Source organism: Camelus ferus, chromosome 26, assembly GCF_009834535.1.
Source record: "Camelus ferus isolate YT-003-E chromosome 26, BCGSAC_Cfer_1.0, whole genome shotgun sequence".
Taxonomy (NCBI): domain Eukaryota; kingdom Metazoa; phylum Chordata; class Mammalia; order Artiodactyla; family Camelidae; genus Camelus; species Camelus ferus.
Genome location: NC_045721.1, coordinates 2138700 through 2715415, shown reverse-complemented (window position 1 = coordinate 2715415; position 576716 = coordinate 2138700). Strand labels below are relative to the sequence as shown.

General features: G+C 47.0%; 9 protein-coding genes, 6 long non-coding RNA genes and 1 other non-coding gene across 28 annotated transcripts; 8 read left to right on the top strand and 8 right to left on the bottom strand.

The window, feature by feature from the left end:
- Positions 1-46268: 46268 nt before the first annotated feature.
- Positions 46269-46375, top strand: LOC116660114. Its single transcript, XR_004315499.1, has one exon. It is a non-coding gene; the product is annotated as a U6 spliceosomal RNA (small nuclear RNA).
- A 7555-nt stretch (positions 46376-53930) lies between these two features.
- Positions 53931-61721, bottom strand: LOC116659970. Of its 2 annotated transcripts, XR_004315316.1 has the most exons (5): positions 60120-61721; positions 59096-59188; positions 57595-57808; positions 57291-57436; positions 53931-56750 (listed from the first exon to the last, which is right to left on the bottom strand). It is a non-coding gene; the product is annotated as an uncharacterized LOC116659970 (long non-coding RNA). The 2 variants fall into 2 exon arrangements; XR_004315315.1 differs by having other exon boundaries at positions 57595-59188.
- A 159-nt stretch (positions 61722-61880) lies between these two features.
- On the top strand, positions 61881-78072 carry GOLGA7 (golgin A7). Of its 4 annotated transcripts, none has more exons than XM_032468383.1 (6): positions 61881-61995; positions 62210-62342; positions 67168-67320; positions 73117-73218; positions 74248-74315; positions 76692-78072. In XM_032468383.1, the coding sequence occupies exons 2-5, from the start codon at positions 62232-62234 to the stop codon at positions 74284-74286; spliced, it is 405 nt and encodes a 134-aa protein (XP_032324274.1). In that variant the 5' UTR covers positions 61881-61995; positions 62210-62231; the 3' UTR covers positions 74287-74315; positions 76692-78072. The 4 variants fall into 4 exon arrangements, with proteins under 4 accessions (XP_032324274.1, XP_032324272.1, XP_032324273.1 ...); XM_032468381.1 differs by having other exon boundaries at positions 61885-61995; positions 74253-74315; XM_032468382.1 differs by having other exon boundaries at positions 61920-61944; positions 74253-74315.
- Positions 78073-87016: 8944 nt separating this feature from the next.
- Positions 87017-91225, bottom strand: LOC116660029. Its single transcript, XR_004315382.1, has 3 exons — positions 91028-91225; positions 89771-90034; positions 87017-88180 (listed from the first exon to the last, which is right to left on the bottom strand). It is a non-coding gene; the product is annotated as an uncharacterized LOC116660029 (long non-coding RNA).
- Positions 91226-91362: 137 nt separating this feature from the next.
- GINS4 (GINS complex subunit 4) lies at positions 91363-102616 on the top strand. Its single transcript, XM_014562336.2, has 8 exons — positions 91363-91532; positions 92181-92295; positions 95102-95188; positions 96100-96213; positions 98715-98812; positions 98971-99059; positions 101348-101438; positions 101535-102616. The coding sequence occupies exons 2-8, from the start codon at positions 92197-92199 to the stop codon at positions 101629-101631; spliced, it is 675 nt and encodes a 224-aa protein (XP_014417822.1). The 5' UTR covers positions 91363-91532; positions 92181-92196; the 3' UTR covers positions 101632-102616.
- A 14651-nt stretch (positions 102617-117267) lies between these two features.
- GPAT4 (glycerol-3-phosphate acyltransferase 4) lies at positions 117268-145524 on the top strand. The gene is made up of 13 exons (XM_032468805.1): positions 117268-117425; positions 126881-127875; positions 135814-135883; positions 136038-136338; positions 137106-137180; positions 137950-138039; positions 138213-138306; positions 138794-138909; positions 139749-139804; positions 140679-140764; positions 143219-143347; positions 143433-143512; positions 144729-145524. The coding sequence occupies exons 2-13, from the start codon at positions 127711-127713 to the stop codon at positions 144835-144837; spliced, it is 1371 nt and encodes a 456-aa protein (XP_032324696.1). The 5' UTR covers positions 117268-117425; positions 126881-127710; the 3' UTR covers positions 144838-145524.
- A 3616-nt stretch (positions 145525-149140) lies between these two features.
- On the bottom strand, positions 149141-151605 carry LOC116660033. Its single transcript, XR_004315386.1, has 3 exons — positions 151500-151605; positions 150033-150356; positions 149141-149289 (listed from the first exon to the last, which is right to left on the bottom strand). It is a non-coding gene; the product is annotated as an uncharacterized LOC116660033 (long non-coding RNA).
- An 8029-nt stretch (positions 151606-159634) lies between these two features.
- Positions 159635-165037, bottom strand: NKX6-3 (NK6 homeobox 3). 4 transcript variants are annotated; one of them, XM_032468546.1, is made up of 5 exons: positions 164833-165037; positions 164221-164584; positions 162271-162440; positions 161961-162018; positions 159635-160950 (listed from the first exon to the last, which is right to left on the bottom strand). In XM_032468546.1, exons 2-5 carry the CDS (start codon positions 164537-164539, stop codon positions 160523-160525), a joined length of 975 nt encoding a protein of 324 aa, XP_032324437.1. In that variant the 5' UTR covers positions 164540-164584; positions 164833-165037; the 3' UTR covers positions 159635-160522. The 4 variants fall into 4 exon arrangements, with proteins under 4 accessions (XP_032324437.1, XP_032324436.1, XP_032324439.1 ...); XM_032468545.1 differs by having other exon boundaries at positions 164221-165034; XM_032468548.1 differs by lacking the exon at positions 161961-162018 and having other exon boundaries at positions 160617-160938; positions 164221-165027.
- Positions 165038-167131: 2094 nt separating this feature from the next.
- ANK1 (ankyrin 1) lies at positions 167132-360056 on the bottom strand. The gene is given in 45 exon segments (XM_032468775.1): positions 167132-169564; positions 175434-175568; positions 175779-175919; positions 176907-176990; positions 181079-181376; positions 184296-184857; positions 194809-194955; positions 196227-196358; positions 197721-197795; positions 198089-198167; positions 199234-199353; positions 199466-199591; positions 200644-200872; positions 201130-201226; positions 201528-201732; positions 202201-202412; positions 202697-202851; positions 203769-203993; positions 204077-204174; positions 206125-206203; positions 207235-207331; positions 208201-208224; positions 208918-208990; positions 209452-209544; positions 210550-210648; positions 210878-210976; positions 212747-212845; positions 214947-215144; positions 219166-219264; positions 219700-219798; positions 220370-220567; positions 222514-222612; positions 223091-223189; positions 223604-223702; positions 225092-225289; positions 228008-228106; positions 228375-228473; positions 228898-228996; positions 229992-230156; positions 230158-230178; positions 231152-231250; positions 231799-231897; positions 235850-235948; positions 257505-257606; positions 359803-360056. Coding segments are annotated over 44 exon segments (5844 nt in total). The 5' UTR covers positions 359929-360056; the 3' UTR covers positions 167132-169564; positions 175434-175469.
- LOC106730086 lies at positions 285763-300946 on the top strand. The gene is made up of 3 exons (XR_001366520.2): positions 285763-286300; positions 286396-286510; positions 299517-300946. It is a non-coding gene; the product is annotated as an uncharacterized LOC106730086 (long non-coding RNA).
- Positions 360057-361092: 1036 nt separating the features above from the next.
- LOC102513677 (keratin, type I cytoskeletal 18-like) lies at positions 361093-364792 on the bottom strand. Its single transcript, XM_032468390.1, is given in 5 exon segments — positions 361093-361140; positions 362662-362741; positions 362744-362891; positions 362893-363635; positions 364693-364792. Coding segments are annotated over 5 exon segments (1119 nt in total).
- A 10542-nt stretch (positions 364793-375334) lies between these two features.
- Positions 375335-472539, bottom strand: KAT6A (lysine acetyltransferase 6A). The gene is given in 18 exon segments (XM_032468649.1): positions 375335-379063; positions 379065-380749; positions 380889-381201; positions 383880-384497; positions 385680-385887; positions 386511-386742; positions 388629-388722; positions 390068-390229; positions 391739-391880; positions 402696-402811; positions 411976-412094; positions 414400-414716; positions 416032-416167; positions 418419-418500; positions 419066-419181; positions 422982-423090; positions 468957-469874; positions 472395-472539. Coding segments are annotated over 17 exon segments (6042 nt in total). The 5' UTR covers positions 469557-469874; positions 472395-472539; the 3' UTR covers positions 375335-378070.
- Positions 472540-472599: 60 nt separating this feature from the next.
- Positions 472600-500989, top strand: LOC116660056. Its single transcript, XR_004315410.1, has 3 exons — positions 472600-472932; positions 496879-497046; positions 497176-500989. It is a non-coding gene; the product is annotated as an uncharacterized LOC116660056 (long non-coding RNA).
- A 28830-nt stretch (positions 500990-529819) lies between these two features.
- AP3M2 (adaptor related protein complex 3 subunit mu 2) lies at positions 529820-550082 on the top strand. Of its 5 annotated transcripts, XR_004315346.1 has the most exons (10): positions 529820-529913; positions 531408-531752; positions 536235-536406; positions 539608-539745; positions 543529-543614; positions 543846-543979; positions 545436-545643; positions 545869-546013; positions 547281-547829; positions 547966-550082. XR_004315346.1 is itself a non-coding variant. In XM_032468442.1 (9 exons), exons 2-9 carry the CDS (start codon positions 531480-531482, stop codon positions 547379-547381), a joined length of 1257 nt encoding a protein of 418 aa, XP_032324333.1. In that variant the 5' UTR covers positions 529820-529913; positions 531408-531479; the 3' UTR covers positions 547382-550082. The 5 variants fall into 5 exon arrangements, 4 of the variants coding, with proteins under 4 accessions (XP_032324333.1, XP_032324336.1, XP_032324334.1 ...); XM_032468442.1 differs by having other exon boundaries at positions 547281-550082; XM_032468443.1 differs by lacking the exon at positions 529820-529913 and adding an exon at positions 529972-530046 and having other exon boundaries at positions 547281-550082.
- A 1888-nt stretch (positions 550083-551970) lies between these two features.
- PLAT (plasminogen activator, tissue type) lies at positions 551971-576284 on the bottom strand. Its single transcript, XM_006188383.3, has 14 exons — positions 576088-576284; positions 565455-565552; positions 564690-564729; positions 563177-563314; positions 562013-562123; positions 561475-561649; positions 560729-560820; positions 559366-559540; positions 557975-558060; positions 556490-556685; positions 556260-556396; positions 555800-555940; positions 554671-554837; positions 551971-552828 (listed from the first exon to the last, which is right to left on the bottom strand). Exons 2-14 carry the CDS (start codon positions 565527-565529, stop codon positions 552670-552672), a joined length of 1692 nt encoding a protein of 563 aa, XP_006188445.3. The 5' UTR covers positions 565530-565552; positions 576088-576284; the 3' UTR covers positions 551971-552669.
- Positions 568246-573219, top strand: LOC106730087. Of its 2 annotated transcripts, XR_004315310.1 has the most exons (3): positions 568246-568396; positions 568509-569074; positions 569559-573219. It is a non-coding gene; the product is annotated as an uncharacterized LOC106730087 (long non-coding RNA). The 2 variants fall into 2 exon arrangements; XR_004315309.1 differs by having other exon boundaries at positions 568509-573219.
- Positions 576285-576716: the final 432 nt, after the last annotated feature.

The window sequence follows — 576716 nt, the reverse complement described above, 5'->3', positions numbered from 1 at the left end:
GTGGTGAGGATGACTTCCGTCCTGAGCGTTTCATCCAAACAGGAAGTGTATGCTGAATTCAACAGAGTGTCATTAAATAGCTATCAAGGCATAGCCAGAATATACAGAAAGGATCTGTAAAGAATTCAGAGTGGATCTGGGCAGGACATAAATTTATTGGACTTAACCATATTGTGAAACAAACTGGGTGGGAGGCTTCAGACTTCGTATCAGACAGGAGGGTTAAGTAATGGCACATCTTAAACCCAGAAAAGATCAATCCCTTCCAAAGGATGTGGACACAGAGTCCCCATTTTTAAGTGACTATTATAAACAGAGTGAGTGAGTTGCTAAGGGGCTCCAGAATTAGATCTAGTGTCTGGCAAAAAATTTCTGGCCCATCACCAAATTTATTCTGCTGCAATCTCTCTTCCAATCTGATTGGGGTCATAACTCTTATTGGCTTGGGATGGTACAAGTTTTGCATTCATGGATGTCTTTTTAACCCTATGAAGGTTTAGAACCAAGTACAGAGACGAGTAAATAAGTCAAACTGTTACATTAATACTTTTATGTTATACTCAAATGTTTTATGTTACATTCAGAAATAGGCTTTAGTAATCATTGCAGCAATCTGTGTGTGTTTGGTGTTTACAGAGATTACAGGGTTTAAGAGTTCTGGCATAGAGAGAATCTAACAGATCAGAGGAGTTGTGATTCCATTTAACAACATGTGATTGAGTAATTGATTTATAGTTGTAAGTGAAAGGTATAAGAGACTACAACCAAGGTTTTAAATAGCACTGGAATGTTTGTAAAGATTTGATGTATTTATCAGTTTGTTCTATCAGACTTAATCTACTTGTTCAAGTACTTAGGAGGGCAATGCTTGTCAGAGGCATTTAAAGTGTTGAAAAGGAAATCAACCATGTTAAACTTATAAATACAGCTTTAATGATTGAAGGAATTTAATTAACTGAGCTGTAAGTGGGAGCTTTTGTTTGAGGGGATATGTTCAATTCACCTTGCATTAGTGAAACTTTAATCAAAAGAAAATGTTAAATTTTTGTACTTTACTAATTTTATGACTAGAGTAATGTTTGTAACTTGAACTTAGAAGATTAAGGAAAATCTAGGTTTTTAATTTATAATTTTAATAAATCAAATATTAATGTTAACATTCTGCAAATAATCTTTTTTCTATACACAAAAGCTATCCTCAGGAATGTGCAAAAGCTCCACTGATTTCTGCTTCCAGTAATGATGGAGTGGAATACTTGGAAAATCCTTTCCTAGATAATAATAATGAAATGTGGACAAATTATTTTTTTTAATAACCAACAATTTGAAGCAACTGGTATATGCAAGACAGAGAAGAGCTTACTCTTGAAAGACTATAATTGCTCAGCAGGTCAAGTGAAAAAGTTTAGGCAGAGCAGTGGAAATTTAGGGTTAAAATCCTGGGAGCAAGAGAACTTTGCAAAGTGTGAAACCAAAAATCTGTATGCAAATGATGCTGCAACGTACTGGATGACCACAAAATGATACATGTGTGGGGAGGGAGGGCAAGGCATCTTGGGAAAAACCTCCCCCTACCACCCACTCTCCAGGTCTGGATTCAAAAAACCCAGCAACTAGAAACTGGAAGAAATGGGCACGTATATTAGCCACTGCACAGTACAGAGAAAGGAGAGTGTGCAGTTTGAGTCAAGGCAATTAAGTGTCTTCTACAGCAACAAAACTCTCAGAAGAAGAATATAGTAGAATCTAGAATTGCCACATTTTATCGACTCTATTCAGTTTTCAACCAAAATTGCTAGATCTGCTAAAAAAATAGGAAAGTAAAGCAGTCAATAAAAATTGATTATGAGTACAATAACTGAAACAAAAAAATGTACTAGGTAATTTCAACAGTAGAATGAAGATGGAGGAGGAATTAGTGAACTTTCTAGTAAATCAGTAGATATATCCAGTCCAAATAATAGATATAAAATACTAAAGAAAAATATGTGGGAAAATAACAAACAGTCTAACATATGTGCAATTGGAGTCTGAGAAAGAGAGAAACCAAAACTATTTAAAGAAATAGTGGCAGAGTTCTGCAAATTAGGAGAAAATCATTATTATAAATTCAGGAATCTTGACAACCTGAAGCAGGATATGTACAAAGGAAGCCACACCAAGGTACATCACAGTCAAGGGCTGAAAGCCAAAAACAGAGAAATCTTAAAACAGTACAAATACTTCAGAAAATTTTTAGTTTGATATTTTCTTTAAAAGATTAACATACAAGCCTATAGTTACCATGTGATCCAGAATTCTATTCCTAGGTATTTACCCAAGAGAAATAAAGCATATTTCATACACGTATTACATGTGGATGTTTGGGAACAGCAGCCTTGTTCATAATAACTAAACACTGGAAACACAAATGTCCATCAATAGGTGAATTGCAAAACAAAATTCTAGTATATCCATACAATGGAATATTACTCAGCAATAAAAAAGAACCAATACCTATGGTATACAACAAGATGGATGAATCACAAAAAGTACATATCATTTGAAATTCTAGAAAAGGAAGACAAATCTATAATGGCAGAGTAATGAGCTAACCAGTGGAGACTTGAAGTTGGGTTTGGACGAGGTTGACTGCCAAGGGTCAGGAGATATATTGGCTATCTACTGCTTTATAATAAATGTTGGTACTTAACATTCATGATCTCTCAGTTTCCATGGGTCAGAAATCTGGGCATGCCAACAGAATCCTCTGGTTCTGGGTACTTCTGGGGCTGCAGTCATCTGAAGTCTCAACCAGGATTCTCTTGGCAGGATTCAGTTCCTTGCAGGTTATTGGATGAAGGGTCTCAGTTCTTCATAAGCTGTTGGCCAGAGAAGGCCCTCATTCCTTTGCCATGTGGGCCTGTCCACAGGAATGCTTCTGTTACTGAAGTTGGCTTTGTCAGAGAACACAAGCAAGAAGGCAAGAGAGCCAGGAAACCCCAGCAAGATGGAAGTCACAACCTTCCGTAACCTAATCTCAGAGGCAACGTCCCAACCCTTGGGCTTGTCCCATTCATTAGAATCAAGTCACCAGGTGCGGCTCACACTCAAGAGGAAGGGTTTACAGAAGGGAATAAATACGAGGAGATGGGACTCTATAGGCTTTTTCTGTAGCTGCCCAGGTCTGGAAGGAAATGAATGGGTTGATGGACACGTATGTCTTGACTGAAGATCAAATTCATCAGAGAGTATGCTCAGAATGCGTGCATTGACAAGGAGGGTATAGCTCAGTGGTAGATCACATGCTTAGCATGCACAAGGTCCTGGGTTCAATCCCCAGTACCTCCATTAAAATAAATAAATAAACAAATCTAATCCCCTCCCCTGCAAAAAAACAAAAAAAAAAGAGTATTAAAAAAAAAAAAAAGAATGGGTGTATTGTATTATATGCATACAGCTGATTTGTTTAAAGCCAAGTTACTGAAAAAAAACCAAGAATATTAGGAGCATAATCTCAAAAAGTTTCTATTAAACATGGAGACGTTCCCCTTTTCTCCCAACTCAATGAAATAGTCACTAAAGGAATTAAATCTTCGAGGCAAAGAGGACAGACAAAAACAGCGCTTAAGACATTTCAGGAGAAGTTTAGGAAACTGTGTACATACAAAGAAGTGTTGCCTCTCTTAGCGCAGCAAAGAAAGATAAACGCCAGGGAGTGCTGCCTTTGAGAACTAAGCCAGTTTCTCCCACCGTCCCTGGAAGTACCAGTGCCCAGGAGACGTGGGCCTGAAAGTAAGGGGGTCCATAAGTATAGAGAACCACTGGACCCTCAGATCTGTTTCCTTCCCAAACAAGACCCACACGCGTTCCATTCAGGAAACTGGAAGTTTATTCTCAGGAGAGGGTCCAGATGGAGGAAAATGATACCCAAATGGCAGGGACGAGGCATGACGTTAAAACTCACAACACTCCCCTCCGCATCTGCTCCCAGAATACTGGTTGCCAGGCCTATGCCCTCAGACAAGAGACTTGAAATTTTTTCACTGAAAAAACTGAATTATCACACACACACACACACACACACACACACACACACACACAAAAGACTTTTGCTGAGGAGGGTACAGCTCAGTGGCAGAGCATGTGCTTAGCATGCACAAGGTCCTGGGTTCAATCCTCAGTACCTCCATCAAATTTAATTAAACAAATTGTTAAATATTTGAGCGCTACGCTGTGCAACGTGCTGTATCATAGAGATAAAACAATAAAGATGGGGAGGTGATGGAGAGAGAAAACCTTAGTAAACAGTAAAGCCACACACTTAGTTCTGGGGAAGGCCAAGGGGAAACATGTCAGATGGGAAGAAGGTAAGAGGTCAATCATTTCATTTTATCCAATTTACATTTGAGATGCATATCATTTTAACGGAGTAATCATGGAAGGATTGGAATGTAAACCTGCTGCTTCAAAAGCCAGCAGAGACAAAAATTAAAGAGCAGCAAATAGGTCATTGTTAAAGGAGCTGGACAAGATCACACAGGACAGAAATGCAAAGAAGAAAAAGAGCCCTCAACTGGAGTTTCAAAATGCTCGAACTCACAGAAGCATGGAGTAGAATGCTGGTTGCCGGGGGCTGAGAGGTGGGGGAAGCGGGGAGATGTTGGTCAAACAGTACAAAGTTTCAGTTATGCAACATGGATAAATTCTGGAGATCCAACGTACAGCGTGGTGACCACAATCAACAGTACTGTATTGTATCCTTGAACTTGGCTAAGAGGCTAGATCTTAAGAACTCTCCCCACACACACAAAAAGTAATTCTGTGAGGGATGGATATTTCAGCTAGCCTGACTGAGGCGATCACTCACAATATATCCATATATCACAACATTAAGTTGTGATCGTACATACAATTTCTATCTGCCAATGATACCCTACTGAAGCTGAAATAAAGGAAAATTAATTTGTTAAAAAGGAATCTCCAGTGACAGAAAACCAGGAGACGACAACCTCACGAAAGCCAAGAGGAAGGGTAAATCGTGTTGCGTGTGACTTGTCCTGATGGGAGACTTGTCCACGTGTTTGGCTACAGAACGGTGATGGTAACTTTGAGAGCGACAGTTTCAGGGCAGCGGTGAGGTTGGAAACCAAACAGTCTGTGCTCTTTATCTATGCTGAAGCTTTGAAAAATCGCAGGGTCTTTCACAGATGGAAGAGAATTCATGCATCTATTTATTTATTGCCCCATCTTGCCATACATCACAATCAGAGATAGGGATTCATGGGTAAATAGAAGCACTTTCTCTAGGGGCTCCCAGGCTAATCGTGGCCATTGTAGGTTACACCTAATTGCAAGGCCATTGTAGGGTTACACATAATTGCAGCAGAAAGGAGGGATGGATCAGTGTAGCTTGGGGCATCGGGTTGGGTCTGACACTTGCATTTGAGGTACTTTGGAGACCTCTAGAGGAATACCAAGTAGGCATTTGAACTTGTGGGTCTGAAGGTCCAAAGAGAGATCTGGGTTGGGTACACTAATCTGCCTACAGACGGTATCTGTCTGGAGGAAACTGCACAGTGATGCAGTATTTTTTTCTACCTGCTGGATAATTCTCAGCGATATGTAAATATTCTGTAATATCTCTTCATCTTTCAAAATAAATTATTTCTTGACTCCACTTCTCCCCACATCTACACATCCACTTTTCTATTTCCCTTTATGGCAAAAATTCTTCAAAGAGTGGTCTCCATTATTTCCTGAATCCCCTTGAACAGGGCCTTTGCTCCCACTGCTTCACCAAAACTGCTACTGCCAAGGTGTAATGGTGAATTTTATATTCCAGCTTAGTTGGGCCATGGTGTCCAGAGGTTTGATCAAACATTACCCTGGATGTTTCTGTGAGCGTGCTTTTGGATGAAATTCACGTTTCATACTGGACTTTGAATAAAGCAGACTGCCCTCTCTAACATGGGTGGGCCTCATCCAATCAGTTGAAGGCCTGAATAGAACAAAAGACTGACCTCCTCTGAACAAGAAGGAATTCTCCAGCAGACGACCTTCAGACCAGGACCACAGCATCAGCTCTTCCCTGGGTCTCCAGGCCATTGGCCCACCCTGAAGATTTGTACTTGCCAGCTTCCATCATCACAGGAGCCCATTCCTTAAAATAAATCTCCTTGTATGTGTATAGGTCCCTTTCTATTTATATGTCTATTGGTTCTGTCTCCGAAGGGCCCTGACTAATACACAGGGTCACCGGGGACCTTCACCAAATTCAGAGGTCAATTCTCTTACTTCAACTTTCACCAGCATTTGACACAATTAAATCACATCCTCTCTCTTTAAAAATGTCCTGGGCTTCTGCTGTCTGGTATGTTTAAAAGTTGCTAAGAGAGGAGATCCTAAAAGTTCTCATGACAAGAAAAAAACAAACTTGTATTGTTTTTGGTGTCTATATAAGGTGATAGGCATTGATTGATTAAACTTACAGCGGTAATCATTTCTTGGTAAATGCAGGTCAAGTCATTGCACTGTACACCGTAAACTTACACAGTCCTCTGTGTCACATATCTCAATAAAGCTGAGAGAAAAATGATTGTTTCCAGGTATTGGTCTCCCCTGGCTTTCCTCTGTGTCACCAGCCACTCCTAAGTCTCCTTGTGGGGTCTCCTCACCTGCCCCAGAGCTCAGTTCCCAGACTCTTTCCTACTTTATTTACACTTCATTTCCCCTGGTATCACCAGAACCTGAAGCTGGTCCTTCTTTCACCACTGCAATTGGAGAAAAGATCAATCAGGGAAAGAAAACACTAAAATAAGACATTTGCAAGGACAAATGTCAGCCGGTAGCTAGAAACTCAATTCTAAGGGACTTCGAAAGAGCTTGACATAAGATGCCTTCAGGATTCCAAGGTTCTAGCACTGGAACTTCAAGTCCACTATGGTCACCTACTCCAAATCATTTCAATTAATGTTCCATACTGTCCCAGGAAAAGATTTGCTCAGCAGTTGCGACATGGAAACAAATCATGAGTTAATGTCTAAACAGACCAGTTCATTCTCTTTTTTTTTTTTTCCCTCTAAAGTATCATCATTCCTGAGCTTAACATTCATACAATGATGTCCAGAAGTCACCCTAACTAGGCTAGAAAATCCAGTACGTTCCAGGAAGACTCTTTCATGGAGTCTTGAACAGCAAAAAAAGAATTCTGTTTATAAGATTTTTCTAGGGGGCTTGGGAGGCAGGCAGCTGGGATTCCTAGCAGTTTGAGCTTCTAGGATTCGGTCCAGCTGAGAAGAAAGCAGAACGTGAACAGGAACGTCAAGGCTAGACTCATCATCATGAGTGCTATAAAAGGCTTTTCATTAGGTCCAACGTTCACCAAACACCCTGAATAAATCCCTGTCCCATTTTCTATCTGTTTTGTACCTGTGGCCCTCACTGGCTCATGAGTGCCAACCATGAAATACTCAGGGATTTTATGATCTCATTGTTAAGGTCAACTATCATGAAAGATTAAGTTATATGATCGTACAGTGATAGAAATGATATCAAAGCAAAGGTAATAAACTGCTCAAAATCCATCACTTCCTAATTATTTTATTGCATTTCTTTTCCACAGCATGATTTACTTCTATTTGACCTGTATGGCAAAAATGCCGCATTGTGATGTGCCACTACGTAGCTCTTCTGTCTCCTTGATTGGTGACTTGGTGACTTCACATTAGTGCCTTGAAATTGACCATGAAATTAGCCATGGTGGGTGTATGTATACCATGGAAATTGGCCAACAATATAAATTAGATCTTTGATGGGAGTAGGGGAGAACCAGTTGTTGAACTTTTACCAACATACACACACACACACACACTTTTCCCACATCCCTTCATTGTCAACATTGGGCCACTCCTTTGGACCTTAGCTCAAGTCCTGCCTCCTCCAGGAAGCCTTCCCTAATCACACCCAGCCTACTATGACTCCCTGTGCTGAACTCCCATTGCCTTGTCTGCCTGTAAGCTTCAACCAGCCCTTGGCTAATAGTTCAAGGAAATATGACAAATATTGCTTTTCTTTTACCCTTGCCTAAGTAGGTTGTGTACTCTTTGAGGGCAGAAACTGAAGACACGGTAGGTGTTCAATAGATACTTGCTGAATGCAAACGTCCATATGGAACTTCCTAGAAAACAAGACATGGCCCCAGTTCCCAAGAAACCGCCAGCCCCGTGAAGAAAAGATGGATCCTGATCAACTTAAATTTTCTTTTCATATGACAATTTAAATATTACCAGTTTGAAATGCAGCGGTCCCTGAACACTTATAAAGTCACTCTGATGCTGCCTCTGATGAGAATCAATTAGGTCAATTGTTTCTTTTTTTCTTTTCTTTTTTTCCTTCCCAAAGGGATGCTTGGTTCAGAACGTCACAGAGACAGACGTCAAATTGATTTCTAAAAGATGGAAAAGTGGAGGGAAAGGAAGACTCCAGGGAGGGGCCAGTCCAGCCTAGTCACCCACCCCACCCCAGTTAAGCGGCTTCCAGAAGATGCTGGGACCCCGGGGCTGGAGGCTTCTCCCAGGGGCTGGGCTGTGGGGGGTGCGCGGGCTGGCCCAGCCCACTGACCCCTTGCTGGGGAGCAGCTGCTGGAGAGAGAGGCACAGGAGGAAAGCTGGCTGCGTGAAGGGCAAACAGCTCTCTGGGAAGAAAAGTGACTCCGACCACAAGTGACATTTGGCATTTGCAAAGGAAACGGCCATAGACAGGAGATCACAGCTGGTTTGACTTACAAATAACAAACCCAATCCTGTTTCTTGCAGCTTGTCTTCTGTCTGTAAACACAGAAGAAGCTCTCCACAGATGCAGGTTCAAATTACCCTCGTGTTCCGGAGCGCAGCGTGGGGGCCTGGAGGTGGGGGCTGCGGGAGGGTTACTGGATGGTTCTTCTCCGTGAATTTCCCCCCACCAGCCGCGGGGGATGTACTCGGAGAAGGGACACAGCTGTGAAGAAGGGGGAGACCCAGGTGGGGGTGATGGTCGGCTGGATGGGGACCTGAATCTGATCAAGAGAGTAAGAAAGAACATCGGGAGAACATCCCTCCCCCAGGACCTTTTGCGGAAAGGAATTCTGGTGAGTTGCTCTGGCCCCAGCAGCGTCTGCGCGGTTCCAGAAAGATGCTTGCTTTGACAGCTTCTTGAGATCCTGGTTGCTGCCAAACACATCCCATAAATCCACTTACTGCCTTTGTTTGGCTTTTTCCTTTTCTCTGTCTCTCTTTTCTTTCTTTCTTTCTTTCTTTCTTTCTTTCTTTCTTTCTTTCTTTCTTTCTTTCTTTCTTTCTTTCTTTCTTTCTTTCTTTCTTTCTTTCTTTCTTCTTTCTTTTTTCTTTCTTTCTTTTTTTTTTCTTTTTCTTTTTTTTGGATGGGGTGCAAGGAAGGATGGATTGGACTGAGCTTCAGCCAAAAGGACCCATTCTAGGTAGGAGAAATGAATCAGAAGAGAGTGTCACAAGTGACCAGAACTTGTCTCCTACAAATCACTGCGCCAACAAGCCTGGCCTCCCCATTTTTTTGCTTCTAGGGAGCAGAGCCCCGTTTCCACCAAGTTCCGCTCGTAGGACAGCTGACTTGGAGGTTGTACACGTCCGCAGGGAGAGGAACTCTCTTCATTTCCACTCTTCCCACTGGGCCCCCCATTCTCAAGACCACGGACTTTTAGGAAATGGTGTCACTTCGTTGGAAATTCACTCTGGGGACTCCTGGATTCTTGCTGGGGACCCCGGGAATGTTTCAGTCTCCTGAAGGGACTCATCAGAACCCCTGCCCGCGTTCCCCCAGCTGACTCGTGCGCTCCCCGAGGCTGGAAGAGACTTCCTCGTTGCGTGTGTTCCTTTTCAAGTCTCTACAGGTTGCTTTGTCCACGAGCAACCACTCCGGGACCCCAGGGCTGGCCTTGCTAGTGCCCTCCCAGCCCGTGACTCCGGGGGAGGCTGGACTCGAGCCCAGGGGGCCTCCCCTGCCGTCTGCAGCGCCATCTGTTTGGGAGGTCCGCCGCCCACCGTTACCTCTGCGTTTCTCAGTGCAGCTTAAACCTATTAATTCCTTATCTTGTCATCACAGGCTGAATGAAAGCGCCCTCCAGTGAGCTTCCTCCCTTCGGAACAAAACTCTTTTACCTCTCGCTCACCTCCACGTCCTTTTGGCCTCTGCATGTTTTCAAGAACTGCTTTTCTAGCTTCCTGTGAAGGACTTTGGTTCAAAGAGCCCCCCGGGAATCTGCCTCGAGGGGGGAATACCTGGGGAGAATGAAGCTCGAGGGGCTCTCTCCATGTGATGTCCCTGGGGTGGGCGCCTCGCCTAAATGAATCTCCTGAGGCCTCCTGGAGGTCGAAGCATCATCCATTCCAGTCTCAATGCTGTGGCCAGGTAGATTCTTCCAATTCAGGAGCCTCCTTTATAAACTGCAAAATTAGGGACCATAGCCAGAAGAGGGAGGTGATCTAGGACATGAGGGAGTCGGGTGCCTGGAGGGGCAGGAGGACAGAGACCAAGGGGGAGCTGCCGCTGTGCTGGGGTCCCGGGAGGTGATGCCCCCTCAGCTACAGCCCTCATCCACTTCTCTTGCCGCCTTCCTGGAGCAGGCTGGGAGGTGAGAGGAGGCAGAGTGGTCAACCTCCCTGTGCTCACGAGGAACAGGACTCCCTCTGCAGGGCTGCATTCGGCGCCGCCCTGTGTCAAGTCCAGAGACGGAGAGAAAGAAGGGCACCATCTCTTCTAGAAAAGAAACTGGAAGAGTTTTCACATTTTCTCGGAGTCCCCCCAGCCAGCTTCCCCTCGGGTCTCATTGCCCGGCTCACGTGCCCCTGAAGCTGCGCCTGGCAGGTGGAGGGAGACTGCTGACCGATGACACCACCCAGGACCCACCCCTGGAGCGGGAGGGGGTGGATCCCATCCCGGAAGGGCCCATCCAGAGGTCCTCTTCCAGGGCAGTCCTTCAGCCAAGCCTTCTCTCCTCAAGGTCCTCAGGGATGCTCACCGTCCCAAGGCTTCCTCCTTTTTGACCTGTCAGCCAGTCCTGACACAGCTGATCCCTCCCTCCGTTTTGAAACCTCCCTCCCCCATTTCTTTCTCTCTCTCTTCCTCCCTCACCGGCCACTTCATCTTAGTTTTTCTTTGCTGGATCCCACACCTTTCTAGCCCCTAAATGATGTGAGCATCTCAAACTTCAATGGCCAGAACTCCACTCTACCTTCCAGATACGTGCAGAATCTGATCACAGATACGTTTCCACCACTTCCAACTCCATGCATCTTTCCACGAATTGACTACAAGATCCCTCTCTCTCCTTTCACCCCTCCCTCCTGCAGCCAGTTTTCCTACAGCAACCGGAGTGAGTCTGATAAAACAGAAGTCAGATCATATGGCTCTTTTGCTCAAAACCTCCAAGGGCTTCCCAACCCATACAGAATAAAAGCCAATATTGTTACAAATGGCTTCCCAGACCCCACTTCATACAGAAGGCCTGAAGGAAGTGAGGATGGGGGTGAGCTGAAGAAGGATGCCTCATGGACATCTGGGGGAGGGGGGAGGCAGGGGACACCTATCGCAAAAGCTACCAGGAGAGGACGCGCTTGGCAAGTTTCAGGAACAGGACCCTGCTCTTGGCCCCAACTGTCTTTCCTACATCTCACCTGCAGGGGGTTGAAGAGTGTCCCCCCAAATTCACATCGACCCAGGACCTCAGAATGTGCCCTTGCCTGGAAATAGGCAGAGGTAATTAGCTAGGGGTGGACACGGGGTCATACTGGGTGAAGGTGGTCCCTGAAGCCCGTGACTGGTGTCATTCTAGGAGGAGGAGAACCACGTGAGACAGAGAAGGTCAAGGGAAAATGAGGGGGGCCGAGGTTGGGTAATACAGCCACAAGCCAAGGGGTGCCCTGGGCCACGCCTGCTGGAGGAAGGGACGCGGAAGGACCCTTTCCTGGAGCCTCAGAGGGCGCATACCCCTGCTGATGTCTTTTTTGCTTTGTTTTGTTTTATTTATTTATTTTTATTGACATATAGTCGGTTTACAATGTTGTGTTAATTTCTGGTGTACAGCATAGTGATTCTTATACACATACATATTCCTTTTCATATTCTTTTCCATTATAGGCTATTACAAGGTATTGGATATAGTTCTCTGTGCTGGACAGCAGGACCTGGCTGTTTATCTATGTATATAGTAGTTAGTAACTGCAAATCCCAGACTCCCAATTTATCCCTTCCCACTGATAACCACAAGTTTGTTTTCTATATCTGTGAATCTGCTTCTGGTTTATAAACAAGTTCATTGGTCTCATTTTTTTAGATTCCATATATAAGTGATATCATATGGTATTTTTCTTTCTCTGTCTGACCTACTTCACTTAGTATGACAATCTCCAGGTCTATCCATGTTGCTGCAAATGGCATTATTTCATTCTTTTTTATGGCTGAGTAGTATTCCACTGTATATGTATGTATGTGTGTGTCTATATACCACAACTCCTTTATCCAGTCATCTGCCAGTGGACATTTAGGTGGCTCCCATGTCTTGGCTATTGTAAATACTGCTGCTGATACCTTGATTTCAGACTTAGAGCCTTCAGAACTGTTTTAAGAACAATCTCTACTGTTTTAAGCCACCAAGTTTATGGTAATTTGTTGTGGTGGCCCTCAGACCCTCATACGACTCTCCTTCCCTCATTTGGTTCCAGCCACATGAGTTTCCTCCAGCTCTGTACCTGGATACAAGAAGATGCCAGCAAGATTATTTCAAAGTGGTGGGAGTCCCGCCCCAAGACACTGTGACTTTGCCCAAGTCTGTTGACCTCTCCGAGCCTCACACATTTTCCTTGTGTATAAGACAAGACAGCCTCTACGTTTCCTCCAGTTCTGAGAGCTGAGATGTCTCCTGATCCATGGTACAGACTCAAACCCGTGCGCTGAGAGTGAGTCTCCTTAGATAACCTTCGGTTTGCCCGGAGCTAGGGGACCTGCCCCAGATGTGTGCGATGGAAAACTTTCACTCTCATAAGACATCTGAATGTCACAGAGAAACTGCTGGAGCTGGACCAGTCCCTGGAAGGAAATCCGGTCCACATTCGCTTAACAAGACCATTCTTCGCCATCCTGCACACGCTCTCACTCTGGTATCAAGAGCTGCTCCAAGCGGGGAGGGTACAGCTCAAGTGGTAGAGCGCATGCTTAGCGTGCTTGCAGTCCTGGGTTCGATCCCCAGTACCGCCACTGAAAAAATAAATAAGCATGTACAAACCCTAACTACCTCCCCTCTGCAAAGAAAAAAAAGGAGCTATTTTTAATCAACATCTCTGAAGCAAAACAGCTGGTAGAGTTATGAACAATGACACATGGAACCAGAGAGCCGAGCAGCAAGCAAATATCAACTTTATTTTCCAAGAACGAAGCCTTCTGTTGGGGGATCGGTTTTGGACATCCTGTAATTCTATGCACATCTCCTTCAGACATGCTGCTAATGGTTGTCTTGTGTCTTCCAGCAGCTTGTAATTAGCTTGGGGCAGAAGCGAGGAGTAGGTAATCATAGCATGTCAGGGGTAGAAGATGGAGCCTCATATTCACCCCCTTTTTTCCTGAGCAAGATATCAAAGCTCAGACTGCTGAGGTTATTTGCCCAGGGACATGAAGATGAGATGGAAAGAGCTTGTCTCCGTTCCCAGAAGCACCCCCTCACACCCCATCCTCAAGTGTGAGTGTCCCCCATGTCCTGCCCACCTTAGCATTCACGCTGCAAAGGCATCTTCCAATCCGTGCTTTTATTAGCTTTTCACAATGGAGCTGTTTCCTCGGCCCCGCTAATGGGGAATTTGCCTGGTTTTATTTTGCAAAGAGCCACCTTATATCTTTTAAACCACAGAAGTTTGCAAGATTCTTTTCCCTTCTCCTTTTTTTTTTTTTTTTTTTAAACGGCTCTTCAAAGACAGAAAACCACCACCATTTCCAATCTGATCCAAGACCACAGGATTGTTTTTAATTCCATTCATCAGTATCTCATTCACCCCAAGAGACTATGGGATGTTTCCATATTTACATAATGGGCCCATCAGTTTCAGCTCCATAGGGCCCTTTCTGACTTGGTGGCCACTGTTTTCCTGCAAGCTTCCAAGATTACTGTAAAGGCCAAAAGGGTCTCAGACACCCCGAAAACATACTTTTTATGTTTTTATAAACTCTCTTCAATTGCAATTGGATCAAACTCTGCATTCAAAAGCACATTCTTCAGGAATATTTTACATGCACATAAAACATTGAGAAAATGTTAACATTACGATCTTAACTGTCTGCACTTTGGAACCAGCTAAAAGTTAGGAAAATGCAATCCATCTGTTCCTGTCTTTGAAACTTGATTATTCTGTGAGCACAAGAGAGGGCCGGTGACACCGGGGTGGGCGGGGAGGTGGTCCCACTGGGAGCGGCTGCTCTTCTGACCTTCTCGCCTAAATAAGGTCTCGCCAATCCAGGAGCCTTGGCTGCAATCTGAGTCGCCTATCAGCCCAGGCAAGGAAAGGCATCTTCTTGTGGTCCCCACCACCAGACTCTGGCCTTAGGGGCCTGGGGAGCTTCTGAGAGTCATTTCACCTGTCCTGGCTAATTCCCCAAGGACACAGGGCCAGGGAAACCTGGCTCTGCTCTAGTCCTTAAGGCCTATTTGTTCAAGACTCTCCATTAGGTGTTTATTAGCCTTCGTGATGAAGTGTTAGCCGCCTAATTAGTTCAAGCTGAGTGGGGGGCGATGGGGGTGGGGTGGGGTAGGGGGTCGGGGAGCGGCAGTGGGGAGAGGGGTGAGGCGAGGTGGGGAGGTGATGAGGAAGCTCTAGGAGTAACAGTTGACACTTGCTTTCCCGGCAAGCCCTGCCCCTCGGCTCCCCTGTCTTATCTGTTAGCACACTGGACCCCTCATTATCACAAAACGCTCGGCACACACAGGGAGAAATCATCTGGGTGGCGGGCAGGGGGTGGGGAGGCGGTAGTCAATACTGGGAGAGAGGCTGGGTCCCTCCGAAGGAGGTCCTTTCCCCAGAAGAACAAAACCCATCTCTCCATGGTCACACCCACACGTGATGGGAACCATCCCGCCAGGGCAATGCGGGCCAAAGGCAAGAGGATTTCTCTCTGGAGGAAGGGCGTCTCAGTGGGGGAGGATCAGAGAGTGTGCAGAAACTCTTCCGGAAAGGCCAGCAGATCCCGATTGCTCTCAGCTGGAAGGTATGCACCGTCTGAGGGATTACGGGACACACGTCTGGACTGCGTTGGTGGCAGCACAGACCCGGAGAAGATGCTCACATGTTCTCCATCACAGATTAAATGAGAGCAGGAGCTCTCAGTTTTCCAGATGCATAAGAATCACCTAGAAATCTGTTAAAACGCTAGATCCCCAGATACAGCAGTATCTCTGAGTGAGGCCCAGGGAGCTGCATCCTAACACAGTCCACAGGTATTTTGTGAACGACACACTGAGGCTGCTGAGGAATAAAACGTTGCATGAATTTTTCACTCACCAAATTGGTTCCGCTAAACGTAGAAGGCACCAGGCCGGCAGCCAGAGGGGACAGACGGGAGGGAGTGGCGGAAATCCAGGGGAGCGCTGGAGGAGAGGTCAAGGAACGTGAAGGCCAGCGGGTTGGAGGACCACAGAGCTGGTGGTCAGTGACCAGTGTGTGAGGGGGAGAGGCTGGTCAGTGCGGGAAAAACACGATTCCCACACACGCCCAAGCGCCACCCTCCGCGCAAGGCTGGGCGAGTGGGAACACGTGGGGACCGCCCACAAATCCATCCGAGGGGACCGGGAAGGTCTCCCAGGAAATACAGCATCTCAACGGGAGCTGAAGAGAGAAGTCGGCCAAGCAACGGGCGTCCAGGAGAGAGAGACCAGGCAGCCAAGGGGGCTTGGGCGCAGCTCCGGAAGCAGCGACAAGCCAGTGACGTGGATCCTGAAAATGGTTCAAAACTGTTGACCTGTAACGTGAAGATGGGGGTCGGGAGAAGTGGGGCCGGATGCATTTGTGAGCTGCTCCTCTGGCTCCGGTTTTATCTAAGGGGTGGTGGCAAGTTCCTGAAACAGACAAAGATCTTTCCAGCTTTGGTTTGGAGAAAGGGTTTGAGAAGAGCAAGCCTGGGGATGGAGAGCCCCGTGGGGCTGCTGTAGCCACGTGTCTCCCCAAACCCCAGTGAGATCTGCGCCCCGGGCCCTGCCACCTCACTGACCTGCACGACCCGGGGCCGGTGCTCCGAAGGCACCGGGTTCCCAGGTGCGTCTGGCACCCTGGACGGACTGCCGGCCGGCAAGAGCGCCCTCTACTGGTCGGGAGCTTCACACACACTTCCCTGCAGGAGGGGTTCTTGGAGAAGGGTCACCGTAATCCTATTGCGCCGAAGTTGTTTTGTTCAGAATGACAAGTTTGCTCTATCAGTTTCAAAGCTACTCTTGATTCAAAAGTCACCCATTTTAGATCTAGTCCTCTTTCCACTGTTTAACCTTTTTATTTCCAACGGAATGACAGTCTACTGATCTTCACGTGAGCTAGACTTCCTTGTTTCGTTTTTCATCGTTTCAACGATGTAGATAATTTCTCTTTCTCTGGCTTTCAAAAACTTCTTAAAAATGGCAAAAACAGCTGTTAGACTTTGGGAAACAGCATCTCTCACAGTATCAAGTAGACTGATAGCGTTAACGCTTTCAAATTCAGAAAGGGAGTTGGGGGACGAAAGAGATGCTATCTTGGAATGATTCCATCTGTAGCGTTGAGTTCACATTTTGTTGAATAGGTCTCATTTCTCAGGTGTCACTGTCAGCAGTTTCTCTTCCCTGAAGCCTATTTTTTATCCTGTCAATAAGCTTCTGCAAACATTTTTTTAAAATCCTAGGTTATTTTGTCTTTATTTCCAGATTATCTGTGAGTATCACAATGCTTTGGACAATCACGAGGCCGGTGGAAGGAAAATAAGGAGGAAATGAGAGGATGGGACACACAAAAGCCACGAGGCAGAGAGAACCAGCTCATCAGGACCCCGGGCTTCCCCTAACGTCACTCACATGAAAATGTTCTCAATTCAGAAGATGCAGAAATGCCTTCTCCAGTGTTAGATTCTTGATTTCTAGTCTTGTTGATTGCGGCAGTTTTGGTTAACATAAAATGTTTCTTGGACCCAGCAAAATAAATCATCATCAAATAATTTGTCCTCTGTATTAATCCAGTTCTGTGCCTTTTCTTGTGATTCAAGAGTTTGCAGATACTAACTACTATATATAAAATACATAAACAGCAAATTTATACTATAACATGGGGAACTATATTCAATATCTTGGTGTAACTTATGGTGAAAATATGAAAACAAATATATGTATGTTCCTATAAGACTGAAGCATTGTGCTGTACACCGGAAATTGACACAATATTGTAAACTGACTAGACTTCAATTTAAAAAAAAGAAAGAAAGAAATGAGTTAAGGAACGCAGTCTTCTTTATATTCTATCCAAATCAAATCTCAATACAGCTGGACTCATCTTCTAAGGGAAACACTTATCCAAAGCCATGACTTCTTCGCCTTCACTGGTCTTAAGAATGAGTTTTCTGAACGGGTTCTGGAAGACTATGGAATTGGTGCTGTAATCTGATTAGATTTAGAGATGCTAATGGTTCAGTTTCGGGTAATAAAGAGCTCCCCGAGAGTACAAGGCATGACCTGGCAACAGAGACGTGCCAAGTATCTCCATGCAAGGATCTGGGTGACTGCGTATGTGACACCTTCAAACATTTCTGTCAAATTAATGAATATATTGAGGTTGGCTGTTTGCTACTAATGTCACTGGACAAAACAGGGAAAGACAAGGGTTTAATTCTCAGCTCAAGAGCCCAAAAAGATCCAAAAGCTTCTATGAGTGCCCTGAAGGAGATGCTTATCTGCTTATCTGCTGTAGCCCCAGGACTGAGCTCGCTGAAATTCAAACCCGCATCCCATCCTGCGACAGATTTACAATGCAGGTCTTTAGGATTTGGGAGCAAAGCCCAGCCATTCTCTGTGGATAACAACTTCGCTCTTGAGAAAGAGCTCTCGGCCTGCTCCTTGGGCCTTAATGGAGACTTTAACAGTGAGCCACTGAGATACCGTGAGACCTAAGCGGTGTATCATGTGCTGGGTGGCATCGCACGCACCATGCCATAAAAGGGCGCTGCGCAGCAGCATGCCAGCATCCAGTAGAAATGGTCTATTTGTGGCTGGGCCTGAGCAGGCAATGGTTCCATTGACTTGGAGGTGAAGTCTACCGCCCAGCCACTTTGAGCTGCTCATGCTTCTGAGTCAACAGACAAAGGAGGAAGTGGCTGGGGACTGGGGTGACTGATCCTGAACCCCAAGGAGAATTTGGACTGCCACTCCATAGTGGGGATGAGGGAGAGTGTGTCTGGGGTACAGGGGATCCCTGAGGGCATCTCTTAGTCTTACCATTCCCTGAGATTAGGGTCAATGGAAAACTACCACAACCCCATCCAGGCAGGACTACTAATGGCCCAAAGCTTTCCGGAATGAAGGTTTGGATCACCCCACCAGGTGAAGAACCGTGACCACCTGAGATGCTTGCTGAAGGCAAAGGAAACAGAATGGATGGTGAAAGAAGGGTTATAAATACCAGCCATGACCACGTGACCAGTTACGGAAATGAGGACTGTAATTGTCATGAGTATTGCCTCCTTATTTTGTTATGAATATATTTGTGTGTGTGTGTGGAGAAGAGGAAACATGACTCAGGTAAGCACCACTTGCCTCCTCTCTGGGGAAGGGTTAGTATATTTTCAGTTGTACACAAGATAACTGTATCACATGAGACGGCATTGTAACTTTGTTATTGTCTTTATTTGGAGATTAAGCATGGTTGAAGGAGATGCATATTTGGTGCCAAGTTGACAAGGAGTGGACTTGTGATGGTTAATTTTATGTGTCAACCTGACTAGGCCCCAATTTTGTCCAGATATCTGGCCACATATTATTCTGGGTATTTCTGTGAGAGTGTTTTGGGATAAGCTTAGCATTTTTAACAGTTTATTTTTTACTGAAGGGTAGTTCACTTACAATGTTAGTTTCAGGTGTACAGCAAAGGGATTCAGTTATACATATACATACATATATTTTTTCAGATTCTTTTCCATTATATGTTATTATAAGAAATTGAATATAGTTCCCTGTACTATACCACAGGTCCTTGCTGCTTATCAGTTTTATATATAATAGTGTGTATCTGGTAAGATTACCATTTTAGTGCTCACTTTTGGTTTTGTTTTTGTTTTGGGGGGAGGGGGAAGGAGAGGTAATTTGTTGTTTTTTGTTTTAAATTGAGGTACTGGATATTGAACCCAGACCCTCATGCATGCTTAGCATGTGCTCTACCAGTGAGCTATACCCTCCCTGCAAGATTACCATTTGAATTGGTAGACTGAGTAAAACCAGTTGTGATGGCTGATGTGGGTGAGCCTCATCTAATCAGTTGACGGTTTGAATTGAACATAAAGACTGACTGTCTCCTGAGTAAGGGAGAATTTCCACTGCCTCTAAGCTGGGACATTGACTTTTCCCTGCTTTCAGACTGGAGCTACACCATCCGCTGTTCTGGTTCTCAGACCTCTGGGCTCAGACTGAAACTGCACCATCACTCTTCCATCTCCAGCTTGCCGAATCACCCTCCAGATCTTGGGACATGTCAGCCTCCATGACTGTGTGAGCCAGTTAATATATATGTTCATATCGATGTCTGTATCTATATCTCCTATTGGTCTTATTTCTCTGGAAGACCCCACTCTAAATACTCTAGAGAAGAAAGATAAAAAGATGGACTCGTGAAGGAAAAGACAAGAGACGTGATGGATAGAACCAGAAAATCTACTTTTAAAATAGTAAATATTCTAGAAGGAGAAACTGGAACAGAATGAAGGGAGGGCATGACTAGACAATTTCATAGAAGAATATTCCCTGAGCTAAGGAAGGACCTGACTTTGAAGGGTCACCTAGTTCCAGACTGTACGATTGAGAAACGATGTGCTTATGCACATCTTGACACGATTCCTAAATCATTAGAAAAAAAAGAGAGAGTCTTAGGAGTGTTAAAAGCAGAAAGAACAAACTAACTCCAATGGAAAAAATAAGACTAACATCATACTTGCTATATGCAACCCTGGGGGTTAGAAGACACTAGAACAACATCTATAACCACTGAGGAAAAAATAAAAAGACTGCAAAGAAAAAGGTTGCAGGGTATTGGAGAACTCAGTGTATCAGTCATATATCTTATCTGAAGAACACAGAAAATATTTGAGAAAAGACCACTTAGAGGGGAGGGTATAAGGCAAGTGGTAGAGCACAGGCTTAGCAGGCATGAGGTCCTGGGTTCAATCCACCCGCCTCCCTGACCCCATACCTCCATTAAAAAAAAAAAAAAAAAAAAAGACTAATCAAATGTAAATGAATGAGAGCAGAAATTTTAAATACAAGAAGATAAAGAAAACTGGGCAGAGTAGAGAGCAATTGTCCTGGATATACATGTGTTTCCTGGATAAGGATAGCTATTTGGGGGAATATGTATTATGAGAGATAAATGAGGAATTTTGAGACAAAAGAGAAATACTGAAAAAAATTCCAAATGCATTCTAAGTGGTTTCAGCCCAACCCAGAAGCTGAGGGGTGGGTTAGAGTAGGGGGAGGACCAAAAACTCACAGGGAGACAGGAAAAGAATGCAGGGGGCTTGGGGGGGTTCCTGCTCTTCCACGGCACAGGCTGGGGCCAGATACCTGGGGCAGCACAGTCAGCGGGCTCGATGTGCCCCCTCGAGCACTCCAGGAGAGACCAAGCACCGCCTTCACACCACATTCCAAATTGATGGCTTAGCCGAAGACAGGCTAGGAAACCTGGCTTCTCCAAGCAACTAGGACCACATCTAGGGGTCTTCTGGGCCCGAGGTTAGTGCCTGGGGTCTGCGCAGGGAGGGCTCTGGGCACAGCCTCGCACGCCAGGAGCGGTGACAGCCACCTGTCTCCCAGCAGGTTGGCTCAGCCCAGTAGAGGCAGATCTCAAAAGGGGGAAAAAGAAGAAAGTGAGCCTTCAGGGCATCTGTATTTGTCTCTCATTCATTCGCGTCTCAGTAGTAGATTTTAAAAGAAAAAGAAAAACTGAATAATAATATCAATAACCTTGATACAATCAGCACATGACCTTGAGTCTTTTCAATAAAATATGTATTATATACACACACACATATATATATACACATTTATTGAAGTATAGTTAATTACAACGTTGTGTTAGTTTCAGGTGTACAGCAAAGTGATGCAGATGTACCTCTGTCTATCTATATATTCTTTTTCAGATCCTTTTGCATCATAGGTGATTACACAATATTGAATATAGTTCCCTGAGCTAGACAGTAGGTCCTTGTTGTTTATCTAGTTTATATATAGTAGTGTGTACCTGTTAATCCCAAACTCCTACTTTATCGCTCCCCACCCCCTTTCCCCTTTGGTAACCATATTTTGTTCTCTACGTCTGTGAGTCTGTTTCTGTCTTGTAAACAAATTTATTCATATCATTTTTTTTAAGATTCCACATATAAAACAACAAGTTTATATTGTATAGCATAGGAAACTATATTCAATATCTTGTAGTAACTTACAGTGAAAGAATATGAAAACAAATATGTGTATGTTCCTATATGACTGAAGCATTGTGCTACGCACCAAAAATTGACACAACACTGTAAACTGACTATACTTCAATTAAATATATATATATATATAAAAATTCCACTCATAAGTGATATCATATAATATTTGCCTTTCTCTGTCTGACTTACTTCACTCAGTATGATCATCTTTAGGTCCATCCATGTTGCTGCAGTTTTTTTTTTAAAAGGTATAATGGCACAGAACAGTTTCAGGTGTACAATATAATGATTTGATATCTGTATACATTGTGATGTGATTACTGCTGTGAGTCTTGTTAGCATCCATTGAGACACATAGCTATAATTTTTTTCTGTGATGAGAACTTTAAGATTTACTATCTTAGCAATCTTCAAATATACAATAGAGTATTATTACTGTGACCCCCATGTTGTACATTATATCCCCAGGACTTATTTATTTTTATTTTATAACTGGATGTTTGTATCTTTTGACTTTCTTCACCCATTTTGCCCACTTTTCCCCACCCATGTCTGGCAACCACCAGTTTGTTCTTTGTATCTATGAGTTTGGTTTTTTTTTTTCAGATGCCACCTGTAAGTGAGATCACACAGTATTTATCTTTCTCGAGCTGACTCGTTTCACTTAGCATAATGCCCTCAAGGTCCACCCATGTTGTGGCACATGGCAGGATTTCCATTTTTATGGCTGGATTGTGTCCAGTGTGTGTGTGTGTGTGTGTGTGTGTGTATACACACCACATTTTCTATATCCATTCATCTATTGATGGACACAAGTTGTTTCCCATACTTTACTTTTTATATGTGCATAAAAACTTTCATAAAAATTGAGCAAAATAAAAACTTTTTTGGAACTTTTATAGGACATTTTAATTTTCTAGTCATCAGCCAATAAAATTAGAAATAAACAATTTAAAGGGGACTAACAAATGTTAATTACTTGGAAATAAGAAACATAGTCCTAGCTAAGACTAAGATCAAAGAGAAATTTTTAAAGAAATTACTAGCTAGAAACAAAGAAAATGAGAATTACTGAAAGCAGAACAGCAAACAAACTCATCAAATTAAAAGACAAAAACCTTCTGAACACAACAGTGTCAAAAAACACTGGACCAACTGTATCAGTCATTCTCAATATAAACAGGACTAGAAAGAAGAAAACCTTAACTCTTAGGGCTACCAAAATCCAACAGCAATATCATCCTAAAGTAAAGACGCTAAGACAATTTAAATAACAATGAAAACTCTAGACAGAGGAATGCCTACAGTCGCCATTATTATTTCATGTTATTTTGGAGGTTTTAGCAAATGTAATAAGACAAGAGAATTAAATAACAGGGGCAAGTATCGGAAAGAATGGATAAAACCATCTCTTCTTGATCCTAAGAAGACTGTGTGTTATGAAAATCTAAGAATTCTTGGGAAAAAAACCTACTGGATTTAATAAATGAATTTGGATGCAAAATAATTATATAGAAAAATCAAAATCTTTTTATTATCTAACAATAAGCATCTAGTAACAAAAGTGAAGAGATTATATAATTTAAAACAGTGCCAAAATTATTTAACAGTAAAGACCCAGAGTCTATGTAAAAATATCTTACTAAGGGATATTTAGATCCGAACAGGCACATTATGTTCTTGGATGTGAGGCTAATATAATCAAAATGATAATCCTCCCAACTTGATATTGCAATTTTTGCAATTTCTGTTTAAATTTTTTATTGTTTTTTCTTAGAGCGGGGTGAAAAGCTCTTAAATTTCATATGGTAGAGTGTTCAAGAACAAATGAGAAAGGAGAACAAGGAGGGGTGAACTGCCTCACGTGCCACAAACACAAGGAACCTCTGTGATAAAACCAATATGGCGCACTTGGAGGGATGGACAAATGGGCCGTTGAAACAGAATTAACAATCCAGAATTAGATGTCAGAATAAATGACACTTTAACCTAAGACAAGTGTGGTGGTCGTTCGATTCAGAGGGAAAATAATGGGCTCTTTAATAAATGGCCCTGGTATAACTGGATGTCCATTTGGAAGGAAAAAAATGAACCCCATTCTTATATCAAACACAAAAGTAATTCCAGATGGGTTTTAAACAAATGTGAGACAAATGTAAAAGAAATAAAAAACTTAAATTTTACGTTAAAAAAATGTAGATTACAGCAGTTAAGGAGATCCTACCAACCAAGATTGGAAACCCAGAAGTAATCAGAGAAAAGTAAGCCTTACTTGGCTATGTAATTATTTAAAGTTTTTGTACAGAACACATTTCTGTAGGCAAAGTCTATAGATTGATAATCTGGGAAAGTATTTGCAACACAGATGTCAAAGAGATAGTTTCTACAAAACACAAAGAGCTCTAAGAAATTGACGAAAAGCAAACCAAACAGTAGAAAACTAGGCAGTGTGTTTGAATAGACAATTTACAGAACAAATAGTAAAAGACTGTATGGAAGGATGCTCGGGTTCACTCATAATCAGGGAAATGCACAGTGAAGCAACAAAAAAGTTTCAGTTTAGTCCTATGAGACGTGCAAGAGTAAAAAGAACTCAAGCTCTACCTTCAAAAATTGTGAGTCACTCTATTGTACACCTGTAACTTACATAGAATTAGGTATCAACAATACTTCAATAAATTTTTTTTAATTTAAAAAAAGAACTCAATCGAGATTTGCAGATACTGACTGGTATATATAAAATAGATAAATAGGTTTATACTATATAGCACAGGGAAATATATTCAGTATCTTGTAATAGCTTACAGTGAAAGAATATGAAAATTAATATATGTATGTTCATGTATGACTGAAGCATTGTGCTGTGCACCAGAAATTGACACAACATTGTAGACTAACTATAACTCAATATAAATGAATGAATGAATGAATGAATGAATGAATGAATAAAACAAACAAAAAAGAACTTAAGGCCTCTATTATCAGAAGTGTGTATGGAAGACAGCCATACTTATAAAATGTGAAGTGTTACATCCATTTTGGAAAGCAGCTAGGAACGTCTATTAAAATTTTAAGTATCGTATACCCTTTAAGAGCCAGCATTACACTTCCAGGAATTTATTGCATAAAAACAAACGCACACAATTCATGAGGGCATATATGTTTACTGCACCATTCTTGTAGTGGCCAAGAACTGGAAAAAAAGAAAGTGAATTCCTTGTCAATAGGGAAATGGTTGAATAAATAATGATACATCCACACCATGAAATATTGTGCAACCGTTAAAAAAAGAAGAATTAGAGCCATACCAGATGACTCGGAGTGATTTCTCCGAGGAAATTTCTGAGTGAGTAATGTGAGATGGAGAAAAGTGTGTATAAACAAATGGTACCAGATTAAACTTCTGTGTGTACTTATGTTCTTGTGGGCATGCCTGTTGGGGGGGGGGGGTAGGATTATCTGATAATGGAGAAAAATATGGAAGGATACCCATAAGGGTGTTTTTTTTTTCCTCTTTTGATGGAGGTAGCCCGGGGATTGAATCCAGGACCTCGTGCAAGCTAAGCATGTGCTCTACCACTGAGATATACCTTCCCCCTCCCGCTAAGTTTCTAAACTTGGCTTCTCTGGGTCCTGCAGAGAATGGGACGTAAGATGCTGAGAAGGTGGGAGAGGGGGCTGGGAGAGGGGGCTGGGAAAGTTGTCTGGAAAACTGATATGTATATTATGTAAAATTAACTAAGGTTTCACAACAACATTAAAAATGACAGTATTCAGAGCTGGGAGAGCATGGAGAGAGGCTGGTAGACGTGTAAGTCAGTGCAAATTGGTGAATGCTTCTGAAGGGGGAGTTCTTTCAAACTTTCAAGGAACAGAAAATCCCCCTTACGTAGTCCCCAAAGCTCAGAAAATGTATCCACTAACTTGATGAAACGCCGATTTTAGAAGCCTTTCTTTCTTATAAGACCTGTTCCTTTCTTTCCTGGTTTTTATGACACTTTGTAACTTTATTTAAAATGTATATATACATTGTACAGTACACCAGAAATTGACACATTGTGATTGACTGTACTTCAATTAAAAAAAAAGTCTATGTGCCACACTGTACTATTCCGTATTATCTGTGTTCCATGTTGTCTCATTTAGAGATTTGTGATGTGATTATTTGTTTGTGTGCATCTCCTGCACTTAGTATGATGAGGGCTGGGTTTGTCTTTGACTTCCTTCTACAGGTTCTGCTGTCCCATCACCTGGTCCTGACCCATAATATGTACTCAATAAACATTTGTTACATGAACGAATACGACTCCAAATTCTGACATGCAGCTAGGGCAGGGCAACAAATTTAGCTAAAAATCAAGACAGCTTCCGGGTATTTTTCTTCCAGTGGAGGCCTGTAGGATGGAGCAGAAAGGCTCTGTCCTCCCCAATGAACTCATCTACAAAACAGAAACAGACTCACAGGCACAGCCAACAATCATGGTTACCAGGGAAAGGGGGTGAGAAGGGATATACTTGGGAGTTTGAGATTTACAAATGTTAGCTACTATATATAAAAATAGATTTTTTAAAAAGTTTCTTCTGTATAGCAGAGGGAACTATATTCAATATCTTGTAATAACCTTTAATAAAAAAGAATATGAAAATGAATATATGTATATATATGCATGACTGGGACATTGTGTTGTACACCAGAAATTGACACATCGTAACTGAATGTACTTCAATTAAAAAAAAAGAAAGAAAGTCTCTGTCCTCATCACCAGATTGAGATCCCCTGGAGAAGAGGGATCTCGTCTTCATCATCTTCACATCCCTCCCTAGGTGGCATCTTTGTCAGCTGGTAATTGAACACAATATTTGTAGCAGTATTGATGTAAATGCTGTTGGTTGTCAGATTGTCAAGTTGTCAAAGCATGGAAGATGGAGGTGTGGCTGCCAGGCAGACGGGGCAGCCCTCTCTGTCAATTCAAGTGAGAGGTACCTGATCAAAGGTGGAACGTCAGTGAGCCTGGAGAGGGATAGGTGTCCACTCGCTCCCTGCACAAGCATCAAGGCAAGAGATACTGTTGAGGGTGGATGGGACAAGAAGCAGAAGTTTACATTATTCAAAGAGACAAAGGAAACCAATAAAGAATAAAAATCATAGTGTAAATATCCAACATTGGGAGGAGATGACTGGAGACGATGAGGGTACGTGAGTTAAAGCCTCCTGATTCACATGGTTGTAATGGGTCTTCAGTACTTAACAAGTGAAGGAAAGGGTATAGCTCAAGTAGTAGAGCACATGCTTAGCATGCATGAGTTCCTGGGTTCAATCCCTGGTCCTGCCTCTAAAAGTAAATAAATAAACTTAATTGCCCTCCCCCCCAAAATTAAAGAGTACACATAGTTGACCTACTGTATAGCACAAGGGACTATATTCAATTTCCTGTAATGGCATATAATGGAAAAGAATCTGAAAAGAAAAAAGTGTACATGTAAAATAATTTTTTTAAATAAAGGACTAAAAAACATTTTTTTGATAGTTAACAGTTGATATAGTGAGACATCTCATCTTAATGAAGCGTCTTCTTTAGCTTTGTAAGAAGCAAAAAAAAAAAAAAAAACCCAAAAAAACCCCGAAGAAACTAGAAACTTTAAAAGAGATTGTCTCAGGCAGTGGCAGCTTGAGTGATACAGGGTGGAAAGAGATGTGTGACTTCTGGTCCTTTAAGTTCTTTCACGCTGTTTACCGTTACCCACGGGCACGTTTTGATAAGAAGCCCCCACTCTGTTTTGTCACAGGCGGTTCACGGTAAACCCGAGCTTGGCAATCCCCCGTGAAGTAACCGATGCTCTTGGCTGTCCGGTCACTGTCAGCTTCCCTCCCGGGGTCCAAGAGTCACAGCATCTTCTCACAAAGTGACAGCCCCGCTCCCCAACCTTCCCTCAGGGTCTGGGAGGATGCCCTCACCGGGATCAGGTGGGAATACGGGAAGAAAACCTTGACGGAATGTACAGGAAAATTCCTTTAAGATCTAAAAAGGATCTTAGTGTTACTGTTTCAAAGCTCCTTTGTACTCTCAACGCGTTTTATCCTGGATTAAATACTCCTATCATTTAGAGCCTCGCTTTCTTTGTCTTACACAGCATTACGCACAAATAGGAATCTGATTAATAACAATTATATACATACATCCCACACAGTGTGTTTCCACGTGTGTTGCCTATTTGTCCTTCACAAACCAATGAAACAGAATAGATGAATACATTTCTCTGTTTCTTGAATGAGAAAACTGAGGTTTACAAAGAGTTAATGACGTATGGAAATTTCACACTCACTTTTTTTCTCGTAATTTCCTGTCATCTCATTGCTATAACAGGCCAAAGGTGGTTACAGTTTTTATCCTCACGATACCTATGGGGAAACTGAGGCCAGAGAGATGAAGGGCCTTGATGAGATCACAGACTCGCAGGTGGATAGGGGGTTTGGACTCAGGTTTCTCTGACTCCAGAGCCCAATGGCTCCTCCTACACTGTCTGCCTGGTGTTGCTGAAGCCTTGGGCAGTGTGGCTGGAGGAGCCGGAAGAGGTGAGATCTGACTCCCACTCCCCTTGACTCCCAGACAAACCAGAAGATGTGTCTGTGGTGCTGGGGTGGTGGGGAGCCAGGGTGTTGACACTGTAACCAAGCAGGACCATATGGGGCTTCCCGAGACACTCCCCACCCACCCACCACCACTATGTCCTCTGCCTGCCTCTTGTTTGTAGAAAACCTTCAGTCTCCTAGGCCTTCCCCGAGTTCCAAGAATAAATATAATCGGAGAAGTGAGAAAATGCAGAAACAAAGGAAAACAGTCGAGCAAGACAAATTAATCATTGCTTAGCCATTAAACAAAGTCAAGGACCTTTAGTTCCTCCTCAGGGGCTAGAGATAATATTCTGAGCCACATCCTTTGGGGCTGTTTTGCAGGCACTGAAACCCTCACCAGGTGGAAGAAATTAACTGCATGCTGACCACAAGCACGTAGACCCGGGACCTGTTGGAACCAGAATAAGTTTGCAGCCCAGCCAGGAGCTGGCAGGAATGAGGTGGGAGGGTGACCAGGGCCAGCCTCTATCCCCAGAGAAAAATGTTCGGAGCCACACAAAACCAGGCTGCCAGCTTGGCCATGGCCATGGAGTTCACTGGGGTTCCCGGGGTCCCAGGGCCCCCCAAAAACCAGCCGGAGGGCCAGAGCCCACAGTTTCCCTTATACCTGGGGAAGGACTTCAGAATGAACCCCTGAGTGACAACTCTGAACCCGGGTGGAACTGACACCAGGTTATTTGGGAAGACAAGACAATTCAGCATAAGACAGCTGGAGAGCAATCTGAAACAGCAGAATGAAGAGCCAAAACACAGGGCGCAGAGGACTGCTCTCTGCTCCACGGACGGGCAGAGACCAGGAGATGCCGGCTTGACTGAGACGGCTGCAAATCACTCCCTTCATCTCAAAGTTTCTATTTCTTGCTTTAGGGAGGAAACATGATTATGGAATTTCTGGGGTCACTGGTGCGTAACATTCTTGAAACTACACTTCTGGAAGGTTTGTTTTTTTTTTTTTTTCCAGGACCCACATTTCATTGCTGAGCTCTGCCCCCCTGGTCCCTGGTGGCCGGGGCTGGGGCTGGGGCTGGGGCTGGGGCTGGAGGCGTCTTTTGCACAATTTCCAGAGCTTCTTCCCCAGGGAATTCCCTTCTCCCTTTCTTAGAAAGCAGACTTGGTTAGTTCGATGTGTTCACAGTCTGAGGCGGACAACGGGCTCTCCCCTCCGAGGTCCTGTCCCTGACCTGCCCCGAGCAGGCGGGCAGGCACTGAACAAACAAAACATGGGCCACTGACCCAACAGAGACCAGGCTGGCCGTCCCGAGCATCTCCTTCTAACAGCGCAGATTAGAAGCCACATTTCAGCATCAACATCTGGCATTTCCGATGCCCCTGAAATAGGTCCTGGATTGAACCCAGGAACTTCGTTAATAAATAAATAAATATACCTAATTACCGTCCCCCCAGCACCAAAAAAAAAAAAAAAACCCACAAAAACCACTTTGAGAATGGATTGCGTATGCAGTCATCTCTTCTCTCAGGAGGAAGACGTCTGACTGGAGAACGGGGAGCAGAAGTCCAGGACATGCAAAGAGTACTTCCAAAAGTCAAGGGAAAAACTTGAGATTTTTCAGCCAAAGCCTCATCCTTCAGTACCTTCTGGAATGCGATGAAATTATTTCTGAGGATAGATCTGCAAAAAGGCATGACCATTTAAATTATGAATATATTTATTTCATACCTGTAATTAATATTAATACATAAATATATGTATGAGGGTAGAGAGAGGGTCAGAGAGTAATTAACAGACGTGTTTGTTTCCTCCACTCTTAAGAGACCGGAGGCTTTGAGCTCAGCCTCCGGCCAGCGATGACACCCCAGGACCTCCACAGCCAGCTGTCTGGACAATAAGGGCTTTCTGCTCCCGGCGGTGGCCGTCTTCCCCACCCCCTTCTCTGGCTACCAGACTCCGTCCACCGCTCTGAAGCCCCACAGAGACTTTCTGAATGATCACCGTTCTTTTCAGCCCACTAAGACCGCCAGGCTTTTCTTTCTGCTCCTCCATTCCCTTCAGGAACTTCAGAAAAGTCCCCAGGGATTTTTTTCTACTGCCAGCAAGTATTCACACACTGCCTTTCAGCCCTCTCCAAAGTCAGCATCCATCCACGACTTCCCAATTACTTTTTCCTTCCCCTCTTCTTTCTCCCAGTAAAGCTCGGGAAAGCCATAGTTTCTTCGGTTTTTTAAGAAGTTGTTAAGCCCGGGACCCCCAGGCCAGACCGACAGCTCTTGACTGTCTCCCTGGGGTCCTCTGTACCCTCATGAGGGCTGAACTCCTGAGAGGGTGCAGGGATGAATCCCAGATCTCTGAGGAGGGTGGGCAGACCCCCTCTGTGAGCAACCCAGCACACAATTTTGCTTACACACAAATACAGGGCACACGTGTGCATGTTTACTCACTCATTAAAGACTCATCGAGGGCTTATAGTGCCAGCAATACAGACATACAGTGGAAATGCCCAGACCCACATAATAGAAATAAAGAAAGAGAGCGTAACTGTGGCACCAGCAAGGAAACAAAAGTGAACCCTCTCCAGCCACATCACATAGCCAGCTCCCGCGGCTCCGAATCCAGAAAAGCCCATATCAGTGCCCTCCCACCTCCCCTCGCAGCCCGTTCCACCCCCAACACCCGCCCACGAGGCTCACCTCTTTATCCTCTGCCCCGAGCCTTGCCCAGCTAGCTCTTGTCTGTCCCCCGCAACAAGGTACGCTATTCCTTTCTAGGGCAATGCTATTTTCATGAGACTCTGGAGGGATCCAGGAGTCTCTGGCACCAGGGAAACTCCAGGACCTCTCCTCCAGCCGGGCAGGCTCTCTGAGTCCTCTCCTCGGCCACAGGCTCATCCCCGCTTTCTCTCCCCCACCGCCCCTGCCATCCACACCTCCACTTGAATCCCACCTGCTTCGGGCTGGGACGCAATCTCTCCCCTGCTTTGCCATCCCTGAATGTGAACACTTAAGGACCACATGCTAGTCATGGGAAACAGAGACTAGCAAAACAACAGTGGCGGGACAGGGTCCTAAACGTCTAAGAACTGTATGATGTTCTCATGCCTGCATCCTCACTCGTTATCTGTCCATCACAAAGTAAAGACCCACAAGCTGTTCCTGGCCTGAACCTTGGTTTGTTGGTTTCACTCTTCTATGATAATTTTCTTTAAGTAGTTGCCAGGATCAAAAAAGTAAGGGAGTTCACATGTTTAAAAAATCTGAATTTTGAGCTTCTCTTTTGAAAAACTATGAACTCTGGCCACGCTGGACCCACATTTCCATGCTGCAGTGATTGGCAGGGGAGGCGGCTCTGTCCTTTGGGAATGGAAGTGTCACTTCTGTGTCTCATCAGTTCTAGACCGCCCACCCAGATCACCCCACCTGCCGAGGTCCTCTCCCTGCCATTGCGAGCTCACAGCTCCTACCTGGACTCTCAGGCCAGCGGCCCCACCCCTTCTCATGGGAGAGCGACTTAGATTAAACAAGGTTCTCTGCTGTCAGGGCAGAGCCTGGTGCGTGGGGACAGGACAGACCTCAACCCGACCCGAGGAAGACCATCTTAACAATGAGGGAGGCCTGCAGGAAAATGGGTTCTTTTCTTAGTGGAGATTTCCAGGCTCAGACACGATATTAAGTCCCTTCTGATCTTGAAGTCTCCATTGTCATCAGACACCTACTCCAGAAGATGGAGACACCACTGAGGGCCGGAGGAGCAGGGAGAACCCCTTCTGGGGCTACAATAGCAGGTGATAATTTCTACTTGATTGTGGAATTGATTAAGGAAGAGTTTGATTTAACTGAATGTTCGCAGCTAATGTGCTGTGAACTCACTCTCCTGATGCCAAGTCAGGGGTGCCCTGGAGCAGAGGCCCCGCCCACTCAGTGCCCTCCTCCATCCCCCCCACCCTCCATGGGGCAGCAAATATAGACTGAACTTCCTTCCGACTCCCAATGACAACTAGAGAGAGCTGGAGGTGTCCTTTGCAGACAGCAGAATCCAAGTGGGAAAAAATTACAAGGCAACTTTCCTGGTTTCAACTTATCCCCTACAGAAAGGAAATAGATTGTAATATAAGATCTAAGAGGCAACGTGTTTAATAAACTGCAAAAAAAAAAAATGTACTTTTGGCTAGATGCTAGCATGATGAGCTTTGGGATAAAAAGAGAGGGTTTTCTTTCTTCTTAAAAATAAAAAAAGTTAGACATAGGTCCAAAAGGGGACTGGAATTCAACTCCCACCATCCCACCAAAATGCTCTCTCAGCAGTTGGGAGCGGTGACCCCCAATCCCATCACAGATCCCACGTAAAAGGCAAGATTAAAGGCTTTTCCTGCTCCCTCTTCACCCAAATGGAACAGTTTATTGCAAAAACCCCTTTGGGACCATCACGGAGACACTGACGAATCCCATTCCCCACGCTGTGGGGCCTCTAGCTGACTGTGAGGGGGTCGGTCCGGGAGGTCAGACACGGAAATATTTCATCGTGTCCGCCCCCACCCCCACCCCCAAGTGAAGAAATATTTCATTCTCATTGGCCTCAGCCCAGCTGGAACCTAAAGTCTAGACAGTTTTCAGATAACAACCATTAGAGACAGTAAAGGGGGTGCCAGTGATAAGGGCTCTGGGCTCCTCTCGTAAGTTTTCTGGAAAGCTCTCAGAAGGCCCCGCTGACAAGCAAACAAGGGCAGAGAGTTGGTAATAAATGCATCCCCAGATGCTGGGGCGCATTTGACTCATCCCTGGAACCCTCTCTCGGTTCCTAAAGACATGGCAGAAGGAGGTCATCCTCTCCCCAAAACTTACTCAGAAATGACCGCAGGGGACTGTCCACCAGCATCCACCTCAGTGTCTCCCTAACACCTTCACGTAGCAGATATTTATCAAGTGTCTCCCACGCCCCAGGCACTTCCCTGAACACGACAGACATAGCTGTGAATAAGCCCAGTAAAGACCTCGTTCTCCTGAAACTGAAACTCCTGCTAGAAAGTCCGGCAAACCTTCATTCAGAGTTGGGACTATGTGTAGGGTGTACCCACTTAGAATAAAGCTTTGAGGAACGGTAGATCTCACTTTACAGCTTGTATCCTCAAGCCACCAGGTCCCCTACCCTCTTTCCCAAGTCCATTGTGGTCTGGGGGTCACAGTCCCTCAGTGTCTCCCTCCAGACAGCAGCGACATTCCATTCCACTAAACTATGGGTCCTCCAAGGGCAGGGACGACATCCCCCCTCTTTCTCCAGACTTCCTTAGTACCAAGCCTGGTCCCAGGCACCAAACAGGTGCCCAATAACTGCTTGTATATTTATCGCTTAAATAAAGAGACTGACACCCGATGAAAGGGAAGCATGAGCCTGTGAGCTCAGGGCTGTTGTAAATGCAGACCGTATCTCTCTGCCTTGGGGGAGAGGGGCACTCGTGCTGATCTAAATCCATTCCCTTTAAGATGGACCAGTTTCAGTCGAGGTGTAACATCAGTTCCTGGAAAAGCAACAGCAGGGTGACACGGCTGGTCAGATTCCAAGGCAGCTTTTTTTTTTTTTTTAGTTTGTGATTTTTTTTTTAAATTGAAGTAGAGTTGATTTATAATATTGCATTAGTTTCAGGTGTACAGCAAAGTGATTCAGTTGTACATATATGTGTATATATCTCTATTCTTTTTTTTTCAATTCTTTTCCCTTATAGTTTATTACAAGATACTGAATACGGTTCCCTGTGCTCTACAGTAAATCCTTGTAGTTTATCTATTTTATGTATAGTAGAGTGCATCTGTTAATAACATACTCCCAATTTATTCCTCCCCCTCTTCCCCTTTGGTAACCATAAATTATGTCTATGAGTTTGTTTCTGTTTTGCAAATAGATTCATTTGTATCCTATTTTAGATTCCACATGTAAGTGATATCACGTGACATTTGTCTTTCTCTGACTTATTTCACAGACTATGAGCATCTCTAGTTCCTTCCACAAGGAGCTTTTGAGATGATGACATTGTTGCCACTTTTCTCACAGGAGGAGCTGGAGGCTCCACCAAGCCTCTGATCTGATACCAGAGTCTAATTCTAAAGCCTCCCTGGGTCAGCAGCGAGGACACCCATCAGCCCTGGGAAAAGGGAAGAACAGCTTACTGCTGCTGCCTCGAAGCTGGAAAGAATTACGTGCCTCTATTCCAGGGCTTCTGCGCCTCTGATGAAAAGACTCAACCCTGAATTCCAGCGTGATCGCCTGGAGCACAAGTCAGAGTAAGATTTCACCTTTTCTCGTGCTGAGATGCGGTTTCTAGAGCCCGAGCTGCTGAGGAAATGCCAGCGATGTTCCCATGAAGAGGGAGAGTCTCCTTCACCTGCACAGAGCATCAGCATGCTGATATAGAACAATGGTGGTCCCTGGGCAGAGAGAGGGGACATACCTCCCTTCCCCGATCGAGAGGTCCGGTGTGACCACTAAGTGTGTCTGCTCCAGAGGGCTGTGTGGGGAGCAGAAGCAGAGGCAGGTGTGCCCTCCGCCTCCCACAGGGGTCCTTACAGGAGGCAGCTGGTCTCGGTCCCATATGCCGAGTCTCTCCTGCAGCCACGGAATCTTGGGATCCAGGTTTGGAATCTGACCCCTTTCCGAGATTAAAACAGGCATTTGCAAATCAAACTTGTTTCCAAAGGGCAACCAACGGGACTAACCCCGAAACGCCAAAGATCCAAATGATGAGAATTGACTAGAGGGAGGGGCATGTCCCCGTGGGTCTAGCGAACTCTAAGCCCAAGACTCACAAGTTAAAATACAAATGAATGATTTAGAGCCCCAGGACTTGGTTGCCAGATCTTGATTAAGAAAGAGCTCGCGAGACTCGGTTACTGAAGGTGCCAGGGGGGCCGAGGGAGGAGGGAACCGGCTTCGCAGTGACTCCACAGAAGGAGCAGACACCTGTAACAGATGGAGCTGTACTTCCACAGGCTCACAGACTTCTCTCATCGAGTGGTTTCCAAGCCACTGTGAGAACATATTCCCAAGTGTTCTCCGGGGCCACCTCCCAGCCCTGCTTTACTGAAGCAGCTCCACCTGCATCTGGAGAACAAGATTCGGTTCTGAGTAAGATTTTGCTTAAACCAGTGGTTTCCCCACTTGTGTTGGTAGGATTCTCTTTAATTGCAAAAGAGAAAGACACTGATTTACACAAAAATAAATTTCAGCCAGAATAGCGATGCCCATAACTGAAAAGTCAAGGGCTGTGGGCTTCAAGCACAGTGATACACTATGGCCTGACTATGTCAGAGAATGGGAGCATTCTCTGTTTCTCACCCTGCTCCCCTCTGTGTTGGCTTCATTCAGGTAACCCTTCCCACGCAGCAGCAAGGTTCTATCACCTCCCACCTTCAAGTGTGAGTTATAGCTCTGTTGGTTTTGAGTTCAGTGTTAATGAATCTACCATACAGAGTAAGTGAGGTGTCTTTAAACAGAAACACACATAAAAGAAGGTTGTATATTGATTGGTTGATGAAAATGTTGCTACCAGAGGTCGCGAGAACCTCCCCCTTTATTTCTCCACCACCATCCCGTTGACTTCCCCTACCCAGGCAGTGTGGGTCCCACAAACAGACACATTGGGTACCTGCCACCTCTGTGTTCTCAGCTGACAGGGACCCTGGCTTGTCTCCAGATCCCATCCTCATGTCCCTGCACCATAGGACACTGTGGGCATTCTTTCACTGTGCCTCAGAGGGACAGGCAGCAGAGACGAATGCTGCCACCTCAGCCCACCTGGGTCCCCACCACGGCCTCTGCAACTACCTTGCCCACAGGCCCATGTGTGGCCGTGTAGACAAGAGATGCAAACAGAAACTCTGTCTGGGCCGCCTTGCCCGTGGTCATCCCCAGCCATCAGGTGGTACTGAACTGAAGGAGCAGACCGCAGGCATTAAAAAGAGACTTTGCATGATGTCCAGGCTCTTGGTATATCCGACGTCGTGTAATCCCTCCCTGGGGATCACCCCTGCTGTACTGAGCAGGAGATGGAGACAGAGAAGCATTAGTAACTCATCCACGTGGGAGGAAGATTCAAACCCATGTCCACTCTCTACCTGTTCCTGGGCTATTTCCGCCTCATCGTGTTGTCTCTGCTTTGCTCCCACAGAAAAGTCAAGGGATGAGGACTGTGAAAGCGCTCTCTGCATTCAGTTCTGCACAAACAGGAAAGGATATTATTGTGAGAAACTCCCAGGGATGGGACAGTCCACATCTTGTGTGTCCCTGCACCTGGCTGTACCAGATGCAGCTGCCTTCAGGGAGAAGACTGGGCTTGGCCATGCTTTTGGCCAGGGATCCCGGGTGGAACTTCATTTGGAGGCAGGATGTGTAGAAAGCCCTGGAACTCAGCATTTTCCCTTCCCATCCTCGCTTAGCACAGGTTCACAGGACCTGCAAAGTGGAGGCTCAGCCTCGCCCAGGCGTCAACTGCATTCTTTTTTTTTTTTTTTCCCAAATTCAAGTATAGCCAGTTTACAATGTTGCATCAATTTCTGGTGTGCAGCATAACTTGGGATTTAGCCAGGTATACAGAATAGATCGTGGGTCCACAGGTCCCCCGAGAGCCACTTTCCCAAAGATAAATGGAGGAGGTTTGTCTGGAATGAAGAGTAACCATCAGAGTGACCAGTAGGCTGTCTGAAAATCTGGACCGCCACGATCAAGGTTTAGAGTGCAATTGGTCATGTTAAGATTCCAAGCATCGCCATTCAACAGCTGTGTGACCCTGGCGCGCTTTGTCAATTCCTCATTTACATCCTTTATCACATACTGGCTTGTATCTGTGTTATCTACATAATTGCATAATAATGAAGCTATCACTCATTGTACTCCTGTATTATATTACATTACTTCTTATTCGCGTACATTACTTCTTGTTCGTGAATATTTAGTTGAAGACATGGATCAGAAAAGTCAAGGGGTAAGTAATTTGCCCTAAGACATGAAGCTTATAAGTGGTAGAGCTTGGCTGAGGCTCAAGTATTCTGACTCTAAAGCCCGTGGCTTTTCCATTAACTGTGCTGTCATCTTTTTTCTTTCAAGTTTCTTAAGGGCAGGGTGTGTGTCCTTTGTTTTGCTCCACAAAGCAAGTATGAGCTTTAGAAGGAGGAGAGACAGGAGGGATGGGGGACCTTACCTTATCCCTCAAAGCGTGGTATCTCTTGTGTATGTTTAATGAGCTTGATGCAAACTTTGGATGTTTGGAGTTGGGAGGACAGCTCTAGGGCTAAAGCAGGTGTAAGTGTTTTGACTGATTTGTCAGGGTGTCTTAGACAGCGCGTAGTAGATTTCCGTGAATATTAAACCCCTTCACTTGGTCTCCGCTGCTGCCTACCCACCCAGGTCTTTCCTTGGGGACCAGCATCCAGCTGATTCTTACCAGGTGGCACCGTGGAAACAATGCTCCAATTAGGCTAGGTCTTTGGGAGTGAAGTAAGATGAATTTCCTCGTTGAGATGTTTGGGTTAGTAAAAGCATCCCTGAAGGGGATGGGCGGCCCCACCATGGAATCCAGAGGCCTGGATGCGGTCCAGGTGCTTGGGGAGCTAAGCCATTAGTCCCACTGTCTGATTCCTGTCTCTCTGCCTGGCCCCGGTGTCAGGAGAGATTGATGGAGCCCATGCCCTGAGGATGCGGCAGGCGTGGGAGCAGCGAGGGAAGGATGAATCAGACAGATAGGGCGTCTCGGGGTTGGCTGACTTGCCTTCATGGAGAGGGAATTTGGAGGGGAAGGGAGCCCAAGGAGAAGGAAGCCTCTGCTGGGCCGACCCTTCCCACAGCGATCACCAGAGGGGCACAGTCTCTCTGATTCCCATGCAGCTGAACGGATGCGATTGTGGACAGCGTGCTGGACCACCGTCTTCTGCCAGGGGTCTCATGGGCCCTAACTGGATCCCAGCTTCTCAGCTGCCATAGGGAGGCATCTGTCAGCATCTCAGGCTGTCCCAAGACAAAGAGAGGAGAATGACAAATGGGGCTGTTTTGGAGGGAGCTCCACTTTTCTGAAGCAAACTAGAAAGAAAAAGGCAAAGTTCAGAACCAGAAAGTTACCAAAGAAAGTTGTAGAGGCACACACAGTGCAAATGAATATGAGGACCCAGGGTCAACATCCTGGTCGTTAATTAGTCAAAAGCCACCCTCCTGAGTGCTTCTTTTGGGCCCCGAGAAGAGCTAGATTAGTGGTTCTCAGCTGGCAGAGGGATTTTTTTTTTTTTAATTTTGGAAAGTAGGAGGTAGCTTGAAAACAGTCTTCTTCCTCCCGTACTCCACTGCGATAGAAGACTACTATTAGAAAAAAGAAAGAGAGAAAAATAAAATAGAAAGAAAAGAAAACACTTTTTTAAAAAAGGAAGGAAAAAAGACAGAAAACTACTGTTAGATAGAAAAAATAAAGAAAAATAAAACATAAAAAAAGAAAAATCTAAAAAAAAAAAAAAGGAAGAAATCTACTGTTAGATTTTGTGAAAGGGAAAATCCTTGAACAGAATCTGACATCTCTAACCTGGAGGAGCTCACATCCTTAGAGAGACGAGACTTTCTCATCTTAAGTCATGAACACACACGGGTAGAAAAACCTTAAGTCCAGTGAAGGAAAGAGACTTGCTGAAAACCCAAGGTCAGCTTTGCTTATGAGAAAAAAAATAGAGGTTTACTATAAAACAGAAGGGAGCCTAGTCCTAAACTGGTCACCTCTACAGAGTGTGCGTGTGTGTGTGTGTGTGTGTGTGTGTGTGTGTGTGTGTCTGTGTGTCTGTGTGTTTCGTGCAGCAGAACAGTTCCGGGTCAGGGGACTATGACACGGTGGTGCATGGCCAACCTTCAAGCTATTGCAAGCAATTCTGAATCAGCAAGGAAAATGTATTTTTGCAGCAGCAGTCCCTGTTGGATGGGACATGGAGCTGAAAGGGTCATGAAACATGGCTTAGAGCCAAGGACAGTCTTCAGCTGAGTAAGAGTCTGTTTACTGGCCCTTACAAGATCTATTATCTCATGGGTAATTCCAAGGGCACAGTGGATGCAGGAAGCAGTTCTGTTGAAACAGCAACATGGTACCAAAGGATGTCCAAAAGGCCAAGCCATTAAGAGTGAATTTGGAGGGAGGGTATAGCTCAAGTGGCAGAGAGCATGCTTAGCATGCCTTAGGTCCTGGGTTCAATCCCCGGTACCTCATCTAAAAATAAAGAAAGAAATAAACCTAATTACCACCCCCACTAAACACACACACACACACACACACACACACACACACACACAAAAGAGAGTGAGTACAATTTAATCCCTCCAAGAGGACTGCAAAAATTCTAGAATTCACAAGTGAACCAAAGACATGAAAGACTTATTGACAAGGGACACGCAAGACTGAACCACTGGACCTCATCCCAAAGGCCTTGAGACACGGCCAGAGCAGAGACTGAGAATGGAGATTACCCCTAGGACCAAAGGTCCTAAAACTGAGCGGTCTCTCCGGCCCATTTTTTCAGTCACCCTCTCCCCCAGTGCCCTGGTCCACCCCGGCTGTCATCTGTCATAGCTGTCTTTTCCTCCCCCATCCAAACCTGCTCCTCCCAGCTGTCAATCAGGAAGCGTTCACGTACCTTTTTACCCTAAGATGTTTATTGCAGTGCTTACATTTCAAGTTTACAATCTAAAGAAAAAACTTCTCATACTGACATGTAATAATGAAATTTCAGACCTAAGTGCTGAGCCTTCCCAAGCGCCCCTCAAATCCTCACTGAAGAAGTCACTTTCTCGGTCCTGTGTGTGAACACAGACCCCTAGCTCCAGAGCAGTTGTGATGTCGTGTGTTTTTGTAATGACCTCCCCGAGGCCCTATACCATTCACTGAACTTGTGGCCTGAGTTTATGCCTTTAGTGTCTCTCTAAATTGGAACCATATTCCAAGACCTGGTTTCCTTCCTTCTTTTTTTAAAAATAATAGCTTTGGGGAGGTACAAATTAGGAGTATGGGATTAACAGATACAAACTACTATACATAAAAGAGATAAGCAACAAGAATTTACGGTATAACCCAGGGAACAATATTTAATATCTTATAATAACCTACAATGGAAAATAATCTGAACATATATATAAAAACTGAATCACTTTGCTGTACACCTGAAACTGACACAATACTGTAAACCAACTATACCTCAATAAAAATTTATTAAAATAACAGCTTTATTGAGTTATAATTCACATACTATAAAGTTCACTCATCAGAAGTATTCAATGCAATAGATTTGAGTGTATTCACAGAGTTATGCAACCAACACCCACCATGATTGATTTTAGAACATTTTCTTTACCCTAAAAAGAAATCCTTTAACCATTAGCAGACATGGCCCATTTCTCTCCAACCTCCTCAGTCCCAGGCAACCCATAATCTACTTTCTGCCTCCATGAGTTTGCCTATTCTAGACATTTCATATAATGAAATCGTATGATATATGATCCCTTGTGACTGGATTCTTTCACTGAGCATATTTGCAAGGTTCATGCATGTTGCAGCACGTGTCAGTACTTCGTTTCTTGTTGCTGTCCAGTAATGTTTCATTGTAGGGCTAGGACACACTGTATTTGCTCACTCATCAGTTAATAGGCATTTGGATTGTTTCCACTTTTAGGCTATCAGCAATAACGCTGCTAGGAACATTTTTGTACAAGGTTTGGTGTGGACATGTGTCTTCATTTCTCTTGGGTTTATACCTAGGAGTGGAATTGCTGGGTCACATGGTAACCCTATGTTTAATTATTAAAGGAATTGCCAGATTGTCTTCCAAAGTAATGGCACCGTTTTACACTCCTGTCAGCAGTGTATAAGGATTCCAAATTGTCTGCATCCTTTCCAACACTTGTGATGATCTGACTCTTTGACTCCTAACTGTCCTAATGGATGTGAATCGGTACCTCACTGTGGATTTGATGTGAATTTCCCTGATGGTTAATTATGTTGAGCATCTTTTCATGGATTTACTGGCCATCTGTGTATCTCCTTCAGATAAATGTTTTTTCAGATCCCTTGGCTCTGTCTTTCTTTTGAGAAAATATTTAGAATTAGCAGGAAATAGGTCTCTGGCTGGAATACATTTCATATGGCATGAAAATCAAGAAATTCCTCTGGAGATGGATAATAAACTTACTGGCTTATTCAATTCTATTCCAAAAACTCTTCTTGAACTCCCACAATGTATGGTCGTTTAGACCCTGTAGAAACAAAGAAGAAACAGGTCATAGATTCTGCACTGAAGGAACCTAAGCTTTCATGAGAAAAGTACTTGTTATCCTGGTGCGGATTAAAGTTTAACTACTTTCAGTATCTACACATCCGATGAGCTACCTCTGAATTAATGCAGGTAGTGGGGTTTCTTTCTACTGAATATTGTTTTAATTTCTTTGAAGAAATCTTTCCTTCCCCTACACTCAATATTTTCATTTTCTTTCCTAAACTATAATTTAGGTAGCTGACGACTCATGTAAAAATACATGTCTTGTGGACAATTCTTTAACATGATAAAGAATATCCGTATCACGCCTAGATTGATGGCATAACAGAAAAACACATTTAATTGGAATCAAACCCCACCCCCCTTCAGGATGGGCTGGACTTAGTGACTTGCTTCCCAGGAAAAAACTATGAAAGGAGATAAAAGTAATTTACAAGATAGAAATCCAGCCAACACAACCTTGGCCAGGGGGCCATGTTTCTCATTGCCAGTGGTGTCAGGTTGGCAGTGTGGATCCCACCCCTGACATGATGTGATGAGAAAGAAATGCCCTCTCTATAGTCTTCTTCCCCCAAACCCATCATCACAGTCTAATCATGAGAAAGCTTCAGACCAATCCCCATTGAGGAGCATCTGACTCAGCACTTGACTGATACGCCATCAAAAACAAGAGAAGACTAAGAAATTGTCAAGATGGGGTGGAGACTAATGAGACGTGACTACTAAACGCAATGTGCTATCCTGGGCTGGATGCTGAAATAGAAAGGGAATATTGGCGGGAAAAATAGTGAAATTCAAATGAAGTCTAGAATTTACTTAATAGTCATGTACCAATGTGGGTTTCTTGGTTTTGGTGGTTATGAAAGATGTTAACAACAGAGGAAATTGAGTGTGGGGTCTACAGGAACTCTCTGTACATATCTTTCCAGCTTTTTGGTAAATCTAAAGTTATTCCAGACTAAAAACTTTTCTTTTTTTTTCAAGAAAATGCAGCTTTAGGGAACAATTCAATGTCTTTCATGTCCCCAACCGGGGGACAAAAATAAAGTCAAAACAAATATGCCCCTTTAACCACTATTATTTCATATTGTTCTAGAGTTTCAACCTTTGTAATAAGAAAAGGAAAAGAAATAAGTAATAAAATCATTGTCATTTCTGTGTAGATGGTCCATGAGTAGTTGTTATAACTTGTACTTTTCCACATCATAATAAAATCAGAAAAAAGAAAGAATAATTTATATAGACAGTATGATTGTAAACACAAGAGAAATAGTTAAAATTCTCATAATTTCAAATAGAATTGAGTAATGTGGCTAGTCATAAAATAAATATACCAAAATGCAGTGGTTTACTTCTTTGCCAGGCATAGCTGGTTAGAAAATATAACAGGAAGCAATACCATTCTAAAATCTAATAAAAGATAAAATAAAACTCCAAGGAATAAATGTACCAAAATTGTGAAAGCTCTATTTGAAAAGACTTATAAAATTTTACTGAGGAACATAAAAAAATATTCACAAAGAGGGAAGGATGTGGTTTATTCTTGGATGGACAGATTTGAAAATAATACAGATGGTAATCCTTCTATAAATCATTTCATAAATTTAAAGGAGTTCCAATTTTTAAAATAGGGGGAGAAAATGATCCAAAGTTCAGCAGGAAAAAGGTGAACAATTATTTGGGCTAACAAAAAACTGAAAGTAATTTAAGTAGCCGTCAATCAAGGGCTAGCCAAACTAATTATATTATATCTGCTCAATGGATGCTCATAAAGCAGGTAAAATAAGTGATTTAGAACTTTGTGTATGGATACGGATTTCATTTAAAAATACATCTGAGTATTTTTGAAATACTAGTATTTATGAAAAAGCTAATCATAAAGAATTCTGCATAACATGATTCCACTTGTGTATCTATGCATAAACACATGTAATTTTTAATACGTGTTTTCTAAAGACAGAAAAAACTATTGGGGGGAGGGTACAGCTCAGTGGTAGAGCACATGCCTAGCAGGCATGAGGTCCTGGGTTCAATCCCCAGTCCCTCCATCAAAAAAATAAATAAATAAATAAGAAAACCTAACTACCTCCCCCAGGCCAAAAAAAAAATAATAATAATAATCATAAGAAGAAACTATTAATAGTTTTTGCCTGTTGGGAGTAGAAGTGGAAAGCTGAAAAGAGAGAGAAAGTGGGCTTTTACTCTTCTTTTTTTTTTTTTTTTCTGGGTGGGGAGGGAGGTAATTACGTTTATTTATTTCTTTATTTTTGGAGGAGGGACTGGGGATTGAACCCAGGACCTTGTGCATGCTAAGCACGCGCTCTACCACTAAGCTATACCCTTCCTGCTACTTTTCAATTTATATACTTACATATATGAAACTATTGGTCACAAGCATGTATTGCTTTTATTTTTTTATTATGAAATATTTATGTACTGGCTTTCAGAATAAAAACTACCTAAGATACACAATAATAATTATGAAAAATTAAAACCATATTGCCATATCACCAGTTATTAAAATATATAATGAAATTTAATTTGTCAAAAAGTTATAATATTGGCATATGAATGTGATACACTATAAAAGGACAGATCAATGTCATAGACTAGTGAGACCCAAAACAAATCCAAGTACATGTAAGTGTTGATATAAGATACAAGTAGCATCTGAGAAAGTGATGGGTGACCAATAACATCAAGACAGATGAATAAATGATGATAAAACAATAAAGTTAGAACTCTGCCCCATAACTTATCCAAAATTCTAACTATACTAAAAAGTTAAATGTGAAAGTGACTGAAAGAAAATAGATTTATATCATCTATTATAAAATAATGGATTAACCCTATAAAATAGATTTATATGATCTTAAGATAAAGGTAGTTTTTCTAAGCTTAGCACCTAAACAAAAGGCACAAAAAGACCAATAGATTTGACCAAATAAAACGTTTACACTTCTGTTTAAAAAAAGAAAGAAACAAAATTGAAAGGTAAACAAATAAATGCAAATAACAATTTTAACATGTATAACAAGAAAGAGCGATTAGAAGTTGACACCAAAACAGTAACATTCCAACAAGAAATGGAGCAAAGCAGCCAAGCGGTCTGTTCACAAAACACTTTCAAGGGTCCACAGACATACAATTAAATTTTCACATTAGAAAAACTTTATTCTGTAATTTATATGAAAATGAAAGGGCCTAGAATAGTCACGACCATCTTGAAGATAAGCAGTTGGAGTGACTATATTTAGAACTCTCTATTTCTCTTTTTAAAGAAATTTCTAGAACAAATATAACAGAAGACTCACACTGGGTAAATACGCATGGTAGGACAATTAGTGTCACATTATTTTCTGCATTTTTGTATGTTTCAAATATTGCCCAATTTCTTGAAGCCTGAAGGAAAGTAGACTGGTTCTCTGGGTAACCACTTCAAGGACCAAAAATGGTACCAATCACTCATCAGGTAATGGACATCCAGACATTCACCCATCACCAGTTGGTTGCTGCAGATGGAATGAATGGGCCTGACGACCACCAGAGTGGTCCAACATTAAAAATCTTGATTTCAGTGATGATAAAAATGGAATTCTTGAAATTGGAAAATTATTTAAGGTAACAAATCTAATTATTGAGGGACGATGGTAAACCTGTGCTCATGCATCTTACAAATATTTCAAGAGATACCCAAGCTTGATCTAGACGATCAGAAGGATTGTAAGCGGGAAGCAAAAAAGGGGAGAATAGGCCCAGAAAAACATTAGCAAAGCCACCCTGGACCTAAAGGAGCCTCAGCGGATATGGGGAAGAGGTGAGCGTTACCCAAGGGCAAGGGTTGGGTCCAGGCTTTGAAGCGCTCCATCGCCCATCATGAAACAAGATGTTTCATTTACTTTGAGTGAAATAATCTCGGCAATCAAAGTGCTACAGATCAATTGGCCTTGCTTGACTGAAGTGTTTTCCCCAGGCAACCACATACACTGCTGATGAGAAGTTAAATCTGTTCCATCAGTCTGGAAGGCAATTTAGCCATGTGTATAAGAAACTTTAAAATCATACATAGCCTTTGACCCAGTAATTCTGTCTATAAAATTTTTTTCCGTAAGAAATGATCAAAAAATGTCCTCAAAAATTTATACATGCTGTACACCAGAAACTGACAACAACATTGTAAACTGACTGTACTTCCATTTTTGAAAAGGTAAACAGCAAATTAAATAAAAAAGATTTATGTATAAGGATTTTCATTGCTGAGAACAACGATCATTTAGAAAAATCAGAGAAAACAACTAGTAATATAGCATTGCCTGATTGGATTAGGACATAACCAAACAACAGAATACTAAGCAGCCATTTAAAAACAAATCACATTCTTGAAGAATATTTAAGAATGTGGATAATATAATAAGTGATCGTGGCACATGAAAAAGGCAGATTGTGAAATAGTATATATACTCGTATTTCATTTTGTAAAAAAGAAAGAAAAGTAAAAAACAAGAAGAAAAGAAAGTGGAGGAGTCTCCACTCATTCCGTAACCTTGGATGAGTGGCATAACTTCTCTAAATGTAAGCTACCTCTTCTATAAACAATGATTTAATCTTCTGCCTTATAAAAATTAAGTGAAGAAAATGTAGGTGGGGCTCCTTGTAGACTTCAGTGATCGTGTAAAGGGGTGGGAGATGATGAGGAAAGAACAAAAGTTAAAAACAATTAGAGGTGCTCCCTTGGGCAGCATATATACTAAAATTGGATGGATACAGAGAAGATTAACATGGTCCCTGTTTAAGGATGCCATGCACATTCGTGAAGCGTTCCATTAGAAAAAAAGAAAAGAAAAGAAGCAATAAGAAGGCACACGCACTCTGCCTGGAGGACTTTACCTGAGAAAGAGAGAATATAAACAAGTGGAAACATACTGAAGCATTTACAAGCCAGCGGACACCGCATCCCCCAAGAGGCCCCGCCCCTCCTCCCTCTTGGTACCCGACCCGCCTCTTTCTGCTCCTCCAGTCCACAGGCTCCTCCCTTTTCCAGGCTTTGACACAGGCCGTTCCCTCCACCTGGAACATTCTCCCCCAACTTCTTTTCCTAGAAAATCCTGACTTTCAGAACCCTGTTCCAATGTCTCTTCTTCAAGGATGCCCTCTTCAGTCGGGTTGGTCCCCATAATATCGGGTCCCCAAAACTCTTACAGGATCTTGTCCTTCACCTTTATAGCGTGTGATCACCACGGAAATTTATAAATCCACAATGACTTGTTTTCCATCAAGTTCCATGATAACTTGCCCTCCACTTGAATAGAAGCCCTCCTGCTCTCTATCAAATCCCCTGCAATGAACACAGTGCCTCACGCGTGGTCAGGACTATGAACACGGACCCGATATGCCTCCTATAACCGGGGGATCCAGAGAACCTGTGAAGCGTCCCCAGGGCACACTGAAATCATTGGAGCAGAGTTAAAGCAGACCATTGCTCAAGCCTCACCCCAGAAAAACTGTTTTAATGGGCCTTTCCAGGGCCGGGGCGTGGACGTCACTGGACATTCCCAGGTGACCCTAAAACCCTGCCATTGGTGAAAATCACTGCTGAGAATCCAGGACCCGTCCTGGAGACTTTACATCCTGGCCGCTGCTGTTTTGGCATGTTAGTTTGCTGCAAGGGCGCTGTCCATCCAGAGGTCTCCAGGAGGCCGTATGAATGCTTGTTACACTAAGCAGAGGCCTTCCGGGACCCGGGGCAGGACACACAGGGCTGGATGCTCACTTCCGTTTAGATAAACTGTTTCTAAACAGTGTCATTTGAGTCTGAGTCCGTTTATCCATAGCAGACGGATTCACCTCCAAACTGAACCTTCTCGCAGAAAAAGCTATTTCCTGTTACAGATGTTGCTTCTCCCTCACTCCATCACAGACTAGAAACCTTCCACAGCAGGAAAGTGAATCTGATGATGTAAGAGCTTGCAAAGGTGTTGGGAGGTCACGCAGGGTGGCCTGGAAACTCGTTAGAAATGCAGAGTATTAGGCCCATCCCAAGCCTGCTGAATGGAAATCTACATTTTCACAAAATCCTCCCCCCACACCCTGAGATTCCACCCCACCCTCAGCCTGGTGATCCACATGCACATGTAAAGCTGAGAAGCACTAGTCTCCAACTCACTGTGCATTGGAATCCCCTGAAGAGTTTGTTCAGTGAGGTAGAGTTGATTTGCAGTATTGGTTTCAGGTGTACAACGTAGTAACAAAATTTTTATAGGTTATACTGTTTTTAGCTATTATAAAATACTGGCTCTATTCCCTGTACTTTTTTTTTTTTCAATATTAATGACTAAGCCCCACCCCCAAGGGATTCTGGTTTAATTGATACGACATGTGGCCCAGGCAATGAGATTTTTAAATTCTAATGTGAACCAAAATGTGAGAACTAGGCCAATCATCCCTTTTTCTGCTGAAAAAGAGAAACTGAAGCCAGGTGAGTTGAATGACTTGTCTAAGGCTTCATGGTCAAGACTTAGACTGCACATGATCGCAAAAGACCCCAGGTCCACGGTAGAAAGTCAAGCACTGAATTGTACAGTATTATCAGCAGTAATACTTATAGTGGTTAAATAGCATCCGCCCAAAAGATATACCCAAGTCCTTTCTGTTGGTAAGTGGGAATGTGACCTTATTTAGAAATAAGATCTTGCAGATCTTGAAATGAGATCACCCTGGATTTAGAGTGGGTCCTAAATCCAATGATGCATGTCCTTATAATAAGATGAGAAAACAGAGATGTAGACCACCTGGAGATGGTGGCAGAGATCGGATGGAGTAATATGTCTAGGAGCCGAGGACCCCTCGGATTGCCGACACCCACCAGCAGCTCAGACAGAGGGGTGGGTCGGCTTCTCTCTCAGAACTCCAAGCTGGAACCAATCCTGAGACACCTTGATTTCAGAATCCTGGCCCCCTGCACTATGAGAATAAAGTTTTGTCATTTTTAAGCCACTCAGTTTGTGGTGATTTTTTCCGGCAGCCCCCCGTTAAGCTTGCCTGCTCATCTGATGCCAGGCTGGGCACTCCAGAAAATTCTGTCTGCATCCAGCCTCGAACCAAACAGCAGGGCAACCCGGGAAAGGAAAAGTTAGCTCAGAGAGCTTCCCAGAGACATTTGCTTAACTAGTACGTTGGTTCCTGTAGGAGTCTAAGAAGTTCTTCTTGGCCATGTCACTTTATTTGGACAGTAAAGGAAAAGATGGCCCTGGGATGACCCAGGCAAAGGTTCATGTGTGGTTCCCTGTGAGCTATAAAGGCGTGGAAAATCGGGTGGAGAGAGCTGGCTTGTATTTTGTATTTCTTGCTGTTATTTCCTTAATGATTTAGATTGGAATGAATGCCTTCTGTAGCCCATATTTATCAAGATGACAGTTTGCTTTTTCCCCCATGTCAAACTCTTCACAGATCTCCACACTGGAATTCTTGCTAGTCATCCTCTGTTGGAGAGATCTTGAAATGTTATAGTTCTCCTCAGTGATCTGTATGAAGGCCCCCGGAGGAATCAGCGTAAGGGATGATCATCACTCATTTGTGCTCCCAGACTGACAGCAGAAGGATGCAGACTTCACTCTCGAGGTCCCCTTGAAGACCTCACAGTCTGATGGGGAAATCTCACACTGTGTAGCCATCACTTTGCGTCCACACATCTAAAGGCTGTAAAAGACATAGAAATCGTTAAGTACAAAATACTATGGGAATAGACTCACAGACAGAAAATAAACCACAGAGGGAGGGATAAATTGGGAGTTTGGGATTAACAGATACACACTACTATATATAAAAGAGATAAACAACAAGGACCTACTGTGTAGCAGAGGGAACTCTATTTAATATCTTGTAATAATGTGTAATGCAAAAGAATACGAAAAGGAAACTACATATGGATATGTACATGAATATTGGAATCATTGCACTGTGTGCCAGAAATGAACACAACATTGTAAATTAACTATACTTCAGTAAATAAATAAATAATTTAAAAAATAAAAAATAACCCCTGTATGGATGCGCAAAGGAGATAGCAACTCACTTGTTCTCCTTGGATGAATCAATCACATTTTTTTTCCCCTAAAGCAAATATTTGTAGAGGACAGGGAAGTGGCAGATATAGAGGAAGTACACAGTTTAGAGACTGGAGCCGTAAATTTTGAGATTTCAAGATGGGGTAACAGTTTATTTCAGAATGTGAGAGTTGTGTGATAGACTTCAGAGGTCTAACCTTGGTCTCAGGATCATGAATATTCTTGATATACGTGAGTAAAGATTAGACTCTATCAACCCATATCTAAGCAGAGGGATTTTAATTACCCAGAGGTCAGGGAGTTAGCACAGGACGTGATTAAATGCCTGAGCAATGACCCTGGGCAATGAGGGAGTTGCCCAACTCAGTAAAACTTTTTACTCCATTCAGCAGAACTGTGTTTGCATGGAGAATAACCACTATAAGTCAAATTAAAAAAATAAAATAAAATTCAGTGTCTAAGGTGTGGTCAGAATTCAGAAACACAGAACAACAAAGACCCAAGCATTGGGAGAGAACACAGGCCAAAAAAAGAAGATATGAATTGAAACGATGCTGGACTGTAATTCCCATGTGTAGTCCAGCCCTGAAGACAATTTTAATTGTATGTACAAACTACAAGGTCTACAAATGACTGTGCTGGATGGTGTGTTTTTATGCAGAGTTTATTTTAACATTAAAAAATCTTCATTCAGTTATTACGTTCACTGGTAATTATCCAAAACCCTCTTCTTTATAGTCCATATTACATTTTGCTTTAATTTTGACACACAAAGCACTTGAAGGAGAAAACAAACAGATATTATCTAAACTAAAAGACAATCTACTGGCCAGGAGAAAATATTTGCAAACTATGTGACTGACTTAACTTCTAGAATATACAAACAGCTAATACAACTCAACAACAAAAAAATAAACAATCCAATCAAAAAGTGGGCAGAAGACCTAAACAGACATGAAAAGATTCTCAGTATTGCTAATTATCAGTGAGATGCAAATCAAAACTACAGTGAGGTATCACCTCACACCAGCAGTTATTGTTCGTAGACTTTTTAATGATAGCCATTCTAACTGGTGTGATTCCCAGGCCCACCTGCACATCTGCTTATCCCAAATCCCTGACAGTGTTGCACAGGAATCCTTATTTTCAACAAACTTCCCATCAGATTCTGGTGGGAAGTGGAGTTGGGGGCCCAGCTGGTGGGGGGTGCACTGAACAGCCATGTGGAGCCACTGTCAGAGGGTTGAGGGACACCCCCCAGCCCCCCACCTACCCTGGGACAGGAGATTGATGAGCAAAGACGTGCCCAACGTCACACAGCTGGGCAGTGATTCACGGTTTCTAATCAGATTCACGCACATTATCACACTGCAGCCTCCGATCAGCTCTGTAAAGTGAGTGAGGAGCCACCTGTCCTACTCTCCCTGGGAGAGAAAGAAGGGTCTCCCATGTTTTCTAAGCAGCCTCTCCCTGTTCGTGTCCTGGGGCGGCCATAACAAAGTACCACTGACTGGGTGGCTGAGACCAAGAAATGTATTTCCTCACCGTCCTGGGGGCTGGAAGTCTGGGATCACGGTGTTAAATCAAGGCGCAGGCTGATTTCTCCTGAGGCATCTCTTCTTAGCTTATGGATGGCCACCTCCTCCCCGTGTCCTCACACGCTCCTTCTTCTGTCTGTGACTGTCCTGTTCTCTTCTGGTAAGAACCCCAGTCCTATTGGATCACAGCCCACCCATATGACCCATTTTAACTTAATTTCCTTCAAAGACCCTTAAAGCCCCAAAGACTCCAAATAGAGTCTCATCTAAGGTACTGGGGCTTAGGGCTTTAACACATGAACTTGGGATAGGACACAATTCCACCGGTCACACTCTCCCTACTCCGAAGTGCTGCAGTTGCTACTTGATCTAGACTAACATCAAAGTAATTAGGAAAGAAAAACTAAGCCCTCAAGTTTAATACGAATCAAGCACTTTTAATTCGTTTTAAACTCCAAAATATCTTTTGGGTTATTAATGCAGAGACGTTTCTGAGAAATACTATTTTTAAGCCCTTAGGCTAAAAATCTGTGTTCAAATTTATTATCAAAGAAGGCAGCAATTCACAAATAATTAATCTTGCCTCTCAAAAAAAAATCTGATGGCACAGGGAAATATACACAAAATGTTATGATAACTCACAGAGAAAAAAATGTGACAATGAGTGTGTATATGTCCATGAATAACAGAAAAATTGTGCTGAACACTGGAATTTGACACAACATTGTAAAATGATTATAAATCAATAAAAAATGTTAAAAAAAATCTGATGAGTTTTGATTTTAGGAAGGAAAACTCTAAAAATAGATCTAAGTAGGGAAATAAAACATCACATTTTGGAGCAGATGAGTTGGTGGAGTAGCAACCATCCCAGTGTTTCATTGAACAAAATAATCTTTGACCTTGCTTGTGCCTTGTGAAGGCAGGATTCTGGAGGTCAAAGGTTAATTGGTCTGGAAATGATAATATGTTTAGCAGCAAAATAAACTGGGAAATAATATGTGAGTAAAGGCCAATCTGTTCTCACTCTCTCAAATTCCTAGGAAAACACAATGAAATTGACGATCCTTGTGGTTCTTTGCACACACAGAAAGGACATTTTTCCTTTTTTGTGGACTGAAGGAGATTGTGCCAATATAAACTTCTGCTTTTCGTCTTCTGAGCAGTTCAGGGCAACAGTGATATCTCTGACCCAGGGGTATGTCTTTAGAAGCACTGGATCCTCTTCACACAAAATTAATTAATGGTGAATTTTCAGATCTTTCCTAAGCGGCCCACTCGGTGATGGCTCAACCCTACCCCACCCACAGCTTGCTAAATAAAGCAGCTCTGTGAGATCGGGAGTGTGGGGGCCACTCCAGTAGAAGTCTGCAATGTGGACTTCTAACCTCGGATTTACCACTTTCTCTGTGTTAAGTCAACTTAATTCAATTCTCTGGGCCTCGGGATTTCTCATCCCGTAATGACAGGGTGACTGTCATCCGTAATGACTCAGTGACCTCTGAAGTCTTTGCAATGATTATTTTTAATTGAAGTAGAGTTGATTTAAAATGTTTCAGGTGTTCAGCAAAATAATTCAGTTTTTTACATATATATATATATATATATATATATATATATATATATATATATATATATATTCTTTTTCAGATTCTTTTCCATTATAGTCTATTACAAGATATTAAATATAGTTCCCCATGGTAGACAGTAGGTCCTTGTTGTTTATCTCTTTTATGTATAGTAGTGTGTATCTGTTAATCCCAAACTCCTAATTTATCCCTCCCCTCCCTCGTTTCCCCTTTGGTAACCATAAATTTGTTTTCTAGGTCTGTGAGTCTGTTTCTATTGTGCAAATAAGTTCATTTGTCTCATGCTATGATCTTTTTATTCCTTTTTAATTTTTTAAGAAAAAGGTGTGAGATCATGAAAAATATATTTTCATTTTACCTCTCTGACAGAAGATGGAAGAGGTGAAAGAGGAAGGAGAAGGGGGGAAACATTAACAGGAAATGAATGAATTTTCCTCCAGACAGGCACTGCTGCCCCAGCGGTGGCTGGGGCACCCCCAGGAGGGGAGAAGTTCAGAGGGGGTCCCTGCAAACACACGTCACCTGTTGGGAGCAGCCCGAACTGATGGAAACTGGACCGGGACTAGAACTCAGGTCTTCTGACTCAAAGCACAGTGTTGTCACTGTCTAGCTGTGTGACCTTTGGAAAGTCACATAAACATCTCTGGCCCCCAGTTTATTCATCTACAGAAGGAAGGCGTTACATTAGATGGTGTCTCTCTTCTCTGGGATTGCATTAGTGAGACAGCTGGTATTGTTCATTGATAAGGCAGTGGTTCAAAGAAGATCCATCTGTTTTTAATGAAATTCCATTTGAGACACCTTTATAAATGCTCCGGGTCTAGGAGATAACATATTAAGAGATACTGAAAGCATACATATTGAAGCCAGATGGCGATATATAAAGCCCAGACCCAATTAAATAGAATTAAACCAGTGACAGTGAGAACTGGGAAGGCTTTGAGAGATTTGGAGAGGGAGTTAAAGTTTACGGGGCATCAGAAAAGTAAGAGAGTATTTTCCCTGGAAATTGGACGTTAGCAGAAACATCATTCTAGGAAATTGACATTCCTTGGACTCTGACGGAGTGAAAGGAACTAAGGAAAGTAAGGAAACAGGAGCCAGAGGTGAAGCAGAAGAAACGGCTGGGAATGCTATCCATGGGGATGTGCAGCGGGAGAAAGGCACGAAACCTGGAGAGATGACAGTTCCCACACACAACTCAAATTCACCTGTGTGTTTCATTTCGCTGTGTTTTTAAGCCATAAACTTTATTGTTTAGAGCAGTTTTAGGTTCATAGCAAAATTGAGTGGAAAATAGTGAGTTCCCATATGCCCTCTGTCCCCACACAGGTCCAACTTCCTTGCGCCACAGGGGTGCATCTGTTAAAACGGATGGGTCTACGCTGCTACATCACCATGACCCACAGTCCACAGTTTACATTAGGGCTCCCTCTTGGTGTTGCACAACCTATGGGTTTTTGACAAATGTGTAACAACAGAGGTCCACCATTGTAGTATCATACAGAATAGCTTCTCTGCCCTAAAACTCTTCTGTGCTTCGCCTGTCATCCCTCCCTGCCCCCTCACCCCTGGAAATCACAGATCTTTTTATTGTCATCATAATTTTGCCTTTTCATAATGCCATATATTTGGAATCATACAGTACATAGCATTTACAGATTGACTTCTTTCACTGAGTAATATGCATTTAAGGCTCCTCTGTGTCTTTTCATGACTTGATAGCTTATTTCTTTCTAGTGCTAATACTGCATCGTCTGGATGTAGCACAGTTTATTATGCACTCACCTACTGAAGGACATCTTTCGTTGCTTCCAAATTTTGGCATTTCTGAATAAAGCTGCTAGAAATACCCGTAGGCAGGTATAGACATAAGTTCTGAATTCACTTGGGTAAATACCAAGAAGTCTGATTGCTGAATCAGATGGTAAGAGTTGTTTAGTTTTATAAGAAACTGCCAAATTGTCTTCCAAAGTGGCTGTACCGTTTTGCATTCCCGCTGGCAATGAATGAGAGTTCCTGTTGCTCCACATCCTCTTCAGCATTTGGTGTTGTCAGTGTTCTGGATTTTGGCCACTATAATAGGTGTATAGCTCATTGTTGTTTTAATTTGCATGCCCCTGATGATCTGTGATGTGCTTGCTTTTAATATGCTTCCTTGCCATCTGTCTATCTTCTTTGGTGACTATTCAGGTCTTTTGCTCATTTCTAAATCAGGTCGTTCCTTTTCCTATGATTGAGTTTTAAGGGTTCTTAGTATATTTTTGGATAACATTCCTTTATCAGATGTCTTTTGCAAATATTTTCTCCCACTCTGGAGCTTGTCTTCTCATTCTCTTTGCCATGTTATTAAAATAGTTGATATCTGGTTAAAATGAACAAGACCAACTTTGAAGGGGAAAAGAAATGACAAGGCCTGCCTCCAAAGGGAGCATGATGGAAAGCTGGCCGGTAGAGGGAAAGCAGAAGGTAGTACATAACACAGTTCCGTCTTGGTAGGTACGTTCTGGTACCTGTACCCACAGTGTGGACCAAAGTACTAAGAGGGCTTCTTCACACCACATGGGAAAACTCATGCCCAAAAGTATAATCTCAGAGGGCGGCCAGGGTGGTTTGCAGAATTCACCTTAGTTTCTTCTCTTCTTCCCACTTTCTTCATAGTTCATCTAAAACATTTTGTAGGCAAGGGGGGGGGTCCTTATCACAACAAGATTCGATGTCACTTCTTCTGAGAACCTCTCTCTAGCCTTCCAAGTACTGATTTGATTCCTGCTTTTGTGCGCTCAGGACCATATGAATCAGAGACCTCTTACCCCTCATTCCGAGGGCCTGGGCACTTGTTACAGCCCTCACCAGAGCAAAAGTTCCACAAGGCAAGGACCACCTGTCTTATTTCCAGCTCTATCCCAAGAACCAGCACAGTACCTGCATATGATCAGTTCTTGACACATATTTGTGGCAGGAATAAATGAAGTAAAAGCCCTGGAAGATGGGACTCTCATCGTATTAGTTTGCTTGGACTGCCAGTGCAAAGCACCCCAAACTGGGCAGCTCAAACAGCAGAAAATGATTGTTCCCCATTCTGGAAGCTAGAAGCCTGAGATCAAGGTGTCAGTAGGACTGTGCTCCCTCTGAAGATGCTAGGGAAGGATTTTTCCCAGGCCCCTCTCCTAGCTTCACGTGGTTCCTGGGCTCGTGGCATAACTCCAGTCTTCACATGGCATTCGCCCTGAGGATCCGTCTGTCTCTGTATCCAATCTCTCCTCTTATAAGAACACCAGCCATATTGGATCAGGACCCACCGTCATGACTTCATTTTAACTTGATCACCTCTCTGAGAACCTGATCTCCAAGTAATGTCACCTTCTGAGAGACTGGTGGAGGGTAGGAATCCAACATACCTTTTTTGGGGGGAGGCGGTGCAATGCAACCCATAATACTCACCTAGGAACCTTGAAATGTATCATGTAGGCAGATAGGCCATTTAAACAGGAGTAGGGCACAGTTAAATTTTCATTTTGGAGAGATCATTCTGGGTGGGTGGGTACAGTTCAGTGGTACAGCACATGCTTCGCATGCAGGAGGTCCTGGGTTCAATTTCCCCCCACCCCCCAAAAAATAAACGGATAGATCATTCTGGTAGAGGTGTGACGGTTGGAACAGAAGCACGCGAGGCTGAGGAAGGAAGCTGAGGAAGGTCTATAGGTCCAGCTGATTGGGAATAAGTCCCAGAGCAACACAGGAGTCGTGGGAAAAGAGACAGAACAGTTTCAGAGAGATTTTGGAGACAGACAGGCAAAGATGCAATGACTAATTGAAGGTGACTAATTAAAGAGGGGAAACCAGTTTCTCGTTTTGAGAATTCCCGAAGGGGAGCAGGTCAAAGAAGAGGAGAATTAGCTCAAGTTTTGGAATTGCAGAGTTGAGTGCTCTTTGACCACAATGCCTACCTCCCCGAATTTCTCCCGATTCACTGAAATCCAGGATAATTTCCAACACCCTCATCCAGCATCACCTAATGACAAAGAGATAAATGCATATGGATTGCTACTTAACAGAGACACCCAATGTTTCTTGGAATTTTTAAACTATTCATTCTGAAATAATTACATACAAAATTGTGTAAAAAAAAAAAAAAGGTCTTATATATCTTTCAATTAGCGTCCTCAAATTCTACCAACTTACAGAACCATAGCACAATAATTATACTATGAATTGATTGTATTATTATTAATCATACAAATTAATCTGATTAATCATTGTATTATTAGTTGGCTGTATGATTAATTGACACATAACAGGGAACTATATTCAGTACCTTGTACTAGCCTAAAATGAAAAAGAATATGAAAAGGAATATATATATACACATATATGTGTGTATATATTTATATACGTTAACTGAGTCACTATGCTGTATACCAGAAATGAACACATTGTGAATGGACTATACTTCAATTAAAAATAAATAAATACTGACACATAATCTATAAGTGATCTAGTGCTTTAGATTTTTTTCAAGGCAATAATTATTCAAAGAAATTCAGAACAGTACCTGACAGAGTAGACACTGAATAAATATTTATGGATGAATGAATAGATGAATGAATGAAAGATAATGTCAGAAGGGTAAGCGAGCTCACATCCAGAAGCTGAGTTAGGAACACTTTCCGAGTGATCTCATTTCAACTTTATTGCAACCTGTGAGACCAACAATTAATTACGCTGGATTTCATACAAGGAAATTAAAGGTATAGAGGTTTTGCCCATTAAAATAGGCGGGGTGGATTGAAAAATCAAAGAAAGACCAATCTCAAGGAATAGGTAGGGCTTAGAGACAGACCTGGGGGAGGACTCACCTCATCCTCAGAAGCGTGGGATGAAGGGCCTGTTTTCCACAGGGACACACCTCATCTGGCAGGACGTGCGACATACCAGAGAACACCTGGGCTTTAACACCCGCAAACCCAGCCACCTCTCCTCAGCTGCATCCAATCCTGCAGCAGTTGGTTCTGAGGCTTTGCTCATTTCTGAAGGAGCCTTTTTGGTTGTGGCAGAACCATGCCAGTTCAACTGCGGAGTAGGAAAAGTTTATCTTCTCCTGTTCTCCCTTCCCAAGTCCTTCCCCCACCTACCTGTTAGAGAGCATCACACAGAAGCACAGCCTGCTTTAGACTCTCCCTTCTTCCTCTGCCTGGCCCAGGCTCACCTGGCCCTTGTCCTGTTCTCCGCGGTCCTGTCTTGTGACTGACCACTCTGACAGCCACTAAGAGACAGTGGAGAAAGGGAATTTCCCTGCAGATTAGACACAATATAGGGCTGTCTTGTCCTGGACCAGCTCTTAGCAAAACTGTGACTGTCTGATGGCATTCCAGGTAAGCAACCCTACCCTCTAGCTGCACCCTTTCCCAGGCACCTGCAAATCTAAGGAATAGTTTCAATGAGCCCAGACGCTTTCATCTTCCCACACATAGAAAAGCACTAAAATCACTAACTTAAGATGACCAGTTTTTGTGATTAGCAATAATCTTTCGATGTTTGACTACATGGTTTTTTTTTTTTTTAAACAAAAACTCCTATATATCCTGGCTCATCTCTTACCTCTTCAGAACAATTCCTCAGAGCTCGCTGAGAGGCCATCTCCCGGGCTATGGTTCTCAGTAAGTTCCCCGAATAAAACACAACTCAAACCTTGTAGGTTGTGCATTTTTCTTTCGTGGCCACATCTACCCAGGATGGTGATGGTGTGTTCCCACCAGATGCCCTCTTATTCTTCCCAGGCATGGACCCCCAGTGAAGAATTTCAGGATGACAACAGCAGAACATTTAGGCAAGGATGGGGTCTTTGTAAGCACAGAGCCCTGGGCAACCACACAGGCTGCAGCCCCACGAAGACAGCCTCACATCCAGCCTGACGATTCTGCTCTGTGCTGCTGAAGAGAGTCTGAAATCTCCCAGCCTGCCACCACCAGCCAAATTCAGAGATGAGAGGGCTGCATGATTAGCCCAAACTACTGGTTAGCCCAAACTATTGTGTTTATTAACACAAAGGACCCCGTTAATGACATTGTTGGACCCACACTTCTCCGCAATGAATGAAACAAAAGGGCAGGTGAGAACAGTTCTTTCGAGAGGACAGGGTTCAGCGTGACTGGCAGGCATGTGTTTCGCCTGCTCTCTGAAACTGGGGCACATGTTGCTTTGGATGCTGGGACCCAAATGGGAAGGAACAGATGCTGTCAATTCAGGTAGGCTAAAGATGCTATCTCAAAATGCAGTCAAGACACGCACACTTCTGAAACAGAAGCTGATTTGAAATTAGCAACAAATGCACAAACACAAAGAGGCACTGATGCTTACGAGTTCTGTCCATCGTCTGAGCGCACCCTGGAAACCAGCAATGAGAAGTCGGACCATCCAGTTCTGTCACAGTGCTTCAGAAGGAAACAACAACTGTAAAAGCAAAGTTGGATGAAACAAGGGGTCTCGGTTAGCAATGTGAGCAGGGCAAGGGATGCAGTATCACATTTCTTTAGTATAAGGACATCTTTCAATTCGACTCAGAGCTTTATGAAGGACCTTGGGGAAAGCTGTTGGCCACAAAGAGAACAAAGCTCAGGAGGGATGGTAGCTGAAGACAGGAAATACACGGCAGCACAGAAAGCTGTTTGGAAGCAGGGCGGAAAATGATCCCTGGGTCATGAGTCAGTGACACAGAATAAGATCCCATATTGAAAAGCTTGCTTTGTTCTGATCAGAAAAAAAAAATAGAATTTACAACGAAAGGACTAAAGGCTGTTCTCTGATCATCGTCAGCACAGATTAATGCTATTATTGGAGTTCTGTGAGTAGTTCTAGACACCAGAAGGTTCTGAGCGTCATACCAAAAGACTGAAGCTTTGGAAAATAGATCCTACCATACAAGACAGTCTCAATTCTCAATTTGCCAATGCTCTGGAATGCATATTATTATGGGAACTGGTTCATTTACCTTGAAGAAAAGACAATAAAGGGGCATGTTGAAAAGGATGTAAGATTTTTACCACTGCTCTCTTCTCTATTAAAGATCTTTTATCCCTACTCCCATCTTGCCCCTCCCAGGCAGACACCAAACTCTGGTGGCTCCAGGTGTGTTAGTCAGGGCTCTTTAGAGAAACAAAGTATATATATATAGAGAGAGAGAGAGACAGACAGACAGACAGAGAGACAGATACAGAGAGAGAGAAAGAGAGAGACAGACCAAGAGAGACAGACAGAGAGACAGAGGCAGAGACAGAGAGACAGACCAAGAAAGACAGAGACAGAGAGACAGAGAAACACAGAGAGAGACAAAGAGACAGACAGAGAGACAATGAGACAGATTTATATAAAGAGAGACTCATACAATTATGGAGGCTGAGAACTTCCACGATCTGCTCTCTGCAAGCTGGAGACCCAGGAAAGCTGGTGGTATCATTTGAAGGCTGGAGAGCTAGGGAACACATGGTATAGACTCTAGTCTGAGTCTGAAGTCCGGAGAACTAGGAAGGCCAAGATCAGGACAAGTCAGTGTTCCAGCCCCATCAGTCAGGCAGCGAGCAAATTCAACCTTCCTCCACCTTCTTGACCTACTCAGGCCCTCAGTGGATCGCGTGGTGCCAGTCCACACTGAGGAGGGCCATCGACTGTACTCGGTCCACCAACTCAAATCTTTTCTGGAAACACCCTTACAGACAGCTATCTGGGCATCCCTTGGCCCAGTCAAGTTGCCATATAAAATGACTCATCATTCCCTGGACACAGAAGCTGGGCTATCCTGTTACCTCTCCATCTGTTAAAACTCCTCTCCTCCTTCAAGCTTATCTGCCTGCTGTCATCTCCTTCCGCCCACCCTCCTGGCCCCCCAAGAATGTGAGCTTTGGTAGGACTGACTCCCTGCTTTGTTCCCCCTTTCAGCTTCAGCTCTTAAGAGTAAGTGCTCAACCAATATTTATTGAATGAATTCATTGAACAAAGCATCTCTTGAGAATTTATCATGGATAGGATAACAAAATAAATACACTGGGCTCAAAGAAACTACACACAGGCAGTGCACTCAGGTTTCAAAAAGGAGAAAAAAATGAAGTTTCAAGACTATAGACCAGCAGCTTGACTACAGCCTCTGAAAACATGTAAAAGAATAATGATCATGTGGAGCCACGTAGGTTCATGGGTCATAGATTGTGTCTGATTCACATTACAGTCATCCCCTCTTATTTGCTGGGGATACTTTCCAAGACCCCCAGTGGATCCTGAAACCCAAGATAGTACCGAATCCTATATATGCTGTTTTTTCCTATACGTACATACCTATGATAAGGTTTAATTTATAAATTAGGCTCAGCAAGAGACTAAGAACAATAACTAATAATAAAATAGAACAATTACAACAATATAGGGTAATAAAAGTTATGTGAATCTGGTCTCTCTCTCAAAATATCTTATTGTTCTGTATCATCACCCTTCTTGTGATAATGTGAGATGATAAAATGCCTACTCGATGAGATGAAGTAAGGGGGGTGACATCTGCATTGTGACTACAGTTAGGCTTCTGTTGACCTTCTGACAATAGGTCAGAAGGAGGGTCAGCAAGAGATATCATCATGCTGCTCAGAACAGGTGCACAAGTTAAAGCATGAGTTGTTTATTTCTGTAATTGTCCATGTAATATGCCTGACAATGAAGCCCATGCAGGTTGTCCCTCCTCCCCGCCCCACCAGCCTGCTTTCTACTTCTAAATTGGTTTTATACAGTTGCGTGGTGTCCCCCGTGTAAGGTGAGACTTCTAACCAAGAGTGACAATAACCCTTACAATCAGTGATCAGAAACTACGTTACCACGATCAACAAGGGAAGGAAATGACACACCCGGGAAATCCCCACTGGAAACCCCCCCCCCCCTCCTCCCCGCAGCCTCTGGTGGGCTTGGTCTCCGCGATTCTCCCGGCCCGCCTTCCAGCCCCGCCCCGCCAGGCCGTCCCGCAGCCCAGCCCGGCCTTTTCCTTCCGGATGGACTCCTCCGGGCCGGGCGAGGGGGCGGAGTCGCCCCGGGCCCCGCCCACGGCGCGCGCCCTCGGACCGCAGCGCGCAGCCTCGGCAGGGTCGCTTTACGGCCGGAGGAGACGGTGTAGCCTAGACTTGAGGTAGGAAGCCGAGCTGAGGGGCGTGGAAAGAGGCCTTTTGCGGCAGGACGTAAGTGACGGCGTAGGCGGTGCGACAGCAGCTGGAGGGCAGAGGAGGCGGGTTCGTGTTTCCCGGGCCGAACCGGGCTGTGGGGGGTTTGGGGCCTGGGCCGGGGAGGTAGCTGAAGGCCCGCGGTGACAGCATGGGTGAAGGGGAGTGGGGCGGGGAGGCCTTGGGCTGCTTTGGGCGGTGGGTGGGGCTGAGGGGCTGGCGGGCTGGAGTCTTGGGTCCAGGCCGGGGATCTGACCGTGGTTGGTGTCCCCCGAACCCGCAGCGCGGCCCGTCTTGTCCTCGCCATGAGGCCGCAGCAGTCGCCGGTGTCCGGGAAGGTCTTCATTCAGCGAGACTACAGTAGTGGCACGCGCTGCCAGTTCCAGACCAAGTTCCCCGCGGAGCTGGAGAACCGGGTACGCAGCCTGGCTCCCCGCACCTGCCCCTGGGCGAGGGTGGGAGCCTTCCCGGGGCGCCCGGGAGTGCGGGCCAACAGCCGGCCTGCGGAGCCTCTCGCGGCTCTGGGAGGGGCAGGCACGGAAGGGGTCGGGGCCAGGGGGATACGAAGAGGGCCACTAAGCAAGACCTGGTTGGAGGAGGAAGAATAAGGCCAAGCGCCCGGGTCTGCTGCCCTTCTGGAGCTATGGTACCCAGTGCCGGGAATTCGTATGCCGCGGCCTTCCCCGGCCGTCCCCCACCCCACCCCACCCCACCCCACTCCGGCTTGTTGACAGCAGTGATGAGGAACTAATTCCTGATGCTCCGGGCCACCTACCTCAGCGTGTCGCAAGCTTTGTCCTCCAACCTCACGCAAGAGACATCATCACCATTCTCGTGACTGGCGTTTGTGGCCACTGTGCCGGCCGCGCTGCTAGGCAGAAAGGGTTCATTTAAGTGCTGTGCTAGGCAATGCAGAGAGGCCTTCTTGGAACCTGAAAAACGCAGAGTATTAGACGGGCCCGGACAGGAAACTGTCTCAGAACCAGGCCTTAAACTTGTCTCTCAGAGTTACGATCACTGGAAGCCACCTGTGTTGTGTTGGCTTACATATCAGAACTGTCATCAGGATGTGGGTCCTTTGGGCAACCCTGCACACAGAAAGGCGTACTTTAAAGGTGCAGCGAAGCGAGCTTAGGTGAGTGGGCGTGTTTTCGTGGGCCCACATGTGTTCACACACCCAAACAAAGACTGTTTTGGTCTTGATCTATGAAAGGTGAACCTTACTGTGTGTTTCCTGTTCAGAGGATGAGAGCAGGTTTTGTGGCTTTTTCTTCTTAGATAAGGAAGGTGAGAGACTGGGAGGTGATTCGGCATGGGTTGTGGGTCTAAGGCATGCTGGTCGTGGAGTGAGTAGGTGTATTTGGGTCTGCACTGGAGCAGTCGTTTAAGATTAGCTTGTAGGGAGGCAGGTTGTCCTACCTGACCGCCAAGGTTGGAAAATAAACAGTGATCAGTTACAGGGTCCTTCGGCTTGACTTACAACCCTCAGCAGGTTAGTGGCCCAAGTACATCTCTTTAAATGCCAGGTAAAGATCAGGCATGCCTTATAAAGATGGTTTGTAGATTAGCTTGTTTGTGAAATGCCGTAGAAATGCTGCAGTTTGGTGTCACGATGTGAAGAGTTACCTCAGCCTGACACTAGGTGGACGTGTCCACAGTGGTTTGAAGAGAGAGAAATTAAAGTTGCCTGTTGGCTAGAGCTACTCAGTGTTGTTTCTAAAGTAATTTAACATCACAGTTAATATGTTTTACCTGTTAGGCCTTATATGAAATGAATCAAATGTTTTCTTTTTAAACCTCTTAGGGAGACTCTGACTTAACACTGTTTATGTACTTTCAAATCAGAAGGTAAACTGTTCTTTTTCACTGCGCTTATTTGGATGTCGCATGATTCATTTGTTCAAAGGGTTTAAAGTCAAACTTCCAACTTATAATTGAGCCAAATATATGTATGCAGAGTCAGACGCCAATTAGCCTTGCTCTCTGTGTGCAGTGGAATCTTGTAGTTTGTAGTTTGTGTTAGTTTGTGTCACAGAAACACAACATAGTCACAGGACTCCACAGGTTCTTACAGGAAATTGATGTTTCTAAATCCTGGAGTCCTTTTACTTTGACTTCACATCGCCCAGAACTGCCTGTGATTCTTGTACTATATGGAATGTTATTTGGTGCTATTCAATTGTGCCTTTGAATTTTTTTTTTCCTTTGTAAATGTTTGGGTTAAAACACTAGCTTATACTTTAAACTGCTTGGAAAAGCTTTGACTTTTTTTTTTTAATGTGTTGAGATTAAATTTAAATTACAGGTTTAAATTTTCCCTGCTTTGTTTGATGGAAAATTGAAAGGTTTTGTTGCTTCTCTACTACTTACCCTAGAAATTGTACTGATTGCTCTGCCATTCGGGCTGATTTTCCTCTTGTGAGAACATTGCACTTGGCAACTTAATAGAGGAAGAAATAAACATACAAATGTTTGGTATGATTTTAAAACATTAAAGACACACACATTTGTACTCTTTAATTTGGGAGTGAGGACAAGTTCTGTCTGTTAACAAGTTTACTTTCTCCAGTGCCTGTTAGAATGTAACACTTTGATGTTTAAGTGCTTTGTTGCCAGGACAGAAAGCTTTATTCTCACTTTAGCCAAAATACAGACATCTTGGGCACCCTTGGGTTGTGCAAAAGAGAAATGAGTGAGCTATAACTGAGACATTGGTTTCCCCCCATACCTTTAAAAATAACATCTCTGCATCTGGTCAGTAGAGGTAGTTCAACAAGAAACCAAAATTCTGGGAAAATGGGCCTGATCCCTATTTCCATTCTGACTTTCAGTGTTGGCTGGTCCACATTTGTATTTAGCCCCAACATCACGTATCTCCAGGTTTTGGTATAGCTGCTGTATCAGTGTCCAGGTCCCTAGGGCCTAACCGGGACAGCTGTTCCTCATGGCGCCTGAGGGTGTGAGAAAAGTACCCCATGCTGTTGAGGTCTTCGTGTGTCCTTTGTCTTTTCTGCTACCAACATGCCCTTCCCCCCCTTTCTTTAACATTGTAGAGAAACTCTTGACTTTCTTTAAACCTTTTGTTCTTTTTCATTAAACTTTAAAAAAAATTCTTCACCTTAAGTGGGTTTTGGTTGTTTTGTTTTTTTAATGATCTCTGATTTGCCTCCATCCTTTAAAGCCCTGCAGTCTTGAAGTAACTTTCAAGAATTAGTGTTTCTGGTGTGGTCAGTAATTCTTATTGGAAAGAAAGAAAATGTTTCTGGGTTGGATCCCCAAGTTTTGAATCACATTATGTCCAAAGAAACGTACATAATTCAAAGAACTTTCTCGGATCCTAACACTGTAGGTAAATCAAATGGGAATGTTTGAAATTACTTAGACTTTTGTGGATTTCCTGATGGGTAAACTTGAAGACCTTAACTCAGGCATGACTAGGTGGAGATAGCAAGCACATTAATGTTTGTCCACTGAGCTGTTCTCCTGAGTCTGTTTTCTGGGAAGGAGAACTCTGACTCAGGTTGCCCAGGGGACATTCCTTACCCCCACCCCTCCACATCTACGGTGGAGGCTCAATGAGGGGCGCTGGCCTGGTTCTCAGTGCCTCCGTGAGAAACACTCATGTTCTGGGAAACTGAAAGCAGCTCCTTTTAAAACACAGGTCGAGTCACCACAGCTGTAAAGCTTTGGGTGCCTTTGGTTCATTGAGTCCTCGATTTTCCATGTAAAGGACAAAATAACTGCTTCCCACCTAAAGGGTTTTAATACCTTATAAGTGATGCTCTTCAATCATCAGACAGTTCTGTCTGTTAGCAAAAAGCACGTTACGGGGAATAGTTGCCTCAAACCGTAAACTGCGGTTCTTTTGAGTTTTTTCTGTGTCAGTTTCTATATAAAGACTTCATAAAGGAGAATTCATATGTATAGTTACTCATTTTAGGAATGAAGGAGATAGTGTGTGAGAGAAGGCTAGAATGAGGACAGGTGATCTACGCTTTGTTCCCCACCGAGAATGGTAGGCTTGGGCGAAGCAGGCTACTACTGGGCCGTGAGACGCCCAGGGGAGCGCGTTGAGGTTTGAAATCTACAAAGTACTGTTGGAAGGAGGGAGTAAAGTGATATTGGAAGAAGACAGTAAAAGCAGATGGAGTGAAAGGGGGTGACAGTGGCAGCAGTGGTGTGCATGGCAGCCAGTGTGTCACTGAACCGAAGAAGGGAATAGGCTCCCTTGAGGTGAGGAGTTGTGTGGGAGCTTGAGATTTTGTTTTGTTCCATGTGATCGCTTAGTAACTTTCCTTTTCCTTTTTTTTTTTTTTAATGGAGGGACTGGGGACTGAATGCAGGACCTCATGCATGCTGGGCATGCGCTCTACCACTGAGCTGTACCCTCCCCCAGATTTTATTTATTTATTTGCGGGTTGGGTAATTAGGTTTACTTATTTATTTTTTTGATGGAAGTACTGGAGGTTGAACCCAGGACCTCGTGCATGCTAAGCATGTGCTCTACCACTGAGCTGTACCCTCCCCCGCAGCTCTTAGTAACTTTAAAAGAGTTGGGAGATGGGGTTACTTTACTTGAAAAGAGATGGGAGACTGAGGAAACAATACAGAACTTTTACCTTTTGATCTACTTAAAATGTCCTTCCCTTTTTTTGTCTAGTAAATTCCAGTGTTTTGGGGCCTCAATTTAAGATTACCTGCTCGTTCCAGACAAAGGGAACGTACATCTCCTCTTGCGCCCTGGCCATGCCTTATACGTGCCTCTGCTGGAGTGCTCTGTCAGTTTATTGTGTTTCTACGTGCACATGTCTCTTCTGCTCAAGACTGTAAACTCCTTGAGGTCTAGACGGTGTCTTACTCGTCTTTCTCTAAGACCTGTCACGGTATCTGGTGGTAGGTGCTCAGTGAACGTGTCTATTCATAGACTGTGCATATCCAGAGGACGTAAGGATGGAAGGATTGTGTGATTTAATTAAGTTACTTAAAATTCAGTATAGAGAATAAAGACACACCATTTTGAGCCTTGAGGTTACCCAGTGTCCACAAGAAGGCTAAAACTAAACACACACTAACCTGTTTCAGTAACTTAGGTCCAGATTCAATCACTTCAAAGAAAATCGTTTGCTGACTATGACATAGGAATGTTGATAAAACAGCAAAACCTAAATGAGTGATCATAAGCCAGAGTGACTGATCATTTTTTTTCCCCAAACTTATTTTCAAATTCTTTTTGTCATCCAGATTGATAGGCAACAATTTGAAGAAACTGTTCGAACTCTCAACAACCTTTATGCAGAAGCAGAGAAGCTTGGGGGCCAGTCCTACCTGGAAGGCTGTTTGGCTTGCCTCACGGCCTACACCATCTTCCTATGCATGGAAACTCATTACGAGAAGGTACGGCTACCTCTGTTTTCACAGTCTCTTAAAATCGTAAAGAAGGTGAGTTGATTACGTGTTTACATTTATACAGTGACAATTGCCGTAAAATTTAAAGAGGCATTTATTATCACAATAGTAACCCGAGTTGTGTTGCTCCTATGACCAGAGCACACTGAAGGGGTCCGGAGTCTTTCAGAAACAAGTCAGAATTGTCATGTCACCTTGGGAGTTGGCACATCAGCATTCAAGCTGGCTCACACTTAAGGAGAATATAAAAAGTCTGTGTTCTCGTTCCACCCAGCTTTCTGAGAAGCCTTTTACTTTATTTCCCCAAATGTATCTCCTCTGTCTCCTCCTCCCACCTGAGTTCCTGTCTTCTCTTTGAACTGTCTGCTAGACCCCAGAGTTGCTGGCTTCTCAACTTAGACATACAAAAGGCAAACCTCACACCTGCCCATTGTGTTCAGAAGCACTCTTGTCTTTTTCAGGACCATCTTTAGGTAGGGAGTGAGGAAGATGGGGAAAGTGATCAGTTTCAGACTGAAATATTTCGCATTTTCCCATTCATTCAATTTTCGTGATTTCTCCGCCACTCTGCTAATTTGTTCCCTGTTCCCTCTCCCCTAGACTAATGAAGCAGTCTGTGAGTCTCACACCACCCCTTCCTTTCCCTTTCCAGACTGCCGCCGCTTCCCCTCCCACTCCTGCTAGGTCAGAGACCTTCCCTTGTTCCACTTCGGGCCCCTGAGTGAAGTTCAGACCCTTCTCAAGCCCCCCTCCTGCCGGCCTTTCCAGCTCTGTCTCCCGCCCTTCCTTGCTGGTCAGCAGACACACCCTCCGAGGTCCCCTCCCCCCACCACAGTGCCGGTGTTCCCCCTGTCCCGTCTCCCCAGTCCCGTGGTCCCACGTGCAGCCGACTCTTCAGCTGCTCTTCCAATCAGAACTCCTCCTCTCCTGTAAAGCTCACATCACTTGTGTCTGTTTGCTGCCACTTGGCACTCTCCACTTGGGGATGGGACAGTTTGTGCTCTTGTCTTATTTGCCTTTCAAGCCCGTATGTGTTTTTCTCGAGGTTGAGAACGGGGCATCCCTCTTCATCTCCAGCACCGCGCCTTGAGGGTATCGGGCACCCATCGAATGTGTGTTAGGTGAATGAATTTACATTCGTCACAGCAAACCTCTAGTACGTGGTTAACGTCCTGACCATGTTTGGAAAACGAAGGGCTGTAAGGATGTCTTATTTTACCCCTCCCGAGGGAAGTGTCCCTAGGGTTGTCTCGCACTGCATGTGGTGGGGAGCAGACACATTGCAGCTAAAATATTTTGAGCTTCTGGCTGAAAACGCTGCTGTATCCCTCCTTAGCATCCAGTTCCCCTGGTGGTACTGAAAGGGAACGTTTAAGTAACTAAGTTAGGAGTTTTAGTGTCCGTGTCCATGTCATACAGAGAAGCAGCTCACCTTCATTGCTGCTTAACATTCAAAATCAGAAGCTGTAAAGGGTCCGTACCAGTGTTCAGTCTGTTTTGTCATAGTAGCTTCTCTTCTGTAATACACTGGGGGAGTGAAGGGACCGGGGATTCATTCATTGGATAAATATTTATTGAGAGCCTACTGTGTGCTAAGCGATGTGCAGGGGCTATCACTGTAGGGGACAAACGTGGTTGCCGACATTGTGGGGTTTGTAATTCAGTGGTAAAAACTAATAACCAGGAAACAAAACCAACAGAATCGTGAGTTGTGATAAGTGCCTTGAAGAGAACAAACATTGCTATGATAGGAAAGAAGAGAAGAGAACTGATTTGTATGGTGTGGTCAGAAAAGGCCTCTGCGGTGGTACGCCGCCCCGTGAAGGGCGGGAAGCCTGGGGCCCTCTGGATGAGAGATCAGTGAGTGCAGGGGCCCAGAGAGCACCATGAGTCCCGGGTGGAAGGAGGGGCGGGGGTGGGGTCTGGAGAGCTGAGGGGAGCTGCGTCCTGCAGGAGTGTGTGCACCATGGAGACAGGCTTAGATTTTATTCTCAGTGCAGGGAGAAGCCACCTGAAGGTTTCAGCAGGAGAGTGATACGATCAGATTTTCAGTTTAAAGAGATTTCTTGACTCGGTGAAAAAAGGTATAAAAGTGGAAGTAAGATCCTTCATAGACGTCCAGGAGAGAGATGGCGGTAGCTTGGACCAGGAGCGGAGAGGCAGAGGTGGCTGGAGGTGAACCCGTTCAAGGGAAGTGTTGGTGGGAGGCTCCCTGAGGGCAGGGTCAGGCTGCACTCGTGTGGATAAAGACAGTCATCTGGGGGTGGCCATTTAAAGACGTATATAAATTGTCAATTTAAAGTAGAAATACATCCCCTGGAGTATCTTATTCCCAATTAGTGGAGCATTAGATGCTTGAATTGTCATTTCACTATTACAGCTTTTAAATTTGTTAATGAGATTTTAATTAACTTTTATTTATTCATGTACAGTTGCTAAAATAGATACAGATAACCTCCTTCTGACGTCAGCTGTGAAATGAAATTAGTAATTGGGTGCCAGCCAAGTCATTTACTAACTGTGAGATCATGGACAAGTTAATCTCTCCAAGTCTGAGTTCTCTGAGCTATAAAATAGGTCTTAGAATTAATAAATTGCCTCACACATGGTAGATGCTTAATAAAGTGAGTTTTCTTAAGATAGATTTAAAAATTAAGTTAGTGTGTAATATATATATGTATGTTTTAATCAGATATTTGTGAACTCATGTATACAATTTTTAAATTTCAAGTGTATAATCTTTTCTAGCAGCTGCTAGTTTTTTTTAGCTACTCAAACATCTAGCAGCTCTTAAAATCTTTTTGATTATTAATCTTGGAAGGCAGTTCTCAGTATCAGAAATGTAATGGAAATTGATTGGTTCCCAATATATGTTTTGACTCAGGTTCATAGGCAATATATAAAGTACTACTTTATAACTCTAATTAAAATTGCTTTCTTTTTACAGAGTATTAAAAAGCAAGTAAAGACCAGATAATATTAGTTAAGAAACCAGAATTTTAGGCATGGCCACTTTCTATAAATACGTGATTTTATTTTAAGAACTGGACGTGAGTAACTTAGATCATACAAAGTAAATAACTGGCGTGGTCATAATTAAGATCTCATGTACCTGCCCTTTTAAAAGAAAATATTTAAAGTGCGTGTTGATAATCTTGACGAGGTGATACAAGTTTGAGAACAGTCAGCCTCTCCCTCTCTCCAGTTTGTCCCTTAGGAATTTCTGTGCTATGATTTTCTGCTTTATGAGAGGACAGGATTCAGTCATGTGGTCTTCATTGTTTTAAACACTGAAATTTCTGGTCTGCAAGCAGCAAGCCAAATATAATAGCGCTTACACTGTCACGTGGGTTACATTTTTTGAAATTGTAAATAGGCCCTTTAAAGCCCACTAGAACAATCACGCATTTTTTTTCCCTATAATGTCCTATTTATTGATTTAAAACGAAGATAAAGGCTTCAGTGTTACTTCTCTCGGGTTGCTGCCCATTATAATTAGGGAACAAACGGACTCGCAGGGGTTCTCCTCTGGGGAGCTGTCTGCCGTGTTCACCGGCTATGAGACATCTCTCCTGCCCAGGTGCTGGTTATCTGTGAGAAGGAACTTAGATCTTTCTGAAAGTTCTGAGATCCTGGGGTTCTCACGCAGCCTCACTTAGAATATCTTTCCTTGAGGGTCTAGCAGGCTTTCTCCACTTTAGTTTTCTCAGAGAACATAATAGCCTTTCTAAGATTTGAGTATTTGGCTTTGTAAATATTAATACAAATTGAGGTTTTATTGAGGGTTTGATGATAACAGATAATTTCATTCAATATTATATAGTCTGTTTTTACATTGATTTACCAAAAATAATACAGTGTATGAGTAATATCGGTGCTTTGTCCTGTCTGGGACGCAGTATTAGTTTACTCATTAATGCTTTCCTATTGCTAACGAGACTGAGAGTTTAAAGGCATCTTGTTCAGGACAGAGCTGCCTTCACCCAAATACTGTAAGAGGACTTGGAGCTTCTACAGAAAGAAAACTAATTGTTTTTCTTTCTGAACCGATACCAAATGCCCATGAATGTTATTAGAGTTTAAATAAAAAACCCTGCACAACAAAGTTATGCTTGAATCCAATAAAGAACACTCTCTCTTTGCTAGTGACCTGTACCCAAGGAGAGAGCGAGGAAAGCTGTTCTGAATGAATCCTTTCTTTGAAACCAGCCATGCAAGCATTTTTCTGAGTGTCCCCCCTCCCCGCCCCCTGAGTATAAATGGACTTGGGTGAGGGGAGACCGACCCTCCAGTTTCCAGCTCTGGCTGGCGAGCTGAGAAGGAAACGAGAAAAGTCCTGGGTCAGGCACCTTTATAGGCTGCTTCCTTCCCTTTATCAGTTTAGCATGACGGACGAACTCTGATGGAAAGACAGCGCCTAAGTTTGTTGTTTTTTTCCATTAAAACCATGTACCACTCAAATTCTTGAAGAGTTGAAAACAGGAGAATGATATGTATGTATCATTTCAGGTAATTAGGTGAAAAAAATATTGTTTTTAGAAATAGTATTCTTAATTTGCTACATAAAGAACCCTGCAGATTGCTCTTTTAATATCATGATCTTTTTTAAAAAGCAGAAAACATGAGATTGTATTATTCCCCAAAGATGTACTTAAATTATTTTCCTTCAGTGAGAAAATTCATTATACCAACCACATAGAGCTTTAAATTTTAAATCAGTTTCTGCCAAAGCACCTAAATTTTAACAATCCTGATTTGTTAGTTTGGCCTGGTACATTCCAGACCCACACTTAAATCATTTCTTAATTTCCAACTTTATTTCCATACAGTTCTTTCTTCCCTGTATGTTGTGATCACATTTATCTGTGACTTTATCATATTCTCCTAGTGTGAATTTAAGAAAATATATAGTAATTACAGAACTGGATCAAAGCCTCTTTGAACATTCGAGCCAGAAAAGGATTATAATGACTTTGAACCTGAAATAAAACATGTAACTCTTTGATTTCGTATACAGCCATTAAGATTTATTTTCTCCCGGCTTATCTGGCTCAGAATTGCCCTTATTACAGCCGGAGATTTGGCAATTTCCAGAAGTTCCTTTGTATCCTATCTGGTTTTTGTCTGCATTTGCTTTGACTTTTACAACCTTAATACTAAACTTATAAAGGGAGGTTCGCGTCTAGGACACAGGAGTGAACTTGAGTCTTGGAAATGATAAGAGACACTTGTCACCCGGAGCTCCAGGGCACATCCCACTCAACGTGCTTTACAAAGAAAAAGAGCTGCGCGGTTTTAACTCCGTGGCTCCCTTCATTATCAGCTTCCTTTGCATCATGACTTAGAATTGATGAAAATGGGCAAAAGAGAGAAGAAGCAGTTCCTGAGTGTTAGAGGGGAAGGCCAGAAACATCCTTGATGGTAGAAGGTGTCCCTGTGACCACACAACATGAGTAGGGAATGGGGGAGCGTAGCTGGCGTTGTGTACACGATAGCCTCTGTATGTCACCGTCCAGGACCAGGGTGGCTGGGAGGTGGGAGGAGGGGTGGCCCTCAGGCTTCTGTGCGCATCTATGCTTCACAGCCCGCGGGAGAGGCTGGTGACGTGAAAGGTCGGTCACGCCGCGCACTGTGCAGACCAGACAGAGCTGCGTCCCTCCACGGGAACGTCCACGTCCCGCCTTGAAAATGCATTCCCCTGCCTGAGTATTTTGAAATCCGGCCGACACTCAAAAGGGAAATCTGATGACATTTGTAAAAAGCTGTGGTGTTTCTCTTTGTCAGGTTCTGAAGAAAGTCTCCAAATACATTCAAGAGCAGAACGAGAAGATATATGCGCCCCAGGGCCTCCTCCTGACAGATCCCATCGAGAGAGGACTGCGAGTTGTATCTTTTCAGTCTCGATCATAAGGTCTAAATAGCAGTGAAAAGAACATTTTGATGGTACAGTTTGGCACTGGCTGGAGAGAATTTATCTCCCCTCTCTGGCACGTGCCCTCGGACTCTTCTGTGGGAGCTGCATCCCTGCCACGAGCCTCGGAGCTCCAGCAGCTTATCTTAAAGCAGGTCTCCTCCCTTTGCGCCGTGCTGGGCTCTGCGGATTATGTAGTATTCTGGCCGCCTCGTCCTGGTGGTTCTGAGGGCATCTTGTAGTAATAACGGGAGTGGTGTGAGTCATGCATCTCAGCTGCAGGACCGAACCTCCAGCCCCTTTGAAATGCACGAACTGGTAATGTGTGGTGAGACTTGTCGTCCAAATGAATCACAGCTCCGTGGGTTCATCGGACTCACTGAAATCAGTTACAGCTGCCAGATGTATCACTTCATTACCTTTGACATACGGAGCATATTTTTAGAGGCAGTAAGCTTTGAAAATCACTAAGTGAATCCACTAAATAAAATGGCAAAAAAAAAAAAAACTAATTTAGCTTGATAACTGGAGTAAGGGGTAAAATTAATTTTTTTAAAAAAACCTAGGTCAGATGATCCCAGGCCTTCCGGCTGATCATAATTTCGGCAGTTTTATTATGCTCCGCAGCAATGATTCCTAGGCTTTTAGAGGGTCATGAACCCTCTCCTAAGAAAAAGTTTGCATATCATTTCAGGGCATTTTGAACCTCTGAATTCATGACCTCCTTGGATACTCAGTTACGACCACCACCACCACCCCTGAGTTTTATAGTAAAGCATCCTTTTCTAGAATTTGTTTGTTTGTTTGTTTCAAAAAATAATCAATGTTTGGGGAGGAACTGTATGTGGAGTACTACAAGCAGTTACATTTCTCACATTTTCCCGCCAGGTGTAGAAAGCATTGTGTTTTTAAGCAGGAGAAAGAAAGGTCCACACAGGTCACATCCATCATCTGGCCTCTTCGTGTGCTCTGTTCTGTAGTGTGTTTTCTTAACAGCCATGCTGTTTAGATTGAAATTACCATTTATGAAGACAGAGGCATGAGCAGTGGAAGATAAACCACAGGATTAAAGGTAAATATGAAATTATGTCATTTATATGCAGTTTCTGGAATTTTGTAGGATGCATGAACTTTCTTCCCTGTATCATAGATTGTTGAATAGTGACATAGTCTCTGTATTGGCTTAATATTTAAAATGTGCATTTAACCCAAGTTCCATAACCTAAGTGATATAGAATTTAATCCTAATATTTTTCCCCCTGTGTTGTTTTTGGACTGGTTTTGTTGTTTCTTTGGTTTGGGGATTTTGGGGGGTTTTTTGTGGCAGTGGGGGGGGTAGTTAATTTTAATATTTCAAAACTATCCTAGGCATTTTAATAGTTGGATTTTACACTAAGAGTCAGTTCAGAAATACCCCTGCCTAGAAAACAAATGGTTTTAGTAACAAAAGAAACATTTCAGAGTGGAGTAGGGAGATTCTGACTATTTCACATACTTAAATGGCGCATAGCCCTGTAGAAGCCTTACCTCCAGTGGGTAGAACAGGAAATTTAATTCCTTTCAAAATGTTTATATTCTTATATATCCGTGTAATGACCTTGAATAAGTGAGAAACAAATCAGTTAATCCTGGTAGGAACGTAGAGGAGGAATCGTGTGGAAGCCGTGGTGCGGCAGCCTGGCCGGCTGGGTGACACAGAAATCACACTTCCCTGTTTTCTGCCAGTCTCAGTCCTGCCCTCTTCGTCCCAGCAGTGCTCTGCTGTGCTTTCCTGGTGGCCTTCGTCTGGAGGTTCTGTCACTGACTCACCTACCAAAGCAGACTCCTCCCCGGGACACCAGCAGTAATAATCACGGGAGCTGCCTTTGTGAGGGCGCCTGCGGGTGCCGCGTGTTAGACCAGCCATATTTCTGATTCTCAGAAGAACTCTGCAAAGTGTTTCCCCCATCTGGCAGATAAGCAAGCCAGGGTACAAACAGCTAAATGATGCTCTCAGAGACACACAGCTGAGTGCTGGGATACGAGCCCAAGTCTGACCGACCACAGAGACCCATGTTTCACACCGCACTTCCTGGAAGTACTTCTGGCAGCAGAAACGTGGAGACAAAAAGAGTTCCTCCAATTTTTCTAAGTGTTTATCCCCTCCTCTTCTTTTCCAGTACCTTTTAAAAATTAATTTTGTCTGGTCCCGTACCATCTGTCGAATCCTAAAGACCAACCAACCTTCCCAAGCTGCCTCCTTTTAGCGCTAGGGAACGTGTCACTGGAATTCTTGAAAGCCACAGGCCCAGATAATGACATCGTCAGCCATGGGTTTTATTCCTCACAGAGGCTTTGTTTCGGAGCACTCGGTGTTACCGGTCTGCGCACTTTCTCACGTTCAGTTTCCAAACTGACATTTCCCAAACGAGCAACCAGGAACCCTCTGTGCGGTTTTTGTTCTGTGCGGTTGGGGCACATTTGTTTGATGGGTTACAGCTGCGCTGACTTGGCACCACCCCTTTGTCATGACTCATTTTGCAGCTCTTATTGCTAATATAATGCTTTTCTGAGGTGGTGCGGGGTTTTGAGCAATTACACACCAGAGACTAATCTATCAATATTCAACAACGGTGAGATTTTGAAATAAGATTTACGTTAGGAACTTGTGGTAATTTCATGAACGTAAATATTTTTGTTCAGTGCAATTTAGTTTTCAGAGCTATGAGTTCCTCGGGCCCAGGATCCTGTGTGGGCTGAGGTCTTGGACGAGGGGAAAACTCTAAGAATAATTAATTCAATTCTCTAATTTTGCTTAAGTGTCAGCAGGTTGAAGCATTATATGGGATTTAAATTAATTCAACAAAAGAGGACACAAATCATGGAGATGGCCTTTATTTTTAAAAAGAGCTTTAAACAAAATATTTTGCTCCTCTTAAAAAGTTTTCATTTTTTTGGATACCTTTAGTGTTAAATACACTGATGGTGTTTTCTTTCTTTGGATTAAGATTGTCTTCTTAAAAAAATGGAATATATCACTATTCTATCATGATAAATTTGTGATAATAAAAATGACCAACATTCGTCTGCACTGACTATTCTAAATGCTCTTAATGGTCGCAACACCCCTATGAGGTAGATAATATTATCCCTGATTGCAGATGAGGAAACCTAGGTGACTTGTCCGAGGCTGAAACCTGGTAGTTAGTGATGGAGGCAGCCACTTACCCCTGGGGTGTACTAGCTCCCGTGACACGGTGGGTCAGAGGTCTCAGGACGCGGGGCCTGGGTTTCTCGACTGTTGAGTTGTGTGCTCACTCCGGCAAGGGGTGCAGATCCAGGTCTGTTATTAGCTAGAACCTGGGTTAGTAACCTGTACCCCGCATATTAGGAGCTCACATCAGTTGCTGTTTTTGAGGTTAGTCTGGAGTCCCTGTCTAAACCCTCTCCTTCTCCCCTCTAATTACAGATCCCATCTCCAGCTGGGACCCTCATCTCCCCACTGGCCGACCGCAGAGTGTCCCCTACCTCCTCTCCAGAGCATCATTCCTTCGTATCTGCTGCCAGAGCCACGGTGCCATTCACTCCAAGGACTGACTTTCTAAATTCCGCACCTGGAGTGACCTCTAGTCGCTCAGCATCCACTGTGTGTCTCCAAATTGTGTAGGACTCTGTAATCTTCTGATTAGTTCCTGATAAAACACAATGAAGCATTTCACTTTTTCTTTTATTCAAAGCCATTAATAAAATATGCAGTTGGTCAGCCCAACACAGTTTCTTTCTTACCTGCCCCCAGTTCCAGTGGCTCCCGACACTCCCTGGGCCGCTCCGGCAGGTCCCGTCCTCGCCAGGGTCCAGCCTCAGCCCCAAGTTAATGAAACGCTCTTCTCTGGGATTTCGTTGAAGGATGGGCTGTGTCTATGGTTTTGCTAATGCATCTCCCAGATGTCAGAGAACTACCAGTTTTGCCATTTGACTCGAATCCCAAAGCCCTAATTCTGCTGTCCAGTTTCTCAAACTGAAGCTCACTGGGAAAAAAATGTATCATGTGACTGGTTTTATTATAGCAGCTCCTAATTAAAGCAGTATTTAATGCAATTTCCAAGGGTTTTTTTTTTCATTTTGAAAATTTTGTTATTATTGCATTTCCTTGAATGTTGGGAAGATATATGTGTTGCCTGTTCCCTCCAAAACTCAGCAAGCACAATAAAGTGGATGCTAAACCATCAAACACATAAATGTCCCTGCTGTGTCCCTGAATGTGTAATAAGCAAGTGTAATAAATATTTTAATTCTAGTTTTGTTATAAATATAACTTATGAGAAAAAAAATTTGATAGGAATAATACTGTATATTGCTAATTTTTAACTATCCCTTACGATTCATAGATGTTCCTCATATACAGTATTCACTGCATAGAAATCTTATGATTGGTTCAAGTTCAGTAAGTTAAGGGATTTCCAACTAAAACTCTCAAGTCGGAGTCAATATTTCTGGTTCTTTTGGCTGTGCATTCTTAGTGTTGGGGCTTCTCAGGTCCTTCGTTACCTTGGGGCTCGAGAGCACTGTATCTGGAAGAAAGTTAAGAAATACATTAGGAGAGAATGAAACAGTTAACAGTTATACTTTCAGAGAGATTGTAGGTGCTAATACTGGATTTAACCTTTCAGATTTAATTTCTTTTGTGGGTCTGTTAGTTATTTCAACACGTCCCATAGGTCTGTGTAATATTTTAATTGTATAAAAGTTGTTAGTTTATGGCCTATAATAGTGTGTCTGTCTGCCTTTTAAACCCTTTGCAATAACTTTGCTGAAATATTAACACATGAGTAAAACTTTTCTTAAACAAATTGTCTCTGTGTCATATTTGGTGTGATTTGTAGAGCGGTCACTGATGTGGTATTAATTTTGGCAGATAGACAATACCGCCAGAAACACTGGTTCAGTGTAGCTTAGTATTTTTAAGCAAACATCTTACATATATACAGCTTGCCATACTTCTCAGTTTTTTACATGCTTTATCTCTTAAGAGCAGATATGTTAGCCAAATAGGTAAAAACCAAGAAATAGTCCTTAATATTCAAAAACGTATTCAATTAAAGACATAAGAGATTGCAGCGTTTCAGTAGGAAAAAAGTGTCACCGTATTGTCACTGTCTTGGATCGTGTGATGACTTCGTTTCTTGAAAGGCATTTGCAGAGAATAACAGTTTATAAAATAGTCTATATTCTAACTTTAGTTCCTTCCATATTCTACTTGGTCCTGCTCCTAGACGAGTCATCGCTTCTCAAGAGCAGCCTGCTTTGTTCCTTGTTGTGTTTGTTTTAATCTCCTATAAAGGCGGTCAGAATATCCATGCCATGTTTGATTTACACACTTCTCTCGCCTTCCCCACTCAGCCTCTCACATTCCCAGAGAGCAGAGTTTGTCTCTTAACCCTTGGATCTGTCCCTAAGTCCAAGCATTGTACCCAGTGCTGCACAGACTCAGCACTCAGATATCTGCAAAGTGTGTAAGTGAATGAGGTCTAAGTTGACAGGTCATTCATAGAATTAACTTTACTGCGTCTTAATTAGCAAGGTGTTTGACTTGTTAAGATACGGACTTGTCAACCACCCTTAGAAAGTCTTGTTCTAAGACCAGAAGGAGATGGTATCTGTGGCTCAAACTCCACTAGCGTGGACTTTTGCCTGGAGATAACTAGTCAGGATTCCAGCAGCCTTTCTCCTCTAGATCAGGAATTCCCAGGGAAAGGGAAGGAATTGCATTCAAAATGTCTGAAATAGGAATAACGAACAAGCCTCCTACTCGTAATCTGTCCATTTGTTATACTATCTTATCATTGGCAGTGCCAGTATGTTAGGTTAAACCTAGCTATGGTTAAAACGAGAACATTTTAAAGTATTTTTCTCCTTAATTCTTTAAACTTCTTTAATCTTTCAATAAAAGTTCACTTTTAGAAAGTTTCTACTTTTCAAAGTTTTCTAGGACTTCGAAAAGCAGGAATGATACTTTGTTTTCATTTAAGTCCTTACTAACGAGACTTCTCTGTACAGAATTACAAGAAATTATGAAGAATGGGCTTGTCCCTCATTTAGCAGCTAAAATGAATCAAGCAGGCTTGCAATCGAATACCACCAGAGACTCCTCAATGCTCCAGATACTGAGATAGGTCAAGGTGATCTTCATCCTAATTTGTGCTCGGTTGGAGGATAACATCAATAAATATAAATATACACTATACATATTCCTGATCAAAATAAAGGTTACAGCTCTTCTGTATTGTAACCTAAGTTCTTTCCATAAAACTCAAATGGTAGGAAGTTCTGAGAAATTCTGCCTAAAACCAGGAAGCTCTAGAGACACTTTATGCCTACTTTAAAATGTTTTAAGCTTCCATTTTGCAAAAAGAAATAACTTTATAAAGCAGACACGACCAAAGATCTTTGGTTACAGGTCACTGTCAAGTTAAAGCAAATTTATGCAGGCAGAATTTTTAGATTTTTCAAAACTAGTATCTGAGTAATTTAAGTACTGCTGGACCTTGTTAAGAATTTACTTCACTTTGTGTGGTCATTTTTTACCTTGGTAGTGAAGTCTTTAATCTTCAGATTAATAACTCATTTTGTCTTTGAAAAATGTTTTTCTTTTGCTTATAAAGGAATTCTTTTTTCAAAAAGGCAGGTGGGGGCAAGGGAGGTGCCTAAAAGTCACTGGTTGCCATCAGATCTGTTGTTCTTAATGTTACATCTGCTCATGTATATATCTGTTACTTCAGATTTTCACAGTCCAGTTTATTGCCAGGAAATGAACGTCATAATTTGTATTCAAAATATTTTGGCAATTAGTCTTCTGGGAGCAACCAAATGAATGCCAGCGTAACTGGAGAAGCTAGATTCTGTGGTACACAAGGGCTCAAAAACACAGATGTAATGTGACCTTTTCTTTCCAATTAAAGGGCTGATACGCACAGCTTTTGCATATCTTTCTGCATCTCATACTGGGTACAAATGCTTTATTTAGACCAATTCCTAATTTAGTTATTTGATGGATTATGTGCTTGAAAAAGCAACCTTATGATCGGTGCTACTGTCTAATTTTAAAATGAAGAATGCCTCAAGTAAACAATTAGGGAAGGAAAGGCCTTACAGCATGTATAGGGCAGATAAAAATCCTCACTTAATATCTAATGATATGGAGGGACTATTTGAAGATGGGAAAATCATCTCTTAAGGAACCAGAATTCCCAACAGCAATCACACTGACAATAGAAACTTTACCAACGTCTGCCAACAAGAGCAACAAATTAAAAATAATCTGATCCCCAAAAACAAATTTCTTCTGTACAGCACAGGGAACTATATTCAATATCTTGTCATAACCTTTAATGAAAACGAATATATATGTGTATGTGCGTGACTGGGACATTGTGCTGTACACCAGAAATTGACACATTGTAACTGACTATATGTCAATTTAAAAAAAGTTTAATTAAAAAAAAGAAATTAGAACAAAGGCAAAATAAAGATAGGTAAAAGCAATTAAAAATAATAATCAGATCCATGACAGAGACTAAGAAAATTCTGAGGAAAAGAAAAAGTTGGCTTGTTAAAAAAAAAAAAAAAGTTGGCTTATGTATCTTGTCTTCTACTCTCCCAAGTTCTACATAGCTTTGGAAGTGAATCCAATTTCTCTATTTATCAAGGAAATGTGCGGTGTCAGAATAAAATGCAGCTGCCTGTGAACCGCATGGAACAGTTAGAGACAGAAGGGGCTGGAGGAGGCATTAGTCTCCTAGGGTAAAATTTAATCTAGTCAGTTCACTTAACAGACAAGCTTATTAAGAACTTACTGGCCTGACAATCAAGGTCCCAGTAAGGTTTTTTTAGGGAACCTGACATCTGACTCTAGGACGGATGAAGACACACGCCCTGTAACTAACTAGGTTCACTGAGCTGTAGAGATGAGACGCGGCTTTGGAACCAGGACAGGCTCAGCACCCATGGGTCCGAATGGAGAGCTGGCTGCAGACCCACATGTGCGCAGTGGGCCAGACAGTCTCCTTTTGCCCCTCCGATCCTTCCTCCTTCTGTGGTGTCCCCAGTCTCCTTCCAGTGGGAGGGATGAGCAGGACCTGATCTGAGCAGGTGCACTGATTCAGGCCGTGGCTAGTTGGTTGGCCGGCTGCTGGGGGTTGGGGGCGGGGTGGGCCGGAGGCTGGTGAGGAGGGGGAGGGGGAGAGGAACAGGGTGGAAGGACCTCTAGGAGCGGCCAGGAGCGCAAAGAAACTCACAGGCCAAGCTAGCGCCTGTCGGAGAGCATCCCCGCCAACAGGTTCTCACTGCGCCCGTGGAGAGTCCTTTGACGTCTGCCAGCCTCTTCTCAGTTCCCTGGTGCTTGCTCGTTGGGACCCTGTGAAGCGGTCATGGCAGTGAGGGGGTGCCTAGCACGTGGCTCGACATCAAGGACCTCGCCAGAGTCGATCTGGCCACGACCAAGTCAGAGTACCCCGTCGGCCATCAGCCATCGGAGGCCAGTGCCAAGCCCCAGGGTGGCCCATTCTCCAGAGACGGTTTTGATAACAAAACATTTGAATGACTGAATGGGGACTAGGTATTGTGACGTAAAGAGATCGTGGGGCCTTTTTTTTTCCATCCAGAGAGTGACAAGAGCCATCACACACCTTCCTGGGTTTTCATCCAGCTACAGGGAAGAATTATTTGCAACAAATAAATGTAAAGGGACAAAAATAAAGTTGCTTTATGACTACATTCCATGAGTTTTCCCAACTGATCTACATATGCACATATACACACAATTTTTTTGTTATTACCATATTATTATTTTTTCATACACACAATTGTAGTAAAATATGTCAAGATGTCTGGGTACCATAGACGCCAGGTTGCGGTCACCTCTGGGGACGGCGGGAAGTGGGGGAGGAGCACAGGGCCTAAATTGAATTTGCAGTATCAAATGGCTCGTTATTTTCCATATTTTATCAAATGCCTAAAAATTGTTTATTACAAAGATGGCTACATGTATCTGTCCATATAAATGACCATATCCTAAATATTACACACACTAGGTAACATCTCCAGTATCAGGGTGGGCTTTGACAATTTTACACAATACCCCAACCCCGTCCCCCATCCCCCATCCCCCCCCCAAGGGATTTCACTCAGATCTCGATTTGCAATTTCCTTCAAGCCTTCAAGCCTGTTTGTCTTATGGATGGTCAAGAAGCCTCTGAGTTCTGCTAGTTCTAATTATACAAAAAAAAAAAAAAAAAGTGAGACATATGGACCAATGACTCTTTCCTGCTTACAGGTAGGCCTCTAAAAGGAATGAATTAAACTTCCAGCCTAGAAGCAGCCAATAGCCAAGGGTAAAGTTCAGGGCTAAGCTGAACTTTTCTCTTAGAGTAAACATGTCCAAGATGAAACAAAGAGAAGGTGACGGGGAAACACGATCCACTTCCCCACAAACAGGGAAAAGCCCAAAGTAATTTCAGCCTCCACAGACCTCCACGGGTCACATCCAAATCTTATTGATTCTAATGAGTTAGCAACTTACGGGGTGACAGCTGCTCACAGCAAGATCAGCTGGGAGAGACCGAATGACCCAAGGGCTCTGGTTCTTGTTTCCAAAAAAATAACCCACAGTTGATGAAATTTCATGACTACATTTCAGTGTTTTCAGCTGAAAATATTTTTATAACTGACTGAACATATGTTCATAAATTGAAAAAAAAATCTAATTTTTTTAAATCACTTTGGGATACGCTAAAGGTGGAATTATCACAGTCTCTGTTCTAGTTAATTTCGTATGAAATGCCCAGGGACATGGAACATGATTAATTACCCCCATTCTTTAGCTTCCTGATAGAGGGTGAATACTGAACTTAGTTAAAATGTTTAGTTTCACCAGTGAGAAACCTGTAAGAAGTGTTTCAATGAAGAAATGTAGACATACGGCCAGAAGTTTCTAAGATGTCAAACATGTTTAAAGTTCACATTTTTATATTAACCCAGGCCTCTTATTCCTTATTATTTCAAGTACTGATGCCTCAGGAGATTATAATTTATAGACGCTTCATGTAGAAATGGAAACAAAATTGTAACAATTACAATACAATTCCATCTCTGAAACTCTGATCAGAAAGTTTGGAACTTTAGAAAATTTTTTTTAATTTTTTATTAATTTATAATCATTTTACAATGTTGTGTCAAATTCCAGTGCAGAGCACAATTTTTCAGTCATACATGAACATATATATATTTATTGTCACATTCCTCTCTCTGTGAGCTACCATAAGATCTTGTGTATATTTCCCTGTGCAATACAGTATAATCTTGTTTATCTATTCTACAATTTTGAAATCCCAGTCTCTCTCTCTCCACCCTCAGCCCCCTTGGCAACCACAAGCTTGTATTCTATGTCTGTGAGTCTATTTCTGTTTTGTATTTATGCTTTGTTTGTTTGTTTGTTTTAGATTCCACATATGAGCGATCTCATATGGTATTTGTTGTTCTCTTTCTGGCTTACTTCACTTAGAATGACATTCTCCAGGAGCAACCATGTTGCTGCAAATGGCGTTATGTTGTCAGTTTTTATGGCTGAGTAGTATTCCATTGTATAAATAGACCACATCTTCTTTATCCAGTCATCTGTCAATGGACATTTAGGCTGCTTCCATATCTTGGCTAGTGTAAATAGTGCTGCTATGAACATTGGGGTGCAGGTGTCATCCTGAGGAACTTCAGAAAATTTTAAAGTAAATCATACTCTGTATTGTCATCTCAGGGAAACCACTCCCTGTGTACCAATGAAGCTGATGGTTTTTTAAGAGTTGTCCTTAACACAGAAAAATTATTTTAATTAACTTTAGTCCAAAGTGGAATGACTCTTTTCCTATGACTCTGGTCAAAGCTTGTCCTCTGACTACATATTAAAAAAAAAAAAAAAAAAGAGCAGTGTCCTGAGCTGTAAGCATTTAGAAATACTGAGCTTGGCCGGGTTTTCATTTAGACCTAGAGACAATTCCCTAAAGTAAATTACAGGGTCCCCCAATAAACACAAGGACCTGTCCAGCACATAGACATATGAGCTTTTCATCAGAAGTTCTTGACACAAAGCCTTGTGGATTTCTTGATGGAAAGGTCGTATTGCTCCTTACTTGACTCTTACCCAGAAGATCATTAAGAAAACCATTTTTCTTAGACTGATAAATTCTATTTGGCAAATAGTTTTTCAGAAGATACATTTAATTTTTTTTTTTTTTTTACAAAAGGCAAATTCACATCACTGTCTACTCTGCAATGAGCAAATAACTCTGCCGCTTTGTAGCTCCTCTGGGCTGCACACCCACCTCCTTGCAACTGACTCATTCCTCCTGCAAACTGTGCTCACATGTCACCTCCTCAGGGAGTCTGCTGAATATCTGTGGCCCCCCCCAAATTCCCATGTTGAGATCTAACCTCCAAGCACCACAGCTCACAATGGTCACAATGGTATTAGGAGGTCACAATGGTATTAGGAGGTGGGGGCCTTTGGGAGGCAATTCAGTCATGAGGGTGGAGCTCTCCTGAATGGGATTAGTGCCCTTATAAAAGCAGCCCATTTTGCTCCTCTGTCCTGGATAGACAATAGCTTGAAGAGGGCTGACAACATTTTTCCTTTTCTGGATCGCCCCAGGACATTTGACATGTGCTCACTGGAGAGTTCACGCATCCACGTAATGAGAGCTGAAAATGATTCAATTAAAGGTCAGTCTTCACCATTTCCAATGGAAGATGGATTCTTGGATGATGGCCGTGGAGCTGAACCTCTTCATAGTGACCTGGATTCACCTCACTGCTTCACTCACCAGAATGGAGAAAGTGGAACAATATTCTCATAAGGTGTTTGCATGCAGGTTACCTCCTGACATCAATGGAGATGAGATCACAGTAATCTTCATCATTTTGGCCCAACTGGTGGTGGGCAGACTAGCATTTCCTCTCCTAAAGAACAAATTATACATTTTATTTTTTATGTCATATATAAACTCTATATCCTAATTTACTAACACCCATCAGGTTGAGATCCTAAATTCACATGTTGAGAGCTAACCCTCAAGGGGATGGTACTAGGAGGTGGGGGCCTCTGGGAGGTGATTCAGTCTTGTGGGTGGAGCCCTCCTGAATGAGATTACTGCCCTTATAAAAGCAGCCCAGAAAGTGCCCCTGCCCTCCTCCCATAATGCTAGGCTACAGTGAAAAGACAGTCACTGGAGGCGAGCCCTCCCTCACCAGACGCTGACTCTGTCGGCACCATGACCTTGGCCATCCCAGCCTCCAGACTTGTAAGAGAGAAATTCCTGTTCTTTGGAAGAACATAATATAACCTATGGGATTTTGCAACAGCATTCTGATGGGACTAAGATGTCTACCCCAACCCTCTACACCCACCTCACCCTCCAGGGTCTCTCTGTGTCACCCAGCTCTGTTCTCTCACCACCTGACAAACCACTGTTATTATCTCTGTATCTCCCATTTATCTGCTGTATCTCCCATCACCGAGTCTGTGTTTTCTGTTCACTGTTTTACCTGTAACGCCTGCAGAGGGCCTGGAAGTAGACACTCACACATCACTGGATGTTCAGAAATATTTGTGTTTTGTTTTCGGAGGGAGATAATTAGTTTGTTTATTTACTTATTTTCATTTAATATAGGGACTGGAGATTGAACCCAGGACCTTATGCATGCTAAGCATGCGCTCTACCACTGAGCTATACCCTCCCTGCTCAGAAATATTTGTTGAATGAAGAAATGAATGGGTGCAGGGATGATGGGCACCACGCTAGATCTGGGGATACCTTCAGGGAATTCACAGCCTAACAGGAGAAACGGACAGGTGGAAACTGCAATACAGCATTATAAACGCTGCATCAGAATAGCGTTCGGTGTACCAGCGACCAGCATGTTAGGGATGGTTTCACAGAGGAAGAGGTACCTTGGCTGGGTCCTGGAGGATGCAGAGGAGTTCGTGAGGGGCTTAAATGCCAACAGTGAAGCTTAGAGAGAGGGAAGGGCAAGTGCAAAGAAAGGAGACAGAATCCCTAGTGTCCCTGAGCAGTTCAACGTGAATGGAGCAAAGAGGGTGTAAGGGGGAGGCCCCAAACGGCAAGAAAATCAACAGTGCTGCGTTCAGAGAGCAATTAAGATCACTTAGAGAGCCTCCCCACTCCTCTCGAGGGAGTTCCCTCCATCCCCCGCGACAGCCTGCTTCCGTGCAGGGTCTCAGCCTAAGACGATGAGGTGCTAGCCTAGAGGCGTTGTTCACGCCCCTCCAAGGAAAGGTCCAAGAGTGTGAAACAGCGATGCTGGGACGAGAGAACAGCCTCTCACTCTCTGCGCGGGGAGGCAGCAGCCTTGGCTGGTACCTGCTGACAGAGCGGAGGCAAAGGGGCAGGCGGCATCTATAGTTTGCCCAGGGCTGGGAAGCCTTGGTCAGCGCTGACGTCAAAGCCAAATATTTTATTTCCCGGGCTGGCTTTCTCTGCAGGAGATGGGTACCACTCTGTAGCAAACTGGCCCTTTTTTTTTCACTCCTAAGGCTGATTCTGTGCTCAGGAGAGAAAAAAAGCATCCTTCCCTTAAACATGAGAAAGCAAAACACGGAGGTGGAGGACAGGTGTGTGTGTCTATTTCGGAAACTAGGAATACATGAAGACCCAACAAAGGAAGGGAGGGTCACACCACACTCCTACCAGGGAGCGGGTAGGCAAAACAGAGAATAGAGCACTCGGAGTTTGGACACATGCTTTTTTTTTTAAATTGAAGTACAGTCAATTACAGTGTGTTAATTTTTGGTGTACAGCACAACGAACATACTTTTTCCAGTTAAACAACATTACAAAGCCACATAATTCTCAACAGTGTGATCGCAAAATTTAGAAGAGATTTGAGACGTTTATGTCTTTATTGGAAACATATATGGGTCGATTTAATGTTCTTGCAGTCAAGATGGGATTTGAGTAAGGGATGAGGAGCTGAAATCTGGGGGTGGGGGGAGGAATTAGAGATATCAGGCATTGCCCACATGTTACATTTTTCAGAGTCCTGGCTTCCCAAGTTTTCCAGCATCTCAGCCATACAAGTGGACGTGGGGTTTTACCATTGGCCAGAAAAACACTTACAAATTCACCAGCCAACAGCTTTCCTTGTGAGGCTAGAAGGAAATATTCTAAGAGGGCTTTTCTGCTTTCTTTAAAAATGCAAGTTGCTCTCTTACTTTCCTTAGTCCAAATCTTCATTCATTCTGAACAACACAGGGGTTAAACTTCGCTTAACTAATACACTCCGCAAGGCTTAGTGCTTTGCTTCTTAGGGGAGTGAGATCAAGAATGTGATGGACTTCAGAGGAAGGAAACATGGAGAAGCAGCTGTGGACCGAATGCACACGGGCAGTGATGCTAGACGAACAATGACAACGGTACGACCTTGCATTTAGCAAGCATCTTTCTCCAGGCTCACGGTACTGTCAAGACATGTACGCCTTGTCTTCTGTCCTTAGTGATGGAGAAAAATTAGGTCCATTCTTATTAATGCATATTTCTGTAGCTGTCCACAAAGACTTTGGCTGTTTCTCTCTGCTGTGTGTTTAACCGCCATTAATTTCTTTATTGAACAACGCTTGGAAATTGCACTGACTTTCACTTTCTTCAAACGGCATAGGGTCCTGTTTTCTGTGTCCTCTTCACCTCTGGGCAGTGGCTTCCTCCTTCTTTTGCTGTGCTGGTAGCTTCACGTTTTCCTCGTCTGAGTTCACGCGTGTGTGTTCATCTTGCTCTTTTCATCAAACTTCATCCGCCTGCTATGACAACCTATGTAATTCTCTTTTTCACGTGATCATTTTAATCACTGGCTTTCCATTTGCATGGCTCTGTAATTATTTTTTTAAAACTTCTTGACCTAAGTCAAAACAGAGAAAGAGAAATATCAAATATCACTTATATGTGGAACCTAAAAAAAAATTTATACAAATTCTATCTACAAAATAGATTAAAAATTTTCTTCTGTGTAGCACAGGGAATTACAGTCAATATTTTGTAATAATCTTTAATGCAAAAGAATATGAAAATGAATATATGCATGTGTATGTATGACTGGGACATTGTGCTGTATACCAGAAACTGACCCATTGTAACTGACTATACTTCAATTTAAAAAAAAACTCTATTTATAAACCAAAAACAGACTCACTGACATAGAAAACAGACTATAGTTACCCCAGGAGAAAGGGTGGGGAGGGATAAATTAGGGGTTGGGGATTAACAGACACATATTACTCTATATAAAAGAGATAAACAACAAGGACCTACTGTAGAGCACAGGGAACTATACTCAATTTCTTTTAATAACCTATAATGAAAAAGAATCTGAAAAGAAAACATATACATATGTATGCATATGTATAACGGAATCGCTTTGCTGTAAACTGAAACTAACATTGTAAATCAACTACACTTCAAGAAAAAAAAATTTTTTAAAGAAAATATGACTTAAAAAAGAAAATTTCTTGACGGTGGGGACACATCCATCAAGTGTTCCTGATTTTTCTCTTTGTTCTTCATAATGTAACGGAAGACGTCTTCTCTCCCACCTTCCGAAACGTCACGAGGGCCTTAGTTTCCACCCAAAGCTTATGCTACTTCCCCCGGGGCGGGGGCTCTGTGTACTCTCTTTGGATGTCTCCTTCAGTGCCCCTTCTATACATAGTAGAAATCTCTCTACTTGTATTGAGTAAATACGAGTAGAGTAATGAGTAAACCGTTACTCTAAAATGGTTTTGTCTGATGAGTATCAGTTGGAAAAAAAGAACTTAGAAGTGAAAGGGGGCCCTGATTTTTTTTCTTAAATCTATCCCTCTGCCTTCAGGAAGACACCTACTGTTCTCGTTTAACAGGCAGGACAACCAGACCTAGCCCAGAGAAGTGCCCTGTCCCAGGCCACAGCTCTGTGCAGTAAGGACTCAGGAGCTGGGCTCCAGATCCTCAGCTGAGGAGCAGTGGGAGACTTGGAGAGGCAGCTGACACCAGAGAAGGGAAGTCTTTGAGTCAGTAAACTAAGTACTTGGTACTTGTGGGAAGAAGTTATAGGTGTTTGGACTTAAATCTGTAACACTTAAGCAGTATTAATAAAGACTGATGAAAAACTATGCAGTGATGAGAATTATGGAAGAATGGGATTGTGCCTGAAGACGAACCTTCAAGTCATCTAATGCTGATGAACGCACCACCCAAACTGCAGGGGTTTAAAACCCCCATGTTTCGCTCACAGTTCTGCAATCTGGGCAAAGTTCTGCAGGGACGGCTGGTCCCTGCTGCCTCCGAGTCAGCTGGGATGGCTCAAAGTCTGAGCGCTAGAACTGTCTGAAAGCTCATTCAACTCAGACATCTGGAGGGTACAACAGCTGGGGCTCCCTGGACGTGGCTCTCCAACTCTACACGACCTTTCCATTGGGACCTTCCATGGCAGCTGCAGGGTAGCCAGACATCTCACCTGTCTGCTCACGACTCCCAAGGGATACGGCTCGAGAAAGACAGTGGGTGGAGGCTGCACCGTCTGTCCTGACGTGGCTCCGGAAGTCAGGCAGCATCACTTCTGCTGCATTCTCTTGGCCCAGACAGTCACAAAGGGCTTTCTGGATCTAAAAGGCGAGATCATAGACCCCACTTCTGGATGGAGGTGTGTCAGCATCACACTGCTGAAGGAAGAACTCATGATGAGATCAGTATCAAAGCAGCTCTCTCAGGAAAACACGACCTGCCACAACGAAAAACCACTGGATCACCAAACCATTGAAACACAGAGTCAAAACGGACATTTTTTAAGGCCATCCGTCTGTCATTAACAAAACTTGTGCTTCAAGACACAGCTCAAATGTCCCTTCCTTTCGGAATCCCTCTTTGCTGTCCCCCCACCCCTTCCACATTGCTTTGTAAATAAGCCCACTGTCTCACTCGGTGTGGTTATTTTGATAACACGATTGTAATCAGGCAGGGACTATCAACCTGTCAATTAGCCAAATTCTTTTTCCTAATCAATCAACATGGCATAGGAACCATCAGTCTTCAGATTGATAGGGAAGGGGCACTTCTAGGGCAGCCAAAAGTGAGGCTTTGCACAGAAAGCAAAGGAGGGGGAGGGTATAGCTCAAGTGGTAGAGTGCATGCTTAGCATGCACAAGTTCCTGGGTTCAATCGCCAGTCCCTCCTCCAAATATAAATAAAGAAAGAAATCTAACTATCTCCCCCTCATATAAATAAATAAATAAAAAGGAGAGCAGACAGAAAAGGATCAACAATTCAGAGATGAAAAACTAATCACACAAAGAAAAAAATACATATATATATGCTTTTGCCCTCCAGTAAAGGCAGCAGGCATAAACAGTGAAAGTGAAAATAAGCTAGAGCATCAGTCAGCTGGGATGGAAGCTTTGCCGAAAGCAGCGGTTCAGCCTCGCCTGCATCAGGGTCACCCGATGAGCCAGATCTGCTGGACCCCCGACCCCGCATTGTTTCTGATTCTGCAGGTCTGGGTGGGGCCTGAGAACCTGCCTTTCTCCAGGGGCGCAGACGAGCTTGCTGCCGGTGTTCTGGCGCCACGCTTCAAGAACCACTCGCCCGAAGGCTTTCAGAAGCTGGGCTAAGTGGCCGGGGCTGATGTTCAGGCAGAGGGAACCAGAAGGGCCACAAGAGCGCGGGGTGGAGAAGATGATCCAAGAGGTGGAAGCGGCCTGACTTTAACACAGCCTACCTCTCTGCGGACCCAGCTACGGGCCAGCGCACACAGGGCGGTTGTACCCGGGGTGGGGCGGGATGGGGTCGCAGGGAGGCCCGCATCGCTCGGGTCGTCAGCCGCGGTGGCCAGGCGCCCCCTGCCGACCGGCCCTGAGAAGTGTCAGTCGGGACCGCACGCCCGAGCGCGGCCGAGGTGGGCGGGGCTAGCCTGGGCCCGCCTCCCGCTGCCTCCCGCCTCCGGAAGTCGCTGAGAGAGCGAGCCGCGGGGACGTAATCCCTGCCCCCGAAGTGGGCGTGGCCGAGGGCCTTGATTGGTCAGCAGCACCCGTGCGCGGTGACGTTGGACCCGGACCGGAAGTTTCGAGAGGAGCGCGGGAGCTGCAAAGTGAAGGTCGGCTCCGTCCCGGAAAGGCCTTGTGCGGACCGCTCTGCCGCCGGTGGTCTTTGGGCGAACTTCCCGCGAGTGTCCGGGCCTCGCCGCCTGCCAGCCCGGAGTGTCTCGCAGCGTGCCGCCGGCCCAGGTGAGCATCCGGCGTGTGAGTGTGTGCGCAGGCGTTTGGGGAGGCGATGACCCTGTGCTCATGGCCCCGGGAGAGGAAAGGAGCGGGAGGAAGGTGCTCTTGGTGTCCCTGAGACTCCGGGGACACGCCCTCGGCCCCATCACCGCCTTTCCTAAGCACTTCAGGTCACTGACCAGCCTGCTGTTGGTGGGCCGTGTGGCTCCAGGGATCATAGATTGGTTCTCCCAGCAATTTTGAGTGCCTGCTGTGAGTTAGGCCCCGTGCTCAGCGCAGGGGCTGCACAGGTCCTTGTGTCCCCAGAACGTAGAGGTGCCAGGATTCATGTTAGAACTGAACTGAGCGCAGTCCCCGAGGAACGGACTTCTTCCTGGAAGGCGAACAAAGAATTACTGCACGGTGTGATAGATGCTCAATCCAGGGTGTACGTGGAAACGTTTATAACGTTTATAACGTTCCCGCTTTGGGAAACTGATCCCTGACCTAAGATTTTGAAGGAAGAGGCAAGGAATTACAAAACCAAAGTCTGAAGTCTCTAGCCACTGCCAATAAGCCTCATTGTAAACCTGTCCATTTTCCAGATACGTACTTGCCTATTCTTGCATGTAAATGGAAGACACGTTGCAGAGTATGGGTTCTTTTATTTATTAGGTTCCTAGTTTCAGAGATGATGACAGAGGAACTGGATGTCTCGGGACAGGACTCTGACGGGGGCAGTGAGGAGGTGGTCCTGACGCCTGCAGAGCTCATTGACAGGCTGGAGCAGGTGAGCCGCCCAAATAGAATCCCCTTGCTTAGAGCGTAGCCTTTTTATTTGGTTCAGCTGTGCAAATGTTATAATTCAGAAAATGAGGACATGGAATTCAAGGCTTATTTCAGAAGAGGGGTGACATGGAACACACCAGAGGCTCCAAGGATGATGGGGTCTGTCCCCGCAGGCTCTGCTTGGCAGTGAGTGAGCAGGAGTTCTACCTGGGGCCCAGTGCTCTCCTGCAGTGATGCCCTGAGTGCAGCCAACCACCCAGGCAGCTGCTGCAGCTGGACTCAGACTCTTGGGCTGTGTAGCATGGCCTCAGGGTGGCCTAACAGGGTCTTGAAGAGGGCCACTGATGAAACCAGTTCCTGGAGCACATGTAGGGTGCTCTTGAATGCCTGTAAAGACCGTGTTACTATACTACTGACAGTGCAGAGTTTCTCGTTTCAGTGATTATATCAGTTTGCTATGGCTGCATAACAAAGTACCACAGACTGGGTGACTTAACAGAAATTTGTTTTTTCAATTCGGGAGCCTAGCAGTCTGCGATGGGGTCGAGGTGTTGACATGGTTGGTTCCTCCTGAGGCCTCTCTCCTGGGCTTGTTGAGAGCCCTTTTCTGTGTCCTCCCATGGCCTTTCCTCTGTGGGTGTCTGTGTCCTGTTCTCTTACGGGGACACTAGCCAGGTTGGATTAGGGCCGATCCTAATGACTGCATTTTAACCTGCTTACCTCTTTAAAGACTGTGTCTCTGAATACAGTCACATCCTGAGGTGCTAGGAGTTCGCACTTTAACATAAGAATTGGGAGGTGGAGTGGGACACAGTTTCGCCCGCAACAGTGATAAACATTTAAATGTTTGATCAGGAACCAGGTATAGTCATTTCAAGCATAGAACGTGATTATTTAAAAAACAAATCAAAAACTGTGGATTTTAAACACAAGTTTCTCAAAATTTGGAAAAGGTGGCATTTGAACATGTTGTACATTTGCACTTTTCCCCTAATGTAATGTTTTATTACTACGATTTCATAATTTCATAATTTATTGAGTTATAGTCATCTTACAATGTGGTGTCAAATTCCAGTGTAGAGCACAATTTTTCAGTTATACATGAACATACATATACTCATTGTCACATTTTTTTTCACTGTGAGCTACCACAAGATCTTGTATATATTTCCCTGTGCTATACAGTATAATCTTGTTTATCTATTCTACATTTTGAAATCCCAGTCTGTCCCTTCCCACCCCCCACACGATTTCATAATGTAAATGAGAATCCTGCCCCCACTGCATCTCTTCCTTTTTACCCAATATACCTGCCGTACAAATGGAATCATTTTCTTTGAGTGCCCTGTCCTAAGAAGGTCGAGAAGCATCATGCAGAAATACAAATGAATGTAGTGAAACTGAATAGAGTATTAAACACTAAATTCAGGCTGGTGATTACCTCTGAAGAGGGAGGGGTACATGGGGACTTATAAAATCATGAGAATATTCTTTAATGAAGTTATGTGCACCCCAGTGTTTATATCACTGTTCTTCATGTTAATATGTACTTCATAAATTTTTTTACCTATTCAGTATTTTAATATATTTTTAATCTCTAATCTTGAAGCTGTCTACTTTTTTTTTTTTTTTGCAGGAGGGGTAATTAGGTTTATTTATTTATTTAAATAGGGGGACTGGGGATTGAACCCAGGACCTCGTGCATGCTAAGCACGCGCTCTCACCACTGAGCTATACCTCCCCTCCCCCCCTGTTCAGTATTTAATTAAATCAGTTGAAAAGAAAAACTCCTGCTCTATAAATTCTCTGACAGTCTGGTCTTCTCTCATTCATTATGCTACTTGAAAATACAGCTTGTCTTTCTGAGTAATTTTATGTATCTGCAACACTATTCTGGAAGCTCTGGCACCTGAAAAAAAAATTTTTTTTGTGATAGTAGCAACATCCGGTGTTTAATGATGTGTCTGGATGGTGGTGATTGGAGAAGCAGAGACTCAGGGATGTCAGAATGAACAAACTGAGCCTGCTTGGCACGTAATTCTGAGCTGTGCGGAAACTAGGTTTCCTGTAATTGAAGTATAAGTATGGTTTCCCCAGTCACCCGTGGACGTTTCATTTCTCTGCACCTTGGTGACTCCTGAAACGCACCAAGCATCAGCCTGAGTCATCAATTAGGGGTTTAACTTCTTGTTCGAAAACTGTTTAACAGGTGAATCTCCATTTCTTTCATAATCTTTTATGCTGTTAGGCAGTTCGTAAATAACTTATCTGTGTTTTCTCATCAGGATAAGGATAACTATATCCAGTTTTTCTCAGATATTCTAATGATGAATGAAAACATATTGGTTAAGTGTTCTGAGCTCCGGGAAGGAAGGGAGGGGAGATTTGTGCCGGCTCACTTCATCTCAGGCGAGAGGGGCGCTAGTGCCCCCTGGTGGACGGTAGCAGGTGATGGAGTGGAAATGTGTTGCTGCCGCCTGGAGGGAGGTTCTGTGTGGACACCAGGTGGGGTTGCTCTCAGCAGTACTTTGGGGACATTTTTGAAGTGAACGGGGATTTCTTTTTTTTCGTAATGTTGGTTTTCTTGACACGTGTAAGGTTGTGAACACAGCCTTCCCACTAAAAGAAATTAAAAAGCCATCATTAACCATAACTTGTCCTCAGAGCATCTTCCGTATTCCCACCCGATAGGCAGACGGTGTTGTTGGCCTGCAGTAGCTATTGATTTCAGGGCTGTGTCCTGACTCGCAGGGCTGTTTCCTTCTGCGGTAGTGACAGTCTTGTTTTTCTCTTGGCGTCGCTTTTAGGCCTGGATGAATGAAAAGTTTGCCCCTGAGCTGCTGGAAACCAAGTCTGAAATCGTCGAGTGTGTCATAGAACAGCTGGATCACATGGTAAGTGGCGCCTGTCTCCGGGCTCAAAGGGGGGACCCTTCAAGGTGTGTCAGCGTGGTCAGAGGTTGTGGTCTGATAGCAAGTCTGTTGTTGGGCCCAGTCTAGTTTTTGTTTGTTTTTGTTTTTAGTTGAAGTACCATCAGTTACAGTGTGTCAATTTCTGGTATACAGCAGTGTCCCAATCATGCATATACATACATATATTCATTTTCATGTATTTTTTTAATGTTGAATTAGTTATCTACATTTACAAAACATGAGAGCTCCTATGAGTATGTGGATCTCAGCTTCTAAAAACCTGCCCTCCCCTTTCCCACGTTTGTAAGCCACAACAGCTGATCAGAGCAGGGTAGGGGCTTCCTTCAATGTGCTGCCCTGTCCCCCTCCCCTGACGGCCCACCTTTCTCTTATACCTGACTCGCCTGGCCCTGGAGCTTTCAAGTGTGTGGCCCTGCGCTTGGATGCTCTGGGTTTCAGTCTCTTGACAGCCTCAGAATACCTTTAAAACATTGGTATTTTAGTTTCTCAACTCGTGTTTTAACACTGTTTTTACCACCCTCTAGACATTTATTTCTTCTGTCTGCTGTGTTCGCTCCTTTCACAGGTTAAGAGTTCTTCTGGGCCCTTCTGACCGGCCAGATTCAGATTCTATTCAAATGGTCATTTTTGAAAAGGAAAGAAGACTGTTTGAACTTGATGTGATGAGACTGTAGCCGTGTATGATGACTTGTGTAATTAAGTAACTGAAAGAAAATGAGGACTCTTACGTGATGAGTTTCTTTGTCCTCCTTTGACCTAAGTGTAGCTTTGGAGTCCTCGACATTGCCAGTGATGATGGCCACATGCAGGTAGAACAAAAAGATCCTTGGTCTTTGTCCTGTTTTTCAACAAACTTCTTTTTCTGTTGGTAGGAAGAAAATCTCAGGCGAGCCAAGAAAGGGGACCTGAAGGTCAGTATCCATCAGATGGAGATGGAGAGGATCCGCTACGTCCTCAGCAGTTACTTGCGGTGTCGGCTCATGAAGGTTTGACTTGAGGTGGGGGGGGGTCCCACAGTCTGTCCTGCAGACTGAGCATCTTGGGGAGAAGTTGGGGGCAGTCTGGGGCCTGAAGATGCTGCTGAGGCCCCACATCAGGGTAGCCAAGGTGTGAGAGGGCCGGAGATTGTTTTGGAGAAGCATAGATGGCGTGGGTCCACCTCCGGGGACGGTTTTCAGTCTGCTGTGCACAGTGGTGCTTGGGGTAGAGTCATTTGCATTGGTTGAATAGGGAACCTGGTTTTAAAAACTGTTTTGCAGAGTGGAGGGGATAGCTCAGTGGTAGAGCATGTGCTTAGCTTGCATGAGGTCCTGGGTTCAATCCCCAGTACTGCTATTAAAAAAAAAAATGCAATGAAATTAATGACCGCTCACACACACACAAAAAGCCTTAAAAAATTTAAGGTTCAATTTAAAAAACTTGAAAAAAAACTGCTCCGTGTCCATCACACAGTCACTGTTTTCACCCTGGAAAGTTCTTACTTCCCTGACATTTCTTCTCATTTTGTTCCACTTGTCCTCTTAGTTAGCACAGAACAAATACAGTTGATTCTCGAACAGCATGGGTTTGAACCACACGGGTCCACTGACGTGGATTTTTTTTAATAAATATGTGCAACAGTACATCAGGATGCAAGGATGGTTCAATCTGCGGAGATGGAACCTTGGATATGGAGAGCTGGCAGTAAAGTTATCCCTGGAATTTTGACTGTTGGGGGGGTTGGTGTCCCCAGCACTGAATTGTTCAAGGGTCAGCTCTACACTCTTCCCCGTGAGAGCGCTTCAGATACCTGAAGACAGCTCACTGCCACCTGCAGTGGGCCAGGATCTCCTAGTTGTGGTCTGGTCACTCTTGTGAAAATCAGGATGATCACCTCCCTTCTCCTGGATGTTAAACTGACAGTAATGCCACCCAGCATCACAAAGACAGACAGACGTGCACCCAACAGACGCATCACGCCGGGTTTATTCCGCACTCAGCAGGAACTCTAACCCTTCCTGAAGTTTTTAAGTTCATCCTGTCACTATCCTGTATTTGTGTGGGTTGGTTTTTGACCTCTAAGTGTAGGGCCTGAGACATACCCGCTTAGACCTCCTATTAAATTGGGCTGTTTCCCTGGTCTCTGGATCCTGATGTTGTCACCTCATAGGTTAGTTATCTCAGTGGGTTTGGTGGGTGTGTGGTCAGAGGTCTTATCTGGTCTGTTAGTAGGACTGGACCAGCAGCCGATGTCCCCCCTTCCCTGCAGGTCAGCATGTGCCCGGGAACCGGTGTTCTTTGTTCCCTCCTTGATGAGTTTCCCCATCTGTACGGTCACCCAGCCCCCAGGCTGCAGTTTGTCCACAAAGACGTCGTAAAGGTGTTGTCCCTTGTTTTGAAAAAATTGGGTCACCTGGTACGCCTCTCCCCACCCTCAACTACCAGGCCGCTCAGGAGAGTTTTGGTGGTTGGGTAAATCCTCTTCATAGTCACCACTTACTTTCCTTTGAGTTCACAGACGGTCTCTTCCAGTATTTATTCCCATATAATGCCACGTGCAGCGTGGCAGGTACTGATCCAAGTTTGAAGATTCCCCGCCTTCTTTGTAGTTTTGAAAATGAGGAAACGTGCCTACCTCTAACCTTTCACACCTCTCCTAAATTCAGTAACTGGAGATCCTGAGGTTGCATTTGTTTTTAGTACAGACTGATAGAGCAGTGCCATATAGTTAGAGCAGGAGAGAATGCTTCGCCCACTGAAATGCCTCACAGACGGGGATGTAACTTATTCTGGAACTCAAGCCCTTGCTGCCTATCCATGGATGAGGGCTCCTTTACCTTGGCCTCCAGCTGGCTGCTCCCCTCCGTCTTCTCATCCCCGCTGGCAGAGAGCACTTCCCCCATGGAGATGATCCTGACCCACGGACTCCATACAGCAGGCCACCCTTTTGGGTTCCCAACCACACACCTTTTAGCTTATTTGTTGGTGTTTTTTTTTTTTTCTGATCATTCTCAGCATGTTTCCCAAGCCTCCTCACAGGCTCTGTCTTTGCTGGTTATAATCTGGTAACTGAGCATCCCTCTTATATATCCTGTATGTGTCTTTCCAGCCTTGGGTATGTTTCATCTCACAGAAGAGCACCTTGTACAGTTACATAAAAACGTGGAGTGATACCCCGCCTCTTCCCTTAAATACCACTTCCAGTTGTATCTCCAGAGTTTGTTTCGCGGAAGCCTCTCACCCTTTTTAAAACTGCCTTCCTTTTCAGAGCTCTTGTCTTTCCTCCAAATTCTTGGAAACCTGCCTTCTTGAAGTCTAGAGTGTAGGTCTTAGGGTTAGAAAGAGTCTCCACTGCGAAGACTCACCATTTTTAGTCACTTTCTAGATAAACCTCGACCTATGTCAGAAAACCGGCGTGGGTGACGCTTGAATCAGATAAGACCTTTGGTGACACACTCATCAAGTTTGCTGATGGCCTAGAGTTGACCAATGTTTTCTCTCCCCACAGATAGAGAAGTTTTTCCCTCACATCCTTGAGAAAGAGAAGACACGCGGTGAGGGGGAGCCTTCCAGCCTCTCCCCAGAAGAGTTTGCCTTTGCCAAAGAGTAAGTGTAGGACCCGTGTTTATCCCCGGGCTCGTGAGCCTGAGCCTGGTGGGTGCGTCCCTGAGGCCCATCACAGAGCCATGGTCGTCAGTCTGACAGTCCTGCTGGCTCCTTCCAGTTGCGTTGTTGTCTCAGGGGTTTGAATCTGTGTGTTCCAGGTACATGACCAACACAGAGACCTACCTAAAGAACGTTGCCCTAAAGCACATGCCTCCTAATTTGCAGAAGGTGGACCTCTTGAAGGCCGGTAAGCAGGACGTTCTCTTTCCAGACATCCCGAGGGGCCCGGGTCACAGCCCACGTGTCCTCAGGTGCCTGAGAGCAGCGTCCCCATCTCCACTCTTCTCTCTCAAACCTGGGAAGCTAAGTACACAGATAAGCAGAAAAGCAGAAGAGGAAGAGTTCTGGGTTAAAAACAAAAAGTCATTAAAAGCAGGTACAGGGGTCGTTTTGGAGTTCCTTGTTCTTCAAATTGGGGTGACTTCTGGTGGCCGCCCCTGTTAAGCGTCAGCTCGATTGTGTGTTCAGCTGTCCCTGCCGTGCTGGGCTCTTCTGAGCGAGGAAGGGACCGAGGGCTCTGCTCCCCAGGGGCGGGCCATCTCCCCTCACAGATCCAGCCAGGCCAGACCTGTCTGCTCCTTGACGGGAGGCCTGGGGACCCTCAGTGACTCCCCTTACCTCTGGGAAGGGCTCCTGACCTTCGGGTGTGAGCAGTTGTCCGGCTGTGGGACGGGTTGCAGGACTGAGTGTGGGAGGAGGTGGGGAGGGAAGCGCCCCCCACTTCAGTTCCCTCAAAGGTCTGCTGAGCCGAGGGACTGGAATCTGGGCGGTCACGCCAACCTCGCATCAGCCAGCGGGGGCCCCTGGCACGTGGGCTCAAGTCCACCTCAGTCTCTCCCAGCTCGCCATGTCCACGCAGGGCCGAGTCCACTGTGTTCACAAGCTGAGTCCAGGGCAGCTGCGCCCTGGGAGTCCCTCTCCCACCCAGCCTGTGTGGGACTGTGAGCCCTGTGGCGGTTGGAGGGGCTCACAGGACCGGCAGGCCGTGGTTCACCTGATGCCTGGGTCTGTCCAGGCTGCTATGACTAAGTACCACCACCGGGGGCGCTGAAACAGCGGACGCGTCCTCTCACAGAGGGGAGGCTGGAAGTCTGGTCAGGATGCTGACAGGGTCAGTTTCCTCCGAGGCCTCTCCCCTTGGCTGGAGATGGCCGCCCCCCTGGTGTCTTTCCCTCTTCTTACAAGGACACCAGTCAGACTGGATTGAGACCTCACCCTTGCAGCTTCATCTTAACTAAATTGTCTCTTTAGAGGCACCATCTCCAAATTCATCCCCATTCTGAAGTCCTGGGTGGCTAGGGCTTCAGTGTATGAACTTGGGAGGACACAACACCAGGAGCAAGCCAGACCCGTGTGGGACTTGTGGGGCCCTGAACTGGCCGTTTTGGTGAACCTGCCCACGTGCAGTGCAGCCACTTCTGTCTGCACTTAGGAGGAGAGAAGTGGGGCAAGGACCCCGTCCCTAATCACTGCCCCACGCTGTGGATCGTACCCGCTTGATTAAAGCAGCCAAGCACCACTGGTGGGCTTGCATCGGGTCCCTGGGCTGGGTCTGAGCCACTGCCCCAGAGCTGAGCTGGATGCTGGCCGACACCTCCTTATGGTCACGTGCCGCTTGCCCTGGGTCCCCTCCAGGGACTAGACCAGGCTCCTAGGACTGGAGCTGTCAAGGGGAGGGGGTGTGGAGGGGCAGCTTGTCCTCGAGAGATTGGAGCCTTGCTTACTTAGCCTGATGTCCTAGTGCCCCTCAGGCCCCTGGAGCACACAGACCCCGACCACTGGGTGGGGGCGGATGCACTGTAACCTAAGTGGGGCCCGCTGGCCATGGTCAAGTTGGAGGCCCTTCGGCAGGCCCAGATCCCTGGAGCTGCCCGAGAACCCCCCTCAGACTGTCAGAGCTAGTTTATCCCACAGGTGAGGGGACCGAGAGCAGTCCTACACTTGAGCTGGGCTCAGAACTGAGTGGTCCAGGAGGTCCTCTGGCCCCTGCAGGTGATGGGTCCTCCAGGTACAAGTGAATAAAGGGCCGGAGGAGCGATGGTAGCATCTTCACCTGTAATCAACCAGTGAGGGACGCTGACAGCTCAGAGCCTGTATTCTTTAGTCCGACATCAAGACCGTCACCGCCTGACCCAGTCCTCCTAATGTCCTCTCCTCTCAGTCCCCTGTGTAGAAATGCTTCCTCACCGATTTACACGCTGTCCTCCTGAAACTGTGGGGCATATTTCTCCCGTGGCCCGGCTCTTACCTCCCAGGCTCTGTGCGCTTGAAGTCCTCATCACTTGTCGAATGTGTCAAACCGTGGTGGGAAGGACGCTGTTTCCAGAAGGAGCCAGATCTCTCCTCAGACCCCTCCCTGCAAGACACTTTTACATCAGGGGCCCCTCTCTGCTGGAGACAGCTAATCACAGCAGCTTTTCCGTGTGGATCTTGTTAGCTGAGCGCTTTCTGATCGCATTACTGTTTGTCTGGCAGTTCCCAAACCAGATCTGGATTCATACGTGTTTTTGAGAGTGAAAGAGCGACAGGAGAACTTACTGGTGGAACCAGAAACAGACGAGCAGAGGTGAGTGGCTTCCGCATCGTGGACGTGGAGGGTGGGAAATGCCCCTCCTGCAGGGGTGGCGGCCGAGCCCTGCCGGCACCTTGTCCTCTTCTGCAGGGACTACGTGATCGACCTGGAGGAGGGCTCACAGCACCTGATCCGATACAAGACCATCGCACCCCTGGTTGCTTCTGGAGCAGTACAGCTGATTTAAAACCGGAAGCAACTAACCCCCAACCAAGACATGGAACCTCGGAGAACGTATCTGGAAACCCCCACCCCATCACTCTGTGCCCAAGGATGGCCAGACTTTTCTCAGCAGTGCGGTGGGTCACTGGGGCGTCAAGAGGGGCTCAGGGGAGACCCCTCACTTGGCACTGATTCTCTGCCTTTTAGCCAGAATTGGCAGATGGGGCCATCGCTCTGTTGATTCTGCAACGGGGCAAGTACATGGAAATTTCCTGTGTGCGCCGTCTCACTAAAGAGGGAAAGTGAGGCAGAGGTCATTCGTGAAAAGCCATCCCCACCTGTGATCAGGGGCCTGTTCTCGACCTGACCCAGCAGTGGCGGGAGAGTGCACTTAACCTTCCCGGAGAAAGAATGAAATGGATTACAACGTGGTGGCTGTCTTCTGTGATGTCACTCAGTTGTGTCAACTAGCCTTCTGGAACCTCTGCTGTTGGACTTACAGCCAAGGAGCTTAGGTTTCAGGTCCATGGCGGAAGGAGCCTGCAGGAGTTCCCAGCACGCGGTCTAACGCAGCGCGTCCTCCCCGCGGGGAGACCCTGTGGCCTCACTGAGTGCCCCAGTCCGGCAGCCTCCCAGCCAGCCCCGGGCCATAGGCCATCTGCCATCCCCGGCGGGATCCCAGCTCTCCTATACCTTGATCTCAGCGGCAGCTTTTCCTTTGTCGGCTCTCACTTCCTCAAGGAAATGGACGGAATGAATGGAAGTGAGCAGAGAGTGTCGCGGGGACAGCCCGAAGGAGGAGCGTGCGGACAGCATGAACCGTCTTTCCTTTTAAACACGGTGAAGAGCGCCCGCCTTCCCACCCCTCTTGCTCGGTGATGAGGCGGCAGGTCTTCATTCCGTGGTGTGGGCTGTCAGAGGATCAGTGTGATACTGCTGTTGTGTCCAGGAGAAATCACGAAGTGAAGGCAAGGCAGGTTTTATTCATTAATAAAAGCTTTTCTGCTTCACATAGTGCTTGATTTTCTTTTCCAGAGTGTTTTTACCCCCATCAGCCATTCATTAAACAAATGTGTACTGAGCACACTGTGCCCAGCACAGCCCAAGGCCCTGGGGCTCCCACCCAGAAGGAGAGAGTCACTCTGCTCAGATGTGGTAAGTGCCTTGCAGAGAATTAGAACAGGGTGACTCTCCAGAGTGACTAGATGGGTGGGCTGAGAGGGTCTCACTGGTGTCCAGGAATCTCACTGAATTAGGCTGAGAGCTGAATAACAAGAAAGGAGGGGATGCACAGCTCAAAACAAAGGGCTTTCCTGGCAAAAAAAAAAAAAAAACAGCTGGTGCAAAGGCCTCTGGGGCAGAAAACAGTTCTGCCTGCGCTCAGTGTGGCTAGAAGTCAGCAGGCACCATGGAAAACCGTGCAGGGTGAGGTCTGAGATCACCTAACCGCTTTGTCGGCAAGGACCCCACGAGTCCTCGCAGCATCCTGAGAAGCAGGCAGGCTGGGAGTAGGTAACAGGTGGGAAACAGCGGGCGTTTAATGATAAGTCTGAACCCAAGGAGTCCTCTTGGTCACACGTGTGCTCCTCTCTCACCCTTGCCTCCACTGTGGTGCGGAGCAGCCGGGCGAGGGCTGGGCTGTTACTCTAGCATCTAGAACAGTGCTTCCCAAGTCTTAATCTGCACTCCAATTGCCTTGTTAAGATGCAGGCTCCAATTCTGGATATCTGGGGTGGGGCCCAGGATTCTACATTTCTGAGGAACCCCTCTGCCATCTTCCCAGAATCCTCTAGGAATTGATTTTTCAAATGTATCTAATCAAAGAGCTCTGAAAATACTCTCATCTTGTCAAAAAAAAAACCCCACAGTTTTTAAAAAGCAAAATCAATATTCTTTACTTATTTAACAGACTTGATTTCAAGTAACTCAGCCATTTCAGAAAAATTGAATATCCCTTCCATGAACAGAAAAACAACTGAGGGTATGTACTATAGATAATGAAGGCAGTAATTTAAAAAATCTAACGTTTATCATTTATTTACTATGAATCAAACTCTTCTATGCTTTAAACAGATAAACCTGTAATTCTTTACAACAACCCTATGCAAGAAAATACTTCAGATTTTTGGGATGAGCAAAAGAGATGACCGGATATCCTTTCAGTGGGGTCTTTGATCCTTGAGGTGTACGCCCATGTCTTTGAATAGGCTACTTTACAACTCTGTAGAGGTAAAAGCTACTTTACAGAAGACTGAGAATAATGCAAATATTTCCTAACTGTTGCTATGCAGGTGATTTCTATTCATGGAAATGCAAATGAGTTTTGTAGAGAATTAAGCCACATCCTCATCTGAACTGGTTTTTTGGGGTTTTTTTTTTAACATTTTTTATTGATTTATAATCATTTTACAATGTTGTGTCAAATTCCAGTGTTCAGCACAATTTTTCAGTCATTCATGGACATATACACACTCAATGTCACATTTTTTTCTCTGTGAATTATCATAACATTTTGTGTATATTTCCCTGTGCTATACAGTGTAATCTTGTTTATCTATTCTACAATTTTGAAATCCCAGTCTATCCCTTCCCACCCTCCACCCCCCTGGCAACCACAAGTCTGTATTCTCTGTCTGTGAGTCTATTTCTGTCCTGTATTTACGCTTTGTTTTTGTTTGTTTTTGTTTTTGTTTTTTAGAGTCCACATATGAGCGATCTCATATGGTATTTTTCTTTCTCTTTCTGGCTTACTTCACTTAGAATGACATTCTCCAGGAGCATCCATGTTGCTGCAAATGGCATTATGTTGTCGGTTTTTATGGCTGAGTAGTATTCCATTGTATAAATATACCACATCTTCTTTATCCAGTCACCTGTTGATGGACATTTAGGCTGTTTCCATGTTTTGGCTGTTGTAAATAGTGCTGCTATGAACATTGGGGTGCAGGTGTCATCCTGTAGTAGATTTCCTTCTGGATACAAGCCCAGGAGTGGGATTCCTGGGTCATATGGTAAGTCTATTCCTAGTCTTTTGAGGAATCTCCACACTGTTTTCCATAGTGGCTGCACATCTGAACTGGTTTTAACATTTCCCCGGTTACTATTTAATGGGAGCATTAAAGTGTAAGTTAAATAAAATCTTTGGCACATGTTCATTTTGTATCTGTCTGAGAGTCAACACTTCCTACTGCTAAATAATTTTTTTTTAATTTTTGTGTATCTGTAAGGTAGGTAAGGTTGATATCCCCATTTTACAGATGAGAAAACAGATTAATCCACTGAAGGCCACACAGCTACAAGGTTGAGGAGATGGATTCAAACCCCTGTGAGCCCAGAACTGCAATGCCTCTTCCTTACCTTGTACTGTCTCCACAAACGGAAGGAAGGGGGAGGGTAGAGCTCAGTGGTAGTGCGCATGCGTAGCAAGAGCAAGGTCCTGGTTCAATCCCCAGTCCCTCCGTATAAATAAACAAACAAACGTAATTACCTTCCCTCCCCAAGACAAAACAAAAAAGGAAAGACGATCCAAAAACATTCCGAGCAATGATAGCTTCACGGGAGTAAATTCAAGTCTTTGAAAAAGGCTCCTTTTGGGGGAATAACCACCACCATTGAAGTTACTTTAGAGGAGGTGGCATTTTTGTTCACGTGGAAGTATTTTTCCTGCTCTAAGCAGATCAAGTTCTGCATGCCACAGTGCCTACAAATTCTCCCGGCTTGTTAAAACGAGGAAAAGCACTCAATATCAATTCAGCACACAATTACCTTATCTCCACTTCTCTTCCAGTTCTGTTTGGCTCTACTAGAGTAAAGACAAAAGTAAATGACTGCTTCTGCCCCCCGAGGAATTTACAATGAATCCTAAGAAGACTTCCTAAGTAAATCTGAAAACAGGAGATGGTTTGGCTCAGGAAAAAGTGTCTTAAATTCCAGGATTAAAAAGATGGAAAGGAAATGATTTTCTTGGGTTCAGAGCTTTGTATACGAGAGAATGTTTTAAGCCTCTTAAGCGGGTTAGTGCTTGGGACCCAAAGTTGTTCCCAACTCAAACGTAAATTTTTAAAAACTTCTGTTATCTCCAAACCTGCAAGTTTCCTCAATTTTAACCATTTCGTTGCCTCTCTTCAAAAACTTCAATGGTTACTCATTGTCTACAGAAAAGGAAGAGGGTAAAGGAGATTAATACATGGACAGCAGACTAATTTCTCTCCACAAATTACCTTATTTAATCCTCGTAACAACCCTATAAGGTAAGCACCAGTCTCACCACCTTATCCCAGCTTCCTGATTATACTGGCCTTTCATTTTCCCTAAATGGTTTCTAATCTTCTTTTTATACATCGTTTTATTATCGTATCTTTATTAAAATCCCAGCAATATTCTTTGGGAAATTTAAATAAGCTTTAGATAATTTCATGTTAGTAACACTGGTGCCAACAAGATAACTGGGCATGGCTGTAATCTAATTTCCAGAACAGGTCATGAAAAATAACATAGTGAACAATGGCAGGTGCCACCTTTGACTTCATTTGTTAACAAGTGTCCACTTGGCTTCGTTGGCAGGCTGCCCTCAACCTCCAGACAAGTGGGTTGGCCTTCAGTCTGAGTAAGACTGTGGTCCACCTCCTTCATTTTGACAACAGGTCATCAACCTTGCCTTCTCCTGGAATCTAAAGCTTTCTGATCCCCAGTCAACCATCACAGGTCTGCTCTTTAGTGAGCTCAGTCACGAACAGCATGTCAACAGTTTAATAAGCAAAATGAAACAGATGCCAAGGGCAGTATCATCAGTCTGTTCCTCTTAGTTCCCCAAGTTTTATTTCTGTATCAAACTTGATCCCAGAAAGCACCTTCCCTGGGCTAGTGTATGAGTTCCTTGCTTTTAGCAAAGAAACAGCCAAGTAAATAACGTCTTCCTGTCTCCCCAAAATTACAATGGATGACATTACATCGATGACATTTCCTATTTTCTTTTCTGTTTGTTTGTTTTTGCTTTGCTTTGTTTTAAGGGGAGAGGTAATTAGGTTTCTTTATTTATTTTAAGTGGCAGGACTGGGGATTGAGCCCAGGACCTCGTGCATGCTAAGCATGCGCTCTACCACTGAGCTATACCCTCTCCCCTCTCATTATTTCCTTAAAAGGATCCACATGAATAAATTTTTCTCAGAATTTAGTGCAAGTAAAAGTTTGCCTCTTCAAACTTCTATGATACATTTTATCATTTTATGAGTCCTGTCCCTTCTTCCTTCTCAGCCTTCCCACCAGGGGGGCTCAGAGTCAATTACTGTATTCACTGTCTCACCGCAGATTTCACCCCAGCTTCCTGGAACATGGCCCTGGATCTTAAACAGTCTCTGATCTCCTTTTTTATACCTACAATTTTTCTATTTTATTTTGTCTCGATTTTAAAAACTCCCCCAATTTGGGGGAGAATTAAGTAAAGAATAAATAATAGGAGAAACTTGGGCATGTATGAGTCACCTGGAGTTCATGGTTTTTAAGACCCATATGAGGAAGAGCCATTTCACAGAACACAAATTCCTAAGCGAGGCGCAGAAGCAAAAGTGGTAATAAAGCAAGAGCTGCAGTGACCTGTCACTCTAGAACTCTAAAAAGAGGGAATCGGTCAGGTAAATGATGCAGTAAAACCGGTAGCTGTCAAGTGTAACTCCACTTAATTGGTACGTGAACAGAGAGGGTCAGACACTGGCATGTAACCTGCTGGTGACCTGTGGGTTCAGAGGAAGGATGCTCCTGAACTTGAAACAGCATGGAGTCTACTGCGGGAGATCAACCAGAACACAGGTCACAGAATAATGTGCTTTTATAAAAGTAGGAATGAGCACGGAGTGTCATAAAAGAGCCTGGGACGGACTCCAAAGATGAAGAAATCACAACAGCTTCCCAGAAAGGGTGGTGTCTGAGCCAGGACTTGAAACACTAGAGGAGTCAGCCAGGCCAAGGAGGGGAGAGGCGATGGCTATTTTGAGTAGAAATGCCATGTGCAAGGGCACCAGCATCCGGGTACTCCAGGGAGCTGGGCAGAGCAACAGCGTGGGATAAGAGTGGGGGCGGAGCCGGAGAACAGCCCCACATCTCACAGGGTCTCATAGGAGGCTTACAAGACACATATGACGTGTAAGTCTCACTGGAGTCTGACTTCCTGTGCTAAAAATTTGGATTTTGCACTAATATGTTTGGATGCCTCTGAAGGACTTTCAGCTAAGATCTGATATGATCAGATTTACATTTTAGAAATCTGAGTTGAGAGGGGAGGATATAGCTCAGTGGTAGAGTGTGCACTTAGCATGCACAAGGTCCCGAGTTCAATCCCAGGACCTCCATTAAAAATGAATAAACCTAATTACCCACCCGCAAAATAAATTAAAGAAATGAAAAAAAAAATTCTTTAGAAAGAGAGAAATTTGACTTGCATTAGGAAAAATCCCTCTGGTGACTGGGATCAGCTTTCACATTGAAGACAATTTAAATATTGGATAAATGATAAAAAGCATTTTTCTAAAGACATCACATTGTGAATCAGCTAGTGAGGAATTATTGCACAAGATCTAGGAAAAAACAGTAGGACGGGTGAGTCCTTCGTTGCTCTGGCTCAGTGACAGTGATGGAACAGCAGCTCTTCCAACAGCCAAATGCAGGGACCCTGAATCTGGGGTTCATAGACGGGTCAACCCAGGGGTCCGTGAACGTGGTTAAGAAAAAAACAACATCTTTCTTTTTACCCTAGCCACACAGAATTTCTCATATCCCCAAATTACGCAAATAACTTCCTATAATTCTTGTAATTTATAGTTTTAAAAATTAAATTCTTCAGTTATTTTTGGTGTGAGGGAGGGGTCTACCTTTGTCTTCCTCCAGATACATAGCCCTGCTGTGCCAATATCATTTATTAACCTAAGAGCTACGAGTACCTAATTTAAAACTATACAACTGGCTTACTATAAAATTTGGCCAAAGGTTGGAGTATGCATTTCATTGAGGAAAAAAATGGAAATGGCCAGGAAAGATGTGAAAAAAATACAACATACCATTTTTGTTTAAAAATATAACCCAAGCAATCATAAGATACTGTTTTTCACCCACTATATTGGCAAATAGTTAAAGGTTGATCTTTTTTTAGTGATGATGAAGGTATGGAAAAAGGGCAATTCTTAAAGGTTATTGGTGAAATTATAAATTTATACAGCCTTTCTGGAAGCAAGTATAGAATCCGTACTTTCAGAGTTTTAAATGTATACCTTTGAAATAACAGCCCTCATTGTAAATATCGGTCATGGAGAAATTCTCACATGTGTACACGAATGTATGTGTACATGAATGTTGGTTGAACTACTAGCCAAAAAAATTGAGAACCCCTTAAATGTCTGTAGTAGAGTATGGTGAACCCGTGTGATGGAATCCCATGCACCAAGGTGAAAAATGGGCTACAGTATACTAACATGAAAAGATACCCACTACATACTAAGTGGAAACTGCACATTGCCTATGTATATTCTGAGGCCATTTTTATAAGAATAAAATCTCCAAACCATTTTATAATTAATTACCTGCTTGCTGTTTTTTTCCCCAATAAACTTTGATTGAAGTAAAACATACAGACAGAAAATTACACAAGGAACACATCTGAGTTACCACCAGGTCAAGAAATGAATTAGGGGGGAAGGGATAGCTCAGTGGTAGAGTAAATGCATGCCTATCATGCATGAGGTCTTGGGTTCAATCCCCAGTCCCTCTACTAAAATAAATTAAATAAATAAACAAATAAATAAACAAACCTAATTACCTCCCCCACCAAAACAAAACAAACAAAAAAAGAAATTAGAAAAAAAGAAATGAATTATTATTTTGGAGTCCAGAGCACAAGAGAAAGGTCCAGGCTACAGACAGTGACTTGAGAGTTAGCATAGGAAAGTGAGTGAATAATTGTCAAAATTGGGCAAGGACATCCATGGAAAAGGTACCAAGTGAAAAACACGAGGGCTGAGGACTTGAGGTACGTGAAGGTTTAAGGGTTAAAGTGAGTATACTGGGTCTCCAAAGGAGACTGAGAAGGGTGCCCAAGGTGAGAACCTGAGGAAAGCTGTCTGACCCCTGTGACAATCTGATCCTGTCCAGTACAGGCTCAAAGCGCACGAGTGCCATCCAGGTACCCAGGTGGGCTTCCTTATGGATGTACTTTGTATCCTATGATGCTGCGGCTCCAGCCACAACTGACCTGAGCATCGCCCAGGGATCTGTGCCACCTCTCCGCGGGGGTCAAGGAGTCCCACACCCAATGGCCCTCAGAGGTCGGAAGATGGATAGCTTGCAGTAGCATAAAGAAAAGCAGGAAAGCTGACTCCGCCACAGGAGCCGAGGAGCGTGCAGCGGGAACCCTGGGGAAACGTCTCAGTCCTCGAAGACTATTTCACAGCTGAAAGGGGCTCAGGCTCGCTCATCGCCCCTACGGCGGGTCAGGGCAGGGCAGGAGTGCGGCCGCCTGGGGCAGAGTGTCTGAGTCACGCTTCTTGTCGTATTCTTTCCCTTTTCCCAGCCAGGTGTTTGAGACATGAAAGGCCTTTCTGACTGGCTGCCTCCCTCCCGGGGCCAGGGCCTCAGTGCGGCTGGCCCACCCGGGGCATATAACTAGCTCCTGCTGGGGAATCTGGATTCGGATGAGAGGAGCGACATCTCCGCCACCGCTGCTGCCCGCACTCGAGCCGGGTAAGCCTCCTGCCGCCAGGAACTGACGGCTCCCCGACTGCCCACGCTCTGCCTCTTCCTGGCTGGGCGTCTTTGCATCCAGTTTCATCCCACACCTGTGGGCCGGGGGCCCAGGGGGAGAGAGGTGCAGTGATGGAGCGAGGGGAAGGGGGCAGGCGGGCTGCAGTTGAGAATGCCTGGCCCTTCTGCCCTGCCGTCAGAACTCCCTTATCCTTTAGTCAAAGGCCCTGGTGCTGCCAATATCGCCCGCGCGCCGCTCCATGCACCTGAGCCTCAGCCCCAGCGCATCGCAACCCCCGCCCGCCGGCCACGTGGAGCTGCAGCTCCTGCCATCCTTCTGCTCCTGCCTGGCGCCACCTCCCAAGCCCCAGAGACCTAGGAAGCAGGTGGTGTTTGCAGACATGAAGGGGCTGTCGCTGACGTCGGTGCATAGGTTTGAAGATGCTGTGGGCGGAGACCCTGAGCAGGACTCATGCTGTGGGTCCAGCTGCGCCTGCCCTACACCACCCTCGGCTCCAGGCTGCCCGCGCCCCAGGTAGAACTCGGGGGTCCCCGGAGGCGCCTGCAGACCCCGCGTGGGCCCGGAGCAGTAAGCGCGGCCCAGGGCCTCCTGCGAGGGGAGGTGCCGGTGCACGCACTGAGTTTCCAGAAGGCGGTGCAGCTGCACATCCCCCTGGATGCCTGGGGCTCCCTCCTTGAAGCGCCACTTGTCCCACCACGGATACTGGCGAAACCTAGAGCTTCGCCCTCCTCGCGATGTCGTGGCGAGGTCCCCGGGGCCGGCTGGCACCATCCAGTACTGCTTCTCTTAGAGGGTCCTCAGCAGCTTGCCAGGGACAATACTCAAGGGCAAAACTACTGCTTGGCGCCCAGTTTACGGTCCTGCTCATCAGAATGAAACTGAACTTTGCGAGGACCCACAGAAAGGGAGCGCCCTCGGGGGCACTTTTTCTGCACAGACAAACCTGGAATCCTTTGCCCAGGATGTGCGCCTGCCCTCTCCCCACTGGAGCCCATCTCAGAATCTTTCGGCTCCTGCATCGCAGTGGGAAGACTGGATTGATGCAACTCCCAGCTCTTCAGAAAGCCTTGAATGCCTTGCATTCTTATCTCGCAAGGGCAGCTCACTTCCTGACCAAAGGGATGTGGTTTCCTTTAGGAAGATGCTGCCACGGGCGCCAACCACCCTCTACGGGGAAGACTTTGGAGCATGGAAACAGAAGAAAGGAAACAAAGCTTTTATACGTAATTATTTTAAAGACCTGGCTGAGAGTGTCTGTAAGTATGGAGTGGGTGGGTGGGTGGGTGTGACAAGGGTCCTTGATATTGAAGGGAGGAGGGATTCCGAGCAGAAATGGGCTATTTTACTTCCCTCTCCATTTGGAAAGGGCTTGCTTCCTGGTAACTTGGAATCGTCTTGCTGCTTCGACTTTTGCCAAGTGAAATGTTTGTGAAAGCCTTTTCGAGTTGTAAACACTTGACCCTTCCCCTCATCAGCAGTTAAGAGTCTGGGAAAACTTAGTGTACCTTAAAAGAGGTGTACTTAAACAAAAATGAATGGTTGAGTACATTTTTTTTTTTACTGTAATTTTCCAAGACCCAGAAGTCTGACCTTTGCTCCTACGGCCACCCCCACTTTCCCTATTGTATCTATCACCCAGATTGAGCCTGCTTTTTGAACTGTTGCCTCTGTAAAATAAAGAATGCTCCCCACCATCCAGTTCTACAAGAATCAAGTCATTAGCCACTGTTATTCACTGACCTCCAACACACCCTGCAAGGAATTTGTTAGCCAGGAGTGAGACCCTTAAATTAGCCTGCAGGCTAGAAAGAATTCACAGCTGAAGCAGAGGGATAGAGTGAAAACTGCTTTTATTTTTCAAAAGAGGAAAAGGAAGGAAAGTGCTCTATCAGGGAGAAAGAAGGAAAAGTGCTTGAGAGGGGAAAAGATGCTCCAGCCAGGAGCCATCAGCTTAGATGACCAGTAGGGACAGCTCCGGCCCCGGGCTGGGCCACGTGGGCTTTTATGAGAGGCTTCTGCCATCATGTCCTCCTTCCAGGTGCGATGGAGCCAATCAGTCCCTGTTCGAGTTTTGCAGTCCTTGCATGGGCTTTTCTGGTTGTTGTCATGGCAACTGTCAACTGTCATGGCTCTGGTGGGCATGTCACTTAGCATGCTAATACATTACTATAAGCATATAATGAGGCTCAAGATCCACTGGAAGTCAAATTCTCCATCATCTTGGACTCTGTTGGTTCTAACCAGTTCTTATTTCTTCTCTGTAGCTGCCTATTGAGACTTAGATAAGGGTAATTGGTTTCCAGTCGAAGGCGGGGCAGGGGTATGTTCCTGGGGGCAAAAGCCTTGGAAACAAAAAGAAAAGTTGATTTTAATCAGAATGCCTGCAATCTGGTGGACACAGCACTGCCCCTACCCCCAAACCATCTCCAAAGATTCTATTCAGCCATGAACATTTTGAAGAGAAATGAGGGAGTAATCTCAGTTAATCGTTGAGATAGGTGGTCAGAGTCTGCAGTCCCCAGTGCCTGTAGGCTTGTCTTAATTGCTGGAGCCTGCTTTTCTATGACCCAGGGAAGCCTGGGAGATGAGGCAAGGGTCGGGGGTGGGGGCCCAGAGGGTCCTGCTCCCTTTCAAATTCAGGGTGAAGATCAGGATGAGGCACTCTGTGCTCTGGGAAAACAGGCAAAATGAGCCCCTAGATAGTTAGAAATATTTGGGGAGAAATTTTTTATGAACCTGGATTCTTGCATCTTCCCATAGTTAGAAAAACACTAAAATTATTAACTGAGATACCTGTTCCTCATGACTAGCCACATTAAGTACTAGTTCATGATTTTATTGACTATATAAATAATTTGTCCAGTTTCTGGTAGTTACATCATGTAGCTTTTACTTACTCAATGAACGTTGATTGAACAACTGCTGTGTGCCAGACATTGTATTAACTATTAGGGACAGAAAGATGAATTTTCAAAATTCACAGTCCAATCGGGGAAGCCAGACATATAAATAATAAATGAAAAATAAATGTTAGAAGTCCCTGCAGAGTGTTAGGGACACATGGAGAATGAGCCTAGGGAGAAATCAGAGAAGACTTCCTGTTGGAGTTGACCCTTGGTGTGAACCCCTAAAGGATGAGCCAATGATTTCCCAGAAATTGCTCTGTGCTGCACTTAAGTGGCCTTATTTATGCATGTGATTTCCACTAGACTTTTTGAATTATTATTAAATCAATTGACGCTCCCCTCTCTTTCCTTGAGAGTCTCAGGAAGGCAGCTGTTGGTTTAATGGAGGTGCTGATGGCAGGTGGATGTGAATTTTAGAAAATGGAGAGCTGGGGTGAAGCATAGTTTCCCACATTCATCCAAGAGGATGCTCTGCTCAGCCAGTGTTTTTTTCAGCTGCTTGGCAGGTTGAATTCTGTATAAATTGAAGTTGAGGTGTGTCAAATTGCCAGGGCCTTTAGAGCCAAACATTCCCTTTTTTCTTTCTTTCTTTTTTTTTTTTTTTAACTTTCTAGTCAACAAACAACGTATTGATGCTGATTTGGTTTCCCAAGTAGATTTCCTATGGCTATGGGTGAGAATTGACCCATGGATTCTACTACCTCAGTTACATTGTTCTATTATTCCAGTTAATTTGGCATTTTCAATTATCCACCTACATTAATAAATAATCCTTACCTCGTTATCCGTGTCTTCTGTATGTTCAATAATTTCAGATCAGTCCCCAGAACCAGGTCATCCCGCTGTGAACTGGCAAAACTGAGTCTGTGTATTTCCAAACTGAGGACCACGGTGTGGATATAAACTGGAAAACCTGTCTTCATTTTGCTCTTAACTGCTAAGTCTCTACTTAAGTCCCAGTGTTCTTATATTAATCTGACCCAACATGTATATCATCCATATTCTGACGACTTTCAAACTTATATTACTAGCCTGGACCTCTCCTCCTAACTCCAGACCATCAGAGTAGAGCATCTCAAATGGCAGTTCCCCCCCCAAATTAAAAATAGAATTACCACACAAACCAGCAATCCCATTTTGGGGTGTATAATCAAAAGAATTGAAAGCAGGATCTCAGATATTTGTATGTTCACGTCACAGCAGTGTTATTCACAACAGCCGAAAGGTGGAAGCAACTCAAATGTCCATCTTGTGGATGAATGGGGTAAGAAAATGTGGTCTATACAGACCACAGACTATTATTCAGCTCTGAAAAGGAAGGAAATTCTGGATGAAGCTGGAGGACATTATGCTGAATGAAGACATATATAGTATGATTTCACTTGTCTGAGGTATAAGAATGAGGTATTGATACAGGAAAGTGGGGTGCAAGAGGATGGCTGTGCCCCAGGTCTCAGGGCGAATCCCTGGGATGTGTCCCGCCAAGTGAGAGTCCTGGGCTTTGCCCAGGAAAGTAGTCAAGAGTGAGCCATAGTTGAGTAAAAGTAGATTTATTCTGAGAGGTCCATACTCCACACACAGAGTGCTGGCTGACTCAGAAGGCCAGAGAGGCCACAAGGTATGGGGTGGATACACACTCCATAGACAGAGTGCAGGTCACCTCGGAGTGCGCTGTTGCTAGTTTCTATGGGTGGTGACTTCATATGCTGACAAGTGGGAGGATTATTCCAACTGCTTTGGGGAAAGGGCTGGGAGTCCCAGGAACTGGGCCACCATCCACTTTTTGACCTTTTTTGGTCAGCCTTGGAACTGCTGTGGCACCTGTGGGAGTGCCATTTAGCAGCTATTGTATTACAACGAGCACATAAGGAAGCTCAAGGTCTACTGGGAGTCAAATCTCCCGCCCTCTTGGACCTCAAGGTCTACCGGGAATTGAATCTTCCGCCATCTTGGCAGCTGACTGCTGTGTCATTCCTTTAAGGGCTGTGCCCTGCCCCCTTCTCTCCTGTCTCAGTATGAATGGTCAAACTCATAGAAACAGAAAGTGGAATGGTGGTTGCCTGGGGCTGAGGGGAAGGGGAGTTGGGGAGTTTCTGTTCAACAGACACAGAGTTTTCTCTTTTCAAAATGAAAAATTTCTAGAGATGGGCTGGCCAACAATGTGAATATACTTAACATTACTGAACTGTATACTTAGAAGTGGTTAAGCTGGTACATTTTATCAGTATTTTACCACAATTAAGAACGGTTTTAAAAAGAAGACAACTTTTGCTTAATTGGGGTTTTTCTCTTGGGGCTTGGAAATGAGCATCGGTGTTGCTGTTTGTGTAGTAAACAGTTGTGGATTCACCTCTCAATAAATGTCAAAGGCTTTGCCCACATAAAAAGTGACTGGACAGGAGAGCAGTTATACAGCACACTTAGAATATTATACTACTAGGGGAAGGAATCTTTTATCTTTTAAAAGGAGTATCTTCCCGGTTCACAGTACCGTGTGGCACGCGCGCACACACACACACACACACAAACACAGCAAACTTGTTGATCGTACAGGTGTATTTAGGGAAATGAGCTCAGTTAGGATATCATGGGAGGTTACTAAATTTCTCACTGAGGACTATGATCCCTGGCTCTTAATGGACTATCCTTCATCAGGTTTTAAAAATTACTCGTATAGTTTTTGTAGTACAAGAGTACTTTCATTCTGAAATGTGAAAATATCCTTACCCAGAATCTGAAAGTCTAATTCACAAGAGACAAGGAATTTACTGTTTATCTATAGAGAAGGCAACAGACCTTCTTTACAGATAACCCTGCTTTGTGTGGACAAAGAATTTCACCTGCCATATCAGTAAACAAAAGATGTTGCCGCCATCAAAGCATCAGCCACCACAGCAACCCCAGCCACCCCAGTCACCCACTACGGTGCACCCTAAGGGGATTCAGATTGGAGGAAAACAGGATACTGGCCCTGGATAGTTAAGGTGCATATCAAAGGAATAATTTCATTAAGTCCAGACTCTTGCATCTTCCCAAATCTAGAAAAGCTAAATTCATTAACTTGAGATGTCTATTTTGTCTTTAATTAGCACTAGTCTTTTGATGTTCAACTACCTGGTGTTTTGTTTTGTTTGTTTGTTTGTTTGCAAAAATTCCTGCATATTCTGGTTCCTCCCTTACCTCTTCAGAACGGTGCCTCAGAGCTACCTGAGAGTGTAACCTGGGCTTACATCCCAAGTCTGGTGAATAATTCTTAAATTGTAGAATTGTGTCTAACTCCTCAAGCATTACTTGCTCATTTTCTCTCTCCCATTTGTATTCCTCAGAGATGTGCCCAAATCACTGACCTTTGCAAACCAAACTTGGGAGCCTAAGGGAATTATATTAACCCATTTCTTACCGGCTTCCTCTTCATAGGGAAGTCTGATTGCTCATCAGGGCTGATTTCACCCTGTCTGTGTACCCTGAGGGCCCTAGACAGTATTCGGCCCCCGCGCAGCTCAGAGGCCTGGAGACCCCTCTTTAGGAAGTGCTCCCCTTTTCAGAGCAGGAGTCTCAGAGACGCGCCAGGCGAGGAGCAGGAAACCCAGGGCGCACAATACTGGTCTCTGCAGCAGCTGGCCCGGCCGGGGCAGCAGTTCTTGCCCGCCAGGGGGCGGCTCGGCGGGTCCCGAGCGCGCCCACCTGGTGCTAGTGACGCGGCGCCCCGCCCCTTGGCGCCCCGCCTTCCCGGCCCGCCCCACGACGCCCCGCCCCTCGGCGACCCGCCTCCCGGGCCCACCACTTGGGGTCCCGTCTGCCTGTCTCCCAGGAGCCCCGCCTTCCCATAGCCCCGCCCCTTAGTGCCCCGTCTCCCCGCCTACCCGCCTGCTCAGCCCACCGATCGGCGCCCCGTCTGCTCATCTACCCAGGGCCCCGCCCCTGGCCCCTCCCGGCCCCGCCCCCAGGCACCCTCCCGGCCCTGCCCTGCGCGCGCCGGCGCGAGAGTGCGGGGCGTGAGGTTAAACGGCGGGAGGGAGGGGATGGGACGCGAGGGTCACGTCAAAGCGGCGTAGACAAAGGGCGGGCGCGCGCACGTCCCTACGCACGCCTCGGCCGGCAGCGGCGGCGGCGAGGGCGGGAGGAACGGTCCGCGGAGGGATTTGGCGCCTCGGAGCCTCTCGGTCGGTGAGTACGACCCGGCCGGCCCCTGCCTGAAGGTCACTGGCCGTGGGGGAGCCGGGGGCGGAGCTGGGGTTCGGGGCCTCGCGGCCCGCGAGGGCTATGGTCCGGGGACACCCTCCCTGTGTCGCCCGGGCGCCCGGAGGCACCACTGGCGCTGCCTGGGGTTTCCCGGCGCCGGAACGTGCCGCCCCTGCGCGGTGGAGCGGCCCGCGCGCGACCCTGCCGCGCCCTCCGCCCGCGCCCGGAGGCCGTTCCCTCTCCCGTCGGATCCTCCCGAGTCCCGTCCCCGCGGCTCGCCCTCCGAGCGTCGGGGAGCGCAGCCTGTGTCAGAGATCGCTGGCAGGCGCCTTCCCCTGAATTGCTTAGGTTCTCTGGCTTCCCTGGGATGCACGTTTTCCTCTCTCGTTCTCCCAAGGAGCCCCATTTTGCTTTCTTAAGGATGTCTGAAGCCGCGAAATCCCTTGCCTTTCCGTTCTGATTTCATGCCTTGCGAAGCATCCTCCCATCAGGGGGTCTTGTTTATTTCCTCACTTTCGGATTCACATAGGCCTTTAACTTTTGCAGTTGAAAAGTTAGGGAAAATAACTGTATGAAACGTACCCTGTAGCGCTGGAAGCAAGTTCCACGCTGTACTAGATCACAGTGCCTCACTGCTCATGGCCTCTGTGCCGTGTATCTTACCGTTGATAACTTTCTTGAGATCAGTTGAAGAATTTCCTTCCTGGTTCGTTGTCCTTAATTTTGGCCGAACCCTGAGTACCCCTGCTTAGTTTCATGGCTTGTAGATTGTATCTCAACCCAAGAGAAGTGGTGTGAAAAGCAATTATCATTATGCCAGAGACTGTAGAAAAGAGACATGTTTTAATGCCAGTTCGGCATTCCTTTCTCACTTTGACAATGATTTTTTTTTCAGCCTTGTATTATGGAGAATTTCAGACATAGAAAAGTAGATAGAATAGTGAACCAATATGTACCCATTACCTAGCCTCCATAAATAACTAATCTATGGCTCACCGGGTCTCATCCCTTCCCCACCCCCCAATGCCTCTGAGATAAATCTTTGATGTCAAAAGTAGCTTGAGATTCAAAATAAAAATCTTACTATGGAATGAAGTCATAACGTGCTTTATTGGGACATTGTCTACCATTATACGCCCTTCAACTCAGAAACACATAAAAGCGTTGAAGAAGGACCAGAAAAGGATATCACATGATCAGGCTGCTTGGAGGACAGGTTACAACATAAAGTGTGGATGAGAACTTTCAGATCATCTGGTCTAACTTTGTCATTTTTGACACAAGGTCCACAGAGGTTCAGTGACTTGTCCAGATCATCAGGGAATTAGAGGTGGAACCGAGGCTGGAAAGGACATCTCCCAGCTCCGCATCTATTCTTTCTCCTGCACAGTGCAGCTTGCCTGTGGTTCATTTCCTTCGGGAAAGAAATGCTTGGAAGGGCCATGACTGAAAACTCTTGCAGTGAGGGGTCTGGGTGGGTAAATAGGAACCTTTCCACCAAATTCCGAAGGAATAAAACTAGGGGAGAGGCCTTAAATTTTTCTTAAGCTAGATCTGGGACAAACCAAGGCGTTCTCATCAGAGCATTTAGGAAACACAGGAAAATGCCGACCTTAGAAGAGGAATACCAAACTGAGACTAAAGGCAAGCTTTCAAAGATTGAAATACATTCACAGCTGTTTAATAAGGGGTTCCTAAGGGAAACTGGAATGGTTCTTTGGATTGCACCCCTGATGTTTTGGTCTTGGTGGCAGAGAGAACAGTAGCAGCCTCCCATAAAACATCCTTCCTTGCCATGAGAAGTTAAGAATCCTGGACTTTTTTTTTTCTTTTTTTAAAAAAAGCTCATTTTTTTGGGGGGGGGGTAATTAGGTTTATTTGTTTCCTTATTTATTTTAATGGAGGGACTGGGGATTGAACCCAGGACCTTGTGCTTGCTAAGCATGTGCTCTACCATTGAGCTATATATCCTCCCCTCTCCTGGGCTTTTATTTTTTTAGAGAAACCCATGGTCTGCATTTGCTATTATGCTTTCTGCTCTTAAGTTTCCTTATCTCAAGAAAGACAGGTAAATTCTGTACTTGTCCTTGTACCTGTTTTCTTACCCTTAAAATAGGGATAGTCTGCCTCCAGGGGATGCGGTGAGCAAGGGAGCCCTCGCATATAGACTTTGAGTTTGCTAGTAAGTTCAGTGTCTCTGGTACGCATAATTGTTTATAGATTTACTTTCAGGATGGACTTCCCTTTTGTGAGTTTGTGACCTAAATGTGGCAGTTGCCCTCCACATCCAGTGTGGAAATGTGGCTAACATGAGCAGCTTCTGGGTGTCTTGGAAAATCATTACCCCTGAAGACATGCGTGTGGCGGGATTGTGGATTTTGTGTTTGTCATGTCAGAAGGAGTGCTGTGGTTACTTAGTCCGCCAGGATTCTAGCCTGACTTGCTCACTGGTTTCTGCTAAAGAATAAGCCACATCTCTGATTTGTGCGCGCATCATAGGTTACTTTCTATGTTAAAAATCTCTTTTGCGGAAGAATATTTGGTCCTGGTAAAGCTTGAGCTGCGCTGCAGAACTGTTTCTTCAGGTAGACTAGAGGTTCATTACTATGGCATGTCATTTACCCCTTCCTGTGGCATTTCATTCATGGGGAGGACCTGTCCGCATGCTACCAGTTCCCTGCATGGTAACACTTCCAGTCGCATGATGAATGCTTTCTAAGGGCACAGAGTTTTAGGATGAGGAGGAACGTTACAAGCGCTTGGAGTTTTTCCTAACTCCTTTAAGGTACTCTCGCCTTTAAAACACATCCATGGGCAAACAGGCCATCCAGCCACAGAAGCTTGGCTGCTGTCTTTGGATGCTCGTTTTATTTTGTCTTGCAGAATAGTTGTTCGTGTGTTTGGAGTGAGCCTCCTATTAGCTCAGGGGAAGGGGGGTTTAAGTTTAACGCAGTGGCGGAGCGCGTGCTCAACATGCTTGAGGTCCTGGATTCAATCCCCAGTCCCTCCATTTAAAAAAGTAATTAATTAATAGTAAATAAATACATAGATATAATTACCTCCCCACCAAAAAGTTTGTGAAGCGTGCTGTAAATGTATGTAGAAACATAATACCAGCCAATGTAATTTTTAAAATTTTGTAGTAGCCACTTAAAAAAATTAAAAGAAACTGTTGTAAATTTAATAATGTATTTTGCTTAACCCAGATTATCCAGAATAGCACTTCAACTAATGTACACATTATTGAGATCTTTTACATTCTTTTTTTTAATTGAAGTACAGTCGATTTACAATGTTGCATTAATTTCTTTCTGGTGTTAATTTCTGGTTAATTTCATAGTGATTCATTTTTACATATATATTTACATATACATATTTTACATATATATATTCCTTTTCACATTCTTTTTTCATTATTGACCATTATGAAGTATTGAATATAGTTCCCTGTGCTATACAATAGGACCTTGTTTTTTGCATTCATTTTTTTTTCCGCACTGACTCATTGAAATTCCAGTGTCTGTTTTACATTTACAGCACATTTCAGTTTGGACGAGCGGCATTTCAAGTGCTCAAGAGTCACGTGGGCTTAGCGGCTGCCTTGTTGGACAGCACAGAACCACTGGCCTTTGAACATGGGGATGAAGGAACATGTAATGTTCTTGGTGATACTCGGTTCTGAGGTTACAGTGGGGTTTGTGGTTTGGATCATTGGTTTTTTTCTTTCTTGTTTCAGTGATTTTTCTTTGCACAGTTAGGGTTTGTTTCAAGTTTGTGGCAAGCTGAACAAAGAAGTCTGATGTTTCACAAATTTTGTGCCTTTGTGATAAAACACTTTCTCATCTTAAACAAGACTGCTTAGTCATTGGGGGGGGGGAGCTTTTTAAAAATGGCTAGTAACAGAGCTCAAAAATAAAATAATAGAAAACAGGCAAAAGATTTGAGCACTTCACCAGAGGAGATACAGAGATGGCAAATAAGCTCGTGAAAAGAGGCTTAATATCATTGGTTGTGAGGGACAGAGAAGTTAAAATCTTTCAGCCATTAGCACGTCTGAAATTAAAAAGACAGCGTGTCAAGTATTGGTGAGGCTGTAGAGCAAAATGGAACTTCCAGGCACAACTGGGGATCAATGCAAGATGGTACAACCAGTTCAGAAACCCGTTTGGCAGTTTCATAAAGAGTTAAACACACACCTCCCTCATCCCACGCCTAGGTATTTTCCCCAGGAGAAGTGGAAGTGTATGCTGGAACAGGGCTCGGAGATAGCGGCTTTATCTGTAAAAGTCCCAGACTGGACCGACCCCAATGTCATCAGTAGGTGAGTGGCTGGAGAAACTGTGGCAGATTCTACCTCGGGGGTTCAGCTCAGCAGCAGCAGGGATTGTGCAGCGGCATGAACGAATCTTAGAGTAATTATGGCGAGTAAAATAAACCAGATATACGTTTTTGAAAAAGACCAGAAAGTTGCTTCCGGTTGCACACGCAACACTCAAATGTAAAAGCACTGATTTTGAAATTGAGCGCAGAGCAGGGTTCAGGTTGGGTAATGAACCATCCTGGGGCTTACAGCCCCAGCAAATCAAGCTGTCCTTTCTCAGACAGATGGCCCTGGAGCATCAATCCTTTATCTTGGTCCCTTTTTCTTTCTTTTTTTTTTTCTTTTCCAGCTTTGCAAATTATGTTGCTTTAGGTTGAATTTGGTGCTACGTTCCGTATTACCCAAGTCCAACTCACATTAGGCCTTTCTAGGCAAGGAGAAAGGACTTGAGGGCAGAATGACTGTAGTTAAGACCCAGACCCTGAAACTGACCATATTCCTGTCGTCTTAAGAACCTAGTGGGTTGCATTATCCTGTGGCCTGTGGTGGCCTGGCTTTGTCTTGGGCCATTTGTTTTATCCAGGATTGCTGTTAGCTCCAAGTGTGCCCCTGGATTTTCAGCAGTCAGGTTCACTTCCCCAGGCAGCTCTGGGCTGCCACATCTCACTGGAAACATACGCATTCCTCCTAAGCAGTAGTGTCCTTCGCAAGCAGATTTCTTATACTCCTCTGCTCCGTACACTGGACATTAAAGTCACCCCAGTACACACCGCCTTCATGAGGTGTGTTTATTTAGCATCACATCAGAATGGGGGCATTTGAGGGGTCTATGACCTGGCAGAGGAGACTAGGGAAAATGAATGGCTGTCCTCCGAAGGGTAACCCACCCCAGAGCAAATGAGAGGCCAGCCTGGCTTGCAGAACGGCCACTAGACTGCGGATCAGATCTGAGTTCTAGTTCTGCCTCTGTTACTGGCCAATTTGGTGACTTGTCTCAGTCATTTAACTCTTCCAGGGCTCAATAATTTGAGCCATTTAAAGAGCTTGGATTAGAATTCTCAGTGACTGACTGACGAAGTCCAGGTTTGCACCAGCCATCCTGGGTAGGGCTTGTAAACAGCGTGGGGGCAGAAGTGGTGTTGAAAACAGATTTCTTACCAGTGTAGTGTCATAACTTATTGGCAAATGCCTTCAAGTGCCTCTTCTCCTTCACAATAACAGGAACTTAGAATAGTAATAATAATAGTGCACTTTGCACATTAACCTTGTTGTAAGCACTGTGAAAAGTGCCTTACATCGATTATCTCATCATTTAAACAGTCTTTTTAGTATGTGTTTTTGAACAGAAGCTTAAAGAGATTAAGTAATTTACCCAAAGTCACACTCACACTGCTAGTTAAGTGGTAAAGTCAGGATTCAAACCCTGATGTGTTTCTTTTGATTTTTGAATCATGAGACTATTTCCTATTCAGAATGATAAATACAGTTTTAAAAGTACCGAAAAGATAAAGTGACCCCCTCCCTTCTGTTCCTCGAGGCAGCTCCTTGTAGCCAGTCTCCTGTGTACCTTTCCAGAAATAGGGATCAGTCAAAGTACACATAGAAACCGGATATTTGTCCTTTTCCTCCCTCCCTCAGAGCTGATGTTTACTGTGGACACTGTTCTGCATCTGACTGGGAGATTGTTTCTCTCTCTTTTTTTTTTTTTTTAATATATATAATCATCTTTATTATAATTTATGAATACATCAGAAACTGACATGAATCTCTTTAATAAGACATCTAGGTTCTCATAGGCAGCTGCTTTCCATTCATGGTTACAAAATCCAGTTGACTTCAGAATGGTTAAAAAAAAAAGGCCAAGCAATGTGTTAGTGTTACTATGACAAGTTTCCAACTTACAGGAAACCTGGAACAGTCTCAGGGCCTCCCAGGTCAAGAGGCTATGCTGTCTTAACAGACCTGCCCACACTGAAGTGTCTCCTGGACTTTCTTAAAAACTTCAGTGGGCCCCTGGACAACAGAATATTATGTTACTCTGCTGGTTTTTAAGGTACAGTTCCAGGGGTAAACACTGCCCAAGATTTTCAAACTGTCCAAGCTTAGCTTCCAAAAATAGTGTATTATTCACTTTACCAACTCTCCCTGCCAAACAAAGGACCCCAAAGCATTAAGTGTTAACTACAAAGTCAGGTGAGTCTCCTCTTCTCTCCCCGAGTCAAGTTCTTTGGAACCTAAGTGATCGCAGGCACCGCACGCCTAGGGCAGTGGTCTCTCCCGAAAAGTGGGAGATTGTTTCTTGTCAGCAAGTATGTAGATGTGTCAGTGTCTCTTGTTTAATTTTTTTTAACAGATGACTAGTATTCCATTACAGCCTCTGTTAGTGGACTTGGGTGTTTCTTTTGACGTTGCAGACAGTGTTGCAGTCAGTAACCGTGCACAGACATCATTCTGACTGTGCTTCAGCGGGGTGAGGGTTTCTCGACCTCCCGCACTGTTGACATTTGGGGCCAGGTAATTCCCTGTGGGAGGAGGTGGCCTGTGCATCTTAGCAGGTTTAGTGGCCTCCCTGTCCTCCGCGCTGGCTGCCGGGAGCACCCCCACCCCAAGTTTTAACAACCAAAAACATCTGCATGCATTACCCAGTGTTCCCCAAGGAGCTAAAAAACAAAAATCAGCCCTGGTTGAGAACTACTGTTCCAGTTTATCTCTAGGATCAGTTTTTAGAAGTAGGATTTCTGGCCCTGAGGGTGTGTGGATTTACAGCTGAACTGTTCCACAGAGAGGTCGTACCATTGTACATTCCAGCCCGCAGGCTCGGAGGGTATTTTCACCCATAGGGAGGTTTATTAAAAAAAGTGCTTTTTGCCATCTCACTCTAGTTTTAATTCAGATTTCTCCGCTTCACAGCTAACCTTTTACGAAGCACCGAGTGCTTGCTAGGCACCACGTAGTAGCTTTTGATTTGTGGGTTTTGTGACATACTTGAGATGCCTTCCTCTCTGTCTAGGCCTCTTAAAGTTTGGTCCTTAGAACTGAGGACACTGCTCTGGGTTTCTTCTGATCAGAATGAAGTGATAATACGTACCATTTACTGAGATCTGTTATGTGACTGATGGTGCTTAGTGCGCTATAAGAATGTGTTATCGCGGGGAGTCTAAGCCTGGCCTCCGAGGCAATGACGTATCTTCCTTTCCTGGAGTTGGTATGTGGCATCCCTCTGGACATACTCTGGTCGTAGGTATGGTCTCCTGACCTGTAGGCTGTGTCACAGGGTCACAAAGAGCTGCCTGAGCCGAAGCGTTTCATTCTGTAACTGGGCGTCACGAGTCCCTGCTTGGTGATGGGGCCAGAACTGGTGTAGATGGCCCGATTTAAATTTGTCTCTTCCCTCTGCTTTCCCGTCCAGGACTCTCTTGTTGACAGTCATCAAAGTGTGAAATCAGGACTTCGTGTCCGTTTACTTGTTCAGTGCTTGTCTCTGGGCCTGTCTGGTCAGCGCTTGGTGCCTAGTGCCTACCACGGAGCGTGGCACATAGTTTGTGCCCAGTGAATATCCGTTGAATGATCTAGTCACCCCTGGGAACTGGGGAGCCCTGGGAAGTGGGCTGTGGGGGGCCCAGATCTGCCATTCAGTGGGTTGCAAGTTTTGTTAGTTTCAAGGGGGCTGTCACGTTCCTAGGATGAAGCCATCTTCCCTCCTGAAAGGTTCAGAACTAGTTGGTTCTTTCGTTTTTCTCGGGACCATTTGGGCTCTTGGGGGAACTTTGGTCCAAATGACTCTCAGTGAATTTGGCTGAAAGTTGAGGAAATTAGAAGGAGTAACTATTGTCCTGAGCTGTTGGCTTCCCCTGCCTTGTGCTTAAGGAGTCACAGTTAGATTTACTTGAGGCAGAGGGGTGTCCTCCCCTTCCTGAGCATTTATATAGAAATTCTGGTGTGATTGAGTCCTGACGTGAGCGTTTACCCCAAATTTGCAGAGATCAGAGTCTGTTAAGGGGCCTTAAGTCACCAGTCCCTCGAGGCTCCGTGATAACCGCGGTTTGCTGGCTTTTTCTCTACTTCTAAGAATTCACAGGATTGTTTACTGTTGGCCACGTAACTCGTCTGGCTAGTTACTGTTCAGTGTTCTGCAGTCTGGCACTCATTACCAAGAGCGCCAGGGACGCAGGGGTGGAGGACATCGAGGGGACGTTCCCTGCCTCCAAGGGAGGCGGGAGCAGTCGGGTCAGGTTTCAGCAGACTGGCTGTAAAGGGTCAGATAGTAAATAGTGTAGGCTTTGCAAGCCATGGTCTCTGTCATGTGTTATTCTTTTTTTTTCTTTTTCTTTTTTTTGGAACAATTCTTTAAAGATGTAGAAACCATTCCTAGGTCACGAACCTTATAAAAACTGGCCCAGATTTGGCCTGTAGGCCTGGTGTGCCAGCCTCTGAACTAGGTGAAGAAATCACTTTATTGTTAAATGTGTTCTCTCATGTTTTGGGGACATGAACCCAGAGTAACCTTGGGAATTCTCAGCTGATTGTGATCCAAAGAAAGGAGTTGTAAACTCTGGCATGGGAAGTCAGAGTGACCCTCGTGTCGGTCACCTTGGGTCCATGGGACTCAGGGTCACCTTGGCCTGTGTGACAGCAGCTGTCCAGTGGGACAGAGGGGTCTTGCTGCCTCTTTCCCCGACGGGGGCTGGCCAAGGGGAATATGGATGGAAGAGGGGCACAGAGGGGTGGCCCTGAGATTAGGCTGGAGTTGGACAGGTTTAAGGAATACAGTGACCCAGGGAATTGAACTGATTAAGTCTCAGAAATACATCTAATTTCCTGAACCTCTGCTGGGATGGCCTTAGAAATCTGGCAGGTGCTATCAGTTTGGCCAGTCGATAAAAATGATGGAGCACGTCTGTACCTTCGACTCAGAGCACCAAATTCTGACGCGTGAGTCCAGATTTGTCTCTCACAAGTTCTGTAGAGTGGGCCTGGCGTGCAGGAATTTTAATTTATTGTTCAAGGTAGTTTTGAGCTAAGAGGGCAGAGTGACACGTCCCCCGCCCCCGCCCAAACACGGGTGGCCGCCTCTCCTCCGGGTTTGTTTGACTAATGGTGCTTTTGTCTCCACCTCCAGCTTTGGCAGCATGTGAGGAGCCTCTTGCCCAGAGCCCAGGTCACCGCTGAGAAGGGGGCCTGAGGGAGAAGAGGATCCAGAGGAAACCAGTGCCAGAAGTGTCTGGAATTACAGTCACCGCGGGCGGCATGCGACATTTGGGGCCAGCATCCGTGTCCTCCCGGCGGAGACTGTAGCTCCCCCGGGCAGGAGGGTCCTGGAAGCCGCACGTGCCAGGAGCCCCTCTAGAGGAAGGATGGGGCCAGAGGTGAACTCTCCACATTGAACACAGTTTTGAGCTTATGAAGGAGTTTTAAGGAAAACAGTTATTTAATTTCTGCGTATTGACATTGACGAGCCTTCTGTGTGAAGTGCCAGTGGTCACCCCCCTCCACGGGGGTTGCCAGGACTTTTCTGGCACCGAGCTGAACTCTTCTTGGTAGTTCTGGCAATGACGGATCTTCAGGACAGATTTATCTGCTAAATGCTCTGGGGCAGGGAAGAAAGGAAAACTTCTGGGAGCCACGTAGGGTCGCCGAGCAGAGACCGCGCCCTTGCCGCTCACTCGCCCAGACGCCCAGCCCGGACTTGGATGCTGGTGCTGAAGGTTGATCTGCCTTGTCCGCGCACGGCCCCTCTCTACTGGGGCGAGCCAACGGTCTTGGGCCCTTGGTGGCCTCTTTTGCTGTCATTCCACTCCCAAGCTCTCTGCTCCGGGGTCGTGGTTGAGTGATGTGAACTTTGGAATGGAGTTGGCGTCCCTCCCCCAGCTGCCACTGTCCACGAGGACCATCTGAGGCTGGGCTTTGTTCGTGGGGAGGAGGGCGCTGGCCTTGCCTGCATCGTGCACCATGTTCCTGTTGCTGCCTTTTGACAGCCTGATTGTCAACCTCCTGGGCATCTCCCTGACCGTCCTCTTCACCCTCCTCCTCGTCTTTATCATCGTACCCGCCGTCTTTGGAGTCTCCTTTGGTATCCGAAAGCTCTACATGAAAACCCTGTTAAAGATCTTCGCAGTGAGTATGCCGTTTACAAATGGTGGCTTCCCGGAGGAGGGGACAAGTGCAGTCAGCAGCAGGAGTTGTTCTTGTCTGGGTGATTGTCACCTCTCTGTCGGGGGGAGGGGGGAGAAAGGAGATGGGAAGTGGCACTTTGCGTCGAAAGAGTAACTAAACATGTGCTTGTGAGAGCCTTCAGCAGTCTTTTTGAGCCGAAGTATTTGTTCAGTTTGTCTGAGCAAAGGAACCTATTCTGTGACTCCACATCTTGCCTGTTAATTTCAAAGGGGGGGCTTACAATTAAAGAGAAAGTCACTGCCGGACGCCCCCTCTTCTTATGTCAACTCAGAGCTGCTGCGTCACAGAGTCCATCACTGGTCAGTAGGGAGAGTCTTTTCTCTCTATAAGACGTGCTTATCCTAAACAGGTTCTGGCATTGCAGACAGAAAGGATGAACAGAAAAGGGCCTTTGATGAATGGTTTTATTTTCTTAAGGATGGAGGAGAGGAAGAATATATTTCTTAACATATGTCAGAACTTAAGGAAGGAATTAGATTGCTGAGCAGAACTGGTCACAGTGCTAAGGAAATGGGTGAGAAGGGATATTTCCTGGAAGTTGATCTGGGCCACAAGCCTTTAAATATCTGTTTAGAGATTTGGTAATTTATTAGCAATATCTGTTTTCAGTAGTCACCGGATCACTTTCTGGTGATCTGAGCTGAGACCATGTATAATTTGAGAAATGCACTCTTAATAGTAAAAATGATACAGTTTTATTTGTTCCTATAGTGTCTTATGGTTCAGAAAAATTTCATTCATTTGCCATTGGTTCCTGATAGTTCTGCCTTGGACAGAAAGGATATCCATATCTTATCAATGAAGAAATAGTGACTCAGAAACGCGAAGTGAGCTATATGAAGTGCTGCGTTACAGTGGGAAATATTTTTTATGTATATTAATGAGCTTTGAGTTTTGGTGTTTAATATTCATGTAAGAATATGATCTTTTGTATTTAAAAAATCCAGGTGAAATTACATAACATAACATAAAATTAACCATTTTCAAGGGAAGAATTCAGTGGCATTTCCTGTATTCACAGTGTACAACCACCCCTGTCTCTCTGTAGTTCCACAGCACGTTTGGCCCTCTCAAAGGTGACCCCATACTCATTAAGCAGTACCCCTCCTGGCTCCGTTTCCCTCCCTCGCCCCCTGGCAACCACAAGTCTGTGTTCTGTCTCTAGATTTATCTTTTTTGGATATTTCATATTAGTGGAATTATATAAAATGTGCTCATTTGTGACTATCTCCTTCCGTTTAGCCTAACTTGGTCACATGTTTCAGCATTTTGGGGTTGCTTTTTTTTTTGGCTGAATGATATTCCGCTGTGTGTCTTTTCCATCATTTGCTGATCCATCCACCCATCGGTGGACTTGCGTGGGGTGTTTCACCCTCAGGCTGCTGTCCGTGACGCCCCTGTGGTGTCCTTGCACTTGTTGGAGAACCTGTGTTCAGTAACAAGGTTTCTGAGCACGACTTACGGTCTCTGGGATCGTCTTGCTACTCAGTGCTCGGTGACAGTGACACATTCAGTGTGTGTCACCTAAGACTGGTTAGAAGTGGAGGTCTTGGGCCCACTCCAGACTGCTGAATTCGGGTCCGCATGCCAGCAAGATCCAGGAGCACATTCAAGTGTGAGGAGCGGTAGTCCAGTCAGTCTTCGGACTGGCTTCTTCACTAACGCATAGTATTCATTTCAATTAATCAGGAAATGTAATTTCCTGAAATCTCAGTCCAAGAAAATCTTCAGTAGAATCCAGGGTACCTGTGACCATGGAACTACTGTGCCCTTTTGCCACTGGAAAACGTACACCAGTCTAGAGTCCCTGGAAGAGCTGGTAAACTTCCCGGAGGCAACAATGAGTGCTGGCTAGCTGCTGTTCAAGTCTGTAAGCAAGTGACTAATTCGGAGACCTATGGAAAGCCTTGTGTTTATTTATTTATTTATTTATTTATTTATTTACTTATTTATTTATTTATTTAAATGAAGGTACTGGGAATTGAACCTCGGGCCTCATGCCTGCTAAGCACGCACTCTGCCACTTGGCCATATCCTCCCAGAAAGCCTTATTTTAAAAACATATCAGATCAGAGTTCTTCTGTAGTAGCTAAATTTTAAAAATTTGAGTCACTTTGGGTGGAACAGAAGGCTTGGAATCCACGTATATTGCCTACTCCATTTTGAAAATGTCCTCCCAATTAATAGCATGCATAGTCTATTAAATCTTCATGACTGTATTTTCAAATGTACATTCTTGTGACTTTTAATGTAGATTATAGTGATACAGTGGAAAATTCATTGAATGCGTCTTGTTGGGCTAATTCATGGGACAGGTAATCTTGAGCCATCAGATACTCTGCTGACCGTATCTTGAAGATCACTGGTTTGGGGCCCAGTCATTTAGAAGTGGTAATGGAAAGGGTGTGTGTGTGTGTGTGTACCCATTTGTGATCTCAAGGTTTCAAATTTTAAGAACTAGATTTGCACCTTTTGTTTCCTAAAGGTGTGTGTGAGGCACCCAGGGCCCTGGGTGTCCTGTGGCTCCTGTCCTGTGGAGCTTCCTGGATAATTACAACTTGGCTATAAGCTGGGATAAGGAGGTGGGCTGGAGAGCACTGATGTATCCCAGCACAGGGCCCAGGGTGGTTCTGCAGGAGTGTCTGGTCCTTTCTCATCCTCTGGGAAGGGTTTTTGCTCTCAGTTGATCTGGATGGACGTTAAGAACTGAATGCTAGTTTTATTAGCGTAGTATTAGATACAAGTTAGATTTGGTCAAACTGTCTTTTTTTAAAGGAGGATTTGCATTATATTTATTCAGTCATGCAACCAGGCGGCACAGAGTACCTATTTACATAACCATCTCATGCATCAGGACAGGCTTGGGCCAGGCTGGTTTTAGATCTTGCGAAGTTTACATCTGTGTATCCGTGTGTACATCTAAAATACACCTAAACTTGTGGGTTTTTTTTTTAATAAAGAAGAGACTTCTATTTTGCATCTTGATCCTCTTCATCCATTCCTGAATTGGGGTGCTGTATGTAATTTTGCAGTTGGAAGGAAGCTCAGAGATTGTTGGAATTCCCTGGGTCTCCTCCTAACTACATATCTGAATCGTTCTGGGGAGCATTTTAAAAGAACTTACCTGGGAGCACTAGAATCTCCCCACAAATTCTGATTTAAGTGGTTTGGGTGGGCATTTTTAGAAAACTCCCCAAGTGGTTCTAACATCTACCATCAGAAGGTGGAGTCTGATTGACCGTCGCAGGAAAGGGGACCTGCCTTAGTGACTTGTCTCTAACAAACAGGATGTGATGCACATGACGCTGGGTGACATGCGAGGTTAGGTAAAAACGGCAATAAACCTTCTCTCTGACCCTGGATACTTGGTCCTGGAACTGGCCGCCACGTGTCCCAGCTCACGGTCGCAGCGGGCTGTGACAGCTAGCGTCAGCTGCTGCACTTGGAGTGAGCAGGCATTCGGAGGAGTCCAGCCCCTGCCTTTGACCATCCAGCTGATGCCAGACCTCATGCAATCTGCAGATTCATGAGCAAAATAAATGGTAGTGGTATTCTAAGCCGCTGAATTATGGGGTGCTTTGTTACACAGCAATAGATTACTAGACAAATAATATGATGTGAAAGAATTTTAAACATTCATTCATGTCTCACAGCTTACAGCACCTTAAAATTTTTTTGTATGTATTACCTTTCAGACTTGGCATTATGCATTCATATTTTGTAGTTGTGTTGAATAGTACATACATATATATTTTTGTGTGTGTGTCTACATTTCCTTTTGAGGTCTTACCAGCCGTTTTTATATTTTACTAGATAATCTTCATAAAGATGATTAAATCTGTCTGATCGTCCATGCAGTACATAATACTGGTGCTTTTGGATGACTGAGTCCCACGATCAGCTCACCCTTCTGTATAAAGGAACCTTGGTAAACCTGCCAGAGGGGGTAGAGAGTGTGGGTGGGTCATGTCTTCTGGAAGAAACTCAGTGCAGATCCTAGTAATGCTGAATCGCGGCAGAGGGTAGCATGTTATTTCAAGTATTTTAGTGCTTCGGATTTACCCTCAGTACAGTGTTGATGATTATTAAGGTTCTAGAGTTCCTAGAAGTAGACTTTCAACTGAGTTGAGAATGATTTGGAAGAGGAGAGAAGAAAGCCTGGATAAAAAGGAGAAAGATGAAAAAAAAAAAAAACGACCCGAGTTTCCTTGCCTGCTGCGGAAGGGGTTGATCAGGTCCGGTTAGAGAAGACGGGACAGTTGTCACTGACTATGATATTAAATGCCACAGTGGAACTGGCGGGAACCAGCGATGGTGGTGAGCAAGTTGAAGAGACTGGACAGGCAGTGGGATTGTGGTGGGTTAGACCTTTCTTACCACCTCTGAAACTTGACCTAAGTCCTCAGACCCTCCAGTCTGCCTCCCTCTCTAGAGCGTGGGAGTAGCGATGCCTCCTTCACGTGGGTGCGGACAGAGCGGTCACGCTCTCAAGTAGCCCTCCCTCCCCAGCAGGAAGGGTGATTGTCACGTGACCGTGAGGGGCTTAACGCACCAGCTCAAGGAGGTGAGCATGTGGTCGCGGCGGAAGGGGTGCTAGGAGGCAGCTTGAGGTTGTCACTCGAGGCCCATCTTTTCATATGAGACCTTGATGGAGAGAAATATTGGGAGTTGAGTGATTGAATGCAGCCCTTCCCGACTGCCTGTTTGGAGCGGGGCACACTCTCAGATTCTGCTGGAATGTAGGTGCAGTCGGTTCTGGCCCCGGTCCCTCCGGGTAGTTACAGTTTAGAAGGAAAGACAGATATGTGCATAAGTTAACTAATTCAGAACATGATGTCAATTAAGGTACACAGGCAAAGATTATGTGTGACTGCAGGAACTGCGTGGGCAACATTTCACGAAAGATTTGGCATTTGAACTGGATCTTAAAAAAAGAAAAAGCATTCTAGAAGCACAGTGGATAAAGGTGAGAAAGTGCAGTCTTGTTTAGAGACTGTACCTGGTTCCAAGGAGTAAGCCTTTGGGTGCACGGAGGGAATGAGGTAGGTTATAAAACCTGTTGTGTCTTTAGGAATTGAGAAGCCTTTGAGGATTTTTGAACAGGGGAGTGCACGGAGGTCGTGGCTTGGCCCAGAGGCGGCCGTGGCTGTGGCCGGGTGGCTCAAGAGGACTTGGGGGACAGGAAGCTTGAGGGACCAGGGGGCAGCGATCCCAGGACGCAGGAGGAGGGCGGGAGGGAGGGGCGCACGCGGGGCTTGGGGGCGGTGTGTGTTCTCACCGTGGGCGGCAGTGTGTGATTCATTCCTGACCTTCAGGGACAGAAGAATGGATAACCAGCAGGGATGCGCCGTCGCCCCACCCGCACATCTAAGGGCTGGGCCTGCGCCTCCCCTGCCAAGGGCTGTGTCGGGTCTCCTGTTACCCAAGAGTGCAGCATCCTCTGTGCCCCAACAGTCTCTGTGTGGGAGAGTCTCCGTCCCGGAGAATCTGCAAAGGGAATAATTAAGTAACTGATCCTAAGAGCGTGGTAAATGGCATCTCAGATCAAGAGAAGGAGAGGCGGCTTGTGGGGAAATGAGCCCAGAACCTGGGAGTCTCACTTTTCCCCGGGATATCCAAACACGATCATTTTTTTTTCTGTTTTATTAGGTAGAATTGTCACAATTTGAGTGCACATATCCAATATATTATATGTAAATACATATATACAATATACTCACATATTTTTAAAAATTTACATCTATGTACTATTCATTGTTTCTAAGGACGTTTAGAGCTTTAGCTTTTTAAACTTACATAGTTATTGGAATAAAGCCAGCCGCAAAATAAGAGTTAATTCAAAGAGATACATAAACGCCCACTATTAACAGCAACATTATTTATAATTGCCAAGATAATGGAAGCATCCTAAGTGCACATCAGTAGATGAATGGATAAAGAAGATGCAGCGTATATATGTGATGGAATAAAACTCACCCATAAGAAACGAACATGATACTTCTTGAAGCCATTGGTCACCGGGCATCACTAACGCCAGCGCCCCTCCCAGGAGGCCCCGGCTCTGGCAGCCCCTTCCCAGCCCCACCCTCTCCCCTGCTCTGGTGACTTTGGACGGCGTTCCCCTAAACAGACGCATTTTGTGATGTACCTGAAGTGTGACAGAGTCAAGCTGGAAGTACAGAGCAGGCAGGGCAGGCGGATGTATGTGACAGAGCTTTGTCGGAGAGTCCGGGGACTCTCACTGACCAGTACCTTTCCAATTAAAACAGAAAACCACGGCCTTGAATTTTCCATCGTGAGGCAGAATCACAGTCGTAGGTGGCAGGTCGTCCCTGCCCGTCACAGCCCAAGCCTCGTATCAGAACTGCCAGCAGGGAACCCCGCTGTGTTGGTTCTGACCGCGCCTGCAGCACCAATGCAGAGTCTTGGTCGAATAGAAAAACCTCAGTTCCAAGTGAGGGACCTGTGTCCGTGTGCCAGGCACGCCACCCGCTCTCTTGTCCCCTCCTCTTCTCGTCCCAGGGTGCAATTCCCAGATGGAATTCGCCTTCTTCCATTGCCGGAGTTATGCCTACGTTTTCTTCTAGAGAAAACCACCCTCCGTGCCAGAAGACATCAAAGCCTAGACATCTGAAGTGGGTTATGTGCGTTCTCCTGCCTGAGACCTTGCTTTGAGTGGGTGACGCTGTGAGCCATCTGTGTCCCCGAGACAGTGGCCTTTGAAGACATTTCCAGATGAGGTCAGAGCACCGATTAATCTCAGGGGCACCTGGCTGACAGTTCGGGCCCTGCCAGCGGAGCCTCAGCACTTGCCTTGGGCCCTGTAGGTTTCGCTGCGTCCTGGGATGGTAGGCTCTTCTCCACCTTGCGTAACTCGCGGCAGAAGTTTGAAAAGACACCTTTTCAAACATCCATTCTATTTCCTCGACTGCTGTGGTCATAACTTGTGTTCGGGGCCAGGGTGAGCCTGTGTCATCCCCTCCCGTTATTTGGTCCTGGGAGAGACCCAGCCTCTGAGGCTGTTAATACAGTTAAAAGGATGTTAATGAGGGACCAGAGGCTCCGGGAAGAACCCCTCTTCGAGCTCTGTATGATTTCCGTGGTAATGAGGGCAGTTAGGGTGTTTGGAGTCTCCCAAGTGCTATTCCATACGTGGTCTCATTTGATCCCGGTAAGGTAGGAGGCTGAATACCGTCCATCCTATTTTATAGATGGAAACGAGCAACGTTCAGAGTGTTGGAATGAGTTGTTTAAGGGACATAGCTTGTCAGACTTGAGATTTGAACCTACTTTTGTTTTATCTCCAAAACGTTTTTTTAAATGCTTTTTTTTTTTTTTTTTTTTTTTTGACACTGAGCTATTCCCAGGGTTTCTTGTGTCAGGTTGTGGATCTCCTGGTAAAAGGTGACTCAGACGGTGGATGGACAGTCCAGACATGTGTATTATTTAAATCCTTTACTTGAAAACTCAAATCGTTGCTTTCTTGGAATAGTTTGGGAAGTGACGGCATCAGGAGGTAGCTTAAAGGATGCTTGATTTTGCTGTTGGTGACTTAGCTGCTGTTTGGTAGGAAGGCAGGAACGAACGACGTCCCTGGACTGTTCGCTGGTGAGTTCCTTAAGAACCAGGAGACCGAGAGATTTAGGCCATGACACGCTAGGCCCGAGAAATAGCCAAGCTCCTTGGTTGCCAGCTCTTTACCGTAGGTGACTCAGCTTTTGGTCCAAGTTGTCGAGGTCGGGTCTGCTCTAGGGGAAGGGGCTGCTCTCCTGGCTGTTGTCCGATGGCAGGTGCCTGGGCTTGAGGCTGCCCTGGAGTGGATGCGGAGGCGCCCCGGGCCAGTCCGCCCTCACCCTGGTGTGTCGCTCTTCCCCCCAGTGGGCGACCTTGCGGATGGAGAGAGGAGCCAAGGAGAAGAACCACCAGCTTTACAAGCCCTACACCAATGGTAAGGCTGGGCCCCGCCCCTGCCCGCAAACGTCCCTTCGAAATCCATTCCCTCCTGCCTGCTTTTCTTTCCACCCCTGCTAGGCACCGGAGGAAAGGTAGGTCTCTGAGTGTCTGTCACACGCGTGCCGCTCGACGGGGCTGTTCTCTTGCAGGAATCATCGCCAAAGATCCCACTTCCCTCGAAGAAGAGATCAAAGAGATTCGCCGCAGCGGCAGCAGCAAGGCCCTGGACAACACCCCGGACTTCGAGCTCTCCGACATCTTCTACTTCTGCCGCAAAGGGATGGAGACCATCATGGACGACGAGGTGACCAAGAGATTCTCAGCGGAGGAGTTGGAGTCCTGGAACTTGCTGAGCAGAACCAACTACAACTTCCAGTACATCAGCCTTCGGCTCACCGTCCTGTGGGGCTTGGGAGTGCTGATTCGGTACTGCTTCCTCCTGCCGCTCAGGTGAGGGCCGGGCCTGTCGGGGACCGAAGACCGAGCGTCTGCCGCCCAGGCTGATGAATGACACCCCTCCCCCGCCTCTCTGCCCTGTTTTCCTACGCGAGGAAGGAGGAGGGTGCCGCTGTCTCCCTGGCCAGGCGTCTGACCCTGGGAAGGGGACACTGGGGATTGTCCTCCAAAGGCCTTTGGATTCTCTGCGTATCAGACAGAAGTAGTTGGGTTTCTTAAAGGCAGATCGCTTGTCTGGATGGACTAAGCACAGGGACAGGAACACGGTGTCCTTGCTGGCCACCCGTTCCGGGCATGGCTGGCGCTGTCTGCAGCTTCCTCCCCAGCACAGAGGCGCATTGATCTCCCAGCTTTTCTGGGCCCTGTGCTCTTCTGAGTGCGTCTTGCCAGCTGCCGGTACCTCTAGGCTCTGCTTCCTCTTGGTTCCCAGAGCGGCTGGGCCCGGCCAGGCTGTGAAGCCAGGGGGAGGGCGAGAAGGCAGGGCGGCAGGTGCCTGAGGGTAGCGCAGCCAGGGCGAGGACTTTCTGTCATCTGGCTGCCTAGTGCCTGGGGGCAAAGCCGTGGTGTCCTGTCATTTTGGAAGCAGAATGATCCCTGGTTCTGACAGGCCTGCTCCCATTTCTCCACGGAACTCCTGTCTGGGTCCAGGTGGGGCCGCTGGGGCCGGTTTCCGAGATGCCCACCGTCATTTTCACACGGTCAGCTCTGTGCTTGGTGCAGGGATAAGTCTGCTGGGTTCTAACTTTGTCTTCTCATTACAGGATAGCTCTTGCTTTCACGGGGATTAGCCTCCTGGTGGTGGGCACGACCATGGTGGGATACCTGCCCAACGGGAGGTGAGCAGAGTGCGGGGTCCCAGTCGGCGGGGGCGGGGAAGGGTGTTGGCGGGAGGCTCCGATCTTGAAGGCCAGGCCCGTTCTTTGGGCACAGCCCAGACCTGGCATCTCAGATGGAGATAATAACCAGCGATACCAATGCATCAGCATTTAAGCCACATTTATTTTTACCGATCGTGGTCTCTCTGTGTTCTGCGTGCTCTCCAGCCCTCACGCTCTTCCCATTTTAAAGACAAAATGGGGAAACCACAAGACTGCAGCGTCCAGGGCTAGCAGGTTTTCCAGCCCATTGTTTAATTTGAGCATTCTACCCTGTTGAATTGGTGAGAGGAAAAATGTAGGCAGGGCTTTTTTGTTTGTTTGCATTTTTAAGTGAAATTTACTCCTGGGAAGTTCTGGGGCCGGTCGACCTCTCTCCTGGCCGGGCTGGTGGGGAGGTTTGACTTTCTGGCCCTTGTACTGCGTCTTGGTGTCGACAAGTGGGAAGGAAAGGAATCTAAGAGACTTAACCTGTGCTGGAAGTTCTAGGGCTGCGAGTTCTGTCCCCATTACCTTGGGTGCAGTCACACGGTTGTCATCGTTCCTTCCTGTATATAGAGACGTCAAGGTGCCAGTACAGAGTTTGACCACCTACACGATACGTGTGAAAATACCTTGCAGTCATGAAGGGCTGTCGGTGGCGACGGTCAGGTTGTCGGCCTCAGCATGTTTTCCTGTCCTTCTGTGTGCGTGTGAACTGAAACCCGGAATCTTTGTCCCGCTGCCGCAGGCTTAAGGAGTTCCTGAGTAAACACGTTCACTTGATGTGCTACCGGATCTGCGTGCGAGCGCTGACGGCCATCATCACCTACCACGACAGGTGAGGGGCTTGGCCCAGGCCGGCGGGGATGGCGCTGGCAGAACACGGCAGCCGGCCAGCGGGCCCTCGCGGCGGCCATCCCGTGGGAGCTGGGAAGCCGCTGAGCCGGGCGTGGGTTCCTGATGAACCGATTAACACTGATTGTCGTTGCCTCACACGCACTTTTAACGCAGGAAGAACAGGCCCAGAAACGGCGGCATCTGCGTGGCCAATCACACGTCGCCCATCGACGTCATCATTTTGGCCAGTGATGGTTATTACGCCATGGTAAGGCCCCTCTGTCATCTCCGGGTGGGACTTCTTCCTTGAGGCTGGTCAGGGCTGGGAGCTCTTTCTGAGGGTGTAGACAGGTAAGCACAGGCCCCCACCCAGATTGTCGCCTTCGTTTGTTTGGGACAGATATTCTAAGCAGGGTGATGGAATTTGGGGGCGGTCCAGGCGGACGGTGAGGAGGGGTGGAGGTGGGGACTGGGCTCGGGGCCACTGCTGAGTCCCCTGGGGGAGGGCATTCTGACCCAGGTGTACTCTGCTGCAGTGTTCCCTCTTAGAGTTTTCAACTGTGTCTTCAATGCCACATCTCTGGTCTCACTAATTAGGAGAATTTAAATTCAGAGTCTAAGAGTGGTTTCTGAATAGGGAGAAACCTATGGTTGCCAGTAAAATGCTAGGGGCTGAGAGGTGGGTATTTTCTCGTGGGACCGGGGGGCTCTGTGTGAGGATGACATCGCTCCCCTTCCTCCTTTGTCCGGACCAGGTGGGACAGGTGCACGGGGGGCTCATGGGCGTGATTCAGAGAGCCATGGTGAAGGCCTGCCCGCATGTCTGGTTCGAGCGCTCGGAGGTGAAGGATCGCCACCTGGTGGCCAAGAGGTAAACAGCAGGTGCTGCTGCTCTGGGCCGGTTACAGGGTCTGGACCGCTGCGAAGGGGATGCTGTGCCCCCACGTCGTCTCTGCTGAGCCTGCACTGCTTTCGTACTAAGAATTTTTTCCTAAAACACGGAATAGAAACAGTATTGAAACGTAGCGTTATTTACCAAATTAGTAACGTTTTTAATCTTTTTTATTCCTTGTACCCATTGTAATGAACAACATAAGAACTTTTTTCTTGTACATATATATACATATGAACTTCTAGTGCTATTTAAAGTTGCAAAACGAATTCATTATCAAGGCACTTAATAAACTTGAGGCAATAGAAGAAAGTGCTGCTCGGTTTTCAGGCTTGGATTGAAAAAAAGAAGGTAGCCTGGTGCAGGTAATGGCCAGAGCTTTGCCATAAATTGAGAGGAATCCCCAAAGCCTACCTTCTGCCCACCACTGAAGTCCCTTTGCCACGTCCCAGGGGGACTCTGGGGCCTGGCGCACCTGTGGGAGGTCCGTGGCCACCGTCCATCGAGGCTGCTCTCTGCCAGGCCCTGTGGTGGGCACATCCTTTACGTGGTCCCAATTCCAAGCCATGGCCTGTGCACAGACTCTCTGTTCAATGCTTAATTGCTGTTTGAAATAGTCATCTGGGGTTCCCTGTCCTGGTAAGTTCTGTCTTCATGAGATTTAGACTGTGGTTCTATGAAGGACAGGGTCATGTCTGTTAACCTGCTTTTATACAACACGACACCCAGCCTCCCATCTTGATAGGTAACTGTAGATGGATTTTGATGGTGACGGCCGTGAGGCTGTCTGACCCCTCATTCTGTTTTCTCTCCTGAAGGTTGACTGAGCACGTGCAGGATAAAAGCAAGCTGCCCATCCTCATCTTCCCGGAGGGTGAGTTTCTGTGCGGGGGCCGTGCGGGGGGTGGCCCTGGTGTCATGTGGGAACCCAGGCCCTCGCCCTTTGTTGGGGTTTCTGTTTTCACTGAATGTGAGGTCCTTTGGAACTCAAGACTCAGAATTGGAAGCAAGAGTGCTGTAGTGTGACCTTCCCCAGTGCATGAGTCCTCCCTGTAGTATCGCCCACAGGCTCCCTCAGCTCCCTGTGGGTCCTTCCCGTGACCTCCTCTGTCTGCTGTGTGTCTCTGGCCTTTCACTGGGGCTGGTGTGTTACCCAGGGAAAGCGGCCCTGGGGGAAGAGGAGGTGAGGCAGGACTGTAATTTCCTCATCTCTCTCTCTCCTTTTTTGTTTAATTGAAATATAGTCAGTTACAATGTGCCAGTTTCTGGTGTACAGCACAATGTCCCAGTCGTGTATATACTATATACATATATTCATTTTTGTATTTTTTTCCATTAAATGTTATTAAAGATATTGAACATAGTTCCCTGTGCTATATAGAAGAAATTTTTTTTTAAATCTATGTTTGTATATGGTGGCCAACATTTGCAAATCTCAAACTCCCAAATTTATCCCCTCCTATCCCTTTCCCCAGTAACCGTAAGATTGTTTACTATGTCTTCAAGTCTGTTTCTGTTTTGTAGATGAGTTCATAGTGTCCTTTTTTTTTTTAAGATTCCACATATAAGTGATACCATATGGTATTTTTCTTTCTCTTTTAAGTGTTCATTCATGAGCTAGGGAGAGCAGAGATTTCTCTGCTTGGAAGAGCCATTAGAATTTTTATTATTACAGTTAACCCTTAGAGTCCCAATCTCTGGGGTAAAGGACCAAAAGAAGTAGCATTTTACGCTCTCCCGCATTTTAGGAACCTGCATCAATAATACGTCGGTGATGATGTTCAAAAAGGGAAGTTTTGAAATTGGAGCCACGGTTTACCCTGTTGCTATCAAGGTACGAGACGTCTTCGGACGCTGTGGTCGCTGCTGTGGGCTGGACGCCGGGAGCATGGGGGTACGGGGCCAGGGCCACATGTCCGCCTGGGGCCGGGCTGCAGGTGCATCCTGACTGCTGAGAGGAAATCTCGGCTCTAGATAAGAGGGAGTCAATTTGAGTCCGAGTTCTGCTTAGCATTTCGTCTCCAGACTTTGGCAAGTGTCTCTGTCTGCAAAGCCTTCTGCGTTTTCCCCTTGCCGGCGCCGCTGGCGCAGTCGGGGAGGAGGTGGCCTCCTGGTCCAGCAGATGCTCCCAGCCACCCGCTTTTAGCAGGCAGGCAGAGCTCCGGGCAGGGGTGGCGAGTGACTGGCGGCTGCTGGGGGGCTGAGCAGGGACCGGGGCTGCCCAGGTGATGTGTCGGGACCACAGACCCCGTCCTGGTAGCAGTGTCAGCCGCAGGGGTGGGAGTGGGGAGCGGTGTTTGCATCGCACGCCCGCCAGCCCGCATTGTGACGTCCTGGGAGCTGAGTGCTTCACCTGCGTTTTTATCAAAAACCAGCTGCTGCCTGGAAGCCCGTACCACTCACTCCAGAGCGTCGGTTCTCTGTAGCTGCGTCAGCATCCCCGGTGGGATGGTGGAAATGCAAGTGGCTGGGCCCCACACGCAGGGTTTCTGAACTTGCATTTTTGGCCCATCCCTCGGTGCTTGGATGCCCTGGTCGGGGACCACGCTGAGAGCCCTGCTCTCCGCCGGTTCAGAGCACGGGCCCTTGGTGACTCCTCCCACAAAACGGCCTGTGACTCTTACGTGATTTGTCCTGCTCGCAGGTTTGTAAAGCTCACATATGAGGAGAAACTTCTGCTTCTCAGATACTTTTCTAGTTTTTGTGAAGCCTTCGTTGGTACCCAGACTTGGATAACCTTAGCAGTTTTAGAGTTCCTACTACATTTCCACCAAAATTAAGCCGTTCTCTGATTTTGAGGAATTTATCGCTGTTTTGAACTTTTGCCTTGTTTTTCTGTCGATGGTGTCAGCCCAGCAGGGGCGAGAATCAGCCCCAAACAAAGGCCTCTCACACACGAGATCAGAGTTTCCGTCCAGTCCTGCTGTGTAATACAGCCTCACTGTCTTCTCACCACACACGTCAGCTCCTGTTTAAAACTCGTTCTCCTCCCTCATGTCTGCATTTCTGTAATTAAATAAATCTAAATGCCTTCATTTCTGGAGTCAGGTCTACAATTAAGCATGATTGTCTAAATTTTATTCTGAGAATCAGAAAATTTAAGCTTGAAAGGCCTAAACAATACTATTCAAACCCAAGCCGCCGCCCCCCCCCCCCCCCCGAGTACTGGAACCCCTGCTCCAGCATCTTGGTCGCTGTCCCTTCCCAGGGTCCCCAGGGAAAGGGCGCTCTCTACACTGGCAGCAGCTCGGCCCCCGGGGTCAGCTCTGGAAGTTCTGTCTCCTCCTGTTTCCATTCTGGTCCTTGGTCTTTGCTTTGTGGTCACGGTCAGTCTGATGTCTGGGGTGAGAACCCTGCAGCCCCTCAGTAACAGTTCAGCCGTGACCCTTTCCGGGCTCTCGCCTCCTGGACTCTGTTCCCTCTGTCACTTCTTACATAACTTCCTCCAGCACCTCCCCCGCCGGGCTTACCTGCAGTTGCTCTCCTGTTTGGTGAGGATGAGGGTCACAGCTGCGGCCACGTCTCCTACAAAATGCCACTGAAGGACAACCTTCACTCCATTAGCGTCACTGGCGAATGAAAGTGCCTCTTGGCGGGCGGCGCGGCCCCCTCGTGGTGGACGCCTGAGCTGTCGCGGGCGGCCACGCGCTGAGCATGCTGCCCCCTGCATCAGAGCAGACCCTCCTCCTCACTCAGACACTTAGCTTCATTAGAAGTGCCCTTCCAGAAGCAAAGCTTTGTTTTCTCCTTGGTCCTGGCACCAGAAATGATATTAAAAAGTTGGCAGTTAGGTAAGGAAATGTCTCTGTTTGGGGGCGGCACCTGGAGAAGAATTGATGAGTGCTCGCGGGGGATATTGGAGGTGGTTTTTGAGACCCGGGGCTGATGCAGCAGGTGTGGGGGAGTGTTGGTAATTATTGCATCTTGGGGTGGATGTGTGGGGTATGTGATCCTCACCCCTCTGTTCGCAGATGTGCCTGAAAACATAAATGCTAGATTGTAGACACCCCTGAGTGTGTAAGGCGTGACTCATCAGAGACTGGAGGACATTGGGGAAGGCTGTTAGTCCTCCCTAGCGACCTGCAGCAGGACCTTGGTCATTCCGGGATGTTCATGTTACTGGAGCCTCAGAACCGCCCAGGGATGGACAGCGTCCATGTAGGGGTCTGGGCGCAGTGTTCTGGGGCTGATCCCACCCCTGGTGGCACTTTCAGAGATGCTGCCGTTGACCCCCACACGTGGCTAGAACTACTGACTTCTTACCGCCCGGCTTCCCGTTGTCTTGCAGTACGACCCTCAGTTCGGTGATGCCTTCTGGAACAGCAGCAAGTACGGGATGGTGACGTACCTGCTGAGAATGATGACTAGCTGGGCCATCGTCTGCAGCGTGTGGTACCTGCCTCCCATGACCAGAGAGGTCAGTACCCACACCACACGGGGGTCTTCCTTCGCCTCGGAGACCGGGGCCTGGGCTGAGTGCTGTCCTCCGTTCCTTCCTCCAGGCAGAGGAAGATGCCGTCCAGTTTGCAAACAGGGTGAAGTCCGCCATCGCCAGGCAGGGAGGACTCGTGGACCTGCTGTGGTGAGTCAGAGCCGGGTTTGATCCCTGAGTCGAGCAGGATGCGAAGTTCTGAAGCAGGTGCTGAATGGTTGACCCCATTTACGAAGAGTCCTGCTCTCCCTGGTGCAGAGAGCAGAGCTCACCAGCCCCGGAGAGTCAGCAGTGGACTCTCAGGTGCCCGGGATGCTTGGGCGAAGCAGCTGATTCTGTGTCCCTTCCCAGGGACAGCTCACCAGAGCACCCCGACAGCCCTGTCCCTGTCGGCACGGGACCTGGACACCTTGTAGGAGCACTGACTTCTCTGATCTCGGGGCTTGGGCAAAACTGGGCCATCCTTAGAAAGGCCGGTCTCATTTTTTGCATTTAGCTTGTTACCTCCCAGAGCAGGAGTTAGCAAACTTCCTCTGTTGCCATTCAGCTCTGCCGTTGTGGCATGAAAGCACCAGTGACACGCGTGGGCGCGAGCAGGTCTGTGCGCCAGGGAGCCTCCGCTCCCAGAAGCAGGTGTCGGGCGGGTTCGGCTCTGGGCGGGAGTTTGCAGACCTTTCTCCTGGAGTGTGATGTGGGGTAGTTACACTCCAGGTAGCAGGAGGCTGATGGGATGAACACCGCGTCAGGAAACGAATCCACCCTCCCAGGGCCCTCAGGTTTAAGTGCAGGGGTCAGCTCTGCGGGGCGACTGACTGGTCGTTTAAACTGACACTCGAATTCTTCGGGAATACTTTGGCCCTGGATTACCTTTTGAAAAAGGCTCACGTGTACTGGGCACATACTCTGCCAGACACAGTGCTCTGTTGCTCTTGGGATAATCTCATTTCATCCTCAGAGTAACTCCTTGAGTGTGCAGATCGTTACTCCATCCTTTTCAGATGAGACCCCGAGCCTGCAGAGGTTAAGTAACTGTCTTTCATATAAACTCAAGCCAGAGCTAGAACCCAGGTCTCACCGACTTCTAGAGCCTGACTGTTAAATGCTGCCCCATGTTCCCTGTCGGTGAGGCCTAATGAAGACAGAGCGGCTGCCCTCGAAAGGAGGCCTTTGCTGGGGATCTTAAAGGCCGTAGCAGGTGTCCTGGGGACACCTGGTGCAGGGGCTGTCTGGTGGCAGGGGATGTCCAAGCTCACGGGACGGAGGTCCGCTGAGTTAAGTCCTTGTCTCGGGCCGGCTTCTCCTGTGGTGCGGGGCGACGGGAAGGCTTCTCTGCCCTTACGTGAGGCCCCTCTCTTCCTCCCGTCAGGGACGGCGGTCTGAAGCGGGAGAAGGTGAAGGACACGTTCAAGGAGGAGCAGCAGAAGCTGTACAGCAAGATGATCGTCGGGAACCAGGAGGACAGGAGCCGGTCCTGAGCCCGCGCCTCCCCTTCCTGGACCCGGGACTCAACTCCCTCCAAGCGCCCGGGCTCCACCAGCTGCCATCTGAGGGGGACGCTGCTGGTGGCCGCTGCCCAGGACGAGATGCCTTCCTGTTCCTTTTACGCTGTGTCCGTGGGAGGAATGCCATTAAAGTCCCCTCTCCCCTGTGCCCGTGCCGCCTGAGTGCTGGGCAGGTGGCCGTCCCCGCGCCAGGACGGGAGATGCTCGTCTGTGACTGAACCCACGTGCGGGGACCTCTGGGGATGGCGGCCCCGGCCTTGATAAAAAGACAACTGCCGTCTGCCGGAGCTCCAGGCCGGGTGAAGGTCTCCGGTCTGTGCCGCCGCCCCGGCGGGCACCCAGGGCTCGGGCGGGGCGGGGGGCCGCGGTCTGGCGCCGACTCCGGGGCAGCCCTGACCCGGTACCCGGGCGGGAGGGGAGGGGGGACACCTACCTCACAGGGTTGTTGTGGGGCTTCACGTGCTACGCCGTCGAGCTCAGTGTGAACACATGCAGGTCTGAGAGGCGGCGGGACGGGGTCTGAGCTCGGAGCCACTCGCGGGGCTTCGGATTTGTTTTTGTGAGTAAATAAAATTGTCTTCAATGGTGACTGAATCGAGGGGGTTTTCCCTTCGCTCTCTCTGCCCCGGAGGCATTCCGGAGCCACACGTTACGATCAGAGTTAAGGTTCTTTGCTGGCAGGACTGGGAGCCCACTTGGTTTCTGGATCAAGGACCGGTCTTGTTGGGAAGAAAGGACACCGCTCCTGTTGGATGTCTGCATGTCTGGTTGATTTGGGATTTTCAGTAAGGATGAGCTGTGGATTTCGCCACTGATGGGAGCTGCTGGATTGGAGGGGTGTGAGTAAAGGTAGGGGGTGGTCTGGGTGTAAGGATGGGGAGCGAGGAGATAGGGGCAGGGCAGGAGCAGAGGGGTGTGACAGTGGAGGGCTGTGACAGTGGAGGGCTGTGAGGGCGGCGGGCCCGGCAGGTGGGTGTTTGTGCACCCAGGGCTCCACACAGCCAGAGGGGCGCTGCCGGCCGCCTGCGCCTGCCCAGCTCAGGTCCAAAGCCAGGCTCCATCCCTGGTGACTACTTCCAGGCTCTGCCTATTTCAGACCCCTCGGAGAGAGAGCTGCCTCTCCCACAACTTACCTGTCTGTCCATCCCTCCTCGCCCCATTCCTGCTCCCTCTTGGTGGTCACCACAGCTGTCAGGATTTGGACCACCCATGGGAAGTGTCACCTCTCCAAGCCACCCTCTGCGGGGTGATGGAAGTAAACCCCGGCTCCTGAGGCCCCCAAACCAACAGCGTGGTACCTCCCCTGACCTTAGTCGCTCACCCCAACTGCCCGCCTGTTCCCTTACCTCCCTGCACAGCTGCCCACTTCTCCCACCCGCCCCATGCCAACCTGCCGGAGATTCTGTTTCTCTTAAACGAAAACACTATCACGGCGATAAGAACAGCCTCTTGTGAACTGTTTTGCAAAATGCGCAGGAATAAACAGTGATTTTCAGCCTTTTATAGGCAGTGATGTTTACAGTGTTTAAAAGCTATCTGAAATGATCTTTAAAAATTGGTCTTGAAGATCAAGTTCCCTTTTTGAAAGTTCCCTTTTAAAAAATGCTCTGTGCCAGATAGTTTATTTCATGGTTCTCATAGGTCCTTCTAAACGGTTTTTGCTTTCTCGTGCTCGTCAGCAGATCCGTGTTGCTGATGACACAGAATATTGCAAGAACCTGGTTTAGAATCAGTGCTATGTAAAGAAATCCGTGTGGAGACTAAGCAGTGATTATTTTACTCTCACCAACTGAGAAGGAATGTGAATTACACCCGTATAAAAGGAAACCTGTAAAATTTTTATTTAGTGCTTGTTACAAGCACACGGACTCGTCAGACTGCTCCATCCTCTCTAACTACAGGCCCCAAGTTGTTCGTAATCGGTTTGGGATAACTGAGTTGGTCTTGGGTGTTAAAACCTCGCGACTCTTAGGAATAACAACAGAGCAACTTGTAAGGCGGTGCAATGTGCAAAATGCCCCCTTGGGGCCCCAGCAGCAGTGAGGACGGTCCTGGAATAAAACCACGTGGCATTAACTCGTGGGATGCGCACTGGCCAGGGCCTAATCCCACCACCAAACCTGTTTCTCGTTTGCTGTTTCGACTGTATTTCTCTGTGTCTGTTTCCTGATCCTTGACTGAGGACTCGGGCTAGAGGAGCCCTTTCCACGTCTGACTTTCCTGTAATGTTTAAACCCACAGTTTCAAACTTTGGCTTTAAGACCTAGTCATCTTGGGTCCAGAAATAAGTTGGTTTGAATCCATTTGCTCCCTGCAGAGCACTGGGCTGGTAAAACTCGGCTCCTCTGGAGGGCGTCTCACGTGCAAAGGAGAGTCCCCGGGGCTTGAGGTGGTGGAGGGTCTGGGTGCATTTGATTGTGAATCTTGGAAAGATTTCTTCCACTCAAACGTGAGATTTCTTTTTCTACTGAGTTAGTTGGAGAAGGAACTTCTTGAAAAGGCTGTTAAAATCCCCCTGATGCGGGAAGCCCCATAGGACGTGATCTCGGCAGTGCTGAGAGCCCTCGGGGTACCATCCCAGCTCAGCCCTTCCCAGTAGCATCTTACCAACAGCATGCACTAGCCCTGCTGCCCTGCAGACGTCTTCTGGGTCTGTGACCCCTGCTGTCTCCTTCCTGGAATTGACCAAAACCTCAACGGTCTGCGGGAGGGTGCTTCCTCGCGGTCCCTGATGACAAGAGTCCACAGTGTCGCCGGTCCCGTGCACCCTGGGCGTCTGGGCCGCTTGCCTGGGAGGGCGGCTGCACACACAAACACTGACTCTCGGACAGGTGAAGACACGACCATCCAGCCATCCATCTTCCACCGCACCCACACCCCTCTCCCCGCCAGTCAATACATCTCTCTCCGAGGGGAAAGTTAATAAATTTTGCTCTAGATTAAAAGTATTGATCATTTCATTTGTAAACGATAAATAAAAAGGGGGAACTTTTCATCGCACCAGGGGTAGCGTCTGGTGTATTTTGCGGGTGAAATTGCGCTGGCTGTTGGGGGCTGGGCTGCTTATATGCATCCCGGCCGGCCAGCAGCATTGATTTCCTATTAGTCTCTCAGCACCACCCAGTAACACATCATTTCGGTACCTGCTATTAATGGTCTTTTGATAAATAATCACTTGTAAGTCAATAAATTTTTATTAAACAGTGTGGCTCTTTGATTTATTAAAATCCGACCGTGTTTGTCTGGGAGAAAAGGGATGCTGAATTGAAGTGGAGGTTTTCATACATCTTCCTGACGCTGAGCAGTCACCACACACTCCGGAGAAAAACAATTGCATTTTAACAGAAACAAAACAGCCGAGTTTGGAACTTGGGCCCAAGGAAACTTTATCTCCATCAGCCTGAGGCTCACTCTGCAGGGAGCAGCCACGGGTCTGGGGTCGCCCAGTCAAGAACTCCGTGTTTGCTTCCGAGAGTGGTGAGGTGCCGGGCTGGGCCCCCGCGATTGCGTGCCGGGCAGCCCAGACCCCTGAGCTGCACACAGCCCGCCGGCCAGCCCTCCTCGGCTGAGAGGTGCCCCCTGGAGTGGGCAGCCCCAACAAACAGATGTCCGGAATCCTTGAGAAAAATTGGACGGCTGGGACCTCTTAACTTCCTTCCCGGCCAAATCACCACAGTCACATCTGGTGGCAGAAAATGCCAAGAGATGGTTCATATTTTACGTGGAGCTTTAGCTGTATGGATGACTTTAGAAAGTGGGCCAATAGCTGAAGATTGGAATCTTTTCTGTGAGATTGTCATTGGCAGAAAATTTGCTGTAAAGGATCTGATTTGCTGTAAAGGGTTTGACAAGTTTTCCTGGAGACTAACAGGGCCCCAAACCGACTTGTATATAGAGAGACCCAACCACCGAGTACTGAACCAGAATTCCCAGCCTGGAGGGAAGTATAAGAATCAGAAATGATCTCATTAAAACTGGTGGCTGGACTCCGTCTCCCTGACCCCACTGTGGTCCAGGCCACTGCTGGTCCCGTTTTCCAGTCACACCCAGTGTGACAGGTGTTAACAGGATGGGCTTCCGAAGCAGGACTGGCTAGTTCGGCCAGAGCTTTAATGTTTTTACGTGTTATCAAATATTTAAATCGCATTTTTAAAACCTTTTTTTTTTACTGAAGTAGAGTCAGTTTACGATGTTGTGTTAATTTCTAGTGAACAGCACGGTGATTCAGTTACATTTATTCCTTTTCACGTTCTTTTCATTATAGGCTATTACAAGATGTTGAATATAGTTCCCTGTGCTAGACAATGTAAATCACGTTTTTAAATGTTTCTAAAATTTAATGTTTTAAACCTGCTGCAAGTCTTCTCTGTCTTGAGTTCCTCTTCTGTCCTGGTCTTGAGGGTGGCAGCTGGGGCCTCAGGGACCCTGAAGGTAGACGGGAAAAGGGAGCGTACTAAGTACTGAGGACACTGAGTATTAAGGCGGGTCTCCAAGGGCAGGAGGGTGGCCAAGGGGCCCAGCTGCCCTCTAAGGCTTGGCCCCACCCACCCCCAGGGTGGCATGGAGGTGAGCCCCGGCAGGGAAGAGGCAAACAGCTTTCTAGAACATGAGAAACAGTAAGCATACTGTGTACTTTACATGTGCACAGTTCAAGTTCATTTTCAAGGTGAAACGGGAGACATGAGACATGCTTCCCCCTGGGTTCACCTCTAGCCTTTGTTCATTCTCCCGCACATCCCTTCCCCTGTCCTTGTTCGTCCCACTCCGCCCTTAGGACTTTGATAGGGAAACTGGAGAAGACTCAGCCGAGGTTTTCCCACATCCCTTGAATCCACTTCCGGTGACTTGAGTACATGAACTACAGGAGAGGAGTGACTCCTGCTGTGTAGCTTGGTTACAGCTGTTGGGGAAGGAGTTCCGCACAAGGAGTCAGAGGGCATCAGAGGGGCATCTTGGCCAGCCCCCTGCGGGCATCCGTGACACATGGAGATACAGACATGCAGGAGGACTCAGGGGATGGAGGACGCTGGTAGACTGTCTCCCTTGGGAGTGAGGGTGGAGACCCGAAGCCTCCAGATGGGGGACCCGGTGATCCCAGAGAGCTGTGACCCACCCCACCCCCGGGGGGTCCCAAACTGCGCTTTCATTGCACGTGACCCTCTACCTACTGCAGACTCAGCCCGAGAGGTGACTGGTGCCTTCCCATCTGATGCTGCCTTAGGACAATCCGCTCCCTTTTGTCCCCTCTCGCCCTGTTTCGGTGGTCTGGATGGACACTGCTCATCCCTAGCGGAGGAGCGGCTCCGCAGGAGGGCCGGGGCGCCGCGCTCTTGGGGCGCCTGGTTCCGGCGGCGGCGGCGGCCCCGCTCGGGGCTCTGGCCGGGCTGCGAGCGCTCGGATTGATCCACCCGCCGTGATCCGTCATTTCTCTGAGGCAGGCGCTGTTTTCTCTGGCTTCAGGAGCCCCTTCGACACCTGCTTTATTTTTCTTCCTGCGCTGACGTGACGGGAGACAGGTGTTAAACTACTTAATCACTTTAAAATTGTTTTAATTTTCTGTTTTGTATTGATCTCTCCAGCACCAATTAATCAGCTCACTGGACCAGGCAGTTAGTACATTAAAAATTGTCAGGGAGGCCGTGCATCTTGCAAAATGTCTAAAAAATATTCGGCGAGCAAATTTCGTTCTTCTTGGGCGTGCAACAGTCCCGGGCCCAAAGAACTCCCACTAGCAAGGGGCCTCTGCCTCGGGGGCTTGTGTCCAGGAGTATTTGGGGTGCAGGGGGGCTTCCTGTCTAAGAAAAACCGAAGCAGGTGCTCTTATCATCACCAGCTGGCATCTTTCCTTCTACTTTTGTTCTCCGCTTCCCACACCACATCAGGTCTCTTCTCCCCAAGAGCATTGGGAATTTTTGTGGAAGGGGCACTGACTCTGCACAGCCCTCCCGACCCCCCATGGGCAGGACTTCACCATCTGTAACGGACCAGGCATCCAGCCCACAGCCAAACTTCCTTTGCCCAGCATGTCAGCCCTTTTAACTTGTCCTGACTGATGCCAAAGCCACCTCTCTGGGGCAGAGGGGCTGCTAAACTTGGTCAACTCTGTCTGTTGGCAGGTGGCTGCGTGTCACATTGTCCTGTCCCTGGCACCCCCGCGAGGTGCCTGAAGTCCGTCCATGGAATGTTCTGGACAAGCCCCACCCCCACAGTCACCAGGTCCGGTGCGGCAAACTCTTGCCGCTGGACTTTTATCACCTCTCTTGAAAATTATTAACTGCTTGGCTGTACTTTCTGAATTAAATACAGCACAGACAGAATAACCAGGGGCATCAATATCACTTCTTCAGGGTAGAAATTGGTTTTCCGGTATTCCCTTTTTTTTTTTTTTTTTTTTGCCATTTTTTCCGATCACTTTCCAAAAGCAAACCCTTTATTTTTCTGTGGCAAGTTAAGCAAGCAAACCCTTTATTTTTCTGTGGCAAGTTAAGCATCAAGCAGCCCGTCTGCGTGGTCTGACTGGTCAGTTCCCTTCCACTGGGGACCACCCTCTGGAGCATCTCTCGCCCACCCTGCCCTCCTCCCCCTGCTCCCAGCTGATGAGAAGCCCTTTTTATCCCCCTCTCCCTAAGCCTTACCGTTCACATGGGTGCCCCCCGGAGACCTCAGGCACAGCCTTCTAGAACTGGGGCCCGCAGTCCCCACCTGAGAGTGGGGGGCAGGCACGGTCAGCCCCTGCCTGCTGGCCGGTGGACTTACTTCCCCCAGCCTCCAGCCCCACCCGCTCTTATTAATTGGTATATGATTGGACTCGGGCATATAATCTCATATTGATTTTCTCTCTGGACGCCTGAAGCTTTATTTGCTCACATCTGCCTCGTGTTTAATTGGTGCTTTGCTCTGGCAACGAGAGATCTTATCGGCCTGTTTGGTTTCTTTTCCTGGGGCACACAGGTACTCAAGTTAGCGGCCAGCCTGGCCTCTCCCTGACCCTCCCTCGGTCAGGCATTCCTGGGGGGGTAGGGGGGTGGAAAATGGCCCAGAAGGGCCTTCTCAGAGCCTTCCTGTCTTTACACTTGACTTCACGTGCTGTGCTTGATCCTGCCTAATACAAAAGAGTGTGTGTGAGGTTTATGGGGGACAGACTGGCTTTGGAGTCAGACCCGGGTTCAAATCCACCTGCTCCTTGTGTGTGGCCTTGGGGCCAACCTATTGCATTTTTCTGCACTGTAGTGTCTTCTTTAGCTGAGAAAAAGGCAGAATGCCTGCTTTGTGGGATTCTCAGGGAGTATCTGTCCATCACCACACACAGTGGCAAGGCCCACAGTGCCAGGAGCATTCTCTGACCCGAGGCCCTGCTGTCACCACCTGCCTTGTCTGAGGCCAGCACCTGGGCTGCGTGGTTTGGTTTTTCTCTTCTGACCACTGGTCCGCCCTGGGCTTTTTGGAGCAAAGGGAAGATGTCAAGGCCAGAGGTAAACATGAATTTCCTATTGACACAGCATTAATTCTCTTGCTTGGACAGGTGAATGTGCTTTCACTCACTTTACCAAGATTAATGGTGTGTGTTTGCCCCCTAAGAGAGGCCTAATGAGGGGATCTGAATGTGAGCCTTCCGGGTTGGCTGTGGGGCTGCTCTCCATGGTGGGGGGGAATCCAGCCCCCTCACCAGCACTTCCAATGGCCATGCCTTCCTCCTGGAAGAAGCAGGAGGAAAGAATTAGTGGGTAAAGAACGTGCCCTGCCCCAGGGGGTGATGACTGACAAGGAGAGCTTCTCACCAGACCTGCACGCTGGGGTCCGGAGGTCAGCCCGCCCCACCCCCGCCTGTCCCTGGAAGCTCACTTCCCATCTGTGTGAACTGGGTCCTGGCCCCACCCGCACCCAAGGCTGTTGTCCAGGCTGGGGACAGTCTGTGGTTCACTGCTCTGAAGAGTGACAGGCAGTATCGGAGGGGTCAGACAGAGGCTTCTGTGATGGGGCAGCTGGCGGAAAAGCAACAGGATGTCTGAGGATGTCCTGTGGCCTGAGGATAGGAGGCTCCAGGGCCTGTCAGTGACTCTGTAACAAGACTGGGTCCGAGCAGCCAATGTGCTGTGATTTTGCAGGTTAAGTATGGCTTAAACAGGGCAGAAGGAGCTGACTGCTGACTCTTCTCGGCAAAACAGCCCAAGACAGATGTTAGAGAAGGCTGCCCAGGTGGAGTCCGTCCTCCAAGTCCGTGAACTGTCAGGGTACCCTGAGAAGTTCCTCAGTCTTAGGGGTGGGGTGGAGAGACCAAGCCAGCTCTTCTAAGGCTGCCTGAGCTGGCAGACCTCCCCCCCATCCCACTCCCTAGGACCTGAAGTGTTGCTTGTCACGCCCCATGCTCTCATCAGGAATTTGTCAAAGGCTAGGAACTAATAAACGGGGGTGAGGTGGAGGGGAGGTTTAATCCAGTTTAACCCAGCCCCTTGGGGTCACTATTATGGTCCATTAGCACGGGTCCAGAGCCCAGAGAAGAGAGCTGGGGGGAAAACTGTGGGACCAGCTCTCAGAGAAGGGAGGCTGGGACATCCGAACCCAGGGCAGCTCCTCTTCGTCCATCTGTCCCCATGTCCCCATAGTCTCCCTGGCAGGGTCAGCCTGTAAGCAAACAACAGGGTTCAAAGAGAAAAAAAAGTTCTTTCTATTAGTGTTCTTTCAACTATAAATTGCAGAAACCCAACTCAACCAGAGTTCAAGACAAAAGGGTATGTCTTGTCTCCTGAAAAGGCTCAGGGGTGGGGGAAGCAGATGAGGCTTGGCTGAACCAACGTCACCAACTCAATCCCGCTCTCCCCGGCTCTCGGAGCCACCTTCCCCTGGGTTGGCTCCCTTCTGGGGCGGAGGGCCCCGCGCAGCGGCCCCAAGGGGCTGCAGGTAGAGAAGGAAGGGGGGCTCCCCAGAATAACCTGGTCCTTCGCTCATTGGCTGGGAGTGAGCCACCGGTCCATCCCTGAGCCAATCCATCACGTGACCGGGGAGGTGGCATTTGCTGATTGGCTTAGGATGGTGTCACTCATCTGCGCCCGGAAATGGGGGGCGGGGTCAGTCCACCTTGTTATATCAATCAAAACTGGCAGGAGGGTTGTTCCCAGTGGAAAACCAGAGTGGCCTTATCAGAGGCCGCGAGGATCAGCGCCAGGTGAGAACAAACCACAGAAGCGGGCTGCTCCTCTTCACTCCTTGCAGGGAGGAGGCTGCCACTCACTGGGCACTGCGCTGGACTCTACAGTTTCCCCGCAGCTGGGCCACAGAGCCCTCTGCCCTGTTTCCACCGTGGCATGAAGCGGCCCCAGGCAAAGCAGTACTGGACTGCAAACCCAGCGCCTCTGCCTCTTCCGACATTCATTAGAGCAGGATCTCTCCCAAGGGCCCGTGGAGGTTTGAGTGTGTCAGACCTCCCTACAGGTGTCACAGCCACAGGGTTGATGCCAGTGACAGCCGGAAACCCGAAGCGTCCTGCCATTTCTTTCTTTGGAAAGATGATCCAGACCCTTTGCTCCTTTGCTCGCCTCCCTTCTGCCGTCCCTGACTGTGCGAACCTTTGTCACCTGGGCAGGAAGGAGAAGCAGCAGAACACAACGTAGGTCACAGTGGACAACTCCGAAGCGGGCAGGGAGAGCCCACACTTGGGTTTAAATCGAGTTGGGATCCTAAGAGACGATTTGCCAAATCTGCCCTGTCCCAGTGTCCCGGGCCCTTGTTAACCAGGCACATTCGAGGGTCATGCCCACCCCCTGAGTTGGAATATCCTGGAAGGGCCCTGGGGAGGCGAGCTTGGGGAAATCTGCCTAAATGAACATCTTCCTCGGCTATGGAGTATCTGCTCCATCCAGGGACACTGGTCAGTGATGATAAAGCCGCAGAAACCACACCAAGAAAAATGATGTTCGTGCACTGCAACGTACTTGGTGAGGGGACCTCACCCAGGCCTCTCGTGTCCTCTGTCACTCTCAGGTCCTCAACACTGGGAACTGACACAGCTCTGGACTTAGAGTGAGAGGACAAGGAGTTTTGACCTTGGGTAGGTCTTCTCAGCATCCCAAACCTCAGTTTCCCCATATGCAGATCGGGGATAAAACCTGATGGCCAGTCTATCAAATGAAATAATGTACAAGGAAGTGTCTAGAATTCCACCATGAGTACAGTATTATTGTTGAAAATGAGGATTTGGTCACTGCTTTTCATTCAAACTATATAAATCCTGAATTTTAGGTGGGACACACCATGATTCCCGCTGCTGGGAGCTCCCTTTATTCTAGTGTCCTTACATGTTAAAGGATGTGATGCTTTTGATGACACATGTCGTGTGGTTCAATTGTGAATTGCCCCTGTGTTTTTTTTGTACGTTGTCATTAATTAAATTCTCTCTTATTCTTAACCACTGCCTCCCATTGGTCCCTCTGGTCCCTGTGAAAACATTCCTCATAGCACTGAGAGCACGGCCTGCCCTGTTTTTCCTGGAAGCTGGCCTCCATCTTCTAGACTGTGAGCATCAGGAACCTAGAGGGCTTGTCCGTATCCTCAGCAACCAGCACAGCCCAGGCAAAAATCAGACTTCACTTGCTGAGTACATGGATTTTAATTAATAACACATACAATTGTAAGTTCCTCTTTAAATAGTTTGAAGCTCAGACTTAATTCTAAGGGCCTTCTCTCTTTTCCTTTCATGATGGTTAAGAGTGGGAGCTCCAGAGTCAGTCTGTCTGGGTTAAGCTGTGTGACCTAAGGCAAGCTACTTAACTTCTCTGTGCTCCAGTTATAAAATGGGTATAATAGTGCTTCTTTTGTGTGGGTTTGTTGCAAATTAAATGAGATAGACAAAGCCCCTCGAACAGTGCAGGACACTGACTATTTCATAAACATTAGCGGGTAGTTTCAGCAGGAATGGTGGTAGACGTGGTCATTGCAGGAGCAGTGAGAAGACAGAGCACAGACGCTGGAGTTGAACACTGCTCTCCATGGACCTGAGGTACGTTGGTTCATTTGATTGCTTCAACTTCCTCATCTGGGAAATAGGGATGCTACATCTTATATGGCTGTTGGAATACAAATGCGTGAATGCGAGTAATGCATTTAAAGGAGCCCCTTTCTGAGGTGCTGGCATCTTCCCTGCACCCTGGCCTCCTGCATTATAGGGAACAAAAAAACGCCTCTTTGGCATCCTGGCCTGGTGGGCAAGGTCCTGGGGACAAGGTGACCCCAGGGCATCCCTTTGCCTTGTTCCCATGGCTTCTGCCTCCTGGACAGTGCGAATCCTTCCCACCACAGTTACAGGTTCGTATCAGATCCCTCCATAAACTCCCACCCAACCTGAACCGGGTGGCGGTGACCTGACCCAATGATCAGAGCAGCGGGATTTTTATTTGGTACCATTTTGTACGAGCATCATCCAGGAGTGAATTGTTTGAAGCCAAACAGTTCCCAGTGAAAAATCCCTTAGTGATATTCTGCTCTTCTAGCCACTGTCTACAGAAGACACAGGACACAGCGCAGTCTTCTGATGGCTCTGGGACATCATTAGAAGCACAAGCCACAGTGATGACCTCAAAGACCGCTGACTGCGTTTTTCTCTCTCATCACCCAATGCCCACAGAGGGCTGTACTGGTGAAATTCCTCCTTCTCCTTTGCTGGAAGACCCTGCTCTGCGTCTCGGCTCTGGGCCTCTCTGAGTCTAATCTTGCCTCTAAGGTGGCTGTGGCCTTGCCTGGGAGAGCAAGGTGTGCAGCGAGTTTCTGGTCCTCAGAGTGGTCTCTTATTTTGCTCTAGTTGGGTGCTGGCTGTGTTTTACATGATCTCAAATGCTATGAATCCTCCTACACCTCTCTCTAGCCAGCCAACCTCTTTTTTTTTTTTTTTTTTTTGTATTGCGCACCTAATTTGGACCAGGCTCTGTGCTGGGGAACCAGCTGGGGACCTTGTTAAAATCCAGATTCTGATTCGGGAGGGCGGAGCTGGGGCCTGAGAGTCTGCCTTTCTACCAAGTTCCCAGGTGAGGCCACTGCAGCCGGTGCATGGACCATGTCTTAGAGGATCAGGCCTTCAGAGCGGGACATATAGACCCAGATGCCTTCAGGGGCCGCACAGGTGATGGCTGATGTGGGGCTCAGGTATGCAGAAGTTCCAGGAAGTGGTGGGGAGCAGGCTTCCCCCGCCCACGAGTCAGCTGAAGTTTCTATAAAAGCACTGTTCTGCCCCCAAAGAAACACATCTGCTGAATCCAGCCCCCAGTCCCAGAGCCCAGAACCTTAAGCATTTTGCAGGGAAACATATCTGGTCACACACGAGCCCTTCTATAATCTCCTGATGGCCGTTGATCTGCCGGGGCTTGAGTATTTCCAGAAGTGGGTAGCTGTGACTTTGGACGTGTCTGTCCCTGTCCCACTGTGAAGACCTGTTTAGAACTGGCCCTGCCCCTCCTAGCAGCGTGAAAGCGAGGAAGGAAGAGAGAGTGTGAACACACGAGTGTGTAAACGCCCACACCGTTGTACACGACGTACGTGATTTCAGTTCATCTTCTACTGGAACCCTGTCCCCTCTGTCAGGCTGCAGGCAAAGACTCAGGCTGGCTGATTTCTGGACTCAACTCCTAGGGGTGGCTGAGAAGCAGGAGGGGTTGCCAGAAGTGTGATTTCAGGCCCTAATCCCCTCTTTGATTGCTGCCATCAGGAAATGGCCATTCAGAACCTTCACCCCTGCCCAACTCAGGACAGGTCCGTCCAACCCTGGAAGCCACAAGTGGGAGGGCTGTGTCCGCCTGTTGGAGGCTTCTGGGCTGACAGGCAGGACGCCATGGCTCTCGAGAGTCCAGGTCTTAATTTCTTTCTCCTTGCTCATCCCTGGAAAGTTTGTGATTTGGTAGGGGAGGAATTGCAAGTGTCATGAATAGTCCCCCCGCAAAATTATAGTTCTGTTTCTTTGTTTAACTCAGCATATACAAGAAGGCCCTTGCTGACCAGGAATAAAAAGGGGAAGGGAGCGTCTATGGCTTTTGATTTCTTTATGATGGAGGAAGCGAAATAGCCTTGAGATCTCCCCACCTAAACACACACACACACACGCACGCACGCACGCACGCACGCACAACATGCTCGAGCACGCATGCGCATCTGCAGAGGGCAAGACGTAACCCAAATTGCCCTCAGGAATCTGGGCAATTCACCTTCAGCCCTTCTCCTCCTTCAAACTCCAAATCTCATCTTTTGACGAGGCCTGAGCAGGATTTCGGGAGGAGCGGGAGGCAGTGCCTTCTCTCGCTGGGTGCCTGTGCGCAGGCACAGGGGTGAGGCAGGGGAACGGCTGGGAAGGCTGGTGTCCTTGACCCAGAGGTCCCAGAGGCAGGTGTCCCAGAACTTTGAGATTAAAAGGGGTTCTGTTTAGCTCAGCAAATGTTTCCCGGGGGTTGAGGGGGAAACAACTTTCCCCAGGCTTGATTGATTACTGTCTCCAAACAGCATGAATCAGACGTGCAAGCAGTTAGGATTGTAATACGCTTATGAAGAAAGCAAAAGAACGTGGCTTTTCGGTCCCTGGCTTCTTCCTCCAAACCTGCTTTGTGACTTTGCACTTGGATTATGTCGACAGCCTCTGCTGGCTGGCAGGCCCCCAGCTCTCCTCAAAGTGCTCAGGAAGTAAGTCCTGGGCCCCGCCTGGTTCCCGGAGCTCAGAACACCCATGTCAAGCTTGTGGCCAAAGGTCTGCAGAGAAGGTGTTTGTTTATTTCCTTCCCATATTACGTGGAGAGAGACCAAATGTGGTCCTCATCACAGGAGGAGCATCCTTCATCTCGCTGCATCACTCCATCCTCTGGGTCCAGTAGGGTTATGATGAAGGTTGATTGATGCCTCTGTTTCCAAGAGGCTCCAAGCTGGGGTCTCCCTCCCACCCTTGTTCCCACTCCAGGCTGATTCCACAGGCCAGATTCTCTCTCCCTGGGGACCTCAGGGACCAGAGGAGGACTTGCTGGGACAGCAAGGTGGGCAGGCTGCTTATGGCTGGGAGGCCTTGCTGGTATTTGCATAGATGGTTAGGGTTGGAAGGGTCCTGAAAGCACACCTTGTCCCAGCCTCTGGTTTTACAGGAAAGGCTTTGAGGGGCTGCCCCTCGGGATTGACATAAGGGTCTGGGCATCAGCTCAGGTGGCCTCGGCCCACTTCTGGGACTTGGCTTAGGTCCTTTCTGAGCCTCAGTTTTTTCTTCCATGCAAGGAGGGACAATCCCTACCTCCTAGGTTTCCGGCGGGGTTACGTGAGATACTCCGGGTCTTCCATGTGGGATGAGTTGGTAGGTGTTTGGTCAATGTTAGAGCTACTTTCTCTGCCCCAGCATCTTTTCCTTACAGATACCTCCCCCCCACCCCCCCCCCGCTGCCCAGGCTATGAACTCCTGGAAGTCAAGAACCCAGTTAAACTCCTCTTGGGTTTCTCAGCACCTATGACAATGCATGGCGTGTACAAAGAAGACCTCAGATTGATGCCAAGCAGGTTTCTTGACTCCCAGAGCCCTGAACCCTGCTGGCAGCAGAGCCGCTGCCCTCTGGGAAGGCCCCCTGCAGCTGGCATGCTCAGGACCCCAGAGCCAGTTTCACAGAAGCACATAAGACATAGGGAGCTTTCTGGAGCTTTTATGTTTACTTTTTATTTTTTTTAAAAGCCAGTGAAGATGGGTGAAGGCTTGGTCCCCTTTGGACGATGTTCCTCTGTGGTCACCCCCTCCCGCCTCCCCCCAGCCCCATCCCCAGCCCCTCCCACCAGCTGGGCAGCGCCCTCCTTCCGCAGCACCAGCTCCAGGGCCAGGCCATGGGACATCCCAGGAAAGGCAGGGTCATGGGTTCCATGCAAGCCCCTCCCCCAGCCCCTCCCTCAGGGCCTCTCCCCTCCTGCTTGGGTACCCCCATGGGAGGAGCAGGGGGTTCTGAGGTCCCTTCCAGCCCCAGTCAGATGCTCCCTTCTCTCCAGGGGTCCTGTCTTTGCATCAGCACCGAAGGAAGCCCAGGCAGGAGGCTCTGGGGCACAATATGGGGCTAAGAGTCTCTCCTCTTCTCTATGCCTCCAACCTTGCTCTTTCCCATCCAGTGGGGGCTTCTAATCTCTTCCTGTTTTGGGGGAGGGAGGACCCCCTCCAAAGGCAGAGAGGAGAAAGGATCACAGGAGGATAGCTCCCTCCAGGGGCCTGATCCTTAAGCTGGGGTGTCGGGGTGTTTCTTCCTCCCTGGGACCCATTTCCTCTCCCTGGGGTGGGTTTCCTCCAGCCTGGGTTAGGTTTTGGGCTCTGGCCCCTTAAGTGGGATCCTTCCTGGGCCAAGGGCTGAGGGGAATACCTGGACATGCCAGCTCTTCTGCAGTCCGCTGGTAGCTGACCTGGACCCCGTACCCTGGTCTCTGGACTCCTAGAGCAGAAGGAGACCCCTGCCCGAGCCAACAGCCTCTCTGGGGGAAGGCACCCCCTGCAGCTACCATGGTGGCGTGTCTGGGACCCCAACGGCCAGTTTCCTGGTCTGGTCGTTTTTATCTCCCTGTGCACTTCGGAATCTGCAGCGCTGGCAGGGCCAGGCCTGGGACCGCAGAGATGCAAGACGGTGGAGAGAGTGCTTGGTCTCAGGAAAAGTTCAGGTCTCCCTTTTTGCCCCCTCCTCCCCTAGCTAGACCCGGCTCCTCCTCCCCCTCCTCCTCCCTCCATCTCCTCCTCGCCCCCCCCCCGTCCTCCATCCTCCCTCTCCAACCTCCCCCTCCCGCGCCCCTTCCTCCTCCTCCTTCGCAGCCCCCCGTTAGCGCCCTGCGGGGGACCGCGAGGCTGCGGAGGCGGGCGGGCGGGCGGGCGGGCAGCCGGGGTCAGACGCCGTGCGCCCCCAGGCTGAGCACCGAGAAGGCGGCGCGGTGCTTGCGGAGCAGCAGCCGGATCTTCTCGTCGTCCGAGTCGGGATCCAGCGGCTTGTTGTACTCGTCGTCCTCGTTCTCCGAGGCCGTGCGGTCCCCGCCCGCGCCGCCCGGGCCCCGGGGGGTGGAGGACGAGGGCTCCAGGGCGCTCTTCTTCCGCCACTTGGTCCTCCGGTTCTGGAACCACACCTGGGATGAGAAGGGCTCTGAGGACCGCGCGCGCCGCGCACGCAGGGCGCACGCAGGGCCCCCTTGGGGAGGGTGACCCCTCTCGCTGGCGGGTACCCTCCATCCTTGTGTTTACAGTGAAATAAATGGCTCAGCAATGAACTAAACTATCGTAGTCACACCACTTTTTTTTTGAAGGGGGGACAATAAAATAAAAATAAATGTGAGAGCAACAGCCCTTTGGGCTTAGCTGTAACCCTCCCTGCCTGGCATCTTCCTCTCCTTTGCCATCTGGGCACTTGGGTGGAAGAGGCTAAGATGCTTTTACCTTCACAGACCCTCACTGAACTTCAAGAATAATTTCCTCCCTACTATAAAAATAACGTATGCTCATTGCTGGAGGTAGAAGAGTGCAGAAAGTACCCCAAAAATCAGAATAATAGGAAGAGGCTCTTAGACTCCATGCTTCCTCTTCAGCAGAGTTAATATTGCGGGGAGGGGCTGCAGGGGTAGGGGACTGGCTGGGGATGCAGGGCCTTGAGGGAGCCCAGGCTGGGGTCCCAACCTGCCCCTGTATTTCTCTCTCCCCTAAGCCCGTCGTCTTGTCGCAAAGCCAGACAGCTCCATCAAGGCTCAGAGATTTCTTCTTTGATGTCCGCTCGGAACGCCCCTTGGGGCCTCCGAGTTGCCAAAGTGGCCCCCAGGAGCCTGAGGGGGGAGAAGCCGGCTTCCCCACCCAGTTTGGGCCAGAGATGTGCAATTTGAAAGGGGGCGTCCTCCCTAAGCCTTGCCCCGGTCTGGGCAGTGAGGCTCAGACATCACGGGCAGGCGTGGAGGTGAGTTACCTTCCCTTTGAAGTTTGGTGAATCAAGGTCAGCTCGTTTGGCAGGCTGACGGAATAGCCTGAAGCCAGTTCTGATCTGGCCCAGAGGCTGCCATTGGCTCTTGAAATTTCTAGTGACCGTGCAGAGGAGGGGAAGGCGTGAGGCTGGAGCCCTCTAATCCAGATTTGACTCTCAGTGCTCACTTACCAGCCAGTGATCTGGAGCAAGAGGGTTCGGCTGAGTAATGAGACCCACCTCCAGCTTGCTGTGAAGTTTAAACGGGTTGTTACACGTAAGGCTCTCAGAACAGGGCTCAGTAGATGACGGCCATTTTGGGGTTATGGTAATTATGACCATCTCCACGGTTAGGTGGGCAGTTGGTACCCAAACACCAGGATGACCTCCCACTGAGCTGGGAGTGGCCAAGAGAGGGGGCTGCCTCTCTCCCAGGCAGTGGCATCCTGTCCTGGCCTGCTCCTCACTGCAAGGCAGATACTTTCTTCTCCCGCAGACTCACCTTGACCTGCGACTCGGTCATCCCCAGCGAGTATGCCAGTCGTGCCCTCTCAGGGCCAGCCAAGTACTTGGTCTGCTCAAAGGTCTTCTCCAGGGCAAAGATCTGGTGTCCCGTGAAGGTGGGCCGGGTGTGCTTTTTCTTGTGGACGCTGTCGCTCAGGGGGTCTGGGGCTGGCGAAGGAAGTGTGTGGTTAGTGGAATGAATGGGGGCAACAGCCTTGCCCTGCCTCCCCCATAGGATGAACTCCCTACAGAAGAGCCACTGAGGAGGCCAGGGCATCATGGCACCTCTCGCCTGAACCCTGCCATGTCTGGGTGCCCTGGGACCCCAAGAGGGCACTTGCCCCAGGTTTTAGCTTATTAGGAGCAGAGGGTGCTTTGAACCAGGTCTCATGCCTCCCTGTGTAACATACTCAGTACTCAATGATGCTGCCGTCCCCCGAGGGGGCAATGGAGTTTCCTCCAGGACTCAGGGACATCCCTTCAGGTCACCAAGAAATGGATTTGGTACCTGCCACCAACAATCAAGGCCCCAGGGGCATGGGAATTCCTCCCCACTCCAATTCCTGACTCTTGGGAGCCCATTTTCAAGTTTCTGGGAAAACCAGAGCCCTAAGTTCCAAGTTACTGCTCCCCCTTGTCACCAGGCCTGGAAGTCATGTGGCTTCGACAACACTGGAGAGTCAGGACGCGGAGGCTCAAGACCTGACCCGGCCCGGCCGGCCAGGGCAGCCGCTCGGGAGGGTGGGGGGTGGGCGGCTCGGGGGAAGCACAAGGCCCAGGTGCTGGGCCCTGTTCAGTGCAGCCCACGGCCCACGGCCCGTGTCCTCCTGTTACAGGAGGCGCAGAGAGGGGAAGAGACCTCTGGCGAGGCTGTCACCTCCAGTCCCCTCCCCTCGTGTTAATTCAGCCACTGACTCTCTCTGATACTTCCCTGTGTATGTACGTGCATTCGGGGTTGAAGAGCGGGGTGTGGAGAGGGTGTGTGTGTGTTGGGGGTACATGGGGGTGAGAGAGAGAGAGCTTGAGGCCCAAAGCGCCCCCAGAACCAGCTGATACAATAGGTTCCGGAGGATGAGGTCTGGGCCCGCACGGGACTGGCTGTGTTTCAGGTTTACGAAGGGTGCCAGGGCCCGGAGCTGTGTAGCGGACACGAGGCAGGTGTGCTTCAGGATTTCCTCGTTTGGTCCAAGCCCCTGCTGCAGTGGGGGAGCCTGGAGGTCAGACATGCCCTGCTTGATCTGGGCACAGGGATGGCTTCTGCAGCCACTGTCACTCCCTGTGGCTCCCAGGGAAGTCAACGTGCATGTCCTGCCACCTCCTCCAGCCCCTGCCTGGGATCCTGGGGGACCCTGGATCAACTCTCTGAAAACCACACTTCAGGGATGAGTGAGGTGAGGAGCCCCCCCCCCCCAAACAGCTAGGGCCAAATGGGACTTGGCTCAGCGGCTGCCCCTGGAGGCTGGGCGGTGTGACTGCTACTGTTGACATAAACCCCAAGGACGGAAACAGTCCCCCGCAGTGGCAGTGGAACAGCGATGCGGTCAGGGTACATTCTGTGTCCCTGATGTGGCCAGCGCCCAAGGGGGCTTTTTGGGAAGGTGATGCAGTGACCAATTCTTATTGGGGACAGCATTTGTCCCCTCAGATGATGGGGTGACATGGGCTCTGGGGGAGGGGAGAAGTAAGGTGAGTGGGACCCTATAGAGGATGGGGGTGGGCTGTGAGGTCTCCCCAGACTGCAGACCCCATGTTCCCCAGGAGGGCAGCTGGGGAGGGGTGGGACGGGGGTCAAGATGCCCGTCTAAGCACAGCTGGGGTGGGACGGGGAAGGGAGAACCCAGTAGTGCCCCAGGAGGAGGGAAGGACCCAGGGGTCTGCCGTAGGCTGTCTGATGGTGGCTGAGGTCTCCGTGAGTGTCCCCTCCCCTCCGCCGCCTCCCTGTACTCACTGTTGCCGCACTGCCGCCCGCCTCGCCAGTTCTGGCCCGTGTCCGCCCAGCAGTTCCGGGTCCGGGTGGGGTACTCACTCCCCGCCTTGGAGAAATTCCCCACCTGGGGGCCGTAGTAGACCCCCTGGGAGCCGAGTCCACCAAAGCCTGCCACGTGGGGGTAGCCGGAGAGGAGGCTGCTGTTTGGCGTGGCCACGGGCCTGCTGAGGATGTCCGTGATCCCGTGGGGGGTCCCGGCGGGCAGCTGGGGGCCCAGCCCTGGGGGGCTGAGCTTGTAGAAGGAGTTCTGCATGGAGTACTGGCACACAGGGGCCTTCATCTCCGAGAACTGAGCCAGCGGCGCATTGTTGAGCAGGAACGGGCCCTGCAGGTTGGACTCCATGGCACCCCTGATGGGGTGAGGGGAGGCGGGGAGCCCCAATCCAGGATCCTAGAGCCTGAGACCCCAAGCTCCAGCCCAGAATCCCATGGAAGCCTCGGAGGGTCAAAGCGGCCGGAGCTCCAGGCCGTCCTCCCACCCAGGCATCCGGCCCAGCCCTCGCCGGGAGACCAGCACCACGTCAGCCCGGGAAGTCAGGTTCTCCTGGGGCGGTGAGAGCCCTGTGTCCCTACCTGGCCCGGGGGGGTGGGGAGAGGCAGCTCCCCACTCCTCAGCGCAGGCCCCTTCTCTGCTTCGGAGTCTGGGGACCCTCCATGAGAAGTTTTAAGTTCAGAGAAGCAACATTTCCCTGATAAAGATGTGGCCCATTAGAATACAGACCCGAGACTGGCTGAGCCGCCCCGAGCCGCGTCGCCATTGGTGGGAACGCTCACGGGCCTCACATCGGCTTTTCCCAGACAAATTGCACTTTGAAAGATTGACTGTAAAATCAGCCTGTGTGTGTGTGTGAGAGAGAGAGAGAGAGAGAACGCTCTGGAGGCTCTGTTCATTCTCAGGGGGTCCACCTGCTCCTGGTCCCCCAAGTCCAGCATGCAGGAAAAAGAGGGTAACTGGAAGGGCCCTGGGGCAGCTAAAGGGCACAGTTCCTAAAGAGCTGGGCTCAGGGTTGCTGTCTGGAGATGCCCAGATGCCCAAGCCTCTGGGGCAGTGTGCAGTCGGGACACGGATGCTCCCTTGCTGGGACAGGTAAGTGGGGAGGCTGGGCTTTGGGACCTGAGCGTCTGGGAGCAGGGAGCCTGCTGGGCAGATTGGGGCAGCAGATGGCAGTGGGGCATCTCTGGGAGTGCTGGCTGTGAGCGCTTCCTGGTTCTGCCTCTGCCTCCGCCTCCGGGCAGCCTTCCTTGATCCTGTCTGTCCTCCCTTCCTCCTCTTCCGAGGACTCATCTGAACCACGTTCTGCCTGGCTCAGCACCCGGGTTGGAAATATTGGGTGGCTGAGACGGCCGTTGATTTCAGCGGCGGGTGCCTGTGCAGGGCTCTTGGTTGCCCCTCAGTGAATATTTGATGGATGAGACTAGACTGAATGGCAGAGCACCTCCATGTCTTTTTTTTCTTTTCCTAATGAATCGTTACAGCATCCAAGGCTCTCCCGGGGTGGGGGGTGGGGGGGTAGGGCTTGCTCTCATTTTACAAACAAGGAAATTGTGGTAAATAACTTGGGTTATTTCTGCACGGGACAGCATCCTTCCCTGCAGCTTTTTTTTTTTTTTTTTTTTTTTTTTTATGGCAATCAGCATGTCACTGGTCCAGACAGATGGACTGCTGTCCTTCCTCTGCCTACCAGTCCCAAGGCCCTTCCTGACCAGGCCGAAGTCTCCTCGGCAGAGGCTCTCCCGTGGCTGCCGGTGGGAGGCCGAGTGCCCAGGCCACGAGGAGGGGTCCCCTCTTCACAGAGCGTGGCTCCCCCCCCCACCTGCTGTTGCTGTTCAGGGTGGAACTGGACGTGCTCCCTGTCATTCCGATAACGTTGGTTAATGCAAGAAAGACCTCACAAAGGCTTTGGAGATTGTTTTCCTTGAAGTTTAGATTAAGAGCAAGTGAAAAGGTTCTTCTCTGAGTTGGCCGCGCTACCAAGCTGGCAACCTGATTCTGATCCCCAGTATTGCTGCTGGACCCGACTCGGGCAGTTGTGTTTCTGAATCTGTGCTTTTAGAAGTCCTCTGGGCCATGCTTACACAACCACAGTGGGCGCCTAGGCCTGGGTGTCTTTTTCTGCTACTGAGAGAAAGCTTCAGATTCAGATTGAGGGCTGGGATGGCTCCGAGGACCCTGCCACCATAATTTGATCACCTCCCCTGCAGTGATGGGGACTTTGATTTGATTCTTACTTAACTCCAAGCTTGGCCAAAGCATTTGTGCTCAGGAATCCCAGGATGACAAACTGAAGAGACTTTAACAATCATTTAATCCCTTCCCCCATTTAACAGATGTGGAAACTGAGGCCAGTTTGATGACCAGCCTTGCATGAAGGGTTAGGAGCTAGTTGGGAACAGAGTGATTTTCTTGTAAGTTCTTGAACTTTAAATGGTATTTTTAAAACATTTTTTGTTGTTGTTGAGTTATAGTCATTTTACAATGTTGTGAACTTTAAATGGTATTGAGTAGAGGGCCCAGACGCCTTTGGAGGGAGTCCTGGGGGTAGGGGTCCTCCCTTAATGCATGCCCACTTTGGGCTCAGCCATGTACCCTGGTGCTTGTGGTGACCCCTTCCACCCATCTTGGAATTGCCCCCATCTCGTGCTAGTCATTAGGTGGGACAGAAATCTGCTCCAGCATCTGGGGGCAGGGGGACCTCTTGCAAAGTGGGTGGTCCTGATTAAAGGATTGTCCAGGTTCCGAGAACCTGGGCATCTGGCTGGGCCACAGGCTTCCCTGGGGACGGATGCCACCCCCAGCCTCTTCCCGGCCCCTACCTGGGCTTCTTCCCTGCCCCGGCCCTTCAAACCCTCCAGAGACCAGCCAGAAAGGAGATGGAGGCCTGCGCCATGAGTCGATTTCTTTATTAACTTTGACATTTGTTCAGCTGGTGTAGGGAGAATGGTCTATACATCAGAGTGGGGGGTGGGGAGGACTCCCTCCCGAGAACAGAGCAGGTGGGAGAGTCAAGAAAAGAATCATTTTCATAACAATTTAAAAAATCAAGGTAATTCCAAAACTTCTAAAAAGCGTCTAAGGTGCAGACTGCAGCATTCTCTAGGCATCGTGTGGCGACCCCAAACCCCTCCCCTAACAGCTCCTACCAGCAGCGGAACGCAGCGTGCCGCCGAGGGCCTGGGGCCGGCGGGCCAAGCAGCCATGCCAGACAGAGCGAGGAGCCAAAGCGCAGCCGGGGCTGGGGCCGCGGCTCTACAGGGGCTACTGGGTCGGCGGAGGCGGCGGCGGCGGCGCCTGGGAGAGGCGGGGACAGACCGCAGCGGGAGGCGGCCCTGCGCCTGTCTTCCTTGGTCTTCACCAAGTCCGGCCCCGCCGAGGTCCCGGGGCGGGGCGGAGGGACCGGCCGGCGGAGCTGCTGTGCGCCCGGACCCCGCGGGGATGCTGTGCGCCAGGCCCCCCGCGGAGGCGGGGCTGGGGGCCCGCGGACCGATGCGCAAGCTCGGGCTCCCTCTCCCCGCCCGGACCCACCGGAACACGTGGCGGGGGGGCCCCCTGCCGCGCCACCTGTGCGCTGGTGACGCCACGGGGCCTCGGGGGCTCTGACATCGAGGGAGCTTCTGTGCTACTTGGAAGGTTCGGATGTGTTCTGAGGACACCTCGGAAGAGCGGCAGGGAGGCAGGTGACTGGACATCCGCAAACAGTGGCCCTTGGGAGGGCGAGAAGAGCCTGCAGTCTCTCTCCTGGCCTGGAGAGCGCCGCGCGCACGGGGCGGGCACATTGTGCTGATTCGGGCCTCCCTCTGCCGGGGGCTCTGGTGTAACTTTAAGGCTCTTCCCTGATGGCACCAAGGCGAGGAACAGCCAGCCGTCTATCTCCTTCCTGCCCTGGCGGGACCCTGGCCTAGGAGGGTCTCCTTCCTGGTGGGGGGGGCCTCCTGGCGGTCAGCCGTCTCTCCTGCGCTCTCCTCCCCCTGGGCACGTGGTCGGCAGAGGGCCCCTCCGCCGCCTCTCCAGGTGGTGGCAGAGGGGATTGGTCCATCCCGCGGGCTGCCTGGACTGAGAGCACCAAATTCGCTCTGGGAGACCTCGGGGTGGTGGCTGACCTAAGACCTGGCAGGAGCACTCACTAGGCACCAGCTACAGGCTGTAGCTCCTTCTCCCGCAGCCTGGAGAAGTCCTCAGGAGCTGAGCTGTTAAGTGCTTCGTACATACGGCTAAAGTGTTTCTATTGATTTGCATAGTATTTATTGGTTTTCATATACACAAGGCTGATTACTGTACAGTTTACACTTGGAACACAGACTAGGATATAAGTGCTTAAAGATATAGAAAATCTCTTCTCTATTGGACATGCTGGTGCAATCCTGGGACAGCCACCGGCCCTCCCCCAGCTGAGAGAGAAGACCCTTTCAGATGGGGCATTGGCTTCCTCTGAGCCCTACAGCTAAGCGTGGGGGTCCTGGCCTCAGATTCTTAAGTCCCTAACACAAGGAACCCCGACTGTACTCTCAAGGCAATGAGTTTCCATTGGAAGAGGATTAATACTTGAGTTGGCAGAGAGAGAGAGAGAGAGAGAGAGACAACATAAAAGAAATTCCAGTTTATCCACCGGAGATTCTAGACAGCTTCGGACGTCACAGTAAAATCTGTGTGTATACTGAGCACAGAGGAGAGGTGTGTGCACGCGCGTGCATGTGTGTATGTGTCCTGAATGCCGCACAGAATGCTCTGGAAGGTGCAGTCCCCTGGGGAGTGTGGGGTGGGGGGCGGTCACAAATGGAGCATGGAGGTGTGTGGGTGGCGGGGAGGCTGGCTGAGGACAAGGGATTAAGGTGAACTGATTTCACACCTAGTTTTCTTTTTTTTTTCTTCCCTTTCCAGGAAGCCCACATGGATTTCTTATAGATGAGGTTGAAAAAAAAAAAGTACCCTGTAACAAGTCGAAATTGAAATGATTTTTAAAAAATCTCATCCCAGCCACAAAAGAGCCCTTGGTTACTGTTGCATTCACTCTCCTGCGTCTGTTTTATGTCCCTCTCTCTCTCTCCCCCCACCCTCCTCTTGCTGCTTTCCGCCCGATTCCCAATTCCCCACAGATCCACTGTCACCAGAGGCAGGATTGAGGACTGTAGGTCATGCGTCTACAGTCAGCCGTTCATGCGAATAGGTGACTAAAGGAAGTCCCTTACAGAGGTCATGCCGTTAGCCTAGAGGGACGTGTGTGCCGCTTCCGGGGCCTCTGCTCCAGCTCTCCTCTCGTGTGCGTGGCAGAGTGTGTGGAGTTCAAGGGTTAGGTGTCGAGGTATGAGCCTGAGGGACACAGAGAGAGAAGGAGTCACTTAGAATTTCAAGGTGCAACTCCCAGCAAAAGCCCACGATCCTGAGTTTTGTGCTGGCTCCCCCGGGCAGGGTTGAGTCAAGATAAGCAGCCTCCCCAAGCAAGACAGGAGCTGAAAGGCGCTGAGGTCAGGTGCCCCTGACTTCCCTGGAATCCCAGCCCTCCTCCCCGGCTCCCTGACCCAGAGGATGCCACCAGCCCCATGCCCAGTGGAAGAACCTCCCGTGAGGTGCTCCATGCCTGCACAGCGATCTGGGGAGAGGTCCCCGTGAGCACATCCTGGTACCTAGTACCTAGGAGACGGGCCACATGCGCCGGCCAGGGCTTGTGCCAAGAAAGGGGCCAGGCTGGGCAGCGCTGCCCTGGCTTGTTCAGTTCAGTTCAGCCAACATGCACTGATGTCTGCTATGTGCCAGCCTGAGGATCCAGGGATGGAGCAGACATGGCCTTGGGAGCTCATGGCCTCAAGGGACCTCAGTGCCTCTTTGCCCCTGGTCCACAAGCTCTTGCTGTCAGGTGCCTCTGGCTGCACCCCCCCCCCCGCCCCACGGATGGACAACCTCTGTTGGGACAAAGAGATCTTTGAACACCCGATGCCTTCTCCCCGGGATAGTATGTATCTTGGGCTGAAGACAGCAGCTTTGCCTGCAAAGTGAGGTCCAAATTCTGCGCCCTGGGATTCACAGCAGGACAGTGCTCCCGCCACCCCCTGGTGCCTCATCTTCCAACCCGGAGTGGAAGACCTGCCACCCGGGATGCTGTCTGCAGGGACTTAAGCTGACAATCTCCCCGGTGGGGCGGGAAGAAACACAGAAAGGCAGAAACTCATTTGAGGCACAGCTGTCCCCAGACAGGGAGCTGTCCTGGGTCTTGCAGGTGCCAGGGGTGAGGGAGAGGCTGGAGATGGCCAAGGTGAACTCAGCCCTGAGCGGTTCTCCAGGGGTGGAGAGTGGTGCTACGTTCCTCGCCAGAGCCAAAAGCCAGGCCTTCCACTGCTGTGGCTTGAACGAGCCGTCACCCTGGAGGGGACTTTTCCATCACTGCCCATGTTCTTGTCAGCCAAGCCACCTCCTCTGAGTCCTCAAACCCACCTGCCTGCTGATGCCTGCCTTTGTTCTCAGCTCCCCCGTCAAGGACGCCATCCAGTCTTCTCTTCACTGAAGTTCTGCCTACCACCCTCAAGATGCCTCCTCCATGAAGCCTTCCTGAAAACTCCAGCTCCCTCTTATCTCTCCCCTCCAGTCCCTGCCTTGCATTCAGAGCGATCACAGAGTGTAGTTAAGAGCATGAACTCTGAAGCCAAATTGCTTGAGTTCATATCCAGTCTCTGCCGGGTACCTGCTGTGGCCTCAGCTGAGTTACTTACACTCTCTGTGACTCAGTTTCCTCTGCTGTCAAATGAGGGCGGTGGTGGGACGTACCCTGTTAGATCGCTAGACGTGTGAAAGCTAACGATCTATAAGGTGTGCAGGACAGTCAGCAGTACTGGATGCAGCCGGGACTGGGCTCCTGAATGCTCTGGCCTGTCTGTCCTTTCTCTCATCTCCTTATTTCCCCGCTAGAGTAGAAACACTCTGGGGGCGAGAATCGGACCTTATCTTTCCCTGTGGTCCCCACAGTGCCTACCCCAGTGTGAAGCATGCCTTAAATAACAGAACTTATCAAATCTTGAGCCTGGAAAGGACAGGCTACGATCTCCCTCCTCCTTTTCTGCCTGGACACGGAGCAGAGGAGGACATCCAAGGGTTAGAGATTATTCTAGGGTAATGGCTCCTCCTCTCTCTGGGGAAGCAGGGGCTCCTGGAGGAGCAGGGACAGGTCTGGTGGGAGTGGCCGGACAGCAGCAGGGGCCGGAACAGAGTTCGAGTCTCTGGCTGGGTCCAGTCTGCCACCATCCCACCCTCTTTACTGCTTAAAAATAGCCCCCTGGTGTTCCTGGTGGCTGCACTAGTGGGGGGGGGGTTCTTTCCCTCTGCTCATCTCGCTGTGCTCTGCCACCTGTCCCCAGCCCTGCCCAGTGTCTGTGGCTCTCTGACTCTGATACACCTGCAGGGGCTGGGGACTGAGGGCAGACTCTAACTTAAAACAAGACAGCAAAGTTTAACACGCCCCCTGGCCTCCCTGCCCCCTTCCACTGAGATGACAGATTCATTTTCAAACTTACTAAAATATTCTGCTTCGTCAGAGCTAACACAAGTTTTGCAACTGCAGTGTCCGAATGGAAAGTATCTCTTAAAAAAGAAAAAAAAAAAAAAAAAAAAAAAGCAGCTTTCTGAGGCCCAGAAAGCAAAGCTGTCAGGTGCCCGGTGGGTCCTCTCTAACCAGGGGGGCACATGGCCGCCAGCTCCAGCCTGTCTTCTGGTGGCACCGGCCCCCTGATTCTTGACCTCTACACTGGGGCCCAGGGCAGAACCCACCAGCTGCTACTGCCCTTGATCAGGCCCAGCTACACAGCAATTTTCTAGCTTCTTGAATACGACCGGAAAGCACTCCTCCACCCATCATGCCTCATGCAAAATCCTTCCCAAGGTTGGAAGTGACTGTGGGGGCATCAGAACAGGTGACTAGGATTGGGGTGTTCTGTTCTTTGGGGTGCTCCACAGCTTTGGGCAAACTGTAACCATCACTCATCTCAGCTCGCCTTCTTTTAGGGGCAAGTCTACACTCTTGCCACGTCACCTCTGGGAGGTTTGGGAAGGAAAACCAGAACCCACCCTAATAACCCACTCTTGAATATGCATCCAGATCGCTCAAGCTTGACACAGAGTCCTGAGTTCCAGAGTTTTAATTCAGTAGGTCTGGGGCAGGGACCAGGCACCCGCATTTTAACCAGCCTCTCGGATGCCTGGATGACATTTTGAGAATCAGTGGATTAGAACTGGACGATTTAGAAATCCCTTTCACACACATGAACCCATCGGTCACTGTGACCACCCTACAAGGGAAATGCCAGCATTATTGCCACTTCACAGCTAGGACCCCGAGGCTGAAAGAGGTCTAGGGACCCACCCCGGGTGAGACCTGCAGATGGCTGAGCACCAGGAAACACCTGTTCGCCTTACTCTGCACAACCGCTCTCACGGTTACCATGGTTACTTGTAAGCCTTTTGGCAGGAGCGAGACACACATTCAAAGGGACTAGTTCATCCTCCCTCAAGGAGACGGGAGCTCAGGCAGTTAAATGACGTGTAAGGGAACACAACCTGGAAACCGGGGGAGCCAGGCCTCAACCCTGGACCCCAGCCCAGCTTTCACTGTCTCCGAAGCAGAGTCAGTTCTATTGTTCCTGGTAGTCACGTTTGAAGAAGTCACCAGGAACCTTGAATTAGCCAACCCTGGACCATTGCTCCCAAGGGAAGCACCACACTGGGGTCCTGCCAGCCTTTGGTCACGACATTTTTGTCAACCAGCGAAGCCATAACCTTGCGTTACGTGTGTTTCTGTTCAAAGGCAACATATTTAATGTGCAGCTGACCCTTGAACAACGCGGGCTTGAGCTGTGCGGGTCCACTCCCACGGGGGCTTTTTTCAGTACGTATAGTACCCGAATTTTCATTTTACGGGTTTTTAAATTAACTCAGGGTGGGGGAAGGTTTGTGATGGATTAGAGATCAAACATGTAGAATCAAAAGAATTGGAGTTTGAGCCCCAGATTCTGTTCCAACGGTTTCAGCTTCATCAGTTCCTTCATTTCTGAGGCAGAGAGAGCAGTGCTCAGACTTTCAACTGCATCCCAACCCTCTGTTCAAGGGTCAGCTGTCGCTTGTTGCTTTATTAATGCCGAACTCACATCCAGCGGTGCCGTAACGAACCCAGGCCTGAACGAAGCTTTTCTAACACACGCGTTTCCTGCATCCAGCCTGCACGTGAAGCCTCCACGCTCTTAGCAACCCTGGACGGCACTTCAGCACTACGCTCGGGGGCTGCTTCAAACACCAAAATCACCAACGAAACGTGCAAAAATGCACAAAACACGGCACTAAGTAGACTGACAATGATGCTTGTTTAGTGCGGGAGCTGAAATGGGGGACAGAGAGGAGGTCGCCTGGTTTGACCTCAGCCAGGAACAAGCCTGCAGGGCGATTCAACACTGCTCACCCCTGTGCGCATCCGGGAAGCGTGCTGAGTGCTGGTTTGGGGGTTACGATAAATTTCAGCTAGTAGGCGAATTTGCAAGTTTGAAATTATTTGGAATCCATGAACACAGAGAACTGGCCATGCCATGCCTGTGAGTGGCAGGTGGTTAGTATGAACGATCAGTGAACGCTCAGCCCTTTCCCTGGCTTGTCTGGTTTTTGTCTTGCTTGGAGGGTAGAGGATTGCAGGCCAACCCTGGGGCTCTGTGGACCAGGGAGGAGCCTCCTCCCCACTGTCCCCACCGCACACTTCCCTGGCTTCTTCCCTCCCGGCAGAGGCCCTGTGCTACAGCCCGGCCGCTCTGCTCCGTGTTCCTGACACCCACGCTGGGTGGTCTGGACCCACATCCCCTGTTGTGGGGGACAGGGGTCGGGGGTAGGTTCAGCCACACTGCAGATCTATAGAAACAATTTTTTAAAATTCTAGATTCTGTCCTTCCCCTCCACTTGGCTTCTGGGCTGCCAGGAACATCAGCAGAACACAAGCCAAACAACGTGAAGCCTCTGCTGCTGCCCTAAGAAAAATAAGGCCCAAGAGTGTACTTTTCCTTGCCCTCTCTGCTTTTTCAAATTACTTGCACACCTTTGGATTATTCCCAGGGCCGATCACAGCTGATGTCCTGAACCAGCCGCCCAGTGGGCCCCCAGCAGTGCGGGGGTTAAAGCGGTGACCTCCTTAAGCTGCTGAGAAGTCAGGTCTAATTTTATCCTCTAACTGGATCGGCCAGACCTCTTTTTGCCCAAGTGCTGAGGGATGTCGGGAAGCCTGGAGTCAGCACTTCTGGGAGCTTGGGAGGCGGCGGCCCTGATCTTGCCGATCACAGAAAGCGAGCCTGCTGGCCGCCGGGCCCAGAGCCAGGCCCTGGGGGTGTAAACGGCAACAACCCGGTGTGTGCGCCGCGCTGGGGCCACCTGCTTCCTGCTTCCGGCCGACTCCCACCCCGATGCGCCCGGTACTGAGCTGGCCCGAGCTGGGCACAGCAAAGGGCCTCGGGGCAGCTCAGTACAGGACCCCTCAGGGAGGACGGAGGTCCGAGCTGGCCCCGAAGCCCCCAGCACTGCTCAGCCCGCTGGAAAGCCTTCGACGCCGATCATCCCGGACTCCCTCCCTCCCTGCACATCACACCCTGGCCCCTTAGCCGTGCCGCCCCCCAGCCTCCTGTCAACTTTGTCTCTTCCTAGAAAGCAAAGGAGCCACAGGCTTCGAGAAACACCGAGAAGAATGGAAACCTTGGGCTGCCAGGATTCCACAACTTCAAGGCACAGCGGGGCTCTAGGTGTCCCACTGTTGGGCTCTTTCTGGGCTGAAACAGCACAGCCTGGACAGATTCTCCTGCACTGTCCTGGGCCCTGTCCCGCCATCCCCAGACCCCGCTTGCTGGGTTTCCGGCATGATATTACTACTGAGATGTACGAAGTGCTTGTCACTCGTGGAAGCACTTTTTAAAAAATCTGTATTTTGCATCTCCGCGAGGGGCAGGTCAGCTGATACTGGTGACTGTTTTCTTGAGGAGGAGGCGGAGTTCAGAGGCACAGTTAGTAGGCGGGGTCTAGGCTCGGGGACCAGAGCAGTGCCTGTTCCTCTGGCGGCATGCTGGGGGTGGAGGAGAGGCAGGGAGCAGTGCAAGTTGCCGGGAGGGGGCGGAAGTGAGCAGCCACTCGGAGGACCAGGCCATGCGGAAAAGATGGAGAAGGATGGCGTTACCTCCAAAGAGGCCATTCGACAGGGAGGGGCTCGAGATCACTGTTTCCCCCTTTTGAGGCTGGCCCGCTTCACTATCTGAGCCCCCTTCCTGCCCTCTATCAGGTCCGGCTGCAGGCCACTCCCTCTCAGCTCCACCTGGAGACAGCAGGACAGACAGAAGGCGGGACAGATCACACAGAGACGGGAGGAAACAGCAAGAGAATAGAGGGCATCCTATGGAGGCGGCGGGAGCACTGCCACCAGGGGAAGGAGGCTCGAAGGGGAGCCTGGAGAGAGGCGAGCAGGTGCAGAGGACAGCAGAGGTCATGGTGCCGGCCACTCGGAAGAGCGAGGGCCTGAGAGTACCTTGGTGTGCGGCATAAAGAAATCAATATCAGCCTCCATCTCACTAGGGTCCTCCAGGGGCCCCTCAGAAATCACCTCCCCGTGCTCCTGGGTGTCATCGGCTCCAGATGGCTCTATCTGGCGGACCACTTTGCGAATGATCTGGAAAAGAGAGGGAGGGGAGAAGGGGCTGGGAAAGCCAGCAAGACAGAGCTTGAAAAGGGCAGGTCCTGGAATGAGGTTGGGGGAGAGTCAGCCTTTGTGCTCAGGAGCCCTGCCCTGCGTGGCCAAGATCGGAGATGGTCTCTCACCCCATCGCTGGGTGGGGAGTTCATACCTACCGCCTCAGAGGGGCTAGAATTTGCAGGGGGCCTTGGGGGCTCACTGATGATCAGAGTCTGATCCCCACGTGACTTCTCTCTCTAGCCCATAGCGTTCCATCCTGCCTCCTGGCGCGATGGGAGTTTATGCCATCTGTCTTTCCCCTTACGACTGTGAGCTCCTGGTAGGGAGCGCATTTCTGCGATCCACTCATTTCCCTTATTCATGCAACCAGATCTTCCAGGACCATTTGCTCTGCACCAACCAATGAGCGAAGAGCGGGAGGTGAGAGTGTAAAGATGGGGCCCCCGCCCCCACGGAGCTCCGGGTGCAGGAGGAAAGACAGGATGTGCGGGGTCCTGCTCTGACTTAGCCGTGAACAGAGGGGCCGCACAAGGTCATCCCTTCGCCCCTTTTTCTCCCGTCTCCCTTCTGCCCACACCGAGCACGGTGCCCAACGCTTGTCAGGCAGAATCACATCTAACGTAAACCTGCTGCCGACCCCAAGCATTTCCACGTCCTTTTCATCTTAGGAGGCATGCTTATCGGGGGGACTCCTGTACTGCTGTCCTATGGCTGTTTGCAGGGCCAGGCATCACAGGACAAGGCTTGTGCCCGGTCCTTCTGGGACGCAGTAGCAGGAGCTGAATTCAAGCTGAATCAGGCACAGTGGCTGCGAGGAATGGCACATCCAGCCCGCGGAAGGTGCCTGGACCGTCCAGTCCAAGCTGTGTTTGCCCCTCTGTCAGGGCAGCAGCGAGAAGCTGAGTCTGCCAGCCTCTTTCAGCCCACCTGCCCCTGCCCAGCTCAGGGGGTCTCTGCACCCACCTTCTTGGTGACGACGTTGCCCTGCTCATCCGTGAAATGCTCCTCTGTCACCTGCTCTCCTGGAATATTCTGAAGCTCATTCTCCTGGAATTAGAGGAAGGGAGAACACGCAGGATTGGTAAGTGGGAATTAGGGGGAAGGATGGAGGAGGAGGAAATAAAGCAGCAGCAGTGGCTGCCTCAGTCTGACAAACCCCCACCATGGCAGGGAACGCCGACTCAGCAAGTAGCGGCCGCCAAACCAAGGGCTCTGAGAGCCGGAGCACCTGGTGGGGCCGTGCACCTGAGGACAGGACGGAGCCTCGAGTGTGCAAGAAGGTGTGGGCTCGATCCCTGCCTGAGCCCCGGGAGTGGGCAAAGTCGGGGTGATGGTGCAGGTGGTACAAGGAGGTCCTGAGAGGCAGTGAGGCACCTGATTTATAGTCCTACAGCACTTTACAGGGAAGAACACCCGTCTGCAGACACCATTGCCCCGAGGGTGACCTGCCCGCTTCACTGAGCTGGCTGGGGACAGCAGCAGGAGGAGGGCCGGCCTCCTAAGTCCCAAAGGCGAGCTTTCCCTGCCATTGCTTGGGGTGGGGGGTCCGAGTGAGTGCCACACAGCTCTGGCCCCCGGCACCTCCCACCCCCGAGGCCCGCCTGGCCCTCCTCTTCCAGGGGGCGTCCTGACCGCGCATCCATGGCCCCACACACCGGGCACGGCGCACTCGGCCCGGCCCGCCCCCGCCTGGGTTACCTTCAGGAGGACCCGGCGCCGGACCACCCTGGTGGAGAAGGTCTCCTCGTCGTCACTCAGGCCCTCGCTCTCCCCCAGCTCCTTGTCCAGCTCCTGGTGGATGTGCTTCAGCACAAAGCACAGGGAGCCCCGCACGATGTGCATGACGTTCTGACAGCTGACCAGGAAGAAGCCCAGGAGCACCAGGGTGACCAGGAGCTGGGTGACGAACGTCCACATCCTCACCTCCTCACCAGCCCGGCCCTCCGGGGCCAGGGGGGGCGGGGGTCCGGCCTCTCATTCTCCTCTGGGACTCCGGAGGCCCCCCGGGACCCCTTGCATTCTCCCCCCGGGGTGGGCGGCTGCAGGGTCTCCACTGAAACTGCCGCCCGAGTGCCCTCCTGCTCAGAGCCCCGGCTCTGCCCTGGCTGGATGACGTCAGGCTCCAGTAATTTTAGCTCGGAGACCAGCTGCTGGGCTGTCCGACGGCGCCAGAAGGAAGCCGGCAGGTGTGTGTGTCCTGGGCCCCAGAGGCGCGTGTTAAAGTCACTGTGTGACACCCGCCCCCAGGAGCTTGCAGGAGGCCTGCGCGCCCCCGTGCCAACCAGAGGCAGGACAACTGTCTTGCTTAGGACTCAAGGCAATAAGACGTCCGGAGGACATGGCTGCATGTGTGTTCCCTGGGCTGCCACTGCTATGATCAGAATAATGTCACCCGCTCGTGGGGTGGTACCAGCTAACACCCTGGAGGGTTCAGAGTTAGTTTCAAAATAGCCCCGGGTGAGTGATTTGCTTGGGTCCAGCCAAACGAGCTCCATGGCGTCCAGCACAGGTGGTGAGACCCCTGGACGCCCGTGCAATTCCAACAGCCCCCCGGCCCTCGGTCCCCCTCACATGGCACAGCAACCCTGAACGTAACCGCGGCACTGGTGTGTCTATTTAAGGTCTGTCCTTAAAGGCTCTTCTCACGCCCAGCCATCAATCCCCAGGGGCAGGAACCACGGGCATTAAACTCGCCTTTGTAGGCCTGACTCACTAATGCAGCCGCCCCGCTGTGGCTGAAAGGAATTCCTCTTTTGGGATCAGGCTGTTCCTCTCTGGGCTGCCACCCACGTGGCGGAAAGATCGAGGATCTGGACCCGGCACGCCAACCCTGCAGCCTGCTCGCTGTGCCGCTCAGGGAAGTGAGACACCTTCTCTGGGCCTCGGTTTCTCCATTCATCAAATGGGGGTGGGTTCAGGAGCTGTCCTCTGGTTCCCGAGAGGGCTGGGAGGGTCACTGTTATGGTGGTGACAGCCAATTCCTCCCAGGGGAGGCTCTGTGTGTGTTTCACACAGTTACGCCTGCAGCGACCCAGCCATTGGGTCAACTATTTTCCCCTTTCCCACAAAGGAAACAGAAACACAAAGAGGTTGAGACACCTGTCTACGTGAAACAGTAAGGGAGCGAGAGCCACGTTTCCAACTCCGATCACGGCGCAGTTCCACCTCTTCTCAACAAGATAACACAGAAGCCGCTCATGCAAGGGGGCAGGAGAGCATCCCAGCTCAGACACGCCTCACTGGGGTCACAGAGAGGGACTGGCACCTGGCAGGTTCGGGCCTGCCCCCCAGACCTCAGTCACAAGGCACCCGCACTTCTCTCTCTGTGTGGTTTTTGAGACTCACTGGAAACACAGGTGCTTTGCAAACTGTCACCTTAAACAGGCCTCATTATCATCCCCGGGGGGCTGACAGATGGTTAAGAAACGGCTCACCCGCCCTCCCATCCGCTCCTGGACCAGAAGGGTGCGGCGGCCCTGCACACGCACCGGGACTGGGAATCGGAGGTCCTGGACTCCCCCGGCCCCGACGTCGGCCTCCTTGGGCCTCAGTTTCCTCATCTGTAAACAAGGCAGCCGGACCAAACGACCTGGATGGTTTCTCTCAGGATCCCCTGGGGTGATCCTGCGTCCTCTCCCATCCTCCCTGGACCAGAGTCGCCCCCAGAGTCCCTGTCCTTCCCCAGGACTCGGGGCACCGGCCCTGGGGAGGGCATCTGTGTTCTGGGACAAGCGTTGGCTATTGGAATTAGCAGAAGTGGGGGCCACAGAGAAGCCCGCTGGCCAAGAACACATGGGGTGGCCTGGGGTTATAAATGGACGTGGCCGCCTGGCCGCCCGAGGCACATACTTGGCAGGGAACCTTTCTAAATAAAACCCTGTTTAATTCCTGGTGGCTCTTGTCAGCCAGTAGTGCAGGATCAGCCTGGTCCTGGGGTCTCAGAGGTGCCTGGAGTCTCAGGCTCAGATGGGAGCCTGGGAGGAGGAGAAGGCGGTGGCTGAGGATGAGGGGTGGGGGGAATCGGGGGTGACGGAGGAGAAGAAACCAGGGATTCACGGAACACGTCGTTACGTCCACGTTAAACCCACCCGCGCACAGGGCAGCAACTCCAACTTTATAAAAACGCACAAATTAAACAGATGCATTCACAAGATGCCTGGGATTAGCTTCAAGATGATGTGGGGGAGGGTATAGCTCAGTGGTAGAGTGTGTGCTTAGCACGCACGAGGTCCTGGGTTCAATCCCCAGACCCTCCCTTAAAATCAATCAATCAATCAACCTAATTGCCTCCCTCACAAAATTTAAAAAATTTCTTTTAATTCTAAAAGAAAAAAAAGATAATATGGGGAGTAACAGGGGATGGGAGGAGGCAGATGAAACCAGATGGGTGGTGAGTGGGCAGTGGTGGAGGCTGGTCTGTTTTTGTATCTATTTGTAATTTTTCATCATTAAAAAATTTCAAAAAACACATTAAAACGACATCTATGGGAACAGAGAGTGAAGATAAAAGCGAATAAATAAAATCAGTAAAGTAGAGAGAACAGAAGGGTGGGCGGCGCTGGTGCGGGGACGTGCCCTGTATCTCAGCCTGCAGGAAGCCCCCCCACGTGGGCACGGGGTTCCCGAGCGAGCCCTGGCCAGAACCCATTATCTACCTCGTTTACATGAGGAAGCTCAGGGGCCGAGAGGACAGTGGCCCATCCTCGGCCCCACAGACCCAGTGGGACCCGAGTGACCCCAACGCCCAGGTCTGTGGGTTCTAAGACCTTCTTCCTAAAACATGGTGGAGAAACAAACAAACAAAACCATGGCTTTGGAGTCAGCCACGCCTAACGCCAAGCCCACCTCTGACCCTGTGACCTTGGACAAGCTGGAGTAACAGCTGAGGGCCGGTCGTGGGGGTTGGGTCGGGGGTGCAGCCTGGAAGTCTCTGGACTCCATCAGTGGGAGCCCCTCCCTTCCATCCGCGGGCATCAAGGAGGCAGATGAGTGGACAGAGAGAAAGAGAAGCCACGGCCACAGTTTTTAAGGATGGAAAACATGTCCGCTCAGGGCTTGAGTGAGGCAGCGGCTGCCCCGGGCCTGGACCCCGCCGGCTGCAGCCGGCTCAGCGGGGCCTCCCTGCGGCCTCTCACCTGCACCACGTGGGAGAAGGCGCTGTCAGCCTCCTGCAGCCGCTCTCTGGGGCTCTGTCGTCTCTGTTCCCTGCCAGCCCGGGGGCTGTCGGCCTGGGGCTGCTTCACACGCACGTGCTCGGTTGCAGACGCCAGGTCCTCCTCGTCCTCCTGGGACCTGCTGGGCTCCAGGCCTCTGACGGCGCTGACCCTTCTCTGGAATGAGTGTGGGCCTCGTGGGACCTCCTCTGGCCAGGAGCCTTGGGTGGCCTCTTGTAGGTAGGAGACGATGGAGCCTTCGGCATCCCAGTCCTGCAGCCTGGGACCCAGGAGGGGAGAAAGGACACCAGTCACCCCCAGCCTCTGCTCTCAGAGTCCTGGCCCATCCACGATGCGGCCTCTACGGCCCACCAGAGGGACGGGAGACTGAGTGATCACACAGTGATAGCCCTGTCCAGAGAGGCACATGTGGGCCATCCCAGCTGTCCCGGTGAGAGAGCCACGGACACTAGTGTCACTGGTCCCGCCCTTCGAGTGGACAGCTCTGCACTCCGGGCTCCCAACGCACGTGGCTCACACTGATGGTCCAGCCATCCAGGTGCCCACACCATCACCTCACCCACTTTCCTCCATCCCTCCAGGTCATTCCCACCCAGCAGTCTGCATCCCAGGGCTCAGATGGCAAGATGATCACCCTGCACACACCAGGAAGCGGCTCTCCCATGGCCCCAGGGACGCATCTGCCCGCTTCCCCTCCCTCTCTGGCCCCTCCTCCTCAGCGTCCTTTGTGGGCTCCTCCTAATTTCCCTGGCATCTGACACTGGCTCGGTTCTCAGACCTCATCTCTGTCTACACCCACTTCCTACGCGAGCTCATTCAATCCAATCCATGGCTTTAGCCCATCTACGCGCTCCTCACGCCCAGCTGTGGGCTCCAGCATCTCCTCCTTGAACTGTCATGCTCGACCCCAGCTGCCTCCTCGACACCTCTACTTGGGATTTCTGACGGGCATCTCAGAGCCAGCATGGTCAAGCTCACACGCAGGGTCTTCTCACACCTGATCCACCCATCTTCCCGCTGCAGGACACAGCATCCTCGTCAGGTCAAGGGTACCAGGGTCCCCCGGGACTCCCCTCTTTCTCTAACCCTCTACTTCCTATTCGTCAGCAAACCCTTTTGGTTTAACTCTCAAAGATACATCCTGGACAGGAAGGACCACATCTAGCTACCAAACTGCCACCATCTTGGTCCACATTATCATCAAATCCTGCCTCCAGCTCACCTCCCTGCCTCTCCCCCTGGCCAAGCCCGGCAGTGTCCAGATCACCCCGCTCCTCTGCTCAAAACCCTCCAGTGGTCCCTCCACCCAACCCAGGAAATGCCGAAGTCTTCCTGGGACCCACGGCCTGACCTGTCCAGTCCCATCACCTCCCTGACCATGTCTCCCATGATCACTCTGCTCCAGGCACAGAGACCTTCTCGCTGCTCCTCGAATGTGCCCGGCACACTCTGCTTTAAGGCCTTTGCAGTGCAGGGACTCCTGTTGGCATGTCCCCGCAGGTGCTCGCATAGCCCATTGCCTGAATGCCTTTAAATCTTTCCTCCACAGCACTCTGGCAGGTGCCCCTGGCCACCCACCCCCCTATAATTTCAACCACCCCCTTCCCTGTTTTATTTTTCTATTTAGTACTTATTAATTAGCATTTCTCTTTTAGTTACTTTTAATTCCATTGGCTTTATCTGTTTAATGTCAGTTTCCCCACAAGAACATAAACTCATAGTAGAGACCTGTCCATTGTGCTCAAAGCCACATCCCCGGCACCAAGGGACCTTATACAGGGGCCTGGAACACAGCATGTACTCAACATCCACTGCTGAGTGAGTGAATAAAATTCGTCTGTCCCCACTGGAGGGCTGACCCAGGTCCCCGAGCGAGCCTGTATCATCCCCAGGCCCAGCACCCAGGCCTCGGGTACCCGTCTAGTGACCTTGCTGTCCCAGTGGTGCAGTGGCCAGCACGCAGAAGCATCCAACCCGTGCCTGGTGCGTGAACGGCCATCACAGGTGGTTGGAAGACTCTCCCAGGAAGGCCGGCACTTCACTTTGAATCCTCACAGGCTCAGTCTGCCCAGCTTCCCCTGCCCATCAAAGGGACAGGAAAGGGATCCTGGCTGTCTCGTCTCCCAAGCGACTTCCTTCTCCCTCGTGCTATGGGATTCAGGCCACACTGAGCAGAGCCTGGGGTGGGGCCGGTCTGCCCGGGGTTCTGGGAGGAGGACTCGGGTGGGAAGAGGTAATGAGGACAGACTTCCCACAGCCTGGCCAGACCTGAGCTCCACGGGTGGCCACGGCCTTCTGGGAGTATGGAAACTAACCCCTTGCTTTAGGGAACCTGAGGCAGCAAAGTCACACAGAGGAAAGAGTCTGTCATTCACTTCCTGTGCCAGTCCCAGAGGCCAAAGTGATACATGTCACACGTCTGTCTGTCTGTCTGACCCCAAGCCCTCCTTTGCACTCACAGTGACAGGGCATGGCGGGCGTCCACTGCATGGACGTGTGTCGGGCCTGTGGCCTGGGGACTGTGTGTCTACAGAGGGGCATAAGGCTCTTCGGTCTCCCTGCTGCTGGCAGTCCCAGGCCCTCTCGTCCCGGGGAGCATGGGGACAAGCTAGCCGGGGAATAACCACCTTTAACAGCTGAAGCTCTGTGCTGCCCCAGATAAGCCCACCAGCCTCACTCTAGCAAAGACGTACAAGCAGAAAGGACACCCTTATCAGCTCTGTCACACACGGGTCGTGTGACCGCTTGCCTGAGCCCTGGGGCTTCCAGGTTTCCAAATTCAGTCTTCAACACTCAACACACAACAGCCACGAGGCCCAGAGCACCGGGCTCGGGTGCCCTTGAGAGACATGGTTTCCCTTGGCTTTAGAATCTCTCTCCCAAAGATGCTCTCACCTGTCCCACGCCCTCAGCCTCTCTCCTGCTGGTCTCACCCGGGGAGGGGAGTCCAGGGGAGGGACTGGCCTTTGCAGACACAGCTCCACTCTCACAAGACAGAGGCCAGAGTGCCGGCTGGGCGGAACTACTGAATTTATTTGCTCCTAGGCATTTAGAACGCAGAGTGGACGGGGTGGGGGGCAGCAGCTCCCAGGGGGTCCCGCTGCCCTCTCACTGCCAGGCACAGTCTCACCCGGAGGCCCAGGACGCAAGGCCTCCCGCACGGCAGCCCCGCCCTTACCTGTCCTGGCTCGAGTCCGTCACCCGACTCACGGTGGGGGATTCTGGGATGCGGGCTTGTACCCTCTGCTGGCCTGAAACAAGAGACACTTCATTCTCTGAATCCTGCCCTGCACCTGTCGAGTCCTCCTGCCTCTCGTGACTCGGCAGCTTCTCCTCTGACCTCTGACCTTCCTCTTGCTCAAGCAAATCGATAAGGCCATTTGTGGCATCTGAATCCACCGTGTCGTCCTCCACGAGGTCCAGAGAGCCCAGCGCGGGGCCCTGGGGTCCCTCGGAGAGCACCCCCTCCAGCTTCCACTCGTGGCCGGTGGCATCCGAGTCCTCGGCCTTGCTGCACTCCAGAGAGGAGTCCTCAGCAGTGACCAGGGAGGGCGTGAGGCCCGCGGACCACACCTGGATGTCAGACATCTCCAGCATGGCGTCATGCTCCGTGGCCGCCAAGGGGATGGCGTCTATGACGGCGGCCACCTCGCTCCAGTACTGGTCTGCGCGCAGCGGAGAGGGAAGCGCGTAGTGCAGGGAGGCGGGGGACAGCAGCTCGTCCTGCAGCGAGGAGTAACCTGGAGGGGCAGACAGAGGGCGACATGCTCCGGCGGCGAGTTCCATCGCACACACGGGCGTGCAGGGCCCCGCAGGCGCAGCCACGGACAGGCATGCACATTCCGGGCCAGGGGCTCCCCAAGCCTTGTGGCTGCTGCCCAGGCACCTGAGCAAGAGAACAAGGCTCTGGGGGTGGGGTGGGAGGAAGGTGGGGGGCAGCCAGGGATGGGGGCAGGGAGGGGGTGGCTTGGCTGGACGCCAAGAGAAGAGGTTGGAACGCTTTCTCTTCCAGTCCAGAGCACAGATCAAGGAGCCTTGATCCGAGGGCTTGAGCTCCACCCGTCCGCAACCAGGGGAGCGCCCACTGCTGGTGGCCCGGCGGAAGGCAGGCCTGCTCCTTCTTTGTTCCGACACCCCTTGGGCACAGCCCTGGCGGGCTCTGTTAGGGATACACTGCCAAGGAGGGAGCAGCCCCAAAACCGGGGTCGGTGACCAAGCCCTGGGAGGTCTGGTGAGCACATTGCGCATCCGCGGACCTCGGGGCGGCGGTCAAATGGGAAACCCGCTAGGTTTGTGATGAAGTTACTTTTCTGCAGGTGGCGTATGAGTTCCAGGAACTGTATGATCTGAAGTGGCAGGAGGGAGGGCTCTCAGGGCTCCTAACAGGAGGGAGGCCAGGTCAGAGGGCACGCGAGGACCCAGGCACAATTGCTGCTGCCCATAACTCTGCCTGGACCTCCTGACCTGCTGCTCACCCAGCGCCAGGTCAGCCGTGAGGCGGGTGGGGTGGGCTCAGGCCCCTAATGCACAGCCCTGTGGTGGGCACAGCCGGCCCCCACGCCTGTTCCTTGTAGGTGGGCTCGGATGCGAGCCCCTGATGGTTTCCTGGTCGGCTCTGGTGTGCAGACGGGACGAGGGAGCTAAGGGAAGGGCAGGTGTAAGTGTGCGGATCTCTGTGTTACGGGGGGTTCCTCTCCTCCAGAGGCCGGTGGGGGGGAGGTGCCTTGCAACAAGGGAAGAGGGCCTCTGCCTCCCCGTCGGAGCAGGTGCCAATCTGTGGGCAGGGGAAGGCCTAGAAGGTCCTCCACTCAGCCCAGCTGCTCTGGGGATCTGGGGCAGGTGCGTGCCCACAACCTCTGAAGACCCAGCAGAGCCCAAGGGGCCCCGGGCGTGGGCATGGCTGCCCCTGCAGGGTCCTGAGGGACCTTCCTGCTGTCCAGTGAGGCCCCAACCCAGCGTCCAGACTTCACCTCTCTCCCAGCTGGGCCTCCGCTCCTGCCCTCCCACCTCCTCCACCTTTGACAGGACTCAGCTTGCCTCATGCACGCAGTTCTTCAACCACAAAGTATTCACCGAGGCCCGCTTCTGTGCCAGGTACCGTATGTGCTAAAGGGTGGGGATTACAAACACACACAAATACACACAGGCACACAGATATACAAATACACAGACAACAAATACATACAGAGACACACAGACACACAAACACACACACAAACTCACACAAAACACAAACACACAAATATACACAGACACACACAAACACATAAACACACTAATACAGAGACACACAGACACACAAATACACACACACTAATACACAGACACACACAGACATACATACACAGACACAATCATACACAGACACACACAAACTCACACAAACACAGACACTGACACAGACACTCACAGGACAGGTCTCTCTGTCCTTTCACAATGTTTCCCATGACTGCAGCTCGCCTGCACTCCCCCATCTTTGAGCCTGTCCTACACCCTAAACTGGTTCACGTGACTATAAAGTCCTAGGACCAGGGTCACGTCTGCCTTCAGGCGTGCGGGGGACACGGAGCCAGAGCAGATGACTGCCCCTCTGGGTAGTAAGCCCACAGCTGCTAACGATGACCCGCCTTCAGTGCGCCAGGGCACAGCCTGCGTGCTTGACACGCATCCTCCCTCGTAATCTTCCAGGAGACCTGTCCTCCCGGTGGGTCTCTGCAAGTCCCACAATTAGGGAAAGGAGGAAGAGACCATGGACCCCTTCAGCTCTGGCCAAAGGAGGAGGGACAAAGAGGAGGAGGGAGGGTAGGGAATTGGGTGGGTCAGATCTCCGCATGACAGTCACACCAAGTCACTGCGTGTGAAACTGCCCCAACCAGGACCCAGAGCAATGGCTTTCCCACCCTCCACAGCAATCTCTCCAGATACACGTGAGCAGAGCAGTTTAGAGACTCGTAGATCTCCTTCTTTTTGCTATTATTCTTCAAAGCATTGGTCTCCGATTTCCATTACTAACTGAGCTCTCTTTTGTATAAAATTTACCCTGTCTGTTATGTTTAATTGTCACAACGACATTATTCCTACTTCATAGACTAGGAAACGAGAGATTTTGCAGCTCACTCCAGGCACACAGTAAGAGTGGTTCCTTCACTAGATTTTGCCACCAATATCTTTTAAAGGCAGCTTCAGGGAGGTATAGCTGGCGAACAGTAAGTTGCATATATTGAAGGAAGATGATTCGATCAGCTCGGATACAGGTATACACCCATGAAACCATCACCGCCATGAAAAAAAAGGTCTCTCATCATCCCTGAAAGGTTTCATCATGCTGCTTTGTACTCTGTCTGTCTGACATCATTATAACTACTCCTGCTTCCTTCTGACTGGTGTCAGCGTGATGTCTGTGTTTCCCGTCCACTTACTTCTCATCTGTATGTGTCTTCAAGGTTAAAGTGGGTTTCTTGTAGACAACAGATGGTGGGGTTGTGACTTTTCCATCCACTCTGACGCTCTCTCCACTGGTGCCTTTAGACCATTGATAGAGTTGGATTCATGTCTACCATCCTTGTTACTGTTTTATATTCATTGCCCTGATGCTTTTTTCCCCTAAATTCATCTTCCATTCTTTTTCTGCCTTTTGCGGTTTTCACTGACCATTTTATATGACCGGATGTTTTCTTATTTCTAAGCGTATCAGTTTTGCTTCTTCTTTTCCTTTTTTTTAGTGGTTACCCTAGAATTTGCAATGTACCTGTACAACTAACACAATTCCACTTTTAAATGATACGATGCCACTTGGCAGGTAGTATGAGACCTTATAATAACAAAATAGTCTTAATTCTTCCCTCGTGTCCCTTCTATCATTATGGTTTGGGGTAGGGCTTGGCGGTGGCTGATATACCTAAGAATATTTACGCACAGATCCGTAAACATCAGTAACTGAATATATTGTTACTGTTATTCTGGACAAACTCTTATCTGCTGGATCAACTACAGTAAGAAAAATGAAAGTTTTTATTTCACTTAATCCTTCTTTGACACTTCATTTCTTTCTATAGGTTTGAGTCTCTGACCTCCATTATTTTCCCTTCTCTCTAAAGAATTTCTTTCAACACTTCTTGCGAGGTAGGTCTACAAGAAACCGGTGCCCCCAGCTTTTGTTTTTCTAAGAAAGTCTTAATTTCTCCTTCACTTCTGAAGGATAATTTCACAGGGTACAGAATTCTAGGTTGGTGGGGTTTTTTGGTTTCTTTGTTTGGCACTTTACCTCTTTCATTCCATTTTCTTCTTGCTTGCAGGGTTACTGAAGTCAGGCATAATTCTTGTTTTCGTTTTTCTACAGGTGAAAAAGCTTCTGGCATTTTTCAGAATGTTTTTATCTTTGATTTTATGTAATTTGAAAATAATACACATAGGTATAGGTCAGGTGTTTGTTTTTTACAGGTGTTGGGTATGTTCACTATCTTGGTTGTGGTTACGATCTTTCAAAATATATTTTTATTGAAGTATTGTCGGTTTACAATGTTGTGTCAACTTCTGGTGTAGGTTTGTTTTGTTTTGCATTTATTCTATTTATCCTACAAGAGTCCTCTAAGTTTTCTAGATCTACGGTTTGGTGTCTGACATTAATTTGGGAGCGATTCTCAGAAGAAAGTATTTCTTCTGTTCCTGTAGTTCGAGTTTCTTTCCTCAGCCATGTCCAGTCTACTAATGAGTCCATCAAAGGCATTCTTCATTTCTGTCACAGTGTTTCTGATCCCTGGAATCTCTTCCTGGTTCTTAAGGTTTCCATCACTCTGCTTTCTCGCCCATCTATTCTTATATGCTGCCTACTTTATCCATTAGAGACCTCAGCGTATGAAATTGTTTCAAATTCCTGCTCTGGTCATTCCAACATCTCTGCCATGTCTGGTTCTGATGCTTGCTCTGTCTCTTCAAATTGTGTTTTTCACCTTTTGGTGTGCATTGTAATTTTTTCTTGGTACCCAGACACGATGACCTGGGTGAAAAGAACTGCTGTAAACAGGCCTCGACGTGGCGGTGAGGCATGCGGGGAGGGGACGCCTTCTGCAGTCCTTCGATCAGGTCTTGGTCTTTTAGTGAGTCTATGTCTCTGGACTGTGAATTTCACAAGTGTTTTAAATTCCCTCCTCCTCTACCTTAGGTGGGAGAAGACGATTAGACCGGACTGGAGTTCCCTTCCCCAGGTCGACTGGGCTCTGATAAAACCTCCAGCATTAAGCTCTGGTTAACTAGTTTCTCCAGAGAGCAGGCCTTGTTAAGAAGAACAGAGTGTTCCAGCACCTTCGTAAACGGTCCCTTTCCTCCTCCGCCTGCCAGAAGCACAAGGAAGTTTTACGCTGATATTTACTGTGGGAACCAGGCTGAGCTCTTGGAAGTAAATCTCACAAACCTGTGCCCCTCCCCATGACTGGGTCCCCATGGAATCTTTAACTCTCAGATTCGTCCACACTGAGCCTCTAGAAATTTGTCAATTACACTTCTGGCTTTTTTACCCCAGCACTGGTTCCTGATATGGTTTCTACGTGTGGGTCTCTGCTCCGCTAAGTTGTTATTCTCTGTATTTACCTCTCGGACTCTCTAACTTGGGGGACAACAGTTTGCCCTTTGTCCTTATTTCTCTTACAGATCCTAGAAGAGTTGTTGATTTTTCCGTCTGTTTGGCTTTTTACAGCCTGGAGTGGTGACATCCAAGCTCATTTCCTTGCAGAACCAGATGTTGATTTATTTGAGAATATTCAACCATCCTTGCATTCCTTGAACAAACCCTGCTTGATCATGATCCTTTTATACAGTGCTGGATTTGATTTTCTAAAATTTAACTTAGATATTTTTTGGCATAACTTCTCATGAAGGATATGCATCTGTATTTTTCCTGTAATGGCTTTTTTTTTTTTTTTAACCAAAAAGGTAATGCTGGCCTTACAGAATGAATTGGGAAGGATCATGCCTCTAAATGAGTTACTTCTTTCCCCGATGTTCAGTACCATTCACCAGTTAAACCTTTTAGGCTTGGAGTTTTCTTGGTAGGAATGTTTTTAATGATACATTTAATTTCATTAATATATATATAGGTTTATTCAGAGTATCTACTTCTTCCTATGAGGCTGATGGTATTTGTTTTCCAAGGAATTTGTCAATTTCACCTATGCTTTCAAATTTATATGAATAAAAATGTCAGAATGTTCTCTTTAGTGATTCTGTAGATTCTGTGTTCCCTATGCCTTGTCCCTATGAATGATCAGTCTGACTGGTGGGAATAGATGATTAATATTCAACCAAAACTTGTGGGGGACCCTCTGAAGGTCTCTGGAGTCCTCTCTCTGTCCAAATGTCTCTCTAGGGAACTCTGGCTGCCCTGGTCTCCTTGGACTCCCAATGACTTCTTCTTAAACCTGGGAGTCTTCTTGGATTTCTCTTTGTTCTGCCACGACCTAGAAACTCTTTCAAGGCAGTGAGCTAGGCAATTGTGGGGTGCACACTGTTTATTTTCCACGTCTCATAGATCACTGTCCTTTGCTGCCTGATGTCCCATGTCTTGAAAACTGCAGTTTCATATACTTTTGTTCATATTTTGGTTATTTCCAGTAGGAAGGTATATTCAGTCCCTGTTGCCTCATCTTGGCCAGAAGTGAAAGGCATGTTAAACAGCCCCTCAGATATGGCCAGGTGAACAGTCTGTCATTCCTGGAAGTTTCAGTAAGACTTGATAAAGACTGGGACTGGGTACCTCTGCTGGTCACAGAACATCTGAGGCTCATTCTTAGTGACTTTTCCACTTGAAACTCATGGTGTTCATTTTAATGGAATTTCATCCAAATGAAAACGTGTCCACGAAGAGAACCCATGCACACTCTCCCCCAGGACTCCCGTCTTGTGTTTATCCTGGAGCCCCTCTCCTGTCAGAGTGTTTAGGGGCTATACCTCCCTGTTCCCTCTCAGTCTCCAGAACACCCACACCCCTACCAATGTGGATCTGAGGCTGTAGGTGGCCATACTCAGTGGGGTGGGGGTTACTATTTGGGAGGAGGAATGCTCAGCAAGGAATATCTCACAAAGTCTGGGGTGGACCGCTGAGTCTTCTGGGCTGAATTCCAGAAGTGTCTCCCTAGTGGTCTCACGTACCCTGCCATACCTGGGTCACCAGCCCATCCCTTATCTAGAGGTTTCCCCTCTGGGGTTGCATTTTTGGGGAAATCAGGTAAAAGGTAATCAAGCATACAGCCCTGGGGCAGAGCACAGTCCAGCAGTGCCTCCCCAGACCTCCCCTCATCTCGGACTATCGCACTAGTCTCTAACCCAGACACGATGCCGACTCGACTAGTTTAATGTCAGTAGCAAACCAGACAAGGGGTGAACAGACAACCTGACCTCAGATAGGGGCCACACTTCACTGTATTCATTAAGAGTTGATAGAAATGAAATATATTATGTTTCCAAGTAGACCTACTCATTAAACCAAATGGAGCAGACAGAATGGGATGTGAGATCCATTTTCCCCTCTCATATGAGAAATCCACTTCATCTTTAGGAACGTGCTTCATTTTTGTTCTATGACAACTTTTTCCTTCATGTTTATTCCAAGGGCTTGGGGTGGTTCCCTCCTGTGCAGGAGAATCAAACTGGCCTTTTGACTTAAAGCCCCTTCTGCTCTGGCCAGTCCACGTATGCTCAGCAAGAAGAGCCAAGAAGGAAGGAAAAGAGACCTCAGGTTCCTGCCTGAGGTCCTGTCCTGTTCATGGAGCAACCAATCACTGCCCTTCATCCCCACGGCCCCACAGGGAGGCTCACACAGCAGAGAACGAGAGAAAGCACTACGGAAGCGGGTACCACCGGGCCATCAGCGCAGAGGGCTGGGCTGGCCCAGGACAGAAGCCAGAGGAAGCGGAGAAAGGCTGCTCCCCCTACCCACACCCTTCCGCCTCTGACGCCTCCTGCTCCTTCCCTCCAGGCCAGAAGGGCATCCCGGTGTGGGATGGTCTTCCTGGGACAGAGAATAGGGCAGGAAAAATACACAGAAGCCAACTCTGATGCCCAGAATTGGACCAAGCAGGTGTCTGTTTCTGAGCATCTGCTCGGGCCTGGGGGGAGTGTGTACACAGGGCTCACAGCCTGCATCTGCCAGGAGACCTGCTGGAGGAGGGGGTTCAGAAGGGCCAGCAGGCAACAGAGCAGCCAAGAAGCATAGCTGAGTTCAGTGTGTGACCGTCTGCAATCCAAGCAGGGGAGGAATCTCTTGTAAACTTGTTAGATCTCGTTACTCTTTCTGCTGCCAACCCACTGCGGCTCTCCACCTCCCTCCCAGTAAAACCAGCGTCCTTAAGATGGCCTGGAAGGGCTGCCCTCCCCTCCTCCCCTCTGGCCCCTCACTGTTCTGTGGACGCACCCCGCTGGCCTGCTCAGGGTCATTGCCTGGAATGCTTGTCTGGATGCTCCTTCCCCAGTTTACACGCCCACCACACCATCTCCCTCCAGCCTTTGTTCAAATGCCACCCACTCCCAACCCACTATTTAATCCCCAACCCCAGCGCTCTGAGCCCTTTGCTTGAATCTCTTTTTTTTCCCACCACACACCTGCTAGCATCCTATGTAATTCACCGACATCCTCTATTTTTGTTTGACTCTCCAAATAGATGGTACACTCCAGGAAGGAAGAATCTGGGGGCTTTTCTCTTTTTTGTCTGTTTGAGAACTGATTTATCTCCCCTTCCTAGAACAGCCCCCGACATATGGTAGGTGTTTGAAAAACATTTGCCCAGTGAGCTGACCAACTGGACAGTCTTTCCACAGTCACGGAGCACAGAGACCCCGGCCTACAGGGGTGAGAATCCTGCTCAGGCATTAGATTAGAGTCTCTTGGCCCAACTGATCCTGTGGCCAGCGGAGATTTTCACAGATACCTGGGTCCGTAACTGCCTTTTGAAAATTTTTATTTTGATAAGAATTCCTGACATGGGATCTATCTTCTCAACAGGTTTTTAATTGTTGTAAGCCTTGTTAAATTCATGTAATCTACTAGCCTGATGTCCACGGAATTGGGGCATAACCCCCCTCCCAAACTTGCTGATTTGACTTGACCCCAACCAAGTGATCGGTTATCACCTAAAACAGGGAGAAGTGTTTTGTCACGGTATCTCGTGGTTTGCAGCACTCCTCACCTGCCCTCCCTCTGTTCCCGTTAAAGGGAGTCGGTCACTGAGCAGTCCCTGCCTGGTCCAGCCAGCACCACTCCCAGCAGGGGCGGGGAGGGGGCGGGCTGGGAGCTCCCTCTGCTGGGTCTGCGGAGTGAGCCTCGTCCGCGGGGGACAGCCGCGAGCACGCACACACATGCCCCGGCAGGCAGCGCGGACACGCCAGGGGAAGGCCCGGGAGCCCTTGGGGACATGCATCTGCCGGGGCGTACGGGCCCCGAACACCCGGCGGCGCAGGTGAGACAGTGCAGACAGGCGGCGGGAGGCAGTGAGCGGACTAGCGGTCCAGGCGAGGTCAGAGGCAGAAGAGAAAGACCCCAGGACGCGATCAACTGACGAGCCCTGCACCCAGGGGCGCTGGACGGCGTGTTTCAGGAGCCACGGGATGCGGGAGAGAGAACCGGGTGAGGGGCGTGGCATCTGCGGGCTGACCCGGCGGGAGGCCCCGCCCAACCTCCACTTGCCACTCGCTGCACGTGTTCCGGCCACAGGGGCCCGCAGGGCGCGCGGCCAGGACAGCAGGGGAATTGGGAGCCGGGAGAGGACAGCAGGTGATGTAGCCATTGGGGGTGCGGGGGGGGGGTGGTCACATCAGGCACCAGGGATGCCGGTTCACAGAATCAGATTGTTTTTCAGGGTCTGTAAGAAAGCTTAGGTCTCCAATTCAACTTGCTGGGGTTTGTTTGTTTGTTTGTTTGTTTTTTTGGATGGAGGGACTTGAACCCAGGACCTCATGCGTGTTAAGCATGCACTCTACCACCGAGTTATACCCTCCCCACCCCCAACTTGCTGATTTTAAAGAGGTGATGGCTCAGCCTCAGGTGGAGTCAGGAGGAAAGAAGGGTCTAGAACCCTGGCCTCTGCGGGTTTCTGTGCCTCCTGGTTAGAGACAGAGGGAGGGGAAGTGGGGGCCCTGGCCCTGCTGCTCACACAGCTGGCTCTCACCTCTGCAAGGAAAAGTGTCCTCAAAGGCCAAAAAGGGAGGTTTAGGGGCAAAGGTCAGGGCCCCCAAGGGCCTGGTCACACACACTGGGAGCTCTCTGGCCAGGCTGAACCACTTCAAGATAAGTGAGGGGAAGGAGATGGGGTGAGGAGAAAGGGAGAGAGAGGAGAGACCAGCTTGAAGAAAAGAACCCGCTTAGCCTCAGAGAAGGGATGGCGAGGGGACCTTAGGACAAACCTGCTGGTCCACACCAGACCCCGGGCTGGCACCTCTGAGCCCTTGGCTTCTCCCCCACTGACTATTTTACAAATGTCCTGCGCTGGCACAGAGATGGAGGGCGTCTGCCACGCGAGGGGGCAGGGGTCCCCCAGCCCCAGCATCTCCTGTCCCGCATCAGCCCTCTACCCACCAGGCGCCTTTCTGAACAGAGCATCCCCTCCCGCCTGGAGGGAGCTGTCCAGACAGACCTCAGCGCCGCAGGGAGAAGAGGCTCCAGGGAAAGAGGTGGCCAGCTCAGCCCTCCTTCCAGAGACACTCACCATTCATCTGGGAGGGAGAGGATGAGTAGTCCCGCTCCGCGTGCCTCCGCTCTGGTTTCAGGTTGCGGCTCTGTCGGCTCGAATTCTCCAGCATGTTCACGAGCTCACTGCGGTCGATGCTCCGCAGGGCAGCGTACAGGTTCTCCACTGTGGGGAGAAGGAGGGGGGCATGCTTGTGGAGGGGGGACCTTTAACTACTGCGGGGCATGCAGGGCGCTGCCTGGCTCTGAATGGAATGGGGACGATGTATTTCTTCAGCATGTGCTGGCTGGCCCCCTTTTGTCAGAACCAAAACAAACTACCTCTTTGGAGAATACAGGCAGACCTCAGAGGTACTGCGGGTTTGGTTCCAGACCGCACAATAAATATTGCAATAAAGCAAACATCACAATGAAGCAAATCTAGCAATAAAGCAAGGCATATAAAATTCTTTTGGTTTCCTCGTGCATATAGGAGTTACGTCTGTTCAGTGTGCAACAGCATTCTGTCTAGAAAAGCAATGCACATATCTTAATTTTAAGACATTGCTAAAAAATGTTACCATCTGAGCCTTCAGTGAGCCTTAGCAGTAACATAAGGAGAGCTGATCACAGATCACCGTAACAAATACAGTCACAATGAGAAAGTCTGAAATGTTGAAAGAACTACCAAAATGTGACAGACACAAAGTGAGCAGATGTGGTTGGAAATCGGCCTCAATGGACTTGCTCAGTTTGATCTGTAAAAAAATGCAATCTTTGCGAAATGCAATAAAGCCAGATATGTGTATATTTTGTTACCCTTGAAGAGATCTTTTCCAAATCCTGACAGTGGTCAATTGCAAAGCACAGAAAGACTGGTGGGGTTTTTTTTTTTTTTTTTTTTTTGTAAATTAAGAAAAATACTATAAAAAATGACAGTGACAGTGACTGGATTCTGTCCTTTGGAAGTCCTTGGTCCTGGCCGGTTGACTGGAGATGCAAATATAAACCCTCAGTTTTCTGTTAGTGTTTGTGGGGATGGGAACGGGCTGAGAAGGAGCTGAAAGAGAGACAAATCTTCCTTCCAGGCTGGAGAAGATCCTGGAAGAACAAGAACTTTATCAGAGGGGACTCCTCACCAGCTCTGTCCGTGGGGACAGTCCTCATTTGTCTGAGAAATTCAACAGGGAGGCACGCTGTTGAATTCTCACTGTCATCTCATTCTGAGGCTGGGAAGAGATCGCAGCCAAGAATCTCTGACACTCTCTCCTGGAAGGCTTGCCCAGGAGACCCAGGGGCCCTGAGAGGCACGTGTGTGACAGACACAGAGACAGTGCAGGAGAGACTGAGTCCAAAGGCCAAGGCCACACGTGGAATGTGGAGGGGGAACTGGTTGGTGAGAGTAGGTCCTGGCACAGGCTCTGGAAAGAGAAGGTTCCCCAGCTGACGGGTACTGACTCTTTGCGTTCTGGCCTTCACGGACGACCCAGAGGTTCAGCAAGGCTGCGCTCTGCTCCAGCAAGGAGTTGGGGTTCTCCACGCGGATCCTGTTAATGTCTTCCACGCTGAACTGCAGCTCCCGGGCCAACTCTGCACGCAAAGGACCGAGAGCAGGTGTGAGGTGGACCCAAGCCCAGCCCCAGCCCCCGGCTGGTGTGCAGAGCGGGGCGCCCAGCGGGGGGGTCGGAGGTTAAAGAACAGCCTCCCTTTTATTCCTTCTTCCCAAGAAATACCTAGCGAAATGTCTCCCCATAAAATGGGCCGGGAGTACGAGTGCGTACAGAAGGAAACGGGTATTGATGAATGAATGAATGAACGCCCTTCCCTTCTTTCATCACTTCAAACACGAGGTGATGAGAAGGAGCCACTTATCCGAGGTCACAGAACCAGCTGGTGCCACAGCCAGAGAGTGGCCGAGCCAGGACTTCCTTTCCAGCAAGAAGCTGGAAATCTCCATCCTAATGGAAATGTGTCTCTGCATTTATGTTTCTTCAGGGAAAGGCGTTACTCACATTTAAGATGAAAATACAAGTTCCCATCTCAGTGCACGGGAGTAACACAGAATGGCAGCCTTTCCCTCCTGTTATTTTAATCGTTGTTTCTCACAGATCTTTAGACGGGATCGGAGTCTCAACTCAAGGATGAGGAAGCCCAGAGGGGAGAGTGTGGGGGAGAAGCAGACCTTGCGTGCACCACACCCCACGCAGCACACACTCACCATGCACACCTCGCATCACACTCACACACTCCCCCCGTCCCCCCTTCCCGCTCACACACAAGGAGCAACAGCAGACGTGCTTTTCTGGCTTAAAGAATGAAGGGTGTCTGAACTCTGCTGTGAGCCTGTGGCGCTGCCTTTCACAGCTACTGCTGAGGGTCCGGGTGTGTGCACAGCCCCCTCTGCAGGTGCCAGGGTGGGCGCACAGGAAAGGGGGCTCAGCGACGGCTCGACGGGGCTGCGGGGAGGCCTCGGCCACGGCCAGAGACTGGAGAACGAATGCGGGTGAGACGCGTTCTTTGTCCCTGCCTTTCCCTCAACCCAGCGCAGGGGGCCACAGATGGGGCGGGGTGCGCGCTGCCTGTGGCTTTGCTACGGCTTCAGGGCCTTTACTACCTCGCTACATAACTAAACCCATTCTAGGTAGCTGGTCTCAGTTTCCCATCTGTAAAATGGGGTGGACGGGGTCCAGTCTAAGGTCTCTTGTGATGTCAGAAGTTGATTCTTTCCAAGAAGGAAAACCAGCAGAAGTGGAGGAGGGGCAGAGCCCCCCATCGGTGCCCACGGGGGTTGTTGGGGCCACAGCCCTACCCACGACAGTCCCAAATCAGATGCACAGTGGACGGTGGGAAGAGGTTTCGACAGGCTCTCATCAGCCGTTCTTTAGAGGGGAGGCGGTGTCGAAGCAGTTGGAGACAGGAAAGGTGCTTTTCTGCCCCAATTCTGTGACTCACCCGCCCAGCTGAGGCCCAGGTGTTCCGATATGATCGCCATCTTCATGTCTGCTCGGTCCATGCTGCTGAGGACACCTGGGGGAGGCACTGCATGTCACTTCGCCGCCTTGGCGGGACATCTACCCGACCGGCGTGCTTGGGTGACCTCAGAGGGTGTTCAGGTCAGGCTCTGTGTCCCCCCGATCAACCTGAAGCCAGTGAGGGTCTGGGGGGACCCGGGCCGAGGGCTCCACGTGCAGTGTTCATCCCAGACTGAGCGGATCATGTGAATGCGGGGCTCTTGGCGGGGCGAGGGGGCCCCATCTCACTCACCGCCCCCCACCCCTCCAGAAAGGGAGTGAGTGCGTAGCTCACAAAGAGGTTTGTACCCAGTGTGGACTCGCTGAAAATGCTGTACTTCAGGCCCAGCGGCGTCAGGGTCCTCCTCCGCTCGTCAGCTCCGCTCCCCTGCAGCCGGGAGACCAGGAAAGGGGCTGTGGGTGCAGGTCGGGGGACACCTGTCTCGTGGACGGTGAGCACCTCCACTCTCTGGGAGCCTCCACACACAGGGTGGGAGAGTAGGAAGAGGGGGCGTGAGGGTGTTGAGGGGGTTCACGCACTATAATAATAATAAGAACAACAACAACTGATCACCAGCCAGGCCCTGCTTGACGGTCCCAGCATCCCAGGAGGTGGTACTAACATTACTCCCATCTCACGGATGCGGAAACTGAGGCACAGAGGGTGGAATGACCCGCCCAGGTCACCCAGCTTGGAAGTGGTGGAGCTGGGGTTTGAACTGAAAAGAACCAGCTTTTCTTTCTGGATTCCCTTCTGCTCAAAAGACCCGCTTCTGAGGCCCCGGGCTTCACCCGCCGGCCCTGTGACAGAGCGCCCAGGTGCTTGTTCGCTGGAGGCTGTGGACAACGATCCTCTTGTGAAAGAGAAGTCAGTTCTCCCTCGTCCTCGGACAGGAAAGAGAAATCAAGCTTCAAGTGCACGGACGTGACCTTGCTTTTCTCTCTTCTGGTCTGGCGTGAAAGGCTCATGATTAAAACAGGGGAGACGCGATGCCTCCCAGGCCTGGTGCGGCAGAGGCTCCGAGGCTCCCAGGCCCCGGGGAACGGACGTGCGTGCTCACCACGGCTCTGCTGAGCTCAGGGCCCCGGGTGTGTGCAGGGCAGAGACGCCAGGCTTCCCTTCTCTGAGGGTCTGGCCCCCGGGGGAGCCAAGCAAGTACATGCAAGAGGCTCAAAAAAAGCCAGGATGTGGCTGGGACACCTTGAGCCACTGGCCGCCCGGTTCTCACCCTCAGGCCTCAGCGAGGGATGCTGGGTGCCCTCCAGGCTCCTTCCAAGCTCCCGGAAGGACCGTCGTGGGGAGCGCAGGGCCATGGTGTGAACCCTGACGTTGGTTCCTGAGCTTTGCGGGAAGGGCCGAGCCCAGCCCATGTCAGCAGAGAGCGGAGGGCCCTTCTCTGCTCTCCGACAGGAGGGAGCCACGGTTTCGGCCGAGGGTCCCGGCGGGCACTCACCTTGGTGCAGGGTGGCATGGTGATGTTCAGGTGACAGAGGATGTGCTGGGTGTCCTCATATTTCATCGCCTTGCGCAGGAATGACAAGGACCCTCCTGGTTCTCGACTGCTGTCCCTTACCTACACGTGTCACCCGCAAGGAGGAGTCAGGGGCCGCCCCACAGGCCGCCGGCACCTCCTACCTCCCCAGCTTCCAGTTCCCGTGTGGAGGTGGGCCAGGGGAGGCCCGCACCTTGACAGGGATGACCAAACGGTTCTCCCGAAACGACTGGAAGAGGAAGCTCCGCTGTTGGGCGGCTTTTTTGACGGGCACCAGGTTCCCAGACAGCTCAGCAAAGAGGGGCATTCCTTCCAAAACCTGCAGGCAAGGAGCAGCCAAGGCAGCCGGTCAGGATCCGCCTGGCCCACCTCTCAGCTCCGGGCTCTCCCCATTGAGAGCCCTGGGGCTGTGCTCTAAGAAACCCCACTGTGTGCTTTTGAAAGGTTATCAGAATCCTCTAGAACTCCGCTGTGATAGCATCCTGTGGCTTCCAAAAAACAAAACAAAATAAAACAAAACAAGACACCTTGATCCCTTTTAACAGTTGTCCAAAACTGTTTAGTTTATCTGAAGGACCATGTTGTATCTGACTCTCCCTTATAAGACAGTGATTCCTGCTGTGGATGCAATGTTTTCCACTGAGAAGTTATCATGAACCCATTTGACAGATGAGGAAATTGAGGCCCAGAGAGACAAAATGCTTTGCTTAGGGCCCCAAACCGCAGGAGAGGCAGGTCCCAGCCTTGTGCTCCTTCTTCTGGGCCCTCAGCACCTGCCAGAGGCACAGAACAGGCTCTGAGGCCAGGCCTTCGGAAAGGTCTTGGCTCATCACACACCATAACGGGAGTGAGGCCCCTGGGACCAGTAACAGGTTCAAGGCTAATTCCCGTTCTTTACTCTTCCCTGAACCTGTCTGGCCCTCTCCCCTGCGTCCTCATCTGGGCATGGCCAAAACCCTGGTGTAGCAGGTGACAAGATGGACTCCGGGGTCTGACTCCTGGGACAATTGTGTATTTAGTTTTGCGACCCTGGGCAGGTTACCTGACCTCTCCCAGCCTTGCTTTCCTCAAATCTGAGTAAGAAAAGTACACCCGGTTATGAGAATTGGGTGGGACGATGCTGGCCGAGCACTTTTAATAGCCCCTGGTACCTGAGAACTTAAACAAACGCCAGTTCTTAGCACCACAAACCACTCGGCTGACAGCCTGCTGCCTGCCTAGGGGACCCCAGTGGTGTCCCTCAGCTCTGGGGACGCTTCAAAGACGCTTCTCCAGAGGGGAGTCACAGCCACGCAGCCCGGGAGCCCCCCTGCAGAGGCCCCGGGTCCCAGCGCCCGGCCCCATGCTAGGGTGGGGGCTGCGGCCCCGCACCTCGATGTCCCTGCTCCGGGCCACCTCCACGAAGTTCTCGTGCTGCTCCAGCGTCTTGTCCACCTTGTCGTCCGTCATGCAGTAGCAGCGCAGACGCCCCTCCCGGGGGTCGGTCATCTTGGCGAAGATGACAAACCTGGCCGTGTAGGGCACCGCGGTGAGCTCCTTGTACAGGAGGGAGGCGAAGTTCACGGCCTCGGCTGTCCGGGGACAGTCTGACAGCCAGAATCTGGAGAGAGGACAGCTGTGAGCCTGGTCCTGAATGCCCAATGGGCCGCGTCCCCTCCATGCGACAGGACCCCTGGGCGCTGGGCAGTGGCCGCTCTGACACCCCCGGTGGTCGGCTGGGGCTTCCAGGTGGAGAGGAGGACCCTCGGGTGCAAGCCTGGGGCGGGCAGGTGGTAGTGTGGGCGTGGCTGCCTGCGGGGACAGCCCTGCCCCCTCGTGCGGGCCGGGACCGTGGGGCTGGGCTGGGTGGCATCTCACCTGGCAGAGACGTTGGTGGTGAAGGTGGCGCACTCGTTGGCATACACGAGTTTGGTGGTTCCTGTTATGTCTTCCCACTGGGCCTGGTCCGTTCCTCCTGCACCAGGAGCAGAACCGGGCTGGGGGACAGTCGCCGCAAGGTAGACACGGGGCGCAGCAGGATGGTAAGGGCTGCGCGGGCATCCCCAGCTGTGGCCCCAGTGCACCCACTCCCCGTGCCCTCCTCCCGCTCCGGTACCCCCTTCTCTGGGCTCAGAGGGCCCTTCCAGCGACAGGGAGGCTCTGCTCAGAGGCACCACCCCTCATCCCCTGGAAGAGCACATCACTCGCTCACCCCACCTTCTCCCGTCCCCAATGTGTCCACCAGAGGGCAGATCAGGGCGGGGGGCGCCTCTCACCAATGACGCTGCAGAGCAGCCGTAGGCTGGTGGTGTCTCCCTCCCCACTGTCCCTCGGGTTGTCCGTCCAGGAGGGGGGGAGCGGGATCCGAAGCCCTATGGGCCGGTGGAACTTCCGGCGCCGCGGCTCCACGGTGACGATGGGGCTGAACGTGGCCTGGTTGCCCAGGAGTTTGGTGACCAGCTCATCCGGTACAGGCTGGGCCTGCAGGGTGCCAAAGGGGGACCCTCAGCCCCGGAGCAGCAGAGGGGCTCATGGACGGAGGAAGAGAGAGGCTGTCCGTGCAGGTGCAAAGCCTCCCGGGGGCGGGGGTCCCACTACCGTCCTCTCTGAGCCCCGTTTCCCCCAGTTCCCTCTCATTCCCGGGTCCCATGCTCGGCATCAGGTAGCTCTCCAGGAAGCCACGTGACTTCCCCTCACGCTGAGCATAACGGCCTGTAATGGAACACGGTATCCGGGGCTTTCTGCAACTTAACAGAGCATCTGCCTGATCCCACCCACCCAGCTTTCTTCTGAGCTTTAAGGCCAGGGTCCTAACTGGACTTTCCAGGCCCTGGACCAGTGTGTGGGGTGTCCTGGGGAGAAGGGCCGTCTCCCAGGGCCTTCACACCTTCCACCCTTGACCCCGGGCCCGGTGACGGGGCCCTGGCAGGCGAGGAGGGGCTGCGTCACCTGCAGGGCCAGCTTCACCCTCTTGGTGACGGCGTTTTCGGGGAAGGTGGCCTGCACCAGAGGGACCAGCTGGCTCTTCAGGGAGCCCCCCTCGGGGCCGATGGTGTCGTAGTCCTGGCAGAGCCGTGACATGACCACGAAGTACAGGGGGAAGTCGGTGGTGATGATGCGGCAGACCCTCCGCTTCTCCAGCTCCTCCAGACTCTCCAGCTCTGTGACCACACGTGCACGGTGCCGCCGTCAGCACCGCGGAGTCGCAGCCTCTCATCCCCGCTCCCACCGGCCCCCACCTCTCACAGGAGGCTGAGCCACCTGGAGGGAGCAAGGTCCTGGCCCAGAGGGTCCAGCAGATGGAGACCAGGCTGCAGGGGTCTGGGGAGCCAGAGCTGGACCATCTCCAGCCTCTCAGGGCGTCCCATGCTCCAGGAGGCCCCAACGGCCCACCCAGAAATGCACCCTCACCCCCCACCCTCCGGGATCGCAGGGGCTCGGGCACCTTCATCCATCCCATTGAGGAGCTGATCCAGGTAGCTTTCTCCGTAGCGGCTCTTGTGTTCCTTCCAGACGGAGCCGTTTTCACTCCGCAGCACCACGAGCTCACGGTCCCCACGGCCGGGGGAAGCGAAGTGGGGGATCTCCACGATCACAGGGCTGAGGGGACCGAGAGGACAGTGGGGAGGTGCGTGGAGGCAGGTGTGCGAGCCGTGCGGGCGGTGGCCAGGGGCTCCGGAGGGAAGGGCAGGCAGGCAGGGGAGCCAGTTCCCGCCTGGAGGGAGACGGTCCCCACTTGTAGGCTGGTCCTGCCAGCTGAACAGACCTGGCTCAGGCTCCTGAGATGCCCCGAGGCCCGCCTCGCTCTCCCCAACCCCACTTCTCCTCCCACAGCCACGAGGCTGAGACTCAGCAGAAAAACCTGTCCTTGGACCTCATCCCCAGAACCCGCCTGATGTCCTAAGCCAGGGGACCCCTCTGAGCCTCAGCTCCATCCTCTGCCAATCAGCAACAATGACATTTCCTCGGGAGGACGACTTTGAGGACCACATTTAAAGGGGAAACCGGCGTGAAAGCGGTTTGCAGCTACCTTATAATCAGTGGTTGAAAGCTCGGTGGTGGGGGTGGGGGGACGGGCCATGGACAGAGACAGGAGGGCAGGGCCTGTCCCAGCACACAGCCCGAGCTGCCTGAAGGATGCAGAGCTCAAAGGAGAAGCCCAGGCACTGCAGGAAATGTGAGGAGCCGGTCCCTGACCAGCAATCTTGACCTCGGGGGCAGTATTGCAGGGCTATCTGATAAGACTGTTTCAGAGCGTAAATAATTAAACCCTGGGGGCCCCCAAAGTTACTGTCCCCATCTCCCTTCCAGTGTCACACAAGATCTGAGTGTGTTAAGCCCCATCTGAACAATGCACTCCTTCATGTATCTAGAAAAGGTGGTGGAAGGAACACAGAGGACACAGAGAGAGAGGATGGGGGCTCCAGGCTGGCCTCCCGTCTGCCCTGGGCTGGGCAAGGGCTGGGTGGGCACGGTGGGGCAGGGACAGCTCAGGGACACGGGGAGTGGCCTCTCACCTCAAGAACTGGACCCCCGTGGGCCCCAGCGCGATGACCCTGCTGGCCAGGCCCTCCTCCTCGGCCAGCGGGGGCGGCGTGGGCAGCTTCTGAGGCTTCACGAGGCGGCAGGTGATGCGGGTGGGCGCCGCGCACGTCCGCGGCGGGACCACCACCCTCAGGCCGTTGTGCCGGCTGCCCCGCATGGAGCCCCCGCGGGCGTCCACCATGAAGCTCACCAAGAACCTAGGGCACAGCGGGTCTGTGTCGGCATCTCCCGGGCAAGCAGGGCCAGAGCCACCAGCCCGTCCCGGTCCCCGGCCGCTCACCCTGTGTGTACGGGGCTGGCCACCGGGCTGATGTTGTCCGAGGTCTCTGTGGCTGGGCTGCTGGGGATGAGTGAGTCTTCGTCATACTCCTTAGATGCCTGCAGAGGGGAGAAAGGCCGGCTGTCCCACTGTCCCCAGGCCACAGCCGCTGGTCTCAGCCAGCAGACATGGAGCAGGGGAGGGAGGCTGGGAAGCTCAATACCAGAAAGCAACGGCTCAGAGGCGGTACTCCTGCACTCATCACCAGCCCACCAGGCCAAGGCATGCCTGGACCCTAATGGGAGACCTCAGGACAGAGCTTCGGACAATGAAGCAAGTCCTCACTCCTGTCCAGCTTCAGTCTCCTGCATCCCCAGTGCAGCCCCGACAGGCCCACGCACTCCAGCATCCCCTCAACGTGGAACCTGGGCTCCATGCAGCCTGGTTTCACACTAGAGTTGGTGCTGGACCCCCACCCCCTCCCCTACGAGCTGTCTGGCACTGGTCCTGGGGCACCGAGGTGCACAAGAGGAACAGAACTGACTCTCGTCCTGGGGGCTCCCTGTTTCCTCATCTCCAGTGGGACCGACCCCCCACTTGTGATGCTGTAACTTGGGGGTCACGGGGCTGCCTTGCCCCAGGCCTCATCCATCACGAGGACTCACGAAGCCAGCAGTTCTGGATCCGGCCCTGGTCCCCTCCGGGTCAATGCTCAACTCTGCTCTCACCCCTGCTCCCACACCGGTCTAGGCGCCCAGGTCCCTCTCCTTCACCGGCTGACCTGACTTGTATTTCACATCTCACCTCCTCTGTGAACCTTTCCCGTTGACTCTGATCTGGAAGAGCTTCCACCACGAGGCTGAGCCCTTCCAGATTCACCCTCCCTGCACCCTGGGTTAACTGTGTTCACGGGTCCAAGCCCCCTCCCCAGCTGGACCATCTGCTCCCACATTCTCCCACATGAGGCCCCCAGCAGGGTGCACAGCGGGATCCAGGAAACACCTCCTGCCTCAAGGGCGTGACTTAAGCAAAGGGTCAGAGAGCCAGTGGGTCAGGGAGCAGCAGGATCCAGGACGACTCAGTTCATTTCATCACCAGCTCCAGCAGCATCGAGGTGGGGGCATGTGTCACAGCGATCCCAGGGCCATAACTGACCAGATCCCCCAAATGCCGCCCGGGGTGTGACACCTGCATCACACCACTCTGATGTGCCCTGGGGACGGCGTCACAGCCGCCTTCTCCCTGTGCCACCTTTGGGCCCAGGGCTACGGCCGCTGCTTTCAGACAAGCACCCCTTCAGTGGCGAGGAGGAGACCAGCTTCAGCTGGAAAACCGACAAGCCGGGCTCAGTTATCAGGCCCCCGGGCTGTCATCTGCAACCTCCAAACACCGCATGGCTTTCTTTTCTGTCCTACGAAATCCCTTTGCCTGAAGAAAATAAAAGTGCCAAGTGGCATAAAACTAAACCTAGAGAAATTCAGTTGTTTTAAACTATCCTGCCCATGTGGGGGGCAAATTCAGGTGGCACCCAGCGAAGCCACAAAATAGGCCACTATAATGAGTCACAGCCCACGCTGGGAAGAGCTCTCTGACACCCCTGTCTTGTCTGTGTGTGTATTTTAAGCTCCCAGTGATCCCTAGATGAAGGTGAGTCAGAAACTGTCCTCTTTTTGTTGGATGGGAAAGAAAAGGAGTTCAGAGTTCCAGGCTCGCCCTCAGCTCCTTCTCTGGCACCGAGGCCCCCATGGGTGCAGACGGCATGTGGTGGTGACAACGTGGGCTTTGGAGCCAGAATGTCTGGCGTCAGGTCTCAGCCTCAGTCTTGGCTGGACTAGCGTCAGAGCGTTTCCCACGCCCTCTGAGACGCGGACCATTAACAGCTGGAATAATAAGACCGCAAGCAGCGCAGGGGCCACAAAGAACACGTGGAATCCTGCTCCGCAGGGCTTGGTAAATGCTACACGCTTCCATCCGTTAGGTCCTGTCCTACTGCAGGGCATCCCAGAGCATAACGGTCCCCGGGCACCTGCTCACTGCAAAGAGGAAGTCACAGAGAGGACGCTTCCTACCTGCTCTGGCTCCTCGGGTCTGATCACCACCGTCTCGGGTGTGACGCACGGGATCCGCGGGATGGCTGGGGATTCCACCCTGTGCGCCCGGAACATCGGGAAATCAAGGGGATGCGCCTTTGGAGCAGCCCCCCCATCTTCCACGGGAGGTCTAAGCGAAACACTTCTGTACCCCCAGAATCACCTATCCAGTCCGACCCCCTCACCATCGCCGGAAGCCCCGCCGGCAAATGTGGTGCATCTTGGCCTCCACACACTGACCAGCCTCCTCCCTTGGCCTCCACGCCTTTCCCCAGAGCCTGACTGTCCTTCCCAACCTCGCTGAGCAGAAGGACTCGCCTCCTCCAGGAAGTCTTCCCGAACTCACCACCCCAGTTCTGCAGACTTGGACCCCCTTGTTGAGGGAACCCTCGCTCTGGCCGTAACATCTTATCCTCCATCACAACATGACCGCTTTTGGTGTGTGTTTTGATCATACCTAATGGGTGCTTCGTGGTCAGGGTCTGAGTCTCTGATGTTCAGTAAATACTAATTGTAGTTTCACTTGCCCTTGTCCCACTGCCCTGCTTTGGACAAGCCACGGGACCAGGCTGGCACATGTCTGTCTTTTCAGAGACCACCGAGGGCTCAGGGTTTCTACAAAGTTGTTGCTTTTAGATTTATGCACAAAATATCCATGAGTGCCATGGACCCAGGTTCAAAGAGCTCAGAGCATCATAGGGAGGAATGAGAAACATGTTCCGGGCAGACCCAAACCCTTCGTGGGTTTTCCCTAGTGGATCAGCCAGTGGAGGGATGTGGTTGGCATTTGAGCTCAGCCTGGCAACGGTTTCTAGTGGGAACCTCCCTTCATAGATTTTTCTGGTGAGAAGCTGAGAGGGGGAGGGGCGTGGATAGGAGACTGTGAACAAGGAGGGGGAAGAACATGGGAAGCAGGGATGCTGGAGAGGACAGCGCGCCGGAGGGGAGGCCTCTGTCCCCACCTGGCGCTCCGGGTACAGAGCCAGCTTAGGCTAACGTGGCCTTCGTGGGACCTCCCTGGCTCTGGAATCCTTCTGCAGTGAGTCCCAGGGGTGGACCTCGGCCTCCCACACCATAAACGCTTCTTACACTTGGTCCAGCTTCGGCACAAAGTCCAGCAGCTCTTTCTCTTCATCTACATCCCTGGAATCCTGCTTCTCAGCCTTGGAGCTGACAAGTTCTTCCCCTGAAACCACACAAGTTTCCGTAAGTGAGTGGACAGAGATCCCCTCTTTCTTTTTGAAAATGTGCTTTCCCCGCGCCTCCACTCAACGCTCGTCCCTGAGGAGCGGAGGCAGGTCTCTGATGCTCGGAGGTGGACCATGAACAAGGTCTTCCACCAGCCCCGTTCCTCCAGCCCTGGTACCCGGAGCCCCTGACATCTCAGTCTGCACCAGGCTTTGTAGGAGAAAAAAAAGCAACAACAAAAAAACCAACCAGGAAGCACTTTCTTTGCCTGACAAGTTCCACTTCAAAACAGCCCTTGTGGGGTGTGCAGTGACACCAAAGAAAGAGGTGTTTCTGTTCTTGCCCGCACCACACGCTCCAGAAGAAGAAACCACCGTGGAACGGAACCCATCTATTCTGAAAGGCTCTAGGGACTTTTGTCACCACGGTGGCGGGAAACCTCATGATTTCCTAAACCCATCACAAGGAGGCTCAAACTATGTCTGCAGCCCAGACCTCTGCCTCTCCGTTTCTTTCTCCTTTTCTGAACTGGGGTTGGAGCCTTTGACCTTGCAGAGCTGTTTACTGTCACTCGGCAGGGCGTGTCCTGGGGTGTGATCTGGCGCCGACAGGATGGAATCATGACAGCTCATGCAGCTATGGTCACAGACACGGTGGCAGGGGTACAGACATACACATGGACCGGCGGGAGCTGCCCGCCGGGGCATGGATCTTACGGGCGGACATTGCCTGTTTTAGTCAAGCTCCGATTGTTAGCCGTCAGAGCAGGGTGGAAAGCATGGATGGATTAGTGAGAGTCTGGATCGCTCGGGGTGAAATGCACTCATGAGAAAGGAAGGATCACAGAGAACAGAAAGTGTTTCATACCCATTATAGTTATATGAGCGGTTCCTGGAAAGCAAAGAAGAGTCATGTTTAAGGAAGGATAGGATTGAAGTCAGTTCAAGTGAGACATATCTCTAACACAGGAGAGCGCTCACCATCTAGGTGACAAAGCTCTACAGCCACCGAATTACCGGGACGGAAGAGACATAATCCAGTCCAGCCCCCCTTTTATATGATCACGCTTCTCTTCCAAGAGGAGACACGTTCACTTGGGGCAGGAAAAATGCTACAAGGACTCGGCGGCTCATGGATGGAGAAACTAGCAATTTCATAATGGATTCCTCCCCAAACTTACTGACCCGCTAGGTGGTCAGAAAAGCAGCCTATCATTAAAAGATATTCTTAACAGATCTTAAATACAGTAGCACAGGGAGCGCTTCAGGTGGAATTTTATCACAGTTCCTCACGGCTCTGAGAGCTGATCTGAGTAGAACTGCACTCCATATATGATATATGCAGACACACATATCTTTACGAAAATTTGTGGGATTTTATATGTTAACCTCTGAGATGCAGAGTTCCTTCTCCTAAAATTACATTTCAGGAGCATTTCTGATAATGGACCACATCTTTAGAAAGCAGTTCTGTCCGGCTGCACCTCAGATGGCAGGACGTGGGTTACGTGGCAGCGGGGGGAGGTACCCCAGGGTTTTCAGAGCCCTGATTTTACCCCGACATGACGATCATCCCAGACTGTACCTTCATCTTCAGAGACATCCAGGATCTCATCCACCGTCTCAGGGAAGCTCATCCGGTGCTTGTCACTGACGGACTAAAATGAGAAAAAGCAGAGAATTCAGCCCAAACAGAGTAGTGGACCCTTCCATGGAACCAGCACTTAGCTGGTTATGACTATGGAGACAGGAAGGAGATGGGAAAGGAGGTTTGTCCCAAATGAAGAAAATCACAGGGAGGCTGGGGTCCGGAAGGAACCAGAGAGGGACGCTGGAACCGCCAGCCTCCAGTTCCCTGTCCCTGCCCCCAACCCCATCTGCTGCGGCCACAACTCCTCCGGCCACTAGGTGGCAGTACAGCTCTGCCCGAGGGAGGAGGACCACCCCCCACCCCCTTCCCCCCACACCCCCTTCCCCGCCCATCTTTTGGCGACAAGCTCCCTGCAAGAGTCCCAGAACCCCAGAAGGCGCTCGGCTTCCCCGGGTATCTCACGGGGCTCTCTGGCTGTCAGGCTGTGTGTCCCCGATGGGGGGCTGTTCAGGGGAGGAGCGGACGTACCACGACACTGGTTTCATCGGTGACAACCTTGAGCACGTCTGTTACGGAGATGTAGCCCAGGCGCCGGGCTATGGCCAGAGGTGTGGTTCCATTCTGGGGAGAACAGCAGACGGAGGGCGCGATCAGACCCACCCCCCGACACAGGCCAACCTCACACTAATTCCAAAGGGCCTGCGCGCAGCCCAGAGCACGACCCCTGCACACGTGCGTGAGCCCAGACGTGTGGAGCAATGCTGCCCCCAAAGACGGGGTGCGGCAGCGAGGAGGTGGCGGTACTTCCCTCTGCAGCGCTGGGTGCGGGGGGCCTTGACCGAGAGCAGGGGAATCTTCCCACCACAAGCCAAGAGCAGCCGGGGCGGGGGGCAGCGGGAAGGTCGGGGGTCAGGAAGGCACCAGGGGCACTTGTCAGAACAGGAGAGTCCGAGGGAGTACAGCTCACGCCCCCAGTGCCACTTCTCTGGGTGTCAGTTACTGAGTGTTAAAATCCTTAAAATAATCCACACACTTCCGTGAACTCTTTTCAGGCCCATCAGGGATCCCAAATCACCAAAAACAGAGGTGGGGCATGTTTCTACCCTGATTTTAAGAGGAAGCACTAAGTGAAACTAAATTGACGATGAGGCTTTAAGTTCCCCAGATCCAGGATGTGCCCCACGCAGATTCAGCCCCATCCACAGTTTCAGCAACCACACCGACAGTCAAAGGTCCACGCACTTTCCGAGCAGCCATGGAGAGAACTTAGCAAATCTGACATTCACATCGGCAGGTAAGGAAAGTCACACTCAGCATTGATCACCGACCCCGCTGAAGACCCCGAGTTCCACCCAACATCATGAACCCCCACCGAAGACATTTGGTTTTGTTCACTCACACCGTACTGAGAGCAGCTTCACAGATTTTAAAAAGGGTTTCGACAGCTAACTTTCAATCTTCCAGAAAGACAGACTGATCACAGCACCCCACGCCCTGGGGAGCCGGGGGCGGCTGGTGCTGCAGCCCGTCCAGGCCCGAGACCCGCAGTAGGACGGGCGGTGCCGCCGTCGTTCAGGGCTGCCCGTGAGAGCCATTCTCCGAAATCAGGAACAGGCGGGTACTCACCGAGCTGACCTCGTTTGGGGAAGCTCCGTTTCTGAGCAGCAGCGTCACGACGTCTGTATGTCCCTGCTGAGCTGCCTGGTGCAAGGGGCTGTATCCTAGCTGTAAGGCGGGGCGGACGTCGGTCAGCATCAGTGAGCTGGGAGAGAAAACCCTGCCCACCTGCTGCACAGCCTGTCCGTCTTCTCCGTGTAACGTTTAAAAAAAAAAAAAAGGCATTTCCCCATTTCTTCCTCCAGGCTTAAAGTGTGGCCAAGTCCCCAGTGTGCCCAGAGTAACCCCAGCTGACTCCGACTCTGGCCCTCAGGTCAGGTCTCAGGCGTTCCAATACCTTGGTCTTGGCATTGACGTCTGCCTGGTGCTGGAGCAGAAACTTCACCAGCTTGATGTTTCCATAGTGACTGGCCACGTGGAGTGGGGTGTAGCCCATCTGGAAAGTAAGAGATGCCAGTCGGTGACCAGCAGGGCACCCGGTGCGGACACTGGGAGCCACTCTGAGCTGTACGCGAATGAAACCCTCATGATCACGGCGGTCAAAGGGGAGAACGGATGAGGGGGCCCACTGGGAGGTCGGCAGCAGCTGTAAGGATCTGTTACCAGCCAGATCCCCCGGGTGGGGAGGGAACAGAGCCGGTGTCGGACAAGCCAAGTATGAAATGATGTGAGAGTTCCCAGGGGAGAGGTCAAGTGGTTGATTGCAAAACTGATCCTGTGTCCCAGAAGGAGGTCAAAGCGAGGCGGCGCCTGTGGGGAGTTTGAAGTCTTGGGGGTGAGCAAGGTCACTTAGGATAAATGTAGAGAGAAAAAAGTGGGGCCCATGGACTGAGGCAATATTCTGAGGGAGCAGCAGAGAGGTGGGAGGAGAACCAGGAGAGACCCATGTTCCAGAAGCCGAGAGAGGTGATTCCAAGAAGAGAGAGTCCCGGTGCTGGGCAGGGGCTCTGATGAGGACAGACAGTGGCCCGGAGAGCACTGCCGACCAGGACGAGAGCAGACACGCAGACTTATTTCCATGGGAGAGGTGAAATCCTACTGGAAACAGCCCCAAAGGCCCTCTGGGTTACTGAGTTGTAGCCTAGATGGAATTTATAGGAACTGGCCATTGCCTGAAATGAGTGGACTTTGAATATCTGTTCATTTGAGCTCTGGCTGCAAGAGGGTCATTTTCAAGGAAGGGTCATGTTCCGCTGAATATTTTGATGCTCCCTCCAAAGGCCGACAAGCCAAGGCTCTCAGGCTCCTGAGTGTCCCTGGGGAGCTGGCGCCCAATCCCAGACACCGCCTTGACCCCGACCCTGCAGGCTGGACCTGGAGTGATGGGGTAGCTTCGAGACCCCCAAGTTCTAACCCACAGTATAGGATCTCTCAGGGCAGGACCCCAAAAGATGACACCTGGCCCACAAAGAAGCCTCCAAGATCCAGAACATTCTTGGGTTTTAGGCAGATCCCTGTTGAAGCTGCAGGCAGCTGGGGATAAAATACATCTCTAGGTTTTTCTCAGGGAGGCTTTAACTTCACATTGTTGGCCAGTGCTCCTGTGGGACTGTGGAGGCGGCTGGGGCTGGGGCTGGTCACTCTGTCCCTTCTTTTTACCACAGTTGCCTTGCGGTGAAAAGGAACACAATGTCACTTCTTCCAGGAAGCCTCCTCCTTCCAATGGAAACACCCTGTCCTCTCTCTGTGCTCTGCATGGTTCACTAGTGTCTCCCTAACACCGGACATCACACCCACTCTCCCTTCCTGACTCTTACCTCACCTGCAGGTGCCAGTGTGTGCTGTGCACTGGGTTTTCCTCCCCAGAGCTCCCCACACACAGAGGGTGCAAAGACCAGCATTTATTTAGCCAAATGCTGGAATAGAAGCAGCTAACCTTTCGAGAGCATCCAGGGAGGCCTGACACTTTGACACCTTGCTCATGTACAACAGGTCTTGGAATCACAATTAAACACGCCTCTGGGTTTCTCACTACAGAGGCTCACAGGTCTGGCAGTCTTTTCAAACTCCCCACTGGGAAGTGGGACCATTGGATTAGCATCTTCCAATTCCCCTGCCACCCCTAGGAAGTGGCAGACAGGAACATGCCCTGTGTCCCCGCGTCCTGGGGGACGAGTGGGGGCGGCCGGCCCCGGGCAGGACTGTGGGCACAGGGGTGGGGTAGGGGGAAGCCCACAGGGACAGACATGCGGGCTGCCCGCCTTACCCGGGTGGTGGCATCCACCGTGACGCCGTGTTTGATCAGCACGTCTGCCACTGGAACGTGGCCTTCCTGTGCGACCAGATGGAGGGGAGTGAGTCCACTCTGGAAAGGAAAAGAAGTTCATTGATGTGGAGCCAGGAAAGGGTTCCAGGCCACACGGAAAAAGCAAACCAGCCGTGGGACCTTGGGCAAGCTCTTCCAGCTCTGGGCCTCCATCCCTCTCTAGAACAGGTGGCTGTGAGACTGAATCAGAGGTCAGTAATGGTTTCCGGGAAGGCCCAGACTCAATATTTTAGGCATATATCTCTGTTGCAACTACCCAGCTCTGCCGGTTGTAGTGAGAAAGCAGCTCAGCCAATAGGAAAATGAATGGGCATGACTGCGTTCCAATAAAACTTTATTGACACAAACAAGCGGCGGGCCAGATCTGGCCCACAGGCCGTAGCTGGCTGACCTCTGAACCAGCTGGACCTTCTGGTACTTCCCAATGATAGAATTTTCTATTTCCATGATTCGAGGTGAGCTTCCAAGCCGTGGTTTGTTTATCAAGAAAACAGGGACTATCACTGACCTATCTCGAGGGCAAAGTCAGGCTCTCTTGGGAAAACACATTATAAAGCGCGCGATGTCCCATTTAAATGCAGGGTGTGGTTAGCACATCACAGCCAGTGCTGGCCTGTGAAGAGGATGGAGGATTCTGCTGGGACTGAAAACACCATGTTCTTGGAGTTCTCATCACAGCTTTCTCATGAGGGAGGTGGTGCACTGGAGATCGCGTTTGGTACGTGCGCACTCACTCAACAATGCCAGGAGAGTCTGCCTTCCCCTGCTCCCTACTCAAGACAACTTACTAACCGTGGGGGCAAACAGGGCTGAGGTCCTTCTGCAGTTGGAGGCAGTGGGCAGGACCTGTCCCCTCCCCAGACACTCCACTCGCCCTCCTCTGCCTTCTGCACTTGCCCCCAGGGTTAAGGGGAAGCCAGACCCCTTCCCCACTGATGCCTGTGCAGGTGGATGGGCGAGGCTGCCCGTATAAGGACAGGAGGTCCTAGGTCGGTCACAAGCCTCCAGGCACCTGTCTGGGTGGTCTGGTGTGTGGGTCAGTGGGATGTCCCCAGGACAGGGCACCACCGTTCTCGTGGCTCCGTACAGAGCTCACTTGAAATGGTACCAGGAAGGAAGTAAGCATCCCACCCAATACAGAGTAGTTCCCTCCCGGGGCCACCTGTCCCAGCTCGTACCAAAAGAGCCGAGGCATCCACAGGTTTTCAAGCAATCTTCAGTCACCCTTAAAATGCTTGCCTTTCTGAAACGTATTATGTTCACTTATCACCTGGAGAAGTGGTTCCTCCTGTCATATGATTCCATTCATATAAAATGCCCAGAATAGGCAAATCCATGGTGACAGAGTGTGGATTAGTGTTGTCAGGGGCTGGGGGTTTGCGGGAAGCGGGATATGGCAGCTAATGGAGACAAGCTTTCCTTTCTGGGCAGAGGGGACGGAAATGTTCTGAAGTTAGACAGCCATGGTGTTGGTCTGATTCTGCAAATACACCAACACCATTGATGAAGAGCACAGTTCAAGAGGGTGAATGTTATGGGATATGAGTTATATTTCGATAAAACTGTTATTTAACCAAAGAAGTGACTCTTCATCTTGCCTGGGTCAGTCATCCCTTTGGAGAAGCTGATGAAAACCATGAGGTCCTCAGCCGGAAGACCACTCAGGCACCCACCCTCACACGTGCGGTGTGCACCGCGGGAGGTTCCCCCTCACACGCCAACAGTCCCTGGATGGAGAACTCCTGGTTTAGTGGATAGGCCGGCATTTTAAAAAAATACCTTCCCCCCAGAAAAAAAATATTTAGTCCCAACTTACTTAATACATTCTGAATGCAGACCCTGGCTTATGTTTCAGAAAGCATGCTGTGGATTTTAATATTAGTTTTTGCAGACTCTTGAGTCATTCCAGTAGTCATTTTGGTATCAGGTCTGCTTGGGGCCCACGTGATCTTGGAATGACCTTCCTGAACCTGCTTATTCATTTGCAAAACTCAGGTAAAACCTACACTGGGCTGCTGTGAGGCTCACACGCGTGCACACACACACACACACACACACACACGCACACGCATCCCCCAATTCAGAACCCGGGCGCGCAGCAGGACTGAGTCACCAGCACACCTGCAGGCACCAAGTTTACCTTGTTACCCAGGTTCCCGTTGGCCTGTCTGGAGAGCAGCAGGGCCACCATCTCCGCGTGGCCCTCCTGGGCAGCCAGGTGGAGGGGTGTCACGCCCTGCACCGACTCTGCGTTCGCCAAGGCCCCGTACTGCAGCAGGCTGCGGGCCACCTCCATCTGGTTCTGCTTGGCGGCGATGTGCAGAGGGGTGTAGCCGTTCTGAAACAGAAGGAGCCGCCCGGGGCCTGGTCACGGGAGTGCCGAGTTGACAGTCTGGGTGCGCGCCTCACCTTTTAGGTCCTCCTTTGAGGGGAGCGCCAAGCCTGGCTCTTGGGCTGCTGGACACCCACTGAGCAGGGCTGGTGTCACCAGGGATGGCCGCTTAATTAAACCAACCACCCACCGGAGTCCCTCTGCTTTAGAGAGAGCCAGCGAGCGCCCTGTACCCATTCTGTCCACTATGTTCTGTTATCTTGCTCTGCCAACTGCTCTGCCCGAGGTGCTCTGTCCCCAGCAGATGCTAGGATTCAGCGAGGCAGCCGCCGGAACAACCAGCAGGCTGGGTGCGTAAGTCAGGCTAGATTCGTAAGTAAATGAAAGGCTCCCACGTCCTCTTTCCTCCAATAAGAAACAGCACCTCCAGGCAGTTCACAGAGGAAAAGGATCAGAGCCAGACTTCTTTCCCTGTGTGGCTGGGCCAACGGCACCCCCCTCACCCCGGATCTTGCTGGCTTCCAGCAGGTGGTATAAAAGGATGTGGAGTCAGTCTTGGATCCACTTTAACTGGTCGTGTAACTGGGGGCAGGATAGTCAATGACCTCTAGGCTTCCTTTCATATTTTTTTAAGCCATCAGAAGTGGACAGTCACACCTACTTGCTCTTAAACTTGTTGAATGGATCAAACATGATACGACATGTGAAGGTGCTTTCCAGCGTTAAGATATAAAAGCCACAAGCCTGCGTGTGGCTTTGCACTGGTTCACGAGACGGGCTGAGCCCATGGTGAGGTGACGGGGCTCAGTCCCCGGGTGAACCAGCTCTGTCACACGTGCCGTCTGCCCAGCTGGCTTTCCTTTCCCCTTTGTTTCGGTCAGAAGACTTTCTCGACGAAGGAAGCAGGGTCCGCGTTTGCCTTCGGGAGCGAGCCCCGTATCCCACTGCGGGCAGGTGACCGTCTACCTTGGTCATCACTGTTGGAAACCACTTCCAGCTACATTATCCCTCTCAAGTTCCAACACAACCACGTATGCAAGAAAGGCAGGCATCTTTATTACTCCCCCCCAACCTTGGGGGTAAAGAAGCCAATTCTCTGCAAGGCTTACTGTCTTTCCTAATGTCATACAGTAAGTGAAACAGCAGAAAACCCAAGCCTGACCTCGTGCCCCAGATTCCAGGTTCCTTCTGCTGGAGCAGGGCTCCTCGAATTTCAGTGTGCCTAAAACCACTCGGGATCTTGTTAAAACGCAGATTCTGACTCAGGAGGCCCAGGACCCTGCATTTCTAGCAAGTGCCCAGGTAATGTTGATGCTGCCGGCTACCCTTTGGGTAACAAGGCCCCAGAGCATTCAGGGCCAAGGGGGATGCCAGGCCTGAGGACCTCTGGGCGGGACTCAGGACTGTCACTGGCCCACCTGGTCCCAGAGCAGATGGCGTAAGACATATGGTGTCCCCACCTTGGCCAGCATTCTTCTGGCCATCCCAGAGAACCGAATCTCCCCTGCCACCAACTGCCTTCCTGTGGAAACCATTCTGATTCTGCCAGGATCCACCGATCAGGAAAAGGAAACAGAAAAAAGGTGGCCAATCCATGCAGTAAAATCCCAGTTTTATAGTATTTGGGGGGCAGGGTGAGATCCAGCCACAAAGTGGATCTTACAGGGAGGCAAAAAGTTACAATTTACCCAAAGAATTAAACTGAGTAATAAAAATCATTCTCTGAACAATTAGGTTAAGACCATTCATTCCGGTACATCTCCTTTTGAGTTTGCTTTTGTTACGAGAAAACGTTAACCCAACGTGGGTTGTGTTCCCATCACAAGATTGGTATTTCGCTGATTATAAAATTAATTCAACACAATGAGTTTCGTTACTGTATCAAAAGGGAGCAAAGAACAGAGGTGCGGTTCAGTTGATCAAGCCTGAGATCTGGACTCATCTCCAAAGGGAGATGATTTGTGAGTATCAGAGAACCTTCTGACGTCAGAGCCGAGCTTCTTTTTGCCTGAGCAGCACTTCTCAAACTTAAATGTGTGTGAAACCACGTGGGATCTCGTTAAAGTACAAATTCTGACTCGGAAGGTCTAGGGAGGCCCTGGACGCTGCATTTTTTAACAAGCTCCAAGTCAGGATGAAATGGGTGGAAGCAGGTGCCCACCTCAGTGCCCAGTGCCTGGCCACAGCCCGCACCCCACTCCCTGCATGGGAGCGAGGACTGTTAGGACTTCTTTTCCCGCACAAAAGACAGTACCTCGAGCAATCTGAAGCCTACTCATGTCAGTATAATTGGAAGTCCAGGCCACGTGGGCACGTCCGCGCTGGCAAGGACAGCGCCCCGCCTGGGTACCCGGCAAGCTCGCCCTGGAGGTGGCACAGGCTGCCCAGTGAACCCCCAGTTAAAACTTGAGATGCAAGAGCAACCGTCGGTCTCAGAACTGGCGCTGCCCCTCCGAGCGTCCCCGAAACCAGGACTACAGGGAATGAACCACCCTCTGCAGGTGACAAGGGGCAGCTAAGCAGGAGAGTCAGGGAGAGGCTAGGGAGGGACGGAGAGGGACGTGTGCCAGTAAAAGGCTCCTCCTCCCCAAGGAAGTGAGCTCACCCAGAGGAACGTGCCCGCTGGAGAGAGATCTGCCTAAATGTTAAAACAACATTAGCATCAAAATTAGAAAGGGGCGGGTTTGGTTTGGGTGCAGAGAGATTTGCATGTGAAATTCTACAAAATTGCCAGACGACTTCGGAAACTATTTTTTGCCATGGAAACAAAACCCATCTGTACAGGGTTTGTGCTTGGATAAAGCTCTCTTTAAATACCATGCGCCTGGCTCCGGTCTCTTTTATATAAGGAGGGGGGCGAGGAGGAGGGGAGTCCAGCTTTTTATTTTTAGACGCAGGAGTAAGTCACGTCCTTAGCAGGACTACGTGCTGTCTACACAGTGATGTGGGCTCTGGTACAACAGCGCGGGGACCGGAGCCTGGGGAGACAGGGTGTCTGGGAGATGCTGTGTCTGCAGGAAAGTGATGCTGTAAAATTCAGATGAGCATCCATTCTGGGGAGGAAAGGCGAATTGAAGCCGGCACTGACTCTTCCCTGACTCTGCTGCATCCCCACTGAAGTCGGCAGGTGCTGGCTGGAATCACACACGGACCCCCTCCCATTGCATGGCTGAGCAATGGGGTTTGCTCTCCCAGAAACTGGTAAATTAGCCTCTGTTTTTTCTGCATCTTGGCTGATCATCTAAAGGTGAGCTCAGGGACCACGTGTGTCCTTTGCATCTCCCCACCCCTCCTCTGCGCAGCCACCAGCCCCCCATACCCTCCTCCCCTCACAGACCCTGCAGACCCTCTCATCCCACAGGGGGCAGCCTGTCCCCAGAAATGACCCTCACGGCCAGCTTTATCCCCTCCTCCCCCACCCTCCACTCTTACATAAGCCCCATCTGCGGTCTACACCTAGGGTCCCTAGGGGCAATGAGCCCACGGCTCTGAGCACCGCATCCCAGGGGCTGGTGTGAGGCTGGCACTTGGACACACATCACCGTGTAACGAGCGTATGTCAGAAATGTCACCATCCCAGAACCTGAGCTCATGAGAGAAACGGATCTGGGGGGAGATTATTCTTGTTTGAGATAAGTCCCTTGCTTTCAGGTTCTGGCAAGCTGACCCCCAGCCCTGAATGTATGTTCTCAAAGTGTGGCCCCTGTCCCGGGATCCACCAATATGTTGCACGTGACATGCTGACCTTTGACACAGTCTGGGGGACACATTCGTGGTGCGAGACGAGGTCCACCTCCGTGAGGTGACCTGTTCAGAAGAAGCATCCCCCACTTCCCGCCCGACTCCCCCAGGAGAGGCCTGCACACTGCAGGTCGTGTCTGCAGAAGGGAGGTGAGACTGCCAGGGAGGAAGAAAAACGGAACACAAAACCCTTCGACTGCTTCTGAAACAGCCCTCCCTGCGGGGTGGTGGGCGGCCCACTGTCTGGGGGCACAGGGGTCCTGGCGTGGGGACCGGGGAGGCTTACCCAGGCGGGGCTGTGCGGGGAGCCACCCCGGGGCAGCAGCAGCTTAACGATGTCCAGGTGGTTGTGATGCACGGCCACGTGCAGGGGCGTCAGGCCACTCTGCGGGGAAGACGGACAGGAGGCTGGCCATCAATCAGGGGATGTCACCAGACGTCCCCCTGGCTACAGGCAGCACCACTTGGGGACCCGGATCACTCCTTTTACACAACTCAGATCTGGTTAACAGTCATCCCAGGGCCAGCTGTCATCTGAACTCACTAAAGAACACGACAGCCAGACCCGGGGCCACCTCCTCAGTCCGGGGGGCCTGGTGGGGCAGTGTGATCAGTACCCCCATTCAGGGGCCACTGGGTCGTTCTAGAAGGGCGAGCTTTCTGTCGGTAAGATTAGTCTTCCCAAAGGCCATTCTCCCTAGGCGGCCGGCCCCTCAAAAGATGGACAAAGTCAGCTGAGGCAAGAGATGCCACCCACTGGTCTACAGGGGACCTTCTGTCCGCGCCTCCCTTCTGAGCGGGGAGGGACAGTCAAACTCACTTTTCCGGCCGCATTTGGATGTGCGTCGTGCTCCAGGAGCAGCTCAGCCACCCGCACCTTCCCGTACTTTGCCGCCACGTGGAGAGGGGTAAATCCTTTCTGAGGAGAAACACAGGCCGTCAGAACCGTGGGGAGCCCCAGCTGTTCTCCCCCAAGAAAAGGCCATGACACAGGAGGTGTCCCACCTCGTCTGGTGTGGGGACACCGGTGGAACAGAGGGGACGGAACCTCTGATCCCTGCGAGGGGCCCAGACCCTGGGAATCAGCAGGCTTCCTCCACTGCTCGCCCCCCTCCCTCTGGTGATGGAGTTAAAACCATCGTGTGTTGCTTTCTGACTGCCAGCTGGTTGAGGGCAGGGGTTGGGTCGTAATCCTTCTGTATCCCAGAGCCTGTCTGGTCTGTCCAGAGCAGGTACGGAGCAAATGGATGAAGGCTGGGGGGGGGGGGCGGGAGGTGGAGAAGAAATGACAGCCACCACCTTTCTGGGGAAGGCCAGGACACACCAGGCTCACAGACGGTGGCCAGTCCTGTGGGTACATCCCTCCCACCTGCCGGCAGCTCAGTGCAGTCAGGGCAACACAGAGGATCAGGCGGGAGGCCCCTCCCCTGCCCCAGGCCCAGTGGGGACCAGCCCGCTGCTCCGGGAGAACCCGATGAGGAAGGCTGTACCTTGGTCATGCACGCCTGGGACGCATCCTTTTCCAGAAGGGCCAGCGCCGCTTCCACGTGGCCCTCTCGGGCCGCAATGTGCAGAGGGGTGTGCCCGGCCGTGGTGGCCAGGTTGGGGTTGGCATTATTCTCCAGCAGGAGTTTCACCATGTTCGTGTGGCCGATGCGCGCAGCACAGTGGAGCGGGGTCTGGTCGTCCTGGACCCCGTAGCAAAAACAAAGAACCGGGAACACTGAGGTTACCCGACCCCGCTCTTCATTTTACAAAGAAGGCAGGTGAGGCTCAGAGAGGTTAAGTGACTGTCTCAAAGCCACACAGCTAGTAAGAGGAAGAGCTGAGATTCAAAGCAAGTCTCTGAGTTACGGAAACCAACATGTTCTCTCTTATTTAATCCTGTAAGAAACCCTTCAAGTTAGTTGTTATTTCTACTGAATTACCCGAAGGCTCAGGTTTCCCATCTATAAACTGGGAATATGATACTGACTTAACAGGGCTCTCGTTAGGATCAAGCAGATAGCGTAATAAGATGTTTCACATGTGTCTGGCACAAACTACATGTTGTGGTCGCTCTTACAGGCAGACCTCGGAGATACTGAAGGTTCGATTCCAGACAGACCACCGCAATAGAGTGGGTATCGCAATAAAGCGAGTCAAACTTTTTTGTTTCCCGGTTTATATAAATGTTACGATTACACAATATTATACTCTATTACGAGTGCAATCACATTACGTTTAAAACATACATACCTTAATTAAAAAATACTTTATTGCTAGAAAATGCTAACCATCTAATGATGCAGGGTTGCCCCAAACCTTTGAATTGCAAAAAACACACTGCAAAGTGCAATAAAACAGGCAGGCTGGACTGTCTCCCGAGTCCTGCTGGAGCGTCCGCCCGTCTCTCTGTCTGAACACCACTGTGGTTTTCTCTACTCCAGAGGTGGTGGGGAAGTCAGAACTTGGGGAGGGAACTGAGGGACTTTTCACCCCACCCCTGCCCTTTCCAGTTTCTGTTGGAAGCTGGCGGCTCTCAGAGGATGGGGTCTCTGTGTTACCGGGCTCTGCTGGGGCCTCCCTCGTGTGGCCCAAACACAAATCACAGTCCTGACTCTGAATGGCGCTTCTGTCGCTGGCATAGTAGGAAAAAGCCTGATCTTGGCCAAAGCCTCTCAACTGGCAAACTCGGCAGCTATTCTTTTTAAATTTTTAAAAATTAAAGTATATTTGATTTACAATGTTGTGTTAGTTTCTGGTGTCCAGAATAGTGATTCAGTTATACATACACATATATACATATATATTTCTTTTCATATTCTTTTTCATTATAGGTTATTACAGGATATTGAATACAGTTCCCTGTGCTATATGGTAGGACCTTGTTGTTTATTTGTTTTATATATAGCAGTGTGTATCTGCAAATCCCAAACTCCTAATTTTTCCCTCCAACCCCCCTTACCCTACTGGTAACCATAAGTTTGTTTTCTATGTCTGTGAATCTGTTTCTAGTTTGTAAATAAATTCATTTGTGTCATTTTTTTTAGATTCTACATATAAGTGATATCATGATATCTATCCTTCTCTATCTGACATACTTCACTCGGTATGATAATCTGTAGGTCCATCCATGTTGCTGCAAATGACATTATTTTATTCTTTTTCATGACTGAGTAATATTCCATTGTGTATATACACCACAACTTCTTTATTCAATCATCTGTTGACAGGCATTTAGGTTGCTTCCATGTCTGAGCTGTTGTAAACTGTTGCTATTCTTACCCTTTCACTCATCCAGCCCCTCAGAATCACCTTTTACAATGAGGGGGAATCTTCTATTTTTAGAGCAAGTAATTCCTGACTGATTTCACTGGCAACACTTTCTTCAAAGAGTCATTTCTCTTCTTACACTGTGATTGTACCAACAAGCAACCTTTCAGTCCCTAAACACTGCTTCTTGGCCTTTCATTATCCTAAAGACACACAGCTTTAGGATGCAAGTATATCTCTGGCCTCCTCAGAGCCCTGCAAACCAAAAGCTGAGCACTTAGCACAACCACAGGGGGCATTACGAGGAATCTTGGCACCACATGCACTGCAGCCTGGCCTTGGTCGGGATGGATTGCTCCTTCCCGCCTCCGGAACTCACCTTGGCCTTGGCATTGACTTTGGCTTTGTTCTGGAGCAAATATTTGGCCACTTCTGTGTGCCCTGCTCTGGCAGCCATGTGTAGCGGAGTCTCCACTTTCTGTAAAATAACATAATTGGAGAAGGGTTAAGCTACACTAGGTTTCCAAAAGGGCACTCACAGAGCCCCACAGTGCCAGCCTGGAGTCGCTTGGCAGTGTTGGTCCAAATGGGCGGAGTTGCCCCAGCAAGCAGTGACTTCAGCCTTTAGCCTGCTGATACCTCTGTGTGTGTGTGTTAGATACACTTAAAAGTAAACCCCAGAGCTAACGAATGCTTAAAGATGTAAATGTTTTCCCAGAGAATGCTAACAGAAGTTCCCAAATCACTGTCCAAGTTAAAAACCCCAGGACTTTCAGATGTGTGACAAGTTGAACTGTGAAAGCATCAGAATCTACAGACATTCTCCCCAAGTCTGAAGCCTCGGCTAGTCTGAGAATTCTATGTCTCTCCCCAGAAAGGGCAGCTTGGGGTCATGAGCTAAAGCTCACCTCTGAGCTCAGTCCCCGGAGGGTCCTGCTCTACCCCCCGAGGCTTACCACGTTGGAGACATTGGGGGACGCCTCCCGCTGCAGCAAGTTCTTCACGATGGGCAGGTGCCCCATGAAGGAGGCCACGTGGAGCGGCGTCAGGCCGGACTGGAAGAGACCAGAGAGGAGTGAGAGACAGGAGCCTTCCCTGCTCCTCCAAAGACACAGCCAGACGGGTTCCAGGCTTTCCTGCCTCTAGGTGCTCCAGCATGATTTTCCAAGAAAAGGGGACGAAATGAAACGGATTTGCTTCCAAGAGAACGGCAGGAGGGGGAAAAAGAAAACAACCCACTGCAGGGTGGATTCTGGCCACTTTGACAACTCAAAATATTGCACCTGACCTTGGACAGCTCCATGAGACCCGACACCCGCTTCCAGTCTTATTCACCCTGATTTATTCCCTCGAGTGTTCTAGGCTAGTGCGTGCGTGTGCGCGCACACACACACACACACACACACAGCCAGCCACAGAGAACAGCTCTGAAAGTGGCTGAGGGAAGATACCCACGCAGTCCCTCCTACCTCGGTGACGGCGTCAATGGAGGCTCCGGTCTTGAGCAGCAGCTCCATGACTCGGATGTGGTTCTTCTTGCAGGCGATGTGCAAGGGGGTAAAGCCATTCTGCAGCCCCACACAGCGGGAGACAGACAGGCAGGGGCTTACACGCGAGCCCGAGGAACCCCAGACCACCACCCCGCCACTTAAAAAGGCAGCCTCCGCCCCCGCCTATCAGCAGGTCCCACCGGAACTGTCAGTTGCTACAAATCACAGAACAGGCAGGTGGTTCTCACTGGGCACCAGGCACTGTCCCGAGCATGCTGTCTGTAACCACCGCTCCCCCCCTTCTTTTTTAATGTAGTCATATTTTTGGATGCACTGAAGGAGCCTGCTGTTTAAAGATTCCTTAAGGGGAAATTTACAATAAAGAGAACTTCTGTGAAGCAAATTCTGTTCCTGCTTCCCTGAAGCTGCTGATTGTTTTTAGTGAAATGGATTTCTGCACCTCAGCTCTTCTCTGAAGTGACACACCAGAAAGTTAACTCCACGAGGGCAGGGATTTCTGTCCGATTGCTGGGTTTTGTCTACTTGTTTTTTTCAGTGCTTTCGCCCCTTATGGCAGTCGTTCTCAGAGCTGGGGGAGGGGTTTGTCCCACCCCTTCCTCTCCACACCCATCCCTGGGGGGACATGTGGCAACATCTAGAGACATTTTTGATTGTCACAACTAGAGGAGATGTGCTATTAGCAGGTGTAGGCCAGGCACGCTGCTCACTTCCCACAACGCACAGGCCAGCCCCCCACAACCAAGAATACTGGGCCCCAAATGTCAGTGGTGCTAAGGGTGAGGATCCCCGACTCCCCCAGACAGTGCCCAGCATGTGGGGCACGCTCAGCGAAGGCCTTCTGAACGAATGAATGAATGAGCTGCCCTTGCGGCCTTGGAGGCTGTCCTGCCTCCTAAATTCTCCTCCTCTGAGAATGGGCGAGAGGGGGTGGGGTCACGGACTGGCTTCGTACGGCCATACCAGAGCCCCAAAACTTCCCCCTGGGCCCCCGGCTGGGGCAGGGAGAGGAACCACAGTCCCAGGACGGAACTGACTGTGGGCCTGAACTCACCTTTGCTCCAGCCCCATGACCACTGCCAGCCCCTCTGCAGAGGGAGGAGGCTTAGCTGAGCCCATCTCATTTGTCCCCAAAGCACACTGAAAAGCCAGGCACTCTCTAGAAATCATGGTCCCCCAGGGCTGGGCTGGGCTCGGCGTGGCCCCACCAAGGCGTGGACACCCCGGGGCACTGTTTGCAAGTCAGATCTCCTGGGCTCAAACCCACCTGGACCTCAGCCTGTTACCGGGCGCCTGGGCATTAGGTGCTGGGATGCGGTGGGAGAGCGACGTTACGTCTGCCTGTGCTTGGCCACACCCCGTGGACCCCCGCAGTGCCGATGCTCTCCCCGCCCTGAACCGCCACGCAGTGCTGGCCCTTGGCGCCTTCTCCAATGGCCTCCCACTCACCAGGGCTCTGGAGTTGGGTTTGGCCCCTTTATCCAGAAGGACCTTGGCCACCCTGTGGTGGCCGCAGTGGGCTGCCACGTGGAGCGGGGTCAGGTGGTCCAGGGTGATGTCGTCTATCTCTGCATTGTATTGCAGGAGGAGTCGGACACAGTCGAGGTGGTCTCCCTGAGCCGCCATGTGGATTGGGGACAGGCCGTTCTGGTGAGGAGGGGAACACAGCAATGGCAGAGGAGATGAACACGGAAATTCAGGCCAACGATCCGACCTCACGTCCCGCCTCCTCCCTACGCGGGGCTTCCGCGGGAGCTCGGTTCATTCTGGCCCCTGACTGCAAACCTCCTTTCATCTCACCACATCCTGCAGGCCAGCTCCAGCCAGGCCCACCTCTTCCACGAAGCCCTCCCTGGCCACCCTCGACCTCTGGGGCCTCTCTCATCTGTACCACTCCCTCGGACCTCATTCATCTAGTTGCTGAATTGTTTCCACAATTCACTTCTCAGGTGCGCGCCTCTTCTCTCTTCCCTTAGAAGCTTCTTAAGAGCAGCGACAGTGCTTAGTAGCTCTTAACTGCCTCCCAGTGCCCTATGCCTGCGTGTGGCGCACACAGTGGCCCTTCATCCACGTGGTTTTGAATGAATGAGAGACAGTAAAATGGAACTTGGATCTAAATCCCTCTGTTCTTTGCCCCTAATAAGTGCCCATTACTTTAAAAAATTCTGTTAAGGATCCTCACTGTTTCTTAGACAGCAATTTATTTTTTTTTAAATTAAAGACAGAGGAGACTCATGCACTCATTCATTCAGACATTAATTCAGCAAATATTAAGTGATTCAAGTGCATCTGATGTTAGGTTAAGCTCTGGGGAAACAGAGGAACAGACATAATCCCGGGCCAAGAAAGGTACCAGTGGATACAAGACAAAGAAACAGATCTGCTGTTGCCATCCTATGTGGTGACGTCAGGAAGGCATGATACAGCACAGAGGAGCAGGGAGGGTGGAGTCACGATGGGAGGATGTGGGGAGAGAAGGCTTCCCGGGGAGGGGATCCCTGAGCTAGGACCTCACCAGAAAGGTGAAACAGAAGAGGATCCCACAAAGGGAACGGCATGTGCGGTGCCGCAAAGGCAGCCACCCTGGGACCCGGGGAGCTCTGAGCAGGTAAACGTGTGGGAGGAACGGGTGATGGGGCGTGGAGCTGGGCTGGAGGGGCAGGCGGGAGCTGCATGGTGAAATCCATGAGCTAGGAAACTGGGACCTGAGCTTTCAGGAAGTGACCGCTGAAAGGACTGTCACTGAAGGAGAAGCAGAATCAGGCAGCGTGGCAACTACTGTCAGTGCCTGGATTGAACTAGGTCCCCTCAAAATTCACATGGTGAAGTCCTGACGCCTGGGACCTCAGGATGTGAGCATATTTGGAAATAGTATAAGATGAGGTCGTTGATGTGGACCTTAATCCCATACAACTGCTGTCTTTATACAAAGGGGAACTTTGAACACACACAGACACATAGACACACACACAGACACACAGACACAGACACACACACACACGCACACACACGGAGAACGCAGCACCCCCTCACAGATCCAGGAATAGCCAACTCTGCCGACACTGATCCAGGACGTCCAGCCTCCCGAGCGGCTGGACAAGACATTTCTGTTGCCAGAGCTGCCTGGAGTGTGGTACATCATTACAGCTGCCCCAGAACTGACACCGTCACCAATGACTGCGTTTTAGAAAGGTCACACCAGACTCCCCAATTGGAAAAATCATAAAGAATTTTCATAATCATCCTTTTTAGCCTCATTCTAATAATCCGGATAATATAAAGTTCTTAACAAGGACCATTTTTATGTTTAAATATGGAGACTCTGTGGGAAAATGTTGAGAATTTCCTGACCAAACGGTCTAATTGGGAGCAGGATTCTGCCTTCGCTTATCTGAGGATTTTCACTTTTATATGTACTTTCAAAGATATCATCTCCTGTCTCATGATCATCTCAGCCGTGGATGGAGGACTGAATACGTCCATTCGACACACACACACGCAGGGCAGCCTGTGCTGGGAATGTGACACCGATTTCCGAGAGCTCTGTCCGACCTTAACGTGATCATCGGTCAGGGAATAAACAGGCTTTAAGGGTGTGGACTGTGCTGCAATTTTATGACAGGGAAGTGCTCACAGGGAACCCCGGGAGTGGCTGCGAGTGGGTCCGGTTTCTGCCTTGCTTTGTTTGATACACCTGCTAAATTCACCCCAAAGAACGAGGGCCTGGAGGTGGGGTGCAGGCAGCACCAGGCGTTCTGAGCGCTCTAGCCCTGGGAAGACTCAAAACCTCACACCCGATCTGAGGGACGGGCTTTTGCTGCAGCCCCCAAAGGACTTTGAAAAGAACTGTTTCTGTTTTTGTTTTTTTTAACTTCCTCCAGTCCGGCTCGGGGTCTGAAGACTCCCTGAGTGCTTAGTTCCTGTGTTTTCCGGAGCCAGGGGAAAAGAGACATGGCTTGACCTAGCACCGTGTAGACCAATGACAGCCCACGGGCCAAATCTGGCCCGCTGCCTGTGTGTGTCAATGAAGTTTTATTAGAACAGGGCCGACAGTCTGAATATTCTCCACGGCTGCTTTCCCGCTACAGTGGCCAAGTTGAATCGCCGTGACATTGACCACGGCCTGCAAAGCCTAAAAATATTTAATATCTGGTCCTTTAGAGGGAAAGTTTGCTGACCTTGATCTAGATAATAATTAGAGCTGACTGCCTCCCATGGGACAGACACCGGGTCAACGGCACACATGCCGGCTGAGTTAGGACTATTAGCATCTCTGTTTCTCAGAAACAGAATGCGAGCCCGGGTGGCCCTGCCCTGGAGCCCCGGCTGAAAGATGCTCCCAGCGAACAGGAAGCATGAACACACCTTGGTTTTGGCTTGGATGGGCGCCCCGTGGTCCAGCAGAATCTCTGAGATGCGCACGTGCCCATTCCGAGCCGCACAGTGGAGAGGTGTCAATTCATCCTTTAAAAGACAGAGTCAGAAAGAGAAAGCCCCAAAGGGACCCATCAGAGGCTGCTGGAGAGAAGACGGCCCTGCGGCAACGCTCTGGCTGCAGAGGCACGAGCCTTCCTCAAGGACCAGCTCGACACAAGCCCTCTTGTCTCCAGCTGCCCCTGTGGGCTGCTCTGGAGGCAGGACGCTGGTCATAGAGAGCCCCCCACCCCGGTGTGGGGGCCCTGGAAGGTGGCCCTCCCTCCCCTGGCCCTGCTGAGAGCTCGCCAGCACCCACCTTGGTCCTCGTTTCTATCTGGGCTCCGCGGTCCAGCAGGAGCCGCACCATGATCACGTTTCCCCTGCGGGAGGCGATGTGCAGTGGCGTGATGCCGTTCTGGAGGGGAGGAACAGGACCAGTCAGGGCTTGGCAGCCTCCCCTGGGGCTCAGCTGCCCTGCCCCCTGCTCCCCTGTGCCCCAGCCCCAGCCCTGCTCCAGAAGGAGCGTAGGCAGCCACTCTTAGCCCTTCGTTAGGACATTTCTCACCCCAGAGAGACTTCAAAGCCCTAAGGACAGGCCAGCATCGTGGTTCATCACGGCAAGCCAGCCAAGCCCAGGTCTCCCAGAGTCAACGACACAGGCCGGAAGAAAGCCAGTCACCGGCCTTCCGGGCTTCCCACCTCCAGAAACCCACCAGCCGGGAGCCTTCAGGGACACCAGAGCTGTCTGCAGAGAGGACGTGCCACAGAGACGTGGGAGCACCGGGTTCTGGACCCCCCCGCCCCGGCTCGTGTGTGGGGGGCCTGCCAGAGAGCCTCACCTGGGGCGTGAAGTTGACATTGGCCCCCCGGTTGAGGAGGAGCTGGGCCACGTTGAGGTTCTCGTAGTGAGCTGCGATGTGGAGGGGGGTGAATCCCGTCTGGGGCACAACAGAGGGGGACAACATGTCACATGCCATGTACCGTCATTTCTACCTCTGAATCAGCCCGGGGACTCTGAAAAAGCCAGCAGGGCCAGAGGACCCCACACGTAAGGCAGATTTGGACTGAGGGGACACCCCGTGGCAAGTTATACCCAAGCAAGGGGCTAACTCTGGGGGACGCCCAGTCTGTCTGTGGTTCACAAGGACAAACCCTGGACCAGAGTCACCTCAGATGCTGCAGGGAGGGCCCGTTCTTCTGCACGGTTACTTGTGAAGAGATTTTAAGTAAAGAGTGAGTGTTGTTATGGGGTCCATGACCTTAATTCTCGGGACTGTTTCAGTCCCTAAAGGGGTACAATGACTCAGCCTGGTGGCCAAGGCAGCCCTGTGACCCCTCGGAGGGTCCCTTGTCATCACTCTGTTCCTAACCTCCCGCCACACCTAATCCAGTCAGCAGTTTTCCAGACAAAACCCTGTGACCACGGGTTGGGGGACCGTGTGACTGACTCAGTGCAAATCCTCTCCCAGTATAAAAGAGGACATGAATGGTCTAAATTTACAGGTAGTGGACTGGCAGAGTGCTCAGAGGGCCTCATCTACACATGGGGACAGCTCCCTCCCTCCCTCCCTCCCTCCACCAGGGGAGCGGCTGGGGAAAGAGATGGAATGAAATTCTAGAAGACCACCCCGGGGGGATTCCAAATCCCATTCCGGCCAGTGACCTCTCCCACCCTGCCTGGACACCTTTCTGGATGACAGGAGCCAGGGGCACCTTCCTGCTCCACGCCTGTTCACCGGGGACTTAAAGCGGGGCACCCACGGTGGCTCTCACATAGCTGGTGGGGACAGGGGGCCTGGTGGGGCTGGTGCTTGGGGTACACGCAGGGCATCTCTGGTCTAAGCTGGTTCTGGGGAAGTTCTGGGAATCGGTGGAGACCCTGAAGTTCCCGGGCCGGGGCCTCAGGACGCTCCCGGCCCCGCCGCTGCCTCACCTTGGAAAGCACGTCGGGGTTGGGGTCGTTCTGCAGCAGCACTGCGGCCGTCCGCGTGTCGTCGTTGCGGGCTGCGATGTGCAGGGCCGGCAGGCGCACCTTCCCCTTCGTCCCATAGTTGATGAGGTGTGCCACCACGTTCTCGTGGCCCTGCTGCAGAGCCACAGGCCAGAGGGGTGAAGCCGTCCTGGCCAGGGGGAGAGGACAGACCCGTCTGCTCTGACCGGACTGACCGCTCCGGTCCTCAGGGCTCTTGCTTGCGCCGGGCCCTCCGCCCGAAATGACCTCCCTCCGATTCAAGGTCCCCTTCATCCTGCAGGCTCAGCTTAGGTGCCACCTCCTTTCTTGGCATCCTTTCTCTCTCTGCCATCTCACAGAGCTTACAGTAATTTTCTTTCAGTGTTTATTTAACTTTCCTTTATGACTTGCCCCCAGTCTCAGGGCTACGAGAGCTTTTTACTCCCTGTCTCTCTGCCAACCCTCCCCCGCCATCACCTGGTGCCAGGACAGTGCCGTGACCTGACGGCTGACATTCATTCCTTTACTCATTCCACAAATATTACTGAACACCCACCAAATGCTAGCAGCCACGCCAGGCACTGAGGTTTCACTCGTGAGCTACTAAATGTCCTCGGTGCACACTGAGAGGCACAGGACTGTGCACTGGTGAAGCAGACAACAAGAGTCATCTAATCATTGGGTCTTAGGATGTTAAGACTCAGGAGACATCTTGGCTCTGACCAGTCCAGTGTCATCATTTCACCAATGACAAAACTCAGGATCGAGTGACTTGTCCAAGGGTGAACAGGGGTTTGTGGCAAGAGCCTTTCTCATTAAGGTCCAAGGCATCTGTGAGGTCCCCCATACAGATGTGCGCACGCGCGCGCACACACACGCCCCCCACCCCTGCCCGGACTTCAGTGCTGGTCTCAGCAAGGAAGACGTGCTGGCCCCTGCTGGGATTCCTCACGCATGTGTCTAGGGGTCCCTGGGCCACGACCTTGTCTCTTTGCCCCCCACCCCGTGGGGGTCTGACAGTACCCAGGACACGGATCACGACAGAGGATGCATCTCAAGCCGTGTCCCAGGACGCACGCCCCCACGACTGTGTCCTACCCCAGAAGCTTCCAGCCACGGGGCCGTGTTCCCAAGATACTTACTTCCGTGGCTACATTCTGATTTGCTCCATTTTCCAGCAAAAACTTAACCACCTCCAGGTGATTCTCTTGTGCTGCCATGTACAGGGGGGTAAAGCCTTTCTGTAAATCAAGAGAAAAGGCCACTGGAGTTCACGCATGTCAGGGAGAGATGCTAAAACCCGTGCAAAACCCTCTGAACTCGAGAACAGCTCCCCCTTCATCCTGTGTCTACCCTGCCCTCGGGGCCACACCCCCACCTGTATCTTCAGCTGTAAAAACCTACTGACACTTTGCAAGGGCAGCAGGGTTATTGCAAAAGGCCACCAGGTGGGGGCAACGCGACCCTCCATGTTAGTCTGCTCTGCCCCTCCCAGTATGGTCTGCACAGACACACCTTGCACTATTTCCACCCGCTTCATCATCAACCCCCCGCATTCGGCACAGCCCCCCGACACACACAGGAGACACAACCAAACATATTATTTGGCTGGTTTACTAAACACAGAGGGGTCCACGGTGACCAACCCCATCGTGCTTAAGAATGTCACTGGAGCGTGAGGAAGCAGGAACGTGCTGGAGACATTGTTAGCACACCTGGGCTCGGCTGCACCGTGTGTACAGGGGGCAGGGGACAGCAGCCCCCCCCGCCCCCCCCCCCCGAGCATCACCTGTGACTGGGCGTTGACGTTGGCGCCATAGTTGACGAGCTCCCGCACCACCTCGTCCTGACCCGCGAGGGCGGCGATGTGCAGCGCCGTGTTCCCCTTCTGAAAGACAAGGGGAGGGAAGGGAGGAGGTTCCCAGGGGCCGGCGCAAGGGGCGTCACAGGTACGGGGACAGAGGTGCCGGCCCCAGGGGGCAGACCACACGCACGTGTGTACCGGACCCATCACACATCCTGAACAGTGCAGAAAGCCCAGACAGGGAAATCCTTCCTGTTCTCCTGAAATAATAATGCCCCAGAATAAGACGGCCAACAACACTGATCTGTGGCACGCAGGCCATCTTCAGCGGACAGGCAGTCGGTTTTCCTCAGGACATGTGCTGAAGGTCTGCCAGGCAAGCCGGCTTCCTGGATGTCCAGCCTTTAGCTCTGCAGGACAGTGCAGAGCCCCCGGGAGGCCCCAAGCTCCTGGGAAAAGGAGGCACAGCATCCTTGCGCCATTATGGTAACACTCACGGACGAAAGGCTGGACCACAGGGGACAGCGGGGGATGGGGAGGGGCGGTCAAGCATCAGACAGAAGAGGGAGGTAGAAATCGTGCAGGAGCTGGAGTGGGTAATAAAACCAACCATATAATGGATGCCGGGAAGAGAAGAAAAATATGAAGGGGAAGTGGAGGTGGGGGAAGAAACAGAATAACATCTGGCAAGGGAAAAAATACAAAGAAGGAATATTAATAAGTAAAATAGAGTCAGAGTTCACTCATTAAGAGAGGGGAGGAAAGCCAGAGGGAATAAACACGAGAAGAAAATGAGGTTCACAGTGGTTCTGAAGGAAGCTTTTTTAAAGCTGGGAACTGGTAACAGACTGCGAAGCCAGGCAGGCTCTGAGAAGGTGGGGGAAGGTGCAGGGGTCCTGGTCGGGGTCCGTCCTGGTGTTTCACAGCACTCGCCGGACCGGCTCAGCTCCAGCAGGCTCCTTCCTGCCTCCCGGGGGTCCTCCCCCCGCCCACGTGACCCCACGGGCGCCCCTGCTCCGGGAGGGGCAGGCAGGACCGGCCCACTTGACAACGTCGATCAAATAGGAGCCACAGCTGGTCCCGTCTGCTCCTCTGCTCCTTCACAGGCAGGGATTTCAAATCACCTCTTTTTTTTTTTTTTTTTTCTAATTCAGATGGCATAGAGGTTTTAACTAAACTGCATGGACACTTGCTAATTCATCTCAGGACCCTCAAGGCCTGACAAGCAGGGACCTCAAATCCAGTCCATGTGCTGGGATGTCTGTCACCCGGGGCAAAGTGCCTTCCCCGGGGGGTCTGCACATCGCAAGTCTGGGTCCAAGCTCTGGGGCCACCCGGCACCCCGCCCCGCCATCGCTGCCCCAGCGCCCCAGGGCTCAGTCTTTATTAAAGCCTGACCAGATTCAGGCCGGAGTGTCCTCTCGTTGCCTCCTGGACTTGTCTTCCTAACTTTTCCTTAAGTCCCATTTGATAAACAAAAGATTTCTTTCTCAAATTTCATCAAAGAATCAGTACCAGAAACGAGAGTATAGATGTTAATTAATCATTCTTTTTAGAAGACCGAAGAACCTATACTTAGAGGTCTTGGCACCCAGGCCCGACTCACTCGCTGTACCAAAAGGAACAGGGCTGCTGGCACCAGAACCTCCTCTAGGAATCAGGGCCCAGACCTCCCCACCTAGAAGGAGGCGGGCTGGGACCATCCATCCCTTCATCACACGCTGAGCTGAGCGCGTATGTGTCAGGCACTGGGCCAGCTCGAGAGGTGATGTCACATGTTTCCTTCCATGTGCCCCTTCCTGCCTGAAATCCCACTACAGCAGCTCACCCCATAAACCCACGTGGGGGTGGGAAGCTGGCCAGGGAGGGCTGGGAGTCTCGGCCCGTGACGTCCTCGGGATCTGGGCCAAGGGCACCACAGGCGAGGGAAGGTCCCCTGTCCACACACACACACACCTGCTGCAGGGCTCGGGAAGGACACCCCCGGCCTGGGGGCGGGAGTCCCAGGGAGGTGGGCCATGAGCCTCTGTCTTCCCTGCCTCTGTCTCAGCATGAAGGAACATGGCCTCGAAGAAGCAGGAAGAATTACTTAGCTATATTTGGATTCACAAAGACCCAGTTTCTTCATTTCCAGGGAGTCCCAGAGCTCACGGGAGGGAGGGGGCTGCAGTGGGTGCTGAGCCAGAGCTGGGTTGTGGGGGGGATGGGGGAGGGCGGGTACCGCTGCTCTGTTCTCCACTGGCTCGGATGCTGAGCTGGCCTCCGAGTGTGGCGGGGGGGGAGGCTAGAGAGAGAATACATTTGTTTCACGCTTTTCACATTTCTCTGCACAGTTTAGGAATCTATATTGGTTTTGGCTTTTTCTTCTTTTCTTTTTTTAATCTCGCTCCTGCTTGTGGGAGACCCATCACAGCTCCCCAATCTGTTGTGACTCTTGCTTGGCCCACGTTTTCAGTTTCATCCTTTTTTTCCCTCCCTCTGTGCGGCGCTCAGAAACCACGCTGGCTTATAAAATTGTCTGTAAATCACAAAGACACGCCAAGTGTTCACTTGCAAGACAACAATCAAAGGGGGAAATTCAGAGCGAGTAAAAGTGCTGAAGCGTTGTGTTTCTGCAGCTCTTGGGAGGATGCCAGGGGACCGGGGGGGTGGACTGCCGCTCTGGCCCCCACGGCCCGTCAGGTGGCACCATGCCTGTGGCCAGGTAGGCGAGAGCATCGGAAGAGAAATAACCGCATTCTCAGAAGGAGCAGGGTGGAGACAACCGGTATTTGTGGTGGGGTTAGAAAAAAAAAAAAAAACAACAAAAAACGCCCTGCACATGTTCAGAATCTTCTCTAGGAATCTGTCACTTCACCTGTGAGCTCTTCCCCCCTTCGGGAAATGGCATGTAAATTACAGAATATTACCTCCAGAGATGATTCTAACCTCATAATATTTGGGGAGTTCGCTTCACAACCATAAATTACATCTGTTCTCTACACCTTGTTCTTCTGGTTCTCTGCTCGCAAGGCGGCAAAAAAAAAAAAATTTGCTGCGTGGAACTGAGATTGAGGCTGTGCCTGAGACCACGTTGCGTCAACAGTTAAGTGGAAAATAAGAAGCTGGTGTGTGTGTGGGGGGACCAGCCCAGGAAGAAAACCACGGGACATGATAAAGGCAGGGAGGGAAGAGGAAACTGTACTCATAGTAAGCAGAGGTGATTTGGGGCTTCAGTTTGGTTTGTTTTAAATGCAGCTGCATGGTGCTTAATAAGCAAATCAGACGCATAAGAAAGGAAACTGATTTTGCAACATGCAGATGCCATCAGTTTCTCGACTGCAGATTCTGGACTTAAGTCACTGGTGTTTATAATCTATTGCTGTGGGGAGGAAGTCCCGCTGTGAGAGGCGTGCTGTCAGCCTCCACCTGGAGTAGAGAGGACCCTGTGCAAGGGAACCAGGGAGGAGAGGAAAGGGGTTCAGTGCAACCAAGGAAGACCTGCAGGGAAACGATACACAAGAGAGATCTGGACCCTTCCAGAGCCCTTGGTAGGACAAAGTCACCATTATTCATCGATTTCTTCCTTTATAGGCATTTTATATACACATCCACATTTAATTTCCACATGAATCCTGCCACTGACTATTATAATCCCCATTTTGAGGAAGAGTCATCGGAGGCTTCTCCCTGGCTAGAAACCTGCTTAAGGTCCCAGAGCAGGAAGCACCTCCGCTGGGATTTGGACCCAAGGCATGGACCTGCAGTGTGCTTAGGCTGGGAAGGCACGAAGCCACCAGGAAAAGGGTTTTCGTTCCAGATTTACAGTCTAGTGATGAGGATAAAGTAAAGGCCCCCTGAATTCTTGTGGAAATGGGGTCTTGTGTTTTTCAGGTGACCCCAGGCACTCACAGAACTAGGAGGTGACCGGAAGGACCAGAGAAATTCAGAAGCAGGCTTGCGTTTCTGTCGTGAAGGGTCAGTTTCTGTGCCCTTGAGGGTTTGGGACAACACGTGAACTTCTGATGGAAAGCTCCCCGCTCCCAGAGAGACGTACCTTGGTTGTGGTTTCTAGGATGATCTCTTTGTGCAGAAGTTCCACCACCATCTTCACGTGGCCTTCTTTAGAGGCCAGATGCAATCCATTCAACCCATTCTGTGAAGAGCAGAGAGGCAGGGAGAGCGTGGTCAGAGGGGCTGTGTGCTGGGCGGCTGCGGAGACCCAAGGGGGCCCTGTGTGGGGTCTGCGCAGGCGCAGAGCAGAGCCAGCTGGGCTCGGGAGCAGCGTTTGTACAGGGGCGTCAGCGAACAGGAGAGCAGGGAGAGGAGGAGGTGGGTGACAAGACCACCACCCCAGGAAGCTCTCGCAAAAGTAATGGGTGACCTTGACATTCAGATCCCGCCTTCAGCCACCACTTAATTGAAATGGTGTAGCTTCCACCCCCTGGTTAATTTCCACAGCAGTGACTGACAAAAAGCAAATCAGTTCTTAAAATTTTAAAATGCAACTCCAGTGCATCTTAAACATTTGCAGAGAGAGATGTATTTTTAGTAAAATAATACATTTTGAACTAAATACCACCAACTACCCAGCGGTAAGATTTCCTCAACAGAAGAGCCAGTGTTAAAATCACCTCTTGGACCTAGGGCATATCAAATTAAGTAAGTCAGAGAAAAACAAGTATCATATGATATCACTTACATGTGGGGTCTAAAAAAAGTAATACCAATGAATTGATTTACGAAATAGAAACAGACTCACAGACGTAGAAAACAAACTTATGGTTACCAAAGGGGAAGTGGGGTGGGGAGGGATAAATTAGGAGTATGGGATTAACAGACACACACTACTATATACAAGACAGATAAACAACAAGGATTTACTGTGGAGCACAGGGACTGTATTCAATATCTTATAATAACTCATAACGGAAAAGAATCTGAAAAAAATATAAATGTATATTTATCTTTGAATCACTTTGCTGCAAACGTGAAACTAACATAATGTTGTAAATCAACTATACTTCAATGAAATAGAATAAAATACTCCATGACACTTTGGTATTTCAAATGTGACCAAAGCATGTCTAACAGCTAAACTTCAGGAAAAAGAAAACCAAGTGAACATTTCCCACGCCCAGTCATCAGTCCATAAAAGAACTCTCACTAACGGGTTCCCGTTCCAGCCATGCCTGGTGAAGCCCCTACCGAGCTCTGCATAAAGCAGCCAGGGCAAGTCTCACTTGTCCCGCTCATGCTGCCTGGCCCTCTGACCCTTGCACTTAGATGTGTTGGGACTTTATGGCAAAAGGCAACTTTCAAGAGGGCTGCTAACTTTCAGTTCCAACAGACGGAGTGGATCTTGGCTCCACACAAAGGATGATTTTCATCAGTCGGTCATCTCCATCCCCTCCTCCTTCCCTCAAAGCAAGTCTCCCCTCTTCCCCCGCTCCTCCCTCCTGTCGCCTCTGCTGGTCAACTCTGTTCTAGCATATCCCCTTTCAAGGGGTGCCCCAGGGCCACTGCGGGCTTTGGCTGATTAGAAAGACCCTCACCACCAAGATGGAGGATCTTGACCCCTGATGGGGTGAATGGAAGAGTTCCCCGGCTCACCCATCCCCAAATATCTCTGCAGCCCCACCATGGGGTCTTGAAATTCCCCCTCTCCCTCTGTAGCAGGCCATCATTTTCAGGAGATTCCAATTAAAACACAAAGTTTCTACCTGGGAGTGGTAGCGCATTGACCCATTAACGGATTAGTCTTACTGCTTTGCTAAAACCAGCAGAAGAAAGTAAAAAGTAATTACTTGATGAAAGCAACACAGGATGGTGCCTCTTGATGGGAGAATGCGAGGTGTGGGGGCCTTGAAAGGGGCGAATGTGGGTACCAGGCACCTTGGGTATCAGAGAGCAGCCAAGAGTAGGCTTAACGGGATCTTTACTGAATTCTTGTTTAGGTCAGACCCGCCCTGCACTCCAAACACAGAGTGCAATTGGCCACATCTTTGTCCATCAGGACAGCCAGCCTGGCCAGGGTGTGTGTGTGGAGGGGTGGGAGGCAGGTGATGGGAGAGCCTATTGCAACATAACCCTATGCAAATGCATGAAAATCTCCAGTTAGATTTCCTCCTCTTGCAGGTTCTGAACACCATGAAACGCAGGGTCCAAAGCGGTGTGAATTATCCACATCACAGCAGGTTGAGTTTATCAGATAAAGGCTAGGTCTTAGCCAGTTTTGATACCAGAACGGGAGAAAGTGGTTGAAGAAGGCAAGACAGCAGCCTGTTACAGCGGGGATCTGGGGGAGCGGGAAGAGCAGGGGGCTGAAATAAACCAGCTCCCCTCAAATCAAGCTGCAAAACACAAAGTCACAGAAAAGCAATGTCAGGAGAACGGATCCCCAGAGCTTTGTGTCCTAACACCACCCCGGGGGCGGGTCTACACGGGAGCTCCCAGCACTGCGATCTGCAAATTCTCTCCACACCCAGCAGCCAACTTGTCTGGAAGGTTCTGGGCGCTGAGCGCCGGCATCCTGTGACTACAGGGGAATCCGGGGTGGCGCGTGTGGCTGTCTGCTCACCGCAGGGGACTCGGCTGTGGCTGCTGGATTGTGCGTGGTGCTGACTGCTGAGGTCTCGGTGCCTACGTGGGTACCAGTCACACTCCAGGAGCCTTCATGAGTCCTGAATGTCTCAAAGCTGGGGAAGTGGCAAGTCGACTAGCAAAACATCTATTGTTTGCTGCGAATGCCCCAGGGTGGCTGTTCCCGCTCTTTGGAGCCAGAGCCAGGATCTCAGTCCAGAGGGATTCCAGACGCACCATCTGCCCAGAGAATGCTGGAGTCCAGAGGGATATCAGAGAGCCCTGAATGCTGAGGAAACCGAGGCCCAGAGAAGTCGAACGATTTGCTCAAGCCACGCTGCCTTTCTAGGGTACAGCCACATATAGAACCAACCTGGATTTCCCAGGAAGAAAAGGTTTCGGGTTTTTTTAACCTTAGGAACCAGTACGTTTCTTTTTATCAGACGATGAAAGCACAGTTCCCCTTTTTTGATTATCAGGCAGCACAGAGGAAGCCCTCAGTCACAATAAGCACCCACGTGGGTCGGGACCGCTGTAGTTGGTCTCCAGGATTTTACTCACTGCCCTGGTCCCTAGAAAGCCCCTCTTCTCCCGTTTCTGTGTCACATGCTCCTTCCTGGCAGAAGGCGACGCTCTTCGGCATAAAGGGATCCGCTGAATAAATCTGTGTCTCTGACAGTTTTTTTTTAAACTGAAGTACAGTCAATTACAATGTGTCGATTTCTACGTGGGTACCAGTAGAAACTGAATGCACAGCACAATGTCCCATTTTTGCCTGTACATACGTATTTTTTGCCGTTAAAGGTTATTACAGGATATCGAGCATAGTTCCCTGTGCTATACAAAAGAAACTTTTAAAAAATCTATTTTTATGTATAGTGCCTAACATTTGTAAATATCAAACTCTCAAATTTATTCTGCTTTTATCCCAGATCCTAGTTCCGTGAGCTCTTTCTTCTTTACGACTTTTCATTTTTCTCACTTTATTTTTAATTCACTCGTTGCCACCACAGTCACCCTAAGTTACTTCCAAGCCCATTGCTGCGATGCCACAGAAAAAGCCCCACGTGGCACAGCTACGACAGGTGTACGAGAAGAAGCAGGAAATCTGGTGCAGAGCAGAGTGACACAGGGGTGGGGTGATCACAAACTCTCGTTCCAGCCACACCAAGCATGTGCTTAATCTGTTTCAGCAAACATTTATTGAGAACCTATTCTGTGCCAGGCACCATGCTAGGGAGAATAAAACACAAACCTTGACCCTTGAAGAACTCAATTTAGGAGAGAAAATTTGTTTTGCAGAAAAATAAATGCAAAAGCATGTGAAAAATACCTCAAATGGCACATACAGAACTAGAAGCAGCACTGAAGAGAAAGGAGCTGCTTGCTTGGTCCAGGGGGATCAGGAAAGCTTCATGGAGGCCTCTCCCAGGCAGCCCGCACGCAGCTGGGGTGCAAGTCCATGACCAATGGCAACGTGAGTTTAAACATGTCTGAGTTTAAATTCTAAACCCATGAGCTAAAATTTTAGAAATGAGGCTCCCAGCCATTCTCATCAAGTGCACTCTTCTTCCTTCCCTGAAGCATCTGAATTCAAGGAACAAAGATCCAGACCCACTGCAGCAAGTTTTCTCCAGTAACTGGCCGCAGCAGGTGGACGGCTGGTTACCTCCAGCAGCTGAAGTCACCGAACGCCTGAAAACGAGTTTACTGCTCAAGTGCACTACGGGGCTTGGACAACTGCCGCACGAGAAGCAGAACTAGTCTATATAGGAGACCACTTCTGGTATTTCAGAAGTGGTTCATGGATCAATATTGTATTTAATACTTTCTTTTTCTTTAAGCAGATTTGTTATTGTGCAAATCTGAAGCGGGAGGGGTACCGATTCTGTGAGCCACTTGTTCTTAGCTATGTCGATGGCCAGAGGTGAACTGTAATCTATCTCCTCTTTATAACCACGATCCATGTGTTTTATTTGCGTGAGATCAAATTTAAGTTGTTTGCTGAGCGTAAATGGCAGGCTGTTGAATCTCCCTTGCCTCTTTTCGGCCGTCCAGCTAACTTCACAGCCATCCCTCTCCATGCTGAATGGCAGACAGACTGCTGAGGGGCATTATGGGGAGAAATCACAGATTTCTTCCCCCAAAGAACTGGGTGTAGAAGATAAACTAGAAGGACGTGGAGGAATATTAGAGTAAATGTTTCCACTAACTTAAAGCCAGGGAGCAAAAGCAAGAGCTACTTGTGGCCATTTTTAAACCACATGTCTTTCTTAGGAAAACATCAGCTTGCCAGATTCCTCTTCCTTTTGGGGGGTGGGGTGGTAATTAGGTTTATTTATTTAAATGGAGGTACTGGGCCTTGAACCCAGGACCTCGTGCACGCTAAACATGAACTCTACCACTGAGCTATACCCTCCCCCAGATTCTTCCTAAAGATGTCTCCTTCTGGGTCTCCAATTACACGCATGTTAGACTGGCTGATACTGTCCCAGGACTGCTCTGTTCTGGTTTTTTTTTTTTTGTTTGTTTGTTTTTTTGCTACTCTTTTTTCTCTCTCATTTCACTTTTGATCATTTCTATGGACTTATCTTCAAGTTCTTTGATTCTTTCCTCAGCTGTGTCCAGTCTGCTGTTGTCTGTGGAAGAAACTCCTCATCATGAAGAAAGTTTTTTTTTCCCCTAGCATTTCATTGGACTCTTTCTTCCAGTTTCCACCTTTTGGCTGAAATTCCCCATCCACTCAAGAATGTTGTCCATTTTTCCTACTCGATCCCTGAACATATTAATCATAGTTATTTTCAAATCCATCTGATAGTTCTGACATCCAGGTCATCTCTGAGTCTGGTTCTGTTGATTGCTTTGTCTATTGACAATGCTTTGTTTTTTCTTACTTTCATGTGTGTGTATTGTCATTTTTAACTGAATATCAGACATTATCTGTTGAAGAGCAGCAGAGACTGAAGTAAATAGCATTTGTGCCTGGAAATGGATGTGCCTCTTCTTCTATGAAGCTGTTGGCATGAGGATGGGAGAAGCTGAGTCAGTCTGGTCAGAAGGTAACCTGGTCTGGGTTTTGTTGTTACCATCAGTGAACCACGGCCTTCAAATTATTCTAGAGGTACGCTGCTGTCACCTTGAACTCAGAGGAGGAGCTGGGGTGCTGGAGGGTTGTTCTGTGTTCCTGATCTCCCCCTCAGCTTCCAGCCATCCCTGCGTGCCTGTGGCTCGACTGGGGTCTTCCTCCAAGCTCTCACCCCTCTCCCAGCAGTTGTATGCTCTTCCTTGTCACAAGTTAGGAGCACAGAGGTTCTTTCCTGTCCTGGCCCAGCTTCCGTCCTACACAGGCTTTGCTCCTGGACTTAAAGGTGGGAATTTTTCCCCCCAGCATTCCTTTCCCCTCTTCTCTGTAGCAGCAAAGCCTACCTTGTCTCTTTAAGTTGGTCTCAAGCGGGAGTCCCTTGCTCTTCCCTCAGAGGAAGCAGACCTCTGCATTTTATTGATATAAGACAGTTATTGGCCCAAGGCAATTTCCTGCTCACCCCAGGAGTACGGGTGTGGTGCCTCTCCCTCTCCTGCTGGGTCTCTGCCTGTGTCCCGGGCTGGAAGGTTTCCTACTGTCCCCTGGGGGAGAGGCAGATTGTCTCGACCCCTCCCAGGGAGAATGGATTTGGCCTGTGGATTGAAGAAGAGAGGGTCTGTTTTTGCTTCATGGTGAGGGAAGGCTCTGCCTGCCTCCACAGTCATGGGCGCCACCTGCTCTCCTGGGCTGCCCAGGGACACTCTCTAGCCTCCTGATTTACCCTTATATTTCTCATAAGCACCAGGTGGAAGATGTTCCAGACACACTGTAGCCACACCAACCTTCATCTGTTAAGATCTTAGGCCTGGCTGGTGGCTGCTTCTCTCTCCTGAATCTGCCAAAGCTGAAGCGGTGGCCCTTTCCTTGGGGAGCTCGTCCCTTTCTGTTATTCAGTTAACTCCCTCTGATGGGCTCAGGGAAAAACTGTAATTTTGTCGATTATCCAGGCTTTTCCCACTGTTAGGGTGGGAGCAACGTTCTTCGAAGCTTTTCCTACCCTGGATACTCCCCACACAGAGCCTCTGAGGCTGCCTGGCCCCATCTGATCTCACCCCACATGGTATTAACACTGCAGACAAACCAGTTTGGGATCTTTTTGGCAAAAATCTTCATGCCAACCACACACACCAGGAGTTTTTTATCTGCCTTTGCTCTTTTTTTTTTTTCTTCCTCAGGTAAAATGTCAATTTAGAGGAATCTTCTGAAAACAATCTGTCTGCTGAGGAGAGGGAAGTGAGCTCAGCCAGCCTGTGTTCCTTTTAACATTTTTAAGAAGAAGAAGATGAAAAAAAAAAGTCACATTCAGCCTGAATGATTTAATTTGGAGCATTTTCTTGTACAAACTGTGAGAAATTCCACTGGCAAAACAGACAATTCCAGACATTTGTTCTCAGTAAATTATTCCTCTGTTTAGCGTCTCTGATTGCCCCAATTACACTAATTGATTTCTAAATGTACAAATATAGTAGACGTGTCACAGGAGATTTAACTCCTGCCCTGTCCAGAGTAGAGGACAGGTCTCAAACAGAGAGGCCACAGTGTCTGGAGATCCTCTGTCTCTCTGAAAACGCCAAGAACACCTCCAAGGCTGCTGCTGATGTTCCTGTGTGGACACGTGGCATTCCTGTCCTTTTCCCACAGCTGTTTATTTCGCCCACACGCACAGCTGGCCCTGCCCCCACGGAGCGGGCGGCCTCAAGCCGTGTCCCAGGGACCTCATGCCCACCTGCCCCTCCCACCCCACAGCCCCCAACTCTCATGATGTCAGCCCCACCCCCTTTCTCTGAGCTAGGCAGCCAGCAAGCATGGCCCTTTAACTCATAAGCACCTACTATGATGTCATCAGTTCTGCTTATCAGCTTAGTGGGCTGCCCCGTTGCCAGAGGCAACGGAGCCCCAGCCAGGGGGAAAAATGTGATGAAGGAAAGGGGTGGAGTCCTGGGAAGAATAAGCCAAAGCAGTGGCAGAGGAGGCCAAGAAGCCGAGGACCCCAGAGTGAACAAGAAGAGAGGCAGGGGAGAGGCTTCTAGGTAACCTGCCTTCACGCCCCGCCCACCTTACCCAGGTGGGCAGCAAGGAGTGAAGCCCTCGCCCATGAAGGACAAGGATGCACACAAAGGGGATCGCACGCCTAGTTCTTGTATTTATATCCCACATTCCCATTCAGTCCGAGCCTCTATTAGCTTCTTATATCTGCCCAGAGAAGGTAAGTATTAAACACTATGTTACAGAAGCTTAATTTTCCAAATAGCAACCCTCCTGTACATTCGTGACCTTGAGCTTGCTCTATTATTGGTCTCTATATGTGAGGCAAGATCACACTATATATTTGCAGGTCTGTAGCCCCGAAACAGAGTAGGAAATAAGAAATCTAAACAGGGCTATGGAGAGAAAAAAAGGATTGAAATGGTTGCCATCCCTTCTCCGAATCTTGAAATTGATGGGAAAGAGAGAAAGAGGAAGGGGAGAAAGAAAGGCAGAGACCATGGAAACCAGAGGGAAAGGAAAGAGGGACTGGAAAGGAAAAGGAAAGGAAAGAGGGACTGCCCATCGCTATAAGCTCACTAGACAAGGGTGTGAATTAAGCTGCTAGCAAAGAAACTGCTACAATATAAATCTTGAGTCCTCTCCTCAAATTGCCTGTATTAAGTTTTCTGCCCAAACAGAAACAAAATCCAAAGGGACCGGGGTTTTCCCATCATCCCTTCTCTTCCTTTTCCCAGCCCTCACTTCCCAGCTGGAAGAAGTCAGCACCTGAGGAAGCAGGACAGGGAACCAGAGGTGCCCTGCAGGGGCGTCTCAGGAAGTGGAGGGGGCCATGGAGTGCTTGGGATTGTGGTACATCAAGTGAAGAAACAGACACCTCGAGGACGATGCGACTCAGTGTCTCAAGATCTGCGGGAATTTAAAACCTGGAAAGAGGGAAGGCCAGACAGAGCCCTGAGGTGATGAGCCAGGCTTGGGAGTATCTGCATGATCTCACAGATTTTAAAAATACATTACAAAGAGAGACGTAGCAATACTTAAAGACATGTGTATACACACATGACAACCAGTAGCCCTGGGCACATCAAGTGAACAGATTTTGGTGTCTATGTACCACCCTCCCTTAAAAGGAACCAGAGGGTCTTGGAAAAGTGGCCGATCCAGGGCTGGGGCAGGGAAAGTACAAAATGACCCTGGGACAACCTGGGCCGGAAAGTAAGGAAATCAAAGAATCATGCGGACACATCAAAGAACACAGAAGCCAGCTTAGTCAGAGGGCTCCTACTGACCTGGTTTAGATTTTAACATCAAAATAAGCCACGAGAGAATCAGATTACAGTCCATTGAATAAAAGAGGAACCCACGAGTCTGAACACGTATAAATAAACAATGAGAAAACCAAATCAATGAGGGACAAGGAAAAGCTCAGCCTTCAGTGGGACGCCAGCTAATCAATGCAGAGGAAATGATGGAGATGGAGCGCACTCCCTGGTACTGTCACGGTGGTGGCCGATGCAGGCAGAAGTCATCAGTGTATGCGAAGAATGGTGGATGGAAGTTTGAGGAGGAACAGGATGTCGGCATTATATGGGAATAGTCCCCACGCCCCCCAAGAAAATACTGATCAACTACAAAGGGGAAAATCGATGACCGTACAGTAGAAAAACTTGGCAGACACCAACTTCACCAGGTGATCAAGGTTACCATCACCAGGGGCAGGAAGGGAGCACGATTTCAATGGGATCCTGCCAAGGGCACACTGCCTCAGCCCGGTCACAAGCAAACATCAGCAGATGCAGCTGAGGTTCAAACCACAGACTGGAAGACGGTCAAAAAGATGAGAGAAGGGCCAGCGACTGAGAAGCATCCCACACTGAAGGAAGCTGACAAGATAGGAGCAGTCGATGCCAAGTGTGTTCCTGGAGAGACTCTGTGTTACGTGGGAAAGTATCAGACTTCTGGGGGCGGGGGCTCACCGGGACGTTCAGGGGTGATGGGGATGACGTCACCTGCGGTACACATCACAGATCCACAGACAGGGACGGTCACAGAGAGTCAGGGTGAGGAGGCTGCGGGGACTTGGCCACTTTTCTGTTGATTCGAAACTATTTAAAATTTCAAGAAAGACAGTGGGAGGTTGGAAGGAGCGTGGGAGAGTGGAAGAGGCTGGTGGAGAAGCAGAGGGAGAGCTGTGGGCCACTCCGGGCTCTGGCAGTGGTGGGAGAGGAGGGGCAGCCCGTTGGGGTCCCCACACATCTAGGACCAGAGCCAGCATGAGGAGCGGAACACACACATCCCTCCTATTTCTACAGGCCAAGCGAGGTGTGGCCTTTAACCGCTGCTGAGAGATGATTCCAGGCTGGAAATCCCGGAGTGCCATGAAACCACGACAGGCAAGCCGCCCACAGCCCTGTGTGGGAACCAGCGTATGGGACAGCCGGTCTCAGGTTCTGTCCCCAGAGCCACCCACCCGCAGCCTCCTTCTGACCCAGATATCGCATGGCTCCCCAGAGACCGCTTGGTGGGAAAGGTCTGCTAAAAATATATGATCCTGAAATCTAACGCATCGGAAGTCAGAAAGAGCTGAAGCGATTACCGTAACCCTGACAGAAAATCACCCATCATCTCGTGTGCCAACCTGTCTCTGGTCCAGGGTTGGGGAAGGTGAAATCAGTGCAGAAACTGAAAGGAAGGCGCAAACCCCGAGGGAAAGGAACAGGACCGGCTCTGAGCACGTCCCTCCCCTGCTTAAATTGCAATCTAAATTTAGCTTCTTCCCCAGGTAGCTCTGCAGATTCAGAGTTTACCGGATGCTCACGAGGAGGAAAACACTCAAATGCTTTTCATTATCTGAAGGAAAAGAAAACAAGAAAAACCCAGAAACCCACACCTCTTTCGGAGCTCTGGGAGGAGATGAATCCATCCGACCACCTGCCCTTTACTCTTGGACACCCCGGGGCGGCCTCCCGGGGCTCAGCAGCCCAGCAGCCGCAGGGATCGGAGGCCCTTCGGGGGATGGAGGAGGGAGTGTGAGCTCAAGTTAATGAGAGAACAAAGACTCTGAAATTCAGCTCAGCAGCTAAGAATATCTCCTATGGACTAGAAAGAGTGTCCACGTCCAGGATCTCGGCATTCCTTTAAAAAGATAAAAAGAGCCAGCTCTTCAGAAGCAGGGCAGTGGAGTTTAGAGAAAAGAACACTGGATACTGGACCGGGGACTCTAAACTGTCCTCCTGACCTGTCACTTCCCCTGCAGGGCCTCAATCTGTGAAACTTCAAAATGACAAGACGCCTCTGATCTCTCAGCTTCCTCTTCATGCCACAATTCCAGAACCAAGAGCGCTCAGAAAGTAGTTAAAATACGTGTTTTTGCGGGCAGAGATGCAGAAAAAGGTGTGACAAGACTCACGCCAAGCTGTTCACAGTGACTTTGGGGAGTGGGGGCACAGGGGGGACTTACAGATCTTTCATATTTCCATAAAGCGTAATTTTTTCTTTTTGAATATTTATTAACAAAGATAAAACTAAATTTATTTATTTTTAGAGGAGGGACTGGGGATTGAACCCAGGACCTTGCACATGCTTTACCACTGAGCATACTCTCCCCTCTAAAGTGTGAATCTTAAAACAACTACCCTTTATTCACTTTGTTGTTAAATTAAAAATCTCGAAACACTTAAAATCAGGAACATAGTTGTCAGAAGTGACAAAAACCGGTTCTAGCAAAGAATTCAGAAACCATCGAATGTCAATAACCTCAGGCAAATTCACACGCGTTGTCTATTTCCAATCAGAAAGGAAAGGAATCACATGTACGTTTCCTCTCCTAACGAGAGGGGCAGATCTTCCTTCAAGGCCCAAATCAAATGTCATTTTTCTCCATGACTTTCCCTGTCATTCTGTCATCGTCACTCCACACTCTATTTCCAGTCCCCAAAAGTGAACCACTCTCCCAGCCGTGTTCCCATCTCACTCAGTGACTATACTGAGGCCCTTCTCACGTGGAACTGCCTTTATTGGCTCTTGTGACGGTGTCTCTCCAAGTACGACTCTTTTTTTGTTGTTGTTGTTATTAAAGTAGAGTTGATTTACAATGTTATGTTAGTTTCAAGTGTACAGAAAAGTGATTCAATTATACATATATATCCTTTTTCAGATTCTTTTCCATTACAGGCTATTATAAGATACTGAACATAGTTCCCTGCGCTATACAGTAGACCTTGTTTCTCTCTTTCATACATATAGTGCATATAAGTTCATCCTAAACGTTGAAGTAGGACTCTTTGAGGTCCCATGCTTTCCCCTGTGCCTCCAGTCCCAGAATAGGGCCTGGCATTTCGTGTGTTCCCTAAGAGTTGGCAGAACTGAACCCACATTCATGCAACCTGACACATACATAGGGCTATCTTTCTTCTTAGTCTCTTAGGACTGAGAATGTCATGTCTAGTTTTCACACTGTAAATTCACAGCAATCAAGCCTGGCGGAATTTGGAGGGTGCGCTTTCCTTGCAACATGTTCCAGATCGTTCCTGATGATGCCATCACCCTTTCCTAGTCTCTAGGATCCCAGAGATGTCCAGATGTTGCTACAAGTGGACACAATGATGGACCAAAACTCTTCCTTCACTGAGGGAAAAGGGGAAATGATAATGAAACTAGCACAGGGAAGGCTGCCCAGAGGAGGGTTCCCCACCACACAGTCAGCCCGTCTGTGGAGTTTGGTGCACAGACCCGGGCTGGGAGCTGGGAGCCACTGGCTCCAGTTCAGGAAGACTCTGCCTCTTTGCCAGCCTCACTTGTCAAGCACATGGCTCCATCCACCCCACATCTGGGGTGATGTGAACACTCCAAGTGGCGGTGCCTGGAAGGGCTTGGGAAAGCAGGGACACCAGAGAACTGGCATCTGTGATTCTTAAACACCGTGGGTCACTCTGACTCATGACAAGTAATCAACGTCACTTAAAACTAAAAATCAGTCACGTAATTAGCAAGAGGAACATCAAATAGCTCATTTCTGCCACAATGCAGGAGTCATTCATCTATTTAAAAGAATTCAGGGGATGGAGGTTTTCAGGTTCTGTCTTTTTCACTATTACCCTCTCCAGTAGGAACGAGATCTTGCAGAAGAGTCCCTGGTGGCAGCGTAGGGCGTCGAGCGCTCCTCATCACGCAGACCACTCTCCCAGGTGGGGGCTGAGTAACACACTCTTCCCTCTCCCCCATCACTATTCCAGAGCTGCACCAAGGCAGCATGTTTCAAGAAGGCTTAATATGACCATATTGTCATAGAGGGGCTTGCAGTGTGAGTTGGGGGTGCCGGTGGAATTAGGGGACGACATCATTGAACATGACCTCTATGCCCTTCAGTGGTTCGTAAGCAAAAGGTGATGCCAGAAAATGGTAACAGGTAATAGTAATAGTAATGGTAATAGTAACAGCATCCACAGTAATAGTAATAGTAACCGTATCGACACTGATCTAGACGCACCATCCTCAGATCTAGATGGACCCTCCTCACCTGATGGACCACATCCTCCTCTCTCACATCTCATTTGCCCAACCTCACCCATCTCCCCGATGCCTGTGCCTTTTGCCTGCCTCTGCACAGCCTGCTCCTTCTCGCCGCAGTCCCCCGTTCCCAACCCCCTATCTGGCAAACTCCCACTCTTCCTGCAAAAAGCCTCTCTGTGACTCACTGGCATTCCAGCCGCCACCCCCGGACGGAGGAGGAGAGCGACGTGGGAACAGGCACGGGGACTCACTTTGAGTGGCCAACACGTGGCGTCATAGAGCAGCTCCGTAAATATGTGTGGAGTGAATGAGCAAGTGAATGAAAACGGCTGGCACTGGATCCGCAGCCTTCTATTTCCAAGCTGGGCTTCTGCACCGACCTCTGAGTTCTTTGAGAGCAGAGGCTGGAGGAATTTAGCATCTACCACAGTGCCGGGGGGCGTGGCCAGCGCTCCATACATGTTTGTAGAAGAAATGAACAAGCAGAGAAACTGCAAGTGGTCTTTGTAAGCTCATGTCTCCTAATCCAGAGTCATAAAGCTCAGGAGATGCTCAGAAGTCACCTCCAGACCTTAGCTGTCTGAGCCGTACAGAGAGAGGTGAATGCCGCAATGTCCTCTAAAGCTCTAAGACTATAATTTGGAAAGGAAGCAATTATTACGATCACCAGAGCTCAACAAATCCTGAATGGAAGACGTGGCCTTTGGCTGCTATAGAAAAGATTACTCTGTAGCTCTTCCTACAGGTGTGCCTTTAACTTGAAATGCCGAAAACCCTTCACTTTCAATACAAACAAGTACCTAACAGTGGTGGGGTGCAGGTGGACGGCACGTGTGGAAACTTTGAGAACACCACTGGTACTAGTATGGTCTCACAGGCCCTCGTGGGCTCTGCATTAGTGTTGGGAACTGTTAATGTTTTTGTCTCCATTCAGATGGTCGAGCTGCTGGAAACGGCAGCAAATATTGCCATGTATTTGACGAGGGCGACTGGTGCCAGACTCTGAACCATCATCACCACACAGGAGAGACATTATCCCAAGAGCGACTGTTTCGCGATGCTCTTGAAGTGACAGTGCTTAGAATTGGAAGCCCTCCTCGGGTTTAACTGGAACCCACCAGATCCACTGGAACCCAAGGGATGATGATGTTGACCCTTTCTGATGCTTCAATCAACTAAAGCCCGGACTCCGTCGATCACTGCCCTGCCCACGCCCCTCCATGAATATGCATGAAACCTTGGCTTAAAACTTCCCCAGTTTTGCTGTCTGGGGAGACACGGCTTTGGGAAAGGTCCCTGACGTTCTCCTTACTTGCCGCCAGTGATAAATCCTTTCGTCTCCCAGAATAAAAAAAAAAAAAAAAAAATATGACAGTGCTTAGCTGGACATCCTACCTGGGCTAAACATCAAATACGTAAGCTTTAATCATTAGTGGTTACAGACTGAACAGCTACCAACTGAATTTATGAGCACCTACTGTGTGCTGTGCAGAATCCTGACAAGGAGCACTGAATAAAGCAAAGTCCTCTCCCTGTGAGGTGCCTCCATTTTAGCGGAGAAGACAGAGCGTAATGAAGAGACACACGGTGAGTCAGGCAGAAGTAAGTACCATGGAGAAGATCAGACAGACTACGGGGACAGAGGATGCTCTAAGATAGAGGATGCCCCAGGACACCTCCCTTCTAACTCTATGCTTTAAGCCAGTGCTGCTGACCACAAGGCTTCTCTGGTTGGAGTGAAATTTTCTCCGAGGGTCTTAAGTAACTTTATTCCTACCAGGAAGGCCAGTGAGCCTGGGTTTGTCAGCATCACAAGAACAGAACAGAAACCTAAAACAGTGAGGCTTTCCACCCCCCGGACTTAACAGCTGGCACCTCCCAGTGGAGTATCCATGGTGACCCCACAATTCTAGGAATTCAGGAGAACAGAGGTTCTGACTCTCTCTCCTCTTGTTCTCTTTTTATTTGGCTAACTGCTAACTGTGTGAGGTCAATTAGCTCATCCCAGAAAGTACTGTTTTCTTTTTATTGTTATGACCGTCATAATAAAATATCTTGATTTGATACAAGAATCTTGCAATAATTCTGGAAATTGGAGATATGACACTGACATTAATATCTGCTTCATCACGGATACTTTATTCAATCCAGTATTGACCACCGACTCTATGACGCATCGGATGCTGGGTGCTGTGGAGCAGAAGCAGCCATGGACTTCACCCCCAGGTCACTTAGCATCTTATCCATCCTAGGACAGCTAAGGCGTGCTTGACGTCATCACGCTGTATGGTCGGACACGGCTGAGCTGTGAGAGCGTCTGAGTGACTGCAGGGGGATTCCACTTCAGGGTTTGGGGATCACTGTGTCTTCACGATGGCTTTTGATACAACTCAGTAACAAACAACCCAAACAACCCAATCCAAAAATGGGCAGAAGACCTAAACAAACATTTCTCCAATGAAAACATACAAATGGCCAACAGGCACAGGGAAAAATGCTCAATATCGCTAATTGTCAGAGAAATGCAAAGCAAAACTACAATGAGGTATCAGCTCACACCAGTCAGAATGGCCATCATTCAAAAGTCCACAAATGACAAATGCTGGAGAGGCTGTGGAGAAAAGGGAACCCTCCTGCACTGCTGGTGGGAATGCAGTTTGGTGCAGCCATTATGGAAAACGGTATGGAGATTCCACAAAAAACTACAAACAGACTTACCCTATGATCTAGTAATCCCACTCCTGGGCATATATCCAGAAATAGGGAAACTCTAATTCAAAAAGACACATGCCCCCCAATGTTCATAGCAGCACTATTTACCATAGCCAAGACATGGGAGCAACCTAAGTGTCCAACAACAGATGACTGGATAAAGAAGCTGCGGTAAATATACACAATGAAATACTACTCAGCCACACAAAAGAATAAAATAATGTCATTTGCAGCAACATGGATGGAACTGCAGATTGTCATACTAAGTAAGCCAGAAAGAGGAAAAAAAAATACCAAACGACATTACTTACATGCAGAATCTAAAAAAATGACACAAATGAACTTATTTACAAACAGAAACAGACTCACAGACATAGAAAACAAACTTACGGTTACCAGGGGGAAGGTAGGGGTGGAGGGATTAAATTGGGGGTTCCAGGTTTTGCACATACTAATTACTATACATAAAATAGAGAAACCACAAGGCCCTGCTGTACAGCACAGGGAACTATATTCAATACCTTGTAATAGCCTATAATGAAAAAATATGAAAAGGAATATATATATACGTGTAACTGAATCAGTAGGCTGTACACCAGAACTTAACACAGCTCTATAAACCAACTATACTTCAGTTAAAAAAAAAATTTTAAAAAGAATGGCTTTTGAGCCAAGACATGAATCAATCAGCCCACTGTCATGTGGTGGCTGCAGTGACAATAATGGCACGGTCTTGGGCTGAGGGAGGGCCCCTGGCTCCCACGTGCCCTGTGTCATGGGTGCTGAGACCACCACAGCCACGACAACACACTGCAAGCCTGGCTTCACCGCCGCCACTATCTCCCCTTTATTCAGGGCTCCCTCCCAAATCTACCTGGTCCACTGCCTCATCCTCCTCGCCAGTCTCCCTGCTCCTGTCCCTGTGCCCCAAACCAATTCTCCATACAGCAGGCAGAGTGATCACTTAAAAAACTAACTTAGATTGAGTACCTTCCAATGGCTTCCCATCACCCCTGGAGCAAAATCCAGGTCCTTGCCATGGCCTGAAAGCCCACCAAGATTTGGCCCCAGCAATCTCTCCCACCTCCCTGCCTACCACTCCTCTGTTCCATCCTTCCTCTGCAGCCATGCTGTTCCGCTTGTGCTTCCCCAAACAAACCAAGCCCTGTACTGCCCCAGGGCCTTTGCACATCCCACTCCTCCAGGAATGCTCATCTCCAGAAATCACATGTTCTCCCTTACTTCTTTCTAAGTCATCCCCTTAGAGAGGCCTTCCTGAACTACCCTCTAAAACAGGCCCCTTTCCCTCTGTCCTCCATGAGATGTCTCATTAGCTGGCATTATACATTTTCTCATCTTCTTGCTTATTGTCTGTCTTCTTCACCAGCTATCAGTGTCACGAGGGCACAGACTTTGTCTCTTTTGTGTGCCTTGCTCAGCGCCTAGAATAGTACCTGGCACAGGCGAGGTGTTTCATACATACGTGTGGAATGGCCCCCGTGAAGACACCCAGGGATTAGATTCAACGCGCCTCTCGGCCCTGTTCTCATCAGCTAGCATTTGCCTTCCTCGAGTGCTGAATGACTTCCAAATATCTGTCTTTGGGTTGGACCTCTAATCTGAGTTCCAGGCTCAAATATCCGATTGCTTACTATATACCTTCACTGGATTCCTCAGACACACAGCTCTGCTCCGGCCTCCTCACATACTGACCACGCCCCCTCCCAGGTCATGTCCCGGCGACTGGTGCCGCCCTCCACCCCTGCACAAGCCAGGCATCTGAGGGTCCCTCCTGAAGTCTCCTTTCCTGCCGCACCCCCCACCCCCAACCATCTCCACAGCCACGACCTTTATCCAAGAGACCAAGTGTCTCTCCTGGACTATGGCCAGCATCTCATAACCGGCCCTTCCACCTGTCCTGTCCACAGTGGGCAGTGTGACCCTTTAAAGCACACCTGTGGCCACGTCACTCCGGTGCTTATTGCTGTGGTCAGCTCCTCTCGGCTCAGTTTAAAGATCAGAATCCTTAACACGGCCTCTGCAAGCAGGGTGGATGCTCTCCCAGGACGAGCTGATACAGCTGGGCAGGTTGTCAAATGCTGAGATACCTCCGTTCCTCGGGGTCAGTACCCCCAACCCCTGCCGCCCTGGACCCTCCCGCAGACCCTTCTCCCCCACCGGCAACCGCGGGGTTAACGCGTGCGCAGTCGGAATCACACGCGTGCGCACATCGCGCAGCCTTGGGGCGGGATGACCCAGTTGTGACCATCGTCCCTGCCTCTGAGGTCCAGCACAGCCCCAAGGTCACCTCTCTGGCCTCATCTGGTCCCTCTTTCCTCCGCCTGCAGCCACTCTGGCCTCCCCTAAACTCTCAGGGCTTTTCTCTGCCTCGGGGACCTGACACAGGCTGTTCTGTACTTCCAGAATGTTCCCCCCTACCCCAACCTCAACCCCAACCTCAACCTCATTAACCTCAACGCATCCCTTAGCTCAACATCTCTCTCTCTTGGTAGCCGTCTCTCACCTCCAACCCTATGTCAGGTCCCTCTTTTATTTTCTCATAAAACTTTCTGCCGTCTAGTCTGCATGTCTTTGTGTGATTTTTTTTTTTTTTTGGCGGGGGGTGGAGGGCTAAGTAATTAGGTTTATTTATGTATTTTTAGAGGAGGGACTGGGGATTGAACCCAGGACCTCGTGCATGCTGAGCTGTGCGCTACCGCTTGAGCTATACCCTACCCCCACCATTTGTATGATTATTTGACTAATCATTCTCGCAGTCCGTGGACTACAGTTCACAGAGGATGAGGACGACGACTTTATTTTTTAACTATTACATAGCTAAAGCACAGCTCTACGCCTCAAGGAGGTGTACACAAAGACATCAGCTACATGAGCCTGAAGCTTGAAAAATGCTAGCGTAAATTTAAAAAGCGGGCATCCATCTAGAGATACTGGCATTTGCATGTGTCTTTGTGTGTCCTTACGTGTGGATTTGTTCTTAAAGATTCTCTAAATGTAATAATGATGATAGAAATCAGCACACACCATCTATGCAATAAGGAAGCTGCCCTGATTATTCAGATGTCGCTTATATAAGCCTCTTCTCACACCACTTAGAGTAATTACTTCCTATGATGGCAAACGGCTCCAATTCTTGCCACAAAACATACTATCTGAAAGTGTGTTACTTACATAAGGAGCAGCATTTGCTGTTTTACTGCTATCACAGTCCACTGGCTCCAAAGCAAATTCTCAAGCCATGACCCCAGGACAAGAGCCTGTTTTTAGCTTCTTAAAACAATGAGCGCCTGTTTTAAAGAGAAACAGTTCTCATCCGGGAAGGAAGACGGCTGTGCGCATCACAGAGCAAGGGCACCGTCCTGTGGTGCTCGCGTTAACTTAGGGTAAGCTTGCCCGCCCCCTGGCATCCTCCCCCAATACTCTCCACCCAGGGCCAAAGCCGAACCGCCTCACTGCCCCGTAAAACCAGAAGGAGGCTCCCGGTGATGCAGGGAGTCCTGGGGCGGTGTCTGCAGCTCCGGCCCCACAGCAGACACACAGCACAGGATAAGACCCGCGGGGCCCTGATCTGGGGAAGGAGCTGGGGGAGGAGCCTTGGGACCAAACCAGCAGGAGGGGCTTTGCACCGTGAGATCCCTTCCTCTCCTCTTGAAGTTACCTCCTCGCCTGCAGCAGTGAGTGGTTTCCTCTGGCACTAAGCCCATTGGAAACGGTGTCAGTGGAGCGCAAATACCGCCTTGGTGCTTGTGGACCCCAGGATGAACGGAGGCGGTGCCCCGGGAGGGACGGCAGAGGGGCAGGCCGGTCGCACCCAGGGCCTCACCACCAGCAGCCCAATTAGAGCCAGTCCCAGTGTCCTCGGAATCTTTCAGTTTCACTCAGGAGACCAGCTCTGGCTCAGGGCTTAAGTGCAGTAGCCCCCATTTCCGCTAAATGGACTTGAGAGCTGGCGTCTTAACCCTGGGAAGGCCTCGGAGAGGCTTGTTTTTCTCAAGTGGGAGCCGCACAGCAGAGAGATGCTCAGCTGTGCCTCTGATGCCACGGCCTGAACAGAGGAAGCCGGGCTCGCATCCCTCCTGCCCAGGACTGCGTGCCCTTCCGGGGGGCCGGGGACAACAGGACAGCTCACACAGCTGTTCCTAGGCATGTTGTTCACACGGAGCCCCTCTCCCCAGCCCTCTGAACCCTCGCTTGACCCTCAGACTTTGCTCCTACTGTCTCTTCCCAGGAAAGAAGTGGATTCAGAGTCTCAATCTCTCCAAAGGCGACCTCTACCTCTGTGTGTTTCCTTAGCCTCACCGTGAACATCCTTAGGTCTGTGGACGCATGCGCACTGGAATATTGGGGGGGGTGAAAAAAGGGAGGGGGATTGCTCCTCCCCATCTCGTTTGCATCCCCAAGTCCATCCACACGCTTGTCTCCCCACCGAAGTTCACTGCCATGGCGTCTGCGGGTATCACACACCTACTTCTGTTTCCCATCACACACCTCTCTGCTTCATCCTCTCTGATATTTCAGCTGTGGATTTACACAAAAGACCAACTGAATCCAAAAGGGGGTCTTGGCAAGTGATTCTGTGCATCTTAAGCAGAGTGGAGGGGCAGGGAAGAGAGGCTGAGGGGCCAGGGGACACTAAACTGCATTCCAGGTGTTTGCCCTGCTGGCTTGTAAAAGTCTTCCAGTCCAGTGCAACGTGGCTGGATGGTGAGGACGTCGTCCTGCGCAAACTAAGATAAATGCTGTACGAGCCCACTGATTTGAAGTACCTGAAGCTGTCAGATTCCTAGCGACAGAAAGTCGAAGGGTGGTGGCCAGGGGCTGGGGGAGGCAGGAAGAGGGAGTTATGGTTTAATGGGTATAGAGTTTCAGTCCTACAAGATGAAAAGAGTTCCGGGCATGGATGGTACACTGAACTGTACACTTACAAATACTTTAGATGGAGAAATTCACACAAGGTTGTAAATTGACTACACTTCAATACAAATCTATTTCTAAAAATGCTTAAGATGGTTAATTCTATATTATGTGCTTTTCACCCCAATTAAAAACCATTTTTCAAGGGTTAAAATGGTTTTGTCAAAAGGCACAATTGGGGAATGTATTCTAAATTGGAAACGGAATCAGCTGGGTACCTGAACAATTTAACCGACGGGCAGAAACAAACAAAACAAGTCATTCCATCCCAGCCCCAGCCCGACCCCATCCTCTTTCTGGGGAGTGAGTTCCTCCCTATTCAGTCAGCTCCTTGATCCTGGGCCCCGAACCCGACTCTCTGTCCTCCACTCTGTCCTGCACACATTCAGTTTCCTCCCCACCCCCTCCCCAAACTAAGCCCTGTCACTTAGAACCAAAAACATCCAGAGGCCGTTTCGGCTGCGCTGTTCTCAGCCTCCGTCAGCACCCGACAGAGCATCCTCGGCGCTATTTCCTTCTCAGCCCAGCGGCAAACCCACAAAGGCTGCTGGTGGACAAAGGAGATGAATGTCACCGCTGACACAGCCTCCTTTAAAGGCCCTTCCTCCCGCCTACTCTCAAAGGCCACACATTCTGAGACCACAGCAGGGACCAGCTCGACTTCTAAGGGGAGAGGCCGCAGGGGATGGAGCCAGGCGCGGCCCATGCTCCTCAGGCACCGGCCCTTCTCCGTTTGTAGCCCTGGGCTACAAACACTAGGGTCGCGCCCTTAGCAGGTGGAAGCCCTGGGGGATTTTTTGTGGCCACTGGGAAAAGGTTAATAGAGGCAGATGAAAGCTTTCAGAAGTGGCAACAAGCAAGAGCCGCTCTTCAGAGACCGTGTGCCCGTCCGCCTCCCGCTTACCTGGTTACAGGTGTTGATGTCTACCCCATTCCGCAGGTGGTCCAGCGCTTTGTCCAAGTTACCTGATCTCGCTGCTCTCAGAAAGCTGGTAGCAGCATCGGCCTGTGAGAAGGAAGAGCAGCTGTGAGTGTGTCTGTGTGGGCATAATCTCGTGGTCCATTCCAGCCCAGGGCTGCGGGGAAGGGCCAGGGTTGCGGCCACAGCCCTCCCGTTAGGGTGCCCACCATGGGAGCCAGGTGTGTAGGGGCCTGGAGCCCCTGGCAGGATGGCTGTCGGCCCACGTGGAGGGGCTGCCTTCAGATCCCAGCCTCCCTTCCTTTGGGTGTTTTTAATGAGCCAGCGTTCTTGGCTAGGACCCGGGCGGGACCAGCCTTGGAGAGGGATCCTGTTCCACAGTGATGCTCAGCAGGCCTGGCGTCTCTCTGCCTGGATGTTTCCCAGGGCTCTGCCTTCCTGAGGAGCCCAGATCACAGTGCCTGGCCCCACTGAGTCACAGAGGAGGTGCCATGGGAGCCAAACACGTGTTCTTCACTGCTCTTTTGTGGTTTTGTTTTTAAGTAAACAGCACAGAGCACTTACTGAGTGCTGAGAGCCATTATCTCTCTCTCACACACACGCACAGATGCATTTAGTCCCCATTAAAAAAATCCCCAAGAGGCGAGTACAATTGCGGTCCCCATTTTATAGATGTGGGAAGTGAGGCACAGAGAGCCCAAGTGACTTGCGCAGGGTCACACAGCAGGGAAGAGGAACAGCCGGGCTCAAGCACAGGCAGTCTGGCTCTGAAACTGTGAACCTGACCTCCATGCCCTGTTGCTTTACCTGGCCGGTGACCCTCGTCAGCTTTCCTGAATGAGAGTAAAGAACCTGCAGCCGTGGCTCAGACTTACACAGGCACATCCAGACTCCGCCCAGGACACTGGTTTGTGTTAGAGGCAGTGGGAGCTGGGGATGAAACCAGGTCCCCCAGGACAGACCAATGCAGGGGGCTCTGAGCAGCTCCCCTGCATCTGGGGGACCCTTCGGTCCACAGGCACCTTAGCTCCCCCAGATAAGGTGTCCTTATCTGTAAGCCAGGGAGGGCAAGGCCTTTCTCATTCCCTGGCTATGAGGCTGAAGGGAAATATCATATATTGTTGCAATGATCACATCGGCACAAGCGCCGAGAGCAATGCTTGCACGTGGTGTGCACTCAGGGTGAGTTTCACAGGTGACAGTGGTCATGTGACAGGCCACGTGGGAAGCAGGCAGTGCCATTCCTCCAAAGATCCACCTGAGGCACCATCTCCTTCCTTTGTGGTCCCTCCTTGGAGAACACACTGCAGGGTGCTGAATGGTGGTCCCCAAAGACCTGTCTGCATCCTCATTCCTGGTACCTGCGACTGGGACCTTATTTGGAAAGAGTCTTTGCAGTTGTAATTGTGTCATGGGTCTTGAGATGAGATTGTCCTAGATTACCTAGGTTGGCCCTAAATCCAATGACAAGTGTCCTTATGAAAAGCAGAAGAACACACACACACACACACACACACACACACACGCACGAGACAGAGATCAGAGTGATGCAGCCACAAGCCAAGGAAGCCGGCCACCAGCAGAAGCTGGAAAAGGCAAAGAACAGATTCTCCCCCAGGGCCACCCGAGGGAGCCCAGCTCTGCCAACACCTCGACTTCAGACCTCTGGCCTCCAGAAAATGGGAGAAGAAATTTCTCTTATTTTAAGCCACCATATTTGTGGTCATTTGTTACAGCAGCCACAGAGAACTAATACACGTTAAGGACAATTGTTCCTAAACACAGAGGACTCGAAATCTATAGCCAATGATCTCCAACTATGTTCTACAATTAAACCCTGACCTCCTCTCCCCAAAGCGGGGCTGCACGCCCTTGCCAACTGAACAGTTAATCCAGGACAGAAAAGATTCTCCAGCTTCGGAGACCTTCACACCGGAGGGCTGCCCTGGCCCCAGGTCCCCGGCCACCTCAGGCCCCCACCACTGCTCCAGAACGCCCCGCCAACCCCACACCTCGGGGATGTCCCACCCCGACTCCAGGCCCACACGGTCCCTGCTACATCCGCTCAAACCCAAGCTCTGAGTCTCCCAGTTCATGACACCCGTGGATCTCCAGGCTCCCTGCGTGGCAGGAGGGCCCTTTCCTCTTCCCTCCTCCCTCCGGGTCCCCCTAGGCATCCCCATGCTCTATCTCCTCCAGGCCCACACCCTGACTATTCCAGGACCCTGAAGCCCCCTAGTTCATCAAGTCTAATCTCGCCTTGCTTCAATGTCCCCTCAGCTCTTAGCACCTCTATAATGTTGCTCCCGGACACTCATTATTTACCATCTTTAAAACTAGGACCAAGAGGCTGATTTGTCACATGCCTTTTAAATACATCTTTCTCTACTTATTTGATTTTTGCAAGTCTTATCTCCCTGGCCAAATTGTTTTTTTGGGGGGCAGGGAACCACATCTCCTGTCTCTTTTGAATCCTTCAAAGCATGAAGTCTCTGCCAAGCCAAGACCTCTCTTCGCCTAAAACACAGGGCACCGAATGTCCCCAGGCTCCTTGGGGAGGCAGCTGTGGGAGAGGAGATATTTCAGGAATGAGGATCAATCTGTTGGTTCCCTATGAGCTGGGTTCCCAAAGAAATCAGACTCAAAGTTGAGTTCCTCTGAAAATATCTATTTGTGCTTGCTGATTCAGAAAGTCTGTCTGGATTCAGCTGTTGGGAAAAATAGTATATTCTTCCCCAAGAATGATGAGTATGAGAGAAAGAGAGAGACCCATCTCCCATCTATCCAAGCTATCTTCTGCAGCACAGTAATAGGACTGGGGATGAAAACCTAAGAATGGTGGATAAAAATAGATGCCATACCAACTAGTGACACTGTCACTGTTCAAAGCACCGAATCTAGGGAGCAAAGGGGACTATTTACGACAGACAGACAAGCAAATACATAAAGGGCAGGGAAGCCTCATCTTGACGAGGCTAAGGAAGGCTACATAATCTCCGTCGTGTGGATAACAGAATCATGAAATTATAACACTAACATCAATCAATAAGCAAGTGTATCACCAACATTCTATCTTTTAATCCTGATCATGACCCACATGGTTGGTATAATTATTTTCATCCCCATTTTAGGGGTGACAAAAGCAAGGTTTGGAGAGGTTAATAACTTGCCCAAGTTTTGCATTACGTCACACTCTGGGATTCAGCCCAGGACTCCCTGAATCAAGCTGACGCCTTTTTACCGCCCTTGACCCCAAGGTGCGTTCTCAGCAAATTCAAACCTGACAGATGTAGGGCCTGGGAGGGGCCCCATGCCTTTTTCAATGAAACAGTGAATCCACAGCAGAGAAAGGGTCCCTAGACAGGTCCTGGCTTTGACCCTGAGCACTGCATAGAGGCCAAGACAGGAGTCCAGAAAGGAATCATGGAGTCCCCATCCTTCCCTTCCCTGATGAAAAAACTGATAGTAAAAATAAACTTAGAGATGAAGTTCAATTGCTAAGGCCTTGTCATTTTCTTTTGAGTCTTCTCTGGGCATAAAGTAGTCACGATGGAAGCAGGATCCTGGGGGTATCGTATAGGTGGATTGCAGATTATAATGGAGTCACTCCATTCAGTTTAATTCTACAACATATTTCCGAAGGTCCTAGCTCAAGTCCAGGATCCTGCTGGGCAGACAGAATAAAAATTCTGAATATAGGTTTCCTGCCCCCTTATTTGAAAAACAAAGTGACAGAGTTATAATGCACATACCTACTGTCCATTCCACAAGCACACAGTGAGCACCTTCTAGGTGCCGGGGGACACTTAAACTACGGGGCAAATGGCCCTCTTTGGAACATGAGACCCACTCTTGTTCTTCCGAGCCCCAGCTGCTCATCCCTCTAACTCAGTTACCTCCAGCTCAATGACCTGTCCTAGGTACTGCTTCCTGGCATGTCTAGGAACAGTCTGTAACCCAGCAGGGCAGAGAGTCAAAAGAATCCAATATGTTCCAGTAAGAATATTTATCTGAATAAATGCCAATCAGAAAATCAACACTAATGACAAAATACTAAGCAGACTCTTTCTGGGCTCAGATAATTTGGAGCAGAGTCCCTGGCCCTCCCTGAGTGCCCCATCCCTCCCTGAGTGGCACGACCCTGCGGGACAGCCTCAGAGAGGCCTCCCTGTGAGAGGACTGAGGACCAGCTAGAGAAGGCTGCTCACTGTGCTCACAAAGCAGTCCGCAATGGCTCTAAACCCCGTACTGTCACTGAAAGCTGTCACCGCTCTGAGCGCCCCACCAAGCCTGCCCACTTGTGTCTTGGCCCCCGCCTCATCTTGAGCTTCATTTTAATCTAATTTTACCCATGAGAAAATTGTGAATGCCAGCAGTGAGTGGAGGAGGGGTTGCACGCATTTCGCTGGATCCCTGGTCCACATCCCGGCAGGTTAACCCATGCGATGTCCCTGAACTTCCTCTCAGAACAAAATAAGTTACCTTTCAAAAACCCTTCCTATGTTTTAAGCTCTGCGTAAACTAATCCATTGGCTCCTCCCAGTAATCTCCGGAGGCAGGGACTTTTACTGTCTCTTCTGCACAGATGAGGTCGTGAGTCACAGAGAAGTTAAGCATCCTGTCCAGGGTCACACAGCTAATCCTGGTGTGGCCAGGATTTGAATCTAAGTAGCCTGTCTCTGGGGTCTTGCTCTTCACCCCTGAGCTGTGCTGCCCCACCGGTCAAGTTCTAGTGCCCAGAGACTCCTCTCCAGGTCAGCTCTGGCCAGAGAGAGCCTTCTGCCTGTGCTCAGAGGCTGTGCCCGCTACAGCCCTCACCACAGGAGGAAGTAAGTGGAAGGGAATGGAATTCCTCCTGAGACTCAAGTTCTTATCAGGGCTGCTCGTCCGAAAAGGGAGGTGAGTCCTTGGTTACCTGAGACTCCCAGACTATTATTAAACTTGCCATTCCTGAGTGAGGCCATACGGATGTAGAAGTAGACACGCAGCCGAGGGGGCTCCAGTGTCCGGGGAGGGAGAGGCTGGAAGCCTGCTGCTCAGTGTCGGCAGGCCTGCACACAGGAGCAGGGCAAAGTCTGCTTTCAGGCCGGATGGGAGATTCCGGGGCCTCTTCGCACCTCCTCTGGGGCTTGGGATGGCCTGAGTTTTCCCAGGACAAATCGTGGCTGACTTTTTCAAGGTCTTTCAGTGTAAAATTCTCTCATCTAAAAAGATGAATGGAAACTGAGCTATTTTCAATTTCTGTAAAAAGTGTTAAGATAGTATCTCTCTCCCAAAGGGTCTTGTTCGGGCCAAAGGCAGTTTCTTTGACAGAGTCCCTGTCAGAACGCCCAGGGGAGGGTCTAGATCCTTTCCTGAGGGTGGGGCAGCCCATCCAGAAGACCAAGAACAGCAGGCAGCCCTCTGCCTGGACGTTGGGGGGCTGCCCGCCACATCTGAAACTTCCTGTAAACTCAGAGCCTGGCTGTTCCTCGGAGCCCAGGACAGGCCTGGAAAAAAGAACAGGCAGAACCAGCCCGCACACACCTGTGTGGCCCCTGCCTTACCCTCTTGACTACAGAGAAACAGAAGTGAACCCTGAGCCCCACTGTGGGTTTTCAGCGGACTTCTTTCATTTTTCTTTCTGCAAAGTTGTGCTGTTAAGAGTTTCACACACAGTCTCCAGGTGCCCCCATCAGACTCCCACTGGCAGAGATGAAATGAACCAATTAAAGCTGTCACCCAGGAAACAAGATGTGTAAGCCAGAGGCCCGAGTCCTCTTACAACCTCGCTGCGCAGCTGCCAGGCCTCGGGCGTCGAGCGAGGAGGCCGGGCGATGCCGGGCTGTGGGGGAAGCCGGAGCGGACCCTGACGCCGGGAAGCCCTGGCGTGAAGCCCTGCTCTGCCACTTGATGCTCGGTCTAGCACAAGTCCCCAGACCTCAATTTCCCCGTTGCTAAAATGGGGACACTACGCACAGCTCGCTGCGCGGGGACTTCGAGGATGACAAAGGACAGGCAGGGGACCCGGCTCCCTCTCCACCCCATTCATTTCCAGCTGCCTCTGGACCTCTGGGCGCTCGTGTTTCTAAGGTCTAGGGGTCAGGCGTGCAACGGGAGGCCCTTCTCCGGCCAAGGCCAAGGCCGAGGTATCCCTGCGGGTCCCAGTGGGTCCCCGCGAGGGGCGGCGGGGCGCCCCCCATCGCAGAGTCGGCCCGGCGAGACTCTCCTCCGGGGACCTCCGCGCGCCCGCGTTTGCGCCCCGCCCGCCCGGCCGGCCGCCGGGGCCACAGGTCGGGCCGCCTCCCGGCACCGGCCCTTCCGCGGCGGCGGCCTCCAGGCCAGAGGAATTTTCCTCTGGATCCCGCTAGAAGCCTCGGCGCCCGCGGGCGTGAGGCAGCAGAAGGGCGGCCGGCGCGCGTCCCCGCCCCCGCCCGCGCCCGGAAAGTTGGCGCCCGGCGAGCCCGCGGCGAGGGGCGCGGCGGCGGGGACCCCGCGCGGCGCGGGCGGGCCGTGCACTCACCGCGGCGTCTGGACCCGACCTGCCCTGTCGCGCTGCCATCGTCCGGCTCCCGCGCGGAAATCCGAGCCCGCGGCCGGCTCCCCTCCCCCGTTATCTGCTCGGCGGCGCGCGGAGCGCCAGCAAGTTACGCGGCATCGGGCTAAAAATACAGGCGCCCGCCGCTCCTCCGCTCGGCCCGGCTCGGCTCCAGCGCGCGGACCCCGGCTCCCGCCCGCCCGCCCGCCAGCCAGCCGCTAGTGGGGTCTCTTCATTTTCTCCCCATCCTCGTGGCAGATGGGAAAGTTACTGCGCAGCGATCTCCGGAGACGAGGCACCTGCGGCCGAGCCCCGCGGCGCGGGCGCGTGGAGGGTGCGGCGGGGGTGCGGGCCGAGCTGCAGGTGCGGCGGGCCGGCGGAGGGCAGCGTCCTGCCGCTGCAGAGGGGAGGCACACACGTCCAATGGAGGTGAGGAGCTCCAAGCTGCATGGCGCTCCCGCCCTGCCTCCTGCCTCCCCGACTGCCCGGGCGAATGGGCCCCGGCGCCGGCAGAGTCGGCCAGGGTGAGCTCAGCAAAGTCTATTTCTGCCCTACCGCCAATTTGCATGTTTCGAGCTCTTCCATCGTGTCCCGAGATACCAGCTAATCAGCCTGTTTCGGCTCCTGCCTGCCGGAGAGCCGCCTCGCGGAACGAAGCCGAGAGGCAGGACGCAGATCTGTTACTACCGTCTCCCGCATCCCTCCCATCTCACGGTGTTCAGGGCCTGTCACCCAAGGCCGGAGGAGGCTTCCGGATTTCTTCTCCGGGGCCATCCTCACCTTTTCATGAGGTCATTTCGGGGGCCGATGTCAAAAACATGTTGGGGGTTGGGGGTGACACCAGGGAATACTCTGAGAAATGGCCAGATAGGAACTGTCAGGGCTGCTGGCGATGCCGCTTGTTCACATATGGATGTTTGGTACCGTGAGCCCAGCTTCATGCTCTTGTCAAGTAGCAGGCTAGACACACCACCAGATGCCCCTTTCCCACTCCTCCTCCTCCTCCTCCTGCCTGACGCATGGGCACGGGAGGAACTAACGCAGCGAGTACCTATTAGGTGACGGACATACTACGTTACCTCAGTTAACCCTCACAGCTGCCTATTACGGTAGAAGATGCTTTTCTAGTTGTATGGATAGAGGAGCTGAGCCCAGAGAGGTTAAGGTCAGGACTAAGGTTATTACTAGTCAACAGAGGGTCCAGCTGACGTCACCAAAGCCCTTCCATTAGCAGCACTGGCAAGATCCCCAGCCCAAGTGCGCCCAGTGCCAGGAGGGGACAACGCGCAGGATGCTCTGAGGTTAGAAAAAAAACTGAATGTTTTCCAAAGTAAGGTACTCTTGTAAATTGGTGCAACTACTGTGGAAAACAGTATGGAGGTTCCTCAAAGAGCTAAAAATAGAACTACCATATGATCCAGCAATTCCACTCCTGAGTATTTATCCCAAGAAAATGAAAGCACTAATTTGAAAAGATACATCCACCCCAATGTTCACAGCAGAACTATTTACAATAGCTGAGATATGGAAGCAACTTAAGGGTCCATCAACAGATGACTGGATAAAGGAGATGTGGTATAGATATACAATGGAGTATTACTTGGCCATGAAAAGAATGAAATTTTGCCATTTGCAGCAACATGAGTGGAACTGGATGGTATTATGCTTGGTGAAGTTAAGTCAGACAGAGAAAGACAAATAGTATATGTTTTCACTTATACCTGGAATCTAAAAAATAAAACAAATGAATATAACAGAACAGAAACAGATTCACAGATACAGAAATCAAACTAGTGGTTACCAGTGGGGAGAAGGCTGGGGGCAGGGGCAGGGCAGGGGAAGGGAATTAAGAGGTATAAACTACTAGGTATAATATAAATAAAATATAAGGATGTAATGTACAGCACGGGGAACACAGCCAATATTTTATAATAACTATGGATGGAGTATAATGTATAAAAGTATTGAATCCCTATGTTGTACACCTGAAACTAAAAACTAATATAATATTGTAAATCAACAGCAATTAAGAAAAGTAAGAGGCTCTTCAAAGCTATTCAACAATTAGGGAAAGTCCTAAATAAATGGGATAAATAAAGATTAAGAGCGAAGGATAGGAGGTTACCAAAAAAGAGTGATCTGATGTGTGTAATCAACTAACTCCTCCATGTGCGGATGAAAACACTGGTACTTGGAGACACTGGCATCAGGATTGTCCAGACCCAAGACCCTCAGCACCATCAGAGGACAGGTAACCTCTGAAAGGTGGAAAACATCACATCTCTGTACCAAAAGGCAGGTGCCCAGAGTCGGGGGAGTCACCACAGTCCCTTCTCTGTGCACATAAATGCACACATTTTAAAAACACCAGTTACCCTACTGGTCTGTTGCTCTGGGCCTCTTAAAAGTGCCTCTCAGATTTGCTAAAAGCCTCTTACATAGAGAGCTTCAATTAATAAATTATGGTTAATGGAACAGCCCTGATCATAGCCCAGTGGAATATCTCAAAGGATTCTAAAGCACTGTTCCAACATTAATATTTAGAGAGAGAAATGCCCTACTCAAATGGAAGATGAATAATGTGTAATAGTTTCAAAAACACTAATACAATTGACTGGCACAATGAACTGAAAAATAGACTATTTTAACAGCTGTATTGAAGTATAATGGATATACTATAAACCGAAAATTTTAAATGCACAATTTGGCAAGCTTTTACACCTGCATAACCCTAGAAGACCATCACTACCATCAGGACAATGTCTTTCCAAAATCACCTCCAGAAGTTTCCTCCTGCCCTTTGGGTCCACCCTTGCGTTGGTCCATATCCTTGCCAACACTTGGTATGGTCAGTCTTAATTTAGATATTCTAATAGAAGTGTAGTAGAATTTCACCGTGGGTTTGCTATGCATTTCCCTAGTAACCAATGATGCTAAACATCTTTTCAAGGGCTTACTCGCCGTCTACATGTCTTCTCTGGTGATGTATCTGTTCGGTATTTCGCCCAGTTTTCACTTGGATTGTTTTCTTATTCCTGAGTTTTGAGAGTTCTTCATATATCGGGATATATAATTTAAAGGTGAGGTAAAACTGAGATCTTGCAAGGAAAATGAAATGTTCAAAGTTAAATAGCAAAAAATTCCCAATCCAGTTTCAGTACCCAGATGTTATAACTCTTAAGGCCATAAATGTTATGGGTTATAAACTATCACAAAGGAAAAAGATGAGCTAGTCATAGTGGACCACAAGCTGAATACAACCCATGGTACTGTTGAGAGTACGGGAAAGGTGCTGAGGTATTATCAGAGGACTGGAGTCCTCAGGACCGCCAAGAATTCTTGACGTTAGTTGTGACCTCAGTGGGGCTGAGGCTTGGCAACTTAGATGTGCTGAGGAGGAGAAGCGAACAGCTGCAGGCACGTTACTCAGTAAATCTTGAGGTTAAAGGAACTGAGATGATGGACACTAAAAAGAGAAGGCTAAAGAAGAAAGCCCTTAAGATGCAAACTCCTCCTGCACCAGAGCTTGCATCCCCAGCGTGGGACGAATTAGATGGCACCCTTGCCTAGATGCGATAACCTGTTCACCATGATTCAACAAACTGGCTCCTCACAAGCAGAGACGGCTTGGTTTGCACGTCCTGTATTCCCAGTCTCTCTCCCTCGCTTTCCCCACCTGCTTCCCTATGTTTCTAGCACAGAATTGGGCAGCAGTACCGAATAAATGCATGCTGGCTGATGTAAGAAAATGACACATCTGCCGTTTCCAGTGGTCGCGAGGAAACTGTAAGTCACGGGGTTCGATTGATACGGAGGAGCTTTAGATCAGACAGAATTTTTCAGGCTATGAGGGATGTGTCTTAACAGAACTCATTATTCGGAAAGGGCTGAATCTTTGCTGGAGGTCCTTTGGGAGAGCAGAGAAATATAACTCACCATTCGAAATGGCGTCTAGAGGCACAGGACCAACTAAATGACTTGTAAGGGTTTCTTTGGGCTCTAGATATTCAGAAAGATAAGTCGTTAATTTTTTTCCCCATTAATCATCTGGCCCTCTTAACCCTCCATCACTCTCACACCCTCAGACAACACATAATAATTCCACTCCTTGCCTGTTTCCAATTTTTTTCTTCATACCTCAGGGCTGTACTTTCATTGCAGATATTTAGCGTGCCCAGGAGATCTGCCTGTGAGAGTCACAGAAGCCACAGCCAAGGACCAGAAAGGAACTGATGCGCTGAAGAAGAGGCTAGGGTTCTTGGTAAGGATGCAGACCACTTGCTCTATCCTATGGGTTCATGGCGTTTGCAGGATATTTTTTTTTCCAGTTGTGCTAAATATTTTAGCAGCTGTCTCTGCAGTTCCTCGCAGACAAGCAAAATAGAGGCTTCGGCTGTGGAGTTCTGTCCTCCAGGCCACATTCAGCCACGTCAGGAGGAGACGATGCAGGCAGCAGACAGGGATGCAGCACTTAGCACCCTGGGCGGGAGCGGCAGCCTGGAGCAGCCTGTGGACCCCCTGCCATGACACCCCCACCCCCAAGTCTTTATCTCTACCAGAAATTGGGAGAATGCTTCTTTTGGCTCAAAAGCCTGATGCAAAGGATCCCAGGTGCATGGGATTCTCGGATAACTGCCTCCCCGGGACGCTTTGGGAGAAGAGGAACTTAGGGGGTGGTTAGCCTGGACCCAATCTGGCTCCTCTCTAAAGGGATGTCAGAGCTGAGGTTCAGGGCAGACCCAGACTTCCAGACTTCCCTCCCCCTGCCAGTGACTGGAGGATTGAGGGCCCTCCTGGCCATCCCGTTTTCATCTTCCTCTGCAATGAAATCAGACTTGTACTCAATAGCAAAAGCAAATCATTTTGCTTTTCTGGACAGCCTTAAAATACTCGAAGTTAGCTGGCCCGCAACATCCAGAGGCGTAACTTTCGATAAAGGGAAATAAATAACTTTTCTGAGCATTGGTTTCCTCGTCAGTGAAATAAAAACCACCTTCCCCTTGCGTCCCCACCCCACGCCCCCTGGCCACGTATTGTGAGAATCATGTAAAAATGCGTAGCATCACACCAGGCACATAGTAGGACCTCAGTAAATGACAGGGAGGCGCTTTTATCCTCTTTCCCTCCCTTCCTTCGCTAAAGCTTTCGTTAAAGCTTAGCTTGCCCGCTTCCCCTCTGTCCCACCCAGAGGTAGCGGGTGTGACTGATTTTTGCTTCTACACTAGAAAATTCCAGCCCGGTCACTGCTTCTGCAAGGTCACCCGTAGCCGAGAACAGGACCCCAAGCGTCCTCAGCTCACTGTAACAGCTGTAACAACAAGAGCTCTGAGACTTTCACTGCACCATTTTCAATTTCCATTTCTTCTGCAGTGGAGACGATTCTCAGGGTGCGTGTTCAGCTGAAGCCCTGCTCCTGAGCCCAGCCCGGGGCCCCAGCTCCTCCGGCAGCATCCCGGCCCGCCACCATTCTTTTATCTGTGCGCCCAGCACCGACACAGGGAGTTGCCCCGGCCCCGAGAGTCTCTGTGCGAGGCTGATAAGGAGTAGGTACCAGGAGCTCCACCCTTTACTGAGAAAAGCAGGCTGGTTTATCGCCACCCCAGGCCGCCGCCATCAACCACTGGGGAGTCTGTGAACCACAGAGAGCATCGCTGCCCGGGAAATGTTTTTCCTCCTAGACACTATTGCCCTCCTTCTGCCCTAGCCCCCTCCCCAGTTACTTAGGAAGGGACTTCCCAGAATAGACGCTACAGCTGTTGTGTTGAATGGACCGAGAAATCCAGGGTGACTCCTTCAGGCTTCTTGTAGTGAGAGGAGAGACGGAGGCGAGGACAGAGAGCCTGGGACGTTTTGCTCTTTGACTTTGTGTGGTGAGCTCCCGGCAGCCAGTTCAGTGGCCCCGGGCCCCGCCTCACCCGAGCACGCATCCCGTGTGCAGGGGTCTATTTAGGGAGGTGATCAGAGCCGGGTATCAGGTCCCACGGTGCTGGCACTGGTCTCCATCATGTTCTTTTTAAGAGGGTTGGCAGGCCTGGAGTCTATTTTTAAACCTATGAGAAGATGCTGCTGGATTCCAGGGAAGGCCAACGTTAAACCTGAGATCAGGCGGGGGAGGCGGGGAGGACGACGCTGAATCTAGGATTTTCTCTACACATACACACAGGGGTTCCCCTGAGTCCTGGGACCAGGTACAGACTGTCCATCAAAGGGTTCACTTTAGCTGCAGACCTCTCCTTGACATGACCTTGTGGAATGTGACCCCCGTCAGACGGAGCCTGTGAGTTGGAAAAGGGTTTTGCTTGATGGGTCTACGTTTCAGAATTGAGATTTAAAAAGTAGATTCCCCCCTTGTGGTGTGAAAAATCAACTTTTTTATATAGCTGTCAACCTCCTGTCTTCTGGTTTTCAAGTCGAAACTGGAAACCCTAAGCCCCCACTCCCTAGCACTTTGAGTCCATAGCCAAGTTTGCCAGCTAGAAAAAGCATGACCTTGGCAGGGGTCTCTGTGCCCACCGCACCCCAGAAATCCCACCCCTGTGCTGGAGAGAAGGGGCGGGGGTGGGACGAGATTATTTTCCCCACGATGAGAAGCAAACAGACACCAAACGTCACTGTTTCCCCTCAAATAACCAGATGAAGAGAACAGAATGTTTTATGTACAATAACAAATTTCAGCCTCGGTAGCCACCTCTCTTTTTGGATGAAAAATAGATCAGGAATTCCTAAAGAACTAATTGCCTCGAGAACAAGCAAGTACTTCAGCTGAGTGGTTCTGGGACCACCCAGGATCACCTGGCAGGGAGGTAAGGATGCCATGAGGCGTCTTCTGCTCGTTCACCTCGGAATCCTCATGCCCAGCACAAACTGCCCTCAATACGTATCTCCTGACTTGAATAGGAGCCCATTCCCAACTCAACCCAACGGGGGCTCCAGCCAAGCAGGTCAAAACAGGACACGAGTGTCAGCCTGGTCCTGGCCACACACCAGAGGATCGATAAATGTTAGCCAAACTAGAATCTGAACTGATCGATGCAGATTTTAAAATGGATCATATCAGTGAAAAAAAAAATTCAGATGTTCAGGGCTGGTGGACCAAATCATTCATTTCCTCACAAGCCATTATGGTTCCTGTGGAAACAGCTTGAGAATCACTGTCATTTCCTGGGTGGGGAGGTTACAGGTGCTGCCCCTCCCAGAGCCCTGGGTGCTACTGCAGGAAAGGATCTCACACCCCAGTTCCTTTTTTGGGGGGGTGGAGGGGTGGTGATTTGATTGATTGGTTGATTTAATGGAGGGACCAGGGATTGAACCCAGGTCCTCGTGCATGCTAAGCACACGCTCTACCACTGAGCTGTCCCCTCCCTCCTGGGATCTGATGCACCCCCCGCCCCGTCCCAGCCTCCCAGCGCCCACCCATGATCTCCATCAGCACTAAACTGCCTGTGCAGGGTGAACACAGCCCCTCCACCTCACACTCCCAGGGCGATGAGGCAGATAGCTCTGCAGTGGTTCACATCTCTCCACACAATCAAACCCACTTCTCACTTGAACTTGCTAATATGCAAAACCTTTCCATTTTCTTTCAAATAGCCCAGTGGGCTGGCTTGCGTACCAGCAGTGAAACCCATGGTTCCCGAGGTTCTGAAGGATGCTCACAGGTCAGTTCAGACAGCCCTGCCTGGCCGCCCAGGAGAGGCCTTTATTTGAACAGTTCTCCCTGAAGGGACAGAGCCAGGATAGATGGTGGCCCATTGCCAGCCATGTGGAGACCTGTCTAAAGGATTCCAGACGGACCTGTGCCCCGCTAAAGTTTATCCCACCTCTGGAGCAAGGCTTTCCCAGCTTGGGGGAGGCAGCCTTGGGACATCCACTAGGGACTGGGGTCTGGGAAGGTCATGCTGTGTGACCCCTTCCGTGCCCTCTGGCCCATCAGACTTCACTGTAGTGACAATGAGACACAGATGAAACAGGAGGAAGAGTATAGCCCAGGGAACTCTATTCAATACCTTGTAATGGCCTATAATGAAAAAGAAAACGAAAAGGAATATATATATATATAATATATTGAGTTCACGTTGAGTTTTCCAGAATAATAATGGTCACTTCAGTATCACCCCCTTTGGAACAGGGCGAAGGATGGTGAGGTCTGGGAAGCAGGTGCTCAGCCCGGAGGCGGTCAAGCCCTCAGGGACCCCCTGCAGTGGAACCAGCTTCTCCCTCTTCCATTAGGGGCTGGCGACCGCCAGGAGTGGACCCAGCTGGCCAAACGCTCACTGAAGACGTGTCCTCTCTCTTCCGGGAGCCAACATATTTCAAGGCGATTAAACCCAATTAAGCTACCACCCAGCCTACCTACTGGCCCTGAAGTTTGCCAGTTTTCACAATTTGACAGCAGGCAGGCAGGCTCTTTTCTTCAAGATCCTCTTAGGCTCCTTTCAACAGGGCACCGAGCAGCCACCACTGTCTTCTACTTCCCGGTCCTATTTCGTCTTTACTACCAAGGCAACAAGAGCAGGTGCCACGCGTAATATTTCACACGGGGCTCATCGTACTATTCTTAATAATTGAATAGAGACCATTATCCTTCTATTTAATCCTCTAATGAATTCTGGCTGGCTTCCCTTTCGACTATGCTTTCATACAGTATTTATATCACTCCTTTTATAATTATTTAAATAAAAAAGATGAGGAAATAAGCTATCAGCCATCAATTCTAGCTACCTTTCTCTCCGTCCTGCTTTGTCTGCAGAAAACCCCACCTGCAGTGAATCCCAAGGTATATTACTCATTTGGACATTTCTAATCTGGACAATGATGAAGTATGTTTAGATGGTCTCTTTCTGAAACCTTGGCTTCCCAGCTTTTGAAAGAAATAAAATGTTATAGATTTTCATCTCCCAAATGTTATGACTTTATGAAGACTTCATTTCTGCTCTGAAATCACCCTGGATATCCACTCCCATAAGCTACTTTTCCATATGACCTTTCTTAGCACCCCTGACCTTGAATTCCTAAATAAAGGAAGGTTAAGTATTAGAAAAGAAAGCAAGAAATGGGCGGTGAGTCAGTTATCACTAAAACAATCATTGTCATTTCCATGATGACTGAGCCAGTCCTTAGCCTGCAGAGAGAGACATCTCCAGGGATTTCTGAAATGAGATAATAGATGCCAATCAACGTATCCAAAGGAAAATCGTTGTCAATATCTGCATCAACCTTTATTCCCACGAGTGCTTTTAGGATGAGGGTACCAGGGATGAATTATCGATGCAGAAGTGCTGGTACTAATATATTTGCTTCTCCTGATTCACTAACTCTTTCATTCCAAGATAAACTGCTGAGTCTCCCTGTGCCTTTGAGAACCCAACGGCAGACACAACAAGGCACATTCTACAGTTCCTAGCCTTGGGAAGATTGCAGACTAGCAGATGTGAAAGATATAGCAGTATGGAAAACACATAGAACAATAAAGGGTTAGAGATTCAGTAAGACAACAGTTCAAGAGACAGCCTATGAGTGTATGATTAAAAGGAAATGAGAGGTTCCAACAAGCAGTGCCAGGAACTCAAAGGAAAGGTGGAGATCGGAGCGGGATACGGCACTCAGGGGAATCTTTTATCGAGCAATGAGGTTTGAACCAAACCCTAAGGGCTGCCAGTTTTTCAGAAGTCACGAGGATCCATTTCAACACTATCCATGCTTACTTGGAGCCCCTGTGTTCCGGGTGTTTGGTTCTAGAAGATAAACCAAGGGAATACATGCTTCCAACAGAACGTGGAGATCCAGAAACGAACACTCGTAAATTAAAAGTATGTTCATTAGTCAACAAAATAAATATGCCTACTCCAGGGAGTGGTGTGAAAATGACGTAACAGAATAATGTATATTTCACACGAGGACAGCCTTTAAAGCCTTCAGTGTCTCCTGTCATGGGGTTGATGGGAGCTTCCGTCCCTCGGAGAGATGTCACGCAGAGAAGAAAATGAGCTGATGGTCATGAGATTCATTCGTGAGACACTCTAGTGCCCTCCCCCCGCCTCCCATGACCAAGAAACACCTCTTGCTGGGTCTGGGATGTCCTCCTCGACATCCACAGATGCTCTGCATCTTTTGATGCCCCGTGGGGCCAGACGAGGCACTGGTAGAGAAACCAAAAGAAAGGCAAAATCGGTAACATTTGCGGGGTGCTTGCTACGTGCTAGGCACTGTTCTAATCATTTACGAGTATTAATTCATTGAATCCTCACAGCAACGTCGGAAGGTAAATGCACTACTTGTCCTTATTTCATGAGTGGAAAACAGAGGCACAGAGAGGTTAAGAAGCTTGCCCGAGGTCACAGAGCATCTCAGAGGTAGAGTCAGGATTTGAACTCCGAAATCTGGAGCCCAGACTGCTGTTGTAAGCGTTCGGCTCTAGGGGCAATGAGACTAGAAGGATAGAAAGCCCAGGAACTTGGAGGAAGCAATAAATAAAAGAGGCGTCCGGTCTGGCTGGGAAAGAGAAGAGAGAAAACCTGCGAAGGTCCCTGTTCTCTAATGACAGCTTGGTGTGTTTTGCAGCCTCGGCGATTCCAGACACTTACTCTAATTATTATTTGGCATTTGCTAAGTGCCTACCCTGTCCCGGGGCCAATCAGGGAAAGTCACAGATCTTCCTAGGTCCTCCCCGAGGATTTGCCCTGGAACGCAGCCGGCTCATCAGACCAGATCCGAGGCCCAAGTTCACTTCCTCTGCATTTTTAACCAGTATCTTTCCTTCTTTCCTCTTGGACTCTGAATTCATAAATAGCATTAACATTTTTCAAGTGCCTGTAGGAGTTTGTTGAGTTAACCTGAGTGACTCATCATTCTTCTCTCCTCTCCCAGGTGACACATCTTCCTACACCCCAAAATCCGACCCGGGGGCGGGGGAAGGAGCAGACGCCTCTCTTTTACTAGATTCTTCCCCCTCAAGTGGTTGGTGCTTCTTGGATCACAGGGTGATGGTTTTCTTGGAGTCAAGTGTTTGCCATGAAATGTGTGTGTACGTGTGCATGCAGGCACGCATCTCTGTGTGTGTGCATGCCTACATATATGTGCACACACGTGTGTGTGCGTGTGCACATGTGTGGACCGTCACTGTCAGGGCAACCTCAGGCATGGAGACAAACAGTTGGTCAGAGGGCATCAGTCTCCGGGACTGGGGGCAGGGTCGGGGGAGGATGATGAGGAGAGCATGATGGGGAGATGCTGGGGTCACCATCCTGTCATTTCTGGGAGTGAATATATTACAGTCTTACTAGAGAGATTACTTCGAGAGGGTACAGGCAGGTGAGGGTGGGAAAGGTTATATTCCACCTACGTGAAAAAAACCAAGAGTGATTTTTGCCATTAAACTTCTAACCGTGCCTCACTAGGAAGCTGGTGAAGTCCCTAAGCAGAAATGCTAAAAAGACATGCCTCCGCCCTTTGCGCCTGTGTTTTAGGAGATTTCCCTCTCTGGGGAAAAAAATTAACTCATCCTTTTGTGTTTTAATGGGAGACTCCGTTTGGAAGGCTCAGGAGAGAAGAAGAGAACCAGTTGGAGGTTGTGATGGGAAGTGAGATTCATCCTTGGCCTTGCACCTTTTCCCGAGTGTCCTCGGTCACCTCCACCTTCCCCTGCCCTCTGCCCCCCTGCCCTAGACAGTCAGCAAGCTTTGGACCATCCACAAACCCACATCCAGGACCCTCTCCCTAGGGGTCCTTCCCGAATTGTTGTGCAATCCCCCAAACTGTTGTGGGATCCGAGTGACACCTTTCAGGCAGGGTACCACCGGCACCACCAGCTCCTGGCAGGGGGTCACGTGCCTTCTGCTTGGGGACCGCACCCAGGGATCCCGGAGTGGAGGGACCCGGCAGGACCTCCTCTCCGGGCTCCCTGACCCTGGGAGCTCAGGCTCTGCTCTCACCACCTTCCCTCCTTGCCCTCTTTTTGTTTCTGCATCGCTCACTCCATCTCATCTCCTGCAGAGGACTACGCTCACCGTCATTCCTGATACCAAATCAAGTGGAGATCAAAACCCGAACTCAGAGCTGCATGCTCTGGGTCTGGAAAGACACATATTTTGGGATCAATCTCTCATCTCAGGGTCTGAAAAGATGCAGTGCCTGGCTCGAGGTCACAGGTCACGGCAGAAGTAGGACCAGAAACCAAGTCGATCGTCTTCTGGTCCAGCACATCCCATATCCCTGGAGTCAGCTCAGAAGTCGCCTTCCTTGGTGGGGGGTGTGCTCTGGGCACAGAGCTGGAACCCACGGGACAAGGAGAGCGGGGCAGGGGAGGGGAGGCACAAGATCTCCAAGGGTCAGGTTCAGAGGGTCAAGCTCAGGTCTGATCCCTGAATCCAGGGCTCAGGAGCTTAGAACAAGGGTTGGGGGTAAGGAGCAAATTGAGTGGAGGCTGAGGGATGTGCTGAATAAGTCAGCTGGGGCTGGTTATCCGAGGATAACCAAGGATAACCAGCAGTCAAGGATAGAGCAGTCAAAAACAACTCTGGGGAACAGATTTAATTTACTGGGGTTTTCAATGGTGAGGTACAGGGGCTCAATCAGGACTTGCTGAGTCCTTGGTTTAGAGAGAGTGGACTGCTCAGACACTCGATGCTGGCTCTTGGCTACCTGGCACTAGTCTGAGGGCCCCAGGCACCCTTCCGCACAAGGATGTGCCGGTCATGACCTTATCCCAGATAGTAAGATGTCCCCCCACCCGCCCCAGTTCTGGGAAAGTCTACCCCTGCCGTGGGGCTGCCTGATGGAAGAAGGAATATTTCCTGGAGGGCTGTTCAACTAAACATGCACACTCTCAAAGCCAAGATGCAGGGCCAAAAACAAAAACCCAACAACTGTGTTGTAGAAATGGCCATCTGTGTGCATGAGGATGGCTGGCGTTCCCTGGGTGGGTATTTCGAACTGGGAAAGCACAGCTGCCATCCATCAGGCACCCTAATGTCACCCCCATCACGTCTCCCTTTATCCATCTGCCTGCAGACAAGTCACCCAACCACTCCGCTCCTCAGTCTCCACCTCCACAAGATGAGACCCGATCTCCCAGCAGAAGCATCATACTGAGCGAGTCAGTTCTGCATCCTGGTCCTGCAGGCTTGTCCCTAAATATCTACACAGCCCTCCCCTCACCGCCCCCTCTTCACCCCTGTTATTTCCTAACACCCCTGTCGGGAAGATGCGGTGTCTGTTGAAAACCATCTCAGCTGCTCTTGGAACCTTAGTGAATCAAACTGCCAGGATTTTATTTTAATCAAAATGTAGCACATTGCATAATAATTTTTATTTCATCTCACACATTTAGTGGTAGGGCCTCTCTAATCACCTCGGCAAATCTGAGTAAATAAGATGTACGTCTGGATCCCAAACGAGATGAAAGAATTCCATCCTATTCACTTGAAGTTTATAAAATTTCAAGTGTTTCACTGGCTTGATTGTTAGACACCAGCCGACCAGAAAGTCCCAAGATTTCTAACCGCCGTGAGAACTAAACGGGTTAGGCGTTCCTAAAATAGCCACACCGGAAAAAAGCTCCTTTGCTCACCCGAATCCATTTCCCCCAATTGAATTGCTTTCCCATTTCCACAGGGAGCTGTTAAGCCAGCCATGCGAGCTTTCAAGGCCCCACAGACACAGGGGGAGAGAAATTAGATGATATTTAGACAAGTCAGCACTTAGCAAAGTCAGGTGCACTAAGTTACTGCAGCCCGTGGAGGTTTTGTTAACTTGAGGTGGGAAGCCCCATGAAAGGACTGGCAGGACCCCCAGGCAGGGGCCCAGCTTTCCCACCTGCGCCATCCGGTTCCCTGGCTCAGGGGCATTATCTGGCTTTTGTGCTTCTGTAAAATGGCTTGCTTCTAGGAGAAGGAAGCTTATCCCTAAGATTCTATTGGTTCCCAAAGTGCACTCCTGATTGGCCCATTTCTAACACCTTATTTGCATAAAGCTCACTCCTGATTGGTCCATTTCTAACATTTCATTTGCATATGACATTGCAAAGTTGACTAGTAACCTATAAAAGCCTGTGTAAGCCTACAGCTGGGGTCCAGAGCTTGGAGTGTTAACTCCTCTGGGCCCCCCGGTGAAATAAACCTGAGTTCTCCAACTGTCCGAGTGCTGCTTGGTCTCTCGCCAGGATCCAGCTTCCTGTAACACTGAGCTGTAACACACTTTGCTGTAACCAACTGAACCCTGCTTCCCGTCTGAGTTGTGTGTCTTATCATCACGTGGTCCAAGGTGATCATTTCCTCCTGGTCCAGGCAGTGTCTCTTCTGAACAGACCTCCCTCTGATCACACCCTTCCCTCTTCGGAGAATTCTAACTATTGGAAAGTTCTTGCTCATACAAAATCTGCTTTTCTGTGACGTCTCCCCCACCCTTCACCTGGTCTTGACCCTGGACTCTTGCCAGTGGCCACCTAGTGACAACTGGGGACGTTCCTTTAGACTCTTTAAAAGTCTCTTCTTCCCCTTGTTCCTTCAAGATTTCTCCCAGCTACAGTCCCACACACTTTTGTCCTTGGTGATTTCCTGCCTACATCCATGCTCCAATGATCAGGGTCTCTCCTGAAATGAAAATCTGAACACCATCTTCTCCACGCTGATGCTATGTTTCCCAAAGTGTGTTCCCAGGAACACTGGCCCCACACAACGTTACCCATTCCACCCCGACCAGGGTGCACTGGGCAGTAAACATGGAAAAAGCAAACTTTACCTTTAGAAATTCACCAAATAAGGGAGCATGGTGAAGCTCTGAGCAATCTTGGGGGAAACTGAATCAGCGTTGTTTAAGCCATTGTGCCCCAATGGCATTCAACTCTAAAATTTTTCATTTTCCCCACCTCGCACATTTCAGGGAAGGCTGCTCATTTCACTGGGACTGACTAGCTAAGCCTTGCAACACTTCATTTCTCTGTCACCTCAGCCTCCCCACCCCACTAGCCTCCTTGGGACCCAAGAACTAATAACATCAAAACAAGAACTTCAATGCAATAGAGAACTCTACTGAGTGGATTCCTTCCTATATAATTACTCGGTTCCATAATTTTCTTGTCTGGGACATGTGAACTTTTTCACGTCTTCAATAAGACCTGTAAAACAATTCAAAGCTACCATCTACCACACGGATACTTTTTTTTTTTTTAGGTTATTGATGTTTGTCTTTAAATTCACTGACAAATATGAAAGGCGAGGAGAAAATTGGAAACATTTTTAGAGACAGTCAGCATGTCCAGTATATCCGAATCTATTCAGTTAAAGCTTTTTTTTTTTTTTTTGCCTCCCACGAACGTTTTTATATACAGTAATTTTTCGATGCACTTGGGAGCTAGCTACTTAAAGAAACCCCAGGGTGAAGCTTTTGCAAATTAAGTAAACATCCTGCCATTCATCTGTCTGTTCTTTGGATTCGGATGGGTCCACGCTTCCTGACGTGGTTTTGTTGTGGTTTATAGAGCACAGGGGAGATCCCCGGGCCCAGGGGACCCAATGAGGCTCAGCTGAAGGAACGGGCTGGTGGGTGATATGAAGGGGCCAAAAGCCAGGCCTGCAGGATCTGGCCACAGGGCCACATCCTGACATCTGAGGGTCAAGCTTTTGGCCAGTGCGTTCCAGGAGTTCCGCAAGAAATACCATCCCAGGACCTCACCAGCCCGTCTCCCTTCCTGAGCCTCCTGTGTCTCCCACTCCCATGACCAGAAAGTACGGGGTCAGAAGCCAGGCCCTGGGGCCAGCTTTCCTGGCTGCTTATGTATCCTCATTCCACCGCATTCTTGCTATGTAGCCGTGAGCAAGTCAATCTCCCTGCACCTCAGTTTCCTTATCGTAACAGGCAATGACCCCGCAAATCCATGGCCGGGATCCTTTCTGAGAACCAGGCCTGGCAAAGGACTCAGGAGCATCCAGTTTCCAGCTTCCTCATCACACGCACGCAGCCACGTCTTTGTCACTTCTCACCTGGACCACTCGGCGGCCACTCCCACTCTCCTCCACCTCCAGGCTCCCTCCCGTGAAGCTGACGTGCCAGAACCTCACCTCAGCCAGGGTCCTGCTCTTCCCCCGTCCAGAACCCCTCCGCTGCTCCTCACCCTTTGAACGCCCTGGCAGGTCATTCTCAGGCCCGGCCTGGCCCACTTTCCGGCTCAGTCTCCAACCTGACCTCCTATCTCTCTTCTCCTGCCCTGAACTGATATGAAGATGCACTGACCGCTCAGGGCTTTCCTTGCTCTGCTCTCCCTCTCCGTCCAGGACGCCCTTCCGGGCTTCCCCATCCCTCCATCCTCGACTGTCTGCACCAGACCTGTTCCTTACAGCCAACCTGGAGGGACCATCGTCGCTCGATTTCCTCCGCTCACAGTATCCCCTCTCTTGTGAATTTCCAAAGTGCTTTATCCCTTTCGGCAGATCCCTCCCTGCTTTGGGACCTCATGGTTTCGGCACATGCCTCCTCCTGCTTCCAGGCTGCAAATGCTTTGAGCGGCCACTCCAGGCTTCACATCTGCAGCCTCGCAGGACCTTGCCCCTCTCAGGAGCTCAGTAAAGACTCGCCAGCTTGGGAAATTCTCCGGAGCCACGCTCTGAAGGAACGGGAGTGAGGACAGGGCATGCCAGGGATGACACGGGAGCTAGGGAATTTCAGAGGAAGGTCCCCAGGTGTTGACAGCATGATGGAAGGGAGTCTCCAGGCAGCCCTGTAGGTTCTGCCTCAAGAGGGGACCCATCAAATCATGGGGACCCCAGAGACAGACTGCCCAGTTCAGCCATTGGCAATTTCTCTAAGTAGGGCACACCTGCACTGTTACGCAAACAAAATTAGACACAGACAAGTATAGCGAAACCCCTCAGTCAGCAATTTCAGGCAGCCCCATGCACTACCTGCTCCAAATGTATCCCATTTATTCAACGGCTGGAGCCGAAGTTGGTAATGGCCACGTCAGGAGTGAATGGAGTGGAGAGAAAGGGCTCGGGCAGTGACCCCAATCCCAGAGCATCCATGAATGAAAGCATCACCGTGCCTGAGACACGCAGGGCAACCTGCTAACACTAACTCAGCACCTTCGCGGTCAAGGGTGCCAAGTGCTCTTACTTGCATTTTTCAGATGGAGAAGTATGAATATTCAAAATTAAGTGCTTTTCCTCCCCCAAATCCCACAGGAAGACAATGTAGATGGAGACTGCAAATCCAGGCGCCACAATTGTTTATTTAGTGCCACAGCTACCCCAGAGCAGAGATGGACCACCTGCTACACGGGGCCACAGGCTGGAGGGGACAGGAGGGGGGGGTGGGCTGTGGCAGCTGGAGGGGACGGTGGAAACTCCTCCCGCCCAAAGGAGGGTGGCGTTTGGATGGACAGAGAGATGCCTCGCCCAGAAGCCGACAGTCTGGGTTTGATGGTGATGCTATCAAAAGCTTGGTTGGGGAAGCTGGGTCAGAAAGTTCTGTTCTAACAGGTGACACGAGTGGTGACTCATAAATGTGGTGATGAAAAGACCTCCACTGTCATCACTTCCATGCCGGGGAGCAGCTGATTACAGCTCAGTCACAGAAGGAAAAGGAAAACAACAGTGCCCAGAAATGGCTGCTACAACACTCCACTAATCCCCCTGCCCTCCCGCCCCGGCACCCCGGAACAGACTGCCGGTTCATCACACATGCCTTCCCAGGAGCCTAAAAGGGGCTCCAGCATCTTTCTCAGCCCAGCATCCCAGGCAGCTGCTACCAGTCAGATCAGCGCTGACACGGGCAGCGAGCCTCATTTTCTATTCCAGCGTTGTTCAACCAGCAGTTCGTAATGAATGTGGTGCTCTCGGCTGTGGGGCGTGAATGGTTCATCAGGCCTTATCATGGTCTTAATGACATATTCTTCAAGACGATTTGGCGCCCTCCCCACCATTTCTCTGCACGCTCACCAGGCACTGCTGTAACTGGCTTGCCACTAAGATTCTCACCCTTTTTTAAAAATTCTTATTTTCTATTGAAGTGTAGTCGATTTACAATGTTAGTTTCAGGTGTTCAGCAAAGTGATTCAGTTATACATACATACATATATTCATATACATATATTTTCAGATTCTTCTCCGTAATAGCTTATTATAATAACTTGAGTAGAGTGCCCTGTGCTGTGCAGTAGGTCCTTGTCATTTATCTATTTTCTATATAGTAATGTGTATCTGTTAATCTCAAACTTCTAATATATCCCTCCTCCCTCCCCACCCCCATAACCAGTTTGTTTTCTATGTCCCTGAGCCTATTTCTGATTTATAAGTAAAATTTGTATCTTTTCTTTTCTTGATTCCACATATAAGCAACATCATGTGGTATTTGTCTTTCTCTGTCTGACTTACTTCACTTTGTATGATAATCTCTAGGTTCATCCATGTTGCTGCAAATGACATGATTGCATTCTTTTTTATGGCTGAATAGTATTCCATTGTATATAAATGTAAAATCATCTCTTCTTTATCCAGTCATCTGTTGATGGACATTTAGGTTGTTTCCATGTCTTGGTTATTATAAATAGTGCTGCTATGAGCATTGGGGTGCATGTATCTTTTCGAATTAGAGTTTCCTCTAGTTATATGCCCAGGAGTGGGACAGCTAGATCATATAAGTCTATTTTTGGTTCCTTAAGGAACCTCCATACTGTTTTCCATGTCACTTAGATTGTCTTAATGGGATGAATTCACAGAGCAGAGAACACAAATGAATGAGAACACAGATGGACACCAGAAGGCCAGAGAAACCGTACTTCACAGTGAAGTGGGAAGGTGGGTATCAGCCTCGGACTCCTGAGGGTTGGATTAGCATCAAGTCGGTTCCCAAACATGCTATCCTCTGCTTGTGCCTCCAAACCAAGTTGCTGGGACTGCGAGCTGAGGACCAGATCTCAGACCCCAGGGGCACCCACACGCTGCCCCAGACAGCAACCTTACTTTCTTGCCTTCCTGGCCGCGACAGGACTCGGTGTCCCCATTGGGAACACGGGTAGTGATTCCTCGAGGGGCTGCGTGAGCACTGACTGAGCTGGGGTGTGTGAATCACACAGCGTGGTGGCCGGTACACAATAGCAGTTCAACAGTGTCAATTGTCCGCCATCCCCTTAATGAGGACAGCTCAGCCATGCTGACCTGGAGACGGAAACATTTTCCTAACTCTGTGCCATTCCAATGATCCCTCTTCCTCACCCTGCCAGGGCGAATGTTCCCATCGGGATACTTAGTTCCCCAAACACATGGCTGGCTCCCAGCAGCTATAGAAAAAGCCCAAAGGCTGAGGCTGACATTCTGAAACGTCCATGCTCCAGCCCCCGCCACCCTCTCCATCCTCACCTCCCACTGCGGTCCACCCCCCGCCTACACATGACCACCAGGCTCCTGCACCTCTCCAGGCGCACGGCACCCCTCTGCACCCACCGGCCTTACGATTGTGTTCCCTCTGCTGCCCTTGCCTTCCTGCCCAATCTCTGTGAAGTTCTCCTGACTCTTCTAGGCTCATGCAAAGTTCTCTTCCTCTGCAGTGCTTCCCTGGCCAACTCCCTCATTCTCCTGACCAGCAGACTTAATTCTTCCCCAGTCCCGCCTCCCATGATTGGAGCTCCCACCCCTTCACGAGCCTCCTTTATTCTTGCTTCCTACTCAGTAAACTCTGTTGACCTGAACGGAAGGTTGGTTGAAGGTAGACAGATATCCTCTGAATTCCCAAAGTTCTTAGAATGTTGGAAGTTATGGGTCCAGAACACATGATTCAAATATATACATCATAATGGCCAACATTTTCTGATACGCCAGGTTCCAATCATAAGTTCACCTCCAGGACAACCACTATCATCTCCAGTTTACAGATGAGGAAATGGAGGTGTGGAGAGGGTTTATAGCAATTTGGGTATATAAACAATTTGGCTTTTAAATCGTATTGCTGGTTGAACAACACTGGGATAGGAAATGGGGCTCACTGCCCGTGTCTACACCAATCTGACTGGTAGCAGTTTCTTGGGATGCTGGGCTGAGAAAGATGCTAGAGCCCCTTTTAGGCTCCAGGCAGGTGATAAATGAGCAACCTCTTCCAGGACGCCGGGTAGGGGAGGGTGGGGGTGCAAATGTTGTGGTAGCCATTTCTGGGTCATTGTTTTTATTTATCTTTTTTTTGTCTCTTTCTTCTTCGATTGAGCTGTAATCAGATGAGCCGTGTTCTAACTGCTAGTTCTCTGAGAGACATCCAACCTGTCAAGGAGACTTCTGATGCGAACTAGTTCAAGGGCGCCGCCTAGAACTTGGCGGAGGGAGTGATCCCAATGCAGGGAGTCTGACTGCAGAGCCCACGGACGGGATGAATGGGGTCACAACATCGGCCATTAGTGACACTCAGGTGAGACCACCTGCCCTGTACAGCTTGGGCACTGGGGTGCCGACTTGTGGGGAGACAGGCATGTGAAATAATAATTGAACACAACCAGCCCTTGAGATGAGGAAGATTCGCACCTGTGAACATTCGTCCCTAGAGTGTTAGGAGACAGCCCCGAATTGGGAAGCTGGCTGGGAGACTGGGGCCAGTTAGTTAACTGCTCAGCCTCTGTCTCTTCATTTGGAAAGTGAGGACAATAGTACCTGCCTCATTCAGACAGTTTGCCAAGCTAATGCTCCATTATCCCACACAGATGAAGTAATGTGAATCTACATTATTCTGCATAGCATTTGCAAATCTTGTGAAGGAGAAGGGTTAAAAGCCCGGGCACTGGGGCCAAGGAGTCCAGTCAACTCCTGGGCTGACCCCATGGCCACCTGGATGGCATGTGCAAGAGAAAGATATTCAGAATCTGAGTAACTCCATCCCTGGTCCTGATTTCCACTTTTCAGCCCAATATCATTTATCAGATTACACACTGTCACAGGCAGATGGCCTGGAACCCAGCTCTAAGGATACACAAATATCTAGGAAGGAATCTGGGACCCAGGCACTGTCCTACGCAAGGAGTGAATGTTCCCTCCCTGAGCCCCACTGTACCAGCACCTCACCCATCTCTGCCCAGTTCTGTGAACCTGCCCCAAATTCCACTTCTTGCTTGTGCCTAGTCCTCGACTAATCCCACAAGATAAGAATGAGTTCCTTGCAGCAGTACGATTTAAGATCCTATTAGAAAGGCTTAAGTGTGTGCAATTAATAGAAGACTCTCGGAGATCAAAACCCCTTTAAAAACCTCAGGAATACTTTCTAATGGTGGAACTTCAGGCTTCACAGTAGATGGGTGCCTGCAAATTCACAACACCAGACAGAACTGTTAGCCAGCCCTGGGGTGACTTCCAGATGACACACCCCCAGCCAGTCCCTTCCTTTGGAGAAAAAGAAAACCACAGGTACATACTGTGACCCACCCCACTGGGAGGAGAGTTTGTCCTATTAGGGAAAGGGAGTGGAGCCTAGAATGGGTTTTCAGAGTAGCTGGACTCTGTTCGATTGTTTGCAAATCATTATCATCCTTGATCAATGGCTGGACCAAAGCCAGTTCTTTTCAGCTGTTACAGGCACTGGCTTTTCACAGGAAACTGACATCATGTCTTACAAACCACTGGTTCACCATCCACTCCCAGGAAGGGAGAGTAGTCTTCTGACCAATAGGGTTTGGGGGCGGGCAAGGCAGGCTTCCCACTGCTCCCTCCTTCTCCTGCAGCTGTTTGAGGAGGGAACCCGCGTTCCAGCCCCCAGGCAGGAGAGAAAAGCGGGGGGCGGGGCGGGGCGTGGGCTGTTGTTTGCTTGCTTTGTTTTTACTAATCTGTCCCTAAGCGATGCAGCCGCTCACCCTGCCTCCATCGCCGACACCTCCCACTGCAGGCTAATAGATTTCAGCCACCGCTACTCAGGCCCATTAGCGGCGAGACCGCTTCCTCCCTTAACGCGCCTTCCTTCCTGTGCGGAGACAATAAATTCAGGAGATAAATCAGCCTCCACCCCGAGAGCCAGCCGCCGAGGGATGGTGGTGGTCAGGGGTGAGCAGGAGGCAGGGGAGAAAACAGTTCTATTTCTCACTAGATCTCTAATTGGGTGTCACCGCCTGTCGGAAGATGATGATAAACTCTGAGTCGGTCCTGAGCGGACGCACACGGGCCTCCGTCCACACCCGGCGGGTCAGAGAGACCGGGCATCGGGCTGTGACTGACGGCTGGGGCCCGGGGCCCGGGGCCGGAGGCAGATTTATTTTCCAAATAAACGCCCCAACGTATTGCTGACACTCCATCAATGCTCAGTTTGGGTGAGTGAAGGGGAAACGACCTCAGACTCATTCACTGGTTTTAAACGACTTCATTTAACAACAACAACAACAAAACAATTTTTTTTTCTTTTCAGCCCCACGTTCAAGACCGGGGTCGGTGCCGGGGAGAAAAGAGTGAGTCAAAGATGAGTCAGCCAGGCTGTGCCCGCCTCCCGCCGCCCCAGCCCGTGGGAGACGACACGCATGCAAGTAAGTGGAAAGACGAAGGAAATGAGAAGGGCCTCAAGGGAGGTCTCCGTAAGATGCAAGGAGTGTTCAGAGGAGGGAGAAACGATCTTGTGCATTTCCAAAAAAAAAATTCCAAGAGCGGAGTATCTAAAAAGTCATGCACACAAACCATTAGAGCTGTGGTGCCATGTTTGTGACCACACTAGTGAGCAGGAATCAGTCGTGAGGGGCTTTATGCGGGTAACTGGTGGTTCGTTCAAGAATGCGACTGATATTTCACAAGCACCTACTATGCGCCCAGCACTGTGCTGCGTGCTGAGGCTACAACAGGGAAGAAGGCAAGCGCGAGTCCCCACATGCAAAGCTTACAGATGGAGAACAAAAATTTCCGAGCTTGGCCCGTTGAAAGAGCTGGGAGTTTGGCGGGGTGGAGGGCGGTGCGGAGTAGGAAGCCCAGAGGGAAAGACGCGCAGGCAGGGTGGCAGGTGTCCCAGGAAAGAGCATGGACTCCATCCTAAGATGGAGCGAAGCCATTAAAGATTACGTGCTTCCTCCATCACCTCGGTTGTGTGTGTGAAGAACACACAGGGAGAGAGGCCACCTATAGGAGGACCATGACTACTTTTACTATTTTTTAAACATTTGAACAAGCTCCCCCTACCTGCGCCCCGCGGCGCTGCATCCTCGCGCTTACACCGTAAGCTTTGCTGGAGGCAGGGGTTCCAGAAGCTGTGTGCTTCCTCCACAGCGAGGTCCAAAGGAACCAACGAAGGACCAGCTGCAGCTGCGATTGCAAATTGCTGTTTATTGCATTAAGAATTGTGTTTTTAGAGAGGCTTCCGTTTCCTTTTTCATTTCACCCGTGGTAATGCTTTAAATAAAGAGCATCCGTGCCACTATTTGCTCATGAAATTGGAGAGTGTAAGGGAGAGGGGGTTTTCAGTACCCCGGTGTGGCCGTGAAATCTATCATCCGTAGCTATGTCAGCAGCCAGCCCTGCGCATCCCAGAGGAAAAAAAAGGCTGAGACCCTCCGCCCAAGGGAGGGGTCAGTGATAACTCCGTTCCTGGAGTTTGGATTCAAAGGCATTAGGAAGTCACGGGTCTAGGGAGAGGTCAAATCACACCTGGTGTGTCCAATCTCGAGACTGTCTAAAGCTTCTTGTCTCATTCGGGGTTAAAGTAATATCTTTACAGTAGTGAAGAAGGTCCCGCGCGTTCTGCACCCCTGCCCCTCTCCCCCGCCATCACTCTGACTCCGCCCCCTCCTATGCTCCGCCCTCCTCGCTCTGTTCCAGCCACGCCTGCCTCAGGACCTTGGCACCTGCCGTTTCCTCTAGAGCTATGCAGGCTAGCCCTCATCTCCTTCAGGTCTTTACCCAGTGGGTATTTTTTGTTTGTTTGCTTGCTTTTTAGCATATATGAAAAATATTATTCTTTATACTTAAGAATATTCCTACCCAAGATCATCACATTCGTCAGTGCCCATAACACATTTAACTAGCTATCTTACCCAAGTTCCCCCCCAAAATCATGATGGGCAAATACAATCGTCAGCAGTTTGACGTAAGAAATCCTGATAACCCAGAGAGGAGCGACATAAATCATTAATCATCCCGTTGGTCCAGCCAGAAAGACAAACCCAGAACCGTCAGAATCTGACAGGGCTGCACAGGCAAACATCACGAATTCTGCTGGATTCTAAAGGTACCCTGTCTCGAGGGTGATGATGTAACGGAGAAATCTGTAGCTTCTGACAGTCAACAAACTCTCATATTTAAGACTCTGGACATCAAATTGCAATCCTTTCTTAATGGTCCTGAGGACCATTTGAAACACAACAGCCAAAGTAAACCTCCCTGAGGCTTTCTGAGCACCTGTTTAAATTGTAGAAGTTCCCATGCATCTTAACCCCTGCCCGCTATCCGTCTCACAGCACCTGTCATCTTTTAATAAATGAGTACTCATTTATTTTGATTTTAGTCTGTCTCCTTACCCTGCTGGAGCATCAGCTCCACAGGGCAGGGATTTGTGTGTTTTGTTCACGGCCACATCCCCAGTGTCACACCAGGACCTGACAGAGCCGTACAAGAGGAATGCTTGTTAAATGCTGAACAGACTTTGAGGACAAGGAGTTTCAGTTCCTTTGCCTTTGGAAAGCATTCTTTTGCCCTTCTTACTTTCTCTCTTTTATTTTGTAGCAACAGCAGCAGACCCACCTTTCTCAATATGACTCATTTAGCTGAAACTCAGAATAAGTCTGCTGATTTTGCAAAGACACCAGCTAAACCGTTTGGGGGTAAGGAATGACAACCTGGCTTTAAAACCTCATTATAAATGACCCCTGAAGTCAAGAGTCAGCAGAGTTTAGATGACCCTGCTTGTAAAAACAATCGTCAAGGCTTCTTTTCCTTTCCTAAGGTTTTCATAGGCAGCCTCAGAGCAGAGCCAGGTTCCAGAGAGGTAAAGAAATGGACATATGGAAAAAAAAGTGGTTCTCCCAAGGCTCTGTGCTCAGTGAAAGTATGCACGCTAATTTTAAACATTTCATTCATAAGCCATTCTTTAAAAAAAAAAAAAAAGCCTTTTAAAAACTGTTTTTGGGGGGAGGGGGAGGTAATTAGGTTTATTTATTTATTATTTTTTGATGGAGGGCCTGGGGATTGAGCCCAGGACCTCCTGCACGCCGGGCATGTGCTCTACCACTGAGCTACACCCTCCCCACCCCCCATAAGCCATTCTTTATTCCTGCAAAACGCCAGGCTTGTACTTGGGTCTGGAGACAGATCCTGTGTCCCATGGTCACTCACAGCCCCTTCCCCGCATTTTGAGGTCCGTGGTCAGCAGGCCCCCAAGGCACAGTGAAGCTGAGGCCCAGGTGACCCAGGGAAGGGCAAAGACTCAGATGAACTTCACCTGACTCGCGCTGCTCCTGAGACTGCAACAGAATTCCCGCCTTCCTCCCGACCCTCCCCTTCCTGGGGAAAAAATAAAAACCCATCATCGGGAAGGCGACTGTGAAGATACCAAGCCACTGAAAAGAAATCCCCACTTAATATCACTTCTCTGGCTCCCAGAGTCTCTCAGACAAGGGGACGAGCAGAGATCCTGCCTGGAAGCATCACGAGGGTCCCTCTGAGCCTGTGGCCTGGGGCCCAACTCTGGCCTGAAGCCACCACCAAAACCAACAGCCTCCCCTGACACAGGACACCTTAAAAACGGCCGAGCGGGCTGCTGCGCCGCAGCGATATGTCCTATCATTGCGGGGAGTACGGGGGTGTGTGGGGTGACCCTCTGCTCTGCTGCGTGGCCACTTTAAGAACAGCCACAGACACTATCTCCCAGACACACTCCGTGGGGTTGGCCTCCCTCCTGAGACTTTTCTCCCTCCCGTTTGGCAGCAACATGGATCCAAAGTTCAGTATTTCAAGAACGGAGCAGGCGTGACCATGAGATGCCCGGCTTTTGTGGGTCTTTGAGAAAACAAGGAAACAAGCAAATCGCTTCCAGATGGGGGTGACCCCGGCCCCCGGCGGACTGGCCCCCTCACAGGTGCCCTTGTGGTCCTGTGACAACACACCCTGCTCAGTAAAGTCAGAGGAAAGCTTCTAGAATCGCCACAGACAGACCGAAGACAGAGGCTCCCAGGAGTCCTCTTCCCCAACCCCTCATGCAGAGAGAACATAATTCAGAGACCCAGGTGGGTGGAACTAAATTTGACAGCAAATCGCCAGCTGTGAAAAATATGAACTGGATTAATTGAGTCCAGCAGAGGCCACCTGCTACCTTTGGTGCCCAAGAGAATGAGTGTTGATGGGATTACAAAGCCCGGAGCCCAGGCATGCAGGCCCCAGGTGAACACAGAGCTGCGCTCCTCTGCTGATGTGATGATAAAGCCCGAAGCCAAGGGATGTGGGCCCCGGGTACCTGGGACCCTGGAAACACAGCTCCTTCTATCTCGCTCCCACCTGGCTCCGTACCTTTCCCGAGCACCCCCTTCCCCCGGAGCAGATGCTCCAGAACTCACTTTACAGAAGCCCACTGGGCAGGGCATGCCGTCCTTAACCAGGATCCCCGAGGTCAGTCGCCGTTGGCCGTGGGAGCAGCTGGGGATGCCGGAGCCACCGCACCCCTGCTGGGCCTGGGAGGTGGGGCCCTGGGGGCTTTATCAGCAGCAGAGGCGTTACTGGGGCCCAGGAGTGGAGCAGAGGGGAGGTGCCTGCCTGGGGCATGCAGATTGCAGGGCTGCCCTTGCCCACATGCTCAACCTGGGCGGGGAGCCTGGCCTCGCTCCCGGGCCCCAGTCCCTGCCTGGGCAGCCTGTCTGACAGCTGGGAGCGAGCGGAGCACCTGCTCACCTCCTCCTCGGCGGCTGCTGAGTTTGGGTGCAGGAGTCCTACAGAGGTGGGGCTGCCTGGAGGAGGCGCCTGGTGGGGACAACGGCCCTTCCACAAGCAGAAGGCTTTCCGGGAGCCACGGCTTAACCCTGGGGCTGCAGGGACACAGGGTCTGGATTTTCATATGCTTTCACTGGGGGCTCCTGCATTCCTTCACTGCTGATTTGCAGGGAATCTGGGCACCATCTGAATAACATTGGAGCCCCAAATAACCACATTCCTGGGAACCAGAGGTGAGTTGCCACAAACAGTGGCTGGGAGGGAAGGGGGCCAGGAGTCCCCCAGGGGCCCAGCCATGGCCACACTCCCGAGGCCAGCCTTGGAAGTCTTCTTTTATAGCATCTGCCCATCTCACTATGGCATGAGATGGCACCTGCCCAGAGTGGCTTTCTCCAGTGAGAACTCCAGGAATCATGGTCATTGACAGAGGGAGCAAGGTGTCCCAAAGGACTGAAACTTGAGGCCTGCTGGATGGCAGCCCCCCCTGAGCCTGGGGAGGGGGGGGGCTTCCCCTGCACAGGGACTTAGGTGTAACCCATCTGTGTTTTTGTTTCTCCAGGTGTATTGACACAGCTGGGTTCAGTCCTGCCCGAGAAGGGTCTCCCAGTCTCCCTCCTGTGCCCCTCCGCCTCCTGCTGGGCTGAGGCCAGTCCAGGTCCCCCCACAGGCAGCCTTCTGGCCTCAGAGCTTGTCTGCAGACCCAAGTGGTTCTGCTGTGAGGCCACAGCTGCCATGAACAACACCGCCCCGGACCACTCCGCAGAAGCTGGAGGGCCCTCGGTGGAGGCGGGGCCATCCCCCAGCAGACCAGCACATGACATGGTTTAGGGGGACCAAGCAAGTTCTAGGCCACATTAGGACTAAAAGTACCCACCATTGATCGTTGCAGCACACTCGCCCTTAGCACAGAATTCAAAAGAGTGGCTTTTTTTTTCTTTTGAGAGACCAGACAGGTAAAACATGTAAAAGGAGCAGATCGCGTAAGACATGACATGAGACAAATGGTCTAATTTGGCGACAACAGTTGGGCCAGGCTCATTCGCGACGGCAGAGCCCTGCCTGCACCACGAGGCCTGGGAAGGAGTTTGCAATTGTAGGAATCCTGGGGAGCACTACAGAGGAAGTGCCCGGTGGAGGCTTGGAGCCGCCCCGTGGTTGTCAGTGGCAGGGTTGAGACAGGAGGGAAGGGGGCAGGGCACAGCCATTGAAGGAATGATAGCAATTAACACCAAAAGGCGGAAGACTCAACTCCCAGTTGGCCTTGAGGATTAAGATGGCAGGAGATTTTGACTTCTAGTAGATCTTGAGCTTCATTATATGCTCATTGTAACCTATTAGCATGGTAAATAACACGCCCACAGGCGCCATGGCAGTCCCAAGGCTGACCATCGAAGGTCAAAGAGTGGACAGTGGCCAGATTCCTGGGAGTCCCAGCCCCTCCCCCTGGGGTAGCGGGAATAGTCCTCCCATTTGTAGGCATGAAGCTACCGAGCCTGTAAAAACTGGCAACACCACACCTGGTGGCTGCCTCTCTCGCTCCCTCCTCTTTGGAGAGACAGCCCGCACTCTGTCTATGGAATGTGCACCTACTTTTACTTTAACCCGAGCACCCAATTCCCATACCTCGTGGCCTTTCTCTTGCCTTTTGAAACAGCCTACACTTTATGCAGTATGTGTCTCTCTAAATAAATCGACCTTTACTCAACTGGGGCTCGCTCTTGAATTCTTTCCTGCGTGAAGCCAAGGACCCATCCTTGGCGGAGCACGTCCAAGGGACTCAACCGAGATGCCCCACATTCATGTCTCCTGCATCAGGGTGATGAGAGCAAGAAGCTGTTTCACCATTGAAGGAAGAGGAGAAACCGTGTTCCTCTTCAGAGTCCCCAAGCTCAAAGGAGACAATGCCAGGAAGAAAACACAGAGTGCAACAGTGACTTAGAAATGCCTGTAGTAGGACCTGTAGCTTCAGATCTTTGCCAAGGGGACAGTCGGGCAGGCTGGATTCTGCCAGGCCCTTGAGTGGGGCTTCCAGCAAGAAGACAGCCCTTCAGAGGCCCCTAAGCCTTGACGCTCCAGCAGCTATGGGTCTGGGGGAACCAGGGTGCCTTGGAATTTACTGCAGAACCAGCCCTGCAGGCAACACAAGGGTCTTCTCCCATGGATCCATCAAGAGGATGCAAGCAAGGCGGCTCCCGAGAGCTGTCACAAGTTCTCTGCCAGAGGGTACCTTTCTTTTTTCTTAATCTCTGAAAGGGAGCCACAGAAGCTGTCCCAACACATGAAGTGCAAGGCCTGGTTATGTCAGGATTGCCATGATCCCTTCAAAATTTAGCACCGCCCCCTCCCCAAGCCCCTCCTCTCTCTGGTCCATTTACTTATTAATGCCCACCAGGGATTTCTACGTGCCAGGCTGTTCTAAGCACGTAACATTCACTCCTATAATCCTTGTGATTACCTGTGAGGTACTCATAGCATTAGGTCCAGTTGACAGATGAGGACATTGAGGCCCAGCAAGAACAAGCAACGTACTCAAGAAACAGCCAGCGTCCAACCCTGGCAGTTGGCACCGAAGGGCTGGAGGCTGAGGCACCATCTTGCTTTGGGATGAACATGAATTCCGCTCACAGTTGGCCGATTAATCCATTTTCCTTGATAAACGTGGAATTCAGCAACTGTTTGTTGAGTGTTTCAAGCATCCTTGTCTCGGGGTTCCATTTTTAGAAGATGATAAATATGTTGATAAAAGAGGTTTTCAGCAGATTTTTAATTATAAAAATAATAAGATATCCTCATTGAAAAAAACTTTGAAAAATGGAGAGTATTGCCTGCCATCTCAATCCCCCAGTGCAATCATACCCATCATTTTAATGCATTTCTTGCCAGACTCTCTTCCTGTGCCCGTTTTTTCTTTAATATTTTTATTCTGAAATATTTCAAACAAAAAGAAAATGACAGAATATCTATACAAATATTCTGGTACCCTTTCCCCGGTTTCATTAAAATTTCGCCACGTGTCAGATTTTTTAAAGAAATAAAGTATGAGAGATACCATTAAGGGCACCGTGTGATGCACCTAAACCCCACCCCCTTCTAGCCCAGAGGTAGCAGCCAATCAGAATTTGGGGTTTATCCATCCCATGAATTTTCAGTACACAAAAACACCCATATCCATCTGTAAGGCATAAAGAAAGATAACCAAATGAACACCGGGTCCTCGTGACCCAGCTAATGAAGAGAGGGTTGTAAGTGCCCACATCCCCGTCTTCCATCAATTTCTTCCGTCTCATGCTCCCGGCACCCCGCCCCCCACTCCCAGATGTAAACACCCTGAATTTAGTGTTGATCATTCTCTTCCCTCGTCTACAGTTTTACCACCTCTGGATGCACCCCCACACAATATAGTGGTGAGTTTTCCTTGTTTTCTAGCTTTGAATAAGTAGAGTTAACGTTGTGTAGACTCTACAATTTGCCTTTTTTAATGCAACATGACATTGCCGAGATTCAGCGGGAGTTTATCCATTTTCACTGCGGTAAGATGCGCCGCCGTTGGATGTAAATGCCACAAATGATTAATCCGTTTTACAGCTCATGGAAGGTGAGCAGTCTTCCCCTCTTTTGCTATTTAGTGCGGCGAACATTCTTTTAAGCGCTTCCCGCCACTCACGTGCAAAGGTCCGTCCGGGGCGCGCGCTGGCGGGAGCAGCGTCTGGGAATTGCGGTGCCGAGTTTCAAACTCCCGATCGCGGAACATGCGGTTGTTCCCCAGGCTCGACAGCAACCGATACTGTCAGACTTCTCACACTGTTGTCAGACGCGTGGGCGGAATATGGTCCAGCGTTACGATTTTAATTTGCATTTCCCGGATTTCTAAGGAGGCTGGGCATCTTTACATATGTTTCTTGGCCGTCTATTTTTTCATCTCCTGTGAAGTAACTGTGAAATCCTTTGCCCATTTTTCTGTTCTGTTGTCTGTCTTTTTCTTATCAAGGTGCAGGAGTTCTTCCCATAGTCCGGACACTAACCGTGGCTCGGTCCCACGCGTTGCAAACAGCTCCTCCCAGTGTGCGGCTCAGCTTCTCATCTTCTGTAATAGCGCCTTTGGTTGAACAGAAGTTGTCGGTTTTAATGTTGCCCAGTGTATCTATCATTTCCTTTGCGGTTTGTGATTTCTTCTGGCTTGTCTAAGAACTCCGCCCCTCCCCTCAAGCTCGTAAACACATTTTCCTGTATTACAAGGATTTTATAGATTTGATTTTCATATTTAGGTCTTTACGTCCACCTGACTTATTTGGGTAGGAGCTAAGAGTTCTGATTTTTTTTTTTTTTTTCTGTCTAGATCATTAGTAATCCGACACCAGTAGCTGAAGAGCCCACCCCCTCTGCACTGGACTGCAGGGTGTCCTCCAAACACTTGTTAGGGCTTGGGGTACATGGCTCTGTGGGGGTTCCCTCCCATCACCCACTGGCCTGTGCGCCTTTCCCAGTGCCAATACCACACCATCTTTACTGCTATTGCTTTATCGTGAGCTCAGTATTGCTGCGACAGCTTGACGGGAAATGGAGTGTAAGAGATGGCTGTGTACCCCATGGGTCTCATGGCCATGGGGGAGTGGTGGTGATGAGGATGACAGTGATGGGGCAGTGTGGTACCTACAACTTTGATCATCTCCAAGATTTCCTAAGATAACAGTTAGCAATCTAAAGAGATTAACTTCCCCTTTCTTTTTTTTTTAAATTTGAGAGTAAAATACTGGTCTGGTCTTCAAGGGGCCTTGGTTGAAGAATGTCAGATTCACATCACTGAAACTTCCTTCTCTACAAGTGTCCACAAGATGGAGAAGAAAGCGGGGTACTGGTTTTGTCTCTAGGGGTAGGGGTGGAGGAGGAGGAAGAGGAGAAACAGGAGGAGGAGGAGGAAGGGGAGGAGAGGGAGGAGGAGGGAGAGGAGGCCACTTTTTCAGAGAAAGAGCTTGTCTGGCCGGTCTCCAGGTCAGCGGCTCTCTGCTCTGAGCCAGACCCAAAAAGGGTCTCATGAGGATGGGTTCAGTGCGAGAACTTCTCCTTCCTCTGACTTTGCTTCCTGTTGCACCGACTCACACCTCCCTACTGCAGACCCGCCACCCAACTTCAGTCCCTCTCAAAGTCCCATGGGGTCGTTTCAATTCCAGAACAGCTTTTCTTAAAAACCCCTTGTCATGAAGGAAGCACTGGACTAGGAGTCAGTGTCTCAGTTTTAATGGAGCTTTTGTTACTTTGGGTCCTGGAGCCTGGGACAAGCCACTGACCCTTTCTGAGCCTCAGTTCTCCTCATCTATAAAATGGGTATAAATATCTTCTCTGCCTACTTCACGAGGTTGTTATGAGGACAGGAAGTACTTGATCTAAAAGCACTTTATTATTCCCCAAACAATACCATGTTCCAGTAACAGCCTGGGTTACATATTCTGCTGTTCTTACAATTCAGTGAGCTGGGAATTTGGGGCCGTATTCAAGCTGCCCAGTAGCCTCTGTTGCCCACAGATCCTTCGGGCATCCATAGAGTTCCCCGAGTTGACCTCCCCATCCTCTCCAATTGGGAGGAACACACTTATTTCTTTAAATACAGACACAACAAGAATTTACCATCAGATTAAAAAGTTTTTAAAAACCACATAGCTCAGAAAAGTGATAAAATAAGTTATCATCTCAAGGTCCTAATAGAACCACTGCTGCGAGAGGAAGCTTGTATCAAAACAGGTGGTCAACCCAGCTTTGGAGTCAGACAGATCTTAGCAGCCCCATGACCTTGGGCACCTTACTAACTCCACCAGTGCCTAAATTACCTTCCCCGTGAGATAAGAATACAAATACTTGCTTCCAGGGGTTGGTAAGTGGACGAGGTGGGATAACACAGGAATAGAGTCTTCCCCCCCGCCGCCAGTGCTTCAGAAATGTATTTATTCTAATGACTGCAGACTTCTAAAAACCCGCACATAATACACATGAACAAACACGTAGTTCCAAAATAGGATTCATGGTGCTTTATAAGCTGGTTTTCTTAACCACATATTGAAATATTTTGTTTTCAGTAGGAAATCTGATTTCCTATTGAAATACTCAGATGCGAGAAAAATACACACCCACTTCTCTTTCATTGACTGCAGAATAAGTGTTCCTAAGAAGGTCTGTGATTTCATTTACTCCATCCCCTGTTGGTGAGTACCTAGGCTTCTCCTAAAATATTTTCTCAGCTTCAACAGTTACCGTTAAGAGCTTTGTGATCTTGAATGTGATTATTTCCTCAAGAGCTTTCCCAGATATTTTTCTAGGCTGGCTGACATCAAAGGTTATAAACATGGCTGGGGTTCTGATGGGCACCATCGACTTTCCTCTGGAAAATGGGTGTAACTGTCTCCCTGTACCTGGCGGGCAATGGGGATTTGTTATTATTGTATTTTTTAAGTGCTTTGAAAAGTGACGTTATCGTCCCACACCACCCACCCAGCTGCATGCCGGCTGCACGTCGTGGTCCTGCCTGGGGGCTGGATGTGGACGGGAGACCCACTGCACCTGCTCACCCTTGGTGACCGCTTTCCAGAATCATCCTTATCTGGGAAGTAACGCTGAATCCCCACTGTGATCCAATTCCTTACAGCTCTTCTGCATATCTACTGCAAGTTATGGCCACGACCAACTGTTTTGGCAGTTACACGTGCTGGCTTAGCAGAGATTTATTTACCTAATTATCTCAATTCTTTAAGGAGCCATAAAACAAAAACTGCATTTACAGCAAATACGCACCTCCGTAAAAAACTCCAAACCAGTGGGAGGGGTCTGTCTTATAACAGCCATGGTAATAACATGCATTCGTAGAGCACTTGGCAGGTCGCAAAACGTGAGCATACACCATGACGCGTGATGCTCAGAACAATCCTGGAGTTTTGACGAGCCTTAAAAATCATAATGATTATTTCTGCTTTACAAAGTGAGGAATGGAAACACACAAAGTCAAACTGAGTCGCTGGTCCTCCTGCTAATTAGCCATTAAAGCTGGAATCCATTCTTCTGTCTAAAATCCCAGACTCACACACCACGCAGCTTCTCCTACTTTGTGAAGGTAAATCAGTCATGTGGGTGGGGGTTAGTGACTCACAGGTGCTCTCCTGCCATCGTTTACAGTGGATCCTGGGTATCAGATGGGTGGGTGGGTGGGTGGTGTGTTAGGGGTAAGGAGAGGCGGGAAGAGAGATGGGGAGGGAAAGAAAGAAAGAGAGATTCTGCAGTGGCTTCCCCCAAATTCTAGCTTTACCCTTGATCTCATGACAAGAATGTGTAAAGTGTGGAATGTTATGTTTCCAGGTCATTTTCCAGCCCAGGTTATCCGGACTCCTCAATTCTTCATCTTGGGCTGTTGGAGGTGGTACAGTCTGTCTGGTTATTTATAGTCCGGCCTTTCCAAAATCTAGGTGGTGACTGGGGAGGAAATCAGGCACCCTGACAAATGCTGAATGTTCAAAATTCAGCTGAATAATCAGCGAATCTAAAGTTTCACATTAGAAGGGTATAAAGGCTGAAGGCTGATTTTTCATTTCTCCCCCAAAAGGCAAGTTTGCAGTAACAGCAACTCACACTCATCCTTTCCACCCCTCGGGCCATGGACCTGGCCTCTCTGGAAGGAGCCGGGTTTCCACCGTGAAGCCATCTGTGGCTCCTCCACGGAGGCTGCCCCGAGCCAGATCAATGTCTCTTTAAAACAAACAAACAAAATTTACTGACGTATAGTCAGCTCACAATGTGGTGTTAATTTCTGGTGGACAGCAGAGTGATTCAGATATACATATGTATTCCTTTTCGTGTTCTTTTTCATTATAGGCTATGACAAGGTATTGAATATAGTTCCCTGTGCTGTTCAGTGGGACCTTGCTGTTTATCTGTTTTGTATACAGTAGTGTGTGTCTCCCCTCTACTGGGATAGTGGAGGGGTAAACTGGGAGTCCGGGATTTGTAGATACTAATGTCTCTTTAAGGCCGGCTGCCTTTAAGCCCACTGTCTCTGCACGAGCCTTGCAGGGCCATTATTTCACACAGATCATAGAACTCAAAGTAGAAACAGACCTTAAAGGTCATTCAGTGCCTTAATCCCTGTTCCAACAGGGAGCGGAGCCACCTTCCCTTGACCTTCGAGGATGCTGTCCCAGAGATCCCAAAGGTCCTTCCTCACACGCAGGGGCTGCCGCCCTGTACCTCCAGCCCTTTGGCCCCAGTCAGTCCCACATGGGAGCAGCTGTCCCCACCATCCTCAGGCTGTACAAACTAGAAATTGGAAAGATGGTATTTAAAAATAAATACATACATAGAAGTTCTAATGTCCCCCTTCCTCGCTGAATATTATGTTCTCTCTATCAGGAGTCGCTGTGTCCCCGGAGTATTCCCCTTTTGGTAAATCCTGGTCACATCCGTTTATAATTTAACCACATTGTTTGTAATATAACCACTATCTGGCACTTAAGAAATACTCTGTTTTATCATAGATATTTGTACATGTCGGTTTCCTTTGTTAAAAAGAAAGCTCTCTGGGGGCAGATTGCAATAGTATATCATTAGAGTCATAAACCATCTGCTTAATCATCCGTGCTAAATTTTTTTTTCCAGGAATTTGGCTATGTGAAATCTGCTTTCTTGAAAAATGAGACATCTACCTGCCTCCAGTTTTTCTCTCCAATTCTTCAAGATTTCACCAACATTCCCAGAATGTCTCTCTGACCATGTGTCTAATGTACTCAGCGCCGGGAAGACAGGTGTTTGGACTAGAAGATCTGGGCTCAGCCAACCCTCGTGTGCTAACACAGCAGCTGATTGGAAATAAGATGGATCAGTGCAGTTGAGAAGACTTTGCGAAGCTTCCGACCTTTAAAATTGAATGTTTCTGTTCATACAAATATTTCTCAGCCTATACTTTCAATATCTGGCTAATTTTCTGTGTATAATATGCATGTACTACTGTGCCTGTATATGATGTACGTTATAAAACACACGATGAAATAGAAATCTTTAAAGGACAAGTATCTTCTTCCTGTATCTTCCTGCACATGGACCCCAGGCGGGAGACTACAGGACCATCAGGGTGATGAGCCAACCCCCCTGCTGATCAGAGAGGTTCAGTGCTTCCTGGGCCACCTGGCTTGTACCCTTAACCCTCCAGGCATCTCCCAAGCGTGAGCCACTGGTCACAAGGTGGAGAACCCGAAAACGTGGCTGGATCTGCATCCCTTTCTGGGGAGCATGTCTCGAGAACACGGGCAGCACAGGCTGGTTGGGGTGTGAGCCCTGATGTGCCACAGCCTGGGACTGGGAACCCCTCCAGGGGCACCTTGTCCTGGGCAAGTCGTTCAGGACCACCAAGCCCCACTGCTCATCTATAAAAATAGGAAAGCTACACTGACATCTGAGGCTGTTGTGAGGATTTCAATGCGGTAATACACGAAATGTGGGCACAGAACTGGTACCCAGCTAACGTCTGTCCCCTCTCACCAACACCACACGATCTTTTTATTTAGCAGGTGGGGTCTGTAAGAAATGGAGGTGCTCAGATCACATGAACAGCCCCCATACCGATGTATGGAAGGATTTTTCTTCTAGCCGGTGGTTGAAGATATAATTACTTAGTAACACTGCGAGGGACAATCTAGGGAGAGAGAAGTGGTTGGTGCAGATAAGGAAGGGAGTGGGAGTTACTCAGTAACTGGAGGAAAAAAAGGCGCCCAACTTAGGAGAGAAACAGACATATTTATTCAACTTTCCCACCCTCTACTTTTTCTCCAGTGAAGCAATATTTATACTAGAGGTAACTTTTAAATGTAGTTTTATTTATATTTAAAGTGTATCATACAATACTTAAGGCAAACAAAAAAGGATAAAGAAAAATGCAATACATAGCTTATGGGTCCCATGCTCGGCTCAAAAATAAAACATTGAAAACAACAAGGTCCTACTGCAGAACGCAGGGAACTGTATTCAATACCTTGTAATTGCCTATAACGAAAAAGAACATGAAAAGAAATAAATAAATATGTATGAATGAATCACTATGCTGTACACCAGAAATTAACACAACATTGTAAACTAGTTTCAGTTTTTTTTTTTTTAAAGCAAGAAATAAAACACTGGAAACCGTTAAATCCACCTCCTGCAACTTACTCCCAACCTAATCATATTAATTTGGTATTTATCACCCCACACACATCTATACCCCTTTAAAACATACATATGTATCCCTGAACAGTGTATAGTGTCATATGAAGTATTTTTAAACTTAAAAAGTGCCTTATGGTTACAACATTATGATGACTTTGGTTCTTTGACTCATTCCCACAGCAGATATTTACAAAGTGCCTACTATGTTCTTGGCGCCACGATTTCATATTAATATAAAGAGAGATCCCGTCACTTCCCAGTCCTCGAAAGATGGCAGCACAAAGATCATGCAAAATGATTCCTTTGCAAAAGCATTTTCAGACTTGGCAGGTTCTTACGGCTTCCATTTCACTATCTCCAGAGGAAACCCACTGCTCTGTTTTTAGGCAGAGTAATGAGGGGTATGGTGTTTTGAGGAGGAGGTTGTTAAAACATGGCACAGATGTCTGAGTGGGTTCTCTTTGGACACAGCAGAGCATGTATCCAGGAGAGGTAGGAGTTCCACCTATAACCCCCCCCCCCCCCAAGGCTTCTTTTCTAGACAGCAGAGCCCAGAACAGAGTGGGATTCTCCTGAATTCCAACCCAGGGAGTTTAGTGACAGAGGCGTCTGCGCCGGAGTTCCTGCTAAAGTGGGCAGGGTGAGAAAGTGAGGCCAGTCTCACCAGTTACCCCAGCAGAGTAGCCGGTGCGATGCTGCTGCCTTGCTGGTTTTCCGTTCCCTGGCTTCTGGAGTTCATGGCACTCTTGTCCTTTGGATTAGGTAAGTGGAAACACTTCTGTGAATGCAAGTGGTCAATACGCTATTAAGCTTTCATTGCACTTGTCTGTAAGTTGAAAAACCCCTCCAGCTTCTGTCCCTCAAGAGTTGGCGTGAGAGTCACGCTCTTCGGTGACTCACACGCATGCAGAGACCTCAGTGACCGCGCCCCTGCATTCAGGTGGGAGAACCTCCTGCAGCCCCTGCTGGATGGAAGTCAGTGAGGTTTCCCAGGGAAAATCCAGTGTTTCCTGTGTCTAGGGATGGGTGCGTCTCGGAAGAGTGTATGAGTCAAATGAGTCACGGTGTCAGCGCTGATTCTGTCCGAAGGAAAATGCACCCAGGTTGCTCTTCCAGCCCTGGAAACAGACACTCAAGACCCCGGGGCCCTCCTAACACGGCCCCCATGCTCAGGGCCACTTGTTTGGCTGCTGCCTCTGAGAACCTCCCCTGGTGGCGGGGCTGAGGGTCCCAGAGCCCCAAGCAGGCTCTGGGCACCAGGGAGCCACCCTCTTTCTGGATGGGGATTCTGGACAGAGTGGTGGGATCCCACTGCCAGCTCACCCCATCCCACCTGCTAGTGACTGTACACAGGCATCGCCCATCCCTCCTGCCAATCCAGAGGGGCCCGGCAACCTGGGATGGAGGTGTTGGGGCTCAGGGCACACAGCCCCAAAACTGCCTCAATGGCATACCGGTTTCTTTGAATTAAAGTTACTTTAAAAATGACCAATGCAAGAGACACTCTGACCTTGCTTTCTGTCTCCTTGAAAGCAGGAAATAAATCTCCCTGCGTGAAAGATACCCTCCCCGCATCTGGAGGTCGAAGGACCCTCCCCCTGTTGCCAATGACCAGGAATTGTATAAACAAACCTTGTTACTCCTTTAACGCAGAAAAAGAAAGAAAACTACCATATCATATCACTTATATGGAACTCCCCCAAAATGACACAAATGAACTTTTTTATAAAACAGAAACAGACTCACAGACATAGAAAACAAACTTAGGGTTGCCAGGGGCAAGGGGGTGGGAAGGGATAAATTGGGAGTTCAAGATTTGCAGATACTAACTACTATATATAAAATAGATACAAACAAGTTTATACTGTAGAGCACGGGGAACTATATTCAATACCTTAGAGCAACTTGGAATGAAAAGGAATATATATATAGTATGTGTCTGTATGACTGAAACATTATGCTGTACACAAGAAATGGACACATTGTAAACTACCACTGGTTTAATTAGAAAAAATTATATTCTCTCTGTTAAAAGGGGAAAAAAATCAACCTGGTTACTTCTTAATTGACTTCCCCCAAGACCAAACTCTGTTTAGATCCTTCACTAACTGAGCACCCAAAGCCCACATTTCCTTGTCCGATCAATTCCTTACATCCTTTCTTTGTCCAAAAAGTAGGAAAGCTGCCTACTTTGGCCACATCTTCGGTCCCATTTCTATGAGACCTCAGGGTGCAGGAGATTACATGTTTCTTTTTTCTCCTGTCAATCTGTCTTGTGTCAATTTCATTATTCGTACAGCCACAGGAACTCAAGAGGGGTAGGGGGGCATTTCCCCTCCCCAACAGAGGGCATCCAATCCTAGAGGTGCAACAGGTCAGGGCTTTCTCAGTGCCCCCGTAATGCCCACTGTCAGATTCTTTATCCGCCCTTTCTTGCCTGTGCAATTGCCCTATCTTTCTAGAAAAGCTTTCTCCGGCCCACCTGCTTATCTCACTGTCCACGACCCATGGGGGCCAAGGCTCTCCTTCCCTTGGGTCTGAATCATTCCCTGTAAGAGCCTCTGCGCTGGTTCCTTCCTCCCCATTGCAGCCCCCAGGGCCCCGCCCACTGATCCTCGCCTCCCCTCTCCCGGCCAGGCTCTCCAGGCACACCCTCCGCAGGCAGCCAGGTAGTGACATGAACACAGCTCTCTCTTAGTAAGGGACAATGTTTTTGTTTTTTCTAGTGTAAGAATAAATCATTTCATTTCTCTATAAACAAAAATACCAACAAGTAAAAAGAAGAAACAAAAAAATCACCCATCATCCCTCTATCATGTGGCATTGTTTATATTTTGACACATTTGCTTGCAATTTTTTTCTTGCCTATGAATAAAACATTTCTTCAAAATTGAATTTAGACCATGTATGATAGTTTATATTGTGCAGTTTTTTCCCAGCCCCGCACCGACAATAAACACATCACTCTCCTTGCCTCTCTATCTCCGACGCGCTCGCCTCAAACTCCCCTCCCCTCCCCTCCATCCATCTAAGTGTCCCCCTTACCTTTAATTTCGGTCCTGCAAAGCCTGGCCTAGTAATCTCCGCCTGTGCTAATTTTGTTCCTGTCAATATGTTCCGCCTTTGTTATACAGATGGCATAATTCAGTACTTTATCTGTTGTCTAGTCCTTTCTAACCGCATCGGTCTTCTGTTCCTGGAATTAACAAGCCCCTAAAGGCCAGCACATATCTCACGCGTCGTAGGTACTCAGTCAGTACTTCGGGGGCTTCGCATTTTGCAGATTCTGTCCCTCCCCCAGCCCCGACTCCCCGTTGTCTCCATGTGAAAGCGGAAACTCTCAGGTAAAGCCACCAGAAGCCGGGAATAAAAGCCAGCCTCATCGTGATAAATTCGGTCAAGTTAACCCTAGAAAAGTACAGGGCCCACGTTTGTATTTTCATAATTCAGCCCTTCCCTTGGCCGATGGAGGCACAGCGTTGTTCTCTGAAATGAGCTGATCCCCCGGGTCAGAACCATCCTGGACCTTTCTGGGCCAGAGGTTGCCGAGGATGGACAAGCTGGAAGGATTCAAGCATCAAGCAAAGAAATAATGAGATGCAAATTCACCTTCTCATACTCTCTCCACAACTTAAAAATGAATCAAATTTTAAAAATCTTTAAAAGGAAATTTAGGTTAGATAGGATTGCAAGTTAAGAGTTATCTTCTAACATTAAAGTAGCGTTTTTCTGACCTTATTTTGCAAAGGCTATTCCCTTCACTCCCACACACAGATCCACCCCCTTCTCCTCCAGCTGGAAGCCAGAAAGAGCAAATGCCCCACTTTCTCCAACTCACTTATTAGTAATAATGGCCTGAGCTCATTCACAAGTCCCCTGGCCATCCCAGAACCACAGAGACTAACAGGACAGCTATCCCTAACTCCCTGGGAGCGGTGGGGGGGGGGGGGGTGTTAATTCCAGGTCCTCTGTAACCAGTCCTCCACACCGGATGTCCACTGCTCAATTTCCCATTAAAGACTGTGTCCTGTTGGAGAAAGAAACAGGAAATCTGGGTGCAGTCCCCCTCCAGATCCCCCCCATTCCTCTTGGTGCTCCCCACCCCTGACCCTGCGCTTGCTTAGCTGTGTGACTTGGACAAATCACTTTACCTCTCTGAGCAACTTTTCCTTTTTCGCACGCACATGCATCGTGGCCTCCTTCCAGCTCATGGGCCAACATTCTATGAGAAACCATCTCTATGTTGCAAATTTCGAAGTGCCAGTCTGAGGGGCATGATGTGGGGAGAGAGCTGCAGGTTCCATGAGGCCACCAGCCCCTATGTCCTGTGTCCCCTGCCCTGAAACAGTGGCCCAGGCACACCCTAGATGTCACCTCCTCCATGAAGCCTTTCTTGCCTTATTATCATCCACGTCATCCCCACCACCACCACCAGATGGAATGAATCTCCTCCTCTGTATTCCAAGTACGTTTTGTTTGTTCCTCTGCGATGAGTCTTATACCCACGCTCTTTGTCTTAGAAGCAGGGGCACTGAAATGCCCTCGGGCGCAACTGTCAGTTGGATTATTCCTGCTCACACTGCAGTGACAGGGCCGGGGCGAGGGCGCTTGTAACACATGCACGCGTTGCTTCTCATGCACGCTCCGCAGCCCTTGAACGTTTGGTGGGGGGTTACTTTTCATTTCCCTTTAAATATTCCAATGGAAGGTCTGAGATGATCTTGGGGGACAGGCGTTTGGCAAAAGCAGTGGGGAGCGGAGAGGGGCTGACGGGCTGCCCTTCCTGCTGGGAGACCCTGAAAACGGCGGGAGAGGAGCCGATTCCACCGACGCTCCATCACTTGGCCCGCCTTCCCTGCTCCCGCCCGGCGCCCGGCCTCTCCGCAGCGCCCCCTGGCGGCCGCGATCTCAGCTGATGTTTCTAAGCGGGTGCATCACTGAATCCTCAATGCAGCTTTATGAGGTGGGTCCTCACTACCCCCATTTTGCAGATGCAGAAACTGAGGCTCAGAGAGGCTGAGTGCTCTGGGCTATAAAAGCAGTGAAGGGAGCTGGATTTGAACCCAGGCAATACTTCTCCTAGTCCAGCCCACTCTCCACGACCTGGTATATACAGGTCCCCAGAGTAAATCGTCTTCCAAAATTCAGATTCTCTTTTTGATTCTCCGTGGGACATGCACCTCATTGTTTCAAGGACCGCCATCCTTCTAACTGGCCTTTTACAAAGAAACCTGACTTTGTTTTTATAAGTGAGGCCCCCCTCCTTTTTGCCTCCCCAGATAATATAAATGAAAGTACCAAGCATGTTTTGTCTGGCGCACAGCAGGTAGTAAATATTTGTTTGATATAATTTTTTGCAGGCATGACTGCAACTAGAAACAGCTACTCTGTCCTTGCCTGACTTCCCAGCTTGAGGGTCACTGTGGATCCCTGTGCTGAAGGAAGGGTCCTGCTGGGACAGCCAACATATGTCCCCATGCCAGGCTTCCAGGCCCAGTGTCCGGCCAGAGCACTGCTCCTTTTCTTCAAAATACACAAATTTCTACAAAGTACACAGACCACCAAACGAGCAAGCAGTGGCTCTCTGGGGTCATCTATTCCTGATGAGGATTATTAAAATAGGAAATGATCTTTACAGCTAAATCATCAGTCAAAAGCATTGTCATTCTAAGTGAAGTAAGCCAGAAAGGGAAAGAAAAATACCGTATGAAGTCACTCATGTGAATCTAAAAAAAGAAAAAAGACGACACTAATGAACTCATCTACAAAATAGAATCGGACTCACAGACATCATAAACAATCTTATGGTTACTAGGGGGAAAGGGGTGGGAGGGGATAAAGCTGGGAGTTTAAGATTTGCAAATGTTAGCCACTATATATACAAATAGATAAAAAAACAAATTTCCTCTGTATAGCAAAGGGGACTATATTCATATAGGGAAGGGGATGTGAAAAGAAAGACGGTCAGAGATGGGAACGGTCCCTGCTTCTGATAGGTCATCTCCTGTTCCTAGGTTCCCAAAATGTGGGTGAGAGTTTGCCCAGTGGAGGACCAGATGGTGTCTCAATCTCATCTCATGCCATCAGTTCCTCTGGTGACCAGACGTCCACTGGGCACCTCTGTGTCCCTGACCCTGTGTAGGCTGCAGTTACAAAGACATGTCCAAAACTGTGCTAGTGCCCAAGAAGGTCACATTCTGGGGACAACCAGCACACAATGGGCCACGGCGATAACAGAGCTGAGTCCCAGGATGATGGGCGCACAGCGGGGCTGCAGCAGGAGGGTTGGATAGGCTTCCTGATGGCTACATCTGAGCTGAGTCTTAAAAGGACAAGCAGAGGTGAGCTGGGAGGAGGGTGGGTGAGGCCAGAGACCAGAGAAGGACAGTGCTCCAGCCAGAGACCCAGCATGGCCAAAGGCATGGGGACAGGAAAAGCTGACAGTGTGCATGGAACAGCGCCACTGGAGCAGAAATTTGGAGACCCGCAGAAGATAGCAGCGGGGGGCCTGGTGGGGTCTGGCACAAGTGAGGGGGTCTCACTCCATCCTCAGAGCAGGAGGGTTTTAACAGGTCACAAGACCATGTCCAAGTGCATCTCAGGAAGGCACATGGCAGCAGGGGAGCAGGGCTGGTCCAGGGTTGGGGTGCCCCAAGGCAGAGCCACAGATGGGTTTGAAAAGCACACAGGAGACAATAGTGATGTCTCCTGGCGATGACCTGGATGTGGAAGGTGAGGCAGAGGCAGGGCAAGGTAAACTCCAGCTTTCTAGAAACCACCGCCTTTCAGGTTTTGAACACCAGTCACCTAGCTAAGATCATATAAACAAAGTGCCTACGACGTCAGGGGGAAGTACTGTGGTTTCACTCTTGCCACGTCCAGGTTCCACCCAAGCACCTGCCTGACCAATCCAGCTCATCCCCGGCCCGGCAGGGAAGTCTGCTCTGCGCTCTCCAGCCTAGCCCCGCCCCACCTCCACCACTAAGCATAGCTGCATGGGTGCGGCTGCGCGTGGACCTGCAGAGAGGTGTTCAGGGTCCAGGGTGAACCTGAAGCGGTCACCACGGGGATGCACTGAAAGCATCAAAGAGCACACACAAAGTACAAGAGTGCAGCCCAATCTGGGTGGAAGCAAAGTGGTGGATGGAGTCCCAGGTACGGATTTCAGAGCACTTCCCCTAACTCTGGAGCCCGGCATCCCGTCCGCCCAGTGATGAGTACACATAAGCCACCGTCCTTTTGGGTCTAAGGCTCCTGCTGAGCATGAAAATAATTAAATGCAGCTCAGTGCTGCCGCCTACTGCTCGCCTTCTGCCATTGCACACACTCATTGCATCAGGGAACACGCGGTCCCCAGGAGCAGCTCCCAGGGCAGGGCTCTGACAAGGATGGTCACCCAGCCCCAGGACGGGGCTAATTCCCCGCCACGGAATGTCTGAACTAAAGGCAGCAAGAAGATGGTTAGGAATAGGGTGCAGCGGCCACAGAGGGCGTAGCTTGAAGGAGGGAGGGGGGCTGCTACCAGTGAGACTTTTCACATCCATTCGCAAGAGTGATGGATGATACCTGCTGGAAAGACATTCAGGCCAAGGCTGAACAAACACCCCGGTTATGGGGGCATCAGGAGGCTGGCGGAGGAACACGGATTGGATCGGGGTTGGCACCCTGGGGCCCACAGGCCAAATCCAGCTACTGGCTGGTTTTGTACAGCTCACAAGCTAAGAATGGTTTTTACATTTTTAAATGGTTGAAAAAATCAATCAAGAATAACAGTGGGGACAGAAACCCTATGGTCTGCAAAATTTAAGATATTTGCTGTCTGGCCTTTTACAGAAGTTCGCCAACTCCTGGACCAGAGGGCAGCTAAGGTCTCTCCCAGCTGAGGTGCTGCCCAGGGGCCAGGCCACCTTGGAACACTGTCATCCAGAGGTCCTGGCTCCTCCCACTGACAGGGCCCTGCCGTCCCCCGGGACCCTGGCATCCAGCCCGGCCAGTCTCCTGGGACCCCTGGGTAGATGCTGTCTCCTAGGGATGGGCCAAGCGGCTGGGAGCCAAAGGGGGCAGGTGAGCCCACATGCCGCCCCCAGGGCCCTCTGGGCCTGCACCTGAACAGCTGTTCCGATTGAGGGGGGCCGTGGATGCTCCCCCTTGGATTATGTCAGGGATGACACGGCTCTCAGAGGCCTCAGAAAAATATTCAGCACTTCTGGTAGGCCCAGATTTGCCAGACAGTTCCCCTGTGCCCAGCACAACTCACAAGACTTGTCAAAATGACCTCCTTTCATGCTGCAAATCCCTTCTCCGCGAGGAAAACCTGCTGACGGTTCAGTTCCTTTGTTAACAACCCCAATTTTTTTTTAAGAAAGGGAAAAAAAAAAACCCTCAGTTCTTGCTCTTTCGGAAGAGAGAGGGAGTCATTCGTAACATAAATAAATGAGGCAAGGTTTTTACCCTCCAGTAATCTCTTGCTCTGTCTCCCGTCTGCAGCAGCAGGTACCATGTGATCTAAGCACATGGTCCTGGCGCTGGGGGTGCAGTCCACTTGCTGGACGCCCTGGGGACCCTTTACTGAGGATGCTGTCCCAACAGTACCAGCAGGGCTCCTGCCTTCGCCCCCCAAGAAACAGCCTGATGATCCTAAAGCCGGAGAGGCAACCATGCGTTGAGCTGGGTGGACGCTAGAGGGCGCTGTACCCATCACTGGCCAGGCCGCCGGGGAGCCAGAGAAGGACACTGAGGCTGTGCGACAAGGCCGGGGCTTCCGGGACCCCGGGGCAGAAAGAGGGGAAGCAGAGGGGCTCCTGGTGCACAGCACCATGGCTTTTAGGTAAAGGTCTGAAGGAGAGCCTTGGCTTGGCCGTTTCCCAGCTCAGTGACCGCGGGCGCACCGCGTGTCCCCTTTAAGACTCCGTCGCCTCATCTGTAAAATGGAGACAGTAAGAGCAGCTGCCTCGGTGATGGTGATCTGGTGATCTGGTGATCTCGGTGGAGATGAACTGAGAGCACGTGTTAATATTTAGATAAGAGGCAGCCACCCAAAGCCCTAAACGGAAAAGCAGTTAAAGCTGCTCGGTTGGGCACTAGGGCCGGGGTTGCGGGGGATGGCGGAGGGACCATTGCTTTTATGAAACTACGTGCATCTGTGATTTGGATAAATTATTTGGAAAGTGCGTTTACAGCTGGGATCACGCTGGTGGAGCTCAGCCCTGGGTCAGCACGCAGAGCAATGATGCTGACCGTGAGACTGGGGTCACGGGGAGGCGCTCCCTGGGGCTCCTGGGAGGGCCGAAGGGAGGATGGTGATGGGACTCTAGAAAATCTCCAGGAGAGCGAGCTGTGGGTGCTAACTTGTTCACCAAAGCCCAGAACGCACAGCAGGCTGATTTCTGTTGATGTTTGACGGCAGTGATTTGGGAACAAATTGACAGCAGCTTATAGACGTATGGAGCTTGTTAACCTGAGCCACGGTGCAGTCTGGAAATCAGAGAGCGATCGGTCAGGTGGGCTTCCACAAGTCTATGTGAACATATGTCCCGGACGGGAGCCAGCAGGCACGGGGCTGTCCCTGGTCTCCTGAGTTAGGGTCGCAGAAGGCAGCTGTGTCCTGTCCCCGTCCAACGCTCCACCTGTCAGACCCTGGTACCACTCCGGGGGTGTCCATAGGTGAACTGTGGGTGTGACCTGGTATAATAGGGCCGGCCAGACACAGGTGCAACACTGGAGCTGCGGGCAGACAGGCAGACCCAGGACACGAAGGTGGACGGACAGGTCCCCACACCTCTGCACTGGCTGGCCAAGGACAAGCCAGCACAGATGACAGCCTCCCCAACCCCCATCACCACTGCACACCCCCCACCTCACCCCTACACACACAGGCACACACCCCACCCTACCACGCACACACACACACACACACACACACGCATAAGGACCAGCACAGGATAGAGTCGGGCTCTGGGCTCCAGCCTCGACACCCACCACTCCTGACAGTGGGCACATCAGTTAATCTCCCCACAATGGCAGGTACAGACCTTCCTCCAAAAAGAATTGCCAAAAAACAAATAGGAAAAAAAAAAGTCTGTGACAGAGCTGCATAAATTGTCAATCGGTTTGTAAAGGCCAACTGTTGTCATTGTGGTTCAGTGGTCAGATCACATCACCTGTCATTTCTTCACGGGAGGAAGTAAGAGCGAGGGGGCCGGGGGTCGGGGCGGGGGCAGGCCCAGGGCTGGGGAGGGAGGGTCAGAGGCAGAGCCTTGGACCTGCCTGCCCCTCCAGGGGCCAGACTGACTCTGCACCAGCCATCGGATCACAGGGGAGGAACAAGGCGTCCTTACTCAGCTAATCCATCAGTTCATTTTTATTCTGAAAGAGACGCACCATTCCCCTCCTCCATCCCCCCCTCCACTCCCCAGACAGCAGGGCAGCCAATCTCATCACACAAAGATGTGCCTTTCTGAGCCAATGGACTGGCAATTTCTTCACTCAGTTCTTCTCGTCCTGCGGTGTCTCCCTGGCTGAGATGGGCAGCAGGGACCACTCCCTAGAGGACGGGAGGGGCCCCAGATGGGAAGGTGCGGGCCTTGGAGAGAGGGGTTTGAGGCTTGGAGGGAGTGACTGGGAGGCAGTGAGTCACTCCCCTCCTGCTGCAGTTCCCCAGGCTCCTTGCGCGCGGAAAGGATGGATGATTAACTGGGAAATGGGAACGTTCGCAGAGATGGTCATAAACGGTGCCTTCCTACAAAATAATCTGCCCAGAGTAAAGGCACAAGGAAACGAGCCTCTCTGTTCCTCCTTCCCATCTGTTTTCCTTCGTCCCCTCCCACTTCTTTTTTAAACACACCAACACGACTTTCAGCTTCCACATGCAAAAAAGTACGTGTCCCTGCATCTATTATGCAGAGATCCGCAGAATGTTTCTACAGTTTCTTTCTTCCATCCTTTCCCCCACCTCAGCCCCCAGATCATTACCACTCTCTTCTCTGCAAAATGGGAGGCTTCAGATTTTGGTGTTCACTGTCCATGGCTTCTGAGAATTCTTGAGCTACAGGGCACGTGGTGATGAACGTTTCGGGAGGGCCAGGATGCTGTCTGTCGGTACTGTGCTGTCTCCCTGGGTCTACGATTGCACAGACAAGACCCCCTTGACCACGGGAGAGAGGAGACAAGAGGCCAGTGCATGGCGGTGGTGTGGCCGGGTTCACACGACCCGCTACTGACAACCACCAACGCTGAGCTGTTATAGATGCAAACTGGCAGACTGGGCAGACTCACTTTTGTGCCCCGAAAGCCCCTTTCTAGCAGTATTCACCCCCAGAATAGAAGCGCCAGATGAACCAAGCCTGGAGCTAAGACAGAGTTCTGCCAAGGCCCACACGGGCCACAGCACACGCAGGCGCGTGTCACCTGTCCCCCATCTGAGCCGGCTCTCGAAGCCGGCAGCTCCGAAGGCTCGCAGGGGCTGGCATGCATCCCAGGAACGGGGGCCAAGGGAAAATCGCTTCTTGATTACTGCTTACAGTGCAAGTTTTTGCTTTGGGCTGGGCGATGGCCAATCCCCCACAACACTGTGAGGCTCTTATCAGCCTGCAATGAATTGGTTGATCCTTGCCTGATCCATGGATTCTCTTGTAACCAGAGAAGCCACAGCCACCAAGCTCCAGCCACAGGCTCTTCTCTGCAGCTGGAGGAGGCAGAAGACTCTCTTCCCCAGCCCCTCTCCCCTGCCTCACCCTCCCCGGCCTTCACGGCACCTCACCACTCAGCCTGGTCTGTACCCCTCAGCCCCAGGGGCTCTGTTCCTAACGCCCTGCCTCCACCTGCCACAGCCCTTCATGGCCAAAGAGCATCTCTTATTGGGTTTTCACACACAACCCTCCAAGGCAGGCAAAAAAAAAAATGTGATTATTACATTGAGCACTGACAACAGACAACTCCCATATCTCAGCAGTTCGATGCAATACATCCCCTTCTGGCTCATGTCACCGTCTAATATGAGCCAGGTGGCTTTCCAAGTGGCCGTCCTCCGAGGCGCCGCTAGCTCTAATGTCCACCTGCGGAGGTAAATGTGAGCAGGGAGGCACGGGGGGGGGGGGTTGTGGTGAGAACGGGTGCAGGGCACTTCTGCACGCATCTCATTGGCCAGAACTGGTCACATGACTGCCAACCGCAAGGGAGGCTGGGAAACACAGTCCTTCCGTGGGACCAGGATGAGGACGTGGACAGGTGGGCATGCAGTCGCCCCCTGCTGCAGAAGGGACGGTGGCACTGACTTTTCTCGGGGGAGTTCCACGTGCCACACGTTGTGCTTTGGTGACAGAGACATCATCTCAGTCAGTCCCCACGACAGATCAGTGAAGATCACTCATCCTTGTTTATACATGAAGAGACTCAGAATCCGGTGCGCTGACTCCCAGACTCCCTGCTCTGACACATGAATATACTCTCCCTGGACAAAACCGAAATATTGTAGAGAGGACTCGAATCCTTTTTGGCCATCCTGCCTCTGACCCCAGGTCCCTCCCAAATTCACCATTGTTATCAGTCTGATGTGGGTCCTTCTGGATCTTTGGGTACATGCATCTATATGCATGAATGTAACCACAGTGATTAGCCAACTGATTTGTCATTTATCTTTAAAAAACAGAACAGTACTGTATATATTATTCTGCAACAAAATCTAACGCACACCTCCTTATAAATACCCTGTGTTTTATCACCGGATCGCCAACTTCCCAGATCACCACCAGGGAGTAATGGCTTTCAGTATAAGCTAAAGGTTCCATAAGGTCCTGGCTGAAGTGCGACTACCTCACAAGAGAAGTGTGCGGCACGCATCATGAATAGTTACTCACACCTTAGCTCGACATCTTGTGTCTCCATAAAGCCGGACCCAGGAGGGCAGGGCCAACATCTTTCCCTGGGCAGCCAGCCTGTGGTCCATTGCCTGGTTTGGAGACACTCACATCTGTACCTTGAGATCTGTCCTGTGTGGACTACCTCTCATCAAACCACCCAGGATGTTGGGGGCTGGAGGAAAGGGGTCCCTGAAAGTGAAGAATAGACTCACCCCCTTTTGAAAGTGAGATTAGGTGAAACCAACTTGAAAACAGCCCGAGTCTAGAAAGCTGACTCTGCCCTCAGGTTAGCTCCTAATCCTCACAACCCCTGCTTTGCAGAGGGCTTGGTTACCCCTGTTTTACAACTGGAGCCCCCACGTCCAAGCAGGGAGGTGGGCTGCCCAAGGCTGGCTGCAGAGCCATCCCCCCGACCTGCTCGCGACCCTGCCTCCCCCAGCCTGGGGCCAGCAGCCTGAGTGGGGCCTGCCCTGAAGCTTGAATTACTGGGCTGCTTCTCCAGTGCCAGACAAGGCCCCAGGGGTTTGATCCAAATCTAAAAATGATTTTAAAAATCACTAAACTATGTGAACTTTGAACCCAGCTTTGACATTATTCCATCCACCTCTGACCCATATTCAGAAGGACCTACTGCCCATCCTTGAAGACCTATTGGAAACTCCATCTTCTAGGTGAGGCTGCCCTGACATGGCCCCGCCAGCAGGGATCTGTTCTCCTGTGAACTCGGGGCACTTAACGTCAGCATAGTTAATGGGCCAATTCCTCAGCTTCACCTTGTGTCAGCTCTTCTTTGGTGTTGGGCTGCTATTGAAATAATTTGTTGTCATAATTTATCAGGAGCTTCTGTTGTGTCTCCCCAGATAGAGGATCGTCTCCTTGAAGGCAAAGGCAGGCCCCTGACCTTGACCCCCTTGAGCTGTGAACCCCCAGAATGCAGCCCAACGCTTTGAATGTGAAAAGTCCTTACCACACACTAGGGGTTTGACATCATTTCAACATTTTAATACTTCCACATGTAATACTGTATATAATCTTCACCCAGTAAGGATCATGCCTTTTCTAAATGATCTCTTCAGCTCCTTTCATTAGTAGACATCAATCACAATTTTCTCTCTTCTATCGAACTCTTAACTTTTTTACCAGCCACACTGAAACTTGAGAAAAGGTATCTGACCACCACCACTGTCATTATCATCATCACCACCACCACCATCATCACCACCACCACCATCATCACCATCATCACCACCATCACATCACCACCACCACCATCATCACCACCACCACCATCACCACCACTATCATCATCACCATCATCACCACCACCATTATCATCACTATCATCATCATCATCTTCATGCATTGAGAGCCTCTATTCAGGCACTTGCTGTAAGCAGCCAGCATCCCAACAATCTGGATGTTCCCTTGTTCCACTGTTACTGTCCCACCATTATCACCTGGGCCACCGGCTCTCAGATGTCCTGTCACTGAGTCCTCCCAGCAGTCCTATGATTGCCCTCATGTACGAAGGTCTTGCTTTCCTGCAGGCGCTTCCTTAAGCACATGGAACATAGAATTTAATCCCCTGTAATGCACTATAAGGTAAGTGCATTTTCCCCCCATTTTGCATATGAAGAAACTGAGGCTTAAAGAAGTTCAGTAACTCACTTTGGGTCTCACAGCAACTTTATTTTTAATACAGGGAGACTTTGCTGGATCTCTAGGAATCAATAATAGATCAATCATATAAAATAACATGAAGAGGGGAGGGTATAGCTCAGTGGTAGAGTCTGTGCTTAGCGTGCACAAGGTGCTGGGCTCAATCCCCAGTACCTCCTCTAAAAATAATTAAGTAAAATAAATAAGTTACCTCCCCACAACAAAAAAGTGTTAAATAACATAAGAATACAGATGTGATGAATATAACAATGAATTTTAGTGTTGTCCACGGCACGTAATTCACCGTTTTGCAACTATGCGGTGGTATTTTACACAAATTAAACATCTGTGAACCAAAAAGGAAACCTTGCTAAAGCATCTCAGATAAAAATCGTGAGCCGGCCACAATACAATAATAAAAATAGGCATCAGTGGAAAATATTTAAACACAAAAACCCCAAACCTTGTCCTTTATAACGGCTTCTGCAAAACAACGTTGAAATCAAAGAGGAACATTAGAATCCAGTGGTATGCTCTTTGGTTGGTACTATGGAGAATGACACATAGTAATTCTAATGGGGTAACTTTATAAATATAATTACACACTTTTGTCACAGCAACTTCTTTAGTGCTCATGACTGTGCTCTGTAAGGAGGGTTTAGTAAAAATTTTTCTTTTGTGGATATCTGACATTTTTCAGAAGGAAAGTTTAAAATTAAGAGTTAGCTCTCCAAGCAAGAAGAGAAGAGCATTATTAAGACAGGTGTCAGACCTAATGGCTTCACTGGGATACCCCAAGTACCACCCTGTATGCAGTAGGCGCTCAATAGAGTTGTTGAACGGAACACAAATGAAAAACTTGTACAACGTGCTGATAAAGTGAGCGGCTGAGCCGGAGCCCAGCCCCGAAGCCCCCCTGCGCATCCTCGCGTCAGGCGGCCTTCTTCTTCCTTGGGGTGGGCGGGGGAGGTGAATCGCCACCACGAGGAAGTCCTTCAAAGAGATTCCCGGCAATCCCACCTGTGTCCTCTCACTCAGAACGCGCTCCAGCATCGGCGCTGGCCGGCACACCTGTCTCCCGACAGCAAGATGCCTTCCTATTGGATGTTGGTGCTTAGAGATCAGTCTTGGGGCCGCAGAGTTCCCAGGAGGAATTCGATTAAATCTGGATCAATATTTACAGCACGGTCTGGTCATCAGCTTACTCAGCTGCTCCCCCCCTGCATCTCCCTTCCCCTCTCTCCTTCTCCTTCTCTTTCTTTCTCTCTCAAAGGCTTCACCAGGCCCGAGAACATCAGGGAACTTGGGAGCGATGGGGCAACGGCTGATGCAGGGGCAGCTGGAAAGCCAGGGCCCACCGGCCACCAGCAAGACCAGCAATGTCCCAGACCTGGACCCAGGGGCGCTGAAAGGGTTCTCAGGAGACAAAGGGCCTGGCACAGAGGGGCTCTTGGTCACGTTCATCCCCTCTCTCCGTCCTGCCTGTGGCCCTCCTTCCTCCACGCCTCTGCCTCTGGGTACCACCCCTTCGCATCCGAGTATTGAAAGCTTCTGCTAAAGTCCACTGTATTCGCTGGCTTAGCCATTACATCCCCCTCCGCTGGCCCCGAGCCTCAGCTCAAACAGCTTGTAACAATAAAAGACACCTGGACCAGGGGTCTCTCTACATATTAGCCTTCGTCTTCAGGGCCTTATCAGTCAGAGATCATCACCCCCATTCTACAGCTCAGGGAAAGGGGGCTTTGAGGTGAAGGGCAGTGGACCAAGACAGCACAGCCGGCAGGTGGGTGAGCCCCAGCCCCCTACCTGGGAGGGAAAATTCAGGTGGAGGGAAGGAAAGCAAAGTTAGGGGTGCTGAGCCTTGAAGGGGAGGCCCGAGGGCACAAGGATGTGGTGGGAGGGTATCTCAGGTGGGAAGGAGGAGGCAGGAGGACAGAGAGTGGGGGCCGTTCTAAGTCATTCTCCAGGGAACAGATAGTGGGTCAGCAAGAGAGAGGGGCCCACCTGAAGATTCTCCCCTGAGTGCATGGGGCACGGGGAGTGGGGGACAGAGAAAGTGGGGGTGGCAGCTTGTGACATTCTGGTGTCACGGCTGACGCCCCGCGCTTGCAAGAGACTCTGCTGAATGACGGCGACCCTCGCCGCACAGATTACTGGGAGAAAGAGCAGCTTCAGGGGACTGTGAGGACAGACACGGATGGGGGACGTGGGGAAAACACAGGGTGGCCCAGCTCGATCACGGGTTCCCTGGGCCATCACTAAATGTGGGACCACTGATGCGGCATCTGCCGTCTGCCTGGCCCAGTCCTGGCTCATCCTTCAGCGCTTTCCAAGGGAAACAGCCTTGTCTAGAGCTGAAGAGCTGCAGTCTCTGGGGTCGGATGAGTCTTCTAGTTTTCCTGAAGGTCTTCCGTGAAGAAGGCTGCTCGAAAGCATCCCTGCACCTGGCCTGACTCTCCGAAAGGCTCTCCCCCTGCACCCCGCAGCCTGTGATTGGGCCAAATTACCCTTCCCTCCCCTCTCTTTGTCCACAGGTGGTCCCTGCTTTGAGCAGACGAAAAAGACACAAAAATCCAGACTTAGACCAAATTTTTTAATTGTGAAACAAGAGAGGGAAAGCATTCATTGAACCAAAAGTCTTCTTTGTTTTCATGGGATTCCCCTAGCGCATTCAAAAATAAGACTCAATGTACAAAATTCATTTAACACTCAACTTTTCAGGAACACGACTATTGTCAGTTCTTAAGAGAGAGAAACTGTTCTCTTTCCTGGCTTTCCTCCTGATACTGACATGCCAAAGAGAGTCAGGGTTTGCTGAAAAATGAATTACTCCACAAAAACGTTCTGGCAACTGCTTACAACGTCTCTTTAATGCGATGTTCAAATAAACTTCTGGAATTTTTGCATTGTGAAGGCAAAATGGTGAGCAAAACAAAACAAAACAAAACAAAACAAAACAAAACAAAAAACACCCCAGCAAATTTCAAAAGGCTCTGATGAGATCAAGGAAATATATTTTAGATTTTTCCTTCTTCTGGGGTCCGAACACTTAATGTTTTTCTTTCTCTGGGCAATGTTTCAATTTGAAATTTTATTACTGATTTTGTGCCAAGCTATATGGACGTCCTGCTCTTTTTAAAAATCAAATTTATTTTAATCTTTCTGTCTTAAAGATGGTGACAAGAAGAGACTAGAATAAACTGCTTCTTGTTTTCTCTAATCCCCTCACACCCCCATCACCTCGTAACAGACGCTTACAGAGGATGGGTAGGCTAGAAACCCAAGGTCACCTTCCCTGGGTTCAGACTGTGTTGGTTAATAAAGGGGCTCATTTCCCCATAAACGACAGAAATATTTTCTCATTATCAGCCTAACAGAGTATTTATTCACTAATTAATCTTGGATTAAATATTTGGCTATTTATTACGGCTTCCAATCTTGCCAATTAGTTAAAACGGCAAAACCACATCTCCCTGCAGAGGACTGCTGCTCCCCGCCGGGTGGTACCAGGTCCCGAAAGATCTCAAGAGAAACAGAATGTCCTTCGTAGAAAAGCTCACATGAAATGATGGGAGGGAAGCAGGGAGGGGCACTTAGCGTATGTGACTGCCTGATCTAACTTTGAATCGAGATTGAAACTTGAGTCTGCTAGCATCCACGGAGCTCAGCTTGGCCCCCGATCCCACTGAGTCAACCAGGAAGCCAGTAACGCCTCCAACAGAACCATCCACACCACTTAACTGTCTGGAGGCCCAGAAAGGATACTTGCAAGAACAAACATCCTACTTGACAAGTAGGTACCTTCTGCTTTTCAAAAGTACCTTTATATACAGTAACCCACTGGCTCCTCACAAGAATGCGGAGGAGATGGGGGGACATGATAAGGACCTCAGAGCCACTCTGCTCCAACGCCAGTAGCATCAGCACCGCCTGGGAGCGTTTTGAAAACGCAGACTCAGAGGAGGGTGTAGCTCATTGGCACAGTGTGTGCCTAGCATGTACGAGGTCCTGGGTTCAATCCCCAGTACCTCCATAAGAATGAATGAATGAATGAACGAATAAATCTAATTACTCACCCTCACAAAAAAAATGCAGACTCAACAAATGTCTACTGTACAGCACAGGGAACTACACTCAGTATCCTGTAGTAACCTATAATGAAAAAGATCATGAAAATAAATACATATATGTATGACTGAAACATGCCACTGTCCCCTAGAAATTGACACAACATTGTAAACTGCCTGCATTTCAATAAAAAAATTAATGCAATTTTTTGAAAATGCAGGACTCAACAAAAAAGAAAAAAGAAGAGAGAAAAGTAAGAAAGAAAAGAAATGGCAAAGAGAAGACAACTTAAAAAAAAAAAAACCAAAAAAGGAAAACAAAAGAAGCAATAAATAAATACATAATATTTAAAATTCAAACAAAAGAAAAATAAAAATGCAGACCTCTGGGTCTAGATCTACAACTCTGAATCTGTATTTTCATGGGATTCCTAGGTGTTCTTGTGCATATTAACATTGAGAAGAGTTGCTCTAGCTCAGAGACTATGTTTTATTCATTCTGTATTTCCCATTGCAGTGTTAGTTAATAGCTGATACTCAAGAAATGCTAGTTGAACAGATGACAGATAGATAGATAGATAAATAGATAGATAGAGAGGCAGACAGATAGACAGACAGACAGACAGATAGTAGAAAGGCACACACAGACAGGTGCATGGACAATTGTATAAATAAACCAGATACTTTGCGATACGACACAAAAATGCTGAGCGATCAAAGTCACAAAGATGTGGCCCAGCTAGAATCCAGGCCATCTCTAGACTCGCCCTCTTTCCATTTTTTATTTCGAGGTGAAGAAAGTGGACTGCCCTCCCTTTAGAACGTGCGCGAGCGGAGGAGGAAGACAGACGACAAATCCCACTGCACAGGAGCCATCCAGCCTCTCTCCGTCAACATTTCGGATCACTGGGTCATGTGTAGAGAGTATTTTTCACAGTCCAGTTAAATTAAAGAAGCCACTTTATGTACGGAGGCACCAACAGAGTCACGCAATATGGCTGTTTTCCAGCCACATTGGAAATCAAATTATTCTGAGGGAAAGAAGTCAGGAGGAAGGGCTCTGCCTCCCTGAGATAACCGACTCTATTTTTATAAAAGTGAGCACGACAACCCTGGATTATCTGGCTCTGGACTTGGCTCCGAGCGCGCTGTGCAGCTGGACACATCCCTCTCCTCCATTCCCCTGGCATCAGCAAGATCGCCGGAATGCATTAACCGAAGAGGGCAGAGCTTCACCCGGGACCTGCCCTCGCCAAGTGAAAAATCCTACAGCTTCTGGCTCCCTTGCCGGCCACCTTCTGTCACATCCAATTCATCACCTACCACAGCACAGGCCTCGAGGCTGCAGTCTCCACGGCTTTAGAGCCAGGACTTTCTGATTCCTGAGCTTCAAAGGGGTTTTGAGAGATCTTCTGACCCTGACTCCCTCCTGAATGCACGTGAAATTCTGCCAGCGACCCAGGGCATCTCCTCCATCAGACATCCACAGATGAAATATCCTTTGGGAACCTGTTTTCTGTCCCTCTAAATTGGAAGCCCTTAATTTTTTTTGAGTCATGCACACCTGCGAGAAACTGATGAAAGCTATGGCCCCTCCCTCTCCCAGGGAAAATGCACATAAACATACTCTTTGCTTTTCATTTTAAAGGAACGTCTGGAGAGCCATTGGCCGAATCCCTAGCATCCAGAAATTCTAGGTTAACAATCCTTGATAGAAATGCAAGCCTTTAGATAAACAACAAGTTTCTACTGTAGAGCACAGGGAACTAGATTCAATATCTTGTAGTTACTGATAACGAAAAAAAATCTGAAAAGGAATATATATACATATATATATGACTGAAACATGCTGCTGTCCACCAGAAACTGACACAACATTGTAGACTGACTATACTTCAATAAATAATTGAAAAAAAAAAAAAGAAAGAAATGCAAGCTTTAAGCCTTTTGCTTGGATCTTCTAAACGTGACCCGACCTCATCCACTGTTGACACCAAGAGTTGTTTTAAATCTTTGGCCTAAAAGCTGCTTAGAAATGAGAGAGAAGAGGCTTTCTGCAGAGTGGGAACTAGACGAGTTCTGAGCAGGAAAACCTGGGTTTGAGTCCCAATTCTTCATTTATAGCTCTGTGTCCTTGACAAAGCCACTTAATCTGAGTCTCATTTTCTCATCTAAAAAACAGGAAAAATAATAGTACCTCACGGTGGAGGGTAGGGTACAGCTCAGCAGTAGAGCACGTGCTCATGGTCAGCATGCACAAGGTCCTGGGTTCAATCCCTGGCACCTCCATTAAATACATACATACATACATACATAAAATTACACGCCCCCCCCAAAAAAATAAATAAAATTTTAAAAAATAATAATACACAATTTCACAGAGTGTTCAGGTAAGTGACAGCTGCGTACTGAGCCTGGGTGCTTAGCCCATGTTATTTCGAGGCCCTTCCCCCTTTTTTCCCATCCTTTAATGAACTGACAGACTCCCCAAGAAAGCATCTTCCCCTAAAACACCTTGAATCCCCTGTTGGACTCATTCCTTTGTGCTAAGACGTTGATGGGCCCGTTAAAAATCCACCTCGTCCAAGGGGGTGACATCCAAATCATTTGTCAGGAGACACTTGTTTAACCCTTCTTTTCATGTGTGAGTTACCAGGGCAGGTACTGTAGGATGTTCCTCACTGGGTTTTTTTACCCCTAATTTTTGTTTGTTTGCTCTTATTTTTATTTTATTTATAGTTTATTATGTATTCATTTTTTTTTTTATTTAATGGAGGGGCTGAGGATTGAACCCAGGACCTCTCGCATGCTAAGCACGCACTCTACCACTGAGTTATTACCCTCAGGCTGTTGTGAGTCCCTTTGGAGATGTGTGCATAACCCCACATAAACCCACATCACCCCACATAAAGACAACGGGGCACAGATCATGGCTACCCAGTGGCAGGTGGGCCATGCACACCATGAACACAGACACTAGGGCATCTGGGAGCTTCGTGAGCAAGGGCCTGGACTCTGATGTCAGGCAGGTCTCAATTTGAATTCTGGTCCTTCGACTCATCACCTATCAAATGCAGGGCAAGGTCATCTTAGCCTCCTTGTTGGAAAAAACCAACAACAAACCAGCAAACTACTGTATATAAAATAGATAAGCAACAAGGTCCTACTGTAGAGCACAGGGAACTCTGTTCAATGCCTTGTAATAATCTATAATGGAAAAGAATATGGAAACGAATATATATATGTGTAACTGAATCACTACGTTGTACACCAGAAATTAACACAGCATTGTAAACTGACTCTACTTCTTTAGAAAAAAAATAATAAATTTTGAAAAAAGAGCAAACTAACAAAGAACAGCAACAATGAAACCTACTTCACAGGGTTGCTGTGTGGATTAAACGACTGGCTTACAGAAAGGCTGCGCCTGGAAGGCCGGTTAGAGGGCGCTTAATACAAGACGGTTCTCACTTCCGTGTAGGGTGTGGGTGGCGGAGCGGGCTTCGGAGGGGGGCGTGGATAAGGGGCACTGAAGAGTGGAGAGAATTCAGAGCAGGAAGGGAGGTGGGGAGTGAGAACAGAAATAGGGGCGGGGGTCTTCCATGAACCTCACCACCATCATCACGGATGCTGCCGTGTTCAGAGACGGTGCCCCGGGGGAGAAGGGTGCTGACAGGGGACCAGTGCAATCAGACCCTGGGGTTACCCACCCAAAGAGGGCAGGCCTCAAGGGTCCCACGGGGGGCTCTGAGGCCCCAGCTGCTGATTGAGAGCTGAGAGCCAGGGCGCAGGCGTGGGAGACCCCACAGCACCTCCAGGAATGCTCCCCAGGGCTTGGCCCTCTCTGAGTTGCTTAAATCCATATTGCTTTAGTGGCTAGTTTTTCTTTGACAGTTACAGACTATGTGCTCGATAAATACTTACTGATTGATTGATTTCTTCCTTGGCTAACGCTGCCGGGAATGAAACAATTTGTGCCGTGTCTCAGGCACGGGGTTATGAACAGCCGTCTCCCAACCTCTCAGGAACAGGAGCGTTACAAGTCCAAGCAGGGGTTGGAGGGGGCACAGCAGCAAAGGGCAGCTCGACAGGTGAGTCTGGCCCCAATCAACTCACAGAATTGACAGGTCCACAATCCAAAGTCTCTAGAAAATTGCCAAGGCTCTGATTGACCCTCTGCCACCAAGGGCTCCCTCTCAGTAAGGAAGAGAAAGTGAGGAGGTGGACATGGTCAGAGAGAAGGGTCTGGAGCAGGGACAACTCCCTCCTAACACCTAAATCAGCAAGTAAGACAGATACAGATGGAATCTGCTCAAACATTTATGACATGAAACGGGGCGGAGATGAGGGGGCGGGGGCCTAGGTTCTAGATGGATTCTTTAAAATTCTGCTAAGTCTCCAAAGCCTGGAGGAGCCAGATCATTAAAATCTCGTCTCTGCGGGCCAAGAATAGCTCAAGATTTATGCCCCACGTTGGAGAGTTCTGCTCGGCCCGGATGCTGCCTGAGTTAGAGCAGCAGTCTCTGGGTGGCTTCGACCAGCTCCAAGGCTGGGGCTTACAGGCCAGGCGCCTCCATCTCTAAAGGGGCCGGAGCATTCCTGGCCAAGGAAATGGGGCAGTCAACAGTCAAGGCCAAAGCTAACACTGTAAAAATGTGGCCTGGGCAAGACCATGACCCCTGGGCGTGCACTCAGGAGACACCCAGAGTTGTAGTGGAAACGTTAGCTGTGTGACACGAGCAGGTCACTTAACCTCTCTGAACCTCAGATTCCTCATCTGCAAGTTGGGAGTAATCAAAGCCCCCACCCCAGAGGACTGTTGTGAGAATCAACACAGGCAACGCTCACAGGATGGTACCTGGAGCCAAGTAAGCATTCAATGGGAATTGTTTCTTGAACGTAGGTATCGCTCCCAAATTTGGGTTAAATAAGTAAGTGAAGGAGTCTCTGGGGAAATGAGAGCCTTCTTCAGGGGGTGGCCCAATTAGGGTGCTGTGGGGACCAAATGAGAACAGTACGGGCTGAGGCAGGTCCCTGGAGCATCTCTCCTACGTGCCCAGAGCAACATCCAAGGTCGAATAAACAGATTTCCACAACCAGCTGTGGTACCACCAACAAAAACAACGCGGATGGGTCATGCATCGTCAAGCCGTCTGGAGACGGAGCAACTGTTGCTTCCAGAACACCAATCTATCGTTTTAACAGCCTCAGAAATGCGCCATCCTAGAAAACACTGGGATGAGGAGTTGGAATCCTAACAAGGTCGCGGGAGAGCCTACGGAAGCCAAGGTCTTCGAGTGCGGCCCAGAGGGCTGTCCGGGTGATGCGCTCCCGGAGGAGACACTGACAGACACCAGCCTCGGGTGGAAATAACCCCAGCAGCAGAGCGAGCGTGCGCACGGCGGGTCGAGCAGAGCGCTCCTTCCGATGAGGTGGGCAGAGTGGAAACCACGCCACAGCGTGCTCCGTGGTGCAAGGGTCCCGTGGTTGGAGCGTTCGGAAACACTGCGGAACGGAACCCCTTTGCGTATTTGCAATGCAGGGTCAAGGCACCGAAAGGCCCTGGGGATCTTTGGAGCGTGGAGGCGAGTCTGGTTTTGCGGTAGAACCCGCGGAACACACTTGGCAGCGCCCCGGCGGAGCACTGCTATGGAAGCAAAGCCCGGCTGGGGGTCCCCACTCTGCTAAGTCAGTTCCCACTCGGAGCTGTCACTTCCTGCCTCCAAGACACCCCCCCCCCCGCTCATGGTCCACCAGCTCCCCCCAACCCCCCAGCGACAGCCAGCCAGGCCTAATGACACTGTGGTTGAAATGAACATGGGAGGAACCCCAGACCCTCAGGTGGATGGCCGCACAGCACACAGGGGCTGCTCAGAACCGGGGGGCGTCTGGGAGGACCGGAGGGGAGGGAGGTTCCCCGCCGCCCCCCGGTTGACTGCCTTCCTGGCTAAGCCTTAAGAGAGACATATTTTCCTTTTTTCACATGACTTCTTGAAAAAAATCATTACCATCTCACAGGCTAAAGGTAACTTCAAAACTGTGTACAAGTTGGTGACTGTCCTGCAAGGCATTTTGGGTGTGCAAATGTGTATTTTCTGACCAAACTGACATAATGAGATATATACTGGTTGGTGATTTGGTTTTTTTCCCATTAATTCGTATTAATACAAATGATTTATTATGCATATTAATACCCAATGAGCATTAACATTGTCCGCTTTGGATAGTGTACACAGAATCTCAGTGAGGACCCTGGCTGGACTAGTTAAAAAAATCTAACAAACAGAAACAGACCCATAGACATAGAATACAAGCTCGTGGTTGCCAGCAGGGATGGGGGTGGGAAGGGAGAGACTGGGAGTTAGAAATTTGTAGGTACTGACAGGTATATACAGAATAGATAAACAAGATTATACTGTATAGCACAGAGAAATATATTCAAGATCTTGTGGTAGCTCACGGTGAAAAGGAATGTGACAATGAACATATGTATGTTCATGTATAACTGAAAACTTGTGCTCTACACTGGAAACTGACACAACATCGTAAACTGACTGTAACTCAAAAAAAAAATGCCAAAAAAAAAATCTGAAAAGCACCCTTGTCAATGGGGAGATATTAACCCCATTTTGTGGAGGAAGCAACTGAGGCCCAGAACGGTGCCTTCATAGGGTCAGCCAGGTTATAGGAGGTGGACGGGGGCCCAAAGCGGACGCCTCCCTCCTCCTGGAATTGAAAACAGCATCTTTCCTTCAGGCTGTTCCTGAGAGTCTTGGGACTGAAAAAGCGCCGGAGGTCAGTTCATATTTGTTCTTATTACACAACATCAGGTGCAAAGAACAAGTTGGCTTTGTATTAAGTGCATCCTTTCCATGTAAGGCACCATTTCCTCCAAAAGCCAAATGGAAGGTATTTCTCCCCGTTGGATTACACACGAAAAAGCCAACCTGCAGGTGTCCTCAGTTGAACCTCTGGGATAATTGTCAGCAGCCACACGGGGCCGTGGACAACCTCTCCTGCAGAGGCGAGGTGCTGGCGTGTGTGCATGGAGGTTGTGGGGGCCGCTCAGCCGCCAGGGCCCTCCCCACCCGTGGCTCCTCCTTCCCGTGAAACAGCCTTGCATCTGAGAGCAAGATTTCCTGTCTGGTAACCACGCTGGGCTGCGTCGTAAACAATAGCAAACCGCAACCACCAGGGCATCATCCGTAAAGTAAGAGGAAGATTTGAAGGAAAATGAAGCCCTTCGGGGAGATTAGCACGGAGAGGGTGAAACAGAAGGGAAACTGATCACTCAGACTTCCCCGTCACCATCACTACAGTGGGTCCCTGGCCTCGAGGACCGTGAAGTTCACACTCCACAGAGCAGTCCAGGGTCACTGCTGACCTGACCTTCCCTCCCTCCTCTTCCACGTGCCCCTGATCCAACCTGTGCGCAAGCGAAGCTAAACACCTGGGTTTGTGTAGGGTTTCCTACTAAACCTTCGGCAGCCCAAGCACCTCCGCTATCTCCCCCCGGGAAAGTGTGTCTCTGGCTGGAGTGTCAACCTGCTTGATCACAAGATGCAAGAAGGGAAGCCAAGGTCACTTTTCTTCGGGAAGACTTGTGCCCCAGAAACCCAGGACACCGTCCCCAGTCCTGCCACCCAGCTGTGGCTGGGCCGTGAGCTCTGGGCGCATACCGGGCTGCAGACGCGATCTGGCTCTGTTCCTAAGCTCCTTCAGCCTCCAAAGACACCACAAACTTCAGATCGATGGGTGTGCACAGCCTGAGGCAGCCACTTCAGATTTGCGGGCACAGGTGCTTGAATGAGGGGCTGCCATCAGCCGGGGCAAACTTTCTGTTTCAGTCTTGGCAATAAAAAAAAAAAAGAAGGGAAAAACCCCAGAATTCAAGAGGCAGCTGAGTCCTGCACTGGTGAGGGTTAGCAGATATCGCTCCCGTAGACTAAAGCCGTTAAAAACTTGGCCACAAGCCCCATTGAGTTTTGCTCTTTTATGGGAACAATATTGTATGTTATGAAGGAGGCACTCCATGAGTTGCTACGAACCCCACACTTCCAGGGGTTCTGCTAAGTCCATAGATGCTCCCAGGCCTCCAGTCCCAGAGAGTCTGGGGAGGGACTTGAAACAACCATCTAAAGATGCCGGTCTCCCTGGAGCAGCTAGGGCACTGGGCTGAGCGGGGCTTTGCCCCATCTGTATGCCTAGCGAGGGGCCCCGTCCATAAATGACACTCAGCCCACACCACCTGAGCGCGTAACCAAGGGAAGTCGGCACCCCAGCTCTGCCCAGCATGGGGTTTGACTCCGAGCTGGGCTCGATGAGTACGTCTCGGCTGAGAAAGTGAGTGGCTTCCTCACTGACGCAGCTGGACCAGTGCTTCTTGGTCTGCATCTCCCGCCCTGTCCTTCCTCCTCTGTGCCGAACCCACATCTCCCACTGGCTCCTGGAGCAGATGAGCCAGGGGCACCTCAGGCTGGACACGTCATCTCTCTCCCCAACCAACCCGCCTGCCCTTCTCCCCTCCTCCGAAGCATCTCCTCTCCATCCGCCCCCTCAGGCTTTCATCACGCCCCAGCTGGACCATTTTATCACCTCAAATTGCCTACGGGCTCCTCCCCTATCCCTGTCCCATCCTCCAGCGCCATTGTCCACGGTGATCCCAGAAAACTTTCCTAAGATGCCAACATGCCCCAATATCCGTGGCGTATGAGCTGCTCCATGCCACAGGCTGCCACCGGCCTCTCTGCCCTTGGCTCCCCTCCCCTCACAGCGGACACCCTGAAGGGGCAGGGGCCGGCCCTGCTCTCTCTTTTCTTACGTTTCCTTTTCAAAGACGCAGGCCCCACCCAGTGGTACTGTACCTCTTTTGTTCTATGCCTTCACCTTTGCCCCCACCGAACTGTCTTTTCTTTTTTAAAAAATTGTGGTGAAACATACGTAACACAAAATTTACCATTTTTAAGTGTGCGGTTCAGTGGCATGAGGTGCATTCGCCTCCTTGCGCAACCATCACCCCGTCCATCCCCACAACTCATCTCCCTTGCAAAACTGAAACTCTGCCCATTACACCAACTCCCCGCCCCCCTCCCCCGGCCCCTGCAGACCACCATCCTGCTTTCTGTCCCGTGAACTTGACTCCTCTGGGTACCTCGTGAGTAGAATCACACAGTGTTTGTCCTTTTGTGACTGGCTTATTTCACTTAGCATCGTGTCCTCGAGGTTCATCTATCCTGTAGCCTGTGGATCAGAATCTCCTTCCTTTTTAAGGCTAGAAGTAATCTTTCACTGTGTGTATAGACCACATTTTGCTTATTCATTCATCCGTCGATGGACACTTGAGCTCCTTCCACGTTTTGTAGCTGCTGTGAACGTGGGTGGACAGATATCTAGCTGAGTCCCTGCTTTCAGTTCTTTCGGGTCTAAATCTAGATGCGGAATAGCTGGATCATAGGGTAATTCTGTTTAATGTTTGAGGAACCACCGGACAGTTTTCCATCCAAGTCACCAATGGATTCTGAACATGAGGAGGACAGACCCCAACCCCCGGGGAAGCAGCCAAGGTGCAAGTTGCCGCACGTTCCTTAAAACAAGACCTCTCGGGACAGGAGTCTCGGAGGGAAGGGTGAGGGCTGGGCTGTCTCCTCTCTCCCCGTCCTCCGTCTTGCGACGGGCTTGTTCCCGGGTGGAAGGGGGCAGAAGCTGGGCGGTAGCTGTGCGGGACAGCAGAGGGAGGAGATGTCTTCTCAGAAATAAGGTACCTGAGAGCAAGTGGAGATGCTCGTGCCCCGGTTCCCATGGCGCCCAGCTGATACCAAAACAGCAGTAAAAGCCTCTGACCATGCTGTAAGCCAGGCCTAAGGAACAACGCTTCTGAGAAGGAGGATTCTGGACCCGGCTGTCCCCAACCCCAAAGGTGTTCTCCATTCCAGCCACAGCCAAAGGCTGGCAACCCCTGAGAACACCAGGGCCTCCCTCTGGGTCTCTGATGTGCGTTCCCTCCAACCGGAGCAGCCCCTCCCCCCGAAGCCTCCCACCTGCCCACCATGGACGCTCCAGGACCCGATCCGAGCATCACCTGCTCAGGGGAGCCTTCCCGCCCCCAGGCTACTGACACCCTCCTCTGTGGTCCAAGCCACTTGGCATACCTCCATCACTAGGCTATGGTTTTCCTATTCATCACCCCCATGAAACTGTGTTCCTTTGTTGAAATAACGCTTCTGTATCCTCTGAACTTAGCACCGCTGAAACTCCGGGCATATTTTTGGACAGCTGAATGATACTTCTCAAGCAGGTTTTGAGGCCAAAAGCATCCGTACTTGTACTGAGATAAGATCCCTTGACCTCGGCACGACTGACATAGGGCTGGAGAATTCTTTGCCCTGGGGGGCTGTCCTGGGCATTCTGGAATGTTTGGCAGGATTCCCGGCCTCAACCAATCGGATGCCAGGAGCCACCTTCTGCCCACTTGCAAGAACCTAAATGTGTCTAGGTTTTGCCAAATGTCCCCCAGGGATGGGAGGGGGAGTGGGGAGGTGGGTGGCGAAATTGCTCCCAGTTCAGAACCACTGTCCCAAGATCACATACGATTCCGGCAGGGTTCCCTCGGGGCACTTTCTACAGCCTGAATGCAGACTCCAGACAACGTATGAAATCTCCTCAGAAATATGCACCACATTGATTACCATCTCATGAATGATGTATCACTTTATATATCTTGTGAATAATTAAGACATGTGCCTGGGAGCCTCTTCCAACAGATCGTCTGGTAGGAATCAAATCATTTGCCATAAGATATTGACCCTGGTCTGATTCATTATTTACAAAGCTCGCTAAAGTCTGGGGACGAGAAAATGCTGCATCAAAACAGTTTCCTTCCAAATCTTTTTTAAAGAGCGTAGAAAGGTTGCGTCGGGGGGCGGGGAGAAACGTCCCTGGATCAAAGGGTACCAAGGCCCTCTGATGGAAGAGATTTCACCCAAGGCCTATTTAACAGAAGGCAAAGGAATGAGAGGGTGAGGCTTGGGGAGGGAGGAAGAGAAGGCAGGCCCAGGATCGTAGCACCCGGTGAAGTGTGTCCTAATCAGGAAGGGGCGGGGGAATATTTGCTAAAAAAGATTTCATATTCTTCAGAGAAATGAAATGAGGTGACAGGAGCGGAGTACTTGCACAAGGTCCACACACAGGAGAGGTTCTGCATGCACTGATTTCCGTTGTGACCCTTCCTGGGCTGAATGGGGAAAGTCACCGCCCCAGAGCGGGGAGATAGCAGGAGGCGAGTAGCTTCACATCTCAAAGACTGTGTGGCTGGACAGGATTGGTCCCCAGTCCCTTCCATTTCTCAGGACTAGCAGGACCACACCCTGTCCCGTGCCATCTTTAAGGTCTCAGGCAGGGAAGCAAAGGTTATGGTTCTTTTTTTTTTTTTTTAAGAAAGCATAGTCAATTTACAATGTTGTGTTAATTTCAGGCGCACAGCATAGTGATTCCGTTATACATACACAGAATCTTTTTCATTATAGGCTATTACAAGGTATTGAATATACTTCCCTGTGCTCTACAGTAGGACCTTGTTATTTATTTTATATATGGTAGTTTGTATGTGCTCATCCCAAACTCCCAATTTATCCCTCCCCCTCTTTCCTCTTTGGTAACCACGAATTTGTTTTCTATGTCTGTGAGTCTCTTTCTGTTCTGTAAATAAGTTCACTTGTATCATCTTTTTCAGATTCCACATCTAAGTGATAATGTGATATTTGTCTTTCTCTGTCTGACTTACTTCATTTAGTGTGATAATCTCTAGGCCCATCCATGTTGCTGCAAATGGCATTGTTTTATTCTTTTTTATGGCTGAGTAGTATTCCATTGTATATACATATACCACCACATCTTTACCCAGTCATCTGTTGCTGGACATTTAAGGTTGCTTCCACGTCTTGGCTCTTGTGAATGAAGCTGTTAATCCTGAATGTTCCAGAGTAGCAGAATGATCAGAAGTCTTGCTGAAAAGCAGATTTGGGGACTGCATCCCTGCAGATCTTAATTCAGTCATTCTGGGGCAGGACGCAGATACTGCATTTTTTTTTTAAGATAGGCTCTGTGCCCTGACACTGGGGCGACAAGGCCTCCACTGGGCAATGCCACCCTACGTAGGAAAGCAGCCTGAGAAGCTACAGAGGCTGCACCCACGGGGGCCTGGGGACGCTCCCCAACACCAGGACGCTCTCTAGTTACCATCAGCTGACACAAGGTTTCAATTTGAGGACACCGTACGCAGTAAAAGGGAACATTCAGTCAAGTGGTAACTAGGAGGTCCATGTATTTTCAGTATTGTCACAAATCCAAATGTCCCACCATTTAGCAATAACGTTGGTCTTTCAAACTTTACTGTACAGACTTACCTGAGAAAAAAGGATGCAAAATACATCCTTGAGATCTACCCCCGGGAGAATCCAGTTCAAAATACATCCTTGAGATCTACCCCCGGGAGAATCCAGTTCAGTAGAATGAGGAGGTCAAGACTCTGTGACTTTAACAAGTGCTGTGGACAACTGGGATTTAGGTGGCAGCAGGACCACACTGTAAGAAAACCCAAGTACAGCTGCCAGGAGCCTCTCGCTAACCCTTAGCTCCATGGGTCACAGACAGGCAAGGCTGCCAGAGGCCCGATGAACATGCAGCCTGAAGCAAGAGCATCACTAAGAGGCCCAATTCTTGGGATAATGAGCAGACCCAAGTTCTACACAATGTCAATGAAATCAATTCTGGACCACGCAGAGCTGAGCTGGAAGAGGCTGGGGGAAGGGGTGGGTCCAGCACACACACCAGCCACTACTCCCTGGGGCTTCTGCAACAGCAGCCCAAACTCACACCCACAGAGCTTTTGGTCCCATTGGTGACTCTCTGATGGGGACACTGGGTTCTCCATCCCCAGTGGTACACACGGTAAGGGGCACAGCTGGGGGCAGTGGGTCACTGCCTCCACTTGGTAAAAGCTCCATCCAGAATCAAGGACAAGCTGCCCCCTGCCCTCCTGGCTCTACCACAGTCATGTGGCCTGTCTGTCCCTTCCCATCCTTTTCTCTCCTTGTCCTCCAGAAGTGCCCTCCCTACAGCCACCAGGTCCAGGGCAAATCCACCTCTCCCCTCCCAGACCAGACACCTGTCCGGTCCAGCCCATCCCACCAGGAGGGCCCCGGCATCTTCTACTTTTTTTTCAATTGAAGTACAGTCAGTTACACTGTGTCAATTTCTGGTGTACAGCACAATGTCCCAGTCATGCATATATATACATTTATTTGTTTTCATATTCTTTTTCATTAAACGTTATTACAAGATATTGAATACAGTTCCCCCAGCATCTCCATTCAAGACCAGTGTGGACCTTCACAGAGCTCTTGAATTGGTCTCCAATTCATTAATGAATCTGAATCTTCTCTCCCCAACTGGACTGGAAGCCACTAAAAAGATGGGGCTCTGGTTATGTCTTCCTACACTACCCCCAGTTCTACTGTGACCACTGTGGGCGCTTCAACAAATCCTTATTGACTTGACTTGCTCCCCTCCCCTCTTTCCCACCCATCATTAGATACAAGAAGCACACAGTGTCACAAACACGGTAAACAATCTTATGGTTACCAAGGGGGAAAAGGGGTAGGAAGGGATAAATTTGGGAGTTCGAGATTTGCAAATATTAACTACTATATATAAAAAGTGATTTTTAAAAAACCCAATTTTTTCTGTATAGCACAGGGAACTATATTCAATATCTTCTAGTAATCTTTAATAAGAAAGAATATGAAAATGAATCTATGTATGTATATGTATGACTGGGACATGATGCTGTACGCCAGAAATTGATCCATTGTAATTGACTATACTTCAATTAAAAAAATAAAAATAAAAATAAAAGAACCACACAGGGGAAAGTGAAAAGGGGGGAACTTTGCTGAGGACCAGCTAGGGTCCTAATTCCAGCTTTATCACCACCCATGTGATGAAATCTCTGGCCAGTCAACCTAACTTTTCAGAGCCTTGATTTTCTCATCTTTAAAATGGGGGTGGAAACTCAACAACAAAAAAACAAACAACCTGATTCAAAAATGGGCAAAGGACTTGAGTAGAAATGGAGACATTTTGCCAAAGAAGATAGACAAATACACCCAATAGCACATGAAAAGATGCTCATCACTAATCATCAGGGAAATGGGTACCAAAACCACAGTGAGATGCCACCTCATACCCACTGGGATGGCTACTGTCAAAAAAGCAGAAAACAACAAGCGTTGGTGAGGATGTTGAGAAACTGGAACTCTCAAACAGATATTTGTATACCATTCATAGCAGCCTTATTCACAGTAGCCAAAACATGGAAGCAATCCAAATATCCATCAATTGATGAATGGATAAACAAGGTGTGGTCTAGGCATACAATGGAATATTACTCAGCCTTAAATAGGAGGGAAAATCCTGCAATATGTCACAACATGAATTAACCTTGAGGACACGATGCTAAATGAAACAGTTCAGTCACAAAAGACAAACGCTGTATACGTCCACCTATACGAGGTACTCAGAGGGATCAGATTCATGGGGGAGATCATAGAGTGGTGGTTTCCAGGGGCTGGGGGTGGGGAGGGGAGAATGGTGAGTTTTATTTTTAACGGAGACAGTTTCAGTTTTGTCAGATGAAAAGGTCCTGGAGAAGGATGGCAGTGATGGGTGAATGTGAATGTAGTTAATGCTACTGAACGTAAATATGGTTAAGATGGTAAATTTCATGTTATGTGCATTTTACCATAACAAAAGAAAAGAAGAAAGGAGGATGGTCATAGGCGGCATTGATGGTCTCTTAAAAAATTAAATGAGAGGTGAAAGCATTTGGCACACCCTAAATGTTTCCTGCCCCCAAACCCCTTCCTCTGGTCATAGAAATACACGCATTGGACCCAACAGTTTCAGCAGGGGGCGGGGAGGCACGGGGCACAGAATGTGGTGGCAAGACCCTGGGGTCCAGGTGGCCAGTTTCTGCCTCAGGGGGCTCCCCCTTTCAGAGCTTACTTCCTCACTGGTAAATGAGGGGGGCGCCCACCAGCTCCGAGAGCCCAGAGATTCCAGGGCCCAGAGCCCCTCTCTAAGGACCCACGAGGGTTTCTGGGTGAACACTTCCAACAACTTATGACTCCAGGTTGTGACAAGTTCTGCCCAGGGCCACCTATATATTCTGGGTTGAATTATGTCCCCGCCCCCAGTATCTTGAAATGTGACCTTATATGGAAATAGGGTCTTTACGGAGGTAATCAAATTAACCGGAGGTCAATACAACTAGTGTCCTATAAAAGGGGGAAATGCGGACACGGTGGGGGGACACACAGGGAGACCCTCCATGATCGTGAAGAGACTGGGGTGATGCCCCCATAAGTCAAGGGACACTAATGATTTCCAGCAAGCCACCAGCCGCCAGGAGGGAGGCCTGGAACAGATGTCCCGTCACAGCCTCAGAGGGAACCAACCCTGCTGACGCTATGAACTTGGACTTCCAGCCTCCAGACTTGGGAGATGATACATTTCTGTAGTTTAAGCCGCCCGGTTTGTAACCCTTTGTTATGGCCGCTGCCCTGGCAAATGAATACACCGAGCATCAGAGAGCCCACAGAGTGTGTTGGAAGTCCTGAAGTTCCTTGGAGCAGAGGGCAGGGGCCGCGGGTCTCTGCATCTTGGAAAGCCCCTCCCGAGGACCCCGGCTTGGGAGGTGAGCCCTACCCCCGGGGAGAGGCACCCCCACTCCAGAGCACAGGCCCCCGCAGCCCGGATGGTTCATTATTTATAAGCCACCGTCATAGCTTCCCTCTCACTCACTTCAGAGAGTTTTTAATATTTCAGAAACAGATGATCCTCGCACTGGCCAAGCTGATTTGTACTCTTAGTCATCCAAATCACTTCCTCCAAAAGGATGCAGCAAGATGACTTCAACTGAAACATCTCAGAGGTGGTGCAGAGGGAAGGAGCGGACCCCCCTCCACCTCTCCGGAGGCGTCAACGCCCCCCAACAGAGCTGGAACCCAGCCATCAGGGCTGTGAGCCCCGACGGTCCCTCTGTCCGTCCCCCACCGCCCTGCTGGCCCCTGTGCTGTCTCCCTCTGCCACTCTGTGCCACGTGCCAAGCCCTCCATGTGTGAGATCCCACTGACTCCTCCAACGCTGCCATTCCCCCATTTCAGAGAAAAAGGAACTCGGGGCCAAAGAAGCCAGATAACATGCCAGAAGCCCTCCCACCCCTGGTGGTGATGTGAAGCCAGGATTAGCTCATATGCCGAAACCCCCAGCTTCTCCTGCTAACTGAGCCACACTTCTGAAAGGTCCCTCCGGGTGAAGGTGACAGAGAGAGCAAAGATCGAGGGTCAGACCCCGAGGGCTGTGGGGGCACACGTGCTGTGGGTGTCTGATCAGCACTGCTGGGGGTCGCACCAAGCCAGGGAGTGGGGAGGCAATGGCTTCATAATCCTTAACCTGGACTATAAAGGAAATAAAAGGTTTTTTTAAAAGGTGAAACACCTGCAGAAAGACTTCATAAAGCTGCAGAAAGAAGGAGGTCGGCCCAGGACTTTCTTTAGGAGACTCACCGGGGTCCCCTTCTGCACGGCTGCCCATTGCCCTGGCCGGAGAAACACTGGCCCCCACGTGTCAGAGCCCAGCCCCACCCCCACCATCCACCCTGATGACAGGGGAGGCCGAGGGCCCATGTCCCTGGTGACCAAGGGAGAGGTTTTGTGGCAGAACCATCGGAAGCACAGAAAACTCAGTCCTTTTCCACTGAAGACACCTCTCTGGAGCCGGCACCACGGAGGATGGAAGACTGAAGCCACGAATGGGAAAAGGGCTTTTGTTTTCTGAGATTGCTCCATCCACCAAGCCCTCTGCCTCCCCGACAGGTTCATTCTCTTTAGAAAAAAAAAAAAAATCACTATTCTATTTAAAAGATTTGATGGATTTAGTCTGTAAAGAAACAAGTGACTCTCTTCCATCGCCTCAAAGTTTCACATAATATTATCTCTAACCATGTTTCGGGTGCCGCCTCACGAGAATGATTTTTTAGGTCAGATTTGACTCGTCGCATCCTGGCAGGACCAGTCTCTCTGGGATGCCTCCCCTCTCCAGGCCTCCTTCCCTCATTTGTCCGGTGGGGAGGACCAGAGCACCATCCGGGAGCCACACTCGGAGCACTGACCGGGAGCCAGGAGCATCAGTCATGACCTTGAGAGTCCGCACAGTCATCCTACGAGACCAGTATTAGCAAGGAGACTCACCCCCATTTTGCAGATCGGAAATCAAGGCTTGAAGAGGTTAACTAGCTCGTGGTGACAAGTGGTAGAGCCGGGATTTGTATCCAAGCCCTCCCCCAAAACCCTAGCTGGCACACGGTGCCCCGGGAGGGTTGAGTTAGGTAAGAGAGCGCAGACCAGAGCCCTTTGTGAGGGCGTGTCAGCTGGTTCCCTGACGGAGGGGTCCAGGCATGGGGGGCTCCCAGCAGATCGGGCAGCTCTGGAGTGGGGCCCCAGGCCTTGCGTGCTTCAAGCCGGGCAGGCCTGGGTGCTGAGGCCCTGGACACCACCGCCACCCTGGACACCACAGCCACCCCTTCCTTGCATGCCTGACATCTTTCTTAGGGAAAGAGACGGTGGACAGAGCACAGCCTGGGGGCCTGGGCTGGATGAGTTCCTCTAGGAGCCGACAGATCCAAGCTCAAGGCCAACACCCACCCCTACACACACACACACACACACACACCACACACACACACCAAACACATACAGACCACACACACCACACACAACACACACACCACACACAACACACACACACAGACCACACACACACACCACATACCACACCACACACACACACACAGACCACACACACCGCACAGGCTCGTAAGTACTAAGAGACCCTCGGACACACAACAGGGAGGGGTGGGACCCAGATTCTTAGACACCCCGCAGGTAGGGGTGGAGCAGCTGCCCTCGTGGGGACCGGGCAGGGGGCTGGCCCTGGGCCGTGCAGGGCGCCCTCACCGGACTGCAGCTGCCAGGCTGCCTTCAGGGTGAGGCCCATCGCCATCCATCAAGGACCAGCAGAGACATAGAAATCCCTGTTTCCCGTCTTGTTTTTTCTCAGATCCATAGTAATTTGTTTTTACTAAATTAAATTTAATTTGAAAGCTTGCACTGGGCCCAGGGAAAGGACAATGAGTTCGAGGAAGGATTGTTTACAAAGGGACTGTTCCCCGAGGCCGACTCGCCAGACTTCGCGCCCCCCGATCCCGGTCACATGTGCACAGGTCCTCGGGCGGCCGTCGTGGTGCTGGGTGAACGCCCTGCTCCCCAGCGCCCTGGAGGGGACCTGTGGGGTCTCTCGGCCTCTCTGTCTCTGGGCACGGTGAGCTAACAAGGAGGTGACAACAGATGACTTTGTCACCATGACTGCTCTATGACCAAGAAGGTGCTGAGGTGCCCCTGCCTAGCCCCCTCAGCGTCGGAGAAGACAAAACTGACCACAGAGGGCTTTGCTTCCTGGCTCTGGCCTCGTCTCACTCCGCCTTCCCTTCAAGATCTGACTTCCTGCTTTTCCACTTCCTGCTTCTCCGGGATGACAGACCCTCCAGGGGCTACTCCTCCAGGCCCGTGCCGTTTAACCATGGCCGTCCAACCATGAGGACCCTCGGGCCAGGCTGGTGGGAGACCGCAGTGGTCCAGGGAGGAGCATCGTTCACGCCTGAGGTGGACCCTCCGGACTTCAGTCCATTGATGGAGCCTGTGGCAGCGGATGGGAGGGCGTGGAACCAGGCTGGAAGAGATGTGGGGATAACCAGGTCCCCCTCCTCCTGCCCCCCTGTCTCCCCTTTCCTCAGCTCCAGCCCTCCTGTCCTGTTCCTCCAGGCTCTGGGTGCCAGGAGCTGGGTCTCTGAGGCCCCTGGGCACACGGTGTCAGCGGGCCCAGGCTTCCCTCATGCAGAGGCCTCAGCAGTGGGCCAGGCTCACCCATCCGGGGCTGGGAGCGGGGAGGAGATCGATGCTCAGAACAGGTCCGCGTGGAGGAAGGTGGGAACCCTCAGCCCCGGGCATCCAGCAGAAGTCCTTGAGAGTGGACACTGGCCTCTCCACACTGAGCGTTAGACGCACGTCCTACACGCTGACGCTGCACAACTAACGAGGCGGGAGGAGAAAAGCTTACAAGTGCCTGGCCGGGTGGAGCCTAACTTACACCTGGGTCACCCAGCCCTCGAACCCCAGCTCTTTCCGACGGGCCGCCCAGCATCAGGGCCAAGGCTCCACAGTCAGACACACATACACACGGTAGGCGGGCACTTTCAACATCCCGCTCGCTCCGTCTGCTGTGCCTGGATGACCGCCAGTCCGAGGGCCTCTCTTCCTAAGCACCCGGGGAGCGCGGCTACTGTGCTCCATGACTGATTCCCACACATCACCACCAGGTCCCCGCGTGCCCTCCCTCTCAGCCGCCTTTGTTACCAGGTTGCCTCGGAGGCTCCCCTCGGGGCCAGTGTGTGTCCAGTGGGGCCTGGGGTGGCACTTTTCCACTCAGAAGGGAACGCCTTTGCCATTGGCCTCCCCTCGCCTTGCTGCCCAAACACAGAAGCCAGACTCTTTGAGAGACCCACCCCTGCCAGCTGTCCTGTCCTCATACCTGTGCTCCCACTGCCCCTGATCCCCAACCCCACCCACCCGGGAACAGAGCTGACCTTGAACGTGCACCTGAGTAGGGGGAGGGGTGCATTTAACTTTTCCTTTCAATCTCCAAGCCACACAGAGGGGTTGAGGACAGACTGATGACCTATTTTACAGGTAAGAACACTGAGGTTCAGAAAAGCTAAATGTGTATGTGGTGTAGCTCAGACTAAGCAGAACCGGAAGCTGGAGTTTACACCAACCTCTAAAAGGCTTGATTTCCAACCTGAACACTAAGAGTGCCAAAGGAAACCTCCAAGATCCCGTTACCTGATGCTCACTGGATTGACCGATTTTACTAAGAAACCAAGATGGGTTGGGTTGCCCTCCCGTTTCTGCATCCTTTGAAATTCTCCAAGCTTCTCTGAGCAGTTTTGTGAATGTTACATCATGTTTATGGGGCAATCTACTGGTGTTCAGGCAGGTTTCATGGAATTTTTTTCTTTTTGATAAAGGCCACTTGATCAACATAAAACGAATATAAAATGTAAAAATGTGGTGTAGTGGAAAGACTCATATTTGAAAATTTGCAAATCAAAATCATTCCTGTATCCAGTATCTTAGACACACAAAGATATTTTACGGGACCCCCACGCTGTCACAGAAGGACCTCAGGAAAAGAATCACCGGAAAAGTGAGGCCCCCGGAGACAGAAGCACACGCACCCTCCTGACGTGAACTCCAGGCTGGGTTGGGGGCAGTGGAGGGGCAGGAGACCTCGGTCCTGGTGGCACCCTCTGGGCTGCGGAGACAGCGAAAATCCTTCCCTTCTAAGCCATGAGACCTTGGGCATGTTCTGAATTGCTCTGGGGACTCCATCTCCCATTCAATAAATACGTATTAAGCGCCTACTGTGTGGCATCACTCTTCGAGACTCTGGAAATAGAGTAACGAATGAAACAGACAAGGTCCCTGGTCTCCTAGAATTTCTTTTTTAATGTAGCGAGGGGGAGACAGATTAAAAAAAAAAACAGAGATAGGATAATTCCACATAATAAAGAAAATTAAACAGAATGATGCGATGGGTGGATGGGCAGCCAGGTGAGGGGTTGTGTGGGGACTTCAGAGCAGGCTTTTCTGAGGAAGTGACATCCAAGCTGAGACAGACCAAAAGGAGCCAGCAAGCTCCGGAAGGACAGACAATTTCAAGAGCCAGGGCCCTGAGTGGGGCAGGACAGGGCAGGGGGAGTATGCCTGGGGAGGGAACCCAGGCCGGCCGTGTGAGGGAGAGGCTGGGGCTTGGCTGTCACACCTGGCATCCAGCTGGTGGTCAGTGACCTGAGGCTATTGTCACTCCTGGCCGGACAGGACAGAGTCCACTAGGAGCACGTACACTGATGCTCTGGAGGGTGGCCGGTCCAACAGCAGTACCAGACCCCTATGCCCCTCAAGCCATTCTGAAACCTACCAAATTATCCCAAATGCCATCTTCAACAATGACAAAAGCTAACAGAATTGGAGAGCAGTGGTGGCTCTGAATATTCAACCCCACTGGGAAGACAGCACCCAAAGACTGAGCATCCAGGTGGGTACCACAGGCACAGACAGCGGAGGGGATGTCTTTCCATCTTCAGCATCACCTCTGATGGGGAGAATCGTCCCCTGCTCACACCAGGGGCACGCGCCTGCCCTGCGGTCCAGAGGCAAAGTGGGAGGAGCTGGGGGCTCACCTGCCAGCCTTCTTGCAAGAAACCATGCAGGAATCTCACCTTTGGCCAGGTAGAGGGGACTGGTTTATAGAAAGATGCTCCTCTGAATGTACCCACTGCCACAGCCAAGATCATTTCATACCCAAGGTTAACTGGAGAGAGATATACAAGTGCCAGCCCACAAAGACAATCTTATGGCTGGGGCCGGCTGCATACTTTGCATGGCCCAGTGCAAAATGAAAATGCAGCGTTAAAAGGTAATGAATGGGGGGAGGGTATAACTCCGTGGTAGAGTGCATGCTTAGCATGCACAAGGTCCTGGGTTCAATCCCCAGTCCCTCCATTAAAATCAATCAGTCAATCAATTAATTAAATGCTTTAAAAAATGATGAATAATTCAAAATGACCATAGGCAAGCATTAAAGGAAGCACAGGACCTTCCCAAGGGCAGGACCCCGGGCAGCTTCAGGGGTTCCTGGCCTTGCCCACACCTCCAAAAAAAGGCACAAAGTTTTCAAACTCCAGAGTTAGTGACACAAGCTGCTAATGGAACCCGCACCCCCACCCTGGGCTCTCTTGTGCAGATAAGTGGGGCCAGGTCCTCTAGACTGCTGGCCTCCTAAGTCTGTTTTGAGTGATCGGATGAGATAATAAAGGTGGCGAGGCACTGCACAAAAAGAAGGGAGGGCCATTAATCCCCCAGACTGGAGGAGCACTCGGATTTCTGAAGAACATCGACATCCCCCAGCAATTAAGTCAAATTAACATAATTCCAACAAAACATCTAATTTTAGCTATGTGTAACAATTCCCCCTCAACAGAACAGACACTGCTGCCTCTCACTCGAGCGGTACGGTGCCAGAGATGCAGGAAGACGACGAGGCGTTGTGACACAGGCCTTCTCTCCAGGCAGGCACCGGATTGTTTCTATTTCCACAACCGAAAGACGCGCTGCGGGACGTCTGCTCTCATACCTCACCGCCCTGCCATCCTGCTGGCCCGGCTCCTTGGAGCCTCCCCCGCGACTGAGGAGGACTCAGCTCCCAGAGCAGTCGCCCTAGGAAAAAGACAGAGCAACACCCCTGCTGGAGATGAAGCCTTGAGGCTCTTCCATGGACCAATTCTCCAGCCTCAATTTTCCTGTCTGTAAAATAGGAGCAATACTGCTCATCCCACCCCCATCCCTCAAAGGATCCTTTAAGAAGGTAAATGATCCAGCAGTTCCACTCCTGGGCATGTATCCAGAGGAAACGCTAATTCAAAAAGAGACATGCACCCCAATGTTCATAGCAGCACTATTTACAATAGCCAAGACACAGAAACAATCTAAATATCCACTGACAGATGACTGGATAAAGAAGTTGTGGTACATTTATACAATGGAATACTACTCTGGCATAAAAAAGAATAAAATAATGCCGTCTGCAGCAACATGGATCGACCTGGAGATCGTCACACTAAGTAAGCTAGAAAGAAAAAAAAAATACCATATAATATCACTTATGTGGAATCTAAAAAACACGACGCAAATGAACTTATTTACAAAACAGAGGCAGACACAGACATAGAAAACAAACGTATGGTACCACAGAAGAAAGGGAATGGAGAGGGATAATTTGGGAGTTTGGGATTTGCAGATACTAACTACTGTATATAAAACAGATAAACAACAAGGTCTTACTGTACAGCATATGGAACTATATTCAATACCTTGTAATAGCCTATAATTAAAAGGAATATGAAAAGGAAGATGTATATATGTATAAATGAATCCCAGCTGTACATCAGAAATTAACACAACACTGTAAATCAACTATACTTCAATTAAAAAAAAAAGAAGCTAATGATTATTTTTTCCCTGTGCTTGTGTTGAGTGTAAATCACCAGATTCAGTGATTCAACCCACAGGGTCTGGGCACACAGATAACCAAGGCATGTCTCTGGACAAGGTCTAACAAGGCAACAGCATTTAACCCGGGGCTTGGCAAGCTGTACCCGAGGCCTGATCCAGCTTGTTGCCAGTTTCTGTACAGCCCACGAGCTAAGAATGGCTTTCACATTTTCAAACAGTAGGGGAAAAAAAAAAGAACATTTCATAACACGTGAAAATGAACTGAAATCCAAATTTCTGTGTCCATAAATAAAGTTTTCCTGGAACCCAGCCATGCTCATTCACTTGTGTACTGTCTGTGGCTGCTTTGGTGCCAGGATGGCAGAGTTGAATACCTCCAACAGAGACTAAATAAATATTTACTATCTGGCCTTTTGCAGTAAAAGTTTGCCCACCCCCGGTTTAAACAAACAAAACAATGTCTGCTGTGATAGTGAGATTAGCAGTGCAAATAGAACCCAGAAGAGGGGGCAATCAATCCCCTGACTGGTTAATGATTGGTGAATGAAATGATTAATGACCATTAAACATTTCTGCTTAATGGTCAGGGAAGGCTTCCTGGAATAGGTGATCATTTTTCTGGATTTGAAAGAACTGAATAGCCAAGGAGAGGGGAGTTCCAGAGTTTGTTTGCAGCACTGCCAGATGAATCAGACCTTGTGTGTGTGTGTTGGGGTTGTGGGGGGTGGGTGTTACAGCAGCCTGTAGGCAATGACCCCGGACATATTTAGAGATGAAGAAGAAGAAGTAAGGAAAAAGGTAAAGCTGGAAAAGTAGGCTTAGGCGTAGTACGAAGAGCAGTGTACCCGCAAAGGAGATTTTCTTATTCCCTCTTTCCCTTATTCCCTTGGGCAGCACCCCGAGCTGCACGTGGCCCCGAGAGCACTAATTAGGGCAGTGGGACGAGGACCCTTTGGAACAATCTATCCAGGGCACGTTTCCTTCCACCAGGCCTAGAGAGGGCTCAGGCTTCTGCGCCCAAGTCCAGCTTCTTGGGGTGCCTGGCGGGTCCCGTAACTGAGCCTCTCCACCAGCAGAGCAGAGGGAAACATCCCAATTCTGTCTGTCTTCCACTGACTGCCTGTACTTGGCAGGGCCATTTCAACGTAGAACCAAAGAATCAAAGCCCCTCATTCCTTCTCTAAGTTCCTCCTACCATGTTGTGCTCAACAAATCACAGCCTGTAAGGCCGAGGCTATCTCACCAGAACCCACAAGAGCCGAGCCTGGGGACCTGATTCTAGAATTTGCGTGATCGCTAAGTACAGCTGCGTGATCTGGCCCAGTCATTTCCTTTCTCTGCACCACCGTTTCCCCATGAACGGGAGGGGGTGTGAGATCTCCAAGGTCCCTTCCAAGATGCTACGTCAGCTAGCCTACTCCAGCCCCTCCATTCCACAGGTGAGAAAACAGAGGCCCAAGAGGTAGAGTGATGTTCCCAAGGTCACCCAGCCACCTCCTGAGGGGGCGGAGTCAGGACAAGCATCCTTAGTTCCTATTGTCCCCATTGCAAGGCACTGGTCCCACGCTGCCCTGTCTGTCTGTCTGTCTGTCTGTCCCCATCTCCATATGTATGTCTGTCTTGGTGTCAGTCCTTTTGGGGAAGAAGGTACGTCTTCTCTCCAGTTCAGAGGCCGCAACAGGGTGGGATGGAGTTTATCTAGCAGCCAAGGAACTGACCTCTGAAGTTTTCACCAAGCTCCAGGCTCTGTATTATCTGCGTTAAAAATGTTCTCCATTTCGGGCCTCTTGTCTTTCTGCCCTTAGGAATTTATTTGATTTCGTTTAATCTTCATCACAGCCCTAGAGGCAGTAAGGTGAAGGTTTTCACATCAGGCAGCTGGTGCGCGCCCGAGCCCTGGCTCTGACCGCGTGTGTGACCTTGAGCAGCTTACTTAACCTTCCTGAGCCCAGGAAGTCCTCCAAGGTCCTCACCTGTAAAATGAGCCATTAGGCCGGCCCCTTGGGCTGAGGGGGCTCAGGTGAGTCATGTGCCCATCGGGGGGGGGGTCGCCTGCCGTCCCTTCTGTTCTTCAGGGGAGAGAATGTTGGCCACGGATGCCCGGGACTTGCGGTGTTCCTGTGGGTGGCGGGGTAGGCGGCTGACAGATGCGGAAAACAGAAAACAAAAGGGATTTCGATCCACGATGCTCTACATCTGCTACCGCTTGCTTGTCACAAAAAACCAGGACCTCAGAGAGAGACAGTGCAAGCTTTCAACCACAGCATCGGCACTTCCCCGCGGTGTGAACCTCACTGAGTCTTCCCAGCCCCACTGTCCTCCCTCATGAGGGGGACCTGCTACCAGCTTCTCTGCAGGGCCACGCAGAGCACAGAGATGAATGCCCAGGATGCCCTGGGCCGTCCTGTGTCCACTGTCCCTGGGGTTCCGCTGCCCTGCCCCCAGGGCTCCTCGAGACCCCAGCACTCATCTCCCAGGAGATCAACCACTGAAGCAGTTTCTAGATCAATAACAGCCTGGACCTGGCCGTCCCCTCCCTGGGACACCTATCCTTCCTCCCCCAGACCCAGCCGAGCAGTTCCTGGTGAAAATGGGACTGGTTCTCAGCACCTGGGGCACTGCACTCCCAGGAGATGGAAAGTGCCACAGGGGCAGAGACTGACACCGTAAAGAGCTTCTGGTGGAAGCAACCTAAATGTCCATCGACAGATGACTGGATAAAGATGTGATGTGTGTATATATGTACATATATACGTGTGTATACATATACACACACACGTATATATACACAATGGAATACTACTCAGCCATAAAAAGAATAAAATCATGCCATTTGCAACAACATGGATGGACCTGGAGATCATCATTCTCAGTGAAGCCAGACAGAGAAAGACAAATATCATATGATATCACTTGTATGTAGAATCTAAAATATGAGACAAATGAACTTATTTATAAAACAGAAAGAGACAGACATAGAAAACAAACTTATGGTTACTAGAGGGGAAATGAGTGGCGGAGGGGCAGGGATAAATTAGGAGTTTGGGATTTGCAGATACAAACTACTATATATAAAATAGATACACAGCCAAGGTCTACTGTAGAGCACAGGGAACTATATTCAATACCTTGTAATGGAATACTACTCAGCCATAAAAACCGACAATATAACACCATTTGCAGCAACATGGATGTCCCTGGAGAATGTCATTCTAAGTGAAGCAAGCCAGAAAGAGAAAGAAAAATACCATATGAGATCGCTCATATGTGGAATCTTAAAAAAAAAAACATAAATACAAAACAGAAACAGGCTCATAGACATAGAATACAAACTCGTGGTTGCCAAGGGGGTGGAGGGTGGGAAGGGACACTCTGGGATTTCAAAATGTAGAATAGATAAACAAGATTATACTGTATAGCACAGGGAAATATATACAAGTTCTTATGGTAGCGCACAGCAAAAAAAATGTGACAATGAATATATGTACGTTTATGTATAACTGAAAAATTGTGCTCTATACTGGAATTTGACACAACATTGTAAAATGACTATAACTCAATAAAAAAAATAAAATTAAATAAAAATACCTTGTAATGGCCTATAATGAAAAAGAATATGAAAAAGAATATATATATGTATAAATGAATCACTAGCTATACAACAGAAATTAACACAACATTGTAAACCAACTATACTTCAACTTAAAAAACTAAAACTTTTTTTAAAAAAAGAAAAAAAGAAGAGCTCCTGTTGGGCTGAACTGGGGGACTGACCTCCCCTGAAAATACTGGCTCCTTGAAAACTCAGTGAGTGACAAAGCAGGGATTTTCCAAAAATATGCAATTCATCTCTAAAAGCCAAGTCTCTAAAAAGCCAGGTTTGTCTGACAAACCACGTGGTGTGTCCCGCAGCACAACCCCTGTTCTTTGGGCTGTGGGTTTGCTGAGTCTGCTTTTCAGGAAAATACAGGCAGCCAGGGGCCGCCGGAGCCCCCTCCCACCTCGGAGTCAGGGCCTCCTGCGCTCCTCTGAGTTCACGGAGGCTCCCTTTGCCCATGACCTTGAAAGCAACTTGGCAGGGGACAGACCCAGTCGCTGCGCACCAAGAACAGAAGGTGCCTGCCTCTTGCATCTTCTGTTCCCCTGTGCAGGTGCTCTCTGCTCTCCCAGAGGCTGCTCTTTGTGACAAACATAGAAGGAGGCACCTCACTGGCCTCCGCAGGAAGTTGGAAGAGTCTCTGGGCTGCCTGATTACACAGAGTCTCCAAAACCACACACCCAGAGGACCAGAGCTGTTAACCTTGAGCGCGGGGCCCGCCAGCAGCCCGCATGACCCGGGCCCTTATCAACACACCCTCCTCTCAGCCTGCCCACGACAGCACCAGCCTCGTGGAAATGACACGTCGGAGGGGATGAGCGTCAGTGCTGGAACCCCGTGCTGCGTGGCCTTTCACACTTTGGCCAGCATCCCTATGTCCTGGGGTCTGGTTTCCATCAGAGCTGGACCACAACTCAGGACAGGCTCCTCCATCCAGATTTCCCTCCTGGCATACCCCAGGCCGGGGCCAGTGAGCTGGCCCCCGGGAAGAAGAGCTTCTGCCACGGGGCCTTGTAAATTCACATAATCTCGGAAATCTCCAAATTACCGATACTCCCAGGAGAGTCTTAGGAGCCCTCTAAACCAATCTCCTTGTTTTAAGGGCAGAGAAACTGAGGCTCAGAGAAGTGTCCAAAGCCACGCAAGCGAGTGGAAAGAACTGGACGGCACCCCCAGCTCACCTGACCCCACGGACGTTTATTTTCATCCACAATCACATGTAGCTGATGCTCACACCTCTGGGGGCGGCGTGAGAGGAGGGGACGGCCCCACGATCAGATCAGACACTGGCTTCATGAGCTGAGCAATGACTGGTGATGCTGGAGTTTCCTGTCCCAACTGGGGCATAATTGGTTCAAAGTGCCATTAGCTGTAAAAGACCTGAGAAGCTCCTGGGGCCACGGATGGTGGTCAAGCGGGAAAGGGGCCCTGGGCGCCCCCTCACCGACCTCCCTCCAGGGCAGGCACCCCTGACCCAGTCTCGGGAGAGCCTCTTGGAGAAGGTGAAGCCCTTTCACGGAGTTCCAGATAGAGCGAATGGTGCAGGAGGTGCAGAGGCAGGGAGCAGCCGGGGGTGTGGCAGGGGGACGAGGGTAAAACCCCAGGGGTAGGCGGGTCATCAGTGGCCTTGGAAGCCACAGGGAAGAGTCTGACTTCATCCGAAAGGTGATGGGGAGGAACTGGAGGGTCTGATGAAGGGACAAGAGACTATGACGGTTGCTGCAAGATGAAGACTGGATTGGAGGTACGACTGGGGAGGTGATCACGGCAGGACTGTGCTCTGTTAACAGCAGAAGGGCAAGCAGGGCGGAGGAGGCTGCGTTCGTGGGAGACAGCCTTAAACATTCTTCCTGAAGAATCTAACGATGGTATACTGCGTTTACTCTGGTACAGAATCACGAAGGATTTTTTTTTTTTTCCCATCTGCCTCTTTTAAGTCCTGTAGTAGGTGTGTAACAGAAAAAAACAAATCTGATTCTATGTTAGATCTTTTCTTTTAGCTTTGACCACTGTGCTGTTTTCTAGGTTTAGTCTTGCTAGCTCTGCACTCAGGTAAAGACAACAAAGTTGCAGAATAGAGAATAACATTTGTTTTGTTGGAGGTTTTGCAGGAGCACCATGGCGTGGCCCACGTGGACAGCTGCGGGAACAAAGAATTCCCATAACCAAGAAGTTTGCAACAACCAACAACACCCCTTCTCCTGTTTCTTTGTTTTTTTGTTTTGTTTTTTGTATAAAAGGAGCCTGTATTCTGACTGGAGCAGGATGGTTGTCCAAGACCTTAGTCTGCCATCCTCTTGGTCTGCTGGCTTTCCAAATAAAGTCGCTATCCCTTGCTCCAACACCTCGTCTCCCGATTTACTGGCTTGTCGTGCGGCGAGCAGAATGAGTTTGGACTCGGTAACAGGTGTGGCAATTTTGACATGAGGGTTAAAGTGCTAAGATGCCACCATGGCTTGTGGTCCAGATGTCCTTCACATGCAGATCTGTTCGAGCATGAGTTCCGAAGGCTGGCACGTGTGCAACAAGCCAGAAGACAACGTTAAAGGAAAGACTGCCGATTTGGCTGAGGTTTGCTCTACCTAAAGCAGAGAACGAGGCACGTCTGCATCAACATTGCGGCTTCTGGGGCGCTGCTCGACGTCTGCACAGGGACACAGGGTCCCTGGCGGCAGATGCATCATGTAACCCGCCATCAGCACGGCAGCCTTCTCATCGGGTGGCAGAGACCAAAGCAGCTCTTTCAAATGGCATTAAAATAAAGTTACCAAATCTCCACGCGGATGGAGGAGGTAATGTCTCCATGGATTTAATACAACTCTACCGACATTTCAGACTGACATTTTTCGGACTTGGGCTGTTTCCGATTCTTCTAAATTGGCATTTTCCATCAGGCTCCCATTTCTCCACAGTCTTTCCTAATTCGTTTAAGAAGCTGGCAGCGATCTAGACGAGCACCACCCACCTTGGGATGGAAGCCTGATGGCCATTTCTGGAAAGGAACTCCCTAGATGTAAACTGCAGACAAGGTGAGAATCAGGCTAATTGGGTCAGACTTTCTCCTCGGGAGTCTTCAGGGTTAAGAAGGAAAACTCCAGCGGTTGTGTATTTTACAATCTTCATTTATTGATCCATTCATTGTTCTGAATACAGACGTGCGTTCATCTCTGCTACCAATCCCCAGCCCCCGGCCACATCCACAGCCTGGAAACGGTCATGCCTGGGGTTTTGTTGGCTGCTCCTGGGTGGGAGATGGGTGTGAGTGGGCACTGAGGTGTTCACCAGGCATTTATTGAATGCTTACTGTATCCCAGGTGCTTCACACATATCATCTCATTCAATCCTTCCAACGACTCTGCGTGGTTGTCCGGGAGATGCTATTCCCTCCCCTCTAAAATTGGCAAAACTGAGATTCAGACTTGCCCAGAGTCACCCAGTTAATAAACCTCCGAGACACCAGCCCTGGACCACCTGACTCCATCTAAGTCCACAGCGCACACCTCTTCACCTCTGCTTCGACATCACAATCAAAGACACCCTCCCAGCACTCACTGCAGTCCTTCCAGTTTCCTGGTCACCGTACTGGGACAGTCTGGGCAGCATAACCTCATCTAGCACCTGAGAGGCAGTATTTAAACAGAATTCTCACAGAGGATGGCATGAGTGGTTTTTTTTTTTCTTTTTTTAATTTTTTTAAACTTTTTTTTTTATTGAGTTATAGTCAGTTTACATGGCATGAGTGTTTGAGGCCAAAGATTGAGCAGACGGAAGACACACAGGCAGAGGAAGTGCATGTGTCCGAAGTCCTTGAAGGAGGTTGGGAGGACAGCTGAGTGCAGCCTCCAGGGAGGAAAGATAGTCAGGAAAGGCAGCTTCGGGCGAGACTGGGGGCCCCGGAAGCTGGGGGAATGCGCCAGGCCTTTATTCTAAGGGCAATTAGGAAGTCACTGAAGGATTTCAAGGCAGGAGTGTCCAGAGCTGATTTGCATTTTTGGAAGATGGCTCTGGCCACAGAGTGGATTATTAGACCCAACACACACACATTTTCAAGCTGGTTTATTTACGATGGATGGCTGCCCATGCCAAGACCCAGCTGCCCAGGCTCTCGGGACCACAGTCCAGCTCCACTTGGAGCCAGAACATTCTGTCACCTACTGGGCTCTAGTCCACATCACCTCGGAATTCTGGACTGGAGTGTGAGGTCACCCACCTCATCCAGCGGCCGTCTCCAGAGGACACACGGGCAGAGGCCTGGCTACCCGTCTTTGACCAGCAGAGCATTCTCTGTCCTTTCTTTGCTTTTAATTACATTACATTCATTTTTTAATTACATTACATCCGAAGCATATCCCTACCCTTTTTAAAAGTATTTTTAGAAGCATGTTCTTAAAAACATGTTCTTTTAAGCATCATTTATAGTGAACGCATAGCATTTGGGCCGTATTTAAAGCAAACTCTCAGGAGATCTGCACACCAGGGCTTTGCCGGAGAGCTGGGACTTGAACTGATGGCCTTTGCCTTCCACCAAGCCTGACAGCTTCCCTGATACTTCAGGACATCATCTATCCAGTCTCCCTCCATCACTCGAGAGCCCCGAGAAGCCACCTAACAGTTATGTTCTGTAACAAGGACTCAGCATTTTCTCCCGAACCTGTTCCCCCTCCTCATTCCTGGCTCAATAAAAGGCACCAGTGATTGACTACCCCAACACCAGGTCAGATTCGAGAACCCGTAGACAGTCAACATCACACACACACGTGCAGAAAGGTTAGCATCATGGTCAAAAAGAAACCCGGGGCACCGTCCCGGTACTTCACTTCATTGCTCATAAAGACCAGCTCTTCTCCACCACCCAAATGTCTCTGGTCTGTCACATGCCCCCATCCCCACTAGAACCCGCCCCAACCCAGCCCAGCACAAGCCTCTCCATTCTTAGACACCCCGCTTACCAGGAAGCTGCCCCATCCAACCCACTTCTGCATCAAAGGCATGGGAGCCTTTCCGATTCCTGCCTGGAAAGCGTCGGGCTTCCTCTGTCCTTTGGACCTGGCCTGGCTCCATCTCCGCTCTCTCTCCAGGTCTCCCGTGGGCTCCTGCTACTGGGTCCGCATCTCCTGGACCACCTCTTCCTCCAGGCACCACTGGTTCTCCCTCCATGCAGGCTGCCGTCGCAGCTGATGTCCCGTCCCCCTGATCCCTAACGGTCCATTGAAGACCCAGCCTCTCCCCCGGAAGGCTCCCTGCACCCCAGCCGGGGGCCCTGACCGGGGTTGCTCCTCCCACGGGATGGCCACAGCGCTGAAGCCAACTCTTTACTAGCCCGCTTCCTCTGGGGAACGGGATACAGGACAAATAACAAGTTAAAGACAAACCTCTACCTTCTCACCTCTTTCCTTCACCTCCTGGTTCGATTCTCCCTTCATCTTGCCACCGTTCCTCAACTGATTCCTGCCAGTCTGCTAGAACAGAGGTGCCCCGGTTCGCACCATATGATCTCCGCCCGAGGGGACCTTGCCGGACACGCGGGTGCCTGGCCCCACGGCGCCCAGTGTCTGATTCTGCCGGTGGGAGGCGGGGTAACAAGCCCTCTGCCCCAGGTGGTTCTGACACCAGCACAGTTGAGGGTCCACGGGGACCATTCCCCCCCCCCCTTTCTGCGGGACTCGCCTTGAGTGTTTGGGGCTGTCCCTGCATCTCAGAATTGGGTCTGGGAGTCGTGGCTCTGGCCAGTCCTTTCCTCTTCCTGTGATGCTTCCTCTCCCCGCATCCCAGTCTCTCCCAGTCACACTTTAACGCTGTTCTGCGCCGTCTAATCTCCAGTGCCTGCTTTCTCCCCAACGGCCCTCCTCTTTGTGGGTATTACTCAGCCCATGTGACTTCTTTGGGGCAGAAAATGAAACCATAGAAATCCAGGAGGAGGAGGTGAGAGCTCTGGCTGTGAGCTGACTTCTGTTCTGTTCTGTTCCCGCCTGTCCAAGTCAGGCTCCTGGCCAGCGTTTCATGGAAAGGTCCAGGACCTCAGCGGTCCTCTACACATCCACCAACAAAGGCAAAGTCCCAGAGAGAAAGATTAGGTGACAGCGGCAGACATGTGTCCTTCTGCAACTTTGCGTGTAAGCACGTGATTAAGTGATTCTATGGACAAGGCAAAGAAATCTCCAAGACAGAAAGGAAAGAGGAAAAGAACGGTTTTGTGAGGCAGAAGAGACAGAAACTGAGCGGGGAACTCTGAGGAGTCAGTTTTCATCAGTCCTGCCATCTGGCCTCTCGCCTTAACCCAGGGCCTGAATCGGGTCCTCACCAGCATGTGGTCTGCTGCGCGGGCATCCGGAGGCGGCCTTGGACACCGCGTTCCTCCTGGAACCCGCCCGCCAGTGCTTCTGTCCTGAGCCCAGATCACCCGCCTCTGTTCTCTGCCTCGGGTGACCTCCTGCCCTGACAGCTTTCCTGCTAACACGCCCATGCTTCACGTGAAGGCGGGAAGACCACCATCAGTCTGACTCCCCTCCCAGGGCCCACCAGAGCCTGGGACACCCTGAGGATGGACCAAACACTGAAGGAGGCAGCCGAGGGCAGGGGCCTGCGAACAAGCTTTGGAGCCAGGCCCCATCTTGCCTGGAGGACCTGTAGCCTCTCACTAAATACAGGCCCCTCCTTGGAGAAGCAAAGAAGGGTGTTTGGAGATTTCGTGGTTGATGATGTTCTGAAATGGAGAAAAATCTACTCACCAAAACTGAACAAGTTATTGACACCTTAGCAAAAACACAGAAAAAATTTCTTTAAGGGGAAACAACCAGTCACATTGGAAGCAAAGGAGAAAAGAAAGGGTTTTGTTGTTGTTCTTGTTGCTGTTGGGTTTTTGTTTTGTTTTGTTTTGTTTTTTCAAAGTTGGCTGGCCATTCAATCTCTTCGCTTTAGCTCTGAGTGTCCGCGATGCAAGTTTACCTTCCTTGGAGGCTGTGTTAGTGCCTGTTCTCTTCAGATGCCCAGGGTCTCCCTGGAGGAGCCTGGTCTGCCCATAACACCGTCTGCTCCATTATCTGCGACATTCCTCACCTCAGATTTACCAGCCACGGCCCAAATAGGATGGCATTCTCGGAAAATTCGGGAACCATTTTTATGTTTCCTTTTTGATATACAGCTATAATTGCCAGTCAGGACTTTAATAAAGCCCGTCTCCAAGTTGTAGACTGGACCTAGGCAGATAACCAAGTCTGCCATAATAAATCTTGTCAAAAGAGGAAATTCATTTCTCTCCTGAAAATGAGCTGAAGGAAATGATTTAAAGTATCCTTTTCTCATTGACTGGCACTGAAATAATAATGCTCTGGCCTTCCCAAGTGAATGTAAGGATTTCATGCTTACCATGGGAAGGCCAGGCAGGGGCTTCAGCATCGGATTTAATTAGGAAGAATCGTGGAATCAACAGTCATTATGTTATTAACTGTAATCTTTTAAATATACGGGAATTTTCAATTTTACAAAGCACATTTTCCTGTGACTCACCCCCATTTTACAGATGGACAAACTGAGGCTCAGAGCAATTCAGCAACTGATTCACGCCTAGGTAGCTAACAAGTCCAAGAGCTGAAACTTGAATCCAGGTGACTGACTCCCAGCCCAGCCTCCATAAGAGGTAGATGTCTGAGCTGCTTTTCAAGAACCAAAAATGGAGACATGGAGCCAAGCAAAGCCTGTTTGCCTTTTCCAAAAACCAAACACTGATGACAGCAAACTCTGCTTTCATCAGAATAATTTCGGGAAAAAAAGACAGATTCACTTGATTTCACTTCTCTAGGGCCACGTCTTCCAACATCAAATAGACCAAGGGAAAAAAAAAATTAGAACCAGTTCAATGTAGCTTCGGAATTTTTTCAAGCCATAAATATTTACTGAGTGGTTAGCTGCAGACTCGGGCTTTGGCCTCAAGGAGCTTACAATTTGGTAGAAGGGGTAAAACAAGAACGCATGTTTCACACGGACACATGCATACACAGACACACACACACACACACACACACACACACACACACACACACACCCCGAACAAAGACTGGAGCAGCCCAGAGTGCAGGGGGAGAGCGATGTATCCAGGAAAGGCTTCCTGAAGGAGAGCGTGATTGGCTTTGACAGCAAAAGAAGAAGAAGTGGCTGATGGCTCCGCTGATGGGGGCAAAGCCCAGAATGAGCCAACATCCATGAAAATTGCCGGGCACGTGGTACCCACTCACGTAAGCTTGCATGTTCATATTGGAAGAAGGAGGAAGCGGACTTAGACTGAGGTTAAAATTAAAACCCCACACAGGGCTGGACACACCTGAGGGTTAACACCTTCTCTGCCCATGGACCCCACTCTCCTAGTCTGGCGGACGGTTGAAGGGTGACAGTGGCTCCCAGGAAACAGGCCCCACTGTCACTGTCTCAGCGGCAGGGAGGGAAGCGCTGAGGGGAGATGGACAGAGAGCAGCTGGGAACGTTTCCACATCTCCAGCCACTGCCAGCACCTCCCAGCACGCGAGAGGAATGGGGCCACTTCCATTACCTGAGGCTCCCCAGGTACTAAACTAAGAAGAGATGCCAAAGGGGGGTTACCCAAGTTGTGCCAGATTTTAAGGCTCGAAACTACATAAATTAACACGTTTAATAATTAACATGCAATGCGACATCATTATGCTCTTCAAAAGTCAGAGACTTTATATGCAAATATCAATTCATACCGCAACATACACTAGTGATGCTGTTCCCAGCAGGACCCAGGCCTAAAGATGTGTGATGCGGATGAAATTATTTACAAAACAGAAGGAGACTCCCAGACACGGAAAATAAACTTATGATTACCCAAAGGGAAAGAGAGGAGGGAGGGATAAATTCGGAGTTTGGGATAAGCAGGTACAACCTACTATATATAAAATAGAGAAATAAGAAGGTCCTACTGGATAACACAGGGAACTATATTCAATAGCTGGTGAGAACCTATAATGGAAAAGAATCCAAAAAAGATGGGTGATGAACATCATTGTCTTTTGAGCCTGTAAGTTTTCTCTCTCAGAAAATAACAGCGGAAGTTTACATTTGAGGCCCTTTACGGATGGGAGACGTGGACCCACATGACCCTCCTGCCTAACTTCCTGTCCTTCATCACACTTTCCTCCTGGGGAGAAGCCCTGGCCACAGACGTGGCTACTGAAGTCTCCTGCAGGTCCCCCCACATCTCCCCAGTGATTCCAGTCACTGGATCATCCAAAGACACCTCTGCAGTCCAGGAGCAGGGCCCCGTCCGGCTGCTCAGGGAAGGCTGAGGGCTCTCGAGGGATGCTGCAGAGACCGGCAGGGTGGCCGGTGCTACCTGCCCAGCGAAGCGATGACGGCCAATTTCCGCTGCCAGGCTTGCTTCCTTCCCTTCTGCACCCTCCTCTGCTTGGCTCCTTGGGGCCCTGTGCAAACACTGCTGTTCCAAATGGCTAAAACTACTCGTCGTTGAGTGCGGCAGGGACTGCAAGGAACCAACCACACGCTCAGTGGTGGAATTCACTGCACCAAAAAATTAGGTGGTTCCGCTGCCTGCCTGCCATTCCGGGTTGGTTTGCAAATGATTAGAAAAGAAAGAAATGTCGGGCTTTCTTCAGATGCCCCCCCTAAAGACAGTCAGTCAAGGAGGGCTTCACTCCCCTGAACACAAGCCTGTGACCGAGAAACATGGAGACGAGCAGACACAGCTGACCTGGCTCGTGCAAGCACTCATCCCCCGATGATCATCACGCGCCTGCTGTGTGTCAGGGGCTGAGCTGGGTCCTGGGTGGCCAGCTGTGAGCAGGGCCTGACGCCCACCCTTTACCAACGTCAGAGGATGGAGGAGGTGGACAAACAAGGGACCAGGAGAGAGCCCAGTAAACGCTGCCCCGGGGTACCTACTGGTACTGCAGGAACTGAACAGAACCCCTTAAAGTAGAGCTGAGACGCCAGCACTCTTCTCTCCTTATTTACCCCCGTCAGTCCTCCATCTCCTTCTCCTCTTTTCTTTAATTCCATCCCTTTTCCTCCTCATCACTCACTGGCCTCTCTCTCCAACCTCCCCGTCCTCCTCTCCCAACCTCAAGCTCTGAGTAAACATAAAAAGCACACACCTCTTTATGCCCAAGGTTTCCCCAGCCCTGGAAAACCATCGTTCTTAATGCAAATGCCTGCTCTAGACATGCTTTGTAATTTATTTATCTCCATCCCAACCTTCAGAAGCAGGGAACAGATCCGTGAAAGTCAAAAACTCTGGATCTTCTTATTTTATTTAATTTTTTTCAAAATTTGCTGCAGTTCCAACAGCAAGCATCCCATGAGGATGTGGGCTGCACAAACAGAAAACTGAATGAAGCCCAGAAAACAGAATGCAGGCATTTTTAGAGCTCCCGAGTTTGAGCTCAGTTCCCTGTGTCGAGGTGGTTTCTATCTGTGTCAGTCAGTGCGTCACAACATCAGCCTCCCTCCCTGCTGCACAGCACCTCTTAGCAAGCGCCTTCCCACACAGTATCATCAACTGTAAAAGCTGCAACCACCCTTGAAGTTACAACCGCGATTATTTCTACAAACGGGGAGGGACGCGGTTCTGCTCAGTCAGTCCTCTTTAAGTAGGTTACCCAGGGGACAGACACCTTTCCTTTTAGTAAATTCTGAATGCCCTTGCTCAGCCACACATTCACCTGAATCACCAAGTCGCTGGCAGAAAAAAAAAAAATGTTTTTTTTGCACGTGTGAAGTTCTTCCTGCGTGCTGAAATCACAGTGGTTCCACAGCATCCCCAAACCTATGGTGACCGGTGTAGAGACTGCAGCTGCTGGATCTGAATATACTTTGCCTTAAAAAAAATAACTTCATTGGTGAAAAACGGGTCTCTGTTAGACCTCACCTTATATGAACCTTTGGTTTGGCCCCCTGCCCCCACCCCGGCCATCTGCTCTACCGGCTCCTACAAGAGCATCTTCTGCCTTCTCTAAAGATCCTTTCTGCATTGCTCTGCCTTCCTCACCTTTCCCTCGAGGGCCTTCTGCCTCCTTGTGATTTTATGTTTTGCTCTAAAATTTAACCCTACTCTCTGAGGTGGCTCTCGAGACCACGCCAACGGCGACAAGAACTCAAAATCATTATGGAACACGAGCGAAGCACCCCGACGCCTCACCCCATACCAGATCGCCCCTCCCACCCAAAGACTCAGTTTAAGAGTTTCCATGATCGCTATTACTTGGAATTAAGATCTCCTTAATAGTGTCTCAATCAGAGCTCCCAGGGTACGGCATAAAATAATGAAAATCTGTATGGAAGATTTTCAAATGTCTACTGACGCAGTATGCTGTGACCAGCTAGTAAAACAAAATAACACAAGTCACAGGGAGGGGAATATATTATCATCTAGTCACTCAACATGGAGATCAAGTTTACTAAGAATGTAAAGACTAAAACCAAGGGACGAAAAGGATATTGAACTTGCCACTTTCAGGTGTGTGTATTACATACAGTCAGAATTCAGAGTTACGCTGATGGGAGTTACCGAGAATGGAAAGAAATCACAGAGGAGAAGAAAGGGAGAGTTTTATTTTGACTATTGCTCAAAAAATTTTTTTATTTATCATATCAGGAGAGTCAAGGAAGAAGCTGAGGAGCAAGAAGTGAGATAAAAACACTGAGTGAGCAGTTTGAGAGAAGATGGGCTTGGTTCCTAAAGCACCAGGCAGGGATGGAAATAGAGAGAGCGCCTTCCTAGGAAGAAGTTTACATTCATGCCAAGAAAGTGGGTGAGCGCTGTCACATATAACCAGACATCCCCCTGCCTGACTCACAGGACGGGCTCCGGTATTTCAGACCCAGCAGAAGGACCTGATGGGACTCTCCCTCTAAGTGGCACCAACCCAAACTCCAATTCCCCATCGGTTTGGGGACAGCTTCTTTTAGGTCCTGCTAAAGGGGTGGTGCCTTTGCAAAACTACTATTTACACATGAGCCGGCAATCCCTGGAGGGAAGTGGGCTGTCTTTGGAAGGGGTACAGGAAAGCCTAGCGCGCACTGGTCCCTTCGGGTACAATCAGAGAACATCTCTGCCCCTGGGGCTCATCTCTAGGGAAGGGCTGAATGTTGGTCCTGCTGACCAGCTGGCACAAGGAGCATGACCCACAGGCAGCCTGTCCCCTCTCTGCTGTCCACCATAGGCTCCAATTTCTTTCTCAGAGTGAGACAATTTAAAGAAAAAAATGTTTCCTTCTCAACCAAGAATATGCCTCTGTCGTAGGACCCCAAGGGCTTCATTCCCCGGCAGGGGGTGCCGTGCCCCACCTTGACATCTTTGGGTAGAAATGGCTCTCCTGGAGCCCTAGCTCCAAATCAAACAACTGCACCCATGGACTCCCAGGCTCCCCCATGTGGGGGGCTCTAAAACACTGGAACCCTCTCCCGGTTAACTGACCCCCTCCCTTCACAATCAAAGGTGTTTCTTACCAAAGGTATTTCTAAAGGTGCTTTGAGTCAGGGGTGGGAAGGCCTCAGACCAAGAAGGAAAGTGCTAAACACAGCAGCAGTTGCCCTGAGGGGTCTAGGTCTTTGTGGGGGATGTCTTGTCCCTCCCTACCCCCAGTCTCTGCAAAGAGGAGACCTTTTCTCTGACCAGGCCCTTGGGCCAGGCTGGAAAGCACCCGTGCCTGGCTTCCAAAGGAACTTCCCCCTCCTGGCCATCGGCCGCTCATCTTGAGTGACTCCAACAGAAGACGTTGCCAAAATGCCCCTGGGGCCCCCGGGGTTAAGAAAGGGGCTTCCTGGGCTCCAGGAGGGTAGGGGAAGGGCAGGAGCCCCACTCCTTCAGAGACCCTGTAACGAGGCTCTCCGCGACCCCGAGAGTGGGTCACCGGGGATGCGCCGGGCAGAGCAACCTCGGGAGCCCGGAGCGGCGTTCACCCAAACTGGCTTCCTTGGAAAGCCCGGAGCGGAGCAGCCCACTATCCTGCCGGCAACCGGGAGGCCGGAAAAGTTCCTCCCGGCGCGGCGCGGGCCCTCCGGCTTCTGTCCAAGGTGCTGAAAGGTCTCCGCGGACGGCGGGCGGGCGGGCTTCCGCGCGCTCTCAGCCTCCTGGCCGCCCGCTCTGCCCTTCCAGCCTCCTGCCCTGTCCTCCCGCCGCACGGAAGCCTCTTCCCTCTCTCCTGCCTGGCGCCCTCCACTCGGCTGTACCAACTCGGCGGGCCCCGGGGCCCCGCGACCCCACCTCGTTCCCGGGTCTGCTGAGCCCCTTCCCCCGGCAGTCACCTCCAGGCGCCTCTGCCGCTGGGCTGTTGCCGCCGCCCCCCTTACCTTCTTCTTTCGGTCACGGGAGCGGTTCCTCCGCTTCCTGTTGGATTCCTCCTTCTCCTTCTGCTCCTGGAGGGCCTGCGCCTCGATGTCTTTGATTTTCTTCAGCTGTTTGGCCGCTTGAGCCATGGCCGGTCACCGTGCTCCGGTCCCCGCCTCCCGGACCCCTCACACTTGGCGATCCCGGTGGCGACACCCTCCAGAGGAGGAAAAAAGGAGTCTGCGCTCCGCGGAGTGGGTAGCTGCTTTCCCCGCCGCGGGAAGACTGCGGCCGGGTTGGCAGGGGACGAGGCCGCGAGACGCGCGGAGGGCGAGGCGCGCCGAGGCTGCCCGGCGGCCCCCGGATGGCGCCTCCCGCCGCGGCCGGAGCTCCTCGCCGGCGCCCGGGACGGGCTCTGGGCTCGGCCCCGCCACCTCCCTCCCTCCGTCCCCCTCCCTCTCCTGCGGAGGCGGCGGCGGCGGCGCGGGGGGCGGGGGCGGGGAGGTGGCTCGTACTGCGGCGAGCGGCGAGCGGCGGGGAGGAGGCGGACTCCAGCAGTTAACGCAGGAGGGCGCGGGGGCAGCTGGTGGCCGGGGGGCCCGGCCGGCCCGACGAGGCTCGTCGCGCTCGGCGCCCGCGCTGGCGCATTGCAAGCGCCCGGCTGCAGGCTCGCGGGCCGGCCGGGCTCCGCCACTGCAGTGCCGCCGCCGCCGCCGCCAAACGCGGGGGCCCCCGCGCCGTCGGGTCGCGGGAACAAAGCCGCCGCGCTACCCGGAGCTGCCGGGGCGCCGCGGAGGGCCCTGCTGCGGGCGGCCGCGCCGCTCTCCAGGGGCCGGGGGAGGGGAGGCTGCGGCGGGCAGCGGGTCCCGCGCCGAGGCCACCCGGCGCACCAATGCGCCTGAAGGCGGCGGCAGAAGCGACCGCATCGCGGGGCTCCCAGTCCAGGCCCGCGGGGCCGGGGCGGGGGCGGAGAGCACCGGGGCCCGGACTGGGGCGCCCCCGGGCGGTGGCCGCGGGGTCAGGGATGCGCCGCCCCCAAGCCCGCCCTGCCCTCGCCCGGGGCACCCGCCGAGGGGCGCGGTGCCCAGGCTCCCCGGGAAGCGCCTGGCGCTTGATTTGCCCGGGCAGACCATGTGGGCCTTTCATTTGCATATTTGCCAATTACAGCTAGAAAACGTGTCCGAGACGAAGAGTTTTCGGCCAGTTGTCTTTTGATGGGAGTAGAACTAGGTCTCTGCACCGGGGACCGCCCACCCCCCATTCTCGACACACACCCCGCGCTCGGCGACTCCACCCGCACAGGCGTACAGCCGTTAAGACCCACACACCTGGCCGCTGGGGTCACCAGCCACAAACCTTAGCTGCGGGAGGGGGAAAAGGGCCTTACGCTCATTTACCCACCCCCTCGCGTGACCCGCTGGAAAACTGAGGCCCAGGCTTGGGAACCAATGCCCCTCAGTCTGTTGCCGCTCCCAGCCCCCTCCTTGCCCATCTGGTGGCACCCAGCTCTTGGTCCACGTTGACGCAGAGGCGGATTTGTGGAAGACCATATTTAAACACGGGTTTAAAATTCTTATGAAATAGTCTGCTTCTTCCGACCCTCTTAGGCTGAGGGCTTGATGCAGACTAACCAGCCAGACTGGAGCCTGGAAAGCAGGCTCTCTGCGATACTGTGGGGGAAATGACTCTCAGAGGCCTCAGGGCTGGACACCCCCCTCCCCACCGCGGTGCACACTTGGGGAGTGGTTGAATAGCTTACCTCCTCTCCAGCCTCCATGATTTCCCTTACCGGAACCTTTCCTTCCATCCCTCCCCAGTCTCCTTCCACTTCCCTATCCCGCGCCAGCCTCCCCAGGGCTGGGTCCTGGACTCTCTCCTCTGCTCATTCCAGATCGGAGTGATCCAACCAAAACGTAACAAGGGCCACAAATCCCAATCCCATATGTAATTAAAATTTTCAAGTAGCCACGTTTGTTAAAAGTTCACAGAAATTGGTAAAATTAATTTTAATAACTTTTTTTCTAGTCAGTGTATCCACAATATTATCATATCAACATGCAACCAAGATGAATGTATCAGTGGGACAGTTCACATTCTGTTACACTAAGGCTTCGAAAGTCAGTGTGCATTTTACACTGAGAGCACATCTGGATTCAGAGGAGACACATTTTAGACACGAAAGAGCCACATGTGACTCGTGGTTTCTGTACTAGACAATGCACGGTCCTGGACTCTCGCGCAGGCCAGCCCACCCGAGCTCCCGGCTGTAATCAGACTGCCAACACGGCACGGATTTTACCTCTGGCGCAGACCTCTCCTCTGTGCCCCTCGGCCTGCCTCCTACAATCCATCCCCCGCCCTGCAGTCACACCACTCTTCTCAAAACACAGATCTGATTCTTGTCTCTTCTCAGCTCACCATCTTTCTTTCTGGCTCCTAGGATGAAGCTGAGACCCTTCCATACGGCCCGCAAGGCCCTGAATGACCCGGCTCTTCCTCCTACCCGCTGCTCTTAAGGTCCGCCCTGGTACCAGTGCTCCAGCCTCAGTGGCCTTTGAACGGATCAGTGCTGTCCCGTCACAGGGCTTTTGTCCTTGCTGGCCTCTGCTCAGACTGCTCTGTCCCCGTTCCCACCACCCTGCCTCCACTGCCACCATCCCCAGGCTGGCTAATTCCAACTCACTCATCAGACAGCAAAGTGGTCTTCACTTCCTTCTGGAGTCCCAGACCAACCCTACCTTCCCATCTGAACGCCACTGTGCCCCCTTCATAGCACTCCCTGGAGTACAGTTGTACTTTAGTCTGACTGTTTTGTGTGTGTGGTTTTTTGGTTTTTTTGCTTTTTAGTATTTTTTTTGCAATAACATCTGAACTTCTTTGACCTCCCGCTCCCCAAAGAGCACCATCTCCCTCAGCCTGTTCTCCAAGCTGGCTTTCAGATTTCTCGTGGAGTCCAGGTTGGTATGGTCCATCTCAGCTCCGTGAGGGTCATCTGGGCAGCTCCTATGTCAGCAGTCTTCGAGGTGACCACTGTGGAGCTGTCCTCCGTCTGCTGGGACCAGCACTTGCCCAGCTCCTCTCGGTTTTTCTGAGCTATCTCATCATACTGGACCCAGAATGTCTGCCATGATCTTGCTGAGGTCCTGAGACTTGGGGACAGCCAACTCCACGATCAAGCCAGAGTTGGCAGTCTGGTTTGGTAGCCCCGTTACTTCCTCCTCAGGGTTCTTCTTTGTGAAGAGCAGCTCCTCTTTGAAAGCCTCCATCTCTGTCTCCAGCTGCAGGTGAGTGACACTGGTGTCATCGATGACCTTGTGGGGCCTGTGGATGTCACTCTCCACAGACTGGCACGTGGCCAGCTCTGTCTCACACTTGACTGTGAAGTCAGCAGCAGCGAGACAGGCGTCAATCTGCAGAACAATGCGGGCATTGTCCACAGAATTTGCAAAGATCTGAGCCCACAGGTCCTTGATGGTCTTCAAGGAATGCCCCCAGTCTCGGACCTGGGGTCCCTTCTTCTCCAGGTGTTCATGGATTTTGCTCTCCAGTTTCTGATTATTGGTCTCCAGGCTCCTCCCCATCTCCAGGTAGGAGGCCAGGCAGTCATTCAGGTCTTGCATGGTCTCCTTCTCATCCTGAATGCTCCCTACTCCCACCAGAGCCCTGGCCATCCCCGAACCCATGTTCCCAGACCCCCAGCCACGCCAGATGTTGGTGGAGCCAAACACAGAGATCAGAGAGTCTGAGACCCCGGCACCTGCATAGACACTGGCCACACTGCTGACCAGTCGAATTTGGTGGCCCGGCGACTGCACGGAGCCCAGGGACCAGTAGTTGGAGAAGGTGGACTTGCATTCTGAAGCTCATGCTGTTTGTCCTGCGAGGAAGGAGCATGGCCATGACTCAGGTGCTGGGCAGTAGTCTGACTGTTTTGACGGTTATCTGTCTTCCCTACTGGATGTGAAGCTCCGTGAGGAAAGGAACAGTGTCTGGTTTTGCTGACTCCTGTATCGTCAGTACCATGCACAGCACCCGGCACGTAGCAGGGGCTCCATAAATGTGTGTTGAAGAAACCAACAAGGCTACTGTGCACTCAAGGAAACCAGGCCACCTCGTTTTATTGCATTCCACTTGATTGCACTTCCCAGATTCTACATTTTTCCCGAATTGAAGGTTTGTGACAACCCTGCATTGTCAGGTGATGGTTAGCCTTTTTTATCAATAAAGTATTTTTTAATTAAGGTATGTCCATTTCAAAAGACATAAGGCTATCTCACCCTTAATAGAATACAGTATAGTGTACACATATCTTTTGTTTGCACCGGGAAACCCCCCAAATTCACTTTATTGAGATAACCGCTCTACTGCAGTGGTCTGGAATTAAACTTGCAAAATCTCCGAGATCTGCCTGCCACCATAAAACTAGCTGACACTTGCTCGGCCCTTCCAGTGCACCAGGGGCTACTGTCATTTCACAGATGGGGGAAAGGGACACAAGGAGGGTAAGTAACTCGCTCAAGGTCACGCAGCTAGTCAACAGTGGAAACAGAACTTGAACCCTAGACGTCTGGCTCCAGAGTGCATACTCTTAACCATCACGCTGCACTGAATTACTCAGTGTGCCTGTCTATAAACAAAGACACTGATGACACCTCCCTTAATAAAGGATTGTCAGGAGGAGCAGGGGACACTGTGCCTATGAAGTGATTCAGTGAAACAGAAAAGGCTGCTCCGAGCTTCTGTTTCTTAAGGCAACCAGTTGGGCAAGTTGGTGTCCAAAAGCACTTGCAGCTCCAGAACCCAGACTTCTCATGTATCTAAATCCTTACGGGAGCCTTTTGAAGATTAAAAAAAAAAATCCCTGAGCTGGAAAGAGGAAACATTGTCATTAATCAACAGTGGGCGGTGGGTACCAAGGTCCTGCCTTGGTTCCCCTAAATCATCACTAATGATGGCAGCTCTGGCCTTGGAGTTCCAAAAACCCCGTGGGGGCAAGGTGAAGGTCTGGTCCATGTCCAGGGGTCGCTTGTAAGGGAGTTCCCTTGGATCTTATTATATATTGAGAAGACTGCAAACTGAGGAGAACATAGGATTGCGCTGTCTGAAGGCAATTCCTCCAACAGGCTGATCAGGAATCAGCCATGTCGGCCGCTGGAAGGGCTTCCTCCCTCCTGGTCAGAGGTTGGACAACGTTGGGCGCCTGTGGGGTTCAGAAAATAACTCTTCCAGACGCTCCCCATGTCAACAGACAACCATAATAATAATAATCACCATTTATTCACCGTTTGCTCTGCCCTAGGCACCGCTAATCATTTATGTAACATTTATTTCTCATAACTAGAGCCTTGTGATCCCTGTGTCCCACACGAGAAAGCTGAGGTTGAGTGTGTTTACCTTGCTTCGCTGAGGTCGCCCATCTGATGGGCAGAGTCAGAATTCAGACCCAAGCTGCCTAACTCCAAGCCCAGCCTAAAGAAAGCCAGCAGGTGACTGGTCTGGCCAGTGACTCAGCAGGTACTCCCGCAGTGGGGACATAATAGTAATCACTTGAGTTAGACGCACAGTGACACCCCCCAGGCAGGCAACCAAAGGGCCTACCTGTTCCTCTGAAGCTGTGGAAATAAACCCACAGAGCTCTGTGCAGCCTCTCCAGGGACCACCTCCTCATCTTAGCACATCTCCTGACCAGGGGGAGGTGTTGGGTCGTGATCCCTCCTGGGGGTCTCCTTGCCTTTTCTTCTTGCACCCGAGGGTCCCGGGTGCACCCACAGTCAGCACGGGCCGTTCACTCTGGTGTCTGGACAGTGGCCTTGGGAAGCCGGCGAAACCCCAGCGTAGGGGAGAGTCCCCAGAAGCCCCTCATTCTGTTTCTCCTCAGAGACAATTATCACTCAAGTAAGTTCTTTATTCCAGTGAAGCCTTTTTATTTTTGCTGTTAAGTGAAGGGGAGGAGATCTTTTTCTTTTTTTTTTTTTTTTTTGTGCTTTCTCCCCTAAGGTTTCCAACCGGTTCCCCCAACCCCATTCTGTTATTATGAGTTTATGCAACAAGACCGATTTGTGTTCTTAAAAGAAACGTTGTTAATAATTAATAAAGCTTCCCAAGATAAAAGTGCCTCCTACACTAAATAATATAAATAGCTAAAATACACTGATCGCGCCAGGCAGTCTTCTGAGCATACATGACCTTAATAACAACTCCACGAGGTAGGTACCATTGTCACCATCACCGTCTTCCAGGCGAGGAAACTGAGGCACGGGGAGTGAATAACCTGTTCAAGATCGATGGCTGGTAAGTCATGGGACCAAGGGTTTGAACAAAGTCAGTCTTTAGAGTCTGTGCTTTTACTGCGATGCTAGGGCTGACATCGGATGGAGGTTGGGTTTTGAAGGTCTCTCTTATTCTGTCCTTGCGCCCTGAATTCCTCTTAGGAAAGAAGGAAACAGTAAGTATCTTGCAGCCCCTGAGGCTTTGGAGAACAGAGGCTGCCCCACTCACCCGTGGGTCCCAACCGTCCAGCCAGGGCCACCCCCTGCAGGAGGTGTGCAATTCACGTTTGAGCCTGGGAAGGTCATCCAAGAGGCGTGGATGTTGAGGGTGGAACGGGAAAATCAGAGCATCTCAGGGTGCAAAAGAACTGTCTTTCTATTTCCCAAACAGTTTGAGGATTGGATTCCGCTGCTGACTCACATGTTCCCAGGCCAGACCGCTCCCCAGATGGCCAGCCCGGGAGGACCAGCTCTCTGCCCCACATGAGTCCAAACCGTCTCCCCGAGTGTGTGCACTTCAGCCCCGGCGCTGCCCTTTGGCGAGACACAGAGACTACTCAAATCCTTCTTCTGGGTAATCTCCTTTCAAATATTTGAGGACAGCTTCCACATCTCTCCTGTCCTTGTCCAAAATGATGTCAGGAGTCCATAGCAAAGGTGAACATTGACCTTGAGGAGTCCTCCTTTCCTGCCCAAGGTTTACCAAGGAAGGCGACTTACCATTTTAATCATTACCTTTTCCAGAGTGGAATTTGAAGAGATAAAAGAGCAAAAAGCCAGGGTGTTCAGAGAAAACAGAAAAGGAGCAAGAGGTTTTTGACATTTGGGTTCTTTGAAAATGCTAGAATAGTAACTATTAACGAAGAAAAATATGAAAAGGAATATATGTATGTATATGTATGACTGAAACATGACACTGCACCAGAAATTGACACAACATTGTAACTGACTATACTTCAATTAAAAAAATAATATGCTTAAAAAATAAAATAAGATAAATAAATAAAATTCATTCAAACTTGAAAAATACAGAAGAACATGCTGAAATAAAATTCACTTATGTACTCAAGCTGAACTGTTCCCCCAGAGCCCGCTGGGGACCCCGTCTGCCACTCTCCTGCACCGCAAGCCTGGCCTCCCCTCCTCTGTCACTCTGCACAGACGCCACTGTCTTCTACTTCAGAGAACTGGAGGCCACTGGGCTGACCGTCCTCAGCTCCATCCTCACCCTCAGCATTTGCACGTGCCTACACCCACTCCCATGTCAACACTCTGCCTTTGGTTTACCCTCTGGATCTCATCCCCTGTCACCTCCTCAGAAAACGTGGCCATTGACTGTCCCGTCCCTCTGGAGATGTCACTGCGTGCCTCCTCACAAGCCACCACCGTGTAACGACCAAGCCTCTCTTCCCACCGCGGCCAGGATGCCAGAGGGCACAGCTGGTGCCTCCCCACCCCTCATCCCTCACCCTGAATTCTGTCCCCACACCGCAGACCCTCCAGCTACACCTCTGTCTTGTGTGGAACTCCCTGGTGGATTTGGGCTAGTTGCAAACTTTCCTTGTTCCCGAGACTCTGCTCTCACCTCACTCTTCTCCCGTTTCTTTGAACACTCTTTTTTGGGCTCATTAATAAAACTCCTGCCCCAGCCCTGTACAGTTTCATGCCCTTCCCATCACAATCCCAGCCTTGGTGTCACCCAGCACCACGTTCCAACGATGCTGGGTCTCTAACTCCAGCCTTGATCTCTCTCCTGGGATGAGACATCTAGATGGCGCCATCAGATGTCACCCTGACCATCACTGCTCCTGGCATCTCAGTTTCCCAGGAACGGCACCACCACTCACCTCTTCACCCAAGCCTGGAACCCAGGGTCCTATGCAGCTCCCCCTTCCTCTCCTTTCCACCCCCGGCCCCACTGCCCATGAGATGCCAGAGCCTTTCTTCAAAATCAGTTCTCAAATGTGCCTTCAGACCACCCAGGGATCTTACTAAAATGCAGACCCGGAGTCAGCGGGTGTGGATGGATGGCAACACTGGCCCCTATTCTCCGCGCCTCCCTGTACACAACAGTTGAATGCATCCACCTTGTGTAACACCACCCAGATCAAGGTAGGGGACGTTTCCAGCACCGCAGCCGACTAGGCATCTCCCTAACAGTGCCCAGCCCTAAATTAACCCCTCTTCTGACCTCTACCCCCTTAGGTTATCTTTGTCTGGGTTCAGACTTCACATACGGGGCGTCACACAATATGTACTCTTGTGTGGGACTTCATTCACCCAACGTCACATCCCTGAGATGTATCCAAGTTGTTGCACATCAGCAGTTGGTTCTTTGCCACACTGTGTAGTATGTTCGGTTCTCACATATGAATGGGCTGTTTCTGCTTCCAGGCTGCTGTAAATAAAGCTGCCATGGACATACCATTCATGTACATTCCTTTTGGTGGACAGACGCACAGACACATGCATTTGCGCTGGCTGTGGACCCAGGAGTGAAATGGCTGGATCGTGGGGCACACATACACTTGGCTTTGGTTGTACCGCCAAGCACTTTCCCAAAGTGGTTATACCGATCTGCATGTCCACCAGCAACGTCAGAGCGTTCCAGTGGCTCCACATCCTCGCCAGCACTTGATATCACTGCTGGTTTTGAGTTCACCCTTTCCAGTGAGTGGAGTACCGTGGTTTTAATTTGCATTTTCTGATGACTGGAGAAGGGGTGCACACATCTATGTGTTTATTGGCCTTTTTAATGCTTCTCTGGCCTGAAGTGTCTGTTCAGATCTTTTGCTCGTAGTTAATTGGATTGGTAGCATTTTCCTAATCACAGGTCCACTGACTCCTCCTCATTCCTGTCTCACTCTGGTTCCCTTCCAAGAGCTCCAGAGGTAGCAGTGGGTCATCCTTCCCCAGCGTGACCCGCAGCCAGTCTCCTGTCCAGTCCGGCCTCCACGCTGACCCAGTCTGAACCTCCTAACATCTGGTCACTCACTGTGGTGCTTCCTGGGGCTGCAGACGGGGCGGCTCAAACAGTCGACATTGACTGTCTTGCTGTTCTGGCGGCTGGAAGTCTGAGGTCAAGCCGTTGGCTGGGCCGGTTCCTTCTGTGGCCCTGAGGGAGGACAGTTCCAGGCCTCCTGTGGCTCCTGTAGCTCTGGTATTCCTTGGCTTGGAGGTGGCATTCCCCCTGCATCTTCACATGGCCTTCCCTCTGTGCGTGTCTGTCCCCGTGTCCAGATTTCCCCTATCAGGACACCAGTCATGCTGGATTAGGGCCCATCCTAAGGACCTCACCTTAACTCAATCATCAGCAAAGAACGGTTTTCTAAACAATATGGTCATATAGCACACATGTAGCTAAGTGACAGTCCCAAGGTCACATCCACAAGTGCTGAGGGCTAGGACTGCAACATCTTCTAGGGGACACAGTTCAACTCATAACACTCACTTCCCTCCGTAATTAAGAACCTTCAGCAGCGTCCTTCCTATCACCTGCCCAGTGAAGGAAAGGGTCCCTTGGGGTGACTGTGGAGGCTCCCACGGCCCAGCCCCTCCCTGGCTCCCAGTGTCTTCTCTGCACCCCCTCACTCCAGCCCCAGCAGAGGACAGTGTCCCCAAACCCATCTGCTGGCTCGTTCCCTCACATTCTTCTGCTCTCTCCCCAAAAGCTACCTTCTAGATGAGGTCTCTGCATGAGTTTGTTAGGGCGGCCATAACAAAGGGCCACAGACTGAGTGGCTTAAAGAACAGAGCTGCATTGTCTCACAAATCTGGGGCTAGATGTCTGAGATCAAGGTGTGGGCGGGGCTGGTTTCTTCGGAGGCCTCCTTTCCGGGCTTGTAGACGGTGGCCTTCTCCCTGTGTCCTTGCGTGACCCTCCCTCTGTGTGTGTCTATGTCCTAATTTTCTCTTCTTGTAAGGATACCCGTCATACTGGATTCAGGCTCATCCTAATAATCTTGTTTTAACTTAATGACCCCTTTAAAGACCTTGTGTCCACATACAGTCACATTCTGAGGTGCTGGCCGTTAGGACTGACGAATCTGGGGGGGAACACAACTCAACCCCTAACAGCCTTCTCTAACCACTTTACCGAAAATTTCACCCACTCCACATCACACCGTTTATTTCTCTATTTCCTGCCTGTATCCTTAGCACTTATCACTATCTGTCACACTAGGTGTTTTAATTCTGTACTTTATTCCTCATCTAGTTCCCCCTTGGAATGTAAACCCCATGAGAGCAAGGTTTTGGGTTGTGGTGCTGGCTGCATCAACCCTTGTGATTCTTTTTTTTTTTTTTTTTTTTAATTAAAAGAATTTCTTTTTCTCTTTTTTTGTAGAGTGGGTAACTAGGTTTATTCATTTATTTTTTTGTTTTATTATTATTATTTTTAATGGCGGTACTGGAGATTGAACCCTGGACATTGTGCATGCTAAGCACACGCTCTACCACTGAGCTGTACCCTCTCGCCAACCCCCATGATTCTAACAGGGCTGAAGACATAGCAGGTGTTATGCAAATATAATGTAATTAACCTCTGTAATTCATATATATTTAATTAGTCAATTCAAGGAAGACCGATTTTTGCGAGGCCTCTGGAATATCCTGCTGCTTGAATTTCTTTCTTTGACTGTTTTTATTAAAGACTTTTTAATGCACTTTGAAAAAGAAGTCAGCCTCTAAAACACTGGCTGCCGTCATTAATGACAGGCTTTTGCTCATTTATTAGCGGACTGTTGTTTCCCTGGTACCTTCCCCTGAATCCAACTGCAAAAGGCCTTTTCATTTCTTAATCTCCTTTTGGCACCAGAAGGCGTGTAATTTTTTTTTCCCTCCTGCCCTTCTGTTTGGTATTTTAAAAACACACCCTGGGAGGCATACATGCAAGCCTTTTTTTCCTTCCAGTGAATTTTCTGTGATTGTGGGCCTTGCTTGCAGAAGACTCAATATATAAAACGTTTAAAATGCTAGAAACATTAACTAAAGGAAGGGGGCAAAAGGGAAGGGTGATTGCTTTACTAAAAGATGCTTTGTTCAAAAAAAATTATTATTTTCTTTTTAAGGATTCAGAATGCATTTCCTTAATAGTGGTTTTCCTCTTGTGCTTTCAAAATGTGGATAGACTTGCACATTTGCGTTCATATAACGCCGTTTGGAGCACTTGGACCGCATCACGTTAGGTACGGCTCTCCAGGCAGTCATTTTTGGTAAAAGGCCTTTTCCTGACCTTGTCACCTTTCCCCCTAGAATCTCTAAATGGATGCTCCCAGTTTTGGAATCAGGAACTTGTGTGAGAACAGGGTGTGGGGTGGTGATGGTGGGTACCCGGCTGTGACTTGGAGGGGCCAGGAGAGAAGGCCGGGACTCCCTGAGATGCACAGGGGCCTGGGCTCGGGGACGTGGAGCTCCGGGGTCGCAGGGGTGTGTGGCCCGAGGGCGGGTAAGCAGGGTTAGCCCACCAGGTGCTCATGGCCAAGTGCCTTCCAGCCCCATCCCACCTCAAATGGACCAGTGTGTGTGCAAGAGAGGCCAAAGGAGCCAATCAGCCAAGAGCTCCCATTCCCAGGGCCCCCGAGGGCAATTCTGGCCTTGGATGGTCCTGGGCGGGGAGGGCAGCAGGGAGGGAAGGAGCCATGGTGAGTGCGCTGATGATGCGGCCACGTCCAGGCTGTCCGGAGTGGAGTCCAGAGTAGAGTCCCGAGAGGGACCGGGCTGTGTGACCTCTTCTTAGCGGTGACCGTCAAGATCTGCCCTGGGGCTTGAAGCGGGGACTCACAGAGCCTCAGCAGATGGGGCTGTGGCCCCTCTGGTGTCCCTGTCCCTTCACTGGTGCAGCTCAGCCTAGTCCAGTGTCTAGTCCAGTGTCCGGCTGTGACTGTTCGTTGAGCGAATGAACAAGACATATTTCCATAACCACAATTACACACAGCCTCAAAATGACCGGCCAGTCGTGTGACCCCAGGCCACCTGTGCCTCTGCCCGGGGGTCCCGGGCCCTCATCTCTGCAAAGGCTCTTTAAGAGCCCCTCCACCTGAATGTGCCCGCAGCCCGTGCAGTGCTCCAAGTGAAAAGTCACTTCTACTGAGACCAAACATATCTCTAGCGTAGACCTCCATAGAAGTGCACAGATACCAGCACGCAGAACCTCTGGATGAGGGTTTGGCTTTGTTTCTGATCCAGCAGAAGGTGAAGGCCCTGGGAAAAAGTGAAAAGGGGCTTGAGTTAGCCTGGAATGAAACATTTCCCTGCAGCGGAAAACTACACAGCCTTTAAAAAGAAGGAGGCGACTCCATGTGCAGTGATGTACACCGAGAACCTCAGGAGGGAGCAAGTGATACCCATGAAAGGAAGAGTGGTGGTGATGGCAGGCTTGCATCTGGGGAGTGAAACTTGAGTGCAGGGAACGTGGGAAAGCGACACACATGCTCAGAGGCAGGTGTCCAGGAAGACACAGGAAAATCCTTGACGAGGTTGCCCTTGGGGAAGGGAACGGAGGAGATGAGGAGGAGGAAGAGATTAGTGAATCATTCACTGCAAACATACCCTTCTGTGTGGTTTTAATTTCCTAACGTGTGTATGTCATACGTTACTTACTATGAATTCCTAGTTAATTGCTACTGAAAACATCATTTTTCAGCTGCTCTTTGGTTGCTCTGTCTGGGAGAGTCTCAGCTGCCTCCTTGCAGGGCTCCAATAAAGGACTCGTGTTTGAGCTGGCGTAAATCTGGCTAAGCTGGTTCTAGTTCTCTCCCGTGTGTTCCCTCCACATGGGCCCCATCAGCAGCTTTCCAGCCCTTTCCCTTCGGTCACTGGATCCAGCCATGACAGCTGGCAGACCCCTCCTTCTGCTGGCACACGGACCCTCGAGACACCCCCGGACCTGCAATCACACTCTCTCAGAAGACTTATGAAGAAAATTGTGGTCCCGAGCCCCCTTCTGTTGAGTCTTTCCCTCTTCTTCTTTAAAACATTGTTGTAACATATGTATAACATAAATCTGAGCATCTGTAAGTGTACAGGGGCAGGAAGCACAGCCATGCTGCTGTGAAGCCACCACCACCACTCACCTCCAGAACTTTTTCATCTTCCCAAACTGAAACTCTGCACCCACCAAACACTCACTCCCCATCCTCCCTCCTCCCAGTATCTGGTACCCACCCATCCTCTCTTCTCTCTCTGAATCGGACTCCTCCAGGGACCTCATTTAAGTGGTATCATGTTTTTGTCCTTTTGTATCTATAGTTTATTTCACTAAGCATGTCTTCAAGTGTCTCCACATTGTACCATGTGTTAGAATTGCCTTCATTTTTAAGACTACATAATATTCCACTGTGTGTATAGACCACATCTTATTTATCCATTCATCCATCGATGGACACTTGGGTTGCTTCCACTTCGGGGCTGTTGTGAATAATGCAGCTATGAACATAGGTGTATAACTATCTCTTGTTTTAAAATCAAATTTAATGAGGTATAATTTATAAACAAAATGTACCCATTTTAGGTGTGCAGTTTGATTAGTGTTCACTAGATATAGAAATTTCCATCACCTCAAGAAGTCCTTTGTATCTTTCATAAAGTCAATCTCTCTCCCCACCCCTAGGCAATCACTGATCTGCTTTCTGTCACGATAGATTGGTTTTGCCTTTTCTAGAACTGTATGGACATGAAATGATACAGAAAGTACACTTTTGAAGCTGGCTTCTTTTGCTCAGGGTAGTGTTTTTGAGATTCGCCCATGTTGTCACATATTCGTCATTTTTCCTTTATTGCAGATTATGTTGTCCCACTGTGTGTATGGACAGATCACATTTGTTCATCCACTCAACAGTTGATGAGCACTGGGTTCTTTCCAGTGTTGGGTCTAAGTCTTTGGGTAGATGTATGAGGCTTCCATTGCTCTTAGGTAAATAGCAGGGAGTGGACCTGCAGTGAAGTATGTAGTACGTTGAACTTTGCAAGAAACTGCCAAAATTTTTCAAAGCGGTGGTGTCATTTCACATTCCCACCAGCACTACGTGAAAGTCCTCACTGTTCACATCTTTATTAACATGTCCCAAGGTCAGCCTTTTCCATCCTGGTCACATAAAGCGATGCTTCAATGTGGTTTTTACTTACATTTCCTTGATAATGGTGTTTAACATCTTTTCCTGTACCTATTGGTCACTCGTGTATCTTCTTTGGTGAAGTGTCAATCCCTTGCCTATTTTTTTTTTTTTGAAAGCTGAGTTGTTTGTCTTACTGTTGAATTGTGAGTGTTCTTTCTATATTCTGGGCACAAGTCCTTTGTCAGATATATGTATTGCAAATACGTATTATCTCCCAGCCTGTGGCCAAACTCTTCATTTTTTAATGGTGTCTTTTGAAGAGAAGATTTTTATTTTGATAAATCTAATTTATCAGCGGTTTCATTTTATGCTTCATGTGTTTGGTGTCTTATGTATTTGATTACATTTGGCTTCTTTTGCTCACCGTAATTCCTAAGATTCATTTCCCTCATGTACTGTGGTTCCTTCATTGTTACCAGTGTATGGAATTCCCTTGTAAAATTGCAAATTTTTAATCCATTTTATTGGTAATGACATGTGGGTTGTCTTCAGCCATTACAGATTTTACTGCTTTGAACACTCCTGTACACACATCCTTGGACATACATGCGTGTCCGAGGTGTAAACAGTTTCTTTAGGTTTAAAAACAAAGTGGAATTGCTGGGTGAGTAACAGGACACGTGTAACTTCTTCACTGCCTCCTACTCAACATATAACTGCTTTCACTTTACACAGAAAACTACGATCAGATTCAGTCATTTTTAACGTAATTGACAACAGCTTTTCCTAACCTTCCTTTAAAAAGAAAGTGAAATCAACCACTCAAGTCTTATTAACTGTACTACATCAGTTAAACAGTTAGAGCTTGTCTGTACGTGGGGCAGAGCCTCCATCCTAGAACAGAGGCTTTATGTATGAATTTCTTTGCTTTGTTCACAAGAGACTTTGAACTTAGGATACCAATTAAAAGGTTTTAAATGACATTTTCAAAAACAGGAGATTCTGAGGCTCAAAAAGCTCTTTGAGGCCAGTGTAAATGAACTGACAGGTGATCTGCATGGCTGGTCTCCTACTTATATTCTTGGTATTTCAACACATATATGAACGAAAACTGAAATTTCAGAGTAAAGGTCATCAACTTATACTTGCTATATAAAGAGGAGCACGTATGTAGAAAAAGAATCGGAGAGTCTGAAATATTTGGGAGAAAAATTCCACATGCAAGACAGACATCCAAAATGGCTCAACATAATTTATTTTTTTTTATGTTAAAATGTACAGAGTTCTTTTGAAAGTACTTGCTAGAAAGGGGGAAAAAAAGTGATATTACATACAAGGAGAGGAAGGGAGACCAGCTGGCCCAGGAGCGCGTGACACGGAGAAGCACAAAGGCAGTGAGGCACCCCTTCCCCTCAGCTTACAAGTCGCCATGAGCAAAGTACAAAGAGGTTACAAAACAGGAAAAGCAAATATAAACAGACAGGAATAGACTTAGCTTCATTTGTACATGCGGCTTTTAGAGGCATCTGGAGCTCTATTCACACACGCTAGAGATCTCTTTAAAGAGAATTTTTATCTTTCTTAAAATAGTTTTTAATATTCTACAACAAAGATAAAAAATTTTAAAGATGGAATGAAATGAAAAAGCTCTTATTTTAAAAGGCATCAAAGTCACTAACAGTGAGTTTTTAAATTTATTTTTTAGAAGATTACCCAAGTTATCTTGCTAAAAATACATTTTTTTTTAAACAGAAGTGAAAAAATGACAGGTACCAATATTACTGTGTTGGATAATTTCTTTTATAATATAGAAAAGAACATTTTTTCTACAATAGTTCTAAAGTCACAAAAAGGCTTGTGGAAAAGGGAGCTGCCCGATTGAATTTTTTTTTTTTAAAGAAACAAAACCAAACACAACCGCAAACCAACGGAAACTGAACTCACGGCCCTCGTTTCAACAGCTTCTCCTTCTGCCTTGACCCACCCTCCTCCCCACACACCTCCCTCCCGACCCACCCCCATCCCCACCCCAACCAGGAAGCAATGACAGAGCTGAAGAGTAGGCGGAGGGCAGCACAGAGCACTTTCTACACAGATGCTCGGGGACTGGAATAGTATATACAGAGAAACTGGGTCCTACACAGCCTTGCACATGCTCGGAACTGACAGCGGGAAGATGTGGAATTCTGCCTTTTTCTACCTAACACGTTTAATTGAGAAAGTCAATTAAAGTGTATATATATTAAAAAAAAAAAAACCAACAAACCTGTGCATTTGAAAAAATTTAATGCCTAATTCGTCCTTCAAAAATTTATCTATATAAAATGTACAAATAAAGGAGAGAATTTAATGCTTACAGGTATTTCTTTAAGCAGTACTTCCCCCTTTTGGATATTTGACTGCACATACCAAGTGGTATAATAGTGTCCATCTTCTAATGATGGAACATATATATGAATATATATATATACTTATATATATATATATATATATTTTTTTTCTACCTATCCCTGGAGCAAGTAACAGGAAGAGACTGGGCGGACAGGCTGCACAGGAGAGAAGAGAACGCAGCTGGGAGCAGCGCGGGCGCCGGCCGCCGCCCCGCCATTGTCAGGGTCTGCCCTGCTATGCTGGTGGTTCGTTGATCCCTCTTCTCCTCAGCCGCTCACGGGAGAGGGGCTGGTGCACTGATTCACAGGGGATGAACTCAGGATCGCGAAAGACAAATGCAAACTAGAGGTATGTATTAGTTAAGTAGCTATAAAACTCACACCATGATCTCCCTCCCGACACACAGTCGGCGGCGTCTTCCGACGTCAAGTAAACAGTGTCAAGGGTTAGTCGGGTACTTCTCGAATCGCTGACAGGTACAGTCATCCACCAACACTTTATGCAAGGATGTAAGAGGCTAACCACTGCAGACTGCTGTTTGAATTTAATCAGAGTCAAAGCCTCAAGAATCAAGACCCTTAGCATCTCAAAGTACATACTAAAAACAAGAGGCTGCGTGCAGTTATGTGCATTATGGCTGATTCACCAGGTGGTTAAAAAAACCAGAGGTTAACTTCCTCTTTTTGATTGTTAACTGACCATCTCTATTCCTCCAAGGCTGGATTAGGATTGCAAACAGCTTTCCTCTGAGTTTCTGCTGTTAATTGAGACTTACAGTATTTTGTGTCTCTGAGTGCTGAGTGGGAGTAGTTTAAAAAAAATTATATTACACTTGATTTCATAAAAACAAACATTTCAATGAAGTCCATCTATAAAGAAACATTCTTGGGGAAAGGTTTCAAGAGGTGTGTGTGTGTATGTGTGTAGGGAGTGGAGGGGATTTTAAAAGGAGAAGCATTTTCCTGCCTCGCTTTATTAATAATAATAATAATAATAATAATATTAACAATAATAATAAGTTTAAGGAGCTTGGGTTGTTCTCCATGTCCCCGTCCGAGTCTCCCGTAAGTGCCTCCTGCTGGAATGAAGTAGGAAATGAAAGGCTGGGTTTGGAGGAAAGGGTCTGGTTAACCCTCGAGATGTATATATAACATTTAAAAATGACAACATTGGGAGCTGCAAACAGTGAGGGGAAACATACATCTTCAAATAAAATAAAAGATAATTCACTTTTACACAAATTCCGTCCATGTGGTGTGTAAAGAAAGTAAGGCTCTTTTTAATTATGAAAAGATTTTTGTGCATGTTTCCCCTACCCCCAAATCCATTTTGTAGATGAGTTCTATTGTAAAATGTTCAAGATTGTGAAGAAAACCAAAACCCAGAACAAAATGAGCCCTCCCACCCCCCCGCAAAAAGACCAGGTTTTCTAAAAAATAAAATAAACCAAAGAAAAATTCCTCTAAATCTACAGCAATATTTTAACTGGAAAAAAGGTCCATTTTTCTCTGGTTTGTCAGTATAAAAGGTTCCTTTATTTATATATATTTAAGTTTTCGGCTGCAAGTTCGTCCTGCTCATCTTCTCATGTAAGGTCCGTTGAGTGACTGCTTGGGCACGCCGGCGGCGTTCATGTAGCTGTGATGGGAGGGGCCAGTGTACATCATGTTTCCATGAGGGTTTGGCTGCATAGGCTGCTGGGTATAGGCCTGGCTCCCCATCATCCCCATCTGCATCTGCATAGGATACTGTGCTGTCTGGTTCATGTAGGCAGGGTTACTATGGTAACTGCTGTTCATCATGGGCTGTGTCATTCGATAGCTGTTCATGGCGTTCAAGGTGTTCATGTTCATGGAATTGACATTATAGGCGGGGGTTGGCATTAAATTAACCCCCATGTTCATGCCACGCTGGACAGCCAGCGCACGCGGGCCGGCCTGCATGGCGACCGCGGGCGGGCTGCGGCCGTACAGCTGCTGCTGGTGAGCCGCCGCGGAGGGCAGCGGCGCGGACTTGGAGCGGATGGAAATGTGCCCCTTGACGGGCATCTGCCCTTGCAACCTCTGCGTGTGGGGAATGCCAATGTTGGTGGCAGACATGTTGCACTGCAGCAGAGGGGACGTGAGGTTCATGGTGGTGGAGGCCAAGTTTGGGGGCGGCGTCATGGTGGCTTGTGCTTGAGGGGTCCCAGCTAACGGGTGAGATGGAGCCAGCTGAGCCAGCCCTGTGTTGGACAGAGAAACACTGGTTGCATAGGAAGTTACAGCAGGAGAATGGCTATAAGGCATGGCATGAGGGTCCATAATGGTGTTAGTCAGCTGCTGCAACTTGGCTAAACTGAAGGTGGCTGACGGCTGGGAGTAGCTGCCGGCACCAAAGTCCCCCGGGATCCTCTCATAGATACTTATGTTCCCCGTGCTTCCGGACTCCGGGATCTCCATGATCATGGGCGCTGGGGTGAAACTGTTATTCATACTGCACTGCGACAGCGGGGGCTGCTGCTGGGGCGGGGGCGGGGGCTGGGGCGGCGGCGGCGCCGGCTGGGGGGGGCGGCGGGGGCGGGGGCGGCGGCTGCTGCTGCTGCGGCGGTGGGGGCGGCTGCGGCGCGGGCTGCGGGGGCGGTGGCGGCGGCTGCTGGGGGGGCGGCGGCGGCGGCTGCGGCGGCGGCTGCTGGTTGCTGGGAGGCCGCTCCACCACGCAGCTCTGCGGCGACTTGATGCTGCAGTTGGCGGCGGGCTGGACCCCGTTCTGCTGCAGCATGCTGCAGCTGCTGCCCATGCCGGCCATCTGCTGGGTGACGACGCAGCTGCTCTGGGTGAGGCTGCTGGAGGACGACAAGCCGCCGTACGAGCAGCTGTTCTGCGAAGAGCCGTTCCCACAGATGCTGCCGCCCATGGTGGAGTCGTAGCTGCTGGGGTTCTCGTAGTTCTCCGTGGTGCTCTCAATGCTGCCCAGGTCACTGAAGCCACTGTCCACCACCTGCTGGGAGTGGTCTGAAACGGAAGGCACATCCATCATGGGGCTGGTCTCCAAGTTCTGCATAGAGGGTGCGGACAGGGATCCTTGCTCCGGGCTGATCTGGGTGTAGCCACTTTCCAGGGCGGGCACGCTGGGGCTGCTGACCGAGCGCACCGACTGGCTGGGGTGCGACTGGACAGAGGACATCGGGCTGTTGTGCTCCGAGGCGTGGCAGTCCTCCACCAGGGAAAGCTGCGGGTCTTCGTCGGCCTGGGTGTAACTCTGCAGGGTCTGACAGGCCGCCAGGGTCTCGTCGCAGTCCTGGTAGGCGGCCTCGTGCTCGCCGCTCTCCTCCCGAGTCAGGGACTGCACGGCCTGCACGGTCTCCAGGTCCAGCTCGCTGTGAGGGATCTCCTCCTCCTCCTTCAACTCCACCAGCTCCTCCTTGGAGTTCGAGTCCTCCTCGTGGTCATCCTCGGAGCCCGGCATGTGCTCGGACACCACGGACGCCTCCTGGGAGGTCTGCTCCTCTTCAGAATCCGGCTCGGTTTCATCTTTATCCTTGGCCGTCTCCCTGCTGCTCTGCATGTTAGTATCTAAAAAAGACTCCCGGCCGCCAGGCTCCTCCCTGGCGTCCTCCCGGGATGGCCGCTCCTCGGGCCCCTCCTTCTTTGTGGACTCCAGGTGGCCGTCGTCCTCATCGTCGGCGTCGTGGTCTTCGTGCTGGGCGGTCCCTGCAGCCCCGTCCTCCTCCTCCTCGGGCTCCGGCCCCTCCGGCTCCTGAGGCTCCTCCTCCGCCGGACGCTGCTCCGCGGGGACGCGGGGCTTCTCCTCCTCCTCGCCCACGTCGGGCTCCTTCGCCTCCGTCTCGGGGCCGCTGCTGTCCGCCGGGGAGGCCGCCCTGACGTCGCTGCCGGTGGCGTCCTCCTCCTCCCCGTCCTCAACCTCTTCTGCCTCCGCGGGCAGCTCCTCCTCTTCCTTCCTTTCCTCCATTAAAAGCAAGTCTTCTTTTGGTTCAATGGTCTCTTCGTTCTCTTGAATTCTGAGTTTCCGTCCGGGTTTGGGAAGCGGGACAACGGGCTCCATGAGGCATTCCTGCGCACACACGGGCACCATCTCCCGGCTCAGCTTGAACCCCGGCTTGCGGCCAGGCCTCTTCTTCCAGTGGACCGGTTTGCGGCTCTTGCCTTTGGGCCACCCCTTCTTCTTCTTCATGGGCAGGGACACGTCTGGCTCAAGCGGAGAATCCTTCACGTCACATTTTCTCAGGAGAGATACTGGCTTTAGGATAGGAGTATCTGCACAAGGAGGGATAAAAAAAAAAAAAATGAAAACAGATTACAGGATCTTATATTTCCGAGTGCCTCTTTCTGAGACCACCTGTCTTGTCTTCCAACACCATAAACTACCAATAAGCAGCGGTGCTGTGAAACATACCGTCAGCGTCATCTGACTCTTCGTCTTCGTCTTCATCTTTCGACTTCCTCTTAGAAGAGGAGCGACACCTGAGGACATCCTGAGAGGACAAGCGGTGGAAGTACCCTCTAGAGAAGAGGTCGCCCTCATCTTCCTCCTCCTCTTCCTCGTCCATCTCAAACGTGGGCTCCAACCTCGGCATCGGCCTCTCGGAGTCAGAGTCTTCAAAGGGCTCGTCTAAGACCTCGGTGGTCTCAGAGATGGTCTCCGTGACCACACTGCTGTTGTGGTGTTTGCGCTTTCGGACTCTCCTTCTTCGGTGAAGAATGGGTTTCTATTTATGAGAAAGAAAGCATTTTATTTACAGTAATGAACACTATCACTTCTATTAATAACATGATTCATGGTTTTTAAATAGTTTTTAATAGAATTAGCACCTGTAAAAGGAGGATGCTGTTTGCCAAAAGACACTGTGATTATTACAGACTACTACTGTAAAACAGTACATGAAGGATCACAGATACAAGATCTGGATAACTGAATACAACTTTGTAAAAGAACAGACGTGCTGTCAGAGGAGATACTATCACTCCCTTAGTAACGGTGCAGTTAAATTAACACCCTAGGGAGTCTCCCACTTCAGTACTGAAGTGACACAGGCTAGTCCCTTAACTTCTCTTCCTCAAGAGGAAAAAGGGACTAACACATCGTTTGTGCATTGGGAAAGCCGCACGAGTTCTCACGAGCCGCCCACAAAGAGCTGCAGCTACGGAGTCGGCACACATTTCCTTGGTGCTGGCAAGCATTCTAAAAGTACAATAAATCTCTTAAAACTGGGATTTGGCACATCAGGCGCGACTCTGTACTAAGACTGATATAACACCTCGAATCACAGAATAGGTGTCACAAATCAGTATCATATCACCAAGGATGCTCTGGTCCATCCCCTCATTCTAGAGGCCAAAGAGGCCGCAGGACTTGCTTAGGGCACATCCAGTCAGTACAGAAAAGGCTGCAAAACACAGCCTCTGACTCCCAGGCAACTGAATTTCTTCAAGAACTTCAAAAGTATCTTGTACCTGGTCTCACTGCCTATTACAATATTCTTTTTTACACAGGGAAATAGCATAACTTTATTTTATAAATAGGCAATATAAGGCTAGGATGTAAAAGAAATAGTCTTCATGGTCATGTAATGAACAACAGAGTTAATCTATTTTTCTCCACTTTAAATCGACTATGCCTAGTTGAGAACACAATTTTCAAACGAGGTTAAACACCAGGCCCTGCTCTCAGGAGAAATGGCTGATTGCAAGACTGGAGCACGACATATACAGGATGAACCCAGAATATATTGTAGACCCAGAAGGTGAGGAAGTGCTCGAAACAAACCAAGAAGCCTCTAAATGACAAAGATGTTGAAGAGACACAGGAGCAAGACTGAAAAAGCGCATACCAGCTGGAGCTGGAGACAAATTAGTACATAAAGTGGCAGAAGTGGGTTATAACCTGAAGTATAAAGTTAGTAACCTCTGAGTCCACAATGACATAAATGAATGATGGATAAACAAACACAGAGAAGAATGGATAGATCTCCCAAGTAGAATTCCAAATAACTTAACACAGATACTCTGCTCTTGGAGCATGAGAGTGTAACTTCCCACACCTGAAGCGTGGGCGATGGGCAGTAATTTCCCGAGTACAGCATAGAAAGGGGTCTGAAGAAAGGACTGACTCTCCAGTGGACAAACCACCTGGAGCCATGACTGAGCGTGACGTTAACACAAATAGTGAAGAGTCAGACTGATGGCAAACCCCTGCATGTGGTACATGGGGATACAGTGCTGCCAGATACCCTTACACGAGGCAATGAGAATGGCACTTCACCTCTGTGGTCTTCTAACACCGTGAGGGGCAGTCTACAAATCAGCTAGCCAGTACTCCTCAAAACTGTCAAGGTTGTCAAAAACACGGAGTCTGGGAACCTGTCACAACCAAAAGGGGCCTAAAGAGACACGATGACACAATGCAATATGGTGTACTGGATGGTCCCGGGCAGAAGGACATGAGGGAAACTAAGGAAATCTGAACAAAGTATGGACTCTAGTTAATGGATCAGTACTGGGTCACTATTTGTGACCAACGTACAAGGTACAAGGTAAAAGGTTACTAGTCGGGGAACCTGGTTGTGGGGAACATCAGAATTCTTTGTGCTTTCTTTGCAATAAACCTGTAAATCTAAAACTGTTCTAAAATGGAAAGTTTATTTTTAAATAAATAGCCCTACCTTTTTTTTTTTTTTTTTTTTTAAAAGCTCTGCTAAGGAAAAGAACGATTTCATTGCTTTGGATGAAAGCTGTCCCCCACTACTACTGGGTGGCTCGTCCAGGGAGCTGACACGTCATTCTGGCTGGCCTGTGGCGGTTCACTCTGGAGCCTGAGATATTTCCGGTATATGGTGTAACGGAATTCATCATCATCATCACACAGCACTTATCAACAATCTGCCTATCCTTCCAACTTTGCGAGATGATGAAATATAGTTTAAAAGCTACTTTTCAAACAAGGGTAAGTCAAACCACGGGAGGATGAAGGGCGAGAGGAGGAAGGAGAGCACGGGTAAGACGGCACCGCCCAGGGTAAGACTAGCAGCTTCGCTCCGAGCGCCTCAGTACAGGCACTGCTTTGTCCACTTTCCAGCAAAATGTGTACTGTTTTCCTCTCCTTTCCTAACAGAAACGTTTCTCATCTGTACATAGTTTCAAAATACTTTTGCAATCCCTAAAAAGTCCTAATTTGAAATCAAACCGTCAAGCTAAAAAAAGTTTGTCAGCCCTTCAATAACTTTATGACTTCTAAGCGAATTCCCAGAAGCCCAGGAAGTCACGAGCACATCCCACCCGCTCCCGGGAAGGTGGGAGGCCACACCACACGGAGGCGGAAGTTGGAAAGCCCCCCACCCTGAGGGCTCCTGGCTTCCTCGGGGCGGCAGGGCCGAACCCGGGGCCTCACCTTGCGCTTCAGCGTGGGCTTGGTGAGCACCGGGGGCGAGCTGGACCGCGGGCTCTCGGGCTCCTCCTCCTCCTCGCTGCTCTCGCTGAAGCCCCGCAGCAGGGCCCGGTCCGCGTCCCCGAAGCGGCCGTCGGCGTAGCGGCGGGGCAGCCTGTCGTGGCCGTCGGGCAGCGCGCACTTGAGCACCTCGGGGCTTCTCCTCAGCGGCGCCCGCCAGAGCTCCAGGCCCTCCCCGGCCCTTCTCCGGGGCGCGTCGGCCTTCCCATCCTGGCCCGGCTGCTCCTGGGAGGCGGCCGGCGGCTCCTCGCTCTCGGCGTCCTGCTCCGGGGGCGGTTCTGGCTTCTCCTCGCAGTCCCCATACTGCTCCCGGGGGGCTGACGTCTCCTCCAAGAGCAGCTTCGGGTCCTTGTCGCCGAAGCGGTCCTGGGCTTTCCGGCTCTTCCTGGGCCAGCGGCCCCTGCGGGCCGGCGGGCTGTTGGCAGGAGGGCTGTCCCGGGGAAGGGCCTGCTTGCTCAGCCGCGCGGAACTGGCCGCTGCCGGCGCTTCGGGCTTCTTCTCACTCTCCACGGAAGAACACGACTCCGGTTCTTTGTTCTCACGGCAGGTAGCCTTCCCCACCTGACGGCAGAAAATGGGGCCATGTTGATTAATTTTTCAGTCATATTCGGTTATATCTCCTATTCCGACCTTGTAAATACTGAGATAAGAAACGAACTTTGAAAGAGAACGTTTTTCATTATTTAGTAGCTGACATAAGTATCTCTACGTGTTAGACACCGTTTTAAATGCTTTATGGGTATCCACGTACACCTCACAACGATTATATGCAGCATTACTATTATAGCTCCATTTTACAGATGAGGTAATAACTAAGGCACAAAAAAATCTAACTTGCCCCAGGACATGAAATAGCAAGTAAAGAAGCTGGGCTGTGAACCCAGACAGCCAGAGCCAAAGCTGGTGCTCCCAACCACTGCACAGCACCATCTTTAATAATCAGAGTGAACTGCAGTGTTCTTATACTCATAAACATTCAATGAGATAGTTTATAAAATTTCTCAATAAAAACTTAACAGAGAGGACATGGGCTCAGGCATGGGCAAGAGAAAGGGGATGTTCCAAAAAATGAAAGAAAATTTCTGTAAATATTTTGATTTATTTTATTCTGAATACTTTATTCTGAATATTTAATTTCATTTAAAAAATTATATTAAACAGGGGCATGAAACTTTATCAAAGGAGGACACAGATTTTTAAAGGATGAAAGAACTGCTTTAAAAAAGAGAAAGGTAAGCATCACATGAAGAAAAACACAGAAAACTGCACAGCAGTGTAGTCCCTCATCAACCCTTTAATGACTAAAGACACCCGTGTACTCACTGAACTACTTAGTGCTCTATTAGAAAACATACGTGACAACAGGATTTCCTTAACATTTTAAGGAAAACATATCTTCATTTCATGTTTAACCACGGTGAGCTTTAGGTTCAATTCAGATCCCTCAGTTACCACACAGCTTCGAATTGAGCTGCTTACTGGCACTCTGATTAGCATATTTACTCATAAGTAACATATTCTAACAAATTTGAAGGTTTCATAATGATACTAAGGCTTAAAAATATACAAATAAATAAACAAATCTCAAAGCCTTCCTGACGTTTCCATCACTCAAATAAACTCAGAAATTCACATGTGAATTTACTGTGTTGGTTTAAGATGTCATTATATGTGTATCATAGACACTCCTGAAAACCAAAATCACACTCTTCCGTCATCAACAGGGACCCTGCGTGCCCTTACACTCGTCTCTAAGTCTCCTTCCTGGCTCTGAGGCTCCTCCTGTTCTTCCTCCGCCTCCTCCTCCTCCTCCTCCTCCGAGACCACAGAGTTGGAGACTATGACAGGAGTCCAGCGCAAACATTCCGGATCCACATCCACGGGCCGCAAATTCAGCTGGAGCTTTGCCATGTGATCCTGAATAAGTTTTTCCCGGCGGATAATCACAAATCTGAAACCAGAGAAAAGTTTATAGCAGTCAACGATGCACACGGAGTACCACACCATGGATGTGGAGCCACACCCCCGAAAGCCCCAGAGATGAGGATAAACGCTTCACAGACAACCTGCCTGGGAAGACGCCCCCACTGAGAAATACGAAGCCAGACAAGCACTTCCCGCTCCAGAGCAATGGATGGGGTTGTCTGAACCACTCACTGTCTCACCCTTCCCACCCCTGAAATTTCTGCTGCTCTCCCGCACCCTTTTATTCTCTATCTTTCTAGCCCAAGTGCCTCCTTTCTTTGTGACCGTTTTTCAATCGTGCTAGAAAGGGGAACATTGCTTTTCCTCTGACCTGTATTTCATTTTGTGCCATTTGTATGGAAATTAATCATGGGTGTATTTTGTTTGACATGGTTTCTACAGTTGAAGAAGACTAGAAAAAAAAAGGTTTTTAAAAAATATGGTCAATAGTATAACAGTTTATTTCTACAGAGAGAAAAATGGTGTCTCAGGATCACCAAGTATACCATTTATACTAGTTTATGCCTTTTCATCAATAATTTGGCTGCCTGATCCAAAAACTTCCACCTAATTATCTTTCGAAGGTACACAAAGGGACGTGATACTCACTGGTCGCTCCGGAAGTCCAGCATTCGTAGGTGGTGGAGTGTGGAAGTGATGTCTTGAGGGCAGATTCCAGTCAACTTACTTAACTTCTTAATGCTGATTTGTTTGTCATTTTGGTGATAAAGGCACTCCAATATTACACTTTTCCAATAAGCCATGTAGGAAAGACGACCGAGGTCAGATAATGGTTTCTCTGGAGACCCTGCTTGGCCTTCACGCTTTGATAACAAATAACCTAAAGAAATCCCCAAATCACAAAGATGTCAGAAACCTGAAAGATGGTAATTTACAAAAATAACAATCTCCTCTTCCACAATCCATTCAACTTACTGTAGGCAATAATTTCAAAGGTAAATTTCTTCAAGAAAATAACAAAACTGCAAAATCTCTTGAAAACAAGTATGTAGGAAAAGTGCATAATTTGTATACACCAAACATTAACCTATATTGCTTTACTTATATTAATATAAGTCACATCATTAAAATATTCACACAGTTAAAATTAGGACTTCATATTAACAGGCGGCACTGGTAAGACCAAGGCAATAATGCTGGTTATTGAATGCACTACGAGGGAACCACCCCTGCATGTTTTAGTTGGACCACTAGGTGGCCACAGCTATATCTGAACTGCATGATACAAAAGAACGCCTTTAGTTTCTACGTGATCCTGTCTATTAAGATGTGGTTCTTCTGTGAGGAAATTAGACGACAATTTCTCATTTCAACCAAAGCTCTCCTCACAATTATCCATCACCCTAACTCCTGGTAAACAAGAGTGTTAGCGTGAGGGAGTCACTGTGAGTGTACGGTGCTTTACTCTGTCCTAATCCAGTGCATGTCTCTCAAGAAAGGAAGAGAAAGGCATGAATTGGAAGGGAAAGCATCAAAAATGGACATGGCAGAAGAAATGTAGTATTTTTTCATTAGAGAAAACTTAAAATCAGTCTAAGAAGGGTAACGTGGGAAAATGTACTACACTAGGAAAAGTTGCAAAACAAAAACCAACACTGTAATCACAGATTGTTGTCTGCATAGCTTGATGAATGACCAATAAATGCAAAATGAAATCTTTTCCCCTAACTTTGCTACTTAATGGCTTAACATGTCCCATCAATAGTCCTATTTCAAAACAGCATGTGGATATTCAAGGAAATGACCTGAGTTTCACCCTCTACTATTAATCAAGGCAAAAAAAAAAAAAAAAAAAAAAGACAGATAAAAGGAAACATAAAAATAAACAATGGCACATATTTCCAATAAAATATAGTCAGGAGTAAGGTGTACAGCCATGTAGAGTAAACTTCATTGGTCCACATGAGAATTAACTTCCTAGCACTAGTCATATAATCAATCCGGTATTTAGAAAGACTGCCTGTATCAGAATCCGTACTTTAGAGCATTACTTCTGAATGTATTCCTTTAAGTAGTATTACATTTAACAACTGTCTGAGGGGAAATATTCCCTCCTATACCACTATTTTACAGTAAGTATAAAATTCACCACAGCCATGTACTTTCTAAGCCAGATTACCGATGTGTAACAAAATGCAAGTTCCATAATGACCTCTTGAACTGTTATCTTTCAAGTTTATCAGATTAAATTATTTACTGTATTATTTACTTCTAAAAATTTTAAAGGTGTGTCGCATATTTTTAACTACTAGGTAGAGCCTGTAACTGAAAAATGATGCACACATTTTCTCAGAAATGTATAACTGGGTTTGTAACTGGGTAACAAGAATAGGGCAGGCGCTGCACTTCTTTATTAGCACGAATTTAAGTAGTTATATGTGTTTTTAATATTGGGAGGCAGAATTACTGTACAAAATGAAACTAAGTTCTGTTGTAAACGAACAGTTGCAAATTAAAGAGATTTTCTATATATCATACAGAAGCTTGTATCCAATATTAGCTATTTTTAAATATTTTAAAATATTTCAACCAAAAGAAAAAAAAGCTCATGGCCTTAGCTTTTAAGGCCCAAAGATACTAAGGAGCAACCAATAAATCAGCTGCCAGTCTTTAAAACACACACACACACACACACACACACACACACACACACACAAAAGCTCAACAGGAGGGGACAATAAGCAATTATGTTACTATAATCCTTACTGAAATCAATGAGAAACCTGCCGTAGCCCTTGCGCTGGTACTGGGGAAGAATCATTATACAGGAAACGTTATATTTCTGTTGGCAGTGCTTTTCCTGGTGGAGAAAACAGAAGCCAAGTTTTAAAACAGCAAGCCGGTAAGACTGAACACTAATGCTAATTTTTAAGAAACAAGACTAACAGTCATAACCATAGCCCTGGTCCTTTGGGGATAGCCATGCACATCAAGAAAAAAATGCCCCTCTGGGAGGAGACAGGACAATGCCAAGTCACTGCCATTGCCCACAAACCACCCCAGGAGAATAAAAGTGTAAAATAAAAATGACGCCACCCAATGCCACCTGCAACTCAACAACAGTAATGTCAGTGCCTGAGATGAGCAGAGGAATCTGAGTCCCAGCTGACTTGCAAAGTTACAAACGATGCGTCAAGCTGGCACTTTAGAAGTGGGGAGATTCATCAACAATTTCGAAGTTTCTTTTATTCCCTACTCTGGTGTTATACAGGGCGGGTAAAAATACATTTTATAAATTAATCAATATATTTTACATTATATTTAACTGTTGAAATAGCCTACAAACAGGACTCTCATAAAGCTAAGACTTTCCACTTCACTATTCTATACACTCAGATTTTACCATAGGCTTGCTTAAGTTAAAGTACATCTTTTATGCCGTTTGACTACAAAAGAAATTTTTTTTCCTCAAGAGAATGTAAAATTAAAAGGAAGGAGAGAAAAATATCCTTTAATAAAAAATGGCTTCTTAGAAATTCTTACTTCTATGCCTAAAATTCAAATTAGGACGAGGAGGTTTAGACCAAGAGAGAACTCAGAGAGGTGATGACTGTTTATTTCACCAGTTCCCTATCCATTGTCCCCACGGGACGAGAAGTCGTTTCAAAACTCTCCCCCTGAGTATAAGCAGCAGTTTGTGCTCCCAGGAGAGTACAGTGTGTGGAACGTTACCAGGCACCTGCGAGCACTGTATGAGTTTCTTTTTTTTAATTTCCATTTTTTTTAATTGAAGTACAGTCCGTTTACAATGTGTCGATTTCTGGCATACAGTATAAAACTTCCATCATACATACACATACATATATTCCTTTTCATATTTATTTTCATTACAGGTTACTACAAGATATTGAATAGAGTTCCCTGTGCTGGACAGGAGGACCTTGTTGTTTATCTATTTTATATACAGTAGTTAGTATCTGCAGTTCTCTTATCCCTTCCTCCCCCCGTCCCCCGGTAACCATAAGTTTCTTCTCTACGTTTGTCAGTCTGCTCATGAGTTTCTGAACGCTCCTTCTGTTTTCCTTTCCAAAGAGCTAGAGGGCACCCAGAAGGTGCTGCATCCTGCGGTGTCTTCTAGTGAGAACCAGCGAGACTGTTTCAGAATTCCATGTAAATTCAAACAAATTTTAAGCTGATATACTTACTTTAGAAAAGTAGCCAACAAGGTGGCAGCCCTTGACATCATTCTGTGTTAGTACATAAAAAAGAAATGGCTCCACATCGTAATAGAGTGTTTTGTGGTCAAGAAACAACTTTGCCAAAAGACACAGGTTCTGACAATAAATGGTACTCACATTCCCATCAACCTAGAGGAGAAAAACAGAACGGTCAGCAGAGTGTGTCTAGTTCTGGAATAACACACGTCAGTTACAAGCGCCTCTGAGTATTCACAGGCCAGCCTCAGAGGAGCTGTCAGCTCTCAGAAAACACTGAACCTGGAAGCTGTCTCTTGAAATGGCAAAATACAGGACCTGCTGTCTTAAGACAACTAAATATGGAAAGTACTGTACTTCAACAAAGCAAGAATGGCTAGACAAGGAGGTGGTGGCCATTTCAAAACTAGCACTTCCTGCTTTTATATTAAGACTGACTGCAGGAATCCTTCAGAAGACAAGCTGATCTGATGCATTTTTTAAAGTAACTCAACAAAAGATCTAAATGCAACCTCTTCTAAGATGCATTTGTTAAGTAAAATAAGATATATCTATAGTTTAATGTCAGAAGCAATGTCATCTGCCTGCCATGATAAGATTTTCCCCCAGATAAAGCTAACTGAGGGATCATTAACTATTGCCAGAAGCACCAAGCAGGCTCCCTAGGCAGCAACCTGGCAGATGAGGTGTTTCCTGGACTCAGGCTGGCCAGGACCAGGAGCGCTAGGCAATCATGCCCTTCACACCCCTGTACCCTGGGGATGCGGGAGCCTGTTCTTTTATGACAATGCCAATGACTGCTCATATCGGACCCAAAGACAATGGCATTTCAAGGCTGAATCTTCTTCAACAATTCAAGTAATTAGTATCACTTTTAAAAATATACACCAATATATGCTTAAGGTGAGGAACACTTTGCTCTCGGGTTTGCTGAAACAGCACCGTGTACCACAGCCTTCCCCTCCCCACGAGCTGAAGAGCTCCTCTAATCCTCAACTGAAACAGAGGCTTAGGGAAGATCAAGAAAGCAAGAGATGGAGTAGATCCTGACGATCTGAAATCCTACCATCATAGTAAGTAACCTAACTGACCACACGGCAGGTACTCGATCAGGAAATTAAAAACCACGACTAACAACACAAGATCACAAACGTAGCCTTAGTCGTACAATTGTGATGAAGTCAGAAAAATATTAAGATTTACTACAGCTATTACATACGCCTCTACAAAACATTCCTTTAAATACAGCAGTAGAAATCTTTTCATTTAAATGCCACATTTCATAGATTCTAAGACAATTTTATCGCATCTAAACATAAGTAAAATCTGTTGGCATGCTATAAACAAACGGAGTCTTATAAGTCATAATTAGCAGCCCTTTTCCCTTCTTAGTGGTACACAAAATAGTAAGATATATTACAATTGACATCTCTGATTCAATGAAATACAGAGTAATTTATTCAGAGATCAAGCTTGTGAAGTTGGTACAACCTGGAATGCCTGGTTCTGCTTCTCATACAGCTGAATTACTGACTCAATAGTGAGTGAGCAACAGTAACATAACGTTTTCCAAAAAATCAAGTTGCACAATTTGACAAAGTATAGGTGGCAAGTGTACTTGACAAGGATAGGAAGACAACTACTAAGCTTCTTATACTTTACCTCAAAGACCGAAATATTATTTTTTCTGTAAATCTCATTAGCAGGAGGATGGAACCAACCACATTTCTTCATGTGCTGCTGGAGAATGGTTCTACTTTTCATGTATTTCAGACAGAATTCACAGAGGTACAACTTAGGCAGCCTGTAAAAAATGATGAAACGAGAGGAACTCATATTTTATAAGACCTTAAACTTTCACAATTACTCTTTTTTGATTCTTATTACTACCCAAGTAAAAAGGTTGGTAATAATAATGTATCACACTACCTCAATTAATTAAGAAAGGAAAAACAAAAACAACAGATAGAACTAATCTGGATAACAGTATCTAATCAACAGTCGGAGGGCGGGGTGAGAAACCAAGATACCCAGTTCAGTGCTCTTCCTTATCAGACTAGCACTTCCCAGTCTTTTAAAGACACCCACTGGACACACAGGAAGTCTCACCTTCTCTCCTCCTTGATAATTTCCAGTAAGGAGAAAATAAAGTCTGCCTTCAGAACACACCAGTAAGTAAAGATTTTGTTAAGCTATATATTCTTTTTTCCTTTATTTGATAATTCATCCATTGATCTCAGAAAATAAACATTTCTTGGCTACTGACTGTGTGTCAGGCCCTGTGCTAGGCACACTACGTACAGAATGCTGAGTAAAATGGACACAGCAGATTTTTGTACATTTTTTTATGTGTAAAATTATAATACTGAATATGTTTTTTTCAAGTTAGAACATATTACACTACCTCCCTTCCTTCCACCCCTGAAATTCTGGCTTTCTCTCTGGTTAAATATCACATTAAATCCTGCAACTCAAAAGTCTTTTTTCAACAAGTGAAATAGAAGTTCAAATTATTCATTCAGAGGCTCCCTGTTCTATTTATATAATTTATATTTATTCAATCATCTTGCTATTTTAGTAATAATGTAACAGGACTTCTTTATAATGTCCCTTTTATGAGGAGCTAGGCAATAAAGTTAAGTGATTAGATCAGTTCATAAAGTAATGGAGGAAACATAACCTAAATTAAAAACCAGTGGCTTTTATAATCTATTTTAGTTTGAATTGAGAAGACCCGTGGCTCTTCTATTATAAATACACATCTGGTGTATCCTTGGCACAGAGGCTTCCCTGCATCCTGAACTGTGTCCAAAACTGGTCGTGCCTTGGTAACGTGAGGTCTGATATTATCATTAAAACTGTGTATGCAAAAACACTGGATGCTGTGATGACAAAAAGGATAATCCAAATACAGCACTGTATCCTCTCTCATATAAATCAGAGCTGAGGCTGAAGGAAGTAAGTTTAAGAAGACCCCACATTAATTTAGCCGCTACCAGTTCAGACAGCTATACTTTAAAAGACAACCCTGAAATTAAAGAAAAAGTGGATTCACACACAAAAACGATTTGTTAAAGTGTGAAGACCATAAAAACTATCTTCTCCAGTTCTACTTTAGAAGCAGCTTTTGAAGCATAATTATAATTTATCTGAAAACACCTAAAACTTGATTAGGGCCTTTCCCTGTGTGTTCACGGACCCCCTAGTTCTGTTTGCACTAAGTGTTTCATGCTCAAAGAAGGTAGGAAAACGCATGGGGTTCACAGTGTGTATTAATTCCTCCTCTACAACCCCACGTCTTAGTTTTGCAACTGCCATTCAGCACACTGTAAAAGCTTCCAAGGAAATGTTGTGGTATAGTAATTCTAAATGTCCACAAAATGTAATACTGTTTTCCAACATATCTAATATCGGCCAAGCCCAGACAACCTGAAATCATATCATTAGTACAAAAATCATTCCAAAATAAAGTACTGAATGAAGCAAATAATGACTGACATTATAAATAAAAGAAGCTGGAGCCAAGAGCATGAAAATGAAAGGTTTCCCAGACTACTCTGCTTATTTCCTTTGAATGTTGCCTCCAACCCCACTACTCGGAGGAATGGCAGCAGGGTAAACAGCTTTTTCCTTCCTTACCACCAGAACTGGAAAAAAGAAAACCTCAAAATGAAGTGGCCCCGGTTGTGAACTTGATCTAGTGTGGGTACCAGATGTATTAACTGAGTCTCAAAGATGACCCACAGCTGCCAGCACTGCTCCCTAAATACCTGGATTCTGAATGATTTCTTCTTAAAAGGACAGAGGAAGAATGAGCTTCTCCCTATAAAATGTAACTATGGCATCCTCCTCCCCTACTTACCTTTCTTCACCTGCCCTAAATTCTCAATGAGCTATATCCAGAAATGATGGAAACCCTTTGAAAAGATACATGCACCCCAGTGTCCACAGCCGCACTGTTTACAATACCCAAGTGCCCATCAACAGATGACTGGTTTAAGAAAATGTACACACACACACACAGGAATATAACTCACCCCCCCCCAAAAAAAGAATGAAATAATACCATTTGCAGAACATGGGTGAACCTAGAGATTATCATACTAAGTGAAATAAGTCAGACAGAGAAAGACAAGTGTCTCATATATGGAGTCTAAAAAAGATAAATGAATCTACATACAAAACAGAAACAGACTCAGAGACATAGGGAACAAATTAATGGTTACCAAAGGGGAAAAGGATGGGAGGAGGGATAAATTAGGAGTATGGGATTAACAGACATAAACTACTATTTACTCTGATGAGAGTTAAACAGTACAAATAAATATTCCCTATAAATGAAAATCTAAGAAACCTAAGCAAAACTCTGAGCTTTCAAAATATTAAGAAAGAAAAGTGAGAAACAGAGGGAGAAGGGAGGGAGTGAGGGAGGAAGGGAAGGCGGGGAGGAGAGGGAAGAGAAGGGGGAGGCCGAGGGGAGAAAAGGAGGAGGAAAGGGAGGAGGAGGGGGAGGAGGGGGGAAGGAGGGGGAGAGAACCAGGTTATGGTAATGAAAAATGTCAACTTTAAAAGCATCTAAATCAAGTATTAGGTCTCAGAACATATGAAAATAAAATACAATCTATTTCCTAAGGTCTATGGGAAAAGACCTAATTTTTTAAAGCACTAATAGTGGGTTGTTCAAGAAAACATCAGAAAAACTGAAATCTCTGAGAAAATCACTGCCAAGTCTTATATGGTAAATTATGAGTTCATGTTATTTCCTTGGAATAGCAGGATGTATAGCATTTTACTGATGATTAAAAAAAAAAAAACTTCAGTGGACCTTACTATATGAAAAATAATAAAGTAGAAGGAAGCACATGATCTATTTTATTCCAATTCATTTCCTGCTGAAAACATTTCAAAGGCCTCTTATTTTCTTTTTTAAAAATTGAAGTATAGTTGATTTACAACATTATACAAGTCTCAGTTGTACAACACAGTGACTGACAATTTTTAAAGGTTATACTCCATTTATAGTCATTGTTAGAATATTTGCTATGTTCCCTGTGCTGAACAATACATCTGTGTAGCTTATTTATTTTACACATAGTAGTGTGTATCTCTTAATCCTCTGCCCTTATCGAGTCCCTCCCCTACCCCTCTGCCCACTGGTAACCACTAGTTTGTCCCCTGTATCTGTGAGTCTGTTTCTTGTAATATTCACTAGTTTATTTTTCAGATTCCACATATAAGTTATATCATACAGTATCTTTCTCTGACTTATTTTACACAGCATTAATACCCAAGTCCACCCATGCTGCTGCAAATAGCAAAATTTCCTTCAATACGGCTGAGCAGTATTCCATCGTATATACAGACCACATCTTCTTTAGCCAGTCATCTGCTGATAGACACTTGGGTTGCGTCCATATCTTGGCTATTTTAAGTAATGCTGCTATGAACATTAAAGTGCATGTATCTTTTTGGATTGTTTTCATTTTCCTCAGATACATATATCCTGGAGTGGAACTGCTGGGTCATATGGTAGTTCTATTTTTAGTTTTTTGAGGTCCCTCCCTAAGTTTTCCATAGTGGTCCCAATTTATATTCAAACAACAGTGTACAAGGGCTCTATTTTCTCCACATCCTCGCCAACATTTGTTATTTGTGTTCTTTTTGATGACAGCCATTCTGACAGATGTGAGGTGATACCTCGCTATGGTTTTAATTTGCATTTCTCTAATGATTCACAATGTTGAGCATCTTTTCATGTGCCTGTTGGCCATCTGCATGTCTTTTTGGAACAGTGTCTATCCAGGTTTTCTGCCCATTTTTTAACTGGGTTGTTTTTTTTTTGTTTTTTTTTTTTTGATGTTGAGTTGTATGAGTTATTTATATATTTCAGATATTAACCCCTTATTAGTCATACCCTTTGCAACTATGTTCTCCCATTCTTAGGTTGTATTTTCATTTGGTTGATGGTTTCCTTTGCTGCGCAAAAGCTTTTAAGTTTAATTAGGCCCCATTTGTTTATTTTTTTAACTTTTTTTATTGATTTATAATCATTTTACAATGTTGTGTCCAATTCCAGTGTAGAGCACAATTTTTCAGTTATACATGAACATACACATATTCATTGTCACATCTTTTTCTCTGTGAGCCACCACAAGATCTTGTATATATTTCCCTGTGCTGTACAGTATAATCTTGTTTATCTATTCTACAATTTTGAAATCCCAGTCTATCCCTTCCCACCCCCCACCCCCTTGGCAACCACAAGTTTGTATTCTATGTCTATGTGTCTATTTCTGTTTTGTATTTATGCTTTGTTTTTTTTTTTTTTTAGATTCCACATATGAGCGATCTCATATGGTATTTTTCTTTCTCTTTCTGCCTTACTTCATTTAAAATGACATTCTCCAGGAGCATCCATGTTGCTGCAAATGGCGTTATGTTGTTGGTTTTTATGGCTGAATAGTATTCCATTGTATAAATATACCACTTCTTCTTTATCCAGTCATCTGTTGATGGACATTTAGGCTGTTTCCATGTCTTGGCTATTGTAAATAGTGCTGCTATGAACACTGGGGTGCAGGTGTCATCCTGAAGTAGGGTACCTCCTAGATATATGGCCAGGAGTGGGATTCCTGGGTCATATGGTAAGTCCATTCCTAGTCTTTTGAGGAATCTCCATACTGTTTTCCACAGTGGCTGCACCAAACTGCATTCCCACCAGCAGTGTAGGAGGGTTCCCTTTTCTCCACAGCCTTTCCAGCATTTGTCATTTGTGGATTTTTGAATGATGGTCATTCTGACTGGTGTGAGGTGATACCTCCTTGTAGTTCTGATTTGCATTTCTCTGATAATTAGTGATACTGAGCATTTTTTTCTTTATTTTTGCTTTTGTTACCTTTGCTTTTGGAGACACACCCCAAAAATAGTTATGATTTTTGTCAGATTGTTCTGCCTATGTTTTCTTCTAGGAGTTTTATGGTTTCCAGTCTTAGATAGGTCTTTAATCCATTTTAAACTTATTTTTGTACACGGTTTAAGAAAGTTGTCATTTTGTATGTATTCCTTTTGCATGTAGCTGTCCAGTTTTCCCAACACTATTTACTGAAGAGACTGTCTTTTCACCATTGCATATTCTTGCCTCCTCTGTCATAGATTAACCGACCATACACGTGTGGGTTTATTTCTGGGCTCTCTACTCTGTTTCATTGATTTGTGTGTCTGTTTCTGTGCTAGTACCATGCTGTTTTGACTGCTTAGCTTTGGAGCATAGCCTGAAGTCAAGGAGCACAATGCCTCCAGCTCTGTTCTTTCTCAAGATTGTTTTAACTACTCAGGGTCTTTCGCATTTCCATACAAATTTAAAAATTTTTGTTCTAGTTCTGTGAAAAGTGCCATTGGAATTCTAATAAGAATTGCACTGAACCTGCATATTGCCTTGGGTAGTACGGCCATTTTTAACAATAATAATTCTTCCAGTCCATGAACACAGTATATCTTTCCATCTGTGTCATCTTCAATTTCTTTCATTACTGTCAGTTTTCCAAGTACAGGTCTTTTACCTCCTTAGGTAGGTTTATTCTTAGGTACTTTCTTTCCGATGCTATAGTAAATGGGATTTTTCCTTAATTTCTCTTTCTGACAGTTTGATAGTATATAGAAGTGAAACAGATTTCTATATATTAATTGTATATCCTGTAACTTTACCAAATTCATTAATGAGCTTTAGTAGTGTTTTGGTGGCATCTTTAGGATTTTCTACGTATACCATATATCATCTACAAACAGTGATAGTTTTATTTCTTCTCTTCCAATCTGGATTCCTTTTATTTCTTTTTCTTCTCTGACTGCTGTAGCTAGGACTTCCGCCACTATGCTGAATAAAAGTGGTGAGTGGGCATCCTTGTCTTCTTCTCAATCTTAGAGGAAATGCTTTCAGCTTTGCACCGTTGAGTATGACGTTAGCTGTAGGCTTGTCGTATGTGGCCTTTATTATGCTGAGGCATGTTGCCTCTATATCCACTTTCTGGAGAGTTTTATCATAAATGGGTGTTGAATTCTGTCAAAAGCTTTTCTGCATCTATTGAGATGATCATATCATTTTTACTCTTCAATTTGTTAATGTGGTATCACACTGACTGATTTGCAGATACTGAAAACTCCTTTCATCCCTGAGATAAATCCTACTTGATTATGGTATATTAATCTTTTAATGTATTATTCGATTTGGCTTGCTAGTATTTTGTTGATTTTTTTTTCATATATGTTCATTAGGGATACTGGCCTATAATTGTATGTGTATGTGTGTATGTATGTGTGTGAGTGATATCTTTTGTTTTGATATCAGGATGATGCTGGCCTGAAAGAATGAGTTCAGAAGCATTCTTTTCTCTGGAATTTTTGGGAATAGTTTGAGAAAGACAGGTGTTAACTCTTCACTAAATGTTTGGTAGAATTCACCTATGAAGCCATCTGGTCCTGGACTTTGTTGGGTGTTGCTTTATCACTGATTCAATTTCATTACTGGCAATTGGTCTGTTCACATTTTCTATTTCTACCTGTTTCAGTTCTGGGAGAGTGTACATGTCTAGGAATTTGTCCATTTCTTCTAAGTTGTCCATCTGATTGGTGTATAGTTGTTTGTATTTGTCTCTTATGATCCTCTGTATTTCTAAAAGCCCCCTTACTTTATTAAAACCAAGCCTACTGTTAGTCTAAAGAGAATCATCAAATAAAACTCCTAGACAAACGAAATGTTTCTCCTAGTAATAGTACACATGGCTGCAGTTCTCTCATTGAGAACATACACCATACAGGAAGAACATTAGGTCACATGAGGTGACCTGCAGTTACTGAGACTATGAACACCCCTAGACCGAGAGAATACTTCTCGGTGCTGCTTTCTGTCCTCTTTTCCCCGAAAGCACCTGGGCCCTGACTGTCAAGCAGGTGTGTGGTTGCTTTGATCAGCTGCATCATGGAGTTCAGCTCCCACAGTTGAAGCTTATTTTAAAGTCACCCACTGCACTGTCACCACAGTCCGTGAAGCCAGGACTGGGCTGCAGCTGCATGCGCCTCGGAAGCACTGCTTCCCTTACTTCCGGGATGATGCAAACACCCTTCCTAGGAATTCCTGCAGTACCCTCCTAGCTTTTGAACACTGCACAAGATAGTAGCAGTTTGTCTGGCCTTCATAATAGGTCAACTTGTAGTAAAAATTTAAGACAATAATAAAAATTATATTGAATATTACTTAGGTCAAAGATTGTGATACAAGCCATCTGAGATCAATCTCGATACTAATGCTCTACAGAGCAGTGAAGGACAGAGATTAAAGGTTATGGTTATGTGTTTAGAGAAAAGAGGGATTAAACCCTGGTTCTACCATTTACAAACTGCATGGTCTTGAGTGTATCCGCTGGGCCCTAGGCTGTAGAACAAAGACAGCAACACCCCCCTCAGAGAATTATTCCAGAGGTGTTGAGTCTGGGACCATGCTCAGGGAATGGTTACTGCAGCGCTATTATTTACGATGACTACTACGAGTACCTTTATTCCTTTCATCCATTTTACTTCATCATTTAGTGGTCGTCCAAAGACTCAAGGATGCTTTCTTTAGTAACTGGGGCTGTACATCATCTATGCATCAAATCAAATCAAATCAGAAACAGGATCAAAAAGTAGACCAAAGTTTCTAAACTACTCAAGTATGTGGGAATCTGTCTTGTGAGGATCCTAATATGATCTTGTAGCAAGGAGGTTATTAAGAAGCCAGGCTCTAAACAGCTCAGGAGTAGAGGATATCCCATGATCACAGTTATTTACTCTTGCCTTTGGCCCACCAATGTCCGGTTTTCAAAGGCAGAGTGGGGCCCTCTATGGGCCTGTCTGCCGTGTGTGAGTATCACACAGCCCTGTTGGAGAAACTCAGGATTAAAACTCTGGTTTATATTCTTTATATAATCATGTACATGAAGAGTCATATGAATCATGTATACGATAAACTGCTCCAAATGAAGTAGTTTTATTGCTTCATTGCTGTTGTTTCATTCTGCTTTGTTTTTTTTTTAAAGTCAGGGATGCAAGAGGACTTAATAGACACTGCACATACAAACATGTGAATATTCTGGGAGAGAAAGCATAATCCCAGGTCCCAAAAGATTTCTCCTCTTGGGATCTCTTCTTTTTCGTTTGTTCCAATTGTCCTGTTTTTGTACACTTTAGGATTTGGAATTTTTTTTAAGTGTCTAAAATCTTTAATAATAAGAAAATAATTTGAAAGTAATTTAGCAGAGAGTAATAATAAATATTAACAAAGGAAAAAAATACAGGTTTATTATTTGGAAATCATTAGATCCCTAAACAGTCAACTTAAGTTTAAAAGAACTCAGAAGTGAAATAAGCCTAAACTCACTTAAATATATGTGGTTTTTAAAAATGTCATTAAGAAAATTATGAACATATAGATAGAAAAAACTCTTATTCAGTAAAGAACGTATTAAATTACAGAATATTTTCTGATGGAAAATTCAGGGAACCCCCCACAATGGTAGATAAGGAAATGTATAGATGTCTGAAATTCTACATAAGAAAGCTGATGAATTCTACAGTACTTATCCTATTGCTGCTTTCTACTACAATTCCTACTACATTTTGGAAGGTTATTTAATTTACTGCTAGTGATATCTGCTTATTCCTTCACTGAGAACCCATTCTCTCAAACCTGATTACAAAGTCAGGTTCTAGTGACAATCTCATCAGAACAAGGAGCAACATTTTTAATGAGACTCAGTATCTTAGGTCCACAGCCTCGTGGTTGGGTCCCCTCTCATCCTTCTCCTGAGGAGCAGGTGCTGGCCCTCCACCTCCATTCCTGGCTCAGCTGAGTTCCTCCCCTCCCCTTGAGCAGGAGAGGAAGGTGACTATGGTTTCAGTCTCTGTGCCACAATCCCTGCAAAAGTGGGACACACATGGGGAAAACCTTTCTTTTCTAAGTCTGGCACTTTTGTGATCTGGACAAAGCTCACCGAAAAACAGTAACAATTTCTTTCAAACCTCACAAAGAAATTAATTCTTCAGCTCTGCTGTTCTTGGTCATACAGCGTCTTGGCTATCCAGAACTCCTGGGGAGGAAACTGCCTTGAACACCTGCATTCTGCGGGTAGTTGTTTGATTTCCTTCCCTCTTTTAACATACATACAATAATATACAATAAATAAACATTTACTTAATGAACTCAGATTGCTGTTTTTCCGTGATGTAAACAGAATACTGTCTTAAAGATCTACTGCAGAATGTGGGGCTAACTGACCCTTCAATAAATGGCTCTTAACTGCTAACTTTCATGAGCTTGTGTGTTAAGTTTCCTGGAGTTTCCCTTTCTCTTCTTTTTTTGGTTTGTCACTGCAGTCTATCTGCAACAATATTTTCCCTCTTACTTTTCTATTTCTGTTAGACTTAGAAACCAGACAAGCAAGTTATTAAATTATATGGAAAGAAGAAGTAAAAAGCAAATGAAATATCCCCTGAGTTTTAGTTTTTCATACTGGCTTAATTCCAGCTTAGAAATAACCCATGTTAAAGCACTGTGTATACTGCAAAGCACTAAATCTATCAGTGTTGGTATGAAGATTTTGGCTAATATTTTAGGTAAACCTGAAGAAGGCTAAGAAGGTCAGAAGTCATATAATGGTACTTTGAGCATGCATTTAACCCAGAGAGCACCATCATTTGCTACTCCTTGTAATGCTCCGCTAAAGGGAAACTGAGGCACACCCATCTTACAGAGTAAAGATTGAATTAATATGACTGCTATACTTCAAATGATAAACCAGTGTTTAATTTTTGGACCAAATCTTATTTTTCAACTCTTCTAGTTTCAACCCTAAAGGAAAAAAATAATAATAACTGACATTGTTGAGCACTCACCATTTTCTGTGTGACTCACATGCTTCAGCTTATTTAATGCTCACAACAAACCCCACAAGGTAAGAACAATCATTATCCCTAGCTCACAGAAAAGGAAGCTGAGGCGTCGAGCAGCTGGGTGACGGCTAAGGTCCCACAGCTTATAAATGTCATGGCTGGGTCATGGAACCAGTCTGGCTTCACTGAGCTCGCCACCTCATCCCCAAAAGCTGGCGCTGACTGATTCATTTTTACATCTGGAAAGCTATTTACACATAATTTTATGCCATTTGTCTATTCCCGGGAAAACAAATCACTCACTAAAGTTTGTTAAATTATAAAAATTTAAATTAAAGGCTACTCAGTGAAACTTTTTATTTATTTATAGTTAAATATAACAACCTCTTTTTTAAAAATTCTTAGTGTGAGGTAAGGCGGCAAATTTCCCTTAAAGAAAAAAACGTTCCCTTTTCATTCTGACCATGTGTCAGGTTTCCAATCTGAAGTAATAGCTTTTGGACAGGTTACAAGAAAGAAAGACTAAAGCCAACTGGGTTAAGGAGCTGCCAACATATGCTGCTATTATGAACATTTAAAAGCCACCAGCTTTCTCAAATGTAAAAAGATGAACTGGACTAAAATGTCTCCAAGATCTCATCTAGGGCTGGAATTCCATGATCTAAAAGCAAAAAGTAAACAGTCTCTCAAAACATACCTTGAGTATTCTTGAGGATACGGGGAAGAGTACCAGGTGTGGATTTCATACTTCCCGAACTCAATGACAGAGGGACAGCGGACTTGTGGGTCAGGCGGGCCAGTCACTCCAACTTTCTGTGCAGTCAGAAAACGCATTACCTAAGTTAGCTAAGTCAAATACACTGAGACAGGTAACAAAATGAACAATTTTTTAAAATCCCATCTGAATCTAAGTGTTGCCTTCTCAGGGTTCCACAGGAGAATTTAAAAAGCCAGGAACAAGCTAACAGGTTTTGAAATAAGCTGTATTATTCTTTAAGTAGAGCATCAAAATAAAGAACAAAAGTGCTAATAAATCTCTTAGAACCAAATGCAGTTGGTGACACTGCTTTTTCCGCATTTAATAACACTGCAAATACTTTCCTCAACTAAACTCACTCCCCACGACTCAGTTACTAGAGACACTGCTGGCACTTGGGGAGGTAAGGTCGGGGTGGGGAGAGGCGCTGCAGGCTGGCTCAGACCACACACACAGTGCCCCAGCTGATGGCAACGGCCTCCTGACCCTGGGAGCACACACAGAAATAATCGCCTTCCAGTCTGGGAAAGTAGCTATTAAGAACAATCTGAAAAGAACATGACTAAACACGTAACAAGAGTCTGCAATTCATTTTACACTGCCCCTAAAATTCCCTTCATTAGTGGCTCTTCACAGATCTGACCAAAGAAAAACACACTGTTATACACATACGTTTATCTGTTTTTATCTACCTTCTGTTTATAATGAAAACTATCTCTATGCCCCCCAATCTCTGCAATAACCTCAACTACACTATCTTAAAAAAAAAAGAATAACCTGTAAAGCCTTTGTGACTTCTCCACCAGCAGTTCTAATATAAGCCATTGCTAATGACTGCAAAGATCAAGTTTCAAAAGCTTAAATTCAAGAGGAATTTGATTTACTCTGCACCCAATACAGCAACAGACTCTTACGTGCATACATGTTTACAGGCAGAGCTCAGAGCCGCTGCAGGTTCGGCTCCAGACCACGGCAATAAAGAGAACATTGCAAAAAAGCAACTCAGATGAATTTTTTGGTTATCCAATGCATATAAAAGTTATGCTTACACTAGAGGCTAGTCTATTAAGAGTACAACAGCATTATGTCTAAAAAAAAAAAGTACGTACATTAATTAAAAAATCTTTTACTGCTAAAAAAAATGCTAACCACCATCTGAGCATTCAGCTAGTCGTAGTAGTAACATCAAAGATCACTGATCACAGATCCCCATAACAAATAGAATGATAATGAAAAGATGTGATATATTGCAAAGATTACCAAAATGTGACGCAGACACATGAAGTGAACAAATGCTGTTGGGAAAATGGTGCTGGTAGACTCGCTCAACTCAGAGTTACCACAACCTTCAATTTGTTTAAAAAAAAAAAGTTGCTATCTGTGAAGCACAATAAAATAAGGTATGGCTGTGTGTGTGTTATGTATATAACATATGATATATATGCATGTATATTTATCATGGATACTCTATAAACATGAACTGACTTCTAAAAAAAAAAAGCAGCTAGAATTTAGCCTATTCAAACACAAGAATTAATAACTCTGCAAAGGAACAACCAAAACTATCCTTCAACTTTATGCTTTTAAAAACCACTGATATTTTTAAAGTCCCTTGCTGGAGCTCATGACAAACACACACATACCGCACCCCACAACAAAACTAAAAAATCAGAGGTTTCTATTCACTGTTTTCATATAAATTCATTTAAGGAAGAAGCCTCTTCACCACAACTCACTTGAGAACTCTCCCTGGTCTTTCTAACCATTTGTTTTTATAAAAGGCCAAGGGACTTGGGTTTCGTGCTGGAACACAGCCAGGTGAAACCTCACCTCTTCCTTAGACACCTCAAAACAAAAGACAAACATCTATTAGTCGCATACATTATGTTGTGACACCAAGGAGTAATGGGGCTCTTTCAAAGGCAAAAATCATAAAGAAAAACACAAGACAGGATTAAAGTAAGATTTTTTTTCATTTCTCAAAACCAAAAAAGAACTTTGCAAAAAGGTTTTAAACACACTGTTCTTTAAACTACGCTCCAGAATCAAGTATTCTAATTCATAAAGGAGTATCTTTTAGCCTATGTTCATAGCTCAAAATAACAAGAACAGTAGCACAGAAAATATCTGAATAACCAGCATCAGAAACCCACTCTAACTCCCTGAGCCAAGGACCAAACAGGAAGGAAGCACAGAGGCTGAGAACCGCACCTGCTGCGGCCCCGCCTGGCGCGTGAGCGCTTTCCCGTCCGCTGCCCGGCGCTCTTCCAGGTGGATGCCCGAAGTGAAGGCAGACACCCAGCTCCAGTACAACTGTTTGCACATCACCGCGACTGAGAGTCTGTGTAAAACTGGGCTCACGGCAGACTTGCCCTGCCTTCCCCCGTCCTCGCCTCTCTGCACAGTGAGCTGCACTCCTCCACCACCTCCACCAGCTCCACCAGCTCCACCAGCTCCAGCTCTCTGGGGACAGCCAGCCCCCAGGGCCAGCGTTTCCGCAGTTAACAGAGGCCCTGTGTGGTGAGGAAGCCACAGCTGCGCCACCACCTCTCATTAACCCAGTCCTTGCCAAACTCAAGCTGTCAAATCCGAATTACAAGGTTATCTTTGCTAAGTCATTTTATTTTTAAATTTCAGTCAAAATTTCATTAAACATGCAGCTTTCCAAAGTAGCAGGGATCTAACATAATCAAGAGTACAAAGTATGTTTTTTAAACTTTTAACTCAAGTCCTGCCGCTCTGTGCCCTCCTCCTCATCTGAAATGCCCAAATCTTTAAAACATAACATATATTCTGGCCCAAAATGGACTTTTTAATCTAAGAAAGGGCACTATATACACTAGTAATTGGGCTAAACCAAAAGGTAACTCTGAATAGGCCTATTCTAGATAATGAAACTTTTATTACTAGCAGTTTATGAGAAGACTGTTACTCTTCTGCAAAAACTCCACTTCCATTGAGTGACTTCTTTTCATTTAAATTTTTTAATTTTTTATTAATAGACTTTATTTTTTAGAGCAGTTTCAGGTTCACAGCAGAACTGAGCAGAAAATACAGTGAGTTTGCACACAGCCCTCCCCACCATTAAATGACTTATTTAATTCCAGTTTTCAATATACAGACACCACTCTTGCATACAGAGACCCTCCCAAGTCCAGATCTGGTACAAAATGAAAATGACAACTGCTGTAGATACAGCCCCGCTCCCTCCCTAACCTTCCTTTTCCAGTCCCCCGGTGAATGACATTCCGAGGTGGGAGTGGAGGGTAGGACTGTACCCTTGTTATCAGTATGAGAACGTGAAATGCGGGGAGAAGATATATCTTTCTGGTATTTGAATATTTTCCCATAAAAACGTATAATAAACAAGGATTCTGTTCATCAGGGATTAGAAGTTTTACATGATGAGAGAGATGTGTAAGAATGAGTCCAAGTGCTGCACAGTGGAGAGAGCACGGACCCCAGGAGTGAGGAGAACTGAGGTGTGGGGTGGGACACCTCCGCACAGACCGCGTCTCACACTGTCCTCGCCTTAACCCCCGCCATCCACTCCTCACAGGAGGAAACAATACACCTGCTTTATACATAGAAAAACAACAACAAAACAAGGCTCAGAGAAGTTAAGAGGCAAAGGACTCCAGGACAGGAACAAAGAGTGAAGTACAAAGACAGAAAAGAATAAAACAGGTACGACGCATGACAGGAAGGATGGTTAACCCTCAACCAGTTAATTCCCGAATTTCAAAGGTTTTTTTGAACTGGAACATAAAGTTTTCCAAAGAAATGAAGCTACACGTCCACAGCCTCTTATCCTCTTGGAACAGAATGTGCTTTAGAATCCTGAATTTTTCTCATGTTAGAGAAGTATTACATATGAAAAAGGATATGTGTATGTATTGCATGACTGGGGCATCGTGCTGTACATCAGAAACTGACACATCGTACTGGCTGTACTTTGATTTAAAAAATAAAGTATTACAGTACATATGTGTATCTTAAATCAAGAGCCCCAGTAGGATGTGGGACAACACTCCATAACCAGGTACATTTAAACGGGGTAAGTTAAGAATGTATGTAGCCTCACATCAGTTCAGATCGTGTTTTGCCAACAACTGAATCAGGGTTAAGCGAGATCTTAATGTAAAATGAGACGATCTTTTTCATTCTCCAAAAAAGACATACATACAGGTGCCAATAAGCACAAGAAAAGATGCTCAACATAATCATCAGGGAAATGCAAAAGTAAACCACAATGAGATACCACTCACACCCATTAGAACGGCTACTATCTAAAAACAAAACAAAACAAAAACCAGAAGATAACAAGGGTTGGCAGCTATGTGGAGAAACTGAAACCCTTGAGTGTTGCTGGTGAAAATGTAAAATGGTGCAGCCACTGTGGAAAACAGTATGGTACTTCCTCAAAAAACAGAATTATCATGTGAATCGGCAATCCCACTTCTAGGCATATAGCCGAAAAAGCTGAAAGCCAGGACTCAGTTATCTGTTCACCCATGTTCATAGCAGCATTGCTCATTATAGTCAAAAGGGAAGCAACCCAAGTGTCCACTGATAGATGAATGAATAAACAAGGTGTGGTCTATACATACAATGGAATATTATTTAGCCTTAAAAAGGAAGAAAATTCTGATATATGCTACAAAATGGATAAACCTTGAAGACATTATGCCAATAAGGCAGACACAAAAGGACAAATATTTTACAATTCACTTATGTGAGGTCTACCTAAAGTAGTTAAATTCAGACAGAAAGAAGACTGGGTTGCCAGAAGCTGGGGTGGGAGAAACAGGGAGTTACTGTGTAGTGGGCATCAGAGTTTTAGTCTAGGGGATGAAAAGCTCTGCAGATAGACGGTGGCGATGGCTGCACAATTATGTGTATACACTCAATGCCACTGAGCTGTATGCTTAAAAATAGTTAAGATGGTAAAAGATCCAAACCACCGTATCTCTTACTTGGATAATTCTAACAGCCTCCTAAATTCTCCCTATTTTTGTATCCTGCCCCTTCAGTCTACACAGAAGCCAGAGTAATCCTGTTAAGACCTATAATGGAGCATGTCACTCTTCTGCTCAAAATCTTCAAGGGTTCCTACCTCACTCAGAGTAAAAGCCATAGTCCTTGCAATGGCCTAGAAGACTCTACAAAATCTGGCCTCCCGTTACTTTTCTGTCCTCTCAGTTCCAAATTTCTGTTCTCACTGGTACTTACTCGGCTCTAACCGCACTGGCCTCCCTCTACTTCCTTGACCAGCCAACTATAAATCCTGATTCAGGGCCTGTGCACTTCTGCTCCCCTGCCTGGAGTCATTCCCCGACACCCGTATGGTCCATTCCCTCACGCCGTTCAGGCTTCTGCTAAATGTCAGACAGACAGCTCCTCAGCCAACAACGCAAAACTGCGCAAATTCAAACTCTCCCTCAGAACTCTCTCTCCCTGCCCAGCTTCTCTCCCGTCACTACCACACAGGATACCATTTACTTTAACCCATTCCCACCACAACTAAACTCTAAGCTCCTGAGGATAAGGATTTTTTTTTTAAATCTGTTTTGGTCACTGCTGTATCTCCAGTGCCTGACACACAGTAACCAGTACTCAGCCCTATGAGTTGCTAAATGAATGTTATCTATGACAAGAACTTCAGCTATTACCTCTGGAGTTCCATCCAGCCCCTGTGTGCTGATAACCTGGCAAATCTCCTACCCAGAGCCCTCCTGACCTCCACGTCCATATGTACAGGTCTGCAGAAGCTCTAAATTTTAGAGTTCCAATTGTGTAAGCATGGTCTCTCCCTCCATCCCCCAAAGCTCCTCTGCCCACATACAGTATCATCTTCTCAAATGAGAAGAACACCGTGAATCTACAAGGTTCTGCCCTCTCCTTCAACCCCAGCTCCCAAGCCCACACTCTTGTCTTTTCCATTCCACCAAAGTCTTCCTCACAAACTCTGCCTACTGCAGCTTCTCCGCCTCCACTTCTCACTCCGACCACTGCGATCACTGGGCTGGCAGGTGGCCCTGCGCAGGGATTCTTCAGTGCACTCTGCACTGGGTCACCAGAGCTGAGTTTCTAAATGCAAATACAATCATGCCACCCTCTTTGAAGAAAATTCTCCAGGAGCTCCCCGGGAGCTGTGTGAACTACTTTAAAGGGCTACTGCAACTAGAACAGAAAGTACAGACTCCCTCATATGGCCCGCAGGATCTTCTGTGGTCTGGTCTGCACTTATCTCTCAACCTCATCCCTTCCTTGAACCCCAGCCAGAGAAACCACTTGCAGCTCCACGTGTTCAAGACGCCTTCTCACACCCACCTGTCCTACAGGAAACGCCTTCCTCCTCTCATTCAACAGTTAGCTCCTACTCTTTCATCCCCCCGCTCACATATCACCTCCTCTGTGAAGGTTCCCCTGACACCCTAGACACCCGCCTCCCTGTCATTCTCACTGCATCATCACACACAGCCTCTGCAGCAGCATTACACCGAGAACTAGCACTTAAGGGTTACGGATGCGGAGTCAGGCTACCTGGGTTCAAATGCTGATTCCAATACTGAATAACTATATAATTCTAGTTAACAATAATCCTTCAAAGGCTTCAGTTTCTTCATCTATAAAATGGATGTAAATACTGTAAAATGAAAGTAATAACAAGGTTTTATTAAATGCAAAAAATGGATACATAATGCTGGATGTAGTACCTGGAACACAGTAAAAGTATACCTGTGACTAATCACACGCTTCAATTATTTGTTTATGAATATCTCCTCACCTGGAGGGCAGAGACGCATTTTCTATTTATTTGTGTATTTCTATCACCTGCCACAAAGGTAGCTAGCAGAAACTCTGATTTATCTAACGCTCACTACATGAATGACACACTGAGTGGTTTGCAAATATCAATCCATTTAATCCTTTCAACAAACCTATTAAGTAACTTGGCTGACCAGGTCACTCAGCAGAGATAGGATTTGAACCTGCATAGGCTATTTCTAATACCTAGGCTCTTAACTGCTATCTTAATAAATACTCAGTAAAATGTTGCTAAGTTGTCAAATGAATGAACTCAAAATACACCTTAATATGTGACTTATAATTAATAGGTAAATGCCTTAAGACACTAAAACAGGCCTCTACTTTCATCAATACCTATTTCATCAATACCCCTAATTTCATCAGTACCAAGGAGTAATCACTCCAGCAACAGAAAAAAGCAGTCAGGGTGACACCTTAAAATCCCAGGATGCTAAAACTGATGTCCTGTCACTAGATTTCAAAAGCCTCTAAAATCCAACCCTACACTAAGAGTTCAATATATTTCTTATCAATGCCCAACAACGTTCCACTCAAATTCAACTACCTCTCAAATTCAACTACAGGCAGCCCTTGCTTTGCACGGTGCCATGTTAACTGAAACATATGCATATCAAAACTGAGATCCAATCTCAGCCACTGCAGAGTGGACAAACGCATGAAGCACAAGCACGATTCTGATATGCATGTGTTGCCACCAGCACCCACCAGGGCCACACAAAGCCAGGACTGCCCACCTGTAACACGTTCATAGGCAGCCACTGTGTTTTCCACACCATCTTCACAGTATGACCTGCACACAGCAGGACCTCAAAACCTCTGCTGACCTAACGGACCCATATTCATTGCCTCTTGTACTAATACAGTATGGACAGGATAGTGGACGAGACAGGGGTTTTTGTCTTTTTTTTTTTTTTGCTATAAAGAACATTACGGATACAGCTGGTGAAATTTGAATAAAACCTCCATATTAGGTAACATACTTCATTGATGTTAAATTTGATGACTGTATTGTGGTCATTTGTAAGAATGTCCTTGTTTTTAGGATAAACACACAAATAAGTAGGAGGAAAAAGCATTAGCATTATGTCTGCAACTTACTCAGAAAAAAAAAGTTCCTAAAAAGCGAAGAACTAACTACTCTCTCCTTTGAAATCTCACTGAATACCAAGTAAATTTCTAAGACAGTACCTGTAATACTTCATTTTACTTATTGTCAGGAAAAGAATATGCCTTCAGAGCATAAGCGACTTGCCCAAAGCAGAAGTTAGTAAACGACAGATCAAGGCTTGAACCCAGATCCATCTAACTCACAGTCAATACTTGGTTAAATCACAAGGCAATGAAATGCTGAGTAAACACCGGTAGAATATTTATATTGTTGTTTTTATTTTTCAAAAATACTCATATAATAACCTACACAAACAATCTATTCACCAATGGGTCATATAATAACCTACACAAACAATCTAATCACCAATGGTGTAGTTTCACCTACACCAGAGGAATCCCCAGAATCAGCTTATAAATTCTTACTTTTGATAAGAGAACTCACCTTAGTTACCCAGTCAGTTGGTGGAGAAGATGAAAGATAAACATGATTTAGAAGCGCCTTATGACCTAGCCCCGGCACTTCTCCAGGCTTATCTCTTACCATAATCTATGCTATGCATAACCTAGGTCTTCATGTTTTCTCTCACTTTCAAATCTTCGCACTTCTGTTCCTTCTGATTACCCCATTCCTTGTCATCCTGATAAACTCCTACACATTCTTTAAGAGCAGCTCGGTGTTTCCCCACAATGAGCCCCCCTCTGACCTGCCCAGGCAGACGGACATGCCTGCCCCCACACTCCCCAATCCCACGTATGCTAGAACTAGCCTTCCACGCGAATGAAATCGTGTATTTATACTTCTCTCCCAGACTGCAGCCGGAGGAATCCTGTTATTCACTTTGACGTCTCCAGCATTTGGCATATCAGTACGTTCTTTTTATGCATCACAAAGGATTAAAACAGAAGCATTTAATAAAGATTTTTTCAATTAATGAATATGGGTGTTTCATCACTTGGGAGAGGCTTGATGTTTGTTTGCTGGTTGGTCAAATCCTCAACTCTTCTCCATACATAAGACAGAAAATAAATAAACCAAGCTCATTTAATACTAGTAGTCAAAGCAATGTGTTCATCCGCAAAACCAAAGCAGTTATCCTGGGTTTGAAAGGAACACCTCAACCAGCAGAACTCTGTATATGCACAAAACACATCTATTCGCAGATCAGAGGGATAAGTAAACCGCTGTTACTGCTTTACCCAGAGAATTCATTTTAATTAGCCCTTTGTTTCCTACCCATGAACAAACTGACTGTCCAACCTGGATATTTAACTTTACCTGCAGTGCTTGTTCTTGGATATCACGAAATAATTCCATATCTTTCTCAGTCATGACTTCCTGGTTCCCAAAGAGCCGTTCCTCACTTTCTTGTTTGCCATCCCAGCCATCCTGATTGTCTGCACATAAAGAAAGGGCTCACATGTTATTAATACCACCCTTAGTTTAGTATATGAACTAGAAAACATTTCAAGACGCTTAATATTATTTATGCAACAGAGAAGAGAAACACACTGAACTGACTCCTAGAAAGATATTAGTCAATAAAGAATATGTGCATATTATATCTGCCTTATAATGAAAATCCTGAATTGACTTAAAGCTTCTTTAAAATTGTACATAAGTAAATTTATACTTCATTAAAAGAGATAATATTTCGGTATATACATACATGTAAAAGCAGAACAGGAAAAAGGTCTGACATGAGTTTAACATGTCAACGTGCAAATATTTGCTTTTTCATTCTTTGGTAATTTGGAAGAAGTTTATGCTATAGCAAGACATAATTTCCATCATTCTTGAGCAAAACAGGGAAATTCTGCTCCTTTTAAAATTCTCAATGATTCTGCAATCTTCCTAAGGCCAGTACACTCTCATCTCAGCAAAAAGATAACCTTTGAAAGAGCTACCTTAGCAAGTATCAAGTACCACTCCCTCTCCCCACATTCTGGGTGCCCTTCTAAAGCACAAATTCCAAAACCTGAGGACCACAGACAACAATCCTCTGGGTGAGTGGGAGAAATTATAATAATCACCCACTAAAGGAGGCACCTTCCTCCACTGGGCAAAGAAATTAGTGAAAGGAGTACTGGGGAATTAAGTAGATCATAGTTCTGCATGTGAAGATGACACTGATAATGGCCTTGTTTCCTCTCTGTACAAGTGTGGCTGAAAAGGCCAATTACTGACAGACAGCTCTTTTGCAATCGATTGCACATACAGTTAGTCATTTAGCGTAAGAAGAAAAAGTAGCGTAAGAAGAAAAAGGACAAGGCCTCGCTCTTGACAAGATTCCTAAACTGGAAAATACATATACAACCTAAAGCTACTACATGCCTTTAGCACCCTCTAGTGCATGGCATAGCGGGATGCAGGCACAGATCCAGCAGAGCGGCAGCACCGTCTCAGATGGTGCGGACGGTTCCTTAAACTCTACAATTCATCAAGAGGGCAGAGCCAAGTAAAGCAAAAGCTCACACCAATGCCTAAAGCTTGATGCTGGTTCTCCATATACGTTATTCATTTTCTCTAATAATTTCTATTTCTAAAACTTTCCAGTAGATTATTCTAATAATCCATCTCCCCTGAAATGGTTAATTAAAAAATACCTTTTATTGGGATCGGCTGTATGAGTCTTCCCTTCTAAGTCTAACCTAAACGGCCTGTGTATTTCCTGAGATAAACATACTCAGAGTGGAGCTTATCTACAGCTGATAAAGACGTGAAAAGTACTGAAACGCTTAAAGAGTAATTAGCTCACTGCCACTCTGGTGAAAAGCCAATCATACAGCATGGGGGGAGGTGACAAGGATGAGGATTTTCTCTCCTGCACTGGACCAATCAATTACAGAAGTAGGAATGAGGAAGCAGTGGATTCAGTCACCAATGGGACATTCAGGGGAAGGAAATCAAAGTTAAGACATTCTCTTGCAGCAAATGAGACATTGTATTCTGACCCTTGTGACCCAAGAGCCCATCTCGCTCTTCTGCTCTGCCCGGAGCCCTTTCTGCTTCCTTCACACAGTTAGGCTCCTAAACTCACCAGCAATGGGAGTAGCTGTGATTATCTGGACGGCCACTCAAAATTTTCTCCTGTAAGTCTTCTCCACACATGTGTTTTACTCTGAAAACCAGGGAACTTAGCCTGATACATAAGCAAATGGTCTGAAGCTGTGGTTCTCTCTTTCTTTCTCTCTTTTTAAGTGTAATCCCTGTAAAATTACAACTGTATTTGCCAAGATTTGAAGTAGAAACATTAATGACCTTATCACATTTGCATATAACTTGGCCTCTGACTTATGCTCAGATCAACAGCATCTTATCTACCCATACTCCTTCCAATTTCCTTCCAGGGATAAATGAGCATCATGATGTGCATCACATGATTCATTTTATAACTTATGAAATGTAAATTCATCTCTGATTTACCAAACTTCTGTAAGCAGATTCTTTGTGGTTCTACCCAAAAAGCACCTTCTTTTGTCTAAAAGCTCCTACTTGTCTATTTTTCCAACGTCGTCGCTGGCTCTAAATTCTTGCCATCATTAACACCTGAGTGCCACCTAAATACATGTCTTTAACGGGTTCTTATATTCCATAACCAATTTTTAACACTCAAATATAAATCTATTCCAGATAACTAGCGCCATTCCAAATAATACACTCTGGGAACACTCCGTGTTTCGGAGGGGACAAACGTTTTACCTGCGGGCCAATCCGAAGTGCTTGATTTCCTGCTGCCCTTCTTCCTGATTCTATATTGCTCCGAGTAGTCCACCACTTCCCCTCGGGGCTTCCGCCCATCAGGGGAAGGGGTAAAGAATTTGGTAAGGCCATCAATGAGCCCTTTGGTTTTCTTGTTGAACTTCAAGGGGACACTGCCATCTCTGCAGAAGTCCAAGCCATCTATCCGCTCTAGATATCCCTCTTCGGATGACGATGCTGACTGGCTGGACAGAGTGATTTTACGTTTCCGACCCCTTCCAGGGCCTGTTCGAACTTTGCTGAAGGGACTTTTTGAGCTAAAGAATCAAACAGGGAAAAGGGAAACTATTAAAAAGAAGTCTTTATAAGGTTTCTATTTCATATACAACACATGGTAAATAGCCTACAACTGTATTTTAAAAATCTATGTTGTTAAGAATAATGCATAAACTGTAAATATTGTATGACTGAGAAGTAATATTATTAGAAACATTTCCAGGAAGCCTGGAAAACAATCCTAGGCCAGGAGTCAGAAGGCATATCTGAGTCGTAATCCTGCCACTTACTAGCTATACAGCTTGGACAAGTCCTAGTCTCCTTACACAACAGTGTCTTCATCTGCAAAATGGGAGCTGCACCAGAGAACAGCGAAGACCCTTCCGGGTATGAAGTCCTCTGATCTCTGCACCAACTCAGAGTTATACTTTTACCCCTAAATGTAAGGATGGGCTACTCTCTTTAAGTCAGGAATCAAAAGATCATTTTATGGGAAAACTAAAGCTTGATTTAAGATTTAAAATATGAACTACAATACTGGTTCTGTGTATTTCAAGCTGCTAATGTTCATTCATTTTAGTTAAATCACCTTCAAGAGAGTCTTAAGTGTAGAAGAGGTGGGGAAAATTTGTGAGAATAAAGAGAGGTTTACAGGTCTACAGAATTTTACATATTATCAAAGGTAAATTACTACAAAGATACTCCAAAAAAGAGAGACAGAATTAGCTGCTGAATCTTGCCCCACCTACTCCAGACATAGCCCAGTTTTTAGTCCACAAGAGATAATTATAGTCTTCATTTCTGCTAATAGATGAAAAACTCACATTATTCTACATCAGGACATAGAAATGGGAATTAGCTATGACCTCAATAGAAGCTGTTCAGTGATTTGTACACCTAACAGAAATAAACTATTGAGACTACATCAAAAGAGAAATCTGTAAAATGCTAGAGTAACCATTTTTTCTTGCTTGCTTTTTAGGTAGGAGAAGCAATATAAGGCAATGGTTAAGAGCCAGACTACTGGTGTTTTAACCTCAGTTCAACACTTACTATGAACTATGCAAGTTAACTGCTCTAAGCTGTCGTCTCCTCCTTTGAGAAATGAGAGCAACAACAACGGGACCCAGTTCACGGGGCTGCTGGGAGAAGCGAGTGCTTAACATGTGTAAAGCACATACAACAGTGAGTGCCTTGGCACTTTATTAAGGGCTTAGTAAGAGTTAGCCGTGATTATTACATACAAGTGCCAGCTGTAGTAACTGAATTTTCTTCCATAGAGCAAACAAACGGGTCCTGCACTACAGCGAAGACGCTATACCCCTCCCCCCTCACCTTGCCACAAGTACAACTTACACCGTGTTTTGTTTCTTTAACCTGTTTTTGGGGCGTCCTATTGGGTTAGCATAGCGCCGTTTTATCTGCGCCGCCTTCTTCTGTAGAAGTTTCCGTCCTTTTTTCCTAGGTCGACATATTTGACATATCCACATGCCTACAAAGAAAGAAAATTCCACACAAAAGCATGATGAACATAAACACGCTGAAAGAGCTCAGATACTCTGAGCCAGGAGTTTTAACCTCCTTCAGGTCAAGAACTATCATTTGAAAATCTGATAAAAGCCCCTTAAAAAAATTAACACAGAAACATAAACACACCAAATTCTATAAATACCCTGAAGGCCACACATGGCTGAAGTCCACTGGCCCTCACCTTATGCCCAGCACCCACATCCTGGCTCTGATTACCCCTCTGCAAGAAAAGAAGCCAGGTTCCCACCAAAGAATGGCTGATCCCAGCACGGGGACTGGGAAGATACAGGGTAACCTGGAACACCCCATCATGCCAGAAAATAAAGAAGGGCTCAAAAGATGATGAAGGCATGTCCAAGGACATTGGAGTCAACTTGAAGGAGCTTCCAATAGCCAAACCTGGGTCAAGCCAAGCAAAAAAAGAATCATCCCAGCAATGGGTTATAACCCACAGAATAAAATAAATACAGCCAAGCCCGTAACGATATAAATGATTGATCAAATAAATAAATGGGAGAAAGGGATCACTCTGTCTTAGAGCAGAATTCCAATTAGTATATGTAGAAGAAATGACAGAAACAGAAAAATCACCATTATGCAAACAAACAGCACAGTAAAAACTGGTGCAAACAAGAATTAATGACGGATGCTAAAGCTAGTGGGCAAAGCAGGAAGAGAGTAACTTTCAGGTGTCTGTCAAGTTTCTCCACTGTATCAAGTGACCCAAGTTAACATCACTAGTAATAAGATGTACAGTATAGTACACCCCTGCTGCAAGACTCTGAGAAGGGCACACCTTGTCAAACTTCACAGCCTCAGCCTAATTGTGATAAAGCAAGACACCAACCCAAACTGAAGGATCTTCTACAAAATACTTGACCAGTATTCTTCAAAAGTTTCAAGGTCAGGAGAGACAAAGTCTGAGGAATTAACACAGACTGGAAGAGAGTAAGGAAATATGATAATTAAACATAATATGAGATCCTGGATTGGATTCTGGACCAGAAATTCAAATAAGGTCTGTAGATGAGTTAATCGTATCATAGCAACGTTAGATTCCTGGTTTCAGTAAGTGTAAGATGTTAACATTAGGGGAACTTGAATAAAGAGCACAATGAGAACTCTTACTATTTTTACCACTCTTCTATAAGTCTGAAATTATTTCAAAACAAAATGTTTCCTGCTTTAAACTGCCATAAAACTTCTTTTATGTGCATTAAGTACAAATGAATGATATCGTAAGAAAATCTTTATTATCTTGAAGGATTCTCAGAAGGCCTTTTGCCCAGATTTCGAGTAAATGGGAGAGGTAGGAAAGAAGGGTATTTATTCTTCCAACACATCTGAATGTAAGACTATTCAAAAGGTAACAGTCAATAGAGTGGCACAGAGGGACTCATGTAAAATCCTACAGTGGAGAAACGTGGCTAGAACCACAGCTGAGTCCCCTTCCATCAACAGGGACATTTTCTTCTAACCGATATTGACATTATCTAGTTTCTCCGTAACTATTTTACTTAAGAAACCTATAAGTCACAAAATCAGAGTTCAAAATGGAATTTATGATAAGACAAAGCAGGGAAGACTCCCTGATTTTTTTTTTTAAAGAAACTACAAGCATATGATAAGATGGAAGTCTACACAACAGGAAATTATATCCAACTAAACAGCTTTCAAAGAACATGAGTCAAAAGACTAGAATAACATTATTAATCTGTACTCTTCTGATCTCAGCACTTATTTGTTTGCAAATTATCTTATAAAAATTTTTTAAAGATTTTTGAATAAACCAGAGATTCTAATAGCTTTAGGCCTCTCAAAAGTGATGAGCAGTGATAGAATCATCATGACCTAATACAATTTCACTTCTCCCTTTTAAGAGACAGATATTTCAAAATGTCACGTAAAGCAAGTATTTTGTAGTCTAGCTACAGGACCGGCAAATATTTACAAACGAACCCCTTCACCCTCCCTGGATGCTTAAATATTGAAGACTGAGGAAAATAATAATAAACCCACAGCACATAAGAATGTTAAGAAAGACTGTCCCCGCCTTTAAGGTGACAGCTCTCTTTCCACTTACACAACCCCAAATAGAAAGATAAAAAAACAAAACAAAACGAATCATCCTTTCATTTTAACAAAGTAGATTAAAAACAGCTTTCACTAACTGGCCCCTTGATATTGCCAGCCTGACTGCAGAAAGCATGTACCTTTTGGCATCCGGGTGAGTGGCGGATCACAACATTCCATGTGAAAGCCTCGGTCACAGGAATCACAAAAGAGCATGTTATCCTAGAGGAGAGAAAGACAGTTCCGCGTAACCTTGTGAAACAAAAACACGCCAGGATCGTGGCTTCGTCAAACCACCTCGTAAAGGAGATGACTTCTCATGATGATAGAAGTTTCCTTAATTTGTATCAGATGGGTAAATGGACAGTGTGAGCTAGCAGAAAATTATGTTCCATCCATCTTTACAAAGAACTACAGTTTATCTAGCAGCCAGATAGAAGCTAACTTTAGTCTGTTTTAATAAAAAAGAAAAAAGGATGACTGTAGTTAATATACTAACTGATCACTCGTAAATGAATATTCCATATCACTCAAACTTCACAAGTATTTCTTCAAAGTAGCTGGTCTCTCTGCAAACACATAATTAAGGTACTTTAGAAACTACCTAGAGATCACCCAAGTGCCCGTGAGCAAGCATCCTAAACTAATGATGTGTAACTCGAAGCTACTGTTCTAAATTCTGCTAGACAACGTGACTGAAAAATAACCAACCATACTTAGAGGACAGTGCCAGATGTACATGCCACTTCCAAACGCAACATTCACACCGGAAGGCAAAGGCACTCACTGCATTTTTGCCCTGATCGCGACAGGAGCTGCACGTCTTACACTCGATGCACTGCCACCGTAAGGCCTTCACTCTAACCGTGAGTTCAGGGGAAAACTTTAAACAGGATGGATGACCTATTAAGAGAGGGAAATTCACAAGTGAAACAATCAAGAATCGCTTTGTAACTGTAGTGAGGACTGATGTAGAAAAAGGCAATTATCTTAAATCAAAACATCACGGAAAACAAGATGCTCTCGGAAACTTGCTGTGCGTGTGCCATTATGACTTGGTCCAATTCAGTTTTACTAGTGCTAAACAGAATGTGGTACATCCCCAACTTAATTATTAAAAGCTCAGCAACTCCGAACTTTTATTGAACCTGCACTAATTGAAGCACTAAGCTGTGTGCCCATGCTCATTGGTACAGGAATACATATTAGGCCTGGGCCATTTCTATACACATTTCAAATACACAAAAACTGCTTACAACTGTAACATCCTAGGATATGGAGCTATAAATATTTTTCAGGAAAAGGATTTTGCATTTTACCTTATACCCTTCTGTGCTCTCATTTTTCAAACAATAACGTGTTACTTTTATAACTAAAAATATATCTAAAAATCCCATCATTTCAAGTGAGCTGCGTGCTCATGATTTAAGGCACTCAAGCTAAAACTAAAACGCAAGCAATACTGCTATTATGATCAGAATTAATAGGAACAGAAAAAGATGTTTCCTCTCCCAGGAGTTAGTATCAGTTTGATTCTCAAAAATTCAGTGTCGCCAATTTGCCCTTAACTCTGAAAAGATCTGTCCCTTTCCTCTAAAGGTTGGTTATGTTCACTTGTCTTTGGTGAGAGAGAGGGTTGGCTAAATTATCTTCTCTCCTCTCTTTTCTATTCCTAAATAATTTTCCCTTTTAGGAGATGGTAAGAAGTTCACCACAGACACGTTACTGACATTAAAGGAAAAAGGAAGAGGAAGGTGTAAAAATCTCATCCATCACCTCATCCTCTAAACAGCCACTTCCACGTCTACTACTTTTCCTTTTCACACTAGCTAAAAGCCCTTGAGTGGTTTTAATTATAGGGTATACACAGTTCTGTTTTGCTTTTCTTCATTATTTTATTCAAGCAAACCTTATATTTACATTCCTTAAACTGATTATACCCCACTGAGTTGACATACCATGACCTACCTGACCACTGCCCTCTGTAGACATTTACTGCTCGTAGAGTTACTAGAACACTACAGTAAGTTATTTCATGCTTAAAGATTCTTTCCTTTTAATTCCTTAGAACAAATGCTTGAAAGTGCAGTTGGTAAATGAAATGAAATAAACATTTTTATAGCTTGAGAGGCAGGCATGCCTTGCTAAAACATGCTCCAAACCCTATGGTATAATATCCAGTGCCACCAGCAAAGCATAAATACTGCGCTGCAATTCGGTCAGTTCTAGCTTTGGGCTCTCTCATCTTTCAAGTTTTGTAAAAGCTATAAAGTGACACTTCACTGCTGCTGTGATATGCATTCCTGTTGTTACTTGGGTAAAACACCATTTTATGCGCTCAACTATCAACTTTTTCTCATACAAACTGCCTGTTCATAGACTCTGCCCCTTGGACTTTATGCTGAGAAGTGTAAACATGCTCTTTTTACTTTATAGCTTTCAGCCCTTTGCCACATTTAATGCAATTGTTTTCCTCAAACAATTCTTGCTTTTTAAAATTTGGGGCTTTTTAGTTCTCAGTCTGGAAAATATCAAACTTCATACACTTGGCTACAACCATACTTTCCTCCCTGGTTCTGGTGAGAGCCAAGCTCTAAGCAGTCCTCCAGTGGTTCCTGCCTCCTGGCAAGAACACCACGTCACACTCTTGTGTGACCCTCCCACACTGAACAAGGCTGATCTATGTGACTAGCAGGATACTGCTGAAATGCCAGTGACTCCTCAGGTGAGTATAAAAGATACTGCAGATTCCACCCCACTCCTTCTCTTGGACACTTGCTTGGGGGAATCCAGCTGTCCCATGGGGACACTCACGCAGCCCTACAAAAAGGTACGCAGGGCAAAGAGTCGAGGCTTCCTATCAACAGGTGAGTCATCATGGAAGCCTTCAGACATGACAAGAACAGGACCTGAAATCCTGACTGCAGCCTCATGAAAGACCCTAGGTCAAAACCACCCTGGTAAGCCACTCCTAAATTCCTGACCCACAGAAATGACAAGAAATTTAAAATGTCTGCTGTTGCTTTTAGCTGCTAAGTTTTGTAGTCATTAACTTCTATGGCAACAGATAACTAATAGTTATTTATTCTACGAGTTCTTTATAGTTTTTTTTTTTTCTTTTTTGGTGGTGGTGGTTGCAGGGGGGTATCAGGCTTATTTATACATTTTGTTTATGGAGGGACTGGGGATGGAACCCAGGACCTTGTGCATGCTAAGCACGCGCTCTACCACGGAGCTACCCCCTCCTCTATTCTTTAAAAGTTCCCTCTACAGTAACAGTTTTCAAAGTATGCTCTTTCCTCTTACAGAAACTCGGACCACCTCAAACACAACGCATCCCGGAAGCGGAGGGCTGTAACACAACCGTTCTCCTGCCCCCGTTTCATTCCAACTACCTAGAGCAGATTCATTTTTACCTGTTTTATACAGTTGGGTTCTCGTAAGATTTCTTAAGGGTTCCATTACTAAAATAGTTTGGAAATCACTACATTGTATGACTTGCCATTTTATTTTTGTCTAATCTTCTACGATTTCATTGTTTTATTTACATGTGAAATCCATTCAGAACTCATTTTGGTTTGTGGTATTATGCTGGATATGGTCACTTAGCATTCAAGATCCCCTCCCACCTCCTAATGCCTTCTATACACAAAAACAGAAAAGCTAAGAACTGTACTTCCTAGACTCCCCTGCAGTTAGGCTCCAGACATGAACTCTATCAACTGGATATATCTGAGTGATTACTGTAAGGTAGAAGTGAAGCCAAGACCATTTTGCTTCCTGGTGCTGACTGTTTTCTAATGATAAAGGTATGAAAAGGCCAGGATCTACTTGTCACCTTCACGGCTTTCCAGAGGCAGTTGTGATGATGGCCAGACGCAGCACTTCAGTGCCTAGCCCAGAACTCCATGGTTCCACATAACCTCCCGCTTCCAGCTCCTGTCCCAGGAATCAGTCCTCAGAGCCCTGCCCACAGCTTGCCTCTTCAGCCCTTCCAACAATCTCACCAAAACCTGATTCTAGTATTACTCCTTTTCTCTCTAAGTATATAGTATGTTTTCTGCTTTCTGGACTAAATCCTGATTGGTACTGGTGTAAAACACTGAACACTAAGCCAATGAGCAAAGATACTGCAAAGCCTTTTAAGTTCTTAAAATGTAGTCCAAGAATATCTCTGGAACTGACAAATTAGAAGGCTCTTTGCAGAATCTTTTTTAGAGCCCAGAATTTCACACAGCTCACGAAATTGCAGTGTCAACACTTCACTTCCCAATGTGACATATGTAAGTTTCTATCAAGGAAAACAAATCTGTTATCATCCTGGTTCTATTCATGAAGCCTTGAGGCATAAATCAGGAAAGATAAGTAGTGATTATTAAAGAAACCAGCAATAACTTCACACTGATTGCTGTGATTTGCACAGATGTTTGAGAGTGAAATATAAAGACCAACAGAAAAAAAAAAAGTCTACGGAAAGCTTTTTATTGAAAGAAAAACACAAAAAACGAAGGCCTGATTTAAGGTAACTGAATAAAACATTTCAGCCACACACTTAAACCCCTCCCTCATCTAGAGGCTCATCTCGGTCACCCAAAACAGAGGCAAATTAAAATCTTACTTTCTCAAGGATCAAGGACACGAACTCAGACAAGCATACTCCTTCCTGACAGCAGCGGTCGGAAGGGACACAGAGGGTCACATACCACTGTTGCCACAGTCCGCACAGGAGATGAGTTCCTCCGGCTTCTTTTCTCGGTTTTGTTCTTTTGTACCAAGACAGAAACTACAGATGGGGATTGGTTCAGCAACCGGCTATAAAGAAAAACACAATTCACTCAGGTACTGGTACTTTTGTTTGTTCAGTATTAATATAAAGACATTAAAATTACAGTCTTAAATTCCTTTGAGAGTTACATATAACTTTAAGACAACTGTATCACTGCCCTAAATTTCCAACTAAGTAGGTGAGTTTTTATGAAGCCTGCTCTGGCTGGGACCTTAGAAATGGTCCTTGTTGTGACAACTTTGGTTCCCAAAAAATCACACCCCAATTATGTTGGTCACTTAGAAACTGAATGACACAGTATGGATTAAACAAAGCAAATCCACCACCTACGACTGAAAAACTCAACTGAATTAAGTACAAGAAATCACAGCATCAACCCTTCAAAGGTGTGTGACATAGGAGAGAAGTGGCAAGATGTACAATATATAATAAGCACAATGAAGGGCCAGAGGCATGGGGTGCTATAAGAGACAAACGGTAAGAGCTCTGTACAGACGGAAACGATAAATTCCAATTGTGGTTTGGAGGAGAAGGGTTAACGAAGAAGACAATCTGTATCACGTGCCAGTACTTAACACATATGGGTTATGGGATCTTAAGAAGCTTGTCCAAGGACAACAGATAGTACTGTTAAGAGCAGGTATAAACGTAGGTCTCCGTGTTCCTCTACAGCACTGCGCCCTCATCCTCGAAGGATGCAGAGAAAGGCAGTGCAGGTAGCATAAACAAGATGAACTTGGGTTTGCAGTCCGCTAAGGGGTAAAGGATATGGTTTCTGCAATAAGCAGGGGTGAGGGTGGGCGGGGAGGGGGACTAGACCAGGGCCTTAAGATTGCCAATGAATGTCTTGTAAAGAAGCTGGACTTTATCCTGCAGTAAAGAACAGAGAGTTATGAACCAAGAGATGATCGACTGTATTTGGGAAAAATAATTCCAGCAGGAATAACAAAAACAAACTGGGAAAAACCTAAAGATAGGTAAACATTTCAACAGTGACTGCAACCGTCTGGTGAAGACAAGGTAAGAACTTGAACCTAAGCGAAGGGAATGGAAGAGAAAAAACAGCTACAGACTTAGAAACCAACTACTTGTGCAACTGACAGAAAGGGAAATGAATTAAACATGACTGATTAACCGAAAAGATGGTGAAACCATCAACTGTGAAAGGTAAGTCATTTTACAGGAGAAAATTAGGAGTCTGACTTCAGATGTGTTTAGCTAGAGGCACTCTCGGTCAAGCCTCAACTATTTATGCTAAGTACTGTGCAGGACAGAGATGCAAAGCCCTCAAGACGCCTTCATTCTACAGAGGAGAACAGATGAAATGTCTGTAGGTACCATGACAGACAGAAGCATTACAATGGGAAACAAAGGAGAAGTGATCAAGCAGGGGAAGGTGGTATCAGGGAAAGGCTTGAACTGGAGTTATTTGACAGGCACGCCCACCTGATGGAGATGTTCAAAGAAAATATAGAATCATATGGAATCAGGTTTGGGAGGAGGAAGGTATGGGTTTAGTTTGAGACTTACTGAGCTTAAAATGGCTAAGCATAGCAATGCCCATGGACATGATACAGGGATCTGGAGTTCAAGAGAAAGGTTGATCTGGAAATAAAAATCTAAAAGTCACAGACAGTTAGCCCTCCATATCCGTGGATTCCACATCCTTGGATTCAACCAACCTTGGATCCAAATCAGTTGGTTGAATCTGGCAGATACTTCAGAACCCACAGATACCAAGGGCTGACTGTACGTACCAAACGGCATTAAGGCCATCAGAGTGATGAGTTCTCCCATGGAGACCAGGTGGAAAGAGAGCTAAGGTCAGAAAACCAATATCCAAGTGACTGGCAGAGGGAAAAGCCTGAAAAGGAAATAGGTTAATCAGAAAGTTGGGATGGTCCATCAATACAGAAAATGTCCAACACAAGCAAACTAACAGTGCTGCTCAGCCAAGAGGTTAAATGAGAGATGAACAGCTGGAAACTGTCTTAACAACTGTGGCTGTGGTAAAGACAACCACATCCTTTCTTTAAAAGAGAATATGAAAAACAACCAGGGAGTAAAGTCAGGAAAGACTTCATCTAGGAGAAGAAACTTGGACGTAAACTCTAAAGAAGGTGTAGAAAGAAAGCAGAAGCACGCTCATGAGGTTTGAGCTTTATGCTGTAACCTCTAAGTACCAGTGGAAGGCTTTAAGCAGAAGAATAATATGGCCAAGATTTATGTTTGAGAGAAGTCACTCCATAAGCAGTTGAAAATGGATCGGAAGAGCTACAGTCTGTAACCCAGGCCTGCACTAAGGCACTGACAAAAGGAATGGAGACGAGAGGTAAGAGAGATTTAAGAGAAAACTGGCCAGAACTGATGGCTAATTGATTTGGGGTAGGGAACACAGTAAGGAAGATGGAAGCCCAGAAAGACACCATTCAAGAAGTGAAGAGGCAAGCCACGGAACAGACGATACTAACACACATTTTACTAACAAATGGTTCATATCCAGTATATACGAAGAGCTCTTACGTGTCAATAAAGAAAAAACAGATAACTCAATAGAAAAAGATGCAAAAGACTTCAACACATACTTCACAACAGAAAATACATGTATTAAATATGTAAGTGGCCAATAAACATAGGAAAAGATGCTCAATCTCATTAGCCATCAAGGAATCAGATCTTCAGGAATGACTAAAATTAGGAAGACTGGCAATATTAAGTGTCACTTAAAAAGTAGAACAAGAGTCAGTCTCTCACACTGCTGCCAGGAATACAAATCAACAAAACTACTCTGAAAACCACTAAAATTAAACACAGGGACACCAAATGACCCAGCACTTCCACTCTCGGCTATATACCCAAATGAAGCACATACACACAATACACAATAAAGCACACACAAAAGTGCTCAGAGAAGAATTATTCCTAATAACAAAATTTACTCAAACCAAAACTACCTAAATAACTGGCAATGAATGACTGCACAAATAAAGTGTGCTACAGCCATACAGAAGACTGACCAGTAATGAGAATAAACAGTGACAGTCAGCAACAATGGTGAGTATCACAAACAATACTGAATGAAAGAACAGACCCAGAAGAATACATACTGTATCATTTTATTTATATAAAGTTCAAAACAGTTCTAAACTGTTCTAAGTCAGAATAGTGGTTACTTTTAGGGAGAAAGGAAGAGGTGATGAGTTGGAAAGGGACTTTGGAGGTACAAGAAATACTATTTTTCTTGACTTGGATGGTGGTTTCATGGATGTTAAATAAGAATTAACTAAGGAGAATGCTTAAAATGCACTTTAAGTGCAGTTTTCTGCATGCATGTTTTAATTAGAAAGTTAAATTTAAAGAAATGAACATCTATGGGGTATGGTACTTTTGGAACATTCTGAAAGAGACCAGCGGTGACTTAGACATTGGGGTTTGAACTCAGAAGAGAGAACAGGTTAGAGATGTAAAAGACATGCGTGTACAGGTGGTAAGTGACAATGCCCAGTGAGAAGGTGGAGCGAGGCGGGGTGGGGAGAAGGGGCAGCAGGTAAGGGAGAGGGGTGGAGAACGTGATGAAGTCTGAATGGAGGAGTGGCAACATCTAGATGCATCAGAGGAAAAGCAGACCACAAAGGACCAAGAGAGAACAGAACCGAGAGAAGGGATGATACAAGAATTTCAAGAAGCAGAGAGCAATCAACAATCAATGTTGGGAAGACAAAATAACTACTGGATTTCACAACTGAGAAATAGCTGGCGACCTTACTAAGAGAAAGCCCTCTACAATTAAAAAAACAACAAAAGACAAAAAACAAAAAACAGTGAGAAAGACTAACACTAAATTGGGTTCACTGTAAGATTTGAACCTGAAATGTACTGGGGTTGTGATATTCATAACATTTTCCAAGTAAAACTCTACCAGCTGTTTTCAATTATCCTGTATCACAAAGATAAAATACGAACTGATAATCCATGAATAAAATCTTTTAAAAATCTGTGTAGATAGACACAGTATGCCTCACTTATAATTACTGTTCTCAGAACTGTCCAAACCTAGTCCTTATGTATGACCATTCTCACATCTATATAAAGTAAACCAGCTTCTACAGCTAATAAAACAAGAAAAACGTTTGTAGCAAATGACTTTACACACCATTTAACACAGCAGCCAGAGTGAACCAGTTAAAAGGTAAATCAGAGCATGTCACTTGGTGCCCCAAACCCTCTATCCAGCCCAACGGCTTCCATTTCAGGTTAACTCCAAGTGAACCAGTAAAGGCCTGTGGGACCTGCGCCCTGACACATATACCCATGATGACCTCTGACCTCCTCTCCTAAAGCTCCCTGCCTCGTGTGCGATGCCAGCTTCCTCGCTCGCTCTTTCTTCACAAGTCAGACGTTCCAGACACGGGGCCTTTGCTTGCTTTCTTTCCATCGGGAATGCTCTTACCCAGACCCTTCAGATCTCTATACAAAAGTCACCTCCTGGGGAAGGCTTTCTTTGACCACGCCGTCTAACAATTCAGAACAACTCACCAGTCGCAGTAATTCACATCTTTCCTTCCTTGCTTAATTTTTTTCTCCTTAACTCTTTCCACTAATTAATATATTGTCTGTGTATGTGTATCTTATTATCTGTCACCCACAGATATAAACTCCATGAAGGTTCTAATTTGTTTGTTCAGAACTGTATCACTAGTACTAAGAACAGTGCCTAACATACAAAATGCATTTAATAAGTGTTATTCAATACATTAATTAAGTTGCCTTGAAAAGCTAGAAATAAAAATAAAAATAGAATCTTAGCAAAAACAAAGAGTTGGTTACAAATTGGATAAAGCTGTGCACAGCTCAATGATTATCTTAGTAATATAAAAATGCTCTACTGTTTCCAAGTAATCTCACCAAGTAATTTTATGGCCTCAGTAACTAAGATTTCTGCCATAGCTACCCAATGCCATTCAATATTCCAAAAGTAGGCGGAGATTTGTGGCAGGAGGCACTTAGATTCTACCTGGTGTCATGGGTTGCCCTAGGCTGCCTTAAACACCACTTTTGAGATCTCCACAATAACCACTAGATGGCAGCATTGAGGCAAATACACAGATGCACCCACAAGAAGGCAGAGGGTTAAGTTAGCATGTTGACTTGAGCTTTTGGAACTAAATTTGAAAAGACAAGAACGGCAAAAATTTGGTCCAATGACCACTACTACATGAGGTTTATACCATGAAAGAAAATAAATTTTAGACACAAGCATTTAGAGTATCTTAAACATAATGACATTTTCTACATATTGATATATCTGAGATGTTCTCATACCCAATTTTTATTTTTTCCAAACTTGTCTTTAATTTTTTAAAGCCATTATATACTTACCATTGTCTCCATTTTCTAATATCTTCCGAGGGTATCAAATCCACTTTTATATTGTCTCTATTTTTAAATACTGACATAAAAGGATAATCAAGAATCTGCTTTGTTGTATGTAATTATTTCTAATTTTTCAAGGCTGAACTGAATGATAAATTCTAGAATTTGTGACCACTAGAATTTTCAAGAGAAAAAAAGTACTTTTAATCGTAGACTTTTGATTTTAGAAACCTCTAAGAGATCAGGGCTATCAGGTAATAGAGATCTGTGACTTCTGAAGAGCTACAAATTCTCTCAAGTTTTACGACCACCGGAAATGATCGAGACAAGTTAGCAGAGCCAATATTAACAGAGTATGAAAGAAAAAAATAAGAGTATGAAAGTACATAATTCATGTCAGATTCCCCAAATACTCAAACATGCACTAAACAATAAATGATGGTCATATCATTCTTCCTTATACTTAAATATAAAATACCTATAAAGCACTATGAAGACATTATTAAAAATAAGTGAATATACGTTCAACTATAACTACTGCAACTCACTTTTTTAAAAAAAATCAAGTGGTAAACAACAAAATGACAAATACTGTGTGATTCTACTTATATGGGGTACCTAGAGCAGTTAAATTCACACAGACGGAGAATAGAACAGAGGTTACCAGAAGCTAGGGGGAAGGGCAGAACGGGGAGTTTAATGAGTACAGACTTTGAGATGATGAAAAATTTCTGGAAATGGATAGTGGTGATGGCTTCAAAACACAGTGAATGTGGGGGGAGGGTACAGCTCAGTGGTAGTGTGTGCTTTTAGCATGCATGAGGTCCTGGGTTCAATAAATAAACCTAATTACCTCCCCCCTCCCAAAAGAACAAACAAAAAAGTAAAGAAATAAAACAAAAAATAAAATAGTTGGACAAAAAATCATTTTTTAACACACTGTGAATGGACTTAATGCCACTGAACTGTACACTAAAAAATGTTTAAAATGGTAAATTTTGTGTTATGTAAATTTTACCACAATACAAAAATGAACCAAAAAACTAAATGGTGTGGATTTTTCATATTCTCACAAGTCAGATGGTTCCAGTAATAGGTCAAAATTAATGAAGTTGAGAAGCAAATACTATAATCTGTCTTCATCTTGAAAACCTGTATTTTTTAACTTCCTATGGAACCCCTTATGTTAGACTTAGAAATATAGTTTTAACTCTCCCCAACATGAAAACGTTTTTAATTAATAACAAATTCTGGCTACTGAATTTAAGCATTAGCCATTTTATTCTCACTGTACCTACACCAAAGCTGGTTACCTTTTAATCCAATTATATAAAAACAGCTCACCCTTAGGCCTTAATAATTTTCTTGTAAGACAAGTCTAAGAAATAAAATCTATCAATCAAGCACCACTCACTCTCAAAGGAAAATCTCTTTCTGACCACGTGTGTCTGATCCAGCCCGGCTATGAACCACATAAGCTCCTTTCAAATCTGCCCACCAAACTTCTCTTCCTTACTTTTGACTTTTCCTCAAACTCCAGGTTTCACATACCCCTCTGACTTCTTCCAGTGGTTCTAAGGTATTCATCCTGTCTCTTCTTCTCTCACAATTACAATTAAGTAGAGTAAGTTTAACAGCAAATTAACTTTCTTCAATGGGTATTTATTTCACACAACTTGAAATGCAAGTAATTTCCAGCTGAGATGTCATTTATTGGTTGATAATATCTACTGTTGAAGTACTATTATGCATAATAAAGCTAAAAGAATGGTTCTATTATATATATTAAGTACCCAAAGAATAAAGAGGAGGTAAACCTTAGCTTAGATCTAAAAAGAGGAAAACTGGACTATTTATTCCTAGGTGTGTCAGAGTGAAGGAAACCAAAATGTCACTCACTGACTGAGTTCAAGGAAAACAAACACTGCTAGGTTTTCAAAATACTATCCAAAGTGTAAGAAGTCTGGTAAATATTACTGTTTGGTAAGCACTGTAATATAAAAGATTGAGAAGATCAAAAGGAAGCAGTACTCACATTTTCAAAGCACATTTATAAATGTCATTAAGTACAAAAGAAAATACGCACAAAGTAATTAGAAACCAATTAAATTGGTTTCACTTTTCACATTAACCACCTACACCAATAGCAAAAGCAAGCCTTTTGAAAGAAATTTTGCACAATCTGTTATTTCCAATATTAGAAGAGAAACAAACCGGCACATAAGAGTTCATTCACTTCAGGAAACTAGCACGTTGCCAGAAGGTGCTTACACTCCGTTGAGAAAACTGAGCATTCTGAAGTACATTGTTCTCTTGCAGTCAGGCAAGCCCTTCTCTGTTTTACCCAGTTCTTCATTCCTTCCCCACCAACGACCTTGGATGAACTCATTCTCCTCCCAAGTCCTTTCCAACAGTTTAGAATTCAATTTTTCTTCATCTTTTTCCAGAAAGACTGCTCAAGGTAAGCAGAAATCACCAGAGACCTCTTAACTCACCTCTTAAATGCCTTGCACACATCATGTACTAAACAAGCATTTACTGAAATTAAAACACAACAAAATCATGCTTAGCTCCAAATAGGTTTATCAGTTACCTACTCAAAGCCTTTCCCCCAAGAGTCAATCATCTTCAGGGGACATGACCTTGGGCAGGATCTGATCTTAAACTCTTCAGCACTCATATACTATCAAGCACTCTATGGCTGCTTATGAAACATTTTTTAGGATAATCTTGTCCTCAAAAGTATACAGTTGTAAAAGATATGTAATAATAAAATGAATGGCCTTCAAGAGTCCATTTTCTACTATTCATAGTTTACAACTAGGTAACCTTGTATAATTTTAATCAGTTCCAACATAACCCACTAGCCATTACAAAGCTTTAATAGAGGTATTAAATTGAATTTACTTTTATTATGATGAGTTCATCCAATGACTTCGACAATTAGATATAACAAGATTATTGGTGAAAGAAAATAAGCTAATGATATAATTAGATTGGTAATGATCAACTTCAATTTACACTTTTATTATGTATATGGATTCCTGTATATTTAGATGAGACAGCAATTATCTGTCAAGACATTATAACAATTTTCTATTTCTTAATCGGAGGTGACGTCAAAAATGATAATATGCATATTTGCCAGATTTAAATTCTGTGCTAGGAAATTGTTAAGAGTTTTTTCCTTTTAAGCTTTTCTGCACACACACATTTACCACTTTAAAAAAAAGCCTTTAGTGGTACTTGAGCATAAGAGCATTAGCAAAAGAGTATCTTCCATGCTAAAAACATATAGAAGTGATGGTTCAGAAGGAGCAAGATTTCCGACAAGACCTTCATGCTCATTGTATTTTTAAGAGACTGAATTTGCAGGCATAATAAATGGCCAAACTAAGGTCTAAAATAAGTAACACTTAAACAAATTGGCAAATAGTATCATTTCCCTCAAGTCCTATCAAAAATAATACCTGACACATACCTGATAAAATATGCAGTGTTCTGCTACTATCAGAATCATGGTCTTTGGAACTGGAAGGGATCTTCAATAAAAAATGTTATATACTCATTTTATCAAAGACAGAAATCATTACCAAAGGCTGTACTAGTCGACTAGTAAAATGGTTAAAATTATTCAAATTCAGGTAGATACTGTGACTCCAAGCCCAATAACTACAGCATTAACTCCAGTCAACAGCTTTAACTCAGTCACTCAAGTGAACAACCTAGAGATAAAATAATTTTTTTAAAGAAAGACTTTACAGGTGGGAAATGTTGAGTTCCATTACTGACAAATACCGACACTATTCACTAATAATACAGTGTGGCAGGATTTAAACTTACATACTTAAAACTAAAACTGACCAGAGGTTCTCTCCTGTCGTCTTCAGAGGAGCATTACTCACAGCATTAAGAAATCAATCTGTTACCCCTTTTTCCCACTCTTAGAGAATGATTAAGAAGGGGGAAAGAAAAACAAAAATGCAGAAGCCCCAGCAGGTTCCTAAATGTAACTAAAAGGGTAATGAGATCTTTTGTTCTAGCACAGCACGTTAGTGTCTTTGTTTAAAAAAAAAAAAAAAAAGGAAGGCAAACTGCTCTGCCTAGGAAACTGAGAGCGGGATTGACAGAGGGTCAAGAAACGTGGAAGCAGGTTGGAATGCAGAGAAAGAGGTGGCCGCTAACAAATTTCCAGAGGCAGGCTGGCCAAAGGACTTTGAAGAACTGTATAATACTCAGTTCTAAGACTGTTTCTACGCTACAATAAAAATATTCAAACTTGCACCCCACATGGAAAATAGAAGTGGGCAATTTTTCAGTAATTAAAAAAAAAAAAAAAAGGTGAAGGAGCTTAGGTTTGGCTCCTCGCAGAGCAGAGCGGAGGGCAGAGTCCGCCCAGGACGCCGAGGCAAGAGTGGGACGGAGCCCCGGAGCGTGGTCGGAAGCCTGGCCCTGAGTGTCGGGCTGACCCTTCCCCGCAGGAAGGAGAAGCCGGCCAGGAGACAGGCCGCAGTGGTCGGCGGCATCTCCGTGGCAGGGGGAAGCGCCTGTCTACCTACAAGGCAACCTGGACTTCTAGGACTTCCACAAATAAGCAAAATACTCATTACACCTTTATCAGCTTCCTCGTTTTTAGTTTTAATAGAAAACTTTATTGTTTATCCTAATTAAAAAGTCATCATATTCTCATCTAAAATATTAGAAAAGAGAGAAAAGACAGTAAAATTCTCCCTACTTTTCCTCATCCTCCCCTCAGAATCTAACATTTACTTAATAAATCTAAATCCACATCATCTCCCTAATGACCATATAACATTTCAGTCTATTTTTTAAGATAATTTAACCAATTTCATACTGGTAAACATTTAATATTTCTAATAGTTTATTATATGCAATACTGTAATCAAACTCCTTGTACATATGTCTTTGCTCACTCTGGGGATTATCTCCTTAGGATATACTTCTTAAACTGGAATTTCTGGGTCAAAAGGGTGCACGTTCCTAAGATTTTGATGCATACTGCCCACTGAATTTTAGAGAGGCTGTCCGCCCACCAGCACTGTCTGTGCCAGCTGTGAAGCTGTTGTGTCTCAATTCCAAACTCAGCCCTACTCCGCTTTGTGATGCCGGGCTCAGAACGCACACTCCATTTCTCCCCTGTTGGCTGCCTTCCCACTACTCTCCACCAGTGCGGCGCTAGAGGGAGGCCAGAAGGTAAAGACAAAGGACTAGGCTTGCTCCTTTCAGCCTGTGTCCCAGGCCCCACCAGGGCCATCACAGCACTGGTCCTTTCCCAGAGGCAACCGTCGTCTGCAGTCTTCAGCTTCTTCCAGCTCTCCAGAATCAGCCTCGTCAGGCTCCCTCAGAAGTACCGGCAGCAGTAGGGCAATGTATCCTTCAATCTCTTGGGAGGTCTGCACCCGCAATGCTGTGGGGCCTCTCTCCAAGCTTTTAAAAGCAACCAGGCAGTAGGCCCTCCTCATAGGTCTGAACCCCAGCTCCACAGGCCCCCCTCCAAAATTCTAGGTTCTAATGGTCCAAATCTCTTCCTTTTGCTCCCCCAGCCCCAGGGGTGGTAGCTGCTTGTGGAAGTTATCACCTCTGTGTCACTTCAGTTATCCAACATCTGCTTTATCAATTCCCTACCCTACATTCTCTCATGGTTTCTCATTTCCTGACTGCATCTTGCCTGATACGTTATCTCATAACTTAAAAACCTGGCACATGTCTGTCTTCAGGTCAGTGTTATGGACGGAGCTGCATCCCTCCAGGATTCATGTGTTGAAGCCCTAACCCTCAATGGGGCTGTATTTGGGGATAAGGTTCTTAAGAGGTAAAGTTAGGTGAGACCACAGGAATGAGTCCCTAAGCCTCGAAGTCTAGTGTGTTGCTGGAGCAGGAAGAGATACAAGAGGTAAGTGTGTGCAGAGAAAAGGTCATGAGAGACAAAGCAAGAACGCAGCCATCTGCAAGACAAGGAGAGAGGCCTGAGGAGAAACCAACCCTGCTGGCACCCTCTTCTTGAACCTCCAGCCTCCAGAACTGCAAGAAAAGAAATTTCTGCTTTTTAAGCCACCCAGTCATGGTATTCTGTAACGGGAACCTTAGCTGACTACGGCAGTCAGCCAGTGAAATCACCTCACACAATTCTCATCTTCAGTGTTCTCTCCACATACTAATATCCATGCTATCTATTATGCATAAGGACATGGAATTAGACGGTAGAGAAACAAGATGTAACAAAACTAGTTCCCTGCTTCTGGATCATATAATCCAGTTGTAAAAATAGGACATACACATTAAAAATACATCACGATACAGGGTAACATACAATAAGGAACAAATGCAATGAAAATACTATAGTTAAAGGCACCCAAATGAACCCATTCAAAACAATGCTTTCCTAAACTGAAAAAGAAAGTAGAACCTCATTTTTTTTAAGGACTATATAAATATTTAATAGCTCAAACCATTTTCTTCAGTCATGGATTTAAGCAGTCTCACCAAACTGGAAAAGAATAAAAAGCTAATTTTTTTCTCTGAAAATCACTGACACATTTTACACAGTCTATATACTCAACTTTATTATTAGCAGTTTTGAAAATAAGAACCCCCAATTTCAAGAGCTCATATTATTTTCTTTAATTCAACACAGCAGATAAATGAAATCACTTCTGTTCTAGAAATGTCTACTTCCAATGCTGATGAACAGTTAAAAATCAGTACTTCTCTAAGTTGTCTTCCAAGTCCTTGGAGAAGCTATCCCTCTTCCTGAAGAACAGATTTTTTGAAAGCGATGTAATAATTTCAGGTAGTTACCAGGACCTTACTTCTCTACACCACCTTAAGAGTGCCCGGGAACACAGGTGCACGCATGCGCACACACATACCCCAAGTCGATATTATATCAAATTAAAATCCCTCTTTCGGGCTTAAATATATTTTCATCTTCAATATTACCTCCATTACACTATAAAGCCCTAAGTTTCTATTTAACAAGTCTGAAGCCTGAGGACAGTAGTTTTTCAAAAGAAAAGACGGTGTGATGAGGGTGGAGAACACGGTGACGTCATGCTCCACAAGAAAAGCAAGGAAAGCCCAGAGCGCGCAGCCCGCACGCACAATGAGAGATCGGGGAAGCGAGCCTGAGCAGCCAGCTTGGCTTCGTACATTTTTGGCAGACATTCAATTCCTTCTGCTGTTTTCCTAGCCAGCACATTTATCTATGTAATGTCACCAGATCTAGGGAGGGGGTGAGGCGGAGAGGAGGGGGAAGAGGAAAAAAACTGTTTCACGGGCTGCCAGCCCCTCTGCACATGCTGTTACTATACAAAGGATGTCTAGAAAGCCACGGTGCACGATCCAAATGCTGCAAAACACACACACACACACACCTTCCACCCAAAGAACAACTGCAGAAGAGGAAACTGCCTTTGGAAAGAAGAAAGCCTATAATTAAAGTCTTGATTCACAAGCAATGACTCCCTTCTGAAACTGATTTCAGTTCTTGGAAGAAGGAAGGAGGAGAGGAGGTATTCTAACCCCATGGGGAAACGACCAGAATTCCATAAAAAAGCCTGAGCTGGTCTGGCCCATGCCCACTACGGGCATATGCTTCTACAGAAATAAAACAATAATATTTCTGAGAAGCAAGCATCCTATCACTAACAATTACCTCATAAATATCTAATGTACAGTTCGCCAGTGACTACAGGGCATAAAAATGAATTTTAAGAAACAGTTCAGATACCCTAGAAATGTCAAGTCTTGTCTATATATAGGAAAGTTTGCTGTTCTTAGACTCCTGTGAGTGTGTGTCTCTGTATGTGCCAGCATGGAAGTGTTTGTACACAATAATAATATTGAAACCGAAACTGGAACTGAAATATCAAAGTAGAGATCAGAATTCACGCTCATGGAAACTCAAGACTATTAGTCAATAAACAGACATGCCAACCCCATGACACATTATATAAGTCACCGCTACCAAACATAATACATGAAAAGAGAAACCTTGAGTATTCATTTAACCTGAGAAACCCATCTATTCTAGTCTAAAACCAAAAATGCCTTTTCAAGATCAAACCACTGCATCTCCCAAAATAGCATACAATCTGCCCCTAAGAATGTGTCATAAGAAACAAACAGGAAATATCATGTGTTGAAGTTAGTAGTTATAAATAACTTTGCTCTACACTGACATAGTTTATACACACAAAATATAGTAGCTTCAACCAACAGTTGTGCTTAGGATTTCCTTTGGTTTAAACTTAAAAATCAACTAATTAAGGAGACTGCCTGGCAGAAAGCTATGCAGGTTCTCCAGTCCTAGCTAGCTCCAACTATGGGCAACTTAACCTGCCATGGTTCTTCATTTATAGAATGAAAACATTTGACGTGATTATCTCTAAAGTCTCCTTCAGTTCTTAATGTCTAAAATTACAGGTATTCTAAATACAAAATAGAATTTCCTATGTTCAAGGAGCTCATAATCTAGTTAGCAGTAATTACAACCGTAAATGAATTTGCAAACAATGTAAGTCAGTGACTGGACCAGACTGGTGACGGAACAAGGGTACAGACTGTGTTCAATGAGCCGACAGTCTTGACATTAAGGGTCTGAAGGAAAGCTAAAGCTGAGATAACTTCAAAACAGCGCAAAGATTTCTGCTAGGACTGGGAGGTTCTTTAGGATTTAAATTGTCAATGTCGTATCTCTGATCAATTAATTCAAATTTCATGTAGTCATTATTTCATTATTCTCATTTTATTGATAAGGGAAAAGATATTAAGCATTATGGCTTAAAAGATATTAAATATTAATAACAAAACACACATTTGCAAATTCTGTATTATTTAGCTCAAAATATCCCTTAGCCTAGTACAATTGATTTATACAGAGCCAGAGAGACTAATAAAAGATTAAGGTGAGTGTGAACACGACAAGCTTGATCCATACACAGTAAATTACAAAGCTCTTCTCATTAGGATAAATAATTCAAAGCTAACATTTTTAACTCCCAAAATCCTAAAGCCTAATAAACTAAAACAAACTCTGCCCTCAAGTGTTATTTTCTTTAATGCTATTTTTAAGAACATCGCTGTTTAACCGAACTTTCTCTGACGATGACAATGTTCTGTATCTGTGCTGTCCAAGATGGTAAACACTAGCCACATGTGGGATACTAGACAGTTGAAATATGGCTACCATTAATTTTTGTAACTTTCATTAATTTAAATTTAAAAAGCTACATGTGGCTAATGGCATCTGTATTGGTACCACTCCAGAATATTTGTATAAAGGGAAAACATTTAAAACTGATGAATAAAGTTTTAAAGTTGATGAATAAAGTGACTATAAAAAGTGAGTACAGCAATGTCTACATAGCCATTTTTTACCTTGAAAAGCAATTTCTAACAAACTCTACAGCATGTGACTACATGCACAGCACCCTATGCAAGGCTGGTTTTTATACCAAGTACCTCACATCACATGTCATCCCTTAACTTTCATATAACAATGCTCTTGGGGTCTAGTTTAATCAGTTGCTGAAAATACAACTAATTACCTCTGATGGTTCTCTTTCCTCCTCCCTAAGACAGAGCTAACAGTAAGCAGCCCTGTCTGACCTAACTGAAATAAAACGGGAACCACAAAGTACTCTGAATTACAACATAAAAAGGCACTGCTACTACTTTACATAGGAATAAAAACTTTAAATATTACTTTTAATGCTGTGATCTCAAGAAACTTCACAGTAACTGTGATTCTCCCTAAACCACCTTATACAGCACTATTCTAGGTGCATATAACCTAGCAAGGGAGTTTTTTCTTGTTAAACTATGAGAAAAGGTATAACAAAAGTGCCCCCATGACATATGAGGTGGCCTTAAGGTGACAAATATGTGTGTGCACATGCACACTTTACATTCCTTACAAAACTTTTCATGTTTTTTGTCTTCCCACAAAATATTCAATATTAGAGCCTTTGTCAAAAGCACAAGTGTCTCATTAAAGAAAAAGCACATGTTTATCTAACAAAAACAATTTAAAAGACCAATTCTGGAGTGGTAACATTTACCTTTATATAGGTATATAATCAGTCTTGCTACCCACTGACGTCACTACTCACCTCAATTACAATGCTCCCACTAACAATGCCCAGATTGGAACTGAAAAAGCAAAGATGAAATTTTATGGTGTGTACTTGACTATAAAATTCTGTCCTCTTTCTAATTTAAGAGTTCAAGTTTGCCTCACATAAATAAGACTTAAAAACTACCCTTGAAGCCCATCTTTTTAAACTACTCTCCAATGTGTACTACAACTATCTATAGGACAAACTGGCAAGAGACTGTGCAACACTAGTGCAAGTGACACTCAATAACCTTCTCCTGACAGCAGGCCAGAAGCTCGCAGATCAGACAACCCATGTGTTCTTTGAACATTATAGCGAACCAGTACCAGTTTCCTACGGGAAAAATAAGTGAGAATTTGGTTCAGATTCTAGGATTTCAACCTCATCCATAAGGCAATTACATCTACTAATTAGGACAGATCTATACAGAACTCTTGACTCACTGTCCTCAAATTCAGTCCTCAAAAAGATTTAGGAAACCCCACTGGCAAGTCCTTTCCCGATTCAAAGCCCTCAGACTCAGAGCACACTATCCTGCAACAACTGATGACCACCTCTCCATCACTGGGATTCATGAGACAGTCCAGGTTTACACCTGTTCTCCCTCCCTTTCATCTCAAAAATGACCTGGCTTGGATGACAAATTATCTGATCACCTTAACCTTCACTAACTCAGCAGTCATTCCCAGCCAGGTTATAAACTTTCTGTGCTCTGCTACATTGTCCAAACATTCCTGACTCCAGACTCCTCTCTGCCTTGAATTTCTCAGAGCTGGTTAAGAGAGCAGTAAATAATGAATGGTCAAAAGGGAAGAGATAGAAAGGGACAATACCAGAAGCTGCAGAGAAGCCTCTGAGGGTAAGTACAACAGAGCAACATGAAGACGAATGTCACCACTGATGCTTTAAAACATCTGGTCAGTGCATAACACAGCCACATCGCACTAAGTACTAGGGAAAAGAATGCTAATCAGACTATAGGCTATTGGTGGGGTTTTTGGTTTTTTGGGTTTTTTTTTTGCTTTCAAAAGTAATTTATTTGGGTTTTCCATATCCTTTAATGAAATGCAAATATATAAACAGAATGGCTTTTGTTTTAAGCCTTTAACTCAGCTTAGACCAATGTCTACAGATAACTCTTACAGATCATTTCTATTCAAACAAAAATACTAGTAAGTATAATGAGTAATACTAGAATTAATCACTGTAACTTTTTTCAAGAACTGAAAAAGCATTAAGTGTGGCATCTTAACGTAGGTTCACTTGGAGTCTATTGTGGTGGCTATTGTGTTTCTGTCTATCCATCAACCCCCACCCTAAAAGGGCACTAAACTCAGACGGGGCCAGCTGTGAAAAGACATTCTGATTCATTCATTCAAAAACTTTTACATTCTACCATATGCCCCACGCTGTAGAATTAGACATTAAAAGATAATAAGTTAATGTTCCTAAATTCAATCAATTTAGACTCTGGTGGTAAAATGATAAAATCCAAGTAAAGAGATGGATCAAATGACTCTCAGTTGTTCTAAGAGAAGCAAATAAACAAGGAGCCTGGAAAGAGATGGGAATGAAGAAGGGGCTACATGCTTTAGGAGGACCTCGCTGAGGTGCTGACATTTAAGCAGGGCCTAATGGAAGAGAAGCAGCTTTACCCCTGGAGGGGAAAATCACTGCATGCCAAAGGAACGGCGTGTGCAAAGGGCTCGAGAAAAGAAGAGCTTGATATACTAAGAAACTATGTAAGAGCAGCGTGGTTACAACAGTAAGCGACGGTGACGGCCTGCATGTGGGTAAAAAGGGCTATTCCCTAAAGGAAACCAAAGAGGACTCAAGGAGGACTCCATGTTTTCTGGCTTTGACAAGAAGTGGACTTACTGACATAAAGAAAACAATGGGGAATAGAAGAGAGGGAAGAAATCAAGAGTTTGTTTTGTTCACATTAAATATAAGATGTTCAAAAAATGCTCAATATCACTAATTATCAGAGAAATGCAAATCAAAACGACAATGAGGTATGTATGTTCATGTATAACTGAAAAATTGTGCTCTACACTGGAATTTGACACAACATTGAAAAATGACTATAACTCAATTAAAAAAATGTAAAAAAAATAAATAAATGTAAGATGTTCAAGTAGCTCAGAGTGACTGCTTTACTGATCTGCATGTGACTTCATGCTGAAAATCCCAGGGGTTTTCAGAACAAAATCTGGAAAGAAGATCCTTTTTTCCCTTTAGGGTCAATAAGGTAGAAGGATCCAAATCCTAAAATACCTGCAATCGTTCAGAGAAAATCAGTCTGAGACAGGAGACAGCGTTAACCAATTCAAAGAGAGAAGCAGAGAAGAGAGAATACCGCTTCGTCTAGTCTTCGGATCAGCTGTGCCTTATGCCAGCTCCATCTCTACCCTTCATTGCAGTTTGATCATATGCACTAATAAATCATTCTTTTCACAACTCCAGACCTAACATACCCACCACATGTTGACGCAGACTCTATTTCCTTTATGGAGTAAATCTATTAGGAGTTGAAAAAGAACTCAAGTCTAATTTATTTAGTTTTAGAAACTCAAACAGGAAACAACTCTGCTGCAAGGAAATACAAGAAGCATCAAGTATTACAAAAGTGCCGTCATCTTCCTAATTCCCTGGGGCCCAGGACTAACTTGAGGGGAACAGAGGTGTTAAAAAATGAACAAACTCAACTGAGAAAATAACCCACTTTTAAAAATGGGAAAAATATATGAACTGACACTTCACCAAAGAAGATACAAACAAATAATTGAACATATGAGAAGATGCTCAGTAGGGGAGGGCACAGCTTAGTGGTAGAGTGAGGAATCAGCATGCACCAGGTCCTGGGTTCAACCCTCAGCACCTCCATTAACATAAACAAACAAACAAACAAACAAACCTAATTATCACCCCCAGCTCTGCAGAAAAAAAAAGAATTTAGCTTTGCTCAGTGGAAAACATGCTTGACATGATTAATCACTAGGGAGATGCAAATTAAATTACAATGATATACCTATTAGAATACCTTTTTAAAAATGACAAGATCAAGTGCTAGTGAGGATACAGAGCAAATGAAACTCTCACACACTGCTGGTAAAATGCAAAACAGTACAGCCATATGGAAACATTCTGGTAGTTTTTTTATAAAGTTAAACATACTTCTACCATTCAACCCAGCAGTCCCCCTTCCAGGTGTTTACCCAAGTGAAATGAAAACCTATTGTAGTAGGCTGAAGACCGTCCCCAGAGAGATCAGGTCTTAATTCTAGGAACCGTAAATGTTAATTTATTTGGAAAAAGGTCTTTGCAGATGCGACTAAATTAAGGATCTTGATACTGGAAATTATCCCAGATTACCACGTGAGCCCTAAATGCTATCAAGTTTATCCTTACGAGAGAGGGACAGAGGAAACTGGACACACAGAAGAGAAGCCATGATGTGAAGATGGAGGCAGAGAGTGGAGTGATGCAGCAACAAGCCAAGGAACGTCAGGAGCCACCAGAAGCTGGAGGAGCCTGTGGAGGGAGTGTGTCCCCGCCAACACCTTGATTTGGGCCCAGAAATGCTGATTTCAGACTGCTGGTCTCCAGAAATGTGAAAGAATAAATGCCCAGTTTTTAAGGTGCTCAGTTTGGCAATTTAGTGAGAAGCCACAGGAAAATAAGACAACTATGTTCACACAAAAACCTGTATGTGAATGTTTATAGCAGCCTTATTCACAATAGCCAAAAACTGAAACCAACCCAAATATCCCTCAATAAAGGAAAAAACAAACTATGGTACATCCATACAATGGAATGCTACTCAGCAAGAAAAAGGAACAAAACATTGATACACACAACATGGATTAACCACAAATGTACTATGTTAAATGAAAGAAATCAGACTCAAAAGGCCATATATTATTTCATTTTATGATAGTCTGGTAAATGAAAAACTACAGGGAGAACAGCAGCTCAGGAAAGCAGGCTTGACTACAAAAGGGCAGCACAGAGGAAGTTTTTTTGGAGGAGCTAACAGAACTCTTCTGTATCTTGATTTGTGGTGGTGGTTACACGACCCTAACTAAGCACTTGTCAAAACTCGTAAATCTATACACCAAAAAGAATACATTACTGTATACAAACCAGAAAGAAGAAAGGGAGGGAGGGAAAAAGGAAGTTACGAAGGGAAGTAGCTCTGCCATTTACTGTTTAAAAAAAATTTACACACACACACACAATCACTTTTTAATCCAATAAACATTTGAACACCAGATATGTGATTCCTTGCTCTTATCTTACCCAAGGTTGCTTGCTAGTCCTTTTTATGACTTTCCTTCAAAACTGTTCTGATTTACTAACCCTATTTCTCTAGACGGGAGGAAGGGGGAGACAACTGAACAATGTGATGGCCTTCCTCATCTCAGACTAGGTAAACTCTGACACAGCACTAATCTGTGCATAAACGGCACTTTGAGCACTTTAATAACCTCCCGCATTTCTGTCCACACGCACCAGAAACAAGCCTGGCCCACAGTACTACAGCCCTGACTCCCCAAAGGTGCTCCATTTCCTTCTCTCCCTTCCTTCAATCTTTCTCTTTTGGCTACCCCCCAAAATCCCTTCTACCTAACCTTTTTAGAAGAGTAATCTGTAATCTACAATCTAATTTCAAAAAGTTTGTTTGTAAATCACTGTTTACTACTTGGAACAAAATGTCCTGTTTTAACAGTGTTGTAAAAGTTGGTGAAGACCCTAAAAAACAATCAAATACAACAACATTACTGAAATAGTTAGGTCTCTAACTACTTTTCAACACACAAAGGAGGTGTGAATTAAAGCTCTGGATGACAGAAACACCTTCCCTCCTTGGCCCTATCCCCTAAAACGTGTGGGGGCAAGGAGAGGGAGCGACTCCTAGGCACCAGAAATCTACAAACTCCACCAGGACAAAATACAATAACTCTGATCTCCTGAGCATTTTAATTACATACTAGTACTTGATAAACATTATTTCATTTAATTATTACAAAAACCCTATACAACCCATTTCTCAGTTTTACAGATGATAAAAATTAGGGTTAGAAAAGACAGTCTGTCTGCCTAAGATATCACAGAAGTGGGAACACCATTTCTTAGTGATACGAAAAAAGGTACATAAAAAATAACAGGCTAGAGACTTAAGATCTATACCTAGAAAGCTGTGTTACGTTAAAAAGTTAATGTAGATTTCTAGGTCTCAACACAACCTTTAATTAAGTGAGATGGATGACATGTTCCAATCTAAAGTCCTACTACGTATGAAGATCACCACATAGAAGCCTCTTTCTACACTGGAAGCAACCAAGAAGGTGCCCACCTGTAAGTCACACGTCAGCAAACTGTTTCTGCAGAAGGTCAGAAAGTATGTTAGAGTTTGTAGGCCACCTAAGTTCTGTACCATCTAGAGCACACTCTCTTTTGTTTTGTCTTGTCTTTTAATAATGCTTTAAAAATATAAAACTGGCTGAAGTTCTATATAAAAATAGGTCTTGCACAGGATTTGGACCACAGGCTGGGTCTAGTTTGCCCACCCCTGCTCTATATCAATCGTTTCAAGGGTATTTGGAACTGGGAAAGAGAAGAATGACGGACAAGGGAAGGAACATTAAGGCAGGCTTCCTTATGTGCATTCCTATTTAGAAACAGTACAGCCGTGTCACTGATTATCTAGACGTGTCACTGAGCACAACCTTGTCTTTTTCTCTTCCTTCAATCACTTCCCAACATGACTTCTTTTAAATGGCTCTCTTCCTAACTATACATAAGTATCCATTTGATCTGAAAAGAAACAAAATCATCTTTAAGACTACTTAGTGATGAATTTCCTCCTCTGCTTCCAAATTTATTACCCAAAACCTAAGAAGCAGTAAATATATGCGGTGATAAGCATGCTAATATACCACTGATAAAGAATACGTCTAGGGATTATCAGTTCACCTAGACTGAGTCATTTCATAAACATATTTACTGAATACCCACTATGTGCCAAACACTACAGAAAAAGCAGGAATCAAAAAGAGCCCTCTTTTAAAAAATTAGTAAGTTTTAAGAAAAACAAAAAAATTTTAATGTTCAATACTGCTAATTATCAGAGAAATGCAAATCAAAACTACAAGGAGGTATCACCTCACACCAGTCAGAATGGACATCATCAAAAAGTTCACAAATGATAAATGCTGGAGAGGCTGTGGAGAAGAGGGAGCCCTCCTACACTGTTGGTGGGAATGCAGTCTGGTGCAGCTGTTATGGAAAACAGTACAGAGATTCCTTAAAAAACTAAAAATAGACTTATGCCATGATCCAGCAATCCCACTCCTGGGCATATATACAGAGGGAACTCTTAATTCAAAGAGATACATGCACCCCAACGTTCATAGCAGCACTATTTACAATAGCCAAGACATGGAGACAATCTAAATGTCTACTGACAGATGACTGGATAAAGAGGTTATGTATACACACACACTGTGGAAAAGAATAAAATAATACCATTTGCTGCAACATGAATGGACCTGGAGACTGTCATTCTAAGTGAAGTAAGCCAGAAAGAGAAATACTGTATCATATCACTTACAGGTAGAATCTAAAAACAAGACACAAATGAACTTATTTACAAAACAGAAACAGACTCACAGACACAGAAAACAAACTCATGGTTACCGGAGGGGAAGAGGGTGGGAGTTCAACGTTTGCAGATACTAACTACTAAATATAAACAAGTTTATACTGTACAGCACAGGGAACTCTATTCAATAACCACTAATGAAAAAGAATATGAAAACGAATACATGTATGTATATGTATGCCTGAAACTTTATGCTGTACACCAGAAACTGACGCAACATTATAAACTGACTTTACTTCAATTAAATAAATAAATTAAAAAACAACAACAACAAAAGAAAGCCCTCTTGGAGCTTACATTCTAGGAGGAGGAGACAAACAAAAATAAATAAAATATAAAGTATGTCTAATGGCAGTAAGTGCTATATACAAGAAAACAGAAAAATGGCACTGAGTTCCGGGTGTGGTGGAGAGACTGCAATTTTCTCCAGGGCAGTCAGGGAAGAAGATGAGGCAGACAAGCCAAGTAAACACTTACTTTGGAGGAGCCCCCACCTAGAGGTCTTTGCAGATGTCATTTTATCCACAAGGCTTCTTTAAGCATGGTCTACTTTTTCCATTGCATGTATCTTATGACATACTATATTCTTTACTTTTTGCTATTATTTTTACTGTCTACATACATACACACACACACACACACACACACACACAGAGGAATGTAAGCTACATAAGGTGTGGGATTTTCGGTTTTGCTCACACAAGCTAAGGACAGTACTTGGTATATGGCAGGTATGCAACAGATACTGACTATCTGGGTGGAAAGTGCTCCAAGTAGAGGCAGCAGCAAATACAAAATGCCTTTAGGCAGGGAGGTACCTAGGGACAAAAAGAAAGTTACTGTGGCTGGTGGAAGGGAGGAGAATAACAGGAAATAAAACCAGGAAGTGTGTGTTAAGTGGGACGGGAAAGCCTTGGGAGGATTTCATACCACCCAGAGCAGAAGTCAGAAAACTACAGATCTGGCCTATCACCTCTTTTTGTAAATAAAGTTTTATTGGAAATCAGCCACGTCCATCTGTTCTCATATTGGTATGTCTGCTTTTATACTGGGATCATTACAACAGAGAAACTTGACACACTTTTCACACTCACTCTGAGCAAGACAGTAAACTATAAATGGTTTTGAGCGCAAGATCTGGTTTTTCCTTTAAAAAGATCAGTCCTCTGGCTGTGAAGACGCAGGGGGACAAAGACAAAAAAAGCAAGGAGACAATTAGGAAGCCACAGCAACCGTCTGGTCAAGAAGTCTGAATCGGAGAGCAGTGGTGGAAGAAGTGAGAGGTAGATGGATTCTGCTATGCACCCTGGAGCAGGGTTTGGCAGACTCCTTCTGTAAAGGGCCAGGCAGTAAATATTTTGGTCTTTGCAGGCCATTATTAGTTGCAACTACTCTGCTGTAAAGTGTGAAAAAAGCCACAAACAAATATGGCTGTGCTCCAGTAAGACTTTACATAGACACTGAAATTTGAATTCCATATAATTTTCACATGTATGAAATATAATTTTTCTTTGGATGTTTTTCAACTACTTAAAAAAATTTTTTTAAAACATTCTTAGTCCATAGGCTATATAAAAAGAGGTGGGGGCCAGGTGTAGCTGGGGCCGTAAATCTCCACCCCTGCTCTGAGGGCAGAGCTGGAAGGGTTTGCTGCTGGACTGCAGGTGACGTGTGAGAAAAAGAGATGTCGGACATGAATCACTATGCTGTACACCAAAAAGTAAGGTAACGCTGTAAATGGACTATACTTCAGTTAAGAGAGAGAAAGAGAGTGAGAGAGAGATACCAAACTGTCCCATACACACCGCACAGAGCGAAGGGAAATCCGGGAGAACCCTGCAGTCCTGTCATCGGCCAGTATCGGCCATTCACAGTCACTGCGCCCATGCTCTTGCTACCCCGGGCCAAATCCCATAAAAAATCAATTGAAGGCAATATACCAGTAAAAAGAGCCACATTTTGGGCTTGAGATTTAGGGCCCATGCTCACTCTTAAAATATACACAGAGAAAATTCTCAAGCTACTAAGTTTTTTCAATATATAAAACTAAATCAACACATACACCTTCAATCCATAGCATGATCGGTTTTGGTTTTTGTTTGGGGATGGGGCAGAAATCACAGTAATGAGGACAGATAGGACAAAAAGGAAGCAAAGAATTTAAGAAAAAAGAAAAGGATAAAATGGGCAGGGAGGATAGCAGATTAGCAAGTCTATATCTTTATATCCATACCAAAAAAAAAAAAAGAAAGAAAACAAGAGATGTTTCTTAATTAGGATAGGCAACTTCACATAAGACAGAAGCTGAAGCGGAAGCTGGAACAGTTATGTGACCTCATAATATATTTTGGTGTGTGCAGTGATTAATTTTAGTTACAGGTTCAGTTCAGGATTAGATTAGGTGAGGTTAGATTATAGGTTCGGGTCTCTTTCATTAGCTGAGGAAACACTGTTCATAATTCTCCAACTCTTCCTCATCCTTAAGCCTCAAGACTATTTCAAATGGTTGAGCCAAGGCATAAGGGGAGAGCGATGTTAAGGCAACGAGAAGTTTAACAGAGAAGCTAGAAAATGCCAAGTCAAAGTCAGAGACGCTCCACCAATGTCATCTGCAAGGACATACCAAAACCTTTTGATATATCACTGACATCAAAACCCACAAAAAATCTTTCCAGTGAGGTTGGGGCCATGCCTTGTGTCCCTTCTGTACTAAAAAGAATCCTGACTCGAGCTGGCAGCCCTGTGCGACAGAAAGCAGGACTACAGTCCACAGCCAGATCCCTCAGCCCCTGTGAGCTGGGGAGAGCAGAGCAAGCGAGGAGGGCAGACGCATCAGGCAGCAACTATACAAACAACCTTCCAGACATCACAGTAGCATTTAACTTCAATCCCAGTTGATCAACCACGTCAAGACACACAGGCACTAGATAACTGAATACAAAGGCTTTCTTGCCTTAAATTCAGACACAAATTACTGTTACCCATAAAATAGTATTTGCCTGTGAGCAATACAAAGCTGATCACTTTATCTTCAAGGTGCTTACAAATTAGCAGATCTAAAAGGCCTTCAATACCAATTCACAACTTCCTGTACAGCTTTATAGACACATTTCAACTCCTGGAATAAAAATTATCCTATCTTCTCAACAGAGAAACAGGTAATAAAAAAGGCTGAGCTAAAATAAACATTTATGTTCAAGAAGTATTTTTCTTCATTTGAAGGTTTTTCTTTTAAAAAAAACTGAATTACAACTTTGTTTTAAACATCTTTTTGTCCCTTCCAATGCCATGAACAATTGAGTTAAACAATTTATTGTTGCTCCAATAATCCAAACAGCCAACAAGTCTGATGTGCGTTTAAGAACTGAAAGACAGCAAAGACTCTGCTCACAGATACATACAGTCACCCTGGCCACAGGTTTTTCCAGCTGAAATTGACTGGCTCCTTTTTTCCTCTAAGTAACTCCCATAGATATTCTACTGCAAATGCAGGCAAGCGCAAAGACTCTAACTGCTATTAACAAACAAAAGGCCAAGTTCTTTAAAAAACCAGAAAGTCCCAGAAAAAAGCCTAACAGCCGTGCTTCCTAAACAGGTCTCAGGGCAGTAAGAGGTGGGAGAAGGGGAGTCATCCCCCCTTATACAAATAGGTTTAGTTATTAGCACAGTTTAAAAGGGTTCCCAATCCCTTTAATATGCTTATGTGAACCATGAATACGCACTGTTCCTAAACTTACTGTGACAGGGATTCCTCTCAGGAACTCATGTACCAAGGAAGCAATCTGGGAAACATAACTCTTCTACTTATTGTTTTAAAATTAGTATTAAAAGTGAGCAATAAAAATTAACCTCAAGGCTCATTAGTCAAAGATTAATTAAACCTTTTCCTTATAACAGACAGACCCACAGAACATTTTAACAATCCTTTTCAAAACAGTAGATTTATACGCACATGTCCCTGAACTGAAAACACCAGTGTGAGCACACAAAACTATTAACATCTCTATAATGTAGAACAGATTGAGAGATTAATCGTTACAGACACAAAAGTCAAAGTGTAAAATAAGATTCAAAGAGAACTGCAATATAAAAATGACTACTCTATTTTTAAAAAGAAGAAATGTGAGAACAAGTAGGTAACTCTTCTATAAAGGTGAGGGCGGAAGGGGAAGTAGACAGAAGAAAATTTTCTCCAAGGGTAGCATTTAAAGGTCAAAACTTTATTAATTAGGGGGTAGAAAACATTACAAGCCTTCACATTTTTAAGATAATAAATATAATGACTTAATGAGCAAACACAGTTGTTCAAAAAATACTTTGTATGTTACTAAACTATCCAAATGACTTTGGATCTCTGAGGGGTGCAAAACTTACACTTCCCCCCAATTTTTTGCGAAAATCTTTTATTACTTAAATTTTTAATGTAAACTTATTGAAAATGCTCTTCTTTAGACGTATTTTTATCCTACATCAATGTGCAATCAAGAAAGAAAAATGTAAGCAAAGTGAATTAAGTATTCTTAAACCTTTTTTGAATTCAGAGTTCATCTCTTCTGAACCACTATCCAGTTCGGAGCTGTCAGTGTTCATTTTTTGTTGGTGGTTCTGGTTTATTTGTACAGGATCACTCTTTGAACCACTCACTTCTCAGTGATACAGTAATTCTTAGAGACTATTTCACTCTGGTCTCCAGAATTTTCTTCCAAGCTATTGACTCCATTCTGCCAGTTTGAATGCTGACACTCTTAATCTAACCAGAAGGTGTCCACAGAAGGTATTCTGACAAACCAAGACTCATATTCTTTCCTCATATGATCCTAACATGGTTTGTGGATCCCCAAATTTTTATCAGTCTCTCTTCAATAGTTTAAAACACTGCTTTATTTAGGGAAAAAATACCACTGACACTGCAGACTTGACAGTACAGATGACTTACCAGTCACGCACGCGCACGTGTGTGTGTATAATAAAAAGGACAGCCTGTGTGAAAATAACAAAGTTGTCGGCCTTAGTGCTGATTTATGTGAGAGCAGGTTATCTACTTATCTCTACTATCTGGCACACAGTAAGCACTTCATAAATTCAAAGGTTTATTGAATGAACCCCCAACACTCTCTAGTCATCTCGTTGCGATAGCAGCTCAGGCATTTCATTCCTTGCTCAACAGATATTTCAAACTATAAGCCAGGCCCCTTGATAGACACTGAAAAACAAAGAAATAAAAACCACTCCTGCCTTTAATTCCAATAGAACAGGCAGGCAGAGTGTATGATACAGGGAGAAAAATCAGCATGTCTAACGTAACCATGAGAATATGTCTGCTATGTTCATACAGAAAGAAAGTCACCTCACCAAACCAGTAATGGTAGTGGGCAGGTCAAGGAGGCTTAAAAGATGAGGATTAGCCCAATAATAAATGCTAGAGAGGGTATGAAGGAAAGGGAGCAGCCCTCCTACACTGCTGGTGGGAATGTAAATTGGTGCAGCCACTATGGAAAACAGAATGGAGGTTCGTTAAAAAACGAATAGAGTTACCATATGATCCAGCAATCCATCCCTGGGTATCTGAAAAGATGAAAATTCTAATTTGAAAACATATGCACACCCTCAATGTCACAGCAGCACTATTTACAATAGCCAAGACATGGAAGCAACCTGAATGTCCATCGACAGAAGAACAGATAAAGAAGATATGGTATACACACGTGTGTGTGTATAATGGAACAGTGCTTGGCCATAAAAAAGAATGAAATTTTGCCATTTGCAACAACATAGGTGAAGCTAGAGATTATCATACTGAATGAAGTAAGACAGAAAAAGACAAATATTACATAATATTGCTTATATTTGGAATCTGAAAAATAATACAAATGAACTTATTTACAAAACAGAAACATACTCACAGACACAGAAATCAAATTTACTGTTACCAGGGGAAGGAGGGGGAAGGACAGATTAGGCGTATGGGATTAACAGATACACACCACTGTACATAAAATAGACAAACAAAGATTTACTGTATAACACAGGAAATTATATTCAGTGTCTTACAATAACCTAAAATGGAAAAGAATTGAAAAAAATACATACATATGTGTAACTAAATTATTTTGTTGTACACCTGACACTAACACAATATTGTAAATCAAATATACTTCAATTTTTTAAAAAAGGTAGAAGATGCTATTAGCTACTTTCATTTTTGTTTGGAGAAACATCTAACAGAATGACATTCCGAGCAGAGACACATACATATAAAAACTGAAAGGCAAGACAGTGTGGAGTCTACAAGGAACTGCAGTTATGTCGGACGGCAATGGGTTAAGAAGAGTGTGGCACAGATGAAGTTGCATAAAGGAGCCTGAATTTTACCCAGAAGGTAACAGAAATCCATTAGACTTGAGGATTCTAAACAAAGGGAAGAAGTGATATTGTAGAAAGAGTAAATCAGACAGACATATAGAGGTGAGCTCCAGAAGTCTAGACTGGAGTCAGCTAGATAATATAAACCCCACGAGGGCAGGCATTTTTATTCATCTGGTTCACTGCTTAATCCGCAACACTTACCATATGTCAGGAATGTTTATTGAATGAATGAAGGAAAACCAGCAGAAAGAACTGCAATATCCCAAGAGAGAAAAGAACTGAGTTAAGGCAACAGGAGACAGATACAGAAGCATGACTAAAGCCGCTAAACAGCAATTACTCTGTGTGTGCGTGTGCGTGTGTGTATAATTTGGGGAGCCTTGTCAGTATTCAGTATCACCTTTCCCTTCTACTAATACAGCTCAAAGAGACCAACAGTAAACTGTAAATTCTAAGCTCTGCAAAAAAAAACCCAAGTCAGTTGATTAAAGAGGTACAAAAATACCATTAGGAACCTGTTCCTAGTGGCAACATTAAGGAAATCAACATTATTTAATTTACAGTCAGGACTACAGTTACTCTCCATCTCTGCTGAAGTCAGAAACATTTGGGTCAACATTTACTAAGTGTTCAAACAAGCAGAGCAAGCTTTTAGGTGCTTACAATGAAATAAGATGAATTTAGATTAGTGATAAAGAAATTCGTAACCAAGAGTCAGTAACATCTGGTTAATGGACGAATGTTAGAGAGTCTTCCTCTCTATTTGTCACTACAAAGACAACATACAGATATTTAGGGGAAATCATTTAATCTCTTCTCATCTGTTAAAATATGGGTTCAAATTGTAAGAATTCCTAAGACTTTTAGTTCTACAGTTAAGACTCTTTCATCTATTAAGGGCCTTACACTTGTATGCATGTTATTTTGAAAGTGCTCTTCTTTTACTGTTTTACCTCCAAGAAAATTTTAACACTTTTACGTGGCAAGAACATTTTTTCTTAATTTTCCTCAGTGCATACATAATAAGCTGCTTTGCAGGCAGGTCAGGAGGGAGGGAAAGTAACAGCGAAGGGCCTCCTACTTACCAGTGCTATCAATCAGTGTTCTGTATCATCTCCACAACTATGTTCACTATCATGATCCCATTAAGAAACTGAGGGGCAAGGAGGTTAAATTCTCTGCCCAAGATCACACAACTAGTTCAGCGGTGAAACCAGAAAGAAACTCCAGAGCCCAAATTCTATTCACTACCCTAAATGATGGTAACTGATCTGAGTGCTCAAGGACAGCATCCCCTTCCGGTCCAGGCATTACATGTTTTTCAACATTGGCCAGAAAAAGCAATTTACAGAGCTTCACGGCATAGCCACGTTGACATTTCCTAGGCCCTCGAACCTGTCATGGTTTCTTTCCCCAGATGAGAAAAGGGGGAAGCAGGCGTCTGTGCTGCTCTTGAGGGGCACTAACTTTAGTTCTTTACCCTTCTTTTCCCAATGATACTCATGATAAATGACAATCACATGCATGACATATTCTCGGAGTATCCCTAGGTATATGAGCAACTCATGTTCCAAGATAGCATATCTGAATACAAATAAATCAGTGGTGCTATTATAGAGGTAACTAACCCAATTTTTAAAACAAATCATTCATTACTTTAAATTATTTTCAACACATCTTACAACTGAGTGTAATACACTGCTGTTCTAGAGCAGGGATGGACAAACTATGGCCTTCAGACCAAACCCAGCCCACCTCCCATTTTGTAAGTAAAGCCTGATGGGAAGACACTCGCTTATTTACATATTGTCTATGGCTGCTTTACTCAGAGCTGAGTAATTAGGTCAGAGGCTGTAAGGCCTGCAAAGCCTAAAATATTTACTACCTGGTCCTCTACAAAAAAAAAAAAAAAAGAAAAGAAAAAAAGTTTGCCAACATCTGTTTTAGATCGACAAACAATTCAATCAGAATTCTACTTTACACCCATTGGGAACTTAGATGTCAATACATCAGACAACCTAGTTTCAGTATCTTCATAAATCTGTTTAAAAAGCAGGTTTTGTACTTAAATTCTCAGAGCTCCCTGGACTTACGACCCATCACAGCTTCGTATCTTATTGTTCTTACTTCCCTGGCTTTCCCACATGACTGAGAGCAGAGTATCACCACATTTTAAAGATCCCCAGATGAAAATTTGAGAAGCAGTGCTATCCAATATAGCGCTTAATTATATTAAAGCCCTTAGTTTTGGTCTCACTATGGGCCAGGCAGCTTTGCATGGGGAAAAAGAACAGCTCTTAGGCTTCATCTTTAATCTTGAACCTCAAGATACTAAATAAAGGCCTATTTTGACAACTTGAACAAAGGGCGTATTTGCGGGGGTGGGGGGGTTGTTGCTGTTCTTTTACTGGGAGGAGAGAGAAATACTGTTACTTAAAACATAGGGCCAAATGGGGGACTGTCAAACATTTTGCCTGTTTCAAAAGAATACGACCAGAGAACATCCATCCTAACTTAAATGGACTACAGAGTATATGAAAAATGCTTTTGAAGCTGTCTAGATGTCTGCTTCAGTGTCCTGTAAAAACTGATACATGTTCATGAAAACTTCAGTCTTCAAAATATGATGGCAATATTTTGTGGGTTAATAAATTATTTGTTTGGTTTTGTTTTGTTGTTTTACTAGAGAAAGGAGAGGGAAATCACTACTTCCTGCTGTTTATTTTTGAAGACAAAGGCTTAAAAAAAAAAAATCACTGGAGCTATGACCTGCTCTGGCATGAAACAATCTTCAATAGGCAGCCGCTTGGTGCACTGGGTGATCAGGTTCTATTACTTCTCTATTATGGAAAAGGAACCGAAGCTCATGGAGAGCAAAGTAATTTAAAGATCAAACAAAAAGTAAATGATGAGGCTGAGATAAGCACTCTTAAATATAAGCCCCAAACTAATCAGAATTAATGTTATAACAATTCAGGGAGTACTTTAAATGACTGCACCAATTTACCAGTTTCAGTTTATCTAAACTCTGAATTCACAGTGCTTTTTTCTTTTGGCCACTCCACCAGCCTCTCCACTCCAGCATGTATATTAAAGCTATACAACCTTGGGCAAATCACTTGACCTCTATGAGCCTTTGTTTCTTCTATAAAATAGACAATCTTCCTTTAAAGGTGGTTGTGACCTAAATATAATATCTAGTATACAATATTCATTCAAAATTATGTTAAGTTTTCAAATACAAGTACTACATTATGTGCACTTAAAAAGACTGACAAACAAGGTCATACCATACCATCGGTAAAACAGAGTTTCCTTGCCACCAGTAGACAGCAACAGGCTTTTTATTTGAGGGGTGAGGGGGTGCCTCACTCCGCAGGATAGAAATCTATCAGTATAAGCCACTGTTTACAAGAGAGATCCAGCAAAAAGACCAAGATATTTCTTAAAGTAACATAGTAACAGTTTAAAAAAAAAACCAACAAATTTTTGAGTACCTCTAAGAATTGTATGTTTTTAAGTAATTAGGCTTAAGACAGCCTAGTAGTAGAAATACAGATCAGAAGTTATCTCTGGTCACTAGGCTGGAAGAGCACACTCCAATCAGAGCGAAAGAATGGAGTCAAAAATGAATGCTGATTTGTCACTCAGCAGACCACCAGAGATCAAAGTTTTGATAAAACCACGTTGCCAAGGGTGTAGGGAAACAAGTACTCTCATACACGGAGGGTGAATCTCTATGGAGAGAAATTCAGAAATACCAAAATTACAAAGATACATTCTATGTCCAATTATTCTAATTCTAGGAACTTATAAGTAAAACAATACATAACGGAGATTATTTAGCTGAGTAACGTTTGTAATCACAAAAAAACTGGAAACAAATGTCCATCAACAAGGGGCTGGCTATATAAATCATGGTACACCCACACACAGAAATACCACCAAGCCTTATGTGTTGATATGGAATACACTTCAGATATATCGCTAAGTGAGGAGGAAAAAAAAAAGTAGGGTGCAAAACAGTATGTTAAGATATGTTATCAACTGTGGGGAAAAAAGGCAAAAGGAAAAACGCATCTATAAAGTGATTGCTTATATACACACAGAATCTCTCTGAAAGGTGAAAAAGAAACAAAACTCACCAGCTGCCTCCCAGGAGGGGAATCGGCTAGCCAGGGAACAAGGGTTAGAAGATATTTTTCAAGAAATTCTCATTTGTACTTTTTGAACTGTATATACTAATGAATGTATTATCCTTGGGAAAATACAATTTCTTAAACTTTTAAAATTACTATATGGGTAACAGAGAAAAAATATTACCTTGAAGGAAGTAGCAAATGGTATTTTTCAGCTGAGGTGTCAAACTTGCACAAACATCTGAAACGATCTCCCTTTTTATCTATATATTTTGAGAGGATAAATGGTTCTGCTTCTAATTTTACTAACAGAGTTAATAATTTAAAAAAGCAAAACTTGTTTTCTATCATCCCCTCTTCCAGTTTAAACCTGAGAGCTTCCATTCAACAAACATTTTCTGAGCATCTTACAATGTGCCAAGACCTGGACACAAGGATTAATAACACACATGATCTGATAAATGGTTTAACATATGTATGTAATACACACTAAAGCAGCACCCACTTTTTTTCAATGCTTGTCATTTTCATGAACCAGAGGCAGCCTAATGTTGCTTAAGAAACCTGGGTTCTAGTTCTATTTATTCCCTTAACTAACCATGCAATTCTGCATCAGTAAAACCTGGCCACCACAGCATGGCGACTGCCTACCTTACTACAAGTACTTCATCAAAAGAAAATATGTGAAAGCAAAATTCTTTAAAACCTGTGGAACACTTCAAAAACATGTCATTAACACCTACACAAAGTTTTAGGGAAAAAGACTTTCTTTTTCCTTCCCTAGCTTTCCTGGCTGAAGTTAAGAGTTCTCTGCTTAGGTGAAGTTACCAGAAATAAAATTGTTTTTTATTGTTCCTTAAAGTTAGTAGATAATGGAGGCAACCCACTTGTAAAGCATTCAAAGAGAGTAAAAGGTGAAGTTTTTACTGAAAAGTACATACATAAAGCCCCACACAGACTGAAGCAGGTATTCAACAGCTACGACAAGGGAGCCCACACAGCACCTCAACCAAGGCCTTGATGCCCTCACAATGCAGGCTTAATGAGAACACCAGGAAGCCTAGGGGGGCAGCAACAAGGGCCCAAAGGGCAATACAGACAGGCTGCAGAAGTCACAACAGGTGTGCTTGTTGCACTGGCCACCTCTCAGCCTTCCTAATGATGTGCTTTTCTCAATGCCCTAAATTTGAAGGTGCTCGCTTTAAAATCTTGGCCTATTCTTATGCAATGAAAGGAATGTGTTTACCTCTGCTACCACTGCTGTGTTACTTGCCCTGTAGAATAATTCTTCAGATAAAACAAATTCTTTCTTCTACCATTAAAAGGCAAAAAAAAGAAAAAAAAAAAGGGGGGGGGGGGTGGTGGGAGGGAAGAAAAAGATAAATGTATCCTGCTGGCTTGGAGGTTACTCTGTCATACCTTTAACCATCAGCTCAAAGAAAGCATGATATCAAGTGTAAAACCTGCTTTAAAAATGCAAAAACATGTAAAATGCTAACTAATGCTGGGGAGGGTAATGACTTCAAAACCAAGATCTAAAAGTCAGACATGATTTGGTTTTTTCTCCATACTTAAGTAAACATTTATTATGGGCCTACAATGTTTTGCTTCTAGGCCTTTGTACATGCAGTTCCCTCTGCAGGAACCACGCTCTTTCCCACCCCACCCATTTGCTTCCCCGCTCACTAACCTCTCACATGTGACTTCCTCTGAGGCTTCCCTAACTTTCCCCACCCCCTCTTCTGTGTTGCCACAGCACTGTTTTACCCGCTCTGAGCGCTCATCACTGAGTGTGTCAGTTACAGAGACTGTATCTCCTTCATTTGGGACCCAATCACTGTGCTGGCACCTGAAGATGTCCCATAAATACTTGCAAAGCACCAGACACTGCACTAGACGGCCGGGGTACAAAGATGAAAAGCAGACCTAAGGTCACTATCGAGTAAGAGAGACAGGCTAGAGCAACAACACAATGTAAAACAGGCTAGGATGGAGGAATGTGCAGGACACCTGGGGCCTGGAGGGAGCTCTCTGAGTCAGCCTGGAAGTGAGATGGGTGCCAAGGAAGAAACAGATGTGCCCAAGCTAAATCTTCAAGGTTAAATAAGAGCTAAATGTGAAGGAGAGGAAGGATTCCTGACAGGACAAAAACATAGGTGCAAGAGAAAACAAGGTGGGTCTAAGGAACTCCACGCAGAACGTGTGGTGCTTCTCAAACCTCAGCATGCACCAGAACCGACTGGAGGGTTTGTTAATGTATCAGTCACTGGGCCCTACCCCTAGTTCGACTCAGTAGGCCCAGAATTTGGCCCAAGAATTTGCACTTCAAACAAGTTTTCCAGTGACGTTACTGCTACTTCTGGTCCTAGGACCACACTCTGCCAACTGGTATCGTGGAAGGTAGAGGGCATATGGAGGAGGAGGAGCAGACAAGTTTGGAGCTACACATGAGGTGAAGGGGGGTAAAAATCACATATACTACACCACAGAATTTGACATTGAATGCTCTTAAGCAGAGAAGGGAGTATTTTAGAAAGACGGTAATAATAGCTAACATTTATAGAGCACTGGACTTACATGTCGCTCAGTACAACAGCAACTAGCCATATGTGGCTATTTCAATTAAATTAATTAAATAAAATTTAAAATTCAGTTCTACAGTCTACCAGCCACATTTCGTGAGCTCAAGAGCCACGTATGACTAGTGCTATTGCACTGAGCACAGATACAGGACATTCCATCATTGCCAAAGCTCCATCATACTAACATAAATCTTCATTATGAGACAGGCACTGTATTATTCCCGTTTTACAGAAAGAAATGTGGCAAAGAAAGATTAAGCAAATTACCCACGGTCATAAAGCGAGTAGTGCCAAGTGATGTGCAAACCTAGATGGTCTGGTTCTGGAACCTGTGTTCTTAATTGCTTCTTAATAAGATCATTCTTGGCAATCATGTGGACTGGAGGCAGATGATACTGGAGGAAGGAAAACAAGTGAGGAAGCTGCTACAGTAAATCAGGAGAGAAATGATGGGGACCAGCACCAAGAGAGCAGTGGCTGGCATGGATAAGAGGGTGATTAAGAGATGATACAGAAGTGGAAGAGAAAAGACTGGGGATGGACTAGAATTGAATCCAGAAGAGGTGCGAGTGAGGTGCAGAAGATGACACCAAAGTTTCTGTTTTAGGAATTAGAGTCAACAGCAATGCCTCATCACAGTAAGAAACCAAAAGGGCAAGCTGGAGGAGGGTGATGAACTCCATCTGGGTCACCATGAATTGGCACGGACTGAGGTAAGTAAGACACTACACAGCGGGGTATACAAGTCCAGAGCTCAAAAAAAGAGATCTGGACTAAGATATGAATTTAGAGTCATCAGAATAGAGAAGTTAAGTCTAGAGATAATTTAGGAAGATAAAAATAAGTAGACAAAGAACAGAATCTTAGGAAATCCAACATTTAAGATACAGGCAGAAGATAAAATGCCAGTAAACTGAAAAAGAATTACCAGAAAGATGGGAGGAATCAGGGAAGACACCTAGGAAAGAATGACCCCAGAGGCCAAGGGAAGAGAGAATGGTGTCCAAGTACTAAATGCTGCTGAGAGGTCTTAAGATAAAGACTGAAAACAGTCCACGAGAGCTGTTTCAAATGGTGTTCCAGGGCCAAAGGCCAGGTTGCAACAGATAGGGCAGAAATACAGACTTTTTTTCAAGGAGTTCCAAAATGAAGGGGAAAAGACAGGGTGTGTAGATGGAGAGAAGGATCTGGAGCAGTGTTTTTTGTTTGTTTTTATTCTAGTGTGATGGGAGAGACTTCCCCCTGCTAAGAGGCAAAGAGTGAAAAGACTAGAACACCACTGGTGGAAGAAGGCCCCTAAGACAGGAGAGAAAAGGATCCTACACATGAACGGAGATGCTACCTCTAGACAGGTGACTTCTTTCATGTCCTCTAAAGGGCAGCAAAGGGAGGTAAATAAGTACAGATGTGTCTGAGTTAGTACGGGAGGGTAAAGTTGGATGAGCTCATATGGCTGGATGGAGTCTATTCTATGAAGTAGGATATGGGAGTGTCGGCTGAAAATGAGAAAAGCAAAAGGGCTGCTGCAGAAAAAACAGACTGCAGACACAGACATACATCCCTAAGCAGAGGGCAGAGCTGAGATTAGAAGCCACAAATTTGTAAGTGGCACACCACCACATGGTTTGTGCAATTTTCTTCAAAATGATAATACAGACCCTTAGAGGATCAGGGAGAGAATGGTTGGCTTAATGTCAAGGTTGGGGTCTGCCAATTAGATGCAAGAGAAAAGCGAGTAACTGAAGTGATAAACCTTCAGTCAAGCAATTAGGAGAAAAGCATTCATGGTGGGAAGGGGCCACCCATCAGAATCACATAGGGAAACGTCTTCTAACCACACACCATACGAGGCCTTGATGAGATAAAAGAGCAGGTGCAGCAGGAGTGAGGAGAATGGTGGAAAATTAGGGAGTGGGACAGAACAAAATGAAGGTTTCCAGAAGTACACTGTCCTGGGTTCAAAGTGTGTTCACGAGAGTAAGTGTGAAGGGTGTTGCTTCGGGTACTGGTCTGAATTCTAATTACTAGATAACTGTCCCCTGACTCTCTCAGCCAGCTCCCCTGACAGGCCATGCTGGTTCTGAGCCCGTTCTCAACCCAGGCCATATATCAGATGCACGTGGAGACTTTAAAAAAACAAACGAACTGAAATCTGGGCCCCACTGCTAGAGTCTAATTCAGCTGGTTTGGCAATTCTAAAGTGGATTTACTGTCAAGAACCACTGCTTTAGAAAGAACAGGACTTTAGATTTATGTTACAGAATTAAAGGAAAACTGACTGGCATAAGAATACATGAAATAACTAAAGCAGGAAAATGGTGAAAGAGGATCTAAACTCTATCAGCCATCTGAAGATGTCCTGGAGAGAAAAGCTGGGAGACTATGAAAGCACAGCATCCCACTCAAGACACACCGAGAAATGTAATAATGTTTCCAAGAGTTCTCTTACAGGTTCTTGAAAACTCAGGAGTTAAATGCTTCGCTGCAGCCAATGACTAAGAAAAAAGAAAAACCTGCACTCCACTAAGCCAAAAGGACTGAAAACCGACACTGAACAACAGCTCTTAGGGCAACTACAGCTCACAATCCCCTGGAGGAAACAGCAGCCCACAGTACAAGCATGGTAAGGACCCCACCTACCTGGAACCCATGTCTTCCGCACAAAAGGTAAAGGAATCAGCTGTCTTCTTTCACACATACAAAAATTTTAAGTTTTTAGCTGCCAGATTGTCTTTCTACAGCAGTCATTTTCTCCTTAACAAATTTTACCAATAATTTTTAAACCACCTACTGCAAATCTAAGTGCTGGACTCCTGTAATCTCTATGCTTAATTTCAACCCTAAAGCAAATAGTGCCATACTATTCTATCCAATTATTTTATAAGTAACTGCCCCCAATCTTAACCTTTATTTGCCACTTTCTAATGTATTTGCTAACTTTTATGACAAAGTAAAAGCAATGCAAAGACGAACTATTAATCATAAAGACCAAAAAAAAAAAAAGTGGGGGGTGGGGGGAGTCCCACTACTAAAGAAGAAAAAAACAAAAACAAAAAAACATGACCTACTGCTGCCTTCCCTGTAAGGTTTGTTTACTGGCATTACAAAATCACCCAGAACCAAGATATTACATATACATAAAAATGAGTGGAAACTGTATACTCCTAGGCCACCCATATTTAATGCCTTTAAGGAGAATTACTTCATTAATTAATAGAAAAGCTTATACCCTTCTATCTCAGTCTTAAACATTTTAAGTTTGAACCAACTACCTAAGTCACTTAGACACCATCTGTGTTGGAGACTTTCTGAAAATCAAACTTAACTGTAAGTAGACTTTTTCCCCCCAAAACTCAAGAAGTATTTTTCCTTCTGGCATTAAGGTAGTTTAACACATTCTTCTAATATTTATTTAAAACGTAGGAAGACTTTCTAATTTAGGCCATAAGAAAGCAGTCTTTTCCAAGAAAAAAAAAAAGTCTCGACTTTCTAGGATGTATATACAGCTAGCTATCTTCAAACACCGAAACAAGCAGATTTACATACTTGTGGTTTACAAAAACCACCAAAATTCTCTACACCAGGGTTTATTCTATGGTTTCCATTAAGGAAACGACTTCTAACATTATTTTATACACTAATAATACTTGCTCTCTAATGCTATAAAGCAGTACTACAGCCTAATGAAAAAAAACACAGAACCAAGAAGGGCCCAACCACTTCTCCCAGATGTGATCAGCTTGCTATGTGGCACTGAACAAGACACTTAAATCTCTCTGGCCCTCTGTTTCTCTATTTGTGAAATAAGATTAGAATCACTATTATCCAAGATTGCTACTGGCTCAAAATTCTACAAAATGCAAACAATTCTATTCTTTTTTCCTAAAAATTTATCTATAATTTGTAAGCATAATATAATCCAACTATAAAATAGACATTAATCAACACTGAAACCAGACTTATTTTTTTTTAAGCAGGTCTTTTTCTTTAATTCCTAGCAGTTAAAAACTACTTTGACCCAGAATGGCATTCTGCAAATCTAAGTGCTACACTCCTATAATCTCCATGCTTAATTTCAACCCAAACCAAATAGTGCCATACTACGAACTGTCTCTTCTTCACCTGTTCCCTAATGAAGCTGAAAGTAATTCTCTGGACTTGAATTTACAGAGTTATGTACAGTGCTGATGAAAGCCATCTGTTGGAAACTATGACTTTCCTGTCAAAGGAAAAAACCAGAAGAAACAGCCTAGGTTTTCCTGGGAACCAGCTGCAGCTGAATGAGTCCTAATCCTACTCCAGCTGGGAAAAGCAGAAGGGTGAAGTCGCTGTTCGTTTAATTCATCTGCTGCAGATCCTTTGTGAACTGACTCCACCCCTGAGTAGACAACTGGTAAACAACTTTACCAGAATGAGGCCCTTAATTAATTCCAATATGTAACATCTATTCGGTTTTTTAAATTTTTTAGATCAGAGCGTAAAAAGTATTTATCATCCCTTTAAAAGACCTTTCGCAGTTCACTAGGAAAAAATATTTTCAGTTCTGTTTTAACCAGCAAACTTGGCACCCAGATTCAGTCCTCTCACGTAGCTAAGAACCATGTCAGTGTAAATATACTTCTGCAGTATTCTAAACAGAAAGGGAAAAAGCATGAAGGAGAGTCTTACGACCTCAAGAGGCCTGGAATGATACATTTTTTCCCCAGATTCATCAAACAGTTCCTGTTATCTATTTGCTTTCATAGTATTATCAGTAAGTGTAATGTAAAACAGGATGGCCCATGTGTCAGGATGAGTTGAATAAAAAACAGGCAGCAGAATAAGAAGAAAGATAATGTATTTTGCATACACTTATTTTCCATTTGGTGTTTTATGAGAAGCCATAATGAAAACTTATATTATTAAATAGCTATTATATAAATATATTATGCCTATAAAACTTAACCATGTAAAGTTCTTTTGAGACTTCAATAAGAAAGTACATGTTAAAGCGCTCACAACAGTGCCCAACACACGGTCAGGCCTTAACAAATGTTAGCTATTAATAGGTTTCTATAAGCAACTGTTTTCATTCCCTTGGTCTCCTGATACAGGGCAAAGAAAGAGGTCAAGATGGCTAGATCATCTAGGGCTCTTTTCCCGAAGCAATTTGTAGTATCTGATGACTTCATTCATTAATTCCCTCACTTTATTTCCTCACTTTATTAGAAGCTGGCCCAAGAAAGAGCAAAGTGCTAGCAACTGTAAGTGTAAGAAGAATGTTCAGGTCGTGCGCACTGGCTGGGTATACAAGCTTTGATTAGCAATGGCTAAATCAAAGGCTGCTTCAGTAGCTCAAGTTTTCTTCCCGGGTGGGTCATGGGCTGAAAATTACCAAAACACACAGAGCTCATAGGCCAACTAGAAGACCAAAAACGTATCTGTACGGTCAACTGTATTTAAACAAATACTGCATTAGAAATATATCCTTGCCTGAGTTATTTTTAAATTTCTGTGTGTTTTTTTTAATAAGAACAGATCTGCTAGACAATGTCAATTTATACTAACCACATTTATTCTTAATTCACCTCAATGAGTTGTTAGTAACAAGTTTTATTTCCAGCCAGCTTCTCTTCAGGATCCAGAACATTTAACAGTCATCAAAAAATGGTTCAAACAATGATGTAAGAAATGTAAAATCAATTGTGATCATAATCAATGTAATTAATTATAACATAAGAAAATATAATTACTGAGCTCAATCAGTTGCAAACTCAGTAACATTACAAAAATCTACGTTATTCATGTCATTGTGTTCTTGCCATTACTTGAAAAAGAAAGTCAACTTCTTATGGTTAGGAAAACTTTCTCTGAAATAATCCTTCTTTACTTAGAGACTGATGCAGCTGATATCCTCCATTCCCTCCCCTACAATGTAAGAATTAAAACTTGCAACTTCAAAAGTTTCCTAATAACTATACTATAAAATACACTTGCTTGTATGCTCTCATAAGGACTCTTAAAATATACTTTAAATTGAGAACTTTTTCCAGTTTTTACTACTAATTTATCTATTCTCAACTTTTATGAAGCATCTTTTGCTTTCAGGATTTTTGGTGCGTGTGGGTGCATGTGTGTTTGTAAGTAAACAATTGTTCTGTCAAGCAGTCAACACACCCCTGAATTTAATAGCACAATTACTATAAAGTATCATAGCAACAACATATGAAAATGACATTACTAAGCTTACGTTTATAAACAACTTTATCATACCACCATTCTAACATATAAAATGTGAAACAATTTTACTATAAAGGCCATTTTCAAATAGCTAAATCAAAACTATCATTCTTAACTCTCAGTAACTTGAAAACGTATTTCCATTCTCATCAGCATTTCTATATCAAAAACGAAAGTTGCTGTCAAAGCCCCATTTATTCTATGAATTTAAAATACCAAATTCCAGTAACACAAAATAATTTGGACTCTACTAAGAGTTAACTGAATTGAGATGTAACTTGTATTAGAAGGCTAGTGATTTATCATTTGTTCTTTCTGCTCCAAGTCACCTGAGTAATAACCTAAACAATAACACTAGGCTGAAAATACCTTCTCTTCCCTTTCCAATTAGAATGCTTCAGCAAAATATAATTCTGTTCAACAATACTCCACAGACCAACAATACTCTCCTGATTTGACTGATTACCATAATAGTTTTCTGGACTAGTAATACGGAACATAAACTACAGATGTGCCAGTAAATTATTCTATGAGTGTGTAAAATGAACCCAGAAATTTGAAATGAAGGTGAAAATTATTCCTGAAAGGGAAACAGATCCTTCCAAGACTCAGGTCTAAAGTAATTCTTTGACCTGGGCCATTACAATCTCAAATAATAATTAGCCCCACCCAAGAAACATCCCATTCTTTCTCAGAGATCCACAATATCTCATTGTTATGGAAACGTAATGAATGTAAAAAGAATAAAAATTGTATTTCATAAACTAAAAAAAGAATTGCAAAAAAGTTTCACATTTCTATGCTGTCAGCCTTAATCTCCAACAGGACCTAAATCCTAATGCACTGTTCATGGTAGGTATCTAAATGCTTAATTAATGAATAATGAATAAATGAAGTAAATGAACAAATTACCTTACAGTAAAGTCTATATTTCAAAAAGAAAGAAATTTGCAAGGAGGAAGTTTTTATTTACACCAGTTACACGCTATCACCCTCACCTATATCCCACAATTCAAGGGAAAGCAATATTTTGTCTCAGATGAAAGCACGCTATTACAGCCACGCAACCAATTTCAAACTACAAATTAGAAGGCTTCAGTGACACTCAAAATGAAAATTAATAAACAAAGAAAATATTTTTAAGAAAAAAATAAAATATCGCCACGCAACCAATTTCAAACTACAAATTAGAAGGCTTCAGTGACACTCAAAATGAAAATTAATAAACAAAGAAAATATTTTTAAGAAAAAAATAAAATATCATGTAGACCAAACTAATTTTTAAATTTATAGACCTCAGGTATACAAAACTAGATTATTCATAATCTTTGGTTTCTGATACATTCTTACCACTGGTTCAAAGCAAATTTTAGAATTCTATGATAGGAAGAGAAAAAAGGGATGCAAATAGGAAAGGGGAAGGGGGGGCGTGTCCTATTACAATTAGAGAATGCGCTATGAAGTTAACACCAAGGACATTACAATCCTGTACTTGAGCGCAGTGACAGGCATTATACATAACAACCCCCGAGAGGCAGCAGGTATAGCTGCTACCAACTCCTGAGCCAGACTGATCAAGTTCAAAGCCTAGCTCTGCCACCTAATACTTTTGTGACTTGAACAAGTTACTGAACCTCTTTTATGCCTCAGTTTCTTCATCTGTTAAATAACAGTACCTCTCTCATTGAGCTGTATGAGGATTAAATGAGTTAATACATGTACAGCTATAAAGTGATGCCTGGCACAGAGTATAAAATATTTATCATTAAGTTAAATAAACTCATCATAAACTACCACAGCCTAAAGCTAGCACAGAAATTTCCCTTATAACATGGATAAAACTTTAAAATCACAGATTTATCTTCAGATTCTCCTATTTATCAGTGTCTTCACAAAAACTCTTAAAAATATTTCTACACAGCTATCTCACCAAAAAGAGCAAAACAAGAATCATGCAGTTGCTGAAAATCTAACATACAGTTCCTTCCAAACCTTAATATCACACACACGTGCGCGCGCGCACACACAAAATCAAAAATCAGAATTGATATTAAAAAAAAAAAAGTAAAGAGGAACTTCCTCTCTCACCCCACGGCTAAGCAGACCAGTAGACAGACGTATGTGCGTTCTCCAGACCATGACGCTCTTTCAGCTCCGAGCAGAGCTCCTGGCCCACAGTAGGCGCTCAATAGCCAGTTACTGAATTAATGCACGTCTGAAAGTGAAACTACTAGGGGCATGCACTTTCCTGTCTCCACCACTGTCAAATACACTCAGGATAATTTTTTTTTGAGATTATCTACGTTCATAACAACAAATCAATCAATTCCATACGAGAATTGATTGGATAGTTTTAAAAAAGAAGTAAGTAGTTAAATACAATAAAAGGAACAGACTATAATCTGTTCAAAGGAGGAATAATTCCTTGCCCTAGGGTTCACTGTAATGATTTTGAATCTGAGCTTTTCATATCTTTGGGGAAAGTCACCACTGAAAATAAGACTCCATTCAAAAATATGTAACAGATCTTATTAACTCTAATTTCGCAGATATCATGAAATCTGGTTTCCAATCAGACCAGTACAAATATATGGAAGTTACTCAATGAAACTCAATTTTCCCAAATGCACACTCCAAATTTAGTTACTTCAGTTAAGAACACCATATATTAAAGTTATGTAACCAAAGATATAGTTCCAACCAAAGCAAATCAGCAGATCTCTACTGGATTAAACTTTTTTTTTCTTAATGCAAAGATCTCAGCTCAGCTGCAAAATAAGGATTGTTGGATTAGATGGTTCTCAAAGTCCCTTTCAAAAGTAGTATCCTAGGGTGAGAGAACTCAGATTTGTCCTACATTGTACTATATACTGACTACCTTTAAAAAATATGCACAACTGACATTTTATGTATGGCCAATATTTTTTAAAATTAAAGTATCTTATTCAAGTAAGGGAAATTATAATAAACACAAATACCCAGGTGTTCTAACAAGAATGTATAATACCCAATTCACAGATATGACACTGAATTCATTCTAAACTATAAATTATTTCCTGTTTCCATGCCGTGAATCTGTAGATCATTTGATAACAGTTGTTTGAATCAATCGTATTTCATTTAACTTCAGTCATATGTGATCAAAAAATAGTTCTCACAGATAAACACTGATAGTAGAATTTGGTCATTGTCCACCTTGAATTTTTAATACACACCTTTAACAAATGCTCAAATGATACAGAACCAATTTATGAATGGGACTGTCTATCAATTCATGACTCCATCAAAATCACTTTAAGGATAATAACAGTAATATAATACTTCTATTTCAAAGTTTACAAGGAAAATTGAACTGTAAAATAGATCTCTAAAAACTTCATCTAAAAAGAAAAAAAATACTGTTAATTTTCAGTTGCTATTTAAACAAAAATCTACTGATGGGTTATTAACTGCAATGAATTTAGATCAAATCTCAAATATTTTTAAATACACTCAATGTTAACTTTACAATCTTATCATCCTAGAAGTAGCCTCTATGATCTTAAGCAAAATGAAGATGTTACTAGTGTACCCTAAGGTGTGAAACAACTTAAAATACTACCACTCTCCACAAAACTACAATTCAGAGCACTTAAAATAAATTCACAGCTAAGACACTAGGTCAATGTGAAAAAGAGCTCCTAACAAAACAAAACTCTCCTCATCCCTGACTATCTATTTAAGGCCAAAATTTACTGTGAAGAACACATACTTTCAACTGCACAAATTAAAAGCATAAAATACACAGCACTTACGGTATACCATTTGTGTAGCAAGACTCCCAACTCCCCAGAACTTTACTAATATAGGATATTGTATTCCTGATCCATGCAGCTACACCTGTCATCAATAGTAACATTCAGGACTTCATCATACGCAAAAATTTATACATGACAAAAAGTTAGAATACAAACAGCAAAAATAAGAATCACTAAATCTGCCTCGCCACTACTATGGTCAGGACAATCAGCCTCATTCCTGTCTGATAATCTGCAAGAAAATGGAAAAAAGAAAGATGATAGGTTCTTAAGAGTTTCCAGCATTTTCCTGCTCATAAATTGCAGCAGTTAAGTATTACAAGAGCTTCTCTGTAACAGTTTTAAAGTTGTATGCCACTTTTCAATTCTAATCTAAAAATGTTCTTCTAGGTAGATCAATACTCTACACTTGAATCTTAGGCATTGAATATTTCAAAGTATCAGAACAATTAGCAACTACTGAGTTCTCACACCTAGAACTCACAAATAAAAAACAAGAGGTGATCGTTCCACAAATGTCCGCAAACACCAAATGTAACTTCTATTTAACTTCCTAGAAATGTGGCCACATCATCAGCTCTGTGAACACAGATGCATACCCCATTCTTACCTTATCCTTTTCATGTGGAAGGAGTGACACTGGAGGTAAAGAGGAAAGAGACTCACAGCTCTCTTTCCCATCCACATTGGTCGCCTTAGTGTTGAGCCGATAAAGAGGTCCATCTTTAAGGAGTCTGCCGTGGCCAACGGCACGTTTAATAGCCAATCGTAACTGCTGGTGAAAGCCAGAGGCGGCACCGCCTCCAAATAATGCAGACACGTCCTTCTGACCTTTCAAAAAACGTTCAATGCTCTTCAAAGTTGAGCCACCGGACTCTGCTAAGCCCTCGACTGCCCGCTTGATCAGTTTATTCCAGTCTACATTTTGTTTATTATCCAATTTCCCATGGTTTCGAGGTTTAGGAAGTGCTATTCGCCCAGGATTATCAGGATCTTTATAGGAATTGAGTCCTTTATTTGAGACTTTCAAAATCGTTCCATCTTTGACACTCAACTCCAATTGTTCTAAAACAGTTTTACGATCCAAGCCATGGGATGAAGACACTGCATTGCATATCCTTTCTTCCGAAGGACGCTGTTTCTGCTTCTTCACTTTTTTGATGGCCTCCAAAATCCACTCGGTATACAGCGGGTTAGCGAGTTTTACCATGGTGAAGGATTCTGTATATCCATAGAGTCGTTATCCCTTATCCTGATGCTGAGTAAGTTTTACACCTTGGAAAACAACATTCCCGGAGGCTGGGAACCAGTTAACCATAGCATACAAGTTTTCTGGCCTGAGTCCTTCCTCCTTTCACAAAATAGAGTGCCTCCCCACTTTTACTTCAGAAACCAAAACAACCTGTTATCTGAAATGTCTTCAAACTTCCCAACAAATTTCTCAACAGCACAACACATGAGTCTCTTCATAAAGTTGTAAGAACCCAAGAACATCTCATTCCCAGCAGAAAAAATGTGCATCTTATGCCTGAAAAACAATTAAAACATTAAAACAAGGTCAGTTTTCTATCAAGGCCCATTTTGTAAATAAACTCTAACTGAAACACCCTAGTTTTTAAAGCACTCAACAGCAAGTGTCCATTGAGCACTTGTAGGAGTTGGCACGTGTTTCTAACAACACTCCAAAACAACCATGTATGTAAACCATTGGAACAACGAAAAAAAGGGAAAAAGATGAATAATTAAGATACAAAGAGGAAACAAGATGAGATGGACTATGAACAACCTTAGGCTAACCGAGGGGCCTGGCTATTCTGCACTGCACAATCTCTGCTCACCAGTCTATGAACTGAAACTGGTCCTTGACATCTTTCCCCAAGAAACTATTCAGCACTTCAACAAGTACCTGGATTAGTAGAAAGAATCCTGCAATGAAAGTTAAGAGTGAATCGTTCACCTTTCAAAGTTCTAGACATTCAGACTGGATGGAAAGAATCAGTAAGAGAGGCAGAAAACCATGGAGAAAATTTAAACTATTTCTTATATTAAAAGAAACAACAAACACAATGCACACAAACCAAGTTCACATTTTAAGTACAATGTTCCTTTAAACATTCCAAATGCAAACAAAAATAACCCTGAAAACAGTTTGAAAAGTGCTTAAAGAAATTTAAAATAATCCAGTTTCATTGAAATTTTAAGAATCACGTGCTGATAGCTTCTCCTAATAACATTCAATATACTGGAGGGAGTCCTACAACTGTCAAAATGTTCATAGCCAATCTACAGATAGAGAAACTAGAAATGAGAAGGGTGCAGAATCACTGGGTTCAAATGTACACACTACATCAAATGTACAGTACAGAAAAAAAAAAAAGTGCCCTGCCTGTTTGTAGCCTAAAGAGGAGACGATCTCATAAAGATTCAGTCAGGAGTGCTGTCCTGAAACGAACATTAATGAATAAAACACAAACAGACATGGACAGACAATGCCTCTCCAGGATCAAAGTCAATACTCTTTCGACAAAGAATCTGACAGACAGAAAAGAACCCTTTTTAAAATCACCAAAATAAGGAATTCTGCATCTCACAACTCCTTTGCTTCCAAAACGAAATTTAACTTGACTGAAGTGTTTTTTTAAGAACTTCTCTCATTCTGAGGAGCATGTACATTACAACATAAACAATGCCGGAAAAACGGCTCCCGCAGCAATTATTCTTAAGAGTGACACGAAAATCAAAAGGAAACCTAACAGATATTAAGAAACTGATAGTACTACTAACTCTGATGAGAAAGAAAAGGCTGAAGTAAACACTCAAGTCTGAGCCAAGACTTACTTTTAAATTAGTTAACTGAAAAGATGCCCCCTGAGAGGGCTATGCTTCATTTTGGTGAGAGTCTCGAGAGGCCAGAAATCAAAGCATGATTACTCAAAAAAAAAGTTCACATTAACGCTAAACTAAATGACAAGCCACAGTTTGCGTTTAAAAGCTGGGCCTGTCCTAATCGATTAAGCTCGCAGGTGATAGAATGAATGACAGGCTCTCGTTGTCTCCCGGGCCGGGCTCCGCACCGGCCTCCAGGTCTGCAGAAAGTAAAGCGCCTGCAGACTTGAACTTTAACTCTCCCAAAGTACGCCGGCGGCTGGAGAGAAAGCACAGCTCGCTCCCGACAGTCCTTCCCCGGCCTCCACTCCCCACCCCCTAACACTTCTTCGCGCTCTCTTTTTAAAGAGCGAGAAACTTTAAAAACTTGAAACGGCACAAGCCCGCGGCTTGCCAACCGGGAGCTGGCTGTTCCCCTTCGCCGGGGACGGAACCCGAGGACTAAGTTAACAATGAAATCACGTGAAAGAGTTGAGAGCGGTCCATCTGCACTCCCAGCTCCCCCGGAGCCTCGGCGGCACGGGGCCGGGTCCCGGGCGGCGGCGGCGGCTGGGCGCGCAGGCGGCCGGGCCCTGCCGGGCCGCGCTGACAGGCGCCCGCCGCCCGCCCCCGGCGCCCGGGCTGACAGCCGGGCGGACACACCGCCGCACGTGCGCCCCTCCGCACCACAACACGGCCCGCCTGTCACCCCGCGCCGCGCGGCCGCACGGGCCGAGAGCGAGCGCCGGGAGCGCGGGCGGAGGGGCTGGGCGGCGGGCGGCGGGCGGCCGGCGCCGGGGCCCGGGCGGTGGGCGCGCCCAGAGGGAGAGCCGGCCGCCGGCACGGCCCGCCCGAGGTTCCGCGGCCTGGGCCGCCGCCGCCCCCTCCCCGGTTCCCCGCTCCCAGCTGCCCGGCTGGGCCCGGCCCGCGGCGGCGGCGGCGGGGGCGGCGGCGGCGGCGGCGCGCGGGCCGCGGGGCGGGGGAGCCGGGCGCCGGCCGGGCGCGAGGGGGCGGCCGCGGCGCCCCAGCCCGAGGCCTGGCGCAGAGCAGCGGGAGGCGGCGCAGGCCGCGGCGGGGCCTGCAGCGGCCACCGGCCCCGCGGGGCGGCGGGGCGGGCCCCGGAGCGGCTCAGCCTCGGGCGCGACGGCCGGGGGCGGCGGGGGGTGGCCCCTCGGCTACTTACCGGGAGGGAAGAGCGCCGGGTTCCCGGGGCCCCGGGCCGGACCGCGGAGATGCCCCAAACTGACACGGCCGCCATCTTGGAGACAGTGAGCTCCGGCCGGGGGGAGGGGAGGCGAGGCGGCGGAACAGCCGCGGGGGGAGGGGAAGCGTCGCGAAGGAACGGCTGCCTGGGGGAGGGCGCGGGAACAGCCCGGGAGGGAGGCGAGGGGGAGGGGGAGGAAGGGGCTGCGCGGGAGGGGGGCGGCCGAGGAGCGGGAAGAGCTCTGCCGAGAGCCGGGAACGGCCGGAGGGCGGGGCGGGGCAGGAGGGAAGAGCCGGCCGGGCGGGTCACGTGGGGCCGGTACAAAAGCCCAAAGCCAAAGTGGGAGGAGGACCTGGTGGGCTGGAGGCCGGCAGCCGGGGGCGCCAGCTCGCCTTTCTCGCGCGGCGGGGCCGGGCGGTAACCCGGAGCCGAAGGAGCTGCCGTAGCCCCATTACACAGCTGGGGCAACTGAGGGCAGCGCCTGGGTGAGGAGGCTTCCGTGTGGCGCGGAAATCCGGTAGGCAGACGGGATCTGAACTCTGACGGCGCCGTGTGTGCAGTCCTCGAGCCTCCCTCCGCACCTCGGTGCCCTCGCCCCTCTCCCACGGAGATTCTCCCGGAACCCGGGGTCCGGAGCGAGGGCGAGGGGGGGCCGCCTCCCTCAGCACCCCCGTTCTGCTCGCACCTTCACCTCCCACATTTCACCCCCTCTGTAGGCAGAAGAGTAGTGCGATGAGGAGGGGGAAAGGGTGGAAAGTTAGACACCCGTGTCAGGCTCTTTCCCCGCGGGGAGCGCATCCTCCCCACACCGAGGGACTTGTTGGACCTTACCAGAGCCATGTTGGTAGGAACCGGCGGAGGCGGGGTGCTGAGACTCGCACAAGGTCACCCAGCTGTTTGGTGGCACACCCCTGAGCTGGGAGCCTCCATCTGTCTTATTCCAACGCCCGTCTCCTACTCCCGCCTTGGGCGGAATTGCTCTCGTCCCAGTTAATGGAGCTGCGAACTGGCACTTTTCATGGCCTGTCTGTCCTCTGCTGGCTGCAAGTGTGTTTCTTTGTCTTGTCTCTCATCTAGTTTAAACTCCTGAGGCAGAGATTGAGTCATACTTTTTATTTCCCTGCATTCATTGTAAGAGCAGTAAATGACAGATGAAAAGACATACTACATGCTTCATAATTTTGTGTGGAAGCGTTTTCCTGCTACTGGACCTTTTCAGCTGCTTTGTGACATGACCCCTGCTAGACTGTCCTCCCCAATACCTCGTTTTGTGTCCGCGTTACCTTGTAAAGACCACCCACTACCTTGACGTCCACGTTTAGTTCGTTTTCTGAACTTTTGTAATTTGACCCTTTGCCCTACTCGTGTGACACTTGTTGACCCTTATATACATTTTACGAATGTATTTCCAGGTATAGTCTCTGTTAAGATGCCTCTTTGCATCTCCAGGACATAGTGTACAAGCGGTACAGACTTCAAAAAATGTTGCTGGTGAATGAACATTATTTCAGCCACCAAGTAAGAGGTGGAATTTCCCAACCCATCCCGCCACCCCCCCAAATCAAGCTCTGCCTTATTTATACCTCAACTTGCCCTGCTGTCTATAGCTTTTCTGCACTCTGATCCTTAGCCGTATTGTTCTATACATAGACTGTTTAGACCATTCAATAGTAACACGAAAACTTATATTTTCAACTCAGTATCCTAGCTCTGAAAACTGATAACCTAAGGGTGGTGTGGTGAGATTTACTGAACCACCCTTCATCACCTTACTGCCAAGCCCCGTTCCCAAATTAGGAGAGAAATTTGGGGATGAAAAATAATCTATTAGAAAGGATATTTTCCATCCTAGATGAATTACACGCATTTGCAGGTAAAATGAGAAGTGTTTGTAATGGCAATACATGGGGGTTGGGGGAGGAGAAGAGGGGGTGAAATAATGCAAGGTTTTTATTTCCCAAAGAGGACTGATCAAGTCATATTAATAGAAAGAAAATGAGTTCTTCATGTGAAACTAGTGTGTGGTCTTCAGGAGAAAAATAATACAAAGATGAGCTGTGTTTGCTTTTGGATAAGAAAACTAGCTACAGGTCTTGCTGTGAAAAGACCAAACTGGAGTTGAAGCACACAGTAGCAAGAATTTAAAAGAATTTTTAACAACAAAGCACAGTTTAGCTTTTCAAGCAGCTTCCATAGCGAGTCTTTGCTTTACATTTGCATAACTTAATGGCACATGCAGGCGGTCTTCTCAAAATAAAAGGTTTGCAACAAAGACAGATTAAGGTCTTCATCTTTTGCATGTTAAAAAACAAAATCTACAGTACTGAAGGGACAGCTTCTCTGGGTTCAAGCTTACTCAGAATTCAGCCCTGCTGGACTGACAGCTAAAAGTTACTTCCGCCATCCACAGTTTGCTCTAGGAATCCTTGCCTTTTCAGATGTATCTGTTAACAACATTTTATTTTAGGCAGCTAAGCCTAAAATTGGAAGGCTGCTCTCTCCTTGTTTCAGGAGGAAAAGTTTTTAGACCATTTACATTTAATATAATTACTGCTGTATTTAGATTTATACCTGCTGTCTTACTATTTATTTTCTTTGCCTATTTACTTTATATCCCTTATTCTCTTGTTGTTTGCCTTCTTTTGAATTAAATATTTAAGTATGCCATTAACCTCTATTAGCTTATTATACTTTTTAAAGAAATCTTAGAAACAACAAGGATGTACTGTAGATCAAGGGAACTATATTCAATATCTTGTAATAATCTATAGTGAAAAATAATCTGAAGAAAAATATATATGTATATATTTATGAATCACTTTGCTGTACACGTGAAACTAACACAATATTGTAAATCAACTATGCTTCATTTAAAAAAAAAAGAATTCTTAGAAATTACAACATGTCTGATTGACTTATTACACTCTAACATAAATGATTACTTTTACCACTTCCCACAAAATACTAAGACCTTTAAGTTCTCTAATATTATGCCTCCACTCACTCCTTTCCCTTTTGTGTTTATTTTTGTCATGGATTTTAATTGTGCATACATTTTAAACCACAGAAAATTTTAGAATCATTATACAGTCAATATTCAATATATTTGCCTACGTATTTCCCCTTTATGTTACTGCTTGTTACAATGTGCACTTAATATGCTTATGACTAGAATTTCCCCCCTCTGAATAATTTCTCTATTTAGAGCAGGTCTGCTGGTGACAAATTCTCTCTATTTTTATTTGCCTAAAAACTTCATTTTAACCATTTTTTTGCTGAGTATACCAAAAAAAAAATGTTTAGCAGGATTTGTTTGTTTGTTTTGTTTTTCTCAGCACTTTAAAAGAATCCTCTGGTTTCCATTATTCCTTTGAAAAGTAAAATCTTTTTTTCCTCTGATTCCTTTTAGGTTTTTTTTTTTTCGTCTTAGTTTTCAACCCTTTTCTGGTGATGTGTCTAGATATGGTTTTCTTCATATTCATCCACTTGGGCTTGAGGGTAGGATGAGTGCCACTCATGCACTCCTTTATGGTAGCTTGATATCTTTCCTCTGTTTTAGAAAAATCTTGGTCATTATCTCTTCCTATCTTTCTTTTCCTTTTAGAATTTCAGTTATACCTATGTCAGAATTTTTCATTGTTAATCATCGGTATTTCCTATCATCCTTTTTGCCCCTTTCTTTGCGCATGGGTCTGTTTTCTAAGCATTATCTAAATCTTCTCTTAACTCTGTTTCTTGAGTTCTTCCTATTGGTCATGGTGTTTTCAAGTTCTAGAATTTTCATGTGATTTTTTTTTAAACTAAAATTTATTTAGAGAAATTTTCCATCTTTTAATTTTTCTCCACTTTTACCAATACTTTCTTAAACATCAATCCTAGCTATTTTAAATCTCTGATCATTACTAGCTAGATCTTCTGTAGGTCTGTTTGTTTTTTTTTTTTTTTTTTCGAATTTTTTAATGGAGGGAGGCAATTAGGTTTGTTTGTTTGTTTGTTTGTTTGTTTAAACAGAAGTGCTGGGAATTGAACCCAGGACCTTGTACACACTAGGCATGCACTCTACCTGAGCTATATCCTCCCTCTTCTGTAGGTCTTTTTCTATTGCATTTTCTTTCCATTGGTTCTTGGTTTTTGTTTTTTTTTTTAACTGGTTCTTGGCCTGCCTGGTAATTTTTTAATAGAATGCCACACATTAAGTATGAAAAACTATAGAAGCTCTGGATAATATTATATTCATCCAAAGAGAGCTCACCCTTTCCTTTGGGAAGCACTTAGAAAGAGGACTGAGCACTTTAATGGATCAGAGGCCAAACTAACTTGAAGTTGGTTTTGGCAAAACTTCTTTTTGCTTGCTGCCCCTCCAGCACGGCCCTCAAGGTGTTCCCTGGGGCCCTTGACCCCAGTAGACCCTGATGTCTCATGCTTGTTTCCTCAGGACTGTGAGACTGCAATAACCTCCACTCTGCTTTCCAGGGGCTTAGCCTTTGTTCTCAGGCATCTTCAGATTCTGGCAAATGATGGGCAGGAAACTGGTAGAAGTTTAGTTACTCTCAGTCATTCACCTCTGCCTTCTCACTGGGAATCTGGCTTCTCTGGTCTCTAAGTTTTGTCTCTTCAACCTTACTTAACTGCCCAAATCCCTGCTGGGCTTTTTGTTTGTTTGTTTTTGATTTTTGTTTTGGCTTTGGTTTTGGTTTTTCGCCTCTCAGGGTCTCTTTCATAGCTCTGTTCCAAAACTCAGACTCTGGCCTTAGGCCCAGAATTTCTCTGAGGGCCAAAGATGCTGGAGAATGTCACCTCACCTCTGTGTATAGTTTCCCCTTCTTTAAGACAGTGTCCTCTTAAGTCCTGAGTGTCTCAGCTGCATGCTGATGCCTTCAAATAGATGTTTTATGTTCTATCTGCTCTCCTAATTGTTTTCAGCAGAATCATTGGTCAGCCTTAAGTACATCATACTCACAACCAGCAAAAGTTTGAAAAGGAAAAAGGTCTGTACTTCCTTCTGATTAGAAAAATGTCTGAACAAAGCTTTGCCTGAGATATCAATATATAGTTTCCAACACTTCCTGTGTATCAGAATCACCTGAGTACCTTTTAATAAGTAAAGATTCCAGGATTCCACACCAAACCTACTGAATCTAAGTTTCTGAGGATAAGATGAATCTGACTCTGTGTTTTTAAAAACTGTCCAAGTAAGAACTTCTGCTCTGACCATGATTGAGTTATGGGGACTGGATTTGTCTTCCCCTCTTACACGACTAGAAAACCTGGCAAAATAGATGAAACAATGGTTTCCAGACATTTGACAATAGACAGTGTAGGCCAAGAGAAGTGAACAAGTTGAACCATCTAATTGCCTCGGCCTACTGCCTTCAGACTGTTTCCAGGCCTCAGGACAGAACCCAGCAATACTGCTGAGTCAAGGAAACAAGTATGAGAACTGAGAGAGACCAAGGTAGCTAACATTTGCAGGACAGAGAACCAGAAAGGGGAAAGATACATATATAGAGAGAACCCCAGATATCTGCAGAGGGATCCTTTTGCATCTGAAGAAGAGTATTAATTTACACATATTTGAGAAGAAAGAAACTGGGGAAAAGAACCACCAAAAAAGAATAGGTAAAGGAATTCCCAGAGCTCCAAAATGGGTAGAAATAGTGCCTGTGTTTCGAGAAGCCAGAATAGGAAGACCTCTCAACAATTTAGGACTTGGGTAGAGTTCTCAGGAGGGTATTGTCTTAGTACTGAAGATGAATTTACCCTATATTGGGGGTTAGGAGAGAGATTTGAAGAAATAATGGCCGAAATATTCCCAAATTGAATAAAAACTATAAACCCACAAATTCAAGGAGTTCAATGAACACCAAGCAGAATAAACAAAAATCATAACCACACCAAGGCAGATGATAGTAAAATTACTGAAACTTAATGATAAAGAGAAAAATCTTAACAGTTGCCGGAGAAAAAAGACACATTACATATGAAGCAACAAAAGTAAGAATTACATTAGACTTATCATTAGAAGCTATACAACCAAGAAGAAAAGGAGGGGGGATATCCTTACGTTACTGAAAAAATTAAAAATCAACCTAAAATTCTTAATTCAGAAAAAAAAAAAGTCTTTTGGAAATGAGGGCAGAACAGCAAAGTTTTTAGACACACAAAGAAAAAGCTAAAACAGTATGTCACTAGGTGGCCTGAATAGCCAGAAATGTTGAAAACATTTCAGAAAGAAAATGAAAGGATATATCCTTTATTAGATGGAAATCTGGGTTTGTAGGAAGGTATTAGGAGTGCTGGAAATGAGAAGTATATGGATAAGTATAATTTCTTTTTAATTTAATCTCTTCATAAGATGATTGATTTTAAGGCAAATTAATAAAAATGTACCTGGAGTTTAAAACTTAAGTAGAAGTGAACTCGATGATGGGGTTGTCTGGGGAAATGAAAGTAGAGTTACAAGGTTTTGCATTGTGCATTCAGAGGCATAATATTTGAAGGTAGACTGTGGTAAGCTAAAGATGTATACTGTAAACTCTAGAGCAACCACTAAAAGGAATAATAATAATAAATCTGAAGTATAGCTAATAGGCCAGTACTAGAAATAAAATGGAGTCACAAAATTACTCAATCCAGAAGACAGGAAAAAGAGAAAAATAGGAGCCAAGAACAGATGAGACAAATAGGAAACTATAACAAAATGATAGATTTAAACTCAACCATACTGGCAATTATATTAAATATAAATGGTATAAACATCCAAGTAAAAGGTACAGATTATCAGATTGAATAAAAACACGGGCCAAATATGTAGTGTCTATAAGGAATAAACTTTAAATAAAAAAGACAGAAATCAGTTAGTATTAAAAGAATGGGAGAAAATACACCATGTAAACGCTAATCCAAAATATGCTGGAATGACTCTATTAATATCAAGAAAGGTAGATTTTAGAACAGGGAATATTGTCAGGAATAAAAAGGATTACTTTAGAATGATAAAAGAGTCAATTCATCAAGAGGACATAACAATCATAAATATATAGGAAACTAATAACAGACCTTCAAAGTACTGAAGCAAAACCTGATAGAAATGAAAAGAGGAATAGATAAATTTATAATTATAAAGATTTCAACACTTCTATATCAGTAATTGATAAAAATTAGTAGAAAGAAATGTGTAATGATATAGAATAAATGAAAAACATTGTCAGCTAATTGAGATTTATAGAACACTATACCCAACAGAAGAGTCCACATTTTCTGCTAGTGCACAAAAAATTGTCACCAACATAGACTATATTCTGGGTCATAAAACAAGTTTTAACACATTTAAGAAGATTGAAATTATATACACAGTGTGATCTCTGACAAAAATGAAAATAAATGGGAAATTAATTACAAAAATGTATCTGGAAAATCAGCAAATATTTACAAATCAAGCCACACGTGGATCAATGAAGAAATTACAGGATAAGTTAGAAAATATTTTCTTAATTAAAGTGAAATATATCAAATTGTGTGAGGAGCAGCTAAATCAGTACTTAGACATTAAGAGTACTGAACACTAAATTAGAAGAGTAGAAACACCTCAAGTGAATTCTTCAAGAATCTACATTAAGAAATTAGAAAAAGAAGAGCAAACAAAAACCCCATAGTAAATGGAAGGGAGGAAATAATAAAGAGCTGCAATCAATGAAATGAAAAAGCAGAAAAACAGTAGAAAAAAATCAATGAAACTAAACGATGGTTTGTTGAAAAGACAGATGAAATCAATTAAATGTGAAGGAGACTGGCCAGGAAAACAAAAAGAGAAGATGTGAATTAACAATATAAAGAATGAAACCAGAGACATAACCTTAGCTTCTACACACATTAAAAGAATTAAGAAATACTATGAACAACCTTATGCCAATACATTTTACAATTCAGATTAAATGGAAAAATTCCTTGAATGATATAATCTACTAAAGGATATACAAAAAGAAATAATTTGAACAATCCTACATCTATTAAAGGGATGGAGTTTATTGTTTTAAAACCTTCCACAAAGACACTTCAGGCATAGTTGGTCTCCCAAAAAAGCCTCACCAAAAAAGTCAACCAAACATTTAATAAATAAGTAAAACAAATTCTACATAAATTGTTCCAGAAAATTGAAGGGGAGAGAATATTTCCCAACTTTTTTTCTGAGCTCAGCGTGACTCTGATTCCAACATCAGACAAAGGCATTACCAGAGAAGGAAATTCCTTCATGAACATGGAGGGACAGATGCAAAATTCTTTTTAAGAAATTTTAGCAGATTGAATCTGACTGTATATAAAACATAATATATCATGGCCAACTGGGTTTACCCAGCAATGCAAGGCTGGTTTAACATTTAAAAATCGGCTGAGGCAATTCACCCCATTTGCAGATTAAAAAAGAAAAATCATATGATCATCTCAATAGACACAGAAAAAGCATTTGACAAAATCCAACATCTATTCCTGGGGGAAAAAAAAACCTCTCAGCAATTTACGAATAGAGGGAACTTTCTCACACTGATGAAGGGCATTTATGAAGAATATGTAACTAACATGATAATAATAAAAGGTTTAATACTTTTCCTCCAAGACATGATCAGAACAAAGTTGTCTGCTGTCACCACTTTTATTCAACATTGTGCTCCAGATCCCAGTCAGATCAATAAAGCAAGAAAATAGAAAGGCATCCAGATTGGAAAGAAAGAAGTAAAACGTTTCTTCATAGATGACTTGATTGTCTACCTAGAAAATCCTATGGAATCTACAAACAGCTACTACGGTTAATTTTATCAAGGTTGCAGGACATAAGATCAATATACAAAAATCAAGTGTAAAAACAATCTGATTAAAAATAAGCAAAAGCCTTGAATTGACATTTCTCCAAAGAGGATATACAAATGGCCAATAAGCCCATCAAAAGATGTCCAACATCACTAATATAAGGGAAATGCAAAATCAAAACCACAATGAGGTACCATCTCACACCCATTAGAATGTCTACTATGAGAAAACGAACAACAGAAAATAATGTTTATGAGGATGTGGAGAAATTGGAACCCTTGGGTTTTGTTAGTGGAAATGCAGAACAGCAATCCACTGTGGTAGTATGGTATGGTCGTTCCTCAAAAAATTAGCAATAGAAATACCATATGATCCATCAATCCAACTCCTGAGTATATATCCAAAAGAACTAAAAGCAGAGTCTTGAAGAGATAGTTGCATATCCATGTTCATAGCAGCATTATTCCCAATAACCATGAGCTGGAAGCAACTCAGAAATGTCCATTGACAGATGAATGTACAAACAAAATGTAGTCTACGCATACAATGAAATATTATTCACGCTTAAAAAGAAGGGAAATTCTGACACATATTACAACATAGATGAACCTTGAGAACATGGTTCTAAGTGATATTAACCAGTCACCAAAAGGCAAAACTGTATGATACCACTTATATGAGTTACCTAGAGTAATCAGATTTATAGAGATGGAAAGTAGGACGGTGGTTTCCAGCGGCTGGAGGAAGGGGAAAATGAGGCGATATTATTAATAGAGTTTCAGTCTTGCTCTGAAGATGGATGGTGATGATGGTTGCACAAAAATATGATGAAAGTACTTAACACCACTAAGCTATACATTTTAAATTGGTTAAGATATTCTTGTAATAATGTATTAAGGAAAAGAATCTGAAAAGAAAATATATATGTATGTATATGAATAACTGAATCAATTTTCTGTATACCCAAAACTAACACTGTAAGTCAACTACACTTCAATAAACTTCTTTAAGAAAATGGTTAAGATGGTAAATTTTATGTTACATATAATTTAAAAGAGTTTAAAAAATAAATTGTATTTCTATACACCAGCAGCAAACAGTTGGAGATGAAAATATAAAAAATAATATATTTTACAATTGCATCCAAAAAAATGAAATCTTCAGGGGTAAATCTGACAAAGGATGTGAAAGATATGTTTTTTGAGTACTACAAAATATTGCCAAGAATATTAAAGAAGACCTAAGGAAATGAGAAGATACACCATCTTGGTTAGAAAACTCAATATTGTTAATCTGTCAATTATTACCACATTGATTTATAGGTTCAATGCAATTGCAATCATAATCCCAGCAGGATTCATTTGTAGAAAATGACAAGCGGATTGTAAAATGCTTCCGGAAATACGAATGATGTGAAGTGTCATACAACTTGGAAAAATAATAAAATTGAAGGAATTTTACTCCCTGACTTTAAGACTTTCTGAGTTTTCTCATGCAGGGCATACCAGCTAGTGTCAGTTTATAGGTACTAACGGCTACCATACCATCACATCGAATTGCTCTGAGAATTTAAAGTCACCGTAGTTATAGCACTAAAATAGTCTGCATTCTATAGTAAGCACATGATAGGGTTAACTCATCCGTATTGTGATTGTTGCAGTATTTTAATTTGCATTTCCCTGATTACTAGTGATATTGACCTTTTTCTTCAGATGTTTATTGGCCATTTGAATTTTCTTTCCTGTGACGTTCTTGTTCTATTTTTTTGTCTATTTTTCTGTTGCTCTGCTTGCATCTTTCTTGATTATGTATTCCAGGTGCCAATACAGGTCAGTTATATGTGCTGTGTATTGTTTCCCCTAGTTTCAGCTTGTCATTTCACTTTTCTTAATGATGTCTTTTGATGAAGAGAAGCTCCTGTTATTAATTTACATAAATGTATCAACCCTTTCTTTTATCATTTGTGTAGTGATAGTTAGTACCCATGTCTTGCTTCTAATCTTACAAAATGAATGCTTTCAAATTGAGGATGTTTGTTGTGGTTTTCGAGGATGCTCGAACTTCCCTTCTATTTCCACATTGCTGGGAAAGTTTTGAACATTACCAAGTGCTGAATTTTTTTTAGTGTGTTCTAAAGAAGCTGCATTTTATTTTTTATTTTTTGGTGGGGGGAGGTAATTAGGTTTATTTATTTATTTATTTTTAGAGGAGGTGCTGGGAATTGAACCCAGGATCTTGTGCATGCTAGGAAGGCATGCTACCACTAGGCTATACCTTCCCCGCCAAACTGATTGTTATGAGCCTTCTCCATGGTGGAGGACCCTTGGTGAACATTTACCTAGGCACAAATTAGTTGCCTACTCTTGGTCCATTTTGAGAGGTCTTTTCTCAAACTTCTTTCCCAAAGCTTCTTGCCAACAATCTCCCCATCATGGTCATTCCAAGTCACTGATCATGCAGTCAAGACACTAGCCTTGGCCCATGAATTGATGTAGGTTCTTAATTCAGGCTAGTCTCTTCTGGATGTAGCGGACAAGGAGATGCATTGCTTGATGTTCTGAAACCAACCAACCAAACAAATAACCAACCAACCAACCAACCAACCAACCAACCAACCAACAAAACACCTCACCTACTCTAAGATCCTGAGACATTCTCTGTGTGCTTGCACATTACTTGTTACTGGGGCTCCTGATCTGCCCCCAGACACATTGATGAGAAAAAGCTGGGGGATGGATGGGGACATCACTAGCCACACCTACCTGGTCCTTGTCCAGGTTTACTTAGAGACCTCCCTGCAGGCCAGGATTATTTCAGTATACGAAGTCCTTCATGATCTGGCATTGTCTGCTTCTAGATGTTCACCTCTTGAACTCTGTTACATTCATTCTTCTTCTGATTATATGGAACTATGTGAGCATTTACAAATGGATTTTAGAAAGACCAATGCAATTCCTCAAGGGAAAAACTGCTTTAAATTAGTCCATCAGTATCTATATATCCTGATTAAGGAAAAAATGTTTTTGAGCAAAATGCCAGTGATTTTGCTTACTGTCTTTTGAAAGAAATTTTTGTTGTGAAATACAGCAAATATGCAGATATAATATACAGATAAATAATATAAAATACATGTATAACTTACTGAATAATAATACGATGAACTTCTACACATACATCTCTCTCTGTCTCTGTCTCTCTTTCTCATACACAGACGCACACACACAACACACACATACACACACATACACACACCTAACCGTACTCAGGGTAATAAATAGAATATTACTGGTACCCTTAATGTTTTCCCTCCATTTCCCACTCCTCAACTTCCAACTAACCGCTCTCTTGCGTTAATAATTTTCTTGCTTTGCTTTACCGTTTTCCATCTATGTTTGTATTCCTAAACAAAACAATACACTGTTTTGAAAAACTGTGTAACAGGTAGAAACATAGTTGTATACAGAGAGGGCCACTGTGACATGAGGGTTGGTGGCTAAGGTCATGAGTGAGTATCGTAGGGCTCACCATGGTCAGGACATCAAGTAGGGCTGGAGTATTTGTAGACCAGGTATTGGATGCGTGGCAGAAATCTGTCAGAAAATGAGTTGCCCTGTATTTTCAGCTTCTGTGTTTATGACCCACCTCTAGTACTCAAGAATAAATCAAGGGGACCATTATGTGGGATGAACTGAGTGTCCTTATCTCATGCAGGCAGCTGGGAGAAGAGCAGAAATGCATTAGCGTATGGTTGAGCTAAGTCAAGTTTCCATAAGAATCAGTGCCAGGCTCACTCTGTCCTCAGAAGATGGTACAACAGTAACAAGGATCTTGGAAATTATAATCCTCAATATGTTGATCTTTTGAGTACATTGGGTAGGTTGCCCTCACACCCAATGTGCAGCTGTGATCCAAGAACTTCCTTTCATGGTACTTTTTGGGATTCTCTCTACCCCTCTCCTGTATGAAATCTTCTTTTTCCTCATACCTTACCTGGTTCTTAGCCAAGTCTTTTTTTTTTCCTCCTTGAGAGTTTCTTGAGGAAAGAGTGCATGGGAGGAAAATTTGGGGGAATTTTGAAATTCTGAAAATATTTTAACTCTCTCTTCACACAGGTGTGATAAATGAGCTGGGTATAAAATCAGATTATGGTAGAAGATAATTTTCTTTCAGAATCTTGAAGGCAATGCTCTGTAGTCTTTTTACTTCCAGAGTTTCTAAGGATGAATCAAAACCATTCAGATTCCAAATTCTACTGTCTCTTTTTAAAATTCCCTGAACTCTGTCTCCAGAAGCTTGTAGAATCTTCTCTTTGTTCCCAATGTTCAGAAATTACACAGTAAGATATCTTAGTGTAAGTCTTCTTAATCAATTGTGCCTGACTCTACACCCCTCCCCAACTCTACACCACTGGGCAACTGCTCCTCACTTAGTGATGACAGAAAAATTCAGGTTTATCCTCTAGAGGGGATAAAGCAGAAAGTCTCTGGATTGGAGGATGCCAAGTACATTTGAGAGTATAAGTAACATATCAAAACACAGGAGGATTAAGAGATAGTATGTGAGAATATTTCTGTTCTCAGGAAATATACACTAAAATATTAAGAAATCAATGAGCCTGAATCTCTATTCTCAAATGGTTCAGAAAAATGAATAATAATATGAGTGTGAAGGGAAACTAGACAAGATGTTAAATGTGGCCAAATACTAACAACTGGTAAACCTGGATCAAAGGTATATAGACATTTTCAGTACTACTCTTGAAACTTTTCTGTAAGTTTGAAACTGCTTCAAAATAAAAAGTTTTCTTCTTTAGAAAAGAGACAATATACATGCTGAACATGATCACCAGACCCCTTCTGCCTCCACCCATTGGCTATCAAAATGCCTGTAGCCAGATCCCTACCCTAAAGAAAGGAGATCTGAATACCCGTCTCCAGAGAGTCTGTATAGCTCAAGAGGAAAGACCTAAAGATACTTTATGGGCTTTTCTCTCTCCAGCAGCCCACTGAGAGCGCCCTTGTGAAAATAAGGGTCTCTGAGTCCCACCTCCAGAGCAGACCTTCTGGTCAACTTTTTAGTACTCCAGGCATGGACAGGCAGCCAAAGAGGCAAGATACAAAAGCAAACGGAGTTGGAAGGGGGATCTAGATATTTCACTGCTTCACAAATAGATACCTTTTACCCAGTCTCCTTATTTTAGCCATGGCTTTAACCCCAAATTCCAGAGGTACCTGGTGCTGCCAATTTTTCTATGCTTTTCCAGGATTGTGAGATAGTTTGAATCACTCTCGAGCTTCTCCCTCTGCAGGCTGGGGGCTCCAGCTCCCTGAGATCCTCCAAGTCAGTGTCACATGCCCTCCTACAATCTGGTTGCCACAATTTTTGCCTCCTTTCCTATTCTTTCCATCAATCATTGTTATGTCTTTTTTAAAAGCAGTCTTTTACTCTAATTTTAGTAAAATTTTAGGCAGGAAAAGAATTGGATGTGTGTGTTTAACCTGCTGAGTATTACCCCTGTGTCTTTGGAGAACTCTGTATCTGCCACTTGGCCACTTAACACCTGCCAACTCTCTAGTCGCAGGGGGTGAAGGTGGAACATTTCTACCAGGAAACAGTAATGTTCAGGAAGAGGGCTTCCTCAATCCTGCGGCATGTGGGAAAGTCAGTGAGGCCAAGGCAAAATGATAATGGCATTTTCTTCACACTAAGATGTACCTTTTTAAAGGATTTGTTAATTCAATGTGGTAGTCTTTCTTTTCTTTCTTTCTTTCCTCCTTTACTTTCCTCTTCTCCCTTCCCATTCCCTTCCTTCCTTTCTTCCTCAAACTGCTCAAAGCTTACAATAAATGGTGCATCTTTAAATTGGTAGGCTTCTGAAATCTAGGATATCTGGCATTCTTTTCATAGTGATTTCCAGTATCAGTAACTTCCCTGAAAGAATATTATATCCTAACAAAATGACTGGGTAAATTCCATTTGCTGCTTTAAAGAGAGAAAATACAAAACAGAATATTTAAGTAGAGGGCCAGGGATCACAAAGCCATACTTTAAGCTCAAGGACATAGAAGTATAAGATATAAAACCCCAGAAAAATGGGACAGTCAGCCTGGCACTCTCTGACAAGTCCCCCTCACTTGTGAATCCACAAAGTGTTTTCTTTGTCAGGATCAAGCATGTACTTTTTAATTTGTAGGAAAACCCTCCAAAGTTCAGAGAATTTAACAAGTATCTATTACCCATTGTCCAGAATTAATACTTTAAAAAAATTCAATAGGCATACTTTAACAAATATCTTTGGGTGGGGGGAGGGTAGAGCTCAAATGCTAGAGCACATGCCTAGCATGCACAAGGTCCTGGGTTCAATCCCTAGTACCTCCTCTAAAAAATCAATCAGTCAATCAATCAATCGATCAAATTACCTCCCCTCTCAAAATTTAAAAAAAAAATCTTTAATAGGGAAAAATCAATTGAAAGCAATATTGAGTAAAAGAAGCAAGTCATAGAAAACATCAGGTTGATTAGACTATCCTGGTTTGGATTTTTTTAAAAATTTGTTTTTGGACCATGGTGTCGCACTTTAGATTTATTCTTTTTAAATTATTTTTTTTAAACTGTAAAATGTAACAAACAAACAAGTGTATGAAAAGGTATGTTTATTTTCAAGCACAATAATAATATAAATACTTGTGTTCTGTCACCCATGCTAAGAAATAGAACCATATTCCCCCAGCCAGCTCCCCCTCCCTGCAATGTCCCCCTTGTGACAGTCCCTTCCTTCCCCTACCACTCTCCTGACTTTTGTCATAATCATTCTTTCGCTTTTCTTCATATGTATTCTTCCCATGTTGATTTCTCATCTCCCAGGTGGCATACATCAAGCCTCTTACATGAGGGCTTTTTCCTTAGAGCAAAGAGATTTCCTTACCTAACCATAGTGCAGTTACGAAGTTCAGGAAAGTTAACATTGATACAGTATGTTAATGTACAGTTCAACTCTAATGGTGTTGATTGTCCCAAGTATGTTCTTTAAGGTGTTTTCCCCTCCAGCCCAGGATCCAGTCCCAGACCACAGATTGCATGTCACTAATGTGGTAAGATTCCTCAGCCTTTGTCCTTCTTGACACTGACATTTCTGAACAATATACACTGATTATCTTATAGAAGAGTTGGCACTTTCTAGTCTATATCCTCAGGTTTAGATTCCAGTTACTCATCTTCAGTTGGAATATACCAAAAGTGATGTATCCTTCTCAGGGTATTATTTCTGGAGGTATGTGAATTCCACTTTCCCCTCATTGATAAAGTTAATTCTTTGAATTTTATTTTTTATTGAAGTGTAGTTGACTTACAATGTTAGTTTCAGAGGTACAGCAAAGCCATTCAGTTATACATATACATATATATTCATCTATTTTCAGAGTCTTTTCCATTATAGCTTATTACAAGAAACTGAATATAGTTCTCTGTGCTCTACTGTAGGTCCTTGTTGGTTATCTCTTTCATGTATAGTAGTGTGTGTCTGTTAATCCCAAACTCCTAATTTATCCCTCCCCCTCCTTAATGACATTAATTTTTTAAAAACAACTTTGTTGAGATAAAATTCACATACTATAAAATTCACCTATTTAAAGTGTACAGTTCAATGTTTTTTACAGTATCCACAGGGTTGTGCTATTACCACCACATTGTAATTTTAAAACATTTCATCCCCCCTTAAAAAAGCATACCCATTAGCTGTGACTCCTCATCACCTTCCCACCCTGCCCACCGCTTCCACCATCTTAGCAATGTTAAGCCTTTCCATCCATGAACATTTATGAGATCTTATTAAATTTCTTTCAACAATGTTTTATAATTTTCAGCATACCTCTTCCACCTATTTTTGTTAAATTTACACCTAAGGATTTAACTCTCTTTGACACTGTTGTGAATGGAATTGTTTTCTTAATTACACTTTTGCAATGTTCATTGCTAATGTGTAAGAATAAAATGCTATTTATATATTGACCTCATATCATGCAAACTTGCTGAACTCATTTATTCACTCTAACAGTTTATAATTCCTTAGGATTTCCTATGTCCAAGGTCATGCCATCTGTTTCATTTCTTTTCCAACCTCAGTGCCTTTTATTTCTTTCTTGTCTGATTGCCCTGACTGGAAACCCCAGTACAATGTTAAATAGATGTGGTGAGAGCAGATGTCCTTGTCTTGTTCCTGATCTTACTGGGGAAGACACTCAGTTTTTAAACATTAAGTATGATTGCTATGGCTTTTTTACAGATGTGCTTTATTGGGTTGAGGGAATTCCTTTCATTTGTATTTTGTTGAGCGTTGTTATCATGAAAAGGTGTCAGATTTTATCAAATGCTTTATCCGCATATGTTGGGATGATCACATGGTTTTTGCCCTAAGTTTGCAACTTTGGTATAGTATGTTAATTGATTTTAATACTAAACCACCTGAAATTCCTAATAAATCCCACTTCATGGTGTATAATCTTTTTTATATGTTGCTGGATTCAGTTTGGTAGCATTTTACTGAGGATTTTTACATCTATATTCATAAGGGCTATTAGTCTATAGTTAGTTTTTTCCCCTACTTTGCAATATCTTTGTCTGGTTTTGGAATCAGGGTAGCACTGCCCACACTGAATAAATAGGAAAGTGTTACCTCCTCTTCTACATTATGGAAGAGTTTGTAAAGGATTGGTATGATTCTTCTTTAAATGTTTGGTAATATTTACCACTGCAGTGAATGTCCCTTTTCATTCCTGATTTTAGTAATTTGAGTTTTCTCTCTTTTTCATTCTTCAGTCTAAGCTCAAGGTTTATGAATTTCATTGATCATTTTCACGAACCAAACTTTGGTCTGGTTGATTTCCTCTATTGTTTTTCTATCCTCAATTTCATTTATTTCCACTCTGAATCTTTGTTATTTCCCTTCTCTTGCTTGCCTTCAGTTCAGTTTTTTTTTTTAATTGATTTGAGATTTTTTTTTTAAATATAGATGTTTGTGAGGTTAATTTTGATCACCTGGTTAAGGTGTTGTTCAGTTTCACTGCTGTAGGGTTACTATTTTTCTCCTTGTAACTAATAATCAGTTTATGGGGAGACACTCCCCCAACTCTTCTGTTGACGTTTTCTGGTGAGGTAAACAGTGGTACATTTTTTCTAAGGCACAAGCTATCAATTAAACACTCCCATCTGCTTTGATGTCTAGTATCGTAGATCATAAGGCATTTCATCCTGGTTGTACATTTTTTTTCTCCTGGAACACATCACTTGGGTAGAACTTGTTGATTAGAGACCTTGCCCCGGAATAGGATATAACATAAGCATTTGTTACTGACTTGACAAAGTCTGCTTCTCCCAGGGCTGCTTGCTGTGATGCTGAGGGGAAAGGAAATCTTGCATCGAGACCATGATTCCTCCTCCAAGGATGGAGTTGAGACTCTCATGCACACATTCCTCCCCTCCGGAGGTTACAGTGTCAGGATTTTTCAGCTGCATTGAGTCAGGCCTGCCTGAAGCTTCTTCCATCAGGAAAAGACCCCAGGTGTCCCTGGGCAGTCACTTATTAGGAAGGAAGGGGGATCTGAACCCAATCCCAGGCTAGACTGCCATGGCGGCCACATAACCAGGAGCCACCCAGGCCCTATGGGTGAGTCAGAGGCATGAAGGCAGAGTGGTGGGATATGAAATAAAGAACCCCAGGCAGGCAGTGGGCTCTGCAGTAGTGAAAATGGGCATCTCTGATCACAGCCGGGGTCTCCAGTTCTCTTTTCAATATGGTGGATGACTTCAAATATTAAAGGGATGTGACATGATGTGTGTCCCCAACTGGTGAAGCTGGTAATTCCAGTTGCTCTGTTTGGGTTTGTTTTTTTTTTAAATGTGGCTACTACTTTAATTGATTTACTTTTGTATTATGTGGCATACCTAAAAAAAGATTAGCTGTTAGCTTCTTAAGGTAAGATAGAATCCTGAAAGGAATTCTGCTTATTTTGTTGTACACGTGTTAACTATTAGATAGGGTCTCTCTGGTTTATATCTTCATATTTAACAACACCTGAAGCAACCCTTGAACTTTATAAAATCAAGATCATTTGATGAATAAGGAGCACAGGTTTCCAGCAATAAGGCTAGCTAGAAGTTCCATAAAACATCTAAGAAGCCAATCAAATAGGAAAACCTCTCATTTAAAGAAGTGTTTGCATCTGAAGAATTTAGGTGGAATTAATTCCTTAGATGCTTGGAACAAACCAACCTGGAAGTCCATGGGAGGAAGGATGTGAGCTCTGAAGCTACTGGATAATGACCTGAGCCTCTGCCCCGGGGCACCTGGTCTACCCATGGGGTCTGTGCAGGATGCAGGGTTCCCCTCCCCCAGAGTAAAGCCAGGACCCAGCAAGGGTAAGACTTTGAGCTGGGAGAACACACATCTAGAAGAGCCAGACTGCAACAAAAATTGTTCCACATTATCTTTGTCCAGAAGTTTTTTAAAGAGAGAGCCTCCACTGACATTTTGTGGCTACTAGCTTTTTTTTTTTTTTTTTTTGAGGGTTCCTGGCCCAAACTGTCACTCTTTGCATGGTCCAGAAAACCATCAACTGAGAATTTTAAAGTAGACCAGATCTAGTGTGCCCCACACACCTGGCAGAAGCAGACGAAACCTTCCCAGGAGGAATGTACCCTCAACACAGGCCTGGAAGAAATCTAACAGAAATTTCAACAAAGATGAGCCCACAACCCCAAATCACAAAACATACAAGGAAACAAGCCACCATGAGCAAAATTCAGCAAATCAAATGAACCAGACCTATGAAGACTTCAGATACAGGAACTGTCAGATACTGGCCAGATAACATACAGGGCTCTCAATTAAATTCGAATTTCACTTTTATTCTCTTTCTTTCTTTCTTTCTTTCTTTCTTTCTTTCTTTCTTTCTTTCTTTCTTTCTTTCTTTCTTCTTTCTTTCTTCCTTTCTTCCTTTCTTCCTTTCTTCCTTTCTTCCTTCCTTCCTTCCTTCCTTCCTTTCTTCCTTCCTTTCTTCCTTTCTTTCTTTCTTTCTTTCTTTCTTTCTTTCTTTTTTTTTTTTCTTAGTAGAATTGGTAGGGATTGGACTCAGGACCTTGTGCATGCTAAGCACATGCTCTACCACTGAGCTCTACCCTCCCCTGCAACTTGAATTTCAGATAAGTAATGAATACAATTTAAGTATGTCCCATGCGATATTTGAGACATACTTATACTAAAAATGTGATATTTACCTGAAGTTCCAATTTAACTTGGCCTTCTGTAATTTTAATTGGTTAAATCTGACAGTCTTAAGTACAGATTATAAAACCTGTATGTCTAATATGTCTGAGAAATAAAAGAAGAAAAATTGGAAAGATGCGTGATGGGTAACAGAACATCAGGAGTGACCAGCGCGATACGAAAAAGAAACAAAGGGACCTTCTCAAATGGAAAATCTAAGAATCAGAAACGGGGTGGGTGGGCATAGCTTAGTGATAGAGTGAATGCTTAGCATGCATGAGGTCCCGGGTTCAGTCCCCAGGACCACCAGTAATAAGTAAAGAAATAAAAATGTGGGGGAAAAAGAAGAATAAAAAAATAAACACTACATGGAAGATTTGGGAGTAAGGGTATGGATGCTGCCACTTTGATATGCACAGGAAAATTCGGATTGATGGGTGCAGAGAGGGATGGGCCTGTGATAAAGCAAGTCTAGTAGACGTTAACTATAGAATATAGGTGGTGGGTACAGGGGAGTTTACTGTAAAATTCTTTCAACATCTGTCATTTGAAAAGTATCAGGATAAAATATTGGGGGGAAAAACAGAAAAATTAAACAGCATAATAGACAAAATGTCAACCCCAAACAAGAAGATGAAACGGGACAAATTGCAAGGAATAAAGTCCATGAACAAAAGAGATGGAGACTATGAAAGGCTGGTTATAATGTATGTTGGTAAAGTGGGAAATTGCCACCCGTCCTAGCAGAATTCTAGAGGGGGATGCAGAAAGGGGGAGAGGCGATATTCAAATTAACCATGGCTGAGAACTTTTCAAAACTGATCTAAGGCAGTAATCACATACTCAGGAATCCCAATAAATTCCAAGAAGGACAGATAAAAAGAAAGTTAAAGAACAAAAACGATCCTAGAAGATCGGAGATGTGGGTAACTCTAAACAAATATTGGATGTTAAAAACAGTAATGTACTGTTTAATTCGTGGGGTTAAAAAAATAGCAAGATAGAACAAACTGGCTGGACTGCATAACAGTGTTAGCCTGGGAGGGATTTAAGTTATTAAGTCAGTTAAAGTCATTTTCTATTACTGGGAGCCAAAAGGCCCCTACCTTATGTAATAATTAAGCCTTTACATCGGGACATTATTGAAACACTCTACTGTAAAGCCAACTAAGAGAGCACGCCCACTTTTTCATGAGTTTGGAAAGCTTCATGAGAACTACTGGGTTTGTGTACTAATGGAATGAGAATGAGCAACTTCCTCCCTACATATTCGGGTATATGTGGGAATCATTACTGTGACAAACACTCATAGCTCCCTACCCCGTATCTGCCTCTTCTTCCTTAGTAACAGAACTCAATTATATTCTAGCCAGCAAAATGTGCCCTTCAGATGACATATTCCAGTTTCTCTTGAACCGAGGGAGACCATCAACGAGATGTAAGCGGAAGTTAGTGGGTAGGACTTGCCAGAAAGCTTTTCAAAAAGGGAATACACTCTGATGTGCACTGTATTACTTCTTGTACCTGCTTGCTTTCTGGAGTGCAGACAAGCCATTTTGAACCGTGAAGCAACCCATAGGATGGAAACCACATGTTAAAGATGACAGATCAAAAAATTAGAAGGAGCATGGGTGTCTGATGATCACAGAGCCAGCCCAGGGCTGCCTGCCTTGGAGATTCCTTTATGTGAAAAAGAAACAAACATATATCCTTTCTGCTCGGCTGATTTGGATTTTCCATTGTATATGCCACCAGGACCTAATTCTAATTAATGCATCGTGTACCACTGTTGAGAAGAGAAGGTCTGGAATCGGGCTGCGTGAGCTTGGACGAGTTCAGTTAAACCTCTGTCATTTTCAGTTCATCACCTGTAACATGGGGATTACAGGTGGTACCTACATCTAGGGTGGTTGTAAGGATTACGTGAGATAATGCACGTAAAACACTCAATGCAATACCTGGCACAGATGAACCAGTCAACAGATGTCAGGATTATAATCTGTTAATTCTAAATATAGAGGCTAGCTATGTCTGCCACATGTACTATAGAAAGAAGGCAAAGGAGAAATGAGTGGTCTCCACCTGAAGCTAAGATCTTGGCACTTCCTGCGAATCTTTCTGCATATCTCTTGTCACCTAACTCTCCCATTCCTCAAACTTCTGTCATATTCTTTCCAAACTTGTGCCTCTTCTCAAGAACCCTGCCCCTGTTGGCATCTGGTATTGCCTTCTGCTTCAGAGAGAAAATTGGGATTATTAAGAGTGAAACCCCCGAATGTCCTGCCCACATACAACCAACCGCTCCCAGGGAGTTTCTTCGTCTTCGGAAAGCGAATCCTTCCACCTGTGATTTGGAGACAATTCCTCTCATGGACTCAGAAAGCTGGGCACACCACACCCCACCTCCTGTTCTTGCTGCTCAGCTTACAGATGTGCTCAAATCTCAGCCATCTTACAAAACTAATTACAAAAAAAATTAATCACACAATTAATTACAAAAAAGACAAAACAAAGCACTGACCCTCTTTGACCCTTAGTACATCTGTAGCTGCTGACCCATTTTCCCACCCCTCAGAGTTAAGCTATTTATTCATTATATTGACTGCATTGCCTGCTATTTGCTGAACATTTACTACGAGCTGGAAGATTTACGTCTAGTATCTCCAATCTTCAAATCAATACCACAGTGTAGGACTATCACTCCCATCTTTTATGTACAAAGTACCTGAGGCTTCAAGAGATTTCAGTGTCTTGTCGCTGCTCAAACAGCTGAAAAGCCACAGCCTCAGGACTGGAGCCCGGGTTGATCTGAATACAAGTCATCTCATTTGCATTCTGTCAGCAGTTCCCAAACCTGGCAGGGCATCAGAGTCCCCCCTGAGATCTATCAAAAATACAGGTTCTCGGGTCCCATGCCAGATCGACCAAACCATCGTCTCTTGATGAAGAGCCCAGGAATCTGATTTCTAACTTTCTTTAGCTTCTGGAATACTACCCTCTACTCCTGGATTTCCTCCCTTCTTCCTGATCTTTCCTTTCCTGTCACTGTCTCCCCGGTGATCTGCCCACCCCTAAATGGTTGGCAACCCTGGTTTCTAACCTCACCCTCTTCCTGCTCCAAACCTTGCATTTGAGTGAGCTCATCTACTCCCATGGATCTAATTGCTGTTTATATATTAATGCCTCCCAAACTGGTATTTCTAGCCTCACTCTTGGCGGATGGATCTGTAAGTCCGTATATGAGAAATTGCCAGTTGAATATAACTTAGGTTCCTTAAAACTCAGCAGGTCCATAACGGAATTTCTCTTTCTCAAACAGCTTGCTTCCAGGGCTGGCCTCATAGGTGTCTCAGTCAGCTCTAGCTGCTGTAACAAAATACCACAACTTGGGTGGCTCAGACTACAGAAATTTGATTTCTCACTGTTCTGAAGGCTGGAAGTCTGAGCTCAGGGTGTCAGCAGGGTTGAGTTGGGTCTAGTGAGAGCCCCCAACCCGGCTGGAGACCTCACACGACCTTCCCTCCCTATGTGCTTGGATGCCTCTTCTCATAAGGCCACCAATCGTCTCAGATTAGGACCCCACCCTCATGACCTCATTTAACCTTAATTATCTCCCTAAAGGCCCTATCTTCAAATAGAGCAACATTAGAGGAGAAAGAGCTTCAATATATGAATTTTGGGGGACCCCAAACATTCAGTCCATAACAACAGGTCTGCAACCAGACAGTCACACAGGTGCTCAAGCTCGGAAGGACTTTGTACTTGGCGTTTGATGCTCTGTATCAGCTGTTTTGAAGTTTGTTTTTATTCTTCCCCTTGACGGAGGCACTGGGGATTGAAACCAGGACATCATGTGTGCCAAGCACACGCTCTACCACTGAGCTCTACCCACAACCCCCGTTATGAAATTCTTCATAATTTTATCTTTGTTTTTTCTTTTTCTTTTTTAAATTGAATTACAGTCAATTTTCAATGTTGTGTCAGTTTCTGGTGTACAGCATTATGTTTCAGTCATACATATACATACATAGATTCCTTTTCATTTTCTTTTTCATTACAGGTCACTACAAGATATTGAATAGAGTTCCCTGTGCTCTACAGTGGGACCTTGTTTATATAGTAGTTAGTACCTGCAAATATCCAACTCCCAGTTTATCCCTTCCCACCCCCTTTCCTCCCTGGTAACTATAAGTTTGTTTTCCATGTCTGAGTTTGTTTCTGTTTTGTAAATAAGTTCATTTGTGTCTTTTTTTTTTTTTTAAGATTACATGTATAAGTGATCTCATATGGTATTTTTCTTTCTCTTTCTGGCTTTCTTCACTTAGAATGATGCTCTCCATGTCCATCCACGTTGCTGCCAATGGCACATAATTTTATCTTTGAATGTGTGTTTTGCAGGTAAAGCCCTGCAAGATGGTGGAGTACGTGCGTCGGCTCACATGCCATCCTGTCTCCGACCGCCTCCCTGCGTCTATGGGACAGGTTCTCCACCTACTGCTCCTGCCCCTGGCACTGGGGGCCTCTCCTCCCCACCTCCGGTGACTGCTGCCACCTCCATCCCCAGTGGTGGGAACCTAGGCATGGGTGATTGGGGGATGGGCTCACCCTGTGTATCAGGGCTGTCGGAGCAGTGGCCGTTGGAGCGCCAGGCTGGCAGCACCAGGGCACATGACCCTCTTCCCCACCTCTATCCAGGTACCTGGTGTGTCCTGACACAGAAGTAACAATCCTTGAGGGTCACCCACCTGCTCTTGGGTTGCGACCACAGCCTCGAGGGAAGAGGAGACGCCTGGCTTGAGACCCAGGGCTGCTGGTCTCTGATTGCCAGGAGGCATCACCTGGCCATTTGGTACCTCTTCATCTGTAGGGTCTGCCCTCACCGCCTGTATCCCTGTGCCCAAGAGAGTGTGACATTAAGTAGGAAATGAAGGCCACCATGACAAGTTGAGAGAGACACCATGGAAGAAAGGACAGAGTTCTCCCTGCATTTTGAACAAGGAGCCGGCATTTTCATTTGGCAGTAAGTCCTGTACGTTATGCAGCTGCCCTGCCCGCTCCTGCTTTTTCCGTAGGTCAGTCAGTGATGCTACCACTCCAATCACCCAAGTCAGAAATCCGGGAATTATCCTTGACTTTTCCTGCTCTCCTGTCCTCCTACAAAGGACTCTAAAGTTTATTTTCTAGATATTTCTAGCATCTTTATTCCCAATGCCACTCACTTAGATCGGATTAGTAAGAGAAATTTGAAGGATCCTGAGATGCTTTCCCCACCATCAGACAGGGAAGAAAGAAAGAAAGAGACACAGCTCATGCTCAGTTCATCCTTTGGGGTGTCTGCGTTTGCGGGAATGATGTCAGATGGGTGACAATGGGAGGTATTGTCTTGGACCCTAATGAACATCTGAAAGACCAGCAGGGTGCCCAGGACCTGAAAGATTTAGCTGAGACATTAAAAAATAAAAAGAAAGAAAGAAATCAGCCAAGGGACACCAACACTTTTTAGCTGAAATAGAATTTCATGAATAACTATGATGTTTTTTGAGACCAACATCTATTCAAGTTAATGACTTTCCAAACTTCCCTCCTCCAACTGCAGAGGCCACCGAAGCTGTGTAAGGCAGGACAGAGACTTCAGAATAGAGAAAGCTCAGATGGTTGCCGTGAATACTTGTAGGTGTTCCAAGCATCGTTTGAAGGGCCAGTTGACAAGTGGCTCATGAGTGTGTCAGGTTGGCGTAAAGATGTAGGATGCCCTCAGTGTCCCCTTCCTAAAACATCAGTTTCTCCATATTGCCTGCCCCCCGACCATCCTCAGTAGCTTCCCAGTGTTGGACAAGTGCAAACCCAGACTATTTAGGAAGATATCCAAGACTCTCCATTCATGCTCATTTCCTACTTGGCTAAGGTTCCATGTCACTGTTCCTCCACGCCCAGTGTGTACAGCAGGCAAATCAGTTTCCTCTCTGTCCTCTAGTATTGCTATTCTTGTACCTGCCTCAGACATCTCATCACTCATTTAACAGTACTCATCCCATCCCAGTGAAATTCTACCTCCATTTAAATTTTATGTAACAAACACTTAAATAGCATTACCGTGCATCTGCACTGTTTAACTGCTTTGCACATATTAATTACTTCAGTCTGCACAACAACCCCATGACAAAAGGACTACTGTCCAACACCAACTTTTAGATGAAGTTGATAACTTTCCCAAGGGTGCAAGGCAGGGATTGGAGCCCAAACACCTGCTCTGGACCGAAGTCCATGCCTTCAACCCTGTGCCATGCTGCATCTTTTAAGCCTTTTATACCAACTCCGGCTCATAGTGAATTCTTGTTTTTGTGTTTATATGTAAAAGTGGCTTACTGGTATCTATCAGGAGAGCCCCCTTCCATCCTGTTCCTACTTTCTGCACATCTTCACCTTGTTGGGTCTTAGAATCCTTGCAGCCAACAAGTGACAAGTGATTCTACAGACAGATCTCTGTGGGTGAAGGAAAAAGAGAGACACCCACAAATAGGCAAGGGTTTAACACTTCTTCTGGTTTGTTAGCACAAAATTACCTTTGATGCTTTTTTCATCAGGGATCTCACGGGGATCGGTCATACAATGGCATGTGTATCAGACTTCAATAGCAGATTAAAAACTACTGTGGTTCTTACGCAGAAAAGGAATTTAATCCCAGGAACTAGGTGCTTACAACACTGTGTGAGGGGTTAGGAAAGCAGGCTTTAGGTTGGACCTTTTGGAATGACTCTCAGGCTGGCTCTGCAGAAGCGACCCTGTGCTCTTCCCAAAGCAGCCTGGGGTGATCTCTGAAAGTGGGTCACTGTTCACTTAACCCAGAAACCCCCAGAAAACCTTGCAATTCAAGAGGTTCCAATCTTCGTGTCTGCTTCAAGGACATCTGTGAACCTGCGCAGGCTGGTGTGGGTGTGCATATGCAAAAGGGCCCTGCATCTCAGACACGTCACTTGACCCAAGCGCTGCACGCGCGGTTCGCCATTACAGTGGGAGCTGGCAGGTGCCCAGGCCAAGCAGTGGGCTGGATCTAGCGTTGGCAGGCCCAAAAGAACGCTGAATTTTTGTTGCACATACTTAATATAGACAGCAATGCCAAAGGATGTAGCTGTCTGATCTCTAGTCACTGAGCTCATCCAGGTGAACGAGCCTTCAAGATGCCACAGGATTTACAAGCTTATGGTCGGATGAGCCCCTTCCTCAGCTTCTCCTACCACTTTGAGCTGGTTCTTACTGAAGAAGAACAAATTGTTCCTGGACCAGGAGAGGAGGTTGCATCCAAGAAAAAGATATCCCAGAAGAAACGGAAGAAACACTCGTGGCTCAGAAGTTATCCCAGCACAAAATTAAAGTAAAAGCAAAACAAAAACGAACAAACAAAAAAAAACGACCCTGTGACAAAATGACTACTTGGCCACGGTGGACGATTTGAGGAATCTGTAGCTACCATCCTAAATCCAGGCTCTGGGACAGACACGGCTGGCGTTTGGGACAGGATGATTCCCTGTCATCCGGTGCACTGCAGGTCTCACAGCCGCCCCAGCTTCTGCCCACTGAATGCTGGTAGCACATCCTCAGTCACAACAATCAAATATGTATGTATCTGCATGACTGGGACATTGTGCTGCACACCAGAAATTGACACATTGTAACCGACTGTTCTTCAAGTGAAAAAAAAAATGTCTTCAGACTTTGCTAAATGTCCCCTGGGTGCAGAACAGCCCCTGGTCAACGAACACTGCACTAGCATACCATTATCTTAGCTCAGTCAGGAATTCAGGAGGCTGCTGTCCTATGGTTATTTCCAGGCACAAGCTGCGTTAGCCGTGATCTGTGGGTCAGCAGCACCAATGGACCAGTGGATCCCCAGGCCACGCCCACTCGCTGCAATCCAGACCAGTAATAGGTTGCCTGGGCCCCTCCTCCTGGCCAGTTTCACATTCAGTTCTTGCACGAAGGCGTCTGATTGGTGGAACCTAAATCCTACCAGACTCGAAGCTGCACGGGAGTCTGGGCAAGGCCATTTTTCAGCCTTCCTGTTCTGGCAGCGCAAGAAGCCATCCTAGGAGGAGGCTGATATTAAGGATGGAGGGCCTCCGTCTATGGTATTGGCCACAGCAGGTAAACTTCTTGTTCCTGCCGGATGAATCAGGCAAGACGAGAATCTTCATCTATTTGAGTGGAAGTGTTTTATCGTTGTGTCCGTTATCAGGAAGATACATTCCGGCACGAGGTACGTTGTCACTCATTGCCATAACCAGTCATCCAAACGTGAGCGATACTAGCCTGCAGTTTCGCTGTGCTTGTATAAGTTTACGTCTGGTCTCCCCGAGAAGCTGCAAGCCCTGTAAGAGTAGGACTGTGTGTTCCCAGAATGCTTGAGCATGGTTATAGGCATATTGTGACTATTCAGGAAGAATTATTAAACATTGTTTAAAAGGAAATTTAACTAATCATCAGAAGTAGAGCAGGAATTTTTTTTTAAATTGACATATAGTTGCTTTACAATATTATGTTAATTTCTGGTGTACAGCATAGTGATTCAGTTATACATACATATTCCTTTTCCTATTTTTCATTTTTAAAATTTTTATTTATTTAGCTAATTTTGTTGTTGTTGTTCTTTTGAGGGGGAGCTTGTTCTTTTTTTGGTTTATTTATTTATGTTAATTTGTTTTTTTTTAATGGAGGGACTGGGGGCTGAACCCAGGACCTCGTGCTTACTAAACATGTGCTCTACCACTGAGCTCCACCCTACCTCCTTCTTTTTCATTCTAGGCTATTACAAGGTATTGAATATTGTTCCCTGTGCTCTACAGTAGGACCTTGCTGTCCATCTATTTTTTTAAACATACTTTTATTGAAGTCTAGTCAGTTTACAATGTTGTGTCAATTTCTGGTGTACAGCACAATGCTTCAGTCATATAGGAACATACATATATTCGTTTTCATATTCTTTTTAACCATAAGTTACTGCAAGATATTGAATATAGTTCCCTGTGCTGCCCAGTATAAACTTGTCGTTTATCCATCTGTTCATCTATTTTGTATAGAGTAGTTAGTATTTGCAAATCCCAGACTCCCAATTTATCACTCCCCCGATCTAGAAGTATGTTTAACACTACTCTTAGCCAGGATCCAAGAGGCCCTTTCCTATCTCTTAGAATCATCTCAGAATCTCATAACTTTGAAACCTGAAGGAACCTTTAGCATACCGAGTGTTGGCATTGGATCTGAATTGAGAAATACATGGAGATGTAAGAGTATAAAAATTAAAAACATTTTTTTCAAAAAGTTACGTGCTGTTATTACTCCATTTCCACCCACCATGAAGTAACAGGGACTGGCTTTACCCTTCTGTCTAAAACAACAACAACCACAAAAACCAGGCAAAACAGATGAAACACTGGTTTTCAAGGCACTGGACATCAGGTGGCAGATGGTGCTCCCGGTGAGAGAGGAAACACTGAGCTGAACGCTGCAGTTGCCTTGGGTCTCTGCTTGGAGGGAGTCCCCAGCATGGCACCCGGAGGAGGGGCTGGGAGAGAGCCCAGGAGACCCCCTGGGCCAAGGCGTCAGGGAAGACCCAGGCGAGTAGGGGGCTCAGGACTGAGTACCCCAGGGGGAACGGGCTCCAACAGAGAGAAGTCTACCATCCACACGGGGTGCTCCTTGAGTCTCCAGCTGAGTGCGGAGCCACTGAGACAAGTGAGGAAACCGTGGGAGGCTGGGAAAGCCTCATCCAGGCCAACAAGAGGTAACAGGGCCCAGTGCTCACCCGGGACCAGGACCAGGTCGGTTTGTGCCAGCCAGGGTGGAAGCCGCAGAGTCACAGGCTCTGGCTAGAGTCACCAGAAGGCTTTGGCCTCAGGAGTGATGAGTGGTTAGCCCTCGACTGAGCACTGCTGGAGACCCTCCTTACAAACCCTAACAGCAAGACCCCAAAGGGTCACAATGTTCCCGACAAACTTAACCGCATCCCATAACTGAGCTCAGGAATGTTACAGGAAAACAGAAATACCCAACCAGGCAAAATTCACAGCATCTGACATTCATTAAAAAAAAAAAAATCACCAGTCATGCAAAGAAGAAGGAAAATATGGCCTCTATTAAGATCAATCAGTCAATCAAAACTCATACAGATCTGGCACACGTGGTAATTATAACTGCAGTCCAGCTGTTCAGAAGTTTAAGTAGAGACATTGAGTGGCTTTCTTTCCTTCTTTCCCTCCTGAATAATTCAGTCCCCAAACCATTAGTGGGACCAAGCAAGGTAGGTAGGTACCCGTGTTAGGGGATGGGTGGGGCATGCATGGTGTCAGAGCCCCGGCAGGGTGACAAGGACCCTCTCAGGGTGGGATTTTAGGAACAGGAGATTGATTACACATGGGGAGATTGATTCGGAAAGTCCATGGATAGAGGAAAATGAGACTTGGCTTCCTCAATGCCAGGAAAGGGAGTTATAAAATGGGAAGGGAGAAAATTGGAGGAACTGGAGACCTGGTGAGAACTCAGGATGGATCATAAAATGAATGTGGATGTGTATATGTGTATGTGCAGATATGCATGCATATATGGAAATATACATGAGGAATTATGTATGTACGTCTGCACGTACCCCCATATGTGTATGTATGTCCACTGAGAGGGTGTGCGAGCAGCCTCACCCCCAAACCATGGAGATCCTTCTGACAAAAGGTCAAAGAAGAAATACGTCCACAGAGAGAAGTGTCCTCAGATCCAATGACAGCTTGGTAATTTGAGCCAGTTTTGACAGAGAATGTCTTCTACCTTTAGAGTCGTAAAGACAAAACATGTCTTTATGCCAAGAAACACTCCATTTCTACCTTTAAAACGTGTCGTTCATAGACACTAATTTCTTTGTCACATATGAAAATAATAGAAAAAGAAAGTGTGGGCTTTGGGTCAGCCCTGGATTCTGAGATCTGCGCTAACATTTCCTAATTTTGTGACCTGGAGGAATCATTGGATCTCTCTGAGTCTGAGTTTCTGTAAATGTAAAAGGCATCTACTTATTTTGAAGGCTTTTGTGTTATAGATTAGATTGTGTGTATACCCACAGTGCCTGGCATGAGATAAACACTCAGCAAATGACAACTGTTAGCACTTCGGTGGAGGGGTGGGGTGGGGGGGTATAAACTGGGCAGAGTTTTCTTGTTTTGGTTTAACAAGGAAAGAAAGGCAAAGACGGGCAATGATGTCAGAGCAGAAAGTAGCAATTAATTCAGATGACAAATGAGTTTTTTGGAGAGAGGTAATTAGGTTTATTTAATTAATTAATTTATTATGGACATACTGGGATTTGAACCCAGGACCTCATGCATGCTAGGCATGCTCCCTATCACTAGAGCTAAGCCCTTCCCCTAATAAATAACTTTTAAGTAGAAGCTGGATATGCCCAGAAGGAGAAAGACATTTCAGAGAGCGGGGAGTGGAGGAGCAGAGCGGAACTCCAAGGTGGGCACAGGCAGGAGACGCGGAGGCAATGTCACTCCCTGGTCTGGGTGACACAAAAGGCTGCAAAAAGGAGGGCTGTGAGAAATAAGGTCCCAGGGACTTGCTGCAAACTGCACAGAGTTTCAATACAAATTTCAACTACGCCAGAGAGCTTTGGTCGCGACTGCGGCAGACTCTTGTATAAGTCACCTTGTCCAGATAGTTCATAATCAAGCATAACCCCTGGCTTGGAGGAGTTACTCATTAGATCATGTTGCGTCCAAGCCAGGAGGCCTCCGGCTGCACTTGGTTTCGCAAGTGAACACTGCTTTTTATCGTTGCCTGATGAAGAGTATTTAAGAGCAAGGACCTACTGCTAAGATGAATAAAAAGTCCTGAATGTGTCAACTCACCAGGATCCAAGAGCAGGAGAGATCCCACACACACAGCCTAAAACTTGGACTCAGGGAAACTATACATGGGATGAAAAATATATGGTTCCAAGAAGGTTAGATAAACTGGAATTATTTAATGGTACACAATACTGAGGACAAGAACCTCCCTCCCACTCAAACAGCTAAGCCAATGAAGGAACAAGGCAGTGCATCTGTCTTGTCCAAAATCTCAGAGGTGGCAGATTTTGACATAACTCCTCTTTGACTATAATCAAAAAGTGTTTCCATACTGTCTTTTACGCAGTAGGACTTAAAAGATACAGCAGAGCCAAAGGCTTCACCCCTTAAGACAATGAAGATTTTAAATTTCAGATTTAAAATTCATATCTTGTAATAACCTTTAATGAAAAAGGATATGAAAATAAATCTGTATATCTATATATCTATATATCTAGGCATAACTGGGACATTATGCTGTATGCCAGAAACTGACACATTGTAACTGACTATAATTCAATTAAAAATAAAAAGGAAAAAATTAAAGAAACTTTGAGGAATTAGTTAGCTTGCCTGAGTCACATGTAGGGGAGAGCAGACAGGAAGGACTCCTGCATAACAAGACCACCCCTCTGTTGCCTTCTGGAGACACAGCTCTGAATTCCATCGTTTGGCACCGGATGCAACTTTCTCCTGCTGAACTGACCCATTTTGAGCAAGGTCACAGAGGAGTTTGCTGCTACCCTCTCCCCTCTACCAGCAGATGAATCCTCTGTGTGGACAGAAAATTAAGCCACGTTAGAACATGACAGATTATCTCCTCGTCCTAATCAGGTCCCCTCTCTTCCTTCTTGGCTTTCTATTGTAATGGATGGAGATTCCATGAAATGTAGGCTTTCTTATCCAACTAATAATTCTCATGCAGGATGAATTCTTTATTTTTTTAATTAATTTTCAATTTTTGTCATTTACTGTGTTTTTAATTGAAATACAGTTGATTTACAATGTTGTGTTAATACTCTGGTTTATCTTCAGATCAAATAAACCTTTTGCCTTTACTGAAAAAAAAGAAACAGAAAAACCAGTGTTGTGTTAGTTTCTGGTGTACAGCAAAGTGATTCAGTTATACACATATATATATTATTTTTCATATTCTTTTCCATTATGGTTTATTAAAAGATATTGAGTATAAGTCCCTGTACTATACAGTAAATCCTTGTTGTTTACCTATTTTATATATAGCAATTTTTATCTGCTAATCCCAAACTCCTAATTTATCCTCCCCTACCCCTTCCCCCTCTGGTAACCATAAGTTTGTTTTTTATGTTTGTGAGTCTGTTTCTGTTGTGTAGATAAGTTCATTTGTATCACATTTTAGATTCCACATATAAGTGATGTCATATGACATTTGTCTTTCTCTGACTTACTTCACTTAGTATGAGTATGATCATCTCTGGGTCCATCCATGTTGCTGCAAATGGCATTATTTCATTCTTTTTTATGGCTGAGTAGTATTCCATTGTGTGTGTATGCACGTGTGTGTGTATATATATATATACATATATATATACACATATATATGTGTGTGTATGTGTATATATATTATATATATATATTATATATATAAAATCATCTCTTTATCCAATCATCTGTCGATGAGCATTTAGGTTGTTTCAATGTCTTGGCTATTGTAAATAGTGCTGCTATGAACACTGGGGTGCATGTATCTTTTTGAATTAGAGTTTTCTCCAGATACATGCCCAGGAGTGGGATTGCTGGATCATATCGTAAGTCTATTTTTAGTATTTTTTTAAGGAACTTCCACACTGTTCACGGTGGTCACACCAATTTACATTCCCACCAACAGTGTAGCTTCCCTTTTCTCTGCACCCTCTCCAGCATTTGTTACTTGGAGACTTTGTAATGATGGCCAAGGATGAATTCCTTTAGATAGGACTCAAGTCATGCTCCTTAGCAGCTGATGGAAGCACAAGGCAGGAAGATGGGCGGGTCTGCAGGTATAAGCAAGGCCAGATTCTCTGTTGGCTTAGATGTTTTGAAGGGAACCACAGCAAGCTTCATGGGACGCCACAAAAGCAACTCAACCAGTGCAACCAGGTTCCAAGAGGTGTGGTCCCTCCTCATTTAGAGAAAGCTGTCATTCACAGATATGAATGCTTTTGGAACTCCAATGCATGGTACATGGTGACTGTGGCCACATACCTTTCAGTCCACTAATTGCCACCTTCATGGTTTACCTTCAGCCTTGTTGGGCTGGCGCCCACAAGTCCCTTTTGAAGACCCTGAGCTTCCCCAAGTGAATTTGTCTCAGCATTTATGTAGCGCTTTAATTCATGCAATCTTTCATAAAATCCCACGTGTAATTATGGGACCAAGGGGCCACAGATAGATTTAATTAGTGGAAAATACTTTATGCCACATACACCTGCTGTTACGTAGCTAGACTTGGACACAGATAGCCTCCGTTTGAAATCATTCATTCATTCTATTTCTTTCTCTGAATGGATATGGGAAACCTTGAGTCGCTCTCATTTCTATGTTCAAACCTCCAGGTGTTCCCATAATTCCACTCTAGGCATTACTTCTGGAAGCTACCGGAAATTCCTTTTTTATTCCACTCAGAGTCCTCTGTCCTCTGACGGGTCTTCCTCCTAGCTGGGTTTGGCAGTGAGCTGTTCAGCTCCTACCTTTAGGGAACCCACCTGGGCCACCTCATGGTGACTTTAATTTGCTGATTTTGAGCCCTGTCTCCCCCACCCCTCAATTCTGGGGGAACAATCTCTTTATCAGCCAAGGACACAAACTTAACAAGGGCTTCTGGAGGAAAAAGTCTACAGCCTGGGTTCGCCTGCTTATTCACCTCACCTGTCACGGCTACCATCTCACTGATCAATGTTCTGGGACCTCTGTTTATGTGATTATCCAGCTCCGTTGGATTTTCCCTCCTGCCACTGGTCCTCCCCAATCTTCTAGACCTGCTTTAGGGAGACTCAGGCAGAAAAAATGCTGAGACCAGGACCAGGCAACTCCTAACCAGGAGCTAAAATTTCTGTCACCCACTGATAATCAGTTTCACCTCTCTACCCTCCTAGCTTCCTGTGTGCTGACAGGGACCCCTTTAACTTCAGGACTGCACCTTGGCCAATTCTCTGGTGTCCAGATTTACTCCTTACCCACCTACTTCCTCCCACTCCCCTCCTGATGGCTTGTTCACTCTTCTGATGGAGGCCGACAGACTTCGCACATCTGACCCCCTTGGGCTTCACATGTTGGCCCCAAAGGCAATTGACACGGCCCTAGAACTCTTGGTTCTGGCCTAAGCCGGTCAGGTAGGATCATCACTTTAGGGACCTACAGGCAGTCCTGGGTCCGGTGGGGCCTGCCCCTTTAAGACTTCTTTTCGACCTGCTGAGGATCTGACAGCTAAATATGAAAAAGACTTTGCTTTTCCAAAAGCCTGGTGTGCATAGGATTAATTGCCTGAACCTTAGTCCGTGTCTGCCCTGCATCACATCTCTGCCTTCTCTGTGACTGAGCCCAGCGGTGCCGCTCATTTCCGGATGTCCGTGTCCACAGCCTCTAGTCTCACGGCCAGTCATTGGCTGACTGTTTATCACCTTCTGGCTCAGCCGGTCTGACCAGCAGGAGAGAAGACCTTCTGCTTGGCCCAGGGCCATTTTTCTGTTGATAGGTCCCGTGTTCAGGTCAAGTCAGCCCAGGTCCTGTCTTTTCCTGTCCTCGGATGCTCCTCTGGCTCCTGGATGGAGGGTCAGATGGCCCAAGAACTCCTGGCTCACACACCCTGGCACCCCTTCACTTCACAGCTACCCTGGGAGGGGAAATCGAGTATTTGATGGAGCAAATGGGAGACGGGATGGGAGAACTAGACCCTTCCTAGCACGACAGGGATGCAGATTTAGCAGGACAGGTTGTGTTGGTGGAAGGAATCACCTTAGAGCTCTCAAGAGCCCTCTCCTCTTCACAAGGTGGCTGTCACAACCAGAAGTTCTGGTCCTGTCCCCATGGAGCCAGCCAAGAGGTGGGGTGGTGCCAGCCTGGTGGGCGGTGTGTAGTGATGCTTAGGGTTGCTTAACTGGGCAAGGTTTCTCACTTGAATTGGTACAACAAAAGTTAAACCAGGGAGGGAGGTCTAAGCCAAGTCTTGAAGAGGAGCCAAATGTCAAGGCACAGAGTTCCAGAAAGCCCTAATGGTGCTCCTCCATGGTGAAACTGCTCAGGCCCCAACGAGGGCAAAGAGGCCTGGTAGAGTCTGCCAGTGGCTGAGCGCCCACGCAATCTGCCTGCTGGCTCCTACGGTTCCTGGGCTGACGCTCTGCCTTACTTGGCTAGAGGTGCACTTGGCTCCCCCTAGCCTGGTTCTCAGAACGCCCCACTGTCCATAGCATTGCTCGTAAGCCAACCCAACAGGCACGGAGGCTCCAAGTCATCCCCTATCTCAGGAGATACAGCCAAACTTCAAAGCAATCTGCAACCCTTACTGCCTACCTCCCCCTCGTTTGGCCACCTGTCAGGCTGACCCCCGCCCCCTGCTGGTTCTAAGAGCGCTTACTTCTTGTAGGGAATTCACCCTCTGTGTTTCAGATGGGGTTAGCCCTCCACCGTCTCCCACCCCACAGCTGGGTAGGTAAGCCAAGTCTGGATAATTCTATCACAGCATCACCTGGTTGAAATGATTGGTACAGGAAAGAGCATGTGATCCAGACCAGGCCAACCAAGAAAAGACTTGGGTCTGTTGCTGGTGCTCTCAGGAAAATGGTGTTTTCTTTTTCTATGGGATCCTAAAGGATGATACAAATACCATATTGCCTTTAGCCCTCTTTGCTTCCACCAAGAAAGAGAGTAGCCATGACTGAAACCAACACGGAGGAAAGCTGAAACAAGATACGGCGTCTTGAGGACATGTTTATGTCCTTAGATGAGTTACGCCTGAAGAGAGGTTGCCTCTTTGCTCTTTAATTGTACAAGCCAATGGTTTCTCTTTGCACCTTAGTTAGTTCCGTTGGTTGGTGCACCCGAAAGGGTCCTTGGTACTTCTACGCTTCCTCTGGTGGTGTTTCTCTGCGCAGTTCTCTTCATCCTCCACTCCCAGCTGCCCCAGCAGCAGACCAGGATTTAGAGGGTGGGTCAGAGCTCAGGATAAGAAATACAATAGTTGAGAAGGGTTTATTTACAAAGGTATTAATTCCCCCAAGGGTCGGTAGGGTAGAGGGGACCCACACAAAACACTGGACAGGAACCTCGATCATGTAGCCCAGAGGAATGAGCAAAAGGAGGAAAAGTTCGCCTGTAACCCAAAGCAGAGTCAAGTAGATTAAGCTTCCTAGAGGGAACTGGTGGCCTTCTGTCAAGGACACAGCCAGCCCAAGGTGACATCATGGGGAACCAGGGGGACAAATGCTCTGGCCTCCTTCTCCCCACTACTGGCTTCCTGATGGTGCTCCCTATTGGCTGAACCCAACTAGAAGAAGGAGGGACGAGGTTAAATTATACAGGTCAGCCTCCCAGGGCAGGAAGCAGGGCAGGAGGTGCAGAGAGGACCTGCAGGGGCGAACAGAAAAATACGTAGTGCAGAGGTGTTTCTCCCCACATCACAGGGCCCCCAGATGAACAAATGTTCGTGCCTATGGACAGTAAGCCAAATTCACACTAGAGGAGGTCATTTCAGTGGAGAGCCGGGAAGGGTCTAGTCTTGGCCAAAGCATGGATTCTCGATATTTGACTCAGTCAGCCGAACTTGGTCTATGTTCCATTCATCTTCTCAACCTTCCTTTGGCTCTTCCCACATGTAGGCTGCCACAACCCCACCCTGCACAGAGATGCTGAACATATATATACATATACATATATATATATACACACACACATATACATAAGCGCACACACACACACACACACACACATTACAAGCTGCCCTGGACTCGCAGCCCCTGGAGCTCAGTTATAATACCTAGTGGACTGGAGGAGGCACAGGGTTGGCCAAGGTTTTCTTGGGTTTGCCTTACCACTCAACAGTTTTCCTCTGCTTAATCCTGCCTCCTCCACCTTCTGTTCATAGGTGAGGATGCCTAAGAAACGTCTTTGTCTCAATGTCTGCTGCTAGGGAGTCCAACCTGGGACAACGGCAGTTAGGGAAGTTTCCATAAGCTCCTAAAACCAAACCCGCACACTTATGTCTATCTGGGCACTGTAGCTTTTCTCCTGGGACTAAGGGTGAACTGCACATTAGATGATCCTCTCCATTTGTGTACTAGGGCCCGTCCCAGCTCACCTGTCACTCACCCAGCTTGCCCCATCCAGTGATTGTTTCTTCTTCCACTTACATTTTCCCCTTTCCACTGAATCATTTCCATTAATGCATCACCTGCTACTTCTTCCATTGAAAAAAAACCAATGCCCTCTCTGATCTCCAGCCATTGCTTCATCTCTCTTCCTCTCTTCAGATCAAAGTGGTTTAAATGTGTTGCTCTGATTTCTCACCTCCCATTCGTTCTTAAATCCCATCACTCACTGCGACTTCTCTGATCTAGGTCTCCCGTAACCCCCACATTGTTGAATCAAATGAAAAATTCTCAGTCTCTTTCTTACTTGACTTATCGGCACTGTTAGATTCACTTTCTTTTTGTCAGGACCACCCTTGGCTGGTTTTCCTCTGTGGCCACTCCTCAGTCTCCTTTGCTAGTCCCTCCTCATCTTCCTCACTTCAAATGTTGACATGGCCACAGATGTCTTCTCTTTTCTATCCACGCTCACTTCTTAGTGAGCCACCCACTTGCGGGCCTTTAAACACTATATATTTGTAGTGTTCTCCCTCCAGCCCTGACTTTTTCACTGAATCCCGAGTTGAATGACAAACTACCTACTTATTTCACTTCCACACCCCAGGTCTGACACCAGCTGGGTGTACTGCAATGCAATTCACCTCTCAGGCTGATCACCGTGTCTGCAGGCCATCCCACCTCTGCCTCATTGGCTATAAATCTGGGGGTTCCCATGATTCCCACAGGTTCACTAATGCACTAGAAGGACTTACAGAACACACTGGAAGTGCTGTGCTTACAATTAGTTCTATTGTAAAGGGTACATATAGGCTGTGACCTTGGAGGGGTGCAGAGCTTCTAAGTCCTCTCCACACGGAGTCAGGGTGTGGAATCCCCCTGGCACATCACTGTGGCCACCAACCAGGAAACTCCTCCAAGCTTCATTTTCCAGAGTTTTCACTGGGGTTTCATTCTTGTGAGCATCATCAATTGATTACATCACACTGCCCGTGTAACTACTCCATCTCCAGCCACCTTCCCGTCCTCTGAGGCCAGGGTGACCCAAAGTTCCAACCTTCTAATCACATGGTCAATCTTTCTGGCATCCTGAAGCTCTCTAGAGTCCCACCATAAGTCGCCTCATTAGCATAACAAGACACTCCTACCACTGAGGAAAGGCTCAGGGTTTCTGAAGCTCCCTCCCTCGACAAAGATGAGATATATTCTTTATTATTACCACACTCCTCAACAGCTCCACTTGGAGACATCTCAAACTTAACCTGTCCCAAACTGACCTTCTGCTGTTTCACCCCAAACCTGCTCCTCTAGGCCCCTTCTACATCTGAGTAAAGAGTTACAATCTCATTCTTCCCAGGGTACTGAGGCCACTAACTTCAAAGTCATTCTTGACTCCTCTTTCTCTCACACATCACAAACAATTTGTTGGCAAATCCTTTGGGCTCCACCTTCAATTGTGTGGAGAATCCAACTACTTCCACTCTCTCTCCCAAGGCTACCCTGGTCATTTCTCACCTTAATTATAGCACTAGGTTTTTACCTGGTAATCCCTGCTTCAGCCCTGCCTCTTTGCCGCCTCCCTGACCTCCTGACACTCCCAGGTGATAAAAGAGAGGAGGAAACACCATGCAACCTGTTCTCACACATGGACGTAGGAAGGATAGATAGAAAGACACTCCCTCCATATTGGAGAAAACAGAATGTGTTCATAAAGCATCTCAAGAGTACGGAAGACAAAAAGAAATGCAAATAGCATTATGATGATGAAAAGATGGAGGAGTGGTGGAGAGACAATGGTTGCCCCCACTCTTGGCATTCTTTTTTTTTTTATAGCTTTATTGAGATATACTTCACCTATCATAAAATGCACTCGTTTAAAGTATACAGTCCAGTGGTTTTCAGGATATTCACAAAGTTGTGCAAGCATCACCACCATCTAATTTTAGATCTCCCCCCCCAAAAAAAAACTCAATACACATTAGCTGTCACTCTTTATTTCTACTCTCCCTTACCCCAATTCCAGGCTAATCTACTTTGTGTCTCTGTGATTTACCTATTCTGGTGTTTCACATACATGGAACCATATAATACAGAATCTTTGGTCACTGGCTTCTCTCAATTAGCATAATGCTTTCAAGGTTGGTCCTCTTGTACACGTACTTGTCATTGGGTGGGTATACCAATTTTGTTTATCTCTTCATCAGCTGACAGATATTTGGGTTGTTCCCAGTTTTGGCTTTTATGAATTTTGCTACTATGAATATTTGTTTACAAGTTTTTATGGGAACATGTGCTTTCAGTTCTCTTGGGTATACACCTAGGAGTGGAATTGCTGGATTGTTTGATAATTCTGTGTTTGAGGAACCACCAAACTGTTTTGCAACAGCAGATGTACCATTTCATGGTCCCACCATCAACATAACGAAGATTCTCATTTTTCCACATCCTCACCAACACTTGTTATTTTTTGTCTTTTTGATTATAGTCTCCCTAGTGGGTATGAAGCTGTATCTCATTGTGGTTTTGATTGGCATTTTCCTGTTGATTAAGGATCTTCAGAATCTTCTTGTGTGCTTCTCAGCCATTTGTATGTTTTCTTTGGAGAACTGTCTGTACAAATCCTTCGCACATTTTAAAATTGGTTGTTTGTATTTTTCCTGTTGAATTGTAAGTGTTCTTCATATTCTAGACGCTAGACCCTTATCTGATATCTGATTTGCAAATATTTTCTCCCCTTTTGTCAGTTGTCTTTTTACTTTCTTGATAATATCTTCTTAATTTGGATAAAGTCCAATATATCTGTTTTTTGCTTCAGTTGTTTATATTTTTGGTGTCATATTAAGAAACTATTGATAATTCCAGCTGACGCAGATTCACACCTATGTTTCCTTCTAAGAGCGACAGTTTTAGCTCTTACGTTCAGATCTTTGACCTATTTTGAAAGAATTTAAATATTTTAATTGTAGTAAAATACACATAAAATTTACCCTCAACCATTTTTAAGTGTACAGCTCAGCAGTGTCACATATATTCACGTTGTTGGGCAATCAATCTCCAGAACTTTTTCCTATCATAAAACTGAAATTTTATACCCATTAAGCAACTACTCCTCATATCCCCCTTCCCCGAGCCTCTGGCAACTGCCATTCCATTTTCTGTCTCTATGAACTTAACTCCCCTAGATATAACCTGTTATAGGTGGAATCATATAGTAATTTGTCTTTTCATGCCCGACTTATTTCATTTAGCATAATGTCCTGCAGCTTCATCCGTGTTGTTGCATGTGTCAGAATTTCCTTCCTTTTTAAGGCTGAATAATATTCCATGGTATGCACAGGCCATATTTGGTCATCCATTCATCTGTTCATAGACACTTAGGTTGCTTCTACCTTTGACTATCGTGTAATAATGGGTGTGAACATGGGTGTGCAGATACCTCTCCAAGTCCTTGATTTCAATTCTTTCAAATATATATCAAGAAGTGAAATTGCTGAATCATAAGGTATTTCTATAGTTAATTTTTTAAGAAACTGCCATATTGTTTTCCATAGTGGCCACACCATTTTATATTCCCACCAGTTGTGCAAAAAAGGGTTCCAATTTCTCCACACCCTTACCAACACTCATTATTTTATTTTATTTATTTAATGGGTGTGAGGTGATATCTCATTGTAGTTTTGATGTGCTTTTACCTGATGAGTAGTGATGCTGAGCCTCTTTCATATGCTTGTTGGCCATTTGTATGTCATCTTCAGAGAAATGTCTATTCAAATCTTTTGTCCATTTTTAAACTAGGTTGTGTTGTTGTTGTTGTTGTTGAGTTGTAGAAGTTCTTTATATGTTCTGGATATTAACTCATCACTGATAAGCTGAGTATGATGCTGTGATGGATGACCTTTTCTTTCTTGTATGACTTTGTTTTTCCTGGAGTTAACATGTGCTTTGTGTTTGTTGGCTTGCTCAGGTTTCTGTGTACCTAGATGATGCTTCTTTCACTCTCCAACAGAACTATACAGCCCCTCTCCATTATTTCCCACCTGGTCAAATGCACCAGGTGACCTAGCAACCCTCCCTCTTTTCTTCTTCCTCCTCCACCTTCCTCTTTTTCTCCTTCCCTTTTTTAAAAAGTCCATTACGTTTTAGACATTTCTTTTCCTCATCGTGGGTTGGTTTTCATTCTTCGACCTGGCTACTCAGTGAGTCCTTTCTATTTATTTGTTTGTTTGTTTGTTTGTTTATAATTGAAGTACAGTCAGTTACAGTATGTCAGTTTCTGGTGTACAGCATAATGTCCCAGTCATGCACATACATACATATATTCGTTTTCGTATCCTTTCAATTTAGACCCTCAGGCCCCTCCATACTGGGAAATTTACTAGACTAAAAAGTTTCCTCCACTGTAGACTGACTATACTTCAATTAAAAAAAATATATATATACACACATACCAAAAAAGCTTCCTCCTCTCCATTTTCTCTATTCTCTATAGCATTCCTGTTAGTAAGATATTAGACTTCCCACATGGGTCTACTATTTTTCTTATATTTTCTCTATACTTTTTTCTCCCTATACTTTCTAGGAAATTTCTACTCTTCCTCTCTGAGATGTTGTGTTGAACTTTTAAGTTAAGATGACCATATTGTAAATTTCTGAGCTCTTTCTTAGTCTTTGTTCTCTGTTGCTCCTTTTTCATATTGTTCTGTTCTCATTCCATGCATCCCTTTATCTCTCTGAAGGTACTAATAACAGTTTTTGTTTTCCTCTTCTTCTAATGGAAGATGCTTAATTATCTTTCCAATTTCTTCTACAATAAAGGGCCATTCAGATTTTCCACCTTTTCTTGGATCATTTTTTGTCATTTAAATTCCACCTGGAAATTATACACTTCATCTAGACCTTCCAGTTTGCTGCCACATGATTCATAATTCCATGAAGTAAATTTTTTTTAAATCTCTTTTATACCTGTGGTTATATATTTCTTATTTTTTTCTATTTTCACTTTTTTTTTTTTTTTACTGATTAGCTTTCAACCTCACATGTCAATTCTTACTGTATTTTCATTTTCTATTCATAGTTTTTTCCTTTTTTTAAATTTAGATGAATACTTAACTCCTTATATACTTAATCAAGAGACTTCTTATAAGTGGGGGATTGGAGATAGGGTCCTATGTGAGTAAATTCACATGAAAAAATATTAGAAAATGAGCTGAGAACATTCATTGTCTAACTGACTAAACACAGATGTTCATTAGTTACTTCATATTCTGTCCTGTGTAACTGTGTGTATGCTGAAAGGGCTCAGAAATGGACGGAGCAGAAGTTAGTGGGTAGTTTGGCAGCTGTGGGGAGAAATGCCCATGGCTGCTTAACCAGGAGAAGAAAGAAAAGGAAAGAGGTGCCTTTGACATTGACATTGGGTTGAGGCCCTTTCAGAACTTCCAGTAGTTGAAAACCTACAAAGAGGGCAATCTGAAAGTCACAAAGAAGTAATGGCAATTTAAAATTGAGTATGGAGGGAAAAAGAACCTTCCACTTACACATACAACCAGTGTTACTACCATTCTCTGATCATCTAAGTATACTGGGCATTATTTTATTAGAAAAGGGTCCAAATATTTTCCCCAAAGTGTTTTCAAGCTTAGGAAAATATCCTTGCAATTATTTTAGCCCCTTGACCCCATCCTGTATTTTTATCATTCAAAATATCCTTATTATCTTAAGAAGGTGTTTTGTTTTCTTTTGTTTTCACAGAGGTGGGGATATATTTTTTAAATGAAAAGTTCTAACATTTTATCAAATATCAGTCTTGTTTCGGTCCTCAGAAACTTAGAGAAAAGGGAGCTTTCAAATCAGAATCTAATTTTTCCTCAATGTCTGATCATGAAAAAATTCAAACATACAGAAAATTTGAAAGAATTGTTTGGCGAACACCCATATACCCACAATGTAGGTTCTACAGTCAGAATTTAATTTTTCTTGGCTTGAGTTCATATTTGCCTAAGCCTCTGAGTGCTGTTAAATAGAGTGATGGCTCTACCATAATTACACAGGAAGTAATCTGTTCCTACTGGTAAGTCCGGTGCTACATAAGAGTTCTGTCCTGTGGCCAAGTTCATGAATGTTTTCAACAAGCCAACACAGGTCAGCTGTCACCTGGGTGGAGGAGCTTCTGGAGAGTTCTTGCCAGCTTAAAGAAACAAAATTTCAAACTCAAAAAGTCATCTGGCTTGCCACCTGAAGACACCTACAGATTTTGGCTCTTGTAAGCAGGTGTCGCCTGTGAGCATCACCTAGGACTCGCTGGTTGTGCAACAAGGGAGCAACTGCCACCGCTCTGGGCAAGAAGGTGACAGGAAGAGTGATGGGGAGGAGGGGTAATGGGGTAATGATCCCCAACACTGATTTTCCTAAAAGTCTTCCTCTACAATTAGTGGCAGGTGTTCCTGCGGATGGAGCAGTGCTCTTCCCCCCACGTGCCCTTTTCTACAAATTCATACCATCTTCTCCAGGTCTCCCAGAGCCACTAAAGCTTTTAAAGAGAAAAGGGAACACAGTTCTTTGAAATCTAAGGAACACAGTGCCAAGCTGGTTCCATTCTCTCTAAGCTGGTTCCGGCTACCGCATGCAGTATCACAAGCTATTTATTTCGACTCAATAATTTGCTTCATTTTGGCAAAGCATCACGTATTCTTGGCTTCTACCTTTTCCTGGAGACTCTTCAGATACAAAGGGCCTCCCAAGCAAAAAGATGGTGAGCTACTTCTTGCAGGAAAAAAAAAAATTAGCCCAAAAAATTCAGCCTTGTGGCTGAGGGGAACCTATGTCAGGGCATCTACCATCCTGATCCCATAAGAACTGAAATCTGTGTCTCAAGGCTAAAGGCTTTGGGGACAGCCCTGAAGGCACAGTTTTGAACAGGAGTGGAATACTTGGATGAACATTGAAAGAAGACTTTGAGAGTGGGGCTAGACTCTATATGATAAAAATCCTTCACTTTTTTTTGCCTTTCTGAGTGCATGACCTTAACTCTAGATCAAGAATCAGCAAACATTTTCTGTAGGGGCTAAACAGCAAATATTTTAGTCTTTGGGGGCCATACTGTCTACCTTACCAGTATACAACTCCTCCACGGTACTGCAAATGTAGCCGGACAATACATAAAGGAATAAATGTGTTTCCATTCCATTAAACTTTATTAGGGAGGAGAGTATAGGTCAGTGGTAGTGTGTGCTTAGCACGCACAAGGTCCTGGGTTCAATCCCCAGTACCTCCATTAAAAATAAATAAATAAACCAAATTACCTCCCCCCAAAATATACATAATTAAAAATTTTTTTAACTTTATTGATGGACACCGAAATAAAGGCTACACTGGTCATTCATAAAACAAAGACCTCATATTTACTCCGTAGAAGCAGACTACGGCAAGAGTTAAAATTTTACAGTCCACTACACTGTTTATAACTGATGTTTCCTCAAAGACAGTCTAATTCTTAATTTTTAGAAACCTTTTGGTGGGGAGGGTATAGCTCAGTGGTAGAGTGTGTGCTTAAACATGCACGAGGCCCTGGGTTCAATCCCTAGTACTTCCATTAAAAGAAAAGCTGACAATAAATAAATAAACCTAATTACTCCCCCCCCAAATATTTAGAAACCTTTTATTCAGTTTGAGAAACTACAGGATTAGAGTCATATTGAGCCTGTATTTTCACCATAATTTCAAAAGTGACGTTCAGAGTAGAACATAGGTTTTAGAGGCAGATATGAATTCAAATCCAGACTCTGCAGCTTTCTCAGCTGTGTGATAAATGGTAAATTGAAGAATGTTTCTACATGTTTCTTCATTAGTAAAATATGCAAATGGTTTGTTTGGAAAATTAAAAGAAAGAACGCATATCAAACTCTTGTGCTCAGTATGCCACACAGTAGGTGCTCAATAGATGTTAACTCATCGTTATTCCTTAAATCGTTGCTAAGCAACCATTTTTATCTGCGTGGAAAGATGATCCACGTCATTGGGGTTCAATAGTCCATTTCAGTGATTACACACCATATTGTAATTAGGAAATTGCCCTAATGTAACATCATATTTGTTTAATTTGGAAGCCCTGTGGTTCATTTGATGTAACAGATGGATTATACAGTGGTCTCCTGGAGGTGTGTATTTTCATGTTTTGCCACCGCGACTACCTTCCCTATCTGTGAGTTAATGGTATTTATTTGTACATTACACTTTAAAAATTAGTATTTATTAAAACATTTTTTAAAAAGTCCTGACGCCCGATGGAGAGTTCCAAATCTCCAAAGTGTTCAAATGCAATTTTAAAGTTCTTTTTAATGGTTATTTATTTTTTCTAGATAATACATGGTACATAGAACAAAATCCAAAAGGCACAAAAGACTATGCAGTGAAAAGGAAGTTTTCTTCAGCTCCCCAATACACCTCTAGAGCCACGTTGCTTCTCCTTCCAGAGATGCGCGCGCGTGTGCACACACGCACACACACTCACAGTGGTATATGTGTACAGACACGCACACATGCTACTCACGCTGTTCTGCATCTTGTTTATTACATAGAACATATGGGACATTTCCATAGCTCTGCATAGAGAGCTGCCTTGTGTTTTTTTTTTTTTTTTTTAACAGTAGCTCAGTATTTCATCAGAGGGATGTACCCCACATTATCTAGCCCCCAGGGACGGACTTCTCAGTTGTTTGCAATTGTTTGGTGTTACAAGGAAACTTGCGATGCTGCCTTGTAATTTTTAATCTTCTTTACATTGTGATTTTGTTTTCCTTTTTCTTCCAGCACAACTGCTTAGTGATCTGTTGTGGGGTGAGGGGAGGGCGGTGGCTTTCCCGAGGCTCCTGGCCCCAGACCTCAGCAAGCACAGGTGAAGTTCCCGGTCCTTACTCCAGGATGGTGGTTACGAGTCTCGCCTTCACCTGCCGGCCCAGGCCCGGGTAGGAGCCGGCTGTGTTACTACCCCGTATGTGTGTCAGCCCGGTGTGTATGTGTGTGCGCCTATGTGCGTGTGCGGGCGCGTGCGCCCCTCGCTGATCTCCAGCCCGGGTGGGAGCGGGCTGTTACTACGTGTGTGTGTGTGTGTGTGTGTGTGTGTGTGTGTGTGTGTGTGTGTGTGTGTGTGTGTGTGTGTGTGTGTGTGTGTGTTTATGTGTGTGTGTTTTTATGTGTGTGTGTTTTTATGTGTGTATACGCGCGCGCGCGCGCGCACACGTGTCCCGGGCTCATCTCTGCCGCACGCCTGCGTGGGAGAGGGCGGTGCAGGCGCCGAGTGGCGGCTGGTTCCCCGCGCAGAGCGAGCCGGGCCCAGGCGGCGTCGCCATCTGCGGACGGGGGGTCCCGGCGTGAGACTCCGGAGGACGCCCCGAGCCACCATCCGCAGTCCTCCTGAACCCGGGGAGGTGTTTAAAGGTGTCCCTCAGAAGCAGGCACAGCCCGGGCAGCCCGTCTCCGGAACAATGGGTCCTTTCAGCCACCCCCGTAGATGGATGGCCCGTCACCATGACAACCACCATTGTGGGAAGTCAGAGCCGGTCCCGGCCCCCGACGCTCCCCGGCGCCCCTCCCCCCGGCTCCGCCGTATGGTGTGTGTAGCACTGGCAGCTGTTGTCAAAAGAAGGCACCTCTTTGTCTCCAGGGGATGAAAGACATTTGGTTTTCATCGCCCCCCTTTCTCTCCACCCGACCCCTCGCCCCGCGCCCCGCGCCCTGTCCCCGCCTTTAGCTTTGGTGTAAATTTCCTCCCGGATTCGCTCTTCCCAGAGCTTTCATGCCTTTACCTCGAACTCTTTGAGGCCCTAGAAGTCCCACTCCCGAGGGGAGTGTCCCAGCTGGGGGAACTCACTTCACAGACATCCCGGTTTCTTTTTTCAACTCTGCTCCCGGAGTTCCGGCCCGAGCCCGTCTGCGCTCAGACCCGACAGCACCACCTTCCGTAGCCGAGAGCTCATTACCGGGGCGGCCCCGCTGCGCGAAAGCCCTCGGCCGCCCCGCGTGGAAGTTGGTTAACTGTCTTAGGGATCTGACCCCAAGCAGCTAGAAGCCTTCTGGTCAAAGAAAAGGCCACCCCTTAACGACATGACCTGCATTTTGATCAGACTTCCAACTTAAATGTATTCTTTAAAGATTTTTAAAAGTTTGTATTACTTTTCATAAATGTCTAAATATGATTTCCTTTAAATTGTCTGTGGAGGACCTTTTATCAAAATTAAATGTAAAAATGAGAAGAAGAAGAAGAAAACAAGAATCTTTGGCTGCCCGTGTTGTCCGGGATTTGAAGTTGTAGGAGTATGGCCCCTGAACCTCTCATCTGCACCAGATCAACACTGGAACAGATGGTGTTTTCCAGACCTATCTGCAAATAAAAAAGGTTACGGTGGTGAGAGAAAAAGCAGGCTGAAGAAGGAGGCGGGATGTTGCCAAGAGGAAAATGCAGAAGCTGGTTGGTGATTATCAGCGTGGAGAGGAAGAGAGAGCAAAATGGGGTCTCTTGAGCTATTTATGGAGATAAAGACATGATTTAGGATTCCATGAAGGTAGAAAAAAAAAATCAGTCTTCATAAAATTTTATCTAATACTCAAAGGGTAGACGCCAGAGAGGGAGAGACGTGGTTACTGTTTCAGATCTCATTGAGTCTACTGTTTTTTAAAATAAATTAAGGTTTTGAAAGAACATTTAAAGAAAAACTTTGGGAATGTTGAAAGTATGACAAGTGTAAGGGAATGGAAATTCAGCAGGTAACTGACAAGAGGTACGTTTTTCTGGTCTTGGCTTCCAATGACCAATAATTGCTTTTGGTAAACAGGAAGCAGCCAAGTCTGGCACACAGGGAACAAGTATCTGCAAAGCAAAGGTTTGGTTTTTATCTCGGAGAATAGTTTTTATCTAAATAACTACCTAGAAAATAAATGTTACTCTGAAAAGTTTTCTTAAGAATTCAAACTCCTTTCCCCCCCAATATTACTGAATAAATTTGGGGGAAATTCTTGTCAATTTTTCTATGAGATTTGATGATCAATTTCCCCAAGGATTTCAAATGAGGGTCACAAGAGTGTGTCACAATTTGAAATTCTAGTTATTTAAATTAATGGGTTTTAGAAAGTGTTTAAGATTGTCATTAACAAGTAAAAGCAATTTTCCCGTTCTGGCAGGAATTCTGTCCTCTGATTTCTACCAATAAATACATCATTTTATTTTGTTCAAGTTACAGATGGAACTTTGTAGAAATGTGCTCTGTGGTGCTCAGGGGCCGTCATGAGGATTAAAACTGAGGCCATCTAGAAAAAACTCCAGGGTTCTGACCCCAGTGTCAGTCAGAGCAGCTCTGCTTTATCTATTTTCTGTGTAAGCTTTTGTTTGTCTAAAAGATTTTACTGCTAAAAATAATTTTTTAAAGACCATTATTATAAAAGAAATGTAGAGTTAAAAAAACTTGGAGATTAAATGATCTCCAATAATTATTGGACTAAATAAATTATTGGACCAATTATTGGACCAATAAATTATTGGACTAAACTGTCCAGTCCTCTCATTGAGCTCCAAGGAGTTTATCTAGATAACCTGCCCAAGATCATGCCGTCAGTTTGTGGCTATTTCTGACACCGTGACCACTCGCCATTTCCACAGCCCTTTCAGACCAGCTTTTTTAGCTTAATTCTGAGCAACAGAGCACAAGTGGGACTTCAGGAAAAGCTCATTAACGGGAACTGACTCCAGGAGCTCATGCCCATTTGCTCTTTCTCTTTCCTCTGTCTTTCTGCCTGGAACATAGCTTGATGGCTAGAGCCACAGCAGCAATATTGTAAGCATGAGGGTAAAAGCTCCACCCTAGAAATGGTGGGATGACAAGCTAAGAGAAGCCTGAATCCTTGATGTGAAGCTACCATCCCAGCCCTGGATTTCCTACCTCTTGACTTCTCATGATGTGAGAGAAAAATAAACCCCTATCTTGTTTAAGTTAGTATTATTAGGCTTTCTGTTACATGGAGCTGAACATTCTGTCCACTGGCTCCCATTAAGGATAAGAACAAAGTAGGAATTCAGTTTTGTTGAATGATCCTTTTTTTTTTTAAATTGAAGTACAGTTGATTTACGATGTTTCAGGTGGACCGCAAAATGATTCAGTTATACGTATATATATGTATGTTCTTTTTCAGATTCTTTTCCATGTAGGTTATTACAAGACATTGAATATCCTTAAGTGCTATACAGTCAGTCCTTGTTGTTTATCTGTTTTGTATATAATAGTGCACATCTGTGAATCCCAAACTTTTAATTTACCCTTCCCCCCTTTTCCCCTATGGTAACCATTAGTTTGTTTTCTACGTCTGTGGGTGTATTTCTGGGTTTTTTTTTAAATTGAAGTGTAGTTGATTTACAGTGTTGTGTTAGCGTCTGGTGTACAGCATAGTGATTCAGTTATACATATTTCTGTTTTGTAAGTAAGTTCATTTGTAGCATTTTTTTTAGATTCCATATATAAGTGATATCATATGATATTTGTCCTTCTTTGTCTGGTTTATGTCGCTTAGGCTAGGCTGTCTGGCCGGGTCCATCCATGTTGCTGCAAATGGCATTTCATTCCTCTTTTGGACTGAGTAATATTCCATTACACACACACACACACACACACACACACACACACACCCCATGTCTTCTTTATCCAGTCGTATGTTGATGGACATTTAGGCTGTTTCCATGTCTTGGCTATTGTAAATAGTGCTGCTATGAGCATTGGGGTGCATGTATCTTTTTGAATGAGTTGAATGATCCTTTTTTTTTAAACATTTACTAGCTTCTTGTGTAGTACTTACGGACAGCTTCACAGGGCTTACAGCATAACAACAATTCATTCACTTACTCATGTAAGTGGCCCTGCGTGGTGTGCTGTGTCCCTCTTCCCCAGACTGTGAGCCTTTGTCACTCATAAACTGCTGTCAGTCACCTCTCTGTGTTGTGGGTCAGGTGTTTATCCATCTCATGCTGTTTCAGGGCAGGAATCCTTCTTTCTCCCACAGAGTGGATAGGAGGTGATCAGAGCAGTCCATTAATTCAACAGACATTTCTTGAGGCCTCTTGGGTCCCAGACACTGTGTTAGAGCAGGGCTCCAAGGGCAAGGAGGGCAGATACAGATCCTGCCCTCAAGATGCACATCCTCTAGTGAGGAAGCCTGACAATGAAAAAGGCAACGGAGGACTAAGTGCAGTAATTACAGGCTGGGGTGAGTGTTATAAAGAAGAGAGAGGGAGCAGCCTGGGTGGCAGAGGAAGGAGGTGGGGGGACCTTTGGATAAGGCAGTGATGGGGCGCTCTCTAAGAAAGTGACCTGTGTCCCATGTTCGTATGTCTGTATGTGTGTAATATGTCCTATGTTTGTATGTAAAAGAAGAAGAAGAGGAGCCAGCAACATGAAGACCAGGGGAAGAGCCTCTCCAGCAGAAGAAACCACACGTTCTAGGGCCTAGAAGCAGGGTATGCGGGTGGGGGATGTGGCCTGGGAAGAGGTTCAGCTGCAGAGATGGGAGGGGATAAGATACCAGAGGTGTGCATCCGTCTATTTGGGCTGTTATCGCCCAAACACCACAGACTGAGTGGCTTAAACCACCCTGAAGCTTATTTCTCACATTTCTGGAGGCCGGGAAGTCTCCATGTCCAAGTCCAAGTCTGGGTCTAGAGTCCAAGATCCAGATCAGCTGGCAGCTGATTTGGTGTCTGGTGAGGGGCTGCTTCCTGGTTCAGAAGACAGCTGTCTCTCCTGTGTGTCCTCACCTGGTGAAATGGGCACGGTGGCTAGCTGGGGTCTCTTAGACCCATTCACGAAGGCTGCACACTCCTGACCTAATCACCCGAGGGCCCCACCTTCGAATACCATCCATCGGGCATTAGGGTTTAACATATGAGTTTAGAGGGACACAAACATTTAGCCTATAGCAAGGTGGGAAGGGCATTTGGATTTGATGCCGGGGGAAGGCACTGAAGAGTTCTGAGCTGCAGGTAACTGTCCACAGTTTTAAGAGCTCACCTTTGCTGCCATATAGAACATGGATTGAAGGGGTGGGAGTAGACTGGGAGACCGGGCCGGAGGTGGCTGATAGTCATTCAGGCCGTGATGGCCTGGCCGTGGGTGGGGCCAGTGGAGTTGAGAAAAGGCAGACCTCCTGATTTACTTCACAGAGACAATCAGCAGGGCTTGCTTCTGGATCCGGTGAGGGGATGAGGGTAACAGAGGATTTAAGGACAATTTGTGGGTATTTTTGAGTAGTTGAATGGCTAGTGAGGTCGTTAACTAAGGTGGGGAAAGCTGGGGGTAGAAAGGGGATGGAGGAAGGAACAGATCTGGGAGGGAGACTCAGGAGCTCCTTTGTGTCCTATTCAGCGGTCTGTGAGCTGTCAAGTGGGCAGCTGGATATGTGGGTCTGGAGGTCTGTGAAGAGGCTGAGGTTGGATGTATCAAATCAATCATTTAAGCCATTCAAAGCTTACTTACACTCCTGAGGTCATCTGGACACAATAGGCAGAGATTGGAGGAGTGTCGTAAGAAGTCCATAATTCGTGCCGCAGAATGTCACGGTCGGATATTTCTGGGGTTAATCGTTCAAGGCAGGGGCCATTTGGTGGAATGATGACATCCCCCAGGAGCTGAGAATCCGTAGGCCTGCCCAAGGCTGCCGGGAGAGGGAGGCAGCTGTCTTCTTGTCTGGCAGGGTTTGGATTTCAGGAACTTGAGATGGCTTTGCGGGTGTGCATCCCGAGAGACCCCGTCATAGCTTATTATTGGCTGCACGTAACACTTTCTGCTTATTTCCCTTTAACATCCCTAAGGCTTTAGACAAGTGTTGTATGTGTCCACCTGGTCTTGGCTCTGCTGTGGGAAATTAAAAACTAGTGTGTCTCCACCGGTGTTGAAGAGTTAGGGACACAGAGTGTCCCAAGCCCAGCATGGTGGGGACAGCAGCCAGGAGTGGGAGGTCCCTAAGGGGGAGGTGGGTCTCATGTCCCAGGACAGGGGTGTCAAGTTCAAGCTCTTCTCACCTCGGGGACAGGCGCCTTCCACAGCCAGGCTTACACAAGCTTGTTCTGATTTTTTTAAACGGAGCTGGTCCTTTCTTTAGTTTTTTTTTTTTCACACTTGATTGTAAGCTCCTGGAAGTCCTGCTTTAATTCTCTTTGCCCCCTCAGTGTCCAAGCAGTAGTAGGCTCCCTGTAAATGTTACATTAACAGGTGAATGAATGTATATAAGGCATTAAGATATATACCCTGTGGTTCTCAAAGTGTTTACAGTTCAGTCATGGGGATCAGATTCATACATGATGCATAGCAGATTATCAAAAGCATTATAGGTGACATGAAAAAGCTGTGGGAAAAAAAAGCTATTTGATCCCAGAAGAGGGAGAAATTACTTCCCGTGTCGGGGCATCAAAAGCTTAGGGCAGACTTGCTGGAGGAGGAAACATATGGCTGGGCTTTAAGGGCCGGAGAGAATTTCCACAGAAAGGATGTGTAAGAGACAAAATTGGTGCCAAGTAGAGGGATCAGGGAGAACAAAGACACGGAGCGGAGGCATCTCATTTCTTAAGTGCATGACGGGTCGTGAGGTTTGGTGCAAGGGTGGTATGTGTGGACAGGAGGAGGAAGTGTCAAGCCAGAGGGGTGTGTTGGGGCTCCGTTGCAGCCTCTTACAGATGTCTTTCTCAATGAGCAAGGCCTCAAACCCCCAGATTAATCAATTTTATTTTTATTATTTATTTTATTTATTTATTTTGTTGAAGTATAGTCAGTTTCCAACGTATCAGTTTCTGGTGTACAGCGTAATGTTTCAGTCATACATATACATGTATTCCTTTTCATATTCTTTTTCATTAGAGATTACTATAAAATATTGAATACAGTTCCCTGTGCTAGACAGTAGAAACTTGTTTATTTTGTATATAGTAGTTAGTATTTGCAAATCTCAAATTCCCAATTTATCCCTTCCCACCCCTTTTCCCCGCTGGTAACCACAAGTTTGCTTACTATGTCTGTGAGTCTGTTTCTGTTTTGTAGATAAGTTTATTTGTGTCTTCTTTTTTTTTTTTTTAAGATTCCACATACGAGCGATGTCATATGATATTTGTCTTTTTCTTTCTGGCTTACTTCACTTAGAATGATGATCTCCATCCATGATGCTGCAAATGGTATTACAAAATTAATTAATTAATCATTCCCAGGGAGCCCTGAGAGCTGGGATTGGTTTTTCACAGTAGAAAAAGTCTCAAGGGTGAGAGCGGTCCAACGCTAGGATAGTTTATCAGTGGAATCTTTAGAGAGTCTCTTCCTGGAGATTTTTATGCCTGAAATAGACCTACCATTTGTTGATTTCCTGTGGTCTCTCCTAAAACCATGGGAGTGAACTAGACGAGCTCCCAGGCTCTGTGTTGCTTGATGCAACTCAACAAATATTTGCGTGGTGACTTGTCCGTGACCCCGGGCATGGCTGTGACCGAGTTCATGCCATCGCTCCCTGCCTTCCAAGTGCCTCTCTTCCAGGACTCCTTTCTCAACAACTGAACTTCCGTCCACACAGTGGCCCAAATCAGAAATCTATAAATCATCTTGGATTCCTCTTCTCCCTCACCACTCCCTTGCAAGTCACTGATCCTCGTCCTACTTCTCATTGGAATTTGTCCAGTTCTCTCCTGTCCCCCATCCCGACTGCAGTCACGAGCATCTTATGTGAATGACCGCGGCAGTGTAAAGGATCTCCCTGCTTCCAAGCTCCGCCTTCCCTAAACCATCGCACACGAATGGTCTTTCTGAAATGTAGATCTGAAGACCTTTCTCAGCGACCCCATCATCCTCACGGTTCCTGGGACTCCCAGCATGATCTGCTCTTAGGGTCTCTGCGCTGCCTGTTCCCAGTTCTGGAATGCCCTTCCCCAGATATCCCGGCGAACTCCCTCTCCTCCTTCCAGTCTTTGTTTGAAGGTCTTTTCTCAATGACACTTTCTCTCACTACCCTCTTAAAAACTGTAACTTGCCCTCCTGAGCACCCTTCTGTTTTTCCCCCATTGCACTTACCACCTTCTGACTTACTATAGACCTTACTTATTAAGTTGATTGATTTTTATGTCTCCCCCCTCTAGAATGTAAGCTCCACTAGGGCAGGGATTTGTGTCTTAGGTCCACCGGTGTTGTGTACTCAAGAATGGGAACAGTGCCTTATTCATAGCAGGGCTCACTAAATATTTATGGAATGAATGGACAGTGGTCAATGGACAGTGGAGTATTTTATACCTATTAACAATGAGGTATAAAAGCTCACAAACACCTGGCTCCTACTTACCTCCCTAGTCTCATTTTAGGGGGAAAAAAGTCTGTATGCTTTCTCCCATTCTGTCTCAGCTGTAAGTTAACCCTCTCGTCTCTAGAGCTTTCTACTCACACTCTTCCGTGTCTTTCCATCCCAGTGGAATCCGTGTTCATCTTTCAGGTTTTAGTTTAGAAGGACTTCCCTGAATCTCGCCCCCCCCCCCCCATGTGCTCCTCGCTGATCATGCTGTTTTGAGTTGCTTCTCATTTGTGTCCGCGGCTCTCGGACAGGAGACTCTGCCTGTGATGTTAGTCGTTGCAGCACCTGGCACAAGGTTTGATGCATGGGAGGCTCTCAGTAAACAATTCAGTGATGAAAGAAATGCCCTCAGCAGTGATAACGTTTCTGCACCCTTGACACACACTGCTTAGTAACTCAGCGGGAGTTTCTGGTGCTGCTTCTTAGGTAGTAACAATTGCTAGTACTTTTCTTACTCAATACTCACAACAGCTTTCTGAAGTAGGTACTTCCTTATTTGAGAAATGAAGGAACTTGAAGTTTAGAGACACTAAGGGTACTTTCCTCAAAGACACAGCTGTAATTGTTGGATCAAGATACAAACCTAGGCAGTCCGGCAGCAAAGCCTCTAACCTTACAGAATACCACCTCACTCAGCCATTTTTTTTAGGGGGGTGGGGTAGGTAATCAGGTTTATTTAAATGGCGGTTCTAGGGGATTGAACCCAGGGCCTCGTGCATGGTAGGCACGCACTCTACCTCTGAGCTATACCCTCCCCTTCATTCAGCCATTTTGATTTGGGGTTTTCTCTTTTACTGAGTTCGAAATTAGCGAACTACTTGCCCTTAGGAGTATGGCAAAGAACAACCCAGCCACCTTCGGTGAACATTTATCATGGTCCTGTGTCAAAAGAGCTGTCACTCAGGCTCCCTTTCACCAAAGCAAAAACCAAAGCACAGGCCGGGTGACGCCCCCGATGTCTAGGTCATCGTTATCATCACCACAGTTTACCCTTTTCTTCAACATATCCGATGTCCAGGCACCGTGGCAAACCCTTTCCACACTTCATCTCACTGAAGAACTCAATTTTCGTTTAATTGAAGTTAAACCTTGTCTTTTGACTTCTACTGCATGCTTTTCTGGGTCACAAGGGCTTAACTCACTTAAAATAGTCATCAGAGATCCAGTGCAGTCTGGAGGGAGACCTGTCCAACCCCCCTCATTTTCTGGGAACTGAGCCTCTGAAAGGTTAAGTGCCTTGCGCAAGGTCAAGCAGGTGGTGGTCCAGCTGGGGCTGGAAGAGGCCTTGTGAATCCAGGCCCAGAGCTCTTGATAGGACGCTCTACAGCCAATCGCCCTTACCTTACTCAATGTACATAAATGAAAAGGCATCACGTCTTTTTAAAAATGCACTTAGCTAATGGAGAGTAGGTATCACTGCTCATGACTTATCATCTATGACATGCTATTCGATAAATCGTGCCCTGGAAAACACACTTTTTCGCATCCTCTTCGAGGCGCATTCCACGGTACGCAGGTGGCAGCGCAGCTGCACGAGCCCTTTGTGACTGGGTGATTAGAAGCCAGGCGTCCGCTCGCTGTTCACGACAGCCAATAAGGGCTCAGAACCCCAGAGCTGCACCAATCGGAGATTATGGAAGCCTGAACAAGGGCCAATTGGAGGCTCGAGGCCGAGAGCAGGGTGAGCCGCGAACAGCGATCAATCAGAGGGGAGGAGCTGTTCACCGACGTCCAATCAGCGGCCTCTAGGCCTCCCGTCGCGGGCGACGCTGGCGCGAGTCCCGCGGGCCGGCCAATCAGCGGGCGAGCGGCAGCTGGTGCTCCCGGGGAGGGGCGACCGGGGGCGGGGCCTGTCCTCGCGGCCGAAAGGTGGGCGCTGCGAAGAGCAAGACGGGTGAGGAGAGCCGGGGCCGGGGTGGGGCTGGGCGCGCGGGGCCGGGGCCGGGGCTGGGGGCGAGCGGGGCCGGGACAAGGTCATGGGATGCCGCCGGAGGGACCCTCTGAGCTGCAGGATGCTGCGGGGAGAGGTGAGGGGCTCAGTCCCGGGCTGGGGAGGTGGCCAGCTCCGGCCCGAGGGCTGGGGGAGGAGAGGACACTGTTGCCATGGCGACGCAGGTGCGCAGGCTGGTGACCCTTTTCCGCCCTGGATTGTGAGCACACCTCAGTCCGCCCCCGGCCACCTCCGCCCCGAGCGGCCTCCATCCTCACTGGCTTGCAGGCGGTTGGGCTGCGACCTGCACAAAAATAACCCTCTTTGGCAGCCGCCTCTGCGCCGGGACAGCGTGGCTTCTCGCCGCCCCCTCCCTCCCTCGCGGGCAGAGGGATTAAGCTCGTCCTGCGCCACCTGGTACAGCAGGCCTCTGCGGTGTGACCACCTGGGCCAGTTCACGGGACGGCCACAGCTGCGTTTCAGCGCGGCCGCCTGATTCTGGGGACTGAGAACTAGGGGCACCGTAGGATCCCCCAGATGGATTTTTTAAAAAAGGCATCCAGCCTTGTGCATAACAAGTACGTAGAGAACGGGATCTGAATGAATAAAGACCACGACATCCCTGTTCCGTGAAGGATTGCGGGCCTCGAGAAGAAGGAAAGAATGAGGACCCAGCTATGCAGTGACCCACCTACTATGTAATTTTACATCTTCTAGTAACCATATTAAAAAAAAAACAAAACAGGTTAAATTAATTTGCATATATGTTATTTACCTGATATAAAAATATCAATATTAAATATAATCCTTATTAAGTTAATATTATTGATTAATTAAGTTAATACTAAGTTATTGGTAAGCTATTTTAAATTCTTTTTTTCATACAAAGTCTTCAAAATCTGATGTATGTCATATTCACAGTGCATCTCAGTTTGGATCAGCCACATGTTAAGTGCTCAGTGGCCCCATTTGGCTGATGGCTACCCTATGACACTGCACAATTTTAAACATTTCTTCGTGTGTGTGTGTGTGTGTGTGTGTGTGTGTGTGTGAGAGAGAGTTAGTGCCAGATAAATGAAACTCATCAGTGTTCTTTGAAGTCCTCTTGTATACAAGGTGGCACTGTGCCCTGAGGCAACAAAAAACAGAAGGCATGGTCTTTTTTTTTCTCAAGGAGCTTCCAGTCCAGTTTAAAAAATAGGCACCCAAAAATTAAGCTGAATTTAAACTGGATATGATTCAGGCAGTGGTAATGATAACGGGGCAGTCTCTGACTGATTGACAAAGGAGATGGCTGGTAAGAGTCCTTATGAATTCTAGGGCGGGGTAATTCAGGCTCCTGCAGGAGCGGAAGACTTGAGTCTATCCTTGAAAGGTGGGTAAGAAGACTGGGATGCTGGACATGTGGGGAGGGTGTTTGGGGAGAGTGGAACTGACCACAGCATCTCTTGTTTCTAGAGTTGAAAATTTGGAGAGTCCTGAGGCTTTCGGACCGAAAAAGACTCTCCTCTCTCACTGACGGTCTCCATCATGATTCATAGCCTTTTCTTGATCAACTCCTCCGGAGATATTTTCCTAGAGAAACACTGGAAAAGTGTGGTCAGCCGTTCTGTTTGTGATTACTTTTTCGAGGCGCAGGAGCGAGCGACGGAGGCGGAAAACGTCCCACCTGTCATCCCCACTCCTCATCACTATCTCTTAAGTGTGTACCGGCACAAGATCTTCTTTGTGGCTGTGGTCCAGACGGAGGTCCCGCCCCTCTTCGTGATTGAGTTTCTCCACCGAGTGGTGGACACCTTTCAGGTGCGTGGATGTGAGGGGCGCATGCCTGTAGGTGACAGAGCGGTTTTATGGTTCTGTTTCCCTTGTATTCAGCCTCAGTTAAGGAACTTTGCCAAAAATCAAAACTCTGACATGGCTTACTTCCTCTCCCACCTGACAAGACTCTTGTTTCTGTTTATTCAATAAACAGAATTGGCTGCATTTCTAAAATGACAAATTGTAGACTTTTGAACCTATTGCCCGAGAAAGCCACCCTACTTGGTATGATTGTATACAGTCATTTCAGTTCTAGATATTGGAATTGTCTTTTTATTCACAAATCTGAGGAGTTTAGATTTATTTGTGGTGGACTTGATGTTAACCGTTGTTAACATTGTTTTGAGTCGCATCAAAAAGTGGTGAGTGTGTAAAGACATATATTTTTAGGTAGAAAAAGCTAAATAATGCTTGTTTCACTCTTCCTGGCAGGGGTCATTGGTGAATCTATACTTCATCCTGGATTTGGGGTGCCTATCCACAGCATTTGAGTACCAGTGATGGGCTCTTGTTGCAAATTTAAGATTAGAAAATCTTCTGCTCCCGTGAGAATTTAAGTGACACATTTTACAAGATACAGTTTTCATTTTGAGTTCTTTCAGGAATAGACTGGAAGCTCTTGGGGAGGGGGGAGTCTGTTATAATAGGATGTCAGCACCCTTTATAACACAGGATTCTAGGCTTGCCCAGACCCTGGACCCAGACAGTGAATCCTCAGTGAGTCGCTCAGCTTCTAACTTTTGTGGTTATTTGCGTAAGTCGGTAATAAAGGAGAATCAGGGGCCCTTTGGTTTAACTTCTGCATCATGTGAGGTAGGAAATTAGTCACATGAATACAGAAATTGTGGGACTGGAGAAGGAGAGAATGAGGACTCAGACATTATGATAAATTAAAAAGCAAGTCAAAGAGTCCTTTCATTTGCCCTTGGGTGTAGATCACACGTTTAGAACAGCTTTCATCCCCAAAGAATTTAAATATATTTAAACAAATTTTCCCCCCAAATTCTTTCTGGTAGTATTGTTCTGGGATTCCAGTGGCGTTCTGGGATTCCAGTGGCGTGCTGGTTCCTCTGCAGAGTGAAAACCTGAGAACTCTAAACCCCAGTCCTTGGAGGAACTGGAAGGAGAAGGACCCAGCAGTTTAGATCTTTGACGGCTCTTCTTCTGAGTCCCACATACGATGCTCAACCCGGCTCTGACTTAACGGTCTCCTTGGCGAAACTCCACATCTGCTTGAGAACTCCATAGTGATACTATGTAACTTCTTACAAGAAGGAAGTGAGAAAAGGTGTTTCATTTAGTTGAAACCACAGAGGAACTGGGGAAAACAGTGAAGCAGCTAGTTTGGAAGTCTAGGACTTTAGAGCTTGATGTTTTTAAAAATATATTTTTTATTGAAGTCTAGTCAGTTTACAATGTTGTGTCAGTTTCCGGTGTACAGCACAATACTTCAGTCATATAGGAACACACATATATTCGTTTTCATATTCTTCACTATAAGTTACAAGATATTGAATATAGTTCCCTGTGCTATACAGTATAAACTTGTTGTTTATCTATTTTATATACATTAGTATCTTCAAATCTTGACCTCCCAATTTATCTCTTTCCACCCTCTTCCTTCCCTGTTAACTGTAAGTTTGTTTTCTATGTCTGTGAATCTGTTTCTGTTTTGTAAATAAGTTCATTTGTCTTTTTTTTTTCTTTCTGTTCCACTTATGAGTAATATCATATGGTATTTTTCTCTTTCTGGCTTACTTCACTTAGAATGACGATCTCCAGGTCCATCCATGTTGCTGCAAATGGCATTATTTTATTCTTTTTATGACTGAGTAGTATTCCATTGTATAAATATACCACAGCTTCTTCATCCAGTCATCTGCCGATGGACATTTAGGTTGATTCCATGTCTCGGCTATTGTAAATAGTGCTGCTATGAACATTGGGGGGCATGTGTCTTTTTGAATTAAGGTTCCCTCTGGATATATGCCCAGGAGTGGGATTGCTGGATTATATAGAGCTTGACATTTTTGAAGAGTTTGTTAGAAGTAAATGGTCGCATCCTGATGGTAATGTCTTATCTGTTGGGTGTCCTTGGCCTGCATTAGTCCTCCAGTGCTGGACTGTGACAGAAGGGTTCCAGATGTAGAATGAATTGCACACACTTTGCCGTCAACCTTTGCCACACTCACGAGTCTCCTTCCAACTGCTGATTTATAAAATTGAGTGAGGTGTTTTATTTTCAAAATAAAATCACTCTTGAGAAGGAAATGTGCAACTTTTCCCCCTTCAATCCTCTTTTTTTTTTTTGAGAGGGGGTAACTAGGTTTATTTTTTTATTTAATTATTATTTTTTTTAATGGAAATACTGGGGACTGAACCCAGGACCTCATGCATGCTAAGCATGCACTCTATCGCTGAGCTACACCCTCCCACCTCCTCCTTTTCTTTAAGAAGAAATTTTTTTGTTTGTTTTAGAAACACAGTCCTGGTTCCTAAGTGCTCCTGAGTATTGGAATATCTCTGATCATTGAGATCATCTGATGTAATTTAGATCATATCCAGAGTCTGTGTTCAGTTTTGGGTATCATAATTTGAGGAGACTCTTGCAAAATTAGAGCATATTCAAAGAAATGGCAAGGCAAGGAAACAGTCTAGAACCCTACCAAAGCATGAACAGTGGGAGGAACAAACAGGGAGTTCGGCCCTGAGAAGGAAAATTGAAGTCAAACCTTGTCCTTGTCTTCAGATAACTGAGAGGCTGCTACATAAACTTGTTCTGGAAGGCAGATCTAGGATGCCAATGTCAGTTTAGCAAGAGAAAGAACTTTCTAATAAGTGGCGCTGTCCATGAATAGAATGAGCTTTCTCAAAAGGGGGAGAATCTCCTTCAGTGGATGATTCATCTGAGAGGCCCAGCAGGAGGCGTGCTGACGCTGCTGGGAAGGGCACGGAGCGGCAACAAGCATTTCTCCACATCATTTCATCATCATGCATCTCAGTTTATGTTGTGCTATATAGTTTACAAAGCACTTGCACACATACTCGTTTTTTCATTTTAATTTAAAAAAATTTTTTGATAGATATATGCACTAATGAAACCACCGTCACAACCCACAAACATGATAGCTAACATTTCCATCACTCCCCAAGAGGTGAACAATTTCAAATTCTCAATTTATCCCTTCCCCCCCACTTTACCCCCCCCCCCCCCCCGGTAACCATAAGTTTGTTCTCTACATACAATTCTCATTTAATCCATCATGTTTAGTTTTTACAACCCCCTGCACCCAGTGGTATTATCCTGATTCTACTATTAGAGAAATCAAGACCCAAATTAGTTAGCATGACTTAATCTAGTAAGTGACAATTAAGATTATTACCCAGGCCTTGCAGCAACATGGATGGACCTAGAGACGATCATACTAAGTGAAGTAAGTCAGACAGAGAAAGACAAATATCACATGGTTATCATTTATATGTAGAATCTAAAAAAAATGAGACAAATGAATTTATTTACAAGACAGAGACAGACTCACAGACATAGAAAACAAACTTATAGTTACCAAAGGGAAAAGGTCAGTGAGGGATAAATTAGGAGTTTGGGATTAGCAGATACAAACTACTATATATAAAACAGACAAACAACAAGGACCTACTGTACAGCACAGGGAACTATATTCAATATCTTATAACCTATAATGAGAAAGAATATGAAAAAGAATATATATATGTATCATATATATTAATATATAAAAACATAAATATGACTGAATCACTATGCTGTACACCAGAAACTAACATAACATTGTAAATCAACAATACTTCAATTAAAAACAAAAGATTATTACCTAGGCCTTCTGACTTGGATTCCAGTGCTTTTTCCACAATCTAGATAATTTAGTATCTAAGTTTAACCTTTGTTAGTAAAAGAACAAACTGTTATGAGAAGCCTGGCATCTTGTAGGAATGATCCAGAGAGGTTTCCTGGTGTGCCAGCTCACCCCCCTCATTTCATTTCCCTCTCAAATCTTATTTGCTGCGTAAATATTAAGAAACAGCATAAAAATAAGGGCTAAAAAGATTTTCAGGCCAATCTGTATCATATCAGGTATCATTTTGCATAATTCTTTCAAATTCATATTCATGGCACATATGATAGTCTAGATTCAGTTTTATATTCTTTCTATTTTATTAGTTGAAGAAACGCCCAAAGAGATTAAATGGCTTCCTCTAGAGTATGAAAGGAGTCATTAATGACACTAGTACTATAACCCAGGCCAGTGTTCATTCTACCGAACTGGGCTGCCTGGGGGACTGTGCTGCCGCCTCCTTCACTGACTAGAGAAGAATATCCCAGAAACAGAGGAGACGCGTGGACAGGACCAGATCCCTACTCTCTGGGAACATTCCTTCACTCACTACAATCTCAGTGATAAATCTGTATACATACTGTGTTTTCATCAGGATTATTTTGGAGTCTGTTCGGAGCCAGTGATAAAAGACAATGTGGTGGTGGTTTATGAGGTACTGGAAGAAATGCTTGACAATGGATTTCCATTGGCTACGGAGTCGAACATCCTCAAGGAACTGATAAAGCCTCCCACTATCCTTCGCACCGTTGTCAACACCATCACAGGTACGGAGGGGGCGCCCACCGAAGGCCGATGGCATCTTGGGTGGGGCTTAGTCCGGTGTCGTGTGCTGTTTTGAGTGCTTGTCTTTGGGAACCTCAAATGTCCAAGTGCTCTCATCTTGCTCTTCATAGTCTTGTGAGGATAACCTGAAATACTTTTCTGTTATATAGAAAATACCCTGATTTCAATGACAGAATGAACTGTTCTCCTTTTAAAATCGTTTTCTTTCTAATTACAGCCCATGGTTATTGTAGGAATGTCAGAAATACAGAAAAGCACAAAGAACATGAGAATAACTCATAATCCCGCCACATTTTTAACATACTGGTGTATATATTTTTTTGTCTTCTCTATTTAGACAGATTATGGATGGATGGATAGTTTTTTAAACAACTCTTGTGTGTGTATATGTATGTGTGTATGTGTATGTGTGTATATGTGTGTGTGAATTCTGATAGCTACATACACCCATGAAATCACCACCACAATCAAGACAGCTAACCTTTCCATCACTCCCCAAGAGGTTCAATTTTCGAATTCCTCTTGTATATTTTTAAACTTACCTTTTATGAATGTTTTGTGAACGTTATCCCATTACGATAAATATTCACCTGCCTCGTTTTCAATGACGTTACAATTTTCTGCCATAGTTATCTACTCTGTCCCTGTTTATAATGTTTCTGATTTTTTGTTCTTTTAAATAACAAGGAATTCGCATTCTTCTACCGAGATCTTTGTGCACACCTAGAATGATTTCTCTTCAGTACTGGCGATGGAAGTACTGGATAAGAGGGCGTCCGCATTTTAAGGACTTCAGTGCGTTGTGCCCAGCTGCCCCTCGGAAAAGTTGCACCAATTTACACTTTCGGGAGCAATGCCTGTGCGCCCTAGTCAGCCCTATTCTTAGTAGTTTTTTAAAGCCTTTGGCAGTTTGATACTTACTATTTACACACTTTTTTTTATTACTAAGGAAGTTAAAACCCGTTCAAGTGTTTATTGCCTGTTTTCCCTCTTTTGGGTCCTTTGCCCATTTTTTGGTTGTTGAAATGTTTTTTTCTTTTTTCATTTTTTAATATAATTTACAATAATAATTTAAATTTAAGAGAATTCTTTTCACTTAAGGATATTAAACTGACACATGTACTGGAAATGCACACGATGGTTTGTAGTTCTTTTTATGTTTTGAACATTCTGTGTGGATTTTTTCTCCCAACCTGCTCCTTGTCACTGAACATTGTTTCCAGGTGGTGGTTAGCCACGTTTAACATTTTTGATTTTGGCAAATTAATCATCCTGCTTCATTAAGGTTTTATGTTTGGGGTCTTGCTTAATGTACAGTGTTTACAAGGGTTTTCATGGAATTTGACAAACTGATTGAAAAATACATTTTAAAAAGTACAAATATGTAGGTATGGCCAGGATAATTCTGACAAATAATTACAAAGGGGTTGGAAGAATCTGCCCTGTCAAATATCAAGGCATATTAAGTTCATATAATGCATAAGACAAAACTTAATAGAATAGATAGAAGAACTGGGACAGTTTTGAGGAAAAAAAATTTTTTTTAAAAACAAGAGAAAAAAATGTGTCCTATCAGATTCAAGATATATTATGAAGTTTCAGTAATTTTAAAATATTTTTAAAATATAGTATTAATAAATAGACAAACAATGATTGGGATAAAATAGAAAGTCCAGAAAGAGACACTTGCTTTTATAGGAACTTGGTATAGATAAATGTGCTCAGATGCCAAATCAGTGGACCCCAGGCCAGTTGTTAAATATATTGTACTGGGACAGTCAGTTTTGATACAGAAGAGAAATGAAGTTCCCCTGCTCATTCTATACACAAAATAAATTCCAGTTGGATCAAGAGTTAAACACACACAAACAAACTTCAAAATTGTTAGAAGAAAATATTGGAGAATGTCTTTTTGATCTCAAAGAAGGGAAGGTCTTCTTTTTTTAAAAGTATAGTTCCTTCTAGTTCTTTTATGGTTTTATTTTTAGATTTAATTCTTTAATCCATTTGGAATTATCTTGGTATACAATATAAGATAAGGCTGTATGTTTTTTCTCCAAAATTGTCAGTCAGTTTCCCTAGCACCATTTATTGAATACTTTATCCTTTCCCCCTATTTTAAAATATTTTTACCTTGTACTAAGTCATTGGATTTTTGGTTTGTTTTTAGGCTCTTCTGCCTTGTTACCATACTGCTTTAATTATTATAGCTTGATGATATGTTTTAATACCTACTGCCTCTTTTTTTATAGTCTCTTATTGTAAAATTTTTAATAGTTTTCTTATTTTTTTAAACTAAAAAATTTTTTTGCATTCTTTTCATACCGCCTCTTTATAAGAAAACAAATTTTCAATATTCTGGGCTCATTTAAACCTTAAAAACTTTGTTAGTGCCTGAATCATTTATGCTATGAAGTCAGTGTCCTGAATCTCACTGAAGTCTAGAAAAGATACCTGAGAACCACTTTCGAATAGGTGAAATGTTCTGTAAACACGCTATGTGCATGTGTTAAACATTTCTTTCTTTAGATTAAAAAGATCCAGGTTACAGACAAAGAAAATAGATTTTAAATTAGTTTTTCTATTTCAGAACTTCAGTATAGAACTTTTGAATTAAAAAAAAAGTATTTTTGATGCCTGTGGGGGATAAACAAGTCAAGGAATCAATTTTCAGTGCTTATAGACAGGGAATGATCCGATTTATATTCTTTTCCTAAGTTTCAGTATTGGTATGAGAGAGACCATGTTGATGTATACACTTTAAGAACTGGCATACATCTGCCTAAGAGCCACCTCAAACTAGAATACAGTTTCTACCCATGAAACTTTTACATCAATATGTAGATTACCATCCCTACTGAAAGCCAATACATTATTTAAGCTGCAGGCTATTGTGGAATTTGAGAGACCAAGTTCAGGTTACTTTCAAAACCAAAATATGATATCTGTTTCTCAGGTAACCTTTTTAAAGCTTTATTCTGCTTGAGGAGGCAGACCAGATGGCGTCAAGCTTTAAAACAGACTTTGTGACCAAGATAAAAGTTGGGAAAACTCTAGTCTTTTTTTAAAAAAAATTCTTCAACTAAGTGCACGAATAGTGGATGCATAGAGACTTGTAGGGAAGTGTTCTGTGGTCATGAGATCACTGGTTCCCTCTAATTGTCAAATATTCTCTGTCTCAGGAAGCACCAACGTGGGGGACCAGCTTCCCACTGGGCAGCTGTCAGTGGTGCCTTGGCGACGGACCGGGGTGAAATACACCAACAACGAGGCCTATTTTGATGTGATTGAAGAGATTGATGCCATCATTGATAAGTCAGGTGGGTGCCTCTGACCCATTGACAGAGCTATGAAAACAGAGAGAGGCCCCTTTCAGATGGTATCTGCTAGTATCAGAATTATCCCCCATTCATGGTCATTCATTTTGACTTGGTGCCAAGCACTGTGTCCTGGGAATGAACTGAAATATTATGAGACAGATGACATAGTCATACATGTAGAAACTCCTAAAGACACCCACAAAAAACTGTTACAGCTAATAAACAATTCAGTCAAGTTGTAGGATACAAAATCAGCATGCAGAAATCAGTGGCATGTCTACCCAAACAACGAACTATGCAAAAAGGAAACTAAGGAAACAGTCTCATTTACAATAGCAATAGAAAGAATAAAATACTTAGGAATAAACTTAACCAAAGAGATTTATATACGGAAAATTACAAAACACTGATCAAGAAAATTAAGGGAGAACAGATGAATGGAACTGCCTGCTGTCTTCAGGGATTGGAAGAATTAATATTGTTAAATGGTCATAATATTCAAAGCAATCTATCCCCATCAAAACCCCAGATGCGCTCCACATCAAAATCTCAATGGTATTCTTTATAGAAAGAGGCAAAAAAAACCCTAAAATTCGTATGGAACCACAAAAGACCCCAAATAGCCAAAGCAAGAACAAAGCGAGAGACTTCACAATTCTACATTTCAAAACAGATTACAAAATTACAGTAATCAAAACTATAAAACAGACATAAAAACAGACATACACTGGGGGAGGGCATAGCTCAGTGGTAGAGTGCTTGCTTAGCATGCACAAGGTCCTGGGTTCAATCCCCAGTCCCTCCATTAAAAAATAATAATAGTAAAACAGACATACACCCGTGAAACAGAATAGAAAGCTTAGAATTAAATGCATATATTTATAGTCAACTGATCTTCAACAAGAGTGCCAAGAACATAGCGGGGAAAGGCTAGTCTCTTCAGTAAATGGTGTTGGGAAAACTGGACAGTCACACGTGGAGGAATAAGACTGGCCCCTTATCTCTCACCACATATGAAAATCAACCCAAAATGGAGTAAAGACTTAAATGTAAAACCTGGAACCATAAAACTACTAGTGGAAAACACAGGGAAGAAGATTCTAGACATGGGTTCTGGAAATGACTTTTTCGGATATGACACCAAAAACAAAGGCAACAAAAGGAAAAACAGACTAATGCAAAACCCCAAAAGCCCTAGCTGGCCAGACCGTGAAGGGTCTCGTGTGCCACTTTCAGGAGCACCATTTGGAGCAACTGAAGAGTTTTTAGATGAGGAGTGACTTGAGATTTGTCGTTTAGGACTGGCCGTCTGGCCTCCATGGGCAGACTAATGAGATTGTGTCAAACTGAAAAGCTTCTGTACAGCAAAGGAATCAATCAACAGAGTGAAAACCTACGAATGAGAGAACATATTTGCAAACCATGTATCTGGTAAAGGGTTAATATCCAAAATACACAAGGAACTCATACAACTCAATAACAAAAAACCAAATAACCTGACTAAAAAGTGGGGAAAAGATCCAAATAGACATATTAAAAAAAAAAAAAAAAAGACACACAAATGGCCAACAGGTATATGAGAAGGTGCTCAGCGTCACCAGTCATCAGGGCAAAGCAAATCAAAAGCACAGTGAGACATCACCTCACCCCTCACATCAAAAAGACGGAAGATAATCAATGTTGGCAACGACGCGGAGGAAAGGGAACCCTGGTGTACTGTTGGTGGGGGTGTAAGTTGGCCCAGCCACTGTGGAAAACAGTATGGAGGTGCCTCAGAAAATTGAAACTACCTTCTGATCCAGCATTCCCACTTCTGGGTATTTATCCAAAGGAAATGAAATTAGGATCTTGAAGAGATATATGCGCTCCCATGTTCATTGCAGCATTATTTGCAATAGGCAAGACATGGAAACAGGCACAATTTCACTTATATGTGGAATCTAAAAGCGTCAAACTCATAGAAGCAGAGGGTAGAGTGGCAGTGAGCTAGGAGGAGGGGAGAGAGAAGTGTGGAGATGTTGTTCAAAGGGTACAGAGTTTCAGTTACGCAAGATGAGTAAGTTCTGGAGGTTTAATATACAGCACAGAGACTACAGTTGTATACTTTTCCCCCCAAAATTACTGAGGTGTAATTGACAAACTTGTAAGATATTAAAAGTGGACATGATGGTGGCTTGCTGTACATGTGCACTCTGAAGGGATTCCCCTCACCTGCTTAAATTCACATATCTCCCACCTCACATGTGTACTGTACACTTGAAATTGCTAAGAGGATAGAACTTAAGTGCTCTCACCACAAAACAAACAAAAACTAATTATGTGGGGTGATGGAGTTTTTGTTTTTTAATGGAGGGACTGGGGATTGAACCCAGGAAATAAGCATGAACTCTACCACTGAGCTCTGTCCTCCCCTCAAAAACAGGTGCAACTTTATCTAAGGTAACAGAAGTCAAATTTTAGGGACGCAGATGAACTTGGATGGGCAGGAGGGGCCGTGCTGGGAAGCTGAAAGGGGTCCACGTCTTGATGTGGGTGGTGTCTGCCCAGGTGTGTACATATGTAAAACTCCGCTGAGCTGCGCATTGAAGGTTCATGCATTTCACTCGGAGTTCTACCTCAATGAAAAAGTGAAAAAGCAAAACCCCAAAAGCCCTAGCTGGCCAGACCGTGAAGGGTCTCGTGTGCCACTTTCAGGAGCACCATTTGGAGCAACTGAAGAGTTTTTAGATGAGGAGTGACTTGCAGAGATTTGTCATTTAGGACTGGCCGTCTGGCCTCCATGGGCAGCACAGCTTGGGTGGGGCAGCCTGGGGGCCGGGGAGGCGGGAGGCTGTCAAGGAGTCCAGGACGGGATACAGATGTGGTGAGGATGGAGAGGGACAGAGATACGGAAGGACCCAAGTCACAGGAAAGATGGGAATGGGTCCTTGTTGGGATGTGGGTGCCGAGGAGGTGGTCATTGTCAAGAATACATCTGTGCTTCTGGCCGAGGCAATGGGGTGGACAGTCTCATGAAGGAAAGGTACGTTGGAGCAGGTCCAGGAACAAAGAACAGACTCACTTTTTGGCACGTAGAGTTTGAAGTGCCTAGGTGACGTCCCAGTGGAGCTGTTCTACTGGCAAGAGTGAGGCTGACCTGGTGAAAAGCTGAGGAAGTAATTGGCCAGCAGTGAACATTGCAGCCTTAGGAAGTAGGTCCAGTGACCCGAGGAGACTGGCAGGTTCGTGGGAAAAGTTCAGAACCATGAAAAGGTGTGGACCTGTACAGACTGTTCAGAGGGAAACCTGCAGGAGGCAGGAGGGAGAAGGCGAGAAAAGCAGGATTAAGGGGGTAGCAGGCCTTGTGGCAGGGAGAACCTGCTAGTAAAGACCAAAAGATCCCACCCATTGGGCGGCTAGGCCCCTGGGGGTCCTGAGGGAGAGCGGTTTCTGATCCATATTCAGTCTTCTGATACAGTGATGTTCTTTTCGATTCTGGTACTAGATGGAAAACTGCTTTAGGCTGGTACCCACCTCACGGCTCTCTTACCCCCACTACTGCATCAGCGTGTCTCCTACTGGATGTGCAGCTGAGAAACGTTTCAAAGGATGGACAGCTGGATTGGGCCGATGATTTGGATGGAGGGACAGAAGGGAAGGAGAAAGAAAACAGGGGAGTGAAGGATGAAGAAAGGAAATAAGTCGGGGAGGAAAAGAAAAAGTCCAAGGAGGAGGGAGGGAGGAAATACGGTAGTTGGTAAGGACGGGGAGGGGTTTACCTTCCTTCCGTCTTCCTCGGCCCAGGTTCCACTATCACCGCGGAGATCCAGGGGGTGATTGATGCCTGCGTCAAGCTGACCGGGATGCCCGACCTGACGCTCTCCTTCATGGTAAGACCCCGGGCCAGAGGGTCAGTTCTGGGTATGGGAAATCAAATGCTTCCCAAAAGGCCGAGGGGCGAGAAGAGGATAAACCGGGGGAAGTCAGCAAGGACGGCCACCCAGCTGGCGTCAGGCTGGACTTTTCTAGAAGCAGCCGCAGAATCTGTGTTAAGGGAAACAGCAGCTCGCTTACTTGCCCGAGAGGAACACGGGTGTTTTAACTGCTGCCTGTCACCCCAGAACCCCAGGCTGCTGGACGACGTCAGCTTCCATCCCTGTGTCCGCTTCAAGCGCTGGGAGTCCGAGCGCATCCTCTCCTTCATCCCGCCGGACGGGAACTTCCGCCTGCTCTCCTACCACGTCAGCGCCCAGAAGTAAGTGGTCCTCGGGGCTCAGCGCGCGTGCGCATGCGCTTGTGCCTGCGCGTGCGCAGAAACAGTATCCGTAGTGATGGGGGACTCAGGCTCTGGGGTGACGTGGGCTCTAATTCCAGCCTCTGTCCTGACTAATCGGGTGACCTCGGGCGGGTTGCGTCTTTCCGCGTCTGTCTGCTTGTCGATAAGTCAAAAATGATGAAAGTACCCGGTTATGAGGATTAAATAAGAATCTGAATAATGCTTAACCCAAAGTGCGTTCTCATTCAGTTTGCTTTTGTTATTTTTGTTATTATCATATGCCTAAATAAGAACATTTATTTTCTCAAATTGGAATCTGAGAACACCTACCTGTCTGTATTCAATCCCTCCAACCCCCCAAAAAGCAACAAATTATGCTATGAAAAATCGTAAAATTTAGTGATCTTTGGTCTCGGACATCCTGTTAATGTGGAGACTGAGGGCTTTAAGTGGAAGATGTAGAGTGAACGGTGTGCAGATGAAACAGCGCCAGGAGAGCTCACAGCCACCGAAGCCTCAAAATAAATGGTTTAAGGAAATACCTGGGCGCTTAAGAGCACAGGCTCTGGCATCAGACTGCTCATGCTTAAGCCGCACCTGCAGTACTTAGGCTACATGACCTTGGGCCCTCAGTCAACCTCAGTTAAGTGTCAGGGCATCAGTATTCATATCATCAGGACAGGAGCAGTGCCCACTGCATTCTTCCTGGAGGGTTAAAATGAAATAATGGAAAACATGTAGGGTAGTACCAGCAGGCACACAGGAAGTACTCACCAGATGCTGAGAACCGTTATGACATTAGGATTATTCTGTGATTTCGCGATTTCCTCTTCTGTCAAACCGTGAGGACCTACTCTACCTCTTAGGGTTTTTGTAAGGATCAGACTCTCTGGGTAAAAGCACACTCAAGAAATTGTGAAAGGTCCAGGAGGTGTGCGTCTGACTCCCCCAAGTACAAAAAGTCATTGGTCGCATGTCACAAAGGAAAACAAAGGTGACCCCTCATTTTTGTGTGGCATGCCTTCCTCAGAGGACACTGAGTATACTCTCTGGTTTGGGGTTTTGTTTGTTTGTTTGGGGAGGGGGACTAGGTCTATTTATTTATTAAAAAAAATTTTTTTTAATGGAGGTATTAGGGATTGTACCCAGGACCTCATGCATGCTAGTTATGCATGCCACCACTGAGCTCTGCCCTCCCCCTGGTTTTGTTGATATTATTGAAATCATTGGAAGAGTTAGTTTACTTACTAGACAGCATCTTAGCTTTACAAAAAGAAAAAAAGGTGTCTGTTTTTTTTTTTTCTTGTGCTTACTTTGTAAGACAGGTAGTAGGGAAGGGAGGGAAAGTTCCCAGCAGGGGGAAAAAAAAAAGGCAAATGTTGCCACTTTTCCGGTACGTTAATGACACGGGGCCTTTTGTCTCTCTCTTTTCCAGTCTGGTGGCAATTCCAGTGTATGTCAAACACAGCATCAGTTTCCGGGACAGTAGTTCCCTGGGACGCTTTGAAATAACGGTGGGCCCTAAGCAGACCATGGGGAAGACCATAGAGGGCGTGACTGTCACCAGCCAGATGCCCAAAGGGGTCCTGAACATGAGCCTCACTCCGTCTCAGGGGACACACACGTTTGACCCTGTCACCAAGGTAGGAGACTGAGCAGGAGGCTGGAGTTGCTGATGTGGTAAATATAAGGAAAGGGGAGACTGATCAAGGGGCATTGTTTTCTCCTCAAAATAATATATGGTAACAATAGTGTCCTCTGCTGGAAAATGCTGCAAAGGCAGCTTGTGCTACTGTGAACAGAGGCCTGAGCTCAGGCACCTCGGATAAAGATTCCACTGTAACTTGTCCTTTCCCGTTTCTTTGGAGATGCTGTCTTGGGATGTAGGAAAAATCAATCCCCAAAAGCTACCAAGTTTGAAGGGGACCATGAGTCTTCAGGCCGGAGCTTCCAAACCAGACGAGAACCCCACAATTAACCTGCAGTTTAAGATCCAGCAGTTGGCCATTTCCGGTAAGTGGCCTCCAGTCTTGGGGGCCTTGAAGGCACTGACGTCAGAAGGCCTCCCGGGGTGGGGGTGGGGGGTCCCCTGTCTCCAAAGTTTGCTTTCATTCCTTGATACGTAATCTTTAGTAAAATCTTTCCTGGCACATTTCTGGGCAAGTTTATAATCCTTACTTTGAGGCTGGCCTGAGTGATGTGAATAAAAGTGTCCAAGACACAAACCAGAAGGAAATCATATTGATAGACAGAGGTGTTCGCAGGCCGCTGTGGAGTACCCCTGGGGTGGTGAACTTGGGGCTCCCAGCGCTTTCAATATGAGGCTGTATCCGCATTCTCAGCTGATCACTGAAAAGAAGACTTCCCTACCTTTCCCCCAGTTTCAGAAGATTTCACATTTCTGTTACCATTTGGAACCCCTGGGCTGATCTAAGTCGGTCTCCTGAGGTCTGTACCTGCTGCAGTAAGAGGAATAGTAGTTACCACTTGCTGGGTGTGCACTGTGTGCCCGGCACTGTTTTAGGCTCTTGTCATCTATTTTCTTACCTAATCCTTAGAATGACCCTTTAAGATGGATAGGAGGTGACTTCAGCTGTATACAAAGGTGCTGGTTTTCTTCACCAACAGGCCTGGTCTAATTTAAGGGATCAGAATTCACTTGGACGGTCAACTCTTTCACCTTACGACGCTTGATAAGCTTTAAGCGCTCTGTACAGTATAAAATGTTCTTTTCTTAGTATGCTGAGAAAACTGAGGAGGCGTTCATCTATTAATCCATCATTTTCCATCATTAATTTATTCATCCAGTTCTACTTCATTTGATTCTGAGTTCATTAACTTTGTTATTGATTCATGAATTCAGCCCCATCAGCTTGAGGAAGATGTGGAGGGAGGGGTTTTATTTTTTCTCTTACCCTCATTTCAGCCTGCAGAGAACTTTCTGCCCTTCCCACCAGGAGCCAGTCTCCCAAAAGGATAGCTTTTTTGTTGGAACAGGTTTCCACCAAGAATGAAGACTGGCGGCTTCTTGTAAGTGACAGAAATCAGGGCACGTATTTTCTGGCTCACTGTCTCAGCCTGCTCTGGGCCATCAGTCTCTTTGATTTGAAAGGAACCTGCATGGTTCTGCCCACCTGCTTCTTCCTTTCTTTTTTTTTGAGTGAGTATAGTCAGTTACAGTGTGTCAGTTTCTGGCGTACAACATCAGGTCTCAGTCATGCGTATATTTACGCCTGCTTCTTTTGAATAATGCCTGTGTCTTATTCCTCCTTCCTTCCAGGACTCAAAGTGAATCGTCTGGATATGTATGGAGAAAAGTACAAACCCTTTAAGGGCATAAAGTACATGACCAAAGCCGGAAAGTTCCAAGTCCGAACCTGAAGGCAGAGTTTGGCCGAGGAAACAGTCATGAACACTTTTTCATTTCTTCCTTATCTAAAAGCAAAAGCAATCAGCTCGTCTCCTAGGTCAGTGCCCCTTCTGGCCCCACCCACTCCTGTTTTTCCTCAGCCTTCAGTGCCACGGAACAGATGCAGGGAGAAAGGGGTCGCCGGAGAGGCCAGGACAGAACTGGACAAGCCGGCAGCAGGGCACAGGTGTGCAATGGAGGGACCGTCCTGACTCCATACCAAACCATCCTGAGCATGGTCCCTGGAGGAAGACTAGCATTTGTTGCTCGCTTGGCTTTAATTCTCCAAAGCCAAGGAAAGACTTCTTTGTTTTTGTTTTTAAGGTGGAAAGAAAGATTAGACAGAGAGCAAGCTTGGAAGGAAAACGAATGTTCCCCGAGGAAGGGGCAGGGAAGGCTCTGCTCTGAGGGGAGCCCCAGGTGTGTGGACGCCCTCAAGTGGGGGCGGAGAGGAGCCCGCCAGCCCCACGGGCAGGAGGGGGGCAGAGAACAGAGGCGAGGTAGCTTCTTTTTAACTCCTCTGCTTTCACTCACACATAAACATCTGTACTTCTAGAAATGAGCTGGGAACTCCCCACACTCAAGTCCACTACTGACATGGAAAACGCCAGGAGAACCTGGTTTTCCCTTAAAGATGACAGTGGTGTCCGACCAGGTTTCAGATGCTGACCGCCACTTGCCATTAGCACTTGGTCTGTCACCTCCCATGAAGTGACCCGCCCCCTGCCCAGCACTGGTTGCCCGAAATGCCTCTTTCCCTGACCCCAGACAATCCCAGTGACTCCACTTCTCCAACCCTTTCCCTGCTCCCTGAGGAGAGTTTTCAGAGATGCCGACTGCATCCCCCTGGGGTGGCCAGGTTTTGTGCAGCACAGTAGTGGAGCGTGGATGGCCCCCTCATTCCTCGTGGAGGGGTCCCAGCCCTGGGACCCAGGGTTGTCAGTGCGGGACTGGTCCTGCAACCGGAGCCTCCCATTGGAAATGTGTCTCCATCAGTAACCCCAGGTGAACAGGAAGCTTACCACTGAGGCCAAGTCAGTCCTGGGAGCCTCCCAGGAGTTTCCTGAGTCTCTTCTGTTCTCTACCAGGTAGTATATTTATTCCCAATACACATCTTCCAGCCCATTTTTGTTTTAAGACAAAATCCCCTAAATCTTTGAACACACCGGATGCTGTCGGAAGGTGGGCTATGTTGCTCGTGTATCGCGCAGTTTGAAAAACATGGCAGCTGAAGGAGCCCCTCAGGCCTTCCCAACAAGTAGCTGAAATTCCAGTTCAGAATGCTCGTTACCCCTTTAATTATTGATACAAAAGACAGGTTTTTTAAATGATAGTTGAAGGAGTAATATTTGCTCTGTTTCATGCATTGAGAAAAACACCTTGTGCTCTGCAAACCCTACAGTCTTTGTCTAAAGCCCTGGTTCCAGATACTTCAGCAATTTCCCCCCCTAGTTTTATCTTCCTACTTGCTGGACTTGTTTTTGCTGCAGAATTATGTCGCTTTGTGGTTCTCCCTGGGATAAATTGTGCCATGTACACCCCGAAGTGTCTCATCCTCCATCACTCCAGACTTGGTCCTGGATTTCTGGGTGCTACACACCCACCTGCCGTGGTAGGGAGACAGCTCTGCCGGTGGACCCTGGAACACCAGAACGACTTCTCTCCCAGGTCCTGGAGGATTTCAGGGTTTCCTTCGTCACAGGAAACCACCAGTCTTGGTCCCTGAATATTCTTCGGTTTATAAGTCCAGCTGTGTTATTTCCTCCAGGACAGCTCATCCTAATTTGAAGGGAAGGACTTAGGAGAAATAAAGGGGGTGTGTGATCTGCAGACCTTAGCGTGGGAGGCCCCACCGGACCCAGACCCCTAGGCGACCCCTCCACCCAGCGGCGTGTCAGCCTGAGTGATGCCGGGCAACGCCACTGAGCTGCTCCGGTCCGTACGTGTTTAATGTGCAGTAGCATTTAAACCTGTTTAAACCTTAATAAAGCTGAGTTTTACCAGTCCTTCACATCCTAAGTGTTCATGTCCTAGGACCACCGGGTGCACACCCCGGTGGAGGCAAGAGGAAATAAATCAGTTCAGGGGATCTCACTGCTTCCACGCTTTGCAGCCAACAGATCTGAAGGAAGCCACTTGTAGTTTGGGGGCGTTGGTGTTAACAGCATGTTGAAGGTCATGAGAACAAGGGACCAAATCAATCCAACGCTGTTTCCCCAGCGGGTGAAAGACAAGTTCAAGCTGCTGCTGCCTGTTCCAGCTCCCTGTTCTCTCCATCTTTGTAGGTTGATTAATGCGGGCGTGAAGCGGGGATTCGAGGCCCTAGTCGTCCTACTTTTAGTGGAGATCTGGGGGAAAGCCACACGGAAGCTCCTGGGAAGTGTAGACATTGGTCATTCTCTGGTATCCGTCCTAATTTCCCTCCGTGGGTCCCTCGTGGCCGGGGGAAGACTGACTCCTTTCTGTATGCTAACCACAGTGCCGTGCAGTGTTTATTGCTACCCACCCTAAGTCGTTAATACCTCTTTTCCCTTGGTCTGGCTGTTTCGGTAGCATGGTGGGTGTGACCAGGTACGGTTTATAATACTTGTAATTTCCTCTCTGGCCAGTAGGTGGTGACTCGGTGCCAGCCATGAAATTAATTTTTTTAATTAAAGAGTTTTGCAAAGCGAATTGAGTTTGGGACTCTTCAACTTCCCCTCCAAGATCCCAAAACTGGGGATTTTGTGAGTCTTTGACTTTCAAAGTTAAACATAGAGCCAAAGTTTAAGACGTTCCTTTTGACAACCTGACTTAAGATTGGGGATAGGTGTTTTGATTAAATCTGAGTTCCTCCAGGTCTTCAGCCACTGACAGTGTTTGCACAGTTTTCTGAGAATCTTCCTTGTTCTTTGGGTCTATTAGCAGCTATTTGTTTTGTTAACCAGCTGGAGATAATATAATAAAGTACTATTTAATTTCCCTTTATCCCCTTTTCCTTCCCCTGACAAGTCCCAGACATTTTATCCTGAATTCCCTCACCCACCCCAGGTAATGATGCATTGTGCTTTGAGTGCGTTTTAGCAAAATCCAAATGCATCCTTCTGGCAGGGCTGGGACTCTGCCCTGTGGCTCAGTCAGCGGCCTCTCCTGAGCAATTGTCTTCATCCAGCTTGTGGTTTCCAGGACTTCACTCAGAGGAATGTCGGGGCCTTTTAACTTTGCGTCTCCATCAAAGGAGGCCTTACTGCTTCGGTTCATTTCATTGACCCAACTATCCGAAGAAAAGCTTGTCGTGCAAAGGAGGAGGGGATGAAATCAGCCGAATTCCTGCCAGAGACGCAGCAGCCGGGGGTCTTACTGCCGTCCTCCAGCAACGTTTTCCCCAAACGGCTGAGACGTACATCTGCCTAAAACAGAATCTGCCACTTTCACAGGGGAACTTGGATCAGGCTAAAGTCAAATCTATGACTTCAGTTTCTATGACTTGCATTTATTGAACTGGTCTAGGGACTGAGCATTTCAGGGAAGTTGGTGTTTACCCCCCTGAATCAAGCTCTTAGGTTTGAGAGAGTCTCTTTCTTTTGTGGGTTGGAACTACTTTTCCTCTAAGGACCACTAAGCTGAGCAGTTCTGACAGCCGACAGAGAGAGAGAGAGAGAGGGAGGGAGGGAGAGAGAGACCGCTACAAGCACATTTTTTCCTCCAAAGAGCTGTCAACACGCACCCAACAGCAAGCATGACATGATTCTGGGGTGTCAGTGATAACAAACACTGTCAGGCAGCAGCCAGTTGTGTGGGATGGATTTCAAGAGTGACTAAGAAAGTAGTTGAAGAGCAGCAGACAGCAGCATTCCTTAAGAAACATACTTGTGTGGACTGGTCTGGGAGTTAATTCTTTCTGATGAGCAGAAAAGCAAAACAGAATGGAAGGGGGAAAAAATGGCCCAAATACTTGCTTCCAGTCTGAACCACCAACTGGGGTGTGGCTGTGTTAGCAAGGTCATGCTCAGTGTCTTCTCAGCTCCCTGTTGCCAACAGAATTAAGTCCAAAACTCAGATGGCATTCAAAGCGCCCTAATTCAATTCCACCCGAGCTCTTCTGCATGAACTCAACTTCTGACAAACTGGCCCACCCAGTTTTTCCCCACGCTCCCCTGCCTTTTCTGCTCTGGGGACTCATATTTTCATGCAGTGACTTTCCTTGCCTCCAGACTGCCTGTCCCACACCTCTCCATCAGCCCAGCTCTTGCCCCATGTTTGAAAAGCCGACCAAATTCTACTTTTCCCTTAAGATCCTTGAATGCTTCCTGCAGCTGAATATCCTGAAAACCCTCTCTCTGCCATTTTGTGTCCATCTCCATTCTGCCTCGTTATTTCTCTAAATACCTAATTTTCCTATCAAACCAAGAGTCCCTTCCTTCTCCCTTTTCACTGTCCACAGCACCAAGCACAGTGCCTTGTATGCTGCGGGGATTCTGAATGACTGAAAGGAAATATTCCCAGTGATTCAGAGAACGTGGACACGAGTCTTGGGAATAAGAGTGTGGATGCCATGGACATAACAACGATTCCACTCGGATTTGGGAAAATATGTGAAAAATATATCCAAATTTATTATCCCAGTACAGTATCACACAGGTTGTGGCAACAGGAAAAACAAAGATGGATTGATGTAGGGCCTACTTTATCAGTTATTAAAATGATACACATCTCCTGTTCTATTAAGAGGCTTATGAAAAGAAACAAAAGAACTACACTGTACACAACCGGATTTCCTTCCAAGAGCTGGAGCTGGAGTGAGGGAAAGCCCGACATTTGATTTAGAGACTAGATTTAAGAAGCATGATCTGGCCAGCCAGCCCAGCCCTTATTAGGAGGTCCCTGCTGGGCTCCCTGGTGACCATAAATAGACCTTCTATTCCTAATGCAGCCCTTTTTTCCCTGAAAAGATCTAGTTATCTTTGCGGAGACGTGGTTCCATCTGTGCGGTCCCCTTCCCAAAGCAGCTCACGTTGACGGAGGAGGAGGTGGGCTTGGCCCTGGATGGTGGTACCCCGGAGGGGTTGGCACCGTCTTCCCATCTGACCAAGTACATTTGAGACCTGAGCCCTGAAAACTTCCAAGTGGGAAGAACCTGTGAAAATCCACCCTCCCCCTCCCCCACGCGGGCGGTGTGCTGGCTGCTGGAGAAATCCGTGTGACGAAGCAGCAGCCTTGGTGCGACTTCGTTGCTGGGGGAAGCAGGGTCTCGTGCTTCAGGGAACCCGGGGGCTCCTGGTCATGGACGCGTGTTGTCTCGGATCCAGTCCAGGTAATTAGTAACCTTGGTGTACACGCCTGGAACGTCCTTCTGCCCACAGCCGAGGCCCCAGCTGATGATGCCGACCAAGGTCATGTGGTTGTCCTTCATACACACCAGGGGGCCGCCGGAGTCGCCCTGCGGAGGGGAGGACCGGTTAGCTGTTTGCAAAAATGCAGACCCTGGGTGTGGGGCGGGGCGCGGGGGAGGGAAGTGAGGGTGAATGTAGTGTTAATATCCTATTTCTCAAAGTGCTTAGCTCAGGGAGGGACATTTTATCTCCCCGATCTTAGTTCTCTAGAGAATTAGGTTGTGTATCTGCTGTAAAGTGGAGCTGAGATAATCGCTCAGACATCTCAGGTCTCCACCCCGGTTGTAACTCCACCACTTACTAGCTTGCAGCCCCAGGCTCCCTGTGCTTCAGCCACTAAGACCTGCAAAACTGAGATCACCCTACCTCCCTCATCAGGCTGTTCTGGGACTCCACTGGGAGAAAGCTTGCAAAGCTCCAAGAACAATGCATGACTTTTACTGAAACTACTGGTAACTGTTAGCTGTTATTATTGAATCAAAATGATTCAGTTTTGTTTTTAACTTGATGCTAGCTGATAGATCATGGCTTCACTTTGTCTTCCACCTTTTATGACTGTCATTCTAGGTGGTATGGTTGAGGTGTCTGAAGAAATTATTCAAAAAAGAGACCAAAGGCTGTCAAGGGACCAAGGGGAGGACAGGCTGGTATAATCAATGAGTGAGATCAGTAGGACTTTGTTTTTATCTATTTTGTATATAGTACTTTGTATCGGGTAATCTCAAACGCCTAATTTATCCCTCCCCTCTCCCTGCCCCGTAACGATGAATTTGATTTCTGTGTCTGTGTTTCTATTTTGTAAATAAGTTCATTTGCGTTATTTTTAAAATTCCACATATGAGTGATATCATATGGTATTTGTCTTTCTGTCTGACTTCCTTCATTTAGTATGATAATCTCTAGGTCCATCCATGTTGCTGCAAATGGCATTATTTTATTCCTTTTTATGGCCGAGTAATATTCTATTGTATGTATACACACACACATCCCCCCAACATCTTCTTTATCCAGTCATCTGTCAATGGACATTCAGGTTGCTTCCATGTCTTGGCTGTTGTAAATAGTGCTGCTGTGAACATCGGGGTGCATGTGTCTTTTCAAATTAGTCTTCTCTGGATATACACCCAGGAGTGGGATGGCTGGATCATATGGTAACTCTATTTTTAGCTTTTTACGGAACCTCCATATTGTCCTCCACAGTGGCTGCACCAGTTTACATTCCCACCAACAGTGTACGAGGGCCCCCTTTTCTCCACACCCTCTCCAGCATTTACTATTTGTGGACTTTAATGGTGGCCATTCTGACCAGTGTGAGGTGGTACCTCACGGTGTCTTGTTATCATGAAATACAATTACATACTAGCTCTGATGGGGATGCCAACACAGAGAGCCTGAAATAGTGTGCTTTCCCAGGGTAAAACAAACAAACAAACAAAACCCTCTTATTAGGGCCAAACATGAGTTCCTAAAGCTCCTTCTCACCTATCATCTCCATCCTACATCCCAGTAAGTTGCTTTTCCTCCCTCCCCTTCTACGCAGCAGACTCCAATTCTCCAGCCCTTGAAGAAGTCAAGAATTTTTTAATCCACCACTTTGATAGTCAATTAATCGCCTGGGCTTACAGGAAATCCTGTACCCGGTAGAGGTTCCAATGCAGACACTGGGGGAATTTCCTGCAGTTTCAATTTCTTACGTTTGGGTGACTTTGATCTTTCTCCAGTTGCTTTATTCTCTGAGGCCCGCATCTGGAATCGCCAGCACCTCACTGAGATGAATCACTCCTTTGTGGTTACTACTTTTTTTCCCTTGGTTAAGAACCTGCTGGCCAAGGAACACTTTTGCCCTTGGAGTGGGGGTGGCTTGGGGTAGGAGAGGCGCTGGTGTTTACCTGGCAGGCGTCATGCAGGTTGTCTTGGTTCCCGCCACTTCGAGTGTCTCCAGCACATAGCATGTTGTTGGTGACGGTTCTGTTAAACAAATACTGTGATGTGCAGCGCCTGGATGGGTACAGCCTGACATGAGCCTCCTTCAGCCGCTCAGAATAGAAAGGAGAAGCTGAAAGAGAGGAGGGAATACGTCCTGTGGCTTTAGATTAAGTTATTTATAAACCTCTTGGAAGGAAAAAGCTGAACTTTCCAATAAGAGCTACCATCTATCAGTCGTTTACACATACTAAGTTGAATTCTATGAAAGTGCCAATATTTTATTCTTTTGACCCACAGAAACAGCAGTTTTGTATTGTCTAACCTAGGGTTTCTCAACAGCAGCACTGTTGACATGTGGGGGCCAGATAATATTTTTGTGGGGGGCTGTCCTGTGCACTGCAGGTGTTTGGCAGCAGCCCTGACTTCTGCTCACTAAATGCCCATGTAAACCTCCATCCTGAGTTGTAACAGTAAAAAAAAAAAAAAAAAAAAAAAAAAGCCTGGGGTGATGGTGTTGGGGAGTATAGCTCAACGGTAGAGCGTGTGCTTAGCACACAGGAGGTCCTGGGTTCAATCTCTAGTACCTCCATCAAAATAAATGCCTCCGGACATTGCCAAATGTCTGCTGGGGGAGGTCAGATGCCCCCAGTTAAGCCTCACAATTTAAGGAGGTAGCTAGTCCTCTCCCTTCTTACCAATGAGGAAACTGAGGCTTGGAGCAAAATTAAAATCCAGGTGGGGATCACACTGCTAGCTAGGATGTGCAGTCAGGGCTACCCAACTGCAGAGTACAAGAATCTCACCCTTAATTAACCGCACCCCACTTCTAATCAGAACCTCCTTGAACTCTTCAGCTCTTAAAGCACTTGCGCTACTCAGACTTCTCTGGACCTGCATGGCCCCCCTGTGAGGGAGGGGGAGCGGACGGTGGGGACTCACGAGGCAGGGACTTGGCCCCAAGGTCACGGTGCCAGTGCCTGACCCGGGGCTGGACACCCTTGGGACTACTTTTTCCTCTTTCTGCTCAGCCCCCGCGCGCCCCAGGCCGCCCCGCAGACAGACAGGATGCGGCCGTGAGTTCCTCCCACTCACAGGCCTCGTGCTTGCCGTAGCCCGACAGCTCGCACTCGGTCCAGTCGGGCAGCTGCAGGTCGGCGTCCGGGAGGCAGACGGTGCGGACGGAGTCGCTCTCCTGGGCGCAGGACAGCGAGTCCGATTTCAGCTGCAGCAGCGCTGGAAGGGAGTGGGAGGAAAAGAGCGAGCTTTAAATCTCGCGGATTTGGACGAAGAGGGTGGAGCTTGTGAAGAGAGGGCGGGACTCAGAAAGTGGGGCGGGGCTTGGTAGCGGGGCAGGGCTTGGTTGAGGGGCGGGGCTCGGAAGGAGGGACGGGCTTTGAAGGAGGGACAGGCTTGGAAGGAGGGGCAGGGCTCGGAAGGGGCGGGGCTCAGATGGAGGGGCGGGACTTGAAAAGGGGATGTGGGGCTGCGCACGTGCGGGTCATGTTGTGCCATCTGGCGTTACAGCTGCAGCCCGGAGAGTCTGACATCTTACCAATGTCATTGTCGTAAATGTCGTCATCAAATTCCTTGTGGACGATGTATTTTTCTACTTCAAACACCTGCTCCTCCTCTCCAGGGACCAGCCGGTACGTTCTGCCCAAGACCACCTTGAGATGGTGGGGAGGGAACCTGACGGAGAAAAGGCCTTAGGATGCTCTTCCCCACCGAGCCTGCTTCCAAGACCTTAGAGAGGAGGACCGCCTGCTGGTTCTCATTCCCTACCTCTCCTGGAAGCAGTGGGCGGCGGACAGCACCCAGCACGAGCTGATCAGGATGCCCCCACACAGAAACCTCTCTCCTGGAGACCTCCTGTGCTTGGCGAAGATGGCGGCCTGCCACGGGTGGGAGGTGATGTCGGCAAAGAGGCCTCCTTTGATGCGGAACTGGGGCTGCCTGTACTGTCTCAGGCCACAGGTGTCTGGGCAAGAAAGGGGCAGAACACAGGATCAGACCTGTGCGCCTGGGCTGGGGTCCTGAAACCCATCCTGGCTTCTTGTCTCGAAACCCAGGATGTCTACGGGCCACTGCACTTTTGCAGGTGGTACAGAGTGCTGGTGCCGCCTCCTGAGCAATAAAACCACAGCCTGCGGTTGGCGGTTTTACACCTGCCACGCACTGTATAGACACTATCTTTAACCCGCACATCGCTCGACTTCACAGAGGCTGTGACATTTTTTGCCAAGATCACAGTGGCACCCAGATTAGAACCCAGATCTGCCTGACCCCAAATCCGGGGATCTTTCTGCTTCATTACTAGTCTGTTCCTGCAGCCATTTCTTGGCTTAAGAAATAACGAGGCATCACAGCTTCCTCCCGGGGAATGATTACCCCATTGCTTTCCCATCTACTCAACCTTACCCATCCTTTGGGCCCAAGTGAAATCCTGCCTCCTCAATGAGCTTTTGGAACACTCCTAGCTCTGCAGCTCCCAGCCAGCCTTCTGATCCTGTTCACTGAGGCCTCACCTTCCCTGATCTTGGTTGTAAGTTACCTGGTAGTTGGTGTCTTACCTGCCCCAGTTAAACACTGTGCCCCCTGAGGAACATTCTGGCTGATCTGTGTGTTCACAGGAACCAAGTAATAGCAATCCCTTCCCAATTTCTAAAGTTTCATTTTCTAGCAAAGTGTGCCAACATGAGGTTCACCCCCTATCGTAACCCCGTCCCACTGTGTTAACTGGCTTCTGGGAGAAGGCGGAAGAGCTCACAGCAGGACAAGTTTTGAAGCCCAGGGATGTGGGATCAGAGTCCAGCTCCACCCCGTGGAGCCCGGCGACCTGGGGCAGGTGACGTGACTCAGAGACAGGAAGATGACCTCCTACCACATTGTTGTGAGAATGTGGAAGCACTTTGCTATCTAGGGAGCCACGTGTGTGTGCTCTCCTCCCCCGTGTAGTCACCACCACCACCATCATCATTAACAAAGGCATCTGGAGAGAAAAGCCGGGAGCCTGACTGATGCCTTCTAGGAGAAACTGGTGTGTTCCATTCCTTCCTTTCGCCCCTTCCTGTCACGTGCCCAAGAGTGTGGCCATCCTACTGTTGCTTCCATCGTGGAACCCCTCCTTCCCACCAAGGAAGGCCCGACTCTCCTAAAAATCTGGCAGCTGCGCAGTCTGAACCCCACGGCCCTGAAGACGCAGGAGTGGGCCAAAGAAACAGTCAGGAGTGAGGCTGGGTTGCGAGGGGTGGCCAGGCCGGCCCTTACCGCACTGGGGCAGGTCGCAGTACTCCCACGTCAGCTGGTGGTCCTTCAGCACATGGCACCAGGGCTTGGTGTCCCCGTCTGGATTCCTGGTCATCAGGAGTGAAGGTTTCCAATCACATCACAATCCAGGGAAGAGGGGTAGGAGGCTCAGCTGGGAGGGAGGACCCTGAGCTCTGGACTGGCCCCTGACTCCGGAAACAACTGTCACCTTTTTTTTTTTTTCCTACCATTAACATTACATTCTCATCTCCCAAGAGTGTCAGGGAGGAACTGTGAGCTGTGGTGGGAGGAAACTCAGGGTTTGTTGGAATAAAGGTGCCACATGAGGAGGAAACAGATGAGGATGGAGGAAATGGTTACAGGACACCTCCTTTAACTTGGGATTTGGGTCGAAAAACTGGAGGACCTTTGTTTGCTTTATTTTTTTATTATTTAAAAAAATTAATTTATATTTTTATTTAAGTGTAATTGTTTTACAATGTGTTAACTTCTGGTGTACAATGTAGTGATTTAGTTATACATTACATATACATTCCTTTTCATATTCTTTTTCATTATGGGCTGTTTTAAAATTTTTTATATTATTCTTTTTTGAGCATTTTTATAATTTCACATTTAAAATTTTTATTTTTAAATTTTTTCGGGGGGTAATTAGATTTTTATTTATTTATCTTTAATGGAAGGACTGGGGATTGAACCCAGGACCTTATGCATGCTATGTACACACTCTACTACTGAGCTATACCCTCCCCCACATTATAGGCCATTGCAAGATATTAAATATAGTTTCGTGTGCTATGTAGTAGGACTTTATTTATTTTATATATAATAGTTAGTATCTGCAAATCTCAAACTCCCGATTTATCCCTCCCCACCCTCTTTCCCCCTTGGTAACGATAAGTTTGTTTTCTATGTCTGTGAGTCTGTTTCTGTTTTGTAAATAAGTTTGTTTGTGTCTTTTTTTAAGATTCCACATATAAGTGACACCATATGGTATTTCTCTTTCTTTTTCTGGCTCACTTCATTTAGTATGACAATCTCCAGGTCCATGCATGTTGCTTCAAGTGGCATTATTTCATTCTGTTTTATGGCTGAGTAGTATTCCGTTGTATATATACACCATAACTTCTTTATCTAGTCATCTGTCGATGGACATTTAGGTTGTTTCCATGTCTTGGCTATTGTAAATAGTGCTGCTATGAACATTGGGGTGCATGGAAAGCTTTGCTTTTCAGTTAGTGCTATTGTAGCAAATGAATAGTTTGGACTAGGTAATATCCATGGTTCCCTCCCACGCACTGGGACTTTGCTGTAACTTTCGATGCGAGACCCTCTCCCACCCCCACGGGCCCTCCGCCCCGTCCCGCCCCGCCCCGCCCTGTGCTGCATACCGGCAGTGATTGTGTTTGCCCAGGCCCAGAGCCTGCGCGTTGGTCTTCCACGCCGTGTAAACCTTCCCTATCAGGATCATGGAATTCCACGGCAGGCAGGAGGCCCCGGACGTGGTGAGGCTGCGGGTACCGCGGTACGCCAACCCTTTTCCAAAGTAGCAGTCCCCATCGTCCTCTGGAACACAAGAAATCTCAAACTGAAACAAAGCCGCTTAAATGCCAAAGCAGGCCAGTGCAGGCTTGCAGCGGGGAAACGGAGCTGCCGGCCTGGCACGTCCAAGACAGCCAGCCTGGCAGTGAAGGGGGGAGGGGGGTGACAGCCCTCCTCCCCTTTTCTCTCCTTCAAGCCCTTTCACGTGGGGTGGCTGGTGGCTTCCATCTAGTGTTTCCCTTCCATCACGGGCTGTGGCTTCCTAGGCAGCTGTGTTGAGAGAGACTCTCAAGTGTTCAGGTTAGGAGGGGAACGATGCCACGTTCCGCTAGCGGGGTTATTTCTGGTGCTGCTTGGAAATTAACTAGGGGTTTCCCTGTTTCTGCGAACCTCGGTGCTTCAAGAGGGTGACATGAGAGGAGGCCCAGTTTTCTCAGATTTGTCTGCCAGGGCGCTGAAGGATTTGTTGGGCTTGGAGAGGAAGAGAGAGTAGAAACCTTCAAATGCTGCATATTTTCACCCGTTTGCCCTATTTTACCCTCTTTTCTCCCCCTCTGAAACTGACAAAGTATACTACTCCACACAAATAGCATAATTAGAATGGACCTTTAAAATCATCTGGACCAGGGAATCCCAGTTTATACCAGATCTGGGAGGGTGGGGAGGATGCTTTGAGTTACTCTAAAGAGTCATCAAATTCACAGGTCTGTCAGCATCACCTGTAGACTGAAGGCACATTTTTTGTACGTGTATATTTAGAACTTTAAAACATATTTTTAATACTGTTGTGATAACAATTATTTGTGAAAGCACCACTGAATTCTCAGTAACTTTTTGTCACTTAGTATTTTTTAAATCTGGGTTTTTTTTCTCACATTAAAAGTCTTGAGAGAAAAATTTTGAGAAATAGTTCTGTTAATCAAAAATGGAGAACTTCCAATCATTCTCAAAAGAGCTGGAAACCACCAGTACAGCCCCTCTCTGTAGATGAGGAAATGGAGGGTCAGAGGTGCCCTGAGATCAGCACGGGGTCAAACAGCTAGCAGAGGCCAAGCCTGGGTGGGGACCAAAGCCTCTTGACTTTCTCTGACACCAAAGTGGTTAACTACCAGCCCACTCCCTGTCTCCTCGTTTGCAGAAGGACCATCAGCCCTGTCCTTCTAGATCCTTCTCCCTGTGAGGCTCCAGGGCCAGGGGGGAGGCTGCACTTACTCTTGGAGCAGGCGGGCGTGCTGCAGAACTCAGAGATGTATTTCCCTGCCTTGAAGACGTAGCACCAGGGCTTTGAGTCTTGGTCCGGGTTTCTGAAAATTCAACCAAAGAAGGCCAGGGGAGGTGAAGCATGAATTCTGTCTCTCATATAATCTTGGGTGGAGCTGTGACCCTGTACTTGTCTTTATTTGGAGATTAAGCATGGTTTAAGGAGAGGCACATGGGTGCCATGTTGACAAAGGGGTGGTCAGTGATGGGGGGTTTTCAGTGTTAACTTGGCTGGGCTCTTGTGCCCAGTTATTCAATCAAATTCCCAACCAAGGTGGTACTGTGAAGGGATTCTGTAGACGTGGTTCACATCTACAATCAGCTGACTTGAAGTCAAGGAGAAGATCCTTGAGAATGTGGGTGGGCCTCATCTAATCAGGTGAAGGCATGAAGAGCCAAAGTGGGGAAGAAATTCTGTCTCAGGACTGCAGTATCGACTCCAGGCTAAGTTTCCAGTCTTGGGGGCCTGGCTACATTTTCCAGACCTGCCAGCTACCTAAGCATGCATCAAGTCCTTAAAATCTATCTATCTATCTATCTATCTATCTATCTATCTATCTATCTATCTATCTATCTACCTATCTAATGTCCTATTTGTTCCCTGGAGGACCTGAGGGATCTGACACAGGGCCTTCCCCAAGGGTGGCAGCTTCTTCCCAGAGGAAAAACCTCCTTGCTGGGGAGGGCGGCCCTCTCACCTGCAGTAGTTGTGATTTCCCAGGCCCAGCTTGATGGCGTCCGGCCTCCGTCCGCTGTAGGGCTTCGAGGCCAGCCCGCTGCTGTTCCAGTTGGCACACTCGGCCCCACTTTCCACTGTGCTCCACGTGCCCCTGTAGGTGACACCCTTGTCCTTGTAGCACGTGGCACTGGCATCTGATTGAAAGCAGGACACACGACATCTCACATGTGAATTCCCCTTTCGCTGAGTTTCCAAAGGGGGCTCCCCTCTGCTCTGTCATCACCCCAGACTGGGGAGGTGGGCTGGCGGCTGCAGCTCCTGGGGGTGCTGGGGGGTCACCCCACTGACAAGGGCAGAGCCAGACTCCAGGTTCCCGCCCAAGGCTCTGCCCGTTGGGCCCAGTGCTTTGGTTTCCTAACCACCCTTGGGTGATCCTTCCTGCACCACCAAGACCCCACGATCCTTGCCCCTGGCTTCCTTTCCTTTCTGGGTGGGTCTGGGGGGTAGGATTTCACACTGGCGGGTCCCTGTCTCACACCCACCCACCTGCCACTCACCGATTTCACAGCGCTTCCCAACAAACCCTTCAGGGCACTGGCAGACGAACTCTGAGGAATAGAGGGCCTGACGACACGTTCCCCCATTGAAGCACCTTGGTTCGCTGCAGCCTGTCAAGTATAAGCCAGGAAACCCCTGCTTACTGTCCAAGCAGCGCCGACATTTGATGAGTCAAAATCAAAGGCTGGTCTCTACCTGCAGGTCCGATGCTAAGGACTTTACAAAAACTAACTCATGGACTCCTCACCGCAAAGTCCACACTACTATCCTCCCATTTTACAGGTGGGCCAGGTAAGGCACGCCGCCTTTCCTGCTTTCTGCTCAGCACCATCCCCCTGGCCTGGGGCCAAGCATGCCTGAGTCCCCAGGTGAAGGCTGGACGTGCTGGGGACCATGACGGACAAGGCTTGGACCCTCTGGCTGAGATGGACACATACTTTTTTTTTTTCCATTTTCATATTCTTTTTCACTGTAGCTTACTACATGGTATGGAATATAGTTAGTTCCCTGTGCTATAGAGTAGATTCTTGTTGTTTATCTAGTTTATATATAGTAGTGTGTATCTGCAAATCTCGAATTTCCAATTTATCCCTTCCCACCACACCAGTAACCATAAGTTTGTTTTCTATGTCTGTGAGTCTGTTTCTGTTTCGTAAATAAGTTCATTTGTGTCATTTTTTTTAAGATTCCACGTATGAGTGAAATCATACAGTATTTTTCTTTCTCTTTCTGGCTTACTTCACTTAGTATGATGATCTCCAGGTCCATCCATGTTGCTGCAAATGACATTATTTCATTCTTTTTTATAGCTGAGTAGTATTCCATTGTGTGTATGTGTGTGTATGTGTATATAGATATATACCACAATTTCTCTACCCAATTCATCTGTTGATGGACATTTAGGTAGTTTCAATGTCTTGGCTATTGTAAATAGTGCTGCTCTGAACATTGGGGTGCATGTGTCTTTTCTAATTAGAGTTCCCTCTGGTTATATGCCCAGGAGTGGGATGGCTGGACCATAGGGTAAGTATATTTTTCATTTTTTAAGGATCCTCCATACTGTTCTCCATAATCACTGCACCAAACTACATTCCCACCCACCGTGTAGGAGGGTGCCCTGTTCTCCACCCCCCCCCCAGCATCTATCGCTCGTGGACACGTACTTCTGACAGGCACCGAGTGGCACTGGGGCTGGCCCCCGTTACACCAGCAGTGCTCCACCCGGTTGCCCCTGAGCAGGGGCCGCAGCCACGACTCGTGTTGCTGGTATACCATCTGTGTTTTCTCATCTCTGCAGGTCACTGTAACGAAAAACAGACGGGCCTCTTTAGGGCCGGACTCACCCTAAATTGACGCCAGCCCCTGTCACCCCCCCCACACACACACACGGGTCCTGCTCACTTTCAGAATAATCCATCCTTTCTTCCATCTTTGCTTTCAGCCAGAAGACAACAAATATTTTGTCACTGAAGCCTCCTTCTATTGTTTTTCCTCTGATAGGCCCTTGTTTTGAAAGAATTTATCTATCAAAACACATTTAAGTAACACTCTAATTTTTAACTTTAATTCATCAAGCATATACACATGTATGCGGTTGCCTATCGGAGTTTCTGAGCCACGTGAGTCTTACCCACACTGAGATGATGCTTTGCTGGCCCGAAACAAAACGAAACAAAACAAAACAAAACAAAAGGACATTTTAGACTGTGCAGAAAATGTGCTTCTTCCATTAGTATTTTTGCTACAACAGGCGTTGAAGTATGCCCATTAACACTCTTGCCCTCTTTCTCTCGGTTTGCAAACCAGAATGCCACCTTTAAAGATCTTGAAATTTAATGAACTGTACTGACAGATGCTCCCTGCAAACAATAGTGTTGTTTCTTTAGAGGGTCTGGGGGTGGGGGCCAGGGTCCGCCTGCAGGAAACACTGTGCTGTCCAACAGCGAGGGCAGAAAGAGGGAAGCCGTGACTCACTCTGAGGAAACTTCCACTTTAAAAGGGGTGTTGCCGAGTCTTCCAGACCCAAAGGAAGTAGGTCATAAGGGAAGAGAGGTGATTTGGGACCTGCAGCTGGGCTTACTGGTTCTTTAAATCAGAGTCTAGACAACCAGGCCATTAGCATTTTCATTCTTGCGATCGTATAGTGGGAATGTTCCTGGGGTTTCTAGCATCAAATCTAGATGCGGCCTTACAGAGAAAGTCTTCCCGCAGCACCTCCGTGAGGTAACCCAGGCCAGTCGTCCCTGTGTTACGAACCACAGAAATGGAGACACGGAAATGTTCGCTAACAAGGATGCTGAGTCGCGTCCGGGAGTGCAGGGATCACAGCCCAGGGAAGGGCCCGGGAGCACCAGGACAGCGCAGGCTGGCAGCTGTGTGACCCTGGGAAAGTCACGCAGTCCCTCTGGGCTCTGTTCTCCTCTGAGTAACAGCACTTTGGGCTGCGGAACTCGCAGGCTCCCAGCAGCACGCGACTCCCGGTAGCCTGATCCCTTGAGAGCGAACCTGTTCCCTGTCTTCTCTGAGCCTATGTGAGTGGGGACACGGCATCTCTGCAGAGTGTCACCTTCAGGGAGGCTGAGTAAGCTGGGAGAAGAAAATCCCTGACAGAGCCTGAAGCACCCTGAACCCCGAGATCGCCCCCTTGGACCCCTCTCCAGCTCAGTGACAGCTCACCTCTGGATCTGCTTCCTCTCCTGGGCCGCCTGTGGGATTCCTGCAAAGACACCAGGGGTGGAGGAAGGTCAGCGCATGCAGGGCGTCTTAAGAATAAAGGTGCAAAGGTGATCAAACCAGATGACCACCATCAACCCACCAATCAGATGCCATCCGCCCAGAGCCCCGCCCCCCCCCACCCACCCAACTCAGGTAACCAGCCCAGGCGGAGTGTCCACCACCTTCCTGTCTAATTCTTCCTCCCCTTCTAGACTAGTGGGTCCAGAAGAACGTTCTGCATGACGGACATGTTTAATATCTGTGCCGTCCAAGATGGTAGCCACTGGTCACTGGGGCCACTGAGCACTTCACGTGTGGTGTGATGGAAGTGAATTTTAAGTTTTCAATTTAACTTACTTTAATGTTTTTGTTTTTTAATGGAGGTACTGGGGATTGAACCCAGGACCTCATGCATGCTAAGCATGTGCTCTACCACTGAGCTATACTCTCCACCCCACCACTCGTGACTTTTTTAAGTCTTTTTATAAATATAAAAGCTGATAAATATATAAGCTTGCCTGCTTCCATGACTCACAGCACATGCACGTACTGTCTTTTATAAATCCTCTATGGATTCATTCAAACATGTCCTTTAAAAACAGCTCCAAAGAAGGCATTGAGCAGCAGTGTTTCCTCTAGTCCCCACGAGTGCCTAGGGTTCACGCCTAGCTCCCAGCATCCTCCACCGAGGGGAGCATGTCCAAGTGCATCACCGCACACCCCTACCTGGCTCGGCGAGGCAAAGACGGCTCCCCAGAGCAGCAGCACACACAAGAGCCCCCTCCTCGTGGCGTTCATCATGTCCTCAGCGTGTCTGTGAAATTCTGGAAGAGGAGAGGGAAAAAGCTTAATCGTGTGATGTGAGATGTCATAGAGAATGTCAAGGTTCAGGAACCTGCTGGTCCCTCCAGCGTCAGCTCCCACAGCAGGAGAGGCCACGAAAAGTGTCTGGAAGATGGCGGTTTTAAAATTGTATATATTTTTTATTGTGGTAAAATATACGTAACATAAAATTTACCAGCTTAACCATTTTTAAGTGCCCAGTTCAGTGGCATTAAGTTCACACTGTTGTGCAAACATCACCACCATCCAGCTCCACACTTTCATCTTCCCAAACTGAAGTTCTGCACCCACTAAACAGTAACTCCCCGTTCCCCTGGCAACCACCATCCGACTTACTATGAGTTCGACTATCCAGGTACCCATATAGATGGACTTATACAATATCTGTCCCTTTGAGTCTGCCTTATTTTGCTTGGTATGATGCTCTCAAGCTTCATCTATGTTGTAGCGTGTGTCCGAATTTCCTTCCTTTAAGGTTGGGTAACACTGCGTTGTATGGATGGACTGCGTCTTGTTCATCCATCCATCCATTGATGGATGTGGGTTGCTGGAAGACGGTTTTGCCCAGACATTTCTGTGGGCTGAAGGCTGAGACCATTTCTGGCACTTCTTGGCAGCCCTGGGCCTCAGGGCACTGGCTTGATTTCCCTGGATGTGAACTCCTACCCTGGGGCTGACTAACTGGATGGAACTGCAGTAATGTCCCGTCTCTGACTTTTTCAGAGGAAACCATAGGAATTCGGCACATCACAGAGCCAGCCTACCTCAGATTGCCTGCATCCTCCACTTACAACTCCCATGCCTTGTCTTCCAACAAAGGAAGGTCTCCCCGCTGCTCAATCGGCAAGCCAGCTCTTTTTTAGAGACCGGCCCCTGTGAAGTGCAGATTTGCAGAAAGGAAGGGAGGCATCTGGTTTGGATCACTAGACTCAGATCTTCCTGGACCCACATTCTTGGTTCTGTGTACCTTTGCCCAGCGATCTGGCCCCCAGCAGCTCAAAGTGGGTTAGTTGGTCGGGTGTTATTTTGTGGTTTGGCAGCCCCCTCGCTCCCTCGTCCGCAAGAATTAAATCAGGGCTTTTCTTCCCTTGACTCACTTCCCTTCAGTCACAACAACACAAGGTCCCTCCCCCTCATCCCAAGGATGCCAAGGGTCCCGTCGGTTCAGAAACTTCCAGGACTTGCATCCTGGCCTGGCTCCTTTCCTGTTGGGTGGACTGGCCCCTCAAATGGCCACAAGCTCCCTTCAGAGCAAGGACAGAAAATAAAGGGAGGGTGGGCTGGTTGGGAGTGACCTGTGGAGGGGACAAGAGAGTCTGGTCCCTGAGATGCCCCGGGCTCAGAAGCCAGCCAGCATGCCCCTCTCCCACCGCCCCTGCCCCATCGCAAAGAAACAGAAAGAAGCCAGGATCTGAGCCTTTGTTCCAATCTGGCCGGCCCAAGGCCCCTTCTGGGGCAGGCTGGGGGTTGCCACCTCGGGGCCCTTTACTCACTCAAAGCAGGAAGCTTGCTACTATTCACAGGTTTCAGGCTGTTCCAGAGAAGTAGGGGGTTGAGGCCATCCAAACAGGAGCGCCCAGGGACTCTTCTGATCACAGGGAACCCCTCCAGCTGTCCTCAAATGTCCCCTTTCTCCAAATTTTCCCCAATACCCCCCATTTACCCCTCTGAATTTCATCCCATTACTTAGAACCTTTTAAAATACACCTTCGTCAACACCTTCCTTCCTTCTTCCTGCTGTTAATCATTTTTCACCTGTTTAGAGGGGCACCCATCCTTTATTATGTCAGCCAAGCCTTGGGGACAGGGAGAGCTCTACCCTCTGAGGACTCGAGGGGGAAATGCTGAATGAGACCCTGAACCAGCCCCGAGCACTGAGCACCGGAAACTCGACGCAGCCTCCTCCTCCAGCCTGCCTGCCAGTCCCTCCACTGGGCTCACTCTCCCTCCCACGGGTTGCGGGGGTGGTGGAGTCGGGGGGGGGGGGGGACTGGATGCTTGTCCAGTTACTATGTAATTTCAAGAACTCAAGATCTTCTTCAGTGGAATACCCTCCTAGATGTTGGGAAATTGCAAAGCGAGACACAAAGGATTAAGATATTTGCATTCCCTGGACAAATGGGGGGGGGGTGCTCGTGGGCGTGAAGGCACCAACAGCTGCAACTTAATTTTTCTTCTGGTTGGGGGAAGAGGTCATTAGGTTTATGTATTTATTTTTAAGGGAGGGACTGGGGATTGAACCCAGGACGAGGGATGCTAAGCGTGCGCTCTACCACTGAGCTGTCCCCCCCCCCCCCCAGCAGCTGCATCTTGTCCAGCCCTTTGGCAACTACAGACTCAGCGCAAAGGGGAGAGGAGTGTGTCTGCCTTCTGCTCGGGACAGTCGGAGCCTGTCTCTCTTTCTATCGGTCCTTATCTTCCTCCGCCCCCTTTGGCCCTGCTGGGCCGGGAGCTGACCCAGTAACAATGAGTCTCACACAAACCACGTGACGGCTCCACCCTCGCTGCGCAGAGGCAATGCGGCAGCTGGTCGGGCCTGGTGGGGTGAGAGGATGACAAAGGAATGAGCCAGCCCACCTGCAGACAGGCAGTGCCGTCCCAAGGCCGGGGAGCCAGGGAGAGGGAGGAAAAGTGTGTCCTGGTCTTGCCTGTGTGAGAGGGGAGCGTGCAGATCTGGGGGCAGTGCCTGGACAAGAAACGAGTGAACACTGTGAACTCGGACTGGACTCGGAGCAGGGGGTCCCCTGCCAGGGTGAACTGCAACCCTGGCTCGTGGGCTCCCACCAAAGGGAGGGGCCCGAGTGCCCATGTGAGGTTGGTGGGAGGTGAGATTTGAGGAATAAGCTTAAGAAGTCCTTTGAAGGAGGCTCATTTTATACATACAAAGACTTGTAATTTTTTTTTCTGTGTTTTCTTCCTTTTATCTCTACTTAATAGTTTCCCAGAATCAAAGAACTGAAAATGCAAGGAAGCAAGAGGAAGGAAAGAATGGACGCAAAGAAAGAAAAGGAAAAAGAAAACCACCAGGATCGCTGACTTTCATGGGGCTGGAATTCCTGAATCACTGGACGCATCCCTGTATGAAGGGGGCAGCGGGATGGTTATATGGCCCGTGGTCCCCAATATCCCAAGGCCCCACCCCTGGCAGGCCCACCCTGGCCCACAACGTCAATTTTTGCAGACTTGCAAAAGGTACCCTCTCTGTGGATGGAGTTGAGTAGACACAGAGTTTGGCAAGTTGACAAAAAAAAAAAAAAAAAAATCTACAAATTAGAAACATCAGGACACGTGGCCGAGAAAGCATGGCCTGGATTTCCAGGCTGCCTGGGTGGGCATCCTCGTGCGGGACCAGCCCGCGCGTCTGTTTCCAGGGCGGCACTGATCTGCCTGCCCGGATGCCATGCGGGGTCCTGCTTGGCTGTGGAGACAAAGTGACTCTGTTCTCTGGCCTCTAAACAACCGTGAATGATGACTGCTCCGGGGGAGAAGGGAACAATGGTCTGGTAACCAAGGAAGGGGGGGGGGTCCGTCTCCCAGAGCCATTGTGGGAAACCAGCCACGCTGGCCAGAAGCACAGGGTTTGCGTCTGCAGTGGTGCCATGGGGGTGTTGATGGATGAGCACCAGTTTAACGGCCAGAATCTGGATGGGGCGAGGCCGTGGGAAGGGACAGCCGGAGGGAGGGCCTGGGGAAACGCAGTGGAAGGTGGCCCCAGGGACTTTTACTGCCCTTTGCCTGACCCGTCCTGCCACTGTCCTCCAACCTTCTCCACCTGCCCCCAGAAACATCTGCTCCCAGGGAAGGAACCGATAACACTAGCTCACCTAAGGTTAATGTGACCGAATACCAGTAAGTGTGCTGTCTTTCCAAAAAGTACCTACATTTTGAGACATAAAATCGGCTCCCAGGGATGCAAAAACCGAGTGGGCTGGACTCAAGGTTTCCTTCAGGGCTAACCCTCTGTGGTTTCTGTTGTTCCGAGAACAGATGCTGTAACGAGGGTTCCATGCTGTGGGAACTGTGAAACACTTAGAAACGGGGACCGGTACGCAAACAGTAACCTGAGCTGCAATAATGGCCCTGGACGCACGCAGTCGGTCTGATGTCTGTGATTCTAGGGACAAACTGTGCAGTGGCCCCAGATATGAAAGGACTCGAGGACTCTCTTAGTTTCCACGCTTGGCAGCAAGAACAAGGCAGCAATGTAAGCAGACTGGAGGAGGATGGAGATTGCAAGGGAAAGAGAAAGGTAAGTTGCTACTAGTATCAAATTTTACACCGTGGGCAAGGGTTGCTAACTTAATCTGTGGTGAAGGCGATTCTTGGGTTGTTATTGCTTTGCAAAGCTGCTCTCTGGAGATCTGAGTAAGAGAAAGTCAGTCTCCAGCAGCACAAATACCCCAAGATGACTCATGACTTTAAACCAAACAACACTCTTCCTCCATCCCCCACCACCACGCCAGGAAGGATGCCAACAAATTAGAAAAGAAACGGTCAGAATTCCTTGGGACAGCAAAGGCGTGTCACTAAGTCAGGATGAGAGGGGAGGTGAGATGGGGGCGGTGGGGAGAAGCGGGCCTTGGGAAGGGGGTGTAAGCTCCCCCCAGAAAGCGCACCTGTTGTCTGGACCAGCGTCGGAGCCCAGCTCAGAGACATTAATTATCCTGGTGGCTCTGGTCCCACCCCTACAGGTCCCACTTTTTATAGAGGTCATGCACTCAGGATAAAAACCATCTTCACCATATCCAAAGTTATATGAACTAATTGTATTGCTTTATGCTGTGACCACAAAATATTATACAATGCACCCTTTGTTTTTTATTTCATTAAAGGAAGTTTAATTAAAAAAAATTTTAAGAAATTGGCATCGTGGAAGCAAGTCTTAGTGTTCTCAAAAAGATAGTTTTCTTTGTGCGCACACTTATTTTCTCTTTTCCTGAACGGAAGGGACGTTTTCTAACTAGGGAACAAGACAAGAACATGCTTTTATCTGATGGGATGGAGTCCAATGAGGTGAATAGAGTGGCTTCCTCTCCTGTACCCTGCATGCCATCCCCTCCCCGCATTCTCACTCAGTCACTCAGGGTGGAATTCTCGCCAAAGCATCTTCAAAATATAGGCACCTGACCTGTGTCTGAATTTTACACGACGTTAACCTGGCCACTCAGAACAACCTGTACTGAGCACTGTCATTGCCTCAACTCTCAGCCCTCTGCCAGGGAGTCCTGATTATCTGTGGGAACTCAAGGAGTGCAGTGGTGGTGGGTCTAGCAAACTAGAAGTCCATCCTGCCTCCTCCTACGGTAAAAACAAAAGACACCTTTTCCTGATGAACTTAGATCCTTGTCAGCTGGCAAAGCTAACACCATCGGTCAGTGCAGCAAGGTGTTATCCCTGGAACCTGAGTCTTAACAAATCTGCAACCTCGTGTTCATCTGATAAAGAGTCCTGCTCAGCCATCAGGTAGTTCCTTCTACTCCCTAAAGCAAATGTCACTACATGTAATTAAATACACCATCATTGGGTCATTCTTCAGTCCCCTTGCAGATTTCAACACACTTGGATCGGGGAAAAATGTTCTGAAGCTTTGAATGCCTCCCTACCTGCGAAATTTGTCCACACGTCAGGAGGCTCACGTGAAAGCTGACGTGATAGCCTGTTTTTGAGAAACGTGTGTGGATTAATGCCACCTACTCATCCGGTACGGGAGGGCTTACCACTTGCCAGGCACCCATTGAATCATTTAAGTCAATGCGATTAGCTCATTTTTACGGATCAGAGAATTGAACTTCAAGAAAGTGTAAGGAACTTGCTCCGGGGTGACGTGTCTTGTAAGGGGTGCCATCGGGACTCAAGCCCAGAATACCCAGTTCTGTCAAAAAACCGACAGTCGGTCAGTCACTCTGTCCACAACCCTTACTGATGCTGGACCATCACGTTTTTTCATGTGCTCAGCCTTTGCTGTTGGAGGGGAGTGGCTGGTGGGAATTCAAGGAGGGGGCCCCAGCTTCAAACTCCATCCCCTACTTACAGGCTGGGTGTGGTTCCCCATTTTTTCTATTGGGCTAATCCTTTCCACCCTGCTGAGTTGTCATGGCAACCAGGGCAGAAGCATGTAACTTATACTGTCAGGAGTGCCCTTCAGACCGGGGAGTGTCAAAGTTTACAGCTTCTCCCTGGAATGAGGACTAGGACTAGGAGGGAAGCCAATTTCCATGGGGTCATCCTTAAGTTCAAGTGTTAATATCAACTCTGGTATCCAAGATCATCTGGACATCTTGTGATAACCTGTAACTGGATTCTTTACAGTGGGTATCAAGTTTCACATCCTTCATCTCTGTGCACAAATCAGTATTACCAGGGGCCACGATTTCCCGGATTACCAGGTGGCATCTTTTATCTGATTTTTCTTGTTCAGTTTTTTTTTTTTCAAATTTGCCTTTCCCAGGCTATTTACAGCAAACAGTCTGGGGCAACTCTGGACTCTCAGAGGAGACCAGAGTTAGTGGCCAAGGTGGCTGGAAGATAAGGCCTGAGATGCTGAGTAAGGGCTGTCTGACACAGACCACATGGGTGTTTGAAAACCGGCGACATTAGGCAAGAAAAATAAGAAAACTGAAGCTTCTTAGATAAAAATCAAAACAAAAAACCCCACAAATCTTCCCTTTCTTTCTGCAACCCAGGTGGCAGACACTGTTTCTTGCTGCAATGGGGCAAAAAAAAAAAAAAAAAAACAAAAACAAGTTCCTGTTTTCTGTGAACAGTGATCACAGGTGAAGCCAGCAGAGAGCAAGTGAATGGTGGGCTTTCTGTTTTAGATGATCTGTAGGTTACTAATGGCTGCCCACTGAGCCTCCTTCTGCTACCTTCAAGGAAATGCCCCAGCAAAGGTCTCTAATTAAGGGACTTGGGAACTTTCTTGGGCGCCTCCTTCCTGCCTCTATCAGACCCCTCATCCTATTCATCTCCACCTCATACCCCTAATTATTCTGGTTTCCTCCTTTTAAATTCACAGGTGATGACTACGTATCACCATCAAACACAAGCAGCAACCATGCACCATGCATGGGCTCCCTGGTGGAAAGACATATGCTCTGTCCTCAAAACCTCCTCGTTTAGGAAGCAAACAGACAAGTCACCGTCACAGCCCAGTGAGATCTGTGTAGGGGGTGGCGGCGGTGCTGGGAGGTGGGAACGCAGAGGAAGGGGTCCCCTACTGAAATGCGAGAGACGGGATATAGCTCATTCTTGCTGGTGAGGGAAGCTGGTCAAGTTCAGCTTTCTGCAATGGATGCTGTATAGACTGTTTATGGAACAAAAGTAGGAGTGAGCCAGGCAGTGGAGGGGAGATACTGACAAAGCACAGCCCCAAGATGGGCCCCCTGTTTGGGGTCCAGGCTCACAGCATCAAGCAGCTGGAACCCCTCAATCTTCAGTGTGAACACTTCTCTTTGTGCAGAGGTGTATGAGTCACGCACCCCAGGCTCTCCCTCCAAAAGCATCCCTAAGAGGAAGTGTGGCTTTGAAAGACCAGGAGTTCTAAGGATGTAGGGACCTTACGGGGAGGAGTTCACTTTGTATTCCCTAATGTCTGGTTGTAAGTCGAAGGAATATTTGTGACTATGTAATAAACAGAAAAGGCTCTTCATTCAAAGGGCTCCCAGGATCTGGGTTCAGCCTGACCTCCAGGTGGAATCAGGCTTTGTAGGTCGATTCACAAACGAACCGCTCCAACCCACTGTGTATCTGTCAGGAGCATCACGCAGTCATCCCGTGCAGCTCCGCTGGCCCCGCTGGCCAAGAGTCACGCTCTGGGTCATGGTCATGGGCGTAGATGGTGTGGGCAGCTGCTAAAGACACCCAGTTGGATCAGTTCTACAAGAAGAAGAGCTGTTCGCATTTCCTGGGGAATTGTGATCGGCACCAGAACATGCCTGAGCCGTGCCCTCCAAAACTGTCTATGAAATGCCTGCCGTGTGCCCAGCACCTAGTTCATTTCCCCTTCCTATTAGGTCTTAACTTTCAGGCGATCGAGAGGTTTATCTGGCCCTCTATGCCCTTCTACAGAAATCCTTTTCCCAGGCAGGATAGTGGAATATAAAATGTACAAAATATCACTAGGACAATCTACTGTCATTATAGGTAAGTAGACACTTAAGCCAAGATCAGGAGATGATGTGGCTGAACTCGGGGTTGGACCAACGCGGACGATCTTTAAGATTCTTTCTCCCTCGAACTTTCTATGAATCCAAATCATCCTCACTTTGTAAATCTGGTTTAGTTTACGTTTTTTTAATTTGTTTGTTTTTTGCAAGGGGATGTAATTTATTTAATTTTTTTTAATGGAGGTACTGGGGATTGAACCCAGGACCTTGTGCCTGCTTAGCTATACCCTCTTGAGCTATACCCTCCCCCTTCAATCTGGTTTAATTTGAGACCCACCACATGGTTTTGTGAGCTGGTTGACTTTAGGATGAGGTTAACCACCTGAAATTATAGACAGAAGTTTCCCTCTGCAAAGCAAATGACCCAGAGAGGGAGTGAACAGAATATTCTGGTCACTCATTGTCCATCTTGGCCATCTTATCAGAACAGATCTGAAAATCACTCACAGAAAAGAAAAGTTTTATTCTGAGACTGCCGATGCCAAATAGTCATTGAAACTGAACATTTCAACTCAAAACCCAAATGTTGCCTCCCTTCCAGACACTGGATATTCAGAGAAGCACATGGATTTTGAGTTTTGACTAGAACTAAGTGCACTTTTAATGCTACAAACCACATTGCCACCTCGGCCTCTGATCAAAAAAAATCACCTGCTGACCCTCTGGAATATTTGGAAGATCTCCAGCCAGCACAGCTCCTTCCAAATAACGATCTAGCCAAAGGGCCACTTATGCCACTGTAAAACCCTGGAACAGGGAGTACTCCTGGAGGCAGATTAGTGACAGGACCCCCTTGGATGCCTGGGTCCCAGCCACCCATTTACAAAAAGCCTTACGTGGTGCTGGTGGTTTCATGTCACAGCACCAGAGTCGTGGCTGGATGCTGGTAACAGTCGTTTGAAACGTACTGGTCCCCAGCTCTGCTCGCCAACATGCTGATCACAGTATAATAACCGGATCACTGCTGGTCCCTCCGAAGCAGGGACCATCTCAGGCCGGTGAGGAAGCGACAGAGAGCAGCATCGTCACTGGGAGAATCTGATACCGGGGCTCACAAAATACACCGAGCAGGTCTTGGAGAGTCTGCACAGAGACCAGGCCTTTTGGGCAGAGAGTAGCTTTCATTGGCTCTTGACGGGAGCCAGAGAACATTTTAGGGAGAATAAATTGATGGGTAGGCTGGAGCTATTTCTGCTCCAATATTCATGGCATCTTGGCTGGGGCCTGTCTGCTCTGACCGGCATCTATTGATCTGGGCCAGTCAGTGTCTGGTGTCTCCAGCCCACGGGCCAGAATTACTAGGGAATCCTTTTGAGGCAACTCCACTTACCAGTTGTATCTGAGAATTTCTTCATGGGATCTCACACACACACACAGAGTTTTTTTCTGTTTCATCAGATGGCTGCAGGAGACCCCCATGACCATCCACAGAAATCATCATTCCCACATTCTTTTGAGCATGAGTTTGTCATCAGTTAACCTGAGCACTCCTTCCCTCCCTGCACCTCCCTCCCTCCCTGTGAGGCTAAGAAAATAAAGATAATAGCAGTGAAAACCTAGAGAGCCTTTGGGAAGAGAAAAGTTTGCTGTTATTTTCCCCTGTAATTGAAAAGTTCTCAAAGAAGCCATCCCTTTGCACCTGGGCAAAAAGCCAGAGGCCGGGGGGGGGGGGGGGGGTATAGCTCAGTGGTAGAGCATCCTGGGTTCAAGCCCCAGTAGCTCCATTAAAAATAAATAAATGAATAGATGAAACCTAATTACCTCCCCCTTAAAAAAAAAAAAAAAGCCAGAGGACAAAACCAGCTGCGGAGGTGGGGAGTGTGGGGGGACCCCAGACACATGTCTCTGACTGTCCCCTCTCCTCTCTCCCAGCACTTCCCACCTGATGACTCTGAGGACAAGTCCCTCTGCCCAGCCCCAGCCTCAGTTTCCCCGTGGGCTCACCAAGGGGGCTGCCCAGCCGAACACCCACGCCAGACGCCCCCAGGCAGCCCTTTGCATGGGTTGCCTGTTGGTCATGAGGTGCTCCATTGCCTATTCAGGGCAGTTCTGTGTCATTCTGTTCACTTTCCCCTCTGCAAGCGGAGATCCCTTCTACAGGAAATACACCCGACCTCCCCTCTCTCTTCCCCTGGCCCGCTGGCCCTCCAAACACTTCAAACACTTCAGCCATCCCAATTAGATGCACATTCCGAAAGAAAGCTCCCCCGCTTGCACATTCTAGCTAACCCTCACTTTTTGCCTGAATTGCCAAGTCGGTCCCGAGTTTAGATGTCCCTTCATTGGCTCAGAAAGACTTTTAAGACAAAGAAGAGGAGACGGTGGACAGAAAAGCACAGAATTCAACCCACCTCCACCGCTGCTGTTGTCTTCTTTCTTTCCCTCCTTCCTCCGAAAGGCTTTCTCTCCAGCCCTGGGCTCTGCAGGACCTTGGCTCCAGTCCCCCCGCACCGATCTGGCCTCCTTTAAATCTCAAGGCAGGGGGTGGGGTCGGAGGCCCTGGGTGGGCGGGCTTCTCTGCAGCCGGAGGATGCCCAGTGGACCGCCACTAGAGAGCCAAGCCAGGGCGGACCTTGTTTTTATAGAGGGGAGGAAGTTCCCCATGGAAGCAGCACAGCCCATCCTGGCTTTGGGCCAGGCTGATTATTCACAGTCCTGATGTCACAGGAATTCGGGAGTTGGACAGGACCCGAAGAATCATCTTTCTTTAGAATCCTGGTCTTAACCACCCAAAGGGACCCCGAGGCTTAGCGGGCTCTAAGCCCCTACCGGAAAAGAGGCATTTACAATTCTAAACAAATACACACAGAGGAGACTAGGGGTGGGGGGTGTTCTTCTGGAGTCTCCAGCAGTAAGTAACTCTGCTCCTCCGGACACAAGAGGTTGGAAGGGCTGGACGGGTGGGCCAGCTGCCCTCGGGGCAGAGGAAGCTTCAGGGTTGGAGTACCTGGGAAGAGGGCGGGGGCGGAGCTCACCTGCT

Bases quoted from the DNA above. Each gene is read 5' to 3' on its own strand.
- GOLGA7 (XM_032468381.1), top strand. From the start codon at position 62,232: ATGAGGCCGCAGCAGTCGCCGGTGTCCGGGAAGGTCTTCATTCAGCGA. The intron at 62,343-67,167 runs GTACGCAGCCTG...TTTGTCATCCAG, and splicing joins CCGCGGAGCTGGAGAACCGG to ATTGATAGGCAACAATTTGA. The intron at 67,321-73,116 runs GTACGGCTACCT...TCTCTTTGTCAG, and splicing joins TGGAAACTCATTACGAGAAG to GTTCTGAAGAAAGTCTCCAA.
- GINS4 (XM_014562336.2), top strand. From the start codon at position 92,197: ATGATGACAGAGGAACTGGATGTCTCGGGACAGGACTCTGACGGGGGC. The intron at 92,296-95,101 runs GTGAGCCGCCCA...CGTCGCTTTTAG, and splicing joins TCATTGACAGGCTGGAGCAG to GCCTGGATGAATGAAAAGTT. The intron at 95,189-96,099 runs GTAAGTGGCGCC...TTCTGTTGGTAG, and splicing joins TAGAACAGCTGGATCACATG to GAAGAAAATCTCAGGCGAGC.
- GPAT4 (XM_032468805.1), top strand. From the start codon at position 127,711: ATGTTCCTGTTGCTGCCTTTTGACAGCCTGATTGTCAACCTCCTGGGC. The intron at 138,040-138,212 runs GTGAGGGGCTTG...CTTTTAACGCAG, and splicing joins ATCATCACCTACCACGACAG to GAAGAACAGGCCCAGAAACG. The intron at 139,805-140,678 runs GTGAGTTTCTGT...CCCGCATTTTAG, and splicing joins CATCCTCATCTTCCCGGAGG to GAACCTGCATCAATAATACG.
- NKX6-3 (XM_032468545.1), bottom strand. From the start codon at position 164,602: ATGGAGTCCAACCTGCAGGGCCCGTTCCTGCTCAACAATGCGCCGCTG. The intron at 162,441-164,220 runs GTGAGTACAGGG...TTCCTTCGCCAG, and splicing joins CGGGCGGCAGTGCGGCAACA to CCCCAGACCCCCTGAGCGAC. The intron at 160,951-161,960 runs GTAAGTGAGCAC...TTCTCATCCCAG, and splicing joins TTGCTCCAGATCACTGGCTG to GTGTGGTTCCAGAACCGGAG.
- AP3M2 (XM_032468442.1), top strand. From the start codon at position 531,480: ATGATTCATAGCCTTTTCTTGATCAACTCCTCCGGAGATATTTTCCTA. The intron at 539,746-543,528 runs GTGGGTGCCTCT...TCCTCGGCCCAG, and splicing joins TGCCATCATTGATAAGTCAG to GTTCCACTATCACCGCGGAG. The intron at 545,644-545,868 runs GTAGGAGACTGA...GTTTCTTTGGAG, and splicing joins CGTTTGACCCTGTCACCAAG to ATGCTGTCTTGGGATGTAGG.
- PLAT (XM_006188383.3), bottom strand. From the start codon at position 565,529: ATGATGAACGCCACGAGGAGGGGGCTCTTGTGTGTGCTGCTGCTCTGG. The intron at 555,941-556,259 runs GTAAGATGTCAG...ACTCCCTTCCAG, and splicing joins CATTTACGACAATGACATTG to CGCTGCTGCAGCTGAAATCG. The intron at 554,838-555,799 runs GTGAGTGGGAGG...CCTCTCTTTCAG, and splicing joins CTACGGCAAGCACGAGGCCT to CTTCTCCTTTCTATTCTGAG.